Source organism: Mastigoproctus giganteus, chromosome 11 (genome assembly GCF_048544385.1).
Source record: "Mastigoproctus giganteus isolate SK-2022 chromosome 11, ASM4854438v1, whole genome shotgun sequence".
Taxonomy (NCBI): Eukaryota; Metazoa; Arthropoda; class Arachnida; order Uropygi; family Thelyphonidae; genus Mastigoproctus; species Mastigoproctus giganteus.
This window is the reverse complement of record NC_143585.1, coordinates 57,657,501-58,145,087: the sequence shown is the minus strand read 5'-3', so window position 1 is coordinate 58,145,087 and position 487,587 is coordinate 57,657,501. Positions and strand designations below refer to the sequence as shown.

General features: G+C 38.2%; 3 protein-coding genes across 10 annotated transcripts in view; 2 read left to right on the top strand and 1 right to left on the bottom strand.

Annotated features, from left to right (window-relative positions):
* Positions 1-1,819: 1,819 nt before the first annotated feature.
* Positions 1,820-154,975, bottom strand: LOC150078028 (amidophosphoribosyltransferase-like). 4 transcript variants are annotated; one of them, XM_090385105.1, is made up of 8 exons: positions 154,657-154,975; positions 62,731-63,001; positions 58,444-58,687; positions 51,573-51,583; positions 40,026-40,248; positions 30,981-31,108; positions 16,260-16,481; positions 1,820-2,141 (listed from the first exon to the last, which is right to left on the bottom strand). In XM_090385105.1, exons 1-8 carry the CDS (start codon positions 154,794-154,796, stop codon positions 1,881-1,883), a joined length of 1,500 nt encoding a protein of 499 aa, XP_090241231.1. In that variant the 5' UTR covers positions 154,797-154,975; the 3' UTR covers positions 1,820-1,880. The 4 variants fall into 4 exon arrangements, with proteins under 4 accessions (XP_090241231.1, XP_090241228.1, XP_090241230.1 ...); XM_090385102.1 differs by lacking the exon at positions 51,573-51,583 and having other exon boundaries at positions 40,026-40,259; positions 58,435-58,687; XM_090385104.1 differs by lacking the exon at positions 51,573-51,583 and having other exon boundaries at positions 40,026-40,250; positions 58,435-58,687.
* Paics (PAICS bifunctional enzyme) lies at positions 131,060-283,213 on the top strand. Of its 2 annotated transcripts, none has more exons than XM_090385099.1 (8): positions 131,060-131,655; positions 179,806-180,003; positions 191,976-192,154; positions 223,014-223,221; positions 243,495-243,664; positions 244,623-244,800; positions 274,624-274,782; positions 282,972-283,213. In XM_090385099.1, exons 1-8 carry the CDS (start codon positions 131,226-131,228, stop codon positions 283,133-283,135), a joined length of 1,686 nt encoding a protein of 561 aa, XP_090241225.1. In that variant the 5' UTR covers positions 131,060-131,225; the 3' UTR covers positions 283,136-283,213. The 2 variants fall into 2 exon arrangements, with proteins under 2 accessions (XP_090241225.1, XP_090241226.1); XM_090385100.1 differs by lacking the exon at positions 131,060-131,655 and adding an exon at positions 155,473-155,584.
* Positions 283,214-367,472: 84,259 nt separating this feature from the next.
* LOC150078026 (sister chromatid cohesion protein PDS5 homolog A-like) overlaps positions 367,473-487,587 on the top strand; it is a 797,139-nt gene continuing 677,024 nt past the window's right edge. For 2 of the 4 annotated variants that reach the window (XM_090384329.1, XM_090384326.1), the window contains exons 1-6: positions 382,578-382,672; positions 434,003-434,204; positions 448,013-448,138; positions 459,828-460,025; positions 467,836-467,922; positions 471,625-471,722. In XM_090384329.1, coding sequence (XP_090240455.1) covers positions 448,031-448,138; positions 459,828-460,025; positions 467,836-467,922; positions 471,625-471,722 — 491 coding nt within the window. In that variant the 5' untranslated portion in view covers positions 382,578-382,672; positions 434,003-434,204; positions 448,013-448,030. Of the gene's footprint in view, positions 367,560-382,577; positions 382,673-395,144; positions 395,230-434,002; positions 434,205-448,012; positions 448,139-459,827; positions 460,026-467,835; positions 467,923-471,624; positions 471,723-487,587 lie in introns of those variants that run through there. The other 2 variants (XM_090384327.1, XM_090384328.1) reach the window with 2 other exon arrangements.

The window sequence follows — 487,587 nt, the reverse complement described above, 5'->3', positions numbered from 1 at the left end:
CTCGTGTATTTGTTCCATTTAGAGCACAAAATGGCAGATAGAAAAAAAATATCGTCTGTGAGGCTCGATTTTTGTTTTGATTATAAAAGTTAATTTTTAGCTTTTTTACTGAATCTAAAATGGTATTCTATTAATTATAATTTGCCAAGATCAATTATGAAATATCAAATGAAACTAAACAAGAAAAACCAATAATAATAATGTTTCTATCATATTTCTTAGAATTTGAGGTCACTTATCCCCAAAATTGAAACATAGATGCCACATGAACATCACGTGGTTACTTTTTTATATGGCTGAGTTCCGTTTCTGTGAAGCAAAGGTCTATGGAAAAGTGTGTGTGTATGTTTTGGGGGTTTAATGGTGCACGAGCTGCTGAGGCTATAGTGTGCCTCAGCAGCTTTTGCTGGCATCTCACAGATGCCATGTGTGTATGAGAATTAAGCACAAGAAAGATAGCTGCTATTGCTCGCCTGGCATCTGTTAAATGCCAAACAAAGAATTAATCTCTCATAATTCATAGTATATCAAAATGAAATCTGAACAATACCATATAACATTTTAGAGAATATTGATGTAGATTTGATTTTATTTCCAAATTTTAAAAAAAAAAGGTCAGATGCCAAATTAACAGCAGAGATTACTGTTGGGATGGAAATTATACAATGTTCAGTCAAAATGTTTTGACACCACTGTGTTTTAGTAGTGGAGCCAGTTCTCTCCACCTGATGGCTTGTGTCAACCCATATGAAGTACTTGATTGACCTGAGCAAGGGACATGATCTGATTCAAAGAAGGGATTATTGTTAGTTACTTAGTTGAAGATGGTAGTATTACAGAAACTGAATCTTGTGGATTGTTCATAGTGCTGTAGTTAAGGCATTCCAAGAATGGACAGAGCAGTTGTTGCCCAAATGTTGTATGCCCATACCTCATCACTGGTTGTGGTGAATGTAAGCTTGTGCAAGCCGATAGAAGGAAAATGGTGGAATACTGACCATGAAATTTAACCAGGAGACAACCAGCAGTGTTTCCAAGACTAAGATCCAGCGAATTATACTTTGTATGAGCCACTGGAGTAGGTATCTACTCAAAGTATCCATGCTTATGCCCACCCACTGTCAACGATGCCCAAAGTTTGCATTTGAACAACTGGAAAAAAGTTGCTTTTCCCATGAATCACATTTCCTGCTATGGACAGTAGATGGAAGGTACAATGATAAAACTGCAGAGAGGAATCACTCGGACATCCTGGTTCCACAGCAACAGGCAGGCAGGCAGTGACAGTGTTTTGATATGAAGAATGTTTTCCTGGAGCTGGCCTCTTCCCCCCCCCCACCCCCAGACTGCATTCTTAATACTAAAAACTACCTATCTATCTTAGCTGATCTGGTACACCTCCTCCCCTTATTACTGTCTTCCCAGATGGCACAAGTGTGTTTCAGTAGGATAATGAGCTCTGCCATGACAGCCAAATGTGAATCTCATAGGACAGATCTGGCATTTGGATCCTGCTCCACAAACTATACAGATCTTGGTACAACATCTAGTGAAAAAGTTGCAATGTTTAGGGGCCTTATGGAGTTCATGCCTTGCCATGTGGTGATGGTATTGGCAGCAAAAGAGCATACCCACTGCTAGGTAGGTGGTCATAATATTTTGACTAGACAATGTATATGGCTTTGTTACTTTGTGCAAAAAGCTGTATGTTGCAGTTAATTTTTGACTAAGTTGGAAACACCCCCCCCCCTTTTTTTTTGCAGTCCCAATCAGTTGGCAGTTTTGGAAAAGTGACAAACCTAGCTATAATAGCCTTCATCAATTTTAAAATACTTTAAGGGACGAAACACAATAAGCCCCTCATGCTTATTTCATTTATTTTACCACTCTAATTCCACAGGATATTTTCCTGTAAGACATGCGGTACAATGCCCTATTAATCTTCCGTTGTCTTTTTTAATGCCTTTCTGTACAGCTGCAATTAGTCCTTCCACTGACAAATATACCAGACTGTTTGCTCCAATTGATTTGGCCAGCTCATTAGAATTTAATTTGTTTGCAATGAGTTCTTCACGAGTTGGAATATTTATTCCCATGTAACATGGAAAATAAAGAGGAGGAGATGCTATCCTAATGTGAACCTGCAAGAAAATATATCATGACTCGAGTAGCACTTTGATATACAATGATATACAATACAATATTCTTAATACTAATATTAAGAATATAATGAATTACCAGTTACATGTAATAACACTGGCCAATATGATTTTTACCTCCATTAATATATCAGCTGTTTGCAGTCAATTTTATGCATAAATGTCAAAAATAATACTTAAAATTTCACATCATGTCACAATTTTTACATATACAGGTTTTTGTGTTTAGCCATAACGTAATACATGTATATCTTACTACAATTTAGGGAAGCAGATATGAGATATGATACTGATCTGTTCTATTACCTGCAAATAATAGTGTTTGCATAATAGATGGTGGTAACGTTGGGGAGTGTTAACATATCTGTGTTGTCTTTCTGCCTCCCACCTCTGTCAGTAATGGAAAGACATCTCTGGAATATACACATCTATCACATATTGTTTGTTTCTACTGTTGTTGTTTTGTTATTTAATGGCACAAGGGCTGCTAAGGTCATATTGTGCCTGTTTCTACTGTGTTTTGCTTAGAATTGTAATGTGAAAATGTTTAAGCAGAAGGAAAGGAAATGTCTGAAACAACTTAACAATTTCTACTACATATGTGAGTGGTTTACAACAAAAACAAAAACTTGGAAGAAAATCTGCAGTATCACTAAACATGCATGTTCTTTGTACTCTGGTTGCAAGATTGATCAGAACAAAACTTGGCTCGACATATGTGCTGTATTACCACACCATAAATCAGAGGATATAGCCAACTGGGAAAATTAAAAGTATGCATTATTCTTTTACTAATATATGGCAAGAACCACACCACCACCACATTAACAATTACTAATTCTGTATGACAAAAATATCAGGGTCACCCATAAAAAGCAAGCAGAGCATCAAATATCCTAACGTATTATTTGAAATAATGCCTGTTCTACATAATGAAGACCCAATACCAGATCCCCTAAAATCATGGGATAAAGGAAGTGATGAATATAGCACGGATTCTTTTGTTGGCAACTTCGGACCATCCACTTCAACAGATCTGGATTAACAACCAGAAAATTATAATGAACATACACCATTAATTAAGAAGAGTTGCATAATTTAGTTTGTGATTTAAAAAGCAAGCAAAACTCCCTGGTTCTAGGTTACAACAGCAGAAGTTACTTGAAGCAGGAATCTGCTTCGGGTCATTACACTACACTAAAATTACAATTCATCAAAATTGTCAAAGTGTTTTTAAAATATTTTTTGGAAGATGGGTATGTTTGTGTAAAGTTATTAGTGGTCTTCTGAATGAACTAGGCATTGAACATAATCCTAATGAATGGCATATATTTATTGATGCCTCAAAACTAAGTTTAAAAGCAGTTTTGTTAAATAATGGAAATGCATTCCCATCAATTCCTCTACTTCATGCTGTTGGCTTGAAATAAATATATGAAAGTATGTCAAAGATCCAGAGTACAATAAAGTAACATGATTGCTTGGAATGTACTGTATGTGGTGATCTTAAGGTAATTGGATTACCTCATATATGTACTGTGAGTAATCCTGGTGATTTTTGGTAATTCTGGAACCATATTGTGCAGCAGTATGAAAAGAAGGAAGATTTTTAACAGGGAGAAGTAATATAAAATATGCTCCACAGGTTGAACAAAAAAAGATCTCACACCTTTGCATAAAAAGCTTGAATTAATGAAGAATTTTGCTAACCTGTTAAGACTGAATAAAGAAGGAAGTGAATTCTGCTACCTAAGGGAAATGTTTCCCAATTTAACAGATGCAAAAACTGAAAGAAAATCCTCAAAGATGACTTATTTGAAACAAAGCTACAGAATACTGAACTAGTAGCTTGGTGATTGTTCAGAGCAGTTGTGCATGGATTTCATGGAAGAGGGAAAAAAGATAATTATAAATTGTGTCAGTGTTATCTCTACTTGCAGTGTTATAAAGATAAGAGCTGTGGAATGTCTTTAAAATTCATTTCTATCTTTCCCCCTCTCTCCCTCCCTCAGAATTTGGGAGATATAAGTGATGAGAAAGGGAAACACTTTCATCAGAACATATCCACAATGGAAAAGTGGCACCAAGGATACTGCCACAATCAGAGATTGCTACTGATTTCTTAAGGGGAAAGCAAAATGGAGTATACGAAAAACTCCATGCGACATATATTTCTAGGAAATAGAATGTATGTAGTACGTGCTTGATTCAAGTTTTTTAAAATGTACAAGACTCATTTTTAAGATAGTATTGTGGACTTTTGTATGATATTTTAAATTAGTCATTCATTAAGTTACTAAAATTTCAGTATAATTCAATGGAGATGTGAGAGATGATTTTGGTAATTCTGGAACCATCAGATCAATTTCCTTTACATTCTGCAACGTTTGCTCCGGAGATACAAAAAAATTATATTTCTTTGTTGGCCAGTAATTAAAAATTGTAAAGTTTTTTAAAATGTACAAGACTCATTTTTAAGATAGTATTGTGGACTTTTGTATGACATTTTAAATTGGTCATTCAAAGTTCATTTTTAATATTCATCTTTTTTAAAATTCTTTTAAATATCAGAGTTATATAATTATTTATAAATATAAGCTATGTAGAATCACATTTAACATTAATTTTCAATATTATAATGCGTCACTATGAATTGGCCACTGTTGCATTACAGATAAATAGCATTTCCCCAAAAGAGAAGTTATTTTTTATTTGGTTTTTAGGAGCATTAGCAACTAAGGCCATATTGCTCCAGGATATGCGGTGGTCATTCCCTGACCTTTCCGCATCCTCCGTATTTGGTGGTGACGGGCTCGAACCCCGGTCTAATCAAGAAGCGTGTGCTACGCACTGCTGCTCCTTCCCACCTGTCTATGGAGGCGCCCCCAAAAAGAGAAGTACAGTGTTTATTAATCATTCACTGATGAGTTACTTAACTATGCAGCTTGGATATTCAATGACAACTGACGGACGCAGAGATAGAGCAGCTGCAGAATGGATGTATTGCCATGTTCCCACTTGCAGGTGTAGCCCTTTTACAGTTGGCATGGTGAATATACAAGTAATACTGTTTCATATTGGTGTAAAAATGTGACCAAACTTTTTATAAAGTTCTGTGAATTATAAATTTTTTAACACAGTACATTTGAACGCAATAGTACCCGGGAATAGTGTATTATTATCTCTTTATACGTTAAAAACGTTTTCCTCCTAGTGATATTTATTCGAGCCAGTGGGAGAAGAGGGTGGGGCAGTTATGTCACTACAAATGCACGGGTAAATAATTACATTGTTTGTTGTCTTCCGTTGAAAGACAACTGCCTCCATAACGTTCACCAATCTCGTGCACATGACTCTGTAATACAAGGTGCCTCCGTAGCCAGGTGGGAAGGAGCAGCAGTGCATAACACACGCTTCTTGATTAGACCGGGATTCAAGCCCATCACCACCAAATATGGAGGATGCGGAAAGGTCAGGGAATGACCACCGCATATTCCCGGAGCAATATGGCCTTAGTTGCCAATGCTCCTAAAAACCAAATAACAAACAAACTGTAATACATGACCACGCACAACATCATTTGATGTTCCGTTGTAATGTTAGCTGATGAAGGGACCCGATATAGTTTGTATATTTGTAAATAGTTTAGTATTTTGTAAATATTTTAAATATTTGTATACGTTGTAAATATTTTAGTCCTGCTCTTTCGGATGCAACAGTATTCCTCATGCATTATGGAACCTGAAGCAAAAGGCCTTTTCCTAAGTAAACGCAGGTAAATAATTACATAGTGATATTTATTTATTCCACCTTGAGAATGCCGCGTGGTGGGGGTAGCCAATGGGAGAAGAGAGATGCAGGTCACGTGGTACAAGTGGGTGGGGCAATTATGTCACTATAAATGCACAGGTAAATAATTACATAGGTCATTTCCTGATTATATATTGATCATAGTGTTTGGGTAAGGCACCACCTGTGGTTTCCCACATCTGCACTATCAGTACTCTTGTGATGAATGCAGAACCTCTAAAAGCCCGAAAAGTGTGTTGCATGTGTAGTTTAGTGTTGGGTTCTGTTGTTTGTGCTGGCTTCTTGGCCACAGGGTCCCTAGTGGGACTCCACATTGGCTGCCACCACCACTGGGAGGTGAGCCAGGCTGTCCACAGTATTCTGGAAAGCATGAGTGAGGGAGGTAGCTGAAGGATGGGAGTAAAAAGGGGGAGGAAGAACATCAGTACATTTCAACAGGTGTGTCTTTTACATAGAAAAGATTTAACTTACTCCATCATACCTCTACATTCCACATCTCTTGGTATTATTGTGATGATATCAAGATTTAATTTGAATTTTTAACTGAAGTCATACCTTGGACAAGAGTGGCAAAGCAAAAAGTTCAGAGCAGTGAGATGCTTGGGAAAATTGCCAAGGGAACTTCTAGGAACCAGAGGAGGTGGGCTTATTGCTTGCACTTAACAGGACATAGTCTTCTGAGGCAGCTATCAGCATAATGTTACCAACTGCTACCTGTCTGAACAGATCTGGTAGCAGATCTTTTTAGAGTTCTTTTAAATCGAGGGCTATAATTAGCCAATCTTAGGAGGAGAATAGGGTTCCCCCTGAGTTATTTGGATTTTTCAGTATATGTGGCATGAAAAATCAACACACACCCTCAGACAAATCCTCAGAAAATGGATGTGAGTGACTAGCTCCAGTGCCGTTAAAAGTAATAATTTTAGTGGGACATAACGGGACCAGCAGACACCTTTATGTGTTTTCAATGCATAAAGGTGTCTTTATTTGAGAGCTTTAAGGAAAATAACATTACCCTTGTAGGAACTAAAATGGAAAATCCATCTCATGCAGCATGGCAAGACCACAGAGAGCAGAATCCTCTGGTTCACAGTAAGTAGCTGTTCTTGGTGACTATTATTAGGGAATTGAAATATACAGGTGGAATAGTATCAGAGTGGGTCTGTCAGATGCACATAATCACTCTGAAGTTAATGGTATTAGAACAGTTATCTTTTAAGGACACAGAAGGTGATATTGTACATGTAGGTCTTAATGATATCAAGCATAGGTTACTGAGGATTTACTTTATAAAGCCAAAAGCTAGGGTTAAAATTTGAAAGTGTCTGCAATTTTGCACTGGCATGATAGTAGTAGTACATGATAAGTCCTGTCAATTGATTCAACCTCAGAAAGACTGTGCAAAGGTTGTGTGGTAAAATTTTTATAAGCGTAGCATGCACTAACAGATTTTTACGAAGATGGGATACACACATACAAGTTAGTACAATGCATCATTTCATTAAATCTCAATATTGTGAATGCCTTCACAACAAGTTGCCTATTCGGTTACACTTTGAATAAGTAACACTTCCCCAACAAAGAAGACTATTTTTACTTATTCTTAGTGGATACCACCACCAAGATGGCCGTTTCAGGGGGCTATTTGCCCCTTCATCGGTGGGTGGGTACCCAGTGGTATAATGACTGACAACCCAATTGTGAAAATAACAATCTCATATACGCTTCATATTCAAATTCTGCATCCCTTATATCTGAGAGGCACCATGTCTCTGATATCTCCTGGACTTGGCACATCATTGCCAAAGTTGCCTTTGCGGCATATAAACCTAAATCAAATCTGATATCTCCATAATGCCTACATTTGATGACTTGACTAGCATTTCAAATTCATCAAATTTATTTACTATGCTCTTAGCATTAGTATAATTGCAGCTGTTCTTACCCTTAGTTATCCTAACACAGCTCATGTATTTTCTTGGTCCATGATGACCCACAACAGGCCTTGTAATCCCCAGTATCTTGCTTTCCAATAGAAGCAGTGCAAGAATCACTTTCACTTCTGCCTGCAGCTGTAGTTATTCTATTAGTCTGTGTATACCCACAAGCTAGCAGTTTTCTGACCCATGCAAATATTCTTGCACCCCTTCTACTTAAATGTATCCCATTCCTATAGAAGCAATCTCTCCTGTTAACAAGCACAGACAAGCTGGAAAAAATTTTATGCCATGAGCACTGCACAATCTCTCCAGGGCTGAATTAACTGACAAAGGTCTCGCCATGTACTTCCTCCTATTGTGTCTGTGCAGAATTGCAGACACTTTCAAATTTAACTATAACTCGACTTTTTTTTCAACATTTCACATACTTGTTGAAGGAAGTCCTCAGATCTCTTACTCTTTAATGTTATTTATGTCAACACGTACAACAGTATCATCTTTTGTACCCTTAAATTTTGTATCTGCACAACATCAACAATTTTTACCCTCTGGCAGATATACCTTGGCCCACTTCCACCTATCCTTTTTGCGCAATATATTTTTCATTACCCTGACAACAGTCATTGAAAATAGCTACCTCCTGTGTGACCGGTGCATTCTGCCTTGGGGTGGATGCTGTGCAAGTGCAATCTTGAGAGCTTGATGGGCCCCAAACGTAATTCCTTTGAGGAATTAAGTTTCTCACTCTTATAAATGCCCTACTCTTCACTCTCATAAATGCCCATCAGAATGCTGATTTGACTCCTGATATCCTCACACTCTTTACATCAACCACATGCAAAAACATTCCACTTGGCTGTATCATGTCTCATTCCAGATAGTCAACAAACATCAAACAAGTTGTACATTTTGTAAGGCCATGATTTAGAGGACAACTGCCCTTCCCCCCCCCTTAGTTCTGCTACTTTGAGCCCTTTGCTTTATTGCTAATCAGGTATGATTTCCATTCAAATTCACTTTAATTGAGAAAACTATACTAAAGTATTATACTTAAATGCAATAATAATACTATGCACCAGTTATGCAGCAATAATATTTATTATGCTTATTAAGTTTATTATTAAATATATATATATATCATGATATTGAGTTTACCTTATATGAATTACATTATCATGTTTACACTATACTGTTATGCTTGTAAAGTAAGAAGTTAATTATAACAGCTAAAAGAAAATTATCTATTAATGACTACCTGTGTGATTCGAAATTTCAAGATACCTATTTACCACAAGACGCTAGATGTGATATTTGCACCAAATACTGATACAAAGGTTCTATGTATATTAAATCATAACTTACAAAATCTCTAGCTAAATTTAAAAATAAACTAATGAACTTGACTAAGGCTATCAACGATTGCCTGTATGGATTCTGTCAGAGTCAATCCACTGGTGATATTCTGGCTTATATTACTCATCTGTGAACAAATTCAATGGAAAAGTTTGGTAAAACTCAAACTCAAGGTTTGGTGATGCTTGGCATAAAGGTCTTCTAAATAAATTTCCATCTTATAGTTTTCCAACTGTTTTTTGTAATTGGGTATCCAGTTTTCTCTCTGACCACTCACTGCAGGTGTTGGCAGATGGCTGTCTGTCTTCTAAATTCCCCACCAATGCTGGTGTTCCCCAAGGAACACCAGCATTAGTGGGGAAGTCCTGGACATCCTATCCACAGTTTTGCTGATGATAACACATTGCATTCCACCTTCCAGTTTGAGAAACCTTGCCCTGCCCAAACAGCTTCAACGAATATCTCTAAGTAATTCTCTAGTGGGGTGAAGGATAACTTGGTTGATTTCAATCCTTCTAAAACTCAGTCCTGTCATATTCTTGCAAAAAGGATTCTTCTGCTCCTATGCTTATCTTTGACGACACTGATTTCTAGGCAAGACCATATATATCTATTGGGGATTACCCTGACTTCTAATCTCTCTTGGCATAAGCACATTACTAATATTGCTTCCTCTGCATCTAAAAAACAGTTATCTTTCACTTTCAGAGTCATTTTTCTTACAAACAGCTGTTCATTCTATACAAATCACAAATCTGCCCTATCATGGAATATTGTTCCCACATCTGGGGAAGTTCCCCCAAAACCTCTCTCAGGCTTGTAGATTCCATTCAAAAGAGGGCAGTTAGGTTAATTTAATGACTCATCTCAAAGTCTCTCCACTCCCTGTCTCATAGATGTTCTGTTTCTGCTGCATGTCTTTTCTACAGTTCCATGGGCACCGTTCTTCTGAATTGGCTTCTATAATCCCCACTCTCTCTTCCAAAACAGTCTGAACACATGCCACAACTAGTCAACATCCTTTTACTGTTCAACTTCAAACTCACAGAACCAACTTTTCTTCTTCCTCATTTATTCATTCAACTTCCATTTTCTGGAACAACCTTTACCAATACATATTTCATACAACCAATACATATTTCCTGAAAATTACAATCTACAGAAGTCTAATGTTAACAAATATCATCTTTCAGCTTCTCAACCTCCAACCAATGCACAGTACTAAGTACTATAGGTTCTAATACCACTCGTGTTTGGGTTTTCAAAAAAAAAAAAAAAAAAAAACTATAAAGCTATTTATAGAATATGATTTAATATGCTAATTAGGTCAATAAAATGGTAAAATTTTTCAAAAACTTATTTTCACTTTTCAACTATTTGGTAACATCACTAGTTGGTCTCAAAAAAAAATTTAAAAACAGTCTAATACCAATGTAGTCACCTTTACAAAACACAAAATCCATTTCCTTTACCCTTGACAGTAGATATATCCTTAAGTAAATCTCATCTCAATATATTATGATCACTTCAACCTATTGGCTACTTCATTTGTCTTAATGCACAAAGGGTTAATATTGATAACAGATCAAGAGTATTACTTTCTTTTGTCCCTTCTCTAATGTGCTACTGTAGAAAATAGTCACTCAATAAATCAAGAAAATTTTTACTAATATGGGAGTGATGAAACCACAAGTTCCAGTCAATATCTGTTAAGTTAAAATCCCTTATTATAAAACATTCTGGATGCAAACTGGATGTAAAAAATAATTTTGATATCATACTTGGATTTCAGGAAAGCTTTTGACATATTTGTGCATGGAAGACTACTGTACAAATTGGAGCAGTATGGTATTAAGAGCAAGTTGCTACAATGGATAAAAGGGTGGTTGAGTGGGAGAAGACAAAGAGTGGTAATCAATGGACGCTGCTCTTCGTGGACTAATGTTATTAGTGGAGTTCCCCAGGGTTCGGTGTTGGGCCCACTGTTGTTTTGTATATTTATCAATGATATTGATGAAGGTGTATCAGGCTTAATGTCAAAGTTTGCAGATGATACAATGGTTGGCAGGGTTGTTAATGACAGTAATGGCAGTGTGCTACTGCAACAGGATCTAGAAAAGTTGGGCAGATGGGCTGAGAAGTGGCAACTGAAGTTTAACATTGACTAATGCAAAGTACTGTCTATGGGTAGAATTAACCCCAGAGTAACGTATTAACTGTGTGGTACTACACTTAGGGTGGTAGAAAATGAAAAAGGCCTGGGAGTAATTGTACAGTCAGATATGAAGTTTTCTGAGCAGTGCAGACAGGCTGCGAGCAGGTTATGGGGTATTGTAAATGATATATGGGAATTTTGCTAGTATGGAAAAGGAGATGATTAACCCTTTGTATAAGGCAATGGTCAGGCCATGCCTTGAGTACTGCGTACAGGTCTGGATGCCTCATTTTAGGAAAGATGTAGAGCTGCTGGAACAAGTACAGAGAAGGGCAATGAGATTGGTGAATGAAACAAAGGGTTGGTGTTACAAGAAAGGCTTAAGTTCTGCAAATTGTAGTGTCTGGAGACTAGGCACCTGTGAGATGATCTGATTGAGGTGTATAAAGCCTTGAATGGGTTTCTTACTCTTGCTCAGATCACAAACCTGAGGGGGGGCATAAATCCAAATTGAGGAAAGACAATTGTAGAATAAATATGCAGAAATTCGCCTTTAGGTGATTGATAGTTGGAACAAACTTCCATCTGTTGTAGTGGAGGTCAACAACTGAAATAAGCCCAGGGCAGAACTAGCCATACATTTGGAGTGAATGGGTGAAATGGTAGGTGTTTTTTTTTTTTTTTCTTTTTGGTTGATGCTTTCTTACATCATATGTCTCTATTAATGCTAATGCTAACTGGGGATATCATCAGTGGATTTTGCCCTACATTCCTCAGATGAGAATTACCTTGAATGCTACTGTAATCTCTCATAGCAACAATTGCATTTTTCACTGCCTGCTGATCTTACTGACTTCTGTCATACAACATTGCTGTTTTGCTATATTCAGTTTATTTGAATTCTGTTTAATTTACAAGTTTGTGGAATATCTTTAATTTTTTGTACAGTCCCTTTGGCTTGTGCACCTGGCATCCAATTTATTATTCCTATAATATTTATGGCAATAAAGAATTATACAGAGTGATAAAAAAAAAATAGAAATGATAACTGGCTTTTTATTATTGGGATATACCTAGATGGACAGAGAACCTCTGGAAGTTCCATGTAGAGCCTCCAGGCTAGTGATGTGAGCCCACAAATTACATGTATATAATTCCAATGCTAATATGTCTATAATAATTGATGCTACTGCCTCTGCAATATGGCATTTCAGTTCAGCAATATCTGTTGTCAGTAGTGGTACAAATTGAGCATCTTTTATGCAGCCCCCACAAAAAAAAGAGTTACATGGTGTTAAGTCTATACACCTGAAAGGGCCAGGAGCACCAGATCATCTTCAATACTCGATTGGATAGATTCAATCATATTAAGAGAGGCAGCGAAGAAGGTTAGCCAACCTTTAGCCATAATTATCAGGGCATCTTTGGATTCAGGAGAGGTCCCTACAGAATGCAGATGTGCTAATGTCTCCCCAGTTCATAAAGTAAGATCAAAAGGTGACATGAGTAATTACAGATCCGTTAGCTTAACATCTGTTCCAGGGGAAAATAATGGTGTCACTGTTTAAAGAGGTAATGCAGGACCATCCCAGAGTAACTTATCAATAACTGTTTGTTGCTACACTCAGGGTAGTGGAAAATGAGAAAGACATTGGGGTAATTGTGCAGTCATATATGAAATTCTCTGAGCAGTGCAGATATGCTGCCAGGACATCTCATGAGGTTTGTAACTTTGCCAGCAGGGATCCTCCAGAGCTGGAGGCTTAACTTTAGGAAGGATGTAGATTTGCTCAAACAGGTGCAGAGAAGGGCAACCAGATTGGTGATGGGAACAAAATGGTGCTCTTACCTGGAAAGGTAAATTCTGAAAATTGCATCTGGAGACTAGGGCACCTATGGGGTAATCTGATCGAGATGTTTAATGCCTTGAATCGATTGAGTAAGCTGAATGTGAATGGAATTCTTTCTCTTGGGGAGACTACACATATCAGAGGGCATAAATTTAAGTTGAGGAAGGATTGCAAGATAGATGTGTGGAAGTTTGCCTTCTACCAGCAGGTGGTTGATTGTTGGAAAATGCTTCCATCTGTTGTTGTGGCAATGGATGGTTTGAATACATTTAAGAAAAAACCAGACAAATTCTTGGAGGGTATGGATGGGTGAAGTGTGGCTTTTTTTTTTGGTTGATGCTATTTAAGCTTGCTTTCTTGCATCAGTTGCCACTATTACTACTACTACTGCTAAAACAAAGTGTATTACAGGGGGGTCCCCAGTATCCGAGTTCCTGCAGTTACGAGGATCTGAAAATTAAAGATTTAAAGCTTTTTACCTTGAGAAAATTGACCAAGCACTTGAATATTTTTTGTAAGAATGATCTTCTTCATGATCATGCAACAAAAGTTAAAGACAGAACTAAATGCTACAACACAATTTTATCTGAAAAAATATGGCAAAAAAAAAAAAAACAAAAAAAACATGAACAACTCCGGATTCATTCTTTATTCATACAACTGAAAAATAGTGTAACTTCAATAAACTTTGCTTAACCTTAACATTGTGCAACATATAATAAAAAATGTCTAATAAAATAATTTTCTAATTTTTCAGTTTCTTCATCCATTTTTTTACTATGTACAAGTACATAATAAACATTACTATATACCACCGGTGTAGATACACTATAGACAACTCTTAAAGAAAAACTACGGTAGTAGTGTAAAAGGCATCATTTCATCTGTATCTCATATTGTGCTCATCCTTTACAACGAGTTACCATGTATTGCACTACCTCAAATAAGTAACGCTTCACTTAGAGAAGACTATTGTTACTTATTCTCGTTGGGCACCGCTTGCAAACTAGTATGGAATAAGATACTCTGTTATCCACATACTATCCCTATTAGACTTAGCAAAGCAAAAAGGTGTAGGAAAGTGATAGTAGGAGAGGAAGAAGAAGAAATGCTGTTGAAAGAAGAAAGGGACAGTTACTCCCACTCACAGACTGAACTAAATCACTCACAAATCCCCAGAATAGGCAACGCTTCCCCATCTTTCACAATGAGTTACCATGTATTGCACTATTTCGAATAAGTAATGCTTCACTAATAGAGAAGACTGTTGTTACTTATTCTTCATTGGCACCCACCCAGACGGCACTGTTTTAAAGCTAGTTGGCTTTTCATCAGCTTTTCGCCCACCGATGAAAAGTCAACTATGAAATGGTGCCATCTGAGTGGGTGCCCACCGAGAATAAGTAACAACAGTCTTCTCTATTAGTGAAGTGTTACTTATTCGAGGTAGTGCAATACATGGACAACTCATTGTGAAGAATGAGCACAATATGAGATACAGATGAAATGATGCCTTTCACACTACTACCATAGTTTTTCTTTAAGAGTTGTCTATGGTGTGTCTACAACGATATTATATAGATATAGAATCTTAAAATATTATGCCTAGTTTCATTTATTTAAATAATAAGCATTACGAAAATTTGGTCCCCATTTTAAGTGGATTCGTTTTAAGTGGAATTTTATGGAACCAATTATCCTCAGTTAACGAGGATCCCCTGTACTATATTAGGTTAAAATGGTAGGAAAATTATACAATGAAAGAAAATGATAGAAAAATGAAATACTGCACTCTCAATAAAACTTCATTCCAAAATCCAGAAGTGGCCTACCCAAGTTTACCAAATGTGGAGTTTGTACTTATTTATTTTGAAACCTACTTATTTTAAATTTCTGTTCCAAAAATTTCCTAGCTGCAGTAATGATGTATGGTACTTAATAAATATTAGGAAAATAATTTTCTTAGATTAACAAGAAAATAAATAAAATACTATTATCAGTAATACCACTTTTACACACACAAAAAAAGTACTCCACTGTAAATTAAATATACAAAATTCTGTTTTTATGAATATAATGTACAGTATACGATAAATAATGACAGTATTTTATTCTCATTCATTTTACATCTAAAAGATCATGTTTTGTTCAGTTGCGTAAGTTGAGGAAAAGCTAAGAAGATCAAACTTTGAGTTCATAAATTGAATTTGAATGTGTGAAAAGTTTGTAAACTGGATGTTTGTAAATCAGGAAATCACTATATAAACAATTACTTGTCAGACAGTTAAGCTGCATCCATAAAACCAAGTGAACTGAAAAGGAAAGGTTGCAGTTTCTTTTACAATATTATTTTAAAATAAATTTCAAAATAAAATTACTTCTGTATTAAATTTAAAAAATATATATTTGTTAAATTGTATTCTGTTAAAGAGTAATATGATTTATCTTAATGGCCTAGAATAAAATCATAAAGGTTTAAGTAAAACTATGGGAAAAGATGTGAATATTTTTAACTTTTTGTTTAAAATAATTTTTGTTTCTGTTGTTTGTTTTAAGTTGGTAAAAATGCAAATAAATAATTTATTTTATTAATTATTTATGTTTTTTTATTATTATTTAATTTTCTTCAATTTGAGAGATCTAAGAGACCACAACTTCCCAGATTTCCTTGTTTTTTACAAGTGTTTCAAAAATTTATTGTTTAGTACCTCAGTCTTAAAATATCTATATATCTGGTCTGAAGCAAAAAAGAAATATAAACTTTCTAATAGAGCAGGGTTCGCAGCTCCAAAAAATCACTAAACACTGTCCTCATAGCTCTTTGATAATTGGGAATTCACAATTTTTTACATAAAATACAATTAAAACTTGAAATAAAGAAGGCTAAGAAGGCTCTAAAAAATATGAAAATAAAGGGAAAAAAATCAAAATTTTCAAAATTATATTTAATTACATTTTTAAAAATTGAATAAAAATTAAAATAAAAGCTTACTTCTTTTGCTCCTGCTTCCCTAAGCATACGAATGATGGCTCCAATAGTGTTGCCCCGCACTATTGAGTCATCAATAAGAACAATATTTTTACCACGAAAATTTTCACTCAAAGGTCCAAACTTTTTTAATACTGCAAGTTGCCTTAGCCTAGTTGAGGGCTGAATGAATGTCCGACCTACATATCGATTTTTGCATAAAACTTCGATATAAGGAATACCAGACTAGGGAAAAAAAAAAATAATAAGAAACATTATTATGCACACTCATCTGCTAGATTAATATGATCAAAATTTATTATATAATTAGTAATTTAATTTTGCAACATGTATTGCAATTTAGATAAAAGTTTCATGGTGAAATAAACTTGCATCATTACTATTATCACCTAGAAACATGGCTATTTTTGTTTTAACTGCAAATACCCTGTTAAGTACTTGGGAACCAAAGTAAGCCACAACATTTCACAGTAGTATAGAAGCACTGTAAATTTTGCCCTCCTATCATCAGATAATTTTGTAGTCTTTCTCTCAATGGGCTGTTCTTACATGTTTTCTTCTGATAATAGATGAACAGAAAACTCACTACACTTATCATTATGGGGGACTTCAATGCTAAAGTTGGAAAGAAACAAAACAGTGCAGAAAGGGAAACTATAGAAAATTTTGGAATTGGTGAAAGAAATGAAAGAGGTGAAAGACTTGTGGAATTTGCAGAATCTTGAGGAATGTCAGTAATGAACAGTTTTTTCAAGAAAAGGGTGAACAGAAAGTGGACACGGAAGAGCCCAAATGGATCAACAACTAATGAAATCGTCTTCATCCTCACTAACAGAAGATATATCGTGAATGATGTGACTGTCATGAACAAGGTAAATATTGGAAGTGATCACAGAATGGTAAGATGCACACTTATTATTATTATTAGCCATGTGGTGCAAGGAAGCCTGAGGCTTATGCTGCACCAGCCAAAAAAAAAAAAAAAATTCCCCGAGTTACCCTGAGAGAGAGAGAAAGACAGAGAGAAGCAGAAAGGAATCACTAAGAAAGAGAAAAATGATGATATCCAACTCAGGACCCTGGGTGTGCCAAGCCCATACTCACCAGATGTGAGCCCCTGGGGTTGATATACATGTAAGAAAAGAAAGGAAAAAACTGACTCGAGTAAATAATACAAAGGTCTTTGAAATAACAGAAGAGGAGAAAAAGCAGTACTGGAACTTAAGAACAAGTTTGAGCTTCTGCAGACTGCTCAGGACCAAGATATCGACAAAGAATATTACAACTTTCTGAAAGTGATAAAGCCCAAGAAACCTATAGGTAAAAAAAATCCAAAGAAGAAAAAATTAGTCAAGAAACACTTGTCATGATGAACCGACGATGACAAATGAAGAACAAGAAAAACACTAACAAGGAGAAAATTGAGTATACTGAGTTATGCAAAGCCATTAGAAAGAGACTCAGAGAGGACATAAGAAAATTTAACACAAGAAAAGTAGAACAAGCATTAAGGGAAAACAAAAGATTTAAATCAGCAGCCATGAGCAGTAATACAGAAAGACAAATGATACTGAAACTGAAGAATAGCGATGGTGTACTTATAAAAAGCAGAGAAGGCATAATTCAAATAGCAGAAGACTACTACTATAAAGAGTTATACAAGAAGTGAGGGAATGATGCCAGCAGAGGGGAAGATGGATCGCAAATTAGTAAGACATACAACATATCTGATATCCTTCCTGATGAGGTAGAACACGTGTTAAAGAAAATGAAGAATCAGAAAGCCCCGGGGGAAGATTAAGTTACTGTAGAGTTGTTAAACTTGGGAGGAAGAGACATGACACAAAAACTGGCAAGGTTCTTCACAAAATACATTAGAAAAGGTGTGATGCCTAAGCAGTGGAATAATGCAATCATAGTTTTGCTGCATAAGAAAGGAGATAAATCAGAAATTGGAAATGATAGACCAATTAGCTTGTTATCCCACACCTACAAGTTGTTGACAAGGGCCATTACTAACAGATTAGAAAGAATACTTGATGAGAATCAACCGAAAGAGCAAGCTGGCTTTAGGACAGGATTCTCAACTATGGAACACCTTCACGTAATGTCACAGCTAATGGAGAAAGCAAATGAATATAAAACACCATTATGCCTGGCATTTGTGGATTATGAAAAGGCATTTGACTCCATACAGCATAAGGCAATATTTCGGGCAATGGAAAGACAAGGCATAGATACCCCATATATTATGATTTGAAGAAAATATATGAAAATGCTACCTCCTTTATTAGACTAGACAAAGACAGTAGTAAATTGAGAAAGGAGTTTGACAAGGAGACACAATATCTCCAAAGTTGTTTACTGCTGCCCTTGAGGAAGCTTTCAGAAGATTAGACTGGTCGCAGAAAGGAGTCAATGTGAATGGAGAGTACCTAAACCATTTACGATTTGCAGATGACACTGTGGTCATAAGCCACGATCCCAAAGAATTAGAGGAAAATCTTAATCAGTTATGCAGAATTAGTAAGGATTTTGGACTAAAGGTGAATATGGCTAAAACAAAAGTAATGATGAACAAGTATGCCACAGAAAGGGATATAATGATTGAAGGAGCAGTAATTGAAAAGGTAGAGTCATATACTTATCTGGGATAAGTCATTAGCTGTAATAATGATAAATGGCTGGAAGTCAAAAGAAGAATAAATTTTGGATGGATAGCATTCAGGAAATATAGTCACATACTGAGGAGCAATATCCCAATTTGTCTGAAACGTAAAATAATGAACCAATGTATACTCCCCACCATGACTTATGGAAGTGAAACTTGGGCACTCACCAAAATAATGGAAGAGAAGCTGAGAACTACACAGCGAAGAATGGAACAAATTATATTGGGAATCAGACTGTTAGATAAGAAGAGAAACACACGGATTAGGCAGCAAACTCAAGTAAAGGACATTCTTATCAAAACTAAAGAACTAAAATGGTCGTGGACAGGACCCATAGCTCAAAGACATGATGACAGATGGACTAAGAAAATAACAGAATGGTACCCAAGAGGAGCTAGAAGAAAACCTGGAAGACAACAACAGAGATGGACAGATGAAATTCATGAGTTTGTGGGTAGTAAATGGATGGCCATTGCACAAAATGGAAGGAACTGGAAAGTTTCTGGAGAGGCCTTCATCCTGCAGTGGATTGAAAATGGCTGATGATGATGAATAGCTTGCAGTACAATCTGTGGCTCCTCACTCATATTTCTGAATGCAAGTGCCTGTTTAAAACATATTGTATGTCCAGATAGTATGAGGGACTTTCTTTTTTACCAATGCCTGAAGTCCTGCATTTTTTCCAGATATCAACTGGGATCTGGCAGTACAGATCCCAGAGTCCAGCACCATTCTCCCACTTTATTTCATCCTTCTCTAAAATGGTTAGTTAGAACACTTTCATTGGCATAGCTCTACCATGAATACATTTGTAAAACAAAAAATTCTCCTTTATATTATTTTCCAACATTTACCAAACATTGTGGATTTCATGTGCATTTTTACATCAGTGTCCTCATCTTTTTGCAATGCAGTTTTTATACTGCAAGATTAGCAGACGAGGAAGGTAGTTTTAAGTTTAATAAGCAATTAAACACACAGTTCTTCTAAAGAATGGAATTTTGTGCAGGTGATGGACATGCTATTAACCAAATATTGTTTCAGTGATATCAATAACAGCCTGTAACTTATAGGGAATCCAACCCATGGTTTTTTTTTTTAATGATAGTGAATTTACCTTCCAGTTTGAGAAACCTTATCCTCCATGAACAGCCACCAACTCCTTGAATATCCAACACCAGTTCCTTAAATGACGATCTCCATTAGGCAAATAAATCTAAGTTAACTTCAATCCTTCTAATACTCTGTTTCAAAAGGATTTTGCCTTATTTCTTGCAATAAAAAGGGGTTCTGCTCCTATGCTCCTCCTCAGTGACACTCAAGATTTTTTAGACAAGATCACAATATCTCAATTAGGACAGAGATATATGATCTTGTCTGAAAACTACTTCTAATTTCTCTCTCTCTTTTCTATTCTTCTCTCAACATTACTTTTTTCTTCTAAAGAACTACTCACTCCAAAAAATTCTCTGAAGCGTCTGGACTCCATTCAAGACAGGACAGTCAGGTTAATTAATGATCCATCACTTACAGTCTCTCCCACTCTCTGTCTCTAAAGCATACAGTTTCTGCTGTGTGCTTTTTTGCAGATACTTCCATGAGTACTGTTCTTCTGAATTGGCATCTTTAATTCCCCTACTCTCTTGAAAACCACTTAAAACATGTGTCACAACTAGTCAGCATTCATTCACTGTCCAACTCTAAACTCACAGAACCAACTTTTTCTCTTCTTGTTTATCCCTTCTACTTTTTCTTCTGGAATAACCTTCCTTCACATGTATTCCACAAAAATTACAATCTACAGAAATTCAAGTCTAATATCAACAAGTATTTTTTGTATTTCTCAGCCTTCAACCCATGCACAGCACTATAGCTTCAAATACCTTTCATGTTTGGAACTTTCATAAACACATGAATGCACACATGCACGCGTCAGAAGTGGAGTTCCCAGGGATCAGTTTTTGGACCAGTGTTGTTTCTGATTTTCATAAATGTGATTGATGATGGGATAGAAGGCTTGATGTCAAATTTACATATGACATAACAGCTGGTACAGTAGTTATGATCAGCACCAAGCAGCATTCCTTCAGGATGACTTGAACATGCTGCAAGAATGGTCAGAAAAGTGGCATGTTTTAATGCAGTAAAAATTCACGGTTTTACACTTGGGGAATAGCGACCCAAAAATAAATTATACACTTGGTGAGGTTGAATTAAAAACAGTAGAGGAAGAAAAGATCTGGAGTTATAATACAGGCAGATATGAAGTTTTCTGAGCAATGTAAACAGGCAGCCAGGAAAGCCCCGTGGTATCTTATTGATGATTTATCAAACATTATCCTGTAAAGATATGGAGGTCACAGTCCCGTTGTATAAGGTAATTGCCACCACATTTGGAATATTGTGTTCAAGTATGGAGATCTCATTTTAAAAAAAGGCACTGAGCTTCTTGAGAGGGGCCCAAAGATGGACAACTCACATGGTGAGATCAGCAAAAGGGAGACCATACGAGGAAAGATTTGATTATGTGGGCTAAAGAGCTTGGCAACAAGGCACCTTAGAGGTGACCTGATTGAGGTTTACAAGGCTCTGAGAGGGGTTAGTAAAATTAACGAAGGTGGAATTTTCACTGTTATAGATAATTCCAGAACTCAGGGGCATAAATTCGAATTATAGGGGAAGAGATTTAGATTAGATTATACACTAAATGGACAGAAATCATGGGATACCTATCTACTAATGGGTAGGCCCACCTTTTGCCTGTTTAAGGGCATTCGCACAGTGAGGCATTGAGTCCACTAGTTCACGAAAGCGTTCCACAGGTATTTCCAGCCATGCTTACTGCACTGCTGTCTATAATTCTATCGGATTCCTGGGTGGAAGATCCAAAGCTTGAATAGACCTTTCCAAGGCATCCCAAAGAAGCTCCATGGGGTCCATGAATGGGGAGGACATTCCATGGTGGTAAAATATGCAGAATGCTCTTCAAACCATGTTCTAGTCACCACTGCTCTGTGGGGAAGGCGCATTGGCCTGCTGGAAGAGTCCATTGCCCTGTGGGTGCAGGATGACCATGAAGGGGTGCAGATGGTCTACAAGGATGGACAAGTAACATGAACCATTCAGAGGTACATCTAGATGTACCAGAGGTCACGTGTGCCAGTTGAACATGCTCCAGACCACTGCTGACTGTCCACCTGCCCGAACAGTTCCTTGTTGATATGATGAGTGCATAGCTTCGTGCAGTTTCTGCCATATATGCACCCTCACGTCCACTCAAAATAATTGGAAACAGGACTCATCGGATCCATCTCCAATCATCCAAGGTCCAGTGCCGATGTTCTTTCGCTCAGTTGAGGCATAGAGTCCTGTGCATGGTGTTAGCAATGGGAACTCTGGTGGGGCAGCAGCTCCCATAACATATTGCAGCTAATGATGGCCTGATGGCTTGGTGGAGACATTTCTGGCACCTCCCTCACTGAAGTTGCCAGCGATTTCTGCCACTGTTGCTCACCGGTTGGCTGAAACAATGCAAGACAGACGTCAATGGCACGTTCATCCACCACCTTTCTCCACCCGCAGCACTGTCCATAATGAGATGTTATTCCGGAAATGGTGTATTCCCGATACGCTCTTGGTGCAGTCGAATGAGATCGTGCAGGTGGTACAATTTTTGTACCACCTCAACGATAGAGTGACCCATGCATCGGGCACCCACTATCATCCCTCTTTCAAAGTCTGTTAACTCACTATTTTTATCCATACTGATGCCGAATTACTGTCTATGTGAATGCAGTAATCCAGTGTACCTATATACCTGCCAAGCTGTGGGTGCATCCACTAGTGAGAGGGTGACAACGTCGCATTGCCCAGGAACCAGGTATCCGATGAATTCTGCCCTTTGAGTGTACACAGTTTTATTTTATTTTTTATTTTTTTAATTTTTTTTTTATTAAAACCCCAAACATGACAGGTATTAGAACCTATAGTACTTAGTACCATGCTTGGGTTGGAGGTTGAAAAGACGAGAGAAGATATTTGTTGACATTAGACTTGAACTTCTGCAGACTGTAATTTTCAGGAAATACTTATGAAGGAAGGTTGTTCCAGAAAATGGCAGTTGAATGAATAAACAAGGAAGATGAAAAGTTAGTTCTGTGAGTTTGAAGTCGAACAGCAAATGGATGTTGTCTGGTGGTGGCACGTGTTTGGACTGTTTTGAAAGAGAGAGCGGGAATTATAGAAACCAATTCAGAAGAACAGTGCCCATGGAAGTATATGTAGAAAAGGCTTGCAGCAGAAACAGTACATCTATGAGACAGAGAGTAGAGAGACTCTGTTAGAGATCAGTCATTAATTAATCTAATTGCCCTCTTCTGGATGGAATCTAGAAGACTGAGAGAGGTTTTGGGGTCACCGCCCCAGATGTGGGAACAATATTCCATGTTAGGGCAGATTTGCGAGTTGTATAGAGTGAACAGCTGTTTGGAAGAAAAGTAATTCCAAGAACGAAAGAGAAAACCAAGTTTTTTAGATGCAGAGGAAGCAATATTTGTAATGTGCTTGTGTCAAGAGAGATTAGAAGTCAGAGAAATCTCCAAAAGAGATATATCATGTCTAGATATCAGAGTGTTACTAAACTTAAGCATAGGAGCAGAAAAATCCTTTTTGGCAAGAATTAAGATAGGACCGAGTTTTAGAAGGATTGAAATCAACTAAGTTGTCTCTGCCGCACTGGAGAATTAACTGGAGATTGGCATTTAAGGAATTGGTAGCAGATATTCGAGAAGTTGAAGCTGATTGAGCAGGACAAGTTGTTGTTGTTGTTGGGTTTTTAGGAGAATTAGCAGCTAAGGCCATATTGCTCCGGGGATATGCGGTGGTCGTTTCCTGACCTTTCCGCATCCTCCATATTTGGTGTTCACTGGCTTGAACCCCGGTCTAATCAAGAAGCGTGTGCTACGAACTGCTGCTCATGCCTACCTGGCTATGGAGGCGCCTCGAGCAGGACAAGGTTTCTCGAACTGGAAAGTGGAATGCAAAGTGCCATCATTGGCAAAACTGTGGATAGGATTTCCAGTCAAAAGCTCATTAATATACAAGAGGAAAAGAGTGGGAGAAAGAACTGAACCTAGGGGGACACCAGCATTAGTGTTTAAAAGACAGAGAGCCATCTACAATCACCTTCAGTGAGCGATCAGAGAGAAAACTCTATAACCAATTACAGAAAACAGTAAGCAAACCATAAGATGGAAGCTTGTTTAGAAGACCTTTATACCAAACACGATTGAAAGCCTTTGAGATGTCAAAAGCAATTGCTTGTGTTTCACCAAACTCTTCCATTGAATTTGTCCATAAATGGGTAACATAAGCCAAAATATCACCAGTGGATGGACACTGATGGAACCCATTCTGGAAATCGTTGATCAAACAGAAGGTTTCTAAGTAGTTTAAGAGTTGGCAGTTAATTAATTTCTCCATTACGTTAGAAAGATTAGAGGTAATTGCAATGGGATGATAATAGAATGGGAGGGGTTTGTCACCCTTTTTATGAACTGGCTCGATATGAGCAAATTTCCAAGCAGAAGGAAAAACACCTTTGGAATAAGAAAGTGAAAAAAGGCGGCAAAGAACAGTAGTAAGTTCGGGAGCACAGGTTTTGAGAACAAGTGGAGAAATACCAGCAGGACCTGGATCTTTCTTAGCATCAAGATTCGTCAAAATCCTTCTGACATCCTTTTGACGGAAGACCACAGGAGGCATTGAATGGAGCATGTTGGGAATGGTGGGAGGTGTTTTACCAAGATCATTAATACATGAATTGGAAGAAAAATGGGATGCTAGCAGGTCAGCTTTATCCTTGGCCGAAGTGACAACAGAACCATCTCGTTTTGACAGAGGTGGGAGCAGAGATGGGCAAAAGTTGCGGCCGGCCAATAGCTTTGGCAAGAGACCAGAATGCTCGGCTACCATTAAGGCAAGAAGCAAGTTTCCTACTCTTAGCCTGTTCAAAATCTAGTTTGGACTGATTAATAACTGCTTTACAATTGTTGCGAGCTTTGGTATAGGCAGAAAATGAAACTAAAGAATTGGAAAAAAGCCAATTATGATATGCAACATTCTTCTCCTGAACAGCCTTAGCACATTTATTGGAAAACCAAGGTTTGGATAAAGGACAAGATTTTAAAGTGGAGTTGGGGATAAAGGATTCCATTCCTACAAGGATAATTTCATTGACACGATCTGAGCAAATGTTGACATCAGAAGTTTTGAAACAGTAGTCCGACCAAGGAAAAGAAGAAAAGAAATCTTGCAAGTCATCCCATTTTGCATTCTTGTAATGCCAAACAACACAAGGTTGGGAATTGCCATGAGATAAAGGCTCCATTAGAGAAGAGACAATCGCCAAGTTGTGATTTGAGGTGCCTAAAGGACCACTCACTTAAACCATTTAATTAGAAGGGTTGTTTGTGAGAAAAAGAGCAAGCGTGTTGGCTGTATGGTTAGGATTGTCTGGTATTCTTGAAGGTAAGTGAACAATCTGTGTAAGGTCATTAGTAATTGCAAAAGCCTCAGCATCTCGACCAGTTGGGTCGGTGTGACTAGAAAACGGAAGCCAGCTGAAGTTGTGAACATTAAAATCACCAAGGAAAATTACCTCAATGTTAAGAAAGTTGGATTGGAGAAAGTCAAGGTGTAAAGAGAGGAAGTCAAAGAGCTCCAAGTGATTAGTGGAGTTGGGAGAACGGTAGAGACAACAGATGAATTTGACAGAATGAGGTAGAGAGATTTTAAGCCACAGAAGATCGAAAAGAGGAGATTCCAAATCATGAAATCTCTGACAGGAAATATCGGAACGGACACATGCACAAGTACCAACTTTGAGGCAAAAGGAATCATACAGTGAATAGTTTGGGCAACTGACATGAACAGTAGTTGAATCAACCGATAACTGAGATTCTGTCAGAAAAAGTACATGGGGTTTTGGTAGACTGCAGGTGGAAATGGACATTGCTGAGATTAGAATTGAGACCACATATATTTGTGAAATGAATGGTGTAGGCAGATCTTAGATCTTTTCGCAGATATGCTTACTCTATTAGTTTGGCAATTCATGGTGTATTCAATGGTAAGAAAGAGTAGGTGGGACATGCTGTATGAAGTAATGAAATTTTTGGATATGGCGTACACATGGTAAGAATATATCCAGATCCTTGACATAACGTGGCTTCGACAATGCCCTCCACATACACACTACTTGAACTCCCTCCAGTCACTGTCTGGCAGAGTAGAGATAGCAAGATTATACACTAGCTGATCCGGAACCTCCTAAAGAGTTACCAATAGGTTCAGTCCGGTGTACTAACTAGTGGTCGGCCTGCAAACCCCGTTTTAGAGTTCTACCCTCGAATGTAAGAAAGATTGGATCTCGCCATGATGTCCATCATAACCTCAAAAGTCATCAGTCATACTGCATGATGGAAGAGATGGGGTAGGGTTGACCGGAATTTAGCTCTGGAGACTAAACACGAGTTCCACCACTTCAAGCCTCCAATAAGCAAAGTGGTGGTATTACACCAGTTGACGAGAGTCACCTACCACCTAGTATTGCCTGGTAACACAGAGGGGCAGCATTCCTGCCTGTGGTGTGGGTGCCACCCCTCGACTCCTGCTTACGTTGATTCACACCTGGGTGGTCACCCACATTGTGCATGAGGGTTATACCCAGGATTACTAACAGTCACACCATCGTGAAGGTGCAAGCAGAGGATTTGGCTGTCACAGATCGCCCAGACTTCGCCGAAATTGGGTCCACTTGACTTTAGTGTCACCCAAATATCAGTTCCATCAGCGTTTTATACTCCCAGGTAGCAAGTACAACTTGTCTGGCCTATCTGAGAGAATGTCTGTGACAACCCCAAGGACCATTTTACCAGCAAGTCGCTGATTGCTGGTTGCCTTTGCAGGTACTTGAGGCTGGCAGTTTGAATAGATTCAATGGTCAATTAGATAGTTATCTATGTGATGAGGGAAGCAAATAATTTTATTTTCTTAGGTACTCTTTTTTTTTTTTTTTGTTTGTTTGTTTGTTTGTATTTTTCAGCTATTGCAGCAAAAGCCTATGGCTTCCTTGCACTATATATGGCTATTACTATTGTGAGTAGTAAAGAATTCAACTAATCTTGATTTGTCAAAATTACCCAAAATATTTTGTTGAGACAAGGCATGTAGATAGATAAAGCAACTAGAACTGCCAGTGACAAGGTTGTCAAATACCAAGAACGTTCACAGTAGTTATTTATGATGGTGGACTTCAAATCATGCAAGACATGAAATACTAAAGAATGCTTTTTTAACAGAGCAATCTTTGAGCTGCATTAGTTGTGTTTTTGAAAGTAATGCACAAAATTAAGGTTGATTTACAGTAATGACAAAAGACAATGTATTACCATCCCACCAAGTACATGCTAATTTTGCTAGTTCCCCCAATCAGGCAAGTGTTTGTGGTAAGGGCACTTAATGGCAGTCTGCTGTCAGACCAGCCATTGTACTGAGTGATGCTATACGTCCTCGTATAGAATGATAGTTGTGTTCCTAGAAACCCTCATACAATGCAAAATCGTGCAATATAAACAACAAGCCCTGTAGGGAAAATAGGGTTAGGTGCCGACCACCCAAGATTGAACACACATTTGTAACCAAAACATTACTTAAGTATTTTATTATGACTATTACATAATAAAATATTGCTAATGCTTTTGCTTCTATCGTAAGAAAACTTGTTTTTTGTTTGATTTTCTATACAAACAGATGACAGCCATTCCATCTCTTCCAATTCTTTGTGTCTTGATCTAATGGATTTTAATTACACTTTGAGTTGTTCCTGCTATGAAAGTTGTTTTTATTTTCTCTGCATTCTTTCTAATTCTCGGCGTTGCCTCATTTAGGCCTGTAGCACGTGCAATATTACATGGTCTTTCATTTCACTCAAAGTGTTTGACAATTTCATATTTTTTCCTCTATCAACAGAGGCGGACTGGCCATAAGCCTTACTGGGGAAACCCCGGTGGGCCGGAGGCTGGTGTGATTTTGGCCATAAACCATAGTATGAGGCCACTACAAATTTTTCCAGATAAGAATTTTTGACCCAGTCCCTCTGTTTATCGATATTGCTTTTCTTTTTCTCTCTGAATCTGTAGTGTCTTCACCAGGACGCTTCTTTTCACACCTTTTAAGTATTTTACTCATCTTTAGGGAATAAAGCACAATTACAAAATGAGGAGGCACGCTTGATACACATAAACAAAGTGCTGTGCGCGTGTAGCAATTGAATAAACAACACCGTAAAGGCAGAGATACACTATTAACACCTCACATTTTACTGAAGCACATTTCTGGGGGTTACTACCATAAAACAATAAAAACAATTTCCGATTGTGTTTCTGCTAGTGGAATCTGTTATAAACTGGTAGTAAACTCAATGTAATGGTATTTCCGATAGCTGGAATTGTGTGGGTTTTTACCTTATTATAGTGAAATGTGTTTCCCCTTCACTGATATAAAAAAAAATATAAATACATTTTCAGAATATTCTCTTCATTCCTATTGTGTTGCGTTCAGTTGGGGTGATTACGCGTTCGACTGCCATGTCTTGTAAACACAAAGTGAACTGTGCATAAGCGAATTCGGTTCGTGTTATATACAATATCGTTCCCTTATTTATAAATCATATATGATCGAATTCATGTAGTGTAAACACGTGTTATACGAGGACTGACTGTATGTGTAAAGTGCCTATTCATCCATCTGTGTACATTTAATAAAGTAACTCCGTATGGATGGGTTTTCATTAAATTTTATATTTGGCTTATTTAGAAAGATTTGTTGTGCCATCCAAAATTTTATTAAAATTGGACCAATAGAACTTTGGCAATTATTATTTATTTTTTTCATGAGTATCACTCAGGCTATCCACATACTGTTCATTGCAGCTGAAGCATTGTATATGTTTGTTGCCATGCATTCAGAGGAATGAATGCATGGTGGATGCATAGGGAAGAAATGTTTTCAGTTCACACATATGAAACTTGAGAAGGTCTTTTCTTGTTATCAGTTTACTAAACATAAAAATCATGAATTATTATCATTCTCTTATTGTATTAATCACAACAGAAATGTGAAATGGATGTTATCTTTAAATTGTTATTAAAATCCAAAAGGAAATATGTAAAGTACAATTACTTTTATATATATTATTGGTTAATTAAATAGCAATTAATTAAAAAAATATTATTTATTATTTATTTTTTACTTCCATTAATCACAGAAAAAGAAAACATTCAGTCAATTTAAGAAATAAAAAATAATAATAATGTGCTGTGTACATCACCTAATTTGTTAATCATATTGGTACTTATGTTCAGATAAAATGCCTCACAGCTGTTGTTTACTCACTCAAACTGATCCCACTAATACAATTTATATATTGTGTTAGTGGGATCTATTCACTATTCACTTCAAGAATATTGTGGCATAAAGCCGGTGCCATGGACATGTCTTTTTTTCATGCTATCAAGTGATAGTGTGAAAAGATAATAAAAATAACCACAATAAATTTTTATTCAGTCCTTGAGGTGATTATTTTTGAGGCTTATTATTTTTTGTGTAATTAAACTATGCTGATTATCTTTGGTGTCAACTTTTAAACAATCAGTCACTGACACTAAAGTGTAAAGTGTTAGTTTTCAAATGGCCCCAGAGGTTCCCTCCATCCCCACGTTGTGCACTGTTTGTGTACCACAAAACTCTGTGAAGACCAGAGGTTTTTAAAAAGTGTAAAGTGTGTGTTAGTGATGTGTAGTGTCATGTTATGTTGTTAGCCCCAAGTGGAACCCACCTGTTGCCCCAAGGAGGTAGGTCAGGTGTAGAGAGAGAGAGAGAGAGAGAGAGATCGCATTAGTACTCTGGCAGTCCTTTAGCCCCAAGTGGAACCCACCTGTTGCCCCAAGGAGGTAGGTCAGGCGTAGAGAGAGAGAGATCGCATTAGTACTCTGGCAGTCCTTGCCTCCTAGATTTCAGAGGCAGGAGCCTATTGTTAAAAAAAAAATTGTGATGAGTTATAGTAGGGGGGTAAAGATTGAAGAAAGGGGGGTAAAAGGTAGAAATATGGGGATGATAGAGAAGGCAGCCCCAAAAATTCAGTGAGACAAACCCCACCAGATGAAAGACTGGGGGGGGGGAACAGAACCTGTCTCCTTCCCCTCCCTGCCATGTGGATGTGGGGTTGAAAGTGGACCAGGTTAGAGCACCCAATTTGGATTGCTGCTGGCAACAGTCATAATCAGGTAGAGAATTGCAATATATTTAGGAGGTTGGCTTTGATGTAGTTTTGCATCCTCCAAGTGTTTTTCATCTTGGGTTTCCTTGGTCTTGTCATTTTATTTTTGCAGTCTGTGTCCTTCAGGAATTCCAATATTGCATCAGTCCTTGGGTCACTATTGTAGATTTGTGATGTTTGTTGTTGTTGTTTGTTAGCTGGTTTTTAGGAGTTATTATATTATTGTTATTATTTGGTTTTTAGGAGCATTAGCAACTAAGGCCATATTGCTCCGGGGATATGCAGTGGTCATTCCCTGACCTTTCCACATCCTCTGTATTTGGTGGTCACGGGCTCGAACCCCAGTGTAATCAAGAAGCATGTGCTATGCACTGCTGGTCCTGCCCACCTGGCTACAGAGGTGCCCGTAGATTGTGATGGTGCCTGCCTGAGTGAAAAGAGGTGACCCTTTCACAAAGGGAAGGCGTTTTCACTATATACAATGGTGACCCAATGACTGATGCAACATGGGATATAATACAGTTTTACTATATAACTCTCCCAGAAAATCTTATGAACCCTAACTAACCTTATGCACCCTCAGAAGGGACATTCCTGCATTTTAGAAACCACTCCAAATAACCATATCAGTATAGGGAAAATAACAATGCAGTTTACTATGCAGCAAAAAAATTATTAAAGGAAATATAATATGATATAAATTCTTTTATATACTTCTTGTGAAAATCCTAATGCAGCTGGAGTGGCTGATTCAGGAACTGTACTAATTATATCTACATCAACAGGAGCTTCTCGGGCAAGCTGCCTCCCACATTCTTGTCGAACTGTGTATACCATCTGTCCTGAAATAATTTAGAAAATTTTTAAAACAAACATTGAATTAATCAGTTTATTCCTATTATTACTACTCTGTTATCATCAACAAGATAAAATAATGACCATCAGGGAATATTATTATATAAGTATCTTTTATTTTTATTTAACACCTCTATTCAAAAAGCATGAAAACTTCTAGATGCCCTATTAAAAGGAAATGAAAAATTAGCAGAGAGCAATTCAAGCTAAAGAATTAGAAATGTATACAGGATATAGAAAATACTTTACTATGCAGCATTTAAATTCAAAACACTGAAATTTAAGGCAGAACTGAACAAACCTGAGCTGGATATCATCATTCTTCTCTTTCTTGGTGATTGCGTTCTACTTTTGACTCTCTCTCTCTCTCTCTCTCTCTCTCTCTCTCTCTCTCTCTCTCTCAGGGTAACTTGGGAATTTTTTTTTTTTTGGCTGGTGAAGCATAAGCCTCAGGCTTCCTTGCACCCTATAGGTAATAATAATAACGTTTGGAGCGAGCGAATGGGTGAAATGAGAAGGGGAGTGTTTTTTTTTTTTTTTTTTTGGCTGATGCTATATAAGCTTGCTTTCTTGCACATGTGCCCTTGCTAATGCTAAGATACCATGGGCTACTCTTGCAGACTTTTGCACTGTTCAGAAAACTTCATATCTGACTGCATAATTACCCCCAGATCCTTTTTATTCTCCACTACCCTGAGTGTAGTACCACCCAGTTGATGCAGTGCTCTGGGGTTACTGCTACCCATATGCAGTACTTTTCATTTGTCAATGTTAAATTTTAGTTTCCACCTCTCAGCCCATCTGTTCAACTTTTCCAGATCCTGTTGCAGTAGCATACTGTCATTAACAACCCTGCCAACCTTCATATCATCTGCAAACTTAGACATGAACCCTAATATACCTTCATTGAGAAATACCAAAAAAACAATGGGCCCAACGCCGAACCCTGTGGTGTCCACTAATAACATTAGTCCATGAAGAGCAGTGTCCATTGATAACCACTCTCTGTCTTCTTCCACTCAATTATCTTTTATCAATTGTAGCAACTTGCCCTTAATGCCATGCTGCTCCAATTTGTCCAGTAGTCTTCCATGTGCCATGGTACCAAAAGCTTTCCTAAAATTCAAGTATATGATATCAAAATTATTCTTTGCATCCAATTCTTTGTCACCACATCATAGTATCCAATCAAATTTGTCACACAAGACTTTCCTTTAACAAACCCATGCTGTGTCTCAAGTATAACTGCAAGGCCTCTGTAGCCAAGTGATCAGGAGCGGGAGTGCAGTAGCACACGCTCTTTGAGTAGACCAGGGTTCAAGCCCCTGACTGCTGAATACGGTCGATCTGCCAACCCGCACTGGACCAGCGTGGCAGATTATGGTCCATTTCCCTCAGCATGAATTGTTGAGGAGGCTCCCATCCTGCAGTGGGTTGATAATGGCTGCACTTTACTTTTTTTTTTTTTACTTGTCTAGATGATCCTGCATCACTTCCTTAACCAGTGATTCCATATTTTCCCTGGAACAGAAATTAGACTAGCACGTCTGTAACTAGCACGACACTAGCACGACTAGCACCTTTGATTCCCCTTTGGGAATCAAAAGATGATCTGGAAAGTTAAAAACCCCATTATAACACAATCTGATTTACTGGCCCACTCTGTTTCTCTGCACAATTGCTCATTATTCTCATCCGATTCATTAGGCCTATAACACACACCTACGCTCATTTTCCCTTTCCCATTGCTTATGTCACACTACACTGACTCAACATTGCATTGTTTACCAATATCAATTGGATGCACTTCCTTAGTTTTTATTTGTTTCTTAACTAATGGCATAACCCTTTCCTCCCTTCCTGTACTGTCTATCCAGAGCCGGAACTATGCAATCCTATGCCTGGGACAAAAGTATTATAAGTGCGCCCCCATTATATGCAGGTACTCAATCTTTCAATAGCGTAGCTAGGGTCGTCGACGCCTGGGGACAACATGTCTTCCTAGCTACGCTGATTGTGATAGATAATTCCTTCTGTCTTTACCCCTGAAGCTCGGCGCCAGGGGAAATTCTCCCCTCTGCTCTCCCTTGATACACCTCTACAATCTTTATGAATTTATAAAAATTACTATTCCAACAATGTACGATTTGTATTATTTATTAATAAAATAATTTAAATAATATAATGATTATAACAAAAAAAATTTTATCAAAGAAAAAGAAACTTGCAAACATTCGTTTATATATATACAGTACAAAGAATTGAATTCTATATAAACTAGAAAGAAAATACATATAACTACAAAGAAATTAGAAAACCAGATAGTTTATGTATATATATCTGGTATAAAATCATAGAAACAATTATTGCAAAATATAGTATTTTTAACATTATAACATAAACTAAAAATATGCAGTGAATGTATTATTTTAATTGAATTTTTCTTGCTTTGAAGGACCTTTCACAAGAAGCTACTGCTACATGCAGGGTAAGAAAAATTCATAGTGTTATTTCTATATTTAGTTAAGATTCTATTAGACAATACTCATGAATGAATTGGAGAAGTTGTAAAGGGGTTACCGATTTTATTTCCTGCTGAATTGATAAACATGATTTTTCATAATTCTGTACAAATATCAACAGCTATTTGAAAAATTTTGTTTAACCTCCAATGGTTAGCACTGGAGGACAAACCAAAAAGATCAGAGGTGTGATGTCACAAAATGGGCCATACTTTAATGGGAGTTTTTTTGTTAGTTTCAAAATTTGCAAAACACTGTTGCTCCCTGATATTTTTTTCCGTAAGTGATTATAAATCCCTAATATATAATTTTTTTTCAATCTCACAAAATCTCAAAAATTTCTGGAATCATAAGTAGCACATACAAAGATAATGCAGTATTTCTTTTAATAAATTTTTTATTTTTAACAGAGAACACAAGTTGACTAGTAGCTATAATCTGTGTCGCTGACCCGGCTAGCCAGTTGGGTAAAGTGCCTGCCTGGCAACCCAAAGATTGCGGGCTTGGATCAGAGTAAAATGCAAAAACTTTGGGAGGTGCATTATGGCCACAGAAGCCAATGTGCCAACAACTAACAAAAAAAAATAATAATAATAATGTGTTGGGAATACACCTTAATCTTTTGACTGGCTATAGAAAGCAGCTGACCAGCATGATTTCTTGTTATGTGGAATAGGAATGTTCTACTTACATTGTGCAATGGTATTCCCTTTAACCCTTAATTTGTGCTTGTTGTTGTTTGGTTTTTAGCAACTAAGGCCATATTGCTCCGGGATATGCGGTCGTCATTCCCTAACCTTTCCGCATCCTCCGTATTTGGTGGTGACGGGCTCGAACCCCGATCTAATCAAGAAGAGTGTGCTACGCACTGCCGCTCCTTCCCACCTGGCTACAGAGACGCAATTTGTGCTTTTTTAATTGCTTAAATTGCCTAAAGGTCAGAGGTGGAAACAAAGCATACAAAGTTAAGTTTCTTGTAATCATTTCATTATATAAAAATTTTCTTCATTCTACAGAAACTTTTAAATGTAATTACCAAAAGAAATTCAAAAAAATTGCTATAAAGAAGTTTGTTAAACACAGGTCTGTCTGTAATATAATCAAAAATGAAGCAAATTTAAAATATATAACTGATCGAATGCGCCCTTAAAATGCTGCACCATGGGCCGGTTCCCCACTTACTCCCCCCTAGTTCTAGCTCTGTGTCTATCATTTCTGTACACATTGTACTCCCCAAATTCCAATTCTGCACTGCTTAAGTCTGTGTGACACCACGTCTCTGATATCCCAACAATACCCATTTTTGATGTCTTCACCAGCACTTCAAATTCATCAAATTTATTTACTGTACTCCTAGTATTGGTTTACATGCAAGTATTTTTTTTTTTTTATGAAAACCCCAAACATGAGAGGTATTAGAACCTATAGTACTTAGTACCATGCTTGGGTTGGAGGTTGAGAAGACAAAAGAAGATATTTATTGATATTAGACTTGAACTTCTGTAGACTGTAATTTTCAGGAAATACGTATGAAGGAAGGTTGTTCCAGAAAACGGCAGTTGAATGAATAAACAAGGAGGATGAAAAGTTGGTTCTGTGAGTTTGAAGTTGGACAGTAAATGGATGTTGGTGGCAAGTGTTCGGACTGTTTTGAAGAGAGAGAGAGAGAGAGAGAGAGAGAGAGAGAGAGAGCGGGAATTATAGAAGCCAATTCAGAAGAACAGTGCCCATGGAAATATCTGTAGAAAAGGCATGCAGCAGAAACAAGTACATCTATGAGACAGCAAGTGGAGAGACTCTGTTAGAGCTGAGTCATTAATTAACCTAACTGCCCTCTTCTGAATGGAATCTGGAAGCCTGAGAGAAGTTTTGGGGGCATTGCCCCAGATGTGGGAACAATATTCCATAGTAGATTTGTGATTTGTACAGAGTGAACAGCAGTTTGGAAGAAAAGTAATGCCAAGAGTGAAAGAGAAAACCAAGCTTTTTAGATGCAGAGGAAGCAATATTTGTAAAGTGCTTGTGCCAAGAGAGATTAGAAGTCAGGGTAATCCCCAAAAGAGATATATCATCTTGCCTAGAAATCGAAGTGTCACCAAAGATAAGAATAGGAACAGAAGAATCATTTTTGTGAGATATAAGACAAGACTGAGTTTTAGAAGGATTTAAATCAAATAAGTTGTCTTTTCCCCACTGGAGAAATACCTGGAGTTCGGTATTTAAGGAATTGGTAGTAGATATTCGAGAAGTTGAAGCTGATTGAGCAGGGCAAGGTTTCTCGAACTGGAAAGTGGAATGCAATGTGTCATCATCGGCAAAACTGTGGATAGGATTTCCAGTCAAAAGGTCATTAATACACAAGAGGGAAAGAGTGGGAGAAAGAACTGAACTGAATCTTGGGGGACACAAGCATTAGTGGAGAAGCTAAAAGACAGAGAACCATCTACCATCGCCTTCAGCGAGCGAACACGGAGAAAACTCGATAACCAATTACAAAAAACAGTAGGGAAACCATAAGATGGAAGCTTGTTTAGAAGACCTTTATGGCAAACACGATCAATAGCCTTTGAGATTTCAAGAGCAATTGCTTGTGTTTCACTGAACTTTTCCATTGAATTTGTCCATAAATGGGTAACATAAGCCAAAATATCACCAGTGAATCGACACTGATGGAATCCATACTGGCAATCGTTGATCAGACAGAAGGTTTCTAAGTAGTTTAAGAGTTGGCGGTTAATTGATTTCTCCATTACTTTAGAAAGAGTAGAAATAATTGCAATGGGACGATAACTGAATGGGAGGAATTTGTTACCCTTTTTAGGAACTGACTGGATATGATCAAATTTCCAAGTAGAAGGAAAAACACTTTTGGAATAAGAAAGTCAAAAAAAGGAGGCAAAGAACAGAAGTAAGTTCAGGAGCACAGGTTTTGAGAACAAGTGGAGAAATACCATCATCCGTCAAAATCCTTCTGACATCCTTTTGACGGAAGACCTCAGGAGGCATTGAATGGAGCATGTTGGGAATGGTGGGAGGTGTTTTTACCAAGATCTTTAATACATGAGTTGGAAGAAAAATGGGATGCTAGCGGGTCAGGTTTATCCTTAGCTGAAGTGACAACAGAACCATCTGATTTTGACAGATGTGGGAGCAAAGAGGGGAAAAAGTTGCAGCCAATAGCTTTGGCAAGAGACAAGAATGCTTGACTACCATTATGGCAAGAAGCAAGTTTTCTACTCATAGCCTGTTCAAAATCTAGTTTGGACTGATTAATAACTGCTCTACAATTGTTGCGAGCTTTGATGTAGGCAGAAAATGAAACTGAAGAATTGGAAACAAGCCAATTACGATATGCAACATTCTTCTCTTGAACAGCCTTAGCACATTTATTGGAAAACCAAGGTTTATATAAAGGATGCGATTTTAAAGTGGAGTGTGGGATATAGGATTCCATTCTTGCAAGAATAATTTCACTGACACAATCTGATTAAACGTTGACATCAGAAGTTTTGAAACAGTAATCCGAACAAGGAAAAGAAGAAAAGAAATCTTGCAAGTCATCCCATTTTGCATTCATGTAATGCCAAACAACACGAGGTTGGGAATAGCCATGAGATAAAGGCTCCATTGGAGAAGAGACAATCACCAAGTTGTGATCTGAAGTGCCTAAAGGACATCTCACTTCGACCGTGTACTTAGAAGGGTTGTTTGTGAATAAAAGAGGTCTGGATTGCAGACAATGATAGCAGCTAGGCACAATTGGTTTGTCGTCTGGATGTTCCGGAATGACGGGGGGGGGGGGGTAACCAGAGACCCTTCCACGGATGCAGTATGGTTCCTGAAGGAGAAGAATATCTAGATTCAACTCGTCCATTAGAGGATGAAGCTGTGTTGCCACTAGGATGGATTTTTGGCCATTGATCTGAGCTATACGAAGTCTGGGAGAGGGGGGGGGGTCGAGCATCCTATTTTCCATAGTTAATCTTATTGCATACTATATCTGCTGCTCTTCTATATACAAGGCACGACTCATCCCGCACAGAGTGATCATAGGGTTTGTTAATTGCTTTGCAATTTGAGCATTTAGGAGGCTAGGCTTTGTTGGGACAGTCCTTGTAGATGTGCCCTGGCCCAGCCCAATGCCCACATATTGGTTGTGTTTTAAGACACTTAGCAGAGGTGTGCCCATAACCAAGACATTTGTAGCATTTCAGGACTGGTACAAAATCTCTGAATCTGTGGGATGACCAGCCCAGAAAAATTCTATCTTGGCTGTGTAGGAATCTCCTTATCCTGGGGGACACTTCTATAACCCAATTAAGTCGACCACGAGTTCGTGCATTGGTGTAAAATTGAATTTTCATCTCCTTAATGGCTTCTTCTTTACTCATGGATTCAAAGAGATTTCTGTTATTTCTGACCTCCAGTAGGTCATCTTTTTGGATTGAGCTATCTATATCAAACACAATTAAACTTGGCCCCCTGAGTTTAGCGGTTTCAAAGGTAAGAGTTAGATCTTCAGCTGTGCCACAAGACTTGATCTGTTCTAGATCTGACTTAATGACTGCTTCCAATATTATCCCTTTGTCGCGAATGCTTTTGATTTGGAGATTGTCTAATTTTGGTTTTATCTTCTTTAGGACGGTGTCCTTCACTCCATTGGCATCTGGGATGTCGCACCCTTCTCTAGCTTTTATAATCAGCATATGCATGTTCTGTGTGGTGGAGATCTGAGGTAGTTTGAGTGTGGCAGCATAAGACAACTGGTGCCGAGTATCTTCGTCAGAAGCTTGGTTGGAGGGTAGCCCGGTATTCAGAGCTGCTATAGTTGGATTTTTGGTTACTTTAGATAGGGTTTTATTAGTTTGTTGGAGTTGGGCATTGGTGGCCTTCAGCTGTTCATTTTCTATAATGACCTCATATAACTTCTTCTCTAAAGAGCCCCAGCAGCGTGAAATTTGTAATGATATGGCCCTGGTGACGTTGCTGTTTTTGCTACGGAGGCAGCATTCCATTTTGCGCCTCAGTTTGTTTATAATTTTCAGGTTGGGAAAATCTTTGCTGAATAAATTCGGCATTTCATCCTCCCATTGTTTAGGGGGGAATGAACCAGATGCTTTGGGTCTTTTGAGAACCTTTTTCTTGAGGGGAGGAAGTCTCTTTGCTGATGCTGCAGGAACACAATCCCCCCATTACAATTGGCATCGTCGCTGCCTGGAGAGTTGTCCACGGCAGGTAGCCATGTTCATTTGCTGCGGAAGCTTATTGTTTCGTGGTCCAATTTTTGTTTCTAGTCATCGCGATCGAGGAGGGAACCCCCCCTCCAAGTTTTCTTCCCCTGAGGACTGGTGCGGTTGCCTGCAGAAGTGCAGTGAAGCTCTATGATGTGCATTTCCTTTCCCAGCCATCATGCAGAGCTATAAGCAGTAGATGCCAAATCAAGCATTAATTGGGGAAGGGTAGTCAGTTTACTTTCTGCAGTAGAGTTGGAGGAAGAACAATAGCGTTTAAGTGTATTGGGTTAACTATAGGTGGTCGTGGGCAGGCAACTACTGCCGAAGGCAATATAGTGACCAAAAAGCTCTCTTCACAGCAGTGACCTTCAGCTGGTCAGACAATGGCAGTAGTTACTGCCATTGTGGTACCACATAACTATTGTTATGATTGGTATGATATTGGTGGTGGAGAATGACAGAAGACCTAGTGGTAATACAGTCTGACATGAAGTTTACTGAGCAGTGCAGACAGGTTGCTAGATAGCCCATGGGGGTTCTGTCAATGATGTACAGGAACTTTGCCAGCAGGGAAAAGCAGGTGACTATCCAATTGTATAAGGCAATAGGTGGTAGATGACTTTCATCAACTGGTGAAATACCACCACTTTGCTTATTGGAGGCTTGAAGTGGTGAAACCCATGTTTAGTCTCTAGAGCAAAGTTTCCGGCACCCCCCCTCCACCCATACTTCTCCTTCAACCCATGCACGGTACTAAGTACTATAGGTTTTGATACCTTTCGTGTTTGGGGTTTTCATAAAAAAAAAAAGAAAAAAAAAGGCTGCATCTTGAGTACTGCATACAGCTCTAGAAGCTTCATTTTAAAAACAATGTGGATTTCTTGGAATAGGTGCAGAGAAGAGAAACCAAATTAGTCAAGAATAGACGGGGTATTCTTACTAGCACTTGGAAACTAGGTATTTTACAAAGAGACCTGATTAAAGTGTTTAATGTTTTAAATGAATTAAGTAAACTTGATGATGGTCTTCTAACTCTTTCCACTTAATAAAATAAATGTTTTTGGTTGATGAAATTAATTTTTAAGTAACATCTTAATGACTAATGTCATAATGTGAATAATTATGGTAAATTATCTAAAAATATTCACCTTCCATTACACTGTCAGGTCGAGCAAAATAAACGTATTCAAATATACAAAATGCAGGTAATTTTGCTTCTTTTCTTTCTATTATACAAATTGATCGAATACCCTGTTTTGTTATCTCTACAATTTCTCCAGGTTCAACTTCTCTCATTAGTCTTGCAGATACTGATGGAAAGGAACATGACTCAGATGATACAACAAAGCCATCACATTCTGGATCACAGTCCTCTTTGTTCCCTATAATATAAAATGCTGATATGCATAAGAGATGCATTTTTGCATGCACACACACACACACACACACACACACACACACACACACACACACACACACACACACACACACACACACACACACACACACACACCAACTTTCAGAAATTTAAATCTTGAGAACTTTTAATAGATCTGCCTTTCAGCCAGAACATTTCTTCTGTATTAATAATAATAATAAAAAGAAATTGTGTGTCATAAAAGTGAATGAAAAAAGCAAGTCATTATAAAATGCAAACAACTGTGTGTTAGAATACAGAGCATTGGCCTATTCAAAATTTTTAACTTCAGGACATTTATCTATTAGAACAGACCAAATAAAACTGTTGGGGTAGACTCCAAAAATATAGCATATAAAAAGGCCAAAATTATTAAGTAATTGCTGCTTTCAAAACAAATGCTAAAATAAAAGGACATTAAAAGACAAATTTTCATTAAAAGTAAATGAACATAAACCAATATACTGTAAAAATACATGCAAAATATGAGATTTGTTTCTTTATATGCAGATAAAATGCAGAACACGTTTAAGAAATAGCAGTAATCTTTTTTGTGTAATATGCAAAATAATACGCTTTTTTGTGTACAAAAAAGTGTATTATAAAAGCAAAAAAATTGGCCTTAATGTTTTATAGATGTGGATAGAACCTAATTCCATCTGTATTTTCTATTCCATCTATTGTCTGTATTTGAAGAGATTCAATTGTAATAACCACACTTTTTCCACAACTGCACACAAACTGCATAAAAAGACCCAGTAATAAATATTTTGGGAAAAAAGGCACTTTGAATGAAAAATAAATAACTTTTCCCATCAGAAAACCTCTTTTAATATTGAAATTCTTAATACAATTTGAAATGAAATATTATGTACCCTACCTTGAATAACTAAAACATTTCATAAAACTAGATAAATACTTGTATATAAGCACACAAAGGAACCACAGCAAATATGGAGTTTCTGCAACTATCTAATATTTTTTGACTCAATTTAACCTCTTCTCCATCTCATATCATAATATGTGATGTTATTAGTTAGTAACAAAGAATTTTTCCATCTTTTTTTGCAAAAATTCAATTTTTCTCTGTCTTTTACTTTTCACAAAAAATATAAATAAATAAAATAATAAAACTGCATTAAAATTGGAATTTTTTTAACTTGTACTAATTTCTGCATTTTTCATAAATGAATTGGTCACCAAGTATGCTATTTTATATTGTAAAATAGAAATACATGTAATAGCTTTGTTCTCTGTTATAGGCAATCATTTGTGTAGCACTCGTGTAGTGTGAAGTTAATTAACAATGTCTTTCAGTAAGGTGCCAAAGAAATACGACATAAGATTTTAGAAGATGCTTATACACAAGATTTTTCATGTACTGTAAAATCTGAAAAAGGAAACACATTTGCCTTGTGTACTGTATGTAATTTGATGTAATTAGACATGAACACAAATAAACAAAAGGACAGTGTGCAGTACATAGAAAGAAATACAAAAATTGATGTAGCAATTCATAGTGCCAATAATGTTGTATGTGCTGAATGTTTATTTTCATCTTTCATCATAGAATATAACCTTCCTCTGAGTTGTGCAGATCATGTAAACATGTTGTAAAAAAACAAACGCAACAGGCATTTTTGGTGAAATTGCATGGAATGATAGTTCTGAAAAATAGGCCATTTTCAATTACTACAGATGGCAATAATCAAAGTGATGTTGAGAAGACAAGATATATGTTAACACTGATTTGAATTTTTGTAGATTGTAATTTTCAAGAAATACATATAAAGGAACTCTGCTTCAAAGAAGAGAAATACAGGATGACACACAACATGATGATATATTTAAATGTTTTTTAAATTATGAATTTTCATGCTCAGATTCTCAAATTCTTGGAAGATGTTCTTAATGTTCTCCTCTTGCTCAGATTATAAACCTGCGGGGGCATAGATTCAAACTGAGGAAAGACAGCTGTAGAATAGATGTGTGGAAATTTGCCTTTAGCCAGCAGGTAGTTCATTGCTGGAACCAACTTTCATCTGTTGTTGTGGAAGTTGATAGCTTAAATAAATTCAAGGCAGAACTAGACAAACATTTGGAACGAATGATCAGTGAAATGGGAAAGATTTTTTTTTTTTTTCTTGGCTGATGCTGTATAAAATTGCTTTCTTGCATCATATGCCTCTACGATTGCAAATTTACCACACATTCTGTATGTTCCCTATTTTGATTAACACAATTCTGAAGGTATATATTAATGTTTGTATTTAATATTAATGTTTGAATAATATATAGAATGGAATCAACTGATGATTTTATCAACAGTGAATTCTAAACGGGAAGCCTTCAGGGACTTAATCTTGGAGGCTACTAGGCATTTCATACCAACTAAGAAATACTGTTTAAGGTTCAGGCCTAAATGAACGTCGGACGAAATGATGAGGCTCGTGGCAGAGAAGGAAAATGCACGGGATGCATAAAAATTATCAGGCGACACAGAAGCCTATGACCGATATAATCTGTCTAGTCTGTAATCAAGTCACAAAGGAGGTTAGGCAGGCGAAGGCAGATTACGAGAAATCTTTGGCAAAGGATGCAAAGAAAAACAGCAAAGAGTTCTTTATTTATGTAAACTCTAGAAGGAAGGGGGTGAATCAGATTGGTCCACTTAACATAGATGGTTCGACTATTGATGATCCTGCTCAAGTAGCTGATAAACTGAATGAGCATTTTGCATCTACATTTACACATGAGGAGTTATTCAAGGAGGGGAATGCCAGAGGTTTATCAAACTCTAACAGGGAGCTAAGTGATTTTGTGATAACTGAGAGCAAAGTGGAGGAGCAATTGGTTGAAGTTAAACATAAAAAAGGCACCTGGGGCAGATGGAATATATCCAGCTATAATGAAGGAGGCAGCAAGGGAAGTAAACAAACCCTTAGCCATAATTATGAGAGCATCTTTAGATTCAGGGAAGACCCCCATGGACTGGAGATGTGCAAATGTATCCCCAATTCACAAAGGGGGTTCAAAGTGTCATGCAATTAATTCTAGACCTGTTAGTATAACTTCTGTTCCGGGGAAAATACTGGAGTCACTGGTTAAAGAAGTGATGCAGGATCACCTAGACAAAACTGCAGTAATAGTTTAGACACAGAATGGGTTTTTTAAGGGGAAGTCTTGTCTGACCCATTTGATTGGATACTACAATCACAAAGTCACAAAGGAACTGGATGCAAAAATAATTTTGATATCATATACTTGGATTTCAGGAATGCTTTTGATACTGTTGCACATGGAAAACTGCTGTAAAAATTGGAGCAGTATAGCATTAAGGGCAAATTGCTGCAATGGATAAAGGGATGGTTCAGTGGGAGATGGAAGTGAGTGGTAATAAATGGACACTGCTCTACGTGGACTAATGTTATTAGTGGAGTCCCCCAGGATTCGCTGCTGGGCCCATTGTTGTTTTGTGTATTTATTAATGATATTGATGAAAATATATCAGGCTTAATGTCCAAGTTTGCAGATGATACAAAAGTTGGCAGGGTTGTTAATAAACACAGTATACTACTGCAACAAGATCTAGAAAAGTTAGATAGATGGGCTGAGAAGTGGCAACTGAAGTTTAATATAGACAAATGCAAAGTACTGCATATACAGTACACCTAGAGTACTGTGAGGTCTGGAGGCCTCATTTCAAGAAGGATGTAGAGCTGCTGGAACAAATACAGAGAAGGGCAACAAGGTTAGTGAATGGAACAAAGGGGTGCTCTTACAAAGAAAGGCTTAAGTTTTGCAAATTACAGTGTCTGGAGACTAGGCACCAGCGAGGTGATCTGATAGAGGTGTATAAAGCCTTGAATGGTTTGAGCATGCTCAATGCTGATGGAATTCTTCCTCTTGCTCAGAATAATCACCTGAGAGGCATAAATTATTCAAATTGAGGAATGAGAGATGTAGGATAGTTGTGCAGAAATTTGCCTTTAACCAGCGGGTGGTTGGTTGGTGGAACAGACTTCCATCCCTTGTCGTGGAAGTTTATAGCCTAAATAAGTTTAAGGCTCAGCTGGACAGGTATTTCGAACAAACAGAGGGGTGAAGTGGAAGTGTTTTTTTTTTTTTTTTTTGGCTGATGCGCTGCATGAGCTTGCTTGCATCAAATGCCTCTACTAATGCTAATGCTAATGTGGGTAGCAGTAACCCAAGAGAATCGTACCAACTGTGTGGTACTACACTCAGGTAGGTGGAGAATGAAAAAGACCTGAAGGTAATTGTGCAGGCAGATATGAAATTTTCTGAGCAGTGCAGATGGCTGCCAGAGCAGGTCATGGAGTTTTGTCAATAATATATGGGAATTTTGCTAGCAGAGACAAGGATGTGATTATAACTTTGTATTAGGCAACGGTTAGGTCACACCTTGAGGACTGCGTACAGGTCTGGAGGTATGGACGGATGTACAGTTGCTAGAATGAGTACAGAGAATGCCAGTGAAAAGGACCTGGTGTTAATTATGCAGTTAGATATGAAGTTTTCTGAACAATGCATACAGTCTGCAAGAGTAGTTCATGGTGTCTTGTCAATGATATATGGAAATTTTTCCAGAAGGGAAAAGGAGGTGATTATCCTCTTGTATAAAGCAATGGCCAGGCCACACCTTGAGTACTGTATATATGTCTGGAGGCCTTATTTTAGATAGGATGTAGAGCTGCTGGAATCAGTACAGAAAATGACAACAAGTTTAGGGAATGGGACAAAGTGTTGCTCTTACGAAGAAAGGCTTAAGTTTTGCAAATTACAGTGTATGGAGACTACGCACCTGCAAGGTGATCTGATTGAAGTGTATAAGGCTTTGAATGGTTTGAGCATGGTCAATGCTGATGGAATTCTTCCTCTTGCCCAGATTAATCACATGAGGGGACATAAATTCAAATTGAGGAATGACAGTTGTAGAATAGATGTGCAGAAGTTTTTTCCTTTAGCCAGTGGGTGGTTGATTACTGGAACAAACTTCCATCTGTCATTGTAGAAGTGGGCAGCTTAAATAAATGCAAGGCAGAACTAGACAAAAAATTTGGAGCCAATGGATGGGTGAAATGGGAAGGTTTTTTTTTTGTGTGTGTAATGCTGTATAAGTTTGCTTTTGTGCATCATATGCCTCTGCTAATGCTAAGACAATCCCACACAAGAAACCATACTTAACCCTTGTCGACAAGAAGGAAAAAGGCTATCTGTCTGATTGACATAACAGTCTCCAACACTGGCAACCTCCAAAAAATCCATGAGGAAAGATCAGTAAGTACATGAACCTAAGACTGGAGATCAAAGAGATTAGCATTAGCAAGGGCACATGATGCAAGAAAGCAAGCTTATATAGCATCAGCAAAAAAAAAAAAAAAAAAAACACACACCCCCTTCTCATTTCATCCATCCACTCGCTTCAAATGTTTGTCTAGGTCTGCCTTGAATCTGTTTAAGCTATCAACTTCTACAACGACAGATGGAAATTTTTCCAGCAATCAACCCCCTGCTGGCTAAAGGCGCACATCTATCCTACAACTCTTTCCTCAATTTGAATTTATGCCCTCTCAGGCGATTATTCTGAGCAAGAGGAGGAATCCCATCAGCAGTGAGCATGCTCAAACCATTCAAGGCTTTATACACCTCAATCAGATCACCTCTCAGGTGCCTAGTCTCCAGACACTGTAATTTACAAAACTTAAGCCTTTCTTCATAAGAGCAACCTTTCGTTCCATTCACTAATCTTGTTCCCTTCTCTGTACTCGTTCCAACAGCTCTACATCCTTAAAATGAGGCCCCCAGACTTGTATACAGTACTCAAGGTGTGTCGTGACCATTGCCTTATACAAGAGGATAATCACCTCCTTATCCCTGCTAGAAAAATTCCTGTATATCATTGACAAGACACCATGAGCTATTCTTGCAGACCATCTGCACTGCTCAGAAAACTTCATATCTGCCTACACAATTACCCCAAGGTCCTTTTGACTCTCTACCACTGTCAACGTAGTACCACATGGTTGATACGTTACTCTGGGGTTACTGCTTCCCATATACAGTACTTTACATTTGTCAATATGAAACTTCAGTTGGCACCTCTCAGCCCATCTACTCAACTTTTCTAGATCCTTTTGCAGCAGTGTACTGTCATTAGTGTCATTAACAACCCTGCCGATCTTTGCATCGTCTACAAACATGGACATTAAGCCTGATATACCATCATCAATATCATTAATGAATATAGAAAACAACAATGGAACCGACACTGAACCCTGGGGGACTCCACTAATAACATTGTCCATTAAGAGCAGTGTCCATTTATTACCACTCTCTGTCTTCTCACACTCAACCATCCCTTAATCCATAACAGCACTTTACCTCCAATGTCACACTGCTCCAATTTGTGCAGCAGTCTTCCATGTGCAACAGAATCAAAAGCCTTTCTAAGATCCAAATATATAATATCAAAATTATTCTTTGCATCCAGTTCCTTTGTGTCCACATCAAATTGGTCAGACAAGACTTTCCCTTAATAAATCCATGCTGTGTCCGATCTATAACTGACGTCTTGTCTAGATGATCCTGCAATGCTTCTTTAACCAGTGCCTCCATTTTTTTTTTCCCTGGAACAGAAGTTAAACTAACAGGTCTGTAATTACATGTGTCTCCCTTTGATCCTCCTTTGTGGATTGGGGTCACATTTGCACGTCAATGGGTACCTCCCATGGAGATGTGCCATATGCAACAAGTAACGACAATCCTGATCATCATGTCAACCACCGTATGGTGCCAAGGAAACTATATAACTGCCTAGCACCAATAGGTCTCCCAGAGAACACCTACAAAGAACTCCAGAAAGTCACAATCCTGAACACCTGTAGGATAGTCAGAGAGTTCCTCGACCAACAGTAACACAAGAAGACCACCAGCCTGGCTATAGCAATACCCATCACAGGTTGAACCCCCCCCAAATCAGGGAGAAATAATATAAGAGCAACAATAATAATAATTATTATTCCTCATATTATTTCTCCCTGTTTGGGGGATCCACCTCGTGACGGGTATTGCTACCATGTACACAGGGTGGTTGTTGTTATGTCTGGTGCTGCTGTTGGTTGAGGAACTCTCTGACTATCCCACCGTGTTCAGGATAGTCAGAGAGTTCCTTATTATTATCAGAGAGTATTATTATTATTATGCAGAGTTAGCAATTCAGTCAGAGAGTTCCTCGACCAACAATAACACAAGACATAACAACCGCCCTGTGTAGTAGTGGCATGTAATGCAAGAAAGCAAGTGTATGAGCTTATGCAGCATCAGCCAAAAAAAAAATTTCACACAACCATTCCCTCTAAATGTTTGTTCAGTTCCTCCTTAAAATTATTAACCTATCAACTTCCACAAAGACAGATGGAAGTTTGTTCCAGCAATTAACCACCCGCTGGCTAAAGGGAAATTTCTGCCCATCTATTGATTCCTTAATTTGAATTTATGCCCCCTTAGGTTCGTAATCTGAACAAGTGGAAGAATCCCTTCAGAATTCAGCATTCTCAACCCATTCAAGGCCTTATACACCCCAGATCATTGTGCAGGTACCTAGTCTGCAGCCATTGCAATTTGCAGAACATAAGCCTCTCTTGGTAAGAGGATCCTTTAATTCCCCTCACCAATCTTGTTGTCCTTCTCTGTACACGCTCAAGCAAATCTACATTCTTCCTAGAATGAGGCCTCCAGACCTGTACGCAGTACTCAAGGTGTGGCCTGACCATTGCCTTATATATACATACGTACGTGTATCCCAGAGTCAAGGGTGGCTCCTAGGCAAAAGCCCATCTCCACCTAGTTCATCTGTTTTGGCGTAGAACCTCAACAAATCTAGCCTAAAAACATGCGCGAGGTATTTACCACAGCCAGTATAAGACAGCTGTTGCCCGATGCCCTTCTCTAAGCCCAGATTTACGTTATGTATTTGTGCCGAATGCATAAGTCCCACACCCACCGGATGTAGTGCAATACCAGTGGGTGTCAACAAATGAATTACTAATGGAGAACTTCCACAAATTATCCTCACTTACACCCACTAATTATTATATTAAACAGATATATACAATACTTTTTAAATATGCTCAGTCTCTGAATTACTGACATTCAAGAAAACAATATATAACATAAATCTTGTCAATAACAATTGACCAAACTCATACAACATTAATTAACATAAATCAACACAATAGCAATCCATATAAGTCAACACAATAACAATTAGCTTAAATCTTCTGTTTTACACTTAAACCTTTTGTCTTTTGGTCATTTGTAAAATCAATTCCCAGAAGAGGCTGAAGTTCTTAGCTGAGTCCTCAATATGAAAACTGATCTTGAGAAGGTTTGCAGAGCAGTAAAGTTATGGTCTTCAACTAAGATATTTACATTATTCTCCAATAAGTTTGGAACCACAGACATTAAATCCGTTCTAGGTTGAAGTACAATGGACAGTTCAGAAGTACATGAATCCACATTTCATATTTCCCACATGTGCAGTACGGATCAGGCTCCAAGCCACGCTCAAATAACTTAGCCCAGAGGGATCCATGCCTGTTAGCAGATAAGAAGTTGTCATAGAAGGTCTAAACCATGAAATAACTCCAGGAGTTGTTGAGAATTCCACTTGCACAATATACTTTCTTTTTAGCACAATATACTTTCTTGTTACAAGCCCAAATTCGCTCTCATCCCATCTTTTTTGCCAGACAACAGTAAATTCCTTCCAAAGTCTTTTTTTCTCCCTTTTAAAGTCACTGGCTGGTCAGTCACAATTCCAAGCATTGTCTTAGACTGTCCTTTTTTCAGGTAGTAAATCAAATCCCGAAAAGCAATATATAAATCTACAGGAATCGTATCACCAAGTATTTGGAGTGCGTTGTTTGAAACAGTCCTTGGAATATTATTGATCGTCAAAAGATCTTTGTGTGGAAATAAGTTTCTGTTTCACCTTTACCTTTGATACTTTTTGGTACCAAACACTTGTTGCTTATGATATAATAGGCAAAAATATGGTTTTATGGTAAAGGTTCAAGGTTTTCTTTGATAATCCCCATTCTTTCCTTGAAACTCTGATAACTGAGGCTGTGAAAAAACGGATTTTGTCCCTGAGTTTTGACACATGAGGCAGAAAACAGAGTTTATCATCTATGGTAATTCCCAAATACTTAGTTTGGAATTCATATGGTATTTGGGTATTATTTAGTCAGATTCTGGGTGGTCTGTTGTGGCTAAAATGGTTCTTAAAAGTCATAAAACTGGTTTTACTGGGGGATATTTTCAGTTTGTTGACTGTAGCCCATGACATCAAGTGATCCAAGATAGGCTGTATTTTCTCTTCAGTTATTCTCCTTGTGTTTCCATCAGCAACAATCACCAAATCATCCGCATAAGGAATCTTACTGATACCATTGTGTTCCTGCGTTAACCATTGATCCAGCACAGCATTCCAGAGGAGAGGTCCCAACACTGATCCTTGGGGGGGGCATCCTCTTAAAATCTGAGTCCAGTACGTAAGATGTTTTGCCACCACCTTAACATGTCTGTCGCTAGAGTACAATCGCATAACACTGTAGATATACGCATCACACTCTGCTGATCTCAAGCTCCTGAGAGCACTTTTCCACCATAAAGTGTCAAACGTGCCCCGAAAGTCCACAAACACAGTGAGTACATATTTAGCAGGTGAGTTGGACACATAGTTGGTCAGAAGATTTATAGCGTTTTCAGTCGACCATCCTTTCTTGCAGCCGTATTGTGCTTCTGAACATAACTGATGATCTTTTAGCATTTTTTGGATCCTTGGGGCTAACATTCGCTCAAACGATTTCCCCAGGTTTGCTAAAAGCAAAATAAGTCTGTAGGCCCATGGATCTGATATTAATTTCTCAGGCTTGTGCAGTATCTTTAGTAGAGCTATTTTCCATTGACAAGGAAATATTCCTTCTAGTAAACACTTATTCATCAAATTTAAAAGAATGTGTGGAAAAAATTCAAAAAATTTAACTATGACTGTGTTCTCAATCAGGTCAATACCGGGACATTTCATACCATTGAGCATTGCCACGGAAGAGCCCAAATCCAGGAGGGAAAAAAGGGTTCAATGTCTGGTGGTCCTTCATACTTTTCATTATCATGATGTATTTGCATTTGTTCAGGTGAATCTAGATCCGATATATCTTTGAGGAATAGCTTGTTAATTATGGAATCCACTGTAGACATCCAGTCTTGAGTCTCTTGACCATCTACTTTAACTGTGTTATAAACATCTCCGCAAGCCATTTTGTTCCATGATATCCGTTAAAGCAAGACCACGGTTCTTTATTTCCTATATCCGTTACAAAATTTTTCCAACAACTTACTTTTGAGTTGGAAATTGCCTTTTGATAGTTTTTCCTTGTAGAGTACTGTAAGTTTCCCTGAAGGTCCAAACATCCTCGGCAGAAAGATGCCTGTGTCGCTGGAATTCTTTTCTAGCTTGCTTTCGCAGGTTACTTAAGTCTGAAGACCACCAAGGAACAGAAGTTCTTCTTGGCTGAGTACTCCATTGCCAAATACAGGTGGGTCTGAACGAAATTTGTAAATTCCATTGCTGTCATAGCGTTAAAACTATCTACAACATCTGCAGAGAAAATAGTGAGAAAGTAGTCTCTGAATTTGTTCCATTTTTTTTTTTTTTTTTTTTTTTTTTTTTTATGTGAACCCCAAACACAAGAGGTATTAGAACCTATAGTACTTAGTACCGTGCTTGGGTTGGCGGTTGAGAAGACGAAAGAAGATATTTGTTGACATTGGACTTGAACTTCTGTAGATTGTAATTTTCAGGAAATACGTATGAAGGAAGGTTGTTCCAGAAAACGGCAGTTTAATGAATAAATGAGGAAGATGAAAAGTTGGTTCTGTAGGTTTGAAGTTGGACAGTAAATGGATGTTGGCTGGTGGCGGCACGTGTTCAGACTGTTTTGAAACAGAGAGAGCGGGAATTATAGAAGCCAATTCACAAGAACAGTGCCCGTGGAAGTATCTGTAGAAGAGGCATGCAGCAGAAACAGTACGTCTATGAGAAAGCGAGTGGAGAGACTCTGTTAGAGATGAATCATTAATTAACCTAACTGCCCTCTTCTGAATGGAATCAAGTAGCCTGATAGAGGTTTTGGGGGCACCACCCCAGATGTGGGAACAATATTCCATGGCAGAGCGGATTTGCGATTTATACAGAGTGACCAGCTGTTTGGAAGAAAAGTAACGCCGAGAGCGAAAGAGAAAACCAAGTTTTTTAGATGCAGAGGAAGTAATATTTGTAATGTGCTTGTGCCAAGAGAGATTAGAAGTCAGGGTAATCCCCAAAAGAGATATATCATTTTGCCTAGAAATCGGAGTGTCACTAAAGATAAGCATAGGAGCAGAAGGATCCTCTTTGCGAGATATAAGACAAGACTGAGTTTTAGAAGGGTTGAAATCAACTAAGTTGTCTTTGCCCCACTGGAGAATTACCTGAAGATCGGCATTTAAGGAATTGGTAGCAGATTTTCGAGAAATTGAAGCTGATTGAGCAGGACAAGGTTTCTAAAAATGGAAAGTGGAATGCAATGTGCTATCATCGGCAAAACAGTGGATAGGATTTTCAGTCAATGGAAGAAGGTCATAAATATACAAGAGGAAAAGGGTGGGGGAAAGAACTGAACCTTGGGGGACACCAGCATTAGTGGAGAAGTTAGAAGACAGAGAGCCATCTACCATCACCCTCAGTGAGCGATCAGAGAGAAAACTGGATAACCAATTACAAAAAACAGTTGGCAAACCATAAGATGGAAGCTTGTTTAGAAGACCTTTATGCCAAACACGATCGAAAGCCTTTGAGATGTAAAGAGCAACTACTTGTGTTTCACCGAACCTTTCCATTGAATTAGTCCATAAATGGGTAACATAAGCCAGAATATCACCAGTGGATCGACACTGACGGAATCCATCTGGCGATCGTTGATCAGATGGAAGGTTTCTAGGTAGTTTAAGAGTTGGCGGTTAATTGATTTCTCCATTACTTTTGAAAGAGTAGAAGTAATTGCAATGGGACGATAATTGGATGGGAGGGATTTGTCACCCTTTTTAGGAACTGGCTGGATATGAGCAAATTTCCAAGCAGAAGGAAAAACACCTTTGGAATAAGAAAGTGAAAAAAGGCATTGAATGAAGCATGTTGGGAATGGTGGGAGATGTTTTACCAAGATCATTAATACATGAGCTGGAAGAGAAATGGGATGCTAGCAGGTCAGCTTTATCCTTGGCTGAAGTGACAACAGAACCATCTGGTTTGGACAGAGGTGGGAGCAGAGATGGGCAAAAGTTGCGGCCAATAGCTTTGGCAAGAGACCAGAATGCTCAGCTACCATTAGGGCAAGAAGCAAGTTTTCTACTCTTAGCCTTTTCAAACTCTAGTTTTGACTGATTAATAACTGCTTTACAATTGTTGCGAGCTTTGGTGTAGGCAGAAAATGATACTGAAGAATTGGAAAAAAGCCAATTACGATATGCAACATTCTTCTCTTGAACAGCTTTAGCACATTTATTGGAAAACTAAGGTTTAGATAAAGGATGAGATTTTAAAGTGGAGTGTGGGATAAAGGATTCCATTCCTGCAAGAATAATTTCACTGACACGATCTGAGCAAAAGTTGACATCAGAAGTTTTGAAACAGTAATCCGACTAAGGAAAAGAAGAAAAGAAGTCTCGCAGGTCATCCCATTTTGCATTCTTGTAATGCCAAACAACACCAACATGAGGTTGGGAATAGCCATGAAATAAAGGTTCCATTGGAGAAGAGACAATCACCAAGTTGTGATCTGAAGTGTTTAAAGGACCTCTCACTTCGACCGTGTACTTAGAAGGGTTGTTTGTGAGAAAAAGATCAAGTGTATTGGCTGTATGATTAGGATTGTCCGGTATTCTTGTAGGTAAATGAACAATCTGTGCTAGGTCATTAGTAATTGCAAAAGGCTCAGCATCTCGACCTGCTGGGTTGGTGTGACTAGAAAATGGAAGTCAGCTGGAGTTGTGAACATTAAAATCACCAAGGAAAATTACCTCACTATTAGCAAAGTTGGACTGGAGAAAGTCAAGTTGCAAAGAGAATAAGTCAAAGATCTCCAAGTGGTTAGTGGAGTTGGAAGAACGGTAGAGACAACAGATGAATTTGACACAATGAGGTAGAGAGATTTTAAGCCAGAGAAGATCAAAGAGAGGAGATTCCAAATTGCCAAGTCTCTGACAGGGAATATCAGAACGAACATATGCACAAGTACCACCTTTGAGGCAAAAGGAATCATACAGTGAATAATTTGGGCATCTGAGATGAGCAGTAGTTGAATCAACCAATAGCTGAGATTCTGTCAGAAAAAGTACATGGGGTTTGGCAGACTGCAAGTGGAAATGGACATCATTGAGATTAGAATTGAGACCACGTATATTTGTGAAATGAATTAGGAAGTGCTTGGGAGGTTTAGATCTTTTCACAGATAAACTTGCTCTATTAGTTTGACAATTCATGGCATATTCAATGGTAAGAAAAAGTGGGTGGGACATGCTGTATGAAGTAATGAAATTTTTGGATATTAGCATTAGCATTAGCAGAGGCATATGATGCAAGAAAGCAAGCTTATTCAGCATCAGCCAAAAAAAAAAAAAAAAAAAAAACCCACTCCCATTTCACCCCTCCGTTCGTTCGAAATACCTGTCCAGTTGAGCTTTAAATTTGTTTAGGCTATCAACTTCAACAACAAGTGATGGAAGTCGGTTCCACCAACCAACCACCCGCTGGCCAAAGGCAAATTTCCGCACATCTATCCGACATCCGTCCTTCCTCAATTTGAATTTATGCCCTCTGAGGTGATTATTCTGAGAAAGATGAAGAATCCCATTGGCATTGAGCATGCTCAAACCATTCAAAGCCTTATACACCTCTATCAGATCACCTCGCCGGTGCCTAGTCTCCAGACTCTGTAATTTGCAAAACTTAAGCCTTTCTTCGTAAGAGCAACCCTTTGTTCCATTTACTAATCTTGTTGCCCTTCTCTGTACCCGTTCCAGCAGCTCTACATCCTTCTTGAAATGAGGCCTCCAGACCTGTATACAGTACTCAAGATGTGGCCTTACCATTGCCTTATACAAGGGAATAATCACCTCCTTATCCCTGCTAGAAAAATTCCTGTATATCATTGACAAGCCACCATGAGCTACTCTTGCAGCTCGTCTGCACTGCTCAGAGAACTTCATATCTGCCTGCACAATTACCCCCAGGTCCTTTTCATTCTCCACCACTGTCAGTGTAGTACCGCAGAGTTGATACGTTGCTCTGGGGTTACTGTTTCCCATATGCAGCACTTTACATTTGTCGATGTTAAACCTCATTTGCCACCTCTCAGCCCATCTGTTCAACCTTTCCAGATCCTGTTGCAGCAGCATAGCGTCAGTATTGTCCTTAACGACCCTGCCAACCTTTGTATCATCTGCAAACTTGGACATTAAACTTGATATCCCATCATCAATATCATTCATAAACACCGAAAACAACAACGGACCCAACACTGAACCTTGAGGAACTCCACTAATAACATTAGTCCACGTTGAGCAGTGTCCATTGATTACCACTCTCTGTCTTCTGCCACTCAACCATCCCCTTATCCATAGCAGCAATTTGCCTCCAATGCCACACTGCTCCAATTTGTGCAGCAGTCTTCCATGTGCAACAGTATCAAAAGCCTTTCTAAGATCCAAATATATAATATCAAAGTTATTCCCTGCATCCAGTTCTTTTGTGACTACATCATAGTATCCAATCAAATTGGTCAGGCAAGACCTGCCCTTAACAAAACCATGCTGCGTCTGAGCTATAACTGAATTCTTGTCTAGATGATCCTGCAGTGCTTCTTTAACCAGTGCCTCCATTAATTTACCTGGAACAGAAGTTAAACTAACAAGTCTATAATTACTTGTGTCAGCCTTTGAACCTCCTTTGTGAATTGGGGTCACATTTGCACATCTCCAGTCCATAGGTACCTCCCCTGAGTCCAAGGAAGCTCTCATAATTATGGCTAAGGGTTTGCTTACTTCCTTTGCTGCCTCCTTTAATATAACTGGATAGATCCCATCCACCCCAGGTGCCTTTTTTATGTTTGTCCTCAACAATCTCTCCTCCACTTTCCTCTCAGTTATTACAAAATCATCCAGCTCACTGCCAATGTTTACTTTACCTACATCATTCTCCTTCCTGAATAACTCCTCATGCGTGAATGTAGATGCAAAATACTCGTTTAGATTGTTAGCCACCTGAGCAGGATCCTCAACTGTTGAACCATCAATATCCAGTGGACCAATCTGATTCATCCCTTTCCTTTTCGAGTTCAAGTATGTAAAGAACTCTTTTCTGTTTTTCTTTGCATCCTTTGCCAAGGATTTTTCATAGTCTGCCTTTGCCTGCCTAATCTCCTTTGTGACTTGACTTGGTGATATGGCGTACACGTGGTAAGAATATACCCAGATCCTTGACATAACGTGGCCTCGACAGTGCTCCCCGTATACACACTACTCGGACTCCCTCCAGTCACTATCTGGCAGAGTAGAGGTAGCACGATTATACACTAGCTGACCCAGAAGACTCCTAGAGAGTTACCAATAGGTTCGGTCCGGTGCACTAACTAGCAGCCGGCCTGCGAACACCATTTTAGAGCTGTACCCTCGAAATGTAAGGAATATTGGATCTCCCCACGACGTTCATCATAACCTCAAAAGTCATCAATCATACTGCATGATGGAAGAGATAGGGAAGGGGTGTCCGGAACTTAGCTCTAGAGACTAAACATGGGTTCCACCACTTCAAGCCTCCAATAAGCAAAGTGGTAATATTTCACCGGTTGATGAGAGTCATCTACCACCTAGTACTGCCTGGTAACATAGAGGGTCGGCGTTCCTCCATGTGGTGTGGGGTGGTGTGGGCGCCACACCTCGACCCCTGCTTACGTTGGTTCACACCTGGGTGGTCCCCCACCATTTACTTGTGCATGGAGGTTATACCCAGAATTACTAACAGTCCCACCATCATGAAGGTGCAAGCAGAGGATCTGGCTGTCACAGACCGTCCGGACTTCGCCCAAATTGGGTCCACCTGACTTGAGTGTCACCCGAATATCAGTACCATCAGCGTTTTAGACTCCCAGGTAGCAAGTGCAGCTAGTCTGGCATATCTGAGAGAATGTCTGTGACAACCTCAAAGACCAAATTTAATGATATTCATTGAGAAACATTTAAGATCGTGTGGCTGTGAATCATTATATTGCTGTCGAGGCTTCAAACCAAATACAATAGTGCGGTGGTCGCTATTCACAATGTTTGCAATAACATCCCAGTCAGTTAGAATTTCATCTATTTTAATCGTGGTGAGAGTGACATCTATGTTTGATTCGCCATTCACAGTAGAGAATGAATGGCTTGTCAGACAAGTTTTGCACACTTAAGTTGTAGGATGAAATTAAATCCTTGAGAGCTAATCCTCTAGGGTCAGTAAAACCGCTATGCCAGAAGTTGGATTTGGCATTTAGATCCGCTGTTGTTATAAGATTTTTAGAAGCGAAATTAGTACATATATTGTCCAAATGATGGAGAGTCAATTGTATGTCTTCACTTGGCGGACAGTAAACAGATGCAATGTAAAAATTTATGAAAGGTGCAGAAATCATTAAACAGGTCACAGTGTCCGTGCACAGACCTGTAATGTTGGTAACAACCAGATCATTATTTATAACAACTATGGCACTTTTTGGAGATTTGTCAAGCGAATGAATAATTCTTGCTGAGGTGGGAAAACCCATAACTTTGTGGGCCCCACCCCCTACCTGCAAAGAATGAAAGGGTTCCTGTATGCAAATAATATCAAAATTATTTTCAAATGCTGTTATTCTAATCTCATCCATTGCCACCCTGCAGCGCTGACCATACAGAGGAACAATCACCTCCTTTTCCCTGCTAGAAAAATTTCTATATATCATTGACAAAACCCCATGACCTGCCCTGGCAGCCTGTCTGCATTGCTCAGAAAACTTCATATCTGACTGCACAATTACTCCCAGGTCTTTTTCATTTTCTACCACCTTAAGTGTAGTACCACACAGTAGTACTTGGTAGCACTACCCATCACGGTGTGGAACGCCCAGTCAGAGAGAAATAATATAAGAGCAACAATAATAATAATAATAATAATGATAAACTACATAACTAAATAAAAAATATACAAAAATAAATAAATTTATAAAAAATAAAAAGAAATTAAATGATCTTTATGATTAACTATCGAACTAAACTTTTGAATTTCCTCAATGTGCCAGCCTCAACTACCCCATGGAGGTAACTTCTGGTAATTAACAATGCCCTAGATAAAAGAAAACTTCCTACAACCTAGTTTAAATCTCTTTCCCTGTAGTTGGAATTTATGGCCTCTAGTTCAAATCATTTTATAATGGTTAAAATTTTACCTTTATTTGTTTTACTATCCCCTCTCAGAGTCTTACAGAGAGGGAATAGTTGAGATCTGTAAGACTCTCAGAGTCTTACAGATCTCAATGAGGTCCTATCTTGGGTATCTGGTTGCCAAGCTCTCTAGCCATTTTGAAAGTCTTTCTTCATGTGTCCCCTTTTGCAGATTTTGCTAAGCAGGTTGCCAGACTTTGGACTATTTTCCTCAACATGTGTAGCTTTTTTTTTATATAGTCCAATAGTTTACAATTGGTGGGCTGTAACCCTTGAGGGTTACAGCCCACCAATTTTGCATTTCCTTTCCCCTCATTATAAGTGAGGGGAAAGGAAATGCAAAATTGTTACCACTTTTGATTTTATCCAAAAAAAGGGATAACAGGAAGAAGGAGTTTGAGGAAACATTTGATCATTGCAAATTATTCTACCTGCAACAAAAAAGGGTTAAATGTATATTTTCCTATGACAATACTTATTGGAAACACAAGACTTAGTGGGAGGACACTGAATATTAATGGTGAAACTGAAAAAATATCAATTATAAACATTAATGAATTTACCTTTAAGACCACCTGGTGGTACTAACAGACCCAGACAAAGTGGTCTATTGCCAAATGGATCCCTTACTGCATAAATGGTATCATCATGCATCACAAGAAGAGAGTATGCAGTAAGAGCAAGAGACATTAAATGTTGTATCCTTGTAGGCCAGTCTGGTCCATTGGGTTCCCCATCTGGTGGTGGCATACTTAAAATCTGTGTGATTAACTCACTATCTGAACCAGTTGACAGTCCTACACCTTTTTCTAATATCTGTAAGAATACAATTATCATTATTATTATTATTATTATTTAAATATTGTGAGAAATCTAGTAAAATATTTAAATTAAAATTAAAAGACATTTAGTATTAGTATTAGCAATGGCCACATGGTGCAAGGAAGTCTATGACTTATGCTGCACCAGCCAAAAAAAAAAAAAAATAAATAAATAAAATAATAATAAGAAGAAAATTGAAAAAATAAATAATTAATAAAAGAAAAGGAAATAGACAACCTATGCATTTTCCTCCTCCCATAGGTAACTATCCAGCTGACCCTTGAATTTCCCCAAACTATTAACCTCTACTACTGATGTAGGTAACTTATTCCAGTAATTTATAACTCACTGGCTAAAATAAAACTTCCTGCAATCCAGTCTAAACATCTCCCCCGTAACTTGAATTTATGGCCCCTAGTTCTAGAATCATTTATAACCGTGAAAATTTCATCCTCATTCATTTTACTTATGCCTCTCAGAGCCTTAAACACCTTAATCAAGTCTCCTCTAAGGTGCCTAATTTGCAAGCTCTGCAACCCACATATTCGAAGTCTTTCCTCATATGGACACCCTTTTGCTGATTTCACCAGATAAGTTACCTGTCTTTGGACCCTTTCAAGAAGCTCAATATCTTTCTTTAGGTGCGGTCTCCATACTTAAACATAGTATTCCAAGTGTGGTCTAATAATAGCCTTATATAATGGGATTTTGATGTCCTTATCCTACTGGCAAACATTTGATAAATCATTGATAAGACATCATGGGCCTTCCTTGCAACCTGTCTATAATGCTCAGAGAACTTCATGCCTGACCGTATCGTAACTTCCAAGTCCTCTTCCTCCACTATCCACTACTGGCTTCAGTTCAACTCCACCAAGTGTATAAGTTATTTTGGGGTTACTGTTCCCCAGGTGTAATACCTTACACTTTGCTGGATTAAAGCATAGATGCCATTTTTCTGACCATACCTGAAGTCTATCTAGGTCACTCTGAAGAAGCTCTGCTTGGTGGTGATCATTAACTACTGTGCCAATCTTTACAACATCTGCAAATTTAGACATCATGTCCTCTACCCTTTCATTGATGTCATTTATGAAAATAAAAAATAAAAAAAACAGGGGTCTTAATAATGATCCTTGGGGAACCCCACTTCTTACATCAACCCAATCTGAGGAATAACCATTTATCACAATCCTCTGCTTCCTGCCTTGATGCCATCCTGCTATTCATCTAAGGATTTTCCCTGATTCCAACCTGTTAAAGCTTTTAAAGTAACTCTTCATGTGAGACTGAATCAAATGCTTTGTTGAAATCCAAACAAACAATGTTGAAATTATTCCCTAAATCCTGTTCACGAGTGACCCTGTCAAAATAGCTAAATAGATTTGTTAAACATGATTTTCCCTTTACAAAACCATGCTGAGTATCCTTCAGAATTCCATTTTTTCTAAATGATCCTGAATCCCACCCTTAATCAATGCCTCCATGATTTTCCCTGCTACTGAAGTTAGACTGACATGTGGGTAATTTCCCACTGCACCCATGATGATGACTTCGGCATCTGATAATGAGCTCTTAGTCGTAACACAGAAAGCCAGAGACAATTAATAATTCAAATAATATCATATAATTTCATAAAATGCCCACAGTCATTTTATGAAACTACATGTTTAATTTCATAAAATGACTGTGGGAAACAAGTAAAAGCAGTAAAATTTAAACCATCCAGCACAGGAAAGCTAAATATGCAAATCCCTTATTATATCATTGTTTCTATGAACAATGTAAGTTGAAAATCAGTTTCAACTTACGTTCCAATTAATGGCATAATTTTTCCCTAAGAATGTAGACTGCTTTAAGCCAGAGGATGACCTTTACATGGAAGTTTTACAAATGCACAGGCTGAGAACTGTGCTAACATGGAAGCATGGAAGTGATTGCAGCCAAGCACTAGCTCTCAGGGATGGCAATGAATACAGTGCTAAAGTTACAATTCATGAGGGGAAGCAGAAAAATTATACAATATTACTGGGACCTTTTAGTGTAATGGGTGGGGTGTATAAGTTTCTTATTTACATCTATGTGCTTAAAAATTGATGCAACCTTACAGGAACCTTAAAATAATTATGTAGTAGTAGTATTAATAGTGGCAAGTGATGCAAGAAAGCAAGTGTAAGCTTATGCAGCATCAGCCAAAAAATAAAAATAAATAAAAATCACACCATTCCCTCCAAATGCCTGTCCAGTTCCTCCTTAAATTTATTTAACCTATCAACTTCCACAATGACAGATGGAAGTTTGTTCCAGCAATTAACCACCTGCTGGCTAAAGACAAATTTCTGCAAATCTATTCTACTTCTGTCTTTTCTTAATTTGAATTTATGACCCCTTAGGTTTATAATCTGAACAAGTGGAAGGATCCCATCAGAATTCAGCATGCTCAACCCATTCAAAGCCTTATACACCTCAATCAGATCACCACGCAGGTGCCTAGTCTCCAGCCACTGCAATTTGCAGAACTTAAGCCTCTCTTGGTAAGAGGATCCCTTCATTCCCCTCACCAACCTTGACGCCCTTCTCTGTACACGCTCAAGCAAATCTACATCCTTCCTAAAATGAGGCCTCCAGACCTGTGCGCAGTACTCAAGGCGTGGTCTGATCATTACCTTATACAGAGGGACAATCACCTCTTTTTCCCTGCTAGCAAAATTCCTGTATATCACTGACAAATCCCAATGACCTGCCCTGGCAGCCTGTCTGCATTGCTCAGAAAACTTCATATCTAACTGCACAATTACTCCCAGGTCGTTTTCCTTTTCTACCACCTTAAGTGTAGTACCACACAGTTGGTATGTTTCTCTGGGGTTACTTCTACCCATATGCAGTACTTTGCATTTGTCAATGTTAAACTTCAGTTTCCACTTCTCAGTCCATCTGCCCAAATTTTCTAGATCCTGTTGTAGTAGCACACTGCCATTACTGTCATTAACAACCCTGCCAACCTTTGTATCATCTGCACACTTCGACACTAAGCCTTCATCAATATCATTGATAAATATACAAAACAACAGTGGGCCCAGCACCGAACCCTGTGAAACTCCACTAATAACATTAGTCGACGATGAGCAGCACCCACTGATTACCACCCTCTGTCTTCTTCCACTTAACCATCCTTTTATCCATTGTAGCAACTTACCCTTAAAACCATTCTGCTCCAATTTGTACAGTAGTCTTCCATGTGCAACAATGTCAAAAGCTTTCCTGAAATCCAAGTATATGATATCAAAATTATTTTTTGCATCCAGTTCCTTTGTAACCACATCATAATATCCAATAAAATTTGTCAGACAAGACTTTCCCTTAATAAACCCATGCTGTGCCTGAATTATTGCTGCAATCTTGTCTAGATGATCCTGCAATGCATCTTTAACCAGTGACTCCATTATTTTACCCGGAACAGAAGTTAAACTAACTGGTCTGTAATTACTTGTGTTACCCTTCGATCCCTCTTTGTGAATTGGGGATACATTTGCACATCTCCAGTCCGTGGGGACCTCCCCTGAGTTTAAGGATGCTCTCATAATTATGGCTAAGGGTTTGCTTACTTCCTTTGCCACCTTCTTTAATATAACTGGATAGATCCCATCCACCCCAGGTACCTTTCTTATGTTTAACTTCAACAATTTCTCCTCCACTTTGCTCTCAGTTATTACAAAATCATTAGGCAATGTGCTACAATTTGATAACCTTCTGGTGGTTGACAAGATGATTCAAACCTTAATAACTCCTCGTGTGAATGTAGATGCAAAATACTCATTCAGTTTGTTTGCTATCTGAGCAGGATCATCAACAGTCGAACCATCAATGTCAAGTGGACCAATCAGATTCATCCCCTTCCTTTTAGAGATGTTTTACATATGTTGTGAAGAAATGCATATTAAAAAAAAAAATTAACATGTCAGTCTCTACTTAAAAAAAACACCTGAAACTAAGAGATAATAATGAACAATAATAAAATTCCTAAGCAGCTTAAATACCTTTTTACGCAGAGCAGGAGCATTGACTAGTTCTCCATTATGTGCCACTGCTAATAATCCATGACTAGTATGAACAACAAATGGCTGAGTATTCTGGTGTTCTGTGCCACCTAAGGTAGAATATCTTGTATGGCCAATACCTAGATTTCCCTTTAGCTTAACAAGGTCTTCTTCTCTAAAGGCATGACTAACCAACCCAATGCCACGATGGATTGTTATCTTGTTAGAAGTGTCTCCTTTGGTGGTAGCAATACCTGCACTTTCTTGTCCTCTAAAACAATGAAAATGCATAAATTCCAGGCATTAAAGAGTAGAGGAAGTTAAACTAAATATGGAACCAAAATGTTTAAAAAAAATCACTGGCTGGAAATACAAAAGTTAAGCATTTAAATCATTACATCTTGATTGTATAAATGACCATCTATAAAGAGATAAAACTATAACAGGAATTTAATATCACTGTAATAAAATGCAATATATGGCAGTTTTGTCTGTTGAAGTTATACCATATGTATGATAGGTGCTATAAAATTATTTAAATGAAACTTTCTGATTTATCATTAATATTAGAATGGCTAAACAATGCAAGAAAACAGACTTTTCCTGGGCCTACCAAAAAAAAAATAATAATATTATCTCCAATCACTCATACTTTCCCCATCCCAAAAAAGTAACCACCAAATGTCACTTCACACTTAATTAAAATATGAAATATATCTCCAATAAAAAATTAGAAAATCATGTAACATTTGGGAATCAAAGGCTCTGTACCCTGCATAGAGAACAAACAAGTTAGAAGATAGGTTCTTCTATACCATTGTATAAAATGTGATAGCATTTAGCAGCCAATATAACTAGCTACTGAGCAAGAACAGCCATATAAAAAAACAAAGGCAATTATGACAGCAAAAAAATAAATAATTCACAGGTCAGCAGCCTAAAATTAATGTTGCCTACATCATAATAAGATGATGTGGCCAACTAACTGAGTGACAGGAGGAAGCAACACACAGCAAATTGGCTGATAAATGAATCCCAGCATAACATTGAGTGTTATAGTGAGCATTAGTGTTATAGTGAGCTCTGGTTCATACTATACTGGAATAAGTTACCTACATGAGTGGTAGAAGCTGACAGTTTGGGGAAATTCAAAGGTCAGCTGGATAATTACCTATGAGAGGAGGGGAATGCTTAAGTGTCCATTTCCTTTTATCTTATTTATTAATTATTATTTTTTATTTTTATTTTTTTTCTCATTATTATTTTCTTATTATTATTTTTTTCTTATTATTATTTTATTTTATTTATTTTTTTGTTATTTTATTATTATTTGTTATTTATTTTTATTATTATTATTTTTTTTGGCTGGTGCAGCATAAGCCATAGGCTTCCTTGCACCATGTGACCATTGCTAATATTACTATAATACTCCCATGAAGTACTTCCTGATCTTTTCCTGGTAGGTTTTTTGGAGGTTGCTGGTGTTGGGCACTGCTGTGTGTATGGTAGGTAATAGAGGTGTGGTAGGTAGTAATCAGGTGGGTAGCCCTTTCCTTCTTGTTGATGAGTGTTATATCTGGTCTGTTGTGCAGGATCATCTTGTCTGTTATTATGGCACCGTTCAAGTATAGTTTATGAGTAGAGATCTCTAGTATGTGCTGAGGCTCGTACTTGTAATATGGTAAACTTTCTTTGATTCAGCTGGTATTTTTGCACTAACTTCTGAGGTATTATCCTGGCCACCCAGTCATGTCTGTGAGTGTAATCCATCTGGATGATCGCCCATCATCCTGTGATTATGTGCTTCATTGTTTCTGGGGGCAGGTATCATTGATGGGATGTCATCTGTTACTCCAGGGTCCTTGGCGATGTATTTCCTGTTGTTCCTGGTGTTGATTACCTGATCTTAGATGGAAAGCATGAATCCTTCGGTCTCCCGGGAAGAGCTTTCCTTTTGCGAGCCATCTTATCTATGTAGTCTTGATAGAGGTCCAGGGCGGCTGCGACCCTATGTGCCACCAGTAAGCGAAATCAAATTTGCCGCCCCAAAATATTTTGATTAAAAAATAAATTTAGGCATACATAATTATTATTAATTTATTGAAAAAGAAAACAATTACAGCATATCTCACATATATATAATATAATGAAACAACAAACAAAAATAACAATTTCATTTTGAAATTCTGGAAATAATCTTTAAATTATAATCACAGTAATTGTACTCTATTACAATAATAAAATAAAAGGAAAATTATAATGTTATACAAATTTGTTTTCCTTGCTTTAAAAGTGCACATTTATTAATTATTTCATTTATGTTTATTTGTTCCAAATGATCATTTTCTATTGAAATTATTGCCAAATTATAATCGTAAATAATTTTTGATTTAATTTTAATTTTGAAAAACTGCATTCAACTGAGCAACTGAAACTGGTAAAGTTAGAAAAACTGGCATTAGCATTAGTAGTGGCATATGATGGAAGATAGCAAGCTTATACAGCATCAGCAAAAAAAAAAAAAAATAGGTGGAAAAAATCCACTTCCCATTCACCTCTCCATCCACTTCAAAGGTTATTATTATTATTATTATTATTATTATTAGCCATATAGTGCAAGGAAGCCTGAGGCTTAAGCTACACCAGCCAAAAAAAAAAAAAAAAAAAAATTTCCAAGTTACTCTGAGAGAGAGAGAGGAATCACCAAGAAATAGAAGAATGATGATATCCAGCTCAGGACCCTGGGTATGCCAAGCCCATACTCACCAGATGTGAGCCCCTGGGGCTCCAGTTCCTCCTTGAATTTATTTACACTATCAACTTCCACAACAACAGATGGAAGTTTGTTCTAGCATTCAACCACTCGCTAGCTAAATGAAAATTTCCACACATCTAATCTACAACTGTCTTTCCTCAATTTGAATCTGTGCCCTCTCAGGTTCTTAATCTGTACAAGAGGAAGAATCCCATCAGCATTCAGCTTGCTCAAACCATTTAAAGCCTTATACATCTCAATCAGATCACCTTGCAGGAGCCTAGTCTCCAGATGCTGCAGTTTGCAGAACTTAAGCCTTTCTTGGTAAGAGCACCCATTTATTCCCCTCATTTGCATAAATTCTACCTGCAAAATCGTTTTTAAAATATATATTGTAACACTTCAAATGGAGTAATATTGTCTTTAATATAAATTTGAAGTACTCTTTAAGTTCTTCAAATAATGCTAAACCATCAATAACAGACTCATTACGATCAATATCACTTAATTTAATATGTAAATCTTTTCAATGATTTAATAAATCATCATCTGACAATTTTTTAATTCAGAAATATTATAAAATATTTTAAATATTTCTACATGTTCTTTCATATTTCTAAACATTTCAGTTAATGAGAAAATTGTTGTGTCCATAATTTGAAAGAAAAAATTAATTTTGAAATTTTGTTGCGATCCTGAATACCTTCCTCTCTACTTTCATAATTGAAATGACATCTTTTCAATCTTTTCCTTACCGTGCTTGCTTCTGGAAACGAAGCGTCATTGCCAATGGTAGCAATCATATTATTAGCCGAATCAAGAATTTTTTGGAATGCATCCTCTGTTCTATTTTCTTGAAATATTTCGTAATTTCCCATTGGTAGGGGTGTTCAAGTCAAGGATGTTCCATGTTTCCCATGCTATTTGATTCATACGCAGAAGCACTGATGAAAGAGTTCAAAGAAGAGCAGAAAGGAGGTATAAAAGTAAGAGAAGAGAAGATAAAAGACAATATGATTTGCAGATGACTAGATATTGATTGCTAATAATGAAGAATTACAGAGCTCCTTGGACATCTTGAACAGCACAATAAGGGAGTACAATATTAAGATTAACAGCAATAAAAGCAAGGTAATGTTAATTTCAAAGTGGCCAGGAAGAAGAATTAATATACCATTAGGTGGAATAATATTGGAACAGGTCAACAGATACTTGGGAAGCATAATGACAGAAATTGGGAAAAGTCTGGAAGAAATAAAATCAAGAACTGCAATGGGCAAAGAGGCATTTAGTAAAAGAAAAGAAGTATTGAGAATAAATTTGAAGGAGGAATTAAGAGAGCAAAATTAATATGGACCGAATTGTAACGAATGGGCCTGGTGTACTGGGGTCCATGGTTGTGAAGAATATACAATGATAACCCAGTTTAATATAATACAATAAAATATACAATGGCAGAAGCTTTCAAGACTGACAAGTCTCTTTTTCAACTGATAATTTGATTTGAATACAATGGATAAGTGCAATGAGTTGAGAGTGAGGCACGTTATTCATTTCCTATTGTTGTTGCACGGACGTGCACGGTTTTTTACTCCAGTGTTTATCCAGCGTTAAAATGGTTTGTCTCTAGGATGGGGTGCAGATGTGTGCCTTTGCAGCGGTTTATGGCCTTTGGATTGTTTAATATATTAAGTGACTCTAGCCATAGGCAGTGGCGAAAGTGTTGTGAGTGGTCTACTATTTCAAAGTCACGTTTGGGATCAAGATCGTGGTTGGTGGCCCAAAAATGTTCCACAACTGCGGATTGGTCAGTTTCGGAAAGCCGGATTGCTCTGTCATGCTCCGTTAGGCGATCTTGAAGACATCTTGATGTCTCTCCTATGTAGCAGCTCTCACAGTCTCTACAGGTGATGCGATATATTACATTGCTGTGTAAGAGAGGTGTGACAGGGGTCTTCACACTGGAGACAAGTGAACGTAGGTTTCTGCAGGTTAACTGTATGCATTTGATGTTGTAATTTCTTAGAATTTTTGAGATCCGTCCTGACACGCCTGGATAATAGAGAATGTAGGTGGACGGTATACTGTCTTGGTTCGGTGGTCTTGGGTGGGATGTGAGTTCTTGTGCCTGTAATAGGCACCTGTTTAGCACATGAGATGGATAACCACATTTGGTTAGGTCCGCCTTCACATGGGAAATCTCGTTATGTCTAGTTGCATCAGTGCTGGACTGGCTCCAAGCCCTGGAGAATAGGGTGTGGGCAGTGCTGTTGAGATGACTGGGTGCGTGGCCGGATCTGTAGTTAGCAAATTGTCCGCACCATATGGGTTTGCGGTATACCGAAGTCTCTAGACATGGGCCTATGCGATGCACTAGGACATCCAGGAATGGGAGCACGTCGTTGACCTCTAACTCTATAGTAAACTGGATGAAATTAGACAGGGTGTTGAGGTATTCCAGTAATGCTGTTTCAGAGCCACGTGGTATTACAGTAAAAATATCATCAACATATCTGCACCATGTTGTAATAGGTACAGGTGGGTTCAGGTGTATCTGCTCCTCTAAATCTTCCATGGCGATGTTGGCTACTACGGAACTAACAGGGGCACCAATAGCAGTGCCATGCACCTGCTGGTAGACTGAATCTTCAAAGGTGAAGATGCTGCTTGATAAGCATAGGTTGAAGGCGGTACAGATGTCATCAGCGGAGCGATGTTCTGGATTGGAGGCTTAAGTCGTTCTCGAGAAGCATTCTGGCGCAGTGCACGGCCTGTTGGACGGGAATTGAAGTGAATAAAGAAACCACATCAAATGATGCCGTGACGTTGTTGTTGTTGTCAGGGATTGAAAGGTCCTTAATGAGGTGGATGAATTCGCTGCTATTTTTGATGGTGTGTATGGTATTTCCTACAAGAGGTGAGAGGATGCGCGCAGTATGCTTGGATAGTTCATACGTTGGGGCATTGCAGCACGACACTATGGGTCTGAGGGGAATACCCGGTTTGTGTATCTTTGGCAATCCATAGAATTACGGTAGTTGGCAACCAGTAGCATGTAGAAGATGCTGAGTTGTAGTCGAGATTTTCTTATCTTTAAACCATGTGTGGAGGAGTTTATTGATATGTGTCTCTAGACATTTCAAGACCTTAATGGGTGGATCAGACTGAGGTTCATATACGTTTGGGTCTAGTAGTAGGGTCAGGGCTTTCTATCGGTAGGTTGACCGGTCTAACACAATGGTCCGGCACCCTTTATCAGCAGGAAGTACGACGATGGTGTTGTCTTTTCTTATAGATGAAAAAGAGACTTGTCAGTCTTGAAAGCTTCTGTCATTGTATATTTTATTGTATTATATTAAACTGGGTTATCATTGTACTATATGGCTCCGGGACGTGGACCCTGGGAAAGAGGTGATGACGGCTAGAAACTTTTGAGATGTGGGTGTGGAAGAGAACGGAAAGGGTGAAATGGGTGGACAGAGTGAGTAATGAGATTTTGAGGAAAGTAGAAGAGAGAATGTTAGTAAAGAATTAAGGAGACAAAATAACTTTATAGGACATGTATTGAGAAGAGAAAGCATGTAGAGGAAAGGGATTGAGGGGTAGATGTGAGGGAAGAGAACTACTGGAATGATGGATTGGATGATAACAGGAAATTATGCAGGAATTAAAAGGATAGCACAAAATAGAGAATCACGGCAGCAGTGGAGCCCTGAACCTGCCTGAGGGCAGAGAACTTGAAGAAAAAGATTTTGTATCTGCAAAATATAATTTTACCCCAGGGGCTCACATCTGGTGAGCATGGGTTTGGCACACCCAGGGTCCTGAGCTGGATATCATCATTCTTCCCTTTCTTGGTGATTCCCTTCTACTTTTGACTCTCTCTCTCTCTCTCTCTCTCTCTGAGAGTAACTCAGAAATTTTTTTTGGCTAATTCAGCATAAGCCTCAGGCATCCTTGCACCATATGGTTAACAACAATAATAATAATAAATATGAAACATAGATCCAGATAAGCAAATTAATGTCTGCAATTTCATGTACTGTATTTATTTCAAATGAATTATTTGCCTGCCTTGTTGATACTGGTAATCAGTGGTGGATCCAGAAAAACAATGGCAAGAGAAGCACCATTTGTGACAGGGGAGCACCATTTTGTGTCTTGTTTGTGCACAAAGCATAAAATAATGCACAGAACAAAACACTCAAGGTGGTAGATGACTTTCATCGACCGGTGAAATACCACCACTTTGCTTATTGGAGGCTTGAAGTGGTGAAACCCATGTTTAGTCTCTAGAGCAAAGTTTCCGGTATCCCCCTCCCCCCCATATTTCTCCTTCAACCCATGCACGGTACTAAGTACTATAGGTTTTGATACCTTTCGTGTTTGGGGTTTTCATAAAAAAAAAAAAAAAAAAATGACACTCAAACAGAATGTGATTGGCGGACACAGGCACACAGCTAAAGTCTGGATTACTTTGAAGTAAACATTACGCACGACCAAACTGCATGACGCCTCGAACTAGAATGGCGATCACATCAGTATCAGAGTTGCCAACTGTAGTCAGTTGAAAATAGCCGAGCCACAATGCAGAAATAGATAAAATCCTATATTAACAATGAAAAAATAATTTTTTTTTGTAGCTAAAGAGAATTTAAACGATTGGTGTATATTGTCCGAAAAACGACAGGAGGATACGTGCCCTACCCTGTATTCACCATTGCTGGTAAACGATGGAAGTCGTGCTGGTTATCTGATTGGTTTTAACCAATCAAGTTGCCAGCGCGAGTTCAGGGTACATAGGACAGGTGGTTGGATAGGTTTTAAGGGTAACACTAAGTTGAAGAATGGTAATCCCTTTGGTTCTTAATTCATGCTTAGCAGCAGCACTAATTGACTCAATTGCTTGAAAGCCAGAGGTGCAAACAATGCGTTCCCAATAAAGTCTCTCATAATCCATTGGTTATATGGAAGTAGTCTTCATTTTACTGAAACTATTTTAAATGAAATTACCAAGGGGAATTTTAAAAAATTACTATATAGAAAAAATTTCTATAAAGAAGTTCGTTAAACAGAGGTCCGACTTGTACATGTCAAAAATATTTTTGGCAACCTCCTGAACTGCCACCCGTAAGCGACGCTTACCTCGCCTACCCACTTGTGACGGCCCTGTGGAGGTCATTGTAGTGCCTTCTAAACCCATCTTTCAGTCTTTGTTTATTTTGTATGTTTGAGTGGGGTCTCTTTGTTAAGGTTGAGTGTTGTGCCATTTGCATATTTTTCTATGGTTTGGTAGATTAGTGCTGTGTTTTCCTGGAAGTAATCCAGCAAGTTCTTAATCACCTTCTCTTGTTCAATAAGGTCAGTCAATCCCCTCCCTCTCTCTAGACTGACCAGACTGACCAGATGATGGTCAGTCTCTCGATGGCCAACTTTGAGTGTGTTTGGTGGCTCTTAGTCATCATTATCCTAGTTGATCTCATAATCTCTTCCATGTCGGCGTTGGTCCAATCTATGATTCCACCATCAGTACTTGGATGGTGTAGGTGTTTATGGCTGTTATTTATTTATTCATTATTATTATTATTTCTCCCTGATTGGGGGTTCCACCTCATGATGAGTATTGCTACCAAGTACACAGGGTGGTTATGTCTGGTGTTATGGTTGGTCGAGGAACTCTCTGACTATCTTACAGGTGTTCAGGATTTCAACTTTCTGGAGTTCCTTATAGGTGTTCTCTGGGAGACCTAATGCTGCTACCTGTTATATATAGTCTTTGGCACCATACCAGTGGTTGACACGATGATCGGGATGGTCGTTACTTGCTACAGTCATATGCAACATCTCTTTGATCTCCAGTCTTAGTTTCATGTACTTCCTGATTTTCACCTTCTGGGTTTTCTGGAGGTTGCCAGTGTTGGGCACTGCTATGTCAATCAGATAGGTTTTCCTTCTTGTCCACAAGGGTCTGTTATTATGGTGCAGTCCCGATACAACTTGTGGGTTGGGGTCTCTAGCCACCTGGGGTTCATACTTGTAATATGGTACATTTTTTTGATCAACTGGTTATTATTATTATTATTATTATTAGTGGAAAACAATACAAGAAAACATGTTTATACAGTATTAGCCAAAAAAAAAAAAAAAAGAATTAGCACTTTCCATTTCACCTGTCCCTCCCCTTTAACAGTTTATTAGTTTTCTCTTTTAGCTAGTTTATTTAGTTTATAGGCTATAATTTCTAGTTCAGTTTCTAGTTTATCTAGTCTATTTAGATCAATGAGAATAAAATAAGATCAAGTATGGAACTCAAAAGTAACTGCTAACTGAGTGTCAGAAAATTGCTCAGAAAATCAGAAAAGAAGCTCACACCTATAAGCTTCATTTGTCTTATTTGGGCTTACAAAAAAACAAAATTGAATAAATCTTTCAATTTATAATTTAAGGAGGTGATGAAATTGGATGCATAAATAAATAATGAATTTATGTATCACATGAAATGTACATCTATTTATTTATGTTACATCTATTTATGAGCACTGTGTTCATAAATATATTAACATCCCTGTTATCAAGACAATAAGACAATTCCAGTTTTCCAGTCATGATACTTGTAAATGCGCATTCAGTAGTTCACTACCATGTGACAGTACAACGGTAATTTTATTGTCATTGCCCTCATTCCCCTTCAAAGCAGTTTAACAAATTTTGGAGTTTGCAATGTAAATCCATTGAGTGACCTAGCCTTATTTGGGTACAGTTTTTGTTTTTTTTTTAACAGCATATATTAATTTCCAGGTTATTTTTTAATATGCAATTCTAAAATTAAAAATGTTTCATACAGCGTGTGCATTCAAAAAATTCTTTAAAATGACACCCAGTAAATTTTATGAAAACTAGAGGTGGCCTATATAGGCAAAAAAGAATGTTTAAAGGAACACAGTGCAATTAAGAAGCTATACTTAAATTAAAAATTCATGGTTGAAAGGTTAGAAGTTTCACTTTTTAAAAATGAACAGACAGAACAGAAGAAAGTAAAGTTCAAATGCTAGAACAACCCATGGGATTCTTTGCCAGTAGTTACAAAAAAGTGATTATTCCACTGTATACTACAATGGTTAGGACTTATCTGGAATACTACATTAGGATAGCAGATTTGAGGATTTACTCAACCAGTCATGTTGACAAAAAAAATCACATGTTAAAACTGAAATTGAAAATGGCTGAAACTAATAGTTTAATAATAGCTGCAGACAAAGATGTAAGTGATTCTGGCACTGCTTCTATTTGAACATCCAGCAGATTGGAGAAAAAGTAGTCAAGGATTTCAAGGCTTGCTGGTTATCCTTAAGAAACAAGCAAATGTTTGTTATTTGGTTTTTTTAGAAGCATTAGCAACTAAGGCCATAACCCTCCGGGATATGCGGTGGTCATTCCCTGACCTTTCCGCATCCTCTGTATTTGGTGGTGACAGGCTAGAACCCTGGTCTAATCAAGAAGCGTGTGCTACGCACTGCTGCTTCTTCCCTTTGCTTGCACCTCCCTGGCTACAGAGGCGCAAGCAAATACATGGACTGTGCTAAGTTTACTAAGAGTAAAAACAGGTGCACATATACTTGTGTGTACAATAATGCTAGGAGCATAGTAAATAAATTTGATGAATGTGAAATACTGGTCAAGTCATCAAATGCAAACATCATAAGGATATCAGAGACATGCTGTCACTCATGTAAAAGGAATGTAGAATTTGAATACGTGGGTACAATGTGCACAGAAAATACAGACAGAACAGAACAAAATACAGGAAGAGTTATGCTTCTGGTTAAGAAGCATATAAAACCTAAGGCAGTGCATCCAGTTGACAGGAATGACAGTTAAAGTAGTTCAGTTGTAACATAAACATCTGGTGAGTATGGGCTTGGCACACCCAGAGTCCTGAGCTGGATATCATCATTCTTCTCTTTCTTGGTGATTCCTTTCTCTCTCTCTCTCTCTTTCAGATTAACTCAGAAATTTTTTTTTTTTTTTTTTTTTTTGCCTGGTGCAGCAAAAGCCTCAGGCTTCTTTGCACCATATGGCTAATAATGATGATAATAAGCCCTGAGAAAACAAAAAAAGGGAGTATGAGTGACTGATGATTATAATAAAAGTCGCAATCTGAACACCTGTAGGTTAGTCAGAGATTTCCTCACCAACAGTAACACCAGACATTACAACCACCCTGTGTACTTGGTAGCAGTACCCATTACAGAGTGGAATCCCCCAATCAGGGAGAAATAATATAAGAGCAACAGTAATAATAATAATATGTCAGTGTTAATGCTATGTGATTATAAGGCGGAAATTATCGCTTTCATTTTTGCCGCTAATATCCGTTTGTGAACGCTAAACCCAACTGCTCCCTTGGAAGGGGAACAGCTTTGTCATTTCGAAATTAGCCCTTTCAAAATAAATTGAAGAAAAAAAATATCATTGTAAATTCAAAATAAACCCAATGCCCGCATCTGTTTTCCCCATGTGAATAACAAGGGCAAAGCTAACAGCAGGACTGGCTCTAGGCTTAGGCACAATGGCTTTCGGGCACCAACATCGTAAAAAAAAGTAATAGTATTAAAGGGTACTAGAGAGTCGAAGCGTTGGTGGTATGAGCAGTGACCCCCGAAAAGCCGTACTGCAAGGGGGCACCGTTTTTAGCATTTTTTGGTTTGCCTATTTGATTTTTTGTACCAGGCGCCGGCCTGACGTAGCCCAGTGGTCAGGAGCGAGAGTGCATAGCACGCTTTCCTTGAGTGGACCGGAGTACAATCCCGTGACTACTAAATACGATAAATATTTGTACAGAATTGACGATTTATTGTAAACGTTTTGATCAAAAAATTTATTTTTGGGGCGCCTATTTTACTTTTCGCACCAAACTACGTTTTATCACTCTACAGCTGTGAACCAGTCTGGGGCATTCAATAAACTAGAAAAATTAAATAACCGGTTAATCAATCAATTATTAGTTAACTAAGCAGTTAACTGCATTAATAGGTCTTTGAAAACTAATTTATATATGCCTATTAAACAGGAAGTATAATAGGCATGTATAAATTAGTTTTCAAAGACCTATTTAATCTTCATGATCTTATAGTATAATCTTCATGATTATAGGTGCGACGAGAAGTTTAAAAATATTTTGCTGGAAGCAGAAGATATTGCAATAAAATTAGATATTGAAAAAAAAAATTGAAAAAATTAGAACACGGAGACGAAAAGTAATGTTTCCCTACGAAAATAAAGATGAAGCAATAGGCGTTGAAGAAGAAATTTTTAAAATAACTTTTTTTTGGAAAATTTTAGACCACGCCATCACTGCTTTGAAGGATCGTTTTGACTTGTTAGCGAAACAATAATAATTTTTTATATTCTTTTGAATTTAAATAAATGTAAGTCTATGAATGACATAGAACTTTTAAAACATTGTATGAATTTAGAAATACTTTTAACAGCAGAAAAAGACATATCGGGAACTGATTTGCTTCTCAAAATTAGATATCTTCACTGTTCATATTCAAATGAAGAAATGTCACCCGCGAAAATTCTCCAATTCATTTGTGATCAGCAATTACCATTTTCGTTACCAACCTACTGTATTCATTGCAAACCTAGCGCAGACAGGAGTTTTTCGAAACTGAAATTTATTAAAACTCATTTGAGAACAACTACGAGTCAGGAAAGATTAGACGGTTTAACAATATTTTCGACTGAACGAGATATTTTAAAAGAACTTGATATGGAAGAATTGATAACAAATTTTGCTATAGTAAAAGCCAGAAAAGTTTTAATTTAGTTAAAAAATTGTTTTTGCTACGATTTTCAATAATTATGCTTATACTTTATAGACACAGCTCATATACTTTATTTAAGATTATTTTGCTTTGTTTTTGCAAAATTATTACATTTATTATTACTATTATACACCTATTTTATAAGAATAATTTTAAATATTTTATTCAAGAATTTTATACCTTTTTACAAAAATATATACCTTTTGTAAATTTAATTTTATGTAAGATTTTTTGAATATGTTCTATTACGACATTCCCCTTTTGTAAAATTTATAAAGCTTAAAAATTTAAAAAAAAAAAAAAAAATTACCAGGCACTGAAAACCACGACTAACGTCGTCACATATCCTCAAGCCGTCCCTGTTTGATGATTTTAGATTTTCAAAAAATGTAGCTACAGACAATGAGAAAAATATATATATTTCATTCCGAAGAAGGGTTATATTTTCAACCAATCATAAATCGTTTGCAGATACAGTGGAATCAGACATTAAAATGTTCATACAATTTCCGATAAACGACTTCTTCATTAAACAATGTGACGTCTGCAGGGGACATCCCGATGGTGCGATGCATTATTCGATTATAATTATCAGTAATGTCTGGAAGCATATGAACATATTTCTTACTTTTAGAATAAGTTATCCATTTGAATATTTTTTCTTTCAGAGTTCTGATGAACCGCTCTGCTATTGCTGGCTTTTTTTCCGATCTAATAGTATAGAAATGAATGTTAAGAGACTTAAATAAAGTCTTTACCTCTTTATTTGTAAACCCCTTTCCTTGGTCTGTGTTGAGATTAAAAGGCGTTTCTTCTTTGAAAATAGACTTGAACGCCTAAACCATTTGTTGTGAAGTTTTATTTTTAAGTACCTTTTCAAGATACATTTGGGTGAAACGTATCTTGAAAAGGCGTCGATACAAATGAGAAGATAGGATATACCTCTGTTCTCTTTAGACAGATTGGAAACATCTGCTAAATCACACTGAAATGTATGGTGAAGTCCCGGAACTACTATCTTGTTCCGGAGAAAATTAAGTCGTTGCGATCTGTGTCGCACATAACTTGGCTGGATTTCCAAGTACTCTTTCACAATATGACTGGGTAACTGTGCATGCTTTTGCAATGCCTTAACACCACTGAAACTACCTACAACACGAGGGTCGTTGTAATCGTCTAACATATTCTTGTTCTTTTCCAGATAGAGGAAACATACGAAAAAGACTCGTAGGAGTGCTGGTGGTACTTATACTAATGGCACTGGGATCCTTCTACAACCTGCCACTGATGGAGGGGTTACAGAGAAGTGTGAACGAAACAAAAGAATTTACAGTTGTAAAAAATATGTCAATGAGCATACCTCCCTCATTGTAATTTTTATTATTTTTTATTTTCAACCAATAAAAATTATTCTTTTTTGCAAATATTATCCGTGTCTGTGTAATTCTCTAGTATTAGAGAGAAAATAACCTTTTAACCACTACTTAATTTTAAATTTTACTTTGTATACATTTTTCTCATCAACATATACAGAGGTTTGAGAAAATAACAATCATTGCAGATAAACTTGATAATGCTCCAAGCACGTGTTTAATTTTCAACTTTTCAACAACAGGTAATAATCTTTTAACAACTGCTTAACTGCTTTTACTTTGGAACAGATTTTACAAACCAACATTGCAGATAAACATGACAAACTCCAAGGAAACACATAAGTTTAATTTTTCAGCTTTTCAAGAACAGGTGGAACTTTGGAAGAAAAACTAAGAATACAGATAATTTTATTTTCAGGTTTTAACAACAGATGAAAACAGCAAGGATTTTTTTATCTTTCAGGGAAAAAAAAAAGAAGTTTTTCATCCCGCATGTATTTTCTTCCACAAACAAAGTGACACGGCGGTGGGCGTGCGGCTGCCCACCCCACAGCATAAGCACTCCAAAATAAAACTTCCCAGAAGATGACCCATCCCCGTGGGCTCCCCCCCAAGAGGAAGCCCACCCTACCTAGCCCTCTTTCTTCTGCTTACCTTCTTTCTTCACCTCAATCTCTCACCCCTTCTCCTATTTCAAAAAAAAAAAAAAAATTATTTTTTTATTTTTTATTTTTATTTATTTATTATTTTTATTTTATTTTATATATTTATTTATTTATTTTTGTTATTATTATTATTATTTTTTTAATTTTATTTTATTATTTTATTTTATTTTTTTGGCTCTCCCTGGGAAGTTCAGGCTAACCCCAGGGTCGGCCAGCCAGAGTTCTCTTCCCACATACCTGGTCCGGCTCCCAGTGCCAGTGACGGTAACTAGCGGTCTGTGGTGTTCCACAGACCCTAGGCTAAGCGGCCAGATGAACAACATAACCCGCACTAAGCAAACATGAACATACACTAACATATGCTATCTGGCCTTGACAGTACTGTCTTACTTCACAAGAGATTCAAATGCAGAGTTGTGCGAAAGCACCGGTGCCGCTTGTCAAAAAACACTATGTACTAAGTCACACTACTCTCAATAGACCTTCCCAATTAAGACGTCTGCGCGCATAGCACAGTGGTATCGTCACCGTCCTCCCCACACCGGGTGGAAAAGGCCTGGGTTCGAATCCCGTCGATGACGCGAGGAACTTTAATGGGCTTTTTTCACTCCCTGGCTGAGTTAGTCGGTCACAGGCATAGATAGCAAGGTTTTTCTCCCCAGTAACTGGGGTTTTTTGGTCCAGCAAAACAGGCAAATCGACCATAGAACATACGCAATTTACAAACACAAATACGGGTTAATGTATTTCATTACGGGCAACCCTAAAATAATATTCCCCCTCCCCAGTTAAGACGTCTGCGCGGTAGCACAGTGGTATCGTCACCGTCCTCCCCACACCGGGTGGACAAGGCCTGGGTTCGAATCCCGTCAATGCCACGAGGAACTTTAATGGGCTTTTTTTCACTCCGTGGCTGAGTTAGTTGGTCTCAGCCGTAGATAGCAAGGTTTTTCTCCCCAGCAACTGGGGTTTTTTTCGTCCAACAAAACAGGTAAATCAACCATAGAACATACGCAATTTACAGACACAAATACGGGTTAATGTATTTAATTACGGGTAACCCTAAACTAATAATAATAATAATAATAATAATTCCAGTTAAGACCGGTCTGCACGGGTAGCAGAGTAGTATCGTCGCCATCTTCCCCACACCGGGTGGAAAAGGCCCGGGTTCGAATCCCGTCGATGACGCAAGGAACTTTAATGGGTTTTCACTCCTTCGCTGGGTTAGCAAGGTTTTTTCTCCCCAGAAACTGCGGTTTTTCGTCCAGCAAATAGACAAATCGACCATAGAACACACGCAATTAACAGACAGCACGGCAGTTGAATTTAATTATTCAGGTGGCCTAAATATAATAGTTTTTCCCAATTAAGACCCACATTACACTGCCACATAACTAACGTTAAAATAATTCACTATGACGTCACAACCGATACATTCAAACCATACATCTAACCCGAAGCTAACGGGGAGCCATTAGCTTAGATGAATCATTGAAGCCTGCTGGACATCAACAACCCCAGTTCACGGCCCATCCTCCAAAATAAAATAAAAAAATCTGAAAATTAAATTCTTAAACTACAACTAATGCCATCTGCCGAGAGAAACACAAACTAACGCCAGAAAAATAAACATCTTTTCCTGACTCCCTCTCAGGCAATGGTCAAGTCAAATGCATGTACTGAAAAGCATTTGGTTCAAATCCTATCCGAATACTACTGTGAGAGAATCCTTGGATTCAGGGAAGATCCCTATGGACTGGAGAGGTGCGAACAGTTGTTGTTGTTGTTGTTTTGGTTTTTAGGAGCATTAGCAACTAAGGCTATATTGCTCTGGGATATGCGGTGGTCATTCTCTGACCTTTCCGCATCCTCCGTATTTGGCGGTGACGGGCTCGAACCCTGGTCTAATCAAGAAGCGTGTGCTACCACTGCTGCTCCTTCCCACCTGGCTACGGAGGCGACGGTGCGAACAGAACATGAACTAGGCAATCCTAAGCCTGGGGCAAAAGTGTTATAAGTACACCCCCCGTTATATGTAGATAGTCAATCTTTCAGTAGCTTAGGTAGTGATATGTTCCCCCCCAGGCGTCGCCGACCTACGCCCGGGGGAATCATATGTTTTCTTCTACACTCAGGGTGGTGGGGAATGAAAAAGTCTTGGGGTAATTGTGCAGTCGGACATGAAACTCTCTGAGCTGTGCAGACATTCTGCCAAAACAGTTAATGTTTTTTTTTTTTTTTTTAGGAGCATTAGCAACTAAGGCCATATTACTCGGGGATATGCGGTGGTCATTCCTTGACCTTTCCACATTCTCCGTATTTGGTGATGATGGGCTCGAACCCCGGTCTAATCAAGAAGCGTGTGCTACGCACTGCCGCTCCTGCCCACCTGGCCACGGAGGCGCCACAGTTAATGGGGTTCTGACAATGATATTGTTTGTTTGTTATTTTGGTTTTTAGGAGCATTAGCAACTAAGGCCATATTGGTCCGGGATATGCGGTGGTCATTGCATGACCTTTTCGCATCCTCCGTATTTGGTGGTGATGGGCTCGAACCCCGGTCTAATCAAGAAGCGTGTGCTACGCACTGCTGCTCCTTCCCACCTGGCTACGGAGGCGCCTTGGCAATGATATGCAGAAACTTTGCTAGCAGGGATAAAGAGGCGATTATCAATTTGTATAAAGCCACAGTTAGGTCATATCTTGAGTAATGAACACAGGCTGGAGGCCTCACTTTAAGAAGGATGTAGATCTGCTGGAACGGGTGCAGAGAAGGACAATCAGGTTGATGAAGGGAACAAAAGCGTGCTCTCCCCAAGAAAGGGTTCAGTTCTGCAAATTGCAGCGTTTAGAGACCAGGAACATGTGGGGAGATCTCAAAGGTGTGACGTATTTAAAGCCTTGATTGGATTGAGTAAGCTGAATGTTAATGGCACTCTTCCATATACATGCATAAATTCAAGTTGATGACTGATGGTTGCAAGGTAGATATATGGCAGTTTGCCTTCAGCCAGCCCTCGTGGGTAGCACAGTTGGTGGACCCGCCGTCCTCCCCACACTGGGTGGAAAAGACCCGAGTTCGAGTCCCGTCGATGACGTTACGAATTTTCATGGGCCATTTTCAAAATGTGGCTGAGTTAGCCGATCTCAGGTGTGGGAAGAATGTTTTTTTCTCCCGGAAGATAGGGTTTTTCTTCCAACAAACAGAAAAATCGAGCACAGGACACACGCAATTTACAAACAGTATATACGGAGCAATATGGCCTTAGTTGCCGATGCTCCTAAATCTCTATAACGAGGCCTTCAGCCAGCAAGTGGTTGATTGCTGGAACAGGCTTTCATCTTCTGCTGTTGTGGAAATGGATGGGTTGAATGAATTCAAGGGAGAACTAGACAAATTCTTGGAGGGTACGGATGGGTAAATTTTTTTTTTTTTTTTGGCTGATGCTATATCAGCTTCCTTTCTTTCATCATTGCCATTATACTACCGTTACTACTTTCCTTGTGCTGAAGGTCCTTCTGGATCTTCAGCACCATAAGGTTTATATATTTTTCCCTTGGGAGTATTAGGTTTTTCATACAATGGTTTTGTACTCTTGCACAGGAATCTTCATATCAATTACATTTGAATTTATTGGTTGTTTTGCTGCATGATCTGCGTTTTCATTTCCGAGTATATCGTAATACGCTGGGATCCAGTAGAATACCACTGTATGTTGGTTGCCTTGTAGCTGGTTCAGTTTAAATCTGATTTTTTTTCAGCACGGGATGGTAATTGTGTGTTTCAGTTGGCAGAACTTAAAGCATCGGTATAGATGATATGCTCTGCGCTGGTTTGGAAATCTAGGTAGATGACAAAAAGTTCTGCAGAGAAATTGTTGAACTCTTCCTAAAGTGAGATAGAGAGCAGAAACGGTGAAAGCAGGTAAAACTTCCCAAAAGTCTTATCTGTTGCAACTATTGTCTTGTCTAATTTCGAACTATCAGTGTATATCTTGTCAATGCCACGACGGTGTGCTGCTGTCATCAGGGCCAGAGGCGGTTCAACTAACTATTAGTTTGCACCGGGTGAACTTTTCATTTTTTTTCTTTAAAATGATAAATGCAAGCAAATTGAGGGCTTCTGATAACATTTCAGCCATAATTGTCGTGTTTATCAAAATTGTTGTATAAAGGTTGCAAATGCTCATTTTGGAATATTTTGAGAGCACTTGTCAACTATTACTTAGCTTTGCCTTAACTATTAATAAATATCTTTTGTTCATATTTCTATTTGTGATGCTAGTCATTAATTTAACATACCGTCTCGAAAAAGGGTTAGAAATGTGAAATTCCTAGGCGACCACTTTCTTTGAACACCAGTGTATAGGCATGTTAAGATACGATATGAATTAGGCGCCAATACAAGGTTTTGCCTCAAGCGAAACAAACGCTAGCGCCAGCCCTGCGAGAAAAAGACCTGAGCTCGAGTTCCGTCGATGACGAGAGGAATTTTAATGAGCCCTTTTTACACGTGGCTGAGTTAATCGGTCTCAGGCGATATTAGCATGGTTTTTCTCCCAGAACCTCAGGATTTTCGTCCAGAAAAAAAATGTCGACCTCAGAACAGACGCAATTTACAGACAATATACAAGAAGCAATATGGACTTAGTCGCTGATGCTTCTAAAACTCTACAACAACAACATAGACTGGAGAGCCATAGTCCAGACGCGATCTAATTAAAGCTTGACAAAGATTGAGAACTAGCACAATTAGCACCCCAGTTTTTGGCAAATATTATGTAAAATGTGCCAAATAAAATAATATATAAATATACACTGGTGTGCATATTTATATATTATTTTTTATAACATATAAATATGCATAATTTAAAGACCAGTCAGGTTTTCACCTGTAGCTTCTCATAGGAGTGGCCTGGATATGGGAAAAGTATACCAAAGGAACCTCGTGAGATACAGACATGATGAAGGAAACAAAACCACAAAAAAAACGGTACAGAGGGACTTTATTCAAAAATGGCAACATAGCACTGGCTGCCATGATACAGATACATCACTACTAAAGATGGAACAAAGGGAAGAGGAGGTCCTCAGTACGAGATATGGCCACCCTTAATGTCTGGTGGGTGTGGACTTGCCGCTAGGCGTCTCCCCAGAGTGTCCCATATGTTTGCGATGGGATTTAGATCAGTAAACGGGCAGGCCAATCCATACGAACAATATTCTCACTTTCCAAAAGCATATCAACAGCTGCAGTGCGATGGGGTTGTGGCGTTAAAATCCATAAACACGAACTCGAGACCAATGGTACCACGGAATAGACGAACATTGGGAAGGATTACCACAGTAGCGTAGCATGCACCGGTTATAGTACCGCCTTCCAATATCTGGAGTTATTATTATTATTTTTATTAGCCATATGGTGCAAGGAAGTCTGAGGCTTATGCTGCAGTAGCCAAAAAAAAAATTTCTGAATTATACCCCGATAGAGAGCGAAGTAGAAGGGAATCACCAAGAAAGAGAAAAATGATGATATCCAGCTAGGGACCTTCGGTGAGCCCAGCCCATACTCACCAGATGTGAGCCCCTGGGAAAAGTTATGTATGTCCATCCAAGATAGTTCAGTGTGTGTGCTCAGTGTTCAGTGTGTTAAGGGTCAAACGGTATAAGGGGTTTCTCCCATCACTGCGAGTTTACATTGTCGTGCGATACAATACGCTCTAAATGCCAGAGATTTAAAAGTGTATGGATATTGTACAGTGTAGTGTTGTGTACCATTGTTCATCTGGTCGGTTAGCCGCTGAGCCCCTAATGGGCCACAACGTTGCCCACATTTTTCCCCATGGAGCAAACCAGGTACACCAGCACATAATTTGAACTCTGGCAGACCCTGCCACCTAATTTCCTGGGATTTCAATGGCAAGGGCCTAAAAAAATAAAAATAAATAAATAAATAAATAAATAATAAATAAATAAAAATTTACAAAAAATTAAAAATTAACGACTCTGTAGGAGTTATATGCAGAAAGGTGTATGAGGCTGAAAAATTGGGCGAACAGAATTTTAGTACTTTTAAGTTTCGACTGTGTGGGGCATACACTGTGAGAAGTGGTTATTATTTTTAATTTATTTTATTTTTTTTTAGAACCATTAGCAACTAAGGCCATATTGCCCCAGGGATATGCAGTGGTCATTCGCTGACCTTTCCGCCTCCTCTGTATTTGGTGGTCATGGGCTCGAACCCCAGTCTAATCAAGAAGTGTGTACTATGCACTGCCGCTCCTGCCCACCTGGCTACAGAGGCGCCAGGGTGGGTGGGGAGATTGAAGGCTGGGGGTAGAAGTTGGAAGCAACGGGTCGATAGAGAGATTGACCCATGAAATTAACAGTGGGACAGGCCCATGTCCCACAAGAAGAAAGAGTGGGGAGGCAAGGAGGGGAGGAACAGGGACTGCCCCTCCTCTCCCATCCCCCGGGATATGGTAAAGAAGGCACCATGCAAGGGAGCTCTGGTGTAGGTTGCAAATAGGCCTTTGGTGTTGTCATTCCAGTTGGTAAAGTCCAAATTAGTGGTTTGTCGATTTCAGCAGGTTTGTCTTGAGGGGGGTCAAAAATTGTCCTTCTTATAGTTATTAAATGTTTTGTTCTACTAATGGGCATCTTGGTTCAGTGGATATATCTTTCGCTACTCTGGATCATCTTGTTCAAGTCTGCCTTTGTTGTGCCAGGAGGGTTCTTCGTCTTGTGAAGGGATCCTTTGCAAAGCAAGAGAAGGCACTGTATTCATCCTGGGTGTCTAAGAGGTGAGATTCTTGATCATTTGGAATATATCTGATCTTCGTAATGAAGATACAACGAATGTCCTCATATAGCTGGCAATTGTAGACAAGGTGATGCCAGCTCTCAATTCCCCCCGCAGGTACACGTTGGGTCCTCTGTGATGCCAAGAGCGGCGAGTTTAGCATTTATAGAACCGTGACCAGTAAGTAAAAACTTTGTGTATAGGCCTGGCGAGAACAATGGTGGGGGTTTGGGGAAAGTTCTATTGGCATCTGGTAGGAATTTTCTGGTGATCTCCCTCTTGGTCGAGTTTGACCACCTGGTTTGCCAGAGGCTCTGGAAAATATTATTGAAACAGCTAAAAACTGCAACACAAAATACTTCCTCCTAATATCGATTGATTTCGCAGGAGCCTTTGATTCTCTCTGGTGGCCTGCTGTTCTGGCCAGGCTCCGGAAGGCTCATATCACAGGAGACTTATATCGATGCCTCAAATCCTATCTTAAAAACAGGCGAATCACTGTTACCACTCCATACGCCTCTGTTTCTAGGCTGGTCCACAGGGGCTGCCCTCAGGGTTCTGTCCTGGGGCCGCTCTTGTGGAACCTGGTCCTAGACGAGTTCCTTAATTTGGATATTCCAAATGTTAAAACCCAGGCATATGCGGATGACCTGGTTTTGATGCTGCAGGCTGACAGCCGGGCACGACTTGAGACCATAGCAAACCGGGCCACTAGCGACTTGCAAAACTGGGCTAGTACAAATCTCCTTACTATCTCCTCAGAAAAAACAAGTTCAATACTTCTCAAAGGATACCTTGACCCTAGAAGACCACCGCAGATTAAGATAAACGGGAAAACCATAAAGTTTCTAACAGAAATAAAATACCTCGGAGTGATACTTGACAGAAACCTTAGCCTCACACCACATCTCTGCTACCTGAGAACAAAAATAAGAAGATATGCGAGCCTACTGGCCAGAGTCACTAGGAAAGATTGGGGCCTGAAGAAGAGGGCCCTTGGCGTCCTCTATAAGGCATTCTTTATCCCAGTACTAGCCTATGCAGCTGGGGCCTGGTACACAAAGACTAGCACAGCTGTCAACAAGAAAAAACTGGAGATGACACACCGATCGATATTGCCCATAATGATAAGAGCTTGCTGCACTGTGAGCACCCATGCGCTCCAGGTCCTGGCGGGATGCCTTCCCCTGGACTTGGAGATTGCGTGCTGGGGATTGCTGTACCAACATTCCAAAGGAAAAATAGTCTCTCATATAGGATTCACCATAGACCCAACAAACTCCAAAACTGTGGAGAACAGACGGATTTTGCAACACGTGAAATCACTATGGCAAAATCGCTGGAACCTCACTAACAAAGGCTCCATTACTAAGAAGTTTATACCGGATGTAGGACAAGTTTATCCACTCTCCCCAGCCTGGTTTTCGCCTGGACTCAAAACTACCTACCTATTGACCGGACATGGCTCATTTAGAAAGAGGCTATATGACTTTGGAATCGCAGCTACTCCGTGGTGCCCCTGTGGACAGGAGGAGTCCTGGGAGCACGTGGTATATGAGTGTGACCAATACGAGGACCTCAGATGTCAACTATACACCAAGATTCACTCGCTTCTTCGAAACCAAGAGGACATCGTTCTACAAGAGGAAGAGACCTACAAAGCATTCGCACTGTTTGCGCAAAACCTGTTCACAAGACAACGGACCCTACCCTCCCCTTGAGTGGAGGTTTTCCAAAAGTTCACAAATCACGAGACAACAGCCATCCCTAAATGGCCCAGAGTAATGGAAACACAACTAAGACTCTGACTCAATTTGTTCAAAGACACCATAGAAGACCAGAAGAACCCCATCTTGCCCTGTTGGGCACCTGGACTAAAGGACATCCAAGGTTGTCATATGACTCAACATACACTGTTTCTCTATTGAACGGTGCTTTCTTTCCCTTCCCGTGGGGAGAGGGGGCTTTGCCCCCACTCCTTTCCTTTCCCCAAATATCTTCCCTCAGGTGGAGCCAGGGCCCTCCTCCACTGCAATCGCGGGGCCATCCTCTCTATCGGCCCCATACTTCCTTTTCTTCCCTTCAGTCTTCACACCCCCTTTTACTGTTGACTTTCACAGCAATTTTCAGCCCTACGCGTCCAAATTTAACTACATCAAAATTTCCTGCCCGACCCATTTAGACATATAGAAAATATTATTTCAGCGTATAGCCCCTCGCAAGCATCTAAATTATTCTAACAAATGCTAATAACTAACCTCGAACAGCACTTTTTTTTTTTTTTTTTTTTTAAGGTTCTAGCCACTGAAATCCCAGGAAAGTAGGTGGCAGGACCTGCCAGAGTACTATATAGGTAACAACTGGCCGGCCTCCCCGTGGCGAGGTATGGTAACGTCGGGTCCCATTAGGGGCCCGGCGGCTAACAGGCTGGATGAACAAGGGCACAACATGCTAAATACCACATGACCCATATACTTTTAAATCCCTGGCCTGTCCGATACAGTGTACATATGCGGAGATGGGAGAAATCCCAGGAGCCGTTAGACCCAAATATACCTATACCTAGTTTGCCATTCCTGCTGCAGATGGACATTGAGGCGATATTTTTCAGCTGTCTTGCCATTTGCTAGATTAATTGTAAAGTTGAGGAAGGTTTGCGGGTTTCCCTTAGAAAGGTGGTACAGTAGACCATTCTAATGACCTCCAGGTCGAGAGGTAAGGCACCAGCCAGGACCTCAAGGGCCTGAGTGCTCATTGTGCAGCAGGCACGGGAGGCGACGAACATTATGCAGCGTTGGATGGCATCCATCGTCCTGTTGGTGGCAGCGATAGCTTTGTTATACCAGATTTCAGATGTATATGTTATTATCGATGTGAAGGCAGTTTTGAAGAATAAAGATAAGGTCTTCCGGTTGAGTCCTCAGTCTGCTACTGGGGACTCAACTGCTACAGTAGAGTCCCCAGTAGCAGTTGAGTCCCCAGTAGCAGACTGGGGACTCAACTGCTACAGTAGAACGGTCTACTGTACCACCTTTCTAAGGGAAACCCGCAAACCTTCCTCAACTTTACAATTAATCTAGCAAATGGCAAGACAGCAGCCAAGTGATGATGAGATCATCGGCATAAGCTTGGGCATTTACCTCCCCCAGGTCCTTGTTGAGGAAACCATCCATGACAATGTCTCAGAGCAGGGGACCCAACACCAAGCCCTGTGGACAGCCCCCCAGAAAACTGTTCTAAAAACACTCTGGTATGGCGCGTTAACCACTACTTTCCTGTTTGAGAGGTATGTTTTGATAGTTTCATATAGGTTTCTTGGTAAGGTGGCTCTGCGCAACCTGCCAAGGATGCTCAGCCACTAGAGGGTGTCGAACGCCCCAGCGAAGTCGACAGAAATCAGCAAAAAATACTTTTTGTCACAGTTGGCAGCCGATGTGAGCTGGTTGTGAAGGGCGTCCACAGTAGAAAGTCCAGGTTTAAATCCATGGTTTATAGCTGCAATGTTAGCATTCTCATAGCGCTGGAGGATTCTTTGGTATAGGAGTCTTTCAAAGAGCTTACTTATAACAGGAAGTAAATCGATTGGCCTGTAGGATTGTGGTAGGTCAGAGGGCTTGTTGGGACTCTTTAGGGTTCGTTTTAAATTTGCAACTTTCCACTCATTGGGAAAATTTTCAGCTAGTAGGCAGCGGTTGAAGAGATCAAGAATCATCTCCGGGGAGAATTCCATGGTCTTTTTTATTGTCTCCGGCTCAACAAGATCTGTCCCTGGGTATTTTTTGTTTTCAATGAGTGCTGCTGCTGCAGTGTGCAGCTCTTCCATGTTAAAGGGAGGTTCCAGGTTCTGGATTTTGTAGTTGTCGTTATCAAGGCAGAGTTGTAATTGCTCCTCTATGGCTGGGGCCGCAGAATGTGAGGTCTGGAGTGTTACTGACCGTCTGCTCCCATGAAGTAGTCATGGTAGATCGTGGGGTCCTGGTAGTGGTCTTTCTTATTGGTGGTGACTTTGTACACCCCCCCCAGCGGTTTTCATTACCAGTAGTGGACACTAGTGTTTCCCAGGAGCGTTTTTTGCATTCTCTTATCTTTGCTGTGTGGCTGTTGCAGGCCTCTCTGTATAAGTTTCGTAGGGTTTCTTTGTGACTTCCTGCTGGAGCTCATCTGGGTCCCTTTGAGAGCAGTAATCCGGTGTAAATGTTGCTGCATCCACAGTCAGCAGAGCCTTGAAGAGCTCCCAATTCGCTTTCCGGATTGCATATCTATGTATTATCTGTTTGGGTGGGCACTGTGGGCGAGGTTTCTGTTTAGTTGGTATGTGATGACTCTGTGGTCCGATGTTGTCCACGAATTTTGGACCATCCAATCTGTAATGTTGCCAGAGAAGGATCATCTGGTCGAGAGCGAAATGTCAATCGTTTCCTCCCACAGGATGTTACAGAATGTTGGGAGGTTATTTGGACAGTTGAGTATTGCAAAGGGAGAGTTGGAAAGGAACTCTTCCAGCCACTGACCATTTCTTGTTCCTCGTCTATCTGGTGTGGAGCTGTGCCAAGCTGGGGAGTGACAGTTGACATCGGCTCCCCACGACGATCTTCTCAATTCGGAGTATTTGCAGGACAGATTCTAGGTATCTGATGGCTGGATCAATGTCCTCCCCGGCCTGCAGTACATGGGCATGGCATAGAAGTTTCCAATGGGACTGATAATGTAGGCACACACTGCCCAGGCTGTACAGAGTTGGGTAATCTTGGTTGCTATGAGGTTTGGATTTCGGACTCCAATGTCAGCCCATGGGGTGTCATCGTCCGACTGAATGATTTTATATCTTAGTAGGTACCCTCTGACCCGGCGCATGTAGGTATATGGTTCCTGAAATATAATGAGATCCGAGTTTTCTTCATCCGCTTTTAGCCAAACTTTGTCAGGCACAACTCGTCCATCCAAGATAACGCCTCCCCAGACGAAAACACCTCGACCGCCATATCGATCCCTTTCAGTGACGTTTGCGGGGTGATACCGTGTGCCGAGCTCTCGCCAGATTATCTGACGTCCAGAATCGCTGTTGAGACTGAATCTACTCTCATCATAAAGAGTATCTTAAGTAAAGATTTTGTGTTTGTAACCTTTAGAAATAGTGCTGGTCCTAAAGTTTTGCACACCGATGTATATATATACAGTACATATTTAAGTTTTAGAGTTTGGTAACCTGGACACCAGATTATTTGAAATAACTGATGAATATAATTTTTCAGGTCGACATATCTGTTCAACTTCCTCACACTCGCCAGAACGGGGTTGACCAGGTACGTTAACCTTTAAAAATTTTGTACTCATTACTGATTTTTATGTTTAGCTTTATTAATTTCTCTTTTCCCGTGATAATACAGAAAGTTTAATAACAGTGATCCAAGAACCTTTGCAATAATAATTAACTACTTTACAGCTGAAATAAATGAGATCTCATTAAAATACTAGACGATACATCGAAATGAAATTAAAAAGTTTTTATTTTTTTCAAGGTAATGCAGTAACGATTAACATTATTATCATCGAAAGTCTTATCAGCAGTTGCGAAAAGAGTGAAAGAATGCTATAAGGTCATAGCAATAACAGACGAGACCAAAGTTCAACCATTCAAAGTTCAACAGATATGGAATGCTAGAATGCCAATAACAATGACTGCCAGAATTCGCGAAAAACTTGTGCTTTATGGAAGGGTTTTATTTTCACATTTGGGTGATCCTGCCGATGAGCCTATCAAATTAAGATCCACTGTCGTTTAGAGATGCAAAACATTTTAGTAAAGACTTTGATTCGCCATTTCTTTGGTTCTGTAATTCGTGGTCAATATAGCAGATGCAAAGTTGCTCATTAAAAGAATGGAAAATAATACTTATTTTCTATTTATTTGTACTGAAAATTTAGGTTTCACACCTATACAGGGCCCATGTACTTGACAACATGCATAATTATTTCTGCATTTAATACAAGGGCGTTTTTTTTATATTATTTTAATAAAACAGCCCATCTAAACTTAATGAAATTTCTTATGATGCTTATAAATCCAAGTACAGAGTGCATGGATATATACTGTATACATCCCCACGCGCTTTCCCATCATTCGTATTTATGCAAATATTTTCTCCAAATTTTTGGTTGCATTACTGATATTAAGTACAAATTATAAGCATTAAAAAGAAAGGGCAGAAGGGAAGGAAATAAAAACGGTAATGGGTTATTTATCTATATGTATGTAGGGTGATTCCAAACGGAAACTAAACGAAACCAAAACTATACGCTGAGCCGAGCCGAGATTGGTGGACTAGGATCGTTGCCCACGATGCTGTGATCCTGAGGGCGTCCATCAAATGCTTGAAGAAAAAAAAAAAAAATAAATAAAAAAATAAAAATAATAATAATAATATTTGGCTTATATTGCATATTTCTATTAATAATTTTCTACATATTTGTACGGATTTATTAGTCTTTAAATTTTCATTTAAGTAAGATAATTTTCTTTTTATTATCCGTGCTTATCCTATTCTCCCTCCCATACTACAATACCAATTGAAATAGTACGGGACGCTGAAAGTTGTTCCACCCGAGACGTAGTTTTACCTCAAACCAGCGCTGATTGTAAGTGCTAACTTGTCGTTTACAGCTTGTGAAATGCAATTCTGAATGCATTTCATGTTGTTTTTATGTTAAGATGTCGATCACCAGAACGGTTGAGCAAAACTCTTTTTCTCGATTTTTCTCTGTCCATCCTCTCCAATAGCCCTCTAGTAGAATCGCCGTCCTCCCCACATCGGGTGAAAAAGAACTGAGTTCGAGTTCCGCCGATGAGCAATTTTTATGGGCCTTTTTCACAACTCGTGTTAGTTAGTCAGTCTCAGGCGAGTGTAGCAAGGATCTTCAATATTCTCAGGTTTTCCATCTAGCAAAACAGAAAATCGACCAACAGAACACACGCAATTTACAGACAATATAGTTTGCGTAGTTCTTCCTTAATATATTCGGAGCAGTCTTTCAAAAAATGAAGTATCCTTCCCACCAAAGTGCCTGCTCCCATCTCCCAGTTATTGTTTTACTCTTTTCATGGTGACTATCCTGCCTCGTTGTTAATTTATTACTATGAAATACAGCCCGTCATGAAAGTGGATAATTGTTGTAGGGTTTTAGACACAATAGCAACTTAAGCCAAATTGCACCATATATATGACGGCTGTCCAGAAAAGAATGATTATAATTTTTTTTTTCGCAACATAGCCGTTCTTAATCATCCATATTTTGATGGCCCTTTTCAAAATAGTCCCGTTTGATGAAATGCACTTAATCCAACGTTTCTGTCATTCTTCAAAAACATGGTGGAAGCCATATTTTTGACATGCGTTTGAGAATTGCCTCCGATGTTTTTAATTTTACTTCTGATGGCTGGAAAAGTTTTCCTCGCGGCTCCTTCTGTTTAGGATTTATTCTGTGATCGCAACGGTTATCTCAATCTAACATCAAAAAGTCATTACTTTATTCTTTTTTCCACTCTCCTCTACCTTACTAATCTGCATCCACTAGTCCTCCATTATTCATAGCTGTTCTCACACCCTCTGTCAGTCTGTCTTGGTCTTCCTCTCTTTTTTTCTTCTCCATGGTATCCATACTGGCTCCTCTGGGAAGTTTGTCGTCATCCATTCTCTTTACATGACCAAACCACTCTAATCTTTTTTATTCTGTTTTATCAATGATGTTTTTTTGGACGTTCATTGTATTTCTTATCACGTCATTTCTAACTTTGTCAGTCCTACTCTTTCCTGCCGATCTTCACCAAAAATCCATCTCAATAGCCAGTAGTTTATTTTTTTTGTATTTTATTTAAGTCCAAGTCTCACATCCATATAACAAAATGCTTTGTAATATTCCATTATATATTTGATGTTTAATTTTATTAATGATATGTTTATTCCACAGTACAGAATTGAGTATTCCTATGACCTTTCTACCTTCACCCAGTCTAATTTCCTGTACATCCGTCAGCCTGGACAATTGCACCAAAGTATTTAAATTTCTGTATTTTTCACCTGTATTCCCTCTAAATTCAGAACACCCTCGCCTCGATTCATGTATTCTGTCTTATTAAAATTAACTATCAGTCCCCATGTTTTATATTCTTCTAGTAACTTCTAGTAACGAAGAAACACATAAAAACCAAGGAAGTGAAGCCAGTCGACATCGCTGGACAGTGCAGTGTGGAGTCAGTTTGGTGTGACATAAACATTGGGAGATCAAAATTGAGAGTAGGAGTGTGCTATAGGCCTAATGACTCTGATGAGTATAATAAGGAACTGTACAGGGAAATAGAGTGGGCCAGTAAATCAGAGTGTCTTATAATGGGAGATTTTAATTTCCCAGATATTGACTGGATTTTGGGGGCTGGTTACTCACACACTAGCAGGGCTTTTGTGGATTTATTGGATGACTGTTTTCTACATCAGCATGTTCGGGAGGCAACTAGAGGGAGTAATACTCTTGATTTGATTATCAGCAGTGATTCTTCATGCATTAAGAATCTGCAGATAAATGAACCACTAGGTGGCAGTGATCACACTGTGCTGAAGTGGGATTTACTCAAAGAGGTAACTACCATTAGGGGTAAAGGGAAGGGTTATTGCTTCCGCAAAGGCGACTACGATGGACTGAGATAGTATTTAAATTCTATACAGTGGGACCAACTGATGATGTTACCAACAGCAAATTCAAAATGGGAAGCATTCAAAGAACTTACCTTGGAAGCTACTAGGCTTTACATACCAACTAAGAAATATTGTTCAAGGTTTAGGCCAAAATGGATGTCAGATGAACTAATGAGGCATATGGCAGAGAAGAAAAATGCATGGGATACATACAAATTAACACATGACACAGAAGCCTATGATAGATACAAGTTGATATGCAACCAAGTTACAAAGGAGGTTAGGCAGGCGAAGGCAGATTACGAGAAATCCTTGGCAAGGGATGCAAAGAAAAACAGCAAAGAGTTCTTTACTTATGTAAACTCTAGAAGGAAGGGGATGAATCAGATTGGTCCACTTGATATTGATGGGTCAAGTGTTGATGATCCTGCTCAGGTAGCTAACAAACTAAATGAATATTTTGCATCGACATTCACACTTGAGGAGTTATTCAGCGAGGGGAATGCCAGAGGTGTATTCAACTCTAGCAGTAAGCTACAGAATCTTGAAATAACTGGGAGTAAAGTGGAGGAGAAACTGTTGAAGATAAACACAAGAAAGGCACCCGGGGTGGATGGGATCTATCCAGTTATATTAAAGCAGGCAGCAAAGGAAGTAAGCAAACCCTTAGCCATAATTATGAGAGCTTCCTTGGACTCAGGGGAGGTACCCATAGACTGGAAATGTGCAAATGTGACCCCAATTCACAAAGGAGGATCAAAGGCTGACACAAGTAATTATAGACCTGTGAGCTTAACTTCTGTTCCAGGAAAATTAATGGAGGCACTGGTTAAAGAAGCACTGCAGGATCATTTAGACAAGACTTCAGTTATAGCTCAGACACAGCATGGTTTTGTTAAGGGGAAGTCTTGCCTGACCAACTTGATTGGATACTATGATGCAGTCACAAAAGAACTGGATGCAGGGAATAACTTTGATATTATATACTTGGATCTTAGAAAGGCTTTTGATACTGTTGCACATGGAAGACTGCTACACAAATTGGAGCAGTGTGACATTGGAGGCAAATTGCTGCTATGGATAAAGGGGTGGTTGAGGGGGAGAAGACAGAGAGTGGTAATCAATGGACACTGCTCATCGTGGACTGATGTTATTTGTGGAGTCCCTCAGTGCTCAGTGTTGGGTCCATTATTGTTTTCTGTATTTATAAATGATATTGATGATGGTATATCGGGCTTAATGTCCAAGTTTGCAGACGATACAAAGGTTGGCAGGGTTGTCAAGGATACTACTGACACTATGCTGCTGCAACAGGATCTTGAAAGGTTGAGCAGATGGGCAGAGAGGTGGCAAATGAAGTTTAACATTGACAAATGTAAAGTACTACACATGGGAAACAGCAACCCCAGAGCAACGTATCAACTCTGTGGTACAACACCGACAGTGGTAGAGAATGAAAGGGACTTGGGGGTGGTTGTGCAGGCAGATATGAAGTTCTCTGAGCAGTGCAGACGGGCTGCAAGAGTAGCTCATGGAGTATTGTCAATGATATACAGGAATTTTTCCAGCAGGGATAAGGAGGTGATTATTCCATTGTATAAGGCGATGGTCAGGCCACACCTAGCGTACTGTATACAGGTCTGGAGGCCTCATTTCAAGAAGGATGTAGAGCTGCTGGAACGAGTACAGAGAAGGGCAACAAGATTAGTGAATGGAACAAAGGGGTGCTCTTACGAAGAAAGGCTTAAGTTTTGCAAATTACAGTGTCTGGAGACTAGGCACCAGCGAGGTGATCTGATAGAGGTGTATAAAGCCTTGAATGGTTTAAGCATGCTCAATGCTGATGGGATTCTTCCTCTAGCTCAGAAAAATCACCTGAGAGGGCATAAATTCAAATTGAGGAAAGACAGATGTAGGATAGACGTGCGGAAATTTGCCTTTAGCCAGCGGGTGGTTGGTTGGTGGAACAGACTTCCATCCCTTGTGGTGGAGGTTGATAGCCTAAATAAGTTTAAGGCTCAGCTGGACAGGTATTTTGAACGAACAGAGGGGTGAAGTGGAAGTGTTTTTTTTTTTTTTTTGGCTGATGCTGCATAAGCTTGCTTTCTTGCATCAAATGCCTCTACTAATGCTAATGCTAATGCTAACTTTCTGTCAATGTAATTTGCATCTTCATCATCCTGTGCTAGAACAACTTCGTCGTGTGCAAACAGTAGATTGTAAAGGTACTAATTTTGACCAAGGGGAATACTCATTGAACTGTACTTCTGTGACCATGGTTTTAGAATAATATCCAGGTATAGCTTAAACAAAATAGGTGACAAACAGCATCCTTGAAGTAGTCCTTTGGAAGTTTTAAATTTTCTTGATAGTTTTGAACCAATTTTAACACAGCATGTATTGTTCTTGTAGATCCTTCTAATTATATCAGTTAATGGCTGGCTACTAAAAAACATAGCCTTCCACAAAAGATTTCTTGGCACATTATCATACGCTTTTTCTAAGTCGACGAACAGCATACCTACATCTTGGTTTGTAGCCTGACATGTTTCCAGAATTTGCTTAACAGTAAATAAATGGTCTATACATGAGCTTCCAGTCGAAAACCCGCACTGTTCCTCAGAAATTACAATCTGTTGTTCCAGTTTAGATTTTATCACTTTTCCAAATAGCTTAGCAATAAATTATTATATTAGGGTTACCCGTAAATGATTACATTAACCCGTATTCGTGTCTGTAAATTGCGTATGTTCTCTGGTCGATTTGCCTGTTTTGCTGGACGAAAAAACCCCAGTTTCTGAGGGGAAAAACCTTGCTATCTACGCCTGAGACCGACTGACTCAGCCACGGAGTGAAAAAAGCCCACTAAAATTCCTCCCGTCATCGACGGGATTCGAACCTGGGCCTTTTCCACCCGGTGTGGGGAGGACGGTGGCTGTACCACTGTGCTACCCACGCAGACAATAGCTTAGCAATAGGACTCATTACGCAAATTCCTCTGTAATTGGAACATCTTCTGTCACCTTTTTTGAAGATTGATGAATCCGACTGTCATCTCATCGCCATTGCTTAATTTGTTGAACAGTCGAGTTAGCAGATTTATAACTTTTCAACCTCCATGTTAAGTCCGCCTGGTCCTGGTGCATTTCTATTTTTTCCATTTTTATTTCCTGTTCCACTTCCTTAATTTGAACGTTAAATCCTCTTTTTATGGCAATTGTGACCATTGTTTCCTCTCTTTCTTCATTTAACAGCTGTTCATAACAATTGACCTGTTCCTCCAGATCTATCATTTCCTGTCTAGCATTTTGCTTATGAGCTTCCCTTTCTTCAATATTCTCCACGCCTCTGAAGATCTTATACATCCCAGTTTACTGTTCACCTCGGCACAAGCTCTATCCCAAGACTTGTTCTTCGCCTTGATGACTTCCTCTTTCACTTCCTTATTATTATTTTTTATTATATATATTTTTCTGTAAGCTTCACTTTTTGAGCTCAACCATCTTTGATATGCTTTCTTTTTTATCTTTATTAATTCTTTAATTTTCATGTTCAATCAGTCATTCTGTTCCATCTTTTAAAATTTTCCTATTGCCTCTCCAGCAATTTTATTCACTGTTTCCTTCAGATATTCATGTCTTTTGCACCATCCCCATAGCTTTCATCTAATTCTTGATCTAGTCTCTTTGACACAAACCCCTATTGCTCTCATTTTTCAGTGAGTCCATATTAAATATTTCAGTGTCAAGTTGTTCATTCCTCTCAGAGGCTTTCTTCCCTTTCTCCTTTTTTGGCTCATCCATGGGAACGAAAATGTTGCCCTCGTCAAAAAGTGATCAAAACCAAAATTTGTAGTTTAATAATCACATAATCAATGATTGTAGTCCTTTGTTTTTTGCAACAGTGTGAACTTATGACTATCTGTACGTCAGAAGGTGTTAGTAATCTTCATCTTATATCAAGAGCAAAATTCTATTAGTCTCTCTCCTTTGCAAGTCTTTACATTTTATCCATATCTTCCCACCACTTCATTGTTCGCATATTGTCTCACTCTGGACTTCAAATCTCCCATTATGAATATCTTTCTGCCACCAGGAATTGCTTCTATTACTTCTCTCATGTTTTCCCAAAAATTTTCTTTAATATCTGTAGAAGACTCATTGTTAGGAGCTTATATCCCAATTATAATAATTTCTCGTCCATATATTTAAATTTCAAGGGTCATGATTCTTTCATCAACAAAGTTCCATTTTACAATAAACTTTCTAAGATTCTTGTGAATAAGCACAGCCACATTAGCTCTTACGTGACGGTCGACACCAAAGAAAAATGCACTGTGCTGTTGTGCACACAAATGGTTTGTTCCACTACGTTGCAAGTCACATGACCACAGTTGTGGATAAAAATGTAGCAGAACAACCTTTCTAGTATCAGTTAAGCGTACAAACCGTAGCAAGAATGGGAAAAAGGACTGATCTAACGGACTTCGTGGCATGGTAGTAGATGCAAGAAGTGCTGGACAAAGCATCTCTGAAACGGCAGATCTCCTGAACTTTTCACGCACCACAGTTTCAAGGGTGTATCAAGAATGGTGCAACGAACAGAAAACATCCTCTCAACGGCACCCTTGTGGAAGAAAATCGCTTGTTGATGAAAGAGGTCAGAGGAGGATGGCTAGAATTGTGCAAGCAAACAGACGGGCCACAACGTCGCACATCACGTCAGAATACAACCATGGTGCGCTGAACAAAATATCGCAAAGGACCACTAGTCGCACTTTGTCGCGAATGGGCTACAACAGCCGATGGTCACATCGCGTACCTTTGTTATCGATGAAGAACAAGAGAGCACGCCTCCTGTGGGCACAGCAACACCAGTACTGGACTATCAAGGATTGGAAAACAGTTCCTTGGTCTGATGAGTCGAAGTTTCTGGTACATCATGTTGATGGAAGGCTCAGAATTTGGGGAAAAAAACATGAATCCATGGACCCGTCATGTCTGACGACTACTGTGCAAGGTGGTGAGGGCGTGTTACGTGTGGGGAATGTTTTCTTGGGCATGTTGGGTCCATGGATACCCATAGATTCAAGTCTGAATGCCACATAGTACCTAAACATCGTTGCTGACCAAGTGCATCCGTTCATGTTGACAGTTTATCCTTAGTCAGATGGTTACTTCCAGCAGGATAATGCACTGGTGCAAAAGCCCGAATCACTATGGAATGGTTCCAGGAACATGACAATGACTTTACATTGCTGCAATGTAAAGCCAAAGATGTTCAATCCTATTGAACATCTTTGAGATGAGTTGGAAAGGGCTGTTCGCTGCCAGCCTAAACCCCCGTCGAATCTTAAGGAACTGCGTGACACACTCATGTCTGCATGGTACTCCATTCCTGCACAATGTTTTCAGCATCTTGTTCAATCCATGCCTAGAGAATTCAGGCTGTTTTGAAGGCTAAAAGGAGGCTCAACACGCTACCAGGAAAAGTGTAAAGTATTTAGGGTCTAACGGCACCAGGGGTTTCCCCCATCTCCGCATTGGATGCATTGTTTTTAAATCTCTGGCCTCTACAGAGTACTGTGGAGGCCAGAGATTTAAAAAGTATATGGGCATTGTTCTGTAGTGTAATGTCGTAGTGCGTTGTATCTTCTGACCATTTAGCCGTCGGGCCCCCTAATGGGACCCACCGTTGCCCACACTTTGCCACGAGGAGGCAGGTCAGGTACCCAGTAGATTGTATTTCGTACTCTGGCAGGCCCTGCCACTAGTTTCCGAAGATTTCAGTGGCAAGGGCCTATTGTAAAAAAAAAAGGTGTACCTAATAAAGTGGCAGCACAGTGTATTCTCCAGTCATTTCTTCACCTCTCCCTTTCTTTTTTTGTTTCCAATCCAATTTATATTTTCCCAATTCCAATAATATTTCTTTTTGTTTTGTATTGACTCATTGTATATTACAGCATCCAAAATTCATAGTACTTTTCCGTTTGCGATTTCGATTCCTGTTTGTTCGTCCGATTCTTTCTCTGTGCATTGAAAAAATGTTTTATGATGATTGGGGAGCTGGCCTATTGGCATCAACCCATAACCTGGAGGACCAGGGTATCTTTTTCATCTGGTCTGTAGCTACAAACCTTTCTGGTTTAGGAGGCACTACCGGTAGCAAGCTACCACAAAAAAAAAAAAAAAAAAAAAAAAGATAACAAAAACTCTAGAAGAACAGTTTCAAAGGTACCAACTATTACTAGAATTGAACAAAACAGTCAATATACAAGCGTAGAGCAAACAGGGGAATTAAGTGTTCCAGGTGAAAATGTTGAGCAGATAGTAGAGTCAATAACCAGCAAGGTAATAAGTTTAATTCAAGATAGCACACCTGGTAATAACAGAAACGTAAGTTAATGGTGTATGTGAAACAGAATTAGATAAATCAATATGGCTGGAAGATGAAATAGATTATATCTTTGAAGATGACTCAAAAAAGAGAAATAGGTGAAGGTGTCAGAGAAAGTGAAATAATAGCATGTAATATTACTGAACAACAAAACAGCTATGAAGATGTCACATCCATATATGAATTAGTTATAAAGCTGAAAAAAAAAAAAAAAAAAAAAACCAAGTGGTAAACTATATTATATTATTTCTCCCTGATTGCGGGTTCCATCTCGTGATGAGTATTGCTACCAAGAACACAGGTGATTGTTGTTATGTCTGGTGTTACTGTTGGTCCAGGAACTCTCTGACTATCTTACAGGTGGTTAGCCGTTAGGCTGTTGTGTAGGGTCTTTACACCATACCATACCGGTGGTTGACAATATGATCGGGATGATCGTTACGTGTTGCATATATCACATCTCTTTGATCTCCTGTCTTAGGTTCGTGTAGTTCCTGATTTTTTACCCATGGGTTTTCTGCAGGTTGCCAGTGTTGAGTACTGCTATGGCAATCAGATAGGTAGCCTTTTCCTTCTTGTTCACAAGGGTTATGTCCGGTCTGTAGTGCGCGATTGTCTTATTCATTGTTATGGCGCCGTCACAGTACAGCTTGTGGATTGGAGTCTCTAGTACTGCCCGGGGTTCGTACTTGTTGTACGGTACACTTTCTTCGATGATCTGGTATTTCCTTGATAGCTTCTGGTGTATTATCCCGGCAACTTGATCGTGCCTACGAGTGTACTCAGTCTGGGTGATCAAGCTTTTCGAAGAGTTCGCTTTTTGTGATTAATTTATTAAATATATAAATAATGAAATATCATTATTTTCTTATTTTATTAATCACAGAAAATCCGTAAAATATGTTCCTAATTTCAATTTTTATTAAAATCCAGAAGAAAATAATAAAGTACATCATAAAAATTTGAGTGAATATTAACGTTGTGAGGTACATGCAGTGAAATGAAAATAACTGAAAGTAATATTACTTTTATATATTATTACTTAATTAGTAATTAATTAATAAAAAGTTCAGCACAGAAATAGAACACGTTAATTCATTTTAAGAAAAATAAAATAAATAAATAAACGTACGCCTCTCGAATGTAACGAAAGATATATGCATTACCTAACTTGTTTATTTTATTTATTTTTGTTGCATTGCATTAACAAGAAGGTCCAACTAAGGAATAATTTCTAAAATGGTATGTGAAATTTGAAGGCAAAAGCATACACATTTCATGTGAGCTCATTTACACCTGCATATGAATTTCATTTGAGCTCATTTACACCTGCCTCCCCCTCCACCGCTTGAACAGGTAAGATTTCTTAATTCTTTCTTCCGCCCACTTACACAACCAAAGGGAGTTGGATAAAGGGTATATACACTACCCCTCCGAACCAAAAATAAAATTGGATTTAGTTGTATAAATTTAATATACTTCATATTAAAATAATGTTATTATTATTTTTTTTTTAATAATTTCTGTTGCAGCCCCCACTCAAAATTGCTAGCGACTGCTCATGTCTGTATCACCATGTTTTTACTTCTCAGTTAATACATTTTTTATTACATAATATTGCATTACAAGAAGATCCTCATAAAGAATTTTTTTTAAAAAAAGTGTGTATAAAATAGCACTAAATAAAATAATGCTGTCAGATTTTTAATTCATTATGTGTAAAAAACAGTTGTAGTTCTCTTCTTTTATTAATTGATTTTGATCAATTTATAGCGATTTCACTCATACTTTAATATTCATATGTGAAGATCATTCTCATTTTGTCGTCCAATGTTAACTTAGTTTCCTAAGAAGTTATCTCTACTTGAAATAAACTTGCGTCAACCACTTACGTCAAGTCAGTAATCGATGTTATCTCTTGTTGACTCAACAAATGCCATTAGTGCGCAATAGTCAGCAGCAGTTCAACCTTCCTTATTTTATAAATGTTTATGATGAAAAGAATGAATTTAAAAAAAAAAAAAAAAGCATTTTGAAATCTGCGTTCTCTCGCTTTTTGTAAATCCTTTAAACAAATAAAAAAAAAAAATAAATAAATCCATATTGTACTAACTTTTAAGGGCACAAAAGGTGATATAGTTGTACACGTTGGCACTAATGATATTAAGAGTAGGAGACCGGCAGAATTACTTAACAAGTACAGTTCACTGTCGAAAAAAAAGCCGTGAATTAGGGTTGAATTTGAAAGAAAGTGTCTGCAATTCTGCCCAGACACATTAGGAGGGAGTATATGATGAGGGCCTTGTGGATAAATTCGGCCCTGGAAAGATTGTGCAAGGCTCAAGGGGTAGAATTTTTTTCAGCCTAGTCTGTACTTGTTAACAGGAGAGACTGTTTCTACAGGGATTGGATATACTTAAATAGAAAGGGTGCAAGAATATTTGCTGATGCCATAGAGGCAGTGGTAGGTGGGTCTGAAAACTGCTAGCTTGGGGGGATATAAGGACTAATAGATTGACAGTAGCCGCAGGCAGAGGTGAAAGTGATTCTTGCACTGCTTCTATTGGAATGAGCCGCAGCCTAGAAAATAAGATGCAGGATATTTCAGAGACTGCTGGAAATCATTGGGATACATATAAACACATGGGTTGTGTTAGGGTAGCTAAGAATAGGAACACGTGCATGTATACTTGCGTGTACACCAATTCTAGGAGTTTGGTAAATAAATTTGATGAATTTGAGGTATTGCTCAAAGCATCAAAGGCGGATATTGTTGGGATATCAGAGACGTGGTGTCACACAGATATAAGGAATGCAGAACTGGAATTTGGGGAGTACAACGTCTACGGAAAGGATAGACAGAATAGGAAAGGAGGAGGGGTTATGCTATTAATTAAGAAACACATAAAATCCAAGGAAGTGAAGCCAGTCAACATCGCTGGACCGTGCAGTGTCCAGTCAGTTTGGTGTGACATAAGCATTGGGAGATCAAAATTGAGAGTGGGAGTGTGCTATAGGCCTAATGACTCCGATGAGTATAATAAGAAACTGTACAGGGAAATAGAGTGGGCCAGTAAATCAGAGAGTCTTATAATGGGGGATTTTAATTTCCCAGATATTGACTGGAATTTGTGGGCTGGTCACTCACACACTAGCAATGCTTTTGTGGATTTATTGGATGATTGTTTTCTACATCAGCATGTTCGGGAGGCAACCAGAGGGAGCAATACTCTTAATTTGATTATCAGTAGTGATTCTTCATGCATTAAGAAACTGCAGATAAAGGAACCACTAGGTGGCAGTGATCACAGTGTGATGAAGTGGGATTTACTCAAGGAGGTAACTAACATCAGGGGTAAAGTGAAGGGTTATTGCTTTCGTAAAGGCGACTACGATGGTCTGAGACAGTATTTAAATTCTACACAGTGGGACGAACTGATGATGTTACCAACAGCAAATTCAAAATGGGAAGCATTCAAAATGGGAAGCATTCAAAGAACTTATCTTGGAAGCTACTAGGCTTTACATACCAACTAAGAAATATTGTTCAAGGTTTAGACCTAAATGGATGTCAGATGAACTAATGAGACACATGGCAGAGCAGAAAAATGCATGGGATACATATAAATTAACACGTGACATAAAAGCCTACGATAGATATAAGCTGGTCTGTAACCAAGTCACAAAGGAGGTTAGGCAGGCAAAGGCAGATTATGAGAAATCTTTGGCAAAGGATGCAAAGAAAAACAGCAAAGAGTTCTTTACTTATGTAAACTCTAGAAGGAAGGGGATGAATCATATTGGCCCACTTGATATCGATGGTTCAACTGTTGATGATCCTGCTCAGGTAGCTAACAAACTAAATGAATATTTTGCATCGACAATTCACACATGAGGAGTTATTCAGCGAGGGGCATACCAGAGGTGTATTCAACTTTGGCAGTAAGCAAGATAATCTTGTAATAACTAAGAGTAAAGTGGAGGAGAAATTGTTGAAGATAAACACAAGAAAGGCATCTGGGGAAAATGGGATCTATCCAGTTATATTGATGGAGGCAGAAAAGGAAGTAAGCAACCCTTAGCCATAATTATGAGAGCTTCCTTGGACTCAGGGGAGGTACTCATAGACTTGAGATGTGCAAATGTGACCCCAATTCACAAAGGAGGATCAAAGGCTGACACAAGTAATTATAGACCTGTAAGTTTAACTTCTGTTCCAGGAAAATTAATGGAGGCACTGGTTAAAGAAGCACTGCAGGATCATCTAGACAAGACTTCAGTTATAGCTCGGACACAGCATGGTTTTTTTAAGGGGAAGTCTTGCCTGACCAATTGCACATGGAAGACATGGATACTGTTGCACATGGAAGACTGCTGCACAAATTGGAGCAGTGTGGCATTGGAGGCAAATTGCTGCTATGGATAAAGGGGTGGTTGAGGGGGAGAAAACAGAGAGTGGTAATCAATGGACACTGCTCATCGTGGACTAATGTTATTAGTGGAGTCCCTCAGGGTTCAGTGTTGGGTCTATTATTGTTTTCTGTATTTATAAATGATATTGATGATGGTATATCAAGCTTAATGTCCAAGTCTGCAGACGATACAAAGGCTGGCAGGGTTGTGAAGGACACTACTGACGCTATGCTGCTGCAACAGGATCTGGAAAGGTTGAGGAGATGGGTTGAGAGGTGGCAAATAAGGTTAAACTTTGACAAATGTAAAGTACTACATATGGGAAACAGCAACCCCAGAGCAACGTATCAACTCTGTGTTACTACACTGACAGTGGTAGAGAATGAAAAGGACTGGGGGTAATTGTGCAGGCAGATTGTCTGAGCAGTGCAGACGGGCTGCAAGAGTAGCTCATGGTGTCTTGTCAATGATATACAGGAATTTTTCTAGCAGAGATAAGGAGGTGATTATTCCCTTGTACAATGCAATGGTCAGGCCACAGCTTGAGTACTGTATACAGATCTGGTGGCCTCATTTCAAGAAGGATGTAGAGCTGCTGGAACGAGTACAGAGAAGGGCAACAAGATTAGTGAATGGAACAAAGGGTTGCTCTTACGAAGAAAGGCTTAAGTTTTGCAAATTACAGTGTCTGGAGACTAGGCACCGGCGAGGTGATCTGATAGAGGTGTATAAAGCCTTGAATGGTTTGAGCATGCTCAATGGTGATGGGATTCTTCCTCTCGCTCAGAATAATCACCTAGAGAGGGCATAAATGCAAACTGAGGAAAGACAGATGTAGGATAGATGTGTGGAAATTTGCCTTAGCCAGCGGGTAGTTGGTTGGTGGAATAGACTTCTATCCACTGTTGTGGAAGTTGATAATCTAAACAAATTTAAGACTCAGCTGGACAGGTATTTCGAACGAACGGAGGGGTGAAGTGGAAGTTTTTTTTTTTTTTTTTTGGCTGATGCTGCATAAGCTTGCTTTCTTGCATCATATGCCTCTACTAATTCTAACTTACACATACAGGGACATCCCATTAACTTCACTGATGTGTTCTTCGACAACTCAGCGTTAACTTCAATAAGTTTTCCTGGAGATGAAATGTTATTAATTGGAGTTGCATCAACAGATGCTGTGGCAGATTTAAATATGAGCGGAGCTGCAGGATTGAAGAATCCCTGATCAAACATCCCTACACCTAAGACTTTTTACGACTACAGAAAAGGGCAACAAGATTGGTGCAGGGGAACGAAGGGTTCTCTTACCAAGAAAGGCTGAAGTTCTGCAAACTGCAGAGTCTGGAGACTAAGCACCTCCGAGGTGATCTGATCGAGGTGTATAAGGCCTTGAATGGGTTAGCAGGCTCAATGCTGATAGGATTCTTCCTCTTGCTCAGATTACAAACCTGAGGGGGCATAAATTCAAATTGAGGAAAGACAGTTGTAGAATAGATGCGTGGAAATTTGCCTGTAGCCAGTGGATAGTTGACTGCTGGAACAAACTTCCATCTGTCGTTGTGGAAGCAATAAATTCAAGGAATAACTGGAGAAACTTTTAGAGCAGATGGATGTATGGGATGGGAATTTTTTTTTTTTTTTGGCTGATGTTGTATAATCTTGCTTTCTTGCATCATATACCTCTACTACTAATGCTAAGACACTGTAAATGCATTTAGATGTTCATTAAATAAATAAAATATATTAAATTCGTAGCTTTCTATTTCTAACATATTTCATTTACTAAATCCAAATACAGCCATAGTCTTACAAATAAAATTTATGATAGTTATTTAATATATATTAATATATGCTGATATAACTTAATCTCAGCGCATATGATGGGGATCCATTTAGTATATTGGATTTCTCGTTACGCATGACATATAAACGATGACTGAAATGTTTTTTTTTACATCGTGACCGTTTGGTTACGATGTAAAAAAAAAAAGAAAAAAAAAAGCCAGTAAAAATTCCTACATTCTTGACGGGATTCGAACCAAGGCCTTTTCCACACATGGTGCAGAAGGAGAGTGATTGTAACAACTATTCTACATGGGCGGATAATGGAAAGAGAGATCTTCAGACTATCGTATGCAGCCTTTGTGTGAACTTTTCCTCAACTCTTTTTGAGTATAACATAAACCAAAATAGGCCATCGAGTAAACCTCTCATGGGTTGTTTTCAAAATATGCAACTGACCAATGGGAGCTTTAATTCATACCATATATTTATTTATATTAAGATTACAGTTAGAGTAAAGAGAGTTTAGTTGTGCTTTTCTGCTGATGGTATGGTGCTTGCGAAATGATGTGTTCAAAAAGGTGGCTATTATTATTACTATTAGCCACATGGTGCAAGGAAGGCCCGCGGCTTATGCTGCACCAGCCAAAAAAAATTCTAAGTAATCCTGAGAGAGAGAGAGAGAGAGAGAGAGAGAGAGAGAGAGAGAAAAACAAGAGTCAGAAATAGAAGGGAATCACCAAGAAAGAGAAGAATGATGATATCCAGCTCAGGACCCCTGGGTGTGCGAAGCCCATACTCACCGTATGTGAGCCCCTGTGGTTGCTATGCATCTGTGTACAAATGTCAAACTGGCGACCCCCTAACTTTAGTAGTGTTCCCCCAAGTGATATTTAACTTTTTAAAGTTAACACAGTTAAACTTATATGAAAATAATGGTGAATTCAATGGTAAATGGTGATATTTAAAATAGATACACCAATATAAGATTTAAATTAAATTCGTAACTTATATAAATATGAATAGTCATGAGATGCGTACATTTTGAGAAAAGGGGAAATCAACACACCAGTTGCAATTACTGAGAGAAATATATATTCAACGCCGACCGGGCTAGCCGAGTGGGTAAAGTACCTGCCCGGCAACCCAAAGGTCGCGGGTTCGATTCCCGCCTCGGGCTTGGATCAAAGTACTGCAAAAACCTTGGGAGGTGCAATATGGCCACAGAAGCCGATGCGCCAACAACTACCAAATCAAAAAAAAAATATATATATATTCAACATATTTCTTTCAGCAATGGTATGGTGTGCTGTATGTATACTGATGCAATATTGTAAAAGAATTTTACAATATTGAGAAGTTTACCACAATATGATATATAGAACACTTCCGTACGATAGTCTCCAGAAATTAAAACGAAAACAATTAAAAAATCGAAAATCTTACATTATAGTAAGAAATAATTAACAATAATTAAAAATCAAACGAACACAATGAAAAATCAATTTAACACAATTAAAAATTAAGTAAAATATTAATTTAACGAAAAAAATTGCAAAACGATTTTCCCATCCTTCCTTATTTTTTTCGTTAAATTAATTTTTTACTTAATTTTTAATTGAGTTAAATTGATTTTTTAATTGTGTTTTCCTTTGATTTTTAATGATTGTTAATTTTTTCTTACTGTAATGTAAAGTTTTCGATTTTTTAATTGCGAGGTTAGCCTGTGCAGACATTGCTCCTTAAAGCTCTTCAAACAGAGAAGTTTTTCCTGATTTATTTTCTGCTTTATTAGTTTAAATTGTCATATTAACTTTTTTCTAGAGTAGCTTTATATTCCTATTTACGATACTTAGTTTAAAGTTTAACTTAGACAGAGATTTCGTAGATATTACTTAGTATCGGTAACGGTATCAAATCCACGTGTCACAAATTGAACGAGAGGTCTTTTAACCAAATTTAGTCGATTTATTAACCAATTGTTATATCAAATTATCTTCTATAAGTAGATTATAGACCTAGGCAGGATCCTTAGTTTAGTCTAAATTGAGATAGCGAGATTTCGAAGCTAATCAATACTTACGAGTCCGTAGAAATACCGTTCGTGAATTCCCGCCATTTTTACACGATAGCATAAGCTTAGTGTAGTATACTGCATAATATAATATTGTCAATTAATCAGTAAATCTATTAATCTTGATAAACTTTATTGTCAATTAAATTGTATTTTTAACTCTATAAATATATATAACGACTTAATCGTAACAAATAATTAATACATAACTATAGTGGTACACGTGATACGGAAGTTGTATAAAGGGAACACTAGATACCGAAAAAAAAAAAAATATATATATATATATATATAACATAACTGTTTTGGGATATAACTTAAGGATTTAATTTTTGTTTTAAATTTTATTGAATTAAATTGGAATCATGACTCTGACCAGAGCAGCAAAGCAAAAGGCTCAAGCTAATGGGAGTGCTGTGGTTCAGGGGAGAACTGAGGGGGGCAGTTGCCCTCTGAATCACAGTCTATTAAAATGCACTGTTTGCTTGATGTTTGCGGAGCAGTCGGGTACGGGACATGATACTGCCAAGGGGGATGTCTTTGTGTGTGCACGATGTAAGGAGTGCAAGGAAATCAGGCGACAACTCAGCGTTGTTATGGGCCTTTATGAGACCTTGAAGGACAGGGTGGATGCCCTCGAAGGAAATAAATTGAGGGGCCCATCAAGCTCTCAGCTGCCCACATCAACGCCAGAGCTTGCACTTGGTCATCAGGCAACACAGGGGCAGCCCCCTAGGCAGAATGCGCTGGTCCCACAGGAACTAGTAGTTGTTGGTGACTCTATTGTCAGGGAAACGGGGAACATACTTTGTAAAAAGGATAGGTGGAATAGGACCAGGGTATGTCTGCCAGGGGCAAAGGTTGATGATGTTGTAGAGCGGATATCATCTTTTAAGGGCACAAAGGGTGATATAGTTGTACACGTTGGCACTAATGATATTAAGAGTAGGAGACCGGCGGAATTACTTAGCAAGTACAGGTCACTGTTGAAAAAAAGCCGTGAATTAGGGTTGAACTTGAAAGTGTCTGCAATTCTGCCCAGACACGATAGGAGGGAGTATATGATGAGAGCCTTGTCGATCAATTCGGCCCTGGAGGGATTGTGCAAGGCTCAAGGGGTAGAATTTTTTTCAGCCTGGACTGTACTTGTTAACAGGAGAGATTGCTTCTACAGGGATGGGATACACTTAAATAGAAAGGGTGCAAGAATTTTTGCTGATGCTGTCGAGGCAGTGTTAGGTGGGTCGGAAAACTGCTAGTTGGGGGGGATACAAGGACTAATAGATTAACAGTAGCCACTGGCAGAGGTGGAAGTGATTCTTGCACTGCTTCTATTCAAATGAGCAGAAGTCTGAAAAACAAGATGCAGGATATTTCAGAGACTGCTGGTAGTCATTGCGTTACAAGTAAACACATGGGTTGTGTTAGGGTAGCTAAGAATAGAAACAGGTGCATGTATACCTGCGTGTACACCAATGCTAGGAGTTTGGTAAATAAATTTGATGAATTTGAGGTATTGCTCAAAACATCAAAGGCAGATATTGTTGGGATATCAGAGACGTGGTGTCACACAGATATAAGTAATGCGGAACTGGAATTTGGGGAATACAATGTATATAGAAAGGATAGACAGGACAGGAGGGGAGGAGGGGTTATGCTATTAATTAAGAAACACATAAAGTCAAAGGAAGTGAAGCCAGTTGACATCGATGGACAGGGCAGTGTCGAGTCAGTTTGGTGTGACATAAGCATAGGGAAATCAAAATTGAGAGTAGGAGTGTGCTATAGGCCTAATGACTCTGATGAGTATAATAATATATTGTACAGGGAAATAGAGTGGGCCAGTAAATCAGAGAGTCTTATAATGGGGGATTTTAATTTCCCAGATATTGACTGGAATTTGTGGATTGGTCACTCGCACACTAGCAAGGCTTTTGTGGATTTATTGGATGATTGTTTTCTACATCAGCATGTTCGTGAGGCAACAAGAGGGAGCAATACTCTTGATCTGATTATCAGTAGTGATTCTTCATGCATTAAGAACCTGCAGATAAATGAACCACTAGGTGGCAGTGATCACAGTGTGTTGAAGTGGGATTTACTCAAGGAGGTAACTACCATCAGAGGTAAAGGGAAGGGTTTTTGTTTTCGTAAAGGCGACTATGATGGTCTGAGACAGTATTTAAATTCTATACAGTGGGACGAACTGATGATGTTACCAACAGCAAACTCAAAATGGGAAGCATTCAAGGAACTAATATTGGTGGCTACCAGGCTTTACATACCAACTAAGAAATATTGTTCAAGGTTTAGGCCTAAATGGTTGTCAGATGGACTAATGAGACATGTGGCAGAGAAGAAAAATGCATGGGATACATACAAATTAATGGGTGACATGGAAGCCTATGATAGATATAAGTTGGTCTGTAACCAAGTCACAAAGGAGATTAGGCAGGCAAAGGCAGACTACGAAAAATCCTTGGCAAAGGATGCAAAGAAAAACAGAAAGGAGTTCTTTACATACTTGAACTCGAGAAGGAAAGGGATGAATCAGATTGGTCCACTGGATATTGATGGTTCAACAGTTGAGGATCCTGCTCAGGTGGCTAACAATCTAAACGAGTATTTTGCATCTACATTCACGCATGAGGAGTCATTCAGGAAGGAGAATAATGTAGGTAAAGTAAACATTGGCAGTGAGCTGGATGATTTTGTAATAACTGAGAGGAAAGTGGAGGAGAGATTGTTGAGGATAAACATAAAAAAGGCACCTGGGGTGGATGGGATCTATCCAGTTATATTAAAGGAGGCAGCAAAGGAAGTATGCAAACCCCTAGCCATAATTATGAGAGCTTCTTTGGACTCAGGGGAGGTACCCATAGACTGGAGATGTGCAAATGTAACCCCAATTCACAAAGGAGGATCAAAGGCTGACACAAGTAATTATAGACCTGTTAGTTTAACTTCTGTTCCAGGTAAATTAATGGAGGCACTGGTTAAAGAAGCACTGCAGGATCATCTAGACAAGAATTCAGTTATAGCTCAGACGCAGCATGGTTTTGTTAAGGGCAGGTCTTGCCTGACCAATTTGATTGGATACTATGATGTAGTCACAAAAGAACTGGATGCAGGGAATAACTTTGATATTATATATTTGGATCTTAGAAAGGCTTTTGATACTGTTGCACATGGAAGACTGCTGCACAAATTGGAGCAGTGTGGCATTGGAGGCAAATTGCTGCTATGGATAAGGGGATGGTTGAGTGGCAGAAGACAGAGAGTGGTAATCAATGGACACTGCTCAACGTGGACTAATGTTATTAGTGGAGTTCCTCAAGGTTCAGTGTTGGGTCCATTGTTGTTTTCGGTGTTTATGAATGATATTGATGATGGGATATCAAGTTTAATGTCTAAGTTTGCAGATGATACAAAGGTTGGCAGGGTCGTTAAGGACACTACTGACGCTATGCTGCTGCAACAGGATCTGGAAAGGTTGAACAGATGGGCTGAGAGGTGGCAAATGAAGTTTAACATTGACAAATGTAAAGTACTACATATGGGTAACAGTAACCCCAGAGCAATGTATCAACTCTGCGGTACTACACTGACAGTGGTGGAGAATGAAAAGGACTTGTGGGTAATTGTGCAGGCAGATATGAAGTTCTCTGAGCAGTGCAGACGAGCTGCAAGAGTAGCTCATGGTGTCTTGTCAATGATATACAGGAATTTTTCTAGCAGGGATAAGGAGGTGATTATTCCCTTGTATAAGGCAATGGTTAGGCCACATCTTGAGTACTGTATACAGGTCTGGAGGCCTCATTTCAAGAAGGATGTAGAGCTGCTGGAACGGGTACAGAGAAGGGCAACAAGATTAGTAAATGGAACAAAGGGTTGCTCTTACGAAGAAAGGCTTAAGTTTTGCAAATTACAGAGTCTGGAGACTAGGCACCGGCGAGGTGATCTGATAGAGGTGTATAAGGCTTTGAATGGTTTGAGCATGCTCAATGCCAATGGGATTCTTCATCTTTCTCAGAATAATCACCTCAGAGGGCATAAATTCAAATTGAGGAAGGACGGATGTCGGATAGATGTGCGGAAATTTTCCTTTGGCCAGCGGGTGGTTGGTTGGTGGAACCGACTTCCATCACTTGTTGTTGAAGCTGATAGCCTAAACAAATTTAAAGCTCAGCTGGACAGGTATTTCGAACGAACGGAGGGGTGAAATGGGAGAGGGTTGTTTTTTTTTTTTTTTTTGGCTGATGCTGAATAAGCTTGCTTTCTTGCATCATATGCCTCTACTAATGCTAATGCTAATGCTAATTTCTGGAGAGTATCATATGGAAGTGTTCTACGTATCATATTGAGTTAAACTCTTATTCTTTTACAAATATTGATATCAACGTAGAACGTATTGAGTATTATAGCTCTGGTTCATACTATCAAATACTGGTGAAATATACATACAGCGCACCATTTGTCTTCTGCACAACGAGCTCCTCAAGACTCGTTTGGGCAATCCCCCTCCTCCGAGAACTGTTTGTGCGGCCTCTCAAATTGATATCCCCGGTGCAGAGATGCTAAGGACTATGTGTTCAAATAAAGTACTGCATCAGTGTGTAGGATATACGACCGACATAAAAAAAAAAACATTGTGTAGAGTGAAACCTATTATTACGAATTCTTTTGTCATGGTTTGGGCATTAGTCTTATGCAGTCTTGGTCCTAACAAAAAAAAAAAAAAAAAAAAGAATAAAACCGATTCCCTAAAGTAGGATGATGCAATTAGAGTAATAAACTGTATATCAAAGTATGATAGTGCTGTAGATGAACAAATCGTGGAAATTAGCTGTACCTATAAATCAATATATTACCTGTATGAGAGTCTCACAGAATATTTTCACTTTAAGCAGAAGTGTATTAAAGGTGAGGGGGTCGGTATTTCGGTGGTTCTAGCCTAGACTGGTATTTTTTGGTCAGCTGTGACGCTTGCTCATTTGTGAAAAACTCGTGCATCCATTTCAAAATGCTCCTTTCAAATTTTCTTCTAGAGTCAGTTTCCAATTCAAGCATAAGCAAGGTAAGCAGCTGCTTACGGCCTCGGAATATGCCCGAATTTATTATATGGCACAATGATATATTCTATATTCACTTCAAACTGTACAATATATGCAAACATGCATTGGACGCTAAACAGAAAGACACCTGGAACATATATACTTCATAATAAAAATGAAATTTTAATATAAGTATAACCCCCCTCCCCACCCCCAGATGCATTTTAACTTAATCCGTAACCCTCTGGAGGCATGATCTATAAGTTTTCAGCATGTGGAGATTGAAATCTTGCTCCACTTCTGTACGACTGCATTAAGTTCCTTATTTAAAATTGGATATCATGTTCTGGTTCTCGACTGATTCCAAACCAACCTATAAGTGTTCCGTTGGGTTTAGTTTTCGGCTCTGGGCGATGTTAGCCAGCGTCCGAGTGGAGTCCTGCAGGACAAGACTAACTTTTGTATGCCAGTCATTGATACTTCTTGGCACCTATGAAGCATTTTCGTGCTGATACAAGTATGGCTGATATTTCTACAAAGTCATGTTGACTGCACGCAGACACTTATGCTGCTGAAAGTCATCACGAGCAAAATTTCTCTTGACCTTGAAATTCTATTTGCTGACTTAAGTTCTACAATCGTTAGTCTGCCTTCTGCTATTATAGGATTTGACCTTGATATTACTAGCAATCAAAAATCTCGGAAAAAAAAAAGATTAAGAACTCATCTCCAATTGTTAAAAAGGAGATGTGACGATTGTCGCTATGGACTTACAACCAAAAATTTCATTCCCAGTGCCAACTTCGTGACAAGCTGTTGTTGTTATTTGGTTTATAGGAGCATTAGCAACTAAGGCCATATTGCTCCGGGGATATGCAGTGGTCATTCCCTGACCTTTCCGCATCCTCCGTATTTTGTGGTCAAGGGTTCGAACCCCGGTCTAATCAAGAAGCGTGTGCTACGCACTACTGCTACCCACCTGGTACGGAAGCGACTTCGTGACAAGTACTGTTGTTTGGTCTCAGTCTTTTCCCTACGCGATATTTATCTGAAGTGGAGAACAGTCAAACAAAGCATGTCTCCAGAAATGTTTAAACATCATCCGAGCGTCCAGATTCTATCCTCTTCGATTTGTCTTTTGATACAGACTTCCTAACCACGTATCCTTACCTGTTTTGTTAGCACTGTCTGTATTTCAGGGGTGTATTTCTAGGCAGCGGTGGGCCCAGGATTTTCTGAATTGGTGGGCTAAAGCAGTGATCAAAATCATTAATTAGCATGCAGCAGTAAAAGAAGCCCACATTATCCTACCTGGGAACCGCCAATGTTTACAGACAGTAAGAGAATTTGCTGAATCTTGACTCCTGAGTTAGTTCCGGAGAGAGTTGGGATTTTCTGGTACCGCTTTTCTCATAACGGGGGCTGTGGTGTGGGATTTTTTTTTTTTTTTTTTTTGTTATGTTGTTTACTAATACTTGGTTTGGAAGGGGTGCGATTGCTTTGGGTTTTTTTAATTCAATTGTACAGTAAAGGTCTGTCTCGTTACGGCAGGGGTGAGAACCAGGGTGGTCTTGTTCTTCCTGATTGCTGCTCCCTGGAAGTTAAGTGGCCGTCAAACACATCATTGCGCACAGAACACACGATTGGTCTGGCAACTTTGTTTAATCATACAGAAACAAGGCGGATATGAGTTAACCCCTCAGGATTCTCCCGAACAGAGACACACACATACATACCAACATACATTTCGGCTCCAGTGATATGTACACTGGTGTGCAAAACTTAAGGACCAGTCAGGTTTTCACCTGTAGCTTCTCATAGGAGTGGCCTGGATATGGGAAAAGCATACTAAAGGAACCTCGTGAGGTACAGAAATGGTGAAGGAAACAACAATGGAAACAAACGGTACAGAGGGACTTTATTCAAAAATTGCAACATAGCACTGGCTGCCATGATACAGATACATCACTACTAAAGATCGAACAAAGGGAAGAGGTGGTCCTCAGTAGGAGACATGACCACCCTTAATGTCGATGCAGGCTTTGCACCGCATGTCCATACTTAGAATAATGTTGTTGATAAGTTCTTGCGGTAACATCTCCATTCCTCTGTCAGCGCCATCTTCAGCTGAACATTTTCTGGTGGGTGTGGACGTGCCACTAGGCGTCTCCCCAGAGCGTACCATATGTATTCGATGGGCAGGCTAATCAATACGAACAGTCCTCACTTTCCAAAAACATATCAACAGCTGCAGTGCGATGGGGTTATCATCCATAAACACGAACTCAGGGCCAATGGCACCACGGAATAGACGCACATAGGGAAAGATTACCTCAGTACAGTAGCGTACACCGGTTACAGTACCGCCTTCCAGTATCTGGAGTTGCGTATATCCATCCAAGATAACGCCTGCCCAGACAAGAACACCTCAACCGCCATATCGATCCCTTTCAGTGATATTTGTGGGGTGATACCATGTGCCAATCTTTTTCCAGATCAGCTGACGTCCATAATCGCTACTCTCACCTACTCTACTCTCACCAGTTAAGAGTACCTTACCCCATTGCGCTGCTGTCCAGTCCTTGTGTTCGATGCACCACTATAAACCGTGTCTCAGATGGGCAGGTGTTAAAGGGACACAGTGTACTGGCCGTCGGGCAAACAATCCACCTTTGTGGAGTCGCCTGGCCACAGTAAACCGCGATATCCTGCGTCCTGTGCAGCTGGTTTGCAATGGATCCCGCTGTCTGATGTCGGTCCCTCTTGGCCTGTAGGAGTATATAGCGGTCATCATTGGGCGTTGTTTTTCGTGGACGACCACCACTGGTCCTTCGAACATCTGTACCTGTCGTTGTGAAGGCAGACTGCGCACGTGAGGCGATGCTATGGGCGATACCGAACTCTGCACCAGCACCCCTCGCACTTCGACGTTCCTCGAGCTTCCCAATTTATCGATCCCGGATAAAGTCATCCAGATGTTGTCTACTGGCCATTTCGTTGTCTGTAGCACTGTATGAAACCAATCGAACGTCTGTAACAATCGTGCTCACCATTCGGTAATTGGCACATAACTGCTGAACTGCTGCTTTTATCTGTTTATGTGAGCCCTCTCATCATGATTCAAATTTTTTCATGTGCACCAGCTTTCTACTGAACGCCCACAGTTACATTAATCGCCACAGGCTGTTTCGTTTGATTTTGTGGTAGCAAACTTTAGAAATAGTGTTGGTCCTTAAGTTTTGCACACCAGGTATTTCAGCTATCATCATCATATTCAGTCATTGTCGATCTACTGCAGGATGAAAGCATCTCAACAACTTTCCAGCAATTGCAGTCATCTGCTTTCTTTTACCATTGTACACCAGCAAATTTTAAAATTTCATCAGTACACTTCAGCTTCGTTTTTTTCCTTGGGCGTTTAAAGTCAAATGGTATACATTCCAAAATTCGTTTGGTCCATCTATCGTCAGTTCTTCTGATATTTGATCTGTTCATTTCCATTTTAAAAGATCTGTTCTGTCACTGATGTTACAGACCTTGATTTGTTGACGAATCCTTGCACGTTTTTCGGCCTCTTTTGGTTACGTTCAAAATTCGGCATTCCATATTTCTCTCTGTGTCTTCAGTCTTCGTAAAGCTTTGGCATTCAATGCCCATGTTTCACAACCACGTTAGGAGAGGGAGGATACATTGATCAAAAACTTTTCGTTAGAGACATAATAATAAATATGTCTTGAAGACTATTAAGCTTTGCAAATGTCATCCCAATTTTATGTGCAGTTCTATTTCCATCATGATGTTCCCATCTGTTGAAATTTCTTTTCCAAGGTAAAGATAACTTTACATTTCTTCTAGTTCTTGTCCGTTGTTTAATTTTCTTTGGCTCTGTAAATTTGTTGAACAAACCTGTGTTTTCTTGATATTCATCTTCAAACCGAATTTCTTGCTTTCATGCTGCAGTTCTTCAATGTTTTGCTTCAATTCGTCCGATCATTGGCAAAGAGAATGAATAAATGATTCAGGTAATATCCATTTACTTGAGACGTTTATTTACACAATTTAGTTTGCAAAAATAGTTTTGGGGAGATTGTCTCCCCTTGTCGGATGCATTTTTCTATGTTAACCTGAACTTTATCAATGTTGACCAGTATTGATGCAGACGCCTTGCCCTCTTGGGTATAACAGTTTGTATAAAATCGCTGCCCTTCCAATACTGGGTGGAAATGCTCTGAGTTCGACTCCCGACGATGTTAGAAGGCACTTTTATGGTTTGCTAATTCAGCCACCTTTTTCATAACGTTGCTGAATTAGTCGGTATCAGGCGAGGGTAACATGGTTTTTTCTCCGAAAACTTCAGTTTTTCGTCCAGCAAACAGAAAACACGCAATTTACAGACGGAACAATAGGCGTTTGCCGCTGATGGTACTAAAACCCCACAAAAACAACAACAGCAGTTGCCTTTTTATACATTGATAGGAAAATATTGAGGTAAGCTATCTACAGCTTGCTTAATTAGGGCATTGATTATTGCTTGTTTTGTGACTGAGTCGAATGGTTTTTCATAGTCGATAATGCCCAGTGGCGTAATTATGTCAATGCGGTGCATTAGGGCCCACCACCAAAAGGAGGCCCCAAAAATTTGAGTAAAAATATGTTTTTTAGTTATGTTTATGATAAAATTTACGGTCTACGAAAAATAATTTTTTTCATAGTTGCTACTTCCAGGGCAATTTTTAAGAATTTGTTTTTAAGGATTTTTTCATTTTTACAGAGACAAAAATTTTCAAGACGGCCCACACCAAGCTTTTCAGTGGGATCCACTTTTTCTAGTTACGACACTGATGAAGCCTGTACATAATGGAAGGTTGTATTCATTCTTTGGCTCTATAACATTTCAGCTAGATGTGTAGGTATATATTTCAGCTCTTGTAAAATGTATGTGGGGAATTGAAAAATTGGTCACCTGCATAATTTTTTAATCCATTTCCATTTCATTTCCATTGCATAATTTTTTAATCAGTGGCCATTCTGAAGACAATTTAGCCTATAATTCATTCTAGTTTTATGGATGCTGTTCTTGTTTTCATTTTCCGTTCGATAGTCTGATAGATTCTCAATGGGATATAAATCTGGTTGGTGACTTGGCTACAATTCACCAGCCAGACTAAATGTGACTAATTGCATGACTACAATTCACCAACCAGTTCCCTCTTAAGTAGTTTAACGCGGCAGAGGCCCTGTGATTTTGGTGCCAGCCTGGAATACATGAACATTGAAACCATAAGTGCCCTTCAGATGTTAAGTAAAAGGCACAACTTGATCATCCAGATTGTATGGCCAGCCCGATTCATCCTGGTTGGGAACCCAATTCCTAATAATTAAAACATTTCCATTCCACCATGAGCTCTCGCGGGTAGCACAATTGGTAGAATCGCCGTCCTCCCCATAGCGAGTGGAAAAGACCCGAGTTCGAGTCCCGTCATTGACGTGAGGATTTTAATTGGCCTTTTTCACAACGTGAATGTGTTAGTAGACCTCGAGCGAGGGTAGTATGGTTTTTTCTCCCGGAAACTTGGGTTTTTTGTTCAGTAAACATAAAACCGACCACAGAACACGCGCAATTTACACAGTATACAGAGCAATTTGGTCTTAGTCGCTAATGCTCCTAAAAGCCTACAACAACAAGCCACCACAAACTTGTATGACACCTGGAGACCTTGTATGGCGGCTGGAGACTATGCACCTGCGAGATTATCTGATTGAGGTGTTGAATGGGTTGAGCACGCTGAATTTTGATGGGATTCTTCCACTTGTTCAGTTACGAACCTAAGGGGATATAAATTCAAATTAAGGAAAGACAGATATAGAATAGATGTGTGTAAATTTGCCTTTAGCCAGCGGGTGGTTAATTGCTGGACCAAACTTCCATCCGTCGTTGTGGAAGTTGATAGGTTAAATAAATTTAAGGAGGAACTGGACAAGCATTTAGTGGGATTTGTTTTGTAAATTTTTTTTTTTGGCTGATGCTGCATAAGCTCATACACTTGTTTTCTTGCATCACATACCGCTGCTGCTACTATTACTACTATCTTGCACATTGGATGAAATGCCTAATTTCTTCTCCTCTGAACGCAGTGATTGGCACCATTGAGTATAGCAAAGTTTGGATTCCTCACACCATCTCACAGCTTCCATTCATCAACAGTCCACTTTTTGTTTTTTAATCCATATTAGCAAGGCTTTTTTTATGCACAGTCGTTAAAATTCGTCTTTTTAGAGCGGACATTTAGAAAGACAATATAAGGAGAGTACAATATTCTTCGAGAAAACCTACTCCAGAGATCCATTTTATAGAATTTTCTCTTTGCTCTGTTCTCTCAGAAATCAGCTGATGAGGTCTTTGGTTAATTATTTTCAGTAGTAGCTGTCTTGACTGAAATCATTTTTCGTTTACTAGACGAAAGGCGAAATTTACTATTCGTCATCACTAACGAACACTTAGCAAAAACTGATTAGCAAGACTCGACCAAAATCCTGCCGCTAATTTCTGGTTAATTTTGGCTCACAACATTCTTTAAAAACTCTTATTACTGTTCTTTTTGAAACACCAACGAATTCGGCTACTTGTTTAACAGGTTGTCTTTTAGACCTGCAAAATTCTATCACTCCTTTTTTAACTCACTAGCATTCTTTTATTACTAGCACCTTTTCCACTCACAAGCATTCTTTTTTTTACTAGCACCTTTTCCACTCACAAGCATTCTTTTTTTACAAGCACCTTTTCCACTCACAAGCATTCTTTTTTTACAAGCACCTTTTCCACTCACACGCATCTTTCTTTTTTCCTTACGTAATGGAAACTCTTGTTTCTTTCGCACAGTTGGTATACCTGTAAATACAGAAAATGAGTCAACGTTATACTCTAATTTTAGCGCCAAAGCAGAGAGGATAGATTGTTCAATCTGCTATAGGTTGTAAATACTATAAGTGTCTAATTTTTAGTAGGGTTTTAGGCCCATCAGTAACTTAGGCCATATTGTACCGTATATAATATGTCTGTAAACTGCGTGTGTTCTGTGATCGATCTGCTGTTTGCTGGACGAAAAATCCCAGTTTCCGAGTGTAAACACCATGCACTAATGCTTTGTCTGATATCTGTATTTACTGTTGTTTGTATGGCTGTTCTTTTGTTGACTACACTTGTCAGAGCCGAAAGATCGTTTTCCAAAGTGAATTAAGAATTTCATGAGAACTTCACATAACAGGCACTGATTAACATAACAGGTTATGCTAATCTGCCATCTGCCAACCCATGGCTTGGCAGAAGTTCTGACCCCGCCCCTGTGAATTTAAAAGGCAACCTTTGGTCTTAATCACACTGCATCCTCATAGTACTAAGACTAGAATATAACGTGCAACAACAGGGAGAGGCATTTTGACCCGTTCTTACTTCAACGCACGGTTTCGTTCAGCTACTGATTGCGACCCTGTTGACCAGACAGAAATTTTTTGTTCAGTATGTACCAAAGGGGCTCTAGGTGGGCCAATGAAGCTTTAGCAGGACCATGTCTTCAAAACAAGTCACTACAGCACTGCAGCATGATATAATGTTGTCATGTTGAAACAGAAAAGGATCTTCCTCGTCCTAGGCTAGGGTGTAGAAGTGGAACTCTACAGAATATCAATGACCATACCGCTGAGTTCAGGAACAATGACCAATAATCCAACTGAAACCACGAGAACAATCCCCAGTGATAGCACTTCCAACAAACTTCCCAGTTTGGATGATATGCTAGGTTAGGTGAATGTGTTAGCTAGGCACCAAAGAAACTAAAGCTATGAGGCATCTGTGTGCCTGTAAATTGTGCGTATTTTTTGTCAGTTTGCTGTTTTCTTGGAAGAAAAAGCCGAGTTTCTGGGGGGAAAATATAATGGAACGCTCACCTGAGACGGACTAATTCAATCGCGTTACGAATAAAGCCCATAAAAATTCTTCGCGTCAATAAAGAGATTCGAATCCGGGAATTTCCCGCCAGTGTGGAAAGATGGCGATTACATCCACTGCTAACTGCAAGGGGACGATATTCTGGTAAATAATGTCTATAGGCATCTTCCAGACCCCAACATATTCATCAGATCAAAAAACCATGTGCCGTGATTCGTCACCTCAAAACACAGATCTCCAAAGTTCCAAGAACCAATTACAACGGACTGTGTACAAGCCAACTCGATGCAGTAGCTCTTCTGTACAATCTGCTGATATGCCATGCCTATTGTCTTTTCATTAATATCAGCTCTCGTGAACTCCGTGATGCTTGTCTTCGCGTAAATATATGGTTATAATTTAATCCCATACTCAGATCTGGTGAGTATGGGCTTGGCACACCCAGGGTCCTGAACTGGATATTATCATTCTTCTCTTTCTTGGTGATTCCATCCTACTTTTGACTCTTTCTCTCTCTCTCAGGGTAACTCGGGAATTTTTTTTTTTGGCTGGTGCAGCATAAGCTTCCTTACACCATATAGCTAATAATAATAAATAAAATAATCATTTCCATCCCATACTGGGTAGAAAAGGCCTGGGATCGAATCCCATCATACGCAAGGTATTTTAATGGATCCCAAACTATATTTTTATGGAGTTTTTACAGCAATGCCAAATTAGCCTGTCTCAGCCGAGGGTTCATGATTTATCTCTGAAAGACGGATTTTTGGGCAGTTGTTGCTGCGATTTCAGCTAAAACACACAAGGGCAGCTAAGGCCTAAATATGTCTCTCTGTGGTTCACTTGTATATCGGATGAGCAGCACGTTGATGTTAATTAAATGCAGTGAGAAAGTTCAACCCGTCTAAGGAAGAAGAAGAAGAAGAAATAAAGTTCTGTAAAATTTGCTGTATTTCCAGAAAATGAAGTGTCAGAAGGCCTTGTAGGCTTGAAACAGTGAAAAGTGCTACACCTGATATCAGAGTAATGGGGACAGCCAATTAATATAGTTCTGTCATTGAGCTCGGTTTTACACGAAATGCATTGACGACTTTCGCCCATAAGTAAATATAGGTGGTGGGCAACATGAGCACCTGTAGCAACATATTGCCACAGGTGCTCCAACTATCACTTTAACAAAGAAAGAGCTACAGCTGCTAAATTCGTAGACTTTTCTTTGTTAAAGTGAGCAATATCCCAATTTGTATGAAACGTAAAATAAAGAACGAATATATACTCCCCACCATAACTTATGGAAGTGAAACTTGGGCATTTACCAAAAGAATGGAAGAGAAGCTGAGAACTACACAGCGAATAATGGAACGAATTTTATTAGGAGTCAGACAAGAAGAGAAACACATGGATTAGGCAGCAAACTGAAGTAGAGGACATTCTTATTAAAACTAAAGAACTAAGATGGTCTTGGGCAGGACACAGCTTGAAAAACGATGGACTAAGAAAATAACAGAATGGAACCAAAGAGGAGCTAGAAGACTTGGAAGACAATAACAGAGATGGACAGAGGAAGTTCACGAGTTCGTGGGTAGTAAGTCGATGGCCATTGCACAAAACAGAAGGTTGTTGTCATTGGGTTTTTAGGAGCATTAGCAACGAAGGCCATATTGCTCAGGGAATATGCGGTGGTCATTTCCTGACCTTTCCGCATCCTCCGTATTTGGTGGTCACGGGCTCGAACCCCGGTCTAATGAAGAAGCGTGTGCTACGCACTGCTGCTTCTGCCCACCTGGTTACGGAAGTGCCCAAAACAGAAGGAACTAGAAAGTTGCTGGAGAGGCCTTCATCCTGCAGTGGCGTGAAAATGGCTGATGATGATGATGCGAATTTCTTAATAATCTCATACTCAATCATATTTTTACCAGGAGTCCTTTCCTATCTTTGTTATCTGAGCCTTCTCTCGACTTAGTCGCAGTAAATTTTGCAGCGTTAAAGTGCCCTTGATGATTGAGATCTTCATGCCTAATTCCATTTTAAAATAAATTTTTAGTTGTCTATGCTCAGGAAACCAAGAAGTCTAAATGTTGATGGCATCCTTACCTTTGCTCAGACATCGCACATAAGGGGCATATATATAAATTGAGGCAACTTAGGCCATACTGAGCTATCTATATACACGGTGTCTCAAAAATATCGGTACAAACATTTAGGGGAGGCAGGTAACATCTCAAGGAATGTGAATCGCATATAACCCATAACCGGAAACGTCACCCTAAGTCGGTACACGGCACTGTTCATCAGTTTGCGAGAGGGAAAATTTCTGGTTTACTCATTCAAGCAGTAGTCGCCGCACGAAGAGCATGCATCGATATACGAACTGTGAGCTGGCAGACATGCACCTAGTGTATAGATTAGCAGGTAGCAGTGGACGAACCGCTCAACGAATTTATGGAGAACGCTTCCCAGACAGACATGTACCAGACCACCATTTGTTTGCACGCGTTCATCAAAATTTGTGCGATTATGGGTCATTTAGAGGTAACAGGAGTAGTGCAGGCAGACCACATTCGGCCTGCCTGTACTACTCCTGTTACCTCTTTTTTCCCACTTCGGCGCGAACTCCCGCCGAAGTGGGAAAAAAGTGTGTTGAATGCCGTCCAGAATAATCTTACTACCAGAACACGTGCCATTGCCTCTGCCTTAGGAGTGTCTTGTTACAGTGTACAGCGTGTTGGTGCAATGATTCCTTACACCCCTTTCATCTCCAAAGGGTTCAGTTACTGATCCCCCAAGATCATTCTGCACGTGTAGCTTTTGTGCAGCAGTTTCTCCAAGAAAGTGTTCAAGACGTGAATTTTCCAGCCTATGTTTTGTTCACAGATGAGGCTTATTTCACTCGGGAAGGCTTATTCAATCAGCACAATGCTCATGTGTGGGCTCACGACAACCCACACGGTGTGCGCCCCATGCAGCACAACATCGCTTCGCAATAAATGTGTGGGCAGGTATGGTCGGTGACTACTTAGTCGGCCCATACCTGTTACCATCCCGCATGAACTCCTCTAAATATCGGATCTTTCTTGAACAAGTTCTACCAGGGTTACTTGACGATGTTCCAGCAAATGTGAGATGCAACATTTGGTTTCAACATGACGGGGCGCCTGCCCATTATGGAAGGTGTGTTCGTGACAATTTGAACAGGCGTTTTGGGCGTCGATGGATTGGCTGTGGTGGACCCGTTGCCTGGCCCCCACGCTCACCTGATTTATCGAGCCTTGATTTCTTTCTGTGGGGGGCCCTCAAGTCTATCATGTATGAATCGCCTGTGGAGACGGAAATGGATCTCGTGGCGAGACTCGTCTGTACTGCTGCTACTGTCAAAGAAACTCCAGGTGTGTTAGACCGTGTTTGCCAATCCATGCTGCGTCAGTGTAACGCATGCATCGCGTCTCATGGTGGAACCTTCGAGCATCTGTTGTAACATCATAAAATGCAACCATCTCGTACTCCATCGTTAATATTATGTCAAATAAATGTTTGCCACTAATTACTGTCTTGTGTAATTTTTGCTTTTTGTGCCTCTTCTACTACTTTCCCGTGACATTTCCGGTTATGGGTTCCTATGCGATTCACATTCCTTTAGATGTTACCTCCTCCTCCTCTAAACGTTTGTACCAATATTTTTGAGACACCCTGTATACAATTTAATTTTTTTTCTTCGGAGTTTCAGGGAGAAAAACAAATACTACCCTCATCTAAGACTGTCTAACTCAGCCATGTTGTGAAACAAACCCATAAAAATTCATCGCTTCATCGACAATATTCGAAATCAGATCTCAGATCTTTTCAAACCGATACAGGGAGGACGATAGTTATACCAGTTGTGCTAACCAGGAAGGCAGGCTGAATTAATTTAATAAAGCATTAGATTATAAGGGCTGGTGAGGTGATTTGGAAAGTGTTTTTTTTTTTTTTTTTTTGGTCTTTTGGCTTTAGCTTTGTAAGCTTTCTTCTTTGCATCATTTGTCACAACTAAAAAGTAATGCCACTATTAAGTAAGTATTTCATATACTGTCGTGCTAACCAATCCTTTAGAGCCTTGATGATCCATTGTATGAAAATGTTTATTTTTTAAACATCTTATATGAGATTGATCAGAGTTCCTAACTTCCTTTCACACTTATAAAATCCTAAAAATATTCCCTTTTGTTTTTCTGTATTAAATTATCATATCTTCTCCTTAATTGCATGCAATTTTTTTTCAACTATACTCCCGCCTAAAATTTTGAAATCATAGAGTATGACAACAGTTTTAGTTAATTTTTTTGAAATTAGATATGACAATGTAAGGTTTAATGTAAAAAAAAAACAATACACTACAAAGTATTTTAAAATTGTTTATTAAGCACTGAAAAATTTACAGGAAAAAAAAAATATATATATATATATTTGGAAACTATTAATATTAACAACTAATTTTTGATCAAAATATTTTCCACGAAATTTTATAACTGCCTTACACGTTGCGCCGATGAATTTTTATGATAATGTCTTAATTAACATTATTCCAAGCGATCTGCAGTTTCCCATAAATTTTGTGAAGATAGGCAGACTTCACGGACTTGACTGTTTAAATGATCCCATAAAGACTAGGATCACCTGCAAGGTGTGATTGAGGTGTATAAGGCCTTGAATGGCTTAAGCAGGTTCAACGCTGATGGGATTCTTCCGCTTACTCAGATCACGAACCTGAGGTGGATAGATTCAAATTGAGTAAAGACAGTTTCAGAATAGATGTGCGGAAATGTGCCTTTAGTTTAGCAGCGGGTACTTGATTGCTGGAAGACTTCCATCTGTTGTTGTGGAAGTTGATAGCTTAAATAAATTTAAGGCTGAACTAGACAAACATTTGGAATGACTGGATGGGTGAAATTGGAAGATTTTTTTTTTTTTTTTTTTTTGGCTGATGCTGTATAAGCTTGCTATTGGATTAAAGTCAGGCGATTGGGGTGGCCATATCATAATTTGCAATACCCTTTTTTCTTCAGTTGCTGAAATTTCCTGCACAACTTAGAGCTGTACTATGGAGTATTGTCTTATTAAAATATAAAATTTATTTCACAAAGTGGAAGTCCAGAGGATATTGCAGTATCTTCAAGCCTTAATTCTGACGATGTCACCCACTCCAGAAAAACAGAAACGACTTCCCATCATGATGGAACCGCCAATGCTGATGGTGCTTACCCAAAGCCAACCGTTTCTTTTGATTTTCCGGTTTTAATAAGGGTTCGGACCGCTGCATGACCATCAGTCCTGCTTGTAAAAGACAAAATTCTACAGTGGATGTAAACACGGGAGTTTCTCTGTTTCTAGTAAACTCAGTTCGGATTTCAGTGTGGTAAGTCCTCGACTGCGTTGGTGATCGGTGTTATGGTCTTATCTTGTGCTTCCTTTAAGCGCGGTCGTCCCGATCGCGGTTTGCTCTTGTTCTTTTAACTGCCAATCTACGTGAATCGTTGAATGGTAGTTTGTCCTCCTTTAAATAAACACTTAGTTTTTTGCCAATACTTCTAATGGAATAACTTTCTTTATAGATTTATAATCGCACTCATTTTCTCCAGCACTCAATTCCTTATTTCTTGCCATGTTTATCAAGAAACACAAAACTTATTCTAAACACTCTTTCTGAAGGACAGCTGTTCGATTTTATATGTTACAGCTCGTTCTCCACCATTAACATTACTGAAAAAAAATTCTAGAATAATCTACAATCTTCTATTCTATAATATTGAAACGATACTCTCTTCAGAGAATTATTTACAACGTACTACCATATTTAGGAGTCTTTTACACCTTTCTGGAATATTTTCGTATATTGTAGAAATTTTTTGAACATTATTTAAGTTTATTTATTTTAATACATAATAGAAAATATTTTAATAACAATTAGTACACAAGTGATATTATTTCAATAAAATAAAAAAAAAAAACTTTGAAAATTAAGAAAAACGAAACATGATTTCAAACTTTTAGGCGTGAGTGTATATATCTCAACCTCAGTTAGCATTAGTAGTAGCTAATGGCACAAGAAAGCAAGCTTATACCATCACCCCAAAAAAAAAAACAAAAACAAAAAAAAAAAAACAAAAACAAACAAAAACAAACAAAAAAAAAAAACTTCCCATTTAATTCTCCATTCGCTCCAAAATCTGTATAGTTCTTCCTTGAATTTATTTAAATCTCTCAACTAGCATAAAGAAAGATAGACGTTTGTTCCAACAATCACCCACTCGCTGGCTAAAGGCAAATTTCAGATGTATTCTCTGAAACTGCCTTTCCCCAATTTGAATTTATAGTTCTTCAAATGAGTAATCTGATCAAGTGGAAGAATCCCATCAGCATTGAGCTTACTGAAACCACTCAAAGCTTTAAACACCACGACCAGATCATCTCGCAGGTGCCTAGTCTAGATACACTGCAATTTGCAGAACTTAAGAAGACTTCCTTGGTAAGAGAAAGTTTTTCTTCCCCTCACTAATCTCTTGTCCCCTTCCCGGTACTCATTCAGCAGCTCTACATCCTTCCTAAAATGAGGCTCCACACCTGTTTGCAGTACTCAAGGTGTGGACTGACCATCGTCTTATACAAAGGGATAATCACTGCCTTATCCCTGCTAGCAAAATTCATGTATCAATAACAAGACTCTATGAGATGCTCTGGCATCCTGTCTGTACTGCTCTGCAAATTTCATATCTGACTGTATAATTACCCCCAAGTGTTTTTCATTCTCCACTACCCAGAGATTAGTACCGCCCAGTTGGTATATTACTTTAAGGTTACTGCTACCCATATGCAGTACTTTGCATTTATCAACATTTAACTTCAGTATCCAGCTCTGAGACCACCTTCCCTAGATCCTGTTGCAGTAGCTGTTGTTGTTATTGGCTTTAAGGAACATTGGTAAATAAGGCCATGTTACTGCGTGTATATTGTCTGTAAATGGCGTGTGTTCTGAGGTCGGTTTTCTGTTTTCATGGATGAAAAACCATGCTATCCTCGCACGAGACCGACTAATTCAGCTACGTTGTGATAGACCTATCAAAATTGCCTGCGCTCTGGACGGGATTCGACTCAGGTGTTTTCCACCTGGTGTGGGGACGAGTTGCGGTATCCTATTGTCACTAACAACCCTGCCAATCTCCTTATCGTCTGGAAACTCGGACATTAGCCTGATATACCTTCATCAATCATCCCTTTATCCATAGCACTGATTTGCCCTTAATGCCATACTGCTCTAATTTGTACAGTTTTGGTACTGTTGCACATGGAAGTAGTCTTCCATGTGCAACAGTACCATCAATAATCACTGCTGATATCAAAAGCTTTTTTGAAATCCATTTATATATCAAAATTATTATTTTTTGCATCCAGGTACTTTGTAACCACAATGTAGTATCCAATCAAATTGGTCAGACAAGATTTCCCCTTAACTGGTGAATAAGGGATACGTTTGCCATTCTCCAGTCCGTGGGGCCCTCCCCTGAATTGAGGATGCTCTCAAAATAGTGGCAAGTGTTTCCTTACTTCCTTTTCTGCCTCCTTTAATATAACTGGATAGATCCCATCCACTCCAGGTGCCTTCCTTATGTTTAACAATTTCACCCCCACTTTCCTTTCGGTTATTACAGTCATTTAACTTCTTATTAAAGTTTGATAAACTCCTGACCTGCACTTCCCTAGAGAATTTCTCCCGTGTGAATATGGATGCAAAATACTCATTCAGTGTGTCAGCTACCTGAGCTGGGTCATCAGCCGTCGGACAAGTGGACAATCTGATTCATTCCCTTCATTATAATTTCATAAATAAAGAAGTGTGCTGGTTTTCCTTGCAATTTCACGTAATCTGCCTTCGCATGTCTAACCTCCTTTGTGGCTTCATTACATACTAGTCTATATCTTCCGTAGACTTCTGTGTCGAATGATAATTTGTATGTATCCCATGCAGTTTTCTTCTTTGCAAACGAGTCTCATTAGTTTTGACATCTAACATCGGTATAGGGCTAAAACTTGAGCAGTATTTTTAATTGGTATGTAAAGCCTTGTGGCTTCAAGATTGAATGAATGCTTCCCATTTAGAATTTATCGTTGGTAACATCAGTTGGCTTTTACCCATGGTGTTAGTTACACCTTTAAGTAAATCCCACATCAGTTCACTGATTACTGCGACACAGTGTTTCTTTTATCTGCAGATTCTTAATGCATCAATAATCACTGCTGATAATCATATTGAGTATTACCCCCTCTGGTTCTCTTGCACATGCTGCTGTAAAAAACAATTATCTACTAAATGCACAAATTCTTGCTAGTGTGCAAGTGACAACCCACATGTTTCAGTCAGTATTTGGAAAGTTAATATCATCCATAATAAAACATTCCGATTTACTGGTCCACTGTACTCATCAGTCATTAAGCCTATAACACATTCGTACCCTCATTTTTGCTTTTCCTGTGCTTATGACACACCAAACTCTGTAAAATCCTTCTGGACATTCAAGTCAACTGGGTGCACCACCTCATTTTTTGTTTCTTAACTAACAGCACAAACCCCCTTCCTTCCTATTCTTTCTTTACACATTGTACTCCCCAAATTCCAATTCTGCATTCCTTATAACTGTGTGACATCACGCCTCCGACTTTGATGTCTTGACCACTTCCGACTTCGATGTCTTGATTTGAGTATTTCAAAGTCATCAAATTTATTTACCAAATTTATACACCAAGAATTGGTGTACATACACCTCTTTGTACTCTTAGTTACCTGCACACCCCCCATGTATTTACTTGTTCCATGATGACCGCCAGCAGTTCTAGAAATCCCCAGCACCTTGCTGCCCATTCCAAGCGAAGCAGTGCAAGAATCACTTTCACCTCTTCCACTTTCTGCCTGCGGCCATTGTTAATCTATTAGTCTGTGTGTCTTCTCCAAGCTAATTCTACATTACCTTTTCCTGTGGAACAATTTCCTGGTTTTCATAACTGGTCTTCCGCTTCTGTTAGCTCCGAGGTACAGCACGATAATGTTTGACAATATTTATAACACTTTCTCGTGGAGGTATATTAGCCGTGAGTAAAAATTCTTTTTCATTCCTTATCTGCTGCCAGATTGCTATTTCCCAGCTTTCTTTTTGTCTTTATGCAGAACGAATTGCAAACCTAAATATTGTATAAACCTTGTCGTGTTGTACGGTTTTAGGTGCATAATCGACTTAGAGCATACTACACCACATATTTACTATGTCTGTATTTGCATGTTCTGCAGTCGGTCTGTCTGTTTGATGGACAAAACCAGAGTTTCCGGGAGGAAAAGCAATGCAACCCTCCTGATAGCCACGTTGTGAAAAAAAGTTCATAAAAATTCCTTGCGTTGATGGGATTCGAACTCGGGCTTTTTGCACTCAGTGTGGGGAAGGGCAGTGGTTATATGCACTGTGCTACATGACTTGCTGCCTTATTAATCCGCAGAATACTCAGCACTCTAAAAACAATACATATCACTTGTTGAGAAACCTGCCAGTATATAATACAGTATTTGTCATAACCTAACTACCTACTGTTATATATCAATATTTGACTCACCCAAAGTTGCTAAGTTGAGAGATACCCTGGGAGTTGCGCACTATTAGCTTATTTACAGTAAGCACTTCCTTTATTTGTTCCCAACGGACATCCATATTCAAACTTCTCGAAAGACTGCAGCATATCGTGGTGCAAATTACATTCATTCAAGGGTGATTTTGTGAAGGCTGAACTGTGAACGATATTATTATTATTAGCCATATGGTGCAAGAAAGCCTGAAGCTTATGCTGTACCAGCCAAAAAAAAAAAAAAAAAAAAAAAAATTCCCGCGTTAACCTGAGAGAGGAATCGCCAAGAAATAGAAGAATGATATCCAGCTCAGGACCCTGGGCTGGATATCATCATTCTTCAGTCCGTGGGGCCCTCCCCTGAATTGAAGGATGCTCTCATAATAGTGGCAGGTTTTTTTTCGGAAAGTAGCTTATGCGTTCGCCTTTTGATTAATTACTGCTGTCTTAGTTTTACATATAGGGTATGCGTTCCATTCCCTCTCCTTTTTTCTTTGAAGCTACAGTACTAAGTATATATTGCGGGATGAAAATCCGGTAGCCCCACTCACCCGAGACCTACTAGCGGTTTGGCGTGGAAAAATCGCACAGGTGTTCCTCCAACCGTCATCGGAAGTATTTCTCATTTTCGACAGACGATGAGAATTGACCCAGTCCCTTTCCTATATGGCCTGCGTGAAAGCGAGCAAGAATGGTAAGGCAAAAGAGAGCGTTCATCTGATAAATTGATATGGACCAGAGAACATACGTCCATCTTACGTCCTACATCGCGTGCGACCGAAGTGACAACGATAATATATTTGCATGGCATTAAAAATAATTATAATGACATCGCATATTTATATTTTAAATGATAATACTTGTTTCATATGTCGCGAAATTTAAACGCCTATATTTAATACAGTAATTAATACAATATAATTCGGGGAATTAGGGAAATTTCAGGCAAATGTGAGATTGACATGAAACGACAACATGTTGGCCGGGATGCAATGTTTATATAACTTAGGGTGTATAAAGTGATTTCGGTTGTGAGAGATGAATTAGTTATTTCATTTTGTTCTTATCCCTATAATTATGTCAAGCCGACAAGTAAAAAAACCTAAACTTTTGGGTAAAGGAAGTGGTAGAGGTTTCAAAGAATGGTGGACTGAAAGATATGGAATGATTAGTAAAAACGAAAAGGCTTTGTGTGTCATGTGTTCCGAAGCAGTCGTGTGTAGAACGTGGTCAGTCAAACGGCACTACGAAACAAAGCACAAATGGCTTCTACAAAAAAGCGAAAATGAACAAAAAGAATATATAGCCCATGAACTTAATAATAAACAAGTGCAATCTAGTTCTTTTGTAAAGTGTACAACGAGTATGTCGAATTTAGTTGCTGCTGCTTTTGAAGTTTCGGAGACCATTGCTCAGTACAGCAAACCTTTTAGTGACGATGACTATCTTAAAAAAAAATCATGGTTAGAATGTGCTCCATACCTTTTTGAAGATTTTGCAAATAAAGGTAAGATTATTCAACGCATCAAAGATCTGTTTTTCTTATTTCCAGTGTTTCTATAATTAGTAGGAGCATTGAAAATGAGAAAACAGTAGTATTGGTTTTGTCAGTTCTAGTGCACGTGTGTGTGTGTGTATATATGTATATATACACATTGGTAAGTACAGACTGATATATTAATACCATACCGAAAGAAATAAGTTTATGCATTGCTAGCTTTCGACAATTAGAATATGAATTTTCTTGCTGTTTAGTATTAAATCAACCCCCCCCATGTGGTTTTTAACCCTACCAAATCAACTGACAGGCCCTTCAGGACTGACTCTGACTACCCCTCGGCGGTGGAACTAGCAGTTTGTGGTGTTGCAATTGGACAAGATTTACCTGGAATTTTACATGCTTAAACAATAAAACTGTATAGATATTTACAAAGAAAAGTTTGAGTATTACTCATCATTGGGATATATTTTGTTTAGTAATGATTAGTTTGAGGATGATTCTACAAGGCTGTATAATCCCATTGGCAGTAATATATACAGTGAAGATAAGTCAATATCTACTTTCAAATGCTTAAAAATCATTTATAAAATTTTACAGAATTTTAATTAAGCAAACCAAACAGTTAATAAGGTTTTACATCTTTGACTTTAAGCATTTCTACATTTTCTCTAAACATTCCTAAATTTTCAACACTTCTTCAGTTCTATTTGGTTTGTGAGCCACTGCTCATATGTTTTCAAGAACATTATTAAGAATGTTGATTATTTTCTTATGGTTTCTTGGCTTTGTATTACATATCCTTTGCCTGTTCCCACAGGAAATAGCCATGTGGCATGAGGTCAGGGCTGTTTGGTGGTGGTGGGGGGGAATTCACACTCAACTAGTAAAATGGGAGGTGACCCATCCAACAAAAAGTGAAAAGATTTGATGTTAAATATATTTTCTGTTTATACTCTTAGACAACCACAGAATGTCGGAGGAGTTATTCTAACATTTAAACTTATCTTTTATCATTCATCTCTTAAAAGACATGATGAATGCTATAAGATACTTTGAAAATAAAAGATACTTCAAAAAGCCCACAAACTTTGTTGGATGTCATATCACATCAACCTCTCATCCTTCCTCAACCCTGAGCCTTTTCCATGTACACTTTCTCTTTTGTTCAATAATGACAACTGTGCCTGCTGACAAAACCACCACTTTGATCAATCACTTAGCTACATTCTCAACTATCTACTCTTCTGGTCAGCCTGAAAAAGATTTCTGTGAATTTATCCATCTGCTACAATCCTCTTCCAACAGATATTTTAGCAGTGAGATTTACACGGGTTGAAAAGACATCTATTTTCAAAATTGTCAGTATTGTGTCTCCCATTTTATGAGATCCTGCACATATTGAGTTGATAGTACTGTTTGTAAACATTTATTTCCTGATTAGTGTTCTCAAATTCCATGAAATTGAATTTGAGAACACCACAATTGAAGTCTATGATTGCCTCAATCATGAAATGGGAAAGAGGAGAGGCCAATTCATGGAATGGCCAAAAATTTGCCCATTTCATGAATTGGTCAATATCACAATCCAGATGTAACACATGTAAGTTAAAGTATATTTGGTAAATGTAAGGTTTTGCATTTGGTAGCAGTAATGCTTATTATCATTTGGGTTACAAGAAACTCATGGTAAATGGACTTCAAGACAACAATTCTTTTTCTTCATTCATAATAGAACTTGAAAGATGAGCAAAATGGTTATCTTTCAAGGTGTTGCTTATAATACGGGCAGATATAAAGTTCTTGGCTGCCTGTGAAAATCTCACTTCTAAAATATCTGTTGATTTATAAAACATTATCCTGTAGAGATATGGAGGTCATTATTGTTGTTGTTGTTGTTATTTGGTTTTTAGGAGCATTAGCAACTAAGGCCATATTGCTCCGGGGATATGTGGTGGTCATTCCCTGACCTTTCTGCATCCTTGGTGGTCACTGGCTCAAACCCCGGTCTAATCAAGAAACGTGTACTATGTACTACTGCTCCTGCCCACCTGGCTACGGAGGCGCATATGGAGGTCACAGTCCCACTGTATAAGGCAATTGTAAGATCACATTTGAATACTTGTTCAAGTATGGAGACCTCATCTGAAAAGATATGGAGCTTCTTGAAAGGATCCAAAGATGGGCAACTTGTATGGTGAGATTGGCAAATCATATGAGGAAAGACTGAATATGTGGGCTACAGAGTTTGGCAACTGGGCATCTCCCCCCTTTGAGGTGCCCAGTTGATGGAGGTTTATAAGGCTCTGAGAGGGGTTAGTAAAATGAACAAAGGTGGAATTTCCATTGTTATAGAGAATTCCAAAACCAGTGGGCATAAATTCAAATTACAGGGAAAGAGGTTTAGACTAGATTGTAGAAAATTTTCTTTTGGCCAGCAAGTTGATCGCTAGAACAAGTTGCCTTCATGGGTAGTTGAGGCTGACAGTTTGAATAAATTCAAAAGGTCAACTAGATAGTTATCTATGTGAGGAGGGAAGCAAATAATTTGTATTTTCTTATCTATCTTTTTTCTTTTCTTTTTTTCAGCCAGTGCAGCATAAGCCTGTGGCTTCCTTGCTCTTATGGCTTTTACTATTTATACACCTCAGAGGACTGGTTCAACCTCTGTGACACTAGGGTGGAAGGTGACTCATCACCTGTATAGTACTACAACTTTCCTTACTGAAAATACTCATTTTGACAGTACCATGTTTTGACCAAAGAGTGCAATTACTCATTTTAACTTCTTATCAAAACTGATTATATCTTTTGGAAAGAGAGGAATTCTCTTAAAAACAGTCATCAGAAAAATTTATGCATATCCTTTTTTTTTAACATTCATCAAAAAAGTGTTAGCATTAGCATTAGTAGAGGCATTTGATGCAAGAAAGCAAGCTTATGCAGCATCAGCCAAAAAAAAATAATAATAAAATAAAATAAAATAAATAAATAAATGAAAAAAAATAATAATAAAATAACAACTTCCACTTCACCTCTCTGTTCGTTCGAAATACCTGTCCAGCTGAGCCTTAAACTTATTTAGGCTATCAACTTCCACGACAAGGGATGGAAGTCTATTCCACCAACCAACCACCCGCTGGCTAAAGGCAAATTTCCTCACGTCTATCCTACATCTGTCTTTCCTCAATTTGAATTTATGCCCTCTCAGGTGATTATTCTGAGCTAGAGGAAGAATCCCATCAGCATTGAGCATGCTTAAACCATTCAAGGCTTTATACACCTCTATCAGATCACCTCGCTGGTGCCTAGTCTCGAGACACTGTAATTTGCAAAACTTAAGTCTTTCTTCATAAGAGCACCCCTTTGTTCCATTCAACACTCTTGTTGCCCTTCTCTGTACTCGTTCCAGCAGCTCTACATCCTTCTTGAAATGAGGCCTCCAGGCCTGTACAGTACTCTAGGTGTGGTCTGACCATTGCCTTATACAAGGGAATAATCACCTCCTTATCCCTGCTAGAAAAATTCCTATATATCATTGACAATACACCATGAGCTACTCTTGCAGCCCATCTGCACTGCTCAGAGAACTTCATATCTGCCTGCACAACCACCCCCAGGTCCTTTTCATTCTCTACCACTGTCAGTGTAGTACCACAGAGTTGATACGTTGCTCTGGGGTTGCTGTTTCCCACATGTAGTACTTTACATTTGTCAATGTTAAACTTCATTTGCCACCTCTCAGCCCATCTGCTCAACCTTTCCAGATCCTGTTGCAGTATCATAGTGTCAGTAGTGTCCATGACAACTCTGCCAACCTTCGTATCGTCTGCAAACTTGGACATTAAGCTTGATATACCATCATCAATATCATTTATAAATACAGAAAACAATAATGGACCCAATACTGAACCCTGAGGGACTCCACTAATAACATTAGTTCACGATGAGCAGTGTCCATTGTTTACCACTCTGTCTTCTCCCCCTCAACCACCCCTTTATCCATAGCAGCAATTTGCCTCCAATGCCACACTGCTCCAATTTGTGCAGCAGTCTTCCATGTGCAACAGTATCAAAAGCCTTTCTAAGATCCAAGTATATAATATCAAAGTTATTCCCTGCATCCTATTCTTTTGTGACTGCATCATAATATCCAATCAAATTGGTCAGGCAAGACTTCCCCTTAACAAAACCATGCTGTGTCCAAGCTATAACTGAAGTCTTGTCTAGATGATCAGACTTCAGTTATAGCTCGGACACGGCATGGTTTTGTTAAGGGAAGTCTTGAAGTTGAGGCAGACTTTTAAAACATGAGCAGAATGTTAAAAAGAGGTATGGTTCCAATAATAGCAAGGCAACTCGGACATCTTGTGAGGAAAAAGAGTTCTTCAGTAGAAGTTCTGGACAATTTGAAGCAGTATTACAAACTACACAAAATAAATCAGAATTTCAAATAAAGTTACATGTGCTATTTTTATTTATCTTTAAGTAAAATTCACTCCTTCATACACATTTTAAATCCATAGTGTTTGAGACCATCTCTGTGGGAAAAAAAGAAAAAAAAGAATTCTGACTTCTAATCTTTCTTGGCATAATCATATCACAAATATTGCTTCCTCTGTATTGAGGAAACCAGACTTTCATTTTCTTTCATGGCATTAATTTTTTTTTTTTTGAAATGGCTGCTCTGCATAGGTGAACTTTACAAATCTTTCTTGCCATGGAATATTATTCCCACATTTTGGGTAGTACATATAAAACATCTCTTAAACTCCTTTGCATCGTGACAAGATTACCATTAACCAATGTGAATCATGCTATTCACACATGCACATGAAAGTCCACGAGTCCGAAATTTCGGACTTGTGGACTTCATTTTTCAATAGAATGGTGCACCTCCACACTGGAGTGTGAATGTTCGTGATTTTTTGGATAAAACATTTCCTAGTAGATGGATGTGCTGTGATGGACCAATCACCTGGCCTCACACCCTTAGACTTCTTCCTGTGGAGTACCTCTAGGATTTTTTGTACAGAACAGCAGTTACTAACATTGAAACTCTTTGCCTGAGGATAACAGAGTGTTGATATGCTGGCCTGTACGTGGCAAGAAGTGGAATTTTGCCTTGATGTTCTAAGGGTGCACATGTTGAGGTGCATTGAATGGCATACTGAAGAACAAACTTTTGGAGTTTCATAATATAATTTGCATAAGGCTGTATTGCTCTGTCTTTTGGTTTGTAATATAATTAAATTTTAGATTAGGAACACGGCTTTATGAACATTGTGGCTGAAGCATCAGATGGATTTATATGGTGTTTTTGACCATCTGACACAACATTTGTTGTGTCAGATGGTCAAACACAAAGATTTGTTGAGAAAACCTAAATTTATTAAAATCAGTAAAAATAATAATTCAGCAATTATTATTTCCTTTTTTCTTACACATCACATAGGCTACCCATATACTGTATATTGTAGCTGAAGCACTGGATATTATGTTTGTTACTGCTTACCGATTAGAAGAATGAATGGGAAATATGACGGAAATGGAAATAACCCCAGTTTTCATGTAAAAGTCATTGCTGTTTGAGAAGGTTCGATTGTTGATGAACCTGCTGAGGTAGCCGACAAATTGAATGGGTATTTTGTATCTACATTCATGCATGAGGAAGTCTGCAGGGAAGTGGAGGCCAGAAACTTATCAAACTCTGGCAGGCAGCTAAATTATTTTGTAATAACTGAGAGAAAAGTGGAGGAGAAATTGAACATAAGAAAGGCACCTGGGGTGGATGAGATCTATTCAGTTATATTAAAGGAATCAGCAAAGGAAGTAAGCAAACCCTTAGCCATAATTATGGAAACGGACTCAGGGGAGGTCCCCATGGACTGGAGATGCGCAAATGTGTTCCCAATTCATAAAGGGAGATCAAAGAGTGACACGAGTAATTACAGATCTGTTAGTTTAACTTCTATTCCAGGGAAAATAATGGGGTCACTGGTTAAAGAAGTGATGCAGGATCATCTAGACAATACTGGAGTTATAGTTCAGACACAGCATGGATTTGTTAAGGGGAAGTCTTGTCTGACCAATTGGATACTACGATATTGGCCGACCGGGCTAGCTGGGTGGGTAAAGTGCCTGCCTAGCAACCCAAAGGTCGCGGGTTCGAATCCCGCCTCGGGCTTGGATCAAAGTCATCAGCTGATGACTTTGATCCAAGTACAGAACAGCAGTTACTAACATTGAAACTCTGTACTCGTTCATGGTGCATCGGCTGATCAAAGTCATCAGCTGATGACTTTGGATCAGCCGATGCACCAACAACTACCAAAAAAAAAAAAAACTACGATATAGTCACAAAGGAACTGGATGCAAAAAATAATTTTGATATCATATACTTGGAATTCAGGAAAGCTTTTGATACTGTTGCACACGGAAGACTACTGTACAAATTGGAGCAGTATGGCATTAAGGGCAAGTTGCTACAATGGATATAGGGATGGTTGAGTGGTAATCAATGGACATTGCTCTTCATGGACTAATGCTATTAGTGGAGTCCCCCATGGTTTAGTATTCGGCCCATTGTCGTTTTGTGTATTTATCAATGATATTGATGAAGGTTGGCAGGGTTGTTAATTGGCAGTAATGATAATCATCATCCATTTTCAATCCACTGAAGGATGAAGGCTTCTCCAGCAACTTTCCAGTTCCTTCTGTTTTGTGCAATGGCCATCCATTTACTACCCACAAACTCATGAATTTCATCTGTCCATCTCCGTTGTTGTCTTCCAGGTTTTCTTTTAGCTCCTCTTGGGTACCATTCTGTTATTTTCTTAGTCTGTGTCCTGCCCAAGACCATTTTAGTTTAGTTTTGATAAGAATGTCCTTTACTTGAGTTTGCTGCCTAATCCATGTGTTTCTCTTCTTATCTAACAGTCTGATTCCCAATATAATTCGTTCCATTCTTCGCTTTGTAGTTCTCAGCTTCTCTTCCATTCTTTTGGTGAGTGCCCAAGTTTCACTTCCATAAGTCATAGTGGGGAGTATACATTGGTTCATTATTTTACATTTCAGACAAATTGGGATATTGCTCCTCAGTATGTGACTATATTTCCTGAATGCTATCCATCCAAAATTTATTCTTCTCTTGACTTCCATCCATTTATCATTATTACAGCTAATGACTTGTCCCAGATAAGTATATGACTCTACCTTTTCAATTACTGCTCCTTCATTCATTATATCCCTTTCTGTGGCATACTTGTTCATCATTACTTTTGTTTTAGCCATATTCATCTTTAGTCCAAAATCCTTACCAACTCTGCATAACTGATTAAGATTTTCCTCTAATTCTTTGGGATCGTGGCTTATGACCACAGTGTCATCTGCAAATCGTAAATGGTTTAGGTACTCTCCATTCACATTGACTCCTTTCTGCGACCAGTCTAATCTTCTGAAAGCTTTCTCAAGGGCAGCAGTAAACAACTTCGGAGATAGTGTCTCCCTGTTGAACTTTCTCAATTTTAAATTTATTACTGTCTTCGTCTAGTCTAATAATGGAGGTAGCATTCTAATATATTTTCTTCAAAATCAAAATATATGGGGTATCTATGCCTTGTCTTTCCAGTGCCCGAAACATTGCCTTATGCTGTATGGGGCGCCTCCGTAGCCAGGTGGGAAGGAGCAGCAGTGCATACCGCTGCTCCGTGGTGGTGACCGGGGTTTGAGCCCATCACCACCAAATATGGAAGATGCAGAAAGGTCAGGGAATGACCACTGCATTTCCCAGAGCAATATGGCCTTAGTTGCTAATGCTCCTAAAAACCAAATAACAACATGCTGTATGGAGTCAAATGCCTTTTCATAATCCACAAATGCCAGGCATAATGGTGTTTTATATTCGTTTGCTTTCTCCATTAGCTGTGACATTAAGTGAAGGTGATCCATAGTTAAGAATCCTGTCCTTAGGACAGGATTTTTAACTATGGATCACCTTCTTTCGGTTGATTCTCATGAAGTATTCTTTCTAATCTGTTAGTAAATGACCCTTGTGAACAACTTGTGGATGTGCGATACAAGCTAATTCGTCTATAATTTCCAATTTCTGATTTATCTCCTTTCTTATGCAGTAAAACTATGATTGCATTATTCCACTCCTTAGGCGCCACACCCTTTCTAATGCATTTTGTGAAGTCTTGCCAGTTTTTGTGTTATGTCTCTTCCTCCTAATTTTAACAACTCTACAGTAACTTCATCTTCCCCCAGAGCTTTCTGATCCTTCATTCTCTTCAACACATGTTCTACCTCATCAGGAAGAATATCAGGTATGTTGTATGTCTTACTAATTTGCGATCCATCTTCCCCACTGCTGGAATCATTCCCTCGTTCCTTGTATAACTCTTTATAGTAGTCTTCTGCTATTCATAAGTACACCATCGCTATTCTTCAGTTTCAGTATCATTTGTCTTTCTGTATTACTGTTCATGACTGCTGATTTAAATCCTTTGTTTTCCCTTAATGCATGTTCTACTTTTCTTGAGTTAAGTTTTCTTATGTCCTCTCTGAGGTCTCTTTCTAATGACTTTGCATAACTCAGTATACTCAATTTTCTCCCTGTCAGTGTTTTTCTTGCTGTTCATTTGTTGTCTTCGGTTCATCATGATAAGTGTTTCTTGACTGATTTTTTTTCTTCTTTGGATTTCTTTTTACCTGTAGGTTTCTTGGGCTTTATCACTTTCAGAAAGTTGTAATATTCTTTGTCGATATCTTGGTCCTGAGCAGTCTGCAGAAGCTCAAACTTGTTAAGTTCCAGTACATAGTGCTTTTTCTCCTCTTCTGTTATCTCAAAGACCTTTGTATTATTTACTCGAGTCAGTTTTTTCCTTTCTTTTCTTACATCTATATCAAGTGTGCATCTTACCATGCTGTGATCACTTCCAACATTTACCTTGTTCAGGACAGTAACATGACCACCGAATATGGAGGATGCGGAAAGGTCAGAGAATGACCACCACATATCCCCGGAGCAATATGGCCTTAGTTGCTAATGCTCCTAAAAACCAAATAACAGGACAGTAACATCATTCACAATATATCTTCTGTTTGGGCTCTTCCATGTCCACCCTTTTCTTGAGAAAAGTGTTCATTACTGACATTTCTCTAGATTCTGCAAATTCCATAAGTCTTTAATTTCTTTCACCAATTCCAAAATTTCCTATACTTCTCCTTTCTGCGCTGTTTTGTCTCTTTCCAACCTTAGCATTGGAGTCCCCCATAATGATAGTGTAGTGAGTTTTCTGTTCATCTAGAAGACTCAATTTCGGTGTACATTTCTTCAACCTCTTCATCATCATGGCTCGATGTTGGTGCATAAATCATTATAATCTTTAGCTTATATCTCTTAGAAATCCTGAGTAGTAGTCTTGACACCCTTGGTGATATACTTTTGAATTCCAAAATGTTGTTTTTTATATCTTTATGGACCAGAAAGCCAACTCCACCTTCACTCCTTTCACTGTTTCCATTGGTGTACAGCAGATTTCCACTTGATAAACTTATGTGATTCATTTCTTCTTCTTGTTTCAGCCAAACCGATGATATTCCAGTTTACATTTTCTAATTCCTTTTCCACTATCCTGTCTTCACCGATGAGTGATCTTACGTTGTAACAGGCCAAGTTTAGTTTCTGTGCATGGCAACCTGATTGTACCCAGAGATTTTTAGCAACACCTGCTTCCACTCTGATCCTCTCACTGCCGTAAGAGGAGGAGGAGGAGTGAAAGCCGCTGGGGACTGAGGGCCATTTGTTTCGTTGTGCTGTTGGGTTTGGTCTTTTCCTCCTCACGCTGACCAGGCATCTTGAAGAGAACCACTCTACATGTTCGTTGCCACCTAAGTGACGTAACAGGGCTTACCATCGAGAAGGTGTGTATGAGTGGATTTTAGGGAGGCAGGCCAACCGGACTTCTAAATCTTCTAAAAAAGAAAGATATTGGATTCATCAGTGTTCTAGACTGAGTGTCTGGTAACACACAGTATGCCTGTTCCCCGTCTAAGCCCCTTAGAATAGTGATAGTACACTACTGCAACAAGATTTGGAAAAGTTGAGCAGATGGGCTGAGAGGTGGGAACTGAAGTTTAACATTGACAAATGTGAAGTATGGCATATGAGTAAGAGTAAATCCAGAGTAATGTACCAACTGGGTGGTACTACACTCAGAGTGGTGGAAAATTAAAAAGACCTGGGGTAATTGTGAAGTTTTCTGAGCAGTGCAAACAGGTTGCAAGAGTAGCTCATGGGGGGTTCTTTTCAATGATATATATATATATATATAGGAATTAAGGCTTAAGTTCTGCAGCTGCTGGAGACTAGGCACCTGGAGGTAATATAATTGATGTGTATAAGGCCTTGAATGATTTGAGCGAACTCAATGCTGATGGGATTCTTCCTCTTGCTCAGATTACTCACCTGAGGGGACATAAGTTCAAATTGAAGAAAGACAATTGTAGCATAGAGATGTGGAAATTTGCCTTTAACAACCGGGTATTGATAGTTGGAACAAACTGAAATCTGTTGTAGCAAAGGTCAACAACTTAAATAAGTTCGCAGAACTAGACAATCAGATAGAATTATGTCTAGTTCTAAAATTCAAATCTTATTGAATGGATGGGTGAAATGGAAGGGTTTTTTGACTAATGCTATATAAGCTTGCTTTCTTGCATCATATGCCTCTGCTAATGCTAAGTTTCATCAGTTCATCTGGCATCCATTTAGTCTAAGCCTGGAACAGTATTTCTTAGTTGGTATGAAAAGTGTAGTAATTTCCATGATTAGTTTCCTGAATGCTTTCTATTTGGAACTTGTTGGTAACGTTATCAGATGATCCTACTATATACAGGGTGTTTCAGTTAAACGTTTCAGAACTGCTAAGAGGGGTAGGGTACATCCTGACAACTCGAAATCATATAGCAATGTGGGGTCGGAAATGCTTTCCTGAAGTGGTGTTGTACACAGAAGCACCATAAAGAAAAGAGACCGTAAGTGAGAAATCGTTTTAATAATACATGAAAAGAAGCAAAAGGTACATGGATTAAAGTAAGTGTTCGAAGTTTCTTCCACGGGCTACAATGCACGCCTCACATCTCCGACGCATGGACATCCGAACATTCTGGAATACTCCAGGCGAATTTCGAATTTCTTCGGCAGCTACTGCGATTCTTGCAACCAGCTCCTCAGCATTGTCAACAGGGGTGTCATAAACTAGCGATTTCATATGACCCCAGAAATAAAAATCAAGACATGATAGATCGGGTGACCGAGCAGGCCAACGCACGGGACCACCACGTCCGATCCACTATTGACCAAATGTGACATCCAGGTAGTTACGAACATCTCCGCTATAATGGGCAGGGGCTCCATCGTGTTGGAACCACATTGTCTGTTGCGTCGATGCAGAAATCTGTTCATCTCTCAAAAGTTGTGGCAATACTTGCTGCAGAAAGATCAAGTAGATAGGTCCGGTTAGACGACACGGTAACAGGTAAGGTCCGATGAGGTGATCTCCCATAATACCGGCCCATACATTGACCGAAAATCGAATCTGTGCTGCACGACGTCGTATTGCATGCGGGTTCTCGACCACCCAGATATGGTCGTTATGCGTGTTGAAAATTCCTTCCCTTGTGAAGGATGCCTCATCGGAAAACAACACTTCAGCAGGAAAAGGGGGATTTGTAGCACATTTTCGAAGGTACCACTGTGCGAAAGCAATACGAGGTGCATAATCCTCCGGTTGCTGTGTCTGGACACGCTGCACGTGAAATGGATGCATGTCTTGTTCTCGGAGAATCCTCCAGACGCTGCAATGGGAAACCCCGACTGCGTTTGCTAGACTTCGTGTACTCGTTCTTGGATTCCCCTGTACATGCTGCAGCACATTCTGTTCGACGGCTGGAGTCCGTGCTGTTCTTACCCTGTCCCTGTCAGCTCTTTCAAATGAACCTCTCTCAGCTAACCTCTGGTGCAGTCTTGCAAAGAAATTATGACTGGGAATACGCCTCGTCGGATATCGTTCCGCGTACAAACGCTGTGCGGCTGGCCCACTACAATTTGCAGCCCCGTACGCCAAATGCATATCGGCTAACTCTGTGTTCGTGTAATCATCCATCCTACTAACTTGGCGTTCTTGTTCAAGAAATTCGAAATTCGCCTGGAGTATTCCAGAATGTTCGGATGTCCATGCGTCGGAGATGTGAGGCGTGCATTGTAGCCCGTGGAAGAAACTTCGAACACTTACTTTAATCCATGTACCTTTTGCTTCTTTTCATGTATTATTAAAACGATTTCTCACTTACGGTCTCTTTTCTTTATGGTGCTTCTGTGTACAACACCGCTTCAGGAAAGCATTTCCGACCCCACATTGCTATATGATTTCGAGTTGTTAGGATGTACCCTACCCCTCCTAGAAGTTCTGAAACGTTTAACTGAAATACCCTGTAGAATTTAAAAACTGTCCAAGACTGCTATAGTCGTTATGAAAACAAAAGCCCTTGCCTTTATACACAACTGTAATTATGTCTTTAAATAATCTAGTGATGACTGCCACCAGAGGATCTTTTACCAAAGTCATTAGGCCTATAACACACTCCTATTCTTTTATTTTCATTTTTCTAGTTCCTTTGTCACACTAAAGTGACTCAACATCGTACTGGCCATACCTGGAAACTAGATGCACTGTTTGCAGGACATAACATGCCCCCACTTCCTGTCTATCCTTTCTGTAGATATTGTACTCCCCATATTCAAATTCTGCATCCCTTATGTCTGAGTGACACTATATCTCTAACATTATAGGGATAGTGACACACTATCCCTATAATGTCTGCATTTGATAACTTAATCAGTTTAATCAAATTTATTTATTGTGCTCTTAGGAGTACATGAAAGTACACTGTACCTGTTTTTCTCTGAGTTACGGTGCCTGCCTCCCTAGCCAGGTGGGCAGGAGCATCAGTGCATAGCACACGCTTCTTGATTAGACCGGGGTTCGAGCCCGTGAGCTACCAAATACGGAGGATGCGGAAAGGTCAGGGAATGACCGCTGCATATCCCTGGATCAATATGGCCTTAGTTGCTAATGCTCCTAAAAACCAAATAACATAACATCTCTGAGTTACCCTAAGGCAACCCATGTATTTATTTGTTCCGTAACGACCCACAGCAGGCTTAATCTCCAACATCTTGCTTTGCAGGCTGCTGCATGTTCTAATAAAAACAGCACAAGAATCACTTTCAACTCTGCCTGTGGCTCTAGTTAATTTATTACTTTGTGTACTTCCCCTCCAAGCTAGCAGTTTTATGACCTACCTATCAGTGCCTCAACAGCATCAGCAAATATTCTTGCACCCCTCCTCTTTAAGTGTATCCCATCTCTGTTAAAACAGTCTCTTTTGTTAACAAGAACAGACCATGCTGTGAAAAATTCTATCCCATGAGCCTTTTACAGTCTCTCCAGGGATGAAATGATCGACAAGGCTCTCAACATGTACTCCCTCCTGTCGTGTCTGGGTAGGATTGCAGACATTTTCAAATTTAATTCACTTTGCATATTCTTCCCAACATTGCCTCGTACTTGTTAAATAAGTCCTCAGATGTCTTACTCTTAATATCATTAGTGCCCATATGTACGACTACATCACCTTTTATGCTCTTAAAAGATGATATCTGCACTAAGTCATCGACTTTTGCCCCTGGCAGACATACCCTGGCAGTCCTATGTGTGGTGAAGTGGAAACAATTACTTTTATTAGTAAATTAATTGGTAACAAAATAATTACTTATTTACTTTTCGCTTATGTTAATCACAGAAAAAAGAAAAGAAAATATTTGATTAATCAGTTTAAGAAATATATATTGAACCTGCTGAAATGGAACTTACTGTTCACGTGTCTTAACTTGTCTTTGGGGGTTCCATAAAAACAACAATAAATAATTATACAGTCATATATGAGGTTTTCCAAGTGCAGATAGTTACAAGGACAGCTCATAGGATTCTATCATTGATAAACGGAACTTTACTTAGAGGTAAGGTTGTTATTCCATCATAAAAAGAGATGGTGGGCCACACCTTGAATATAATATACAGCTTTGGAGACCTCATAAGTGATATCATGTAGCCTGACAGATCCCAGATTTTAACTTCACTATTTGACAAATGTATTGGTTTTTTTTTTTTTTTTAAATGTGTTTGGAATGTACCAATGCTTGACCTTTTACCAGTGCTTATTAATTTTATTTCTTCATATTTTCAAAAATAATTTGAAAATTTTTGCAAATGTTTTTTGCTCATTAGTTTTAATGAAAAAAAATATTTATTAATTATACTTAAATTTTCAGAAAAATGTTAGTAACATGAAACAATTCCTCTTGTTTTGCCAATGATAGCACATTGCATTCCACTTTCCATTTTGAGAAACCTTGCCCTGCTCAATCAGCTTCAACTTTTCAAACATCTGCTACCAATTCCTTAAATGCTCCACTGGAGATCGGTAAAGACAACTTAGTTGATTTCAATCCTTCTAAAACTTAGTCTTGTCTTATATCTTGCAAAAAGGATTCTTCTGCTCCTATGCTTATCTTTGGTGACACTCCGATTTCTAGGCAAAATGATATATTTCTTTTGGGGATTACCCTGACTTCTAATCTCTCTTGGCACAAGCACATTACAAATATTGCTTCCTCTGCATCTAAAAAAATTGTTTTCTCTTTTGCTCTTGGCATTACTTTTTTTCCAAACAGCTGTTTACCCTGTACAAATTGCAGATCTGCCCTACCATGGAATATTGTTCCCACATCTGGGGCAGTGTCCCCCAAAACCTCTCTCAGGCTTCTAGATTCCATTCAGAAGAGGACAGTTAGGTTAATTAATGACTCCCTCTCTAACAGAGTCTCTCCACTTGCTGTCTCATAGACGTACTGTTTCTGCTGCATGCATTTTCTACAGATACTTCCATGGGCACTGTTCTTCTGAATTAGCTTTATAATTCCCACTCTCTCTTTCAAAACAGTCCAACACATGTCGCCAACATCCATTTACTGTCCAACTTCAAACTCACAGAACCAACTTTTCATCTTCCTTGTTTATTCATTCAACTGCCGTTTTCTGGAACAACCTTCCTTCATACATATTTCCTGAAAATTACAGTCTACAGAAGTTCAAGTCTAATGTCAACTAATATCTTCTTTCATCTTCTCAACCTCGAACCCAAACACGGTACTAAGTACTATAGGTTCTAATACCTCTCGTGTTTGGGGTTTTCATAAAAAAAAATTCTCTGCCAGATTTAAGTTTGTGGAGGCAAAGGCGCATTTAGGGCTAGTGCCTCAAGCTGCAAACAAATTTAGACTATGTATATAAAGTGCTTAGCATCATAATACACAGCCATTTCTGAATAAACAGAAAATTTTTAAGGTGGCATCGTTTTAGGTTATATCTCATATTGTGAATACCTTCACAACGAGTTGCCATGATATTGCACTACTTCGAATAAGTAACGCTTCACCTAAGGAGAAGACTAATGTTACTTATTCTCAGATAGGTACCACTACCCAGACAGCACTGTTTCAGGACTATTTGGTCCTGAAACAGTGCTGTGGGTAGGTACCTGTGTGTAGGTACCCAAGTGATGCAATGATGGCAAAAACAGTTATGAAGTATAACTCCACAATATGAGAGATGCCTGATGGTGTATGATGTATTTAGACTAAGGCGCATTTAGGGCTAGAGCCTCAAGCTGCGAACAAATTTAGACTATGTATATAAAGTGCTTAGCATCATAATACACAGCCATTTCTGAATAAACAGAAAATTTTTAAGGTGGCATCGTTTTAGGTTATATCTCATATTGTGAATACCTTCACAACGAGTTGCCATGATATTGCACTACTTCGAATAAGTAACGCTTCACCTAAGGAGAAGACTAATGTTACTTATTCTCAGATAGGTACCACCACCCAGACAGCACTGTTTCAGGACTATTTGGTCCTTCTTCAGTGAGTGGGTAGGTACCCAAGTGATGCAATGATGGCAAAAACAGTTATGAAGTATAACTCCACAATATGAGAGATGCCTGATGGTGTATGATGTATTTAGACTAAGGCGCATTTAGGGCTAGAGCCTCAAGCTGCGAACAAATTTAGACTATGTATATGAAGTGCTTAGCATCATAATACACAGCCATTTCTGAATAAACAGAAAATTTTTAAGGTGGCATCGTTTTAGGTTATATCTCATATTGTGAATACCTTCACAACGAGTTGCCATGATATTGCACTACTTCGAATAAGTAACGCTTCACCTAAGGAGAAGACTGATGTTACTTATTCTCAGATAGGTACCACCACCCAGACAGCACTGTTTCAGGACTATTTGGTCCTTCTTCAGTGAGTGGGTAGGTACCCAAGTGATGCAATGATGGCAAAAACAGTTATGAAGTATAACTCCACAATATGAGAGATGCCTGATGGTGTATGATGTATTTAGACTAAGGCGCATTTAGGGCTAGAGCCTCAAGCTGCGAACAAATTTAGACTATGTATTTAAGTGCTTAGCATCATAATACACAGCCATTTCTGAATAAACAGAAAATTTTTAAGGTGGCATCGTTTTAGGTTATATCTCATATTGTGAATACCTTCACAACGAGTTGCCATGATATTGCACTACTTCGAATAAGTAACGCTTCACCTAAGGAGAAGACTAATGTTACTTATTCTCAGATAGGTACCACCACCCAGACAGCACTGTTTCAGGACTATTTGGTCCTTCTTCAGTGAGTGGGTAGGTACCCAAGTGATGCAATGATGGCAAAAACAGTTATGAAGTATAACTCCACAATATGAGAGATGCCTGATGGTGTATGATGTATTTAGACTAAGGCGCATTGTGAAGGTATTCACAATATGAGATATAACCTAAAACGATGCCACCTTAAAAATTTTCTGTTTATTCAGAAATGGCTGTGTATTATGATGCTAAGCACTTTATATACATAGTCTAAATTTGTTCGCAGCTTGAGGCTCTAGCCCTAAATGCGCCTTAGTCTAAATACATCATACACCATCAGGCATCTCTCATATTGTGGAGTTATACTTCATAACTGTTTTTGCCATCATTGCATCACTTGGGTACCTACCCACTCACTGAAGAAGGACCAAATAGTCCTGAAACAGTGCTGTCTGGGTGGTGGTACCTATCTGAGAATAAGTAACATTAGTCTTCTCCTTAGGTGAAGCGTTACTTATTCGAAGTAGTGCAATATCATGGCAACTCGTTGTGAAGGTATTCACAATATGAGATATAACCTAAAACGATGCCACCTTAAAAATTTTCTGTTTATTCAGAAATGGCTGTGTATTATGATGCTAAGCACTTTATATACATAGTCTAAATTTGTTCGCAGCTTGAGGCTCTAGCCCTAAATGCGCCTTAGTCTAAATACATCATACACCATCAGGCATCTCTCATATTGTGGAGTTATACTTCATAACTGTTTTTGCCATCATTGCATCACTTGGGTACCTACCCACTCACTGAAGAAGGACCAAATAGTCCTGAAACAGTGCTGTCTGGGTGGTGGTACCTATCTGAGAATAAGTAACATTAGTCTTCTCCTTAGGTGAAGCGTTACTTATTCGAAGTAGTGCAATATCATGGCAACTCGTTGTGAAGGTATTCACAATATGAGATATAACCTAAAACGATGCCACCTTAAAAATTTTCTGTTTATTCAGAAACGGCTGTGTATTATGATGCTAAGCACTTAAATACATAGTCTAAATTTGTTCGCAGCTTGAGGCTCTAGCCCTAAATGCGCCTTAGTCTAAATACATCATACACCATCAGGCATCTCTCATATTGTGGAGTTATACTTCATAACTGTTTTTGCCATCATTGCATCACTTGGGTACCTACCCACTCACTGAAGAAGGACCAAATAGTCCTGAAACAGTGCTGTCTGGGTGGTGGTACCTATCTGAGAATAAGTAACATCAGTCTTCTCCTTAGGTGAAGCGTTACTTATTCGAAGTAGTGCAATATCATGGCAACTCGTTGTGAAGGTATTCACAATATGAGATATAACCTAAAACGATGCCACCTTAAAAATTTTCTGTTTATTCAGAAATGGCTGTGTATTATGATGCTAAGCACTTTATATACATAGTCTAAATTTGTTCGCAGCTTGAGGCTCTAGCCCTAAATGCGCCTTAGTCTAAATACATCATACACCATCAGGCATCTCTCATATTGTGGAGTTATACTTCATAACTGTTTTTGCCATCATTGCATCACTTGGGTACCTACCCACAGCACTGTTTCAGGACCAAATAGTCCTGAAACAGTGCTGTCTGGGTAGTGGTACCTATCTGAGAATAAGTAACATTAGTCTTCTCCTTAGGTGAAGCGTTACTTATTCGAAGTAGTGCAATATCATGGCAACTCGTTGTGAAGGTATTCACAATATGAGATATAACCTAAAACGATGCCACCTTAAAAATTTTCTGTTTATTCAGAAATGGCTGTGTATTATGATGCTAAGCACTTTATATACATAGTTTGTGGAGGCAGTAATTGTATGAAACTTCAGCATTAAGTTAACACAATAAATTAAGTCAGTATTTGAGAAAAACACATATATTTCAATGAAAAAAGTAAAATAAATTAAATTTCTATTAATTTTGCCTGTGTATGTAATGAATATTATAAACATGAAAATTTACTAAGTTAGTCAATATACTACTTGTTGCCACAAACTCTAATCTGTATTTTTTATAATAATGCCCAATGAATGGTGAATTTCAAGAAGCTTTTGGATAGTAGCAAACATTCCATTGTGACAAAAGCAGTATTTCACAACATGATGAACTGTACGTGACCAGACATGGAGCAATGTAAACAATTTCACATAGCATCACAGGCAGTCTCAGCTTACATAAAGTGAACAATATAAATTTAAAAAAAGAAAGAAAAAAGCAGCACATAGAAAATACTAAAGACACTATTAAGATGGGGCAAAAAAACTAACAATTACCAATCCCCAACCAACCAGTGAATTAATGGGAACAAATATTTTCCTTCAGGGCCTGTTAGAGATAAAAAGCCAAAAATATCAGTACATTTTACTTTCACACTATTATCACTCTGACACACTAAATCCTATTACAGTATTTACATCTGATAATTGAATTTGTGAATTCTCTTTCATTACGACTGAAGGACTGTATATTAGGCACTACAAAATAGTGAATTTGTTATCGAGACAGCCTTTTGTGGAGTTAGGAGATATAGCCTCCACAACCACAATGCCTTTGTTTAAAAATTGAAAAAAAGTTAAGGAAGAAGGAAATTATCATTGTTTCCCTTTGTGTACTGTTCAATTATCTCTTTTCCAGTTTTTAAAGACTACAGGGAAGGGTATTCATTATACATGCCAATATTCCAAATACAGTTCGGACTGTATTTGGAATATAGTTACACAGATAACCTTGTGGGGGATAGCAGATATATTTCCCTTTGTTCTTGTTTGAAAATCAGGAAAGTGAATGAAGCAGGTAATTATCACTGCCTGCCTTTTCACACTGTCCAATCATCTCTTTTCCAATTTCTAAACAAGGACACGGATGGAGAAGGTACGTCTGTTACCCCTGCAAGGTTGTATGAGTAACACATTCACTATATTTCCAAACATAATGAATATGTAATACAGAAAAAATCAAAAAAGCAAATGAATCAAGAAATTAACATTATTTTCCTTTTTTGTACAGTTATTTTTTTTAGGATGTATCATAAAAAAATCAAGAAGATAAGGATTTCAAATATGCAATTGCACAAGAAATATTTCAGCAAGAAATGGTTGTAGGTTCATGATCATCAATAATTCAGTCTTGTGACTGGTCAGTTCCTCTGATGAGCTGTCTCTACCTTTGTCTCTCCTGTGGCGTTTATTTTAGTTCTTCAAAATTCCAAGTCCTGCTTCACCAGTAACATCACAATTAAGGTATTTCTTGGTCTTCTCCGAGGGCATTTTCCCTCCACAGTATCCAGAAGCAAACCACCATGTCGAATCACGTGGCCCACCTATTTGAGTCTAGTTGATCTTATTCTACTTAGAATTTTCCTTTTTTCTTGGACACGTCTTAATACTTCCACATTTGACACATTTTCAGTCTATTTGATTTTTTCCATCCGGCGCCAGCACCACATCTTGTATTCCTCCATGTATTATATGCTTGAATCTTCATAAAGTTCAACAAATCTCCATCTTTCCAGTACTGTCATTCCCTTTTCATCCAGCATTGGTCTTGTTTGAATTCCGCTACTCTTTCTCATTAACTCTGATTTTTCCATGCACCAAGTCCATCCAATCTTGTTGTTCAAGCGGTTGAATCTCTTGACAGTTTTCTGCCCTCTTGCCTTCCTACATTCCCTATCAGTTTCATTCTTCAATCTACGATAGTTTCTTTGATCATCATAATTTTTTTGGCCTTTCAGTCTCCTCCTCTCATCCATTTTCTGCAGTAAAATTTCTGCTATCCAAGGCTTCCTAATTTTTTCACTCTTCCCCAGAGCCTCCGATGCAACTTTACAAGTCATCTCTTTGATTAAAGACCAATTTTGCTCTAGATCATTCGTAGTCTCTCTTCAGTAGCAATAACATTGGCAAGATCTTGAAACACATTTCTTGCACTCTCCTCTAAATTTCTCCATGTTCCATCTCATGAATGATTTCCTTTTATTTGCGCACTTCAATTTTAGTTGCACATTCATCTTCATGAGTGAATGGTCTGAATCTCCATCTGCTCCAGGATGGGAAGGCATAGGACATTGCTTTCTTCACTTGGTTATGGTATCTTTGTTTAACTGAGATGTAATCAATTTGGTACCTTTGTGAATTGGGTGAAAGACAGAGTGATGCCTCAAACCACATATTTGCTACCATTAGACTCTGTTCTGTACAAAACTTCACTAAGTGTTGACCTTTTGCACTTCTCACACCTAGACCAAAGTTCCTCACAGTCTTTTCTCTCCTTATCTCTCCAACCATTGCATTCCAGTCCCCCATAATTATGACATTCTCTTGATCTGGTTTTTCATATTAATTCCTCCAACTATTCATGTCTCCTCAACTGATTCATCAGCACTATTTCAGGTTGGCATATAAACTTGTATAATTACAAAGTCAACCGGATTTGCTGCAAATCTGACCATGATAAGTCTATGTCCCAACGATTCCACATCTACTAGCGGTCTCATGAACTTTGTCATAATTATTGCCACATCCCCTCTGTCTACTCCTACTTCCAGAGTGCACAACTTTATAGTCTCCACTTACAAATTCGCCCACTTCACTCCATCTTCTGCCACTCCAAGCACATCAATACCATTCCTGTGCATTTTTCTTTTGACACTCTCCAGCTTGCCACATTTCAACATTATTCATAAGTTCCATGTCCTGCAAATTCCTGTTGTGGAATCACTTCCCCTGTGTAGGTTATGTAACATGATATGTAATTTGAAGCAATGAAAGCTTAATATGTAACAAATAAGGTATTAAATCATGCTTGTTTCTATAATACACAAAATTTGTGAAGACAACTTTCCCAAACAAAAAAAATTACTTACTTTTAGTTATTAGTTTTTAAAAATCACCTTCAACATCCTTTTACCAAAATGAACTTGCAATGCCAGAGCAGTAAAAGTCATAAATAAAGTGAAAAGTATTGATATTTTGGACTTTTAGCCAAGAAAAATGGTAAATCCTAGGATTTATCAAACTGCTTTGGTAAAAGTCCAAATTTCACGCTTTAACTGGTATGAGTTGGTAAATCCTAAGATTTGCTAGATATCATTATCATAATTATTAACAATTACTAAATTGTTTGCTTGACATATGATGACCACCACATGACCAAATGTTTTTTTTTTAATTCATTTATTTTATTATTTTTTAGGAATTAGCTGGAGCATAGGAAAAACTTCATTCAGTAACTGCAATTCTTAACCCCCCACATACACACACTTCCTCTGGAGGGTTGAGAAGTGGCATGGTTACTAGATGAGAAAAACATTCTTTTGGGGGTGGGGGATCTGCTGGATGAAGAGCTAAAAACTGAGGAAAGTGGCTATAATAGAAGACAAATAAGAATGTATACAGTATAAGAAATTTCAAGCAACAAAATGTGGGGATAAATTAAACAATTCTTATTAATAAAACATTTTTAATTTAAAAGAAAAGCTAAAAATTTAAAGAATGTTACCTTTTTATATATTTTTTAAATTTAACTTTTATCTGCAAAAGGGTTCTGTGGTCAGAAGTAACCATTTCCACACAATTTCAAAAGGTAGTTTAATGTGTCAGCCCCTTGGCTTGCGGGTATAACAAATTTGTAAGGTTACAGGCCATCTACAACTGTCTTATCTATATATAAATTTGGCCTTTAAAGGGTCAAATTTAAATAGAGAAAGAATAATTGCTGAATAAATTCCCGCCAAATAGAGGCGCATTTGTAGCCAAGTGGTCAACAATTACTGAACGATTACTCCCTCTACATGTTTGGATTCACGTGATACCACACAATATGTTGATATTCTTGTGCCTCGATCTTGTAAACTGCTCTAACCATATGTAGTCTACTAGTATAAACAAATTATTTATTTAGTCTTGTGGGAATGGGAAGTTTATCAAAACTGAAAAAAGATAAAAGTAAAAAGGGATATATAATGTTTATCATTTTAATTAAGCATAAAACTGCTCTATAAAGAGACTTATTATTATTTTATACTAATAACAAAGAAATTATTAAAAATTATTGGCAGTCAAGTTTTGCTCTACAGATCTCGAATTCGAATTTTGTAGCTGCAGAAAGAAAATAAAACTCAAACGGCAAATTATTTTTTTAATTTTTGATCATTAAACAGTATAATTCAGAAATAAGTAAAACAAACTGACCTGTGTTGTAATCCAATTAACCCGAGATATATTATATGAGCGACATCCAGATTCGTTGGCCATTCATCGCTAGCAATACATCCAAACAAACCGCAAGCTTCTTGGAGTTCGTCCGTTCCGCACTCAACATGCGATGACATTGTACAGTTATATATTCAACTGTAGCGACTTTGCTTTCTTTCCGACGCTCTGTGTACCTATAGATTTACTAATATATATGTATATATTCTGGCCTCTATATAGTAGGAATTTCTTCTGTTATGACTTAAAAATTGTGACAATTTTTTTATTCTCTTGCACTGAGAGCCAGAAAATTCGTAGCCCCACGTGGAAAAATCAAAGCATGATGAAGACGATTAAGAAATACTGTTTTCCTTTCGAAAAGTCACCTTATAATTTCTTTTTTAAATGACATGCATATGTATTATAACAGCTATTAAGATGTAGTAAAATACCTAAAATGACACTATTTGAATAATTTTTCAGGCATAAATATACACCATAACACAACCAACCTGTCGATAGCAACTTTCGTTGCTTCAGAAAGTTTTTCCGTAACAGCCCATCATAGGTTGCGAATCACTGTATTAATGCGCATCTAAATTCATATCGTTATCATAAAGTAAAAAAGTGAAATTTCCCCTAACTGAAATTTCCCCTACAATTGAGTTCGTAGAAAAAATTACGGATTTGCTTATTTCAAAAAATGAACGTCCCATTTATTAATAATATCGTAATAAAGACTTTGATGCTGATTAAAGTAGCACTATGTTTCTCAAGTGTCTTCAAAACTTCTAACATCTTGTGAAGTCGGTATTTAAGCATTTAAATTTAAGCTTTCTTCTCTCACTTGAACTAGAAGAGGTTGTGCTGAGTGGTTTTTCGTTTGTTTTCTTGATTGGGTTTTTGGAGTTAGCCATGCCTGCAGGTAGGAATGCGTTATTACGGGTATTGTCAGTTTTAAACGAATAAGAGCTGAATGTTAAAGCAAAGCAGTACATCAGTACTATATGCTAAGTGATGTAGGCATCTCAGTAGTTTTAGAATGATCGACGTGATGCAAAATTATAATTAGACATCTTTCGATTTTCATGCTGGTTGGGAGGTGATAGGCTGAGCTGTTCGTCACCTTTTGCGAATTCACGATGCAATTAAAATATGGACGGAAATTGAATATAAATACTGTAAAAACTCTTGAAAGTCATGTTATTTTTCGTCATAATATTATCGGCTTCATGTTATGGTAGTGTGTTGTATCGAACATGCCTTTGTAATATTTTCATACGACATAATAATAATGTACATTCAAATAGAGTTGTCTCCCCCCCTTTTTTAATGAGTGTACTAATTCTTATACATTTGATGTACTATTGTTTGAAATTTTCATATTATGCATTCTGTAAAAATTTAACTTCAATCGACAGAGCGAAATAAATGAAGAGAACAAATGAGTGTTAACATCAAAGGAAACTCCTCAATTCTCAGCATAAAAAAAAAAAAAAAAAACCCATCCTCCTCAATACATAGTAATATTTATTACTATTTGATAATATTTTCTTTATCCTCGATTGGGGTCTCCCTGTATTGGGGGGGTTGGAGTCCGGCTAGAACGTTCCCGTACTTCTGTAGTCAGCTAGGGGATACTGCCGCCTCTTCCGCATATTGGATCGGAATCGTCGTTTGCACATCCCAATTGCATAATTGTGTAGGAAGACGCCAAAGTGGCGTGCGATTGATAATTTTTTAAATTTGGGTGGTACAATTTTTTTTTTTTTTTTTTTTTTGTTTTTCATTCTAAGAGTTTTTCATTATTCTCAAATTGTAGAAATAACAAAAATAAGATTAGACCACAATACTATATTGAAGTCCATTATATGTAAAGAAGTTAGCTGACAATTTTTAGGTAAAATCACTTTCACTTATTAAAATAAATCCTGAAAAGTTAACTGGTTTCAGATAATTTGTTTATATAATTTTTTTTTTTTGTCTGAAATTGATTTCTGTAGTTAAGTTTACAGAAAGCACAATTTGCATTTTTATGTGAACACATTTTTCATGAATCTCTCTATTCTTTGTTTTGTGACCACTAGTCAGCATTGAGATCAAGGTTATTCTTATAAAAGATTCTGATGTATTGAAGAGTTTGAGTGGTAGTAAACTTTTACCAACCTGTTTAGGTTTGAAGTTAACTTAGGTGAGTTCTGGAGATAGGAGGGTGGAACTCTAATTCCAATAAAACCCAAGATGTTAACATGACTAATTCTCCTGGCATATGTTTCTCTATGCAGTTAATCTTACTGCATTTCAGGTACAGGAAGGAGAAAATTAAATTCCTCAAGAAGCTGATTTGGACAAACCTGGTTTCTCTCACACTAATTTAATTGCAGTACAGTGACTTGATATGTAGTGCTGAGATCAACATTTTAAAAAATTATCAAGTATATTGCTTGTAATATTTGCGTTATAGGCATCTGATGTATTGAAGAGGCCATTTAGCCTCTTCAATACAGCGTTAGATATTGTCCATAACGGACAGTTTACTCGCAATGTGATAACATTTTTGAACGGTTAATAATGGCAGATAAGAATGAAAAGGCAACATCTGGATGCGGTACAAAGACTACAAAAGTAAGAAAAAGACTGAATTTTTGAAAATTAAATTAGACATTTTGAAAAGAATCAATTCTGGTCAACAACAAGTGGATGTGTGCAATAATTTAGGACTGGCAGCTTTAACTGTAAGAACAATTATAAAGAATTAATTTTAGCAGTGGGAAAGACAGCTGTTCCACTTAAGCAACTAAACCGGCCATTATGATTGAAATGGAGAGACCTAAATAATTTTATTAAAGATAATATCCAATGCAGAATTCTGTTAAATTAAATATTATTAAAGAAAAAGTGATTAGCCTATATGATGATCTGAAGAAAGCTCACCTAAAAAAAAAAAAAAAAAACACGTGTGGAACCATTTAAAGCTAGTAAGGGTCTGTTCGAAAGATTTAAAATCCAGGGAGAAGAGCCAAAACTTTCAAAAAAGAACTTGTTAAAATTATTGAACACCAGTATACACTGGTGTTCAAAGAAATTGCATCACCTAGGAATTTCACATTTCTAACTCTTTTTGCGATAGTATGTTACATTCATGACTAGCATCACAAATAGAAATGGGCACCTCTAGCCAGGTGGGCAGGAGCAGCAGTGCGTAGCACACGCTTCTTGATTAGACCGGGATTCGAGCCCTTGACCACCAAATATGGAGGATGTGGAAAGGTCAGGGAATGACCACTGCATATCCCCAGAGCAATATGGCCTTAGTTGCTAATGCTCCTAAAAAAACAAAATAAAAAATAGAAATATAAACAAAAGATTTATTAATAGTTAAGGCAAAGCTGAGTAATATTTGATAGGTACTCTCAAAATATTCCAAAATGAGCATTTGCAATTTTTATACAATAGTTTTGGTAAACACAACAATTATGGCTGAAATTAGCATTAGCATTAGTAGAGGCATATGATGCAAGAAAGCAAGCTTATTCAGCATCAGCCAAAAAAAAAAAAAAAAAACACCACTCCCATTTCACCCCTCCGTTCGTTCGAAATACCTGTCCAGTTGAGCTTTAAATTTGTTTAGGCTATCAACTTCAACAACAAGTGATGGAAGTCGGTTCCACCAACCAACCACCCGCTGGCCAAAGGCAAATTTCCGCACATCTATCCGACATCCGTCCTTCCTCAATTTGAATTTATGCCCTCTGAGCTGATTATTCTGAGCAAGATGAAGAATCCCATTGGCATTGAGCATGCTCAAACCATTCAAAGCCTTATACACCTCTATCAGATCACCTCGCCGGTGCCTAGTTTCCAGACTCTGTAATTTGCAAAACTTAAGCCTTTCTTCGTAAGAGCAACCCTTTGTTCCATTCACTAATCTTGTTGCCCTTCTCTGTACCCGTTCCAGCAGCTCTACATCCTTCTTGAAATGAGGCCTCCAGACCTGTATACAGTACTCAAGATGTGGCCTAACCATTGCCTTATACAAGGGAATAATCACCTCCTTATCCCTGCTAGAAAAATTCCTGTATATCATTGACAAGACACCATGAGCTACTCTTGCAGCTCGTCTGCACTGCTCAGAGAACTTCATATCTGCCTGCACAATTACCCCCAGGTCCTTTTCATTCTCCACCACTGTCAGTGTAGTGCCGCAGAGTTGATACGTTGCTCTGGGGTTACTGTTTCCCATATGTAGTACTTTACATTTGTCAATGTTAAACTTCATTTGCCACCTCTCAGCCCATCTGTTCAACCTTTCCAGATCCTGTTGCAGCAGCATAGCGTCAGTAGTGTCCTTAACAACCCTGCCAACCTTTGTATCATCTGCAAACTTGGACATTAAACTTGATATCCCATCATCAATATCATTCATAAACACCGAAAACAACAACGGACCCAACACTGAACCCTGAGGAACTCCACTAATAACATTAGTCCACGTTGAGCAGTGTCCATTGATTACCACTCTCTGTCTTCTGCCACTCAACCATCCCCTTATCCATAGCAGCAATTTGCCTCCAATGCCACACTGCTCCAATTTGTGCAGCAGTCTTCCATGTGCAACAGTATCAAAAGCCTTTCTAAGATCCAAATATATAATATCAAAGTTATTCCCTGCATTCAGTTCTTTTGTGACTACATCATAGTATCCAATCAAATTGGTCAGGCAAGACCTGCCCTTAACAAAACCATGCTGCGTCTGAGCTATAACTGAATTCTTGTCTAGATGATCCTGCAGTGCTTCTTTAACCAGTGCCTCCATTAATTTACCTGGAACAGAAGTTAAACTAACAGGTCTATAATTACTTGTGTCAGCCTTTGATCCTCCTTTGTGAATTGGGGTTACATTTGCACATCTCCAGTCCATCCAAAGAAGCTCTCATAATTATGGCTAGGGGTTTGCTTACTTCCTTTGCTGCCTCCTTTAATATAACTGGATAGATCCCATCCACCCCAGGTGCCTTTTTTATGTTTATCCTCAACAATCTCTCCTCCACTTTCTTCTCAGTTATTACAAAATCATCCAGCTCACTGCCAATGTTTACTTTACCTACATCATTCTCCTTCCTGAATAACTCCTCATGCGTGAATGTAGATGCAAAATACTCGTTTAGATTGTTAGCCACCTGAGCAGGATCCTCAACTGTTGAACCATCAATATCCAGTGGACCAATCTGATTCATCCCTTTCCTTCTTGAGTTTAAATATGTAAAGAACTCTTTTCTGTTTTTCTTTGCATCCTTTGCCAAGGATTTTTCGTAGTCTGCCTTTGCCTGCCTAATCTCCTTTGTGACTTATAAGTTGGTTTGTGACTTATAAGATAGATATAAGTTGGTTACAGACCAACTTATATCTATCATAGGCTTCCATGTCACCCATTAATTTGTATGTATCCCATGCATTTTTCTTCTCTGCCACCTGTCTCATTAGTTCATCTGACAACCATTAGGCCTAAACCTTGAACAAAATGTTATCAGAAGCCCTGAATTTGCTTTAATTTATCATTTTCAATGGAAAACAAAATGAGAAGTTCACCAGCTGTAAACTAATATTTAGTTGAATCGCCTCTGGCCCTGATGACAGCAGCACACCGTCGTGGCATTGACAAGATCAATTTCTGAAGATAATCAACTGATAGTTTGCGGTTCCAAACATGAATTATGGCTTCCTGAAGTTCACAAAGAGTCTTTGGTTTCTTTCTGGCAATTGCAGATTCCACACGATGCCAACAGTTCTGTATAGGATTCGGTCCTGTTTTGGTGTAGACTCATTTGTGTCTGGTTCCTTTTTTCATAACAGTAGAACCAGTATTCTTGAGTTTGGAAAGAAATATATTCGCTGTCGACTGATTACATAACACTCTATAAGCAATATGATGGGAAGACCATCCTTCCTCATGTAAAGCAACGATAGCACTCTTTCTTCGTGGCGTGAACCGCGCGTAACTCACCATCCTGACACAGTCAAGGAATGATTGCAACTCTCTTGCAGACCGTGCTTATACAGCTGAAAGTAACAGCTGAGGCAATATTACATCATCACCTGTGCATTTTAGTCTTATCTGAAGCAATCTGTAAGAAATATTGCCATATACTTACGTTATTCAGATGATAATTACAATTTTAAGGGGCGATGCACTTTCTTTGAACATCAGTGTACTTCAACAAGTTTTTAACTTTGCAACAGGACTATTTTGGAAACAAATGCCTAAAAGTAGTTTCATATTGAAAGAAGAAAAAAACATGCCAGGCTTCAAAGTGGCGAAGGATCGGTTGTCTTTATTGTGGGAGGTTTTAAATTTAAACCCCTTTTAGTTTGCCAGGAAGAGCGCCAAACTACAACCCAAAATTGACCAAAGATACGAAAACTCAATAGCCTAGGGCCATCAGATTAATAAATTTATGATTTTAATTGGCATTTAAGTTTAATTTTGATACATAATGTAGTTACTTACCACATAATTGTATGCGGATGTAATACAGAATATTTGATATGTTCAAATTTTTGAATATTAAATATTTTGACTGATATTTGTGTATCTTTTCACTACCATTTATTGATTAGGAAATATCCTATGGCATAGACTGCAACTCACAAATACATGTGTTACCTTATGGGAATATGGTGTTTGCTTAGTGCTGATTCACTAAGCGCTCTGTTTTCCGAAACGAATTATGAGCGTTAAGTGGGGAGTCACCTGTGTTGTCTTTAAAATCAAATCCCTTTTCTAGATATGTAATAGCTTTTTGATGAACATTTGAATTGCTTACATTTGAAACTTTTGGAACTAATGTACCATAAAACTCTTCATTTTGTCTTTCCTTCAAGAATGTTCTTAAATTTTCCATTATATCATAAACATCAACGATTGTTGAATCCTCGCTTTGTAATTTCAACAGTGCCATTTTGGAAAATGTCCAACATTCGAAATGAATCCAAGATATGCACGAGACAAGTAACATTAGTAGAGGCATATGATGCAAGGAAGCAAACTTATGTGGCATCAGCCAAAAAAAAAAAACACTCCCATTTCACCCCTCCGATTGTTCGAAATACCTGTCCAGCTGAGCCTTAAATTTATTTAGGCTATCAACTTCCACAATGACGGATGGAAGTCTGTTCCACCAACCAACTACCTGCTGGCTAAAGGCAAATTTCCGCACATCTATCCTACATCTGTCTTTCCTCAATTTGAATTTATGCCCTCTAAGATGATTATTCTGAGGAAGAATCCCATCAGCATTGAGCATGCTCAAACCCTTCAAGGCTTTATACACGTCTATCAGATCACCTCAGTCTCTAGACACTGTAATTTGCAAAACTTAAGCCTTTCTTCGTAAGAGCAACCCTTTGTTCCATTCACTGTACTAAACAAGTACAGAGAAAGGCAACAATTCACTAATTGTTGCCTTTCTCTGTACTTGGTCCAGCAGCTCTCATCCTTCTTGAAATGAGGCCTCATTTCAAGTACTCAAGGTGTGGCCTGACTATTGCCTTATACAAGGGAATAATCACCTCCTTATCCCTGCTAGAAAAATTCCTGTATATCATTGACATCATGAGCTACTCTTGCAGCCCATCTGCACTGCTCAGAAAACTTCATATCTGCCTGCACAATTACTCCCAGGTCCTTTTCATTCTCCACAACTGTCATTGTAGTACCACAGAGTTGATACGTTACTCTGGGGTTACTGTTTCCCATATGTAGTACTTTACATTTGTCAATCTTAAACTTCTTTTGCCACCTCTCAGCCCATCTGCTCAACCTTTACAGATCCTGTTGCAGCAGAATACTGTCAGTAGTGTCCTTAACAACCCTGCTAACCTTTGTATTGTCTGCAAAATTAAGCTTGATATACCATCATCAATATCATTTATAAATACAGAAAACGACAATGGACCCAACACTGAACCCTGAGGGACTCCACTAATAACATTAGTCCATGATGAGCAGTGTCCATTGATTACCACTCTGTCTTCTCCCCCTCAACCATCCCTTTATCCATAGCAGCAATTTGCCTCCAGTGCCACACTGCTCCAATTTGTGCAGCAGTCTTCCATGTACAACAGTATCAAAAGCCTTTCTAAGATCCAAATATATAATATCAAAGTTATTCACTGCATCCAGTTCTTTTGTGACTGCATCAAAGTATCCAATCAAATTGGTCAGGTAAGACTTTCTCTTAACAAAACCATCTTGTCTAGATGATCCTGCAGTGCTTCTTTAACCAGTCCCTCCATTAATTTTCCTGGAACAGAAGTTCTCATAATTATGGCTAAAGGTTTGCTTATTTCCTTTGCTGTCTCCTTTAACCGGATAGATCCCATCCACCCAGGGTGCCTTTTTTATGTTTATCTTCAACAATTTCTCCTCCACTTTCCTCTCAGGTATTACAAATTCATCTAGCACACTGCCAGATTTTACTTTTATTCAGGAAGGGTATTTCCCTTCCTGAATAACTCCTCATGTGTGAATGTAGATGCAAAATACTTGTTCAGTTTGTTAGTCACCTGAGCAGAATCATCAGCAGTTGAACCATCAATATCCAGTGGACCAATCTGATTCATCCCTTTCCTTCTGGAGTTTACACAGGTAAAGAGCTGTTTTTCTTTGCATCCTTTGCCAAGGATTTCTCATAATCTGCCTAATCTCCTTTGTGACTTGGTTACAGACCAGTTTATATCTATCATAGGCTTCCATGTCACCCATTAATTTATATATATCCCATGCATTTTTCTTCTCTGCCACATGTCTCATTAGTTCATCTGACATCCATTTAAGCCTAAACCTTGAACATTATTTCTTAGTTGGTATGTAAAGCCTAGTAGCTTCCAAGATTAATTCTTTGAATGCCTCCCATTTTGAATTTGCTGTTGGTCCTACTGTATAGAATTTAAATACTGTCTCAGACCACCGTAGTCACTTTTATGAAAGCAAAAACCCTTCCCTTTACCGTTGATGTTTGTTACCTCTTTGAGGAAATCCCGCTTCAGCACACTGTGATCACTGCCAACTAGTCGTTCCTTTTCCTGCAGATTCTTAATGCACGAAGTATCACTACTGATAATCAGATCAAGCGTATTACTCCCTCTAGTTGCCTCCCGAACATGTTGATGTAGAAAACAATCATCCAGTAAATCCGCAAAAGCCTTGCTAGTGTGTGAGTGACCAACCCACAAATACCAGTCGATATCCGGGAAATTAAAATCCTACATTATAAGACTCTTTGATTTACTGGTCCACTCTATTTCCCTTTACAGTTTCTTTTTATACTCATCAGAGTCTTTAGGGCTATAACACACTCCTACTCTCAATTTTGATCTCTCAGTGCTTATGTCACACCAAACTGACTCGACACCGCACTGTCCAGCAATGTCGACTGGCTGCACTTCCTTGGATTTTGTGTTTCTTAACTAATAGCATAACCCCTCCTCCCTTCCTATCCTGTCTATCCTTCCTGTTCATGGTGCCTCCGTAGCCAGGTGGGCAGGAGCAGCAGTGCGTAGCACACACTTCTTGATTAGACCTGGGTTCGAGCCCGTGACTACCAAATATGGAGGATGCAGAAAGGTCAGAGAATGACTGCATATCCCTGGAGCAATGTGGCCTTAGTTGCTAATGCTCCTAAATAACAAACAAACAAACCTTCCTGTACACATTGTACTCCCCAAATTCCAGTTCTGCATTCCTTACATCTGTGTGAAACCACGCGTTTGATATCCGAACAATATCTGCCTTTGATGTTTTGACCAACACCTCAAATTAATCAACTTTATTTACCACACTCCTAGCATTGGTGTATACGCAAGTATACATGCACCTGTTCCTATTCCTAGCTACCCTAACAGAACACATGTGTTTACTTTACCGCAATGACTTCCAGCAGTCTCTGAAATATCCTGCATCTTGTTTTCCAGGCTGTTGCTTATTCCAATAGAAGCAATGCAAGAATCACTTCTGCCTGTTAACCTTTTAGTCTGTGTATCCCCCCCAAGCTAGCAGTTTTCCAACCCACCTAACACTGCCTCGATAGCATCAGCAAATATTCTTGCACCCTTTCTATTTAAGTGTATCCCATCCCTGTAGAAGCAGTCTCTCTTATTAAGAAGTACATACAGGCTGAAAAAAATTCTACCCCTAGAGCCTTGCACAATCTTTTCAGGGCTGACTTGATCGACAAGGCTCTCATCATATACTCCCTCCTATAGTGTCCGGGCAGAATTGCAGACACTTTCAAATTCAACCCTTATTCAATGCTTTTTTTTCAACAGTGACCTGTACACGTTAAGTAATTCTGCTGGTCTCCTACTCTTAATATCATTAGTGCCAACGTGTACAACAATATCACCTTTTGTGCCCTTAAAAGATGATATCTGCTCTAAAACATCATCAACTTTTTGTCCTTGGCAGACATACCCTGGTCCTGTTCCACCTATCATTTTTATTTACCATGTTCCCTGTTTCCCTGACAATAGAGTCACTGACAACTACTAGTTCCTGTGGACCAGCACATTCTGCATTGGGGGTTGCTGCTGTGTTGCATGATGATCAAGTGCAAGCTCTGGTATTGATGTGGGCAGCTGAGAGCTTGACAGGTCCCTCAATTTAGATCCTTCAAGGGCATCCACCCTGTTCTTCAAGCTCTTATATAGACCCATAACAACGCTGAGTTGTCGCCTGATTTCTTTGCCTCGCAGCTTTAGTCTGGGTCATGATTTCTGTTTAAATACAGTTTAATTAACAATGAAATTAATAAGATTAATAAATATTTTTGATTAATTTATAATACTGTACTAAGGTAACAGATTCCTAATACCGTGCTTCGTACTAAGTTATACTTTACGCTATCAGTTCGAGATATATACATTGTGCTATTTCTTATCGATTACAATATAGTGGTAGTTCAATAATATTGGCGCCAACACCGGGAGTCATAAATTCTAAAAATCACTAGTTAAATTCCTAATTAGAAGATAAGGAGGTGATTATCCCTTTTTATAAGGCAATATTGAGTACACTTAGAGTACTGTGTAGGTCTGGAGGCCTCATTTTAGGAAGGATGTAGAGCTGCTGGAACGAGTACAGAGAATGGCAACTAAATTGGTGTGGGGTACAAAGGGTTGCTCTTATGAAGAAAAGCTGGAGTTCTGCAAATTGCAGCATCTGGAGACTAGTCATCTGTGAGGTGATCTGATTGATGTGTATGCCTTGAATGGTTTGAGCAAGCTTAGTGGCGATGGGGTTCTTCCTCTTGCCCAGATTAATTGCTGTAGGGGGACAAATTTAAATCGAGGAAATACAGTTGTAGAATAGATGTGCAAAAATTTTCCTTTATCCAGCAGGTGGTTGAGAGTTGAAACAAACTTCAATCTGTCATTTTGGAAGTTGACAGCTTAAATAAATTCAGTGCAGAACTAGACAAAACCTTGGAGTGAATGGATGGGTGAAATGGGAAGATTTTTGCTGATGCCGTGTAAGCTTGCTTTCTTGCATCACATGTGTCTATTAATGCTAATGTCTTTTAGCAGAAAAATTTTAGGGATATAAAATCTCATACTCTCTTGTCTGATGACTTAATTTTCAAATTTATCCCTAAATTTTGAATTACTGTGTCCAGAATTGTTATTTTTTTTACTATTATTAATTTTGGTGCAAGGAAGCCTGAAGCTTGTGCTGCACCAGCCAAAAAAAAAAATTAGAGAGAGAGAGAGAGATTTCATCTAAACTAAGATTGCTCATTGATTTTTGGCAGGAAGATGTGAGCATCAGCAACTTTTAAATTTATTGGTGGAGACTAAAAATTTTGATAAAGAATTGGTTGTGTTTAAAACTGATATCCACATTAATAATACATAGAAATCAAATGTGTCCATGTGTGATATTGCATGCCCCAAAGACTTTGCTTTTACTGTTAAGTCAATTTCTTCATTTACACAATGTAAATGTTGTAAATTGCCTGTTACTTTTCTTTTACTGTGATCAAGCTAGACCGCCATGTTTCTGAAATTCTTTTAATTGTTAAATAGCGAAACATGCTACTGCAAAACTTTTTCCTTAAGTATTCTGAAAAGAGGAAAGCTGCTGTTTAGAAAAGTATAAATGGCTTTGAGTATGCCAAAAAAATTTTTTGCTTCGATGCAACTTTGCACAGACTCAGTAACAATTAAATTTAAGTTTTGTGCACAACAACGAATATACACAGCCATCTGCCCTGTTTTTTTAATCTCTTTTTGAAGACAGATCCCGTTGCCTAACATTACTTTTGCTCAATCATATCCTTGTCCTCTAGTTGTTTAAATTTAAGCCTAAATCCTTTAATGATTTCAGTATCAAATTGAAAAATTTGCGTAAACTAAGGTGTACGTCAATTTTTATAAATCACTCCACAACCGAACCTGTAGGACAGACATATCTTAACGAAAGAGAAAATTGGTCCAATCTAGATATATCTACCATAGTCTACAATTAAACTGTAATATTTTGCATTTTTAACTTCAATGATAATCGATGTTAAAGTTTCTTGTCCTAACGAGTAAATGAAATAGTTTTGGATTTGGGGGTTTGTATATGTTTCATTGCATTTACACTGTTGTAAATGATTTGCAAGATCCTTATCATAATAGCGAGCAAGATAAATTTTACTAGTTGTAAGAAATTACCTTCATTTTCCTCCATGTGCATAATGCCCCTTCAAGGTAAATATTCAGATGGCAGAAAAAAAAGCACACAATTAAAAACAGAGCATACTATATGCATATTAGTTGCAATTTGATTTCTGTTTTTCCCTGTTGTAGTAAATTTATAACTGAACTTTTGGTTTTTCAGCCTTGATTTGACTGTACACTTTTTTCTTTTTTTTTTTTTAAATGCTTCTTTGTGAATCTCTGATTTTTCATGTTGTTTTAGTTATATAATATTGGTGTAGATACACTATAGTTAACCTATAAATTTGAACTACGCATGTAATGTAAAAGGCATCGTTTTAATTGTATCTCATATTGTGGGTGCCTTCACAACGAGATAGCTGGTATTGCACTACTTCAAATAAATAACGCTTTTCTAGTAAAGAAGACTACTGTTATTTATTTTCAGACGATGCCACCACCCAGATGATTGTTTTGAACTAGTGGGCTTCATCATCAGTGGATGGGCAGGTACCCTGGTAATGCAAATGCAATCATAGTTGCAAAGGCATTTCCACAATATGAGAGATGCCAAATGGTGTTGGTAATAATGTATTAGAAGACGATATTGTGGAAATGACTTCGTAACTGTGATGGTATGCTGCATTACCAGGGTACCTGCCCGCCCACTGATGATGAAGCCTGCTAGCTTCAAAACGATCGTCTGGGTGGTGATATCCTCTGAAAATAAATAACAGTAGTCTTCTCTACTAGAGAAGCATTATTTATTTGAAGTAGTGCAATACCAGCTATCTCGTTGTGAAGGCACCCACAATATGAGATAGACAATTAAAACGATGGCTTTTACACTACATATGTAGTTCAAATTTATGGGTTAACTATGGTGTATCTACACCGATATTATATAGTTAATTATCTAAACCTATAAGGAATTATGCCTTGTGCATTTCGTCATTTAATGTTGTTTTAGTTTATCTGTCGTTTTTCTAAAATTTTTAAATCCGCTTTTATTTATGTCTGACAACGTTCTTTTGTAGTGTTTATTGTTTTGACTAGCTTTATCAATAGAATTTCTTTTTTTCTTTCATTTCCTGACAGTTTTTTTCTTTTTAGCTAGTTCATTTTCACTATATTGTTACCTAACTGACAAAAAAAATTAAGAAAAAAATTGTATATGTATTTTTTGTTATTGTTTTCATAATAAGTTAATTTTCCTAATTGATTTTCCATTATGATCTTTTTTTTTTTTGTAAAATTTTACCTGGGAGCCCTGAATATCATTGGGAAGTACCCGGTTCAAAACCTTAATGCAGTTGTGAGTTTACTACTTAAAGTAATTATTAAATTTTATATAAGTACCTTGGTAGCATATTCTTTTTAATATTGCGATACTATACAAGACATTAAAAAACTAAATAAATAAAACACACATCTGACAATGTTCAATTGTCAGCTGGCTACTTGCATGGGCTGTAGTTGCTGGATGCCTTATGATCATTGTATATACGTTGTGTCATACAACCAGTGGCGTAACTAGAGCAAATTGGTTTAAGCAGGTATCAATGCTGATGGGATACTTCTGCTTGCTCAGATTAAGAACCTGAGGGAGGCATAGATTCAAATTGAGGAAAGACAGTTGTAGAATAGATGTGCAGAAGTTTGTCTTTAGCCAGCAGGTAAGTTGATTGCTGGAACAGACAAAATGTGTTGTAGAAGTTGATAGCTTAAATAAATTTAAGGCTGAATTAGACTAACTTTTGGAGGGGATGGATGGGTGAAATGGGAAGGTTTTTTTTTTTTTTTTTTTTTTTCGGCTGATGCTATATAAGTTTGCTTTCTGGCATCGTATTAATGCTAAATTGACCCCAATGCAAACACAGGTTAGACCCTTCTCTGTTAACCCAACCTCAAAGTGAAAAGCAAAAAAAAAAAAAATTAACATTACCTGTTACTTCAAAAAAAAAAATATACAGCTACTCCTTGACTTACGTAAGGGTTGTATTCTGCGTAAATCGGAATTTCCCTAAAGGCTTATGCAGCACTCGCAACTATGCATACTGAATTTGATTGAAGCAAAAAAGAAATGTTCGAACATGTAAATAGAATTATTTATTAATTTTTTTTTAATTTTTTTTTTTTATTCATACGCAGGAAAAATTACAAAAGCATACAATGACAATTTTACTTTATCGTTGTGGAAACCAGCACCTATTAAACCACCTGTTGCTTGCCACGAACTTAGCTTGGAATTTACTTATCCTTAATATCTTCATAAATACATCATGCTTTTGCTTGAATGGCCATTAGACTCAGGGACACTTGCTTCTGAATCTGATTTTCCATCCATATTATTAATAGCTTTTCCATCTTTGATGTAGCACCTGGACTGTTTTGTGAACACTGTTGATCTCAAATGTGTTGATTCTTTAACATGTTCTTTTTATACTGTCCTTTAAAATAGTATTCACTGTTGAATACTATGCAATAGATGACAAACTTTATCCTTCTAACTTAATCATTTTCATCTTCATTTCTAAATCAATTTTGTTTTGTTTCCTAGCACTACCACCACTTGCATTTTCTGTTTATCGCTTTCCTTCATCATTGTAATAAGTAAATAGGAATGAAGAGAAGATTCTCAACATTTATTTATGTTTTTTTATATGATTGAAGATGTCAGTGAAGGGGAAAGACATTTCACCATAACATAAAAACCCACACAATTCCAGTTATTGGTATTATTGCAAATGAATAAGATAGTTTACTATCGTTTATCTAACAGAAAAATCAATAAATCAGAAAGTGTATATTGTTTTTATTGTTTTATGGTCGCCACCTCCAGAAATGTGCTTTAGAAAAATATCACAAAGGCATTCAAAGTTGATTCTTATCACCGATCATATGATAACGATGAAAGTGTGAGGTGCATTCTCCAGCTAGACTGTAAAGCCCTTCATCTCAGCTAATAGTAGCATTTGTAAACATGTTGGCTGTGTGATTTGTTTTTGCATCCTTTAGTTAAAAGTGATTTTTGTGTTGTGCTTATTTGACATAAATTTATATAAAACTAATACAATATCCATTATAAAATGACTTTTTAGAGAGTTAAATAGCTTTAGTTATATAATGGAAATTTCAGCTTCTGAGGTCTTGGAACGAATTACCAAAAAAATATATATATATGTTATTGGGTTCACATTATGATATTTTCACAATATCTCCATTTATTCCTACAGGATGCAAAATAAGTTTCCATATTTTTTTCAATTTGCACTGGCCGGCAAAAATTTACATAAGTTGAATTTACGTAAGTCAGGGAGTGCCTGTACTGGGAGGGTGTCCATATTAGAGGAACACAAAACCGGGACACTTACTTTATGGTGATTTTATCAGGGGTGGAGGGTACATCTCTCGGGAAAAAAAATGTGGGTACATTTTGTTTACTTTTTTTTTTTTAAGTTTCAAAACGTAAAATTAACAAAAACAGAATAAAATTCTTAAACTTGAACAAATTTATACAATAAATATGAACACTTAGCATTAGCAAAGGCACATGATGCAAAAAAGCAAGCTTATATAGCATCAGCCAAAAAAAAAACCCTTATTTCACCCATCCACTCACTCCGAATCTTTGTCAAGTTCTGCCTTGAATCTATTATCAACTTCTACAATGCCAGATGGAAATTTGTTCCAGCAATCAAAACCACCCACTGGCTAAAGGCAAACTTCCGCACATCTATCCTACAACAGTCTTTCCTCAATTTGAATTTATGTCCTCTCAGGCGATTATTCTGAGCAAGAGGAAGAATCCCATCTGCATTGAGCATGCTCAAACCATTCAAGTCTTTATACGCCTCAATCAGATCACCTCACAGGTGCCTAGTCTCCAGACACTTGTAATTTGCAAAAGTTAAGCCTTTCTTGTAAGAACAACCCTTTGTTCCATTCACTAATCTTGTTGCCATTCTCTGTACTCGTTCCAACAGATCTACATCCTTCTTAAAATTAGGCCTCAAGACCTGTATACAGACTCAAGGTGTGGCCTGACCATTGCCTTATACAAGTGGATAATCACCTCCTTATCCCTGCCAGAAAAATTCCTGTATATCATTGACAAGACACAATGAGCTACTCTTGCAGACCGTCCACACTGCTCAGAAAACTTCATATCTGCCTGCACAATTACCCCCAGGTCCTTTTCATTATCTACCATTGTCAGTGTGGTACCACAGAGGTGATACGTTACTCTGGGATTACTGCTTCCCATATGTAGTATTTTTTTGTTAACATTAAACTTCATTTTCCAACTCTCACCCATCTGCTCAACTTTTCTAGATCCTGTTGCAGCAGTGTACTGTCATTAGAGTCATTAACAACAATGGACCCAACACTGAACCCTGAGGGACTCCACTAATAACATTAGTCCACGAAGAGCAGTGTCCATTGATTACAACTGTCTTCTCCCACTTTATCCATAGCAGCAATTTGCCTCCAATGCCACACTGCTCCAATTTGTGCAGCAGTCTTCCATGTGCAACAGTATCAAAGGCTTTTCTAAGAGCCAAATATATGATATCAAAGTCATTCTTTGCATCCAGTTTCTTTGTGACTACATCATGGTATCCAATCAAATTAGTCAGACAAGACTTCCCCTTAACAAACCCATGCTGTGTCTGAGCTATAACTGAAGTCTTGTCTAGATGATCCTGCAATGCTTCTTTAACCAGTGCCTCCATTAATTTCCCTGGAACAGAAGTTAAACTAACAGGTCTGTAATTACCGGTGTCTTCCTTTGATCCTCCTTTGTGGATTGGGGTCACATTTGCACATCTCCAGTCCATGGTACCACCACTGAGTCAAGGGAAACTCTCATAATTATGGCTAAGGGTTTGCTTATTTCCTTTGCTGCCTCCTTTAATATAACTGGATAGATTCCATCCACCTCAGGTTCCTTTCTTGTGTTTATCTTCAACAATTTCTCCTCCACTTTACTCTGTTATTACAATATTATTTAGCTTACTGCCAGAGTTGAATACACCTCTGGCATTCCCCTCCCTGAATAACCTCATGTGTGAATGTTGATGCAAAATATTCATTTAGTTTGTTAGCTACCTGAGTAGGATCATCAACAGTTGAACCATCGATATCAAGTGGACCAATCTGATTCATCCCCTTCCTTCTAGAGTTTACATAAGTAAAAAACTCCTTTTTTTTTTTCTTGTAATCTGACTTTGCCTTCCTAACCTCCTTTGGTTACAGACCAGCTTATATCTATCATAGGCTTCTGTGTCACATGTTAATTTATATGTATCCCATGCATTTTTCTTGTCACATGTTTAATTAGTTCATCTGACATCCATTTAGGCCTAAATCTTGAACAATATTTCTTGGTTGGTATGAAATGCCTAGTAGCTTTCAAGATTAATTCTTTGAATACTTCCTATTTTGGATTTGCTGTCAGTAACATCATCAGTTGGTTCCACCGTATAGAATTTAAATACTGTCTCAGACCACTGTAGTCACCTTTACGAAAGCAAAAATCCTTCCCTTTACCCTTGATGGTAGTTACCTCTTTGTGTAAATCTCATTTCAGCACACTGTGATCACTGCCACCTAGTGGTTTCTCCATCTGCAGATTCTTAATGCATGAAGAATCACTACTGATAAGCAGATGAGTATTACTCCCTCTAGTTGCCTCCCAAACATACTGCTGTAGAAAACAATCATCCAATAAATCCACAAAAACCTTGCTAGTGTGTGAGTGACCAACCAAATTCTAGTCAATATCAGGGAAATTAAAATCCCCCATTATAAGACACAAATGGCAGAAATTGATCAGATATTCAATTATCTAACATCTTAATCGTTTCTGCAACAATTATTTTAACCTCTAAAATTTTTTTTTTTTTTTTTAAATTTCTAATGTCCACTTATTGTAGAAACTGAGAAAGCTGTGGGCAGTCCACAATTATGCTTCATCCCAATGGATGAATAAAAAAATTCTCAATAAAAACGGAAGGCTTTTCTTTGGATGATGAAAAAAACAAGATTTCAAACCTTCAAAAAATTTTAAAATGCATTCAGTGGCAAGAAATAATGTCAACGAGCAGGAGAGTATATTTTATACTCTATAATCTGTATAAACAGTAGCACAAAATTCCTTTAAATGTTCTGTTCAAACTAATTTACTGGCCCACTATATCTCTGCATAATTTCTCATCAGATTCATTAGGCCTATAACACACACCCACTCATTTTTCCTTTCCTAATGCTTATGTCACACCAAACAGACTCAACATTGCATTGTCACCCACATAAATTGGATGCACTTCCTTAGATTTTGTGTTTCTTAACTAACAGCATAACCTCCCTCCCTTCCTCCTGTCTATTTTTTCTGTACACATTGTACTCCCCAAATTCCAGTTCTGCACTGTTATGTTTGTGTGACACCATGTCTCTGATATCCCAACAATATCTGCCTTTGATGTCTTGACTAGAACTTCAAGCTCATCGAATTTATTAACTATACTCCTAACATTGGTGTACATGCAAGTATACATGCACCTGTTTCTACTCTTAGTTACCCTAATACAGCCCATGTATTTTCTTGTTCCACTATGACTCCCAGCAGTCCTGGAAATTCCCATTGCCTTGCATTCCAGGCTGCTGCTCAATTGCGTTTCAATAGAAGTAGTGCAAGAATCACTTTTACCTCTGCCAGCGGCTACTGTTAATCTATTATTCTATGTATCCCCCCAAGTTAGCACTTTTCCGACTCACCTTACTCTGCCTCGATAGCATCAGCAAATATTCTTGCGCCCTTTCTATTTAAGTGTATCCCATACCTGTAGAAGCAGTCTCTCCTGTTAACAAGCACAGACCAGGCTGAGAAAAATTCTACCCCTTGAGCCTTGATCAATCTCTCCAGGGCCAAATTGATCGACAAGGCTCTCATCATATACTCCCTCCTATCGTGTCTGGGCAGAATTGCAGACACTTTCAAATTCAACCCTAACTCATGGCTTTTTTTCAGCATTGTCTTGTACTCAAGTAATTCTGCCGGTCTCCTACTCTTAATATCATTAGTGCCAATGTGTACAACAATATCACCCATTGTTCCCTTGAAGGATGATATCTGCCCTACAGAGTCATCAACCTTTGCACCTGGCAGATATTAATATATTTAGCAGAGCACATAACAGATCTTTGTTATTTTTAATTTTATTCTCAAAATCTGCGCAGTTTAGTCCCCTCAAAATAAAAACACATCTAATAATTGCATTAACAGTATTTCTCTCTAACCTATTATGCTCATCAGTGATCAGTCCATTACACTGGCATTGATGTGTGGTGCCTGGGTGCCAATTGCAATTTGGCACCCCCTTTAAAATTTTCTTCGTATGTATATGTAAGTTTGAGGTTTTCAGGTGCCCCTTGAACATTGGCACCCTCCGGACTGCTCGTGTCTGGTCCATTATATTCCCTGCTTCAGTACCATCCATTTTTAATGTTTTTTTTTTTGGACTTGGCTTCAAATTACCGTCCTGGAACTAGCTAATTTATATTCTCTACTCTATCCAACAGTTCTTGTTCCAGCTATTGCAAATTTCAGCTCTGTGGATAGAGCAAAAAGTATAGAATAAGTTAATTAAAACTTATACCCGGTAAAAATTACCCCAGAAGACTAATAACTGGAGAAAATATTCACTCGCAGCCAGCATTGACCCGGAATTGCAAATAAATATGAACATAATCTAATAAAGTCACTCTTGTACAAGGAATTCGATTTTAAGTAATGTTCTCCATTTTTCAGCACAATTCAGTGTATTCCATTCTTTATTATTTTCAACTTTGTTTATGGCATTTTTTTTTTTAAAACTCCAAACTGCTCATATAATAAATTTTCATCGAACTTTATTTCAGTTTTTTCAAATGATTCCAGAGAATTTGCTATATCCTCCCATTTTGGAATGTTTTTCATTAGCATCCAGTTTAAGAATTGGAATTCTAGGGGTTTTGACCAATTTTCTAAATAATTTTTAGCTGTCGAATTAAAAAAAAACAAAAAAACTATAATTTCATTTTTAATAATCTTATGAACTCTTCAGCTTTCTATATCACACTGAATAATATTTCTAGCCCCAAATGGCAGAAATTGATCAGATATTCAATTATCTAACATCTTAATCGTTTCTGCAACAATTATTTTAACCTCTAAAATTTTTTTTTTTTAATTTCTAATGTCCACTTATTGAAGAAACTGAGAAAGCTGTGGGCAGTCCACAATTATGCTTCTCCCAATGGATGAATAAAAAAATTCTCAATAAAAACGGAAGGCTTTTCTTTGGATGATGAAAAAAACAAGATTTCAAACTTTCAAAAAATTTTAAAATGCATTCAATGGCAAGAAATAATGTCAACGAGTGGGAGAGTATATTTTATACTCTATAATCTGTATAAACAGTAGCACAAAATTCCTTTAAATGTTCTGTTCAAACTGTATAAGTGTGAAAGTAAGAAAATATTTTTATAATTACCAATTCCACGTCAACCGCTAGTCTTCCTGCTCAGAGGTGTAGCTAGGTTTTTGGTCCCCTTGGCAAATTCGTGGCTATAAATCTATAGCTCACTGCTTTACAGAAGAATGAACTTATTTGCACAATCATAAAAACAAACATAACAAAAGGAACATCATACTGTATCTATAAAAAATCAAACAAATAAAGCACAATATTGAAAATCTCATTAAGTGTTAAGGTTCATTTAAAGTTCATTTTTCTTTCACCTGATGCTGTGACCTACGCCATTCAGAAATTCCTTCGTGGTCTTTCTCTCATTCACATAATCTAGACAAAGGTTCTTCAAACGCTGTTGATACTCCTTTGTGGCACGTTTGACTCATGTTCTTGAAGGCTCACTATGGAAATCCTTAATCAGGGCTGTTGATGCCGCCTGATCCTTTCTAATACTTTCAATGGCCTTCCAGATGGTTGGATGGTCATGCCTCACAGGTCCATGGAAAGCAAAATTCCAACTCTCATAGGTTGCTGGTGCAAGCCTCCTCATCAGTGGTTGCCTGATGGACATTCCATAAATGTGGTGGAACCGGGAGGAATCTTTCCCGTGAATACTGGAAGTAGTCCATCAGGAAAGCTGGTGGCTGGATGCAATGACGAGTGTTAGGTCCTTTGGAAATGCTCCTTTTTTGTAAACATTACGTTTCAAAGAGTCTACTCTCTGGCACAGTGGACTTAAAGTGGTTGTTGACATATGGCGTTTGCAACAATATATGCATATCTGACCCTGTTGATCAAGCTGTCTTTGTGGTGCTCCTTACTTTGGCTCCTTACTTTGGCTGCTTTAACCTTGTTAGGATCTGGGTCGTGGCTGTGTTTAGTCACTGAAAGTAGTTGCTTCATCTCCAAATCTGTATGAGCAAAACCTTTGCAAGAAAGTGCATTCCTCTGTGAAAATTCCCAATATATTTGTCTACTGTTTGAGCTCTTCTTGGTGTATAAGTAGCTTTCTGCGCACAGTTTAGAACTTCCTTTATTATTCTTGATGATCTCCATGGTGATTGAAGAAAGACTGATTTTTCAGTTCACTCAGAGTATAACCAATTTTTATAAATGCTACAAAGCTCACACCAACAGTGTAATACCTCAGACATTAACACTATGGTATCTGAAGTGGAACTGATGCCTCAGGTTAAATCTAGTAGCCTTAAATACACACCTGACTTGCCCTCCCCAGCAATGACTTGAGGTTAATTCTGATTTAGTGAGTGCATCAGGTCATTTTTGGAGGATTATTCAGGTAGACAAAAATGATCAGGTACAGTGAACCAATACAGACAAAGATTATATAATATTTTTCAGGATTACATCATTATTAAAATTACTAAAATTTCAGTTTATTTTTCTATTTCTAAAGATCCCCCTAAAATTTTTATAATGGTGTTAAAGATTGAAAACAGAAAAAATGGGGGCTTTTGTCATGTTTTACTTTAACTAAGGGGGTTTTGTCCTACTTTGCACTTTTTTGATGGCTTTCCTGGGGAGGTTTTATTTAAATTATAAATCACAGTATTGACGATTACCTCTTTATATAGCAAGCACAAAACCTATACACACATTATTTATAACTTCTAACTTATTTAGTATTGTAGAATGTTCACAATGCGTGAATTGCGAACTGCTGTGCATTTGTGCAAGTGCTGATGAAGCGGTTGCCTGATTGGTTCCTTCAAAATTACTTTCTGGCAGCAAATAGATCTATATGCTGATATGCAGTATGTACTCAGATTTAAGGATGCATATAGGCTTGATTTGCCCTCTGAAAACATGCCATTTTGTGAAAATTAATTTCACCCTGCCCTCTGATGCAACATCATCTAGGGGCACCATTTTGTCAGCTAGCCTTGGGTGTCAAAACAGCTTGGCATAGAACTGATGTGGCCTGTCAGTGGTGCCCTTCTGATACTGGTGCCCTTGGCACTTGCCCCAATGCAAAGACATTCCTACTCTACTGTTCCTGCTCCCCATTGAGCAGGATTATGAAATATGTATGCTAGACATCCAATCTTTGATATTGGAAATAACCAAATTTTGGAGTCGAGAAAATGTTTCATTGGCTTCTTCTGTTGATCCTCCAAAATTAACTTTTGGATTTTCAGCTCTGAATGCAATACAATTTTCTTTGGGGATATTATTTTCCTTCAGAAAAGTAAGAATGTAGTTGGTGATAGTTTCTGATATCTCATCGGGTAAAAAATTCATCTTAAGAAATTTAACTTGCATACCATTTTTCTTGTTGAAATATTGCAATAAACAATGAGATACCTTCTCTGATTTATGGTTGTTTGCATCCGTGGAAATTCCACAGAATTCAGTACTATTGATATCTTTTAAAACTTCATTAAGTGAATAAGGAGTCAGTACATTCTTTATTAGCGCAATTGTTTTCATTTGTGCACTGAAATTTTTGTGCGATTTTTGAATCATCAAAAAGTTGACTGAAAAGGCTTGAGGAGCAATCAGCACTTCTAAACGACTGATGTTTAATTAAATGATGTGCCATTGTAAGTTCAGCGATGACTACCTTGCCGTGTTCATTTGAATTTTCTTTTGAACAAAGAAGTGTTCCAATTTGGATGATGCAATATCTTGAAATTTGATTGCGTGTATTTTAGAATTAACATGATTTTTGATATGTGTCCCACCGTGTTGATAAAACATGAGCACATTCTGCATTCAGCCTCATTTTCGTGTCTTCCCTTTTTTATAAAACTCCATTCTTTCTAGACGTCCTCTTTGAAAACACATTTACGTTTAGGCATTTTATTTTTATTATGCAGCTTAAACTAATTAAAAAAACTATTACAAAAAATTTCACTCGATCTATGAACTGATTGAACCAGGTGCACTTGAACACAAACTGGCAGTGAACAGGCGACATACAAGCAATGACTGATGACGCGATTGAAGACAATACTGTACTAAACTCTGCTACTGTCTTTTGATTGTGCGAAAATACATTTGCACAAAAATGTTCATAATAACAATCCGGTCCATTTAAGCATCCCGAAAAAAAAAAAAACAACTTTCGGGACACCAGGACAGTTTCACATAAATCGGGACGAATCCCAGAAAACTGGGACGTATGGACACCCTATGTACTGGACATATTTTTGTTTTTTACTTTTTCTGAACAAAGTAGTAAAATACCGGAAGGATGGCAGTTCTACCAACAATTACCTGCTTACTTTTTGCTTTATTATTTTTATTATTGGGTATTTATGAAGCGAGAATGATATATTGATAATAATATATTTAATAATGATCATAACATTAATACTAAACACAAAAGCAAATGATTTTAGCAAGCATGTATTAATGATGTTAAAGATGATGCATGTAATTTAATTGTAAAGAAAGATGAATTATAGATATAAAAGTTAATATTTTTAAAAATATTGAATACTTTATTTAAGTAAGTTGTACAATGTATATTGTGGTGTTACCTTTCTAAAAAAAAGTGCCACAATACCAGATTTCAGCATTAGGGGGTACAGTGTACTTTCTGACCCTGCTCTGGCTATTCCACTGGACAAAGGCATTAGTGAATAGGGCTTACTCCAACAGTTCATTAAATTAAGGTTTTCCTGTGCTGAAATTGGCACTTTTACAGATAACAAAGAAGGGCATCTGTATGTAAATAAGTAGGTTTAGCTTAAATTTTTTATGTTATTACTTTGACACTGACTCCTGTTATATATGAAGTTTTTAAATTATTAAAGAGAAATATTTATATGCTAACTGTTCATTGCAAAGTTTTATTTTAATATTAAAATAAAAAAAAAAAACTACCATACCCTTAAAATACTCTTAAACTACCATAAGTCTAGTGTCTTAATTGTAGATTTAATCCTGCTTGAAAATATTTCAGAATTGAAACTTGGGGAGTTGGTCATTGAAGGCAAGACCAAAAAGGTGTATCGGCTTTCTGATAAGCCAGAACATGTGCTCTTAATGTCTAAGGATCGTATTACTGCTGGAGATGGTGCAAAAGCTCATGACATGGAAGGAAAATCCATTATCTCAACTGCTACCACATCAAAAATATTTGAATATTTGAATGCTGTTGGTATGTATGCATGGTTTTATTACACTCGTGTAATTTTGTTGCCAATAAAAGTATGATGTAGAAAATAAGGTTTGATTATGTAGGTGGAATTCTTTTACTGCAGCTTACAAAGCTCTTTTGCATGGCCCACCATCTTAAGTTTAGTGTAATGGTTCAGCAGTTCTATAATGAAATCATGTTAACTAATACAATATTGAGTAAGGACTGGTGGTACTCATTTGTGTATGTATTATGACACTGCACATTTAACTTGCCCAGTGATTAACTGGCACAAGTTAAATGTGTGGTGTCATAATATATACCAAAATAATTGTTGCTTATAATAAAGCACCTAAAAATGCAAGATAGGGAAAACTCACAAATAAACATCATTAGAGTTGGTGTACATGGGACTAATTAACATATAAACAATGGTGTGAAACCTTATAACTCCTCATCAAAAACAAAATCTGTTTGTTTTTATTAGAAGTAGTAAGCATGTGAAGTTTTATTTATTTTTTTTAATTCTGAGATTTAAGTGCCTACAGCATGGCCTTTATGAATATTTCTCAAGTGCCTGATCCTCTAGTTGACAAATACCATTATCACAGTATAAATGAATTGCTATTTTAAAAAATTAAACTTTCATAACTGAGAGTTGTGTATTTTTCTACTGCAACTTTTTTAAAATATTAAGTGGCTACATGTGAATGTTGGTTCTCCCCCTTAGAAAATCCATCATAAAAATAACAAAATAGTAGTTGTTTAAGAATTTTATTTAATTCTTAAACAAAATCGTGCCCTGTCTTTAGTGATTTATAATTAAATCTGATTAGATGTTCCTAATAGAAATATTTTCTCCTACAAATATTTGTGGTTGATGATTGAAAGATGTCATAGTGCTTGTTTGTAATAGCTTTATTTAACTAAATACAAAAAAAATTCTTGTTTATACTCTTTCATGGTCACCGGTTCAGAATAGGTTATAATAAATCATGAACACAATCATTAATTGCATTTAGCAGTGACATGGGCTTGCATATGGTCCACTCAAAGAATGTGTGCTGCTGCACTCACTCCTAACCATTCAACTGCATCAGGCCTAAACAATAGTCTAAGGGTAAGTATTTATATATTTTTTTTTCTCTTGTTTACAACAGAAATGAAATATCAGTAAGCCCTGAAGACAAACTGAAACTCAAATTGTGCTGGTTGACTGAATTGGTGGCAGTCATCAAAGAGCCCAATGATCAATCCCCAGGAAATGCACAGTGACACTTTTCCTAATCCATAAAAAAATTTATAACAGGTATAGCCAACCCGATGTATGTGTAGCACCAAGTGTCCTGCCTCTCGACTTAAGAAGAAAAAAACAATGTAAAAAATTATACAACTGATTTTAAAATTCAGAAATGAATACGAACGCATACAGTTTATTTTCAGAAATGATAATCCTGGATGGGATATTTCGGTTTATGTTAAATTGTCTGCAGTCTTCTTTCTTATTGATTTGCTCCTGTCTCCATTCAACAGAATACTCATCAGTTTTGCTACACAAATACCATCACATTAGTGAAGGTTCGCTGTGGTCTGTTTGTGCATTACTGGATGACAGAACCATTGTTGTATGGCATGCAGAGAATGTCTTCCAGGATGTTAACCTTGGGCTTACTGCAGGTTAGGGGTCTAGTCTTGGATCCTTTTCTCTGCTGTTCCTCTTTGTGTTTGATTGAAGCAACATATTATATATGCTGATGACATTAAGCTTTTTTACCAGCATCAGGTGTGAAGGTATCTAGAGAATATTAATATCAAGGAAGATCTTGGGGCCTAGAAGCTTAACTTTCTGGATTTGGCCTCTGCATCAACCTGGTCAAATCTCTCCAGTTAACATTTTCATTAAAAGGATAACCCCATCATTGTGTACCCAATGCTAAAAAGGTCTTATCTGTTGTCAAACAGTGTACTGATTTAAGGGTAAGTCTTTGACCACAAGATGTCATTCCTTCCTCATGTGGATCATGACCAAACTAAATTTTGCAGGCTTCACTGGATGCTAAAGCAGCAACTCATTCATTTGTAGGACTGCTCTGTCAGTTGCAGGAATGTCATCACACATGTTTACTCATCAATTCTATATGCTAGAGAGGTCTGGACATCCACAGCTCCATCCCACTTTAAGCGCATTTACACTCAGGAATACTGGCTGTCGAAGTGGGAAACTTGGAAATTTTGGCTATCATCTGCACTCATAACTGCCAAAATGGCAGATGCCCTTGGCATCAAACACCTTCCTGCAGCCATTCACGAGAGGAGAATTGTTTTAATCTGTGAAAATGATAAGTATTTCTGAATCCAACTCTGGGACCACTGTAGTTGGAGAATCCCTGTTCCATGTCTTAGATCGAATCCTGTCAGTGCATAACCCCAATAGCCTTTTTGCCTACCAAAATGGTGGAATTCATACAGCTGCTAGATGGTGAACTTTGTAAATTTGGTGTCTACAAAAGATACTAAAAAAGAAAAAATGCTACTGAGTGGTCCCACCATTAACCTTGTTTGAAAGTTACTGTTCCACCTGTGCAGTCTTCCTGTGATGTTAGGCCATAAGTTTTGCTATCCACAACTGTGGGTGTGCTGCCACTCATCTAAAGATGATTCCATGCTCTGCAGTGAGGATGTGTCTGGTTCCTCTCACTGGGGAGAAGTAACAATGAATCCTCTAAACTTTTTTGCTATTTACTAATTGTTGCATGCTGAACCACTAGGTAGAGATATCTTATAAGGGCTTTTCACTGTGGACATTGCGTAATTCAAGATTAATTGGAATCCATATCAGTTTACCCACATTATTGTAATTTTAGTTTATCTTTGAATTTTTATTTTATATTTATTAATGTTATTTTGCTTCTTTTTACCCTGTTTTTTTTATGTGAATCCCAGGCCTTTAGCTATTTTGGAATTGTATACTGATATACATACATTTGGGTATGTAATATAAAAAGTTTTTTATTTAAAACAGTTAATTTACTGCCTTTATGTTGTTAATTTAGGGCAGATAAGGTGAACTAATGGGTACTTCATGACATTGATTCTGTATTAGTGAACTTAGATTTGTTATTTTATATATTTTATACTGTAAAAATTTTTTTTTTTTTTTTTTCATACGAGCTCTTAGCTTAATATTCCCTTACATAATTACCAAAAATATTTAGTGATGGCAGATGCAAATAAGTGGGGTGTTATTGATATCCAGTAGTTTTTGGATGTGACCTGCTCTGAAGAACAGTTGGCTATTCTTGATCTATAATGATATGAGGAGCAGATGATAAAACAAACATCAGGTGTATTTGGAAACTATTCTTTAAGTGGAATTTAGAGTGCACAAAAAAAAAAAAATTACTGATTAGGTTAAGCAAAATGCTATATTTTGTAAATATGAAACCAGTGCTGGAAGTTATAAACTATCGTGATCTTCGGAACACAAACCAGTTTTTTTTTTTTTTTTGTCACGCTTCATTACAGGCTCAGATTTACAGAAGAAAGAGTAAAAGTAGATTAGATTAGATTACATGTAGGGTCACCCAGTAAGTTAATACCTATACCCATATATGTATTATGTCTGTAAATTGGATGTGTTCTCTGGTTGATTTGCCTGTTTTGCTAGATGAAAAAAAACCTCCAATTTCTGGGAGGTTTTATGCCAGAGACTGGCTAACTCGGCCACGGAGTGAAAACAGCCCATTAAAGTTCTTCGTGTTATTGGCAGTATTCGAACCCATGCCTTTTCCACCCAGTATGGAAAGAACTGTGACGATACCACTGTGCTACTCGTGCAGACAGATTACATTTTAAATAAAATATAAATTAAATACGTAAAAAGTATTAAAAGTAATCGCAAGTGATGCAAGAAAGCAAGCTTATATAGCATTTCAACCATCAGTACTCTCCAAGAATGTGTTTTAGTTCTTTCTTGAATTTATTCAACCCATCAACTTCCACAACAACAGGTGGAAGCATGTTCCAACAATCAACTACCTGCTGGTTGTAGGCAAACTTCTGCACATCTATCCTGCAACCATGCTTCAACTTGAATTTATATCCCCTCAGTGTGTATTCTCAGCAAGTGGAAGAATACCATAACATTCAGCTTGCTCAATCCATTTAAGGCTTTAGACACCTCAATCAGAACTCCCTGCAGGTGCCTAGTCTTGAGATGCTGCAATTTGCAGAGCTGAAGCCTTTCTAGGTAAGAGTGCCCTTTTGTTCACTTCATCAGTCTGGTTGCCTTTCTCTGTACCCTCCAGACCTGTATACAGCACTCAAGATATTGCCTAACCATAGCCTTATACAAAGCGATAATCACCTCTTTATCCCTTCTAGAAAGGTTTCTGTATATCATTGTCAAATCCTGCATGAGCTGGCCTGGCAGCATGTCTGTACTGCTCAGAGAATTTTATGTCTGACTGTACAAATACCCCCAGGTCTTTTTTCATTCTCCACCACCCAGAGTGTAGTATCACACAGTTGATAAGTTACTCTGGAATTACTGCTACCCACATGCAATACCTTGCTTTTGTCAATGTTAAACTTCAACTACTATTTCTCAGTCCATTTTTCCAACAAGATCCAATTTTCTTGGATCTTGTTGCAGCAGTAGCTGAGCTGGACGATTGTAGTTAAACACCCTGCCAACCTTTTGTATCATTTGCAAACTTGACATGAAGCCTGATATAACTTCATCAGTATCTTTGATAAATATTGAAAACAACAATGGGTCCAGCACTGAACCCTAGGGAACTCCACAAAGAACAGTGCTGATTGATAACCACTCTGTATTCTTCCCCTTGACCATCCCTTTATCTGTAGCAGTAACTTTCCCTTAATGCCATGCTGCTCCAGTTTGTACAGCAGGCTTTTATGTGCAATAGTATCAAAAGCCTTCCTGAAATCCAATGTAAAAATTATTTTTTGCACCCAGTTCCTTGGTGACTACATCAAAAAAACTGCCACTTAACAAATGCACAGCTGTGATTGCAGTATTATTGCATGCCTGTCCAGATGGTCCTGCATACTTTCTTTAACCAGTGATTCCATTATTTTTTTTTCTGGAGCCATTAAACTAACAGGTCAGTAATTACTTGTCATCTTTCGACCCCTCTTTGTGAACTGTGGATAGATTGCACATCTCCAGGCTATAGGGATCTCCCCCTGAATCCAAGGATGCTATCGTAATTATGGTTAAGGGTTTACTTACCTCCTTGCTGCTTCCCTTAATATAATTGGTACATTCCATCCACCCTAGGTGCTTTTTATGTCAGTCTTCAACAATTTCTCCTGAGTTTTCCTTTTAGTTATCAAAATATCATCTTTTAAGGGTACAAAAGGTGATATCATTGTACATGTTGGCACTAATGACATTAAGTGTAGGAGAATTGGGGACCTAATTAGTACAGGTCAGCATTGAAAAAAAGTCACAAGTTAGGGTTAATTTGAAAGTGTCTGCAACTACCCAGACACTATAGGAGGGAGTGTATGATGAGTGCCACGTCAATCAATTCAACCCTGGAGAGATTATGCAAGGCTTATGAGATGGAATTTTTTTCGGTGTGGTCTGTGCTTGTTAACAGGAGAGATTGCTTCTGATGGGATACACTTAAATTGAAAGGGTGCAAGAATATTTGCTGATGCTATCGAGGCAATGTTAGGTGGGTTGGAAAACTGCTAGCTTCACAGACTAATAGATTGACAGTGGCTGCAGGCAGAGATGGAAATTATTCTTTCACTGCTTCTATTGGAATGCGCAGCAGCCTGGAAAGCAAGTTGCTGGGGATTTCAAGAACTACTGGGTGTCATGAAAAAAGTAAATACATGGGCTGTGTTAGAGTAACTAAGAGTAAGATCAGGTGCATGTGTACTTGCATGTACACCAATGCTAGGGCGCCTCCGTAGCCAGGTGGGAAGGAGCAGCACTGCATAGCACACGCTTCTTGATTAGACCGGGGTTCGAGCCCGTCACCACCAAATATGGAGGATGCGGAAAGGTCAAGGAATGACTACCGCATATCCCGGAGCAATATTGCCTTAGTTGCTAATGCTCCTAAAAAAAACCCAAAACAACAAAACAAAAAACCAATGCTAGGAGTATAGAAAATAAATTTAATGAATTTTAAGTGCTGGTCAAAACATCAAAGGCAGATATCGTTGGGATATCAGAGATGTGGTGTCACACAGATATAAGAAATGCAGAATTGCAATTTGGGGGGGTACAATGTTTACAGACAGGATAGGAAGGGAGGAGGGATTATTCTTGTTAGTTAAGAAACACAATCTAAGAAAGTGCATCCAGTTGATATGGGTGGACAGTGCAATGTTGAGTCAGTTTGGTGTGACATAAGCACTGGAAAAGCAAAAATGAGGGTAGGAGTTGGTTATAGGTCTAATGACTCTGAGTACAATGAACAATTATACAGAGAAATAAAGAGTGGGCCAGTAAATCAGTGTGTCTTATAATGGGTGATTTTAACTTTCCAGATATTGACTGGAAATTGTGGATTGGTCACTGGCACACTAGCAAGGCTTTTATGGATTTATTAGATGATTGTTTTCTACAGCAATATGTTAGAGAAGCAACCAGAGGGATTAAATCTCTTGATCTGATGATTATCAGCAGTGATTATTCATGCATTAAGAATTTGCAGATAAAGGAACCACTAGGTGGGCATAATCACAATGTATTGATGTGGGATTTACTTAAAGATGTAATTACCATCAGGGATCAATGGAAGGGTTTTTGCTTTAGTAAAGGTGACTACAGTAGGTCTCAGACAGTTTTTAAATTCTATACAATGGACCCAACTGATGTTACCAACAGCAAATTCTAAATGGAATTCAAGGAAATATACTAATGGAAGCTACTAGACTTTTCATACCAACTAAGAAATACTATTCAATGTTTAGGCCTAAGTGGATGTCAGATGAACTAAACAGACTTGTGGCAGAGAAAAAAAATGCATGGGATACCTATAAATTATTAGGTGACACAGAAACATATGGCAGATATAAGCTATTCTATAATCAAGTCACAAAGGAGGTTAGGCAAGCAAAGGCAGATTATGAGAAATCTTTGGCAAAGGATGCGAAGAAAACAGCAAAAACTTCACTTGTGTAAACCTCTAAAAGGAAGGTGATAACCATTCTTAGATAGCTGTCAAAGTATGAGTATTTTGCATCTACATTCACACATGAGGAGTTATTCAAGGAGGAAAGGGCTAGATGTTTATCAAACTCTAATAGGGAGTTGAATGATTTTGTAATAACTGAGACAAAGTGGAGGAGAAATTGTTGAAGTTCAACATAAGAAAGGCACCTGGGGTGGATGGGATCTATCCATTTATATTAAAGGAGGTGGCAAAGGAAGTAAGAAAACCCTTAGCCATAATTATGAAAGCATCCTTTGTCTCGAGGGAAATCCCCATGGACTGGAGATTGTGCAAATGTATTCCCAATTCACAAAGGGTGACAAATAATTATAGACCTGTTAGTTTAATTTCTATTCCAGGGAAAATAATGAAATCACTGATTAAATAAGTGATGCAGGGTCTCCTACACAAGACTGCAGTAATAGTTCAGACACAGCATAGGTTTGTTAAGAAGTCTTGGCTGAACAATTTGATTGGATGCCACGATGTGGTCACAAAAGAACTGGATGCAAAAAATAATTTTGACCTGACTTACTTGGATTTCAGGAAAGCTTTTGATACTGTTGCACATGAAAGACTGCTGTACAACTTGGAGCGATATGGCATTAAGGGCAAGTTGCTGCAATGGATAAAGGGATGGTTGAGTGGGAGATGGCAGAGTGGTAATAAATGGACACTGCTCTATGTGGACTAATGTTATTAATGGAGTTCACTGGGGTTCTGTGTTGGGTCCATTGTTGTTTTGTGTATTTATCAATAATATTGATGAAGGTATATCAGGCTTAGTCCAAGTTTTCAGATGGTACAATGGTTGGCAGGGTTGTCAATGACAGTAAAGATAGTATGCTACTGCAACAGGATCATGAAAAGTTAGGCAGATGGGCTGAGAGGTGGGAACTGAAGTTTAACATTGTCAAATAAAAGTACTATATATGGGTAGCAGTAACCCAACAAAAATGTACCAACTGTGTGGTACTATACCCAGGGAAGCGGAGAATGAAAAAGTTTAAATAAATTTAAGGCTGAAGTGGACAAACATTGGAGTGACCAGATGGGTGAAATGGGAAGGGTTTTTAATTTTTTTTATTTTTGGCTGATGCTGTATAAGCTTGCTTTCTTGCATCATATGCCTCAACTAATGCTAATTCCTTGGTGGTAAAATCTGTGGAATGCTCTTTGATCCATGTTCTAATCACCATGGCTCTGTTGGGAGGTGCATTGCCCTGCTGGAACAGTCCATCGAGCTCTGGGTGCACGAGACCATGAAGGGATGCGGATGGTCTGCAAGAATGGACAAATAACCTGGATTATTCAGAGATGCATCTAGATATAACGGAGGTCCCAACATGTGCCAGTTGAACACGTCCCAGACCATTACCAACTGTCCACCTGCCTGAACAGTTCCTTGTTGCCATGACTGGTGCATATCAGATATATGTTCTCCCGTACACTCGAAATAACTGGAAACAGCACTCATTGAACTAGGAGACCTGTCTCCAATCATCCAAGGTCCACTGCCGCTGTTCTTTCGCCCAGTTGAAGCATACAGTCCTGTGTTGTGGTGTTAGCAATGAGACTCTGGTGGGTCAGTGGCTATTGTACCTAATGATGGTCTTGGTGGAGACGTTTCTGGCACCTCTCTCGTTGAAGTCAGTGGGGATTTGTGCCAATGTTGCTTTCTGGTTGGCTGAAGCAATTCAAGACAGATGTCGACAGCCATGTTCATCCATCACCTTCTCCCACAGGACTGTCCACAATGAGATGTTATTCCAGAAATGGTGTATTCCCGATTCCAGAAATGGTGTATCAAGAGTGTTGGGACTATCTCCCAACATCTTGATACTGTTGGGGATAGTCCAATTTCTGTACCACCTACGCGATAGTGACCCATTTGTTAGGCACCCATTATCATCCCTCTTTCAAAGTCTTAACTCACAACATTTATCCATACTGACATCAAATTACCGTCTACGTGAATGCAGTGTACCTATATACCTGCCAAGTGGTGGGTTCTTCCACCAGCGAGAGGGGTGACAGTTTTGCATTGCCCAGGAACCAGGTATCCCATGAATTCTGTCCTTTCAGTGTAGTTATTGATTGAAATTAGTTGAGCTTCAGACAATATAGTTCATACTGTGCATGAAAGTTGGATGCTAAGTAAGTTAGTCTTATCTTTAGTTAAGGATGCAGTATAATTTCAGTTGTAATAGAGAAGGGATTATGGATGGACAGCAAGATGCAGCTTGGCAACTGACTTGAATACTTGATTAACATTTGGAGCAGAAACAAGCTTTCTGCTCTTAGCCTGTTAAGAATTGAATTTGAATTGATTAATAACTGTTTTATGATGTTGTGAGCTTTAGTGTACGCAGAAGATGAAGCTGGAGATTTGGATTGCAGTGTGTTATGTTGTCATTTTGAACAGCCTTGCCACAATCTGAGTGAACTTTAGGATCACAAGTTTTGTGATGGTGATATTACAAAGACAGCTGTTACTGAAGAAGTGGTAAGAAAATACCATGAAACGTTTGACCCCATTACATACATAATTCCAATTCAGAAATAAACATAATACCAACGTGTGCTTTATTATCTTCAAACAGTGCTCTGTCACTGTTGTCCCCATCACCTTACTTTAGCTAAGCCAGTTACACCTTTTCAAAATTGGGAGTATCCAGAATTTGCAGAAGCATTGGAATCTGTATGTAAGAAGGAACTCTGTATGAATAACCAGTAAGCTGAATTTTCCAAATAGGTACTCCTCAAACTGTTTTATCATGCCTCATATGCAGCATATTGTTACCTTGGCTTTTTATCTGGGCATCTGTGTTATGCTGGGTTGGGCTGTAATATTCTGAATAACCTAAAATGCTTTGAATGCTGCCTAAGTTCTGGGAATGGTTTGGATGCTACAAAACCTTAATTAAAGCACATCCCAGAAAAATGCCAATGAACTTAGGCGATTGCCTAGTGGTCTTTATAATAGGACAATGATCTTGTGCCCTAAAGATCTATTCAGCAACGTGGAGAATAGGACTTGCAGCATCAGATCAGTGTTGTGTTCTCACTCCAAGACCCTATCTATTACAGTCAGATCTTGGAATGCTGCAATAATGGTTCCTTTATTGTAAAACTTGTGCTATGGATAATGTGTAGCAAGAGAACAGGTAAGAGGCAAGGATACTTAAACAGAACATAATTTATTATTATTACTATATAAGAAACGTACATATATATATATATATATATATATATATATATATATATATATATATATATATGAGGATAGAACATCTTTTTCTCACACTAATATCACTAATGTGAATAAAAAAGATACCTTATGTGTCTCTGGTTGGTGGTGTGGGTTAGTGACATGTTTATGTTCTTCGTGTGATTCTTCTGTAGTATCTTGCTCAACTTCTGGTTTGCAATCCATATTTCACAGGAGTAACCAGAGTAACCAGGTATATACATGTATGCATAGGTACTGTACTAAAACCTTGTGTCAATTGGGTATTGTGTAGTCACATTAATACTAATGTATTAACTAAATAAGACAGTAAATACTAATGAGGAGGGATGCTTATGTATAAACACAAAGAGGGTAAAAGTAAGTAAAACTTAACAGTATAATGAATGATTCGGTCCAACTGTAACTGGAACAGTGACTGCATTGTTCCGTCCTATTCAGCTCTGCTTGGAACTTTGGGCAGTGAGGTTCCTAGGTTACGGCGGTTTTGTCTTCTCCAGTCTGAACAGTGTTTCTCTAGATTTCTCAGCAATTCTTCTATCAATCTAGACTTCAGGCCAAAAGTAGCATAAGAGCGAGCAAGCCCAAAGCTTTCAAAACTGGCAAGTAAGGCTATTCAAAACTGACAGCATGAGTGTGTCCAAAAAGCCTGTTCCAAGAGAAACAGTCTTTCTCCCATATATTCTCACATGAGAATATATGGGTCCCCCCTTTCAGATTTTCCATGCTCCCATTGGTCTGGAGCTCGTTTTAGTGGGGGAACTAAATTTCCAGGGCTGATACCTGGGGACCAAAAAGAGCAAAAAAAAAAAGAGTTATGACCATGTGAAAACAAAACTTATTTGTTAGAGGTGAGAGTTCCTGAACTCAGAAATCTAATTCCTGCAAAAGGAACTGCCTGACACAATCTACTCTGCAGTTATTAGATTTGGGTTATCCCTTAAAGTCTGTTTTTTACTAGTCATAACTTCTTTATCTGATAAAAATAATCAAGCACCTCTTAGTTATCTGCACTTCCATCTCCCATAATGGTCAGAAGCTGATCAAGTAATGGCCTCCTGTTGTGCTGTGACCCCACTAATAAAGGTAGGATTGCATCACAATTACCGACCTTACTTAATGTGACACTAGAGAGGCGGGGGAGAAGGCAAGGAACGCTGATAAGTGCAGTGTTGTTCTTCGTACTCCCTATAGTACAGTGAAGGGAAAAAGTATGGGGTAGCCTTAAGATGGATGATAGGTAAAATTCAGGTATTTTACAATATCAAGATGATTGTAATAGAAAAATACTTTCCATAATTGAAAATTAGCAAATGTCATTTTCTGATTCAGTGCTAGCTCTCATTGTAAACTAGTTAACTGTATACTGTGTTAAGGAAGTAACATGGAACAGTTTTTTTTTTATTTTTTATAGTTTTCGGGTTTCTTTTTAGTAAGTATAGTTTTATTTTCTATTAACTATCATAACCTACAATTGCTTGCTGCAGTTTCATGAATTGCAAAAATTTGTGTTAAACTTGTACAATCCCTTTAATTTCTAGGAATTAAAACTCACTTCTTGAGGCAGCATGATGATAGTTCATTTATTGCTTTGAACTGTGAAATGATTCCTATTGAATGGGTTACTCGAAGGATTGCCACGGGATCATTTTTGAAGAGACATCCTGGAGTAAAGGAAGGATTTCGTTTCTGTCCACCAAAGCTAGAAACTTTTTTTAAGGTAATATAAATTGTAGTATAATCTTATTTCAAGTTATTTTTAAATATAAACAGTGTGGATGACAATTTAATTTCTAATGTTATATCCGGAATAAGTCTTGAAGAATTGCTATCTGGCATTCTGTATAAATATTATTTACACACAGTGTCAGATAGCATCTGACACTGACATCTTCAGTACTTATTCTGGGTCAGAATGTTGAGAGGCCTAATCATTGTTTTCCAACAAATTTTGTTATGTCTCTTTACTTGCTTCTTAGGCATTGTTCATGTATGTGAATATAAAGAAGAAAACAAATCAGGTTGGATCTTTGTGCACTGGGTGTGGAAAAATTAGGTAACCCAGCTGATGTTGTGAGTGAATTGAATAGCTACTTTGCGTTGGTCTTTACTGGCGAAAGAAAAGAACCTTTATGCTGAGGTGAGGCTGAGCCATATGAAATTAGTGATATTTGAAATTACAGATGAGTGTTTATTGGAAAAATTTTAGCCTAAAGGAAAGTATGGCTTCTGGAGTTGATGGCATATATGCAGTAATTTTGAGCAAGGTGGCCAGAGTATAATCAGCCATTGAGATTATTTATGAGAGCATTTTTGGAGTTTGGTGAGATTCCTTTGGATTGGAGGAGTACCACCATATTGTAAATACACAAAGGTAGTTCTAAGAGTGGAATTGGTAACTACAGACCAGTTAGTCAGACTTCGGCAGTGAGGAAAATAGAGGCAATAATGAAGAGTGCAGTCCAGGAACAGATTGAAAGAAATGGCATGTAGAGCTGCTGGAATGGATACAGAGATTGGCAAAGAGGCATGATTTCCATTTAAATTCAATTTAATTTGGTAATACACTAAACTAATAGATCTTAAATGCAATAATAGCACTACTCTATTCACAGGCTATGCAGCAATGATATGTATTGCACTAGCAAGTTTGCCTTATTTTATACACACACACACACACACACATGGTGTCTATAAATTATACACCTGATTATGAAGCTTGATTTAACTTTGTATTATAATAGGTATTGTAAAACAGTTTTATGTGCTTAATCAAGCAACTCAAAGAATATCTTATTGTACTACACTTCAGTGAACCTCCACATGGGAACATTTGATACAGTGCCTTGTAAGCAGGGCATAGGGGCACCAATGTCTGGGGGTGCCAAAATTCAAAATTTTTAATATAATAATATTTGATAAAAGTATCTCCCTTAAACTCAATAAATACTGACTTTAATCTCAATATATAAAACATAAACTATTATTGAATTGTATAGTGAAATTGCGCCCTGTGTCTATTTGTATAGTGAAATTGCGCCCTGTGCCTATCCTGTCTCTGTGCCATCATGTAATAGCCAGCTTAGGAGCTGGCTATTACATGATGGCTTTTATTTCAAAATATATAGAAGTGGTACAGCTGAAACTACAGTCGGGAGTGGGCTCCAGCCCTAGGCGCAGCAATTTAAGGGAGCACTTGACCGGTTATATATTTTAATATTGGTTCATTTTTGATTTGATTACAGTCGGACCTCTGTTTAACGAACTTCTTTATAGCAAATTTTTTAGAATTCCTTTAGGTAATTACATTTAAAGTGTAAAATAGTTTTCTTAGAACGAAGAAAATTTCCATACAATGAATGGTTACAAGATATTTAACTTTGTTTGCATTGTTTCTACCTTTGTTCTTTAGGCAGTTAGAAAGCATGAATTAAGGGTTAAAGGGATTACCATTCCCGAATGGTGGTACTCATAAAATCTATGCAGCCACCTATCATACATACATACATACCTGGAAGTCACGTTAGTCAACTACTTTCCACAGCCAGTCAGAAGATTAAGGTGTATTCTCAACACGAATAATAGCTTCTGGTCAACCTGTGTTCTTTGTTTATAATAAAAATTTTATTAAAGGAAATACTGCATTATCATTGTATCTACTACATATGATTCTAGAAATTGTGATTTTGAGAGTGAAAAAAAAAAAAATTAAATTTGGGATTTATAATCACTTATAGAAAAAACTATCAGGGAGGAACAGTGTTACAAATTTCAAAAATAATAGAGAAACTCCAATTACAAATTTTTATAAAGTATGGCCCATTTTGTGACATCACACTTCTGAGCTTTTGGGTATGTCCTTCTGTGCTATCTAATCCTGCACTGCTAGCCAGTTGGCAAGTATTTCTCTTGAATCACACAAGTGCTTGATTATGAATGTAGTCGTAGGTTAAAAGAAACTAGTGTAATTCAAATTTTGTTATTCAGTTGTTTTGTCTCCACATTAAAGTAAGTTTTTTAATAAATTGTTATAAACACAAACCTTTCTTTTAGTTGAATTGTAATCACCTATTTTATTTTTATAGGTTATAAAAATATATGCAATTATTAGTTATTTAAAATGTCTTAGAATTCAATTTTTGTCTCGTTTCCAAAATGAGTTTGACACAGTAATCGAATTGGGAGGGCGCACAGTTCTCCTTGTAAATTTTTTGAGAAGTACATTTTCCTTGTTAAAATACAATGGATTCCAGTTATTTGGGCCACCAGTTAATCGGGGCAGCCATTTATTTGGGGAAAATCTTAAAAAGAAACCAATGGAGAAAATAGCCAGGGTTTACTTCGCTTAATTGGGATAGCATGCCGTTTAATTGGAGCAGGAGACCACAGCACTGGAGATTACCCTAAGATTGTCTCCGACTGTACCATGTGGTTCGGTTGAAATTCTGGAGGTCACAACCACAAAACAAGTAGCATTCACCTGTTTATTGGGCTTTTCTGTTAGTGAAATCTATCATAAATGGACAGTAAACTCGATCTTAATGAATTTGCGATAATACAGACAACTGGAATTCTGTGGGTTATTATGGTGAAATGTGTTTACACTTCCATGAAATCTTCAATCATATAAAAAAATTAATTTTCAGATCTCTTCATTCGTAGTTTTAAGCTTCATAACTTGTTACTCCGTTCTCACTTGCGCGTATTGTGTTACTTGCAATTTGTGTGTGCCGTGTTCTTTGTTATTGATTGCTTATCTTTTTACTGTTTTAAATTTTAACCCTCACCCACAAATGTCAGTGAACAGACATGTCAACTAGTTTGTATGTACATATTACAGTATGTATTAATTATTCCAGTTATTACGTATATTCTCCCGATTTTCACGTATCATTTAATTTTTTAATTGGTAAGGTAATAAAGAGTAAATTTATGCTTAATATATCTTTGCTTTTATAGCCTGTGGATAATATTCCTCCTATTACTTGTACCACAATGACTGCTGGGAGTCATTGCGGTACAAGTAAACACGTGGGTTGTGTTAGGGTAGCCAAGAATAGAAACAGGTGCATGTATACCTGCGTGTACACCAATGCTAGGAGTTTGGTAAATAAATTTGATGAATTTGAGGTATTGCTCAAAACATCAAAGGCAGATATTGTTGGGATATCAGAGACGTGGTGTCACACAGATATAAGGAATGCGGAACTGGAATTTGGGGAATACAATGTGTATAGAAAGGATGGACAGGACAGGAGGGGAGGAGGGGTTATGCTATTAGTTAAGAAACACAGTCCAAGGAAGTGAAGCTAGTCGACATCGATGGACAGGGCAGTGTTGAGTCAGTTTGGTGTGACATAAGCATAGGGAAATCAAAATTGAGAGTAGGAGTGTGCTATAGGCCTAATGACTCTGATGAGTATAATAAGATATTGTACAGGGAAATAGAGTGGGCCAGTAAATCAGAGAATCTTATAATGGGGGATTTTAATTTCCCAGATATTGACTGGAATTTGTGGGTTGGTCACTCGCACACTAGCAAGGCTTTTGTGGATTTATTGGATGATTGTTTTCTACATCAGCATGTTCGTGAGGCAACAAGAGGGAGCAATACTCTTGATCTGATTATCAGTAGTGATTCTTCATGCATTAAGAATCTGCAGATAAATGAACCACTAGGTGGCAGTGATCACAGTGTGTTGAAGTGAGATTTACTCAAGGAGGTAACTGCCATCAGAGGTAAATGGAAGGGTTTTTGCTTTCGTAAAGGCAACTATGATGGTCTGAGACAGTATTTAAATTCTATACAGTGGGACCAACTGATGATGTTACCAACAGCAGCAAACTCAAAATGGGAAGCATTCAAGGAACTAATCTTGGAGGCTACCAGGCTTTACATACCAACTAAGAAATATTGTTCAAGGTTTAGGCCTAAATGGTTGTCAGATGAACTAATGAGACATGTGGCAGAGAAGAAAAATGCATGGGATACATACAAATTAATGGGTGACATGGAAGCCTATGATAGATATAAGTTGGTCTGTAACCAAGTCACAAAGGAGATTAGGCAGGCAAAGGCAGACTACGAAAAATCCTTGGCAAAGGATGCAAAGAAAAACAGAAAAGAGTTCTTTACTTATTTAAACTCAAGAAGGAAAGGGATGAATCAGATTTGTCCACTGGATATTGATGGTTCAACAGTTGAGGATCCTGCTCAGGTGGCTAACAATCTAAACGAGTATTTTGCATCAACATTCACGCATGAGGAGTTATTCAGGAAGGAGAATGATGTAGGTAAAGTAAACATTGGCAGTGAGCTGGATGATTTTGTAATAACTGAGAGGAAAGTGGAGGAGAGATTGTTGAGGATAAACATAAAAAAGGCACCTGGGGTGGATGGGATCTATCCAGTTATATTAAAGGAGGCAGCAAAGGAGGTAAGCAAACCCCTAGCCATAATTATGAGAGCTTCTTTGGACTCAGGGGAGGTACCTATAGACTGGAGATGTGCAAATGTAACCCCAATTCACAAAGGAGGATCAAAGGCTGACACAAGTAATTATAGACCTGTTAGTTTAACTTCTGTTCCAGGTAAATTAATGGAGGCACTGGTTAAAGAAGCACTGCAGGATCATTAGACAAGAATTCAGTTATAGCTCAGACGCAGCATGGTTTTGTTAAGGGCAGGTCTTGCCTGACCAATTTGATTGGATAGTGACCAATTTGTAGTCACAAAAGAACTGGATGCAGGGAATAACTTTGATATTATATATTTGGATCTTAGAAAGGCTTTTGTAGCACATGGAAGACTGCTGCAGAAATTGGAGCAGTGTGGCATTGGAGGCAAATTGCTGCTATGGATAAGGGGATGGTTGAGTGGCAGAAGACAGAGTGGTAATCAATGGACACTGCTCAACGTGGACTAATGTTATTAGTGGAGTTCCTCAGGGTTCAGTGTTGGGTCCGTTGTTGTTTTCCGCTGTTTATGAATGATATTGATGATTGGATATCAAGTTTAATGTCCAAATTTGCAGATGATACAAAGGTTGGCAGGGTTGTTAAGGACACCACTGACGCTATGCTGCTGCAACAGGATCTGGATAGGTTGAACAGATGGGCTGAGAGGTGGCAAATGAAGTTTAACATTGACAAATGTAAAGTACTACATATGGGAAACAGTAATCCCAGAGCAACGTATCAACTCTGTGGTACTACACTGACAGTGGTGGAGAATGAAAAGGACCTGGGGGTAATTGTGCAGGCAGATATGAAGTTCTCTGAGCAGTGCAGACGAGCTGCAAGAGTAGCTCATGGTGTCTTGTCAATGATATACAGGAATTTTTCTAGCAGGGATAAGGAGGTGATTATTCCCTTGTAAAAGGCAATGGTTAGGCCACATCTTGAGTACTGTATACAGGTCTGGAGGCCTCATTTCAAGAAGGATGTAGAGCTGCTGGAACGGGTACAGAGAAGGGCAACAAGATTAGTGAATGGAACAAAGGGTTGCTCTTACGAAGAAAGGCTTAAGTTTTGCAAATTACAGAGTCTGGAGACTAGGCACCAGCGAGGTGATCTGATAGAGGTGTATAAGACTTTGAATGGTTTGAGCATGCTCAATGCCAATGGGATTCTTCATCTTGCTCAGAATAATCAGCTCAGAGGGCATAAATTCAATTTGAGGAAGGACGGATGTCGGATAGATGTGCGGAAATTTGCCTTTGGCCAGCGGGTGGTTGGTTGGTGGAACCGACTTCCATCACTTGTTGTTGAAGTTGATAGCCTAAACAAATTTAAGGCTCAACTGGACAGGTATTTCGAGCGAACAGAGGGGTGAAATGGGAGTGGTGTCTTTTTTTTTTTTTTTTTGCCTGATGCTGAATAAGCTTGCTTTCTTGCATCATATGCCTCTGCTAATGCTAATGCTATTTTTTTTTTAATTAGAATCACTGTTTAATAGAATTAAAATTCAATTCACAAACGTTATCACAATGATCGGTGCTTATACATCGTATAGTGAACATTACCTTACTATGGTGAATTCGTTGTAATGTAATTTGATTGTGCAGTGAATCAATTGTAAAGGTGGGGTACATTGTATTTTTAACTATTTACGTGAAACTTTGGATAATTAGGGCAGCTGCTTAATCGGGCCAAAATGCACTAGTCCCGATGTGTCCCAAATAACTGATATGGACTGTACTTTTTTTTTTTTTATATTGAAAAAATACACATTGTGAGCAAATTCCTATTTAAAATAATGTATTATCGAGTTTGTCTTTTTATTATCACATGCAATTACATAGCTCGGCTACAATGAAGTAGGTTTTCAAATGCCACATATATGGTTTTTATGGAAACAAAAAAAAGTGACTTTTTTTTTTTTAAATTTGTACCTGTAAATTGTAATTATTTTCTAAAATATTACAATACTGTGTGTGCAATAGTTAATGCTCATGAAATCATCTAGTAATTGGTGGTTGCATGTGGTGTTGCACCACTGATTACTACGGGAAAAAATTACTACTGATTAAGAATACGTAATTTCCCCCATTTGCATAAGCCGACCGGGCTAGCCGAGTGGGTAAAGTACCTGCCCGGCAACCCAAAGGTCGCGGGTTCGATTCCCGCCTCGGGCTTGGATCAGAGCACTGCAAAAACCTTGGGAGGTGCAATATGGCCACAGAAGCCGATGCGCCAACAACTACCAAAATCAAAAAAAAAAAATCAACCATTTGCATATTCCATTGCTGGTGATGTATTTTCTGGTTTGCCTTGGTTGAGTGTGGCAATTTTCAGTGTTAATGCTCATGAAATCATCTAGTAATCAGTGGTTGCGCTATATTAATTTTTGGTACTTGTCTTTGTCTTTAGCTCATGAAATCATGAAAAAAAAAAAAAAAGCATTTCTGTTCATGTGAATTAGCAGTTCTCATTTTGCTCATGAAATTGTGTAGTTATCACCAAAAAATGAGAAAAAAAATGGGTGGGGCAGAAAAAGCCCCCCACCAAATATTAAAAAAAAAAAAAATTCTGTTCTCATGTATCAGAAATTCTTGTTAATGCTCATGAAATAGTCTACTAATGTACGGACGAGAAGAATCAGTGGTTGCACGTGGTGGTGTGAATTTTTGCAACTTGTTTTTAAAAAAAAAATTGCTGTTTCACCTTTACTTTTTTTTTCATCTCGGCTTCGATTTTGTTGTCATGTGACATTGTGATCCCCTAATAATATGCATTTTTGTTACTGCTTTTTAAAAAAATTGCATTTCCCATTCCATTTTTCTTTATTTTTAGCTCCACAGTATTGTTTTGTTACATGACATCCGCCTGTTACGGTTGAGGAGAGGAGGAGGAGGAGGGTGAATGCAGTGAGTGGGCAGAGTCGCAACCTGTCAATCACTGCTTTCCCCCTCTTCTCTTTGCCATTTTTGGTGGCGGTACCCACAACTGAATCCTTGTCAGAAGTCTAGTCTGCATGTCTACAATAAACGACGTTATTTATTTAGCTGTGCTCCAATAAAAATTTTTTTTAATGAATAAAAAATTTATAAATTATAGGTAAGAATCTCTTAATGCAAGAAATAATCGGAAGTGAAATTCTGGCCAGTACTATTTCAAAAATTGAAAAAAGCTAAATACTTCTTGTTAATTGATTGAAGGCGCCTCCGTAGCCAGGTGGGAAGGAGCAGCATTGCGTAGCACACACTTCTTGATTAGACCGGGGTTCGAGCCCATCACCACCAAATACGGAGGATGCGGAAAGGTCAGGGAATGACCACCGCATATCCCGGAGCAATATGGCCTTAGTTGCTAATGCTCCTAAAACCCAAATAACAATAACTAACAGTTAATTGATTGCACACTTGATTTATCACATCATGTCCCAAATAATTAGATATGTGCAAATTATTGACGGAAAAATATTAATAGAAGAGATTTTCATTGATTTTATAGAAAGTAAAGAAAAGATTACATGAGAATGTAATTGATGTCAATAAAATTCGTAAAAAATGATAGGGCAGATTTGCAATTTGTGTAGAGTGAACAGCTGTTTGGAAGAGAACTAACACTGAGAGCAAAAGAAAAAACCCAGTTTTTTAGATGCAGAGGAAGTAGTATTTGTAATGTGCCAAGAGAGATTAGAAGTGAGGGTAATCCCAACAGAGTTCCTTTCAGTTAACAAGCATACGGAACATGAGTTTAACACTATCACTGGTGCAAGAGTAGTTTGAAGAAGAAAAACAAGAGAGAAATAGCATTACATACAGCATTAAATATCAGTATACATAATTATTTTAAGTATCTGAGAATCGGCCAGAACTTGCCAGATGTAAAAAGTATTAGTCGAATTGGATTATTACCAAGGAGTGAAGGCAAGAGGATCAAAGCTAAGTCTAAATATTTGTCTGGTTGTGAATTCACAAACATTATTTATTCTTTATTCACAGACATTCACATTCTTAGATAATAATTTCTTACAGACTGAAAATTGAAATCGGCAGTACAGTTTTATTAGCAGCAGAGCATGAGTGTTAAATAAATTTTATAGAAAACAAATGATTTTTAAAAGGTACATCATTTCATTATTCTCTCTCTCTCTCTCTCTCTCTCTCTCTCTCTCTCTCTCTCTCTCTCTCTCTCTCTCTCTCTCTCTCTCTCTCTCTGTAAATTGTTATGAATGTTTATTGAGACAGTAAATTTATAGGAAAATGTGTTCAAATGAACTCAAGTTGAGTTTAATTTAAAAATTTTGGAACATCAGCACAACTTTTGAGGTTAACGGTGTGACAATTGCAAGGTAATTCAGAAAGCCATAACCTGATTATAGGGTAAAAGGGAACCCAAAGTTAACCCAGAAATACTACAATAAAGGGAATTTTACTTTGGAATCGCATGTTTAGCCTTAACTGATATTGATCAGATTATGTTAACATTATTTTAATTTTTTAATAAATTTTATTATTTTATCTGTAATACAATTAACATTGTTACAAATTTTGATAATCCTCATACATTGTGTTTTTATGTTGCTGTAAACCTTTTTAGAAATATTAGATTGCCAATTTGAAAAAGTAATTACTTGGAAATTGGATGCTTCTCATGTGTCATAAATTCTGGTACATGATATTGTCATGTACTTTAGAAATAAATATGTCCAAATGTATGTCTCAAGGTGGCTTTTTGCAGTGATTCTTTCAATAATTAAGTCAGGTGGTTTTTTTTCTTTAAAATTTGGTTGATTGATGTTAACAAATCGTCCATATACCTGTATGTAAGAATATTTTTGATCTAGATTTTTCTTATAATGATGTAACTTAAGATTAGCTACTGCACAAGAATTACTAGGTCACATTGCTCTCCCTACCCCCTATTTTGAATGAATAAAGATTTACTATTATAAACATAATCATTAAGAAGATATCTTAACACTCCAGACCAAATACACTTGTCACATTTTAAAAACTCGTGGAACTCATTGTAGTAGCCATCCAAAACCAACTTTAAATTATTGTGCAAAATACTAGTTAAACAGGTTATTAAAGTTGTATATACCGATATGGCACACCTCATTGCTTTAAAATAATTACCTACAGAATTTATTGCTCCTAATACTGGAGAATTAATATACCTACAGAATTTATTGCTTTTAGTACTGGAGAATTAATATTAAAAATTCAGCTTTACCTAAATTATCAGTGATTATTTTTAGCAATTTTTGAAGTATTTCATTAGTTGCCTTTTACATAGCCATCCCTACATGCTAATGATAAAGTTTCTTAAATATAATAATATAATTATTCATAGCATTGCCAATTGGAGCTATTACACAGCCTTTATGTACTTTGTTTAACTGCTCTTTTAGTAACTTAATATTAAAACCCTATAATCCATGTTATTATTAATATTCAGTTTAAAAATTTTCTTAACGTTTTTGTTAGTTAGTATTATCCACATATTGAACATTTTTGATAGGTATTCCATGTTTCTATGACTGGCTCAGCAAAACTGAAACAAGTCTGAATATGTCTGCTTTAAACTAATCTAATGGTACTGGGCTTAAACTTAAATCCATAAGACATTACCTCCCTTAATTTGTCTTTTTAAATAATATCCAAGTTCCCACTATTATGTCCTTATAGTTTGGGTCAACAAAACCATATTTTTGATTGTGACAATTACAATTTTAATTCTCATTCAGTAAGGTTGTACTTGTTTTTACTTCCACGCTGGTACTCCCAAAGTTTATTGTAATTATGCCCAACTGATCTGTTTACTAAGCAAAGCAAAGTTCAGTTTTTCTATTAACTGTTGAAATGCTTTATTATCAAAATGTTGATTTTTGAAATTTAATGATAAGGTATTCCAATTTGCTAAATGTTATTCAAATTAAACTATATTCATAAGCAAATGCTTTAAGTGCTTGTTTTGGAAGTGGTACTCATCAGATAAGTTGCCCAATGCCTTAAGTTTGTGCTCAAGCTGAAGTAATATATCATGTATAATTTTAATTATTGTGCTATCCCACTTATGCATTGCTGTCTGTTTTATTATTATGCCTTGAAGTATTAACAAGTTAATCATTTAACCATTTTATTACATGTTAATTAACTGTTTGAAATGTAGTACAGGTAATTCTCGTCTTTACAAGTTAATTCGTTCCTAGCACGCACTCGTAAAGCGAAAACTCGTTGTTTGGTTTTTAGGAGCATTAGCAACTAAGGCCGTATTGCTCTGGGGATGTGCAGTGGTTATTCCCTGACCTTTCCGCATCCTCCGTATTTGGTGGTCACTTGCTCGAAACCCGGTCTAATCAAGAAGCGTATGCACTTCTGCTCCTGTCCACCTGGCTACGGAGGTGCCTAACGAAAACTTGTAAAGTGGGAATTAAATCCCATAGACCTAATGTTAAAAATGGGGGTTATGTTCTCAACAATGAAATTAGTTAGCTAATTAGTTTGTTTAAACAATGATTAATTTATCCAAGGAAATTAAAATGTGCCTGTAAAACAAGCAAATTATAATAATAATGAAATTATTTATGATTTACAAATTTTGAAGAATGTTTATTCTTCATCGACTAAATGCACACTCTTTGAGCATTCATTATTGGCTTGGCACTCCTTGTTTGTTGCACAAGGAATTGTCCTCTTCAAGAGGTGTTTGTTTCCAAGATAATCTATTTTCTGTATAAATTTCAATAGATGCATAAGCATTTTTTAACAGAACGCACAAATTGCAACTAACATTAGCCGGGTGGGTAAAGTGCCTGCCTGGCAACCTAAAGGTCGCGGGTTCGAATCCCACCTCGGGCTTGGATCAAAGTACTGCAAAAACCTTGGGAGGTGCATTATGGCCACAGAAGCTGATGCGCCAACAACTACCAAACAAAACAAACAAACAAGCAACTAACACAATTTGTGTGGAGTAACAAGTTTACGAAGCTTTAAAAAAAAGGAGAGAAGAGAAGATTCTGAAAATTTGTTTTTTATACGATTGAACATTTTAGTAAAGAGGAAACACATTTCACAATAATAATGCAAAAAACCACAATTCCAGGTAACGGTATTTTTGTAAATGCAATAACATAGTTTACTACCCGTTTATAATTGCTTGCAGTAACAGAAAAGTCCAATAAACCGGAAAGTGCAAATTATTTTTGTTTTATGGTCGTGACCTCCAGAAATGTGCTTTAGAAAAATGTCACTAAGGCGTTCAAAATTGGTTCTTATAACAGAATGTATGATAACGATGAAAGTGTAGTGCATTTTAGTGATTTGAATTGGTAACTATTACAATTTACACCATAAACGACCTTTTCGAGAGTTATATAGCGAAAATTTCAACTTCCGAGGTCGTAGAATCCAAAAACAATGTGTTATTGGGTTCACATTACGATTATTAATATTCATATGATGCAAGGAAGCTTGAGGCTTATGCTGCACCAGGAAAAAAAAAGTTCCCGAGTAACCCTGAGAGACAGAGAGAGTCAAAAGCAGAAAGGAATCACCAAGAAAGAGAAGAACGATGATATCCAGCTCAGGACCCTGGGGATTATTCCACGATACGATGGTGTCTCTGGAATGGATTAATATTGTAAAGCTGGCTATACTGTATTGTTTAGCTACACGCGTGGTTTGAAATGCGGTATTTATAAATGTTTAAGATTTAATTTTTTGCAATTAATATTCATATTTTCAATTTTGTTGATACTTTGAAAAAAAAAAAAAAAAAACTCTTAAACCCGGGAACTTGTAAAGTGAAAACTCATAAAACGAGAACTGCCTGTATATACACACACAGATATATGTAGTTAAAAGTTTTGTTTAATCCTTATTGTAAAGGACATCTGCCCCCCCCTCCCCCACTTTCCCTTTTTATCCTACCCACTGCAACAATATGCTCTATTGTCTACACTACACTGATATGCAATATGTGCTCCCTGGCATTTGACACATGTATGTGCAGCACTGATGTCAAATCTTTTGGAATTATTAGAGAGAGAGAGAGAGAGAGAGAGAGAGAGAGAGAGATTAAAAGAATACAGTATTAACATTTTATCGCAGATATTTGGTAATTGATCTTGAAAGCAGAGATATATTGTAAATATAAACAAGGAAAGCAGTAGAATTTTAATCATGTTTTGTGCGGTACATGTACATTTTTTTAAAAATGTATGAAGGCAACACCATAAGCTAATGGTCATGTATGGAAAATGAAGGCATAATAAAGTCAGCACCTCCGTAGCCAGGTGAGCAGGAGCAGCAGTGCATAGCACTGCTGCTCCTGCCCATGACCACCAAATACAGAGGATGTGGAAAGGTCAGGGAATGACCGTTGCATATCCCTGGAGCAATATGGCCTTAGTTGCTAATGCTCCTAAAAACCAAATAACAAAAAAACAACATAATAAAGTCATTTAATATGAAATTAAATTCCTTGTGGATTAAAGGTTATTTGGATATATTTAATTTTATTAGTAGTAGTAGTGGCAAATGAGACAAAAAAAAAAAAAGCCAACACTTCCCATTTCATCTGTCAATCTGCACTAATAGTTAACTGAAAGTTGCTGATCAAACTATGTATTCAAATAATTTGCTTAATAAATTTTATCTTCTTTGAAAGTAATTCAGTGTCTGTGAACCTTTGCATGCTAGTTATTCTTAAACAAAATATAATTATATTACAATGAATTTTTCATTTCGTTACTTTTTTTTGATAATTGCACAAAAATCAGTGAAAGAGGAACTATGTGCAAGTAATGGTTTCTGCAGAAATGATAACTAGTAATTATGGGGGTACCATTTGTTATGCTTAAAATACAGTGCTTTACAATTGGTTCACTGTACAATCAAATCGCTTTACAATGGATTCTCCATATTAAAATACCGTTCACTATACGATCTGTAGTAAACACTGATCATTGTGATCATGTTTGTGAATTGAATTTTAAATCTATTAAAAAAAAAAATAGCAATAAAGAGAAGATTCTGAATATATTTATTTATTTTTATATATATGACAGACGATTTCATGGAGGGGGAAACATTATTTTACCATAATAATGTAAAAACCCACAGAATTTCAGCTATCGGCATTATCACAAATGCAATAAGATAGTTTACTACCCATTTATAATAGATTTCACTAACAGCAAAGCCCAATAAACTGGAAACTGCAAACTGTTTTTATTATTTTGTTACTTATCTCCAGAAATGTGTTTTTGGAAAAATATCTCAGAGGTGCTCAAAATTCATTCTTATAACCGAACATAGGATAACGATGAAAGACTAGTACATTTTAATTATTTGAATTGGTTTTTTGAAATTTGATTCTATAAAGTGGCTGATTCTACTAACCAGTGATCATGTTAACCAGTGCCTACTTATTTCAATTTACAATGGGCTTACAATTGTCTCCAACTGGATTGTATGGTCCTTGCTCTCAGTCAGTAGCAGCATTTGTAAATCTGTTGGCCATGTGTTTTGTTTTTACATCCTTTAGTTGAAGTGATCTTTTGTGTTGTGCTTTAATTGATATATTAGTTTTAATCAATTTTTTAATCAATATATACAATTTCCATTATAAAATAACCTTTTAGAGAGATAAATAGCTTAGATATGTAGTGAAAATTTCAACTTCCAAGGTCTTGGAACCAATTAAAAACAGTGTTATTGTGTTCACATTATGATATTTTCATGATGCGAGGGGTCCACTATATTTGAATACATGACTGCATAATATAAACTTCTTATAATTAAGAAAAGGACTTGCAGCTTCTTCTATTGAGAAGTGTGACACAAGTAGGCTCTATATTATTATTATTTATTAGATTTATATGATTCAAACTTTTACAAACAGGAAGTATATTTTGGTAATTTCAGAAGCAGCAGCAAAGGGGCAAGGTGATGATTATGCACAAATTGGGAGGGGTCACCACATTCCTGGTTCAGACTGCTTCCCATTCCATGAAACTAATGAGTGTGTTAATGTTCAGACACCTTTGTCACTATTGTAATGTATACAAAAATGGAATGCATTTATAGATTTTGTATGAATGGGGGTGGGAAGAAACATAACAGAAATCTTCCAAATTTAAGCATTTGGTGGTAGTCTTAAGTAAGGCTGTCCTTTATCAGTGGACAAAACATTTTCAAAATGGCAGCAAATTATTAAAACTGACAAATATTGAATTAAAACTTCAGGCAGTGATAATGGTTGCCAAATTATGTGAAAAAATTTGTTCCGATTGGTGAGATATTGCTGAACCTGGGAATCTCCCAGATTTGAAGATCATGCTAGCTGATATCTAATGAAAATCTTGTCAAGTGTCAGTGAAATTTGTTCCAAGTATTGTTGTAAGATGATCAAAAGGTTCTCTATCAAAAACTCTGCAAGGAATTTAAAAAAAAAAAAAAAAAAAAACAGATGGGTTGAAATGAACACTAATCAGTTTGCATTGTTACTTCATTGTTTTATGAAAAATCATTGACTTATGGCCAAGAATTCCTCTCACCCCAAATTAAATGCCATTTATCCCACTGGAAGTTGCCAAACATGTCTTTAGGTTAAGTCAAATGTGGGGGGCAATGGGTTTTTTGTTTTGTTCATTCATTCTGAATTTGTTCAGTATGATTGGACAGTAAATCAAGTGCCTATTATGAAGTGGTTGATTCTTTTGAATAAAAAAGTTATGGAAAAATTACTATGCCATGACGTAATTTGCATCCATTCAAGAATTATTGTCCCAAAAATGTTCTTAATGTATTACACCACCCTCCATATTTATTCACCTGACCTTGACCTTGTCCTGTATGATTTATTTTTCTGTGCTCCAAACTCAAAATGAAGCTGGAAAGGAAGATTTGATGCATCAGAGGGCTTCCAGAAATGTAGGAACATTGAGACAGTTGTACATAAATCGGAGAAAACTGCTGTGAAGGGCACTGCTTGCGAAAATGTATACAGCAGGCCCCGGTTATAACGCGGTTCGCTTTACGCGGATTCGCTATAACGCTGTTCTTATATTATAACCCGTATCTGACTATAACGCTGTCACAGATCACTATAACGCTCTTTTACAGATTGCATTTTTGGCATATTTAACGAAATCGTTTCATTTGATGGAGTCGATAGCTTGAAAATGAATAGCAAAACAGCATTAAAACGTTTGGTTTCCCACGCCGACTTGAGAAATTTTCCCACGCTCAGTGAAATTTTCTCGTACGCTAATTTAATTGCAGTACAGAGACTTGTTACGTAGTTCCGAGATCAACATTTTTAAAAATGATCAAGTATATTGCTTGTAATATTTGCGTTATATGCATTTATCCGAAGTCTACTCATCACTCAGTACGGTATTAGACATCATGCGTAATGGAAAGTTTACTTGAACATTGTATCATAATTAATTCAACCAACGAGGTTACATTTTCGAAGAGCTAATAATGACCGATAGGAATGAAAAAGCAACAACGTCTGGGTGCAGTACGAAGACTATAAATGTAAGAAAAAGACTGAATTTGAAAATCAAATTAGACGTTTTGAAGCGAATCGATTCCGGTCAAAGACGAAGCGGATGTGTGCCATAATTTATGACTCGCAAGTTTAACTGTAAGAACAATTATAAATAAAGAAATAATTTTAGGCGGGAAAGATAGCTGTTCCACTGCAAGCAACTAGGGCTAGGCCGGCTATTAGGATTGAAATGGAAAGACTAACTAATTTTATTGAAGATAATATCCAATGCAGAATTCAGTTAAGTTAAATATTAAAAAAAAAAAAAATAGAGAGAGAGAGAGAGAAAGATTAGCCAATATGATGATCTGAAGAAAACTCGCCTAAAAAAAAAAAAATGTGGAACCATTTAAATCTGGTAAGGGCTGGTAGAATAAATTTAAAATCCAGGGAGAAGCCTAGTGCTGATCAAGGAGCCGAAACTTTCAAAAAAGAACTTGTTAAAATTATTGAAGAGGGGTATTATGTGTTATACTTCTCAACAAGTTTTTAACATAGATGAAGCGGGACTTCTGTGGAAACGAATGCCTAAAAGAAGTTTCATATTGAAAGAACAAAAAACATGCCAAGTTTCAAAGCGGCGGAGGATCAGTTGACTTTATTGTTGGGTGGTAATGCTACGGGCCATTTAAAATTAATACCCCTTTTAGTTTATTTGGAAGAGGGCCAAAGTTCAACTCAAAATCCACACATTTTTCATGATTAAATTCATCCATTAAATTAAATCAATTAAATTCATTATTTTAATTGGAATTTTAAGTTTACTTTTGATACGCAAGTAGTTACCACATAATTATACGTATGTAATGCAGAATATTTTATATGTGCAAATATTTGAATATTAAATATTTTGACCGACATTTGTGCATCTTTTCATTACTGTTTATTATTGATTAGGAAATATACTATGGCACCGACCGCAGCTCATAAATACATATGTTACCTTATGGGAAAGCGGCGCTCGCTTAGTGCGGATTCACTTAGCGCTCTGTTTTTCCGGAACGAATGATCAGCGTTAAGCGGGGGTCACCTGTATACCTTTATTTTTTTTTTTTTTAAGAAAAATTATCTTAATTTTTGGTCAGACCCTGTATGTTACAAAGACAAAAATTACTATGATACAGTAAGTCAATAAAACAAACAAAAAAAAAAAAAAAAAAAAAGTACAACTTTGATAAAATGGAGGAGATTAAACTTATTCAAAAGTTCAAAGTATTTTATTATTTTTTTTTGGCGGGCTCCAGGGTTTCCCCTATTCGCCGCTGAAAGTAATCTATACATTGTGCACAATTTATAATGATTAATTATACATGAAAAGACTACTTACAGTGATGGTACATAAAAAGACTATATACAGTGATGGTACAGTGAAATACTGGGCTTCGGAGTCCAGCAGACTGATCAATACATCAGGTAAGTGTAATCCAAAGAAACAGTTTAGCATTTTACTGAACCTCAGGAGCAAGAATTCTTTTTCTCCGTTTAAACAATTTCTCTGCATAGGTGGAGAAGGCAGTGTAATATTCAGAACAGTTAACCAATCTCGGCAGTTCGGAGCAGTCAAATATATTTGTGAGAAGTTGAAAGTCTAGTCTTAAATCGTCGTACAGAGGACAATGAAAGACGAGATGCTCAACAGTTTCTTGAGCACCGCAACTACAGAGAGGAGTGTTACTTAATCCTAGTGAGAACAATTTAAAGTTAAGACTTCCATGACCGGTATATAAAAACGTAACGTATAAACCAGGATTGAACCAGTCCATTTTCTTGTCGTAATCAACAACATCGGGAAAAAACTTAAAGGTCTCCCTACCCAAAGTAGAGGTGGACCAGGTATTTTGCCATGCTCTACAACATTCATTTCTCATTCTTTTAATGTCTACATTTTCTTGCAAGTCAGTATTATATGTTATGCCTTTTACAATCGCAGGAATATTTTTTCTTCTACAATATACAAGATAATGTAACATTACTTCATATTGGATTGGCAGTCAATGACTGAGGACCTGGAGAGCAGCCGTAGAGACAGTTCGACAAGCTCTACTTACAGCGAGAAGGAAGAATCTTTGTGCTTGAGTAAGATATTTTTGAACAAGGGAGTTCCCGATTCTGTATCCCCAGGCCCCAGCCACATAACACACAATTGGTATAAATATACAAGAGTAGTATAATTTAATGGAAGATTTCTTTACACCAAAAGTACTCCTGGTAATCTTAATAATTTTATAGGTCATAGCTTTTATTTTCTGAAGTATATATTTTGCATGGTAATTGAAATTAAGACGGTCATCAAAATAAATTCCTAAGTATTTATGCTGCCGAGTGCTCCTAATCATTTCTCCATTCAACTTAATCACAGGTGGTCTATTCACATCAAGAGAGCCTTTTAGCAACATTTGTTTTGTTTTATTAGTAGAAATTTGAAGTTTATGTGTTTGACACCAGATATCCAAGTCCTCTAGAACTTCATTTGCTCTGCACTCTAGCTCTCGGCGGGAATTACCAAAAATCAGAATAGCAACGTCGTCTGCATAAGCTATCTGAAGGATGTTGTCTTGATCAACCGAGAGCCACCCATCAAGGACCATGTTCCAGCACACAGGGCCAAGAACAGAGCCCTGAGGGCAGCCCCTAGAAACAGATCTGGAGACAGAGCAGAATCCTGAGGAAACTGTGATGCTGCGAGAATCAAAGTAATTCGAAAGGAGACGGTAAATAGGAGCAGAGACCCCGGCCTCTCTGGACCTCGCCAGGACACTCGGCCACCAAACTGTCGAATGCCCCTTGGAAATCAACAAAGAGACAGAGGACATATTTAGAATTGGAATTTTGAACAGAACTCAAAACCTGACGAATAGCATCAACAGAAGACTTAGGTTTCTGTCTAAATAGTAATTTAGAAGACGAGAAACAATTAATTTTTCCAAGACTTTGCCAAGGATGGGTAGCAGTGCAATGGGCCTGTAAGAGGCCGGATCATTGGAGGGTTTGTCAGAGGACTTAAGCAGAAGTTTAAGTCTAGCCTGTTTCCAAGCCAGTGGGAATAATCCTGAAGACAGACAAGCATTCAAAAGATTTAATATAATTAATGGGCAATTTTTCCAAAATCTTTTAAGTACAGAAACCTCAAGGAGATCTTGTCCAGGACATTTACCATCCCTTAAAGTTGAGATAGCAGATTCCACCTCAGTATCCGTAAAAGGAGCTTCGGTTCGGGGCCCTTGGTAAGATAAATGATCTAATCTCATTGTAGTTTGGATGGTGTTTTCACAGGAGGCAGTGTCCTCATGGAGCAAGCCGTCCAAGATAGCATTTATGGACAAACTCCAGTCCAAGGTTTCATTACCATTTACAATAATAGAAGAAAGAACATCGCCGGGATGAACCTTGTTAGTAACAAGTTTGTAGGGTAATCCCCACGGATCTTCATTTATGTTATGCTGAACAAACCTTGCCCGGGCAAGTTTCTTCTCTTGGAAAATGGTATTGAAATAACTCCTTCTATTGGATTTATACAACTCACCAAGTCTGTCAATCTCATCTCTGGGCCTGTTAGCTCTCTTTGCCCTCTGAAAATTAGGACGAGCATTTTGTAAGTTACTTCTGAGAATTGTGAGATTTGTGGTCCACCATGAAACACTATTCATCTTTCGTTTTTTCTTTTTTAGAGTGGACTCACAGACAGTGATTAGAATCTCTTGAACCCTAGAAACCTGCATATCAGCAGGAAGCGAGCCAAGTTGGACGATTATTTCTTCTGAAGTAAGCTCATGTACCTTTACATCAAAGATATTCCAATCAATGTGTTTTGTCTTAAAACGCGGGAAATCAAAACAGCACCTAATAACCCTAGGATTGTTGCCTAAACTGATCATAAAAGTGATGACATTGTGGTCGCTCGAGCACCACGAAGTATGGCTAAGCCAGTTGGAAATGCCATAACCAAGAGTAGAGTTTGAAAGGGTAATGTCAATATAAGATTGACCCAGGGAAGAAACAAAAGTAGGTGGATGCCCTGGGGTATTCCACAGAGTGAGGTTATTGGACTGAATAAGCTCCTCCAAAAGCTCACCTTTAGAGTCTGTAGTGGGGCTATTCCAAAGCTGAGAGTGAGCATTAGCATCCATCATAAAAATGACGGGAAAACCAGATAAACGGATCAAAATGTCTTCCATGTAATTTAGAAATGGCTCTATGGCCTGCCCAGCCTGACTACATTGAGCGTACAGAGAAACCACATAAATTTTTCCAAAACAGCCTTCCAAGCATGCACATGCAGCATGTGTGGTGCAAAGACTAGAAATTTTTGTTACAGTAATGAGGGGGTCAGCAACCACCAGGGCGGCCCAAACCCTGGTGGCGTTACCACGGTCACCGACCGTAACAGGGTTTGAAGAGATAATGCGACAGCTGAGAGGGAAGCCCTTGACCACACCCTTATAAGAATACAGTTCTTGTAACCCTAAAAGTTGAAATTTGTGTTGGACCATTAATTTAGAAAGATCACTTACAACCGATAAAGACCGTTGACAATTTAACTGTAAAGTATATACACAAGACTTTCCAGAGTTAGGTAAAGTCGGTCCGAATTTTTGTTACCTCTTGGGCTTTCACAAATTCAGGACACTTAACGTCCTTAAAGGAATGGTCCGCATTCCTCTTCTTAAGCCGACAGTTTGGGCAAACAACAGGTTCCTCCATTTTAGGACAGTCTTGAATTTGATGACCCAGGTCACCGCAATGTCCACAGGTAAACTCGGACTGGTGGCAGTTTTTAGCCGAGTGTCCGTAGCCAAGACATTTAAAACAGCGTGATGCTGTGAAAAAATCCTTCATACCATGGACGGACCATCCGACAAAAACCTTGAAATTTGAAGCCAAGAACGCTTTCCTAATTTTATTTGGGACCTCAAGAACCCAATGTTGATTGTTTTTGTTCCGAGACCTGATTTTAAAACGAACCTTAACAGACTCGAAATCTTCCTGGGAAATCCCATGATCCACAAGGTTTTTATTGAATAAGTCCTCCACAAAATCAGAATCATTGACATCTTTAGGTATGTCATATATTATGACAGTGGGATTTAATTTTTTTAAGGGAATCCACAGAGAATTTTAACTCCTTGAACTTAGGGCAGGATTTAAGTTTATTTAGATCCTTGCTGTTGTCAGTTTCGATTAGAACTCCCTTTTCTCTTATTTTTCTTATTGATTTAATCTTTAATTTTTTAAATTCAGGTTTAAGACTTTTAGAAATTTCAGCTTTAACTTCCTCACTAGTTTTACAATTACTATCTGCATTTGCTTTAACTATGAGTACGTGCTTTGTTTGAACATCCGGTAAGTTAACAATACTCTGAAATTGTTTGCCAGCGCCTAAGGCAACCACACCCGCATAGGTGGGAGCCGGAACGGTTGGCAAGACATTTTGTTGTTTCCTCTGAATTTTGAGATCATTTAATTTTGTTCTCAACTTTTCATTTTCTATAGTTAGATCTATCACTAACCTTTCCATATTGTTCCAATTTTTGGACATCTCAACAAACATAAGCGGTGTCACAGTAGAGCCCTCTATAAAAACATCAAGCATATTTGCTTTTAATCCAAAGAGATAGTCAAGAATAGCTGCACTACCAGTTTGTTCACAATCTTGAGAGTCATTAAACGAGATTAAACTTATGTAAAAAATCAGTATATTATACTTGTGATATTTTTAATACAATATTAGTCATCAGTTAAACCTTTGATTAGTCTTATAAAAGTAAGCCAGTCCAAGAAAGGATTAAGATTCATTTTGTTCAACTGTATATAAACTATATAATATATGATGTTTACCAAATATGCCTAATATTTAATGACAAACAAATCAATAAAAAACAACAGTATAGTAAAGTCTCTATACAAGGTGTTTTTAAAAAAAAAAAAAAAAAAAAATCCAGGTACTGAGTTTGTATCTTGAAATTGTAGCTCATAGTGAGTTGCAACATGCTCAGTGACTCATCTAGATATAGTAGTGTATGAATTAACCATTTCTTTGCAGCCGGTACATTGAATTGGTATTTTATTGTTTTGTCACATTTTAGAGTGAATGATTTTTACAGAGCAGTGAATTTGCATAACATTTTTGTTTCAAATTAGAGAACCATGGAATGTTAAAAGCAGCTTTTTTGAGAAAGGAAGGTGCCATCTGTTGTTGGAAGGCTTTTTTTTTGGTGAGTCACCAAGTTTAAAGTGGGCTGCTCATCCTTCAAAGACTGTATGTTCTGTGCTTTCAACTGCAAATGCCAGTAATTCAGTTGCCTATGTTGGTGATCTGGTACAGGTCAACTGTCAATAATCTGGCAGTGTTGGGACCTGTGGGTGCTGGATTAGTGAGTTTGCTGGATCACCGGTGGTTAGATTAGCACGTACAGTTTACCCAACCTCATCCTTGACTGCCAAGCTAGTTTAAGAAAAAAATTCCCCCGGGGCCAAAAAATATTCAGCAAATAATTTAATAAGTAATTCTAAAATAAATATTGTAATGTCAGTGTTGTCCTTTTTTCACTTAAAATATCAAAAAAAAAATTTTTTTTTTTGTCGCATGTATAGCCCAGTAGGTTCTTTATTTCTTGAGAAGCTGTGTCAGCCACATACATGGGACGCTATTGTGATATGCATATGAAGTTTGTTTGTGATTAGTTTATAGCAAGCACTGCAATAAAACTAATTGTGATAAAATAAACTCAAATGTCGCAATAAGTTTGTCAGTATTGTTAGAGATTTTGTGAAAACAAGTTTGTTAGTGCACTGTATTATCCATCATAGTGTGTTGTTAAAAAAAAAAAAAAAAAATCTAAAAAAGAAAGAATGATTAAAAGAAAATTACTAAAATAAGAACAACTGAGAAAAATTGCTGGAATTTACAACTAAGCAGAGTTAAACTTCTCGCAGACACTGCTGTCGAGTTTTTTCACAAGTTCAACTTTATCTAGTGTGGACAATGTACAGTTTGCACTTTACACCACGAGAAGTACTTCCTTTATGCATTGGAACCATGGCTGGGGCTAAATGTGAGCAGGTTATAATAATAAATGCAGAAAAACAAGTAGAAATTGCTTGCCATTGTTAGAGTTTGCACCAACAGCTGATTCTGCAACCAACGTCACCAGAACAGTAGCGGCAGGTCAGTGCGCAGATACGGGAAATTTGAAATTATGTTTGCGGAAATTATGTCCAAATTAGCAGTGGAACCGGATTAGTGATGGTCGACCTGTATTAGTAGTGGTAAATGGTGCAAGAAACACCCCCCCCCCATAGCCCATCCCTTCTTTGAATTTATTCAGCCTACCATTTCTACAATACCAGATGGAAGTTTGTTTCAACAATATGATTCTGCTGGCTGAAGGTTGTAGGTTGTAGGACAGATGTGCAGAAGCACATCTGTACTCAAGATGTGGACTGACCATTGCCTTAGATAATCACTTGCTTATCCCTGCTAGCAAAATTCCTGTATATCATTGACAGGACCCCATAGGCTGCTCAGAAAACTTCATATCTAACAGCACAATTACCCCCAGGTTTTTTTCATTTCTCCACTGACTTGAGCGTAGTACTGCACAGTTGGTACATTTCTCTTGGGCTACTGCTACCCATGTGCAGTACTTTGGATTTGTCAATGTTAAACTTCGGTTGCTACCTCTCTTTCCAAACTTTTCTACATCCTGTTGCAGTAGTGTACTGTCATCAACAACCCTGCCAACCTTTGTATCATCTGCAAACTTGAACATTAAGCCTGATATACCTTCACCAATATTATTGATAAATATAGAAAATGACAATGGCCCAAACACTAGGGGACTCCACTAATAACATTAGTCCGTGAAGAGGATTGTTCATTGATTACCACTCAGTCTTTTCCCACTCAACCATTCCTTTAACCATAGCAGAAACTTGTGCCCCAAATGCCACACTTCTCCAATTTGTACAGTAGTCTTCCACATGCAACAGTGTAAAAAGCTTTCCTGAAATCCAAATATGATATAAGCATTATTTTTTGCATTCATTTATTTTGTGACCACATTGTGTATCCAGTCAAATTGTTCAGACAAGATTTTCCCCCTTAACAAACCCAAATTGTCTGAAATATAACTGCCATCTTGTCTATCCTGCATTTCTTCTTTAACCAGTGACTCCATTATTTTCCCTGAACAAAAGTTAAACTAATAGGTCTGTAATTACTCATGTCACCGTTTATTCCCCTTTTGTGAATTGGGAATACATTTTCACATCTCCGGTTCGTGGGAACTTTCCAAGGATGCTATGTTAATTATGGCTAAGGGTTTGTGCCCTTACTTCCTTTGCTCATCCCTGAATATAACTGGATAGTTCCATCCACCCCCCCAGGTGCCTTATGTTTCACTTCAACAATTTCTCCTCCACTCTCAGTTATTACAAAATCATTTAGCTCCCTCGTAGGGTTTAATAAGCTTCTGTCGTCCACTTCCGTAGAATTTCTCGTGTGAATGTACATGCAAAATACTCTGTTTGTCAGCTATCCAAATAAACAATGTCGAAATTATTTCCTAAATCCAGCTCTTGAAGGAACCCAGTCAAAATAGCTAACCAGATTAGTTAAACATGATTTTTCATTTACAAAACCATGCTGAGTATCCTTCAGAATTCCATTTCTATCGGAATGATCCTGAATTCAAACCCTTGATCATTGTCTCCATGATTTTTCCCTGCTACTCAAGTTAGACTAACTGGCTAGTAATTTCCCACTTCCCTCTTAAAACCGCCCTTATGTATTGAGGATACATTGGCACTTTTCCGGTCCAATGGAATCACCCCCGAGTCCAGCGATGCTCTCATAATTAGCCTCAATGGGTTCAATGCAGTGTACTCACTTGCCACCTCCCTTAAAATTATAGGGTATATGTAATCAAGCTCTCAGCTGCCCACATCAACACCAGAGCTTGCACTTGAACATCGCGCAACACAATGGAAATCCCCAAGGCAGAATGTGCTGGTCCCACGGGAACTAGTAGTCAATGACTATTGTCAGGGAAACGGGGAAAGTATTGTGCAAAAAGGATAGATGGACCAGGGTATGTCTGCCAGGGGCAAAGGTTGATGGCATTGTAGAGCAGATATCATCTTTTAAGGGCACAAAAGGTGATATTGTTGTACACGTTGGCACTAATGATATTAAGAGTAGGACACCAGCGGAATTACTTAACAAGTACAGGTCAATGTTGAAAAAAAAAAAAAAGCCGTGAGTTAGGGTTGAATTTGAAAGTGTCTGCAATTCTGCCCAGACACGATAGGAGAGAGTATATGGAGAGCCTTGTTGATCAATTCAGCCCTGGCGAGATGGTCCAAGGCTCAAGGGGTAGAATTTTTCTCAGCCTGGTCTGTGCTTGTTAACAGGAGAGACTGCTTCTACAAGGATGGGATGCCCTTAAATAGAGAGGGTGCAAGAATATTTGCTGATGCTATTGAGGTAGTGTTAGGTGGGTCAGAAAACTGCTAGCTTGGGGGGATACACGGACTAATAGATTAACAGTAGCTGCTGGCAGAGGTGAAAGTGATTCTTGCGCTGCTTCTATTGGAATGGGCAGTAGCCTGGAAAACAAGATGCAGGGGATTTCGGAGACTGTTGGGAGTCGCTGCAGTACAAATAAATACATGTGCTACATTAGGGTAGCTAAAAATAGGTACAGGTGCATGTACACTTGCGTGTACACCAGTGCTAGGTGTTTGGTAAATGAATTTGAGGTGTTGATCAAAACATCAAAGGTAGATATTTTTGGAAAATCAGAGACGTTGTGTCACAGATAAGGAATGCAGAAATGGAATTTGTGGAGTACAATGCATATGGGAATGATAGATAGAATAGGAAGGGAGGAGGGATTATGCTATTAGTTAAGAAACACAAGATCCAAGGAAGTACAGCCCGTCGACATGGCTGGACAGTGCAGTGTCAAGTCAGTTTGGTGTGACATAAGCTTCGGAAAAGCAAAATTGTGTTATAGGATTGTGTAATAGGCCTAATAGCTCTGAGTATAATAAACAACTGTACAGGAAAATAGGGAGGGGCAGTAAATCAGTGTCTTACAATGGAGGATTTTAATTTCCCAGATATTGACTGGAATTTGTGGGTTTGTCACTCACACACTAGTAAAGACTTTTGTGGATTTATTGGATGATTGTTTTCTACAGCAGCATGTTTGGGAGGCAACAAGAGGGAGTAATACACTTGATCTGATTATCAGTAGTGATTCTTCATGCATTAAGAATCTGCAGATAAAGGAACCACTAGGTGGCAGTGATCAGTGTGCTGAAGTGGGATTTACTCAGAGGTAACTACCATCGGGGCTAAAGGGAAGGGTTTTTGCTTTCATAAAGGCGACTACTGAAGTCTGAGCCAGTATTTAAATTCTAATATGGTGGGACCAGTTGATGATGTTACAATAGCAAATTCAAAATGGGAAGCATTCAAAGAATTAATCTCGGAACCTACTAGACTTTTCATCCCAATTAAGAAATATTGCTCAAAGTTTAGGCCTAAATGGACGTCAGATGAAATAATGAGGCATATGGCAGAGAAGAAAAATGCATGGGATACTTATAAATTAACAGGTGACACAGAAGCCTATGGTACGTATAAACTGGTCTGTAATCAAGTTACAAAGCAGGTTAGGCGGGCAAAAGCAGATTACAAGAAATCTTTGGCAAAGGATGCAAAGAAAAACAGTAAAGAGTTCTTTACTTATGTAAACTCTGGAAGGAATGGAATGAATGAATTGAGGAAAGACGGTTGTAGGATAGATGTGTGGAAGTTTGCGTATAGCCAGCAGGTGGTTGATTGCTGGAACAAACTTCCATCTGTCGTAGAAGTTGATAACTTAAATAGATTCATGGCAGAACTAGACAAATATTTGGAGTGAGTGGATGGGTGAAATGAGAAGGTTTTTTTTTTTTTTTTTTTTTTTTTGACTGATGCTATATAAGTTTGCTTTCTTGCATCATGTGCCTTTACAATGCTAACCCCAGTAGCCTTACTGGCCTGTAGGCTCAAGTTTTTCATTAAATAAACATGCAAAATTTCAACATCATTAATTACATTTTTTCAACTTTTACTCCCATAATTTCTCATTGACAAAGGGTTTTTCTTCTGTAAATATTGATGCAAAGTAATTGTTGAGTTTATCTGCAACTTCAGCTGGGGTATCTAAGACTATCCCATGTCCATTTCATAAGGGTCTGATGTGGTTTGCTCTTCTTTGCATTTATATATGTGAAGAATTTCTTATCCCCCCCCTTTTTCCAGCAGTTTCTCATAATATGCCTTTGCCAGCCTAACCTTTTCTGTGGCACTGTTGCAAATCAATTTGTAGCTGTTATAGGCTTCAGTACTTTATTTTTCTGTAACTTTTCCATGCTATCTTTTTCTGATCAAGTATTCTGGCAACTTCCTGATTCATCCAACTTGGAACACTCCTCGTGGGGTATTTTTTTTTAACGGTGTATACACATTCACGGCTTTTGTGATTAATATTTTAAAGGTATGCCATAATTCAATTGTATTCGCTCTCTGTGAGATATCGACCCAGTTCATAGAGGCTATGCAGCTTATTAAGCCGTCGTAATTTCCTTTCCTGAATTTAAAACCCAGGAAACACAAAAGCATATTTTAATTTTTCCTGAAATTATAAGATCAGCAAATACAAAAACAACATATACTATGTGGCTTGGATTTTTGAAAACTTAAATGAAGTATCACTTCAATGTAAATTAATTACCGCGATAGACTGCAAACTCATTAAAAGCCTTCGCTGAAAAACCAAAAATATTTGAAAGCAATTTAATGAGAAAATAATTTCATAGTATGAAAGAGTTAGCTGAAACCAATGAATCTCTCACCGAGAATGACCTTAAGAATTATTCAAATCATTTGTGTTCTTTAAAAGGTGAAATGAAAAATATATTTTCCAATTTACTTTCTTTTTAAGTGAAGCCATGGGTGTTAGGTCCAATTGGATGCAATGCTGGGTCTGCTAGTGAAGAAATTCAGGAACTCATTGAATTAAAATGTAACAAAGAATGCAAATATAAATTCGAAAAAGGTGGAATGGCTGAGTTATGGGGGATCAAAAACAACTAAACTTCTTTATCCAATGATGTGGTTTGAAATGGCCAAAATACTTCTTTGTTTGCCAACTTCTTATATGGTTGAAAGTGGTTTTAGTTCAATAAATAAAATATTAACAAAGGAAAGAAACAGAATTGATATGTTCAAGAGGAAACATTAGAATTAAACTTACTAACATTATACTGAACATTCCACTTTTAGCAAAGATCAGGGATCCCATTGAATAAAAAGAGTAAGTATAAAGTTACAAATAATAATGCATATATCCAGTGAAATATTTTAATTGACTTTGGAGCTTTTGAGGCTAAATGTGCCTGTTTTATCAACAAATGGAAACTTTACAGATAAATTATTTAACGGACATGCAGTGAGTCATGCGAGGGCACGAGGTAGGCCATTCAGTCATTAAACTGTTGATCATTGTTGCTGCATGGATGTGCATAGTTTTGCCTCCACTGTTTATCTAGGCTTAAAACAGTTGCCTCTGAGATGGGGTGTAGTCTCATGCATTTGTTGCTGTTCATAGCTCCCACATTACATAATATATTGAGATTGTGGTGGGTTGACCAGTAGTAGCAACAAAGGCACGAGACTACACTCCATCTTAGAGGCAACTGTTTTAAGTCTAGATAAACACTGGGGGCAAAACTATGCACACCCAGGGTCCTGACTACTTCTGACACACACACTCTCTCTCTCTCTCTCTCGGTAATTCAGAAATGTTTTTTTTTTAGCTGGTGCAGTATAAGCCACGGGCTTCCTTGCACCATAAAGCTAATAATAATAACATCCATGCAGCAACAGTGATCACCAGGTTAATGATTAAATGGCCTACCTCGTGCCCTCGCATGACTCACTGCATGTCCGTTAAATAATTTCTGTAAAGTTTCCATTTGTTGATGAAGAGGCACATCTAGCCTCAAAAGCTCCATAGTCAATTAAAATATTTCACTGGATATATGCATTATTATTTGTATCTCTGTGGATTCCAGTACAACAGGCCCATTCACTCTTATAAGTATAAAATATTTTCTTGTTTAAAATTTCATGGGGGGCGATTTGGAAAAAAAATTGTCAAAAAAAGCCCTTTAGTGGGCGATAATTAAAAAAAAGGTTGGGAAATACTGGTCTACTCCTAAAGACATTTTATATAAGTAATGTGATTTGCTTTGTGGTTAGTTTAGCATTTTTACAAAACTTACAGCTGAAAACAAATTGCAAGCCATGCAGCTGAAAAAAAAATTGTTTATGGTTTAAGTATTTAGTTTTATCCAGGTTTTAAAATTAAATTTGGATGGAAGTAGTCTCCTCCTCCTCCCGATGTAGTCGCCTTAACACTATACCCGGATTCCAATGCTTCTGCAACTTCTAGAAGTGTTCTTGATGGACTTCTTTTAGTATTACTGATAGTTTCTGTGTCATGTTCAGAATAATTTCCTCGGTTGTTGAAAATCTGTCACCTTTCAATGGATGTTTAAGCTTGGGAAAGTAAAAAAAAAAAAAGAAGTCATAGGGTGCTAAATTCAGTGAGTAGAGGTGGATGGGGACCACAACAAATGGAGTGCTATGCAAAAAAAAATTCTTCAGTGGAAAGTACTAAATGTGTCTGCGTATTGTGCAATTTATGTATTGTGCAATTATGATAGAACTGTTTTCTTGTATTCCTGGTTTGCTATTTGTGGAAAAATTCGTAGTGAATAATGTTTTGAAAATCAGAAAATATAATAAGCATTATCTTTACATTTGGATCAAGATTGTCTTGCTTTCTGGGTCTTTGTTTCTAGGTCATAGCCATTCGCTCATAATTTGTTACCAGTAATGATGGAAGAAACAAAGTACAGGTCAGCATCAATACATTGATGGAGACCTCGACATGGAAGAACTTGCTGCTCTGTTTATGCAAAGTACAAACTTGGTTGAAATGCATCACTTTCCGAGACCTTGTGTTACGATCAATTGACATGCCCCATAAGAAAAATGAATTTCACAAGCAACCTCTCAGGTAGTTAAACATTGATCACTCCTGATCATATCAAAAACACGAGCAATTGAATCTCAGATTCTTGGACAGCTAGTGCAAGGATCATCTTTGATGGATAAGTGGCCCTCTTTAAACTTTTAAAACCATTGAAACGTCTGCAATCAACATGCAACATATTTTCCAAAAGGTGTTTTTAATATTTTATGGGTTTCTGTTTTCTTTCCTAATTTGAAAAAAAATTTTTGCTCATTTTAAAATACGATGAGCACTAATTCACTTTCACTGCAGATAAAGTGATTCCTGCATTACTATGTCTAGATGAGTCGCCGAACAAGTTACAAGAGGTCACAACTCTCTGTGACACTGCAATTTCAAAGTACAGAGTTAGCTCCTGAACTTTTTAATCAGACACCTTACATAAAAATTTAACCATGTCGTTATTTTCAGGATGATGAAAACCACGATCCTCAATGGTCAGATGAACAAATTATAGATGCTAAATTCAAATTTGGAGGAATTTTAATTGGTCCAGATGAAGTGGAAATAATGAAAAAAATAACTGTTTGTGTGTTTGAGGTTCTGGAAAAAGCATGGTCATCATTGAATTGCAGTCTTATTGACATGAAAGTGGAATTTGGTGTAGTACCAACCAATGGTAAGTTTGTTTTTTTTATATATGTATAATTTTTAAAATGTTGATGCATTTCCAGTTCTACTACAGCAGATGCTGCTTTTAAAAATCTTTGGTTTGGCACCAAAGAAAATGGTATGATATAGTTTATTTATATATACAGTTTTACATGTACAGTTATTACTCTATTCTTGTTATGCTTTATTCATGTAAATAATTGTAGTATTAAGTTAGGGGTTGATGTGTGGCATCCACTTCACACAGGAATGTTGCCACTCTGTATCATCAAGATATATTAGGTGATAGATGATTCTCATCATCAGAGGTGGACTAGCCATAAGACATACCAGGGAAACCCTGGTGGGCTAGAGGCCAGTGTGATTTTGGCCATAAACAATATGGATATAAACACTAGTATGAGGCCATTGCAAGTTTTCCCCAGTAAGAATTTTTGACCCAGTCTGCCCCTGCTCATCATCCAGTGCAGTGACACCACACCTCACTTATTGGAAGGGTGAAGTGGTAAAACTCATTTGGTCTCCAGGGCAAAGTTCTAGCAATCCTCACCTCTTCTGTCACATAGTTTCAGTTGATATCATTTTGATATAATTATATGAAAAAAAAAACTGTTTTTAAATACAATGATATATATTCATGATCGACGTATACATTAATATGTTAGGTTGTTATAGGTATACCTGTATCTTAGAGTAGTTTTTGTCTCCTGCAAAAAACAGACCATTTGCATTGGTGGGGGTGCTACGGTCACATCAGCATGGAGCTGCATTTGATTATAGATGGTGAACAGACATCGGTAGTGATATTGCTGGATTTCCGATTTCTACTTGGATTTTAAGATGATTTTTCACTTTCAAAGGTATACAGTTTTAGTCCTGGATGTTTACGGAGCTAAGTGGAATATTCAAGGTAAGACTATTGACTGCTAGATTAACTGCTATTGTTCTAGCAGTCAATGAGAGTGGTTTTTTTGTGCAATGGGATCGCTACAGCGCTAGCGGTGGTGATCTCACTTTACAGTCACTTGATTGAGTGCACCTGAAGAACTCAAATTTTGAGTATATCAAAGGAAAAATTATCTATACTAAGGTTAATTTAAATGGAAAATATAATTTTGACATTGTATTCAAATTTACATATATTTGGGGTAGTTTTCTTTGTTTGTGCGAAATTTCCAACCAAAATCTCAAATTCGTACTTCTTGGATATTAATAGGCCTGAGCTTACAAAAGGTAAGTAATTTTACTTTTTTCAATATAGGGAACAGTGCATTATCAATATAGCGTCTGGAAAAGATCAAAATTAGGAAGAAAAATTGCAAAAAATTGGTAATAATGACTTAGATATACAGTCTTCCATACTCAGAAATTAGAATACTTAGGGATAAAAGCCCTAATAACTATGAACTAGACAGTTGTCTCCCTGGCCCCACAGTATTAAGAAGGCCAAGAAAGGGAACCTAAAACTGAGGAAGAAATGAAAATACAGTATCTCAAGCTCACAAATTTGAATGATTCCGTCAAACAGGCTGAGGAAACAAGGTGTACCTTGAGGAATATATGCACAAGCAAACCAGTAGGATTACTTCTGCAATTACTGCGTACAGGTCTGGAGGCCTCATTTTAGGAAGGATGTAGATTTGCTTGAGCGTGTACAGAGAAGGGCAACAAGATTGGTGAGGGGAATGAAGGGATCCTCTTACCAAGAGAGGCTTAAGTTCTGCAAATTGCAGTGGCTGGGGACTAGGCACCTGCGAGGTGATCTGATTGTGGTGTATAAGGCCTTGAATAGGTTGAGCACGCTGAATTCTGAAGGGATTCTTCCACTTGTTCAGATTACGAACATAAGGGGGCATAAATTCAAATTGAGGAAAGACAGATGTAGATGTGCGGAAATTTGCCTTTAGCCAGCGGGTGGTCAATTGCTGGAACAAGCTTCCATCTGTCATTGCGAAAGTTGATGGGTTAAATAAATTTAAAGAGGAACTGGACAAACATTTAGAGGGATTTGTTTTGTAAGTTTTTTTTTTTTTTTTTTTTTTTGTCTGATGCTGCATAAGTTCATACACTTGCTTTCTTGCATCACATGCCACTACTACTACTATTAGGCTGCAGATAGCAAACTGTTGGTCACTCCTTGAGCATTCCCTAATTGAACGAAATACAGAGAATCAAGTATCGAAAACAAAATTAGAGATTACTACTGAAAAGAAGAACTACAAAACAAGAATATGCCCAAGTTGCAAAGGTTAATGCTAAACATGATGCTGCCAAGGCTAAGCAAGTGCCTGCAAGGCAAACAAATACAACCAAAGAAAGTAATGTCATCATTCTAAAAGCAAGAAATGACTTTGCTCACAAAACCATTGAGGCAGTAAATGAAGCAGTAGAAACAAATTTTAAACCTCACATGAGAAAAATAAAGGTAAACACCATGAAAAAAATCAAGAATAATGGAGTCCTGATTGAGGTAGCAAGCAAAGAAGACCTCAGAAAAATAGAGAACCACCCTGAAGTGGAAAAATTGGACTTGCTACCCGAAAAACCCAGGGCAAAAAATCCTCATATTATAATGTTTGACATGCTACAAACAGTATCTGAAAAAAACTTAAAAATGTTGGACATCTATTATAAAAATTTGAACAGCAAAATGACTATAGAAGAATTTCCTGGTGAATTCAGGTTGAAAAGAGCAACCAAAACAGAAGAAATGGGCAGATAAACGTAATTGTAGAGATCACACCAAAAATTTGGAAGGCACTGTAGGGACAACAGAGAATCTATGCTGGCTGAACTAGTCATAGATTTAGTGAACATTTCCCCATACAACATTGTTACAATTGCCATAAATATGGTCATAATGCCAGGGATTGCAGTCAGAAAACTCCTGTCTGTGGTCACTGTGCAGTCACTGGCCATGATTACAAAAACTGCCCAAGTAAAAATCAGCAGTCTAAATGTGCTGCAATCTGCAAGGCAGCACAGCTGACTGGCATGGCCATAGCATCAGGCATTATGAAAAATGCCGCTGTTATAAAAAGATGATGATTATGCAATCTAGGACCATCTGTGGACCAGATTGAAAATAGAAATGTGACTACTGCACTAAATCTCATCCAGTTGAATGCCCAAAGGTCAATAACTGTTGTAGATCAGATCAAAATCAAATTAGAAGAAAATAATATAGATATTTTGGTACTCCAAGTACCCTACACACATGGGTACGGTTTAAGGATACCCAAGAGGCTTTAAAATAATAAAATACACCTCAGGTGTCCCTTCCACAGCAATAATAGTCAAAAACTGACTTACGGTCACAAAGGTGGGTCATCTCTGCTCCCCAGTGGCAGTGTGTCCATATCACCAGTGCCGTATAGGACAGCTCTACATTATATCTCTTTATGCAAGACCAGGTGGAGTCATAAACCTTACTATAGATCAGCGGTTCCAAAAAAACTACTCAGATTTGCAGATTCCTTCAAATATCAAAACGTTTGCAGACTAGTGTGTGCGCGCACACACACTAGGTTTTCTGAAAAGAAAATTCAAAGTTATGTGTGAAACAACTCAATTTTATTCTTATTTTTATACAGATATATAATAATAACTATTTATCATAAATTTGCTATACATAGAACGAATAATTTGAAATATGTACACTTATTTATTTATATAAATAATAGGATCAATTTATAAATATCTTATGCAATATAATTCAGATCAGATTAATGCCATCTATTTTAGATGGCCGAAAATATAAAACCGATTTCTATATAAATATAAGAACGTGTATTTTAACAAGCTGCCCAAAATATACCCGTAGATCAAAACACCAAGTAACTCTATAATAGCCGATACTGGCCCCTGTGGCCAAACCTACTAAAGAATAATCATTAGTAAAACAAAGTAATAATAATATAATACCAAATGTTAATTATAAGTAATAGGATACATTGAAAGGGACTTTATCGAGGGCTAATCCTCTCAATATATCCCACTCATAATTAACAGCTATCTGTTTCTGTTGTCATCTGCCTGTATAACCTGGTCAAATATGTAATATTAAAAGTTTAGTGGTTAAGTAGATAAATAGTTAGGAAGTAATTTAGTTGTTAACAGGCAGGATGACATCCTGCCTGTTACACACACACACACTGGTGTTCAAAGAAAGTGCAGCACCTGGAATTTCACTTTTCTAACCCCTTTTTTGCGATGGTACGTTACATTAATGACTATCACAAATAGAAATATAAACAAAAGATACTTATTAATAGTTAAGGCAAAGCTAAGTAATATTTGACATGTGTTCTCAAAGTATTCCAAAATGAGCATTTCCAACCTTTATACAGCAGTTTTAGTAAACGCAACAATTATGGCTGAAATATTATCAGAAGCCTTCAGTTTATCATTTTAAATGGAAAACAAAAGGAAAAATTCACCAAGTGCAAACTAATATTAATTAAACCACTGTCATCAGAGGTGGCTCTGGCCCAGATGACAGCAGCAGCAGCACACTGTCGAGGCATTGACAACATCAATTTCTGAAGATAATCAACTGATAGTTCATAGTTCCAGGCACAAATTATGGCTTGCTGAAGTTCACAAAATGTCTTTAGTTTTTTTCTGGCAACTGCAGATTCCACACGATGCCAACAGTTCTCTATAGGATTCAGGTCCAGGCTGTTTCCTGGCCAGCTAAGAGTTTTAATGGACTGTTCTTCCAACCATTTTTTCCACTTGTAACAAATGTAAACACATTACTGTCGAAACTCTAATGCAGAAATGAAGCTAAAGTAATAACGCTTTTTCGCCTGATGATAAGGAATAGAGTCCTGAAAGATGCAGTTACTTGGCAGGTTGAAATAGTTGGCAGCAATTTGCCTTCATATATAGCCAAGTATCCTTTGGTATTTATGGAACCTTTTATAAACTGCAGGTGACCTACTCTGCGATACAAAATGCATCCCCATATCATTTCGCTGGTAGGGAATTTCACTGTAGACACCATACAGTCTGAATGGTATTGTTCACCACTTCTACAACGAATCATTTGTCTTCCATCAGAGCCATGCAGGTTGAATTTCTTCTCATCTGAGAAAATAACTGACTTCCACTGCTTGGGGGTCCATTTGACATGCTCCTTACACCAAATTAATCTGGCCTTTTTCATTTTTTGTGTGAGGAGGGGCTTCTTCTTAGAATGACGGGCTAAAAGTCCAATTTTGAAGAGGCATCTTCTGACTGTTACTGCACTTGCTATCACTCCTGCTATCACTTCCCATTCTCTTTTCAGCTCAGACGAAGAAGCTTTATTAGCATTAGCATTAGTAGAGGCATTTGATCCAAGAAAGCAAGCTTATGCAGCATCAGCCAAAAAAAAAAAAAAAAAAAAAAAACCCACTTCCACTTCACCCCTCTGTTCGTTCAAAATACCTGTCCAGCTGAGCCTTAAACTTATTTAGGCTATCAACCTCCACCACAAGGGATGGAAGTCTGTTCCACCAACCAACCACCCGCTGGCTAAAGGCAAATTTCCACACGTCTATCCTACATCTGTCTTTCCTCAATTTGAATTTATGCCCTCTCAGGTGATTTTTCTGAGCTAGAGGAAGAATCCCATCAGCATTGATCATGCTTAAACCATTCAAGGCTTTATACACCTCTATCAGATCACCTCGCTGGTGCCTAGTCTCCAGACACTGTAATTTGCAAAACTTAAGCCTTTCTTCGTAAGAGCACCCCTTTGTTCCATTCACTAATCTTGTTGCCCTTCTCTGTACTCGTTCCAGCAGCTCTACATCCTTCTTGAAATGAGGCCTCCTTATGGATTTTAAGGCATAAGTGCTTCAAAATGTTTTGGCGTATAGACTTGTTTGTGTCCGTTTCCTTTTTTCCTATCAGCAAGAACCAGTATTCTTGAGTTTGGAAAGAAATCTACTCGCTGTCGACTGATTACAAGACACTAAGCAATATGACGGGAAGAACATCCTTCCACACGTAAAGCTACAGATAGCACTCTTTTTTTCGTGGCGTCAGCTGCACATAACTCGCCATCCTAACACAAGCAAGGAATGACTGCAACAGCTGTTGCAATATTACATCTTCACCTACGCGTGACGATCGTATTTGATGCAATCTGTAAGAAATATTGCCACATACTTACGTTATTTGGACGACAATTACAATTTTAGAGGGCGATGCATTAGTAGAAGCATATGATGCAAGAAAGCAAGCTTATGCAGCATCAGCAAAAAAAAAAAAAAACAGAAAAAAACCCTGCTCCCATTTCACCCCTCTATTCGTTCCAAATACCTGTCCAGCTCAGCCTTAAATTTATTTGGGCTATCAACATCCACAACGAGGGATGGAAGTTTGTTCCACCAACCAACTACCCTCTGGCTAAAGGCAAACTTCCACACATCTATCCTACATCTGTCTTTTCTCAATTTGAATTTATGCCTTCTCAGGTGATTATTCTGAGCAAGAGGAAGAATCCCATCAGCATTCAGCATGCTCAAACCATTCAAGGCTTTATACACCTCAATCAGATCACATCGCAGGTACCTAGTCTCCAGACATTGTAATTTGCAAAATTTAAGCCTTTCTTTGTAAGAGCAACCCTTTGTTCTTTTCACTAATCTTGTTGCCATTCTCTGTACTCATTCCAACAGCTCTGCATCCTTCTTAAAATGAGGCCACCAGACCTATATACAGTACTCAAGGTGTGGCCTGACCGTTGCGTTATACAAGGGGATAATCACCTCCTTATCTCTGCTAGAAAAATTCCTGTATATCATTGACAAGACACTATGATCTACTCTTGCAGACCGTCTGCACTGCTCAGAAAACTTCATATCTGCCTGCACAATTACCCCCAGGTCCTTTTTGTTCTCTACCACTGTCAGTGTAGTACCACAGAGTTGATAGATCACTCTGTAGTACTTTACATTTGCCAATGTTAAACTTCATTTGCCACCTCTCAGCCCATCTGTTCAACTTTTCTAGATCCTGTTGCAGCAGTGTACTGTCATTAATGTTCTTAACAACCCTGCCAACCTTCTTATAGTCTGTAAACTTGGACATTAAACTTGATATACTATCATCAATATCATTTATAAATACAGAAAACAACAATGGACCCAACACTGAACCCTGAGGGACTCTACTAATAACATTAGTCCACGATGAGCAGTGTCCATTGATTACCACTATCTGTCTTCTCCCACTGAACCATCCCTTTATCAATAACAGCAATTTGCCTCCAGTGCCACACTGCTCCAATTTGTTCAGCAGTCTTCCATGTGCAACAGTATCAGAAGCCTTTCTAAGATCCAAATATATGATATCAAAGTTATTCCCTGCATCCAGTTCCTTTGTGACCACATCATAGTATCCAATCAAATTGGTTTGGGAAGACTTTCCCTTAACAAAACGGCGCCTCCTTAGCCAAGTGGGCAGGAGTAGCACACGCTTCTTGATTAGACAGCGGTTCGAGCCCGTGACCACCAAATACGGAGGATGCGGAAAGGTCAGGGAATGACCACCGCATGTCCCCGGAGCAATATGGCCTTAGTTGCTAATGCTCCTAAAAAAAAAAAAAAAAAAAAAAAAAAAACCCTTAACAAAACGATGCTGTGTCCGAGCTATAACTGAAGTCTTTTCTAGATGATCTTGCAGTGCTTCTTTAATCAGTGCTTCCATTAATTTTCCCGGAACAGAAGTCAAACTAACAGGTCTGTAATTATTTGTGTCACCCTTTGATCCTCCTTTGTGAATTGGAGTCACATTTGCACATCTCCAGTCCATGGGTCCATCATATTTGCACTTCCCCTGAGTCCAAAGAAGCTCTCATAAGTATGGCTAAGGATTTGCTTACTTCCGCTGTGGCCGTCTTTAATATAACTGGATAGATCCACTCCGGGTGCCTTTTTTATGTTTATCTTCAACAATTTCTCCTCCACTTTCCTCTCAGATATTACAAAATTGTCTAGCTCACTGCCAGAGTTTAACTCGCCTCTGGCATTCCCCTCCCTGAATAATTCCTCATGGGTGAATGTAGATGCAAAATACTCATTTAGTTTGTTAGTCACCTGAGCAGGATCATCAATATCCAGTTGACCAATCTGATTCATCCCTTTCCTTCTAGAATTTACATAGGTAAAGAACTCTTTGTTGTTTTTCTTTGCATCCTTTGCCAAGGATTTCTCGTAATCTGCCTTTGCCTGCCTAATCTCCCTTGTGACTTCGTTACAGACCAGCTTATATCTGTCATAAACCTAGTAGCTTCCAAGATTAATTCTTCGAATGCTTCCCATTTTGAATTTGCTGTTGGTAACATCATCAGTTGGTCCTATTGTATAGAATTTAAATACTGTCTCAGACCACCGTAGCCGCCTTTACGAAAGCAAAAACCCTTCCCTTTACCCCTGATGGTAGTTACCTCTTTGAGTAAATCCCACTTCAGCACACTGTGATCACTGCCACCTAGTGGTTCCTTTATCTGCAGATTCTTAATGCATGAAGAATTACTACTGATAATCAGATCAAGAGTATTACTCCCTCTAGTTGCCTCCCAAGCATGCTGATGTAGAAAACAATCATCCAATAAATCCACAAAATCGTTGCTAGTGTGTGAGTGACCAACCCACAAATTCCAGTCAATACCTGGGAAATTAAAATCTCCCATTATAAGACTCTCTGATTTACTGACCCACTCTATTTCCCTGTACAGTTCCTTATTATACTCATCAGAGTCATTAGGCCTATAGCACACTCCTACTCTCAATTTTGATCTCCCAGTGCTTATGACACACCAAACTGACTCAACACTGCACTGTCCGGCGATGTCGACTGGCTTCACTTCCTTGGTTTTTATGTGTTTCTTAACTAATAGCATAACCCCTCCCCCTTCCTATCCTGTCTATCCTTTCTGTAGACGTTGTACTCCCCAAATTGCATTTCTGCATCCCTTATATCTGTGTGACACCACGTCTCTGATATCCCAACAATATCTGCCTTTGATGTTTTGAGCAATACTTCAAATTCATCAAATTTAATTACCGAACTCCTAGCATTGGTGTACATGCAAGTATACATGCACCTGTTCCTATTCTTAGGTACCCTAACACAAGCCATGTGTTTACTTGTACTGTAATGACTCCCAGAACTCTGTGAAATACCGTACATTCTGTTTTCCAGGCTGCTGCTCATTCCAATAGAAGCAGTGCAAGAATCACTTTCACCTCTGCCAGTGGTTACCGTTAATCTATGCACTTTCACTGATGCGCTTTCTTTGAACACGTGTGTGTGCGCGTGCTAATCATATAGAAAATAATGTTACGTAACGAATTTCATTGTGATTCTATCAGTATATTTTTTAAGAAAATAAAACACATACTACTTGATGCCTTCTGAACATTTCGCAGACTCCCTGGGACTGGTCTATGGGCCCATTTCCCAGTTTGGGAAATGCTGCTATAGATTTTTTACAGCAGTTGTGTTGACAACAGCACACACTATGATGCTGTAAATATAGTGTGTACTGATGTCGACTGCCCAGCCTTACAACATAGCTGTGTAAAGACAGCAGGCCCACACAATAGCCAGATATTAACAGATTATATAGCCACCTCTACTTTTTAAGTGCTAAACCAACCAAATAACCTAACTTTCACCCTGTGGGAGAGTGACATTGATGTTACTTTTGCCACCAATTCAATAGCCTATAAAATTATAGACTGGTGTGTCCAGCAAGCCTGGACCACATCAGATCATAGAGCTGTTACCTTCAAACATAACAGGCAGCTACAAACAGGCCAAAAATCTCTATTAGATATTAAAAGGTTTAATATAAAAAATGGCATTCTGGCAGATCTTCACAGAACTTACAGCAGCTAAGCTGCAAAAACAGGAAGATGAGCTGGCTAGATCTAAAACAAATGTAGTCTGGATGAGCAAGCACTTACCATGACAGACATTTTAGTAAAAACAGCAAACCTGTCTATCCAGTGGAAGAAACCGAGCAAGCAGGTTGTCCCATGGTGGTGCCCTGAACTGACTATACTCAGGAGAAGGGTGACCAGGCAAGGAGACACTTTCAAAGAGCCAGAACGTCTTGGCCATAAAATGCGGTGGATGCACTGAGAGAATCATATAGAACTCTCAGGAATCAGTATACAGCCCTCATTAGAGATAAGAAAAAAAGAATCCTGGAGGCAGTTGTTGGGAACTACTGGAAACAGTGACCCTTGGGGAGTTGTTTCTAGTAGTTCCCACAGAATAGTGACCAACAAACTGCCAAGAGATGTTATGGAAACAACTGTCAAAACAGATGGAACCCCAACCTTGTGTTGGGCAGAACCTGTGAACAACATCTTAGACAGTATTATCCAGACTCAGGCTGGGGACTATTCCCCTGCCCAGATTGACATAATGAAAGAAAATACTGATTATAACAATGCCAACGTAGTAGTAGTGGCATGTGATGCAAGAAAGCAAGTGTATGAGCTTATGCAGCATCAGCCAAAAAAAAAAAAAATCACACCATTCCCTCCAAATGCCTGTCCAGTTCCTCCTTAAATTTATTCAACCTATTAACTTCCACAATGACAGTGGAAGTTTGTTCCAGCAATTAACCACCCGCTGGCTAAAGGCAAATTTCCGCACATCTATTCTACATCTGTCTTTTCTTAATTTGAATTTATGCCCCCTTAGGTTTGTAATCTGAACAAGTGGAAGGATCCCATCAGAATTCAGCATGCTCAACCCATTCAAGGCCTTATACACCTCAGTCAGATCACCCACAGGTGCCTAGTCTCCAGCCACTGCAATTTGCAGAACTTAAGCCTCTCTTGGTAAGAGGATCCCTTCATTCCCCTCACCAATCTTGTTGCCCTTCTCTGTACACGCTCAAGTAAATCTACATCCTTCCTAAAATGAGGCCTCCAGACCTGTACACAGTACTCAAGGCGTGGCCTGACCATTGCCTTATACAGCGGGATAATCACCTCCTTTTTCCCTGCTAGCAAAATTTCTGTATATCATTGACAAAACCCCATGACCTGCCCTGGCAACCTGTCTGCATTGCTCAGAAAACTTCATATCTGCCTGCACAATTACTAGGTCTTTTTCATTTTCTACCACCTTAAGTGTAGTACCACACGGTACGTTTCTCTGGGGTTACTTCTACCCATATGCAGTACTTTGCATTTGTCAAGGTTAAACTTCAGTTGCCACTTCTTAGCCCATCTGCCCAAATTATCTAGATCCTGTTGCAGTAGCACACTGCCATTACTGTCATTAACAACCCTGCCAACCTTTGTATCATCTGCAAACTTTGACATTAAGCCTGATATACCTTCATCAATATCATTGATAAATATACAAAACAACAGTGGACCTAACACCGAACCCTGTGGGACTCCACTAATAACATTAGTCCATGAAGAGCAGCACCCATTGATTACTACCCTCTGTCTTCTCCCACTTAACCATCCTTTTATCCATTGTAGAACCTCTGTTTACTGTAGAAGAATTATAAACAGCACTATCTAAAACCAAGAACAGTAAATGGCTAGTTTGACCTCTTAGAGGCTGAAATAATCAAAAAAACTTGCAGAAATAGCACTTAACAAATTAATAGACGTATATAACAATTGTATGATAGGGAATATTCCCAAAAATATGGAAAATTGTTGTTTTAATTAATATTAATTCTTAAAGCCCTGAGAAACCTCCTACTGAACCTAAAAAAAAAAAAAAAAAAAAGTAAAGTGCAGCCATTATCAACCCACTGCAGGATGGAAGCCTCCTCAACAATTCATGCTGAGGGAAATGGACCGTAATCTGCCACGCTGGTCCAGTGCGGGTTGGCAGATCGACCGTATTCAGCAGTCAGGGGCTTGAACCCCGGTCTATTCAAAGAGCGTGTGCTACTGCACTCCCGCTCCTGCCCACTCGGCTACGGAGGCCGGTTACTGAACCTAAATCATTCCTAAATAAGCCCTACTCCCTGTACTAGGGAAAATATATAAAAGATTAATATATAACAGATTATCTCAATACTACACAGAAGCAGGATTACCTTCTAACACTCAGTATGCTTTTAAGCAGGGCAACTCTGTGGAAGATTCCATTTGCCACCTACTAACAAAAGTTAGAAATACAGAGGATAAGTATATGTTGGCAATTTCTATAGACTTGCTGGGGCATTTGACTTACTCTGGTGGCCTAATGTCCTTAGGAGACTGCCAGACAACTGCCCCTGTAATTGGCTACCTTAAAGACACAAGTGTCTCAGTATGCACAAGATTCCAGGAATTGAATGCCCTGTGAATAAAGGTTGTTCGCAGGGCTCAATCCTTGGCCATTTCTTCTGGAACATTGTTCTAGATGAATTTCTGGCCTTGGATCTGGGCCCCGTAGAAACCTAGCCTTTGCAGATGACTTGATTCTTGTAAAAGGTAACATGCAAGTGGTTGTAAAGATCAAAATGCAACCCTCTTGCAGCTGCAGGAATGGGCACAAATGCACATGCTCAAATATGTCCTGTCAAAACCGAAGAAATACTTCTAAAAGGTAATTTAAACAAGTTAAAATCCACAAATTACAATTAACACAACTACTATAAAAATGGTAGTTGTGTTAATTTTAATGTTATTTTAAAAAAAAATGGTTGTCTTTGACTCAAAATTAACTTTTTACCCCCATTTGGCTTACTTGGCAAAGAAAATGAGAAATTATGCAGGCATGATTCCCAGGATCAGTCGAGCAGACTGGGGGCTCAAAAGGACCCTGGTAATCGTATACCATGCAGTGTTCCTACCTGTTATAACCTATGGAGCCAGTGCATGATTCACCTGCCCAGCCATAGTAAGAAACAGGAATAAATTAAAAGCAATACAAAGGACAATACTTCTCACTATTACCAGAGTATGTTGCACAGTAAGCATACCTGCATTGCAGGTGCTGGCTGGAGCTTTCCCACTTTACCGAAGTAGCCAAAAGAATCTTGTATTATAGACTTAAAACAGCATACCCACAGAATTTCTGGTGATATCCCTTGACATAGCCAATAAAGGTTGTTCGCAGGGCTCAATCCTTGGCCATTTCTTCTGGAACATTGTTCTAGATGAATTTCTGGCCTTGGATCTGGGCCCCGTAGAAACCTAGCCTTTGCAGATGACTTGATTCTTGTAAAAGGTAACATGCAAGTGGTTGTAAAGATCAAAATGCAACCCTCTTGCAGCTGCAGGAATGGGCACAAATGCACATGCTCAAATATGTCCTGTCAAAACCGAAGAAATACTTCTAAAAGGTAATTTAAACAAGTTAAAATCCACAAATTACAATTAACACAACTACTATAAAAATGGTAGTTGTGTTAATTTTAATGTTATTTTAAAAAAAAATGGTTGTCTTTGACTCAAAATTAACTTTTTACCCCCATTTGGCTTACTTGGCAAAGAAAATGAGAAATTATGCAGGCATGATTCCCAGGATCAGTCGAGCAGACTGGGGGCTCAAAAGGACCCTGGTAATCGTATACCATGCAGTGTTCCTACCTGTTATAACCTATGGAGCCAGTGCATGATTCACCTGCCCAGCCATAGTAAGAAACAGGAATAAATTAAAAGCAATACAAAGGACAATACTTCTCACTATTACCAGAGTATGTTGCACAGTAAGCATACCTGCATTGCAGGTGCTGGCTGGAGCTTTCCCACTTTACCGAAGTAGCCAAAAGAATCTTGTATTATAGACTTAAAACAGCATACCCACAGAATTTCTGGTGATATCCCTTGACATAGCCAACACTATGGCTGAAAGAAAGAAAATGCTGCGAAGCTCCATAACCTATGCCAAACAAATTGGGAGCAGGAAACTAGAGTTCTGGTTACCAAACAGATTCTGCCACAGGTGGCAATGGTTAGCCCAAAGCCACCAAAGTCGTATGCCCCAGGACTATTCACAACATTTATACTGATAGGTCATGGCTCCCTAAAGGTGAAACTAACCTTCTTAAGACTGACTGACTGAACCAAACTGTACTTTTGATGAGAGTGAAGACTGGGCACACATTCTTTACAAATGTATAATTTATGACATACCAAGAACCCAATTAATGGCAGAAATTAGTCCCTACCCAAGGTAAAAGAACACTTATTTGTAATAGAAAAAAATAATTATAAAGGTTTCACAAGAAAGCATTTAAAATCCAAAGAAATAGCCTTACAGCCCCCACAGCAAAACAGTAATCCGTAGCTAAAGTGCCCATGTCTCTCACCATGCCCATATGATGACATTTTAAACTGGTAGGGTAGCTGTATTCAGCTCCCTGACAGACATCCAAATCTGACTAAACCAGATTGACTAGGGTTAACCCTCCCCCAACTTACCACTAGTGGGGGACCAGGCCCCACACCAATTAAGTAAACATGTAGGGGAAGAAGACATACAGGCAGCCAGGGAAATAGGTCAGCTGAAAAATCTTAGTAAGCTTCAGCAAGGGGATGCAATACAGAATGAAAGAAAAATGATTGAGAGTGTGAAAGACTGAATGAATGACTGGGCACTGAATGATAAAGTGAAATAGGAATTATGGTAAAAGGGAATATTAGTAAATTAACAACGTAGAACATATTATTATCAACGTAGAACATATTGAGTATTACAGCTCTGATTCATACTATCTAGGTAAAAGGGAATGAATGCTAGTTTTGGTAAAAGAACGACGGGCATTGATAAAAGAATGACATGACGGGTGCATAGCTTCATGCGGTTTCCACCAGATATGCACCCTCCCTTCCACTTGAAATAACCTGGAAACTGGAATCATCGGACCAGGAGACCAGTCTCCAATCATCCAAGGTCCAGTGCTGATGTTCTTTCCCCCCAGTTGATGCATAGAGTCCTGTGTCGTGGTGTTAGCAATGGGACTCTGGTGGGTTGGCAGCTCTCCTAACCTATTGTGGCTAATGATTGCCAGATGGTCTTGGGTGGGAGACATTTCTGGCACCTCCCTTGTTGAAGTCCGTGATGATTTGTACCACTGTCACTCTCTGGTTGGCAGAAAACAATGCAAGACAGATATCGATAAGTGTTCATCCACCACCTTTCTCTGCCCACAATCGGATGTTATTCCGGAAGTGGCGTATTCCCGATACACTGTTGAACAGGGATGGTGCAATTTCTGTACCGCTTCTGCGATAGAGTGACCCATGCTTCGGGCACCCACTATCATCCCTCTTTCAGAGTTGGTTAACTCCTGATGTTTATCCATACTAACATCGAATTACTGTCTATGTGAATGCAGTGATGCAGCGTACTTATATACTTGCCAAGCGGCAGGTTTATCCACTAGCGAGAAGGGTGACTGCATTCAGGTATCAAATGAATTCTGTCCTTTTGGGGGGGGGTGAATTTAAAAACTCGCTGAAAAGTAGTCACCTTTTACAAAAGTAAAAACCCATCCCTTTACACTTGATGGTGGTTATACCTTTAAGTAAATCCCAAATGAATATGCCTGATAATATAATTCCTGTTATGTTTACTTGAATTCAAGTTATACCCGAATGCTTGATAGCCTAAGTATTCAGGGATAATTTGTTATTTTTATTGGATAATGTAGTAGCTCTGATCTCTATAATCCTCAGAGTGATTATTGCCAGCATTAAGCCAAACTGCTGAAGTGGAGAATGTACTTTCCTAAGAAATAACTGTCTCAGGTTTGAATGGTACCACTGGCATGGATATTGTAGTTGTTTGATAGCCTCAAACACTAAATACAAGAGTATTATACTATTAAGTACTGTAAACTAGGAATTGAATATCTCACAAAATGAATGATTCATATTTCACAGATACATTATAAAAATGACACACAGTTAGGAACTACGTAAATCAGAAAGTTGATGTTTCGGAAATTATTAATGGAATGTAATGCATAAATACGGCATCAGCAGCCTTGTTCTTATACAGGGTGTCTCAAAAATATTGGTACAAAAGTTTAGGGGAGGTAGGTAACATCTAAAGGAATGTGAATCGCATAGGAACCCATAACTGGAAACGTCACCGTAAGTAAGTACACTGCACTGTTCATCAGTTCGCTAGAGAGAAAATTTCTTGTTTACTCATTCAAGGAGTAGTCTCTGCACGAAGAGCATGCATCGATATACGAACTGTGAGCTGGCAGACATGCACCTAGTGTATGGATTAGCAGAGGGCCCACACGGTGTGTGCCCCATGTGGCACAATATTGCTTCGCAATAAATGTGTGGGCAGGTATGGTCAGTGACTGCTTAGTCGACCCATGCCTGTTACCATCCTGCATGAACTCCGCTAAATATCGGATATTTCTTGAACAACTTCTACCAGAGTTACTTGATGATGTTCCAGCAAATGTGAGATGCAACATTTGGTTTCAACATGACGGGGTGCCTTCCCATTATGGAAGGTGTGTTCGTGATCATTTGAACAGGCGTTTTGGGCGTCGATGGATTGGCTGTGGTGGACCCGTTGCCTGGCCCCCACGCTCACCTGATTTATCGAGCCTTGATTTCTTTCTGTGGGGGGCCCTCAAGTCTATCATGTATGAATCGCCTGTGGAGACGGAAATGGATCTCGTGGTGAGACTCGTCTGCACTGCTGCTACTGTCAAAGAAACTCCAGGTGTGTTAGACTGTGTCTGCCAATCCATGCTGCGTCGGTGTCACGCATGCATCGCATCTCATGGTGGAACCTTCGAGCATCTATTGTAACATCATGAAATGCATCCATCTCGTACTCCATTGTTAATATTATGTGAAATAAATGTTTGCCACTAATTACTGTCTTGTGTCATTTCTGCTTCTTGTGCCTCTGCTACTACTTTCCCGTGACGTTTCCGGTTATGGGTTCCTATGCGATTCACATTCCTTTAGATGTTACCTACCTCCCCTAAACGTTTGTACCAATATTTTTAAGACACCCTGTATAGTAGTAGTAATAGAGGCATGTAGAAGTGGATAGCTTAAACAGATTCAAGGCAGAACTAAACAAACATTTGGAGTGGGTGGATTAGTGAAATGAGAAGGGGCGTGTGTGTTTTTTTTTTTTTTATATATGATGCCATATAAGCTTGCTTTCTTGCATCATGTGTCCTTGCTAATGTGATGCAGAAAGCAAGCATATGAGCTTATGTAGCATCAGCCAAAAAAACAATTTCACACAACCATTCCCTCTAAAAGTTTGTTCAGTTCCTCCTTGAATTTATTTAAGCTATCAACTTTCACAATGACAGATGAAAGTTTTGTTCTAGCAATTAACCGCCCGCTGGCTAAAGGCAAATTTCCACACATCTATTCTGCAACTGTCAATTTGAATTTATGCGCCCCTTAGGTTTGTAATCCGAACACGTGGAAGAATCCCATCAGAATTCAGCGTGCTCAACCCATTCAAGGCCTTATACACCTCAATCAGATCACCTTGCAGGTGCCTAGTCTCCAGCCACTGCAATTTGTAGAACTTAAGCCTCTCTTGGTAAGGGATCCCTTCATTTCCCTCACCAATCTTGTTGCCCTTCTCTGTACATGCTCAAGCAACTGTGCATCCTTCCTAAAATGAGGCTGCCAGACCTGTACACAGTACTCATGGTGTGGTCTGACCATTGCCTTATATAATGGGATAATCATCTCCTTTTCCCTACTAGGAAAATTCCTGTATATCATTCTTATATAAAGGGATAATCACCTCCTTTCCCCTGCTAGCAAAATTCCTGTATATCATTGACCAAATACCCCATGACCTGCTAAGCCAGTCTGAATTGCTCAGAAAACTTTATCTGACTGCACAATCACTTCCAGGTCTTTCATTTTCTACCAACATGGGATACCTACCTAGTAGGAATGTACCACACAGTTGGTACGTTCTTCTGGGGTTACTTCTACCCATATGCAGTACTTTGTATTTGTCAATGTTATACTTCAGTTGCCACTTCTCAGCCCATCTGCCCAAATTTTATAGATCCTGTTGAAATAGCACACTGCCATTACTGTCAGTAACGACCCTGCCAGCCTTTCTATCATCTGCAAACTTTGACACTAAGCCTGATATACCTTCATCAATATCATTGATAAATACCGAAAGCAACAATGGGCCCAACACCGAACCCTGGGGGACTCCACTAATAATATTAGTTTACGAAAAGCAGCATCCATAGATTACCACTGTCTGTCTTCTGCCACTCAACCACCCTTTTATGCATTGTAGCAACTTACACTTAATACTATACTGTTCCAATTTGTACAGTAATATTCCATATAATATTGGCATAAATACACCATAGATCACTCTTAAAGGCAAAAAACTAGGTTTGTAGTGTAAAAGGCATCATTTTATCTGTATCTCATATTGTGCTCCTCCTTCACAATGAGTTGCTATGTATTAGCATTAGTAGAGGCATATGATGCAAGAAAGCAAGCTTATGCAGCATCAGCCAAAAAAAAAAAAAAAACTGCTCCTATTTCACCCCTCTGTTTGTTCCAAATACCTGTCCAGCTCAGCTTTAAATTTATTTAGGCTATCAACTTCCACAACAAAGGATGGAAGTCTGTTCTACCAACCAACTACCCGCTGGCTAAAGGCAAACTTCTGCACATCTGCCTTTCCTCATTTTGAATTTATTCCATCTCAGGTGATTATTCTGAGCAAGAGGAAGAATCCCATCAGCACTGAGCATGCTGAAACCATTCAAGCTTTATACACCTCAATCAGATCACCTTGTAGGTGCCTAGTCCCCAGACACTGTAATTTGCAAAATTTAAGCCTTTCACTATCTATTGAACTACCTTGAATAAGTAACGCTTCACTAAAAGAGAAGACTGTTGTTACTTATTCTAGGTGGACACCACCGAGACGGCACCGTTTCAAGGCTTGTTCACCTTTCATTGGTGGGTGGGCAGGTGCCCTGGTATTGCAGACATGACGATCCAGTTGTGAAGATAATCACACAATATGAGAGATGCTAAAAGGTGTTCATGATAATGTATAAGTTAAACTCAAGGCATCATAGGTTTAAGAGTATAAATAATCTTCCATGTGTAACAGTGTCAAAGACTTTCCTGAAATCTTCCATCTGTCGTTGTGGAAGTTGATAGGTTGAATAAATTTAAGGAGGAACTGGACAGGCATTTGGAGGGAATGGTGGTTTTTTTTTTTTTTTTTTTTTTTTGGTTGATGCTGCATAAGCTCATACATTTGCTTTCTTGCATCAAATGCCACTGCTACTACTACTAATCCAAATATATGATATCAAAGTTATTTTTTTAATCCAGTTCCTTTGTAACCACATCATATTATCCAATCAAATTTGTCAGACAAGACTTTCCCTTAACAAACCCATGCCGTGTCTGAATTATTACTACAGTCTTGTCTAGACGATCTTGCAATGCTTCTTTAATCAGCGACTTCGTTATTTTTTTTACCCGGAACAGAAGTTAAACTAACAGGTCTGTAATTACTCATCACCCTTAGATCCCCCACTTTGTGAAATGGGGATACATTTGCACATCTCCAGTCCTTGGGGACTTCCCCTGATATCAAGAATGCTCTCATAAGTATGGCTAAGGTTTTCTTAATTCCTTTGCTGCCTCCTTTAATATAACATTGACCCCAGATGTCTTTCTTATGTTTAACTTCAACAATTTCTCCTCCACTTTACTCTCAGTTATTACACAATCATTAAGCACCCTGTTATAATTTGATAAACTTCTGGCATTTTTCTCCCTTAATAACTCATGTGTGAATGGAGATGCAGAATACTCATTCAATTTGTCAGCTATCTGAGCAGGATCATCAACAGTCAAACCATCAATATCAAGAGGACCAATCTGATACATCCCCTTCCTTTTAGTTTATATAAGTAAAGACGTCCTTGATGATTTTCTTAGCATGCTTTGCTAAAGATATCTCGTTATCTGCCTTTGCATGCCTAATCTCCTTTTTGACTTGTCTTCCATAGGCTTCTGTGTCGCCTGGTAATTTATATGCATTCCATACATTTTTCTTCTCTGTCTCGAGTCTCAATAGTTCATCTGACATCCATTTGGGCCTAAACCTAGAACAGTAATAAGTCTGATACACTTGGAGAAATATCCAAAAAGTGCTGGATTTTTGAAGTTTTTCTGTAATTTGATTGTTAAAAATTCAGGAAAGTATTAAATATGAAGTTATTTATCTAAAATGTGTAGTGGTAAACTTCTTATTGAGCATTAAAATTCTTTTTTCATTCTTTTTAATACCTAGGAGAAATAGTTTTAGCAGATGTTATAGATAATGATTCATGGCGACTCTGGCCTTCAGGTGACAAAAGGCTCATGGTTGATAAACAGGTATATCGTAATCTCCAAGAAGTTACACAAAAAGAATTAGAAGAAGTCAAGAGAAATTTTATATGGGTTGCTGAGCAGGTCAAGGTAATTTGAATGACTAAGATTTTTTGTAAAGAATATCACAGTCCATTTTCTTTTATTTATGAAGGTGTTAGGAAAGTTGATCAAATTTAAGTCCTAATCAATTGTGACGCAAGAATATTATATAATTTCTATCTTGAATTGGCCAAAACTAATCTTGTTTTTTTTTTTTTTTGTACATGTTACGATAAAACATTTTTCCCACTGTAAACCCTGTGCTGATTGGGACAAAAGTGTGCCTGTGTTTTAATCACCTCTTTTATATAAAGTCTTAAACTTATTAGGTCTCTACTCTGGAACTCTCTGCTTTGAAAAAAAAGTAGGTAATTTGTTAAACAGAATTGTAGTGTAATATTTTTGCCAAAAAACCCAACATGCTTGGCATAGTGTATGTATTGCATCACACTTCGGGCTCATTTATGTAACCTTTAAATGTAATGTAACCTTCAGAGGTTAAAAACTTCTGTACCATACTCGTGAAGTGTTTACCAAAATGTTGCTGCAGGATTTGGGTACCATTTGGGGGGGGGGGGGGGATATGCATTAATGGCTTAATGGGAGGTAGATGTGTACTAACCTGTCAATATGAAATCTGGTGATGCAAAGATTACTGTGCTCTTTATGCTTTAACTTTAATCCTAACATAAATGTGTTCATTGAGTAAAACACTCACTGGTCAGTTGCTAAACAATACAGTGGTACTTTGGCAACTGATCAATAAGAGCTTTATTCAGTGATGTATATCTGTTTAATATTTCTTATTGGAATTAGTAATAGCATATGACTGAAAAAAAAAAAAAAAAAAAAAACCTGTCATCTGCACATTGCCTTTAACAATTTATCCATTACTTCCTTTTGCTGTCTAACTGGTCTAATCCTTGCTAAGCCTTTTTAGCAATAGTGTGGAGGTTGTTGCATTATGTTTTTTGATTTGATGGTATTTTTTTTTTTATTCCTCTAGAGACTTTTAGTAAAACCAAAAGCGCAAGTAGTTGTACTTATGGGATCTTCTTCGGACAGTGAACACTGTGAAAATATTTCTAAATCTTGCCGGAAGTATGGGGTACCATGTGAACTTAGAATAACTTCGGCACACAAAGGAACTAGCGAGACTTTGAACATAATTGCTCAGTATGAAGGTGAGAAGGTTGCTTTTTTGTTTTCTTTTATTTATATATAAATTGAAGTACCTGATCAGATTTTATCTGCTAAAAAACTTCAATGAAATTTCTTAAGAGATTAATCCTAGGAGATTTAATGCAGAGAGAGTGAGAGCAAAAAAAATTGTAGTTTGTTATCTTTTGAGCATAGAATTTTATTTTCATTTAGTTTATTTTTCAGTTTGGATATCTATTAACATTTTATGGAACTGTGGATTGCTTTAAGAGTTCACCTATAATTATCTGATTTGTATGTGGGAGACCTTATCATCGATATATTTTTTAAGTGGAATGTTGCTATTCAAACTCACTTTGATGTACATTACTCTTTTAAATTTTTATTTAAATGTTAAATAAATGTTAGCTGTTTAATATCTAATTTTTAGATAAGAAACAGCTGATGTGCCTGAGAGTTACTTTTTTTTTTTTTTTTTATGTGAACCCTAAGCACGAGAAGTATTAGAACCTATAGTACTTGGTACCGTGCTTGGGTTGGAGGTTGAGAAGACGAAAGAAGTTATTTGTTGACATTGGACTTGAACTTCTGTAGATTGTAATTTTCAGGAAATACGTATGAAGGAAGGTTGTTCCAGAAAGCAGTAGTTGAATGAATAAATGAGGAAGATGAAAAATTGGACAGTAAATGGATGTTGGCTGGTGGCGGCACATGTTCGGACTGTTTTGAAAGAGAGAGTAGGAATTATAGAAGCCAATTCAGAAGAACAGTGCCCATGGAAGTATCTGTAGAAGAGGCATGCAGCAGAAACAGTATGTCTATGAGAAAGCGAGTGGAGAGACTCTGTTCGAGATGATTCATTAATTAACCGAACTGCCCTCTTCTGAATGGAGTCAAGAAGCCTGAGAGGGGTTTTGGATCAAGAAGCCTGAGAATATTCCATGGCAGGGCGGATTTGTGATTTATACAGAGTGAGCAGCTGTTTGGAAGAAAAGTAATGCCAAGAGCGAAAGAGAAAACGAAGTTTTTTAGATGCAGACGAAGCAATATTTGTAATGTGCTTGTGCCAAGAGAGAGATTAGAAGTCAGGGTAATCTCCAAAAGAGATATATCATTTTGCCTAGAAATCGGAGTGTCACTAAAGATAAGCATAGGAGCAGAAGAATCCTTTTTGCGAGATATAAGACAAGACTGAGTTTTAGAAGGGTGGAAATCAACTAAGTTGTCTTTGCCCCACTGGAGAATTACCTGAAGATCGGCATTTAAGGAATTGGTAGCAGATTTTCGAAAAGTTAAAGCTGATTGAGCAGGACAAGGTTTCTCAAAATGGAAAGTGGAATGCAGTGTGCTATCATTGGCAAAACTATGGATAGGATTTCCAGTCAGTGGAAGAAGGTCATTAATATACAAGAGGAAAAGAGTGGGTGAAAGAACTGAACCTTGGGGGACACCGGCATTAGTGGAGAAGTTAGAAGACAGAGAGCCATCTACCATCACCCTCAGTGAGCGATCAAAGAGAAAACTGGATAACCAATTACTAAAAACAGTTGGCAAACCATAAGATGGAAGCTTGTTTAGAAGACCTTTATGCCAAACATGATCAAAAGCCTTTGAGATGTCAAGAGCAACTACTTGTGTTTCACCGAACCTTTCCATTGAATTAGTCCATAAATGGGTAACACAAGCCAGAATATCACCAGTGGATCGACACTGATGGAACACATACTGGCGATCGTTGATCAGACGGAAGGTTTCTAGGTAGTTGAAGAGTAGGCGGTTAATTGTTTTCTCCATTACTTTAGAAAGAGTAGAAGTAATTGCAATGGGATGATAATTGGATGGGAAGAATTTGTCAAACTTTTTTAGGAACTGGCTGGATATGAGCAAATTTTCAAGCAGCAGGAAAAACACCTTTAGAATAAGAAAGTGAAAAAAGGCGGCAAAGAATAGGAGTAAGTTCAGGAGCACAGGTTTTGAGAACAAGTGGAGAAATACCATCAGGACCTGGAGCTTTCTTAGCATCAAGATTCATCAAAATTTATGGTCCTTGAGGTTGTCACAGACATTCTCTCAGATATGCCAGACAAGCTGTACTTGCTACCTGGGAGTCTAAAACGCTGATGGAACTGATATTCGGGTGACACTCAAGTCAAGTGGACCCAATTTCGGCGAAGTCCGGACGGTCTGTGACAACCAAATCCTCTGCTTGCACCTTCACGATGGTGGGACTGTTAGTAATCCTGGGTATAACCTCCATGCACAAGCACATGGTGGGTGACCACCCAGGTGTGAACCAACGTATGCAGGGGTCGAGGTGTGGCGCCCACACCACATGGAGGAATGCTGCCCCTCTATGTTACCAGGCAGTACTAGGTGGTAGATGACTCTCATCAACCGGTGAAATACCACCACTTTGCTTATTGGAGGCTTGAAGTGGTGGAACCCATGTTTAGTCTCTAGAGCTAAGTTCCGGTCAACCCTTCCCTATCTCTTCCATCATGCAGTATGATTGATGACTTTTGAGGTTATGATGAACGTTGTGGCGAGATCCAATATTCCTTACATTTCGAGGGTACAGCTCTAAAACGGTTTTTGCAGGCCGGCCGCTAGTTAGTACACCGGACCGAACCTTTTGGTAACTCTCTAGGAGGCTTCCGGATCAGCTAGTGTATAATCTTGCTACCTCTACTCTGCCAGATAGTGACTGGAGGGAGTCCGAGTAGTGTGTATGCGGGGAGCATTGTCGAGGCCACGTTATGTCAAGGATCTGGGTATATTCTTCCCACATGTACGCCATATCCAAAAATTTCATTACTTCATACAGCATGTCCCACCCACTTTTTCTTACTATTGAATACACCATGAATTGTCAAACTAATAGAACAAGCTTATCTGCGAAAAGATCTAAACCTCCCAAGGATTTCCTAATTCATTTCACAAATATACGTGGTCTCAATTCTAATCTCAACGATGTCCATTTCCACTTGCAGTCTGCCAAACCCCATGTACTTTTTCTGACAGAATCTCAGTTATCGGTTGATTCAACTACTGTTCATCTCAGATGCCCAAATTATTCGCTGTATGATTCCTTTCGCCTCAAAGGTGGTACTTGTGCATATGTCCGTTCTGATATTCCCTGTCAGAGACTTGGCAATTTGGAATCTCCTCTCTTTGATCTTCTCTGGCTTAAAATCTCTCTACCTCATTGTGTCAAATTCATCTGTTGTCTCTACCGTTCTCCCAACTCCACTAATCACTTGGAGCTCTTTGACTTCCTTCATTGCAACTTGACTTTCTCCAGTCCAACTTTCCTAACAGTGAGGTAATTTTCCTTGGTGATTTTAATGTTCACAACTCCAGCTGGCTTCCGTTTTCTAGTCACACCGACCCAGCAGGTCGAGATGCTGAGGCTTTTGCAATTACTAATGATCTAGCACAGATTGTTCATTTACCTACAAGAATACCGGACAATCCGAATCATACAGCCAATACGCTTGATCTTTTTCTCACAAACAACCCTTCTAAGTACACGGTCGAAGTGAGAGGTCCTTTAGGCACTTCAGATCACAACTTGGTGATTGTCTCTTCTCCAATGGAACCTTTATCTCATGGCTATTCCCAACCTCTTTTTGTTTGGCATTACAAGAATGCAAAATGGGATGACCTGCGAGACTTCTTTTCTTCTTTTCCTTGGTCGGATTACTGTTTCAAAACTCCTGATGTCAACGTTTGCTCAGATCGTGTCAGTGAAATTATTCTTGCAGGAATGGAATCTTTTATCCCACACTCCACTTTAAAATCTCGTCCTTTATCTAAACCTTGGTTTTCCAATAAATGTGCTAAGGCTGTTCAAGAGAAGAATGTTGCATATCGTAATTGGCTTGTTTCTAATTCTCCAGTTTCATTTTCTGCCTACACCAAAGCTCGCAACAATTGTAAAGCAGTTATTAATCAGTCCAAACTAGAGTTTGAACAGGCTAAGAGTAGAATACTTGCTTCTTGCCCTAATGGTAGCCGAGCATTCTGGTCTCTTGCCAAAGCTATTGGCCGCAACTTTTGCCCATCTCTGCTTCCACCTCTGTCCAAACCAGATGGTTCTGTTGTCACTTCAGCCAAGGATAAAGCTGACCTGCTAGCATCCCATTTTTCTTCCAGCTCATGTATTAATGAACTTGGTAAAACACCTCCCACCATTCCCAACACGGTCCATTCAATGCCTCCTGTGGTCTTCCGTCAAAAGGATATCAGAAGGATTTTGATGACTCTTGATGCTAAGAAAGCTCCAGGTCCTGATGGTATTTCTCCACTTGTTCTCAAAATCTGTGCTCCTGAACTTACTCCTATTCTTTGCCGCCTTTTTTCACTTTCTTATTCCAAAGGTGTTTTTCCTTCTGCTTGGAAATTTGCTCATATCCAGCCAGTTCCTAAAAAGGGTGACAAATCCCTCCCATCCAATTATCATCCCATTGCAATTACTTCTACTCTTTCTAAAGTAATGGAGAAATCAATTAACCGCCAACTCTTAAACTACCTAGAAACCTTCCGTCTGATCAACGATCGCCAGTATGGATTCCGTCGGTGTCGATCCACTGGTGATATTCTGGCTTATGTTACCCATTTATGGACTACTTCAATGGAAAGGTTCGGTGAAACACCAGCAGTTGCTCTTGACATCTCAAAGGCTTTCGATCGTGTTTGGCATAAAGGTCTTCTAAACAAGCTTCCATCTTATGGTTTGCCAACTGTTTTTAGTAATTGGTTATCCAGTTTTCTCTCTGATCGCTCACTGAGGGTGATGGTAGATGGCTCTCTGTCTTCTAACTTCTCCACTAATGCCGGTGTCCCCCAAGGTTCAGTTCTTTCCCCCACTCTTTTCCTCTTGTATATCAATGACCTTCTTCCATTGACTGGAAATCCTATCCATAGTTTTGCCGATGATAGCACATTGCATTCAACTTTCCATTTTGAGAAACCTTGCCCTGCTCAATCAGCTTCAACTTCTCGAAAATCTGCTACCAATTCCTTAAATGCCGATCTTCAGGTAATTCTCCAGTGGGGCAAAGACAACTTAGTTGATTTCAACCCTTCTAAAACTCAGTCTTGTCTTATATCTCGCAAAAAGGATTCTTCTGCTCCTATGCTTATCTTTAGTGACACTCCAATTTCTAGGCAAAAGGATATATCTCTTTTGGGATTACCCTGACTTCTAATCTCTCTTGGCACAAGCACATTACAAATGTTGCTTCCTCTGCATCTAAAAAACTTGGTTTTCTCTTTCGCTCTCGGCGTTACTTTTCTTCCAAACAGCTGCTCACTCTGTATAAATCGCAAATCCGCCCTGCCATGGAATATTGTTCCCACATTTGGGGTGGTGCCCCCAAAACCTCTCTCAGGCTTCTTGATTCCATTCAGAAGAGGGCAGTTAGGTTAATTAATGATTCATCTCTAACAGAGTCTCTCCACTCGCTTTCTCATAGACGTACTGTTTCTGCTGCATGCCTCTTCTACAGATATTTCCATGGGCACTGTTCTTCTGAATTGGCTTCTATAATTCCCGCTCTCTCTTTCAAAACAGTCCGAACACGTGCCGCCACCAGCCAACATCCATTTACTGTCCAACTTCAAACCCACAGAACCAACTTTTCATCTTCCTCATTTATTCATTCAACTGCCGTTTTCTGGAACAACCTTCCTTCATATGTATTTCCTGAAAATTACAATCTACAGAAGTTCAAGTCCAATGTCAACAAATATCTTCTTTCGTCTTCTCAACCTCCAACCCAAGCACGGTACTAAGTACTATAGGTTCTAATACCTCTCTTGTTTGGGGTTCACATAAAAAAAAAAAAAAAAAAAAAAAAAAAAAAATCCTTCTGATATCCTTTTGACGGAAGACCACAGGAGGCATTGAATGGATCATGTTGGGAATGCTGGGAGGTGTTTTACCAAGCTCATTAATACGTGAGTTGGAAGAAAAATGGGATGCTAGCATGTCAGCTTTATCCTTGGCCAAAGTGACAACAGAACCATATGGTTTGGACAGAGGTGGGAGCAGAGATGGGCAAAAGTTGCGGCCAATAGCTTTGGCAAGAGACCAGAATGCTCGGCTACCATTAGGGCAAGAAGCAAGTTTTCTACTCTTAGCCTGTTCAAACTCTAGTTTGGACTGATTAATAACTGCTTTACAATTGTTGCAAGCTTTGGTGTAGGCAGAAAATGAAACTGAAGAATTAGAAACAAGCCAATTATGATATGCAACATTCTTCTCTTGAACAGCCTTAGCACATTTATTGGAAAACCAAGGTTTAGAAAAAGGACGAGATTTTAAAGTGGAGTGTGGGATAAAGGATTCCATTCCTGCAAGAATAATTTCACTGACACGATCCAAGCAATCGTTGACATCAGAAGTTTTGAAACAGTAATCCGACCAAGGAAAAGAAGAAAAGAAGTCTCGCAGGTCATTTTTGCATTCTTGTAATGCAAACAACACGAGGTTGGGAATAGCCATGAGATAAAGGTTCCATTGGAGAAGAGACAATCACCAAGTTGTGATCTGAAGTGCCTAAAGGAACTCTCACTTCGATAGTGTACTTAGAAGGATTGTTAGTGAGAAAAAGATCAAGCGTATTGGCTGTATGATTAGGATTGTCCGGTATTCTTGTAGGTAAATGAACAATCTGTGCTAGGTCACTCAGCACCTCGATATGCTGGGTCAGTGTGAGTAGAAAACGGAAGCCAGCTGGAGTTGTGAACATTAAAATCACCAAGGAAAATTACCTCACTGTTAGGAAAGTTGGACTGGAGAAAGTCAAGTTGCAAAGAGAGGAAGTCAAAGAGCTCCAAGTGATTAGTGGAGTTGGGAGAGCGGTAGACACAACAGATGAATTTAACACAAGAGAAGAGATTCCAAATTGCCAAGTCTCTGACAGGGAATATCAGAATGGACATATGCACAAGTACCACCTTTGATGCAAAAGGAATCATACAGCGAATAATTTGGGCATCTGAGATGAGCAGTAGTTGAATCAACTGATCACCGAGATTCTGTCAGAAAAAGTACATGGGGTTTGGCAGACTGCAAGTGGAAATGGACATCGTTGAGATTAGAATTGAGACCACGTATATTTGTGAAATGAATTAGGAAGTGTTTGGGAGGTTTAGATCTTTTCGCAGATATTGCTCTATTAGTTTGACAATTCATGGTGTATTCAATAGTAAGAAAAAGTGCGTGGGACATGCTGTATGAAGTAATGAAATTTTTAGATATGGCGCACACATGGTAAGAATATACCCAGATCCTTGACATGACGTGACCTCGACAATGCTCCCCGCATACACACTACTCGGACTCCCTCCAGTCACTATCTGGCAGAGTAGAGGTAGCAAGATTATACACTAGCTGATCCGGAAGCCTCCTAGAGAGTTACCAATAGGTTCAGTCCGGTGTACTAACTAACTAGCGGCCGGCTTGCGAACACCGTTTTAGAGCTGTACCCTCGAAATGTAAGGAATATTGGATCTTGCCACGACGTTCATCATAACCTCAAGTCATCAATCATACTGCATGATGGAAGAGATAGGGAAGGGTTGACCGGAACTTAGCTCTAGAGACTAAACATTGGTTCCACCAATTCAAGCCTCCAATAAGCAGAGTGGTGGTATTTCACCGGTTGATGAGAGTCATCTACCACCTAGTACTGCTGGTAACATAGAGTGGCGGCGTTCCTCCATGTGGCGTGGTGTGGGCGCCACACCTCGACCCCTGCTTACGTTGGTTCACACTTGGGCGGTCACCCACCATGTACTTGTTCATGGAGGTTATACCCAGGATTACTAATAGTCCCACCATCGTGAAGGTGCAAGCAGAGGATTTGGCTGTCACACACCGTCTGGACTTCGCCGTAATTGGGTCCACTTGATTTGAATGTCACCTGAATATCAGTTCCATCAGTGTTATGTGAATATTAAACAAATTTGATGAAGTAGTTGGTTAGGTCATCAAACACAAACATTTTAGGCCCCGGGTGCCAAGCTTTATAGTGATCAAGCGATTCTCAGTGATTTCTAGAGCGTTTTTCTTGAAGCTGCAGTTTTTGTTCAGTTAAAAAAGTTTTCTTACGTTTTCATTAAATACTAGTAAACTTAGACTTACGATCTGTAAGTAAGTTTCAGAAAGGCAAATCACCTTTTTTTTTTTCATTTAAACTAATATACTAACTCTTATACCGCTTGGTCACTCTAGCGGCACTGCTCCTGCCTCCCCGTGGCGGGGCCGGTAACCTGGGAGAAGAAATCCACTCTCCCGGGGCTGAAAGGAGCAAAGATGGATAACAATACGTTTCCACCTTTAGAGCCTCCGAGCTAAAAACTAGCGACTAAACACATCGATGATGACTTCTCCCAACCCAAGGTTGAGGTTGGGAGAAGTCATCTCCTCTTGAGGTTGAAAACAAATCCTCAAGAGGAGATACCAGCATTTCTCATACTGCACTCTTCATCAGACCAGCCTTTGAGTAAATTGTCCCCATTCCTTGTGCAAAAATGGTTAGAGGTTGTCGCAGGTTCACCAAAATCAGTAAGGCGACTCCAGTCTGGGGATCTTCTGGTAGAGACCATGAAATCCCAGCATTCTGCAAAGCTATTAAATCTGACAACTTTCGGCAGACATCCAATAAAAGTCACTCCCCATGCCACCTTAAATTCCTCCAAGGGAGTAATTGCAGAATGGGACTTATTAACCGTATCAGAGGAGGAAATAGTCAAAGAGCTATGAGAACAAAGAGTCATCCAAGCCAGGAGAATCATGACCCGTAAAGATGATACTCTCATTCCAACAAGGAGCATAATCCTCACTTTTAGCTCTCCCATCTTACCAACATCTGTCAAAGCAGGCTATCTCCATTGCCGTGTCCGACCCTACATCCCAAACCCAATAAGGTGCTATAAGTGCCAAAAATATGGACACTCTCAGACTGCATGTAGAGGTGAGGCAATATGTCCTAACTGCGGATCGAAAGACCACAACCAATCCGATTGCAATGCTACCACTCCTAATTGCCCAAATTGTAAAGGGAATCATCCAGCTTTCTCTAAAATATGCGAACTATGGAAGCAAGGAAAAAAAATACAGAAATATAAAGTGGAAAACAAAGTCACTTATTCAGAGGCAAGAAGAGAAATAATCAAAATGGAGCCAAAGCGAACGTATGCCACAGCTGCCAAACAGGTGCAATCAGTAAGTATCCAAACGGACGTTACAGTTCCTCCTAATACATCTATCGCGAATTGGGCACGATCCATACTCACTTCTCCCAAACAGTGTCCTTCACAACAAACAACTGAACAAGCCAGCAATACTCCAATCTCCATTCCAGCCGATGCGTCAACAATGAAACCAAAAGCTACAGAAACCCCGATGGTGCATCCACGGATTTCAACGGAAATGGATATTGATCAGGAGAAAAATTCAGATGATGGAATTTTAGAACTCCACGCAACTGATGAGATAGACACAACACGTCCTTTCTTTCCTAAGAAAGACAAAGTAAAAATAGAGAGGTATAAACAAGCTACAACCAAAAAACTGTCAGAAGCAAAAACAACTAACAAGAACGCATAATGGAAAGAATTCTTCAGTGGAATTGTAGAGGCTTTCGTAATGCAAAAGATGACTTGCATGATCTCGTAAACCGCTATGAACCAGCATGTATATCCCTACAAGAAACCTATTTAAATCCACAAGTGTGTCCTACCATTAAAAATTATACCATGTTCAGAAGAGATAGGAGTATCGACTCGCCAGCTCGTGGAGGTGCGGCAGTTCTTGTTAGAAATAATATTCCATCTAAACCTGTTGCTCTTCAGACTCCTTTTGAGGTAGTGGCAATGCGCGCAGAAATTGGCATGACTATTACAATAGCATCTATATATATATTCCCCTAAATTCCTCAATCTCCTCAGAAAATCTAGAAAATCTAATAGACCAGCTACCACCTCCTTTCTATTTACTCGGAGACTTCAATGCTCATCACTCGCTGTGGGGATCTCCAACAATCGACAAAAGAGGTAAACAAATAGAAAATCTTCTCGATGTGTGCCAACTTACCCTTTTGAATACTGGAGAGCCTACCTATATACATTTTTCAACAGGATCCATGAGTGCAATAGACCTTTCAATCTGCTCTCCCTCCATATGTACTAATACGGAGTGGTCTGTTCTTGAAAATCCACTAAATAGTGATCATCTACCAATTCTCTGCAAGCTGCAAACACGGGTTAACTCCCCTTTGCCGGGTCGCTCCAAATGGAAATTTCGTAGGGCACGCTGGATGAATATGCTTCAAATGATCAGTTAGATGATGAAATAATTCAACTTCAACCCATAGATTATGTCACACAACATATAACTAATCAAATATTACAAGCTGCCAACTCTACAATACCAAAGTCCTTGCCTGGGAAACGCAAACACAATAATTACTGGTGGAATCCGGATTGTACATACGCTAAACAGGAAATAAATAGGGCTTGGAATTTGTTCCGCAAATTCCCCACAACCAGTAACCTAATTAGTTTTAAAAGAATGAAAGCTAAGTTCCGCCAAATAAGAAGGAAAGCAAAAAGAGAAGCATGGATTAGCTTTTCCTCCAGTATAAACAAGGACACAGATATCAGACTCATCTGGAAGAAAATACAAACAATTGATGGCAAATATGTCCAGTCCCCAGCCTCAATATTAAACTGGAAAGGAAAGGAGTTGTCCTCTCCGGCAGAAATTGCAAATGCCTTAGCCGAATCATTTGCCAGTATATCAGGTGTATCCACCTACGACCCAATCTTTCAGAAAATTAAAAAATCATCAGAGCAGCATAAGATCAATTTCTCCACTAGAGTTTCACACCCGTACAACCAGCCATTTACATTAACAGAACTTTTAGGGGCGCTCAATAAAACTTCCAGTAGTGCTGCTGGTCCAGATGGGATCTACTACATCATGATAAGCCAACTAAACAACAGAACAAAAAGGGTATTGTTAAAATATTACAATCGAATATTTCTAGAAAATATTTACCCATACTCATGGCGTCACTCAATTATACTAGCCTTTCCAAAGCCAGGAAAGGATCGCAGCTTTCCACATAATTACAGGCCGATTTCACTGACCAGCTGGTTAGGCAAAGTCTTGGAAAAAATGGTTCACAGGCGGCTAACGTGGTTCCTGGAAACTAACAACTTGCAAAATAACAATCAGTACGGGTTTCGAAAGAACCGGTCCTCGTTAGATGTAATGATAAAAGCAGAAGCAAACATCCGAAATGCCTTCATAAGGGGACAGCATCTGGTCATGATCAATCTTGATATTGAGAAAGCCTTTGATAACACCTGGCAATACGGTGTACTTCAAGATCTTCATTCTTTTGGCTTGAGAGGTCATTTACCCCACTTTATACAAAACTTCCTATGCCACAGAACATTTCAGGTTAGATACATGAACAATTTATCTAAATCATTTGTACAAGAGGAGGGTGTTCCTCAGGGATCCATTCTTAGTCCGACATTATTTTCAATAAGAATTACAAACATGACACAGGATGTACCTAATACAGTAGAATCGTATATGTTCGCTGATGACCTCGTTGTTTCTTGTCAATCCCAAACCATGAACACCATTGAAAGACAACTCCAAATTTCCATCGCTAAAATTGAATCATGGGCATTACGGAATGGCTATTCCCTATCAGAAAAGAAATCTAGTGCAATTCATTTTTGTAAAAAATGCAAACTTCATCCAGATCCAGAAATATTTTTAAAAAACAACCTGATTCCTGTCACTAACAGTTTCCGACTGTTGGGGTTATACTTAGATAACAAACTTAATTTTGCTTCCCATATTGCTTTCCTTCGAACTACATGTCTAAAAAAACTGAACATCCTGAGAGCAGTCTCTGCTAAGTCCTGGGGTGCTGACAGAAGCTCTCTCCTTCATCTGTATAGAGCTTTAATAAGATCACGATTAGATTATGGATCACCTGTCTATGACTCCGCTAGGAAAAGTTCACTATTACGTCTGAACACCATACAGCATAGTGCTCTTAGGATAGCTGTGGGAGCCTTCAGAACATCTCCGGTCCACAGCCTGTATATTGAGGCAAATGTGAACCCCCTTTGCATCTCAGGAGAAAATCCTTATTGTGTAAGTATGCAGCAAAAATTAAAAGCATGCCATTCCACCCTAGCTGGCAGTACCTGTTTGATCCTCAATATGCTGAATTATATCACAATAAGCCTAATGAAAACCGCCCTGCAGGGATTCGACTGCAAGAACTCACGATCAGTTGGGATCTTAAATTTCACAACATATTCCAAGACCTTGCTACTCCTGAAACTCCCTGGACTGAATTCTCACCTCTCTGCGACAATTTCTTTTCAAGATGGGGAAAATCCTCTCTGGCAAATATAAACTATCAACAGCTCCATAAAACTCATTTGTTGGAAAATTCAGATAAAGTACCTATCTATACTGATGGCTCCAAAACAGATGCAGCCGTTGGTGCTGCAGCAGTTTCTTCTACCTTTTCAGATGCTGTGTCTCTTCCTACGGAATGTACTATCTATACTGCAGAATTATTTGCTATTAAACTAGCTCTAGATAGAATACACAACAGCTGTATAAAGCAATCCCTGATATACACAGACTCCTTAAGCGCAATCACTGCCATTCAAACTACCATGTCGCCCTCACATCCGATTCTTAAAGAGATACGGTCCAAGTTATTTTACTGTCAAAAAGCCAACCAGAAGGTTACCTTCTGCTGGATACCTGGTCATGCAGGCATTCCAGGTAATGAACAAGCGGACGCCGCCGCTAAACACCCTGACTCAAGCACTTCCAGGCAACAAACAGTGCCCTACACCGACTACAAATCCATCATTGAAACATCATGTAGGAAGCAATGGTCTGACCTCTGGAAAGCTCAAATAAATAATAAACTGCTGCAGATAAAAAAAAGAGCCAAAATTGTGGACATCTAGTATTAGGAAAAGCAGGCGACAAGAAGTAATTCTAGCAAGGCTCCGCATTGGACATTCACATCCAACTCATCTGTATTTGCTTATGGGAGAGAACCCTCCTCAGTGTTTGTTGTGCCAGTCTCAGTTGACAATATATCATATTCTCATTGAATGTCCCCAACTTTCAACTACCAGAAAATCAACCTTTACATCCCTATCCCATTTGAAGGAACCGATTACCTTATTGCAGATTCTTGGCAATGATGCAAATTTGGAGGAACTGTTTTTACTTATTTGAAACAGATAAATCTTTATAATAGCCTATGATCACAATAACATGAGAAATTAGTGATAAGCAAATATCGAACAGGCACAATATGGCCCAAGAGGCCCTTGTGCCAGAAAACCCAAATACAACAACAACAACAAACATTTTAGGAAAGATGTTGCCAGTGAGATATAATGAATGTGGAATTTTTGGGTATAATGGATAGTAGATTAATGGTAGCCATAGGCAGAGGTGAAAGTGATTAATGCACTGCTTCTATTGGAATGAGCAGCAGCCTGGAAAGTGAGATACTGGGGATTTCAAGGAATGCTGGGAGTCATGGAACAAGTAAATACATGGCTTGTGTTAGGGTAACTAAGAGTAAGAATAGGTGTATGTATGCTTGCATGTACACCAATGCTAGGAGTATATAATAAATAAATTTGATGAATTTGAAGTGCTGGTGAAAACATTTAAAGTGGATATTATTGGGATATCAGATGTGCCACACGGAATTGGAATTTAGTGAGTACAATCTGTACAGAAAGATACACAGGACAGGAAAGGAGGAGGGGTTATGCTGTTAGTTAAGAAAGACATAAAATCTAAGGAAGTGCATCCAATTGACATTGGCAGACAGTGCAATATTGAGTCTGGTGTTGACATAAGCACTGGTAAAGGGAAAACGAGAGTAGGTGTGTGTTATAGGCCTAATGAATCTGATGAGTATAATGAGCCAGTAAATCAGTGTCTTATAATGGGGATTTTAACTTTTGAGATATTGACTGGAACTTGTGGTTTTTCACTCACACAATAGCAAAACTTTTGTGGATTTATTGGATGATTGTTTTCTACAGCAACATATTAGAGAGGCAATTAGAGGGAGTAATACCCTTGATCTGATTATCAGCAATGATTCTTCATGCGTTAAGAATCTGCAGATAAAGGCACCACAAGGCGGCAGTCATTGCAGTGTACTGATGTGGGATATACTTAAAGATGTAACTACCATCAAGTGGTAAGAGGAAGGGTTTTTGCTTTCATAAAGGTGACTACAGTGGTCTGAGAGTTTTTAAATTCTATACAGTGGGATCAGCTGATGGTGAATTCTATGGTGAATTCTAAATGGGAAAACTTCAGGAACTTAATCTTTGAGGTTACTTGGCTTTTCATACCAAGAAATACTGTTCAAGGTTTAGACCTAAATGGATGTTAGATGAATTAATGAGGCTCGTTGCAGAGAAGAAAACTGCATGAGATGTATATAAATTATCAAGTTGCACAGAAGCCTATGGCAGATATAAGTAAGTCAGTAATCAAGTAACAAAGGAGGTTAGGCAGGCAAAGGCAGATTACGAGAAATCTTTGGAAAAGGATGCAAAGAAAAATAGGAAAGAGTTCTTTACTTATGTAAACTCTAGAAGGAAAGGGTTGAATCAGATTGGTCCACTTAACATAGGTGACTTGACTGTTGATGATCATGCTCAGTTAGCTGATAAACTGAATGAGTATTTTGCATCTACATTCACACATGAGGATTTATTGAAGGAGGGTAATGCCAGAAGTTTATTAAACTAATAGGGAGCTAAGTGATTTTGTAATAACTTGAAGGAAAGTGGAGGAGAATTTCTTGAAGTTAAACGTAAGGAAGGCACCTAGGGTGGTCGAGATCTATCCCGTTATGTTAAAGGAGGTGCAAAGGAACTAAGCAAACCCTTAGTCATAATTATGCAAGCTTCCTTCGACTTGGGGGAGGTCCCCATGAACTGGAGGTTTGCAAATGTGTTCCCAATTCACAAAGGATGACAGGTAATTACAGGCATGTTAGTCTAACTTGTGTTCCAGGGAAAATAATGGACTCACTGGTTAAGGAAGTGATGCAGGATCATCTAGACAAGGTTGCAGTTATAGTTCAGACACAGCTTTGGTTTGTTAAGGGGAAGTCTTGTCTTGGCAAATTTGATTGGATACTATGATGTGGTCACATAGGAACTGGATGCAATGAATACTTTTGATATCATATACTTGGATTTTAGGAAAACGTTTGACACTGTGGCATATGGAATACTATAATATAAATTGGAGCAATATGGTATTAAGTGAAAGTTGTTGTTACAAAGGATAAAATTATGGTTGAGCAGGAGAAGACAGTGATTATCAATGGACACTGCTCTTCATGGACTAATATTATTAGTGGAGTCCCCAAGAGTTTGGTGTTGTTTTCGGTATTTATGAATGCTATTGATGAAGGTATATCAGGGTTAATGTCTAATTTTGCAAATGATATGAAGGTTGACAGGGTTGTTAATGACAGTAATGATAGCATGCTACTGCAACAGGATCTGGAAAAGTTGATCAAATGGGCTGAGATGTGATAACTGAAGTTTAACATTGACAAATGTAAAGTACTGCATATGGGTAGCAGTATCTCCAGAGTAACATATGAACTGGGTGGTACTACACTCAGGGTATTGGAGAATGAAAAGACCTGGGATTAATTGTGAAGTCAGATATGAAGTTTTCTGATCAGTGCAAACAGGCTGCAATAATAGCTCATGGTGTCTTGTCAATGATATACAGGAATTTTGCTAGCATGGATAAGGGGGTGATTGTCCCTTTGTATAAGGCAGTGGTCAGGCCACACCTTGAGTACTGTATACATGTCTGGAGGCCTCATTTTAGGTAAGATGTAGAGCTGCTGGAGCGAGTACAGAAAAGGGCAACGAGATTGGTGCCCTTCTCTGTCAAAGAGTTGGCGTTCCCAAGAAAGGCTTAAATTCTACAAATTGCATCTTCTGGAGCCTAGGCACCCGCGAGTTGATCTAATTTAGGTGTATTAAGTCCTCGAATGGCTTGATCAAGTTGAATGCTATAGGATTCTTCCTCTTGCTCAGATTACTCACCTGAGGAGGGCATAAATTCAAATTGAGGAAAGACAATTGTGCTATAGATGTGCAGAAATTTGCCTTTAGAGAGCAGGTCGTTGATAGTTGGAACAAACTTTCATCTGTTGTAGTGGAGGTTAGCAACTTAAATAAAAAAGCAGAACTAGACAAACATTTAGAGTGAATGGATGGATGGATGAAATGGGAAGGGCTTTTATTTTATTTATTATTTATTTTTGTTTCACTGATGCTATATGAGCTTGCTTTCTTGCATCATATGCCTAAACTAATGTTATTGCTAGTATAGCTCAGTCCTTGAATTATGAGCCTTGAATTCCCTGTGGTTAGGGTTAAGATGTATTAAGGTATATCCTGTTATATCTTAAACCTAACCACCAGAATAAGCTGTCTTTGTTGCTTGGACATTTCACCTTACTCTTGGTCTGAATGTAGTAGTAGTGGCATTGATGCAAGAAAGCAAGTGTATGAGCTTATGCAGCATCAGCCAAAAAAAAAAAAAAAAATGCCTATCCAGTTCCTCCTTAAATTTATATAACCTATCAACTTCCATAACGACAGATGGAAGTTTGTTCCAGCAATTAACCACCCACTGGCTAAAGGCAAATTTCCACACATCTATTCTACATCTGTCTTTTCTTAATTTGAATTTATGGCCCATTAGGTTCGTAATCTGAACGAGTGGAAGGATCCCATCAGAATTCAGCATGCTCAACCCATTCAAGGCCTTATACATCTCAATCAGATCACTGTGCAGGTGCCTAGTCTCCAGCCACTGCAATTTGCAGAACTTAAGCCTCTCTCTCTCTCTTGGTAAGAGGATCCCTTCATTCCCCTCACCAATCTTGTTGCCCTTCTCTGTACACGCTCAAGCAAATCTACATCCTTCATAAAATGAGGCCTCCAGACCTGTATGCAGTACTCAAGGCATGGACTGACCGTTGCCTTATACAAAGGGACAATCACCTCCTTTTCCCTGTTAGCAAAATTCCTGGCAGCCTGTCTGCATTGCTCAGAAAACTTCATATCTGACTGCACAACTATTCCCAGGTCTTTTTCATTTTCTACCACCTTAAGTGTAGTACCACACAGTTGGTACGTTTCTCTGGGGTTACTAATACCCATATGCAGTACTTTGCATTTGTCAAGGTTAAACTTCAGTTGCCACTTCTTAGCCCATCTGCCCAAATTTTCTAGATCCTGTTGCAGTAGCACACTGCCATTACTGTCATTAACAACCCTGCCAGCCTTTGTATCATCTGCAAACTTCGACACTAAGCCTGATATACCTTCATCAGTATCATTGATAAATATACAAAACAACAGTGGACCCAACACCAAACCCTGTGGGACTCCACTAATAATATTAGTCCACGAAGAGCAGCACCCATCAATTACCACCCTCTGTCTTCTCCCACTCAACCATACTTTTATCCATTGTAGCAACTTACCCTTAATACCATTCTGCTCAAATTTGTACAATAGTCTTCCATGCACAACAGTGTCAAAAGCTTTCCTGAAATCCAAATATATGATATCAAAATTATTTTTTGTATCCTGTTCCTTTGTAACCACATCATAATATCCTATCAAATTTGTCAGACAAGGCTTTCCCTTATCAAACCCATGCATGCTGTGTCTGAATTATTGCTGCAGTCTTGTCTAGATGATCCTGAAATGCATCTTTAACCAATGACTGCATTATTTTACCCGGAACAGAAGTTAAACTAACTGATCTGTAATTACTCGTGTCACCTTTTGAACCCACTTTGTGAATTGGGGATACATTTGCACATCTCCAGTCCATGGGGACCTCCCCCAAGTCCAAGGATGCTCTCATAATTATGGCTAAGGGTTTGCTTAGTTGCTTTGCCGCCTCCTTTAATATAACTGAATAGATCCCATCCATCCCAGGTGCCTTTCTTATGTTTAACCTCAACAATTTCTCCTACACTTTGCTCTCAGTTATTACAAAATCATTAAGCACCCTGCTACAATTTGATAACTTTCTGCCATTTTCAAACCTTAATAACTCCTCATGTGTGAATGTGGATGCAAAATACTTATTCAATTTGTTTGCTATCTATGCATGATCATCAATAGTCAACCCATCTATGTTAAGTGGTCCAATCTGATTCATCCTTTCCTTTTAGAGTTTATATAAGCAAAGAAATCCTTGCTGTTTTTTTAACATCCTTTGCCAAAGATTTCTCATAATCTGCCTTTGCCTGCCTAACCTTCTTTGTGACCTGATTACAGACTAGCTTATATCTGCGCTAGGCTTCTGAGTTTCTTGATAATTTATATGCCTCCCACGCATTTTTCTTCTCTGTCACAAGTGTTATTAGTTCATTTGATAACCATTTAGGCCTAAACCTTGAACAATATTTCTTGATAGGTATGAAGGTGCCTCCGTATCCAGGTGGGCAGGAGCAGCAGTGCGTAGCACACGCTTCTTGATTAAACCAGAGTTCGAGCCTGTGACCACCAAATATGGATGATGTGGAAAGGTCAGGGAATGACCACCACATATCCCTGGAGCAATATGGCCTTAATTGCTAATGCTCCTAAAAACCAAATAACAACAACAGGTATGAAACTTTTAGTAGCTTTCACGATTAATTCCTTGAATGCTTCCCACTTAGAATTTACTGTTGGTAAAATCGTGAGTTGATCCCACTGTACAGAATTTAAAAACTGTCTGAGATCACTGTACTCATCTTTACGGAAGCAAAAACCCTTTCCTTTACCCCTGATGGTAATTATATCTTTAAGTAAATCCCACATCAGTACACTGTGATCACTGCCACCTAGTGGTTCCTTTATCTGCAAATTCTTAATACACGAATGATCACTGCTGATAACCAGATCAAGAGTATTACCCTCTCTGATTGCCTCTCGAACATGCTGCTGCAGAAAACAATCATCCAATAAATCCACAAAAGTCTTACTAGTGTGTGAGTGACCAACCCACAAGTTCCAGTCAATATCTGGGAAGTTAAAATCCCCATTATAAGAAATTCTGACTTACTAGCCCATTCTATTTCGCTGTACAATTGTTCATTGTACTCATTCGAGTCGTTAGGCCTATAACACACTCCTATTCTTATTTTTGCTTTCGCTTATGTCACACCAAACTGACTCAACAGTGCACTGTTCATCTATATCAACTTGGATGCACTTCTTTTGATTTTATGTTTTTCTTAATTAACAGCATGAGATCTCCTCCCTTCCTATCCTGTCTATCCTTTCTGTACACATTGTATTCCCCAAATTCGAATTCTGCATTCCTAATATCAGTATGACACCACGTCTCTGATATCCCAACAATATCCGCCTTTGATGTGTTGACCAACACTTCAAATTCATCAAATTTATTTACTATACTTCTAGCATTGGTATACATGCACCTATTCCTAGTTACCCTGACACATCCCATATATCAACCTATTTCACGATGACTGCCATCAGTCCCTGAAACTCCCAGCACCCCTCTCTCCAGGTCGCTACTTATTCTAATTGAAGTTGTGCAAGAATCACCTTCACCTCTGCCTGCAGCTACTTTTAACCTTTTAGTCTGTGAATCCCCCCCCAAGCTAGCAGTTTTCCGACCCACCTAACACTGCCTCGATAGCATCAGCAAATATTCTTGCACCCTTTCTATTTAAGTGTATCTCCTCCCTATAGAAGCAGTCTCTCCTGTTAACAAGCACAGACCTCGCTGAAAAAATTCTACCCGTTGAGCCTTGCACATTCCCTCCAGAGCCGAATTGATTGACAAGGCTCTCATCACGTACTCCCTTCTATCGTGCCTGGGCAGAATTCCAGACACTTTCAAATTTAACCCTAACTGGGCACTGGGCATAAATCTGCCCAAGTGTGTTTAAATGTGTGAAGATCTGCAAGTCAGATACCTCTATTAACCTGCAAAGTATTTCTTCTGCATTCAGTTGTTTTTTCATGAAGCTTCTAACATGATTTTCATATTCTGTGTCTTTGACAATGGCAACTCTTGATTGTGTGAACAGTCCAAATATATTTTGCTACTTTTGTGTTAATTATGTCACACTGAAGAAAAAAAAGCCAGGATATATCATTTGTGAAAAATGTATATGCTGCATATTTTGGAATATAATTAGGTGATCAAGATAAAAGTTGAGCCCAACTTAAAGTGTGCTGTGCATGTGTGAAGGACTTATGATTGCGTAAATGTATAAGAAAGCCAGGACATTTGCCATTCCTATGGTGTGGAGGGAACTATGGATCATATTAATGATTGCTACTTTTGTTTCTGTAAATGTAGCAAGTTACAATGCGAAGAACAAGCAGAGCGTTGTGTCCCAACAACCTTATTTCAGCTCTAAAGCCAGTACCTTATTGACCTGAGCTACTGATACCACCTCCACTGATTGTTCTTGAACATATGCTATAAGATCATGATTCTGGCATTTCTAATTTGGACAATGATGTAAAAATATTGTGACAAAGAAATTCATAAATCTGGACCATGGCTGTTTATAAAAAGCAAACTTTATGATCTTGTATTAGGTTTAAATCTACCCAAAGTGGTCTGCAGAGTTTTTAGGATCAAGACTGAAATTTACAATTTGCTGTCTACAGTCTTTTCGTGGTATAGATATTGTGAATTTTTCCAAAGAAGATTCAATGATATACTGCAAAAACGTTCCTGAAGTTACAAACTTTTTTTTCTAATTTTCTACCAACCAACAGAGTTGAAGGCTGTTTGGGAAAATCATTGAAGCAAAGGCTCGAAAGAGTTCTTTATAATTATATTGAAGTTCTTCATAACAAGTATGCATCCACTCATAGCCCATCGAGTACACGTAAAAGAAAATGTTAAGCTTCTTTTGGGAGGGGGGGGAATTAATACAAGGGTAATAATTGGCTAGTGTGTATGTGGAAATTTTATATTATTGGGTTTCTTGGCCAACAACTTTGTTACATAAAATTGCTTTTCTTTCTGTGGAATACTCAAGCAAGAAGTGAACATTGGGAAAGGAAAGTGTGGCCACCAAACAGTCTCTGACACTAAATACATCAAAGAGAAGCCACTACCAGAACAAAATACTGTTACCTCCAGTTTCATAAAATATATACATTTCATAAAATATATATACTGTTACCCGTGTATATATTTTATGAAACGGTTTTTTCCAATAAGTAAAGCTCATGCTATACTCTGATTTTTAAGAATCCCTAACTATACTGAAAGAAATACTTGGACTGGCTTTAAAAACTTAGTATGCAAATTTCTTGGTAACAGTAAACATCCAGATTTTGAGAAGATAGTGAGTATCATGTTGGATGAAGTTCAGAAAACTAGTCTGCAATATGAGTGCTAAGGTATACTTCTTCCACTTTTATCTCAGCTATTTCCCAGAATGTTGTAGTAGTTTAAGTGAAGAGCAGGGGGAGGGAAAAGATGAAATATGGGGGCAGTATGTCAATATAATGGCTGACTACTGCTGAATACTGAAAAGAGGAACAGCCACTGAAACTAGCTGCCTGAGAAAGCAAAAAATAGGCACAAGTTTAACACAGTCTAGATTGTTTTCAGCCACCTGTGCTTGACAGGATTGCATCCTTTGATATTTCTGTTTTATGTATTTTTATATAAAAATATCCTGTATATTTTAATGTAATTTTTGTAATTGATTTAATTTAATATTAAATATGGAACATTTATTTGTATAATTATATAATCACATAATCCTTCCAATGTTGAGTGTCAAGAGAATTCTGTTCCTTCATAAAGTTATGAGGTTTCCTTTTATAGCTTATAATGAAAAACTGAATAAACATTTCACATCAACATTATTCATGTATGAAGTATTTGGAGATAGGAATACTCAATCTGAGTATATTATTTCAATTTTTTTTTTTTTTTTTTTTTTGCATCCAGTTACTTTATTGCTCTGTCATAGGTTAATCAGATTTGTTAGACAAGTGCTCCTCTTAAGAAATTCATATAACTGTACTCCTGCCAAGATGATCCTTAATTACTTTTTAACCACTGAACAGAATCAAGCTTAAAAAGGTCTATAGTTTGACCCTTGAGCCCCTTTTGTTAAATCAAAAGAAATTTGAATATCTCCAATCCATGGAGTCCTCCCCATAGATTGGAGATATGCAAATGTCCTAACTAAGGATGCTCTCATAATTATAAAATTAGGCCAAAGACCAGCTTACTTCTCTTGCTGTTTCTTTTAATATAATTGGATAGATTCAATCAGGTAACTTATTTACTTTTAACTTCAAGAACTTCTCTTCTACCTTTTTCTCAGGTATTGAAAAATCATTTAGCTTTCTGTTATAACTTGGCATACTTAAAAAGTATTTCTATCCCTAAATACTTCACGCATGAATGATGATGGTAGCACTTAAGAATAATTAGCATTAGTTGAGCCATATGATGCAAGAAAGCAAGCTTATACAGCATCAGCCAAAAAAAAAAAAAAAACCTTCCCATTTCACCCATCTGGTCACTCCAAATGTTTGTTTAGTTCAGCCTTAGTTCAGCCTTAAATTTATTTAAGTTATCAACTTCCACAACAACAGGCCGCTGTAGCCTAGTGGTCAGGCGCGTGGGTGCATAAGTACACGTGCCTTGAGTGACCGGGGTTCAAGCCCGTGACTACTGAATATGGTGCTGTTTCTTGTATTCTATCTATTCTTGTGAACTCCTCTGACCGTTTGGTCGTCCCAGCGTATAAACAGAAAATTTATTTTTAGATGGAAGTCTGTTCCATCAATCCATTGGCTAAAGGCAAACTTCTGCACATCTATTCTACAACTGTCTTTCCTCAATTTGAATCTATGCCCCCTCAGGTTCTTAGTCTGAGCAAGCAGAAGTATCTCCTCAGCATTGAGCCTGCTCAAACCATTCAAGGCCTTATACACCTCAATCAGATCACCTTGCAGGTGCCTAGTCTTCAGATGCTGCAACTTGTTCCTCTATAATCTACTAGATATGCTTAAATCTGGTTCTAAGATTACTCCAACAATGGTAATAGAAGTGACTAAAACATGGAATGCCACGGAGAGAATATTACTTGATCTCAAAATGGAAAATTTAAAGTATAATTAGAAGCTCCTGCTGTGCCTACGTCTTCAAATGCAGCTAGCTATGCTAGCGTGGCTGCTTCAAACATGGGCAGAAAGTTAGATCAGGGTGACTTTCCTTCAGGAACTCAAACAAAACACATAATTATACTTGCTAATGATGAGTGTGATCTTAAAACGAGTGAGGAGATCAAACAGGCATTATATAAAAACTTTAGAACAGAATTGAGGCAGGTAAAATTAAATCCGTACAGAAAGTACATGGAAAAGTCATAGTTACAGAAGCAGCATCCAGTAATGATTTAGAAAAGCTTAAAGCTTGTGCTAAATTTAAAGAACACAATGTTGAATCACCAAGAAAATTAAACCCAACCCTTATAGCTTACAACGTAAATAAAGAAGTTTCAGATCAAGAATTTTTAGAAGACATATATGAGAAAAATCTTAGAGTCTGATGTAAATGAGAATGATTTTAAAAAACTAGTTAAGATAAGATTTAAGATTAAATCGAAAATAAGAATAATTTACAATGAGTTTTCTAGGTTCCTGCCAATATTAAATAAATTTTATTAAGCTCTGATAGTTGCCTGTACTTGGGTTTTTCAGTGCTAAGGATTTTAAGTCTTAAGGATTTTATTATAGCCTCCAGCTGTTTCAAATGCTTAGGTTATGGGCACTCTGCCCGGAACTGCCATCAAACTGACAGTACAGTGGGCATTGTGGACAGCAAGGGCATCAAATTGAAGAATGTCAAAATAAATAGTCGCCAAATTGTAAGATTAGGAAGAAAAAGTCAGACCATTCATACCATGACTTAAAATGTCTGGAGTATTTACGTGCCCAGGATCAAACAAAAGCTCAAACCAATTATGCATAGAACAAACAAAATAATAATATTAGAGGAACGGTTAAAATAATTCAACTAAATTGTCAACGATTGGGTTTGGTCTTACACAATCTTTCTAAAATTATAGTACAGCAAAATATTGGTATTCTTGGTCTGTAAGAATTGTATGCTTACAAATGTGTAGTCAAAAGTTTACCTAATGATTTCAAAATCTTACAGTCTGTCACTCAAACCATGGGTATTCGAGGTAATGCTGTGGCTAGGGTTTGGGTGGCCCTGGTTATATAGCAGATACAAACATCACCATTACCAGGATTAATGGCTTGTGCATGGAGCACTCCACGTGTGCATGTTTGGAGGATATCTTTGGAGAAATTTACTGCATATCACTTTATATGCAGTGTAGCCAACCAGGTCAATCCATAGAACCATTCTTGAACTATTTAGAAATGGCCTTAAACAAACTAACTGGGAAGAAAGTGTTGATACTCACAGATGCAAATGCATCATCAACACTATGGAACAATCCCATTTTGGACTTTAAAGGTGAGCAATTAGAGGAAATTATTCAATCAAAGAACTTAACTATTTGGAATTCCTCAGAACACTCACTAACATTTGTGTTTGCCTCCAGACAATCCTTTATTGATGTCACATTGACTAACAAAACATTTGGTCACTGTGTCAGGGACTGGAAGGCTCATACCTCCTGGACTGGCATTGACCACAGTGTTATTGCATTCAACATTGTATGATCTTCAGACCCCAGAAGTCTTAATTTTAATTATGATTTTCCACATTACAAAGCACAGTGCAGATTGGGAACTCTGATTCTAAATTTAGGAAAACTTTAAGAGAAATGACAACATTGAACGTTTTGGAGAACTGGATTTGCAGTTGTGGAAGGTAATGAAATTCATTACTGAGGTTTGTGATGGAACTCTTCAAAAGAAAAAGCAACAAAGGAATTCAGTCCCGTGGTGGACTCAGGATCTTTCTGCTTTGCAAAGCAACCCAATGAAGGCCAGGTGAGATTGCCGACACAAAATGTAATAACAGACCAAATGAGGAGATTGAGCGCTGGCAGGAAATTTATAAGGAGACCAGAAGAACATATTTTAATCTTATTTATAAAGAAAAGCTTTTAGCATGGGAACAATTGGTTAAAACAACTCTTGATGAAGACCCATGGGGTCTCCCTTACAAACTGGTTGTTGAAAAGATACATCTGGCAGAGATCTTCTCATCCATATTAAATTAGAATAATACTGAAATGCTTACATGGTCAGACCATGAATACTACTCTGGATGAAATAATACATCAGGATGTTCAATCTCCAGAAAATACTGAACAGGCTAGAATAAGAATAAATCATTTAACCTACGAGGAACCTTCATTTGAAGAAAATATCAAGCGTGAGGAGATTGATGAGGCAGTTTGCTCCATGACGGAGGGAAAATGCCCCGGTTTAAATTTGATGGAAGTTTCTGTTTTTTTTTCTGTCTTGAAAAGAATTTGGAAAGTTTTTGTTCAAAACTGATTGAAAACACCTGTCTCAAAGAAGGTTCTTTCTCAAATCGTGGAAGCAAGCAAATTTGAAAATATTATTAAAAAATCCTAACAAATCTGTAAACCGGGCATCGTCATACTGTCCTATCGTGCTCTTTCCCATTTTTGGGAAGGTATTGGAAAAACTTGTTGTAAGATTTCTAAAATTATTACAATATAAAAAAATTTATGCATACCTAATCAATTCGGTTTCACTAAAGGAAAATCTACAGTAGATGCAATTAAACTATGGATTTGGTCTCTACTTCAAGTACTAAATACGTCCTCGGCTTTGTGCTTCGTGGACTTCAAAAGGGCCTTTGGCATCTTATGGTGGTAGAGTGTCCTAGCGAGGTTCCAGGAAGCTGCAGTCTCTGTCCCCATTTACAAAATTATCACTGATTACTTTCAGAACAGATGCCTTGTAGTCTCTTCTGGGTATTGAGACTACAATTAAGTATTGAGGCCAGTTACTTGCTGCTGCCCTCAGGGATCTGTTCTTGGCTCTGTTTGCTGGAACGTGGGCCTCGATGGGCGGCTGGTTAAAGAACATGAGCGTATTTCTAAAGTAAGTTGCATATGCAGATTATCTTGTTCTCATATATGGTAATTCCAGACTTGAATTGCAAGAGTGTGGAAATGTGTTGCTTGACTTAAATACTTGGTGTGTAACCCACAAATTGGAGATTTCTGTAATAAAAACCAAACAAATGCTCTTTAAAGGTAACCTTAATTTACAGAAACCACCAAACATAAGATTAAATGACCAACCTATTTATATGTCTGTACATATAAATACCAAGGTATTTATATGTACAGACAATTTTTAAATACTTGGTATTTATTAATGGTCGATAATCGGTTTCAGTTTGTAGCCCATGCAAATATATAAGTTACACAGACTCCAGAAAATAAAAACACTGGGTGGAAAATTAGAATTACAAGATATGCCTGGGGCATTAAGCCTTCTACATTAAAAATGTATTATGGAAGCATATTTTTACCTGTAGTTTGCTGTGCAGCAGGTGCATGGGGCACTAGTATTTGTAAATGCCTTGTAAAAAAAGTATTTTGTGCAAGCTCAAAGATTCTTTTTATTAGCGACATCAAGGGTGTGTCATACAACTTCGACATCAGCTTTCCAGGTACTAACAGATAAACTACCCATTCAGTTTGAAATAATATTTAACTACTTACAATACTATAGGTGGAAGGGTTTACCTGCTGTTATTGACCACTATACACTTAATCTAGAGTTACCAGTTAAGGAAGATGTGCAGAGAATTTGGAATAAATTCCTTTTAGATTGGCAGGAGGAATGGTCTAATGATACTAAGGGTAGAATAAATAACAAATTCATGCCTAGGGTGATAGAATTAAGTAAATCAAATCTGCCCTGGTTTAATCCAGGCTTAAATTGAACTTTCTTGATTTCGGGCCATTGAAGTTTGAATTTTAAATTACATGCTTTTGGCCTTGCTGCTTCTGCACTGTGTAACTGCAGAGAGCCTGAAACAGTACAGCATTTAATTTTTGAATGTAACTGTTACTTGATTATAGAACTGACTTACAAATATTGACTAATATATATGAGGAGAATGACTTAACCTAGATTTCTTGAAAGTAAAGAAAATTACCTTGCTTTGGCAGAATTCACAGATAAGATCTTTAGGTGAAGGAAAAGACTGATTTGGAACTGAACTGATCCCTAGCAAAAACACTTTGTCCCTTGAGAACAATATAATGTTCTCTCTTATGTTGTACTGAGCACATAACTTGTGCTTGGTATTTTGATTCCTTGAAAGACTTGGGAAAAATCGTGTATAATGAAAAAATTTTGATTTGTCATAATTAGAAATTAATGACAATTTTCATTGCTGAGGTTTGTAGCAAATTTGATTTTGGCTTAATCAGTCAAAATTGGATCGAGTCAAAGATTGGTGATAAGTACCTTATGTGCTCAGGCAGGTGGCCTTTTGTAAACGGTTGTTCTGGGTGGCTCTGGACATAATTTCCGAACTGACTTCCCACACAGGATGATAGACCTTGGAAGGTAAATTTTACCTTGCAGCTTCATAATGCTGAAATCTCAGATTGGTTATAATATTTTGGGTATAGGTTATTATCTGTTATCTGACTTACTGTTTTCTTCTTGTGAGATCAGGGTTTCTGACTTGCTAAATTGAAATTTAAATCACTGTGAAATTTTGTTAGATAGATATTGAGCTGTTTGTTGACGAATTTATATCTTAGGTCGAGATCAAATTTCAATAGAGTTGACCTTTAGTGATGAGGATAAAGAGGTTATTCAATTATCACAAGACAGTGATGTTTGGTTAATGTAGTTGTTGCTGGGTGTTCAGTATAATAATTGGATGTTTTGAATTGTGCAAATTGCTTTTTTACTGGCTGTGGAAATCCCCGTTAGCTAGTATTTTAACCTTGTCTCTTCTTCACTGCATGGTCTTGTGTTAATAGTAAGAGTTTTAATGTTAATAGTTTTAATCAAGTCAATTGAAAATTATGTCTTGGTATCTGATTGTTGCAGTTGTGACATTTGCTTGGTACTGCAAATAGACAGTTATTGTTTTAAAATTAAAATTAATTTTCTTAGTTTAATAATTGATTGTCTTTTCCGGGGATGTTTTTTTCTCTCATCCCCTTGCCTTCTATCCACTTTCCTTCCCCTCCATTTCCCATACTACTCCTTCTATATCCCATTTCCTTTCTTTGAACACCTTGGGGCTACCTGGCATGCCTCCACATGGCCAAGATTGGGAGTCAAGGGGCAGGAGACCAGGTGTCCCCTGCCCCTTGAATCCCCCTGCTGCAAAGTCTCCAGGTGCTGGCACCCAACATAAATACACTTGCCGGCCTTGGCCTTTGACTCTTCAGATGCTACAGTGGCATATAGGAGAAACTCTGTAGACAGCAATTAAAATAAACACACCTTGATGAATGCAAAGTATTTTATATAGGCAGCAGTAATCTCAGAATAACATCATTAAGAGGTATCACACTGAGGGTGGTGGAGAACAGAAGACACCTAGGGGTAATTGTAGTTTGAGATAAAGTTCTCTTAGTGGTACAGACATGCTGCTAGAAAAGCTTGTGTTCTTAACACAAGCTTTTCTAGCAGCATGCATACAGGGACAAGGTGATTGGTTCATTGTATAAAACAGCCAACAATTAGGCTGCATCTTGAGTATTATATATGAGTCTGGAACCCTCATTTTATGAAGGATGAGAATCTGTTGGAATGGGTGCAGAGAAGAAAAACAAGATTAGTCAAAGATGTGGAAGGAATTTCATTCCACAAGTGCCATCTTTTTCCCATATGTACAAAAGTTTGCTTTTAGCTAGAGAGTAGTTGATCATTGAAACAAAACTTTCATCTGGTACTGTAGAAGTTAGTAGTTTAAACAAATTTAAGAAAGAATTTGACAAATTCTTATAGAGGATGGATGGACATTACTGTGGGTAGTTTTTTGCCTGATGCTGCATTACTTTGCTGTGGTCACTGTATGGTTGCTTAGTAAGGTCTTTCAGACATTGTCTAAAAATCATCTGCATTCATTGTGTAATAAATAATGGAATCATTTCTTTAGATGCAGATAAATAACCCTTACTGTTGCACATCAGTCTGGTGGGAAGTGATCTAGAAAATAGGTGTCCATGTCTAATCATTGAAGACCAATGATATTGTTCCTTTTGTAACCTTCTGTTGATTAACATAATTTTCAGGTGAACTTTTTCTCAAGTATAGTTCATTTATATGCTTAAAAATGACTAATTCAATACAATTAATGGAGTACTTTTGGGTTTATGGCTTTTTTTTTGTGGGGGAGTTGGTTTTTTCTGTTCGAAAATATTTGAGTAATGCAGAGTGTGCTCTTAGAGATGTTTGGTTACTATTGCATTTCAGGCTGGATGAAATTATTTTTACAGTTATTAGGGTCACTCCCTAGTTATGTCTTCTATGCAGTATTTAAAAAAACAGTCTAGTTATGTCTTCTATGCAGTATTTAAAAAAACAGTGAATCCAGAGAATTTTTTTTATTCATTTTTGTTATAAAATTAATTTCTCACTTTAACTCTTTAAAGGTCGCTGCAAATATTTATTACAAATGATAAATAATTTTAACTCTGATTGAAAATATTCATTCTGTTTTAATTTCATTTTAGGTGAAGGAATTCCAACAGTATTTATTGCTGTAGCAGGCCGTAGCAATGGATTAGGTCCAGTAACATCTGGTAATTCGGCCTTTCCAGTGATTAATTGCCCTCCTCTCACTGCTGATTGGGGCAGAGAAGATATTTGGTCTTCCCTTCGATTGCCGTCTGGTAATTAATCATTTATTAAAAATGAAAGTTCATTTCCCTTGTACATTCTTACACATGGAAGCTGTTAAGAATTTTGCTGTTTTGTAATCTTTTAAAATAGAATAATTTCTGTGGTGGTTTTCCGGTCTGGCTATTTAATGTTTGTTCTAATTTTAGTTTGCACTGTTCAAAAATTATATTGTTTCCTCCATTGCACGTAAATTTTAAACAAAACTTTTTTTTTTATTTATTTCAAATAAAATACACAAATGATATTGCATTTTTTATTATTTAAAGCTGGTGAATCGAGAAGCTACATGGGGAGATTGCTATTTTTGACTTATAAAATAGCTTTTCCTTCTGAACTGCCATTTAGTCCTTAGTTTTTTGATATGCAAAAAACTAGGTTTTTTGCTTATCAAAGAATAGTACTAAAGAGAAGTTCATATTTGAAATTGCCATTTGCCAAAACTTATCACACATGAAACTAATCTGCCTGTATCTGCAGATGAAACAATGACACAAGGTGATTTGCAAAGATATGGCATAACTTCAGGAGCTGATTTCTGAGCCAGTTTCGAGTTAAAAAGTGCATATATGCATTGGGCCAATTCCCAACAACTACAGGGCAGTGGCTCTTTAAATTTTAGTAAAAAACAAAGCAATTATGAGTGATATAAAACAAAAATAAGAACAATATCCACATAAACATAACTGAAAGTCGATTTATTTTTATTTAGGAAAGTACTGTCAGTTTTACCTATACATATGTACATATGGTTAGAGTAGAAAAAGATCAACTTCCAGGAATTTAAGTGCTTGTGTGTAAATTGCACACCCATTTGCGTAAGCTTATCATGGCTGTCTTTTGCATAGATATCAGTAATGCATCTTGTATTTGCACTTTTGTGTGGTATACGTGATATTTCATCCCACAAGGAGGAAACTTAAGGGGTTTAGGTAGTAATAGTAATACAGGCATGTGATGCAAGAAGGCAAGCATATGAGCTTATGCAACATCAGCGAAAAAAAAAAAAAAAAAAAACAATTTCACAACCATTAACGACATGGAAGTTTGTTCCAGCAATTAACCACCCACTAGCTAAGGTCAAATTTCTGCACATCTATTCTGCAACCATCTTTCCTCAATTTGAATTTATGATCCCTCAGGTTCGTAATCTGAGCAAGTGGAAGAATCCCATCAGAATTCAGCATGCTCAACATATTCAAGACCTTGTACGCCTCTTTCAGATCACCTCGCAGGTGCCTAGTCTCCAGCCACTCCAGTTTGCAGAACTTAAGCCTTTCTTGGTTAAACCATCCCTTCGTCCCCCCACCAATCTTGTTGCCCTTCTCAGTACACGCTCGAGGAACTCTACATTTTTCCTGAAATGAGGCCTCCAGACCTGTACACAGTACTCAAGGCATGGCCTGACCATTGCCTTATACAAAAGGACAATCACCTCCTTTTCCCTACTAGCAAAATTCCAGTATATCATTGACAATAACCCATGACCTGCTCTGGCAGCCTGTCTGCATTGCTCAGAAAACCTCATATCTGACTGCACAATCACTCCCAGATTTTTTCATTTTCTACCATCCTAAGTGTAGTACTACACAGTTGGTACTTTCCTCTGGGGTTACTTCCATGGTTACTTCCATGTGCAGTACTTTACAATTCTCAATGTTAAACTTCAGTTGCCACTTCTTGGCCCATCTACCCAAATTTTCTAGATCCTGTTGCAGTAGCACACTGCCATTACTATCATTAACAATCCTGCCAACCTTTGTATCATCTGCAAACTTCAAAACTAAGCCTGATATATACCCTCATCAATATAATTGATGAATAAACAAAACAACAATGGGCCCAACACCTAACCCTGGGTGGACTCCAATAATAACATTAGTCCACGAAGAGCAGCATCCATTGATTACCACTGTCTTCTTCCACTCAGCCACCCTTTTATCCAATATAGCAACTTACCTGTAATACCATAGTGCTCTAATTTGTACAGTAATCTTCCATGTGCAACAGTGCCAAAAGCTTTCCTGAAATCCAAGTATATCATATCAAATTATTTTTTGCACCTAGTTCCTTTCTAACCACATCTTAGTATCCAATCAGATTTGTCAAGACTTTCCCTTAAAAAACCCATGCTGTGTCTGAATTATTGCTGCAGTCTTGTCTAGATGATCCTGCAATGCATCTTTAACCAGTGACTCCAGTAGTTTACCCGTAACAGAAGTTAAACTAACTGGTCTGTAATTATGTGTGTCACCCTTTGTGAATTGGGGATATATTTGCACATCTCCAGTCCGTGGGGACTTCTTCCCCTGAGTCCAAGGAAGCTTTCATAATTATGGCTAAGGGTTTGCTTAGTTCCTTTTTTGTCTCCTTTAATATAACTGGATAGATCCCATCCACCCCGGGTGCCTTTCTTATGTTGAACTTCAACAATTTCTCCTCCACTTTGCTCTCAGTTATTACAAAATCATTAAGCACCCTGTTAAAGTTTGATAAACTTCTGCCATTTTTCTCCCTTAATAACTCATGTGTGAATGTAGATGCAAAATACTCATTCAGATTATTAGCTATCTGAGCAGGATCATCAACAGTCGAACCATCAATATCAAGTTGACCAATCTGATTCATCCCCTTCCTTTTAGAGTTTATATAAGTAATAAAGTCCTTGTCATTCTTCTTAGCATCCTTTGCCAAAGATGTCTCATAATCTGCCTTCACTTGCCTAATCTCCTTTGTGACTTGATTACAGACCAGCTTATATCTGCAATAGGCTTCTATGTTGCCTAATAATTTATATGCATCCCATGCATTTTTCTTCTCTGCCACAAGTCTCATTAGTTCATCTGACATACATTTAGGCCTAAACCTTGAACAATATTTCTTAATCGGTGTGAAAAGCCTAGTAGCTTCCACGATTAATTCCTTGAATGCTTCCTAGGTCACCACTAGGTCTGGTGACCTATGTAGCCAATTTTGTGAGCCAGTGAACAACCCTTTCCCAGGAACTGGTCATTTTACTGAGTATCCACTGCATAGGAACAGTAAGGAGGAGCTCAGTTGGGTTGGAGGTACATTCAGTGTTGTGCTGCCAAAAGTTGCAGCAGTTCAAAGTCTGGTAGGAAAAAGTTGAGTCTTCCCTCCTCATACACCACTTACCTATATGAGGAGGGAAGCATGTGATTTGTATTTTCTTATCTAGTTGTTTTTTTTTTTTTTTTTTTTGGCAGTGTAGCAAAAGCTTTTAGCTTCCTTGCATTATATGGCAATTACTATAACCCAATTATTCTCAGAAGGTTGCAGTTCAGGGAAATTATCTTTTGGAGTACAACCTGAAATTACCACTGATTGCTGTTTCATGAAGCCCTCAAAAACTTGTTTCAAAGTGTGTATACAATGGGAACCTTCTTCGGCATCACTTTACTGCAGAAAGAGTCATTAGTTATTTGTTTCCGATTGCATGGCCACTACAATCGCCTGACCTTACACTATGTGATTTTTTGGCTGTGGGGTCACCTCAAGGCCAGTGTCTATTGAGGAAGTGTCCCTAACCTGATTGTATTAAAGGACAATGTATCGCAGCATGTGTGATTACCATTGTTCTGGACCAGATGTATTCTGCAGTTGAGCAAACTGTGAATCGAATGCAATTTCTGGTCCAGAACAATGGTAATTATATCAAAAACCAACTCCACCATCAGCGACATCGTTGATCATTGGAAGTAAACAGAGTGAGTTTGAAGCCGTGAAATCATTTCCTCTGGCAATTTTCAGTTTATTCCTTATCGGCAGATTTTGGATTTTTTTTTTTTTTTTTTTTTCACAGGATCCTTCTCCCCATGCCTCGAATAGTTTACTTATTAATTTTGGTGGCACTCTGCTTATAACTTAGAGCTACAGAAAGCTCTGAATAGGGATACTTTAATTACACTAGTTTACAAATTTAAGTTTGTTCACTGGGGTTTGAATTTCAATAGAGCCTACTACCGAAATATGTAGCTGTGATTTCAAATATGACTTAGATTTTGATTTAAGAAATAAAAAAGTATTGTTTTTTATGAAAGTATATAACTTTATTGTATTTAGTAATGACAAATTGATAAGATTACATTTTCATATATCAAAAAATACATAAACACTAACAAGTATTAATCAAAATTCTGAAACTTTCATTAATCAGACCTTCATCTCTTTGTTTGAAAAGAACGTTTAATCGTTTTTCTTTTATGTACAGTGCCAGGTTTCCCTCTTTTTAAACACCAGCAGTAGTCGACCATCATGCTTGTATTCCATCTTTCCTGGTACCTCTGCTCCATTTCCTCTATGTCCTGATGGAATCTCTCCTCTTGTGCAAGATTTTCGGGGGGAAAAAAATCAAGTTGGGCATGCAAAAAGTGAATTTTTGATGCTCATATTGCAACCTAAATTGCGAAGCTTTTTGAGCATATTTTGAACAATTTTCTCATAATACTGTGATTTATGATTTCCTAGAAAGTTTTCCGTTACACTTTTAAAAGCAATCCAGGCTTCCCTTTCAACGTCAGTCATAGTAGTTTCAAACTGACCATCTAAAACCAATTTTCTAATTTGGGGACCAATTGCTTCTTTGTCCAATGCAGTGCTTTAGCTCTATTATCCCATTCATAAATAAAGCATGGCATTTTAGTGTACCCACCCTGTTGCCCCAACAACATACATAACACTTTTAAGTCTCCACATAGTTTCCATTTGTGATCTTGATATTTAATTTTCTCCAGAAGCAACTTTAGATTGTACATAAATTTCTTTTAAATAGACTCAATGAGCAACTGTCACAAATGTGTACTTATCTCCATTATACAAGAGAACACCTTTTAAACTAGTCTTTGAAGAGTCTATAAATAGTATCCATTCACTAGGAATATATGATGGAACTCCTAAGGCACTTATTAAACCAGCAATATCGCTGCAATATACAGTCAGTCCTCGTATAGCACGATAGTTGTGCTCCTAGAAACCCTCGTGCAATATAAACAACAGGCCCTATGGGAAAAATAGGGTTAGGTGCCGACCACCCAAGATTGAACACACATTTGTAACCAAAACATTACCAAACACAATAAATAATCGTAATAAAATATTGCTAATGCATATGCTTCTATAATAAGCAAACTTGTTTTTTTGTTTGATTTTTCTATCCAAACAGGTGACAGCCGTTCCAATTTTTTATCTAATGGATTTTAATTACACTTTGAGTTGTTCCTGCTATGAAAGTTTTTATTTTCTCTGCATTCTTTGTAATTCTCGGCGTTGCCTCATTTAGGCCTGTAGCATGTGCAATATCACGTGGTCTTTCGTTTCGCTCAAAGCGTTTCACAATTTCATTTTTTTTCTCTATCGACAGAGGCAGACTGGTCATAGGCCTTACTGGGAAAACCCCGGTGGGCCGGAGGCCGGTGTGATTTTGGCCATAAATGCTAGTATGAGGCCACTACAAATTTTCCCGGGTAAGAATTTTTGATCCAGTCCGTCTCTGTTTATCGATATTGCTTTTCTTTTTCTCTCTGAATCTGTAGTGTCTTCACCAGGATGCTTCCTTTTCACACCTTTTAAGTATTTTACCCATTTTTAGGAAATAAAGCACAATTACAAAATGAGGAGGCACGCTTGATACACATAAACAAAGCTGCGCGTGTGTAGCAACTGAATATTTGTTTGTTTGTTATTTGGTTTTTAGGAGCATTAGCAACTAAGGCCGTATTGCTCCGGGTTATGCGGTGGTCATTCCTGACCTTTCCGCATCCTCCGTATTTGGTGATGACGGGCTCGAACCCCGGTCTAATCAAGGAAGCATGTGCTACGCACTGCTGCTCCTTCCCACCTGGCTACGGAGGCACCTAGCAACTGAATAAACAACACTGTAAAGGCAGAGACACACTATGACCACCTCACTGGCTCACATTTTACTAAAGCACGTTTCTGGGGATTACTACCATAAAACAATAAAAACAATTTCCAGTTGCATTCCTGCTAGTGGAATCTGTTATAAACTGGTAAGAAACTTGATCTAATTGCATTTGCGATAATACCGTTAGCTGGAATTTAATTATTATGGCGAAATGTGTTTCCCCTTCACTGATATAAAAAACATAAATACATTTTCAGAATCTTCTCTTCGTTGCTATCGTGTTGCATTGAGTTGGGGTGATTCCGCATTCGACTGCCATTTCTTGTAAACACAAAGGCGAATCGTGTATAAGCAAATTCGGTTCGTGTTATATACGATATCGTTCCCCTATTTATAAATCGTGTATGATCGAATTCGTGTAGTGTAAACACGTGTTATACGAGGACTGACTGTGCGAGAGGACCTTCTTGTGAAAAATACTGTATAAACTCCCTTTCACAATTTCTGTACCAGGAAAATGATGTACCTGGAGCAAGTAAGTTCTTTGCTTGAAATCTGGATCTCAGAATTTCAGCAGCATACTTTGGAAGACCTAAGTCCCTTACTAAATCATTCAGTTCAACTTGTGTGAATTGCTGTGGCGTTAAAATATTTTCCGGTTGATAACATTCCTCTTCATTAACCTCTTTAGCTTCTGCTTTGATGGAAGAAGATGTGGACTCCAAAGTTTCTGGTGGAGGTTTTACAGGCAAATCAGGTCCATGCAGAACCGGTCTTATGGCTGACGGTAGATCTGGATATTTGATATCCTTTTTTATTTTATTTTTTGAATTGTAACCTTTAATGTCACATACACAAAAGTAACATTTGGCATGGCTTACTGGTTCGCGCCACACCACAGGAATATGAAATGTCAAGTACACCTTTTTTCCTTGACTCCATTTTTTAAGATATTCGACACATGTATGCTATACTTTATGTGGTGCCCACGATTTATCCTGATCACCTAGTTTTATGTCAAAGTATGCATAATACGATTTTTTTACAAAATCGGTAATATTTTGCCTCTGCTTTACAGGAATGAAACAACCACACATGTAACAAAATATGTCGGGACTGTTTATACACTTTCTAGTTGCCATACTAAAAGAAAACTAACACACAATGAGAGCTCATGATGGTTTTTTGCAGGAGTACTGTGACTGCATAAGGGACGTGCCACTTATATAGGCTCTGTGGTTGAGTGGACTGTACAAACAAGTGAGTGCATGCTCAGACAAGTTTAACCTGTAACTACACACAGGAGTCTCCCAGACTCCACTCGGAAAATAAAATTCTGGGAATCACAGATGGGCCGGAAGAGCAAAGTGGGGGCCATCTACCTTCCTGGGTCAAGGTCGGCTAACTTGCAGTGTGTGTAGTTACGGGTTAAACATGCACAATCTATTGTATTTGAGGCAAATATTTGATACTGATTATGAATATAGGGGTAAAAAACTTGTAAACCATTGCAGAAACTATAGTTATGTACACATTTGCATATAATACCTAGATAATATTTTGTTAATGAATTGTGAAAAATCTTTACGTGATGGAAACAAACGGACTTCGGTTTAGTAATCAGTAAACATGCATAAATAACTGCCACATATTTTTACTCACCCCAGATACACTGTAAACCAGTGTTATGGCCACCCTGTGTTACTCTCTGGTTACCTCTCTAATGCTTTGCTGTAGAAAACAATCATCCAGTAAATCTACAAAAGCCTTGCTGGTGTGTGAGTGACCAACTAACAAATTCCTTTAGTTAATGATTTTGTGGGCCTAAGTGGCTCTTATCTCATTTGAACTTAAATTCACCACTTACAAACAATAATGCTTATCTTCAGAATTGAGTCACAGGCAGATTACACCACTCTGAACATGTGTTACCAGTGGGTGGTTTAAAAATTTAACAGAATAATATATATAGTATGCTCTGCACCGCAGGTTCTGGAATTAATAAAAAATTATTTATGTTTTTGTGAGCTTCATATATTTTTGGTGTATTAATAAGTATTCTAAAAGATGGTTAACTAACTTATTGAATTAATAGTTAGCATTTGAAGTCTAAATGTTTATGTTAAGGTTATATGTGATTATGAATTAAAAATTAATCTTAAAAAAAAAAATTACCATTTTGTAAATTGTTTAATTCTGGAAATGATTAAAATTAGGAATTTGTTTGAGTAATACTGTTTTGTTATATTAGATTTTAAATATTATAATAGCACATATAGTATTTTTTCTATTTTACAGGCTTAGGATGTAGTACTGTGTTATCTTCTGATGGTGCTGCACTATGTGCATCTCAGATATTAGCTATGAACGATCATGTAATTTGGAGTCGTCTGCGAGCACAACAGCTTAATATATGGATTTCCTTAAAACAAGCTGATAAACAACTACGTGCACAGCGTTAATATTTTAAACTTTAGTCTTTCATGAAGACTATTATAGGAGAAGGAAGATTTTGTAATCATGTAAAATAAACTTTTTCAGTAAACACTAATATATGCATGATTTCTGTATTTAAGTGACTCACCAGATGTGACTTTCATTGTCATTTATTGATGGTTGTGTTGCTTTTTTTTTTTTTTATTATTATTATTTTTTTTAAATCATTAATAAAATGGGCTTATCTTAAATTTGTATAACCTGAAAATAAGTAATGCTCTGTCAGCTTCAGTGATCCTAGGATGAGTAGAGCAGGAAAGGTCTATGCGAGTGAAATTTAAGGACATGCTAGTCTTAGCTAGTTACATCAAGTCCCAGTTACCCATTAGTTGTTTGTCCTTGAGATTATGAAAAAACAATTTCTTTACTTTGTTAAAGACAATTAGTTATGTATACTCAGAAATCCTGAAGTATCTATACAAAGTTAATTAAAATTACATTCCAGTTTGGAAACTTTATTTGGTTTTCCTAAATGAATAGAGAATTAGTGAATCTGAAAAGAGTACATGTTTCTTCTCAGATATGTGCCAATTTATTTACAGTAATTGCATTTAGTATTAAGAGTGGCAAATGATGTAAGAAAGTAAGCTTATGCAGCATCAGCCAAAAAAAAATCTGGAATATAGATGTTTTGTAATTTACAAAACATCTATACAAAAGGTGGAATAAACAAATTGTTTATGAGCATGCAATGAAAAAATAGTAAAATAGTAGTAACATTATTCCCAATGTAAAGAAAGCAAGCCTGTACCTCCTTATTAGGTGTTGTTATCCATTTGAATGTGTTTAGTCATCTAATAATGAGAAGATTTTGTCAGAACAGAGTGATGCATAAATTTCACATTGCAATATGCAAATAGGTGGCTCATTAGCAGATAGTCCCAGGAGTCATTTAGTATTAGTAGTGGTAAAGTTTGCAAGAAAGCAACCTTATGCAGCATCAGTCAAAAAACAAATGAAAACACTTCCTGTATTGCCTGTTCATTCCTTCTAATAGTTTATTTAGTTGATCCTTTAATTTACTGAAACTACCCAATTCTTCAACACCAGATGGAAGTTTGCTCCAACAATCAACTTCCTGCTAGTTGAAAGCAAACATCCACACATCTGTCCTGCAACCATCCTTCCTCAATTTGAATTTATGTCCCCTCAGGTGTAGCCTCAGCAAAAGGAAGTATTCTATCAGCATTCAGCTTACTCAGTCTATTCAAACACCTCAGTCAGATCTTACAGGTGCCTAATATTCAGATGCTGAATTTGCAGAAACTGAAACTTTGCCTTATAAGAGTGCTCTCTTATTCCTCACACCAAACTCATCACTATTCTCTGCACCCATTCCTACATATCCACATCCTTCCTACAATGAGAGTTCCACATCTGTATGTAGTGCTCAAGACCTAGCCAACTATTTGTACAACAGGATATCACTTCCCTATCAATGCTGGCAAAATTCTTGTATGTCATTGACAAAACACCAGGAGCTGTCATGGCAGCCTATCTACACTGCTCAGAAAACTTCATATCTCAATGCACAATTAGCCCACTCTCACTTCCCTTCTCCATTATTACCAAGTGTGGTACCACACAGTTGGTACATTGATCTGGTACCTTACATTTGTTAATATTAAACTTCAATTGCTACTTCTAAACACATGTGCTTAATTTTCCTAGATTGTTGCAGTAGCATACCCTTATTACTGTCAGTAATATCAACAGCCTTCATCAATATCATTAGTAAATACAGAATACAAAAATAGGCCAGCATTAAATCCTGGGATGAAACTCTACTTATAACATTGGTCCAAGATAACTCTGTGTTCTCCCACTCAGCCATCTGCTTATCCATAGCGATAATTTGCACTCAATGCCACACTGCTCCAATTTGTACAGCAGTCTTTTATGTGCAATAGTATTAAAAGCTTTTCTGAAAACTAAGTATATAATGTCAAAATTATATTTTTCATCCAGTTGCTTTGTTACTGCGTCATAGTATGTAAATCAAATTGGACAGACAAGATTGCCCCTTAAAATATCTGTACTGCACCTGCACTATAACTGCATTCCTCCCTGGATGGTCCTGCATTATTTTTTTAATCAGCAACTCCATTATTTTCCATGGAACATGTAATTACTCAGCATGCTATGAGCCCCCATTGTGAATTGCAGATACAGTTGCATATCTCCGGTCAATCGAGACTTCTCCTGAATCCAAGGATGCTCTCCTTGCTTGGCGCCTTTGCTGTCTTCCTTAATATAATTGGATATATCCCATTCACCCCTAGTGCCTTTTTGCATTTAGCGTCAATTTCTGTTTCACTCTCCTCTCATTCATCACAAAATCATTTAACTCTGTTAGAATTTGATAAACTTCTAGCTTCCCCATCCCCTAAAATTCCTCATGTAGATGCAAAATATCTATTAGTTTGCTTGGCAACCTGAGCACTATTATGAACTGTTAACAATTCATAGCTAGTGGACCAATGTGAATCATCCTGTAACTTCTAGTGTTCACATAAGTAAAGAAATCTGCTGCTTTTCTGTGCTGCAGACCTCATCTACCTTAGCTTGCCTAACCTCCTCTGTGACTACTGCATCCCATGAATTTTTCTTTGTCACAAGTCTAATTAGTTCATCTGACATCCATTTAATTCTAATCTGTCAGTGGTTGTTTATTCCATAGTCAGCATGAGAAGTCTAATTGATGCTATGATTACTTCCCCAAAATGCATTCCATTTAGAATTTGCTGTTGGTGACATCATTTTGTCCCACTGCATGAAGTTTAAAAACTGTCAGGCCACTGTAATCACTTTTATAAAAAGCCCTTCTCTTTGTACTTGACAGTAGTTAACATCTTTAACTAGATTCCACATCAATACACTATATCAACACTGCCACCTATGGGGTCTTTTATCTACAGATAATGTGTGAACAGTCGCTGCTGATAATCAGATCAGTGGCATTATATACTCTTGTTGCCTCTTACATGCTGTTTAAAAAAAAAAAAGAAAAAAACAATAAATACACAATTCTAGCTACTGTGTAGGTGACCAGCCCTCAAGTTCCAGTCAAGCAAGTTTTCTATTCTAACCTGCATATTATATTTTGAACAGTATAGTAGAAATGGAGGCATGTGGTGCAAGAAAGCAAGCACATGAGCTTATGTAGCATCACCAAAAAAAAAAAAAAAATTTTTACACATCCATTCCCTCTAAAAGTTTGTCTAGTTTCTCCCTGAATTTATTTAAGCTATCAACTTCCACAACAGATGGAAGTTTGTTTCAACAATTAACCACCCACTGGCTAAAGGCAAATTTCTGCACATCTATTCTACAACTCTTACCTCAATTCGAATTTATGCCCCCTCAAGTTCATAATCTGAGCAAGCGGAAGAATCCCATAAGAATTCAGCACACTCAACCCATTCCAGGCCTTATACACCTCACAGGTACTTAGTCCCCAGAAGCTGCAAATTACAGAACTTAAGCCTTTCTAGGTAAGACGACCCATTTGTTCCCCTCACCAATCTTGTTGCCCTTTTCTGTACATGCTCAAGCAACTCTACATTCTTCCTAAAATGAGGCCTCCAGACCTATACCCAGTACTCAAGACATGGCCTGACTATTGCCTTATACAAAGGGATAATCACCTTGTCTCTGCTAACAAAATTCCAACCTGCACTGCTGAGAGAACTTCATATCTTACTGCACAATTACTCCCAAGTTGTTTTCATTTTCTACCACCATAAGTGTAGTACCACACAGTTGGTACATTTCTCTGGGGTTACTTCTACCCATATACAGTACTTTGTGTTTCTCAATGTTAAACTTCAGTTTCACTTCTCGGCCCATTTGCCCAAATTTTCTAGATCCTGTTGCAGTAGCACACTGCCATTACTGTCATTAACAACCCTGCCAACCTTTGTGTCATCTGCAAACTTCGACATTAAGCCTGATATACCTTCATCAATGTGACTGTTAAATATGCAAAACGAGTGAGCCCAACACCCTACCCAGGGGGGACTCTACTAATAACATTAGTCCACGAAGAGCAGTGTCCGTTGGTTACCACTCTGTCTTCTCTCACTCAATCACCCTTTTATCCATTTTAGCAACTTGCCCATAACACCACACTACTCCAGTTTGTACAGTAGCCTTCCATGTGCAACTGTAAAAAGCTTTCCTAAAATCCAAGTACAGCCACTCCCTGACTTATGCGTTGCGTTCCGCGGAACTATGTAAGTCGGAAATTCCCCAAATGCTTATGCAGCACTCTGCAAATTTGATTGAAGCAAAAATAAAACGTTTGATGAACGTGTAAATAGAATTATTTATTCAATTTTTTATCTAATGTGCAGGAAAAATTACAAAAAGAGAGGAGACAGACGTAACGTCATTGTTTTACCTTTCGGCCATCGTTGCCGGAATTAACTCTCCAGCTGATAAGCAACCCCGCTGCGGACGTTGAGGGCTGTGGAGATTCAGAAGGGGTTTTTTCCAAAACCACAATTTCTTTGCAGCTGCAGAATTGGCACTGGCGACTTCATCACATACTTTAATGTTTTGGAAACCAGTGCGATCCTGGAAGTTTGCCGTACTTATTTTTAATATCTTCGTAAATACTTGAGTGGCGAAACCCATGTTTAGTCTCTAGAGCAAAGTTTCCGGCATCCCCTTGCCCCATACTTCTCCTTCAACCCATGCACGGTACCAAGTACTATAGGTTTTGATACCTTTCGTGTTTGGGGTTTTCATAAAAAAAAAAAAAAAAAGTTCAGGGATGCTTGCATCTGAATCTGATTTTCCATTTTCTATATAGCACCTGAACGCTGCTTTGTGATTGCTGTTGATTTTAAATGCATTGATCCTTTAACGTGTTCTTTTATACACACACTGTCGCTTAAAATACTATTCACTGTTGAAGTAGCAAGACCTAATTCTGTGCAATAGATGACAAACTTTGTCCTGCTTCATACTTCTTAATCATTTTCATCTTCATTTCTAAATCAATTTTGTTTCGTTTCCCAGCACTTGCATTTTCCGTTGGTCACTTTCCCTTCACCATTGTAATAAGTAAATAGGAATGAAGGGAAGAGTCTGAAAATTTGTTTTTTATATGATTGAAAATTTCAGTGAAAGAGAACTCATTTCACCTTTATACCGTAATGTAAAAACCTACAGAATTCCAGTTATCGGTTAATCCAGTTAAACCAGTTAATCATTTTCATCTTCATTTCTAAATCAATTTTGTTTCGTTTCCCAGCACTTGCATTTTCCGTTGGTCACTTTCCCTTCACCATTGTAATAAGTAAATAGGAATGAAGGGAAGAGTCTGAAAATTTGTTTTTTATATGATTGAAAATTTCAGTGAAAGAGAACTCATTTCACCTTTATACCGTAATGTAAAAACCTACAGAATTCCAGTTATCGGTATTATTGCAAATGCAATGAGTTCACTACCCGTTTATCTAACAGAACCAGATTTAACTAACAGAAAAACCAATAAACCAGAAATGAGTTTAACTGTTTATAATAGATTGCGTTAACACAAAAGCCCAATAAAACAGAAAATGCAAATTGTTTTATGATAGTGACCACCAGAAATGTGTTTTAGAAAAATATCACAAAGGCATTCAAAATTAATTCTTATAATGGAACATATTATAACCATGAAAGTAGTGCAATTTCCATTATAAAAATGACCTTTCAGAGAGATAAATGGCTTGTTATATAGTGAAAATTTCAACTTCAGAGGTCTTGGAACAAATTACTAAAAACTGTTATTGGATTCACATTGCGATATTTTGCAATGTGAATCACATTGCAAAATACGAATTTCCGTAAGTCAAATATCACATAGGCAGGGGAGTGGCTGTATATATCAAAATTATTTTTGCATCCAGTTTCTTTGTAATCACATCATAGCATCCAATCAAATTTGTCAGACAAGACTTTCCATTAAAAAACCCATTCTGTGTCTGAATTGTTACTGCAGTCTTGTCTAGATGATTCTTCAATGCATCTTTAACAAGTGACTCCATTATTTTCCCCAGAACAGAAGTTAAACTAATGTCTAACTAATTACTCATGTCGTCCTTAGATCTCCCTTTGTGAATTGGGGATACATTTGCACATCTCCAGTCCGTGGGGACTTTCCCTGTGTTCAAGGGTGCTCCTAGGGTTTGCTTAGTTCCTTTGCTGCCTTCTTTAATATAACTGGATAGATCCCATCCATCACTGGTGACTTTCTTATGTTTAACTTCAATTTCTCCAATTTGCTGTCAGTTATTACAAAAGCAACCTTTGGTAGTTTCCTCTGTTAATAACTCGTCAGGTGTGAATGTAGATGCAAAATATACATTCAGATTATCAGCTAGATCATCAACGGTTGAACTTATATATCTTTATTTCTTAGCATCCTTTGCCAAAGATTTTTCGTAACCTGCTTTGTGACTTGATTACAGACCTAGCTTATATCTGCCATAGGTTTTTTGCCACCTAATAATTTAATGCATCCCATGCATTTTTCTTCTCTGCCACTAGTCATTAATTCATCAGACCTTCATTTAGGCCTAAAAGTCGAACAATATTTCTTAATCGATATGAAATGCCTGCCTAGTAGCTTCCACGAGCAGTTCCTTGAATGCTTCCCACTTGGAATTTTCTGTTGGTGACTTCATCAGTTGGTCCCCCTGTGCAGAATTTAAAAACTGTCTGAGACTGCTAGTCACCTTTACAGAAACAAAAACCTCTCCCTTGATCCCTGATGTAATTATATCTTTAAGTAAATTCCAGATCAGTACACTGTGATCACTGCCATCTAGTGGCTCCTTTATCTGCAAATTGGTCCTTGAGGTTGTCACAGACATTCAGATATGCCAGACAAGCTGTCCTTACTGCGTGGGAGTCTAAAACGCTGGTGGAACTGATATTTGGGTGACACTCAAGTCAAGTGGACCGAATTTCGGTGAAGTCCGGACGGTCTGTGGCAGCCAAATCCTCTGCTTTCATCTTCACGATGGTGGGACTGTTAGTAATCCTGGGTATAACCTCCATGCACAAGCACATGGTGGGTGACCACCCAGGTGTGAACCAACGTATGCAGGGGTCGAGGTGTGGCGCCCACACCACATGGAGGAATGCTGCCCCTCTATGTTACCAGGCAGTACTAGGTGGTAGATGACTCTCATCAACCGGTGAAATACCACCACTTTGCTTATTGGAGGCTTGAAGTGGTGGAACCCATGTTTAGTCTCTAGAGCTAAGTTCCGGTCAACCCTTCCCTATCTCTTCCATCATGCAGTATGATTGATGACTTTTGAGGTTATGATGAACGTTGTGGCGAGATCCAATATTCCTTACATTTCGAGGGTACAGCTCTAAAACGGTTTTTGCAGGCCGGCCGCTAGTTAGTACACCGGACCGAACATATTGGTAACTCTCTAGGAGGCTTCCGGATCAGCTAGTGTATAATCTTGCTACCTCTACTCCGCCAGATAGTGACTGGATGGAGTTCAAGTAGTGTGTATGTGGGGGGGCATTGTAGACGCCATGTTATGTCAAGGATCTAGGTATATTCTTACCATGTGTACGCCATATCCAAATATTTCATTACTTCGTACAGCATATCCCACCTACTCTTTCTTACCATTGAATACACCATGAATTGTCAGACTAACAGTAAACTTATCTGGGATAAGATCTAAAACTCACAAACACTTCCTAATTAATTTCCCAAATATACGTGGTCTCAATTCTAATCTCAACGATATCCATTTCCACTTGCAGTCTGCCAAACCCATGTACTTTTTCTGACAGAATCTCAGTTATCAGTTGATTCAACTGCTGCTCATCTCAGTTTCCCAAATTATTCGCTCTATGATTCCTTTCACCTCAAAGGTGGTACTTGTGCATAAGTTCATTCTGATATTCCCTGTCAGAGACTTGGCAATTTGGAGTCTCCTCTCTTTGATCTTCTCTGGCTTAAAATCTCTCTACTTCATTGTGTCAAATTCATCTGTTGTCTCTACCATTCTCCCAATTCCAATAATCGCTTGGAGCTCTTTGACTTCCTCTCTTTGCAACTTGACTTTCTCCAGTCCAACTTTTCTAACAGTGAGGTAATTTTCCTTGGTGATTTTAATGTTCAAAACTCCAGTTGGCTTCCGTTTTCTAGTCACACCGACTCAACTTTCGAGATGCTGAGGCTTTTGCAATTACTAATGACATTTCACAGATTGTTCACTTACCTTCAAGAATACCGGACAATCGTAACCATACAACCAACACGCTTGATCTTTTACTCACAAACAACCCTTATAAGTATGTGGTCGAAGTGAGAGGTCTTTAGGCACCTCAGATTCCAACTTGGTGATCGTCTCTTCTCCAATGGAGCCTTTATTTCATGGCTATTCCCACCTCGTATTGTTTGACATTACAAGAATGTAAAATAAGATGACCTGCGAGATTTATTTTCTTCTTTTCCTTGGTCGGATTACTGTTTCAAAACTTCTGATGTCAACGTTTGCTCAGATCGTGTCAGTGAAATTATTCTTGCAGGAATGGAATCCTTTATCCCACACTCCACTTTAAAATCTCGTCCTTTATCTAAACCTTGGTTTTCCAATAAATGTGCTAAGGCTGTTCAAGAGAAGAATGTTGCATACCTTAATTGGCTTGTTACTAATTCTTCAGTTTCATTTTCTGCCTACACCAAAGCTCGCAACAGTTGTAAAGCAGTTATTAATCAGTCCAAACTAGAGTTTGAACAGGCTAAGAGTAGAAAACTTGCTTCTTGCCCTAATGGTAGCCGAGCATTCTGGTCTCTTGCCAAAGCTATTGGCCGCAACTTTTGACCATCTCTGCTCCCACCTCTGTCCAAACCAGATGGTTCTGTTGTCACTTCGGCCAAGGATAAAGCTGACCTGCTAGTATCCCATTTTTCTTCCAACTCACGTATTAATGAGCTTGGTAAAACACCTCCCAGCATTCCTAACATGATCCATTCAATGCCTCCTGTGATCTCCCATCAAAAGGATGTCAGAAGGATTTTGACGAATCTTGATGCTGAGAAAGCTCCAGGTCCTGATGGTATTTCTCCAATTGTTCTCAAAACCGGTGCTCCTGAACTTACTCCTGTTCTTTGCCACCTTTTTTCACTTTCTTATTCCAAATGTTTTTTTTTCCATCTGCTTGGAAATTTGCTAATATCCAGCCAGTTCCTAAAAAGGGTGACAAATCCCCCCCCCATCGAATTATCGTCTCATTTCAATTACTTCTACTCTTTCTAAAGTAATGGAGAAATCAATTAACCGCCAACTCTTAAACTATCTAGAAACCTTCCATTTGATCAATGATCGCCAGTATGGATTTCGTCAGTGTCGATCCACTGGTGATATTCTGGTTTATGTTACCCGTTTATGGACTTATTCAATGGAAAAGGTCGGTGACACACAAGCAGTTGCTCTCGACATGTTAAAGGCTTTCGATCGTGTTTGGCATAAAGGTCTTCTAAACAAACTTCCATCTTATGGTTTGCCAACTCGTTTTTGTAATTGGTTATCCAGTTTTCTCTCTGATCGCTCACTGCAGGTGATGGTAAATGGCTCTCTGTCTTCCAACTTCTACACTAATGCCGGTGTCCCCCAAGGTTGTTCTTTCCCCCACCCTTTTCTCCTTGTATATTAATGACCTTCCATTGACTGTAAATCTTATCCATAGTTTTGCCGACAATAGCACATTGCATTCCACTTTCCATTTTAAGAAATCTGGTTCTGTTCAATCAGCTGCAACTTCTTGAAAATCTGTTACCAATTCCTTAAATGCCGATCTCCAGATAATTCTCTAGTGGGGCAAACACAACTTAGTTGATTTCAACCCTTCAAAAACTCAGTCTTGTCTTATATCTCGCAAAAAGGATTCTTCTGCTTCTATGCTTATCTTTGGTGACACACTGATTTCTAGGCAAAATGATATATCTCTTTTGGGGATTATTCTGACTTCTAATCTCTCTTTGCACAAGCACATTACAAATATTGCATCCTCTGCATCTAAAAAACTTTGTTTTCTCTTTTGCTCTTAGTGTTACTTTTCTTCCAAACAGCTGTTCACTCTGTACAAATAGCAAATATGCCCTGCCATGGAATATTGTTCCCACATCTGGGGTAGTGCCCCCAAACCTCTCTCAGGCTTCTTGATTCCCATCAGAAGAAGGCAGTTAGGTTAATTAATGATTCATCTCTAACAGAGTCTCTCCACTTGCTGTCTCATAGACATACTGTTTCTGCTGCATGCCTCTTCTACAAGTACTTCCAAAGGCACTGTTCTTCTGAATTGGCTTATAATTCCCGTTCACTCTTTCAAAACAGTCCAAACACATGTCGCCACCAGCCAACATCCATTTACTGTCCAACTTCAAACTCACAGAACCAACTTTTCATCTTCCTCGTTTATTCATTCTACTGCCGTTTTCTGGAACAACCTTCCTTCGTATGTATTTCCTGAAAATTACATTCTACAGACGTTCAAGTTTAATGTCAACAAATATCTTCTTTCTTTTTCTCAACCTCCAACCCAACCATGGTACTAAGTACTATAGGTTCGAATACCTCTCGTGTTTGGGGTTTACATAAAAAAAAAAAAAAAAAAAAAAATTCTTTATACACGAATAATCACCGGTGATAACCAGATAAAGAGTATTGCCCTCTGTGGTTCCTTCTCGAACATGCTGCTGCAGAAAACATCTAATAAATCCACAAAAGTCTTGATAGCGTGCGAGTGACCAACTCAAGTTCCGTTCAATATCTGCGAAGTTAAAATCCCACATTATAACACAATCTGATTTTCTGGCCCATTCTATTTCTCTGTACAATTGTTGCATTGTACTCATTAGAGTCATTAGGCCTATAACACTCCTACTCTCATTTTTGCTTTCCCAGTGGTTATGTCACACCAAACTGACTCAGCATTGCACTGTCCACCCATGTCAACTGGATGCACTTCCTTAGACTTTTATGTATTTCTTAATTAACAGCATAACCCCTCCTTCCTTCTTAACCTTTCTGCACAGATTGTACTTCTCAAATTCCAATTCTGCACTGCTTATATCAGTATGACACCACATCTCTGATATCCCAACAGTATTCGCCTTGGATTCTTGACCAGCACTTCAAATTCATCAAATTTATATACTATACTTCTAGCGTTGGTAAATGCAAGTATACTTGCACCTATTCTTAGTTACTCCAACACAGCCCATTTATTTATTTGTTTCATGATGACTCCCACCAGTCCCTGAACCCCCCCCCCAATACCCCACCCTCGAGGCTGCTGCTCATTCTAACAGAAGCTGTGCAAGAATCAGTTTTTCCTCTACCTTCTGCTAAAAACCTTTTAATTGCGAAACCAGCCAATGTAGCAGTTTTTCGACCCATCTAACACTGTCTCGATAGTTTCGGCAAACACTCTTGCACCCCCTTCTATTTAAGTGTATGCCATCCCTGTTAACAAGAACACCATGCTGAGAAAAATTCTACACCACAAGACTTGCACAATCCCTCCAGGTCTGAATTGATTGACATGACTCTCATCATGTACTCCTTCCTATCGTGTCTGGACAGAATTGCAGATACTTTCAAATTTAACCCTAACTTGCGATTTTTTTTCAACATTGATGGAGATCTACTCTTAATATCATTAGTGCCAATGTGTACAACAGTATCACTCTTTGTGCCCTTAAAAGACATCTGTTCTACAACATCAATTTTTGTCCTCTGCAGACATACCCTGGTCCTATTCCTCCTATCATTTTTACACAATGTATTACCTGTCTTCCTGACAATAGAGTCATCAACAATAACTAACTCCTCTGAGACCAGTGCATTCTGCTGTGGAGATTGCTGTTGTGTTGCCTGATACCTGTCTCTTGAAGCTCTCATAAGCACCTATCAGAACGCTTAGTTGCCACCTAATTTCTTGACACTCTCTGCACCTAGCACACACAAAGACTTCCTCCTTGGCTAGATCACATCCTGTTCCAGAAGGTCTGCAAACATTTCACAAGCTGCACATCTCTATTCCCACCTCTGTTAAAACCTGGTGGTTGTTTTTTTTTTTTTTTTTTTTTTTTTTGGTAGTTGTTGGCACATAGGCTTCTGTGGCCATAATGCACCTCCCAAGGTTTTTGTAGTAATTTGATCCAAGCCCGAGGCGGGAATCGAACCCACGACCTTTACCCACCCGGCTAGCCCGGTCGGCTCTGGTGGTTGTATTGTCTCCTCAGTTAAAAATAAAGCCAACTTGCTGGCATCCCTCTTTTCTTCTAACTCTTGTAGTGATCATGGTAAACCAGCTCCTCCCACTCCCAATACACTCCACTCATCATTAGTGCCCGTCTCCTGTGGTCTTCAGTCAAAAGGTTATTAGTAGAATTTTGAACAATATTGATATCAAGAATGCTACAGATCCTGATGGAATTTCTTCGCTTGTTCTAAAAAAACATTCCTGTGCTTTGTCACTTTCATATACCATTGGTGTTTTTCCTTCTGTTTGGAAATTTGCTCATATCCAACAAATTACTGAAATGAGTGACATTCCCCCATCCATTTTTTGTCCTATTGCACTTATAACTGCTGTTTCCAGAGAAATCCATTAATCACCAAACCAAACTGACTAGAAACTTTCCATCTGTCAGTGATGCCAGTATGGTTTTTGTCAGTGTTGATCCACTGGTTTATGTTGCTCATTTATGGATGAATTCAATGGAAAAGTTTGGTGAAACTTGAGAAACTGCTCTTGAAATTTCTGAGGGTTTTGATTGTGTTTGGTATGAAGAACAAGACAAGCTTCCATCTTAGGATTGCCAACAATTTTTGCAATTGGGTATCCAGTTTTCCCTTCTGATCATTTACTGCTGGTGGTCATAGATGGCTCTCTGTCTTCTGTCATTTCTTCTAATTCTGGTATTTCCCAAGGTTCAGTTCTTTCTACCACTATTTTCATCTACTATATTAATGATCTTCCACTGACTGAAAATCATATCAGTTTTGCTGATGATAGCATATTGCATTCCCCCTTCCAGTTTAAGAAACCTTGCCCAGCACAGAATCTTGAATATCACCTGTCTCCCTAAATGCTGATCTCCAGGTAATTCTCCAGTGGAACAGAGATAGTGTTAATTTCAATCCTTCAGAAACCTGGTCCTATTTTATGTTTCACAAAAAGGCATCTACTGCCCCTGTGCTTCCCTTTTGATGACTCAAATCTTGAGAAATGGGTTTTCTCTTTTGCTCTTGGTGTTACTTTTCTTTTGAACAACTACTCACTCTGTACCAATCTCAGGCATCTAGATTCCAAACGATGGCAGCCAGATTAATTAATTATCCTTCTCTTGCAAAGTTTTTCCACCTTCTGTTTAATAGATGTGCTGTCTTTGCTGCATGCCTTTTCTATAGATAATTCTATGGCTGCTGTTCTGAATTCACCCCCCCCCTCTCTCTCTCTCTTTTCAAACCAGTCTGAACATGTTGCAACCAATCAGCATCCATTCATTTTCTACTTAAATTCACAGAATAAACTTTTCTTCCTCATTTATCCCTTCAACTTCTGTTTTCTGGAACAAACTTCCTTCACATGTATTTTTTTTTTTAATATTCCACTCTACAAAAATTGAAATTATTATTTTTACTGTTATCAGCCGTATGGTGTAAGGAAGCCTGAGGCTTATGCTGCACTGGCCAAAAAAAAATTTCCGAGTAACCCTGAGAGAGAAAGACATAGAGAGAAGATTGATGATATCCAGCTCAGGACCCTGGGTGTGCCAAGCCCATACTCACCAGATGTAAGCCCCTGGAGCAAAATAAATTGTCAATAAGTGTACTGCTTCTCAACCTTCAACCCATGCACAGTATTAAGCACAGAATACTTAGTACTATACCCGACATACGTAAGAGATATGTTCCAGAACTTCTTACGTAAGTCGAGTTTTACGTAACTCGGAAATGACTAATAAAATACTGCTACTACATCCCCGATATGCCAAAATTGCAAAAATCACAATATTTTCAGAAGAATTAAGAAAAATAGTTATACTGTATTTTTCACTTAATTAGTTATATATACAGGGTATCTCAAAAATATTGGTACAAATGTTTAGGGGAGGTAGGTAACATCTAAAGGAATGTGAATCGCATAGGAACCCATAACCGGAAAGGTCACAGTAGCAGAGGCACAAGAAGCAGAAATGACACAAGACAGTAATTAGTGGCAAACATTTATTTGACATAATATTAACAATGGAGTACGAGATGGATGCATTTCATGATGTTACAACAGATGTTTGAAGGTTCCACTATAAGACGCGATGCATGCGTGACACCGACGCATCATGGATTGGCGGACATGGTCAAACACACCTGAAGTTTCTTTGACAGCAGCAGCGCAGACGAGTCTCGCCACGAGATCCATTCCCATCTCCACAGGCGATTCATACACGATAGATTTGAGGGCCCACAGAAAGAAATCAAGGCTTGATAAATCAGGTGAGCGTCGGGGCCAGGCAACGGGTCCACCACGGCCAATCTATCAACGCCAAAAACGCCTGTTCAAATGGTCACGAACACACCTTCCATAATGGGCAGGCGCCCCGTCATGTTGAAACCAAATGTTGCATCTCACATTTGCTGGAACATCGTCAGGTAACCCTGGTAGAACTTGTTCAAGAAAGATCCGATATTTAGCGGAGTTCATGCGGGATGGTAACAGGTATGGGCCAACTAAGCAGTCACCGACCATACCTGCCCACACATTTATTGCGAAGCGATATTGTGCCGCACGGGGGCGCACACCGTGTGGGCCCGCTACTAATCCATACACTAGGTGCATGTCTGCCAGCTCACAGTTCGTATATCGATGCATGCTCTTCGTGCGACTACTGCTTGGATGAGTAAACCAGAAATTTTCCCTCTCGCGAACTGATGAACAGCGCCGTGTACCAACTTACGGTGACAGTTATGGGTTCCTATGCGATTCACATTCTTTAGATGTTACCTGCCTCCCCTAAACGTTTGTACCAATATTTTTGAGACACCCTGTATAGAAAAATAGTTATATATTTTTAATATTTCAATTAAGAACTTAATCTGGGAACAGCACATAAGAAAATGAAACATAAAAGGAAGGAAAAAACGCATGTAATTGTGCTGTAAAAACTGATATGTATTTCGTAGTTTTGGTTATTATAGTTGACTTTATCGGTGCCCATCCCTTCATGGCTTCTCATATTCTGTCTTTGTCCTTTATTATTGTGTTCACTGTTGACTGACAAATCTAAATTCCACATGATACTTGTTAATGTTTGACCATTTTCATATATCCTTATTATTTTAATTTCTGATCCAAATTGATTGTTTTCCTTTTCTTGGTAGATTTACTAGTATCGCCATCGCTTATTCCCTTAGTCGGCATCATGATAAGGGTCAAAATGAAATTTTCTCTAAAGAACTTGTTATTATTAGCCATATAGTGCAAGGAAACCTGAGGCTTATGCTGTGCCAGCCAAAAAAAATTTTCTGAATTACCCTGAGAGAGAGAGAGAGAGAGAGAGAGAGAGAGAGAACAAGAGTCAGAAGTAAAAGGGAATCGCCAAGAATGAGAAGAATCATGATATCCAGTTCAGGACCCTGGGTGTACCAAGGCCATACTCACCAGATGTGAGCCCCTAGGGTAAGTTTCAGAGGGTTAAGCCAGAAACACAATATCACCTCACGCAAGCCTGCATGTTCACATTTTACTAATGCACATTTCTGGAGGTCACTACCAAAAAACAATGAAGACAATTTGCAGTTTCTGGCTTATTGGACTTTTCTGTTAGTGAAATTCATTTTAAGCAGGTTGTAAACTCTATTTTATTGCATTTGTGATAATACTGATAGCTGGAATTCTGTAGGTTTTATATTATGGTGAAATGTGAGTCTCCTTCACTAAACGGCATCCCCCAGTGTAATATCGATTACTATAGAGTCAGAAGAACCCATTATGGGAAAGAGGAAGTTTGGGCTTAAATTTTTAAGTCGGGTTAAGTCAAATAAATTTTCAGAATCTTCTCTTCACTCCTATTTTTTAAGCTTGTTACTCCCTATCTCACTCGTGCAATTTGTGCGTGCTGTGTTCGTTGTTATTGATTGCTTAATTTTTTATTTTTTTACTGTTTTAAATTTTACAATCCTTAAAAAAAAATAAATAAATAAAAAATATTGAGTGAAAAAAAATTACAAAAGTCCGAAGTTACATAACACTGACTTACTGTACTATAGCTTCTAACACCTTTTTGTTTTTGTGGTTTTCTTTAAATAAAGAATGTGAAAAGTTAAAATCCCTTATATGAAAAATCTGATTTACTGACCACTCTATATCTCTGTACAGTGATTCTGGTCATGATATAACTTTTTTAACCTTTTTATCTGTTGTTGAAATACCAATATTGGCAGGTCTTATTGCAAAAAGCATTCCCTGTTCAGAGTTAGAAGGATCTCTGCCAAATCATTATTCCCTGCAGATATCCAAATAACTTATTTCCAAACTGATTTTGAATGTTTGCCACATGTGTGAACTGCATATTAGCTGTCCTAACTTTGACTCTCAACCAGCACCACAGACCACTCTGTTCCTACTCAAGACAATGTTGCTAATGTAATGCCAACTCGCATAACACTAAAGCTATAAGCATAGTAAGTAAATTTACTTGAAAATTTATTTCCCATTTATTTATTTTAGCATAGTAAATTAATTTGAAGTAGTGGTTATCAATTGCAAATGTAGGGATGCTGAAGTCACTTAGACATAAGGGATGCAGAATGGAGAGTACAATGTGTACAGGAAGGAACAGATAGGATGTGGGGTAAATGATTCTGAACTAAGAGTGGTAATGCCCTTGGTGATCAGTGAAACTGGTCAGTTTGGTGAGCAGTGGGAAAGGAGTGTGTTATAGGGCTATTGACACAACTCTGCCATGACCAGCTAAAGGTCATGTGGTCACGTCTGTGATGAGTATCTTGTCTTGTAGTAATGCAACATAAGAATAGCAAGACCACATGGACCTTTTTATAATAATGTTTAGTTTTACATGTCACTTTGTCTCTAGCTCTCTAGAGGCTCGTAGAATACCAATCTGATGTATATGATGAGAGCCTTGTCGATCAATTCGGCCCTGGAGGGATTGTGCAAGGCTCAAGGGGTAGAATTTTTTTTCAGCCTGGACTGTACTTGTTAACAGGAGAGATTGCTTCTACAGGGATGGGATACACTTAAATAGAAAGGGTGCAAGAATTTTTGCTGATGCTGTCGAGGCAGTGTTAGGTGGGTCGGAAAACTGCTAGTTGGGGGGGATACAAGGACTAATAGATTAACAGTAGCCAGTGGCAGAGGTGGAAGTGATTCTTGCACTGCTTCTATTGAAATGAGCAGAAGTCTGAAAAACAAGATGCAGGATATTTCAGAGACTGCTGGTAGTCATTGCGGTACAAGTAAACACATGGGTTGTGTTAGGGTAGCTAAGAATAGAAACAGGTGCATGTATACCTGCGTGTACACCAATGCTAGGAGTTTGGTAAATAAATTTGATGAATTTGAGGTATTGCTCAAAACATCAAAGGCAGATATTGTTGGGATATCAGAGACGTGGTGTCACACAGATATAAGTAATGCGGAACTGGAATTTGGGGAATACAATGTGTATAGAAAGGATAGACAGGACAGGAGGGGAGGAGGGGTTATGCTATTAATTAAGAAACACATAAAGTCCAAGGAAGTGAAGCCAGTCGACATCGATGGACAGGGCAGTGTCGAGTCAGTTTGGTGTGACATAAGCATAGGGAAATCAAAATTGAGAGTAGGAGTGTGCTATAGGCCTAATGACTCTGATGAGTATAATAAGATATTGTACAGGGAAATAGAGTGGGCCAGTAAATCAGAGAGTCTTATAATCGGGGACTTTAATTTCCCAGATATTGACTGGAATTTGTGGGTTGGTCACTCGCACACTAGCAAGGCTTTTGTGGATTTATTGGATGATTGTTTTCTACATCAGCATGTTCGTAAGGCAACAAGAGGGAGCAATACTCTTGATCTGATTATCAGTAGTGATTCTTCATGCATTAAGAACCTGCAGATAAATGAACCACTAGGTGGCAGTGATCACAGTGTGTTGAAGTGGGATTTACTCAAGGAGGTAACTACCATCAGAGGTAAAGGGAAGGGTTTTTGTTTTTGTAAAGGCGACTATGATGGTCTGAGACAGTATTTAAATTCTATACAGTGGGACCAACTGATGATGTTACCAACAGCAAACTCAAAATGGGAAGCATTCAAGGAACTAATCTTGGAGGCTACCAGGCTTTACATACCAACTAAGAAATATTGTTCAAGGTTTAGGCCTAAATGGTTGTCAGATGAACTAATGAGACATGTGGCAGAGAAGAAAAATGCATGGGATACATACAAATTAATGGGTGACATGGAAGCCTATGATAGATATAAGTTGGTCTGTAACCAAGTCACAAAGGAGATTAGGAAGGCAAAGGCAGACTATGAAAAATCCGTGGCAAAGGATGCAAAGAAAAACAGAAAAGAGTTCTTTACATACTTGAACTCGAAAAGGAAAGGGATGAATCAGATTGGTCCACTGGATATTGATGGTTCAACAGTTGAGGATCCTGCTCAGGTGGCTAACAATCTAAACGAGTATTTTGCATCTACATTCACGCATGAGGAGTTATTCAGGAAGGAGAATGATGTAGGTAAAGTAAACATTGGCAGTGAACTGGATGATTTTGTAATAACTGAGAGGAAAGTGGAGGAGAGATTGTTGAGGATAAACATAAAAAAGGCACCTGGGGTGGATGGGATCTATCCAGTTATATTAAAGGAGGCAGCAAAGGAAGTATGCAAACCCCTAGCCATAATTATGAGAGCTTCTTTGGACTCAGGGGAGGTACCCATAGACTGGAGATGTGCAAATGTAACCCCAATTCACAAAGGAGGATCAAAGGCTGACACAAGTAATTATAGACCTGTTAGTTTAACTTCTGTTCCAGGTAAATTAATGGAGGCACTGGTTAAAGAAGCACTGCAGGATCATCTAGACAAGAATTCAGTTATAGCTCAGACGCAGCATGGTTTTGTTAAGGGCAGGTCTTGCCTGACCAATTTGATTGGATACTATGATGTAGTCACAAAAGAACTGGATGCAGAGAATAACTTTGATATTATATATTTGGATCTTAGAAAGGCTTTTGATACTGTTGCACATGGAAGACTGCTGCACAAATTGGAGCAATGTGGCATTGGAGGCAAATTGCTGCTATGGATAAGGGGATGGTTGAGTGGCAGAAGACAGAGAGTGGTAATCAATGGACACTGCTCAACGTGGAATAATGTTATTAGTGGAGTTCCTCAAGGTTCAGTGTTGGGTCCGTTGTTGTTTTCGGTGTTTATGAATGATATTGATGATGGGATATCAAGTTTAATGTCCACGTTTGCAGATGATACAAAGGTTGGCAGGGTCGTTAAGGACAATACTGACGCTATGCTGCTGCAACAGGATCTGGAAAGGTTGAACAGATGGGCTGAGAGGTGGCAAATGAGGTTTAACATCGACAAATGTAAAGTGCTGCATATGGGAAACAGTAACCCCAGAGCAACGTATCAACTCTGCGGTACTACACTGACAGTGGTGGAGAATGAAAAGGACCTGGGGGTAATTGTGCAGGCAGATATGAAGTTCTCTGAGCAGTGCAGACGAGCTGCAAGAGTAGCTCATGGTGTCTTGTCAATGATATACAGGAATTTTTCTAGCAGGGATAAGGAGGTGATTATTCCCTTGTATAAGGCAATGGTAAGGCCACATCTTGAGTACTGTATACAGGTCTGGAGGCCTCATTTCAAGAAGGATGTAGAGCTGCTGGAACGGGTACAGAGAAGGGCAACAAGATTAGTAAATGGAACAAAGGGTTGCTCTTACGAAGAAAGGCTTAAGTTTTGCAAATTACAGAGTTTGGAGACTAGGCACCGGCGAGGTGATCTGATAGAGGTGTATAAGGCTTTGAATGGTTTGAGCATGCTCAATGCCAATGGGATTCTTCATCTTTCTCAGAATAATCAGCTCAGAGGGCATAAATTCAAATTGAGGAAGGACGGATGTCGGATAGATGTGCGGAAATTTGCCTTTGGCCAGCGGGTGGTTGGTTGGTGGAACCGACTTCCATCACTTGTTGTTGAAGTTGATAGCCTAAACAAATTTAAAGCTCAACTAGACAGGTATTTCGAACGAACGGAGGGGTGAAATGGGAGTGGGTTTTTTTTGTTTTTTTTTTTGGCTGATGCTGAATAAGCTTGCTTTCTTGCATCATATGCTAATGCTAATGCTAATCTGCCTGGCAGGTTGAACTGTGGGGTTGCCTGAGCTTACCAGAAAAGGTTTGGTGGGGAGGGAGAAGAGCAGTTCCCTTGGAGTGTTGTGGGGATTAAAGCCATAGGGCCAAGGCACCCTAATTGGGGTGAGCTGGAGAGTTGGTTGCCATCAGCCTGAGTGAAAGAAGGAACTAACATTCCCACATTGCTCAGGCTAGCTGCAACCAGTGTCAATATCCCATGTTGTGCTGCCTCTGTGGACAAATCAGCACCGGGAGTGTATATCCCAATTATGTTTGGGGGTGGGCACCTGTCGTAAGGTGTGTGTACAGTGTACACACACCTTATACCTACGAGCACACAAAATGTTTTATAATTATTTTTTTTTTCTATGTATATTCAGGGTACAATGTTGAGAAAGTCAACAGTAAAAATTTTTTAACAGATCATATAGTATCTGTTTGGTCATCAGTTTTTCAGCAATTATTCATTCTACAATTACACATTTTAACTTGCAGCGACAATTATTTTTCAGATTTTTTTATTGCAAACACATTCAGGAGTGCACATTCAAAAAAATTAGTGTGGACATTCTCATTCACTCAGTCAGTTTCACTCATCATAGCACTTTTAAGTATAGATAGCACTTTTTTTTTTTCTTTTTCTTTTTTTTTTTTGTGCAGGTTAAATTCACATAACCAGATTAGCAGCCATGCAGTTGCCCCAACCTGTGCAAACATCTCCCCCCCCCTGCAGAATCATTCAAAAGCATATTTGCAAAAAAAAGTCACTCTTTGCCACTGGTGTTAAAGGTTTGCATGGAAAGTGAAAGAAGGGAAGGTTGGGGGAACTTTAATTTGAATATGGCATGTTGATCAGGAGTGAAAGTCCTATCATATAATTTTAACCTGTTCTCAATTCAATCCAGAAAAGGGTAGCCCCCAGTATAATATAGGGTTACTATGGGGCAGAAGTAACCACTATAAATGGAAAGGAGCCTGGCAACCCAAAGGTCGCGGGTTCAAATCCCACCTTGGGCTTGGATCAAAGAACTATTAGCCGATCAAAGAACAGAAGCCGATGCGCCAACAACTACCAAAAAAAAAAAAATGGAAAGGAGGAAGGTTGGGCTTAAATTTTGAAGTCAGGTTAATCTATGGCTGAATTTGTATCTCCTGTAATTTTCACTCTCTTCTGATATTCCTCTCATTACAAACTTGACCAATGGCAACCAAACCCTCACAGGTTACCATACATTATTATGGAGTGGAAGTACAAGAAAAGATGTTATTTTAATTATTCCATATTAATAGGTTGGTGAAGTTATTAGCCCTCTGGTAATTTGCAACCAGTTCCCTTGGTTTTTTTCCATCATGTTTTACATTAAAACGCCCCACCACCCATGTCAAGTCGGTGGGTGGAATTAGCAAATTACGTTTGATTACAACTTTTTTCAAAAATCAACTTATTGGCCTCTGAGGGGCACCATAAGGGCCCTTATATGACCTTTTATTTTGCTTTCTTATGTTTAGAAATTTCAAATTTCCCTCAAAAGAGTATTTTGGCCCTAAACTTTAGAAAGTGGCCTCTGTTGGGGGGGGGGGTTGATAAGTACTTCCCCTGGGACAGCACAAGCTGCCTTTGGATTTTAAATGTTCCACCCATACTGGTTTAATTTCTTGAGAATTTTTAGACCCAAATTTATTTGTCCTGGTGGGTGCCTATGGCAGGGTTTGGCACATTTACATTGCATATGTGAAAACATTCATCCAACACAAAGTTCTATCCATATCCACAAAACAAAGAAAAAAAAAAAACAATAATGTGTATGAGTAATTAAACAAGCACCAACACATGTTCCCTCATAATAGCATACATCCAACGTACATACTTTCTTTTGGACATTTCTTTTATTGGTTCATTTTCCCCAACTCTGATATTCATCCATTCGCACAGATGCAGACAATCGTCAAGATCACATATACCCACACATCTATATGGACTAAGTTCAGGACATTAACTCTTATAAGCCATGGCAGTTGATCACTGTTGTGGGCACCCGTGGTCACTGTGCGACACAAGAAAGTGATTTGTATGGGCACATTAGCCTCAACACTTGACTACCAATACGTGAAACTTCGTCATCTCATCTGATGAACTTGTCCAACTCTATCATGCTGATGGGCATACTGCATTTGGAAAAGGTTTCGTGATGCCATGGTACAAAAATGCACTGTTGGGATTCAGCAGGCAGGAGATGGTGTTATGGTTTGGAGATTGTTTATGTGGCATGCCCTGGGTACTTTGAACACTTGGTTAATGGCTCGACAGGAATGTCTTCCTTTCTATCATTGCTGACCTTCATGAGCATGGTGTATCCAGAGAACTGGTATCTATTAACAAGACATGATATGACAAAGTGAGAGAGTTTGCTAAGAACATAACAATGAATGGTCTTTCCTCCTATGTGCTGCCAGTAAGCAAAATCAATTTGCCACCCCAAAATATTTGGATTAAAAATAAAATGAATGAGGCATAAATAATTATTATTCATTTATTTTAAAAAGAAAAAAATTACAACATATCTCACATAATATAATGAAACAACAAACAAAAATAAAAAATCACTACAAGACCCTATCTATTATAGTCAGATCTTGAAGTGCCACGATAATAGTTCTTTATTCTAAAACTTGTGTTTATGGCTGATGTGCAGCAAGAGAATAGGTCTGCGGCAGGAATACTCAAATGAAACAATTTATTATCAAACTATTTCAGAAACATAAGCTATATATGGGTATAGTGCATCTTTTTATACTCAACATTAACAAGCAATACGAAGTTACCTCATGTGCCCCTAGCTAGTGATGTGAGTTAGAGCCATGTTTACATTCTTCCTGTGATCATGCGGTCTCTTGCTCATTTCTGGTTTACAGGCCACATCCCAAAGGAATGTAGAGGTATATAACAATTGGGTGTTTGTGTGGAGACATTAATAATGTTGTTCGAACTAGTCAAGTTAAACTAATTTACAGACCATGTGTCACAATGTGTTGCACTAACAATTATATTACTGAGGAGGGATGCTTATGTACTAAAGGAGGGTAAGAGTAAGATAAAACTTACCAATATAAAGAATGACAATCCACTGTATCTTGAACGGCGACTGTATCGTTTCAATCAGTTCGGCTGGTGGTCTAAGTGTGGTTGTAATAATGGTCTTAGTCTTCGTCGTTTCCTCCAAAAGACTGCCAAAACTCCACAGGTTCTAAGACTTTCTCCCTCTCTCTCTCTTGTTCTCCCCTGTATATTAGGTTCCTTCTCATATATACATCCCACGCTCCCATTGATCCAGTACTTGTTCTTGTGGGGGGAGACTAATCTTCAAGGCTGATAACGTACCAAAACAGAGGGAGTTACAACCATGTGAAAACAAAAAACTCATTTGTTCGGGGTGAGAGTTCTCAATCTCTGGATTCGTGAATCTAATTTCTTTGAAAGGAACTGATATCTGGGGTGGGGGGGTAAAAACAGCAACAGAAAGGAAGTTGCAACTGCGTGAAACGAAACTCATTTGTTCAAGGTGAGAGTTCTTGATCTCCAAACTCGGGAATCCAATTTGGGAAAAGAACATTGTACAATCTACTCTGCAGTTATCAGATTCGGGTTTCACCTTAAGAGTCTGTTTTAAATAGTTGCAGCTTCTTCTAATGCGATAAAATGATCAAACACTTTTTCTCTCAAAAAGTACAGTAGAGGGACAAAAGTATAGGCATAGCTTTTGGCGGATGACAGGTATTTATGTAAAATGCCCGTTATGTAAAATGCAGGCATTTTACATAACTCAAATGTTTTTTGGCTAGTGCAGCATAAGTCTCAGGCTTCCTTGCACTATGTGGTTAGTAATAATAATAATTTTAAATTCCAAATCACAGTAATTGTACTCTATCACAATAATAATAAAATGAAAGGAAAATTATAATGTTAAAAAAATTATACAAATTTGTTTCTTTGCTTGAAGAGATGAGAATTTGAGTCGACATTGTGATCGTAAATAATTTTTGATTAATTTTAATTTTTGAAAAACTTCATGTGAGGCAACGGAAACTGATAAAGTTAAAAAAAAAAAAAAAAAAAAAATTGGCACTAGCAGTGGCATATGATGCAAGAAGGCAAGCTTATACAGCAACAGCTAAAAATGGGGGGGGAACCCACTTCCCATTCACCTCTCCATCTGATCCGAAAGTTTATCCAGTTCTTCCTTGATGTATTTAAGCTATCAACTTCCACAGCGACAGATGGAAATATGTTTCGGCATTCAACCGCTTGCTGGCTAAAGGCAAATTTCCGCTCATCTATTCTGCAACTGTCTTTCCTCAATTTGAATTTATGCCCCCTCAAGTGCATAATCTGAGCAAGGATCCCATCAGCATTCTCAAACCATTTAAAGCCTTAAACATCTCAATCAGATCATCTTGCAGGAACCTAGTTTCCAGATTCTGCAATTTGCAGAACTTGGGTACGATATTGATCGTAATGAGTACGATCAATATCGTACTCATTACGATCAATGTCACATAATTTAATATGTAAATCTTTGCAATGATTTAATAACTCCTCTGACCATTTTTAATTCAGAAATAAAAAATATTTTAAATATTTCTACGTGTTCTTTTATATTTCCGAACCTTCCAGTCAACGAGAAAATTGTGTCCATAATTTGAAAGAAAAAATTAATTTTGAAATTTTGCTGCGGATTCTGAATAGCTTTCTCTCTACTTTCGTAATCGAAATGACGTCTTTTCAATCTTTTCCTTACAGTGCTTACTTCTGGAAACGAAGTGGCAATGCCGATGATAGTAGTATATCCTTAGCCGAATCGAGAATTTTTTGGAATGCTTCCTCTGTTCTACTTTCTTTTTAATATTCCGTGATTGGTAGTGGGTGTAAGGCAAGGAAGTTCCATGTTCCCCAAACTATTTAATTCATATGCAGAAGCATTTATGAAAGTTGGGAGAAGAGAGGTCTAAAAGTAGAATAGGAGAAGATAAAGACAAGATTTGCAGATGACTAGATATTGATTTCTAATGAAGAATTATAGATCTCCTTGGGCACCTTAATAAAGGAGTTATTTTTTTTATTTTATTTTATTTTTTTTTTTAGGAGCATTAGCAACTAAGGCCATATTGCTCCGGGGATATGCGCTGGTCATTTCCTGACCTTTCCGCATCCTCCGTATTTGGTGATCACGGGCTCGAACCCCGGTTCGATCAAGAAGTGTGTGCTACGCACTGCTGCTCCTGCCCACCTGGCTACGGAGGCACCCAATAAAGGAGTACAATATGAAGATTAACAGCAGTAAACACACAATGTTAATTTCAAAGTGGCTAGGAAGAAAATCAACATAACAGATGGAATAATATTGAAACAGGTGGGCAGATACTTGGGAAGCATAATTACAGAAAATGGAAAAGGCCTGGAAGATATAAAAATAAGAATTACAATGGGCAAAGAGGAATTTAGTAATAGAAAAGAATTGTTGAAAAGAAATTTCAAGACGGAATTAAGAAAGCAAGTGGAAAAAACAATATGGACTGTTGTACTACATAGCTCTGAGACATGGACACTGGGAAAAAGGAGATTAGACGCCTAGAAACTTTCGAGATGTGGGTGTGGAAAAGAATGGAAAGGGTGAACAGAGTGAGTAATGAGATTTTGAGGAATGTCGAAGAGAACGTTAGTAAAAGAACTAAGAAGATGACAAAATAACATTATAGGACATGTATTGAGAAGAAAAAGCATATTGAAGAAAGTGATCGAGGGGAAGATGTGTGGGAAAAGAGCTGTTGGGAGAAGGAAAATTGGAATGATGAATTGGATGATAAGAGACAATTATGGAGGAAGATAGAGAAGCATGGCGTCAATACAGACCTGAATCTACCTGAGGATAGAGAACTTGAAGCAAAATAAGCTTTTGTAATTGCAAAAATATGAACACAGATCCAGATAATTAAACAATGTGGATATTAATTTGCATAATTAATTTAATTAGTATAATTGCATTTTGACCTGACTGAAATGTGGCATGCATAATTAATCCAATTAGGGCCTCCCTCTGAGCATTAATTGGGAACCGTAAATTTGAGAACCATACTTGTGGTAGTGCTGGAAACTAACAAAAACAAAACTGTCAATCAGTTAAATCCCAGCCCAACTTTGGGTGTACTGTCTTTCATCCCTACTGCCCTTATAAGTCAACCGTGGCAGACAAAACTGACCAAGTGAATCATCCCCCCACGGAGACATTAGGCATTAATGTAAGAGAAGTGGAGGACTCTAGGTCAGTGTCAGTCTCCCAAAAAAAGAAAAATGGTAGGAGAAACAAGCCTAAGTGAAAACAAGGAGACTAAGGACAAACCGGTCATTATTCATGTCACAAGAGATAACACTAAGCAGCAGGGTTCCCCCTGGACCCTACCCTTCCAGAAGGCACTTTCCTTGAAAAGAAGCTAAAATTAAGAACAGCACTGGGGAACTTACTCAAGGACGCGTCAACTGGGTAACAACTGGCGTTAGGGAACAGATCCTTTGAACGGAGCTGGAAACAGTGCTCCTACAAACTCACCTTGAGTGCGAACGAGCCACCTCAAAACTGGAGGCATACATGGAAAGTGGGACAAATCAAATGCTCAGCGTATCCCTACTTATGCACAAGCACTGAGGAGCACACAAAACAGTGAACCAGTAGCCCCCCCCCAGGCTACTGGTTCACTGTTTTGTGTGCACCGGGAATTGGCTGTCCAGGAGGTCCAGGGACAGCTGCACCCTGGTGGAAAAACGGCTTGACATGGATAACACATACTGCAGTATTGTAGTGTGTGTTAATACTATGTCAGGCCCATTGAACAGGGATTATTTCCTCACAGAGAATGTGGAGATAGGCATATGCCTAGGGGCCGCCATAAACAGCGAACATTCATACATAGCCCCCAGGCTTCCCCAAGCATGAAAGAAAAGATTACTACCAACACTAATCTGGTAATTCTAAGACCAACAGGAGTAGAGAAACAAACGAGTGAGGAGATTAAATCGAAAATAATGGAAAACCTAAAAGAGGACCTTAGAACCATCAGGATAAACACAATTAGAAAGACCCGAAATCCGGGGATTATGATCGAAACTTAAACGAAACAAGAGATGCAGCATATAATCAGTAATCCTAAAATGACCATGCTGGGTCTACTTGCTTAGCCCCCAAAAAGAAAGGGCCATCGCTCATCATCTTTGATGTTGATAAAGGCCTGACAGAGGAACTAATAGAAGACGTGTATGGAAGAAATCTGCAAAGCAACCTACCGGATCAGGAAGGACAGAACCGCATATTTCCTAAGTACATGAGCAAAACAAGAAGCAATGGCATCCTGAATTCAATGGCTGAATTGGCCCCAGAAGCCTGGTAGGTACTGCGGGTGCAGAACAGGATCTACATAGAGTGGGGAAGCCAATGCTTCAGGGAACATGTGGTCATTCCAAATTGTTTTAAAAGTTGAAAGTTCAGCCATACTTCCCATACATAGCCACTGCTTTGAGAAGGGCCATGAATTTAGTAACTGCCCCAACAAGACAAACGAACCTGTGTGTGCCAACCGTAAGTTTCTCTGGTTGGATCACACACACTCTATTAGAGATGCCAAGTGTCCTACATATTTAAAGGCCAAAAGCACATACTAACTTCGAATCAATTATGGAGACAAGGCTTAAACAATATACAACTATGGAGTGCTCAAAATACACCAGTTAAACGCACACAGAGCCAGAGCAGTGGCTGCGCAGGTCCGCATTAAGGCGGACGAGGAAAACCATATACACGTATGAAACAGATAAGGGGATACCCCCTGGCCTACAAAGTGATCCAGGCGCCTCCGTGGGCAGGAGCAGCAGTGTGTAGCATATGCTTCTTGATTAGACCGGGGTTCGAGCCCGCGACCACCAAATACGGAGGATGCGGAAAGGTCAGGGAATGACCACCGCATACTCCCAGACCAATATGGCCTTAGTTGCTAATGTTCCAAAAAAAAAAAAAAAAAAAAACCAAATAACAATAACAAAGTGATCCGCACTGATGAAGATACACTCTGGGATGCTGCTGTTATCCGCAATCATATAACTGCCACCCGTATTCCATAATTATGTACTAGCTGGGCAGCGTGCGCCCATATTGTCACCTCTATCGGCAATCTCTCCGTGATCGCACTCTACCGTAGGACAGGAGAGGACATCCAACAATCTATAAGATGCTTCCAGGACAAAAGATAATAGTGAGAACAGATGTGAACTGATGCTTGCCAGCCTGGCACAGCACAACCCAAGACCGGTAAGCCACCTCAAATGGCCAGAATCTGGAAGACTATTTATCAATCTCTACCTACACAGTGCACAACCAATCCTTCAAGCTCCCAACCTTCTGCAATGCGCTATGGGAAGCTACAAATTCAAATTATTGTATTAGACCCATAATTTCTTACATCTACCCATATATTTATTTGTCTGTAAATTACGTGTGTTCTCTGGTCGATTTGCCTGTTTCTTCAAACAGGCCTATGGGGCTGGGAATTTCCATACTATAATAATTAATGATAAACACCAGCCAAGAAATTAAACTGAAAATTTACTATACAATGAAATGTGATGAAAATAAAAAAATAAAAACACTGATCAAATTATAGTTACAATATAATTTAAAATATAGTTAAAAGCAATAAAATTAATTAAAATAAACTAGGTTAAAAGCGATAAAACAATGAAACCTGGAGCTTTCGGAGAACTGCCGTCTCCTTCTTCAACAGCATACTACTAGTGCTAAGACATCCTTAAGTAGCCGGTCCATGGCGCTCATTCACGTAATCATCAGACACATGATCTACATTCTCCATGCGCGTATCGGAAATGGAAGTGGCTCGGGAGCATGTCAAACAGAAACGGTCATCCCTTCTGAGGACAACTGCCTCAAACAGGGGGTGTAAACGGATCCCCCCGTCCCTATTAGTAGTATTGTGACTGGATGAACCGATTCGCAAGCTCTCGAGCCACTTGCGTTCCCAAAATCCATGGGCGCGGTCAGTAATGACCTCGTCTTTAGGGGAGATCCCTGATTTGCCTGTTTGCTGGACTAAAAAACCCAAATTTCTGGGGGAACAAACCTTGCTACCTACGCCTGAGGCCGATTAACTCAGTCACGGAGTGAAAAAAGCCCATTAAAGTTCCTCGCGTCATCGACGGTATTCAAACTCGGCCCTTTTCCACCCTGTGCGGGCAGAACAGTGACAATACCACTGTGCTACTTGCGCAGACTATGGGAAGCTAAAATCGATATCACACTGACTACAAGGAACATGGCAGAGCATGTCTCAAACTGGGACTTCCAAAACGCCTGGACCACATCTGATCATCGCGCCATAAAATACCAAATTGACAAAACCATGACGAGGAGACCTGCCATCAGGCTGAAGATGAACAGATTTTCAATGAGAAAAAGTAAATTGCCAGCTGTTCCAGGAGAAAATTATAGCTGAGGGACCAAAATCCTGACTGGCAGGGAAATCCAGACATCCTACAAAGAAAAATAACCCAAATAATTAAAACAGCAGCAGAGGCAGCATTGAGAAGGAACACCCCGGCGTCATGTGCAAAGCCCTGGTGGACTCTGGAGCTCCAAGGGCTGAGGAGAGAAGTCCAAGCAAAAAAGGAAAGTGTTCCAGCGGGCCCGTAGATGATGGCCAGCCGCGGATGTGGAGTATCTGCGCCAGCGCTATAGGAAAGCCAGTAACAGATACACTGACAGAATAAAAAAAAAAAAAAAAGTGGGCATCTTGTGAATGGCTAGTCTCCACGACTGGGAACACGGACCCCCTGGGGAGTGGTTTATAAAATAACCACAAACAACTCCCCAGGGAAGAGGTTCAAACAGGAACTAAGACGCCACAAGGTACTATAACAACAACCTAGGAGGATTCAACAACTGACATACTGAATACAATTCTGCGGGAACCACCGAGCATGCTGACACCTGATGAACAGACCAACTGTAGGGCAAACGATGCATATACTACGCAGAGGATGGAACCACAATTTACAATGGACGAAATTCAAGCTGCAACTACGCAAATGAGAAACAAAAAATGTCCAGGCCCAGATTTGCTGGAGCCAGAGATTATCAAGAAAGCGGTAGAAATAGGCCCAAACCTGCTACTCCAACTATTTAACTGCTGCCTCATGGCAGGAAAATTTCCCATTAGCTGGAAAACTGCAAACTTGAGGCTGATTATAAAAAATCCAACCATGAAACCAGATATGAGTTATAGGCCAATTGCTGTGCTCTCCACGGTGAGCAAACTGTTCGAGAGACTCCTACACATGAAAATTACTAGCCACTATAACTGAGCAGACTTCGCCTCTAGCAGACAATATGGTTTCAAACCAGGTTCGTCAACAGTAGATGCAATCCAAAACCTTATCAAGCAGAAAAGCAGTGTTCCAAGTAATACTTCCTGGTGCTTTCAATTGACTTTACCAGGGCATTCGGCTCCCTTTGGTGGCCAAGCGTCCTCGGCCGACTCCGGGAGGCAGTCCTACAGATGAATCTATACAACACCATAAGATCATACCTACACTACAGAAAAGTGGAAGTTATAACACCGTATCAGATGGTGTTATAACTTCAAATTTATATAACTTCAAAGTTATAACTGCTCAAACTTATGGGCAGCAGTACACCGAGGCTGCCCATAAGTTTGAGTGCTGGGGCCGCTCCTGTAGAATGTAGTTCTAGATAATTTCCTTTCGATGGACCTGTGAGATGTAAACAGTCAAGCGTTTTCAGATGACCTCACCTTCACCGTGGAGGCGAACTCAAGGGTCAGCTTGGAAATCCAGGCAAACAAGGTACTGGAAAAGCTACTGGAATGGACGAAGCTGCACTCAGATAATTTCGCTGACAAAGACGGGCTCAATCCTATTGAAACGGACACTAGACACTCTTCGGCTGCCACAGATTAAAATTGAGGGCGAACCCATTAAAGCTTAACACGCAACTGAAGTATCTTGGAATCATTTTAGACTCAAACTTATCCTTCAAGCAACATCTCCTCTACCGGAAGGAGAAATTCGGAAAATACACGGCCATGATTGCAAGAATCACTAGAAAAGATTGGGGACTAAAACGAAGAACTCTGGCTTTCTACTACAAAGCGATTTTTATCCCAGCAATAACCTACAGCTCGCCTGTATTTTTTTTATGAAAACCCCAAGCACGAAAGGTATCAAAACCTATAGTACTTAGTACTGTGCATGGGTTGCAGGAGAAGTATGGGGAGGATGGTTTACCAAGGCTGTAACTGACTTGGTAAACCATACAGAGAAATATTCTACTAACTATAACTCATGCCTGCTGTATGGTGAGCACCCATGCCCTGCAGATTCTGGCAGGCATGCTTCCACTTGATCTAGAAGTAGTGCATTTTGGGCTAATGTACATGCTCTCTAGAGGAATCCAAACGACATTCATAGGATACACAACAGATCCTACGAATAATCGGAAAAAGCAAAAAACGCGGCTGGCGCTGCACCTGCCGCAGGTACAGCAAGAGAGATGGTCCAACTCCTGTAAAGGAGAAATCACAAGAAAATTCATACCTCAAGTCAGCAGAGTCTACCCCAGAACCCCACATTGGTTCTTCCCAGAATTGCATACTACATACCTACTGACAGGCCATGGTGCCATAAATGCCAAGCTAAATAATATGAGAATTGTAGACGACCCAAATTTTTGATGCGGAGAGTAGAGACTTGGCAACAAATAATATATGGATGTGAATGTTATGAGGGAACACCTTTTACTGGAAACGGAAGAAGAATACAAAGCGTTCAGTAAGTTCGCGCAGGATCTTTTCGCAAAGAGGAGGACATTGATTGCTCTGCACAGCAACGCAGGAGATTAACAAAGTAGTCCATAGACCTGCACCAAATGAGCAAGAAAAGAGCAGCAAGGAAGCTAAGCAAGGAAGCTAAGTATGGGAATGGTGCCCCTATCAACAAATCCTTAGCCAGAAATGACACTTAAACTTAACACTACTAAATAGAAAAGACAATGAACAAAGAGGAGAATGTCTATGGTGACATGACATTGATGGTGGATATGTCCCAAATCAGCCTCATGTCTGATGGACCAGAACGGTTCCCGTCTCCCCCATCCCATGCCAACCCACCCTCCTCCTCCTCCTCCTCCTGGTGGGACCTGTCCCCACTGATCTTCAAAGGGGATGCCTTCCCTATTGTCCGCGTATCTCTATCTGTTCCCCCCAGCCTTCAGTTTCTCCCCTACTCAAACTTAACTTACTGAGTATGCCTATAAAGTAACTTAATTGAACTAGTGCAATGCTCCACTTTTTTTTCGATAGGTCTTTGCCACTGAAATCTTCGGAAACTAGGTGGCAGGGCCTGCCAGAGTACCTAGAAACCTACTGGGTGCCTGACCTGCCTTCTCGTGGAAAAGTGTGACCAACGGTGGGTCCCATTAGGGGGTCCAACGGCCAAATAGTCAGAAGAACAACAGAACAAAACATTACACGACATTCCACTCCTCACACACTTTTAAATCTCTGGCCTCCACAGAATACTGTGATGCACAAACAGAATATACAATGTGGAGATGGGGAAAACTCTGGTCCCGTCAGACAGTTAACACACTTTACACTTTACAGATCCAGATAATAAGCAAATTAACGTGTCTGCAATTTCATGTATTGTATTTAGTTCAAATGAATTATTTGCCTGCCGTGTTGAATACTGGTAAACGATGGAAGTCGTGCTGCTCATCTGACTGATTAAAACCAATCCGATGATATTAAAACCAATCAGATAAGTATGTGGGACAGCCGGTTGGATAAGTTTTAAGAGCAATACTAAGTTTCAGAATGGCAATCCTTTGGCTCTTAATTCATGCTTAGCAGCAGCATAATTGGCTCAATTGCCCGAAGGCAATTGAGCGAATAATGCGTTCGAATAACGCGTTCCCAGTACTCTCGTAATCCATTCGCAATATGAAAATTTTCTTCATTCTACAGGAAACTATTTTAAATGTAATTACCATAGGGAAATAAAAAAATCGCTAAATAGAAAATTTCTCTATAAAGAAGTTCGTTAAACAGAAGTCCCACTTCTATATATCAAAAAAACTTTTGGCGCCCTCCTGAACTGAGCCCGTAATCGACTCTTACCTCGCCTACCCACTTGCGGCGACCCAGCTCCCATGTTTGCTCAGTTCAACCGATCTCAATACTAGTGAGCATGTTTCGGACCTACTAGGAAAGAACATTTCATCCTATGACCATCCACTTGCTAACGTGTAAGCATTACTGGAAGCGTACGACACATGGGTAGCACTACCACTAGGGATGTCTATGCCAAGATGTGTGTGCTCTTTTATGGGAAAATGTGGTATTAATGGCAATAATGCAAGCATCAGCAAAAAAAAAAAAAAAAAAACCCTACACACTTCATTCATCCATACTCTAATTTGTCCTTCTTAATCCCCACTTACACGACAAGAAATGGAAGTTTGTTTCAACAAAACAACTCCGTGCTGAAGGTAAACTTGCATACATCTATCCTGCAACCATCCTTCCCCAATTTGAATTTATACCCCCTTGTGTAGTCTCAGAAAGGAAGAATGCTATTCATATTCAGCTTACTCAGTCCATTCAACGCTTTAAAACCATATCTCCACGCAAGCGCTTACTCTCGAGAAGCTGCAATTTGAATAACAATCTTTCTAGGTAAGGGCACCCTTTTGTTTCCTTCACAAGTCCAGTTGCACTTCTCTGCACTCCCAGTAGATCTACATCCTTCCTAGAGGGAGGCCTCCAGACCTGTATACAGACTCTAGATGCAGCATGACTATGGGCTTGTACAAACGAATAATCACCTTATCATTGCTAGCAGTTTCTGTATATCATTGACAAAACCCCACGAGTTGTGGTGGCAACATGTCTGTACTGTTGAGAGACCCGGGGATAATTAACTGCATAATGAAGAAGACTTCGAATATGTGGGTTTAGAAACTTAGAAACTGTGGGTTTAGAGCTTAGAAACTAGGCACCTTAAAGGAGATTTAATTGAGGTGTTTAAGGCTCTGAGAGGCATAAGCAAAATGAATAAGGACGAAATTTTCACGGTTATGAATGGTTCTAGAACTAAAGGCCATAATTTCAAGTTAGTGGGGGGAGATATTTAAATAAATAAATAAATTTTCTGTTTATACTCCGGGACGACCAAATGATCAGAGGAGTTCACAAGATAGACAGAATACAAGAAACAGCACCGTATTCAGCAGTCACGGGCTTGAACCCCGGTCACTCAAGGCACGTGTACTTATGCACCCGCGCGCCTGCCTGGATTGCAGTAAGTTTTATTTTAGCGAGCGAGTTATAAATTACTGGAATAAGTTACCTTCATGGGTGGTAGAGGCTGACAGTCTGGGGAAATTTAAAGGTCAGCTGGATAATTACCTAACGGAGGAGGGAAATGAATAGGTTGTCCATTTCCTTCTCTCTTATTAATTTTAATTATTATTATTTTTATAATTTTCTCCTTATTATTATTCATTTGTTTTTATTCTTATTATTTTACTTTATTTATTTTTTGTTATGTTATTTTATTTTTTTGGCTGGTTCAGCATAAACCACAGGCTTCCTTGCACCATGTGGCCATTACTAATATTAATTACTCCCAGGTCTTTCTCATTTTCCACGTCTCTGACTGTGATACACGATACACGAATCTGATATTACTGCTACCCATATGCAGTACTTTGCATTTGCCAAAGTTAAACTTCAACTGCCTTTTCTCAGCCCATCGATCTAATTTTCCTAGATGTTGCAGTAGCTCACCCTGATTACTGGCATTAACCACGCTGCCAACTTTGTATCATCTTCAAACTAAGATATTAAGTTTGATATACCTTCTTCAATATCATTAATAAATATTGAAAACAACAATGGGCCCAGCACTCAAACCTTGGGTATCCCACTAAAACAGTCTACGAAGAACAGTGCCCATTGATAACCACTCTTTGTCTTCCCCCACTCGAGCATCGCTTTATCTATAGCAGTAACTTGTCCTTAATGCCACATTGCTCCAGTTTGTACAGCGCTGTTTTATGTTCAACAGTATTAAAGCCTTCCTGAAATCCGAGTATAAATTATCAAAATTATTTGTTGCATTAAATTCCTTAGTCACTACATCATAGTATCCAATCAGATTGGTCAGACAAGACCTCCCATTTAAGAAATCTATGCTCTGACTACAATTATATTACTTCCTTAACTAATTACTCCATTATTTTCCCATGTACAACTGTAATCCACCAGGTCTGTAATTTCATCACCTTTTGGTCATCCTTTGTGAATTGGGAATACACTTACCATAATCTTAGCCATAAATATGGCTAAGGTTTTCTTTCCTCCTTTTCTGTCTCCTTCAATACAATTAGATAGAATCCACCCACCCAAGGTACATTATTTGTATTTAGCTTCAACAATTTCTCTTCCAATTTCCTTTAAATTATCACAAAATCATTTAGCTCCCCGTTAGAGTTTGATGAACATTGGCATCCCTTTTCCTAAAGAATTCCTCGTGTGTGAATGTAAAATGCCAAATACCTGTTCAATTTGCCAGCAACCTGAGTAGAATTATCAACGTTTAACTCAGTGGAATCAAGTGGACCATGTAGACATATGTTTTTGTAAAGGGCGGCACCTGTTCAATTCTGCCTCGTATCTCTGTGAAGAGATACGAGGCAGAATCAACAGTTTCTACAAATGGGCCAGATGTGTGTGTGTGTGTATGTGACGTAGGTTTGTGTGTGTGTGTTGCTGTTGTGTCTGGCCGCTTGGCTACCCAGAAGCATCAGTCACCTGGAGAGATGATTCTGGGTTCTCATCCACACCATGGGAAGGTGGGCCAGTTCCAGTAATGCACGTACCGTCTCCAAAAGACTCTGACCCTCCCTGACGTTGCCAGCAGGTGGGCCAAGATCCTCTGGGGGCCCATTCTAGAGGGATGGACAAAATAGTGTAAAAAATATATAATAATAAAAATAAAAAAATAAAAAAAACACTCATGGTGCAGGTTATGGAGAAAAAATAAACAAAATAAAAAAAATAATAAAAAAATAATAAAATAAAATAATTTACCCGTGAGGGAGAGAGAATATTGGCATAGGTACACTACAGAGTGAAAAAAATGCAAAAATAAAAGAAAAAAATAAATAGAAATAAATAAAAATTTAATTAAAAAATAAATATATATACAGGGTGTTTCAGTTAAACGTTTCAGAACTTCTAAGAGGGGTAGGGTACATCCTGACAACTCGAAATCATATAGCAATGTGGGGTCGGAAATGCTTTCCTGAAGCGGTGTTGTACACAGAAGCACCATAAAGAAAAGAGACCGTAAGTGAGAAATCGTTTTAATAATACATGAAAAGAAGCAAAAGGTACATGGATTAAAGTAAGTGTTCGAAGTTTCTTCCACGGGCTACAATGCACGCCTCACATCTCCGACGCATGGACATCCAAACATTCTGGAATACTCCAGGAGAATTTCGAATTTCTTGAACAAGAACGCCAAGTTAGTAGGATGGATGATTACACGAATGCAGAGTTAGCCGATATGCATTTGGCGTACGGGGCTGCAAATTGTAGTGGGCCAGCCGCACAGCGTTTGTACGCGGAACGATATCCGACGAGGCGTATTCCCAGTCATAATTTCTTTGCAAGACTGCACCAGAGGTTAGCTGAGAGAGAGGTTCATTTGAAAGAGCTGACAGGGACAGGGTAAGAACAGCACGGACTCCAGCCGTCGACAGAATGTGCTGCAGCCTGTACAGGGGAATCCAAGAACGAGTACACGAAGTCTAGCAAACGCAGTCGGGGTTTCCCATTGCAGCGTCTGGAGGATTCTCCGAGAACAAGACATGCATCCGTTTCACGTGCAGCGTGTCCAGACACAGCAACCGGAGGATTATGCACCTCGTATTGCTTTCGCACAGTGGTACCTTGGAAAATGTGCTACAAGTCCCCTTTTTCCTGCTGAAGTGTTGTTTTCCGATGAGGCATCCTTCACAAGGGAAGGAATTTTCAACACGCATAACGACCATATCTGGGCGGTCGAGAACCCGCATGCAATACGACGTCGTGCAGCACAGATTCGATTTTCGGTCAATGTATGGGCCGGTATTATGGGAGATCACCTCATCGGACCTTACCTGTTACCGTGTCGTCTAACCGGACCTATCTACTTGATCTTTCTGCAGCAAGTATTGCCACAACTTTTGAGAGATGAACAGATTTCTGCATCGATGCAACAATGTGGTTCCAACACGATGGAGCCCCTGCCCATTATAGCGGAGATGTTCGTAACTACCTGGATGTCACATTTGGTCAACAGTGGATCGGACATGGTGGTCCCGTGCGTTGGCCTGCTCGGTCACCCGACCTATCATGTCTTGATTTTTATTTCTGGGGTCATATGAAATCGCTAGTTTATGACACCCCTGTTGACAATGCTGAGGAGCTGGTTGCAAGAATCGCAGTAGCTGCCGAAGAAATTCGAAATTCGCCTGGAGTATTCCAGAATGTTCGGATGTCCATGCGTCGGAGATGTGAGGCGTGCATTGTAGCCCGTGGAAGAAACTTCGAACACTTACTTTAATCCATGTACCTTTTGCTTCGTTTCATGTATTATTAAAACGATTTCTCACTTACGGTCTCTTTTCTTTATGGTGCTTCTGTGTACAACACCGCTTCAGGAAAGCATTTCCGACCCCACATTGCTATATGATTTCGAGTTGTCAGGATGTACCCTACCCCTCTTAGAAGTTCTGAAACGTTTAACTGAAACACCCTGTATATATATATATATATATATATATATATATATATATATATATATATATATACAGTATAACATAAACAATATAGCTACACTTGAGGGAAAAAATAAAAATAATAAAAAATAAAGGAAGATGCAGAGAAAAAAAAAACTTTATCTAATCCACTTCAGGCCCAATGCCAGGGGTGTTGACTACTCTATATGATCTCCTCCTTCGAGCAAAGACTTCCATAGCAAAGTTGTGAAGGGCAGATAAACGTTCAGGGGTTAGGGGTAACTAACCCCTGAACGTTTGGTCTAATTGATTTTCAGATATTGGGATGGGGTTTACTAAACCTTGCCTCAAAGCTTCGTACAGAATACAGTCAAAAAGGAGGTGCCTCCAGTTTTCCTTGGATACGCAGTTGCACAGGTCAGTCGTGCAGAGGCCTAGTTGGTGCAGTTTTTCATTAAGAGAACCATGTCCTGTAACCAGGAAGGAAGTCTCCATGGTGAGGGAAAGCCAGGATTGGACAGAATTAGAGGATGTAAAGGTGACATCAGGACAGAATCTTCTAGTAACCACCCCAACCTGGGATGTATCCCAGCGGGTCTGCCAGATGTTCCCTAACTCGTAGAATCTGGCTTTCTCAGCTTTTAGGGTCGTTGTCAAGATCAAGCTCAATGTCAAGGAACTTAGTGGGGATGTTGTTTTTAATTCTAAATATTAGTCCTCTGTACGTGGCATACAGATCCAGAGGAAGAGTTTCAGCTATGACCTGGATGGCTGCTGTAGATACTGTTCTGCAAACTCTAAGGGTAGCCAGTAACATTGTACGTTGGATAGAACTCAATCTGTTTCTCATCTTGACCAAGCCAACTCGGTGAAACCAGGCACCTGCTGCATATGTGGCGATCGGCAGGAAGACTGCTTTATAGTAAAGACGAAGGGTTCTTTTGGAAAGGCCCCCAGTCATTTCTGGAGATACGAATAATGGAACCAGAGAGATTCTTGACTTTTGATCTGACAGGAAGATCAGTTTGTAATCAATTACCACTCAGAGAATGGTAGCTTCAGTAACTATGGGTAGCTGGATTCCAGAGATTTTAACCTGTGGTGGACACCTGAGGTCTAGCTTGTGCTTAAAGAGCATCATTTTGATTTTACTTGGGTTAATGCAGAGTTTGTTCAAAGCTGCGGAGGAGGAGAGATCAGACAGGACCAGATTGGCGTTATGTTCAATGGCACTCCTAGATTTTCCAGACACACAACGATCGTAAGGTCATCGGTAAAGGCTACAACTTTAGTGTTCTTAAAGGAGCAGGAGAGCCAATCCTGTAGAACCATATTCCACACCACAGGCCCCAAAACCGACCCCTGGGGGCATCCCCGAGATTTTACGATAACAGTTCTTTCAGAGAAGTAGCTAAGGAAAAGTTGATGAGAACAGGAAGCAGATCGGAGGCGCTCCAAAGCGCTGTCCCACTAGACAATGTCGAATGCTCCATAAAAATCGACAAAGATTGCCAATTCAAACTTGGCCTCGAAGTTTTCTATATGTAACACCAGATCAAAAAGGGCCTCTTCACAGGAGTGTCCTGGTGTGAGCCATATTGATGTGGAGAGATTAGATTTTTCGCCTGGAAAAGCGCCGAGGCTCTTAGGACCATAAGACGTTCCAGAATTTTCCCGAGATTTACCAAGAGTGGAATAGAACGGAAGGAGCGAGGATCTGAAGGTGGCGTCTGTGGTTTCTTTTTCAGGCGCAAAAGAGCAGTTTTACAGACATTTGGAAAGAAACCTTCCTCGAGGCATTTATTGTACAACAGGAGATACAGCGGCCTTAGTTTAAACAAATGAAAGATGAAGGCATACTCTGTCAGGTCTAGACCAGGGCATTTGTTGGGGTTTATTTTCTGTAATACTGTAGTCAGCTCTTGTCTGCGTGGGTAGACAGTGGTATCGTCACCGTCCTCCCCACACCGGGGTTGAAAAGGCCTGGGTTCGAATCCCGTCGATGACGCGAGGAACTTTAATGGGCTTTTTCACTCCGTGGCTGAGTTAGTTGGTCTCAGGCGTAGATAGCAAAGTTTTTCTCCCCAGTAACTGGGGTTTTTTCGTCCAGCAAAACAGGCAAATCAACCATAGAACATACGCAATTTACAGACACAAATACGGGTTAATGTATTTAATTACGGGTAACCCTAAAATAATAATAATTTTGTGGTCAGCTCTTCCAGGGTGAAAGGATCCGTTATGCTTTCCATGGTGTAGCTTCGATTTGCTGTTCTGATTGCTGGATGCTCTAGGAGATCCTCAGCAACGTCGTCTGAAGGAAATAATCTGTCAAGGATTAGGTTGGCTGAATCATACCAGTTGGAAGTTTCCTGGGAGTTAGCCTGTACAGTGTTGAAAATTTCAGGGGTGAAGGTGTTATTTCTCGTTATTTTATATACTAAAACCCAGGGGTTGGAGTTCCCAGTTTCCTTAACAAAGTGCATCCAGGTTGCTTTCTTCCTGGCTGCTATGGCTTTAGTATAGTCGTTTTTCTTTTGGATGTAGTCACTGTAGAGCCGCTCAACTTCTGGAGGCAGCCAGTCCTGGTGCCGCTAGTAGTAGCAACGCCCGCAGTGCCAATCTCTGAAGTCTAGTGAGATTATTGGTCCACCAAGTGGAGACAACAGGTCGGAATATTTTCTTTTTGGCAGATTTATAGGATGCTTTGAGGATTGCTTGCTGGAGAGCAGTTATCAGTTCATTGGCTTCCGTGGATTCATATAGATTTGGCTCACTTTCGAAGAAGTTTCCTTTAATAGAACATTCAAAGGATTGCCACTCGACATTTCTGATGGAGAACCTCACAAGTGCAGGCAGTCTTATCTGGTTATCTTTTTTCAGTGGGGTTAAGTTTATGAGGAAAAGTATGACTCTGTGGTCGCTGAGGGTCCAGTCTGGGATAACCATCCAGTTGGAGACTGGGGGGGGGGAGGTCCCTAGTGGAGATAGTGACATCGATGTTCGATTCACGTGTAGAGCTGCTATACGTGGTGTAGGGACTGGGTTAATTGTGTATAGTTAGGTTTCTATTCAGGACAAGGTTTTCCAGAAGTGATTAACGGGCATCAGCAGTAGGGAAAAACCAGAACTCGGACTTGGCATTAACGTCAGAGGCAATTAGGAGAGATTTTGAGCTGAGGATGTCAAGAGCATATTCCAGGAAGTTAAGTGAGATGTTAAAATCAGCAGAAGGGGGACAATACAGGGACAGCAGGTAGAATGACTGTGTGGCATATGTGATCTGCATACAAGTTGCACTCTGATTGCAGGGGCCATGTATTATGAGGACATCCAAATCCTTGTTTAGAATGATGTTGCATGTCCTCCAAGATAGCCTGGATGACCCGAGTGTGCATTGAGAAGCCGGTGATTTTGGATGTGTGATTGGAAAGGCTCCTGGATTGCAATCAGCAGCATGCAACTCAGCAGCCAGATGAATCTCATTGGCAACGGAACGAGACCTGTGCCCATTGATTTGCATGACTTTGAGGCATTGGTGGCTGGGTATGTCCATGGCAACTGTGTCCATTGGAGGGAAGAGCATATTCCTGGGAGACCTTCCTCTAGTTCTGGTAGGAATGGAATTGGGGCTATTCATCAGCGATCCTTAGCCGTACGAGTGCTAAGGATCGCTGATGCTAAGAATTTCGATGTTCCGGGGATGCTGTGTCCCGGAGTGAGTGGTTGTGGGGGCAGCAGCGCCTCTTGCAATTGACCCAGCTGGGTTCCTCCTCATGGTGCAGACACTAAACATGTACATGACCACTTCGGGCACAGTGACCACAAGATGGGGAATTATGGGCACTCTGGGACGTGTGCACCCAAATCCAAGGCAGAGGAAGCATTTCGTAACTATTGTAAACTGGCGGAATCTGTTGGCATAGTAACCTAAGTAAATTCGATATGAAGAGAGGATGTACTTAAAGATTCGTGGACTGAAGCTAATTACTCTATTTTCAGTAGCACTAGACTTTGGTTCTGAATCTAGAGGTAGTCTCTGTCTTCACTTCATCCCAAGTAAACTCATAGTCCACTAGATTCTTATGGAAAAAGTCTTCTAGCACCTCTTCGTTTTTCAGTTCCTTAGGTATGTCATACACTATGTTAGACCGAGAGTTTCGTATCTCTCGATAATCAGGCAGAATTAATTAACTACTAAATAGTTAATACAGTGTCTTAGGATATTTTAAATTATTAAAACTATGCTTCTTTAAAACTCTTCGGTCTACCAAAAATCAACTATTCTATTGTTAGACTCGTATCTTGGGAATATTTAGGATAAAATTATAAAACTCTATTCATTTGGAACTTACGTTTAATAGAATAAGGGAGAATAAACTTATTTTCCAGGGAGAGAGTGTGTATGGACAGATATTGCGCAATTCCTCGCCCTAGTTCTCTGTCATGGGCCTCTCACCAACAGAGCGGAAGGAGAGGAGAGTGCCTCGGTTCCCACGACAACAGGGGTACTAAAAAGTATTTTATTACAATAGCAGAGACGGAATGTCCAGTTGTTTTTGCGGGACGATTACCAAAAATGGTAGTGTCATTGCAAAATGGGCATTCTTGGATGACTTTGTCTCTGTGACGTAGAACAAGATAATGTTAGTATATAAAGGGTTCTGCGAGGCACTGAGGGATACCTTTTTGGCTTTTGTAACGGAGACTGGAACGTCTCGTCGTCGTCGTAGGTCATGGCGATGTGAAGGGAAAGTTCGGCAGTCGGTGTCGCTCCAGCCTTAAGAACGGCTGAGGAGGAGCTGAGGTAAAGGAAGCAAGGCTCAGGGGGACCTTTTTGGCTTTTATAACAGACTGGAAAGAGAGTAGAACGTCTCGTCGTCATCGTAGGTCTTGGCGATGTGAAAGGAAAGTTCGGCAGTCGGTGTTGCTCCAGCCTTAAGAACAGCCGAGGAGGAGCTGAGGCAAAGGAAGCAAGGCTCAGAGGACCACACACTAATTTCCACCAGAGGGAAGGAGGTCTTATAACCTGTCCTGAAGCAAGAGATTTAACAGGTAAGCCATTATTGCATTTGTGTGAATGCAAAACAACATCAACAGATACCATTTCAACGCTTCCTTCCTGAATATTTTATCTTTGTTAGTTTAACGACGAAAGGGAATTTCTCACAGGGTTGGTGGTACACAGGAATCTTACAGCAAGGTGCTGTTGGAATGAGAAACGAGAGGGGGTGAGACTGTTCATATTAGAACAGATGTAAGATAGTCTAAAGTAACGAGAACACCAAAAGCACTTTGCCTAAGGTTATCCAACCATTCTGTTCTATGTTGAAGTGTCTTGTGAATATTGTAGCTTGCTAAACCAATGCCAAACAATAAGCCTGATGAATGAATAGTTCCAGTTACACTAGAATCCAGTATGTTATAAAGATGTTTTTGCCAATTCAATAATATAATCCTAAACAGATTCATGTTGTTGTTATGAATGGAAACCTGGAAGCAATATGTATACATATCTTTACTTTTACACAAACAACTAGACCAGGGCCGCCAGAAGTGGGTAGGCGAGGTAAGTGTTGCTTACAAACGGCAGTGCAGGAAGGCGCCAAAAAAATTTTTGACATATACAAGTCGGACCTCTGTTTAACGAACTTCTTTAAAACAAAATTTTCTATTTAGAGATATTTTTTAAATTCCCCTTGGCGATTACATTTTAAATAGTTTCCGTAGAAATTAAAATTTCCATATAAAGAACGCATTATGAGAGGATTGACTGGGAACGCATTAACAGTTCACACCTCTGGCCTTCAGGCAATTGAGATAATTAGTGCTGCTACTAAGCACGAATTAAGGGCTAAAGGGATTACCTTTCTGTAACTTAGCGGTACTTGTAAAACCTATCCAACCGCCTGTTCCACATATCCAGAAGTCACGCTGATCATCTGATTGGTTAGCATTTACCAGTATTCAACATGGCAGGCAGGCAAATAATTCATTTGAAATAAATTCAGTGCATTAAATTGCAGACTTACATTAATTTTCTTATTATCTGGATCTGTGTTCAGTGCCGGATTAAGGTACGGGCTAGCAGGGCTCTGGCCTGAACCGCCAAAAACATAAGAACAATGAGGAAAAATATATACTGTATATCCTGCGTAAGGGGCGCCAAAAAATCTTTCTGGCCAGGGCGCGAAAATGCCTTGGTCCGGCGCTGTCTGTTTCGTATTTATATTTCGCAGGGTTATACTCAAGAACATGGCTATAACCCCGTACTTCAGTGAGAAAGAGCGGAAGAAAGCACTGATAGGACGTGAAAGCAACTCCCACTCATTCCACCCCCCCTCTCCTCCTCGCCTCCATGTTACTGGAGGATGTCAAGTGACATCACAATATGTCGGAGGCCGACCGGGCTAGCCGAGTGGGTAAAGTACCTGCCCGGCAACCCAAATGAGGTATGAGGTATGAGGTATGAGGTATTGAGGGTCTAGCGGCTCCTGGGATTTCTCCCATCTCCGCGAATGTTCTATGTATCGGTGACAGTACCCTGTCAAAGCCAGAGATTTAGAAGTGTGTGGGTCATGAGTAGTGTTATATGTTGTGCCCATTGTTTCTCCGGCTTATTGGCAACCCAAAGGTCGCGGGTTCGATTCCCGCCTCGGGCTTGGATCAAAGTACTGCAAAACCTTGGGAGGTGAAATATGGCCACAGAAGCCGATGCGCCAACAACTACCAAATCAAAAAAAAAAAAAAAAAAAAAAAAGTATGTCGGAGCTGAAATAAATAAAATAAATAAATTTTCTGTATATAATAAATAAAATTTTATACTCCGGGACGACCAAACAGTCAGAGGAGTTCACAAATAGAAAGAATACTAGAAACAGCACCGTATTTAGCAGTCACGGGCTTGAACCGCGGTCACTCAAGGCATGTATACTTGTGCACTCGCGGGCCTGACCAAATGAAGAAAAAGAAACGACAAAATGGCAATTTTTTTAAACAACTAACAAAAATTACCACCACATACAACCACTACCACTGATTCTTCTCCTCCTCACATTACTAGATGATTACACCAGGGGCTCACATCTGGTGAGTATGGGTTTGGAAAAAAACCCAGGGTCCTGAGCTGGATATCATCATTCTTCTCTTTCTTGCTTCCTTGGTGATTCCCTTCTACTTCTGACTTTCTCTCTCTCTCTCTCTCTCTCTCTCTCTCTCTCTCTCTCTCTCTCTCTCTCTCTCTCTCTCAGGGTAACACGGGATTTTTTTTTTTTTTGGCTTTTGCTGCATAATCCTCAGGCTTCCTTGCACCTTATGGTTAATCATAATAATAATAATTTCACGTGCATTAACAATGCGAATTGCTCATGCACACCAATAGAAATGTTTGTCTTTTTTTGTGTGTGGGGGCAGCAGCAGCCCCCAGAACAAAAAAGAAAAAGAAACATTTCTGGGGGCTGCTGTCCCCACACCTACGCTAATATATAGAGAACCTGATACTAACAACTCATACATACAATTACTGCGATAAACATCAAATCGTCAAGAAACAACTTGAAAGCAAAGAAAAATAAAAACACAATAACCGAGGACAGCAGAGCAGCACTAAGACGACTAAACATCATGATATCGCATTTCCCGCTAAAATCAGAAGCGAATTTGCATCCAATCAAACAATCAGGGCCGCAAATTGAGGTAAATTTTACGCAGTCATATAATCAGCCAATCACAGAACTTGACCGGACAATCACTCTGTTGTTCGGCCATGTTCTGGACTTCAGCCAGAATAATACGGTATCCGAGTCCCTGCAGATTTGAAAATTAAAGAATTAAAGCTTTTTTCCTTGAGAAAATTGAACAAGCTCTGAATATTTTTGTGAGAACGATCTTCATGGTTGTGCAAAATTGTGTCGTAGCATTTAATTATGTCTTTAACTTTTGCTTAACAAAAGTTAAGCAAAAGTTAAAGACATAATTAAATGCTACGACACAATTTTATCTGAAAAAATACAGCAAAAAAAAAAAAAAAAAAAAATCACGAACAACTTTAGATTCGTTCTTTATTCGTATAACAGAAACATAGGGTAACCCCAGGGCTCACATCTGGTGAGTATGGGCTTGGCAAACCCAGGGTCCTGAGCATTCTTCTCTTTATTGCTTTCTTGGTGATTCCCTACTTCTCTCTCTCTCTCTCTCTCTCTCTCTCTCTCTCTCTCTCTCTCTCAGGGTAATGGGGGAATTTTTTTGGCTGGTGCAGCATAAGCCTCAGGCTTCCTTGCACCATATGGCTAATAATAATAATAATAATAATAATAACTTCAATAAACTCTATTTAACCTTACATTGTGCAACATACTATAATAAAAAATGTCTAATAAAATAATTTTCTCATTTTTCAGTTCTTCATCCATTTTTTACTATGTACAAGTACATAATAAATATTACTATATATTATCGGTGTAGATGCACCATAGTCAACTCTTAAAGAAAAACTACGGTAGTAGTGTGAAAGGTATCATTTAATCTGTGTCTCATATTTTGCTCATCCTTCACCGATGAAAGGCCAACAAGCCTTGAAATGGCACCGTGGTGGTGGTGGTGCCCACTGAGAATAAGTAACAATAGTCTTCTCTATTATTGAAGCATTACTTATTCGAGGTAGTGCAATACATGGAAGGATGAGAAGGATGAGATACAGATGAAATGATACCTTTCACACTACTACCGTAGTTTTTCTTTAAGATTTGTCTATGGTGTATCGACACCAGGGGCATCTCTTGGTAGGCACTACAGACCTGCAGCAACCCCAGCTTTTTAAATCTAAATATACAGTCAACAGAGTTATATGAAATTTTGTGAAGAACAATGCAATGCAATGAATACTTTTATTAAAGGTCCTGCATATAGTATCTCATCCTCTTTTTTTTTTTTTTCTTTTAAATTATGGACACAACAATTTTCTCGTTAACTGAAAGGTACAGAAATATGAAAGAACACGTAGAAATATTTAAAATGTGTTATAATATTTCTGAATTTAAAAATGGTCCGATGACGATTTATTAAAATTTATTAAATCATTGTAAATATTTACATATTAAGTTACATTGATCGCAATAAGTCCGTTATTGATGGTTTAGCATTATCTGAAGAGCTTCGGATTTATATTAAACACGATATTACTCCATTTTAAGTGTTACAATATATTTTTAAAAATTATTTTATAGATACTTGTTCAAATGTAGCAGTTGCATTAAGAATTTTTCTAACTTTACCAGTTTCAGTGACGTCAGATTTTTCAAAATTAATCAAAAATGTCTCAACAGTGACTCTTTAATTTGACAATAATTTCAATAGAAAATGATCTTTTGGAACAAATAAACATAAATGATATAATTAAGAAATTCGCATCCCTTAAAGCAAGGGAACATAAATTTGTATAATTTTCCTTTTATTTTATTATTGTACGATTACTGTGATTTAGAATTTAAAGTTTATTTCCAGAATTTCAGTACGAATTTGTTTGTTGTTTCATTATATATATGTCAGTATGTTGTAATTCTTTTCTTTTTCAATAAATTAATAATAATTATTTACGCTTTATTTTATTTTTTAATTCAAATATTTTGGGGCAGCAAATTTGATTTCGCAGCACATAGGGTCACAGCGGCCCTGAATTATACGGAGTTCAAGTCTATATACATGTTTACTTTTGTTATAATAAATGTTATGTGTTACATCATGGCTCATTCTCTCTGCCCATATTCTAATACACCAGTAGAAACAAGTATGAACCAGTAAAGGTAAAAGTGAGGGATTGGGTCGATGCTTTGTGATCGCCCAATCTTAAATCACAACGCGAATCCAATGTTGCTGCAATCACGTGTTAAAAACAGCCCTTGGTTTGCCGAGAGCACGGGTTTTTGTCCTAGCGTGACGATCATCTCATTCAGAATAATTATCATAGGGAAAGTAATACGGCCGCAAGTCAAGGGAATAAACAAGCAAGAGAGAGCCCTGACAACTATGATGGATGGATTGGATTGTTTTGGTGGAGCTATGGTGACCCCAGCTGTGGACAGAGAACAACTGGCTGAAATGGACCTCAGGTCCTCTTGGGTAGCTGTCCCCAGCAGCACTCCTTTATTTCTGATTGGCTGGAGGGACTTAACCTTTAGGTTCTTATACTCCGTTTTAATGGTGTTCTGTATCAATTCTTTCACCTCGCTGCTTGTTCTTAATTCCGAGTTTTCACTCGCTCGTAGAAGAAGGAGATGCTGTTGTCTCTTGCCTGTAGCTGGGGCTGTAGGTTCCTCACCTCGACATGGGTGGAAGACCTAGATATGCCAGGTCTGACAGCTGCAACATAGGATGTGGTTCCAATGGGAAGTCCAGAGGTGGTGGGATCCTTGACAGCTACACATTCATGGTCGCTAGAGGCTGGAAATTTAGTAAAGGTGTTGATCACTTTCTCCAGCTGAGGTTTTTAATCTGAGCTCACAATTTACAGCTTTTAGCCTTTCGTTGCCTATTAAAACTCAGGTGTTATGGACTGCAGGCTGCACCAAAGTTCCTAGATGTGGTTCCCAGCTACTTTCGTAAATCTATTTGAGTCATTTTTTAGGAATGCAATTAGATGTCCATGGAGAAGTGAGATTGTTTTGTGTAGGGACACTGGCCCAATCATGGGTTCCCTGTCAATTTCACTGTTGGGTGGTGGAATTCCTGATCTCATCGAGGGTTTTAGACCAGCTGCAATGGCATTTGCAAGTGCTGTTGGGGTTTGAACTTGGGTGGTGCTTTTGGCTTCCAGTTGAGGAGCACGAGCTATGGGAAGAGCAGGGGCTGCAGATGCAGCAGCTGTGGCAGATGGAGAAACTGCAGCAGCAACGGTGGCAATGGGTGATGCAGAGGCCATGGCCTCTTTGGATACCGAATCACGAGGAGGTGTATCATTTGGACCTTGATCGATCACCAAGGGTTTGGCATGCCCCCCATCCTGTACTGATTGTTCCACACATAGTGTGGCCCAGGCCACCTTTGCTTCCTTGCAATTCTTATTACCTTTCTTTTTCTTTTGATTTCTGAGAACAGAGAGAAATGCTGTGGTGATCGAGAAAAATGTTGCTATCAACATGAGGTTCGAAAAGAATATTCTTGAATCTCGGGTACTACTTGTTGCATTTCTCATCATCAGATTCAGTTGGTGTGCATAGCAGTGAATAAAATGTGTATTTTTGTACACTTCTTTTATTTTAGCCTAACTCCCCTTTCTTGCCTTTCATCACACTTGCACCATCAAATGTCTGAGCAACGAGTTTTTGAGTATTTCCTTTGAGGATTATGTCTAACTGATCTAGAATGCACTTTGATCTTCCACCTCCCGTTTGGTTTTCCGTAGTGAAAAAACCCAAAAAAAAAAACGATCAAAAATGTCTCCATTCAGTTCATATCTCAGAACAATTACCATTTGTATATGTTCTCAAACATCTGTTGTGTCATCAACCATGACAGCTACGAATGAAGTTTCTTTAATTTCTCTTTTTATTTCATCCCAGCATATTTGCAGAAAACAGTCAAGAATATCATTCTGAATAGTTTTTGAAAATGCCTTTAAATGCTGCATTACTTTCTAAATGGTTCTTTAAATTGGAATTTAATGTACAATCGAAATTATTAATCCTCTGAATATTCCTGGATTTTTAGAATCGTCTTTTTCGTCATGTCCACCTAAAGCAATTTCAAACTCTCCACAAAATTTAATGCAGTCTGTTATTTTAGATAATACCTCACGATTCTTGGTAACTTTTCTGTTATGTTTGCAGATCGAAAGTCTGTAGGCCTCACTAAGCTGTTCTTTAATATTTAATCTTCCTAAAAGCGATAGCGAAATCACATTTAGTAGCAGTAGTAATAGTGGCATGTGATGCAAGAAAGCAAACGTATTAGCTTATGCAGCAACAGCCAAAAAAAAAAAAAAATTTTTTTTTTTACACAACCATTCCACAACCACAGATTTAAGTTTGTTCCAGCAATTAATCACCCGTTGGCTAAAGGCTATGTGGAAATTTGCATCTTCGAAGAAACATTATCAATATGTTTCTTCGAACTCTCATATTTTAGAGTTTTTTCTTTCATTCTGTTTATGTTTGTAACTTTGTCCTTTGTCCACTTAACGTGGACTTTTTGTCCACGTTAAGTTACCTCCAAACAGTAAACATGGAAAACAAAACAATGCATTTTTGACTTCACAACCACAAAGACAACTTTTTCTTTGGTATCATTCAGTTTTAAAACTGAGAATTATATTTCTTTTTATTACTTATTCCCCGCTGAGAAATTTGAATCTTTGGTGTGGGACGGCCATCTTTTTTAATCGCATTTTTTTCTTGGAGAGATAATTGTGAAAAAGTAAGTTGTTGAAATTTATTCTCTGTCACGCGATTTACTTCATGGGGAAGCATGGAAACCATGATCGAATCAAATTTCACAAAATCGTGTGTCGTAGAAATAATGTTTTACTTACACATCACCTCATAATATAACTTCAACTTACCAAGTTCAAGCTCAATTCGCAATTAAGTTGTAATCACATAATTAAATTTCATTAATTAAACTTCAAAGTTGGAAACGATTTCGTGTTTTTATTCGTTTATTATTGAAATAATTAGTGGAAATAGAGTATGAGCATATTATGCAGGTCCTGTCTGCGAGGGTAGCACAGTGGTATCGTCACCGTTCTTCCCACACCGGGTGGAAAAGGCCCGGGTTCGAATCCCGTCGACGACGCGAGGAGCTTTAGTGAGCTTTTTTCACTCCGTGGCTGAGTTAGTCGGTCTCAGGCGTCGATAGCAAGGTTTATTTTCCCCCAGAAACTGGGGTTTTTTCGTCCAGCAAAACAAATTGAGCAGAGAACACGCGCAATTTACAGTCATAATACATATAAGGGGTATATATGTAAGAGATTACAGTTGCCCTAATATAATAATTGGTATATGCAGGTCCTGTTAATAAAAATATTCATTGCATTGCATTGTTCTTCACAAAATTTCATATAACTCCGTTCACTGTATATTTAGTTTGAAATAGCTGGGGGTACGGCAGTGCCTATGGACAAGTTGCCCATGCCTCTAATACGCTCCTACTCTCATTTTGGTTTTCCCATTGTTTAAGTTACACCAAACAGATTCCATTGTTCTGGTCACCCATGTCAACAGGATGCACTGCCTTAGATTTAGTATGATTCTTAACTAACAGCATAACCTCCCTCCCCACCCCTCCTGTCCTGTTTGTCCTACCTGTATACAGTGTACTTCCAAATTCAAATTCAGCATCACTTATGTGTGAATGACGTCATCTGTCCACTGTCCCTGCAATGTTTGCATTTCATACTTAATCAGTACTTCATGAAATTTATTTACAATGCTTTTACCTTTAGTGTTCATGCAAGTATATATGCACGTGTTCTTACTCTTACTTGCTCTAATACAGTTGATGTATTTACTAGTTCTATTATGACCCACAGCAGGGCTTGAAATTCCCGACACCTCGCTTTCCCGGCTTCTTCATGTTCTAATGAAAGCAATGCAAGAATCACTTTCATCTCTGCCTGCGGCTCTTGTTAATTTATTATTTTATGTTTCCCCCAAGTAGTCAAAAAAGAAAAAAAAAATTCAAATCATTATATATTTGGGTCACCCATAATTTCTTACATACATCTGTGTATGTATTATGTCACTAAATTGCGTGTGTTTTCTAGTCGATTTGCTTGTTTTTCTGGACGAAAAATTCCAGTTTCTGAGGGAAAAAACTTCCTATCTACGCCTGAAACCGACTAACTCAGCTACGGAGTGAAAAAAAGCCCATTAAAGTTCCTCGCGTCATCGACAGGATTCGAACCCGGGTATTTTCCACTCGATGGAGGGAGGTGACGATATCACTCAGCTACCCGCACAGAGAAACTCAAATAGTAGTTGTACAACCTACCTATCACTACCTCCACTGTCCCAGCAAATCTTCTTGCACTCCTATTTATGTGTATTCTATCCTTTGTAAAAACTGCCTCTCCTATTAGGAAGCACAGACCAGGCTGTAAAATTCTACACCTTGAGCCTTGTTAATTCTCGCCATTGCTGAATTGATTGAGACGGCTGTCACATGTATTTTATCCTCTCATGTCTGGGCAGATTTGCTGATACTTTAAAATTAGCCCCTAACTCGCAATATTGCCCTATACTTGTTAAGTCCTCATATTTCTTGCTCTTAATATCATTAGTGCCAAATTGTACAACAATTTAGCTTTTTGTGCTCAAATACATTACGTACGCGTTCAAATACATTACGCAAGTGTTGAAATACATTACGTAAGTGTTGAAATACATTACATGTTATGGAGGTGTTGAAATGCAAAGCAAATTAAATGTATACATAAAATTGTTTTTCACTTTTAGCAACCTAACACAACTCACATTTGCTTGTTTCATGATGATCTTCAGCAGGCCTTTGAATCCCTGACACCTTGCTTTCCAGGCTGCTGCAGTTTCCATAAATAACAGTTTAAGAATCTCCTTCTCTGCCTGTGGCTGCAACGAAACTAGTATTCTGTGAAGCACTGTGAACCTGGCATTTTTCCTTACCCACCTTACACTGCCTCTACAGTATCAATAAATATTCTTGCCCCCGTCTATTTAAGTGATACCATCCCTGTCTTCCATTAATAATCATAGACCATCCTGATAAAAAAAAAAATTCTATACCGTTAATCTCACACACTGTCATCAGGGTCAAACTGGCTGTCATGTAGTCCTGCCTATCATGTCTGGGCCGAATTGCAGGCACTTTCTATTTCAACCCTACTTATGTTTTACTTACACAATGTTTTGCACTAGTTCGCTTTAGCGTGTACTTACATTTTCACAACATCGTCGTGTACTTACTGGGTAAATACTCATGTTTACTCTTAATATCATTAGTTCTGATATCACCTTTTGTACCCTTTCTTCTTCTTTCCTTTTCTTTGGTAGTTGTTGGCGCATCGGCTTCTGTGGCCATAGTGCACCTCCCAAGGTTTTTTGCAGTACTTTGATCCAAGCCCGAGGCTGGATTCGAACCCGCGACCTTGGGGTTGCCAGGCAGGCACTTTACCCACCCGGCTAGCCCCATCGGCCCTTTTGTACCCATGAAACCTAATAGCTGCTCTACATCAGAGATGGTCCAACTAATGTAAAGGAGAAATCATAAAAAAATTCATACCCCAAGTGAGCAGAGTCTACCCCAAGACCCCACATTGGTTCTTCCCAGGATTACACACCACATACCTACTAATGGACCATGGTACCATAAATGCCAAGCTAAATAATATGGGAATTTTAAAACACCTATGAGAATTGTAGAACACTGGGAACACCTTTTACTGAACATGGAAGAAGAATACAAAGCATATAGGAAGTTCGTGCAGGATCTTTTTTTTTTTTTTGCAAGGAGGACATTAGTCATTAAGACGGTCATGCGGAGGAGCGTAATGGCGAACGTTGTGACGTCATACAAACTGTCTTATCGGCTGTTGTGCTAGTCCCGCTCCTCTCTGTGATTGGCTGTTGAGTTGGGGTGGCTAGCTGTTGAGTTGAGTGGGAAAAAATTTATTTTATTGTTATTTTGCTCACTAAATGGTGCTGCGTGTTTTTCTTTTCTTTTTCCTGAGGCTGGAACCCATGTCTTCCGTGGCAGTTGTCTAGCGCTTACCCACTGGGCTACTCTTTAAGTTGAGTGAATGTGTGTAAATGTATTTTGCAATGAATTGTGGGTCTGGGCCCCGGCGCCGATCGTTGTTTATTTCATTTGGTTGGAATGTAGCTGTAAGAAATTTTTTTTTTTTTTTTTATTTCCAGCATTTGATGTTATTGGAAATATATACTGTGTAAAGATTTATTTTATTTTATTTATATGTTTGAGGATTAAATATATATTTTTTCCCAATATGTTAGTCTGGTTGTGACTCTATCTATTGGTACTTTTTGCAAGCTGAAAATGAAAATTTTTTTTCATTTTAGGAAATAAAAAAAAGTTTTTTTTTAAATTTCCTGTGTTGATACTATTGGTTATGTGTTCTATGTTTAGAGGCATACTTTACTGTCGAAAACCTGGAAAGTCAAGTTTTTTTTTTGTGTTCTATATTGTTTGATGTGTAAATTTATTTTACCAATGAGTTAGGCTATGAATGGAGGTTCCATCTATCCGTACTTTTTGCAAGCTGAAAATGAAATATAATGATTTTATATTCTAAAGTAATTTCCCAAAGGTGTTTAAGATTTTAAAACTATTGATTAATTGTAAAATTTTAAAAAGTTATTTCTCTAGTAGCTAAGAAAAGACAGACATAATATTTACAAATAGATATTTTTTTTATTGACACAAGATTTACATGGCTAGCGACAAAACACACAAAAAGTTAAACTACTAAGAGAAAAGGATAAATATCAACACAAACACTTACATAATGTACATGGTTTTCTAACTGAACGGAATGGACTCCCCCATCCTTCACATAAAAAAAAAAAAAAAGAATAAGAGCAAGAAGAAACTTAAACTCCTTTTGTCCCGGTGTGAGACTGCTGCTTCTGCAGATGATATGATGAGGATGTCGTGATGTTGACTCTCCTGGTATCAACCTTGTTGCTTCTAAGGATCGCCCTCCAGCTACTCCTGTTGCGGCATCTGTTTTTGACCGTGCATTAGCTTCTGGCCTCAGTTCTTCCTCCAGGCTGAGGATTCCTTTTGATTCTAGAAATGCAGAAAATAAGTGTCTTGGGAATGCTCCCCAGCGTCACCAGATCATCTCTATGCTGCATAAAGAACTGATATCTTTTATTAATTGCAATGCAAACGGAGTCACAGAAACAGCAGCGAACTACATCCATGACTTGTGGTCAAACCTCGAGATAATTGCCACGGAACTGCTAATCGACAACGAGAAGCTATGCGCTGTCAACGATAAGCTACGATCTAGAGCGATCACCTCGAAAAAGTCTTGGACACTTCACTATAAACCCACTTACATCTTCATATATACCAGATCCCACTCCATCATTTGCAGAAGCTCTGAGGAAGGGCATCTCCCCACCTTCTTCTGATACCAACAAACCTTCCACAGCCTCGGCTTCAAACAGCCTTCTACTTGGCCCCAAAATCCAACCACCACAGAATGACCTCCTGAGAGCCAATGACACCAGCGAACTGAAACCTAGACATGGGGTGAAGGAGTTTGTATCCAAAACTCTCAAAAGCGACTTCAAGATGGTTAAAGTAAAATCGCTCAGAGCGATAAGAAATCGTGGAGTCATCGTGGAAATCGCATTCAAGCAAGGTCTCACTACTATCTCCTCCCCTGCATCACTCTGTGCTGCTGGCGTCGCCACTTCTGCTCTGAAATGATCAGATCCTGAAATTATATTCTATGGCAAATGACGACTTCTTAGAGGACTTTTACTTTAAGAACCTCCTTGATTTAGGATTCTCATATGAAGAAATAAAGGAGGGCACTACGTTCTGGTTCAACACTAAGTCAAACTCATCCATCCTCCACTAATCATATAGTGGTCAGGTTTACACCAAAGATCTAGAAAGAAGTACTATCCTGTGAACGGGTGTTCCTTGGCTGTGGCTCCCACAAGTTTAAAGCATTTACGATAGTAACGAAATGCTTTGTTTGCCTAGGCTACGGGCACACCACACAACATTGCACTCACAGCTCTCCAACCTGTAGTCACTGTGCCCGTAGTTGGCACATCGTTGCAGAGTGCCCACACAAAAAGGAACAGCCTGTCTGCATTAACTGTAAGAGGCGCAAGAGGGCTTCACAGCATTCAGTGAGAGATACAACCTGCCCTGAATACCAACGTGCCCTGGAAATGATACGGCTCAGAACTGCTGATGGAGCGTAACCCGAACAACTCTGCATTTCAGGTGAATCGAAATAAAACGTCTTCTGATGATGTTCACTCTCATTCTTTCTCCTACACTCTACAAAAACTTAAACTTAAAGTTCTTCAAATCAATGGACATAGGTTGTGAATCGTCGCAGATGAGATTCGGTTGGCTGCAGAGCAAAACGCTGTGGACATGATCTCTATTCAGGAGCCCTACTTCCCGAAGAGTCAGTTTGGGCATATCTCCAAGATTATGGGCTATTCCATTTATGCTCGAGTGGTAAAATCTGTGCCCCAAGACTCTAAAACCTGTATCATCGTCATTTTAAACAGAGATTTAGATGTTGTTGTTGTTTTTGTTGTTCATGGTCTCTGTAACAAACTGGTGACTTGTGTGCAAAACACCTTCTCATCTCTCTCCTTCTATCTTCTGTCAATCTACTGTCCCCCTTCTGCAGACTTCAATGACTCATTAAATTTCTTGGAGTTCACGGTAGACTTCCTCGGCCCTAGGAACATCTTGATTTACCTCGGATGTCAATGCAAAGTCCCATTCTGGTTCAGTGCTGTTTCTGACGCCCGAGGTATTCTTTTTGAGGATTTTATTTTAAGTCACAACCTTGCAGTCCATAATTGAGTCGTTACACTCACCACCAGTGACTTAAATTCACGCATTAGAGACTGGGTTACAGTCCCAGATTGCACACTCAGCGATCACAGAGCCATTGTGTTCCATGTCTCTGTCGATGTAGCTAACAACTGCAACTCACCTAGAACACCAGACTTCGTCCGGTTCTGCACAAAAACTGTTGACTGGGACTCATTTGATGCCTCCATCACTAATGACTTTCAATCAAACCCTCTAGACAGCTTCAACTTAACTTCTGCAGAAAATCTAGCCGAACTTATTCAACAATCTCTTATAAAAGCCTCCTAAAAATCAGCAAAGAAGAAGACCATCCACTTTTAAGTCTGCTCCTGGTGGGCCCAGTACCTTAACACAGGCGCCTCCATAGCCAGGTGGGCAGGAGCAGCAGTGCCTAGCACACGCTTCTTGATTAGACTGGGGTTCGAACCCGTGACCACCGAATACGGAGGATACTGAAAGGTCAGAGAATGACCACCGCATATACCCGGAGCAATATGGCCTTAGTTGCTAATGCTTCTAAAAACCAAATAACAAACAACAAAAAAACAACAACCTTACTACTCTTTACAAATCAGTTCACGATACTCGACGGTTATATCAGCGACACCGCAACTGGCCTGCTGACGACGTTATGCTATTATATAATGACTACATTGCCAAAAAGAATGCCTTCAGTAAAGCAATTGCAACGAGAAAAAGAGAAACCTGGACCATCTTTGTAAAAGAATTCAACAGCAAAAACCCATAGGGCCTTATGTACAAGATAGCTCGGGAGAGAACATTTACCTCTGATGTCCTCAGCACTGTTACCACTGAGACTCATGAAACCTCTGGCTGGACAGACTCTATCAACCAAATTCTGGACAGCTTATTTTCTATGGATAATCCTCCTGAAGATTATGCAGAGCATATGGCAATTCGGGAGGCAAATAACAAGTACACCACTGAGGAACGTACCGAGCCATTTACTTTAGAGGAACTTACCTCGGTAGTCAAGAAAATCAACATGAAGAAGTGACCAGGAATGGATATGATTGAATATGTTTTCATTCTCCGGTTGTTAAAATTAAGACCTGTCTACTTAAAACAATAAATGTTCATGGAAGGCATCTTTCCCTCTGTTTGGAAGGTTTCTTTGCTCCTTCTTATCAAAAAGCCAGATAAGCCTGCCTCAAATCCACATGCCTACAGACCAATTGCGCTGCTTGCTAATCTAGGATCGAAGAGCCATAAGCCGATCTTGGATCGGCTTATGGCTCTTCGACTAACAGCTCTGTTTCAACAACAAAATCTCTTTTCTGCCTGTCAATATGGCTTCACCCCAGTTCATTCTTGCGAGGAGGCCTTGTCTGACTTTGTCTGGCACATAGTAAATTCTAAATCCAAATTTGAACTAGATATTATGGTCGACTTCGAGGGCGCCTTCGACTCTGTCAGGTGGGACAGCGCCCTTGAACGCCTCCAGTCCACCTGGTGCTCCTTTCATATGTACAAATTATTTCAAAGTTATTTCTCTAACTGCTCAAAAATTGTCAAGTCAAAATTCCTCCAAGTCTCTAGAAAGGTTTTTCGAGGGTGCCTCCAAGGTTCAGTCCTGGCGCCCCTTAACTGGAACATTGTGCTTCAAGACTGGCTGGGCCGCTCTCTCCAGAATTGCAAAATTTTTGCTTTCGTCGATGACCTGACAATTGTTGTCTTCAGCAGTTCTTGTGCGGTGTTGGAGGTGAATGCAAACTGGATTTTAACTGACCTTTCCACCTGGTCATTGGCTAACAAACAAAATTATCCAGTGAAAACAAAAATGATGCTTTTTAAATCCAAGTTCGATCTCAGGCGGCCTCCCCAAGTCAAAATATTTGGCAAGCGGCTCCCTATAGTCACTGAGGCAAAACTCCTCGGGATCATTATTAACAATAAGCTTTCCTTCTATCCTCATCTGATTCACATAAGTACTAAAATAAAAAAAAATCACAGGGTCAATGATTAGAATTTCCAGAGGGGAATGGAGTCTCTCTCTCTCTAGGAAGTCACTCTTTCTCTACTATAATGCTGTTTTCTTGCCCATAGTCACCTATGCAGCAGGAGCTTGGTTTCATCGGGCCACCAATTCCAAAATTAGGTTAAAACTAAATTCCATTCAAGCAGAGCATGCTCCTCTCTATTCTCAGAGTCTGTAGAATAGTTTCCACCGCTGCAGTGCAAGTTATTGCGAGCTCCCTTCCGTTGGCTCTATTTGTTATCTATCGTGGTCTCTGCTTTTGACACAAAAAAACAAATACCTTCAGAATTACTTGGTATCCAGCTAAATTTAAATGAAGATCCTAAAAAAGAGAAATCCAGATGCTTTAACAAGCTAATTAACATCTGACAGACCAGGCGGGACACTACCCCGCATGGAGCAGCCACAAGAAAATTCCTGCCTGATGTGGCCTTCTTACTCTCTAAATCGGTTAAAACCTGGTGCTCTTAACTATGGAAACTTCCTTTCTGGTAACTGGACATGGCTCTCTCAATCAAAAACTTTTTCAGTTTCGCTTGCATCACCCGGATCTCCATGCAGCTGCGGGTATACAGAAGATTGGAGTCACCTGCTTTTTTAACTGTGCAATCTACGACGATCTTAGGGTGAAACTCCAAACTGACGTACCAGATCTCTCTCCCGGGTGGTAGGAAATTCTTCTGCAGATTAAGAACCATCTCTCAGTTCTTCCGACCTTTGCCTCCGAGGTGTTTGCGCGCAGAAAGAGGATCAATGCTGGAGTAGTGAAACAAAACAATCCACCAAATACACCTGTGTTAGTGAGACAATAGTTTGCTTCTCTGCTATCCTGGATGAAAAAATATGTACTTTCAGAGAACACTCAGAAATTTTTGCGTAGTGCTGGGCTGCTCATGAATTAAGCATAATTGCATCAAAATTCGATATATTTTCTTCTATGGTTCATGTACGCAAGAATTGTCGCTGCACTGATCCTAAAGGTCACCAGTTCCACATCCAAATTATCCTGGATACAAGAGTACTTATTGAAGACTACTTTTTTTTTCTTTTTTTTGTCAACCAGCACCAGTCACTCCTCTTCCTCTTTGTTTTTTAACGAGCACCAGTCTGTTATTTTTTATTTCATTTTATTTATTTATTTTTTTACAAGCACCAGAATCATTTCTTTTTCTCTGTTTTTTTACTATTTGTTTATTCTTATTCTTTATTTATTTATTTATTATTATTTTTTTTTTTATCCCAACGTGTCTTTTTTTTTCGCACTAATGTTTTTTTTTATATTTTATTCTATTTCAACCAGCACCACGGGTTGTTTATTTTATTTTTTATTTTTTTCTCCTCTCTCGCTCCTTTCTTTTCCTCTGGAATGGGCCCCCAAAGGCACCTTTTGGCAATATCAGGTGGGTCAGAGTCTCTTTTGAGACATTACGTGCTCTACTGGACCTGGCCCACCTTCCCGTAGTGTGGACGAGTACCCAGAATCAACTGTCCAGGTGACTGATGCTTTTGGGTAGCCAAGTGGCCAGAACATATCAACACAACACAAACCTACGTCACACACATATTTGGCCCATTAGTAGTGATTCTGTTCTTCACAGAGATATGAGTCGGAGTTGAACAGACATTTTAGGTGCCTTTTACATATATATACATATCCACACGTAACTGAACGGATACTTCTTATATATATTTCAATGTGAAGGCACAATTTAGTTCTTCGATCATCCGTTCACATCGTTAAAAGATACATCGAATGATTTTGTAAACACTCCTGATTTTAAACGGTCTCTAACACAGTCTAAGTGTTCTAATATAACGGTTTGCATCAGTAGAAATGCCGATTTTTCACACTGTAGACATATGAAAGCATTAATATCAATATCTATGAAAGCATCAATTTAGTAGGCAAAACTTCAAGTTCCGAAAAATGTAAGCTTAAATTTACCCCAGGTTCCAGAGAGCTAGGCTGCCAATGCAAGTCATCAGTGCCTTGTTTGATGCAGATTCTGAGTCTATGCAGCTGGATCTCTTCTTTTGCTCGCGCTCTTACGAAAAGCAAGATATCAGGAAATTTCTCCTTGAATTCTGTCCATTGCAGTTTCGATAATCGTATGTATGCATTAGCTGTTTCGAACTATGGCTCGAACTCATAATAAGAAAATCGCACTATAGTACTACTGCCCAACCGTCTATAGAAAATAACATTCTGTTTTCTAAGATCATCAAACTATGCAGGCACTGACATTTTTGACAACCACGCAGAGAAAGGTTCTAGTTACAACTGAAGTCTGAAATGTTGCTGCCGTACATGCGCAGAAGTTAACGCCACGTGGTTATCGCTTCTCCCTCAGCACATCCCCGACCCAAAGTTCCCATGCCGAGGGGTGCAATCAAACCACTCCCCTATAGAATTGTTTTTCTTTCCTTAACTTTATAAGGGAGGGGTTTTATTGCCCCCGGTTACTGTTCTTATCATCAGCCTTAGCAAAACGTTCACCAGATTTTGTGTTCTTTTAAAAACATCTTATTCGCCCTTTTGACCCCTTGGACAGTCACCAGCTGAGAAGATCCAGCTAAGAAACTACCTACAGGCAAGTCTGGCAAACAGAAACTTGGCGGGACCTTAATGAAGAGGACTTTCCATTGCAGTGTCGGCTGGTTATAATGTAATTCTTTGCTCCCGACAGGACAAAAGTGCGGTGGAGTGGAAATCTTCTATAAAACACCACACATGTTTGTAACTAAAAATTATAACAGCCGTTCCACTAAGTTCGAAAGCCTAATTGCGTCATGCCAATTGAAATCAGCCCACATTGATATTGCAATCATCTATACCCCCTCCCTGGGACCTGATACTTAAACCATCGATGAGATAACTAATTGACTCATTCATGGCCTTCGTCCTTCGGCAAGGCATGTAATCTGTGGAGATTTCAATTTATCCCCTCAAATTGTGCATCTTCAGTCCAGAATGCTAAATAACCTTCATCCATTAGGAATCCATCTAATCCATAATCTCCCGACGAGGGGTGACAACTATCTTGAACTTGTACTATCATCAAATGAATGTGAACTTGATTCAACAGCAGAGACGGCCTTTCAATCTGACCATATGCCAATTTTCATTAACATGGCTTTACCGACTCCAAATTGCAATGTCTCCACTCAGGTCCACACTAAGGTAGTAACGAGCCCAACATTAATAAATGCCTTGAAGCAATCCCTTGAGTAGTGTGATAGTCAACTTGCCTTGGATCTGTTAACTTGCTGGCTCGTCACAATTTCCAACTTTGCAGCCTGAAAGAAAATACGGATCTCGGAACGCACGAGAGGATGGTGGAACCCTGGACTCAACAACAACTTTAAGCTTAAACAGAAATTCTACAAACAATGGAAAAGGACAGGACAAATTCGAGACCGAACAGCATACTCCAAAGCACGAGCAAGCTTTAACAGCCTCAAGTCTCAAGCTAAAAAACATCAAGTTGAAGCCACACTTCGTAAGGGCGCTCTATCGTACCCAATGAAACACTGTGAACTCTCCTCACAGCCTGATTCTGAAGTCTGGATGGACTTTATTGCACAGTTTCAGCAAGGTAGCCATGAGTCTAGTGATATTCCCATGTTCGATTATGAAGTTCCCAGATATGCACTTGCTCGCAATCTTAATCACAATTGATTAAGATGGTTGCAAGTGATCTGACATTTGCGATCAGTCAATTGCCTGCAACTGGTACTTCAGAGATTGACAGAGTTTCACAATTTATCATTAAATGTTTGAGTCCATATCTAATTGATTCTCTCTTAATGATTTTTAATACTAAATTAAAATGAGAATTTTCGCTCCAACCTAGAATATGTATTCTGTTAGGCCACTCCCAAAAGTTTGTCAGCCAACTGAAGCCAAGCACTTTAGACCCATTTCTCGCTCCTCTTCTTTACTGAAGTTGCTTGAGAAAACGTTGCTGAAAACACTTACCATATACATCCTTTCTCACAGGCCTCAACAAATTCATTATGCTCTGCAGGATAGATCAACGATTAGTAATCTACTTATGGCTACCAATGCCATCCTTGAACGAACCGTTTGAGGAGAAAGAATAAATTGCAATCACTTATCTAGATCTACAAGCTGCTTTTGATAGTGTTAACATCCCAGCCTTGCTTAAGCTCCTTCAAAATTATTATCACATCACAGGCAAAGTATGGATGTTTCTGACATCCTTTCTTCTAATAAATAGAACTGTCCATCTGTCCACAGGAAAGCAGACGTATAATAGGCAAATACAAGCAGGAGTACCACAAAGGGAGTTTTGTCTGAAATATCACCAGAGGCTCACATCTCCCAGGGTCCTGAGCTGGATATCATCATTCTTCTCTTCTTGGTGATTCTCTCTCTCTCTCTCTCTCTCTCTCTCTCTCTCTCTCTCTCTCTCTCTCTCTCTCTCTCTCTCTCTCTCTCAAGCTAATAACAATAATTAATAAATAATAAAAAATAAAATAATAATAATAAATAAAAGGGGCATGATGGCCCAGTGGTTAAGACACTGGACTACCAGCCTGATGGACCCCGGGCTCGAATCCCGTTAAAACCGTTAGCTGGGGATTCCACCAGGGAACAGTTGATTTCTTTGGAGCTATTCTCTTAGTCGAGCATTCAGTTGCTCTTAGTAAGGCAGTTTGGATATAGAAGGCTTGTTCTTCGGCATTAAACTGATTAAATGAATCTAAAATTTCATCATGGAAGTCTATGTTTAACTGATTCCAAAAACAGTGGCCATTTTATAAGCTTTATAGCAAATCTTCTCAAGTCTTGAGGAGGTAACCTCCGATTTTGTAAATTTTTGGTTAGTTTAAATGAAATTGCACAGTGGTCACTACATGTTAGTACTCAATCACAGCCCAGTTTGATATTTTGTTAGTGATGTTTGCAGTTGTGAGAGTCAGGTCGATGTTAGAATCACCATTTATTGTGAAGAAAATGCTGGGTTGATTGGATTTATTTAGGATGTGCAGGTTATGTGCGAGTATGAAGTTTTCCCGTTTTCGTCCTCTGTGGTCAGTGGAAGTACTAAACCATAATGGAGACTTGGCATTGGAGTCTGTAGCTAATATGATTGGTGATGGGCATAATTGTGAAGGGTTTGTAAAGTTAGCATATCTGCGAGCACCTATGAGCCTTACAATAAAGATCATATTTATTTGTTTATTTAAACAAAGGCGACGCCATATTGGCTGACGATTGTTATGTGCTTTTCGAGAACCGAGTTTAACAGTTCTGTGAATAATTATTTTATTTAAACCAATACTTCTTCGCTATCTTGGGCCCTACTTCTGGAACTTGATACTAGATGAATTTCTTCTTATGGATTTGGTTCCTGTGGACTGCATGGCCTATGCAGATGACCTCATCCTCCTTATCAAAGCTGATTCTAGAACTCAGCTTGAGCAAATTGCCTCCCCTGCCTTAACGATCCTCCAAAATTGGGCAAACAACCACAAGTTAGTCATCTCTGGGGAAAAAACGAAGACTATCCTCCTCAAAGGATCCTTGGACATAAGAAGACCACCCCAAATTAAAATCTCTGGGCAGACATTGCAACTCAAAACAGAACTAAAATATCTAGGAGTAACCTTCGACTCCCGATTAACATTCTTACCTCATCTTGATTACCTCTCCAATAAAATACGTCGTTATACTGCCATGATCGTAAGAATTAGCAGAGCAGACTGGGGTTTGAAGAGGAGGACTCTCATGCTACTCTATAAAACCATCTTCTTACCAGCTGTGTGCTATGGTGCAGCCATATGGTTCCCTCGTGCCATCATTGCACGTAATAAAGCAAAGCTACATAAAATTCAACGCAATATCCTACTCACTGTGACTAGAGCATGCCGCACAGTCAGTAATCCTGCCCTGCAGGTCTTAGCAGGCACTCTTCCTCTGGACCTGGAGGTTATTCGTCGCGGCCTTGCATACCGCATAAAGAGAAGAATTCCCACCACCATTCTGGATATAACACTCGATCTAGCTAACGATCCAAAAAACGAAATGAAACAGATTTACTCAAAGCTCTTCCAGCATTGGCAAAGATCTTGGGAGCAAACAACCAAAGGTGAAACAACTAAAAGATTTCTTCCACAAGTTATGATAACTGCACCAAAACCTCCTCCGTGGTACTCACCAGGCCTTCACGTCTCCTTCTTCCTCACTGGTCATGGATCGTTTCGGGCCAAGCTGCATGCCCTGGGTCTCACCGATTCTCCTCTCTGCACATGCGGTGACAATGAAGACTGGATTCACCTCATGTATAATTGTCCTCTTTATGATTTACCCAGAAGTCTCCTAATCACCAAAACTGGAAATATACCCAGTGGGCAGGAACACCTCTACATAATTGACGAAACCAACTACAAAGCCTTCACTACTTTTGCCGAGACTGTATTTGAAATGCGTCAAATTCACCTACAGCAAACTGTTCAACGCACCCCCATCTTATAATGAACCCAAAACTCAATTCACAGAACATATCCTGAATGGAATCAAAGAAAACATAAACAGAATATTGATCTTTGTCATGACCTAACAGGAATCTCTCGACGTTCACAAAGGTAGCTATCTGACAAACCCACGAACCCAAAAAGGACTTTTCTACAATAGCCACAAGAACTCCAAGCAATCCTTGAGCTTCATGAATCCATGTGCCTCCTCTCATCCCCTAAGAGAAGATTATCCAAGTCCCAGTGTGGGACACTGCTCATTGCCTACAAGTCACCCTTGGATGAAGAAGATTAAATTGCTTGACCCTGGGCCCCTTGCCCATTGTGGGACCCACTCACTTGCTGGCACCTCTTCTCTTCAAGGTGTATGACAATATCTGATTTTCCTACTTGTGCAGGAACTCATATAAATACTCCTCTGGGAGTGGGACTGGCATTTGACTTATCAAATGCAGGATTATGCTATTAGGCAATCTGACTTTGTGGGTCACTTGACCTCACAACCTTTTCTCTTCTTCCTGAGGTAGGGTGGGCTCCCCCCTGGGGGGAGCCCACCCTACCTCACCCTCTCTCTTCTGCTTACCTTCTTTCTTCTCAATCTCTCACCCCTTCTCCTATTTCAAAAAAAAAAAAAAATTATTATTTTTTTTATTTATTTATTAATTTTTTTTATTATTAATTTTTTTATTTCTTATTATTTTTTTATTTATTTTATATTATTTATTATTATTTTTTTTTAATTTTTTTTATTTATTATTTTTTTATTTTTTATTTATTTATTTTTTTTTTCGGCCCTCCCTGGGAAGCTCAGGCTAACCCCAGGGTCGGCCAGCCAGAGTTCTCTTTCCACATACCTGGTCCGGCTCCCAGTGCCAGTGACGGTAACTAGCAGTCTGTGGTGTTCCACAGACCCTAGGCTAAGCGGCCAGATGAACAACATAACCCGCACTAAGCAAACATGAACATACACTAACATATGATATCTGGCCTTGACAGTACTGTACTGTCTTACTTCACAAGAGATTCAAATGCGGAGTTGTGCGAAAGCACCGGTGCCGCTTGTCAAAAAACACTATGTCACTATGTCACTTCTTCGCTATCAGAGATGGGGGAACCCCTGGGACCATTAGACAATGAACATTTTACATTTTACTTCTTAGCTATGGTATTTATTTTATGTATTTTCATGTTCTCCGCTATTTTCTGCCCCATGTGGCCAACGTATATTATACTGTATACATTGCATATGATGAATGTGCCTATCTTATTGCTCGGCACGGAATAGATGGATTTTGTCTATTGTGGTATTCGATAGATCGGACATTGTTCTGCTGGATCAGTGCTGTCAGTAATTTTTTTGGCCTCTGGACGCGAACTGGAATTGGGCAGTGCTCAGCGTGTCAAACTGTCGCTAAAGGCTTTATATTATTTATATATTAGAGTTATTTTATATTTTGGGCGTCTTGGAGGATAGGTAACAGCCCAAACATTCATCTAGTTTGCCATACAGTGAAGAATTCACTGAATACCACATATGACATATCGTCTTACTCGCCTCAACGAGACCCACCTCAAAGACGCATTATATTCCCGATCATCCGAAGAAATCGATTTTCCGAAATGCCGCTAGAGACATGAGATAAGAAATTGGATTGGATTGAGTAGCATCTCACAACTGCTCCTACAATAGTAGGAGCAGTCCCACCACCAAAGCCTGATAGTGAAGGACAAAAACAGAAGGCTGATAACAACAATCTAGCTAATAGTGTTTTTTATGTCTCACGCACTGGCGATTTTACCCATCTCCGCCTTCTAGCCAATACTGAGACGAGCGATCGCAACTGTGATCCACTGGAAATAAACCACCCAACGGAGTTCACAAAAGTCTTCTCAATGAACAGAGTCCACAACCCTCTCAATAAAAAGCTTCCAAACAGAAATATAAGAAACTCACGGTCCTCAACAGCGATGGAGAAACCAGGACTACCTCAGAACCCAAGGAACAAGAGGGTGAAACTAATACCCAAACAGAAGTGACTGACGAATCCACAAAATAAACGGACTCTTCTCCTCCACTCGACCCTAAACTTCCGGAAGGACCAGTCTTGACACAAATGTTAACTCAGAGAACCTAATTATAGATGCAAAGCCACATAATAGGATTACAATTGGGTCGCGCGGTGAAATCATAACGATATGGACCATGATGGTATTGATTTTAATGAACACTCATACAGACCATGAAAGAGCTACAGTTAAGCTGGAAGCTTACGTGGATGAAAGAGGCAAAGATATATCCCTGTGCATCCCCTCATATGCAGATGCGCTTAGGAACTCCAGAATAAAGCAGGAATACAAAAGGGGCACAGCCTAGAAAAGAGCCCCTCCTTAAGGCACCAAATTTAGTGGTCTTAGGCCAACTGATACAGACACAGTGCAGACCAGTGAGGAGCTGAAATGTACTGTGATGTCAGAATTAAAAGAGGACCTTAAAGCTAGCAAAATCAAGTCCATAAGGAAAACTCGCAATGTTGGACTCATTGTAGTCTGCACAGGTAGTACAGTCAGTGGTATTGCCTCCATCCTGCCCACACTGGGTGGAAAAGGCCTAGGTTCGAATCCTGTCAGTGCCGCGAGGAACTTTAATGGGCTTTTTTTCACTCCGTCGCTGAGTTTGTCGGTATCAGGCATAGTTAGCAAAGTTTTTTCTCCAGAAACTTGGGTTTATTGGTCCAGAAAAACAAGCGAATCGACCTGAGAACACACGCAATTTACAGACACAAATACGGGTTTATGTATTGAATTATTGGTAACCCTAATATAATTTTTTTTTTTGTTGGATTCATTATAGAGACTGACTCCAGAGAAGATGTGCAGGCAATAATGATTAACCCGAAGATAGCTATATGCGGCTTTCTGCTGAACCACCTAGGAGGAAGGGTTTCTTCCATCATAATATTTGATGTGGACAAGAAATAACACCCAACCAGCTAATTACAGATATCATTACAAGAACCTTCAAGATATCGCCACGGACCAGCAAATGCAAAATCTAGTCCAGACTAGGTACTCAAACAAATCAAGAACGGGGACTGACAATAACTGGATAATGGAACTGGCCCCAGCAGCCTGGCAGATACTGAAGAACCAGATGAGACTTTACATAAAGTGAGGAAGCCACCTTTTAGGGAGCATGTGGCCATGCCAAAATGCTTTAAGTGCTGTAGGTTCAGTCACACCTTCCACACATGCACCCAGGCCGCTTCCTTCTGCGGTCACTGCTCTGGGAAGGGGCACGACTATAACATCTGTCCCAAGAAAGCATAAAAACCGATCTGCGCAAATTGCAAGTCCCTGAAATCGGAGTATACGCATTCCATCCAGGACCCTAAGTGCCCAATGTATGTTAAAGCTAAGAGTTTGTTCCAAATGAGAATAGATTATGGAGAGACAACGTAAAAAATTTAATGCCACTAACATCACCATATTACAACAAAATGTGCAGAGGGCCAAAGCAGTGGCCGATCAACTAAGAGAAAGAGCAGATGAAGAAAATGCTGATATAATTATATTGCAGGAACCATGCACCCACTCCAAAAAAGTAGGCGGCTACTCAATGGTATGTAACATCATATAGTCTGAGGAAGACATTCCTTGGGCCACCAATGTGGTTCGTAACCTCAACTTTAAAGTAAACAAAATAAACCTACTATGCATGGCCTGGGCCGTGCTCACCTTAACCCCACTGGGTCCCCTCTTTCATCTTAACCCCACTGGTCCCTCTCTCTGCTGTCGCGCTGTACTGCAGGACGGAGAGGAGATCACTTTCGTTCACCTGGTACTTGCAGATGCTGCTGGACACACTCCTAAACCAGAGAATCATAGTCGGGACGGATATCAACTGTAAGTCCCCGGCCTGCACAGTCAAACACCTAATAGAAGTGGCAGGAATGGCAGCTACTTGAGGAGTTCCTGGCGAACTCGCCGATGGTTGTCTTGAACAAGCCACACCAATTACCTACATTCTATGACAATGGGGGAAGGCCACCATCGACGTTACAATGGCAACCGGGAAGGTCTGCACCTGTAGTACAGTGGTATCGTCACTGTCCTCCCCCACACTGGGTGGAAAAGGCACGGGTTCGAATTCCGTCGATGACACGAGGAACTTTAATGGGCTTTTTTCACCCCTTGATTGAGTTAGTCGGTCTCAGGCGTAGATAGGAAGATTCCCCTCCCCCAAAAACTGGGGTTTTTCGTCCAGCAAACAGACAAATTGCTGGACGAAATTTGTCTGTTATTCGGGTGGCCTAAACATAATATTTTTTTTTTTTTTTTTTTTTGGCAACCGGGAACATCGCTGGCTATGTCACGAACTGGACAGTTCAGGATTCGTGGATGACGTCCGACCACAGAGTGATTACTTACCAAATCCGAAGATCCCTTACCAGGACACCAGTAATCAAACAGACGCTTAACCGGTTTGTGGTTGATAAAGCAAACTCAACTCAAAAGTTGAGTTGCTCGCACCGGCTCTGGCCCAACGTCTAGCTGCAATGAACTTGCAATCTGATCCAAATGAAACCCAAAAAGAGAGTTACCAGGATAATCACAACCATCAGTGACGCCAGAATCAAATGCAAGACCCCAGCTCGGGGTGCAGTCCCGTGGTGAACCCACAGAGATCCAGACTTTGAGATGCGAAGTGATCAAAAGAAGGAAGCAGTTTCAGAGGGCGTCGCGCTCATGGCAGGCTGCTGAGTTGCGGGAATAAGAGAAACTATAAGAATGTAATAAATAGATACACAGATCTGATAACGATATGCAAACGCAAAGGTGGGAGCAATTGGTCAGTACTACTGGAAGTACTGATCCCTGGGGAGTGGCGTACAGAGTCACCACAAACAAGCTCCCAAGAGGAGAGGTTATTACTACAGGGTGGATGCTGCAGGGAATCCTAACTATTACATGGGAACAAGCAATCCATGTAATATTAGATGCAACCTTCCAAGTACCAGCCACCCTAACTATAACAGAGCAGCACCAAATCTGCGCTGATAATAACGCATATATGACAGAACAACAAGAGCCAGAAATAATCAAAAATATAGTAGAAGTAACTAAACCGAATCTCCTCCTCACCTTATTTAATGCCTGTTTAAAAAGAGGGACCTTTCCAACTGAATGGTAGACGGTGAGCATAAAACGTATCCTGAAAAACACCTCCAATCTCCCCCAAACGAACCGGATTCATATCGCACAATTCCTTTGTTACTGTAAAGGGAAATTGAGTTGGGCTAGTAAATCAGAGAGTCTTATAATGAGGATTTTAATTTTCCGGATATTGACTGGAACTTGTGGGTTGGTCACTTACACACAGGTTTTTGAGAATTTATTGGATGATTGTTTTCTATATCAGCATGTTAGGGAGGTAACTAGAGGGAGTAATGCTTTTGATCTGATTATCAGTAGTGATTCTTCATGGATTAAGAATCTGCAAATAAAGGAACCACTAGGTGGCAGTGATCACAATGTGCTGAAGTGGGATTTACTCAAAGAGGCAACTACCATCAGGGGTAAAGGGAAGGGTTTTTGCTTTAGTAAAGGCGACTACGGTGGTCTGAGACAGTATTTAAATTCTATATGGTGGGACAAACTGATGACGTTACCAACAGCAAATTCAAAATGGGAGGAATTCAAAGAATTAATCTTGGAAGGCTTTACTATTAGGCTTTACACACCAACTAAGAAATATTGTTCACATGTTTAACATGTGACACAGAAGCCTATGATAGATATAAGCTTGTCTGTAACCAAGTTACAAAGGAGGTTAGTCAGGCGAAGGCAGATTACGAGAAATCTTTGGCAAAGGATTCAAAGAAAAACAGCAAAGAGGTTCTTTACTTATGTAAACTCTAGAAGGAAAGGGATGAATCAGATTGGTCCACTTGATATCGATGGTTCAACTGTTGATGATTCTGCTCAGGTAGCTAACAAACTAAATGAATATTTTGCATCGACATTCACACATGAGGAGTTATTCAGCGAGGGGAATGACAGAGGTATATTCAACTCTGGCAGTAAGCTAGATAATCTTGTAATAACTGAGTGTAAAGTGGAGGAGAAGTTGTTGAAGATAAACACAATAAAGGCACCTGGGGTGGATGGAATCTATCCAGTTATATTAAAGGAGGCAGCAAAGGAAGTAAGCAAACCCTTAGCCATAATTATGAGAGCTTCCCAGGACTCAGGGGAGGTCCCCATGGATTGGAGATGTGCAAATGTGACCTCAATCCACAAAGGAGGATCAAACGGAGGCACAGGTAATTACAGACCTGTTAGTTTAACTTCTGTTCCAGTGAAATGAATGGAGGCACTGGTTAAAAAAGATTGCAGGATCATCTAGACAAGACTGCAGTTACAGCTCGGACAGAGCATGGTTTTGTTAAGGGGAAGTCTTGTCTGACCAATTTGATTGGATACTATGATGTGGTCACAAAGAAACTGGATGCAGGGAATAACTTTGATATCATATATTTGTATCTTAGAAAGGCTTTTGATACTGTTGCACATGGAAGACTGCTGCACAAATTGGAGCAGTGTGGCATTGGAGGCAAATTGCTGCTATGGATAAAGGGATGGTTGAGTGTGTGAAGACAGAGAGTGGTATTGACAATGATAGAAAGTGATATTGATTATGATATATCAAGCTTAATGTCCAAGTTTACAGACAGTACAAAGGTCGGCAGGGTTGTTAATGACACTAATGACAGTACCCTGCTGCAACAGGATCTAGAAAAGTTGAACAGATGGGCTGAGAGGTGGCAACTGAAGTTTAACATCGACAAATATAAAGTACTGCATATGGGAAGCAGTAACCCCAGAGTAAAGTATCAATTGTGTGGTACTACAATGATAGTTATAAGGTATAAAGTATGTTTGTGTCAGACGGCACTGGGATTTCTTCCATCTCCGCGTGTGTTTCGATGTATCGAGGACAAAAAAAAAAAAAAAAAAAAAAATACTATATTAGGGTTACCCGTAAATGATTACATTAACCCGTATTCGTGTCTGTTCTCTGGTCGATTTGCCTGTTTTTCTGGACGAAAAAACCTCAGATTCTTAGGGAAAAAACCTTGCTATTTACGCCTGAGACCGACTAAATCAGCCACGGTGTGAAAAAAGCCTACTAACGTTCATCGCGTCATCGACGGGATCCGAACCCGGGCCTTTTTTCACCCGGTGTGGGGAGGACGATGGCGATACCACTGTGCTACCCACGCAGACTGTATCGAGGACAGTACACTGTCAAGCCAGAGACTTGAAAGAGTGTGGGCCGTGTTTGTGCAGTGTGATGCCCATTGTTTGTCCGGCTTATTGGCCGCCAGGCCCCTAATGAGACCCAACGTTTCAAGTGGAGGCTAGCCGGGTGTATCTAGTATCACAACAAATAGTTCTGGCTGGTCCTACCAGCTAGTTTCTCGGGATTTCAGTGGCTAGGATCTAAAAAAAAAAAATATGCGTTTGACATTAATGCTTAATGGGATTGCTGTTATGAAATCGCTGGTTGGGGTTGAACGATAAAGTGATGTGTTAAAGGCCTAATAGGTCGGGCAAAATTTTGATGTTGTTAAATTTAGACATGTGAGGCTATACGCTAGATAAAAGTTAATTGTGTTAGTTGTCTTAGAGATTTACATGAAACCGGTAGAATGTAGACGTTGATTAGAATTTGCGTCATTGTAAAGGGGTATACTCAGTCGATTTAGTGAGGGGGGAGACTGAAGACTTGGGGGAAACCAGATAGAAGAATAGAGATGATAGAGTAGGCATCTCCAAAGAGGTCAGTGGAGACGAGCCCCACCAGGCGAAGTATGGGGGATAGGCAGGGAGGAGAGGAGACAGAAATCCGTCTCCTTCCTCCCCTGCCTGAGGATGGGGTTTTAAAGGGAACCAGTTAGAGTATCTAGTTCAGATCGCCAATGGCGTGTTGGCAGCAAAGCCGCAGAATGTCTTTGTCGGTGTCATGTCCAAGCAGTGTCGAATCCGGTATGAAAGTCAAGCTGCCCATCCCGCTCCGTTGGTGGGATATGTTAGCTGGCAGTGGGGAACCCACCAGGGTTCCCCACTGCCAGCTAACATATCCCACATGCCATTCTTTTTTTTTATTATTTATTTATTTATTATTTTTTGTTATTTATTTATTTATTATTATTATTTTTTTACTACAATGTAGTAAAATACTACCACAATGACAGTGGTAGACAATGAAAAGGACCTGGGGTAATTTTGCAGGCAGATATGAAGTTTTCTGAGCAGTGCAGACGGTCTGAAGAGTAGCTCAAGGTGTCTTGTTAATGATATGCAGGAATTTTCTAGCAGGGATAAGGAGGTAATTATCCCCTTGTATAAGGCAATGGTCAGGCCACACCTTCAATACTGTATACAGGTCTGGAGGCCTCATTTTAAGAAGGATGCAGAGCTGTTGGAATGAGTACAGAGAATGGCAACAAGATTAGTGAAAAGAACAAAGGGTTGCTCTTACCAAGAAAGTAGTAGTATCAGTGGCGGATTTCCGCAGAGGCGAACGAGGCCCGCGCCTGGGGCCTCTTAAATCGAAGGGGCCTCAAATCTCAAGTCTCAAAAAAAAAATAGTTTCATTTTAAATTTTTACACTCATCTTTATTACCGTTACTGAATAAAACTATAATTTAATATGAGAAGTTAGTAAACTCTTATGCAAATATCCCCACATATTATATGAAATATCTATGCGAACTAAGTGAATCTGAAGCAGAATAAATATTATCATTAATGCTAGATTTTATGTATTAATTTTATGTATTAATGTTAGATTGGGGAGAGATGGTAGTTGTGTCATTTTTTTCATTTAAACATTAGTTAAAATATGTATGAAAGAATTGCGCAACTAAAATGATTAAAACCGCGACACAAAATCTAGAGCGCGTGCTATAGTAAAAACGTGCGCGTAGAATGCACACTGTAGTAGTACCGAAAATATTTAGAGGGGGGCCCTCAAAATTGAATTGCGCCGGGGCCTCAAAACTGAATTGCGCTTGGGGCCTCTCAAGTGCTAAATCCGCCACTGAGTAGTAGTAGTAGTAGTAGTGCCATCTGATGCAAGAAAGCAAGTGTATGAGCATATGCAGCACCAGCCAAAAAAAAAAAAAAAAAAATCACACCATTTCCTCCAAATGACTGTCCAGTTCCTCCTTAAATTTATTCAACCTATCAACTTCGACAACGACAGATGGAAGTTTGTTCCAGCAATTAACAACCCGCTGGCTAAAGGCAAATTTCCGCATATCTATTCTACATCTGTCCTTTCTTAATTTGAATTTATGCCCCCCTAGGTTCGTAATCTGAACAAGTGGAAGGATCCCATCAGAATTCAGCGTGCTCAACCCATTCAAGGCCTTATGCACCTCAATCAGATCACCGCGCAGGTGCCTAGTCTCCAGCCATTGCAATTTGCAGAACTTAAGCCTCTCTTGGTAAGAGGATCCCTTCATTCCCCTCAATAATCTTGTTGCCCTTTTCTGTACACCCTCAAGCAAATCTACATCCTTCCTAAAATGAGGCCTCCAGCCCTGTACGCAGTACTCAAGGCGTGGCCTGACCATTGCTTTCTACAGAGGGACAATCACCTCCTTTTCCTAGCTAGTAAAATTCCTATATATCATTGACAAAACTCCATGACCTGCCCTGGCAGCCTGTCTGCACTGCTCAGAAAACTTCATATCTGACTGCACAATTACTCCCAGGTCTTTTTCATTTTTTACCACCTTAAGTGTAGTACCACACAGTTGGTACGTTTCTCTGGGGTTACTTCTACCCATATGCAGTACTTTGCATTTGTCAAGGTTTAATTTCAGTTGCCACTTCTTAGCCCATCTGCCCAAATTATCTAGATCCTGTTGCAGTAGCACACTGCCATTACTGTCATTAACAACCCTGCATACCTTTGTATCATCTGCAAACTTCGACATTAAGTCTGACATACCTTCATCAATATCATTGATAAACATGCAAAACAACAGTGGACCCAACACCGAACCCCGTGCGACTCCACTAATTACATTATTCCACGAAGAGCAGCACCCATTGACTACCACTCGCTGTCTTCTCCCATTTAACCATCCTTTTATCCATTGTAGCAACTTACCCTTAATACCATTCTGCTCCAATTTGTACAATAGTCTTCCATGCGCAACAGTGTCAAAACCTTTCCTGAAATTCAAATATATGATATAAAAATTATTTTTTGCATCCAGTTCCTTTGTAACCACATCATAATATCCTATCAAATTTGTCAGACAAGACTTTCCCTTAACAAACCCATGCTGTGTCTGAATTATTGCTGCAGTCTTTTCTAGATGATCCTGCAATGCATCTTTAACCAGTGACTCCATTATTTTTCCCGGAACAGAAATTAAACTAACTGGTCTGTAATTACTCGTATCACTTTCGATCCCCCTCTGTGAATTGGGGATACATTTGCTCTTCTCCAGTCCGTGGGAACCTCCCCTGAGTCCAAGGATGCTCTCATAATTATGGCTAAGGGTTTGCTTAGTTGCTTTGCTGCCTCCTTTAATATAACTGGATAGATCCCATCCACCCCACGTGTTTTTCTTATGTTTAACTTCAACAATTTCTCCTCCACTTTGCTCTCAGTTATTACAAAATCATTAAGTATCCTGCTACAATTTGATGTAGATGCAAATTATTCATTCAGTTTGTTTGCTATCTGAGCAGGATCATCAACAGTCGAACCATCGATGTCAAGTGGACAAATCAGATTCATCTCCTTCCTTTTAGAGTTTATATAAGTAAAGAAATCCTCTCTGTTTTTTTAGCACCTTTTGCCAAGGATTTCTTGTAATCTGCCTTCGCCTGCCTAACCTCCTTTGTGACCTGATTACAGACTAGCTTATATCTGCCATAGGCTTCTGAGTTGCTTGATAATTCATATGCACCCCATGCATTTTTCTTCTCTGTTACGAGTCTCATTAGTTCATTAGATAACCATTTAGGCCTAAACCTTGAACAATATTTCTTAATAAGTTTGCAACTTTTAGTAGCATCCACGATTAATTCCTTGAATGCTTCCCACTTAGAATTTACTGTTGGTAACATCGTCAGTTGATCCCACTGTACAGAATTTAAAAACTTTCTGAGACCACTGTACTCACCTTTACGGAAGCAAAAACCCTGTCCTTTACCCCTGATGGCAATTAAATCTTTAAGTAAATCCCACATCAGTACACTGTGATCACTGCCACCTAGTGGTTCCTTTATTTGGAAATTCTTAATACACGAACGATGACTGCTGATAACCAGATCAAGAGTATTACTCGCTCTGGTTGCCTCTCGGTCATGCCGCCGCAGAAAACAATCATTCAATAAATCCACAAAAGTCTGACTAGTGTGTGAGTGACCAACCCACAAGTTCTAGTCAATATCTGGGAAGTTAAAATCCCCCATTATAAGTCATTCTGATTTACTAGCCCACTCTATTTCTCTGTACAATTGTTCATTGTACTAATTCGAGTCATTAGGCCTATGACACACTAATCTCTTATTTTTGCTTTCGCAGTGCTTATGTCACACCAAATTGACTCAACAGTGCACTGTTCATCTATATCAACTGGGTGCACTTCTTTTGATTTTATGTTTTTCTTAATTAACAGCATAATACCTCCTCCCTTTCTATCCTGTCTATCCTTTCTGTACACATTGTACTCCCCAAATTCCAGTTCCGCATTCCTTATATCTTTGTGACACCACGTCTCTGCTATCCCAACAATATCCGCCTTTGATGTGTTGACCAACACTTCAAATTCATCAAATTTATTTACTATACTTGTAGCACTGGTATACATGCAAGCATACATGCTCCTATTCCTAGTTACCCTAACACATCCCATACACCCACCTATTTCACGATGACTGCCATCTGTCCGTGAAATCCCCAACACTTCTCGCTCCAGGCCGCTACTTATTCTAATAGAAGTTGTGCAAGAATCACCATCTCTGCCTATGGCTACTGTTAAACTATTAGTCCTTGTATCCCTCCAAGCTAGCAGTTTTCTGACCCACCTAACATTGCCTTGATAGCATCAGCAAATATTCTTGCACTCTTTCTATTTAAGTGAATCCCATCGCTGTAGAAGCAGTCTCTCCTGTTAACAAGTACAGACCAGGTTGAAAAAAATTCTATCCCTTGAGCCTTGCACAATCTTTCCAGGGCCTAACTGATCGACAAGGCTCTCATCATATACTCCCTTCTATCGGATTCTGGGCAGAATTGCAGACACTTTCAAATTCAACCCTAATTCCCGGCTTTTTTTCAACAGTGACCTGTACTTGTTAAGTAATTCTGCCGGTGTCCTACTCTTAATATCACTAGTGCCAACGTGTGCAACTATATCACCTTTTGTGCCCTTAAAAGATGGTATCCGCTGTACAACCTCATCAATCTTTGCCCCTGGCAGACATACCCTGGTCCTGTTCCACGTATCCTTTTTACAAAGCATATTCCCCGTTTCCCAGACAATAGAGTCACCAACAACTACTAGTTCCTGTTGGACCAGCGCATTCTGCCTTGGGGGTTGCCGCTGTGTTGCGTGATGACCAAGTGAAAGCTCTGCCGTTGATGTGGGCAGCTGAGAGCTTGATGGGCCCCCCAATTTAGAACCTTCGACGGCATCCACTCTGTCCTTCAAGTTCTCATATTAGCCCACAACAACGCTGAGTTGTCGCCTGATTTCCTTACACTCCTCACATCGCGCACACACAGAGACATCCCCCATGGAAATATTATGTTCTGTTCCAGAGAGTTCGGCAAACATTTCACAAGTTGTACTTTTTTTTTAGGCTGTAATGCGTTGGACATAGCCACCCTCAGTTCTCCCCCGAGTCACAGCACGCCTGCTACTTTGTGCCTGTTGCTTTGCTGCTCTAGTTTTGGGCATGATATTTTAAATTAATAAGATCAATAAATTAAATTAATTAAATGTCAATACAACGCTATCTAATAGAAACAGTGAAGCATATTACACTATATAATTATACGTTAGAGCTACCTAGTTACCTCAATTAAAATTTGAATTCCCTACCACTATATACAAAAACAATGGCTGCAAGGTTCGAACGAAATAACGGTTTTACGTATATTAAGTAGTAATCCACAAAAACTCTTTATCTAAATAAAAATAAAAATAACCAGTGTAACTATAACTGTAAGACTACGTATTAAGTACAATATAAAATAACAATTAGGTAAATAAAAAGGCAAACACTAGTCGCTTTTTTCGGAGCCTGTAACTCACAGCTGTAATTTTTCAAGAGAGTCAGCGCCCTGCATAAAAGGCTTAAGTTTTGCAGATTACAGTGTTTGGAGTCTAGGCACCTGCCAGATGTTCTGACTGAGGTGTATAAAGCCTTGAAATGTTTGAGCATACTCAATGCTGATGGGATTCTTCCTCTTGCTCAGAATAATCATCTGAGAGGGCATAAATTCAAATTGAGGAAAAACAGTTGTAGTATAGATGTGCAGAAATTTGCCTTTATCCAGCAGTTAGTTGATTGGTGGAAGATACTTCCATCGTTTGTTGAAAAACTTGATAGCCTAAATAAATTTAAGGCTGAGCTGGACAGGTATTTGAAACGAACGGAGAGGTGAAATGGGAGCGTTTTTTTTTGGGCTGATACTGCATAAGCTTGCTTTCTTGCATAATGTTCCTCTACTAATGCTAATGCTAATGCTAGTTGTCAGTAAGCTCATTGAAAGACTTCTGCATAAAAGGATTAGCCACCACTACGAAGCAGCAAATCTAATTATGCCAACTCAATTTGGTTTCAAACCTGGATCTTCCACCAGCGAAGCACTGAGAAATCTCTCAGATTCTGCATTCACTTGCCACAAGAAGTATTTCCTTGTCATACCTATTGATTTCACCAGGGCGTTCCACACCATCTGGTGGCTGAGCCTCTTGGCCAGGCTAAGGTGAGCCCACACCCCGGTTAACCTCTACCTAACAATTAAGTCCTAAATCTCGCAGTGAAAAATAAATATCGTCGCACCCTTCAAAAAGCTGACCGGACCGTTTCGCAGGGGCTTCCCCCTTGGGGCATCTCCTGTGAACTCTGTTCTGGGCCACTCCTTTTAGCATTAGCATTAGTAGAGGCATTTGATGCAAGAAAGCAAGCTTATGCAGCATCAGCAAAAAAAAAAAAAAAAAAAAAAAACCCACTTCCACTTCACCCCTCTGTTCGTTCAAAATACCTGTCCAGCTGAGCCTTAAACTTATTTAGGCTATCAACCTCCACCACAAGGGATGGAAGTCTGTTCCACCAACCAACCACCCGCTGGCTAAAGGCAAATTTCCACACGTCTATCCTACATCTGTCTTTCCTCAATTTGAATTTATGCCCTCTCAGGTGATTTTTCTGAGCTAGAGGAAGAATCCCATCAGCATTGAGCATGCTTAAACCATTCAAGGCTTTATACACCTCTATCAGATCACCTCGCTGGTGCCTAGTCTCCAGACACTGTAATTTGCAAAACTTAAGCCTTTCTTCGTAAGAGCACCCCTTTGTTCCATTCACTAATCTTGTTGCCCTTCTCTGTACTCGTTCCAGCAGCTCTACATCCTTCTTGAAATGAGGCTTCCAGACCTGTATACAGTACTCTAGGTGTGGCCTGACCATCGCCTTATAAAAGGGAATAATCACTTCCTTATCCCTGCTGGAAAAATTCCTGTATATCATTGACAATACTCCATGAGCTACTCTTGCAGCCCGTCTGCACTGCTCAGAGAACTTCATATCTGCCTGCACAACCACCCCCAGGTCCCTTTCATTCTCTACCACTGTCAGTGTAGTACCACAGAGTTGATACGTTGCTCTGGGGTTGCTGTTTCCCATGTGTAGTACTTTACATTTGTCAATGTTAAACTTCATTTGCCACCTCTCAGCCCATCTGCTCAACCTTTCCAGATCCTGTTGCAGCAGCATAGTGTCAGTAGTGTCCTTGACAACCCTGCCAACCTTTGTATCCTCTGCAAACTTGGACATTAAGCCCGATATACCATCATCAATATCATTTATATATACAGAAAACAATAATGGACCCAACACTGAGCCCTGAGGGACTCCACTAATAACATCAGTCCACGATGAGCAGTGTCCATTGATTACCACTCTCTGTCTTCTCCCCCTCAACCACCCCTTTATCCATAGCAGCAATTTGCCTCCAATGTCACACTGCTCCAATTTGTGTAGCAGTCTTCCATGTGCAACAGTATCAAAAGCCTTTCTAAGATCCAAGTATATAATATCAAAGTTATTCCCTGCATCCAGTTCTTTTGTGACTGCATCATAGTATCCAATCAAGTTGGTCAGGCAAGACTTCCCCTTAACAAAACCATGCTGTGTCTGAGCTATAACTGAAGTCTTGTCTAAATGATCCTGCAGTGCTTCTTTAACCAGTGCCTCCATTAATGTTCCTGGAACAGAAGTTAAGCTCACAGGTCTATAATTACTTGTGTCAGCCTTTGATCCTCCTTTGTGAATTGGGGTCACATTTGCACATTTCCAGTCTATGGGTACCCCCCTGAGTCAAGGAAGCTCTCATAATTATGGCTAAGGGTTTGCTTACTTCCTTTGCTGCCTCCTTTAATATAACTGGATAGATCCCATCCACCCCGGGTGCCTTTCTTGTGTTTATCTTCAAAGTTTCTCCTCCACTTTACTCCCAGTTATTTCAAGATTCTGTAGCTTACTGCTAGAGTTGAATACACCTCTGGCATTCCCCTCGCTGAATAACTCCTCATGTGTGAATGTCGATGTAAAATATTCATTTAGTTTGTTAGCTACCTGAGCAGGATCATCAACACTTGACCCATCAATATCAAGTGGACCAATCTGATTCATCCCCTTCCTTCTAGAGTTTACATAAGTAAAGAACTCTTTGCTGTTTTTCTTTGCATCCCTTGCCAAGGATTTCTCGTAATCTGCCTTCGCCTGCCTAACCTCCTTTGTAACTTGGTTGCATATCAACTTGTATCTATCACAGGCTTCTGTGTCATGTGTTAATTTGTATGTATCCCATGCATTTTTCTTCTCTGCCATATGTCTCATTAGTTCATCTGACATCCATTTTGGCCTAAACCTTGAACAATATTTCTTAGTTGGTATGTAAAGCCTAGTAGCTTCCAAGATAAGTTCTTTGAATGCTTCCCATTTTGAATTTGCTGTTGGTAACATCATCAGTTGGTCCCACTGTATAGAATTTAAATACTGTCTCAGTCCATCGTAGTCGCCTTTACGGAAGCAATAACCCTTCCCTTTACCCCTAATGGTAGTTACCTCTTTGAGTAAATCCCACTTCAGCACACTGTGATCACTGCCACCTAGTGGTTCATTTATCTGCAGATTCTTAATGCATGAAGAATCACTGCTGATAATCAAATCAAGAGTATTACTCCCTCTAGTTGCCTCCCGAACATGCTGATGTAGAAAACAATCATCCAATAAATCCACAAAAGCCCTGCTAGTGTGTAAGTGCCCAACCCACAAATTCCAGTCAATATCTGGGAAATTAAAATCTCCCATTATAAGACACTCTGATTTACTGGCCCACTCTATTTCCCTGTACAGTTCCTTATTATACTCATCAGAGTCATTAGGCCTATAGCACACTCCTACTCTCAATTTTGATCTCCCAATGTTTATGTCACACCAAACTGACTCCACACTGCACTGTCCAGCGATGTCGACTGGCTTCACTTCCTTGGTTTTATGTGTTTCTTAACTAATAGCATAACCCCTCCCCCCTTCCTATCCTGTCTATCCTTTCTGTAGACGTTGTACTCCCCAAATTGCAGTTCTGCATCCCTTATATCTGTGTGACACCACGTCTCTGATATCCCAACAATATCTGCCTTTGATGTTTTGAGCAATACCTCAAATTCATCAAATTTATTTACTAAACTCCTAGCATTGGTTTACACGCAAGTATACCTGCACCTGTTTCTATTCTTAGCTACCCTAACACAACCCATGTGTTTACTTGTACCGCAATGGCTCCCAGCAGTCTCTGAATTACCATGCATCTTGTTTTTCAGGCTTCTGCTCATTCTAATAGAAGCAGTGCAAGAATCTCTTTCACCTCTGCCAGTGGCTACTGTCAATCTATTGGTCTTTGTCTCCCCCCAAGCTAGCAGTTTTCCGACCCACCTAACACTGCCTCGATAGCATCAGCAAATATTCTTGCACTCTTTCTATTTAAGTGTATCCCATCCCTGTAGAAGCAATCTCTCCTGTTAACAAGTACAGTCCAGGCTGAAAAAAATTCAACCCCTTGAGCCTTGCACAATCTTTCAAGGGCCGAATTGATCGACAAGGCTCTCATCATATACTCCCTCCTATCGTGTCTGGGCAGAATTGCAGACACTTTCAAATTCAACCCTAATTCTCGGCTTTTGTTCAACAGTGACCTGTACTTGTTAAGTAATTCTGCCGGTCTCCTACTCTTAATATTATTAGTGCCAACGTGTACAACTATATCACCTTTTGTGCCCTTAAAAGATGATATTCGCTGTGGAACATGATTGTAGATGAGTCTGGTTACGGATCTTGGTGACTTGACCTTCCAGGATTTTGCTGATGACTTAATTTTGACGATCACTGTCGACAGCAGAGCCCAGCTCGGAACTAAAGCAAACCAGGTATTGAGGATCCTTCAAGACTGGGTATAAACCGACTTCTTAAAAATCTCACCAACCAAGAAATCCTCCATCTTACTTAAGGGAACCCTCAACATACAGAGACCGCCACAGATAAAAGTTGATAATACAACTATCAAACTGGTAAACCAGTTAAAATATTTGACGTCATCTTGGACCCTAATCTATCATTTCAATACCACTTGAAGTACATAAGAACAAAGATTATGATTTACTCTGCCCTATTTGCCTGAATCACAAGACGGGATTGGGGGTTCAACAAGCGCACCCTGTCACTCTATTATAAGACTACATTCCTACCTCCAATAACTTACGCTTCTTCTGTTTGGTTCCGTAAAGTTGCAACCGCACTAAACCGAAGAACACTAGACACAATCCAACGGTCGATACTACTCACTATCACCCGTGCCTGCTGTACAACTAGTACACACGCCTTCCAGTTTCTTGCTTGAGCCCCCCCCCCCTCTGGACCTTGACTAATGCGCTGCGGTATGGCATATTTCATCGCCGAAGCATTGCAATGCACCCTTTTGAATTTCACTATAGACCCAACAGCGAATCAGAAGGCAGAGAAAACTAGACTCCAAAGGCATCTACAGCAGGCATGGCAGAATCGATGCACTCATCAACAAAAGGCGAAATCACAAAAACGTTCTTGCCCAGTATTGCCAGGGTGGGTGCAAAGCCCCCGACCTGGTTCCATTCCGGACTATTCAGAACTTACCTACTGATCGGCCACAGAACATTCAACGCAAAATTAATCAACTTTGGGATCATAGAGGACCTACGCTGCACATGCGGGGAGGCAGAGACCTGGCACCTCATTATGTTTTGACTGTATCCATTATGAGGTATTTTTGGTATGTTGATAGACAATTATTTTTCCCATCTTTAGATCGTTTTAAACCAAAACATGCCTTACACGAGGGATCTTGGAGACATATACAGAGCTTTATGTCTCTACCGCCATCTAGGGAGAGTTGTTTTCTCTTTAGGAGTTTTGTAGAGCTGATGTTGTGCATATTTGGTTTTAGTTATTTTAACTTTGTATTTTCTCTTCGAAAATTAAAGCAACATGGTCATTTGGATATTTGTGTCATCTCTTTACCTGCGACATTTCTAAGTGCACAAATGTTAGGAACATCATTTACGGAGCAGTTTGATTCCGTAAAAACTGTTGAATTTGGAAGTTTTCTGTTTTAGAGGTAAGTGACTAAGACTGCAAAAGTGACAATAATCGCGGGTAACTTGCACTTGTTATGTTGGGTTGCATCGCACTTCAGTTTTTCTTTTTTGCGTTTATTAATTTTTGTATATATATATTGATATCTGTTATATACCTGTTTTGTGAAATTTTAGCTGATACTGAATTCGAAGTGTCACTTGTTTTTATTTTTCGAGTTATGTATATAAACAGTTTTACACTTCGGGTGATTCTTCAAAGTTTTATATAGAAGTGTGTAATTGGGTTGTTGAATGGATGATTTTTTCTTTTTTTTGACTGAAACGTGGAGAAATTAATATTCTTTTCTTTGTATTTATTATTTTTTATTTATTTGAATTTTTTATTTTTTAAATCGGCATTTAAAAAATGCCTGGACAATGTTTTGGCATTGTCTTAATGCATTTCAAATGTTCAAATGTTTCTATTTCTGGAGTAATGTTTATGGGAATTTTTTTTCTTTTCTTCTTTTAGCAAAGGTTTGGTTCCAATAACTATAATCAGTTGAAATGAGTTTGACAAGCACACAGACACATACATACACAACATACACAAAGATAGTATAAGCGACCATTCTAGAAAATTATTGTAAGAAAGATCATTAATGTTATCATTTTTTTAAATATTTATGCAGGTATTTTATGTAAATTATATTTTAGAAGAAATTCAAAAGAAATGTTAATGAAATTAGTGCTATTTCATCAGTATTATTATTAATATAGGCAAACTGAAGGGGGACTCACCTGGTTCCAACCCTTCCGTAAATTTACACAAGTTTTCCAGATCTATAAGGTTAGGTGGTAATTTATTCCAACACTTAACCCTTTGGCTAAAAGAGAATTCTTTAATATTCTACTGCCAGCTAACCTTTTTTTAAATTTAAGTGCATATCCTCTAATTTGTGCCACCTGTGAAAGACATAGATATCCCATTTTCTAATTTATCAAACCCTTTCAAATCTTTACACACTTCAGTGAAATAACTATGCAGATGAACCTATGAGACTGAGACCCACAGCATTGACGTTTTTCTCTATGGGAATGTTTATATCGGTAACTAATCTTGTTGACATTTGTTACACCTTTTTCAGCAGATCCACAAACTTTGAAATGGGGGGGGGTGAGAATTACAGACCTCTGTATAGTAGTACAATACTCAAGGTGTTGAGTATTGTACTATACAGAAGTCTAAATAAAGTCTTGAGTAACCAAGTCTTTATTTAGTGGAATACAATACAGTAACTAACCAAGACTTTATTCATTGAATTAATTACCTCTCTGTCATTATCAGCAATATTTCTAGATAGCATAGACAAAATACCATGTACTAGGTTAGCAACCTATCTGTGCTGTAGACAGATCTTTGTCAGAATGCACATTTTTCTTTAGTATTTTTCTTTCTCAATTGACTTGTTTGTTGCTTCCTAAGTAATAAGATAATCAGGGATTACTATTACCCAAATGTTGAATGTTACATTTCCCACTGTTGTCCTTTTACTGCCATTTTTCAGCCAGGTGAGTAATTTATCTTGGTCTTGTTGAAGCAGTGTAGGGCGGATTTTCGATTTGTACAGAGTGAACAGCTGTTTGGAAGAAAAGTAATGACGAGAGCGAAAGAGAAAACAATTTTTTTAGATGCAGAGGAAGCAGTATTTGTAATGTGCTTGTGCCAAGAGAGATTAGAAGTCAGAGTAATCCCCCAAAAGAGATATATCAACTTGTCTAGAAATCGGAGTGTCACCAAAGATAAGCTTAGGAGCAGAAGAATCCTTTTTCGAGATATAAGACAATACTGAGTTTTAGAAGGATTGAAATCAACTAAAGTTGTCTTTACTCCACTGGAGAAGTACCTGGAGATTGGCATTTAAGGAATTGGTAGTGGATATTCGAGAAGTTGAAGCTGATTTAGCAGGGCAAGGTTTCTCAAAATAGAAAGTGGAATGCAATGTGCTATCATGGGCAAAACTATGGATAGGATTTCCAGTCAATGGAAGAAGGTCATTAATATACAAGAGGAAAAAAGTGGGGGAAAGAACTGAACCTTGGGGGACACCAGCATTAATGGAGAAGTTAGAAGACAGAGAGCCATCTACCATCACCTTCAGTGAGCGATCAGAGAGAAAACTGGATAGCCAATTACAAAAAACAGTTGGCAAACAAACCATAAGATGGAAGCTTGTTTATAAGACCTTTATGCCAAACACGATTGAAAACCTTTGACGCAACTGCTTGTGTTTCACTGAACTTTTCGATTGAATTTGCCCATATATGGGTAACATATGCCAAAATATCACCAGTGGATCGACACTGACGGAATCCATACTGGAGATCGTTTATCAGACAGGTTTCTAGGTAGTTTAAGATTTCCGGTTAATTGATTTCTTCATTCCTTTAGAAAGAGTAGAAGTAATTGCAATTGGACGGGAGGGATTTGTCACCCTTTTTAGGAACTGGCTGGATATGAGCAAATTTCCAAGCAGAAAGAAAAACACCTTTGGAATAAAAAAGTGAAAAAAGGTGGCAAAGAACAGGAGTAAGTTCAGGAGCACAGGTTTTGAGAACAAGTGGAGAAATACCATCAGGACCTGGAGCTTAGCATCAAGATTCGTCAAATCCTTCTGACATCCTTTTGACGGAAGACCACAGGAGGCATTGAATGGAGCTTGTTGGGAATGGTGAGAGGTGTTTTACCAAGATCATTAATACATGAGTTGGAAGAAAAATGGGATGCTAGCAGGTCAGCTTTATTCTTTGCTGAATTGACAACAGAACCATCTTGTTTTAACAGAGGTGGGAGCAGAGATGGGCAAAAGTTGCAGCCAATAGCTTTGGGAAGAGACCAGAATGCTCAGCTACCATTAGGGCAAGAAGCAAGTTTTCTACTCTTAGCCTGGTCAAAATCTAGTTTGGACTGATTAATAACTGCTTTACAATTGTTGCGAGCTTTGGTGTAGGCAGAAAATGAAACTGGAGAATTGGAAACAAGCCAATTATGATATGCAACGTTCTTCTCATGAACAGCCTTATCATATTTATTGGCGCCTCCATAGCCAGGTGGGCAGGAGCAGCAGTGCGTAGCACACGCTTCTTGATTAGACCGGGGTTCGAGCCCGTGAGCCACCAAATATGGAGGATGCAGAAAGGTCAGGGAATGACCACCGCATATCCCTGGAGCATAAGGCCTTAGTTGCTAATGCTCCTAAAAACCACATAACAACAACAACATCACATTTATTGGAAAACAAAGCTTTAGATAAAGGACGAGATTTTAAAGTGGAATAAAGGATTCCATTCCTACAAGAATAATTTCACTGACACGATCTGAGCAAATATTGACATCACAAGTTTTGAAACAGTAATCCAACCATGGAAAAGAAGAAAAGAAATCTCGCAGGTCATCCCATTTTGCATTCTTGTAATGCCAAAAAACACGAGGTTCGAGAATATCCACGAGATAAAGGCTCTGTTGGAGAAGAGACAATCACCAAGTTGTGGTCTGAGGTGCCTAATGGACCACTCACTTCAACCTTGTACTTAGAAGGGTTGTTTGTGAGAAAAAGATCAAGCGTGTTGGCTGTATGGTTAGGATTGCCCGTTATTCTTGTAGGTAAATGAACAATCTGTGCAAGGTCATTAGTAATTGCAAAAGCCTCAGCATCTCGATCAGCTAGGTTGGTGTGACTAGAAAACAGAAGCCAGCTGGAGTTGTGAACATTAAAATCACAAAGAAAAATTATCTCACTGTTAGGAAAGTTGGACTGGAGAAAGTCAAGTTGCAAAGAGAGGAAGTCAAAGAGCTCCAAGTGATTAGTGGAGTTGGGAGAACGGTATAGACAACAGATGAATTTGACAGAATGAGGTAGAGAGATCTTAAGCCAGAGAAGATCAAAAAGAGGAGATTCCAAATTACGAAGTCTCTGACAGGGAATATCATAATGGACATATGCACAAGTACCACCTTTGAATCGAAAGGTAGTACTTTCGAATACAGGGAATAATTTGGGCAACTTAGTGAGCAGCAGTTGAATCAACCAATAACTGAGATTCTGTCAGAAAAAGTACATGTGGTTTGGCAGACTGCAAGTGAAAATGGACATCGTTGAGATTAGAATTGAGATCACATATATTTGTGAAATGAACTAGGAAGTGTTTGGGAGTTTTAGATCTTATCCCAGATAAGCTTACTCCGTCAGTTTGACAATTCATGGTGTATTCAATAGTAAGAAAAAGTGCTGTATGAAGTAATTAAATATTTGGATATGGCATACACATTGTAAGAATATACCCAGATCCTTGACATAACGTGGCCTTGACAATGTCCCCTGCATACACTACTCGGACTCCCTCTATCTGGCAGAGTAGAGGAAGCAAGATTATACACTAGCTGATCCGGAAGCCTCCTAAAGAGTTACCAATAGGTTTGGTCCGGTGTACTAACTTGCGGCTGGCCTGTGAACACCATTTTAGATGATGTTTGCAGGCCCTCAAAATGTAAGGAAGATTGGATCTTATTATTATTATTATTAGCTGTATGGTGCAAGGAAGCCTGTGGCTTATGCTGCACCAGCCAAAAAAAAAAAAAAACAAATTCTGAATTACCCCGAGAGAGAGAGAGAGAGAGAGAGAGAGAGAGAGAGAGAGAGAGAGAGAGAAGGGAATCACCAAGAAAGGGAAGAATGATGATATCCTGCTCAGGACCCTAGGTGTGCCAAGCCCATACTCACCAGATGTGATCCCCTGGGGGTAATTTGCCATGGTGTTCATCATAACCTCAAAAGTCATCAGTCATACTGCATGATGGAAGAGATGGGGAAGCCTGGGTTCCACTCTTCAAGCCTCCAATAAGCAAAGTGGTGGTATTGCTCTGGCTGATGAGAGTCATCTACCACCTAGACGTGTGCATTCATTATTCATATTTTTGCAATTATTCAGATCATTATATAATCACCGTTTTTCACAAATTTGTGGAAAACGGTGATTATATAATGATTTCTCAGCATTTTTTTTTAGTGGCAGTTCTTAATTTGAGTCATTAAGTCTATGTTACTATGTTAGTGTGATTATGGAAAATTGTATATTGTCTGCATTTTTTTTATGTATCTGCCCTTTAAAAATGGTTGATAAGAGAAAATTATTAGTTGAAGATGTTTCTGATTTTAAGAAACATAATGGATACAAAGATTGACATAATTAATGAGGCACTTGCAAATTAGCATTAGCAGAGGCATTTGATGCAAGAAAGCAAGCTTATGCAGCATCAGCCAAAAAAAAATAAAGTAAAATAAATAAATAAAAAATAACCACTTCCACTTCACCCCTCTGTTCGTTCGAAATACCTGTCCAGCTGAGCCTTAAACTTATTTAGGCTATCAACTTCCACGACAAGGGATGGAAGTCTGTTCCACCTACCAACCACCCGCTGGCTAAAGGCAAATTTCCGCACATCTATCCTACATCTGTCCTTCCTCAATTTGAATTTATGCCCTCTCAGGTGATTATTCTGAGCAAGAGGAAGAATCCCATCAGCATTGAGCATGCTCAAGCCATTCAAGGCTTTGTGCATCTCTAGCAGATCACCTCGCTGGTGCCTAGTCTCCAGACACTAATTCGCAAAACTTAAGCCTTTCTTCGTAAGAGCACCCCTTTGTTCCATTCACTAATCTTGTTGCCCTTCTCTGTACTCGTTCCAGCAGCTCTACATCCTTCTTGAAATGAGGCCTCCAGGCCTGTATACAGTACTCTAGGTGTGGCCTGACAATTGCCTTATACAAGGGAATAATCACCTCCTTATCCCTGCTAGAAAAATTCCTATATATCATTGACAATACACCATGAGCTACTCTTGCAGCCCATCTGCACTGCTCAGAGAACTTCATATCTGCCTGCACAACCACCCCAGGTCCCTTTCATTCTCTACCACCGTCAGTGTAGTACCACAGAGTTGATATGTTGCTCTTGGGTTGCTGTTTCCCATATGTAGTACTTTACATTTGTCAATGTTAAACTTCATTTGCCACCTCTCAGCCCATCTGCTCAACCTTTCCAGATCCTGTTGCAGCAGCATAGTGTCAGTAGTGTCCTTGACAACCCTGCCAACCTTCGTATCGTCTGCAAACTTCGACATTAAGCTTGATATACCATCATCAAGCTTGAGAAGGACATTAAGCTTGAAATAAAGGCAAGCTTTGTATATCTCTTATAATGGGAGATTTTAATTTCCCAGATATTGACTGGAATTTGGGGGCTGGTCACTCACACACTAGCAGGGCTTTTGTGGATTTATTGGATGATTGTTTTCTACATCAGCATGTTCGAGAGGCAACTAGAGGGAGTAATACTCTTGATTTGATTATCAGCAGTGATTCTTCATGCATTAAGAATCTGCAGATAAATGAACCACAAGGTGGCAGTGATCACAGTGTGCTGAAGTGGGATTTACTCAAAGAGGTAACACTACCATTAGGGGTAAAAAGAAGGGTTATTGCTTCCGTAAAGGCGACTACGATGGACTGAGACAGTATTTAAATTCTATACAGTGGGACCAACTGATGATGTTACCAACAGCAAATTCAAAATGGGAAGCATTCAAAGAACTTATCTTGGAAGCTACTAGGCTTTACATACCAACTAAGAAATATTGTTCAAGGTTTAGGCCAAAATGGATGTCAGATGAACTAATGAGGCATATGGCAGAGAAGAAAAATGCATGGGATACTTACAAATTAACACATGACACAGAAGCCTATGATAGATACAAGTTGATATGCAACAAGTTACAAAGGAGGTTAGGCAGGCGAAGGCAGATTACGAGAAATCCTTGGCAAGGGATGCAAAGAAAAACAGCAAAGAGTTCTTTACTTATGTAAACTCTAGAAGGAAGGGGATGAATCAGATTGGTCCACTTGATATTGATGGGTCAACTGTTGATGATCCTGCCCAGGTAGCTAACAAACTAAATGAATATTTTGCATCGACATTCACACATGAGGAGTTATTCAGCGAGGGGAATGCCAGAGGTGTATTCAACTCTAGCAGTAAGCTACAGAATCTTGAAATAAATGAGAGTAAGGTGGAGGAGATGTTGTTGAAGATAAACACAAGAAAGGCACCCGAGGTGGATGGGATCTATCCAGTTATATTAAAGGAGGCAGCAAAGGAAGTAAGCAAACCCTTAGCCATAATTATGAGAACTTCCTTGGACTCAGGGGGGTACCCATAGACTGGAAATGTGCAAATGTGACCCCAATTCACAAAGGAGGATCAAAGGCTGACACAAGTAATTATAGACCTGTGAGCTTAACTTCTGTTCCAGGAAAATTAATGGAGGCACTGGTTAAAGAAGCACTGCAGGATCATTTAGACAAGACTTCAGTTATAGCTCGGACACAGCATGGTTTTGTTAAGGGGAAGTCTTGCCTGACCAATTTGATTGAATACTATGATGCAGTCACAAAAGAACTGGATGCAGGGAATAGCTTTGATATTATATACTTGGATCTTAGAAAGGTTTTTCGATACTGTTGCACATGGAAGACTGCTGCACAAATTGGGGCAGTGTGGCATTGGAGGCAAATTGCTGCTATGGATAAAGGGGGTGGTTGTGGGTGAGAAGACAGAGTGGTAATCAATGGACACTGCTCATCGTGGACTAATGTTATTAGTGGAGTCCAGGGTTCAGCGTTAGGTCCATTATTGTTTTCTGTATTTATAAATGATATTGATGATGGTATATCAAGTTTAATGTCCAAGTTTGCAGACGATACAAAGGTAGGCAGGGTTGTCAAGGACACTACTGACACTATGCTGCTGCAACAGGATCTGGAAAGGTTGAGCAGATGGGCTGAGAGATGGCAAATGAAGTTTAACATTGACAAATGTAAAGTACTACACATGGGAAACAGCAACCCCAGAGCAACGTATCAACTCTGTGGTACTACACTGACAGTGGTAGAGAATGAAAGGGACTTGGGGGTGGTTGTGCAGGCAGATATGAAGTTCTCTGAGCAGTGCAGACGGGCTGCAAGAGTAGCTCATGGAGTATTGTCAATGATATACAGGAACTTTTCCAGCAGGGATAAGGAGGTGATTATTCCCTTGTATAAGGCAATGGTCAGGCCACACCTAGAGTACTGTATACAGGTCTGGAGGCCTCATTTCAAGAAGGATGTAGAGCTGCTGGAACGAGTACAGAGAAGGGCAACAAGATTAGTGAATGGAACAAAGGGGTGCTCTTACGAAGAAAGGCTTAAGTTTTGCAAATTACAGTGTCTGGAGACTAGGCACCAGCGAGGTGATCTGATAGAGGTGTATAAAGCCTTGAATGGTTTGAGCATGCTCAATGCTGATGGGATTCTTCCTCTTGCTCAGAATAATCACCTGAGAGGGCATAAATTCAAATTGAGGAAAGACAGATGTAGGATAGACGTGCGGAAATTTGCCTTTAGCCAGCGAGTGGTTGGTTGGTGGAACAGACTTCCATCCCTTGTCGTGGAGGTTGATAGCCTAAATAGGTTTAAGTCTCAGCTGGACAGGTATTTTGAACGAACAGAGGGGTGAAGTGGAAGTGGGGGGTTTTTTTTTTTTTTTTTGGCTGATGCTGCATAAGCTTGCTTTCTTGCATCAAATGCCTCTACTAATGCTAATGCTAACATCAATGGTGATAATCATAAAAGACAAGGCAAGGACTTTGGTCTAGTGAAAATACAGTGATAACTAAGCAGTCAGTGGGGGTTATTACTGATGTTTAAAAACTTCTTACTAATTGTATTCAGGATCAAATTTAATGGTGTGCACCCTTGAGTTTAACAATAATTTAAGAAAAGGCCAGGAATCTTTAAGAGCATCATCAAAAAAGGTAGTGGAAGAGTTCCAGTGTGTTACACCATAATTTATTCTATGATTAATTTTTTGACTTTCTACTTCTTGATAATGTTTACAAGGTGTCACTCTTAGAATTAATTTAATCTCATTTTATGAATAATTTTATAAAAATTAATTAATTCAGGTTACATTCCCATTCTGCCACCAGAATGGGAATGTAACCTGAATTTTTAACCTTGCTGTTATGGGAAAATGTGCTTCAACTTCTCAGGAACAAGTTGGAATTATGACTGTCCATAATTCCATTTCTGCCAAAATGATCTTGTAGTACACCCTTAATAATGGATTCCATAATTTCCTTGCTACTGAGTTAAAAGATATGCAATTACCCATTTCACACTTGGCTAAACCAGAAGTGTAATTTGCTCCATTGGCAGCGTTTTGGGGTCATGGTGCAGAGAGCCTCTTTCAGTTTTTCGGTAACCTGAATGGTTTTTGTAGCACGATGAGTTTCATAATGGAGTTGGAAGTAAGTCAACAGCATATCTTCTATCTCTAGACTTCTTGTAAGAAATCACAACACCCTTTCAAGATTTGTTTATAAAAAACCTACCAACATTAACTGTATTTTTAATTTATCTTCATATCTTCATCTCACCCTTTCTCTACAAGAACAGAGATCATCAAATGATATGTTCTAAGACTGAAAGTATGCAAACACACATCTGTTTACTAGAGACTCATCAACAAAAAGAACATTTTCCACAAAAAATGCGCAAGTAGTCTTATTGGACAATGTTATAAAGTATGTAAGGGCTTAAGCAAGACTTGGAAGAGAGAGAGTGAGAGTAGTAAATTCCGATTACAACAATTTCACCAAATTTTTATACATCAATTTTTTTTCAGGCTCATTTCAGATAACATTACAAATTTTCCACTGCCAATCTCTATCTGTGTTTCTGAGTAATTGTAGCCAATTTACAATAGATTATAACACAAAAATAGATTTAAAATTGGAATAAGCAATTACCCTTATATATTGGCTTGTTTTTTCTTACAAAGTTGAAATTTTCTAGAATGCAGTTCCAAAAGTTGGTGAAATTGAACCAAGTTATGAAACTGAATCAAATTTTAATTTCTCTGGCTTAAAATCTCTCTAACCCCATTCTGTCAAATTCATCTGCTGCCTCTATTGTTCTCCAGATTCAACTAATCACTTGGAACTCTGTGACTGCCTTTCTTTGTAATTCAACTTTCTCCAGTTCAACTTTCTTAATAGTGAGGTAATTTTCCTTGGTGATTTTAATGTAATTTACAGCTGCAGCTGGTTTCTGTTTTCTAGTCAGGTGGTTGATTTGCTGGAGGCCTTTGCAGTTACTGATGACCTCACACAGATTTTTCATTTACACACTAATACGTTTGATCTTTTTTTCACACACAACCCTTCAAAGTACGTGGCAGAGGTGATTGGTCCTCTAGGTACCTCAAATCACAACTTGGTGATATTCTCCAATGGAGCTTTTTGCTATGGCCATTCTCAGCTTCCTGTTGATTAGCATTACAAAATTACAAAATGAGATGATCTGCAAAATTTCTATTCCTTTCCTTGATTGGATTACTGTTTAAATCCTCTGATGTCAATATTTGTTCAGATCATGTCAGTGAAATTATTCTTGTAGGGATAAAATCCTTTATTCCAGATAAAATCCTTTATTCCACACTCCATCTTAAAATTTCATCCTGTGTCTAAACAATGTTTAGACACAGGATGAAAGCTTTTCAAGAAAAGAATGTTCCATATTATAGTTGGCTTGCATCCAAATCTCCAGGTTTAATTTCTGGCTACTCATACAACTAATGCTTACAACAATTGTAAAGCAGTTATTAACTAGATTTTGAACAGGCTAAGAATAGAAAACTTACTTCTTGGCCAAACTAATGTTTGGACAAGAAGTAAGTTTTCTACCAGAATGCTCGACTACTGTTGAGTATTCTGGTAGAAACAGTAGTCGAGCTACTGTTTGTTCAACAGTAGCTCGACTACTGTTGAACAAACTATGCTCCTACATCTGTAGTAGTATAGTTTGTTCCCTGATGGTTCTATTGCCTCTTCAGCTAAAGAAAGCCAACTTAATAGCACTTTTCTACTTTTCTTCTAATCCTTGTATTTGTGATCTAGGTAAACCATCCCTTCCAATTTCCAGTACATTACACTCAATGACTCCTGTTTGTTTTCCATTAAAAGAATGTCAGAAGAATTTTAAGAAATCTTGATGTCAAGAAAAGTAGGTGATTTTGTTACCTGTTTTCTTTGCATCAAGCACCAGGTCCTGATGGTATTATTTCTCCACTTGTTCTCAAAACCTGTGCCCCTGAGCTTACTCCTTTTGCTTGGAAATTTTCTCATATCTTATTATCTGTATTGCTTATTATCTATATATTTATATAGATAAATATAGTAGCATGCTGTATTTATCTATATAAATACACTGGTGTTCAAAGAAAGTGTATCACCTAGGAATTTCATATTTCTAACCCTTTTTACTGATGGTAGGTTACATTAATGATTAGCATCACAATAGAAATATAATCAAAAGATATTTATTAATAGGCAAAGCTAAGTAATATTTGATAGGTGCTTCAAAATATTCCAAAATGAGCATTTGCAACCTTTATACAACAGTTTTGGTAGACACGCCAATTATGGCCGAAATGTTATCAGAAGCCCTCAATTTGCTTCAGTTCATCATTTTAAATGGAAAACAAAATGAAAAGTTCACCATGTGCAAACTAATATTTAGTTGAAACACCTCTGGTCCTGATGACAGCAGCGCACCGTCGAGGCATTGACAAGCTCAATTTCTGAAGATAATCAAGTGCAGATTCCACACTATGCCAACAGTTCTCTACAGGATTCAAGTCTGGGCTGTTTCCTAGCCAACTAAGAGTTGTAATGGACCGTTCTTCCAACCATTGTTTCAGCTGTAAAAAATGTAAACACATTACTGTCGAACCTCTAATGCAGAAATGAAGCAAAGTAAATACAGAAGTGCCTACTTACACTTTTCGCCTGATGACATGGAGCAGAGTCATTCTGAGATGTGGCGCCTCCGTAGCCAGGTGGGCAGGAGCAGCAGTGCGTAGCATACACTTCTTGATTAGACCGGGGTTCGAGCCTGTGACCACCGAATATGAAGGATATGGAAAGGTCAGAGAATGACCACCGCATATCCCCGGAGCAATATGGCTTTAGTTGCTAATGCTCCTAAAAACCAAATAACAACAAACAAACAAACATTCTGAGATACAATTACTTGGCAGGTTGAAATGGTCTCTAATGGTTGGCAGCAATTTGCCTTCCAATATAGCCAGATATACCCATTGGGTATTTACAGAACCTTGTATAAACTGCAGGTGACCTACTCTGTGATATGAAATGCACTCCCATATCATTTGGCTGGTAGGGAATTTCTTTGTAGGCACCATACAGTCTGGATGGTATTCTTCACCACGTTTACGGCGAATCATTTGTCTCGCATCAGAGCCATGCAGGTTGAATTTCTTCTCATCCGAGAAAATAACTGACTTCCACTGCTTGGAGGTCCATTTTACATGCTCTTTACACCAAAGTAATCTGGCCTTTTTCATTTTTTGTGTGAGGATGACGGGCTACAAGTCCATTTTTGAAGGCATCTTCTGACTAACAGTCAGAAGACTGCACTTGCTATCACTCCTGTATGTTCTGCCCATTCTCTTTTCAGCTTAGACGGAGAAGCTGTATGGTTTTTAAGGCATAAGCGCTTCAAAATGCGGTCCTGTTTTGCCGTAGAGACTCGTTTGCATCTGGTTTCTTTTTTCCTATCAGCAGAACCAGTATTCTTGAGTTTGGAAAGAAATCTGCTCACTGTTGACTGATTACAAGACACTCTATAAGCATATGATGGGAAGAACATCCTTCCTCCCATAAAGCAACAATAGCACTCTTTCTTCCTGGCGTCAACTGCACGTAACTCGCCATCCTGACACAAGCAAGGAATGACTGCAAATCTTGCAGAGCATTCTTATATAGCTTATATACATCCAACTTTTTAGGTGACATCTTGAGTACTGCATACAGATTTGGAAGGCATGCAGGAAGAGCAATAAGGTTAATCGGGGATATTGAGTGCTCTTACCCAAAAAGAATTGAGTTCTCTAAATTGTAGCATCTGAAAACTAGGAATCTGCAGAGAGACCTGGTTGAAGTGTCAAGCCTTTGAGTGGTTGAGTTAATGAATTGCTGATGGCATCATTTTTTTTTTGTTTACTTCACAGTCCATGTTATTATACTACCCCCACGATGGGGGGAGGACAAGACTCATGTCCATCAGCAAAGGAAATATAAGTCAAGTTACATATATTGGTGATGAATGAAGCAAAGGGGATATAAGTTATATCTCCTTTGCTTCAGAGATATAAGGAAATATGTCAAGTTAAAAGATATTGGTGAGGAGTCCTCTGACAAGAGGTCTCATCACCAATATCTATAACTTTTTAATTCTCTGCTATCATATATATACAAGGGAACACAGCAGTTTTCTGAGGAGTATGTGCTCAGAAAACCTCGCCGATCACAAAAAATGTGAAAATTTCAAAATTTCACATTTTGAGCTCTACCAATAGTGCAACGCATGACAAAATGCTGTCAGCACTACTTGATTGTTTTATGGAACATTATGCTACTGAATGATTTTCTCCTTTTAATTGTTAATTAACAATAAATATTATTCCTATTTTCCTAATGTAACAAGAGTATTGGAAGCCAACTTTTACTGCTATGAAAAATTTTGCTGTCATGTGATTTAAGCTGATTTTAGCTCTCCTTGGCCTTTACTAATCGTGATTGACAATTGGGCTAATTGTGATTGATAGTATGAACTCTGCTCTTGCTAAGATTTGGAAGGAAGAGCAAAAAAGTGTTCATTGAGTGGTATATAAAAAAACATGATATTGTTTGATTAGAAGTGAACAGAATTAATGCTCTTTTTGAGAAATGTAAAGGAAATTGGGCAACTCATGCATCAGTAGTATGTTTTTGTGGTTGTCTTTTGAGCCAGCCCTTTAGTAAACTCTGGATCCTTACTGTAACAGTTTGGCTTTTTTATAATTATTTTAAAGTTTATCAGCAAAATATTGATTTGTGGCAAAGTGTGTCATAACTATTGCACCCATTCTTGCTACTAAGAGCAATAGCATGCCTTTTACTGAGTGTTATTTGCTGTTGGTAAATTCAATTCTCTACACCTGTATTTTCAGAAAGAGTTCACTTTTTTTTAATTGTAATTTTTGCCCGATCAATTTGGTAAGAGTTTTAGAAATGTTCTGAAAGCCACTCAGTAACCTTTCCCCTCTCCAACACAATTCAAGTCAAAGAATTAGTTCTCAGCAGAGTGTATCATGTTCTTTTTAATTGCACTGAATGAGGACTTTTTTTTTTTGCTTCTTCTTTCAGTTCTTGGCTAGAGTTGAATTTACATTGTCACTATATCACTAGAATGGGAGATGTCAGATACCAGTCATAATTATTGAAAGCCTCTGAGGGATGATGTGATTTAAGCTTAACATTAGCTCGTGTAACATTAGCTTACATCACATTACTAATCTCATAAGATCTGTAGCATTGTTTATGTCAGCGGAACAGCTGCTTTCACTACTCTTGTTAGGGCAGGACAATGGGAATAAGGTAATAATATTTCTTTTTTTCTAATTTGCAGTTAAGGAAAGAAAGCTGCTGTAAAATTTTGAGGACCATATTCGTATTTGAGTATGTTCCTCAAAAACCTGTCTGTGTATGAACTGCAGACCCCTAAAATTTTTTAGTAGACTGCAAATCACATTAAGAATATAATTTAGTTTGGCCTGTGAATGGGACCAAGTGAGCTGTGGTTTTGGAATTGTTAGCTTGACTCAGTTTCCAAGTTTTTTCAAACAACCTTCCCCCACCCCCAATTAAAACAATTTCGAAAATTTCTAGCTTTATATAGCCTTTCCCAGGCAAAACTGATTTTTATATTACCTTTATAATTTACTTTTCTAATGTATTATTGATTGATTCTGTAGTCAGGATGCTATATGTTAATCAAAATCTGTCTTATTCCTTTTCTTATTATATATAGCTGCTGATGGAAATGAAATAAATACTAGTTTTATGAAGATGAACAATTTTCAGTTCTTTATTTCAATACCTCCGAGCTTATAACAAGTTGCAGTGTTATTATCAGAGTCAGTTTTTCCCATGGTAATATATGCATTTCAGAAATTAGCAAGTTTTGAAATACTTTTCTTAAAAAATTTTACTTATTTCTGTGCTGCTTCTTCAACATCAACTACAACTTTTTAAGTTGGGAGTATGATTTTTCCCATAAAATCTGAAATAACTTAATGAACTGCTAAGTGCTACAAAGTGTGTTTCTGCCACAAGCCGACACTATATTGTGGGAATATGATCGGAAAAAGCACTAACATCTTCCTGCACATTTTTACACCAACAATAATTCATTATTTATATCAAATATACACAGGAATGATTGTTTTTATTTTCCTTCAAAGATTAGTCTTCTATACAGGCATCTGCTCTAATTGAACAAAACTTCTTAACAGAAGGGCTTTATTTTTTATTTATTTATTTATTTTTTACTAAATAACTTTTTATATTTTCTTATTATGTAAAAAAGTTATTTGAGATTTTTTTTAACACTGACGTACTTCAGAACAACAGACACAAACAAATCATATTTTCTATTACAGCAGATTATTAAAGATTGGCACTGTGAGATCTGTTGTCTTGCTTATACCAGGCCATCAGCCAGTTGATTTACTGGGGGTTGCTGCAGTTTTTTAAAGAAATTCTCTGATTATTCATTATTACACATAACACCAGAAATTTGTCTAATGTTCTTTTACATGGGTTGCCATAATTAATGCTTATTTAGCATAGAAATTAGTTCTAAGTGCAAATTCATACCAATTGTCATTGTAGAGTCAAATATAACAGGAAAGAAAATAAAATAAAAAAAATATTCTGTCAGAATGGATGAATATGGTGGGTGGGATTACATTTCTGCACAAGGTTCAATATACATCATAAACAGATACGAATGCTTTATTAGTATTAGTAGTACAGTGGAATCTCGTTAATACAAAGTTCAAGGGACCTAAATTTTCATGCTTTGTAATAACGAGGTCCCCGAAAAGTGTCAAAATTTTGCATTTTTTTCCCCATACCTATATATATTAATATATAATAATTAATATACTATAATAATTTGATATATATAATAAATAATAATAATATCAAAAATAAAATAATAAAATAAAATAAAATAAAATAAAAACAAAAGCCTTGTCTAACAATACAGTAATAGGAATAGCATATTTTGTAAAGATATTATTTTATTTGTAAGATAAACTAAGAGAAAAGCAATATTAACTAAAATAAAAATATTGTACAGTATATATTTTGATGTATACAATATTTTAGTATCACAGTAAAAAGAGTTACAATCTTAATATAAAAGGAGACACACAAACCATTAATTTTTAATAAATTAATCTAATTTAAAGAAAGAATCCAATGTTGTTTGCACAGTTTTTGTCCTATATGCATTTTTAAGTTATGCATTTTTATATGCATAACTGTTCCTATATGCATTTTTATTCCACGCCTAAGCAGTGGAATAATGCAATTATAGTTTTGCTGCATAAGAAAGGAGATAAATCAGAAATTGGAAATTATAGACCAATTAGCTTGTTATCCCACATCTACAAGTTGTTCACAAGGGTCATTACTAACAGATTAGAAAGAATACTTGATGAGAATCAACCGAAAGAGCAAGCTGGCTTTTAGGACAGGATTCTCAGCTATGGATCACCTTCATGTAATATCACAGCTAATGGAGAAAGCAAATGAATATAAAACACCATTATGCCTGGCATTTGTGGATTATGAAAAGGCATTTGACTCCATACAGCATAAGGCAATTTTTCGGGCACTGGAAAGACAAGGCATAGATACCCCATATATTACGATTTTGAAGAAAATATATGAGAGTGCTACCTCCTTTATTAGACTACACAAAGACAGTAGCAAATTTAAATTCGAGAAAGGAGTTCGACAAGGAGACACAATATCTCCGAAGCTGTTTACTGCTGCCCTTGAGGAAGCTTTCAGAAGATTAGACTGGTCGCAGAAAGGAGTCAATGTGAACAGAGAGTACCTAAACCATTTACGATTTGGCCAAAGCCACGATCCCAAAGAATTAGAGGAAAATCTTAATCAGTTATACACAGTTAGTAAGGATTTTGGACTAAAGATGAATATGGCTAAAACAAAAGTAATGATGAACTAGTATGCCACAGAAAGGGAAATGATTGAAGGAGCAGTAATTGAAAAGGTTGAGTCATATACTTATCTGGGACAAGTTATTAGCTGTAATAATGATAAATGGCTGGAATTAAAGAGAAGAATAAATTTTGGATGGATAGCATTCAGGAAATATAGTCACATACTGAAGAGCAATATCCCAGTTTGTCTGAAACGTAAAATAATGAACCAATGTATACTCCCCACCGTGACTTATGGAAGTGAAACTTTGGCACTCACCGAAAGAATGGAAGAGAAGCTGAGAACTACACAGCGAAGAATGGAACGAATTATATAGGGAATCAGACTGTTAGATAAGAAGACAAACACATGGATTAGGCAGCAAACTCAAGTAAAGGACATTCTTATCAAAACGAAAGAACTAAAATGGTCTTGGGCAGGACACATAGCTCGAAGACAAGATGACAGATGGACTAAGAAAATAACAGAATGGTATCCAAGAGGAGCTAGAAGAAAACCTGGAAGACAAAGGCGGAGATGGATAGATGAAATTCATGAGTTTGTGGGTAGTAAATGGATGGCCAGGGCTCAAAACAGAAGGAACTGGAAAGTTGCTGGAGAGGCCTTCATCCTGCAGTGAATTGAAAATGGCTGATGATGCATTTTTAACTACAGCACTCTCTCCAAATTCTCTCCAAAACCACTCTTTCTGAAGCAGCTGATTATTACACTTGATGTAATACTTTCCCAAGCAATAACAAGATTACGGATAGCATCCAAGACATTCCAATTTGGCTGTAAATTGTTCCCTCCTATGTTGCAGATCAAGTATCTCATCAGGTGGGCTCTATATGCTCCTCTCTTGAGGTTATAAATAATGCCTTGATTCAGTGACTGCATAAAACTGGTGGTATTGGGAGGTAAAAACAACAGCCGTATATTTGTCACCTTAAGTGTCTTGGCAGAATGTGCTGTATAGATATCTGGAATCGTCACAATATTCCTTTTTTCCACAGCCATTCTTCTGTCCAGTTTTGATAACCAAGACTGAAAAATTTTGACCATAAGCCAAGCACTTCTATTGGCCTCATAATCACAGGGAAGTTGGTTAATTGCTTTAAAACATCTTGGCTTGAAAAACTTACCAATCACAAATGGGCATGGTTTTGTACATCTGAATTGCAGAATAACAGAACAGTTAGTCTTTGTTTACTTAATTTTACACCATGATAAGATTCTCTTCGAACAGCAAATGTTTTGTTTGACAGGAAATTATAAAATAAGCCTGTCTCGTCAAGATTAAAAATATCCTTTGCCTCATATTTTTCAAGGATGGACCGTACGGAACACAACCAGTCTGTAGCCCTTTCTTTGTCAACTAATCCAGACTCACTGCAAACATTTCACGAAACCAAGTTATTCCTCTCTTTAAATCTTTGGAGCCAGCCACTGCTTCATTTGAAGTCGCTAATCCCATGTTGCTGAGCTAGATAATTTGCCTTTTCTTGCAAAATTGGACCCGATATTGGCAAATTAGATGCACACATTTTTTGATACCATTCGAAACGTTTTGTTTCAAGCTCCTCGTGTTTTGCACCACGAATTTGTTTCCTGTTTTTCATCTCTGCTCCAGTGTCACGCACTTCAAGTCTTTTTCAATTTTTTCAGTATTGTAGATAAAGTAGGTAAAAGGATGTTGCATTCCTTTGCAATGTCCGTTTTGCTTCTTTCCATCCTATCAGCCTCTTGTATAATTTTTAGTTTAATTTCCAGGCTTAATTCTGTCCGTCTACATTTTGTCGCCATAACAAAATGGCGACAAAATAAGGTTTAATATAAACAAAAGACACAAGTTCTGCAAAAGACATCAGCTCAGATAAAATGGCACAAAAAATAGACTGCTGTATACGATAGCAAAAGACTCTTTGAACTGGGGTAACAATTGCAACTGACCTTACTCCCGTGGAGATCAAGGGAGTACATGTAAACAACTTAGAAAAACTTTTTATTATTTTGTTAATTTAACAACTCATCCTTCAGAAAGATGTTTTTCAGAGTGCACTTGACATTGTAGCTAACATAAACTGCTTTTGTTTACACAAAGCTAATTTCTAACAGGTCAGTGCCATCCTTCAGGAAGTAGGGAGCCAGGTGGCCGGGGGGAAATAATTGGATTGCTCTGCCAAGATTTGTATTAAACATACAAAATGACAATACAGGTGACCCCCGCTTAACGCTGATCATTCGTTCCGGAAAAACAGAGCGCTAAGTGAATCCGCGCTAAGCGAGCGCCGCTTTCCCATAAGGTAACATATGTATTTATGAGCTGCGGTCGGTGCCATAGGATATTTCCTAACGAATAATAAACAGTAATGAAAAGATGCACAAATGTCTGTCAAAATATTTAATATTCAAATATTTGCGCATATAAAATATTCTGCATTGCATACGTATAATTATGTGGTAACTACTTGCGTATCAAAAGTAAATTTAAAATTCCAATTAAAATAGTGAATTTAATTTAATTGATGAATTTAATCATGAAAAATGTGTGGATTTTGAGTTGAACTTTGGCCCTCTTCCAAATAAACTAAAAGGGGTATTAATTTTAAATCCCCCGCAGCGTTACAACCAACAATAAAGTCAACCAATCCTTCGCATGTTTTTTTCTTCTTTCAATATGAAACTTCTTTTAGGCATTCGTTTCCAAAAAAGTCCTGCTTCATATGTTAAAAACTTGTTGAGAAGTATAACACATAATACCCCTCTTCAATAATTTTAACAAGTTCTTTTTTTGAAAGTTTCGGCTCCTTGATCTGCACTTGCGGCTTCTCCCTGTATTTTAAATCTATTTAACCAGCCCTTACCAGTTTTAAATGGTTCCACATTTTTTTTTTTTTTTTTTTAGGCGAGTTTTCTTCAGATCATCATATTGGCTAATCTCTTTCTCTCTCTCTCTCCCTTTTTTTAATATTTAACTTAACTGAATTCTGCATTGGAATATTATCTTCAATAAAATTAAAGTCTTTCCGTTTCAATCCTAATAGCCGGCCTAGTCCTAGTTGCTTGCAGTGGAACAGCTATCTTTCCCGCTGCAAAAATTAATTCTTTATTTTTTTATAATTGTTTTTACAGTTAAAGCTGCAAGTCCTCAATTATGGCACACATCCGTTTGTCGTTGACCGGAATCGATTCGCTTCAAAACGTCTAATTTAATTTTCAAATTCAGTCTTTTTCTTACCTTTATAGCCTTCGTACTGCGCGACGTTGTTGCTTTTTCATTCCTATCCGTCATTATTAGCTCTTCGAAAATGTAACTGCGTTGGTTGAATTAATTACGATACAATGTTCAAGTAAACTTTCCGTTACGCACAATGTCTAATACTCTACTGAGTGGACTAGACTTCGGATAAATGCATATAACGCAAATATTACAAGCAATATACTTGATCATTTTTTAAAATGTTGATCTCGGAACTACGTAACAAGTCACTGTACTGAAACTAAATTAGCGTGCGAGAAAATTTCACTGAGCGTGGGAAACGTTTTAATGCTGTTTTGCTATTCATTTTCAAGCTATCAACTCCATCAAATGAAACGATTTCGTTAAATATGCCAAAAATGTAATCTCTAAAAGAGCGTTATAGTGATCTGTGACAGCGTTATAGTTGGATACGGGTTATAATATAAGAACAGCGTTATAGCGAATCAGCGTAAAGCGAACCACGTTATAACGGGGGCCTGCTGTATTTATTTCTCACGGAGTGAAAAAGAACTTTGTAATACATATTATAAATGAATATGTTTACATAGAAAAGCCTATCCTTTCGCAGGGGAATGGTTTGTGCTTCATATAAACGAGTAATTTGTATAGACCAAGTTTGTATTAACGAGATTTTACTTTACTGTATTAGCAATGGCCACATGGTGCAAGGAAGCTTATGGCTTATGCTGCACCAGCTAAAAAAAAATAAAAATAATATTATATTTTTTATATTATATTATTATGTTATTAGTATTATTAGGGTTTATATCATTAGTATTAGTTAATAATATTATTGTTAGCTAAAACTAATAATACTAATAATATGAACCCGCAGAACCATTTCCAGATAATAGAATTTTTATTCAACAACTAGAAAATGTGTGTGCTGCAGTAGATGGCAGCATAATACAAAATTGTAATCATAGTGGAATTTACCAATCTCCTAGAAGGTGCTGTGGGCACTTTGGTTTAACTAGCTGCAGTCTACTACTCAGTAGCTTAAGAAGAAGCCACCGAGTAGCCCTACAGTTCTAGTGGTATGGAAAATTCATAAAAGTGGTGGCCAAACAAGTCACTGATGGTGCATAGTGTGCATAGTATTAGGGTCAGGCGCCACCTGTGGTTTCCTACACCTGCACCATATGTACGCTGTGAAGAAATACAATACTACTGTAAATGCCAGAACTGTTGTGTGTTGTTTATGACATATTGCCTTAGGTTCTGTTGTGTGTCCTGGCATTTGGCCGCAGGGCCCCTGGTGGGGCTCCACGTTGCCTGCACACACACACACACATCACTAGGAGGTAGCCAGGCTGCCCATTATTCTCTGGCTTGTCGCCGCCAGGGTTGCCAGAGCTTCCTGGATGGAGGCAAAAAAAAAAAAGAAGGTAGAGTCGGGGAAGTACAGAGTGTATGCAATAAAGGAGGATATAGCTAGAAATATGTAGGCGAAGGCATCCTCCAGGTTATCAATGGAGCAATAAGTGGCATCAGGTGAAAGAGGAACCCAGGGAGGAGGAGAAGGATAAATAAGACACAGCAAGAGAACCGCATGTAAGTTGCCACTGACGAATCAGGTGGCCCATAGGTCAGTTGACCCTATCCAGGTTAAGATCGGTTGGCCAGTTAGGTAAGGATCAGATGTTTGGGGTGTTCCTATTTTGCGTTGGCAATAGGGTGCTCCATCTTGTGAAGAGGGCTTGTGCAAACTTGGTAAACTCATAGTAGTAGTTTTCTGCTGCGATGAATAAGTGTTCATTTCCTTGAGGGTTATCTTGTATACGAGTAAACAGGATGCTGTGGAGGGCCTCCTAGTGTTGACAGGTATATACTAGATGGTTCCAGTCTTCTATTTCACCACATGCACAGTAGGGGTTGTCAATGATTCTTATGGATGTTAGTTTGTGGTTTATTGATCTGTGTCTGGTAATGAGGTAGTGGTATAAAGACCAGGAGAGAACAAATTTGGAGACTTGGGAAATACTGCATTCACATAAGGTATAAACTTCTTGGTGATTGGGCCCTTGTCAGTAGCAGTCCATTTGTCCTGCCAAGTCTGAAGTAGTAGGATGGCAATTTGTTTCTTTTCCTGCCTGATTTTATTGAGGTTATTGATGGAGTGTTCAAGGATAGTTGTTGGTATGCCCCTGGATAGACAGTAGTGGAGGCCCCTTCGAATAACCTCCAGATCGAGTGGAAGGAAGCCCACAAGAACCTGAAGGGCTGGGTTGCTAACTGTGCAGCATGCCCTTGTAATAGTAAGAAGGATGGTGCGCTGGATGGTTCCCAGTTTACATTTGTTGTTGTAAAGAGTTGCCCTGCGAAACCAGACCCCAGATCTATACATTATGAAGGGAAGGAAGATTGATTTGTATAGAACCTTAAGGGTGCATTGATTCAGTCCCCAATCACGACAACTCACCCGTGCAATGAGAGTAGTGTAGTTTCTGACTTTCGCATGGAGGTGTGCAAGATGCGGAGAGAAAGTGAGCTCAAGTACTATTCCCAGTAGTTGTAACATGGAAACTAACTTGATAGTTTGGCCTTGAAGTTTGATAGTGAGGTTTCTAGTAGGCTGTAGTGATGCCTTCAGGAGAATGGATTGTCTTTTGGGGTGAGAGTCTTAGCTTGTGTAGGGCTGCCCAGTTCTGAAGGATTTGAAGTGCCTGGTTTCCTCTGGCTTCCAGAGAAGCTCTGCTGTCAGCCTCAATGGAGACGGTGACATTGTCAGCAAAGGCTTGTATAGCTACAGGACCTAGGTCCAGTCCAAAGAGCTCATCCAGAACAATGTTCCACAGAAAAGGACCAAGGATTGAATCATGGGGGAAACTTCTGTAGATAGACCTGGTGATTCTTCTGTACATTGAGAATATTGTATTTTCCTATTTGATAAGTAGTTTTGAATGCATTTGTATAAATTTAATGGAATATTTGCTTGCCTAAGTCTGCGAAGAATACTTGCCCACCAGAACCTGTCAAAGGCTCCAGCGAAATCTATTGCTATTAGTAGGTAGAAATTGAGACTGCAGAGTTGATCCTTTGCAGTGCATCTTCTGTGCAACGCTCCGGTCGAAATCCAAACTGGAAGTTGGACTGGAGCCCGGCTTTGGTGTAATGGTCTCTTAGCCGTACTAGGAGTAGACGTTCAAACAGTTTACTGACCATGGATAAAAGAGCAATGGGTCGATGTGACTCTGGTTGTTGGAGCAGTTTGGATGGATTTTTTATGATCAGCTTTACATTGGCATTTTTCCATTCTTCTGGGAAAGATCCGTTGGATAAGCACTTATTGAAGAGGTCGAGTAGAAACTGGATGTTGATTTGGGTGGTCTTTTTAAGGATTCAATTTAAGGATTTTAAGGAGTTGGGGTCAATGAGTTCTGGTCCGGGGCATTTTCTCTTCTTCATTTTGGTAAGAGCCTGCTGCAGTTCATTGGTGGTAAATTGGTCTTCTGCAACATTGTTGAAGTAGGTGTTGTTTGTCTGGCATAGTTCTTGCTGTTGTACTGTCAAAGGGTCAGTATCTGTGCCAAAAAGTGTGTCCAGAATATTGGCCATAGATTGCTCCCACGATATAGTCATAGTGCCCTGTGGTGTGAGAGTGGATTGGATAACTTCGCCCTTGGGGAGCTTGTTGGTGGTGATGCGGTACACCATTCCCCAGGGTTCAGTATTGCCAGTCGTTTTCACGAGTCGTTCCCAAGATGATCTTTTATGCTGCCTTATAAGGAGGTGTAGTTGTTTCCGTGAAGAATATCGAAGAGATTCTTCACGGAGGGTGTTGACCTCATTTGGGGGCCAAGAGGTACGAGCTCTCTGAAAGGCTTTTCTTTTGGAGTGTACAATTCAGTAAAGTTGCTCCATCTCTGGGGCCCACCATGGGATGGCATTAAGCATTGGTCTTTTCTTTCTAATTGATTGATTGCAGGCCTGGATGATGATTTCTGTTGTGAGCTTTTGATATTGGTTGGGGGTCCAGTGCTGGCAGATCAGAAGAGTTGTGGTCCTGGATCATGGTCTGCAGCGTGGAGCAAAAGATTTCCCAATTGGTCTTGTTAATGGTATAGCGACCAATATTGTAGTGAGGTGATGGAGTTGGATCATTGGATCTTGTGAGTTGAAATATAATAGCTCTGTGATCTGAGGTGGTCCAGCCCTCATTGACCTGCCACCCAGAAATTTTGGTGGAAATGGATTGTATGGCTATGGAGATATCTATTGTGGATTCCCACATCTGTGGACCTGTTTGGGCAAGAATTATAGTCATGCCCTTTTTGGGCATAGTGCCCGCAGGTAGACACAGTTTGCATGCACGTGTGGGTGTTGTGCCCAAAACGACAGCATTGGAAGCACTTTGGAACAGGCATGTGCTTCTTGAAGCGGTGACTGCTCCAACCCATAAAGACTGTCCTGTAGTTTGAGGATGTTCCATGGCTGTGGAGACAGCTCCACCACCCAATTGTATAGCTGGGGAGACTTGGAGCTAGTGTGATATTTTGGTTTGAAGTGTTCCTTGGCATTACTTATGTCAGTTAATTCTTGGATGTTTTTGTTGAAGAGTCCATTCATCTGTGATGTTCTCTGGAATGATATCCTTGCCCACATCAAATATACGTATGGATGGGCCTCTCTTTTTAGGGATTTCTGCTGTGAGACCTAGGGTGCTGACCGTTGGATTGGTGATGGTAGAGTGAGCCTCTTGCTTGGTTGCTGTTTCGGTGATTACTCCAACATTTCTTGTCGGATGGACTTTATTTATTCTTGTGGTTTTAAAGTCCTTGGCCAATTTCTGGACAACGGTAGTTTTTACTTCTTCACTACTGTCTATAGTCGAGTTTTCCACTGGGTTTGTTATGACCAGATGTGGCGTGCTGAGTAGTGATTTCTTCTTTGTTGCTGGTGGTTTGATGCTTGCAGTTGTATCGGAGTTGTCCTCAGCACTTGGGCATAGGATAGGTGGTGCTATGGCATTTCTTTTCCCCTTCCTTCAAGGTAAGCGTCTAGCTTTGTCTTGGTTCTCATGTTCTACATGAAGATTCACCAGAACATGCCCCATTCGTGACTGTACTTCTATGATTTCTCCTCTGACAATGGTAGTGATTTGATTGCTCTGTTCTGCCATTATCACCACCAGGTTTAGGAACAGTGAATGAATTTGTTCTGTTATAGATCCATCTAGTGACTGTATGGTGTTAGCATCTGTATTCAGTGATGTAGAGTCTTCGTGTCGTCATTCTGCTCTGGCAGCACGTTCGCTTCTGTGTCAGCCCTTGGGGCAGGTTTGCACTGGCATTGGGCACAAACGTAATGCTCTTTAGCTACCTTTGTCATTTTAGAAATTAGTGACTGTCCTGAGCAATTTCTGCACAGGGATCGGCTGCAGTTGCCATTGCAGATTATTACGTGTTTTATCTTCTTCAGACAGGCCTGACAGGTGTGTAAAAATCTTCTGACGACATTTCTCATTGCTCATTTCTCTACTATTATTGGAAGGGAGAAAATTTTGCGTTTATCAGAATACTTTTACAGTAGTTTAGTTCTGTTAGCGCAGACACGGGGAAAGGATGTCACTATTCCTGACACAAAGAAAGAAAGTCACTATCGGTTCCGATAGTTGTCCTCGAGGCGTTGAGAGATGGACAGGTGGTCTTCTCTCAGTAGAGACGATGTAAGATTGCTTTAGGCTAGGACACAAGGGAGAACACCCCCCTCCCCAGTCAAAGAAGTTTAGTTTAGCCGTGGCAGCAGAAAAGGGTTTGATTGCTGCGCTCTCCAATTCTAGAACAATGGTGCCGTGGTGAGCTGACCCATTGTTACTAGCATTGGATAAATAACGAGCTAAAATACACAAAAATACTCAAGTAAATGAAAAACAAATCTCACCATTTGGAAGAGCTCCCTTAAAAACTTTGGTTTGGCAAAAAATCCAATCTTTAGCACAAGTTAAAACTAGTTAATCAGATCAAAATTCGTGGAGCAGGAAACAACACATGTGAACTGAAGCGCAGACAGTAGCGCCTCATCACTGATGGTGCAGTGGATCTGGCCCAAGGAAGTTTTACACAAAGCACAGGGAACTCCAAAATGGTGGCAAAACAAATAACAGTGAGAATGCAGTGGAGCTGGTTCGAGGAAGTTTTACACCCAGGGAAATCCATATAATGTGCCGCCTGTGAGGTTAACATGTCAAGGTCAACAGTGTGTAATGTGTTATCACCATCTGAAGATGAAACCATACAAGTTACAGATTGTACAGAAGTTGTTGATCGATAACAAAAACCAAAAGAATTGAACTTTGTTGGTAAATTCTGCCATTGTTACAGATTTGTGATTATGCTGCCATCACCTACCAGAACGTGTGTGCTGCAGTAGATGGAAGTATAACTGCAGTTACAGTGTGCATATGCAGACATTTAATAAACTACTAATCATGCAACCACTATAATTATTTGAACAATTCACCCTCACTGAATGTTATCAATTTTCTATTCCTCACAGCCACAAAATTATGCTGTACCCAGATTTTTTTATGGAGTGCTCCAGGAAGCAGACTGATTAGATCAGGGGTGGGCAACAGCCGGCCCGCGACGATGTTCAATCCGGCCCCCTCGGTAAATGCATAAATATAGAAAATCCATACCTGACTACACTCACCGTAAACGTTCGGCTTAATTCGGTTCAATCGGAAATCGCGGCCAGTACAACAGTAACCAAGTGATTCTACGCAGCGTCAAAGAGTTATTTCCTAATTATTATTGTAGCATCGATCGAACGAAATTCCTTTGGGTTTGACTTCTTATTGAAAAAAATAATATTGGTGCAAGATATTTTGTTTTATGCCTTTTCTAATTATTACAATTTTTAATTTAATATAATTTATAGCCCATAAAATGAGCGAATTAAAAAAAAAAGAAAAATTGATGCCGAATGCCACATTTTCAATGATAATTGGACATTCAGATATTTTTTTTAAAAATACATTAATAATTTGCTAATTCAAGTAATATAACATTTTTTAGGTTCTGATTTTTTTTATTAAATCGTTCAATCTATACCGGCCCGCATCATGATGCGAAAATTTAATTCGGCCCGCTGACAAAAAAAGTTGCCCACCCCTGGACTAGATGATATAAATTTCTTTGTATATAGCACCAGAAGCTAAACTCAGTTCAGCATCATACATTAAGTGCAGGTCTCAGTGCCCAAAGTATATTTTTAACCACTTTTTAAGATTTCTTATTAACAGGCATTACTGTCTTTTGTTTTAAAAAAATTTTCATGTGTGTAAGTTTTATTCTTATTTTTCCTGTACTGTTACTATATTTGTGCCACTTAATGAAATGTAAGAGAAAAAAAAAGTGTGGATCAAACTGCTGTAAGAAATAATGGCTGGAATACATAAAGGCAAATATATGAAAGTCAAACAATGCATATCAACGACCACCTGTATTTCATATTTCAAGACAAACTAGCTTGATCTAGCAGGAAGAATTAGGGGTGTAATAATATTTGGAACATTGATGCATAACCTGATGAAACTTTTATGCATTCCCATTACTGCTTTAATATATTTTGTTTAATTGCCTAATTCAAAATTCTTAATGTTAGCTCCAATAAACATAATGAAATGTTTATGAATTAAAACTTCTTCCACTTAACACAATTTAGAACAAGCTCACTGGCCTTCACTGTAGTGATGGTGTTAACACATTCACACTGAGCTACAAAGTACATGCATGGCCTTGTGAGCAGGTGTAGTAGTAGTAGAGGCATGTGATGCAAGAAAGCAAGCATATGAACTTATGTGACATCAGCCAAAAAAAAAAGTTTCACATGTCTATTTTCTCTAAATGTTTGTCCAGTTCCCTCCATGAATTTATTTAAGCTATCAACTTCCACGACAGATGGAAATTTTTTCTAGCAATCAACTACCCGCTGGCTAAAGGCAAATTTCCACACATCTATTCCACAACTGTCTTTTTTTTCAGTTTGAATTTATGACTCCTCAGGTTCGTAATCTGAGCAAGCGGAAGAATCCCATCAGAATTGAGCCTGCTCAACCCATTCAAGGCCTTATACATCTCAATCAGGTCACCTTGCAGATGTCTAGTCTCCAGACACTGCAGTTTGCAGAATTTAAGCCTTTCTTGGTAAGAGAACCATTTGGTTCCCCTCACCAATCTGGTTGCCCTCCTCTGTACATGTTCAAGCAACTCTATATCCTTCCTGAAATGAGGCTTCCAGACATGTATGGCATGGCCTGACCATTGCCTTATCAAAGAGATAATCACCTCCTTTTCCTTCTAGCAAAATTCCTGTATATCACTGACAATACCTTATGATCTGCTCTGGCAGCTTGTCTGCACTGTTCAGAAAATTTCATATCTGACTGCACAATTACACCCAGGTGTTTTTCTTTTTCTAATACCCTAAGTGTAGTACTACACAGTTGGTACTTTCTCTGGGGTTATTTCTACCCGTATGCAGTACTTTGCATTTTTCAATGTTAAATTTTAGTTGCCACTTCTCAGCCTATTTTCCCTACTTTTCTAGATCCTGTTGCAGTAGCACACTACCATTAATATCATTAACAACCATGCTAACATTTGTATCATCTTCATACTTGGACTTAAGCCTGATATACTTTCATGAGTAACATTGATAAATATACAAAACAACAGTGGACCCAACACCAAACCCTGGGGAACTCCACTAATGACATTAGTCCACAAAGAACAGCATCCATTGATTACCACTCTCTGTATTCTCCAACTCAATCACTCTTTTATCCATTGTATTAAGGGCAACTTGCCCTTAATACCATGCTGCTCCAATTTGTACAGTAGTTTTGCATGCGCAACAGTATCAAAAGTTTTCTCGAAATCCAAATACAGGTAGTTCTCAACTTTACGAGTTAATTTGTTCCTAGCCTGCGATTGTAAAGTGAAAACTTGTAAAGCGGGAATTTATTTCCCATAGACATAATGTTAAAAATAGGGGTTACGTTATCAACAATAAAATTAGTTGGCTAATTAGTTTATGTTTAAACAATGATTGATTTTTCTAAAGAAATGAAAATGTAGCCTTTAAAATCAAGAAAATTATAATAAAGAAATTATTTATGACTTACAAATGTTAAAGAATGTTTATTCTTCATCATCATCGAATAAATGCACAGTCTTGATCACTCATTATTGGCTCGGCACTCGTTAGTTTGTTGCACAAGGAGTCGTCGTCGTCTTCAGAAATGTTGCAAGAGGCATTTGTTTCCAAGATAATCTTCTCTTTTATTTATAAATTTCTTGATTGCATATGCATAAGCATTTTTTAACAGCACACACAAATTGCTACTAACACGATTCACGCAGAGTAACAAGTTTACGAAGCTTAAAAAAAAAAAAAAGGAATGAAGAGAAGATTCTAAAAATTTGTTTGTTTGTTTTTTATATGATTGAAGATATTGGGGAAACACATTCCATTATATATTTTTTATAAATATATTTTATATATTGAAGATAAAGGGGAAACACATTTCACCCTTATAACATAAAAACCACACAATTCCAGCTATCGGTATTTTTGCAAATGCAATAATGTGGAGTTTACTACCTGTTTATAATTGCTTGCACTAACAGAAAAGCCCAATAAACCGGAAAGTTTAAATTGTTTTTATTGTTTTATGGTCATGACCTCCAGAAATGTGCTTTAGAAAAATAAAGGTGTTCAAAATTGATTCTTATAACTGAACATATGATAACGATGAAAGTGTAGTGCATTTTAATGATTTAAATTAGTAACTAATACAGTTTACAAACCACATTCGTAACCTTTTAGATGGCCTTAAGGTCACACTCGTGACGTTAAAAATGACATTTTAGAGAGATAAATAGCTTAGTTATACAGCGAAAATTTAAACTTCCAAGGTCTTGAAACTAATTACCAAAAAACAATGTGTTATTGGGTTCACATTATTATTTTTTCACAATACAATGGTGTCCCTGGAACGGATTAATATCGTAAAGTGGGGTACACTGTATTGTATACACACATGGTTTGGAATGTGGTATTTGTGAATGTTTAACATTCATTTTTTGCAATTTTGTTGCAAAAAATTAATGTTAAAATGATTCATATTTTCGATTTTGTTGATACTTGATACTTGGAAAAAAAAAACTCGTAAAGCGGGAACTGCCTGTATATGATATCAAAATTATTTTTTGGATCCAGTTCCTTTGTAACCATATCGTATTATCCAATCAAATTTGTCAGACAAGACTTTCCCCTTAACAAACCCATGCTGTGTCCGAATTATTACTGCGGTCCTGTCTAGATGATCCTTCAATGCTTCTTTAACCAGTGACTTCATTATTTTTTTTACCCGGAACAGAAGTTAAACTAACAGGTCTGTAATTACTCCTGTCACCCTTTGATCCCCCTTTGTGAATTGGGGATGCATTTACACATCTCCAGTCCGTGGGTACCTCCCATGAGTCCAACGATGCTCTCATAATTATGGCTAAGGATTTGATTACCTCCTTTAATATAACTGGATAGATCCCATCTACCCCAGGTGCCTTATGTTTAACTTCAACAATTTCTACTCCACTTTGCTTTCAGTTATTACAAAATCATTATGCTCCCTGTTAGAGATTAATAAGCTTCTGTCCTCCACTTCCCTAAAGAATTCCTCATGTGTGAATGTAGATGAAAAATACTCATTAAGTTTGTCAGCTATCTGAGCAGGATCATCAACAGTTCAACTATTGATATCAAGTGGGCCAATCTGATTCATCCCCTTCCTTTTAGAGTTTATATAAGTAAAGAAATCCTTGCTGTTTTTCTTAGCATCCTTTGCCAAAGATTTCTCATAATCTGCCTTAGCTTGCCTAACCCGGGGGCCTCATTTTAGGAAGGATGAATGATTTGCTTGAGCGTGTACAGTGAAGGGCAATAAGATTGGTGAAGGGAATGAAGGGATCCTCTTACCAAGAGAGGCTTAAGTTCTGCAAATTGCAGTGGCTGGAGACTAGGCACCTGCCCTGTGATCTGATTGAGGTGTATGAGGCCTTGAATGGGTTAAGCATGCTGAATTCTGATGGGATTCTTCCACTTGTTCAGATTACGAGCCTAAGGGGGCATAAATTCAAATTAAAGAAAGACAGATGTAGAATAGATGTGTGGAAATTTGCCTTTAGCCAGCGGGTGGTTAATTGCTGGAACAGACTTCCATCTGTCGTTATGGAAGTTGATAGGTTAAATAAAATTTAAGGAGGAACTGGACAAACATTTAGAGGGATTCGTTTTGTAAATTTTTTTTTTTGGCTGATGCTGCATAAGCTCATACACTTGCTTTCTTGCATCAAATGCCACTACTATTACTACCTCCTTTGTGACTTGATTACAGACTAGAATAGCTTATATCTACCGTATCTTATATCCATCTATGGTAGCTTATATCTGCCATAGGCTTCTGTGTCGCCTGATAATTTATATGCATCCCATGCATTTTTCTTCTCTGCCACAAGTCTCATTAGTTCATGTGGCATCCATTTAGGCTAAACCTCGAACAGTATTTCTTAATCGGTATGAAAAGCTAGTAGCTTCCACGATTAATTTCTCAAATGCTTTTCCATTTAGAATTTGTTGTAGGCAACATTATTAGTTGGTCTTACTGTAGAGAATTTAAAAACTGTCTGAGACCACTGTAAGTCATCTCTATGAAAGCAAAAACCCTTCCCTTCACTCCTGATGGTAGTTACATCTTTAAGTAAATTCCACTTCAGTACACCATGATCACTCCCACTTAGTGGTTCCTTTATCTGCAAATTCTTAATGCACAAATAATCAATGTATTCTGGGATGTCCTTGTTTCTGTATGGAAAATTTATTTTTGAAATAAATTTTCCATACAGCAAACTGCTAGCAGTCATATGAAACCATATACGAGGGGGGTATCAAATTTTTTACCCTGACCAAATAAAACATCAGTAGGAAGATGCTGTTTTTAATATAAGTTGTCTGCATATTCAATAACTAACATGTTAAATTTCATTCCAGTAGGTTATCATACACCAGAGATGGAGCCCAGAATCCGAGGAAGGATGCAGTGGTTGACAAAGTAGAGTATCGAGCAGTGAATAAGTTCCTGCATTTGCAGGACAAGAAAGCTCAGGAAATTGATGAAGAAATGAAAGCTGTGTATGGGCAGACTTGTCCATCTTATGACACTTTAAAAAAATCGGAAATGAGAGTTCCAGTGTGGTCCTACAAGTGTCTTTGATAAGCCAAGAGAAGGAAAGCCATCAACATCCACAAAAGTGAGATGGCTGCGAAGGTTGAGCAGCTAGTGCTGAGTGACAGACGTGTGACAATTCATTTGATTGCAAATGCAGTGGGAATTAGTTGTGGGTCTGCCCACAGTATTTTACATGACCATCTGCACATGTCTAAGGTCTCCGCACGATGGGTTCCAAGATTGCTGATGCCTTTGCAGAAGCAATGCACTGTTCTCGCCAACTGTTGGATTTGTGTAATGCGGATGTTGAGAACTCTTTTAATTAGTTGGTGACAAATGACGAATGCTGGCAGTGGCTTTGATTCATCTCAGGAAGTCATCAATGAAGCGGAATTGTGGTTTCAGGCAAAAAAGTGACTTCTGTGATCAAGGCTTTCACATACACAGCTTTCATTTCTTCATCAATTTCCTGATCCATAGATGGGAGAAATGTGTTATTATACATGGAGAGTGCATAGAAAAGGATTAAAGTTCCTGTGAAGTTTCACCTTTCTAGGGCTGTTATTTCTAGGTAAGGGGTATGAACTTTTTGATACCCCCCCCTCATATAAGATCAACTTTGTAGCAATTTTCATTCTTTTCAATACAGTTTTTCTTGAATTGCTAATATAGAAACAGACACAGAATTACTTATGGAAGAGCTCCGTCAGATATCTGATTGTACAGAATGGTTTTTGTGTGCAAGTAAAAGTGGGGTACAAGCTAAAAATGATCACCAGGTGACAGAAATAGATAATTTATCTCTTTTCTTCCCCAATTTTTCCAAATACTGTGCTTATCTTCACTTTATCAACTCTAGTCTTGAATCCCATGAATATGAAAAGTATTCTATTCTTTATAACTGTCTCTAATATCCTCAGTATTTTGTAATGTTTAATATTGCAATTTAATATTGTTAATGTTTAACATTTTACTGTATATACTGTTATCATCACCAAGACTTCTTGGAATATGAATTGTAATTTTCAGTATCTTTTAATTACAGTAGGCTCTCGATTTTCCGGGATAGATGGTAAAAAAACAAATTCTGGATAATTGATTTCCCGGTTAATCCAAAAATACAAAAGTCCCTGACATACGTAAGAGATACATTCCAGGACTTCTTGCTTTGTTGAGTTTTATGTAACTTGGGAATGACTAATAACATATTGCTACTATATTATTATTGACAGATCTGAATTCTATGCGATATTTGTTAATGTTTGACCATTTTCATACATTCTTATTTTATTATTTTAATTTTCTGATCCAACTCGATCGCTTTCCTTTTCTTCATAGATTTCCTAGTACCACTGTCACTTGGGAATGACTAGTAACATATTGCTACTATATTATTATTGACAAATCTGAATTCTACGCGATATTTATTAATGTTTGACCATTTTCATACATTCTTATTTTAGTATTTTAATTTACGATCCAACTCGATCGCTTTCCTTTTCTTCATAGATTTCCTAGTACCGCTGTCACTTATATAACGGTCAAAATATAAAGCCTTGAATGGTTTAAGCATGCTCAATGCTGATGGGATTCTTCCTCTAGCTCAGAAAAATCACCTGAGAGGGCATAAATTCAAATTGAGGAAAGACAGATGTAGGATAGACGTGAGGAAATTTGCCTTTAGCCAGCGGGTGGTTGGTTGGTGAAACAGACTTCCATCCCTTGTGGTGGAGGTTGATAGCTTAAATAAGTTTAAGGCTCAGCTGGACAGGTATAGTGGAAGTGGTTTTTTTTTTTTTTTTTTTTTGGCTGATGCTGCATAAGCTTGCTTTCTTGCATCAAATGCCTCTACTAATGCTAATGCGAAAATGTAATTTTTTATTTTTTGTAAAGAACTTCACAGGGTAAAGGTGAAAACTCACATCACCCCACGCGAGCTCACATTTTACTAAAGCACATTTCTGGAGGTCACTACTATAAAACAATAAACACAATTTGCAATTTCCGGTTTATTGGGCTGTTTCTGAATTCATTATAAATTATGCAAGTCCTGTTAGCGCAATTCATTATAAATGGGGAGTAAACTCGATCTTATTGCATTTGCGAAAATACCGATAGCTGTAATTCTGTGGGATTTTACGCTATTATGGTGAAATGTGTCCCTTTCACTGAAATCTTCAGTCATATTTAAAAAAAAAAAAAAGCCATACATAAATTACATAAATTATAAAAATCTTCTCTTTTTTCCTATTTTTTTGCTTGTTACTCCATATCTCATATGTGCAATTTGTGCATGATGTGATTATCGTTATTGATTGCTTATTTTATGAATTTTTTTTTTGTTTTAAATTTTACAATCCTAAAAAAAAAAAAAAATTTGAGTGAAAAAAAATTTACGTGAATCCGTAGTTGCGAAAGTTGCGGACTTTCTCTATTGAAAAATGTTCAGCAACCTATGTAGAAAAATATGACAATAGATAAAAAACAAAAAAACTTACCACGCACTACTCGCATATTCAGTACGATGCTGCTCTTTATTTTTTACGATGTTGATTTTAAATCTAATAGCTTCAATTTATTTTTTACGATGTTGCGTATGGTTTGGTCACCATAATTATAATGGTTCTTTAACGAATGCACCGTTTTCAAACTTTTGAATAATTTCAAGCTTTTTGTTTAACTGAAAGCGCAACTGTTTTGCATTTACCTATCATTTTCGCGATTTCTAAACAAAAAAAAAATATTTACTATAAAAAAATTCCGCATCTCTGACATAAATAAAGAAACAAAATTTGTCTTTTTTTTGCGGTGCGATGGAAGACAACAATCAACAACACACTAAAACAAACTAAACATTTGGTCTTTTTTTTTTTTTCCCCCCATTATAAATGGATAGTAAACTTGATCTTATTGCATTTGCGAAAATACCGATAGCTGGAATTCTGTGGGATTTTATGTTATTATGGTGAAATGTGTTCCCTTCACTGAAATCTTCAGTCATATATATATAAAAAAAAAAGCCATAAATAAATCATAAAAATCTTCTCTTTTTACCTATTTTTTTGCTTGTTACTCCGTATCTCACATTTTCAATTTGTGCATGCCGTGATTGTCATTATTGATTGCTTATTTTATGAATTTTTTTTTTGTTTTAAATATTACAATCCTAAAAAAAAAAAAAAAAAAATTTTAGTGAAAAAAATTTACGTAAATCCGTAGTTGCAATAGATAAAAAAACAAAAAAACTTCCCACGCACTACTCGCATATTCAGTACGATGCTGCCCTTTATTTTTTTACGATGTTGATTTTAAATCTAATAGCTTTCCTTTATTTTTTACGATGTTGCGTATAGTTTGGTCACCATAATTATAATGGTTCTTTAAAGATTAACAAATGCACCGTTTTCAAACTTTTGAATAATTTCAAGCTTTTTGTTTAACTGAAAGCGCAACTGTTTTGCATTTACCTATCATTTTCACGATTTCTAAACAAAAAAAAAATTATTTACTATAAAAAAATTCCGACATCCCTGACGTAAATAACGAAGCAAAATTTATCTTTTTTTTGCGGTGTGATGGAAGACAACAATCAGCAACAAACTAAAACAAACTAAACATTTGGTCTCTTTTTTTTTTTGAGCAGCTGGTGTGAAGACAGTGGAGTGGGGTTGCAATATGCAATATAATAGGTACACTAATCTCCCAATGACGACTTATAATGCTGCTTCTTGTCGCTTATTTACGACTTGCAAAACATCTGTTTATACCTATTCTAGTTATTACTTGAATTTTATGATTTCTGTTTGAATTTTTTTTTTTTTTTTTTTAAATTTGGAGTCTTGAAGTGTCTCTGTTAATCCGATCCCAGTAAATCGAGAGTCTGCTGTATTTCCTTCCATTGAATTATGTTTTTCTGTAACTTCTTATTGATTAAACTAGTGACCCTGTTTTTCCATTTTAGATTTCTTCATTTTGCTGCAGATCTGATTGTAATTAGCTTTTCAGATATTGACTGGAACTTGTGGGTTGGTCACTCACATAGTATTAAGACTTTTATGGATTTATTGGATGATTGTTTTCTACACCAGCATATTCGAAAGGTAACAAGAGACAGTAATGCTCCTTATCTGATTATCAACAACAACTTTTTCTGCGTTATGAATCTGTAAATAAAAGAAACACCAGGTGGCAGAAATTGTAGTGTATAGATGTGTAATTTACTTAAAGATGTAACTGCTGTCAAGGATAAAGGGAAGGGCCTTTGCTTTTTTTTAAATGACTACATTGGTCTCAGACTGTTTTTAAATTCTGTTCAGTGGGACCAACTGGTGATATTAAAAGCAGCAAATTTTAAATGGGTAGCATTGAGTAATGTAATCACAGAAGCTACTAAACTTTTTAAACCAACAAAGAGATACTGTTCAAGATTTAGCCCTAAATGAATAGCAGATATACTGATGAGATTTTGGCAGAAAAGAAATATACATGGGATGCATATAAAGTGCCAGGTGATACAGAGCCCTGCAGTATATAAACAAGTTGGCAATCAAGTCACAGGAGGTTAGGCAAGCTAAGGTAGATTACCAAAGAACTCTGGCAAGAAATGCAGTAAAGACTTATTTACTTATGTAAATAAGTAAATAAGATATGAATCATTGGTTCATTAGATATGAATGATTTAACTGTTGATAATTCTGCTCAGTTTGGTGACAGAATTAATAGATATTTTGCACCTACATTTTGCACTGCATGAGGAGGATATTTTGCACCTACATGAGGAATTTTTTAGGGATGGGAATGCCAGAAGTGTATCAAATGCTTACAGGGAGCTAAATGATGATGTGATGATCTGATGGAGGTGTTTAAGACTGAATGGCTTGAGCATTCTCAGTGCTGATAGGATTATTTCTCTTGTTCTGACTATGCATATATGGAGACATTAATTTAAATTGAGGAAGGATGGTTGCCGAATAGATGTGCGGAAGTATGCTTTAAGCCAACGGGGGATTGATTTGGAACAAGCTACTATCTGTTGTTGTGGAAGTGGATAGTTTGAATAAATTCAAGGAAGAGTCAGAAAAACTATGGGAGGGGATGGATAGGTGAAATTTGATTTTTTTTTTTTTTTTTTGGCTGATGCATTAAGTTTGCTTGCTGCAATCATTTGTCACTATTAATACTAGTAATAAATTACCCTGAAATATTTCTCATAATTTGACAGACATAAATTTTAATGAGCAACAACCATGTGCTTTAATTATGAACACACAACCACAAAATATTTCTAAAATACTGGATTCTCCTGTAGATCATGATAATCTGTTGACAGTGTGAAATCAATACATACTATTAATTAAATAATAATTATTGATACAATCAATGTTAATTAATTAATTCCTTATTTTGCAAAAGACTTACAGCTTCTCTTTCTGTGATTGCTGAAGAAGAGTCAAAAAAAGTGACCGAGTGATGTTGCACATTACCATCTGTGGTACAATATAATACACCATATAATAAAGAATATAATAAAGTAAAAATTGTAACAACTGTACACATTCAATTCCTTTAATACAATCCAAGTTCTTTATAGTGACCCTCTTCTTAAGTTCCACCACATTATAATGACAAGCTAAACTAATGGGATGTGTTCTAAGGCAGACATCACTAATCAGTTTAGTATTCATGAGAGTATGTTAACCATTCAGAAAGATAAAAAAAAAAAAAGATTGGAAGCTTAGAGAAATCTGCTGCAGCAGGTAGGATCTGAACAGGAAGGGTGAAGTATCTGGATCTTAAAAAGGTATTTTGGAATGGCTAATGATGTGGGCAAAAAAAAATCCTATAGACAGAAATATTTTAAAAATCAAGGCTGAATTATTTGTACATTGGTTGAATACTGAAAATATCAAGATGTCTGATGGATGGTTCCAGAAATTAAAGATTTGCCGTGGGCTATCGTTCAAAATGTTTTGTATGATATATGATCAGAATGACTTCTGTAGTGCTAGTGAAATTGGTCTTTTTTTTTTTTTTTTTTTTTTTTTTTAGTTGCTACCAGACAAAATGCTTATATTTAAAGGTGAGAAATGTAGTGGCAGAAAAAGGCAAAACAATGGATTACATTCTCCTAATGAAAAACATATGTGACACAGAGAAGGATCCTCTCTTAATCATTATGAAGCCCAGAAGTATTTTAAAGGCTAATTGGTCTGCAATTTCTGATTTATCTCCTTTCTTATGCAGTAAAATTATGATTGCATTATTCCACTCCGTCGTCATGCCTTTCCTAATGTATTTTGTTAAGAGTCTTGCCAATTTCTGTGTCATGTTTCTTCCTCCTAATTTTAACAACTGTTCAGTAACTTCATCTTCACATGGGGCTTTTTGATTCTTCATTTTGTTCAATGCATGTTTTACCTCATCAGGAAGGATATCAGGTATGTCGTATGTGTTGCTAATTTGTGATCCATCTTCCCCACTGTTTGCATCATTTCCTTGCTCGTTATATAATTCTTTATAGTAGTCTTCTGCTATTTGAATTATGCCTTCTCTGCTATTTATAAGTACCATTTGTCTTTCTGTATTACTGCTCATGATTGCTGATTTAAGTCCTTTGTTTCCGTTTAATGCTTGTTCTACTTTTCTTGTGTTAAATCATCTTATGTCCTCTCTGAGTCTCTTTCTAATGCATAACTTTGCATAACTCAGTATACTCAATTTTGCCGTCGGTGTTTATCTTGCTCTTCATATGTCACCTTCGGTTCATCACAACAAGCGTTTCTTGACTAATTTTTTTTTTTTCTTTGGATTTCTTTTTACCTATAAGTTTCTCTGGCTTTATCACTTTCAGAAAATTGTTGTATGCCTTATCAATATCTTGGTCCTGAAAGTTCTTCAGAAACTCAAACTTGTTCTTAAGTTCCAGTACATACTGCTTTTTCTCCTCTTCTGTTATCTCAAAAACCTTTGTGTTATTTATTCAATACAGTTTTTTCCTTTCTTTTGTTACATCTATATCAAGCATGCATCTTACCATTTTGTGATCACTTCTAACATTTACCTTGTTCAGGACAGTAACATCGTTCACCATATATCTTCTGTTAGTGAGGATGAAGTCGATTTCATTAGTTGTTAATCCATTTGGACTCTTCCATGTCCACTTTCTGTTCACCCTTTTCTTGAAAAAAGCGTTCATTACTGACAATCGTTGAGATTCTGCAAATTCCACAAGTCTTTCACCTCTTTTATTTCTTTCACCAAATCCAAAATTTCCTATAATTGCCCTTTCTGCACCCCAAAATAATGGGGACTTCAATGCTAAGGTTGGAAAGTTTTCTTTTTATCTAGAACAGGGTTTCCCCAACTTTTTCAATGGCAGACCGGTGTTTGCAGATGGTTTTTTTTTTTTTGTGGCCCACCTATAGCTATGAATTAATGTATTTTCAATAATTATACTCATAGGTTCGGGGAATAATGACACTACCATTAGGACATTTAACACCAGTAATAATGCAATTAGGTATTCATTAACATCAGTAAATATAAATAAAAGATAGGTAATTAATTTCTTTGTTTATAATCAAAAGTTTACATAAAATTGACATATTTTTGAGTCTGTTTTTGGGCAAATAAATATTTATTTAATGAGTAGGGTGGTGTTTCCATCACATTAATTTTAAATCAGGGGAAAAAGATGTCAACTTGATTCTCAAATCTGGCTCGATGTACAATCTCTTCTGCACTTTTTATATATAAAAAAAAAAAAAACTAATGTTGAGAATCCGGTTTCACATTTGAAGTTGTTACAAATGGCATAAGAAATTTCAGATCTTTTTCTGATAAATGCTTATAATCTTCACGGCAACTTAGCCAAAACTTTATCAATGAGACCTGATTGAAGCGATCTTTTAATGCTGTGTCACATGACAGTTCAATAACAGAATCAATTTCTTGTTCATTGAGACAGAATTCTTCCACATTAAAAGTAAATGAGTTTTGAATCCTTATTTTCATCATCATCATCAGCCATTTTCAATCCACTGCAGGATGAAGGCCTCTCCAGCAACTTTCCAGTTCCTTCTGTTTTGAGCACTGGCCATCCATTTACTACCCACAAACTCATGAATTTCATCTATCCATCTCCGCCTTTGTCTTCCAGGTTTTCTTCTAGCTCCTCTTGGATACCATTCTGTTATTTTCTTAGTCCATCTGTCATCATGTCTTCGAGCTATGTGTCCTGCCCAAGACCATTTTAGTTTTGATAAAAATGTCCTTTACTTGAATTTGCTGCCTAATCCATGTGTTTCTCTTCTTATCTAACTGTCTGATTCCCAATATAATTCGTTCCATTCTTCGCTGTGTAGTTCTCAGCTTCTGTTCCATTCTTTTGGTGAGGGCCAAAGTTTCACTTCCATAAGTCACGGTGGGGAGTATACATTGGTTCATTATTTTACGTTTCAGACAAACTGGGATATTGCTCTTCAGTATGTGACTATATTTCCTGAATGCTATCCATCCAAAATTTATTATTCTCTTGACTTCCAGCCATTTATCATTATTACAGCTAATAACTTGTCCCAGATAAGTATATGACTCAACCTTTTCAATTACTTCTCCTTCAATCATTATTTCCCTTTCTGTGGCATACTTATTATTATTATTATTAGCCATATGGTGCAAGGAAGCCTAAGGCTTATGCTGCACCAGCCAAAAAAAATTTCTGAGTTACCGTGTGTGTGCGTGTGTGTGTGTGTGAGAGAGAGAGAGAGAGAGAGAGAGAGAGAGAGAGAGAGAGAGAGAGAGAGAGAGAGAGAGAGAGAGAGAGAGAGAGAGAAGTAGAAGGAAATCACCAAGAAAGAGAAGAATGATGATATCCAGCTGAGGACCCTGGGTGTGCCAAGCCCATACTCACCAGATGTGAGCCCCCGAGGGTTGTTCATCATTACTTTTGTTTTAGCTGTATTCATCTTTAGTCCAAAATCCTTACTAACTGTGCATAACTGATTAAGATTTTTCTCTAATTCTTTGGGATCGTGGCTTATAACCACAATGTCATCTGCAAATCGTAAATGGTTTAGGTGCTCTCCGTTCACATTGACTCCTTTCTGCGACCAGTCTAATCTTCTGAAAGCTTCCTCAAGGGCAGCAGTAAACAGCTTTGGAGATATTGTGTCTCCTTGTCGAACTCCTTTCTAGATTTTAAATTTCCTACTGTCTTTGTCTAGTCTAATAAAGGAGGTAGCACTCTCATATATTTTCTTCAAAATCATAATATGTGGGGTATCTATGCCTTGTCTTTCCAGTGCCCGAAACATTGCCTTATGCTGTATGGAGTCAATTGCCTTTTCATAATTCACAAATGCCAGGAATAATGGTGTTTTATATTCATTTGCTTTCTCCATTAGCTGTGATATTATGTGAAGGTGATCCATAGTTGAGAATCCTGTCCTAAAGCCAGCTTGCTCTTTCAGTTGATTCTCATCAAGTATTCTTTCTAATCTGTTAGTAATGACCCTTGTGAACAACTTGTAGATAACAACCACCAGTGTATATCCACCATTGTGTATATATACAAGTTGAGCCAAAGTTAGGATGCACTTTTAAGTTCTCTTGTAAAGTATAAAAATATGATATAAACAAAACTTTCATTTAAAAAAAAAAAAAAAATCACGGTAATTTAGAACAGTATGTTAAATTTCAAAATGGTGTTCTTTGGCATCAGTGTATAAAATCAGTCTTTCCAGGCATATTTTTGCAAACTTTGGAACACAACATGATCTGTTTTGGTGAATTATTCGGTTATCATTGTTTTTAGGTTCAGTATAGTATAAGGTTTTCTGGAATAGAAAGTCTTTTAAAAAGTCCTGCTGTTAAGGAATTTCCTGACTTACAGGAAATAACACAATTGCATAGCTGCCAACTTTTTAATTTTGAAAAGCTGTAGAGTGGATAACTGTAAGGAGGAAAACAAAACTTTTTGGACAGTTTCTGGACCAGGAGAAAACAGGATTTGTTCAAAATCTCCTTTTTTTTTTTCCTATTTCACTGACAAATACCTATTTTATATTAAAACACAGACAAGATTATTTACCAGTACAATATGCTTTGAAACGACTTACCTAGGATTTTTCTTTCTGTGGATTTCTGTTTGGATTAGCTGTTAGAAATCAACTGATTATGATTGCTTCAAAAAAGATACTGTTTCAGACTTTTCCCTCTTCAGAAATGTTGACTCAAATTCATAGTGTAATAATGACATTGCTGTCTAGATTTGGCTGTCAGAAAAATTTCCAAGGCTGAACCCAATTTTTTTTTTTTTTTTTTTTTCCATCTGGCTAATATTCTTTCACAATAAGAATTATTACAAGGAAGTTAAAATGCCAAGCATGATTCAGATAATTCGGATTGAGAGGGGACGGATGTGGAGTGGATGTGCGGAGGTTTGCCTTTGGCCGGCGGGTGGTTGGTTGCTGGAGCGGGCTTCCGTCTGTCGTTGTGGAGGTTGATGGGTTGAATGGGTTTAGGGAGGAGCTGGACAGGTATTTGGAGGGAATGGTGTGTTTTTTTTTTTTTTTTCCCTTTTGGCTGATGCTGCATAAGCTCATACATTTGCTTTCTTGCATCACATGCCACTACTACTACTACTACTATTACAAGCTAATTGGTCTATAATTTCCAATTTATGATTTATCTCCTTTCTTATGCAGCAAAACTATGATTGTATTATTCCACTGCTTAGGCATCACACCTTTTCTAATGCACTTTGTCAAGAGCCTTGCCAGTTTTTGTGTTAAGTCTCTTCCTCCCAATTTAATAACTCTACAGTAACTTAATTGGTGCCTCCGTAGCCTGGTGGGAAGGAGCAGCAGTGTGTAGCACACGCTTCTTGATTATACCCGGGGTTCAAGCCCATCACCACCAAATATGGAGAATGCGGAAAGGTCAAGGGAATGACCACCACATATTCCCAGAGCAATGTGGCCTTAGTTGCTAATGCTCCTAAAATCCAAATAACAAACAATAACAGTAACTTCATCTTCCCCGGGTCTTTCTGATCCTTCATTTTCTTCAATGCATGTTCTACCTCATCAGCAAGAATATCGGATATGTCATATGTGTTGCTACTTTGCGATCCATCTTCCCCACTGCCGGCATCATTCCCTTGCTCCTTGTATAATTCTCTATACCCCGGGGTTCAAGCCCATCACCACCAAATATGGAGAATGCGGAAAGGTCAAGGGAATGACCACCACATATTCCCAGAGCAATGTGGCCTTAGTTGCTAATGCTCCAAAAATCCAAATAACAAACAATAACAGTAACTTCATCTTCCCCGGGTCTTTCTGATTCTTCATTTTCTTCAATGCATGTTCTACCTCATCAGCAAGAATATCGGATATGTCATATGTGTTGCTACTTTGCGATCCATCTTCCCCACTGCCGGCATCATTCCCTCGCTCCTTGTATAATTCTCTATAGTAGTCTTCTGCTATTTGAATTATGCCTTCTCTGCTGTTTATAAGTACACCATCGCTATTCTTCAGTTTCAGTATCATTTGTTTTTCTGTATTACTGCTCATGGCTGCTGATTTAAATCCTTTGTTTTCCCTTAATGCTTGTTCTACTTTTCTTGTGTTAAATCTTCTTATGTCCACTCTGAGTCTCTTTCTAATGGCTCTGCATAACTCAGTATACTCAATTTTTTCCTTGTCAGTGTTTAACTTGCTCTTCAGTTTTCGCTTTCGGTTCATCATATCAAGTGTTTCTTGACTAATTTTTTCTTCTTTGGATTTCTTTTTCCATATAGGTTTCTTGGGCTTTATCACTTTCAGAAATTTGTAATATTCCTCATCTATATCTTGGTCCTGAGCAGTCTGCAGAAGCTCAAACTTGTTCTTAAGTTCCAGTACATACTGCTTTTTCTTCTCTTCTGTTATCTCAAAGACCTTTGTATTATTTACTCGAGTCAGTTTTTTCCTTTCCTTTCCTACATCTATATCGTGTACATCTTACCATTCTGTGATCACTTCCAACATTTACCTTATTCAGGACGGTAACATTATTCACAATATATCTTCTGTTAGTGGGGATGAAGTCGATTTCATTAGTTTTGTACTCTTCCATGTCCACTTACTGTTCACCCTTTTCTTGAAAAAAGTGTTCATTACTGACAATCCTTGAGATTCTGAAAATTCCACAAGTCTTTCACCAATTCCAAAATTTCCTGTAGTTCCCCTTTCTGCGCTGTTTTGTCTTTTTCCAACCTTAGCATTGAAGTTCCCCATAATAATAGTGTAATAGGTTTTCTGCTCATCTAGAAGACTCTCAATTTCGGTGTACATTTCTTCAACCTCTTCATCATCATGTCTCGATGTTGGTGTGGTGCATAAATCATTATAACCTAATGCTCAAGACTAATACTCAACAACATTTTGAGTATTAGTCTTGACACCCTTGGTGATGTACTTTTGAATTACAAAATGTTGTTTTTTAAATCTTTATGAACCAGAAACCCAACTCCACCTTCACTCCTTTCACTGTTTCCATTGGTGTACAGCAGATTTCCACTTGATAAACTTATAAGTGATTCATTTCTTCTTCTTGTTTCAGCCAAACCGATGATATTCCAATTCACATTTTCTAATTTCTTTTCCAGCTCTAATATCTATCCTGTCTTCACCGATGAGTGATCTTACATTATAACAGGCCAAGCTCAGTTTCCGTGTGGTGCCTCCGTAGCCAGGTGGGAAGGAGCAGCAGTGCGTAGCACACGCTTCTTGATTAGACCGGGGTTCGAACCCGTCACCACCAAATACAGAAGATGCGGAAAGGTCAGGGAATGACCACCGCATATCCCGGAGCAATATGGTCTTGGTTGCTAATGCTCCTAAAAACCAAAAAAACAAACAAAACAATCAGTTTCCGTGCATGGCAGCCTGGTTGTACTCAGATTCTTAGCACCCTCTACTTCCACTCTGATCCTCTCGCTGCCATAAGAGGGGGAGTGAAAGCTGCTGGGGACTGAGGGCCATTTGTTTTGTCGTGCTGTCATATGCTGGAGGGTTTGGTCTTTTCCTCTTCACGCTGACCAGGCATCTTGAAGATTTTACTGCTGACTTTACGATCCTTATTTTACTGCTGTTAATTGGAGGAAAATTTTCTTGAAAGTGTGATTTCAATTCCAAGAGGTGTTCTTTAATCGCTGTAGAAATCTCAACTGGAATGTCGCTTCGAACATACTCTTTTTGCAATTTGGTTTAACTAGGAAGAAAATTATAATTCCCCGTTTAAACTCGAAGTACTCACAGTTGAATTTTCTTTGTAGCTGCTTCTACTTTTTCCTGAACTTTAAAAATATTTATATCAACACCTTGTAAATTTAAATTTAAGGCATTTAAAAAACCAAAAATATCACATAAGCAGGACACCTTAATTAACCAATTAAAATCATCATTAAACCTACCTTTAAATTTGAATATTGCCAAAAACTCCAAAAACAACAAGTACTCATTCTTCATTTTGATTAGTCGTTTCAATACATTCCCTCTTGATAACCATCGAATTTCACTGTGTAATAGATGTTCATAATAATCACTTCCTAATTTTTGCATAAAGCAGTAAAGATTTTGGAATTCAAGGAATGGACTTTTATATAGTTAACAAATTTGACACATTCTTGAATAGCTGTAATCAAAACCAAAGGCATTTTTTTTTTTTACAGCTAATGCTTCTCTACGAATAGTACAATGCACCCATTCATAATCTGGTGCTACCGCTCAGCCCCTTGACTAAAGTCCCGTATGAGAACCTGCCATTGACCCGGCGCCATTGCAACTCAATCCGACTCATTTGTTCTAATTGATTCCACTTTGAGTTATGTAATTGATTAATTTAAAAAGATCTTCACTGATGGTGTCCTTAAAATCATACCTTACAAAGCACATTAAATTGGCATTATCTGCTATATCTGTACTTTCATCCACTTGTAAAGAAAAAAATTTATAGCTTTGAATGTGCTTTATGAGAGTTTCTTCAATATTATTCGCCATTTCCACAATTCTACACTTCACAATATTATTTGATAAGGAGAGTAAATGCAGCTGATTTTCTTTCTTTTTATAAAGGTGAGATGTAATTACTTTTAGTGCGGGAAGTATTAACTTTTCACCAATAGTATGAGGGTATCCTGTCTCGGATATTAGTTTTGCAACTTCATATGAAGCCATTAGCCAGAAGTCTTCATTGCAACGTTTCACGGAAACAGTCTTTACAAAACGTTTTCTAGATGAAATATATTCATTTTTTTATTAATGAAAAATTCAATTGGCTTGTTTGAGTATTCTGGATGCACACAATCTAAGTGCTGTTTCAGTTTCAACGGTTTCATGCATTTGACAACATTTCAAAACAATCTGTGGTATCACAGATGAAACCAAATTTTAAATAATCTCCATAATAGCATTAGCATTAGTAGAGGCATTTGATGCAAGAAAGCAAGCTTATGCAGCATCAGCCAAAAAAAAAAAAAAAAACCACTTCCACTTCACCCGTCTGTTTGTTCAAAATACCTGTCCAGCTGAGCCTTAAACTTATTTAGGCTATCAACTTTCACGACAAGGGATGGAAGTCTGTTCCACCAACCAACCACCCACTGGCTAAAGGCAAATTTCCGCACGTCTATCCTACATCTGTCTCTCCTCAATTTGAATTTATGCCCACTCAGGTGATTATTCTGAGCGAGAGGAAGAATCCCATCAGCATTGAGCATGCTCAAACCATTCAAGGCTTTATACACCTCTATCAGATCACCTCTCTGGTGCCTAGTGTCCAGACACTGTAATTTGCAAAACTTAAGCCTTTCTTCGTAAGAGCACCCCTTTGTTCCATTCACTAATCTTGTTGCCCTTCTCTGTACTCGTTCCAGCAGCTCTACATCCTTCTTGAAATGAGGCCTCCAGACCTGTAGTGGCCTGACCATTGCCTTATACAAGGGAATAATCACTTCCTTATCCCTGCTAGAAAAATTCCTATATATCATTGACAATACACCATGAGCTACTCTTGCAGCCCGTCTGCACTGCTCAGAGAACTTCATACCTGCCTGCACAACCAACCCCCAGATCCCTTTCATTCTCTACCACTGTCAGTGTAGTACCACAGAGTTGATACGTTGCTCTGGGGTTGCTGTTTCCCATGTGTAGTACTTTACATTTGTCAATGTTAAACTTCATTTGCCACCTCTCAGCCCATCTGCTCAACCTTTCCAGATCCTGTTGCAGCAGCATAGTGTCAGTAGCGTCCTTGACAACCCTGCCTACCCTTGTATCGTCTGCAAACTTCGACATTAAGCTTGATATACCATCATCAATATCATTTATGAATACAGAAAACAATAATAGACCCAACACTGAGCTCTGAGGGACTCCACTAATAACATTAGTCCACGACGAGCAGTGTCCATTGATTACCACTCTCTGTCTTCTCCCCCTCAGCCACCCCTTTATCCACAGCAGCAATTTGCCTCCAATGTCACACTGCTCCAATTTGTGCAGCAGTCTTCCATGTGCAACAGTATCAAAAGCCTTTCTAAGATCCAAGTATATAATATCAAAGTTATTCCCTGCATCCAGTTCCTTTGTGACTGCATCATAGTATCCAATCAAATTGGTCAGGCAAGACTTCCCCTTAACAAAACCATGCTGTTATAGCTCGGACATAGCTGTGTCCGAGCTATAACTGAAGTCTTGTCTAAATGATCCTGCAGTGCTTCTTTAACTAGTGCCTCCATTAATTTTCCTGGAACTGCTTTGTCCAAGTGATTTTGGGTTTCCTTTCCATGCTTGTCAGTCTGCCCATTGCCAGGGCATTTATTAGTATTATTTCCGTTATCTCTACTTGTACTAGGCTGCACATCACTTGACTTGTTAGGTGTACATTTCTTCAGCCATATTAAAAATGACAGGATGTTCTCACTGGTTTGTAAGTTAGAGATGGCACAGGCATTCCATCACCTCAGGTGCAAGATGTACGCATGTGTGCTAATTACATGGCATAATAAAATTTATGAGCACACGAGTCACTTTTTTTTTTTTTTTGTTGAGCAGAGGCATCATAGATATAAATTTAATAAATTATAAAAGCATTAAATTTATTTTTATTATAACTGAGTATTTGGTATTTTATTACATTTTCATTTTTCAGGAAATTTTCTTATAGTTTTATGTAGGTATATTTCAAATAAGTTGTTTGTGGACCGGTGTTTTCTTTTTGCAGACCGGTACCGGGCTGCATACCACACTTTGGGAAACCCTGATCTAGAAGTCTCTCGATTTCGGTGGAAATTTTTTCAACCTCTTCATCATGATGACTCAATGTTGGTGCATATATCATTATAACCTTTGGTTTTTACCTCTTAGAAATCCTGAGTAGTAGCCTTAACACCCTTAGTGATGTACTTTTGAATTCCAAAGTGTTGTTTTTTATATCTTTATGGACCAAAAAGCCAACTCCACCTTTGCTCTTTTCACTGTTTCCAGTGGTGTACAACAGATTTCCATTTGAGAAACTTATAAGTGATTCATTTCTTCTTCTTTGTAACTTACATTACTCAGCAAATAATGGCAGCTGCAGAAGCTGTGATACCCAAATCATCTATGAAAACCTGCTCCCACCCGAAAATATGGGGGAATGCAGCTTGTAGCAATACCAAAAAAGAGAAGGATAGATACTGGGATTTATTTTGCAAACTAATCTGAAACATCCCAACTAATTTAAAACATCCTACTAATCTGATATAGTTTAAGAAAGCACTATCTAAAGCTTGTCATATACAATGAATGAGTAAAACAGAAATGGTCCTGATATGCCTCCACTATAAAGAGGATATCCACCACGCCCCACTATACATTAAATCCACTATCCACCATGCCTCCACTATACATTAAAAGCAGTTTGGACTAAAGTCAGAAGAATTAATGGGAAATACCCTCATAACCACTCCAGTATTACTTCTAAAAGGAAAAGAAATCCTTAATCCTCTTGAAATTGTCAATTCATTAGGCGAAATGTTTCAAACACTCTCAGCTGTAACCACCTACGAGCCAATCTTTAAGTCATATAAAGTACAAGCAGCAAAATATAACCTGAATTTTAATACTATCTGCTAGCTTTCATGTAATGTACCCTTTACCATGACCGAGCTATGCAGTGCACTCTTACGATTCAAGAATAGTGCTAATGGTCCCAATGAATCTGTTATGCCATGATATATCATTTGAGTGAAGAGGTCGTAATCCACTCTTCTAGAACTATATAATTGAATCTATCATGAGGATTACTACCCTACTAGCTGGTGTCATTCCATTGTATTAGCATTTCGAAAAACAGGGAAAGGACCATTCTGGTTCAGTAAATTAAGGATCTGCTGCTTTAACCAAACCCGTATTAACCAATACCCTAATAGGTGCATTATGGCCTTAGTAGCTCTTGCACCAATAAATCAAACAAACAAAAACAACAACAAATAACAAAAGTAGCATTTTGTTATAATTTCAGTGCACAATTCTGCCAAAATTAATAAAAATTTGTGAAAAATCAAATTTTATTTCATAATTTTTGAATAAACCTGATGTGATAAACAAATGGAACTCATTTTTGAAATCAGCATTAGAAAATGATTCAGAAACACCTTTTCTGAGAAACCAGTGAATTCTTTTCAAAATGCAGAGTAGTGTAATCAGATCAAGAGTACTGCTTCCTCTTCTTTCTTCTAACATGCTGCTGTAGAAAACTGTCATGTAGTAAATCCACAAAAGGCTTGTTAGTGTTTTGAGCAACCCATTATCAGTATCTGGACATTTAAAATCCACCATTATAAGACGTTCTGATTTATTGGCCCACTTTATTTCTCTGTCTAGTTGTTTGTTTTACTCATCACAGTTAATAGGTCTGTAACTACTCCCATTTTTTATTTTCCCACTGCTTTGTCACATATGGGCCTAGCAGCCATCGCCGGTGAGGACAAGCTACGGCTTTGCTGCCAACACGCCATTTGGTGATATGAACCGGGTACTCAAACTTGGTTCCCTTTAAAACCCCATCCCCGGGGAGGGAGGGAGGGAGGAGATGGGTCTTTGTCTCCTCCCCTCCCTGCCCTGCCTCCTCATACTTCACCCTGTGGGGCTCGTCCCCACTGACCTCTTTGGGGATGCCTACTCCATCATTCCCATCCTTCTACCTGTTTACCCCCAATCTCCGGTTTCCCCCTCCAACTCTGACTAAACTGACCGAGTATGCCCCTAACAATGCCATCAAATTCTAATCAACATCTAAAAATTCAACCACTTTCTCAAAAACCTCTTTCGGCCTTTCCAAATTCTAGTGTTCATCCCCCTTGCCATTGAAATCCTCGGAAAATAGGTGGCGGAACCTGCCAGAGTACTTAAGTAACCTACTGGGTGCCTGACCTGCCTCCTCGTGGCAAAGTGTTGGCAACAGTGGGTCCCAATATGGGACCAACAGCTAAATGATTAGAGAAACAACAGAACATAACACTACACAACAAACCACTTCCCACACACTTTTTAAATCTCTGGCTTCCACAGAGTTCTGTGTCATACAAGCAGAGTACACAATGCCGAGATGGGAGGAACCCCTGGTGATGTCAGATAACTAATACACCTTTCACTTGCTTACGTCGCACCAAACTGATCATCATTGCACCAGCCATGTGAATTGGATGTCCTTGCTTTAGATTTATTATGCTTCTTAACTAAGAGCAAAACCCCTCTCCTCTTCTACCCTGTCTATACACATTGTACTCCCCCACATTCAGATTCTGCATCCCTTATGTCTGAGTAACACCATGTCTCTGATATCCCAACAATTCTGCATTCGATAATTTAATCAGTACTTCAAATTCATCAAATTTATTAACTGTGCTCCTAGCATTATTGTGCATGCACACACTGGTTCATATCCTTAGTTACCATAACACAGCCATGTATTTACTTGTTCCATGATGGCCTGTAGAAGAGCTTGAAATAGTAGTAGTAGTAGTAGTGGCATGTGATGCAAGAAAGCAAATGTATGAGCTTATTCAGCATCAGCCAACAAAAAAAAACAAAAAAAAAAACCACACCATTCTCTCCAAATGCCTGTCCAGTAAGCTCCAGAACTGGGCAGCCTTGCACAACCTTACCATCTCGGTAGAAAAAACAAAATCCATTCTCCTCAAGGGCAGACTACAAATTAGAAGACCACCTACGATGAAATTAAACTTCACCCCCATCTGACTGTACACAGAAGTTAAATACTTAGATATTTACATTGACTCGGGTCTTACTTTCCATAACCACCTGAAATATCAAGCCACCAAAATCTGGAAGTATGCCGCCATGATCAGGAGGGTGAGTAGAGCCAACTGGGGCCCGAAGCGCAAAGCTCTGACCCTCATATACAAAGCAGTATATGTCCCGATTGTTTGCTATGGTGCCTCCACCTGGTATAGACAAGCTACACTAACAAAAAACAAACAGAAGCTGGATACAATTCAAAGGTTCATGCTGCTATCAATTAGTAGGGCGTGCTGCACTGTTAGCACCCCTGCCTTGCAAGTTCTAACAGGTTGTCAGCCACTCTACCTAGAAGTAGTCAGGCGAGGAAAGGAACACCAGCTGAAATAGTAAATCTCCAGCTGGATCTTGCAAATGATCCCAAGATAGAGAAGAAGAGAATCACCCAACACCTACAAGCGATATGGCAACAGAGCTGGGAAACCACGCAGAAAGGAGATACCACGAGGCGATTCCTCCCAACTATAAACCATACTCACCCAGAGCCCCCTCCCTGGTTCTCACCTGGTTTGCACATGACATTTATTATCACTGGACATGGCCCCTTCCGTCAGAAACTCAGCTATGTGGATTGAAAGAGACCCGTGGTGCCATTGTGGAGAAGAGTCCTGGGGGCATCTCATGTATGAGTGCCCTGCCTATGGCAACAGTAGAATCAAGTTTGCTACCGCAATTCAAAGGAATCCACGTAACCAAGAGTCCTCGCTGCTGCTCGATGAAAACACGTACAGGGCACTAACTGTGTATGCGCAGGAAATCTTTGCACTGAGGCGAGCCAAGATTGCTGGAATGAGAACAACATTGGATCATGCTGCCCAAGGCCTGAATCAGACTGGCGTGGGTTAACTCCTTCTCCGCTAGAGGACACTGCCTTGACAACTTGCTAATCCCTTAAGGGTAGGAGCACTGGTACCATTCTGGTGCGGGACTGCTGGCACTCATCGAGTGCGGGATACTGCTGCAAACCCCTTATAGGGTAGGATCAGCCGGTACCGTTCTGGTGCGGGATTGGTGGCACTCTGGAGAACTTGTGAGTGCGGGATACAGAGTCCATTGGCCTCTGGTGATCATGCAGGGGCACCTGTCCCCTGATACTTTAACTCCCACTCCCAGACCCCTATTTTCACCTCACAAAGAGCGGACTGCTCCTTAACTTCAGTCCGTCCTCCTTTTCCCTCTTTCTGTTCCTTCTAACATGTACTCCTGCTCTGTTTTCTCCCCCCCCCCCAATTTTTTTTTTTTTTTTTTTCACTTGACCTTTGTCAGGAAGCTCAGGCAACTCTGGCAAAGGCCAGCCAGAGTATAATGGGCAGCCTGGCTCACCTTCCAGTGGTGGTGGCGGGCAACGTGGGGTCCCACTAGAGGGCTCTGCGGCCAAGCAGCCAGAGACACAACAACAAAACATAACACTACTCTGACAGAAACCAGACATTACACTTTTTCTGGCTTTTACAGAGATTCTGTACTTCTTCACAAAGTACCATGGTGCAGATGTGGGAAACCACAGGTGGCACCTTTCACAAAACACTATGCCACTATGCCACTATATACATTTGAATTCATTTTAGATACAAAAAGAATTTGGGCAGATTTGCATTGTTACCTATGATGCTGCTGAGTGACAACGGTTCTTGTAAATTTGACAAGCAGCTGAAAACACACTGTCGGGCATTGTTAAACAAGCTACATTCAATGAGTATATGCTTTATTGTCAGCAGTTGCCAGCAGTGTGTACACTGCGGAGGATCGTTTCCAGTGAGTAGAAACAGATGAGTGAGGTGAGTATGGCCTATTTGGCTTCTGGCTAGGATTACTTCTTTTCTGGTGAAGGGAAGGAAGGGGCAGCTTCCCTAGTTTCCAGAAGCTGCAATTGCAGCTTCTGGAAACTAGGCACCTGGGAGACAATCTGATTGAGGCGTATAAGGCCTGAATGGATTGAGCAGGCTTAATGCTGAGGGGACTCTTCCTCTTGCTCAGATTACAAACCTGAGGGGGCATAGATTCAGACTGAGGAAAGACAGTTGTAGAATAGGTGTGCGGAAGTTTACCTTTAGCCAGCGGGTAGTTGATTGCTGGAACAAACTTCCATCTGTTGTTGTTGTTGTGGAAGTTGATAGCTTAAATAAATCCAAGGCAAAGCTAGACAAACATTTGGAATGAATGGATCAGTGAAAATGGGAAGGGTTTTTTTTTTTTTTTTTGGCTGATGCTTTATAAGCTTGCTTTCTTGCATCATGTGCTATACTAATGCTAATTTGAAAGTGTCTGCAATTCTGCACAGATATGGTGGGAACAAGTATATGTTAAGAGCTTTGTCAAACAATTCGGCCCTAGAGAGATTGTGCAAGGATCATGGGATTGAATTTTTCCCAGCATGGTCTGTGCTTGTTAACAGGAGAGGCTGCTTCTACAGGAATGGGATACATTTAAATAGCAAGGGTGCAAGAATATTTGCTGATGCTGTCAAAGTGGTGTTGGTGAGTCGGAAATGGTGAATTTGGGGTGGGGGATATACACAAACTAATAGATCAACCGTAGCTGCAGGCAGAAATGTAAATGATTCTTACACTGCTTCTTTTGGAATGAGCAGCAGCCTGGAAAGCAAGGTGCCAGAGATTTCAAGGAATGCGGGAAATCATGGAACAAGTAAATACATGGGCTGTGTTAGGGTAACTAAGAGTGAGAGCAGGTGCATGTACACCATGCTAGGAGTGCAGTAAATAAATTGATGAATTTGAAGTACTGGTCAAGTCATTAAATGCGAACATTATTGGAATATCACTGTCCTCACACATATATAAGGAATGCAGAATTTGAATATGGAGGGTACAATGTGTACAGAAAGGACAGACAGGATAGGGAGAGAGGAGGGGTTATGCTGTTAGGAAAAGCAAAATCTAAGGTACTGCATCATATTGACGTGGGTGGCTAGTGCAACGTAGAATCAGTTTGATGTGGCATAAGCAGTGGGAAAGCAAAAATGAGAGTAGGATTGTGTTGCAGGCCTAATGACTCTGATCAGTTCAATGAACAACCGTACAGAGAAATAGAGTGGACCAGTAAATCAGAATGTTTTATTATGGATGATTTAAACTTTCCAGATATTGACTGAAACTTGTGGGTTGGTCACTCTGAATGGGTTGAGCATGCTGAATTCTGATGGGATCCTTCCACTTGTTCAGATTATGAACCTAAGGGGGGATAAATTCAAATTAAGAAAAGACAGATGCAGAATAGATGTGCGGAAATTTGCCTTTAGCCAGCGGGTGGTTAATTGCTGGAACAAACTTCCATCGGCTGTTGCGGAAGTTGATAGGATGAATAAATTTAAGCAGGAACTGGACAGGCATTTGGAGGGAATAGTGTGATTTTTTTTTTTTTTTTTTTTTTTTTTGGCTGATGCTGCATAAGCTCATACACTTGCTTTCTTGCATCACATTCCACTACTACTACTACTCACACACTAGGAAGACTTTTGTGGATATGTCGGGTGACTGTTTTCTACAGCAGAATGTTTAACAGGCAACCAGAGAGAGTAATACTCTCAATCTTATTATCAGCAGTGATTATTCATGCGTTAAGCAGCTGCAGATAAAGGAACCACTAGGTGGCAGTGATCACAATGTATTGATGTGGGATTTACTTAAAGATGTAATTACCATCAGGGATCAAGAGAAGGATTTTTGCTTTAGTAAAGGTGACTACAGTAGGTCTTAGGCAGTTTTTAAATTCTATACAATGGACTCAACTGATGATTTTACCAACAGCAAATTCTAAATGGAATTCAAGGAATTACTAATGGAAGCTACTTGGCTTTTCATACCAACTAAGAAATACTGTTCAAGGTGTAGGCCTAAGTGGATGTCAGATGAACTAATGAGACTTGTGGCAGAGAGAAAAAAAAAATTATCAGATGACACAGAAGCATATGGTGTGTATATAAGCTATTCTGTAATCAAGTCACAAAAAAGGTTAGGCAAGCGAAGGCAGATTACGAGAAATCTTTGTCAAAGGATGCGAAGAAAAACAGCAAACACTTCTTTACTTATGTAAACTCTAGAAGAAAGAGGAGTAATCAAATTGCTCCACTTGACATCATTGGTTTGACTGTTGATGATCGTGTTCAGGTAGCTTACAAACTGAATGATTATTTTGCATCTACATTCAGACATGAGGAATTCTTTAGTGAAGTGGACATCGGATGTTTATCAAACTCTGACAGGGAGCTAAATGATTTTGTAATAACTGAGAAGAAAGTGGAGGAGAAATTGTTGAAGTTCAGCATAAGAAAGTCAGCCTGGGTGGATGGGATCTGTCCAGTTATATTATGCGAGGCAGCAAAGGAAGTATGTAAACCCTTAGCCGTAATTATGAGAGCATCCTTGAATTCAGGGAATGTCCTCACATATTGGAGATGTCAAAAGGATCCCCATTTCACAAAGGGGGATTAAAGGATGACACAAGAAATTACAGACCTGTTAGTATACCTTCTGTTATAGGGAAAAAAATGGAGTCACTGGTTAAAGAAGCAATGCAGGATCGTCTACGCAACACTGCGGGTATAGTTCAGACAAAGTAGTAGTAGTAGTAGTGGCATGTGATGCAAGAAAGCAAATGTATGAGCTTATGCAGCATCAGCCAACAAAAAAAAAAAAAAAAATCACACCATTCTCTCCAAATGCCTGTCCAGTTCCTCCTTAAATTTATTCAACCTATCAACTTCCACAACGACAGATGGAAGTTTGTTCCAGCAATTAACCACCCGCCGGCTAAAGGCAAATTTCCGCACATCTATTCTACCTCTGTGTTTTCTTAATTTGAATTTATGCCCCCTTAGGTTCGTAATCTGAACAAGTGGAAGGATCCCATCACAATTCAGCGTGCTCAACCCATTCAAGGCCTTATATACCCCAATCAGATCACTGCGCAGGTGCCTAGTCTCCAGCCACTGCAATTTGCAGAACTTAAGCCTCTCTTGGTAAGAGGATCCCTTCATTCCCCTCACCAATCTTGTTGCCCTTCTCTGTACACTCTCAAGTAAATCTACATCCTTCCTAAAATGAGGCCTCCCGACATGTACGCAGTACTCAAGGCGTGGCCTGACCATTGCCTTATACAGAGGGATAATCACCTCCTTTACCCTGCTAGCAAAATTCCTATCTATCATTGACAAAACCCCATGACCTGCCCTGGCAGCCTGTCTGCATTGCTCAGAAAACTTCATATCTGCCTGCACAATTACTCCCAGGTCTTTTTCATTTTCTACCATCTTAAGTGTAGTACCACACAGTTGGTACGTTTCTCTGGGGTTACTTCTGCCCATATGCAGTACTTGGCATTTGTCAAGGTTAAACTTCAGTTGCCACTTCTTAACCCATTTGCCCAAATTATCTAGATCCTGTTGCAGTAGCACACTGCCATTACTGTCATTAACAACCCTGCCAACCTTTGTATCATCTGCAAACTTTGACATTAAGCCTGATATACCTTCATCAATATCATTGATAAATATACAAAACAACAGTGGACCTAAAACCGAACCCTGTGGGACACGTTAATAACATTAGTCCAAGAAGAGCAGCACCCATTGATTACCACCCTCTGTCTTCTCTCACTTAACCATCCTTTTATCCATTGTAGCAACTTACCCTTAATACCATTCTGCTCCAATTTGTACAATAGTCTTCCATGCGCAACAGTGTCAAAAGCTTTCCTGAAATCCAAATATATGATATCAAAATTATTTTTTGCATCCAGTTCCTTTGTAACAACATCATAATATCCTATCAAATTTGTCAGACAAGACTTTCCCTTAACAAACCCATGCTGTGTCATGCTGTGAATTATTGCTGCAGTCTTGTCTAGATGATCCTGCAATGCATCTTTAACCAGCGACTCCATTATTTTACAAAGAATGGGTTTGTTGAGGGCAAATCTTGTCTGGTCAGTTTGATTTCATAGTACTATGTGGTCATGAAAGAACTGGATACAAAAATAATTTTGATATCATGTACTTGGATTTCAGGAAAGGTTTTGATACTGTTGCACATAAATCACTGTAGTACAAACTGGATCGGTGTGGTATTAAGGGCAAGTTGCTGCTATGAATAAAGAGATTGTTGAGTGGGAGAAGACAGTGGTAATTAATGGACACTGCTCTTAATGGACTAATGTTATTTGTGGATTTCCCCCAGGGTTTGGTTTTTGGCCCTTTTTTTTTTTTTTTTTTTATATTTAGCAATGATATTGATGGAGGTATGTCAAGCTTAAAGCCAAGTTTGGAGATGATACAAAGGTCATCGTAATTGTTAAAAACCATAATAACAGTATGCTACTGGAACAGGATCTATAAAAGTTAAGCAGTTTGGCTAAGAAATGGCAACTGAAGTTTAACATTGACAAATGCAAAGTACTGCATATACGTAGCAGTAAATCCAGAGTAATGTACCAACTGTGTGTTACTTCACTCAGGGTAGTGGAGAATGAAAAAGTCAGATATGAAGTTATCTGGACTGCTCAGAAAACTTCATATCAGGTTTTTTCATGATCCCATGAGCTGCCAGCACAGTTTGGGGATTTTGTCAGTGATATACAGGAATTTTGCTAGCAGGGAAAGGTGATTATCTCTTTGTATAAGGCAGTGGTCAGGTCACACCTTGAGTACTGCATACAGGTGTGGAGGCCTCATTTTAAGAAAAATATACTGCTGGTGGTATGAGTATAGCGAAGGGTAACGATATTGTTGAGGGGAACAAAGGGGTAGTCTTACCAAGAAACATTTCAAGTCTACAAATTGCAGCATGTGGAGACTAGTCACCTGTGAGGTGATCTGGTTGAGGTGTTTAAGGTTTTGAATGGTTTGAGAAAGCTCAATGCTGATGGAATTCTTCTGTTTTCTTAGTTATGCACCTGAGAGAGCATAAATTCAAATTGTGGTAAGACAGTTGCAGAATAGATGTGCAGAAATTTGCCTTTAGCCAGCGAGTGGTTGATTGCCGGGACAAACTTCCATCTGTTGTGGTAGTTGATAGCTTAAATAAATTCAAGGAAAAACTAGACAAGTGTTTAGAGGGAATGGATGGTGAAATGACATGTGCTTTTTCTTTTCTTTCTTTTTTTTTTTTTACTACTGCTGTATAATCTTGCATTTCTTGCATAAAATGCCATTAATAATTGCTAATGACAGTAATCAGGACATGTTTCAAAAGGATCTGGATAAGCTGAACAGACGGGCTGGAAAATGGCAGTTCCAGTTTAACAGTGACAAATGCAAGGTACTGCATTTGTGTAACAGTAATCCCAGAGGGACATAAAATCTTAGGAAGTGCAGCCAGTTGACATGGGTGGACAGTGCAGTGTCGAGTCAGTTTGGTGTGACATAAGCACTGGGAAAGCAAAATTGAGAGTTTATTGATTTGGTTTGATTGCTTTATTCATATGGTAACAGTTGCTGCCAACAGGATAATGCACCGTGTCATAATGTACAGATCATTTGTGAATTTCTTTTATGATCATGATAGTAACTTTGCCATATATCATTGGCTTGTCCATTCACTGGAGCTTAACTAGGTTGCACATCCTAGTAATCATACTGAGGTGGAACAAGCTGTTCATAGCAGGGGGTTCTCTATCATTGTCCTGTCTAAGGCAATCTGGGATCTGATTGCGTGTGCATAGGCTAGTATTGCTTTGGAATGTTTTCAGCATCTTTTGGAGTTTATTCTTTGACTTCACTTGCTGCTCTGCTCTCTTTCTAGCACCACAGTTTACATTGTATATTTTAATTTAGAAGTTTCTAACTTGAAACTACTTTGAAGACTAAAGGAGGTGCTGTTTGCTATTAGGTCAGTGTTCCTAATAAATTAGCCTCTGTTTTTTTTTTTTTTTTCATATTTTTGAAAATGTCAGCAGTATGATAAGTGTTGTTATAAAAATGAAGCAGTGTTTTTAATTGCAATACTTATTTAAAAATTGTACCATCATTTCATTTAATTTCATAGAATAATTCATGTGTTGCCCTCTGAATAAACTCTGTAGGAAGCACTATAAGTAAATTAGTGAAAATTTCTCGAAGTTTGTACTTTGCAGTAACTACCCTGGTGAGAAACGTGAGAGCAGAAGATTGTAAAGCTGTAAACATTTTCATGTGGTCACATGATGGGCTTGGTAGCATTTGTTGGCTTCTTTTTTTGAATTTAGCCGGTGATTTTTGTGATTTCCAACTTGCTGCTTGCACTGGTGTTGGCACCATTATCGTTGAACTTGCCACCATTGTATAGATTGATACGAAATAGCATAATGTATATCTCTGATGGCATAACATAAAACTAGATAGCATAATACATAGAACTGTATTAGGAATCTGTTAACTTAGTATAGTATTAATCTTATTTAATTTTCATTGGTAAATTAAATAAGATTAATAATCAATAGAATTTATTAACTATTAATTGTTTAATTAAACTGTATTTAAATGGAAATCATGACCCAGACTAGAGCTGTGAAGCAAAAATCACAGAGTAGCAGGAGTGCTGTGGCTTGGGGGAGAAATGAAGGGTGTGATTCTCCAATGCATCATTCTCAAAAAAAGTGTGAAATGTTTGCGGACATTTCAGGAACAGGACATGATCTAGCGAAGGAGGATGTCTTGTGTGCGTGCGTGTGTGCGCGCGTGCGCACACGCTATGTGCCTTGAGTGCCAAGAAATTAGGTGCCAACTCAGTGTTCTGATGGGCATCTATGAGAGTTTGAGGTGTAGTGTAGATACCCTCAAAGAAATTAATATGAGTAGCCCATCAAGCTTTCAGCTGCCCAACTCAATGGCAGAGCTCACTTCTGTGCAGCAGGCAACGTGGAGAGGCAATCTCCAAGGCAGAATGCGCTGGTCCCACAGGAGCTAGTTATTGTCGGTGACTATTGTCAGGGAGACGGGGAATATATTATGCAAAAAGGATAGGTGGAACAGGACCAGGGTATGTCTGCCAGGGGCAAAAGTTGATGACATAGAGCAGATATCATCTTTTAAGGACACAAAAGGTGATACTGTTATACACGTTGGCAGTAATGACCTTAAGAGTAAGAAATCTGCAGATTTAATTAGTAAGTACAGGTCAATGTTAAAAATAAAAGTCGCAAGGTAGGGATGAATTTGAAAGTGTTTGCAATTCAGCCCATACACAATGGGATGTAGTATATATAATGGGAGCCTTGTCAATCAGTTCGGCCCTGGAGAGATTGTGCAAGGTTCATGGGGTATAATTTTTTTCAGCGTGATCTGTGCTTGTTAACTGGAGAGACTGTTTTTAAAGGTATGGGCACACTTAAAGCAAGAATATTTGCTGATGCTATAGAGGCAGTGTTAGGTGGCTCAGAAAACTGCTAGCTTGGGGGGAATACATAGACTAAAAGATTAACAGTGGCTGCAGGCAGAGGTGAAAGTGATTCTTGCAATGCTTCTATTGGAATGAGCAGCAGCCTGGAAAGCAAGTTGCTGGGGATTTCCAGGACTGCTGGGAGTCATAGTGAAACAAGTAAATACATGGGCTGTGTTAGGGTAATTAAGAGTGGAAACAGGTGCATGTGTACTTGCATGTACACCAAATCTAGAAATATAGTTAATAAATTGGATGAGTTTGAAGGGCGCCTGCGTAGCCAGGTGGGAAGGAGCAGCAGTGCGTAACATGCACTTCTTGATTAGACCAGGATTTGATCCAGTCACCACCAAATATGGAGGATGCAGAAAGGTCAGGGAATGACCACTGCATATTCCCAGAGCAATGTGGCCTTAGTTGCTAATGCTCCTAAAAACCAAATAACAAACAAACAACATGAGTTTTGAAGTGCTGGTCAAGACATCAAAGGTGGATATTGTTGGGATATCAGAGATGTAGTGTCATAAAGATATATGCAGTGAGAAATTGAATTTGAGGACTACAATGTGTACAGAAAGGATATACAGGACAGGAAAGGAGGAGGGGTTATGCTGTTAGTTAAGAAAGACATAAAATTTAACGAAGTGCATCCACTTGACATTGGCGGACAGTGCAATGTCAAGTTTGGTGTTGACATAAGCACTGGTAAGGGGAAAATGAGAGTAGGTGTGTGTTATAGGCCTAATGAATTTGATGAGTACAGTGAGCAATTGTGCAGAGAAATAGTGGGCCAGTAAATCAGAATGTCTTATTATGGTGGATTTTAACTTTCCAGATATTGACTGTAACTTGTTGGTTGGTCACTCACTCACTAGCAAGACTTTTGTCAATTTATTGGATGACTTTTTTTTCTACAGCAATATGCTCGAGAGGCAACCAGAGGGAGTAATACTCTTGATCTGATTATCAGCAGTGATTATTCATGCATTAAGAATTTGCATATAAAGAAATCACTAGATGATAGTGATCACAGTGTACTGATGTAGTATTTACTTAAAGATGTAACTACCATCAAGGGTAAGGGGATGAGCTTTTGCTTTCGTAAAGATGACTGCAGGTCTCAGACAGTTTTTAAATTCTATACAGTGGGATCACTTGATGTTAACAATGGTGAATTCTTAATGGGAAGCCTTCAGGGACTTAATCTTGAAAGCTACTAGGCTTTTCATACTACCCAAGAAATACTGTTTAAAGTTTACTCCTAAGTGGATGTCAGATGGAATTAATGAGGCTCGTGGAAGAGAAAAATGCATGGTATGCATATAAATTATAAGGCCTATGGCTTCTGTGTCTGTAACCAAGTCACAAAGGAGGTTAGGCAGGTGAAGGCAAATTACGAGAAATATTTGGCTAAGGATGCAAAGAAAAACAGCAAAGAGTTCTAGAGTTATGTAAACTCTAGATGGAAAGGGATGAATCAGTTTGGTCCACTTAATATAGATGGTTTGACTATTGATGATCATGCTCAGGTAGGTGATAAACTGAATGAGTATTTTGCATCTACATTCACACATGAGGAGTTATTCAAGGAGGAGAATGACGGAAGTTTATCAAACTGTACCAGGGTGCCTAATGATTTTGAAATAACTGAGAGCAAAGTGGAGGAGAAAATGTTGAAGTTAAATATAAGGAAGGCACCTGGGGTGGATGGAATCTATCCAGTTATATTAAAGGAGGCAGCAAAGGAAGTAAGCCAACCCTTAGCCAGAATTATGAGAGCTTCCTTAGACTCAGGGGAGGTCTCCATGGACTGAAAGTGTGCAAATGTATCCCCAATTCACAAAGGGAGGTTGGTGACATAAGTAACTATAGACCTGTTAGTCGAACTTGTGTTCTGAGGAAAATAATGGAGTCACTGGTTAAAGAAGCATTGCAGGATCATCTAGACAAGATTACAGTAGTAATTAAAATTACAGTTTGTTAATGAGAGGTCTTGTCTGACCAATTTTATTGGATACTATGATGTGGTCACAAAGGAACTGGATGCAAAAATAATTTTGATATCATATACTTGGATTTCAGGAAAGGTTTTGATACGTTGCATATGGAAGTCTACTGTATAAATTGGAGTAGTATGGCATTAAGGGCAAGTTGCTAAAATGGATAAAAGAATGGTTGAGTGAGAGAAGACAGAGATTGGTTATCAATGGACACTGCTCTTTATGCACTGATGTTATTATTAGTGGAGTTCCCCCGGGGTTCAGTGCTGGGCCCATTGTTGTTTTGTGTATTCATCAAGGATATTGATGAGGGTATATTAGGCTTAATGTCCAAGTTTGCAGATGATACAAAGGTTGGCAGGGTTGTTAATGACAGTAGAAACAGCTACTGAAAATGGATCTAGATAAGGTGGACAAATGGGCTGAGAAGTGGCAACTGAAGTCTAATATTGACAAAAGGAAAAGTACTGCATATGGGTAGCAGTAACCCAAGAGAAATGTACCAACTGTGTGGTACTACACTCAGGGAAGTGGAGAGTGAAAAAGACCTGGGGGTAATTGTGCAGTCAGATATGAAGTTTGCTGAGCAGTGCAGATGGGTTGCCAGAGCAGGTCATGGAGTCTTGTCAATGATATGTAGCAATTTTGCTAGCAAGGACAAGGAGGTTATTATCCTGTTGTACAAGGCAGTGGCGAGGCCACACCTTGAATACTGTGTACATGTCTGGATGGTTCATTTTAGGAAGGATGTAGAGTTGGTAGAACGAGTACAAAGAAGGGCAACAAGATTGGTGAGGAGAAGAAAGGGGTGCTCTTACTAAGGTAGGCTTAAGTTCTGCAAATTGCACCTGGATACTAGGCACATGTGATATGATGATCTGTTTGAGGTGTATAAGGCCTTGAATGGGTTGAGCAATCCCAGTGCTGATGGGATTCTTCCTCTTGCTTAGATCAAGAACCTGAGGGGGGCATAGATTCAAACTGAGTAAAGACAGTTGTAGAGCAGATTTGTGGAAATTTGTCTTTAGCCAGTGGGTAGTTGATTTGTGGAACAGACTTCCATCTCTTGTTGTGAAAGTTGATAGCTTAAATAAATTTAAGGCTGAGCTGGATAAGCATTTGAAGTGAATAGATGAGTGAAATGGGAGGGGTTATTTTTATTTATTTTTTTTTTTGGATGATTCTGCGTAAGCTTTATTTCTTGCATCATACGCCTCTGCTAATGCTAATGATAACATAAACACAGCAGAAGGCTGCCTTGGTCACTTTGGTAAACTAATTGTGTTTAGTTGCTGTTTTGTGTCTATGGCTTTTGAGAGTTTCTTGCATGATCGATTCTGAATAGCAATGCCTTCACACTTTCACATTTAACTTCATTGAGTGTCTTGGTTAGCACTGTCCATTTCTTCTTTTGAAGAGTATCCATAGTATAGTTAAGTGCTGTAATTTACATATTTTTTATTCTGTTTTAAATTTTAAAGTATCTAAATGTTATTATATGGAGACTATTGTAATACAATTGCATATATGAGGTCTGTTTAAAATGTATCCAGGTTATGCACATTGTTAAAAGTTGAGATAAAAGAGTGCATTGCAACGAATTATGGTGTGTTTAGATGTATCTGATCATTACCTCTATGCACAATCTGTTATTGACAGATTGTGCTGATAACAGAGACAAGTTTTCACAACTCGTATTTCAAAATGTTGAAGAGCACTGAAAGCATTGTGTGTGTGTCATTTCAAAGAGGGGTGCCTCTGTAGCCAGGTGGGCAGGAGCAGCAGTGCGTAGCACATGCTTCTTGATTAGACCGGGGTTCGATCCTGTGACCACCAAATACGGAGGATGCGGAAAGGTCAGAGAATGACCATCGCATATCCCCTGAGCAATATGGCCTTAGTTGCTAATGCTCCTGAAAAAAAAAAAAATTTCAAAGAGGGTAGTGAGGAATTTGTCAAAAGTGATCCGTGATCTGGATGGCCCCAAACTTCAGGTTTTAAAAAAAATTGTCTCAGGTGCAAACTTTGGTATGAAATGACTGTTGGATCACATCATTCCCTTTTAACAAAATCTCTGAACATAAGCCATGTCACCGACTGGGCTAGCCAGGTGGTTAAAGTGCCTGCCTGGCACTTTACGGGTCATGGCTTCGAATCCCGCCTTGGGCTTTGATCAGAGTAAAATGCAGAAACTTTGGGAGGTGCATTATGGCCACAGAAGCTGATGCGCCAACAACTAACAAAAAAAAATAAAATAAAAATAAGCCATGTCTTTGCAAAATACTTGTTTTGGCTGATAATAATGTCTAACAAATCACTTTTGATTTGAATGAATGTGTGGCTGATGATGAGACATTTTTGAAACACTACAACTGGAGATAAAACATGGTTATATGCATATGATCTTAAAACCAAACAGCAGTCATTGCAGTGGAAATTTTCTTCTTCCCCCAAATAAACAGTGCTTCAATCACACAAAATAAAGGTCACGTTGCTGTTATTTTTTTGACTGTGAGGGTATTGTTCACTACAAATATGCTTGAGGGATAAACAGTTAATAAAGGGTTCTAAATGGAAGTTCTGAGTCACCTTGATATAGTTTGAAGGTGATCAGAAAAGTTTTTTGGCCAAACAGAATTACTGAAGTATAGCAACCCTTGTATTTACCAGATATGACTTTATTTTCCTAGACTCTGAAAAAAAAATTAAAGGAATGTTGATTTGAAAAGGTACAAGCAGTGAGGAGTAATATGATATCCCTACTTTCAGTGATTTTGAAATCATCTTTCTAGAACTGCTTCCGAGAGTGGGGAAAACCATTGGGCTAAGTGTGCTGCCTGAGAAGGACACTATTTTGAAGAGAATTATATTATTCTTCCCATATTTTTACTGTCACTGTATCATAGTAGCCTGGATATGTTTTGAACAGACCTTTTAATTTAATATATATATTTCTTTTTGTATATTTGATTCAAGGTAGTGTGAAATTTAAATATAACTAATCAGTATATTTTGTCCACAGATAAGAACTTCATATGACATAAATCATGACAGATGAGTCACTTCTTAGCCCGTGGCTATGAAACAGTTGCAGAACATTACTATTATGCTATCTTTTGGAACAGTGACTGCAGTACTTTCCATGATCTCAGCTATGATTAATTTGTATACCTGCACTCCACTCAGATTAACTTCAAAATTATTACAATTCCAGAAAGTTGCAGGTAAGGTTAGGTTAGGTTAAGATACCAAATCAATAGAAGCTATTCTGATTGTGTAATTCATATTGTAATAATTCTGGTTATTTTATTTCACAAGTTGAATTTTTATGTATATTAAATATGGATTGTGCTATAGGAATTCAGTATTTTTTTTTACAGAAGAGTTATGATTATGTGACATTTAATTGTAATGAGTAATTTCTCAGTTAGTTCTACTGGTTCTTGTCCTCCTTTTAAATACCAGATTCAAATTGTTTTTTATACAGGATATTTCAAATAAAATGCACCGTGGTCTGTCTTGCTTAATTTTAAGTTCAGGCTGTTTGTCATCTGGATCTTTTTCATCACATTTGGACTGACATTTTTGAATTTGACTGCTTTTTTTTCTCAATGGGAAAGTTGTTCCCCGTCTTCAGTTTAGTGTAGTCTAGTCAAAAAATATCATCTCTGTACTTCAGAAATGAATGTAAACTAATTTTAGTTGAAACAAAAATAAAAACAAACAACAGTTACATGATATTCATCCTTCACAATACATTTAGCAGTGAAAAGCTGTATACGTTGCATCATGCCTTCTTGAGTTAAAACTGTTTATTTTTGCTTTTGAAGTTTGTTTGTTATTTTGTTTTTAGGAGCATTGGCAACTAAGGCCATCTGAGTATATGCGGTGGGCATTCCCTGGCCTTTCCTCATCCTCTATATTTGGGGGGTCACAGGCTTGAACCCCGGTCTAATCAAGAAGCGTGTGTTACGCACTGCTGCTCCTGCCCACCTGGCTATGGAGGTGCCGCTTTTGAAGTAATATATTTGTTTTTCACAGAGTAATAGCATGAATTAACTTGTCAGGACTCACACTACTGTCTTTTACAAGTTTTTGTGTTTCTTAGCATTAGCATATGATGCAAAAAAGCAAGCTTATACAGCATCAGCCAAAAAAAAAAAAAAAAAAAAAAAAAAGAAACCCAGCCAGTTTCACCTATCCATTCACTCCAAACGTTTGTCCAATTCATCCGTAAATCTATTTAAGCTATTCCACACTGACAGATGGAAGTTTGTTCCAGCAATTAAGCACTCGTTGGCTAATGGCAAATTTCTGCAAACTTCTTTCTTCAATTTGAATTTATGCCCCCTCAATTGCATAATCTGAGCACAAGGAAGAATCCCATCAGCATGGAGCTTGCTCAAACCATTCAAAGCCGTATACACGTCAATCAGATCATCTTGCAGGTGCCTAGTCTTCAGACATTACCCTGGGGTTTTACTGCTATCCAGTACTTTGCATTTGTCAATGTTAAACTTTAGAATGGCAGATGGGTTGCCACTTCTCAACCCATCTGCCCAACTTTTATAGATTCTGTTGCAGCAGTGTACTGTCATTAACAACCCTACCAACCTTTGTATCATCTGCAAACTTGCTGATTAAGTCTGATATACCTTCATCAATATCATTGATAAATATAGAAAACAACAATGGTCCCAACACTAAACCCTGGAGGACTCCACTAATAACATTATTTCACAAAGAGCATAGTCCACTGATTATCACTCTGTCTTCTCCTACTCAACCAGTGCTTTATCCATAGCAGCAGTTTGCCCTTATGCCATACTGCTCCGATTTGTACAGCAATCTTTTATGTGCAACAGTATCAAAGCTTTCCTTAAATCCAAGTTTATATCAGAATTATTTTTTGCATCCAGTTCCTTTGTAACCACATTGTAGTATCCACTCAAATTGGTCAGGCAAGATTTCCCCTTAAAAAACCCATGCTGTGCCTGAACTATAACTCCAGTCTTGTTTAGATGATCCTGCATTGTGTCTTTAACCAGTGACTCCATTATTTTTTCCCTGTAACGAAGTTATACTAACAGGTCTGTAATTTCTTGTGTCATGCTTTGATCCTCTTTTGTGAATTGGGGATACATTTGGACATCTCCAGTCTGAGGACCTTCCTTGAATTCAAGGATGCTCTCATAATTATGGTGAAGCATTTGCTTACCTCCTTTGCTGCCTCTCTTAATATAATTGGATAGATCCCATCAACCCCGGGCCTTTCTTATGTTAAACTTCAACAATTTTTCCTCCACTTTCCTCTCAGTTATTACAAAATCATTTAGCCCCCTGTTAGAGTTTGATAAACTTTAGTCCTCCACTTCCCTACAGAATTACTCATTTATTCTCCATTGATTCCTCATTCAATTTGTCAGTTGAACCATCGATATCACTTGGACAAATCTGATTCATCCCTTTCCTTCTAGAGTTTACATAAGTGGTCTTTGCTGTTTTTCTTTGCATCCTTTGCCAAGGATTTCTCGTAATTCACCTTCGCTTGCCTAACCTCATTTGTGACTTGATCACTGACTAGCTTATATCTACCATTTGCTTCTATGTCATCTGATAATTTATATGCGTCCCATGCATTTTTCTTTTTTGCCTTTAGTCTCATTAGTTTGTCTGACATCTATTTAGGCCTAAACCGTGAACAGTGTTTCTTAGTTTGCATGAAAAACCTAGTAGCTTCCAACATTAATTCCTTGTATGCTTCTCATTTAGAATTTGTTGTTGGTAACATCATCAATTGGTTCCACTGTATACAATTTAAAACCTTTCTGAAACCACCATAGTCATCTTTACAAAAGCAAAAACCCTTCCATTTACCCCTGATGGTATCTTTAAGTAAATTCCACATCAGTACACTGTGACCACTGCCACTAGTGATTATGTTTTCTGCAGATTCTGATTGCCTGAGTGATCACTGCTGATAATCAGATCAAGAGTATTGCTCCCTCTGGTTGCCTCTCTAGCATTCTGTTCTAGAAAACACTTGTTCGTTGTACTTCTGTTCCGGTTAAAATAATGGAGTCACCGGTTAAAGATGCATTGCAGAATCAGCTAGACAAGACTACAGCAATAATTAGACACAGCATGGTTTTGTTAAGAGAAAGTCTTGTCTGACAAATTTGATGGGATATTATGATGTGGTTACAAAGGAACTGGATGCAAAAAATAATTTTGATATCATATATTTGGATTGTTTCGCATGAAAGACTATTGTACAAATTGGAGCAGAATGGTATTAAGGGTAAGTTGCTACAATGGATAAAAGGAGGTTAAGTGGGAGAAGACAGAGGGTGGTAATCAGTGGGTGCCGCTCTTCGTGGACTAATGTTATTAGTGGAGTCCCACAGGGTTCGGCGTCGGGTCCACTGTTGTTTTGTATATTTATCAAAGATATTGATGAAGGTATATCAGGCTTAATGTCGAAGTTTGCAGATGATACAAAGGTTGGCAGGGTTGTTAATGACAGTAATGGCAGTGTGCTACTGCAACAGAATCTAGATAATTTGGGCAGATGGGCTAAGAAGTGGCAACTGAAGTTTAACCTTGACAAATGCAAAGTATTGCATATGGGTAGAACTAACCCCAGAGAAACGTACCAACTGTGTGGTACTACACTTAAGGTGGTAGAAAAGGAAAAAGACCTGGGAGTAATTGTGCAGGCAGATATGAAGTTTTCTGAGCAATGCAGACAGGCTGCCAGGGCAGGTCATGAGGTTTTGTCAATGATATATAGGAATTTTGCTAGCAGGGAAAAGGAGGTGATTATCCCTGTGTATAAGGCAATGGTCAGGCCAAGCCTAGAGTACTGCGTACAGGTTTGGAGGCCTCATTTTAGGAAGGATGTAGATTTCTTGAGCGTGTACAGAGAAGGGCAACAGGATTGGTGAGGGGAATGAAGGGATCCTCTTACCAAGAGAGGCTTAAGTTCTGCAAATTGCTGTGGCTGGAGACTAGACACCTGCGCGGTGATCTGATTGAGGTGTATAAGGCCTTGAATGGGTTGAGCACGCTGAATTCTGATGGGATCCTTCCAGTTGTTCAGATTACGAACCTAAGGCGGCATAAATTCAAATTATGAAAGGACAGATGTAGAATAGATGTGCGGAAATTTGCCTTTAGCCAGCGGGTGGTTAATTGCTGGAACAAACTTCCATCTGTCATTGTGGAAGTTGATAGGTTGAATTAATTTAAGGAGGAACTGGATAGGCATTTGGAGGGAATGGTGTGTTTTTTTTTTTTTTTTTTTTGGCTGATGCTGCATAAGCTCATACACTTGCTTTCTTGCATCACATGCCACTACTACTACTACTTATCAGAGTTATTAGGCCTATAACATACACTTACATCCATTTTTGCTTTTCCAGTGTTTATGTCATGCCAAACTGATTCAACGTTGAATTGGCCACCCATGTCAACTGGATGCACTTCCTTAGATTTTATGTTTCCTAGCTAACAACATAACTCCTCCTCCCTTCCTATACTGTCTGTCCTTTCTCTGTAGGGTTTGTCTTTTAATTTGTGTGTTTTCCACTGAAATAATTATGGTTTTGAATTGTGTTTAATGCAGAACGTATTCTGCATCCAAGTAAGCGCTTTTTAACTTATTTCCATAGTGTATTTGCTGTTTTCTGAACAGAGTTCTATGCATTGTTGCTAAGGTGTGGATATGGCATCGCCTGTGCCATTGGCATAGAGAATGACAGCTACCTAGCTGAGATTCCTTTTGTTGTTCAGGGATTAACTGGGTATAGATCTGGCATTATTACAATAGATGTAACTAAATTTGTAATTGATAACTCATTAAATAAGGATTGCTAGTATAGTGCTGTATATAATGAAATTGACCGATTTCTTCCCCTCATAAGTATTAAATTTACCCAACTTTGACCTGAACTCAGGAACTACCAACTCTATTAATGAAAATAAGTTACTGCTAGACTTCTCTAACACTAAGATATTTAAAGAAAGCATTAACGATAGGTTAGTAGCTCTTCAACCTCCCCACAAACCAAAATGTCAGAAACTGAAAGTGAAATCTAGGACTTGTCTACAGTTGCACTGAAATGTGCCAATCAAGCAAAGACAGTCTGTCCAAAAAAGCCCCAACAACCCCTAAAAAATTGGAATTTGAGGCCCTCCAACAACTACTATGACTGACCAAGAGCCAGACTTGAAAAATGATAATAATAATAATAATAATAATAATGAAAATGACTCTTCTGATGAAAAAAAAATATACAAAATAAGAATACACAACCTGGTGAATCACCACTAAAGCAATTAATTATGACCAAACTTCAACTAAAAGGATATATGGCTGAATATTCAAACAAATTGCTGCAGCTATGAGGGTCCAGATTATACAGTACTGGATCATGCTGGAAGCGACATTAGATTAGCCTTTATATTGAGAACTGGGTCCTGAAAGCAAAATTGGACATTAAAGAAGCCCAAGAAACTGAAAGGCAAAAGAGTGTTACCACTTGTGCTAACATCCTGAAAAAGAAACCTTTTGCTAAAGACCAACGAGATCTGAGAACAAAAACTACAGAAAGTAAGGAAAGCAAATGGAAAACAGTCAACCAAGGCAGTTAAAACTGCAGTAACCAAAAATCTGCAGCCTCATTTGAAACAGGCAAAGATTAAAGGCATGCAAAAGATTAGAAATAACAGGGTGATAACAGCCAACAAAGAGGATGCCAAAATTTTGACACACCCTGAAATTAAAAATCTAGGACTGATTTCTGAAAAGCCAAAGGAGTAAAAAAGGCTAAAATTTAAGTGATTCTTGCAGTATGGTACTGCTCACTGATCCTTGATCACTATTAATTCAAACATACTGTGATCGAGGTCAATGCGACAGGAGCATATAATATTAAATTTTGAAATTAATTTTTGCTCTGGATCGCTTAAGTCACATTTATGAATAACAGAAAATTTTATAATATTGCGAAGTATTACACTTCCCTACCTGGCTACTTCATAATGCCACCCGGCTGGCAAAATTCATCGTTTTGCTTGGTGCTCAGCAGCTCTTCTGCTGTTGGTGTTGCTGGGGTAACAACTTCATCATCCACCTTCACAAACTCTTCAAATTGTCCAACAAAATCCATATGCTCCTTCAAATTCCTCCATTCCTCAATGTTGATAACGCATTCGTCTGCTGGACCATGTTTTTCGATGATGTTCTCTCCAAAGCCACTCCTTCTGAAGCAATTGATTCTTACACTTGATGCAATACTGTCCCAAGCAATAACAAGATTACGGATAGCATCCAAGACATTCCAATTTGGCTGTAAATTGTTCCCTCCTATGTTGCAGATCAAGTATCTCATCAGGTGGGCTCTATATGCTCTTCTCTTGAGGTTATAAATAATGCCTTGATTCAGTGACTGCATAAAACTGGTGGTATTGGGAGGTAAAAACAACAGCCGTATATTTGTCAACCTAAGTGTCTCGGCGGAATGTGCTGTACAAATATCTGGAATCATCATAGTGTTCCTTTTTTCCACAGCCACTTCTGCCCACTTTTCATAAACAAGATTGAAAAATTTTGGCTGTAAGCCAAGCACTTCTATTGACCTCATAATCACAGGAAAGTTGGTTAACTTCTTTAAAACATCTTTGGAAACTTACCAATCACAAGTGGGCATAGTTTTTCACTGCCATCTGAATTGCAGCATAACAGAATAGTGAGTCTTTGTTTGCTTAATTTTCTACCATGGCAAGACTTTCCTCGATTAGCAAATGTTTTGTTTGGCAGCAAATTATAAAATAAACCTGTCTGAAGGTTAAAATTATCCTTTGCCTCATATTTTTCAAGAATGGAACGTACAGAACACAACCAGTCTGTAGCCCTTTCTTTGTCGACTATTCCAGACTTGCCTCAAACATTTCACAAAACCAGTTATTCCTGTCTTTAAATATTTGGAGCCGGCCACTGCTGTATTTGAAGTCATTAATTCCACGTTACTGAGCTAGATAATTTGCCTTTTCTTGCAAAATTGGACCTGATATTGGCAAATTAGATGCACGCATTTGTTGGTACCACTCAAAAAGGTTTGTTTCGAGCTCCTCGTATTTTCCACATCAAATTCGTTTCTTGTTTTTTATTGCTGCTCCAGTGTCACATGCTTCAAGATTTTTCAGTATCGTAGGTAAAGATGGTAAAGGGATGTTGTATTCCTTTGCATTATCCGTTTTACTTCGATCCATCCTATCAGCATCTTGTATAATTTTCAGTTTAATTTCCAGACTTAATTCTGTCCGTTTATGTTTTGTTGCCATAACACTGCTAGATGAGATTCAATATTTATTTAAGTTGCTGACCTCCACTACAACAGATGGAAGTTTGTTCCAACTATCAGCCACCCGCTGGTTAAAAGGGAATTTCCGCACATCTATTCTACAATTGTCTTTCCTCACTTTGAATTTATGTCCCCCTCAAGTGAGTAATCTGAGCAAGATGAAGAATTCCATTAGCATTGAGCTAATGGGATATGTTTTGTTCTCCTTTATTCACCTGTTGATTCTTAGTACTAGATCTGTTCACTTTGATTCCTAGAACTAGAATTGTTCACCTTTATTTGGGCATTCTTATAACTTGAGGGTCTATCCCAGGCACCATGCAGTGCATTTTTCAGTTGTATATATGTGAGTAAAGTAGGACTACAAATTAAGTGCAACTAGTAAGCAGCATAATAAGAAATTTACTTTGGGTTTTTATCTCTAAAACGTCATATTCAGTTAATTCGTATAGAACAGGTATTTTCAATTAACTGTATTAGTTTCTAGAAGTAACTTTATGCCATGTTATGCCATGTTGACTTTTTTTTTTTTTTTAGCACATGTTTTAGAAAATTCCTTGGCACTGAATGTCTGAAGATCTAGTAGTAGTAATAGAGGCATGTGATGCAAGAAAGCAAGTGTATGAGCATATATAGCATCAGCCAAAAAAAATAAATAAATATTAAAAATTAAAAAAAAAAAATAAATAAATAATTTTACAAAACCATTCCCCCTAAAAGTTTGTCCAGTTCCTCCTTGAATTTATTTAATCTAGCTACTTTCACAACGACAGATGGAAGTTTGTTCCAGCAATTAACCTCCCGCTCGCTAAAGGAAAATCTTTGCACATCTATTCTACAACTGTCTTTCCTCAGTTTGAATTTATGCCCCCTCAGGTTTGTAATCTGAGCAAGTGGAAGAATCCCTTCAGAATTCAGCATGCTCAACTCATTCAAGGCCTTATACACTTCAGTCAGATTACCTCGCAGGTGTCTAGTCTCGAGCCACTGCAGTTTACAGAACTTAACCCTTTCTTGGTAAGAGGATCCCTTCATTCCCCTCACCAATCTTGTTGCCCTTCTCTGTATATGCTCAAGAAACTCTACATCCTTCCTAAAATGAGGCTTCCACACCTGTATGCAGTGCTCAAGGTGTGGCCTGACCATTGCCTTATACAAAGAGATAATCACCTCCTTTTCACTGGGCGCCTCTGTAGCTAGGTGGGAAGGAGCAGCAGTACGTAGCACACGCTTCTTGATTAGACCGGGGTTCCAGCCCGTCACCACCAAATACGGAGAATGCGGAAAGGTCAGGGAATGACCACCGCATATCCCGGAGCAATATGGCCTTAGTTGCTAATGCTCCTAAAAACCAAATAACAAACAAACAACAAACAACCTTTTCACTGCTAGCAAAATTCCTGTATACCATTGACAATACCCCATGACCTGCTCTGGCAGCCTGTCTGCATTGCTCAGAAAACTTCATATCTGACTGCACAATCACTCCCAGGTCTTTTTCATTTTCTACCACCCCAGTGTAGTACCACATAGTTGGTACATTCCTCTGGGATTACTTCTACTCATATGCAGTACTTTGCATTTGTAAATGTTAAACTCCAGTTGCCACTTCTCATCCCATTTTCGTGACATTTTTAGATCCTGTTGCAGTAGCACACTGCCATTACAATCCTGCCAACCTTTGTGTAATCTGCAAACTTCGGCACTAAGCCTGATATACCTTCATCAATATCATTGATAAATATACAAAACAACAGAGGGCCCAACATCGAACCCTGTGGGACTCCACTAATAAGATTAGTCCATGAAGAGCAGCATCAATTGGGATTACCACACTTCTCTCACTCAACCACCCTTTTGTCCATTGTAGCAACTTACCCTTAATACCATACTGCTCCAATTTGTATAGGTGTACAAATTGGAACAGTAGGTTTACAGGTGTACACTCTTTCTTTCAAATAATCTCCACAGAAGAAAAATCTGCAGAACTTGGAGGCTACTCCATTGGTCTGTGGTGACAGTCCATTTTTAGGAAAATTTTTTGTTAAAATGTTAATTTTCTTGATATGTGTCATGGCATCATTCTGTATAAAATATAGAACCTTGGGGGTAGATATTCATATAATATTGAAAATAAATCTGAAGTGACTCTGCTGTCCAAAAAAAAAAAAAAATACTCAGACTAGTCCTTCCAAAATAGACACGTTCTATTATTAGCCTAGCCAAGACAATAGCAGCAACTTGAATTTTGAAACATCTTAGGGATGGACTGGAATGTAGCTGGGATTTGCTTTGGTAGTGTAGTGGAGAATAATTTTACTTGCTTACTGCCATATATTGATTGAAAGTAAATTCGAATTCCAGTTATCTGATTTTTTTTTTTTTCTTTTTTTTTTCAGTGTAATTAAAAAGCAGGGTACTATTTCAGTGCAGGTTATTAATAAATTGAAATAATTCTATAAAAACTACCCAGCATTTGGTTTTACTGTTGACCGGAATGCTGTTGTCCAATATGGTGAAAGCACTTGAGCTTAGGCCTATTAGAAATGGTTATGTTTATCCGTGTAGTCAACCAAAAATAACTGAGATCATTTTCAATCAGATAACTTACCATTATCCATTAAAAACTCAGAGCACTGCTGTGACCAGTTTTGGAACAACCAAAAATAACTGAGATCATTTTCAATCAGATAACTTCACCATTATCCATTAAAAACTCAGAGCACTGCTGTGACCAGTTTGGGAACTATTTGGTTCCATTGTCAGACGGCAGGTAACCCATATTTGCAACTGCTGTCTGATGATGGTACCAAATAGTTCCGAAATTGGTCACAGCAGTGCCTTGAGTTGTTAATGGATAACGGATTCACCTTCAGGGTGATGTTATCCAATTAAAAATTATATTAGTGATTTTTGGTTGACTCTATGGACAGATCTAATCATTTCTAAAGAACCTAATCCCAAGTGCTGTCACCATCACTGGCGAGAGAAAAGCATCTTCAGACAGTCAACAGTAAAACCTAATGCACATTGTTTCGTGGAACTATTTCAATTTCTTTTTTCAAAATTTTTCCACCTAATCGCACTCAAAGGAATTGATGCAGTTATTATTTATGTCTAAGAAACAAAGCTGTCATGTGAATGTAACAATTGTGATTTAACATATAAAGCATTATAAATGAAACAAAGTAGGGCAAATTTCATCCATGGAAAGGTTAAATTTCATCCATGGTTACTGCAGTATAATATCAGCCACTCTGTATGATGCATAAAACCTTCACTTAAAAAATAAAAGGCTATAAATTCACCACTCCATAAATCACTGCAAATAAAAATTTATGTAATTGTAAATTTTAGACCCCCCCACAACAGCATTTGTGCATCACATCAGTGTAGTCAGTGTTACATAGAAGTGCTATGGATTATTGGATTATCTACTCAGTCAGCTTGACTTCTATCACAGACACAAACTTCTTCGTTTTACTTATATAATGTTTGAATGGCATGCTGCACAGATGCCCCCCCTCTAAATTGCCTAGTTTACAAACTCAGTAGCCCACATATTTAAAGACTTTTCATATACGAGCACCTTTTTTTTCTCATTTCACCAAGCAGGTTGCCTGTCTTTGGACCCTCTCAAGAAGCTCTGCCTTTTTCCAGGTGCAGTCTCCACAGTTGGACACAGTATTCTAAGTATAGCCTTACAATTTCTTATGCAGTAGCATTATGGCCTACCTATCTCTATAAGCAAATGTTCAATAACTCAACAGGACACCATGGACCCTCTTTTGTTGCCTGTCTATGCTACTTGGAGAATGTCATTATACCCCTCTTCCCCCTCCCCAGAGCCGACCGGGCTAGCCAGGTGGGTAAAGTGCCTGCCTGGCAACCCAAAGGTCGCGGGTTCGATTCCCGCCTCGGGCTTGGATCAAAGTACTGCAAAAAAAAAAAAAAAAAAAAAAACCTTGGGAGGTGCACTATGGCCACAGAAGCCGATGCGCCAACAACTACCAAACAAAAAAAAAAAAAAAAACCCCTCCCCAGTTCTTTTCTCCTCTACTGTTTTTAATTCAACCTCAACAAGTATATAAGTTATTTTGGAGTTGCTGTGCCCCAAGTGTATGACTGCATTTTTCTGCATTACACAGCTGCTGTTTTTCTGACTGTGCTGTTTGAAGCCTATCCAAGTTGTCACTTCCCTCCTTTTTTAAAGGAGGGAAGCTTGGCACTGATCATTAAACATCCTCCCAATCCATACATCATCTACAAATTTTGACATTGTGCTCTCTCTATTCTTTCATTGATGCCAAATCAGAAACAACAATGAACCGAGTACTAATCCTAGGAAGACCCTACCTCTGATGTTAATCCAACTGAAGGATAACAACAAATCACAACTTGCTATCTCTTGCCCTGCAGCCACCCTGTAATCCATCTCAGAATATTACCTGTGATCCAATATGTTCCAGCTTTTACATTAATTTTATGTGCAGGACTGAGTGAAATGCTTTGCTAAAACCAAAAAAAAAAAAAAAAAAAAAAATTAAAATAAAATAAAACCAAAAAGACAAGTATTTCCTATATCCAGCTTATGATTGGACTGCCAAAATAGTTAGCTATATTAGTTAAACATGATTTTCCTTGTTATGTTCTTCAGAATTCTATTTCTCTCTAAATATCCCTGTATTGCTTTCTTGATCATTGTCTTCATGGTTTTTCCTATCATGGAAATCAGACAAAGTGAATTACTATAGTTAATATATAAAGATAGCCCTAAGAGGTGGGTACAATAGACAGGTTTGTAGTAACCCACTTTGCTTTAAGGGCTATCTTTTTGTATTGGTGATACATTGGCACATTTTCAATCCATAGGAATCTTGCCTGTGCCCAATAATGCTCCTATAGTTAATCTTAATGGTTCAGTTCTCTCTCTTGCCACCTCCCTTAAAATTGCTAGGTATATTGCCATCAACTCCAGGAGTGTACTTCGGCTCAAAAGTTTTTCTAATACACAATCTTCAGTAATTTTAGAATTGTTAATTTCATAACTGCTCAGCTTCATTCACACAGTTTCTCTTCACTATAAAAGGTCTTTTATATGTAAAGATTGATGTGAAATATCTGTTTACCTTATCAATGTCAGCTGATTCATTTCTTTTGCAATCACACATGAAAAACTTGTTCCCACTCTTTCCTAACCAGTGGTCAGTTTTATTCTTTTTTTTTTTCCCTAATTCCAAACCAGGAGTCAGTTTCACTCATTGGTAATACTTCAAAAATACTCCTGACATTATTGTAGACAAAGTTAGGACCAAGTGTTCTTGTTTAGTTTACTGCTCTGACATGCATCCCTTGATGCTCCTATTTAAGCTTATTTCCCTATTCATTAGCTTCCCATTCATCTGAAACAGCACTGTTTCAGAATAGGAAAATTATCCTTAAAAGATTATCCAAATGGTAAATCGGATACTGCTGAGTCAGTCTGAGCAACGAAAAAAAACTTTCCAGTGTTTTTCACAAACAAGAATTCTTGAGATGTGCGCAAATGTTACACACACATCTCAAGACCCATATTATCAAATAAACTAGATCTATATTTTTTCTGTCCTTCCTAAGTAGCAGTTTCCCTGAACCATTAATGTATCCTCAGTGATATTGCAAAAGCATTTGTGTCATCGTTGTTCAAATGTATTCCATCAAATGTATGCCTGGTCAGGATTGCAGACATATATATTCTGATCTAATTAGTGAAGTTTTTTTTATAGCATTGTTCTCTATTTATCCAAAATTGTCACTTGTAGGGCTTGATATCATTAGTTCAAATAAATAGTAATGCTCTCATTATCCCTTTAAAATCTATTTGTAACATCATAAATGTTGCTCCCTGCAGCCACACCCTTATTACTAAAAATATTACCACCTTTTTAGTATTAAGTCTGCCTGTCCTTTTTACTAAAATAATACCTGTTTCCCCAACAAATACAGTCTCCCTATGAGTGAAGAAGTGAAAGATACTGGGCCTGAACTGAATGTTAGCATTATATGAAAGATTTCTTTGAAAATGAATTATGAAAACTCCCAGAATACCAGAGCAAATGTGTTAGGAAGGAAAGCAAGTGTCTCAAAAAGTGAATATAATCTTGTTTTGTTGTGCTAGGTATATTGCCATCAACTCCTGTATGCTCATGTAAGCATACAGGATAAAAAAATAAATAAAACACATAAAAAAACAAATATATTTTTTTGTTTTTTTTATGTGTTTTATATTTGTTTATTTGTTTATTAAATACTACAATATCAAAAACTAAAAAAAATTTGCTAATGAATTTATTAACAAACAAACAAATAAATAAATAAATGAATGAATGAATGAATGAAATAAAGTTCAGGTCAAAATTTAAAATCTCCTTGGAGCTCTAATCATATGATTTGGTTGATATTTTCAGCTTTACTGTTAAATATGAATAGAATGTAGCAAGTGGAATATCATTTTATGTAACACACTTTTAACATTTTCTTAAATAATCATATGCTTTTAGCTTAATAAAAATGCTCATTGTATTAATTTTAAATTGTTTTCTGGTTATTTTTGGGCAATGTATCTGTTTTATGTTCCTTTTTTTTTTTTTCTTCATTTTGTCTTTTTTTTTATATTTACAAATTAGAATAATCCAGTGTCAGAGATGCCAAAAGTAACTGCTTCAAAAACACAACCAAAGATTATATATCCTGCAGGTGTAAAAGAGATATTAGTGGATCTTAGTACAGATGACTTAGTGCGACGATTGAAGGTAATCAGCAAGAAGTGTTATGAATAATTTCCATTCTTTCAATTTTCAGTTTGATCAGTTTTTTAAATTAGCTTTTTGTAGAAGTTATATCTTATTTTTGTTACGATTCATTTCATTATAAAGTATTCTGCTCATGTAATCTAAATTGGCACTCAAAATATTATAGGGTTTGTTGATTATGGGAACAATGTTCACAAAAAAGTTAACTCATTTTATTTAGCTGTGTGCGGCTTTTCAATTGCTTTCTTGTTTTGCCTGATTTAAATTATTGGAATGTTTGATTTAGATTATTAAAGGTTGTTCGCTTGATGCTATTTCATCTTGAATTTCATGGAATTTTGAATTCGTTGGAAATCAAAGATAAATTTGAAAATTCATCATGTGAGAGCTTATTAAAATTTGATCTCACAAGGAAATATACTGGATGTTAGCTTATTCCCAATGGTAGTACACTATATGGAAAAGGGGTAGAGTTCCGTTTAGGTAGGAGGAAGGTTTATACAATTTTTTTCATACTGTGGCTAAGTTAGTTGGTCTTAAGCATGGTTCCCCCCCCCTCCCCCACCTCTTGGTATCTGATCAGAAGATTGATGGTCTCTGTTAGCAAAACTGCCCACTGGTGAATAATGTGTTAAGTGAGCAACCAAGTTACATGGCAGAAAAACTTAGGGAAAAAAAAAAAAAAAAACTAGTGAAATTAAGTGAACAGAGTTACCATGCTTTCGACTTGCACATCCTTTTTTTATTTATTTTTTTAAAATTATTAAAAAGAAAATTTATGGTTGCAGTTTATAGGGCTCATTATTAGTGAAGATTTCCTTCTCCCATTAAATATGGGATAAGAAAAAAGGATTAGAGTTCCAGACAAGAAAACGAGTTAGAGAGATTGGCTTTACAAACATAACACTTAACACTGAATTTTGCACCAAATAGGAAATGCATTTGTAAGTTCGCAGCAAATTTAATTTGCCTTTTGAATACGTACAACAGGTGTGTTTGCAGCAGTGTGCTTTTCTTGAAACATTAAATGCTTGTAATGGGATTTCTCATTGCTTATAATGGTAGATTTCTCATTCTTTGTAATGAATTTTTATTGTATTAGTACAGTCGTAAAACAGTACTGTGTATATTGTTGTTCATTCTTAGTGTAAGTGCAGATCCCATTTATTCCCATTCATCCCATTCACTTTTTTTAAATTGAACTAAAATCATAATTAATCAGCAAGCAAAAGTGCAAATGCTACAATAAAAGGAAAATTAGCTATACAGTACCATTTGCTTTGCAAAGTCATAACCACAGGAAGTCCATTGATGACATCAGTTCAAAATGTGCACAGGCCTTCTCTTAATTGAGGAAGTATTGTCTGTAGTCAGTTTCAGTTGTGTAAAGATTTGTTTTGGCCAATAATATATAATTTATTTATGTGTATAATATATAAAAATAAATTACATATAATATGTAATTTATGCTTTTTATCAAAAGCACCCTGAGCACAAGAAGAGATTTTACAGATTCAGAAGTTACACTTGCCAGCATAGAATCTGTGTGGTGCAAGTTACTAGGAAGTAAAGAAATGATGAGAGTGGAAGTAATCTACAGACCAGCAGATTGTGAACTGTGTGATGAGAGTCTACATACTGTTGGATGAAACTGAGATGGAACTGAGAGCTGTGTAAGAAATAAAGGATTTAATAAAAATTTTGAATAGTCAAAATTAAAATTAAAAAAAAAAAAAAAAATACATGTAATAACTAGTAGTTTGGAACAATGACAAGACCATATTACAAATGAGGAAATTCAAACTTAAGATGGTATGTGATAAGGAAGACCCTTCAATTCAGAAAAGCAACTACACAGACATTCAAAGCGAAAATGAATGCTAATAGCCTAGTGACAGACCAAGAGGAAGGTGAAGTGTTCAGGCAACAAAGGGAGCTTATTCTGATTATGGTTAACATATAATAGGATATATCCTATATATTTTAATCATAATCAGAGTTGTTGAAGGAATTGAAGCTGATAATCCAAATGGACTGAATTGTACTCTCATAGTCACCTATTCGTTCACTGGATGTAATAGATTTGGATGTTGATAATCATCATTCAAATCTTTTATACTGAGTGAATTATACTAAACTGAATGAAAGGTGTGGGTTATTTTATTTTTGATTTTAACAGCTCACTGTGAAAAACAATTAAGTCATGTAGCATATATTTCAATGAAAATTGGTGTTCTGTTACACTTATTCTGACATACCTGGTTGCTACTAATCATGGTTATATGATTAGTGGCAACTCTAATTTTGTATTTGTCATTTTGCGGAAATTTAATGATAACTATGGCTGATCTATCTTGGCTAATTATGGCTGATACTTACTAGTAATAAAGATTATTTATTTTATTTTTTATTTTATCTTTATTAAATTCCTAGAGGACAAAATATATAGTGAATTCTGATTCTAGGGATTATTCTGGAGAATACGGAGTTGGACCATCTTGTCCTATCCACTGATTTTGAATTAAACAAAAAAAATAATGAAAATAAAACACTTTTTAGTATTTTGCTTGTACACCTAATTCTGTTTTTGCACAAACTTTTTTTACACGAATTTGGTTTAACACGAATTCAAAATAAATATTTCATTCTCTTTTTACGCGAGTCATTTTGATATAACACGATTTCTATGAATTTTTTTTTGCCTAAATTCTAAGAAAATTTTTTTTATTTGTGGCATATTAGTATCATTTCTATATTACACGCATCAATAGATTGGATAACAGCTAGTGTATGCGTTTTGAAACGCGTGCTTTTGCTTACCAATGTTTACGTCTAGGTATCTATGAATCATCAACGTTTTTATTGAATGTGGTGCACATCTACGGTATTCGTGCATTGTATCTTCGGCAGATATGTAGTAGTAAGCTCTATTTCAAAGTGAAAGAATCTTTAGTGAAATTCGTGCACATATAAATTTATTAATTTTGCCGATAGTCAATAAATTGTAAGTTTACAAAATTTTCATACCTTTTTTTATTAATTATAACTGAGATATTTTTCGGTAGCCCTTATATAATGTCGAATAATTCGCCTATTACCAAAATGAAAAGGAAAGCGATTTCTTTGGAACTTAAAATTCAAATTTTAGATCGTCTTGCAACTGGACAAGGGGCTACGTCTGTAGGAAAGCATTTTGATGTACATGAAGCTACCGTAAGAACTATTAAGAAAAATGAAGCTGCAATTAGGAAGTCGGTATGTTCTGGAACAAAAGTAAGTGTTAATTCATCATCATATACAAGAGATATTGTCAAGGAAAAAATGGAAAAGGCCCTGGTAATATGGATAGAAGATCAGTCACAAAAAAGAGTACCAGTAGATGGAAATGCCATCAAGCAAACAGCACTAAGAATTTACAGACAGATTAAAGAAAAGGAGCCAAGAACTTCATCTCAGTTAAACAGAAAGTAGGAATTTTCTGCGAGTACAGGTTGGATGACAGGATTTCTTAAAAGGAATGCTCTTCATAATATAAAAATTAAAGGTGAAACTGCATCTGCAGATGAATCGGCTGCTAAAGTATTCCCGCAGGAACTTGCAAAAATTATTGAAGATGGAGGATACACTCCTGATCAAGTGTGGAATGCAGATGAAACTGGTTTCTTCTGGAAACGAATGCCGAACAGAACGTATGTAGCCAAATCGCAGAAAACTGCTGGTGGTTTTAAGGTAGCTAAGGATCGTGTGACCTTATTATTTTCCTCCAACGCTTCAGGAGATCGTATGTTGAAACCACTGCTGGTAAATCGAGCCCTAAACCCACGTTCAATGAAAGGTGTAGATATCAATAAACTGCCTGTTCACTGGATGGCAAACAAGAAGGCCTGGGTGACCACTACTATTTTTACAGAATGGTTCAACAAATGTTTCGTCCCAGAAGTCAGACGTTATATGAATTTGAAAGGTCTCGAATTTAAAGTTCTTCTGATTCTTGACAATGCACCCGGCCATCCTGTCTTGGAACACCCAAACGTACAAATTTTATTTCTGCCACCTAATACTACATCTTTGATACAACCGCTAGACCAAGGTATAATTGCGACAATTAAAACATACTACGTAAAACGAACATTCCAACACGTTTTGGACAAACTGAATGATGAAACACTAACAGTCATTGATGTGTGGAAGAAATTCTCAATTATGGATTGTATCAATCAAGTTGGATTAGCGTTAACTGAATTAAAACCAGCAACTTTAAATGCGTGTTGGAAAGCGGTTTGGCCACAATGTGTAAAAAGCAAAGATTCCATCATCCCTAATACGACCGAATTTCCCAACATCATTACAATGGCACACAAAATTGGTGGAGAAGGATTCGATGATCTATCGTTTGAAGATATTGATGAATTGTTAACCGACAAAGCCCTAAGCGAAGATGAAATATTGGAGGTTGTCCTTGGGACTCCTTATCCCACAGAACGTAGTGATAATGAAGAAAATGATCCTGTTCTAAATGCAGATTTAATAAAAGAAGGTCTGGAACTGGCCAGAAAATTAGGTAATCATTTTGTCAAACATGACCCTAATGAGGAACGCGCTGGGAAGTTTCAACGTGAACTGAAGTTGTTGACAGCCTCTTACAGAGAATTATATAACGGCCTAACCAAAACACGAACACAACGATTAATAACTGAATTCGTTCGTAAAACCGGTGAAACATCAGCACCAGAGGAGACTCGTGCTGATTTTGCTGAAGAGATCACAGAAAGAATTTCATTAGAGGAAGAAGACGATGTCCACAACATTTCTAGTGATGGAAGTAATATTCCAGTCGTACGCAAACGTATGCGCCATTTATTATCAGAAAGTGAAAATGAATAAAATCTTGTTATGTGTAAAACAGATTTTTTTTTGTTCATGAAGAATTTTTTTTTCATTTCATATGCATACAAATTTATTTTAGTACATTTTAATTACATATTATTACATGTGTATTTTGTTGAAATAAAATAATAAGCTGAAAACGAATATTTTATGTGTTTTTTTTAATTATTTTTACTGATTTTTTTTAGATCCGGAACCAATCTTCTTTTCTTCCATAAATACAATGTCTTTTTTTACACGAATTTTTTTTACACGTATTTTTCAGGAACGTATCTATCGTGTAAAAACAGAATTAGGTGTATTTACATATACATACACAAGTATTGCTATACAATTTTTTTCTTATTGAATGATGGGATGGACTTTTTTAAAACTTTAAAAATTTCACCATTCTCTTCTATAACTTTGCTTTGCTTTGCTTTTTTTTTTTTTTTTTTTTTTTTACAAATTTGGCCATTCTGAAGAATTGACCACAATGCAATAAGTTAGAATTGTTCAAAATGTCACAATATATAGCTGCATTCATGGTGTCATTGGTGAAGCCAATGGACTGAGTCAAAACCACATAAAATCGACCCATGCCATCATACTACACCATCACAGTTTATTATTGGTATTATACAAGTTGAGTGAAACCATACTTTGGGCATGATGCTACAGGCACATCCCATTTCTTGTTCCACTACTGCTGTCTTGTGTCATCTCATGCTTGAACTCAGTGTAGTGTGATTTATCTCCACTTCATGTTTGTTATGCTCATACCCTTCTTTTATATCATTATATATGGAAAAATTGCTCTTGATGTTTGAACTTTTCAGTTTATGAACTACTACTCAAGAATGCGCAGTGTTTGTAAATCAGGACATTTTAGCATTTCTCACCAACCATTGAAGTAAAAACGAAAACCAAAATCTTAAAAAGCTTTATATTTAAATTTACAATACATTTATAGTAAATCAAACAAAACAAAATAAGTGTGATTATACAAATTAAATGTTACTGATAATAAAATACTGAATTAAGATGGGATAAAACAAATGTAGTTTACAGTGAATGTACAAATAAAATGATAATAAAATATTGAATTAAAATACAATAAAATATACTAGATTAAAAGTGCTAAAATAACTGAAGCTTTCAAAGGCTTCTGCCTTCTTCCTCAACTTATAAAGCTTTTTAAGATTTTGGTTTTCGTTTTTACTTCAATGGTTGGTGAGAAACACTAAAAATCATCGTCTGCTGTTCTTTTTCGAAAAACACCCAAGTGCTGTGCTGTAATGCATATAGGTGGTCATGCTTAAGTGGTCAATGTATGAGTGGTGTAAAAGTAAAACAGATATAATTAACTGCTCAATTCTATCAGCTCATTCATTGAATTCTGGGCTATTAGCAGTAATGCTTCATTTTTGTTAATAGCTTGATGCCCATTTTTATTTGTTTTTTGCTTGTGTCGAGGTTAGTTTATGTATATGGAAAAAAAATTCACCAGAAAAAAAAAGTTCTGGTGAATCAGAACTGGGCTTTGTTCAGATTCACCAGAACAAAGCCCAGTTCAGAGGTAAGTTCACTTTTAGTCATGAATACCAGACTTTTACTTTTCAGCCATTGTTTATAAATTTTTGGAATGTTGAGGATTTTGGAATTATTTCTCAACGTTCTGAAAATTATGGCACATTGAATGCATGCTCTCTCAAATCTAGGTGGAAGAGAGCATGTTGAATCCTTTACTGGTTATGTGAAGAGTTTTGCGATTTGCTGTTTCAGCTTGGTATAACCTGGAACAGTTCTGCACTCAGTATAGTGCTCAATATGTTATATCCAGAGAATGTGCCCTGCATCAGGATGCATGGTTATTATGTGCATTACTGGGAAACAGAATTGGCTTACAAGCAGCTGTAAAACCACGATAACCCATTCTACAGAGTTTTTCTCAATGCTGTTGTTCCTACACTTATCCCAGATCTGTTAACTCTCTCTCTCTCTTGTCAGCTCAATAAAAGTGTCTGTTTCCTCTCACTATCTGTTTCAACTGTTGACATATTCTGGTAGTTATTAATGGTAGTCGGCTTGGCTTGGGATAAATGATTGCCTTCTGTTGGCACACATTTAAAACAGCTGATGTTGGATGTCTGCTCTTTCTTCTACTGGTGAATAGCATGTCTGATAAGTGACAGCCTACCATCATGTATCTTGTGAAGTGTCATTTTCTTGTCCAAATCTGTTTTGTCTCTCTGTTATTGAGAGTACATGCATTTATGTCCAGGTTTTAATTGGCACTGCCAGCTACCTGTGACCTCTGGAATTAACCATTATTTCCTAGAGTTGAGGGACCCCCCCCCAGTACATGTTAGAGGATATTGTATTAGTATAATAGCATGTTTGTCATATTTTTGCAGGTTCTCATATAAAATGTTTTTCCTGATGTTCATTTTGTTGTGCAGTACAATACATTGTTATTACAAGTGGGAAATTTCAGAATAGAAATTAAGTAAATACATATGGTATAAACTGAAATCGTGGGTACAGACCATTGCCAGATTTTAGAATGAAAACTTATTGACACTCTTATTATCACCTTGTTTTTTAACACAACATATTTTACTACACATTGTTTTTACTGTGATGTAATGTTGCACTTTATATATAACACTGTGCAGTGTATGCATTAAATAATGTAACTGATGGCATCATTGATTATTGTAATGCTAATCATATTGTAAAAAAAAGGCTCCCCCCAGTTATCTTTCTATTATATCGTTAGTATATAGGAAAACTGCTAAAAGTTATAAACTTTTGATTTGAAAACTACTCAGGAATGCATTGTATTCCTTAATCAGGAGATAACCCATTTGGTTGTATGCCAGGAAAAATTCTGTAATTTGCTATGTTTCAACTTTGTATATCCCAGAAGAGTTCCATGTTTAGTATGGTATTTAGTGTGTTATATCCAGAGCCTGACGTAGTCCAGTGGTCAGGAGCGAGAGTGCATAGCACCCGTTCCTTGAGTGGACCGGGGTTCAAGACCGTGACTACTAAATACGATAAATATTTGTATTGATGATTTATTGTAAACTCTACTGACTTGGTTGTCGTGCTGGAGTATAAACAGAAAATTTATTTATTTATATTTCTGGGCTGTATTAAAGTATTTAAAAATGGTTCTCACTGTTGCTGTAAGATGGCAGCACACATAATAAAACTATTTCATTATTATTATTTTTTTTTCTTTCTTTATTGCATATGTTCTTTCTTTTCTTTCTTTCTTTCTTTCTTTCTTTATTGTTTTCTTTCTTCATTATTGAATATGAAAATTGTGTTCTTAATAATAAAAAAACGTATGGCACATGAAATGAATTACTGTATGTGATCTTAATATTGTAATCTACGGGGTATGTGCCCAAACCATGTACAACCACGACAACTGCTCTCATATAACCTAAGGTTTTGCAGTTTTAAAGTGCACACAAGGACTTTATGGACGCCTTGCGAATTGAAATTAAAGAGGTTTATGAACATCAGGGCTCACATCTGGTGAGTATGGGCTTGGCACACCCAGGGTCCTGAGCTGGATATCATCATTCTTCTCTTTCATGGTGATTCCCTTCTACTTTTGACTCTCTCTCTCTCTCCCTCTCTCTCTCTCTCTCTCTCTCTCTCTCTCTCTCTCTCTCTCTCTCTCTCTCTCTCTCTCTCTCTCTCTCTCTCACACACACACACACAAAGGGTAATTAGCGAATTTTTTTTTGGCTGGTGCAGCATAAGCCTCAGGCTTCCTTGCACCATATAGCTAATAATAATAAAATAATAATAAAATAAATATCTAAAAAACTCATTCTACATTATGGGCAAGCCAGGTTCATTGCATTTGAGCTGCTTTTATGTAATATTACATAAAGTTAGCTCAAATGCAGTAGTAGTTTTCAGATCAAAAGTTTATAACTTTTAGCAGTTTTCCTATATACCAGGGGCAGCCAACGAGTTGATCGTGGATTTAATTTCGGTCGATCACAACGAATTTTAAATATACAGTCATCCCTCGATTTGTGCACCTTGTGCAATGAAATTTTTGAGATGGTAGATCATGGCACATTTTGAAGGAAAAAAGTAGATTGCATCACAAATTAAGTTGGTCACTCCTGCTATATACTAATGATATAATAGAAAGATAACTGGGGGAGCCTTTTTTTACAATATGATTAGCATTACAATAATCAGTGAATTTGATAGTATGAACCAGAGCTATAATGCTCAGTACATTCTATGTTGATATTAATATTTGTAAAAGAATAAGAGAAATTTACCTCAATATGATACGTAGAACACTTCCGTATGATACTCTCCAGAAATTAAAACGAAAACAATTAAAAAATCGAAAATCTTACATTACAGTAAGAAATAATTAACAATAATTAAAAATCAAATGAACAAAATTAAAAATCAAATGAACACAATTAAAAATCAATTTAATGCAATTAAAAATTAACTCAAAAAATAAATTTAATGAAAAAATTGCAAAACGATTTTCCTTCCTGAAGCTGACAATATGTTGTGATCAGGAATGAAAATTACCGAATAGGGTTGAGCATGGAACTTAAATTGGGATTATTTGTTTTTGCACATGCGTGTAAAGGACCACAAGTCAGAAATTAGATATGGCTGGCAAACATTAACAGAATTCTCATGTAATTTAATTTCGACGGTTTCTGCAATTAATATTGTATAATTACGTTGAACACTAAGTATTTTCGCCTCTTTAAATAAAAAAGTATGTTTTTCATTAACGGCATGAAAGGCTAATGCTGACGCTGCCTGACAAGAAGCATGAACTGGCCTTTTGTTGATTAACACGAAAATTTAGAGGAAACCGTGTAGAACCCTAATAAGACGAGTCGCAATCACCGCAAAAAATGTTGTATACTAGGTCATTTATTTGTGTTGCGAACAAGGAAAGGACTGAGTGATTGTTCAGTAGTGCGTAATTTCCGTATTGGCCTGGCTACAATTTTAAATTCGGTATCTTTAAAGAATCTGTTAAGTTGTTTGTGCCATTGTTCAATGTATGGGACAGAAATAAAGTATTTTTTGATATTACTATTGTTGGTTGGTGTATTTTTTGTATTCTATCCTTAGCTTGTACCTTAATTCTGTCTATTGTAGCAAATGGGTAACCCCTGTTTAAGAATCTGCTGGTTAATATTTGTATTTCTGAGCCCAAAGCAGATACCGTCGTTGAATATTTATAAGCATTGAGAAATTGATTAAAGATAATCGATCTTTTGTAGGTGAATGGGTGATAGCTGTTATAATGCAGAAGCATACTGGTGTTTGTAGGTTTTTGATAGAAGTTAAATTGGATTTTATTCGCGTCCCTAATAAGTGTGAAATTTAGAAAATTTAATGACTTGGTATCCGTATTCTCTCTCTTCAATGTAAATTTGAGTGTAGAATGAATATTATTAAATGCATGTAAAATATCTTGGATAGTGTTACTATCGGTAATGACTAGAACATCATTTAAATACCTCCCATAGTATGTGATATGGGGTAGAAAGGGCATCAAATGTATATGCTTAATCGTAGAGAAGTAGATCTCTGATATTAGGCCACTCAGGCTTAATCCCATTGGCAAACCAAAAATTTGTTTGTATACTTTGTCTCAAAAGGTGATATAGTTGGCGTCACTAAGAGTCTAATTAAGTGAAAAATTTCTTTAATAGGAAACTTTGTATAATTAATTGATTTTTTAATTGTTTTCATTTTAATTTCTGGAGAGTATCATGCTGAAGTGTTCTACGTATCATATTGAGGTAAACTTCTCTTATTCTTTTACAAATAATCAATGATACAAGGTAGCCATCAGTTACATTATTTAATGCAGTGGTTTTCAACCTTTTTTTTAATAACGGCACCCCTAAGTAATTTATTTTATTTTGCGGCACCCCTACTCAATCTACTGAATTTTCTGCCTGTTAGATCTGATTCTCTCTCTGTATATATATATATATATATATGTTATATTATAGTTATTACAATAATATAATTATAAAAATTACATTTCATAATACAAATTATATATATATATAAATAAAATACCAACAAATATATAACAAATTATATGACAGTATATAATAATTTTATTCTTTATATAGAGGTACTAAGTAAACATCAATTATAAATTACCAAAAAATTAAAAAGATACTTTACACCATTTTATAATGAAATAAACATAAATAAAAAAAATAAGAAGTTTAAGTAACTTAAACCCAAATTACGTGGCACCCCTGGAATGTTGTTGCAGCACTCTAAGGTGCCACAGCGCCCCGGTTGAAAACCACTGATTTAATGCATACCACTGTTTTATATAATATGTATATTTCACAAAGTGATGACACTGTTTTAATTTCTAGTTACACAGATTTTTTAAAATCAGTATTATAGCCTAAATCTAATTAAAGGTTTAGAATTAAAATTAATTTAAAGCACATAGTGTGTGTGCGTGAGTGTGAGTTAAATTTTGGCTCCCTTCTGGCTAGAAGTTGGACAGCTGTAATAGAATATGATTTATGAAATTTGGATATTTATTGCTTTCAAATTTTGATGCAATTCACAAAAGGTTAGGCCTATCCATATTTTGTTACTTTGCTGCTGAAAGTTTATTAATTTGACTTTATTGTATAATTTTATCATGGCATAGTAACATAGCTTAATTGAAGGATTCATTTGGATTATTAAAAGAATGAAAAAAAAAAAAAAAAACACCCTACCTTAGAAAACATTATATTTGACTATAATTTAATTTTAGGAATGTGCCCAAGCCTTTCAGAATATGAGCCAGGATGATGACAATACTACGTACATTCCATTGGCCATGCATTTAGCTTGTGATAATTTCTTATCCCATCCAAGCAAGGATGTTAGGTTGTTGATAGCCTGTTGTATTGCTGATGTATTTAGAGTATTTGCACCAGAAGCACCCTACAAAGACCCGGAGCAGTTAAAGGTATGAGTTATATTTTTCAGAACATTCTAATTGTTTATATTTCATGATGAATGTGTTAGTCCAATGCCACAGTTAGATAAGGCCTGATCACTGCATGTTTGATGCCATCATAAGTGGACATAAGAAGTACACAAAGCTGATAATAAAAGAAGAACAATGGAAAAACATTATGAAGAATTGTGGAAAGACCCAACATATCAAACAGAAGAGATAAGTTAGACCCAGTTAGTGACATAGCTCCGATAACGAATTGGAAAAGGCATTGAAAGCTACAAAAAATAGGAAAGCAGTAGGAATGGATGGTATAAATGCAGAACTGATCAAGTATGGAGGAAGTTTTTTAAAAGACAGGATACTAAATTTATTTAATAAATGTTGGGAACAATATAAAATACCAGAAGAATGGAAGATAGCAAAAATTATTTCAATATTTAAAAAAGGAAATAGAAATGATACAAAGAATTATAGAGGAATTAGCATACTAAATACAGTATATAAAATGTATAGCAAAATAATAAATAATAGAATTAAAATTATCTCTGATGAAATATTAATAGAAGAACAGGCAGGATTCAGAAAAGGAAGATCATGTACAGATAATATATTTATATTAAAACAAATAATAGAAAAACGAAAAGAGTTTAATTTAGAAACGCATTTAGCATTTATAGATTATGAAAAAGCATTTTATCGAGTAAACAGACGAAAACTATGGGACATATTGAGTAATAAAGGATACCCAAAGCATCTTACCAAAATAATACAGAGTTTATATCAAGGAACAAAAATAGTAATAGATACAGGTAATAAATTAACAGAAGAAAATATAATAAATCAAGGAGTTAGATAGGGATGTAGCTTGTCACCAACACTGCTTAACATATATATCGAGGATATGATATGTAAATGGAAAGAAGAAATTAATACAGGTATATATTTAAATACAAACAATAGGATTAATACACTGTTATTTGCAGATGATCAAGTAATTATTCAAGATAGTGAAATTTACAAAGAGCAGTATTTAAATTAAACCAAATAACAGAAGAATATAAAGTTAAAATATCAACGATGAAAACTAGAACAATGGCTTTTAAAGGGAAAAATACGGTGAGAACAAAAATAGTTATAGACAATAAAAAATTAGAACAAGTAAAACATTTTAAATATCAGTGATGTGATATAACATATGATATCGAAGAAGATATGAGCCAGAAATTGGGGAAATTTCAAAATATTTGTGGAACAATAAAAAGAACTCTGGCTAAGAAAACAAGGAAAGAAACACAATTGAAATTTTACAAAGTAATGGCAATACCAACACTTCTTTATGGTTCTGAAACATGGATACCAATACAAGCTGCAGAAATGAAATTTTTAAGATATGTTAAAGGATGAACAAAATTAGATAAAATACCAAACATAAATATTAGAAAGGAATTAAAGATTTACTCAATTAATGGAAAAATTATAGAATATAGACAAAGATGGAAAGAACATGTAGAAAGAATGGAAGACAATAGATTCCATAAATTAGCTTATACATATAGAGCAAAAGAAAAAGAGACAGAGGAAGACCAAAGAAAAGATGGGTAGACCTCTTCTTTAAAACAGGTGGATCACCTAATCCATGAAGGAAGATAAGACTTTTGATACTTAGTGTGATAATTTTTTTTAATCATAACATTATGAAAAAATGAAGACAACACATTTTATAGTTAACTATTTTATTACATTCTGAATGTTTTACATGTAATTTGTAAATCAACTAATGTATACATTTATACATTAAAATCTAATAATTTGATTACTATAGTTAAACAGAAAATATTTTTCAATTTTCAATGTTTGCAGTTTTTACTTTCTGTTGCTTTTAATACATAATTTTTCTTTTTACAAAAATTTTTTAGCAAAATATTGATAAGGGTATTAATTAGCAAATTTAAAATTATTTCTCCAAAATGACCATTTTTGCAAACATCATTCAAAGAAAATCAATCAGTAATCAATATAAAGTTTCAGATGAATTTCATTGATCATTAAACTAATTTTGTATTCTGAAGAATTTAAAAAGGCCAATTTATGTTTAGCCTATATCAGAAAATGATTCTCTTGCTGTTCATGTGGAATTTTTGCATTTAGAGAAGAGCAAAGCCCACGAATAGTACCTAGATAAAGGAGAAGTAGAAATGCAGTATGCTGTAGAAATTTGTATGCATGTGGAGATATCGAAAACATCAAAGATGAAAATATTAATACTTTGGTGGAATGTCAGTATTCTTTTCCCATTCAAACAAACGTAATTGTTCACTTATGAATTTAAATCCTGATGCTGTCTCACTATTAGTGTCTCCTGCAGTTGAATTCAGTAAACTACAAGCAGCATTTAAAACAAAAGAAATATTATTAACATCACTGTTGTTGGCAATTACTGGTATCTGTTCTAATCAGTAATCTGATTGAAAGTATTCACCTTCACAGTGACTTTGACTTGCTTAAATTATTAATTTCAAATTAATAATGTACAATACTGACAACATCAATCTTTACTAATCATGACTGAATAGGCAATGGAAGGTGCTGGCTGAAATATTAAATATTAAAACATAATACAGTTACTTTACTTTAATAATACTAATAATAAGACATAATACTTTACTTGTTATTAGCATCTCATAGATGACTGTTATTAGCTTTTACAACTAAGGATACCTCAGTCAACATACACTGGCCTATTGTTTATCAAAGGCATATAATTACACTTTGTGTATTTATCTATGTTAAAAGTTGCAATAAATAAAATTAACATTGCATATCATACAAATATTGATATTTTTTGATTTCTTAAACAAGCATGCACTTTTATTCAGTGTATCCAATACATGAAATGAACATTTTATATATAAATGAAACCACAAAAGCCAAAATTCTGACAAGAATATATCTGTTTCATTTCCTTATGATAGCTAATTGTGTGATTAGATAAATGTGCTATACTATCATTTCATTACTGTTAAAATACCACTGTTTAAGATAACGATTATTAATGTACCACAAACTTATTTTAGCAAACTTACCTTTGAATATTCAGATGGCACAAAGTCTTTCCTTGGTATAGCTTTCAACCATTTGTTAGTTAAAATAGTATCCTTCAACGGAAAGCCAAAGATGTGTACTTTCGGACCCCTTGATAATTTCCAAGGCATCCAGGACACAACAATTTCCAGGCATTATTAAAAATTTCAAAGCACTTTTATGAGATGAAATATCACAAACACAAAGTTATATTGTGTGTATAATATTCACAATAGCACAAATAACATGAAAAAAAGCACTACTACTAGAATTACTTCTTGACCCCTTAGCACAACGGATTAGCCCACTGATGATGTAGTGATCAGGCTTTATCTAATGGTGGCTTCAGTTAGTCAGGGCACACCAGATAAAAGTATTAATTAAAAATTTGTGTTAGGAATAATGAAGAAGACTAAATGTTACTGTTTGAATATGAATTCAGTGCTGCTTCCTTTTACTGATGAAATTAGATGAACTTGATCAGACATTTGAAAATATGTTGAAAATTAACAAATAAAAGATATATATCACTTACTATCATAAATGTCTTCAGCTTATTTATCTTTGCTGCATCTGCCTTATGACTATATATTACTACTATGGCATATATTTACTGATGTAACTCATAGTATTTCTAGTTCTGTCTAGTTTTCATCGAAAGCCATCAGTCATATTGCATGATGGAAGAGATGGGGAAGGGTTGACTGGAACTTAGCTCTGAAGACTAAACATGGGTTCCACCACTTCAAGCCTCCAATAAGCAAAGTGGTGGTATTGCACCAGTTGATGAGAGTCATCTACCACCTAGTATTGCCTTGTAACACAGAGGGGCAGCATTCTTCCATGCGGTGTGGGCACCACACCTTGACCCCTGCTTATTTTGGTTCACACATGGGTGGTCACCCACAGTGTGCTTGCACATGGGGGTTATACCCAGGATTACTAACAGTCCCACCATTGTGAAGGTGCAAACAGAGGATTTGGCTGTCACTGACTGTTCAGACTTTGCCGAAATTGGGTCCACTTGACTTGAGTGTCACCCGAATATTAGTTCCATCATCGTTTTAGACTCCCAGGTAGCAAGTACAGCTTATCTGGCATATCTGAGAGAATGTCTTCTACAACCCCAAGGAACTAAATAGATATTTTGAATCTACATTCACACATAAGAGAAATGTTTTTAGGGATATGGATGCCAGAAGTTCTTACAGGATGCTGAATGATTTTGTGATCTCTGAGAGGAAAGTAGAAGAGAAGTTGTGAAGATTACTTCAACAATTTCTCTTCAAATATAAATTGTGAAGATTACTTCAACAATTTCTCTTCAAATATAAATTAAAAAATATAGAAAAAGGAACCTGTGGTAGATAGGACTAGCCGATTATATTAAGGGAGGCAGCAAGGAGATAAGGAAAACTTTTGTCATAATCTTACACTGAAAATGTTTCTATGTACTGAAAATGTGTGAACATATCCCCATTTCACAGAGAGGGATTGAAGAGTGCCATGAGTAATGACGACCTGTTAACTTGACTATTGTTCCAGGGAAACTGATAGAGTCCCTGGTGTATGATTTCAGTACAGTTGCATTCCAGAATAGATGATTCTGTATTACTTCTTTCACCAGGGATTCACTGACTAGTCTGATTGGATACTATGGTGCAGCAGCAAAGGAACTGAATACAAAAAATAATTTTGATATCATATGCCTAGTCAGAAAAGCCTTTGATAGTATTGCACATAAAAGAATGCTGTACAAATTGGAGCCGTGTGACTTTGAAGGCAATCTGCTACTGTTCTGGATAAAGAGCTGAATTCAAAAAATAATTTTGATATCATGTGCTTAGTCAGAAAAGCCTTTGATAATATTGCACATAAAAGAATGCTGTACAAATTGGTGCCATGTGACTTTGAAGGCAATCTACTACTATTCTGGATAAAGGGATGGTTGCAGGACTGTGCTGAGCCATTTTAGTACCTGAGACAAGAATGAAAATTGCACTCTTCCCTAAAATATTTTTAAAAAATTTAATTTAAAAAAATGTGATTTTTTAAAAATACATTTCTGGTATATGTTTTAATAAAAATAATAGGATGACAAAAAATAAAATAAAAACTGCTTAAAGTGATTTTTATTCTCATAAGCAGTATTTATTATAAATATATAACAGATTTATTTATGCATCATTCATTTATGCGTCAGTCAGCAGTCAGATATGAAGTTTTCTGAGCAATGCAGACAGGCTGCCAGAGCAGGTCATAGGGTTTTGTCAATGATATACAGGAATTTTACTAGCAGGGAAAAGGAGGAGGTGATTGTCCCTCTGTAATAAGGCAATGGTCAGGCCATGCCTTGAGTACTGTGTACAGGTCTGGAGGCCTCATTTTAGGAAGGATGTAGATTTGCTTGAACATGTACAGAGAATGGCATCAAGATTGTTGAGGGGAATGAAGGGATCCTATTACCAAGAGAGACTTAAGTTCTACAAATTGCAGCGGCTGGAGACTAGGCATCTGCGAGGTGATCTGATTTAGGTGTAAAGACCTTGAATGGGTTGAGCATGCTGAATCCTGATGGGATTTTTCCACTTGTTCAGATTACGAACCTAAGGGGGTATAAATTCAAATTGAGGAATGACAGCTATAGAATAGATGTGCGGAAATTTGCCTTTAGCCAGCGGGTGGTTAATTGCTGGAACAAACTTCCATCTGTCGCTGTGGAAGTTGATAGGTTAAATAAATTTAAGGAGGAACTGGACAAACATTTAGAAGGAATGGTGGTGTGAATTTTTTTTTTTGGCTGATGCTACTTAAGCCCAATGCTTGCTTTCTTGCTATTATTATTGTTATTATTTGGTTTTTAGGAGCATTAGCAACTAAGGCCATATTGCTCCGCTTGCTTTCTTGCATCACATGCCATGATTACTATTATTATTACTACTATTTCAAAAATTATTTAATCTTTCTTTTGGTATCCCTTTTCAGCTTTTAACCTGAGGCAAGAGCCTCGTTCGCCTCACCTTCGCCACGACTCTGGATGGTTGCATGCAGGAAGACAGAGTAGTTATCAGTGGGCACTTCTCTGTTTGGATTAATGTTATTAGTGGAGTCCTTCAGGGTTTCAGTGCTGAACCCATTGTTCTAAAGTCAGATTGTGTACTTTTCTAGATCTTGTACTTATAAGATCTAGAAAAGTTAGGCAGATCGGCTGAGAAGTGGAAATTGAAGTTTATCATTGACGTATGCAAGGTATTCATATGGGCAGCAGTAATCCCAGATTAACATACCAACTGTCTGGTACTACACTCAGGATAGTGGAAAATGAAAGAGACCTAGGGATAATTGTGTAGTCACATATGAAGTTCTCTGAACAGTGGAGATGAACAACTCATGGGGTTTTGTCAATGATATACAGGAATTTTGCTAGCAGGGATAAGGAGATGATTATCCTTGTGTATAAGGCAATGGTTAAGGTCAGTCTTAAATATGGGATGCAAGGTGGGAAGCCTCATTTTTGGAAGTATCTGTTGTAATGGTGCAGAGAAGAGGAACATATTGAGTGGAACAAAAATGTTCTCTCACCAAGAGGCTTCAGTTCTGCAAATTTCTGGAGTCTGTGCTCCTACAAGAAGTTTTGATTAAGGTTTTTAAGGCTTTGAATGTAGTGAGTAACCGCAGTTCTGATGGCATCCTTTCTCTTGCATTATATAGAACATCGGGGGGTGGGGGATAAATTCAAATTGAAAAAAGATGGTTGCAGTACAGATGTGTAGAAATTTGCCTTCAGCTAGAAGGTAGTTGATTGTTGGAACAGACTTCCATCTGGTAATGTAGAGGGTTATATTTAGTGTTTCTGAAGCACCTTGATTTGGGAAACTAGCACTTCCCTATTCAGCACCTCTTCATTGATCCGTAATGACCATAATGACATTTTTGGCACCATGCAAAATAAAAAAAATGAATAAAAATAACTAGACAAACTATTGGAGGAGTTGGACAGCTGATATGGGAAGTGTTTTTTTTTTTTCCCTTCTTATGCTTTATAAGCTTGTTTTCTTGCGTCGTTTGTCATTACTAATGCTAACTATTAGCCAATGTAATTTTCTAATTCTAAATGTGCTGACCTATAGTGATAGATGTATTTAATCTACATTGGTCATATAGTCTACAGTTATTAGATACTTATGCAATGTATATCAGAGAACTCAAATACTTTCAAGAAAACAAACTGTGGATTGTGATGCCACCTCTGCCCAGCACTGTTGAACCATATACATTGGATCCATTGCTTATGCTGTTTACACCATATTTAATGTTTCTGAAGTATCCTGGTTTGTGAGACCAGCACAAATCAGGGCACTTCCCTATTTAGCACTACTTCATTGATTGCCCATTAATGACATTTTTGTTATCCCTGCAAATTCTAACGAGAGAGAGAGAGAGAGAGAGAGAGAGAGAGGGGGGGGGGGGCAAAAATTACTTTTCAGGTGGATATATGTGAGAAACGGTATTTCTCATGTAATTCAGGAGTGCAATTTTATGTTGTGAGAATGGTTAATATTTTGGTGGCTACTGAGTGTAGAGACTGGTAGTGTGTGTGTGTGTCTGCAAGCATGCTTGACTTTTTTTTTTTTTTTTTGGAACTCAGTTACAGAAGTTTTACTATGCTGTTTATTTTAAATGCTCATTTTATAATCAAATGCTCATTACTCATATTTTTCTTTTATATTTTTAGACAATTTTTGAATTTTTTATCAAGCAGTTGCAGGGATTGGAGGATCCAAAAGATACTATTTTTAAACGTTACTTTTATCTTTTAGAGGTAAGAGATTATTGTAAGAGATTTTTAATAACTGTAATTGAATATTCTAATGGTTATTCCACATCAGTTTTCAGTAGGTAGCCATGACTTTTTTGGGTAAATGTCTATAATGTCATCAGAGAAATGTTTTCAGTTTATTTCATACACAGATATCAAGACCAAAATAAACAGATTATGAATTTCAGAATTTTTCATCAAGGACATAATACATGAGCAGGGCAAATGACCCACAGACTGAATCTGATCCAAACACATCATTCATTCCAGCCTGCAAAGCTCTTGTGAACCCTATTATTTGTCTAGCATCAACTTTTTTTCAGTATTTTTTTTATTTTATTTAAAGAAAAATCCCAAATATGAAAGTTATTGGGATCTGAAGTACTTAGTACCTTGCATAGGTTGAAGGCTGAAAAAACAGAAGATACTTATTGCCATTAGACTTGAATTTTTGAAAAGTCTCCACATTATCTGTCCTTAGTTCTTCTTCCTCAAATTTATTCAAACTACCCACTTCTAAAACTTCCGATTTTACCTGTCCTTAGTTCATCTTGTTCTTGAATTTATTAAAACTACTACTTTCTACAATGCCAACACCATATGGAAATTTGTTCCTGCAATCAACAATCTGCTGCCTGAAGGCAAATTTCTGCATATCTTTCCTGCATCTATCCTTAATTTGAATTTATGCCCCCTTGTGTCTGAGCAAGAGGAAGGATACTGTCAGCATTGTGATTACTTAATCCATTCAAAATCTTAAACTTCTCAATCAGATCTTGTAGGTGCCTAGTCTTCACACACCCCAGTTTGCAAAACTGAAGTCTTTCCTGCTAAAAGACACCTTTGTTTCCCTCACTTATCTCATTGCTTTACTCTGCACCCATTCCAACAGAATTATATCCCTCCTAAAATGAGGCTTCCAAACCTGTATGCAGTATTCCAGATGTGGGCTAACCATTGCCTTATACACTGGGACAATCACCTCCTTATTTCTGCCTGAAAAATTCCTGTGTATCATTACCATAAACCCCATGAGAGCTACTATGGCAGCTTGTCTGCACTACTTAGAGAACTTCATATCTGATTGCACAATTATCCTTAGGTCTTTTTCATTCTTCACTACTCTGAATGTGATATCAGCTGTGTGGTACCACTTCTCAGTCTACCTGCCTAATTTTTCTAGATCTTGTTGCAGGAGCATACTATGATTACTGTCATTAACCACTCTCCCAACTTTTATATCATCTGTAAACTTAGACATTAAACCTTCATCAATATCATTAATAAATATAGAAAACAACAATTTGTTCAGCACTGAACTCTGGAGAACTCTATTAATAACATTTGTCCAAGAAGAGGTATGCTCATTAATAACCGCTGTGTCTTCTCAACCATCCCTTTATCCATAGTAGCAACTTGCCCTTAATGACACATTGCTCCAATCAAGCATGGTCACACTCCAGTTCCATGGTTGTTAGGAATAATGAAATTTCCTGGATTGGAATGGGTCTGTTTAAATGTGAATATCCCCTCACCCACAGTGTTCTTGATAGATTTAAAGTAGGGGAGATTTAACCAATATAATCTACCACTCCTATTCTAACAATGAAATAATTGCCACAATATACATTCTCACAGTATGGGTGTTTCAGAATGTCTTGCCAGGGTGTTGCAATGCTACCATATTGGTTGTATATGATTTTTTTTTTTTTTTTGATTTGCTAGTTGTTGGCGCATCGGCTTCTGTGGCCATATTGCACCTCCCAAGGTTTTTGCAGTACTTTGATCCAAGCCCGAGGCAGGAATCGAACCCGCGACCTTTGGGTTGCCGGGCAGGTACTTTACCCACTCGGCTAGCCCGGTCGGCTGGTTGTATATGATTCACTGGCAAGAAGTTGCAGTCGGTAATTTTTAGGGTAAGATTGTACCCAGCGAGGATGATTTGGTTATTAGATTATGCCCATATTGTGGGAAGCAACATTGGTGAGACCATCTGTTGGCTATGTGTGATCAAGTTTGGGAATATAGCGAGTCAAGTGAATTTTTCATGACAGATCGTTATTGGTTGGAGCAGCATTTTAACCTTATTCCATGTTCTTACACTGAAGTCTTAGCCATGCATGTCATCTTTGCTCCATTTGTGGGTGGCAAGTTCAGATGTTAATATCAACAGAGGAAGCCACATACACCCTATTAGAGGCATAATAGGGTGTGTTTTGGTAGACATCTTATGATGTGGCTAATATGGGTCATTCTGTTTCCCCAGAGTCTGACTGATGGGCGATTCCTTTTTCATATTTTCTTTTCTTTTCTTTTGAATATTTTTCTCTTCCCTTACTTTATTTTGGCCATGTCCCCCACTCCACCCTCCATATTCAAGTACACTATTCCAAAATTTAATTTATTCTCTGTGTTTATCATTTTTATGTTTTTAATCTTTTGTTTTAATATAGTGAAATATCATATTTTGGGATTGGTGAGTAGAGATGTCAGATGTAAGAAACTAGGATGACAGCTTGGTTGATGGAAGTCAGCATAGCTTCCCAAATTGTTCTGAATAGGTTAGTTCATTCTTTGTCTTTTAGCCAGCAGTTTATTCTTAATAAAGTGCAACGGGAGTTGCAGGAAAGGAGCATGTTTATTATCCAGCAAACTTATATTAATCTTCTGGCATTGATGTTAGGGTGATATGATTACTGTTTTGATGATGAGGTGATTCATAGCAGTATATTCAGGTTTTGATATTCTTCAAACAGATGACTATTTGATTACAATACCTTTCAAGGTATTTTACAGACACTTAACCAGCCTTTGTTATATGTTTCTGTACCTTAAATTAAATTCATAATACTGAAATATTATAAAAGTCACAAAACATGTTTTCCAGGAAACTTTTGGATAATATTTCCAATGTAATGAGAAATTAGCCAAACAGTACATAGCTTAGAGCAGAACAGTCCATTCAGAATATAACTGTTTATATATTTTATGTAGCTACTACTATTCCTACATATACTTTCTTCCCACCAAAGATAAGAGGACTTCTTGAAGGCCTCTTTATTTGGGGCCATAGTTAGCCATCTCAAGTGAGGAATTTGGGTTTTTTGTGTGAGATTTAGTTGTAGGTCTTTCAGTCTGTACAACATTCAGATTACCCTCTAAGTGTGAATATGCACTTATACAGACATAATTCAATTTTTATGATGCTCTGTCATAACATATGACAGTGTAGCATGGGAATTGGTTGAGTAATCGATTCATCAAAATATCCTAAAAACAGGAACATATATTTTCACAACGGTTACAAACAATTCCTACATTGTATCAGATATGTTTTGCATCTCTACAAATGCGGTATTTGTTTCTACAAATTAAATTTCTACTATAAAATTTCATGCTCCATATGGCCTATGCCCATTTAATAACTGTCTCGTCTTTTCTCCCCCCCCCCATTTCAAAGAAAGTTTCATTCTTATTTCTTAAATTATTAAGCGACAATACAAATGCATCTCACCTTCCCTTCCAAACCTCCAGTTTTGAAGAATGTTTCATTTTCATTCATTATAGCAAATACTACCATTTCCATAAGTGTTGCCTTATCAACTATCTTAGAACTTGTTAATGAATATCAAATAATTATGAAAATCAAAAGTTTAGTATGTTATTAATTGCTGTGTAATACTGTTGTATTCTTTATTTTTTTAGAATTTAGCATGGGTGAAAACATTTAACATTTGCATTGAATTAGAAGAAAATCAAGCCATTTTCTGCAAATTATTTGCTTTGATATTTAATATTGTGAAGTAAGTATGTCTTCTTCCTCCCTTGCTTTAATTTTCCTTTATGGTTTTTATGCAGCAACCTTGTAAATATATCATGATGTATATAAGTACAGTAGAGCGTCGAAAATCTGAACGTCAATTCGAAATGTCACTAATCCGAACGAGTCAGCATTTATTATTATTATTATTATTATTATTATTTTTTTTTTTATGCTGGTGTCATAAAATAATTGCAGTATGTGCCGGTTATTGTGTGCCGGTTATTACAATTGTAATAAGCGAAAATCTGAGGAATATTATCTACAGGCTATAAAAATGAATATATAAAGCACAAATTTATACTTTTATTTTACCTTACCAATAAAAAAAAATTAAATGATAATGTGAAAATCAGAAGAATATTATCCACAGGTTAGCAAAATAAAAAATAAATTTATGCTTATGTACATAGCTTAATTAATATACATATACTAACTAAACATAACACTTTGTAATCTTATATTTCTGTTTACTGACTTTTTTTTTGGGTTGTAAAATCTAAAACAGTAAAAAAAAAGATAAGCATCAATCAATAAACAAGGCATGCAGAAATTGCAACTAACATGATACGCACATGTGAAATATGGAGTAAAATGTTTACGAATTTTAGATATAGAAATGAAGAGATTCTGAACATTTACAGAGTTTTATTTTACTGTTATTATATAACTTCAGTAAGTTCTGGTCTTTTAAAAGGAAGCAGAAATTTTTAACAATTAAATTGAAGATTGAGATTTTAAACAGACTTTCAAAGGGAGAAAGCAGGTCTTCGTTAGCAAGATTTTATGAGGTTGGAATATCAACCATAAGAGAAATTAAAAACAACAAGGAAAAATTTTAAAGTTTGCATCAAAACTTGATTCAGATGATGGTGTAAAAAAAAGGGAAAACTATGAGAACAGCTAATGAACCATCCCTCGACGATGCTGTTTGTTGTTGTTGTTGTTGTAGTTGGATTCTGGGAGCATCAGCAACTAAACCCATATTGCTCTGTGTATACTGTCTGTAAATTGCGGTTCTCTGGTTGATTTTCTCTTTGCTGGACAAAAAACCCGAATTTTGGGGAGAAAAACTATGCTACCATCGCCCGAGACCGGCTAACTCAGCCACATTGTGAAAAAGGCCCATAAAAATTCCTCCCATCATTGACGGAACTCGAACTTCGGTCTTTTACACCCAGGGTGGAGCGGATGGTGAATCTACCAACTGTGCTACCCACGAGGGCAAGGTACGAGCAACAAGCTGAATACTGTCCAACTCAACTACTCTTGCTGAAAAGAGTGAGGAGAGATCTGGCAACAAAGAAATGAAGTTTGAAAATGGTGCAGCAAAAAATAAATAATTATTTTTGTTAAAGGCCTATACATATGTGTTATTAGGGCTGAAAGTTCCATTTGTTTTGTTACCTGTAAATAAAAATTTGTAAGTACAACTTAGTATTTTTATTTCTAAACTTACTAAACTATTTTTTTAGTTTCCAGAACTGTAGTTTGATAAGTTCGAAAATCCGAACAAATCGGAAGTTGAGCTACTCCCGATCCCAGTTATTTCAGATTATTGACGCTCTACTGTATCACATTTTATTGCATGTTAGTCCTAAAAATGTAGGGAGAAAGTTTCTGGCTTGCCTTAGAAAAGTGAAGCAATCTGGAACTGAATAAACTTTTATTCAGAATAATTACCCCTAACAGCTGCTGTCATTTAACATTGCTTCATCTTTTCTAGAACCCACTGTCTTGGTCCTGTAAATGCACCTTTACCACATGAACAACAACAGTATATGTCCCAAAGTGTTGCTCTTCAATGTTTTTTCGGTGTATGAATCAGGTAATAATTTGGAGGTTACATCTGTATAGGGTGGATATGACAACACTTGATAATCTAAGTTATTGAGTGTCTTTATAGTTAACTGAACCTTGTGATTTGCCATGGAGGAAGAAGAAGAATCTCTCTCTCTCTCTCTCTCTCTCTGAGGAGTTTTCCTTGTTGTTTGGCCCCCTTCATTCCTCATGTAATTTCAGCAGAAAGAAAGAAAGGATAATATTCACCCATAATGGATTAGACCAGCGATTTCCAACCTTTTTGACCCGCAGAGCCCTTTTTAGAATCAATTTCTATGGATGAGTCCTTTGGCTTACCCCATGTTTTCAAGATAATGGTATTTAAGAGTAGTGTTATGGGGGGTGGGGGCAGAGGGGATAGATAATAAGGGAGTGTAAAGTAAAGAGATATTTAAACAATTGTACAATGTCTATGCAATAAAATTATATTTTACAGTAAGCCTAAATTAAGTCATAACATAAAATAACGTATAAATATTTAATGAGGCACCTGTGGTTGTATTTTTCTGCACAGTTTTCTTATTTCAGGTTCAATTGATGATAATTGTAGGCAAATGTCTGGTTCTGCATTTAAGTGACTTCTGTATTTTGTTTTGGTACGCATATTCATTCCTCATGTAATTTCAGCAGAAAGAAAGGATAATATACTGTGTGGTACTACACTTAAGGTGGTAGAAAATGAAAAAGACCTGGGAGTAATTGTGCAGTCAGATATGAAGTTTTCTGAGCAATGCAGACAGGCTGCCAGGGCAGGTCATGGGGTTTTGTCAATGATATATAGGAATTTTGCTAGCAGGGAAAAGGAGGTGATTATCCCTCTGTATAAGGCAATGGTCAGGCCACGCCTTGAGTACTGCGTACAGGTCTGGAGGCCTCATTTTAGGAAGGATGTAGATTTACTCGAGCGTGTACAGAGAACACGGTGATCTGATTGAGGTATATAAGGCCTTGAATGGGTTGAGCACGCTGAATTCTGATGGGATCCTTCCACTTGTTCAGATTATGAACCTAAGGGGGCATAAATTCAAATTAAGAAAAGACAGATGTAGAATAGATGTGCGGAAATTTGCCTTTAGCCAGCGGGTGGTTAATTGCTGGAACAAACTTCCATCTGTTGTTGTGGAAGTTGATAGGTTGAATAAATTTAAGGAGGAACTGGACAGGCATTTGGAGGCAATGGTGTGATTTTTTTTTTTTTTTTTTGCTGATGCTGCATAAGCTCATACACTTGGTTTCTTGCATCACATGCCACTACTAATAGGCAGAAAACCCCGCTTCACAAAGATATGTAGTTGAGAAAGGCAGCAATACTAATTTTGCTTTCTCAGACAAGATTTTGAATTCATCTTGCAAATGCAACCAAAACTCTGGTAGACTTTGATTCTGATACGCGATTTTTAGTTCGCTGTGAGATGTCAAATCTATGAGGAGCTCGTATTCTGCTGGATTTAAGCTAGGTGGGTTTTTGTTCACGCTTAACACATTCAATACCCAATTAAAGTCATCAAGCGCCTTCTCTTGAGCTGTCAGAAAATAATGTTCAAACAAGTCTTCAGTGCTTTGAGATGCGCTGAATATTTTTCTGTATTTTTTCTTGAATCTTGATATTATTTTTGTTCAAGAAGCTTTTTGTAAGAGGGAAGCAATCAATATCTTCCTTTTCCATGCACTCCAACCAATACCTGTTTCCTTTTGAAAGAAGACACTTTGGTATTTGCATCAAAAACTGTGGCTGTTTTTCCTTGCAATGAGAGATTCATTTCGTTCATTTTGCTAAAAATGTCAGCTAAGTATGCCAATTTGCACACCAGTCTTTATCATTTAAAACCGTCTCCAATAAAGCGCTATGGTCCATTAAAAATGCTGCTACCTCTGCACACAGTACATCAAGCGTGTCAACGTTTTTCCTCGAGACAGCCACCTTACTTCAGTGTGCAGCAGGAGGGACTCATGGTGGCTTCCCATATCTTCACACATTAGTTTGAAGAGCCTGCTTTTAAGAGGTCGCGATTTTATAAAGTTTATTATTTTTATGGCATCATTCATCACTATCATAAGCTCAGAAGGCTATCATAAGACTATTCATCACTATCATAAGCTCAGAAGGCTATCATAAGGCTATTCATCATTATCATAATTTCTTGAGGCTAGCACATGTCTATGAAGAATGCAATGGCTGCTGCTACATTTTTTTGCCTTATTTTTAATTTTGGCAACTGCTCCAGCATTGTGACTGATCATTGCCTTTGCACCATCAGTTCATATATCTACACAGTTTTCCCATGGTATTTCATTTGATGTGAAGAATTCATCCAAAAGGTTAAATATTTCACCCCTCACGTGTTGGTAGTGGTCTGCAAAGAAGAAGGTCCTCCTGATAGCTTTGTAGTAAACATAACGAACAATTACTATTAAAACTGCCAACCCGGCGATGTCAGTCAATTCATCCATTTGTAGTGCAAATTTGGTACACCTGATGCGACTGATAAGTGTCTCTTTCACGTCATCAGCCATATCACTGATTCTTTTAGCAACGGTATTATTTGACAAAGGAATATTAGAGACAGACTCAACAGCTTTTTCATCAAGCAAACACTTGACAATATTGACTGTACATGGTTTAATAAGAGTCTCTGCAATGGTCTCTGCAATGGTATGAGCTTCACCAGCTTGAGCTACACGGTAACTTATTAGATAGGAAGATTTCAGTATATTTCATTATTGGTTTTAACAAGTGTTGTCATGGTTTTCTGTGAAGCCAAAATTTCATTGCACTTTCTCTTAAAAAAAATCAGACGGTTATCTTTTAACTCTGGATGGTTTCCCTCAAAATGATGCTGCAGTTTAGTAGGAAACATTGAACTGTTGATTAACACATTTCTGCAAATCACACAGAGGGGCCGACCATCATTTGTTTCTGTGAATCCCATGTTCAATTAACTGTCTTCCTATCTTCATTTTTTATTGGAAGGTCTTTCCCCTCACTGCGCCACTTCTGTCGCGTTTTGCAAACAATAATTGTGGTGATGCCACAGATTCAAAAAAAGTTTCTTTTGCAGAAAGCTCTTTAGACAAACAAACATTGGAATGCATCACTCGGCTGTCACCTTTTTTTGTCGTTGGCTCATCTGGCGAAGTAGTAGAGTGAGCTGTTGGTTTGTTCTTCTTTTCAAATGTAACATCTTTTTTCTTCGAAGTATCTGTTTGAAGCCAGTGATCCATGCCTAAAAGAAAATCACACAGGAATATGAGAATAACTGACTTTATCTTTTATAATCCAAAATACAAAGTAAAGCAACTAAAAATTTTATTACGAAATACAAACACTTACCTACTTGAAAACCAATAAAAGCACCTGGGTCAGTCAATAATATAGCATTTTTCTATCGGAAATATATTGCAGTAGCTCAGAGTTTGAACGTACAAGTAGAACAAAACACAACAGTTTATTAAAGAACACTTACAAAGTAGACAACTAAATACAAAGAAGTCAAATGCACTGAAAACTTGTGGAAGAATCGCTAGGTAATCATAATGTTATTGCTATGAAAATTAACTGTGAAGTGACTTCAAGTCAACTAGCCAGCCTCTATTTATATGGGGCTAAGTTTTGAGAAGCTTCGAGCAGATTCCAGGAATTCTCGAAGGGTCGAGAATGGGCGAAAAACTTCTTGAATGTACAGTTCCAAGAAATCACACAGATATTCAGTTCCAGGAAGGGTCATTAAAACGTGGCACGCGACAGAATGTGCGCGATATGCCAGTGCTCTGCTCTGCCTCGTCGTCTATCCATCTCGTACTATAATAATTTTGAAGCTAATGGCAGCAAGAGAATGCGTCGCCTGCTAGAGAATGCGCAAAATTCAACTTGGCAAATTTTTATTCAGAATGTGATTTCTAGTTTTCTAATTTATGTTTCTAATTCTTTAATTTCATTCAATTTTTAGCTATTTTATTTTCCTGGAGCAGCTGCGGAGCCCCTGGGAAGTGTACGTGGAGCCCTTAGGGCCCCATGGAGCACAAGTTGGGAACCACTGGATTAGACCATTTTAATGTAATTTGATTATCACCTCCTTCTTTGCCCCAGAGTACCGATGGAATAGCTAAATGGTACTTTTTGGCTATAATGCACTTTGAAATTTCATGTTGCAGGATGATTCTTCATGATGCTAACCCATGGACTTCTCTTTGGCCTCTGGATCATAGTAATTGATCCAAATTTCATTAACAGACAAACTTTGTATGATTTCTCTTTGCACTCCTGTTCTGCTCAGCAATCAAATTATTTGGTACTCATTATGCTGAAATTTTTAATGTGTAATTCTTTGTAAATTCTCACAAGATTTGTTTTGTTACCCACTCTCACAATCTTTCAAAATCAATTTCTAAGTAAAAATATTAGTGTTTTCTGTGAATGACAGTTTCAAAGGAGAAATTTGGAAATCTAGTTCTTGATGGGTCTGTATGATGAACAATCATCATTTAATGTTTAGACCATGTCCTTGTAGATTTGGTTCCTGATAGTCCCCCCCCACCCCACCAGTATTGGTGTTTCTATGTAGTGACAGGACTTCCCAGTGGTGATGCTGCTCGTCTTCCCTCCAGATTAGTATAATTGTCATCTAATGTCTACAGCCTTGTTCTAGGTTAACACCATAGGAAGCTGTAATGTTTTCATGCATTCTAACCTCTGTCGGGTCTACAAGGATTAACCATGATGATGTCATGTCTCTACTCTCGCTGTCTGAGGGACCAAATTCATGCTGGTTGGAGGGTGAATCTGGTCCTACAGTGTTTGGGTGATCCTACCATCCACTTTTGAGCACATTTATTGCTTTCTAGGGTAGTGGAAATCCCTGTGGGCTATGTGGTAGGTGGGTTTTTCTAGCCACAGAAACATAAACTCTCATGAATGCTGAACATTTACAGAGTTTTATCTGATATTATCTGATAATGTAAACTTTTTTGGAACCCTAATGAGGGCCCTATACCAATCAGAAAAAAATTTATGTTAAATCTGATTACTGCATCAAAGACAGAACAGAAGCAGCATTTGGTGTTATATATCTTAATTTCCTGATTATGCATTCAAACACAGAAAAGATATCTTTTCTTCTTCCCCCACCCCTCCCTTTTTAACGGTTTAGAAGGATTAACAGACTCCCAAAAATCATTTCATCTCTTTACTGAAACCAAAAATGAATGATATTGAGAGTTGCAGTGACTGATATATCCCTGATGTGTTGCTTGGAAGAACTTCCAAGCAAATATCAGTCACTGCAACACTGCACAAAACTCTAAATTCATCATGAGATGTCATTTTGGAGTGCGACCTTCTTGAGCAGGACATTTGTTATGAACTAAAGTTTCAGTGAGTTAGAGCAGCCAGAAGAATGTAGGTAGGGGATGTAACCTGACTTCCAGCTAAAAACATCACCATAAGAGTGCAGGAAGATTTGGAAGTATGGCCAATGGCAATACTTCTCCAGTAAAGATAGAAAAATTTTAAGACATCTGTCCCCAGTTTTTTCAGTTTTATGCTCGACCATGAAACCCATTTGGGGCAAATCTGAAGTAGAGAATTTAGTTTTAATAGCCTGTCATTCTCAAGGATGCCAGCTATTGAAAGAGTAAAAACAAATCTAAAGATACGAAATAAAGCTGAACAATCTCATCAGGAAATATGAAAACTGGTAACGCCAATAATTCGCAACAAACCTATGCATGCTCAGATGGGTGCAGGGAAGTGTCCAATCAGAACACAAATCAAGTAGTAGTAGTAGTAGTATGCTCATTGCATACTACTTATTGAGTTCTCAGAGGCTGGTATAAAACGCTTTGTCAGCTGCTCCTCCCGTATCAGTACCTTTGATTGCTCTGCTTCTACCAAAACAAAGTGATAAAGAAAAGCCATCTAAGCTTCCAAAACCTCTAAGTCAAGAGGGAAATGAATGTTATGGTTAAAGAGGGAAATGATGAATTAATCATTGAAAATTTTTGTGCAGGAAGATGTGGATGCTGGCCAATGGCAATACTTCCCCAGTAAAGGTAGAGAAATTTTAAGACATCTGTCCCCACTCCAGAGTCAAAATATCACACCAATCAAACTTAAATAATGAAAAATTTATTTAGTGGAATTGTTGCAGGCTCTAGTTATACAATGATAAGACTTTGTGTATTTATATTCTTTAACAATCTAACCTAAAATTTTGCCTTCATGTATTCCATAGATATGTATATAACTAGGTATAACATTTTTCACTACTCTTTGCCTAAAACTAATACATGTAATCTGACCTATAATATACAGGGGGTTCTCATTATCCAAGGATAATTGATTCCAGAAAATTCCACTGGAATTTTCTGGAACTCTGAATAAACAACTCTGAATGAATAATGAATCCAGAGTTGTTTATTTTGTTTTTGCTGTATTTTTTTCGGATAAAATTGTGTCGTAGCATTTAGTTATGTCTTTAACTTTGCTCTTAACTTTTGCTGCATGATCATGAAGAGGGTCATTCTCACAATGATATTCAAGTGTTTGGTCAGTTTTCTCAAAGGCTTCCTTTAATTCTTTAATTTTGAAGGCCTCGTAACTGCGGGGACTCGGATAATAAATACTTGGATACTGGGGACCCCCGTATTACTTTATGGTCTTAGTGTATATATTGTCACTGCAATGGCACTAGTCTACAAATTCTGTATACTAAAATTAATAACTAACACCATACTGTGTACAATTATACATGTCTCATATATATATAAAGTAAGTGCCGGTTATAGTGATAACATTTGTAAATTGAATTTTAATTCTAATAAGCGAAAATCGGTGAATATTATCCACAGGCTATAAAAATAGTAGTAATAGTGACATGTGATGCAAGAAAGCAAGTGAATGAGCTTATGCAGCATCAGCCAAAAAAAAAAAAAAATCACACCATTCCCTCCAAATGCCTGTCCAGTTCCTCCTTAAATTTATTTAACCTATCAACTTCCACAACGACAGATTGAAGTTTGTTCCAGCAATTAACCACCCGCTGGCTAAAGGCAAATTTCCGCATTTCTATTCTACCTCTGTCTTTTCTTAATTTGAATTTATGCCCCCTTAGGTTCGTAATCTGAACAAGTGGAAGGATCCCATCAGAATTCAGCGTGCTCAACCCATTCAAGGCCTTCAACTTCTCAAAAATCTGCTACCAATTCCTTAAATGCCGATCTTCAGGTAATTCTCCAGTGGGGCAAAGACAACTTAGTTGATTTCAACCCTTCTAAAACTCAGTCTTGTCTTATATCTCGCAAAAAGGATTCTTCTGCTCCTATGCTTATCTTTAGTGACACTCCAATTTCTAGGCAAAGGGATATATCTCTTTTGGGGATTACCCTGACTTCTAATCTCTCTTGGCACAAGCACATTACAAATATTGCTTCCTCTGCATCTCTAAAAAACTTGGTTTTCTCTTTCGCTTTCGGCGTTACTTTTCTTCCAAACAGCTGCTCACTCTGTATAAATCGCAAATCTGCCCTGCCGTGGAATATTGTTCCCACATCTGGGGTGGTGCCCCCAAAACCTCTCTCAGGCTTCTTGATTCCATTCAGAAGAGGGCAGTTAGGTTAATTAATGATTCATCTCTAACAGAGTCTCTCCACTCGCTGTCTCATAGACGCACTGTTACTGCTGCATGCCTCTTCTACAGATACTTCCATGGGCACTGTTCTTCTGAATTTGCTTCTATAATTTCCACTCTCTCTTTCAAAACAGTCTGAATACGTGCCGCCACCAGCCAACATCCATTTACTGTCCAACTTCAAACCCACAGAACCAACCAACTTCAAACCCACAGCAAGGTCTGGACTGTAGGGAGGGTGCTCGAGAAGTTTCAGTCCTGTAGTGGTCAAATATTCGGTGCAGGCTTTGGCGCAGTGAGCTGGAGCATTATCGTGATGGAGGTACCAGGTGTCTATTCTTGACTTTGGCCACAGGTTCTTCATAGATCCAATGACTTTAGGCAGGCATTGTTCAGTATACCACTTAGCTGTGACTGTCTTCTGCGTGTCCAAAATGACACTTTCCACAATTCCACTCAATTTGAAAAATACAGCTATCATTTTCTTCTTTACAGATCTGGATTTTCTGACAATTACGGGTGTGTCGTCATCATCAAAGACCCAAACTTTTTTTTGAGCCTTGGTCGGCAGATCGTAATAGTACAGCCAAGTCTCGTCACCTGTCACGATGTTGTTCACATACCGAGATTGTCCCTTATCAAACTTTTTTAACATCTCCCGGCACCAAGTCACACGTCGGTCATCTGCTCTTCAGTCAGTTGATGCGGCACCCAGAGAGAACAAAGTTTCTTCACGTGCAAATGATCTTGCAGAATCGAACGAATTGCTGGTGCATTTAGGCCCAAAGTATCCTCTATCTGTTGGTAGGTCACTCGCCTGTTTTCGTCAAGCATTTTCCTCACAGCAGTAACGTTTTCCTCCGTAACTGACGTTCGTGGCCTTCCCGGCCTCTCAGAATCCTCCAGAGTGAAATTTCCCCTTTGGAATTCTCTATACCACCTGAATATCGTTGTACGATGTGGACAATCATCATCTAGTGCAAGAGTCATTTTTTCTAAGCACTGGTCTATGGTTAAACCACGCACGAAATTATACCGCAAAACTGTCCTTATCTCATTTCGTGACCACGATGCCATCGCAAGCACTTTACACTCTCACTACTAATGAATAACTGAGCCCATCGACTTGGCGCGGCGGCTACTATGCACGTATGAACATGTCTCAACAAGCAGCTTCCTGTGATTCATTGTTGCTTCATATTGCAAAACTTTCCTAGTACCCTTTGTAATATGGCATGATAATAACAGCAGGAAATTTTTTTTTTGAGAGGCATATGTAGCAAAAGCCTAGCTACCTTCTATTGTTTGGCCATTCAGTGCTAATACTGAATATCCAAAAATAGAAGTGAAATAATTAATGCATACTATTAGAAACTAACTTAATAAGCAGCTTAATGAAATTTCAGTTCATCCAACATTGCATATACTTTACAAAATTCACCTGTTATCCACTTGGTTTAATGCATAAGTTCGAGAACTTAATCTCCCATGAAGGTGCAACTTTGCATGGTGGATTATCAAATAAAAAATAAAATATATTTGACAGACACATTGATGTTTGCTTTGTGTTGGGTGCTTATTAACAGGGAACCAATGTCAGGCATAAGTTTTTTTGTTTTTTTTTTTTTGGGACAGGACAGGATAAGATGTGCACACTTAATAAGAGCAACAATATTTTCTTTTGCAAGTGTGAATGCAGAGAGGGCATTTTCTTGTTTTGACACAGTTGCACATGTACACTGATGAGCATTACCAGAACATTATGACCACCTAATGTTTTGGCTCCTCAGTGTATATCTTGCTTGAAATTGGCTTTACACTCTTTTAAATGCGCCTCCGTAGCCAGGTGGGAAGGAGCAGCAGTGCGTAGCACACGCTTCTTGATTAGACCGGGGTTCGAGCCCGTCACCACCAAATACGGGGGATGCGGAAAGGTCAGGGAATGACCACCGCATATCCCGGAGCAATATGGCCTTAGTTGCTAATGCTCCTAAAAAAAACCCAAAAAAATAACTCTTTTAAATATGTATCTCTGCTTGCTATACAATGTATGCATCACACACTTCAGATGTGAATGGAGTCAACATCCATGCATCTGCATTCAATTATCTTCAATGCAGATGCATGGATGATGACTTATGATCAATATGGTTTCTTTACATCATGAAACTAGTCAATTCAATTCCAAAGGTGACCAGGAAAGTTTGTCTGCAACTGTAGAAAAACACCTTTAATTCTGGAAAGAGGAAAATTTCTTTTTATAGGATGTTTTATGTGACTAAACCCAGTTTTGTTGATAAATAATGTTTTTTAAGTTAATGAGCATATCTTGCTTTGAAGCAAGTTTCATTGAATTTTTTAAAATATTTCATCCTTTTTCATGTGATTTTTAATTATTTCTTATGCCAATTTTATTTTCATTAGGATGAAATAACAATATGCTATTGTGTAATTCCACAAAACTTGTCAACTAATTCCCTTTTGGGTGCCAACAAAATTTGGTACCTGGCAATAAATGAACAAACTGTTTATCATTACCTTGTTTGCAACATTTTAGTCAGTCGTTTCTTCAGATCATTTACCCTTTCACTGATCTACCTCTGTACAGGTTGTGTCATTAACTGGCATGACTTCCAAAGTATCTACTGGAATCTAATGCAGCGGTGATAACTTCCTCCGAAGGTGTCATTATTAACATTTCACTAGTGTTCTGTAGTTTACAGTTTTTAGCAATTAGCTCAGCTATGTAGTTATGTGTGATAAGTCTGTCTGCTTTTTCTAAATATTGTAGGATTTTGTTGAGTTTTTAGAAAAATTTTTTTGAAGCTGTAGAGTTTTCATTACTTTATATGAAAACATTTCTTGGCACAGTAAATACATTAGCAAATGCTTGGTGGTAGAGGACTTGTTGAACTCAGATGCTAAGTAGTCTAATGAATATTGATGACCGCACTTTTTCTTTGCAGTTATAGTTTTTTAATTGGGAGTAATTTTAGTATAACAAAAAGTAATTAAGCAACTTAAAAACTGTTAACAAAAAAAAAAGTACTTATCCATTAATTGGATATCATAAGGAATATCAGGGAAATGGGAAATATATTGTGCAAAAAGGATAGGTGGAATAGGACCAGGTTATGTGTGCCAGTGGCAAAAGTTAACGTTGTAGAGCAGATATCATCTTTTAAGGGCACAAATGGTGATATCATTATACACGTTTGGCATTAAACATTAAGTGTAGGAGATCTGCGGATTTACGTAGAAAGTACAGATCAATGTTGAAAAAAAGTCGTGAGTTAGGTTAAATTCGAAAGTGACTGCAATCCTATCTAGACACGATAGGAGGGAGTATATGATGAGAGCCTTGTCAATCAATTCAGCCCTAGAGAGATTGTGCAATGCTCATGGGGTAGAAATTTTCTCAGCATGGTCTGTGCTTGTTAACAGGATAGATTCCTTCTACAGGGATGGGATAGGATACACTTAAAAAAGAAAGAAAGGGCACAAGAATATTTGCTGATGCTATCGAGGAGAAAGCAAATGAATATAAAACACCATTATGCCTGGCATTTGTGGATTATGAAAAGGCATTTGACTTCATAAAGCATAAGGCAATGTTTTGGGCACTGGAAAGACAAGGCATAGATACCCCATATATTATGATTTTGAAGAAAATATATGAGAACACTTCCTCCTTTATTAGACTAGACAAAGACAGTAGGAAATTTAAAATTGAAAAAGGAGTCGGCAAGGAGACACAATATCTCTGAAGTTGTTTACAGCTGCCCTTGATGAAGCTTTCAGAAGATTAGACTGGTTGCAGAAAGGAGTCATTGTGAACGGAGAGTACCTAAACCACTTACAGTTTGCAGATGACATTGTGGTCATAAGCCATGATCTGAAAGAATTAGAGGAAAATCTTAGTTGGTTATGCAGAGTTATTAAGGATTTTGGATTAGCGATGATTATGGCTAAAACAAAAATAATGATGAACAGGTATGCCACAGAAAGGGATATAATGATTGAAGGAGCAGTAATTGAAAAGGTGGTTCATATACTTATTTAGGACAAGTCATTGGCTGTAATAATGATAAATGGCAGGAAGTCAAGAGAAGAATAAATTTCGGATGGATAGCATTCAGAAAATATAGTCACATACTGAGGAGCAATATCCCAATTTGTCTAAAATGTAAAATAATGAACCAATGTATACTCCCCACCATGACACTGCATTGGTTTGGAAGTGAAACTTGGGCACCCACCAAAAGAATGGAAGAGAAGCTAAGAACTACACAGTGAAGAGTGGAACAAATTATATTGGGAATCAGACTGTTAGATGAGAAGAGAAATACATGGATTAGGCAGCAAGTAAAGGACATTCTTTTCAAAACTAAAGAACTAAAATGGTCTTGGGCAGGACACATAGGTCAAAGACATGATGACAGATGGACTTAGAAAATAACAGAATGGTACTCAAGAGGAGTAGAAGAAAACCTGGAGGACAACGACGGAGTTGGACAGATGAAATTCATGAGTTAGTGGGTAGTAAATGGATGGCTATTGCACAAAACAGAAGGAACTGGAAGGTTGCTGGAGAGGCCTTCATCCTACAGTGGATTGAAAATGGCGGAGGATGATGATGATGCTATCGAGGCAACGTTAGGTGGGTCGAAGAACTGCTAGCTTGAGTGGGGATTCACAGACTAATAGATTAACTGTAGCCGCAGGCAGAAGTGGAAATGATTCTTGCACTGCTTCAATTGTAATGAGCCCCCATCAACTTGCTTTCCAGCAGCATGGAAAGGAAGTTGCTGGGGATTTCAGGAACTACTGGAAGTCATGAAACAAGGTTATCAAATTGTAGAAGGGTGCTTAATGATTTTGTAATAACTGAGAACAAAGTGTAGGAAAAATTGTTGAAGTTAAACATAAGAAAGGCACCCGGGGTGGATTGGGTCTATCCAGTTATATTAAAGGAGGCGGCAAAGGAAGCAAGCAAACCCTTAGCCATAAATATGAGAGCATGCTTGGATTCAGGGGAGGTCCCCCACGGACTGGAGATGTGCAAATGTATCCCAAATTCACAAAGGGGGATCGAAGGGTGACATGAGTAATTACAGACCAGTTAGTTTAACTTCTGTTCTGGGTAAAATAATGGAGTCACTGGTTAAAGATGCATTGCAGGATCATCTAGACAAGACTGCAGCAATAATTCACAGCATGACACAGCATGGGTTTGTTAAGTGAAAGTCTTGTCTGACAAATATGATAAGATATTATGATGTGGTTACAAAGGAACTGTATGCAAAAAATAATTTTGATATCATATAATTGGGATTTCAGGAAAGCTTTTGACACTGTTGCGCATGGAAGACTACTGTACAAATTGGAGCAGAATGGTATTAAAGGCTAAATTGCTACAATGGATAAAAGGATGGTTGGGAGAAGACAGAGGGTTGTAATTAATGGGTGCTGCTCTTTGTGGACTAATGTTATTAGTGGAGTCCCACAGGGTTCGGTGTTGGGTCCAGTGTTGTTTTATATATTTATCAATGATATTGATGAAGGTATATCAGGTTTAGTGTTGAAGTTTGCAGATGATACAAAGGATGGCAGGGTTGTTAATGACAGTAATGGCAGTGTGCTACTGCAACAGGATGTAGAAAATTTGGGCAGATGAGCTGAGAAGTGGCAACTGAAGTTTAACCTCGACAAATGCAAAGTACTGCATATGGGTAGAAGTAACGCCAGAGAAACATACCAACTGTGTGGCACTAACTTAAGGTGGTAGAATATGAAAAAACCTGGGAGTAATTGTGCAGTCAAATATGAAGTTTTCTGAGTAATGCAGACAGGGTGCCAGAGCAGGTCATGTGGTTTTGTCAATGATGTATAGGAATTTTGCTAGCAAGGAAAAGGAGGTGATTGTCCCTCTGTATAAGGCAATGGCCAGGCCACGCCTTGAGTACTGCATACAGGTCTGGAGACCTCATTTTAGGAAGGATGTAGATTTGCTAGAACGAGTACAGAGAAGGGCATCAAGACTGGTCAATGACTTTGGGAAAGATGTGAAATAGAAAGTCAGCGTTCAGTGCTTTTATTGCATAACCCCTTTTTCATACTTTTAATATTGTAGAAGTAGATTGTCATTGAGGTTGTCAGCCTCTGCACTGATTACACCGATCAGCCAAAACATTATGAAAACCTACCTAATATTATGTTGGTCCTCCTCGTGCAGCCAAAACAGCTCGTTCCTGGTGAGGCATGGATGCTACAAGATTTTTAAATGTGTCTTGTGGTATTTGGTACCAACACGTAACCAGCAGATCTTTTAACTCCTGTAAGGTCCATGGTTGTGAGGCCACAGATCGGAGTTTGTGTTCC

Coding starts and splice junctions, on each gene's coding strand:
- LOC150078028 (XM_090385103.1), bottom strand. CDS start 154,796: ATGTCATCGCATGTTGAGTGCGGAACGGACGAACTCCAAGAAGCTTGC. Junction 58,688..62,730: donor CTCCTGCTCTGCGTAAAAAG/GTATTTAAGCTG, acceptor GTATTCTTACAG/ATATTAGAAAAAGGTGTAGG. Junction 2,142..16,259: donor GGGAAGCAGGAGCAAAAGAA/GTAAGCTTTTAT, acceptor ATTTTCTTGCAG/GTTCACATTAGGATAGCATC.
- Paics (XM_090385099.1), top strand. CDS start 131,226: ATGTCAAGCCGACAAGTAAAAAAACCTAAACTTTTGGGTAAAGGAAGT. Junction 243,665..244,622: donor GGGTTGCTGAGCAGGTCAAG/GTAATTTGAATG, acceptor TTATTCCTCTAG/AGACTTTTAGTAAAACCAAA. Junction 244,801..274,623: donor CATAATTGCTCAGTATGAAG/GTGAGAAGGTTG, acceptor ATTTCATTTTAG/GTGAAGGAATTCCAACAGTA.